At 40.8% G+C, this 423,496-nt stretch overlaps 32 protein-coding genes, 3 long non-coding RNA genes and 2 other non-coding genes across 59 annotated transcripts; 14 read left to right on the top strand and 23 right to left on the bottom strand.

Moving 5' to 3' along the window:
* Nucleotides 1-985: 985 nt before the first annotated feature.
* Nucleotides 986-9,215, bottom strand: LOC147061709 (sodium-coupled neutral amino acid transporter 3-like). Its single transcript, XM_085915232.1, has 16 exons — nucleotides 9,061-9,215; nucleotides 5,653-5,748; nucleotides 5,485-5,554; nucleotides 4,738-4,853; nucleotides 4,125-4,198; nucleotides 3,940-4,032; nucleotides 3,764-3,845; nucleotides 3,446-3,528; nucleotides 3,246-3,304; nucleotides 3,030-3,146; nucleotides 2,796-2,875; nucleotides 2,610-2,710; nucleotides 2,400-2,524; nucleotides 1,943-2,087; nucleotides 1,721-1,824; nucleotides 986-1,648 (listed from the first exon to the last, which is right to left on the bottom strand). The coding sequence occupies exons 2-16, from the start codon at nucleotides 5,706-5,708 to the stop codon at nucleotides 1,544-1,546; spliced, it is 1,410 nt and encodes a 469-aa protein (XP_085771358.1). The 5' UTR covers nucleotides 5,709-5,748; nucleotides 9,061-9,215; the 3' UTR covers nucleotides 986-1,543.
* Nucleotides 9,216-11,100: 1,885 nt separating this feature from the next.
* On the top strand, nucleotides 11,101-15,436 carry LOC147061708 (solute carrier family 2, facilitated glucose transporter member 1-like). The gene is made up of 10 exons (XM_085930656.1): nucleotides 11,101-11,118; nucleotides 12,328-12,420; nucleotides 13,078-13,238; nucleotides 13,313-13,553; nucleotides 13,877-14,039; nucleotides 14,103-14,290; nucleotides 14,518-14,622; nucleotides 14,698-14,799; nucleotides 14,898-15,101; nucleotides 15,230-15,436. Exons 1-10 carry the CDS (start codon nucleotides 11,101-11,103, stop codon nucleotides 15,434-15,436), a joined length of 1,482 nt encoding a protein of 493 aa, XP_085786782.1.
* A 306-nt stretch (nucleotides 15,437-15,742) lies between these two features.
* mthfr (methylenetetrahydrofolate reductase (NAD(P)H)) lies at nucleotides 15,743-20,664 on the bottom strand. 2 transcript variants are annotated; one of them, XM_085913254.1, is made up of 13 exons: nucleotides 20,502-20,657; nucleotides 20,096-20,183; nucleotides 18,880-19,141; nucleotides 18,576-18,814; nucleotides 18,355-18,465; nucleotides 18,089-18,282; nucleotides 17,764-18,014; nucleotides 17,350-17,484; nucleotides 17,052-17,232; nucleotides 16,792-16,974; nucleotides 16,609-16,710; nucleotides 16,415-16,534; nucleotides 15,743-16,332 (listed from the first exon to the last, which is right to left on the bottom strand). In XM_085913254.1, the coding sequence occupies exons 3-13, from the start codon at nucleotides 19,125-19,127 to the stop codon at nucleotides 16,108-16,110; spliced, it is 1,989 nt and encodes a 662-aa protein (XP_085769380.1). In that variant the 5' UTR covers nucleotides 19,128-19,141; nucleotides 20,096-20,183; nucleotides 20,502-20,657; the 3' UTR covers nucleotides 15,743-16,107. The 2 variants fall into 2 exon arrangements, with proteins under 2 accessions (XP_085769380.1, XP_085769379.1); XM_085913253.1 differs by lacking the exon at nucleotides 20,096-20,183 and having other exon boundaries at nucleotides 20,502-20,664.
* A 589-nt stretch (nucleotides 20,665-21,253) lies between these two features.
* clcn6 (Cl-/H+ antiporter 6) lies at nucleotides 21,254-29,627 on the top strand. Its single transcript, XM_085924450.1, has 23 exons — nucleotides 21,254-21,401; nucleotides 21,847-21,906; nucleotides 21,975-22,040; nucleotides 22,361-22,426; nucleotides 22,518-22,584; nucleotides 22,859-22,965; nucleotides 23,204-23,330; nucleotides 24,229-24,296; nucleotides 24,654-24,712; nucleotides 24,803-24,935; nucleotides 25,029-25,142; nucleotides 25,334-25,500; nucleotides 25,590-25,701; nucleotides 25,818-25,947; nucleotides 26,146-26,299; nucleotides 26,379-26,535; nucleotides 26,649-26,755; nucleotides 27,264-27,450; nucleotides 27,940-28,100; nucleotides 28,574-28,730; nucleotides 28,953-29,060; nucleotides 29,156-29,281; nucleotides 29,375-29,627. The coding sequence occupies exons 1-23, from the start codon at nucleotides 21,330-21,332 to the stop codon at nucleotides 29,453-29,455; spliced, it is 2,586 nt and encodes an 861-aa protein (XP_085780576.1). The 5' UTR covers nucleotides 21,254-21,329; the 3' UTR covers nucleotides 29,456-29,627.
* Nucleotides 29,628-33,894: 4,267 nt separating this feature from the next.
* Nucleotides 33,895-34,375, top strand: nppal (natriuretic peptide A-like). The gene is made up of 2 exons (XM_085922253.1): nucleotides 33,895-33,978; nucleotides 34,076-34,375. The coding sequence occupies exons 1-2, from the start codon at nucleotides 33,895-33,897 to the stop codon at nucleotides 34,373-34,375; spliced, it is 384 nt and encodes a 127-aa protein (XP_085778379.1).
* Nucleotides 34,376-35,444: 1,069 nt separating this feature from the next.
* nppb (natriuretic peptide B) lies at nucleotides 35,445-36,173 on the top strand. The gene is made up of 3 exons (XM_085918480.1): nucleotides 35,445-35,585; nucleotides 35,687-35,957; nucleotides 36,054-36,173. The coding sequence occupies exons 1-3, from the start codon at nucleotides 35,472-35,474 to the stop codon at nucleotides 36,062-36,064; spliced, it is 396 nt and encodes a 131-aa protein (XP_085774606.1). The 5' UTR covers nucleotides 35,445-35,471; the 3' UTR covers nucleotides 36,065-36,173.
* A 1,628-nt stretch (nucleotides 36,174-37,801) lies between these two features.
* On the top strand, nucleotides 37,802-39,281 carry nppa (natriuretic peptide A). The gene is made up of 3 exons (XM_085924378.1): nucleotides 37,802-37,918; nucleotides 38,184-38,508; nucleotides 39,092-39,281. Exons 1-3 carry the CDS (start codon nucleotides 37,808-37,810, stop codon nucleotides 39,094-39,096), a joined length of 441 nt encoding a protein of 146 aa, XP_085780504.1. The 5' UTR covers nucleotides 37,802-37,807; the 3' UTR covers nucleotides 39,097-39,281.
* Nucleotides 39,282-39,283: 2 nt separating this feature from the next.
* Nucleotides 39,284-44,850, bottom strand: LOC147061702 (uncharacterized). The gene is given in 9 exon segments (XM_085924365.1): nucleotides 39,284-40,304; nucleotides 40,307-40,529; nucleotides 40,769-40,909; nucleotides 41,001-41,092; nucleotides 41,774-41,872; nucleotides 41,949-42,123; nucleotides 42,277-42,411; nucleotides 42,922-44,044; nucleotides 44,600-44,850. Coding segments are annotated over 9 exon segments (2,193 nt in total). The 5' UTR covers nucleotides 44,737-44,850; the 3' UTR covers nucleotides 39,284-40,236.
* A 732-nt stretch (nucleotides 44,851-45,582) lies between these two features.
* On the top strand, nucleotides 45,583-50,342 carry LOC147061701 (polyhomeotic-like protein 2). 2 transcript variants are annotated; one of them, XM_085919111.1, is made up of 7 exons: nucleotides 45,583-45,897; nucleotides 47,469-47,631; nucleotides 48,013-48,091; nucleotides 48,501-48,612; nucleotides 48,973-49,099; nucleotides 49,187-49,376; nucleotides 49,458-50,342. In XM_085919111.1, the coding sequence occupies exons 2-7, from the start codon at nucleotides 47,494-47,496 to the stop codon at nucleotides 49,610-49,612; spliced, it is 801 nt and encodes a 266-aa protein (XP_085775237.1). In that variant the 5' UTR covers nucleotides 45,583-45,897; nucleotides 47,469-47,493; the 3' UTR covers nucleotides 49,613-50,342. The 2 variants fall into 2 exon arrangements, with proteins under 2 accessions (XP_085775237.1, XP_085775230.1); XM_085919104.1 differs by having other exon boundaries at nucleotides 45,585-45,793.
* Nucleotides 50,343-50,416: 74 nt separating this feature from the next.
* On the bottom strand, nucleotides 50,417-54,008 carry kiaa2013 (KIAA2013 ortholog). Of its 2 annotated transcripts, XM_085919093.1 has the most exons (3): nucleotides 53,856-54,008; nucleotides 52,689-53,772; nucleotides 50,417-52,352 (listed from the first exon to the last, which is right to left on the bottom strand). In XM_085919093.1, the coding sequence occupies exons 2-3, from the start codon at nucleotides 53,647-53,649 to the stop codon at nucleotides 51,493-51,495; spliced, it is 1,821 nt and encodes a 606-aa protein (XP_085775219.1). In that variant the 5' UTR covers nucleotides 53,650-53,772; nucleotides 53,856-54,008; the 3' UTR covers nucleotides 50,417-51,492. The 2 variants fall into 2 exon arrangements, with proteins under 2 accessions (XP_085775219.1, XP_085775212.1); XM_085919086.1 differs by having other exon boundaries at nucleotides 52,689-54,003.
* Nucleotides 54,009-55,168: 1,160 nt separating this feature from the next.
* plod1a (procollagen-lysine, 2-oxoglutarate 5-dioxygenase 1a) lies at nucleotides 55,169-64,385 on the top strand. 4 transcript variants are annotated; one of them, XM_085916288.1, is made up of 20 exons: nucleotides 55,169-55,355; nucleotides 56,842-56,933; nucleotides 57,148-57,278; nucleotides 57,528-57,691; nucleotides 57,984-58,096; nucleotides 58,222-58,285; nucleotides 59,018-59,115; nucleotides 59,392-59,493; nucleotides 59,602-59,733; nucleotides 59,914-60,035; nucleotides 60,106-60,210; nucleotides 60,326-60,451; nucleotides 60,540-60,681; nucleotides 60,802-60,915; nucleotides 61,130-61,195; nucleotides 61,393-61,497; nucleotides 61,640-61,786; nucleotides 62,416-62,541; nucleotides 62,800-62,925; nucleotides 63,661-64,385. In XM_085916288.1, exons 1-20 carry the CDS (start codon nucleotides 55,268-55,270, stop codon nucleotides 63,814-63,816), a joined length of 2,319 nt encoding a protein of 772 aa, XP_085772414.1. In that variant the 5' UTR covers nucleotides 55,169-55,267; the 3' UTR covers nucleotides 63,817-64,385. The 4 variants fall into 4 exon arrangements, with proteins under 4 accessions (XP_085772414.1, XP_085772386.1, XP_085772396.1 ...); XM_085916260.1 differs by lacking the exon at nucleotides 62,416-62,541; XM_085916270.1 differs by lacking the exon at nucleotides 62,800-62,925.
* A 208-nt stretch (nucleotides 64,386-64,593) lies between these two features.
* tpx2 (TPX2 microtubule nucleation factor) lies at nucleotides 64,594-69,740 on the bottom strand. Of its 2 annotated transcripts, XM_085916301.1 has the most exons (15): nucleotides 69,580-69,740; nucleotides 69,214-69,328; nucleotides 68,282-68,362; nucleotides 67,939-68,029; nucleotides 67,800-67,859; nucleotides 67,479-67,596; nucleotides 67,059-67,227; nucleotides 66,832-66,970; nucleotides 66,520-66,733; nucleotides 66,304-66,399; nucleotides 66,055-66,222; nucleotides 65,844-65,990; nucleotides 65,424-65,535; nucleotides 65,128-65,294; nucleotides 64,594-64,782 (listed from the first exon to the last, which is right to left on the bottom strand). In XM_085916301.1, exons 2-15 carry the CDS (start codon nucleotides 69,311-69,313, stop codon nucleotides 64,672-64,674), a joined length of 1,773 nt encoding a protein of 590 aa, XP_085772427.1. In that variant the 5' UTR covers nucleotides 69,314-69,328; nucleotides 69,580-69,740; the 3' UTR covers nucleotides 64,594-64,671. The 2 variants fall into 2 exon arrangements, with proteins under 2 accessions (XP_085772427.1, XP_085772439.1); XM_085916313.1 differs by lacking the exon at nucleotides 68,282-68,362.
* Nucleotides 69,741-70,281: 541 nt separating this feature from the next.
* LOC147061697 (rho-related GTP-binding protein RhoA-C-like) lies at nucleotides 70,282-72,871 on the top strand. Its single transcript, XM_085916365.1, has 5 exons — nucleotides 70,282-70,404; nucleotides 71,544-71,699; nucleotides 71,957-72,077; nucleotides 72,164-72,294; nucleotides 72,668-72,871. Exons 1-5 carry the CDS (start codon nucleotides 70,342-70,344, stop codon nucleotides 72,839-72,841), a joined length of 645 nt encoding a protein of 214 aa, XP_085772491.1. The 5' UTR covers nucleotides 70,282-70,341; the 3' UTR covers nucleotides 72,842-72,871.
* A 3,552-nt stretch (nucleotides 72,872-76,423) lies between these two features.
* tpk2 (thiamin pyrophosphokinase 2) lies at nucleotides 76,424-79,549 on the bottom strand. 2 transcript variants are annotated; one of them, XM_085916334.1, is made up of 8 exons: nucleotides 79,340-79,549; nucleotides 79,026-79,267; nucleotides 78,833-78,896; nucleotides 78,642-78,772; nucleotides 78,126-78,244; nucleotides 77,591-77,723; nucleotides 77,420-77,516; nucleotides 76,424-77,333 (listed from the first exon to the last, which is right to left on the bottom strand). In XM_085916334.1, exons 1-8 carry the CDS (start codon nucleotides 79,407-79,409, stop codon nucleotides 77,287-77,289), a joined length of 903 nt encoding a protein of 300 aa, XP_085772460.1. In that variant the 5' UTR covers nucleotides 79,410-79,549; the 3' UTR covers nucleotides 76,424-77,286. The 2 variants fall into 2 exon arrangements, with proteins under 2 accessions (XP_085772460.1, XP_085772469.1); XM_085916343.1 differs by having other exon boundaries at nucleotides 79,383-79,542.
* Nucleotides 79,550-79,661: 112 nt separating this feature from the next.
* Nucleotides 79,662-84,340, top strand: gmeb2 (glucocorticoid modulatory element binding protein 2). Its single transcript, XM_085916324.1, has 10 exons — nucleotides 79,662-79,976; nucleotides 80,164-80,304; nucleotides 80,414-80,496; nucleotides 80,951-81,075; nucleotides 81,252-81,355; nucleotides 81,753-81,910; nucleotides 82,528-82,590; nucleotides 82,669-82,806; nucleotides 82,916-83,038; nucleotides 83,313-84,340. Exons 2-10 carry the CDS (start codon nucleotides 80,165-80,167, stop codon nucleotides 83,945-83,947), a joined length of 1,569 nt encoding a protein of 522 aa, XP_085772450.1. The 5' UTR covers nucleotides 79,662-79,976; nucleotide 80,164; the 3' UTR covers nucleotides 83,948-84,340.
* Nucleotides 84,341-85,522: 1,182 nt separating this feature from the next.
* On the bottom strand, nucleotides 85,523-86,862 carry pdyn (prodynorphin). The gene is made up of 2 exons (XM_085916353.1): nucleotides 86,740-86,862; nucleotides 85,523-86,135 (listed from the first exon to the last, which is right to left on the bottom strand). Exons 1-2 carry the CDS (start codon nucleotides 86,860-86,862, stop codon nucleotides 85,581-85,583), a joined length of 678 nt encoding a protein of 225 aa, XP_085772479.1. The 3' UTR covers nucleotides 85,523-85,580.
* Nucleotides 86,863-100,708: 13,846 nt separating this feature from the next.
* Nucleotides 100,709-108,807, top strand: stk35 (serine/threonine kinase 35). Its single transcript, XM_085921047.1, has 3 exons — nucleotides 100,709-101,733; nucleotides 103,898-104,701; nucleotides 107,427-108,807. The coding sequence occupies exons 1-2, from the start codon at nucleotides 101,190-101,192 to the stop codon at nucleotides 104,629-104,631; spliced, it is 1,278 nt and encodes a 425-aa protein (XP_085777173.1). The 5' UTR covers nucleotides 100,709-101,189; the 3' UTR covers nucleotides 104,632-104,701; nucleotides 107,427-108,807.
* A 936-nt stretch (nucleotides 108,808-109,743) lies between these two features.
* LOC147061692 (uncharacterized) lies at nucleotides 109,744-111,822 on the bottom strand. The gene is made up of 4 exons (XR_015067550.1): nucleotides 111,733-111,822; nucleotides 110,592-110,670; nucleotides 110,422-110,500; nucleotides 109,744-110,306 (listed from the first exon to the last, which is right to left on the bottom strand). It is a non-coding gene; the product is annotated as an uncharacterized LOC147061692 (long non-coding RNA).
* Nucleotides 111,823-112,912: 1,090 nt separating this feature from the next.
* On the top strand, nucleotides 112,913-117,575 carry LOC147061691 (mitochondrial carrier homolog 1-like). Of its 2 annotated transcripts, none has more exons than XM_085923644.1 (13): nucleotides 112,913-113,117; nucleotides 113,749-113,833; nucleotides 114,062-114,168; nucleotides 114,305-114,364; nucleotides 114,554-114,611; nucleotides 114,762-114,813; nucleotides 115,015-115,074; nucleotides 115,147-115,240; nucleotides 115,617-115,664; nucleotides 115,748-115,815; nucleotides 116,445-116,520; nucleotides 116,592-116,694; nucleotides 116,796-117,575. In XM_085923644.1, exons 1-12 carry the CDS (start codon nucleotides 112,965-112,967, stop codon nucleotides 116,655-116,657), a joined length of 927 nt encoding a protein of 308 aa, XP_085779770.1. In that variant the 5' UTR covers nucleotides 112,913-112,964; the 3' UTR covers nucleotides 116,658-116,694; nucleotides 116,796-117,575. The 2 variants fall into 2 exon arrangements, with proteins under 2 accessions (XP_085779770.1, XP_085779760.1); XM_085923634.1 differs by having other exon boundaries at nucleotides 114,302-114,364.
* Nucleotides 117,576-118,912: 1,337 nt separating this feature from the next.
* LOC147061690 (serine/threonine-protein kinase 38) lies at nucleotides 118,913-125,092 on the bottom strand. 4 transcript variants are annotated; one of them, XM_085921762.1, is made up of 14 exons: nucleotides 125,007-125,092; nucleotides 123,475-123,612; nucleotides 123,342-123,393; nucleotides 123,114-123,236; nucleotides 122,955-123,038; nucleotides 122,749-122,872; nucleotides 122,523-122,677; nucleotides 122,281-122,392; nucleotides 121,988-122,049; nucleotides 121,685-121,802; nucleotides 121,488-121,611; nucleotides 121,302-121,399; nucleotides 120,817-120,909; nucleotides 118,913-120,669 (listed from the first exon to the last, which is right to left on the bottom strand). In XM_085921762.1, exons 2-14 carry the CDS (start codon nucleotides 123,603-123,605, stop codon nucleotides 120,533-120,535), a joined length of 1,413 nt encoding a protein of 470 aa, XP_085777888.1. In that variant the 5' UTR covers nucleotides 123,606-123,612; nucleotides 125,007-125,092; the 3' UTR covers nucleotides 118,913-120,532. The 4 variants fall into 4 exon arrangements, with proteins under 4 accessions (XP_085777888.1, XP_085777914.1, XP_085777905.1 ...); XM_085921788.1 differs by having other exon boundaries at nucleotides 122,290-122,392; XM_085921779.1 differs by lacking the exon at nucleotides 125,007-125,092 and adding an exon at nucleotides 124,839-124,975.
* A 1,336-nt stretch (nucleotides 125,093-126,428) lies between these two features.
* On the bottom strand, nucleotides 126,429-136,725 carry dennd2da (DENN/MADD domain containing 2Da). Of its 2 annotated transcripts, XM_085925840.1 has the most exons (16): nucleotides 136,487-136,725; nucleotides 135,742-135,808; nucleotides 135,555-135,641; nucleotides 131,307-131,387; nucleotides 130,898-130,990; nucleotides 130,617-130,792; nucleotides 130,165-130,277; nucleotides 130,030-130,099; nucleotides 129,881-129,958; nucleotides 129,591-129,731; nucleotides 128,386-128,534; nucleotides 127,524-127,695; nucleotides 127,328-127,378; nucleotides 127,171-127,252; nucleotides 126,852-127,097; nucleotides 126,429-126,679 (listed from the first exon to the last, which is right to left on the bottom strand). In XM_085925840.1, exons 1-16 carry the CDS (start codon nucleotides 136,508-136,510, stop codon nucleotides 126,612-126,614), a joined length of 1,698 nt encoding a protein of 565 aa, XP_085781966.1. In that variant the 5' UTR covers nucleotides 136,511-136,725; the 3' UTR covers nucleotides 126,429-126,611. The 2 variants fall into 2 exon arrangements, with proteins under 2 accessions (XP_085781966.1, XP_085781976.1); XM_085925850.1 differs by lacking the exons at nucleotides 135,555-135,641; nucleotides 135,742-135,808; nucleotides 136,487-136,725 and adding an exon at nucleotides 134,571-134,858.
* A 3,707-nt stretch (nucleotides 136,726-140,432) lies between these two features.
* On the bottom strand, nucleotides 140,433-144,039 carry igf3 (insulin-like growth factor 3). The gene is made up of 4 exons (XM_085927228.1): nucleotides 143,910-144,039; nucleotides 143,432-143,564; nucleotides 142,762-142,955; nucleotides 140,433-142,029 (listed from the first exon to the last, which is right to left on the bottom strand). Exons 1-4 carry the CDS (start codon nucleotides 143,952-143,954, stop codon nucleotides 141,862-141,864), a joined length of 540 nt encoding a protein of 179 aa, XP_085783354.1. The 5' UTR covers nucleotides 143,955-144,039; the 3' UTR covers nucleotides 140,433-141,861.
* Nucleotides 144,040-146,334: 2,295 nt separating this feature from the next.
* lrif1 (ligand dependent nuclear receptor interacting factor 1) lies at nucleotides 146,335-149,952 on the bottom strand. Its single transcript, XM_085928366.1, has 4 exons — nucleotides 149,635-149,952; nucleotides 147,698-149,084; nucleotides 147,247-147,556; nucleotides 146,335-147,113 (listed from the first exon to the last, which is right to left on the bottom strand). The coding sequence occupies exons 1-4, from the start codon at nucleotides 149,670-149,672 to the stop codon at nucleotides 146,845-146,847; spliced, it is 2,004 nt and encodes a 667-aa protein (XP_085784492.1). The 5' UTR covers nucleotides 149,673-149,952; the 3' UTR covers nucleotides 146,335-146,844.
* A 521-nt stretch (nucleotides 149,953-150,473) lies between these two features.
* Nucleotides 150,474-154,116, bottom strand: renbp (renin binding protein). Its single transcript, XM_085925748.1, has 11 exons — nucleotides 153,945-154,116; nucleotides 153,406-153,512; nucleotides 153,212-153,287; nucleotides 153,069-153,144; nucleotides 152,299-152,477; nucleotides 151,984-152,211; nucleotides 151,509-151,590; nucleotides 151,192-151,367; nucleotides 150,978-151,109; nucleotides 150,796-150,883; nucleotides 150,474-150,703 (listed from the first exon to the last, which is right to left on the bottom strand). The coding sequence occupies exons 2-11, from the start codon at nucleotides 153,504-153,506 to the stop codon at nucleotides 150,630-150,632; spliced, it is 1,212 nt and encodes a 403-aa protein (XP_085781874.1). The 5' UTR covers nucleotides 153,507-153,512; nucleotides 153,945-154,116; the 3' UTR covers nucleotides 150,474-150,629.
* A 453-nt stretch (nucleotides 154,117-154,569) lies between these two features.
* Nucleotides 154,570-157,587, bottom strand: pex10 (peroxisomal biogenesis factor 10). Its single transcript, XM_085925758.1, has 6 exons — nucleotides 157,268-157,587; nucleotides 157,106-157,186; nucleotides 156,488-156,900; nucleotides 156,211-156,383; nucleotides 155,755-155,890; nucleotides 154,570-155,263 (listed from the first exon to the last, which is right to left on the bottom strand). The coding sequence occupies exons 1-6, from the start codon at nucleotides 157,377-157,379 to the stop codon at nucleotides 155,195-155,197; spliced, it is 984 nt and encodes a 327-aa protein (XP_085781884.1). The 5' UTR covers nucleotides 157,380-157,587; the 3' UTR covers nucleotides 154,570-155,194.
* A 639-nt stretch (nucleotides 157,588-158,226) lies between these two features.
* Nucleotides 158,227-234,767, top strand: plch2a (phospholipase C, eta 2a). Of its 9 annotated transcripts, XM_085912722.1 has the most exons (25): nucleotides 158,234-158,307; nucleotides 161,465-161,591; nucleotides 161,686-162,128; nucleotides 211,704-211,850; nucleotides 213,176-213,419; nucleotides 213,529-213,658; nucleotides 216,601-216,771; nucleotides 218,034-218,127; nucleotides 218,792-218,995; nucleotides 219,593-219,713; nucleotides 221,957-222,128; nucleotides 223,319-223,426; nucleotides 223,979-224,143; nucleotides 224,768-224,851; nucleotides 224,972-225,072; nucleotides 225,153-225,241; nucleotides 225,317-225,499; nucleotides 225,782-225,889; nucleotides 226,015-226,139; nucleotides 226,205-226,289; nucleotides 226,957-227,103; nucleotides 227,231-227,310; nucleotides 229,593-229,965; nucleotides 231,105-231,116; nucleotides 231,998-234,767. In XM_085912722.1, exons 3-25 carry the CDS (start codon nucleotides 161,996-161,998, stop codon nucleotides 233,548-233,550), a joined length of 4,629 nt encoding a protein of 1,542 aa, XP_085768848.1. In that variant the 5' UTR covers nucleotides 158,234-158,307; nucleotides 161,465-161,591; nucleotides 161,686-161,995; the 3' UTR covers nucleotides 233,551-234,767. The 9 variants fall into 9 exon arrangements, with proteins under 9 accessions (XP_085768840.1, XP_085768848.1, XP_085768867.1 ...); XM_085912714.1 differs by lacking the exon at nucleotides 161,465-161,591 and having other exon boundaries at nucleotides 158,227-158,307; XM_085912741.1 differs by lacking the exons at nucleotides 158,234-158,307; nucleotides 161,465-161,591; nucleotides 161,686-162,128 and adding exons at nucleotides 205,825-206,030; nucleotides 231,406-231,429 and having other exon boundaries at nucleotides 231,998-232,130.
* LOC147061684 (uncharacterized) lies at nucleotides 204,758-206,269 on the bottom strand. Of its 2 annotated transcripts, none has more exons than XR_015066114.1 (3): nucleotides 205,965-206,269; nucleotides 205,797-205,891; nucleotides 204,758-205,626 (listed from the first exon to the last, which is right to left on the bottom strand). It is a non-coding gene; the product is annotated as an uncharacterized LOC147061684 (long non-coding RNA). The 2 variants fall into 2 exon arrangements; XR_015066113.1 differs by having other exon boundaries at nucleotides 206,076-206,269.
* A 2,145-nt stretch (nucleotides 234,768-236,912) lies between the features above and the next one.
* LOC147061682 (putative glutamate receptor) lies at nucleotides 236,913-242,332 on the top strand. The gene is made up of 10 exons (XM_085912915.1): nucleotides 236,913-237,492; nucleotides 237,572-237,647; nucleotides 238,791-238,822; nucleotides 238,918-239,103; nucleotides 239,353-239,564; nucleotides 239,952-240,049; nucleotides 240,458-240,675; nucleotides 240,762-240,981; nucleotides 241,038-241,288; nucleotides 241,497-242,332. The coding sequence occupies exons 2-10, from the start codon at nucleotides 237,584-237,586 to the stop codon at nucleotides 241,593-241,595; spliced, it is 1,380 nt and encodes a 459-aa protein (XP_085769041.1). The 5' UTR covers nucleotides 236,913-237,492; nucleotides 237,572-237,583; the 3' UTR covers nucleotides 241,596-242,332.
* A 49,398-nt stretch (nucleotides 242,333-291,730) lies between these two features.
* skia (SKI proto-oncogene a) lies at nucleotides 291,731-338,231 on the bottom strand. Its single transcript, XM_085912893.1, has 7 exons — nucleotides 336,895-338,231; nucleotides 297,064-297,180; nucleotides 296,844-296,959; nucleotides 296,248-296,540; nucleotides 295,847-296,169; nucleotides 294,714-294,944; nucleotides 291,731-293,945 (listed from the first exon to the last, which is right to left on the bottom strand). Exons 1-7 carry the CDS (start codon nucleotides 337,801-337,803, stop codon nucleotides 293,757-293,759), a joined length of 2,178 nt encoding a protein of 725 aa, XP_085769019.1. The 5' UTR covers nucleotides 337,804-338,231; the 3' UTR covers nucleotides 291,731-293,756.
* Nucleotides 338,232-343,783: 5,552 nt separating this feature from the next.
* On the bottom strand, nucleotides 343,784-379,352 carry prkcz (protein kinase C, zeta). Its single transcript, XM_085920934.1, has 18 exons — nucleotides 379,142-379,352; nucleotides 377,522-377,643; nucleotides 377,004-377,093; nucleotides 376,678-376,728; nucleotides 364,566-364,651; nucleotides 363,688-363,819; nucleotides 362,421-362,514; nucleotides 362,138-362,193; nucleotides 361,258-361,452; nucleotides 358,688-358,785; nucleotides 358,405-358,491; nucleotides 356,231-356,366; nucleotides 356,049-356,136; nucleotides 355,823-355,942; nucleotides 353,323-353,402; nucleotides 352,348-352,437; nucleotides 348,963-349,078; nucleotides 343,784-346,003 (listed from the first exon to the last, which is right to left on the bottom strand). The coding sequence occupies exons 1-18, from the start codon at nucleotides 379,216-379,218 to the stop codon at nucleotides 345,916-345,918; spliced, it is 1,806 nt and encodes a 601-aa protein (XP_085777060.1). The 5' UTR covers nucleotides 379,219-379,352; the 3' UTR covers nucleotides 343,784-345,915.
* A 2,045-nt stretch (nucleotides 379,353-381,397) lies between these two features.
* LOC147061679 (tumor necrosis factor receptor superfamily member 14-like) lies at nucleotides 381,398-401,516 on the bottom strand. The gene is made up of 8 exons (XM_085928998.1): nucleotides 401,470-401,516; nucleotides 400,159-400,255; nucleotides 388,562-388,658; nucleotides 387,020-387,145; nucleotides 382,554-382,709; nucleotides 382,223-382,310; nucleotides 381,976-382,142; nucleotides 381,398-381,896 (listed from the first exon to the last, which is right to left on the bottom strand). The coding sequence occupies exons 2-8, from the start codon at nucleotides 400,195-400,197 to the stop codon at nucleotides 381,865-381,867; spliced, it is 705 nt and encodes a 234-aa protein (XP_085785124.1). The 5' UTR covers nucleotides 400,198-400,255; nucleotides 401,470-401,516; the 3' UTR covers nucleotides 381,398-381,864.
* Nucleotides 397,902-407,869, bottom strand: dnase1l1 (deoxyribonuclease I-like 1). The gene is made up of 10 exons (XM_085928986.1): nucleotides 407,826-407,869; nucleotides 406,030-406,187; nucleotides 405,746-405,834; nucleotides 405,572-405,661; nucleotides 405,375-405,487; nucleotides 405,165-405,277; nucleotides 404,937-405,094; nucleotides 404,750-404,846; nucleotides 401,654-404,630; nucleotides 397,902-400,255 (listed from the first exon to the last, which is right to left on the bottom strand). The coding sequence occupies exons 2-9, from the start codon at nucleotides 406,183-406,185 to the stop codon at nucleotides 404,523-404,525; spliced, it is 924 nt and encodes a 307-aa protein (XP_085785112.1). The 5' UTR covers nucleotides 406,186-406,187; nucleotides 407,826-407,869; the 3' UTR covers nucleotides 397,902-400,255; nucleotides 401,654-404,522.
* On the top strand, nucleotides 400,638-401,631 carry LOC147061678 (uncharacterized). The gene is made up of 2 exons (XR_015068043.1): nucleotides 400,638-400,858; nucleotides 401,278-401,631. It is a non-coding gene; the product is annotated as an uncharacterized LOC147061678 (long non-coding RNA).
* Nucleotides 407,870-408,539: 670 nt separating the features above from the next.
* LOC147061676 (solute carrier family 46 member 2-like) lies at nucleotides 408,540-411,610 on the bottom strand. Its single transcript, XM_085919605.1, has 6 exons — nucleotides 410,972-411,610; nucleotides 410,575-410,766; nucleotides 410,120-410,291; nucleotides 409,901-409,984; nucleotides 409,568-409,724; nucleotides 408,540-408,781 (listed from the first exon to the last, which is right to left on the bottom strand). The coding sequence occupies exons 1-6, from the start codon at nucleotides 411,608-411,610 to the stop codon at nucleotides 408,673-408,675; spliced, it is 1,353 nt and encodes a 450-aa protein (XP_085775731.1). The 3' UTR covers nucleotides 408,540-408,672.
* Nucleotides 411,611-412,939: 1,329 nt separating this feature from the next.
* Nucleotides 412,940-415,699, bottom strand: rpl10 (ribosomal protein L10). The gene is made up of 7 exons (XM_085924758.1): nucleotides 415,681-415,699; nucleotides 415,527-415,558; nucleotides 414,867-414,925; nucleotides 414,122-414,229; nucleotides 413,663-413,801; nucleotides 413,429-413,591; nucleotides 412,940-413,148 (listed from the first exon to the last, which is right to left on the bottom strand). Exons 2-7 carry the CDS (start codon nucleotides 415,547-415,549, stop codon nucleotides 412,993-412,995), a joined length of 648 nt encoding a protein of 215 aa, XP_085780884.1. The 5' UTR covers nucleotides 415,550-415,558; nucleotides 415,681-415,699; the 3' UTR covers nucleotides 412,940-412,992.
* On the bottom strand, nucleotides 413,213-413,348 carry LOC147061675 (small nucleolar RNA SNORA70). The gene has a single exon (XR_015068165.1). It is a non-coding gene; the product is annotated as a small nucleolar RNA SNORA70 (small nucleolar RNA).
* On the bottom strand, nucleotides 414,301-414,435 carry LOC147061674 (small nucleolar RNA SNORA70). The gene has a single exon (XR_015068167.1). It is a non-coding gene; the product is annotated as a small nucleolar RNA SNORA70 (small nucleolar RNA).
* Nucleotides 415,700-423,496: the final 7,797 nt, after the last annotated feature.

Raw genomic sequence — 423,496 nt, 5'->3', positions numbered from 1 at the left:
AACAGGGGAGGGAGCTCGAGCCTGAACCTGAGGCTCAGGCGTTGTCGAAATGAGCTAGTGGTGTGACTCTGGGCCAGAGCGTTGGAAAATTAGGACGAGACATAAAAAGGACTAAAAGACTGAGGCCTGGGTTGAAAATTAGCAGGCTAAAACTGAGAAAGTTGGATGCGGACATGCAGAAAACTGGCAGACGTTAAAGCGTGCTATTTTCATCTGAAAGGAGTCTCTCGTATTGCTGATGTGGCAGGTCAGCAAAGGTTCAAGCACTTTCTTCTCCAGTCCATAATCAGGCACGTCTTACCAGTTTTATATTTGGTTTACCGTCTGCTTTAACCACAGTTTTATGATAGGCTCATTTTGTCAAATGTTTGCGTAGGAGGGTGGAAAAACAACACTTAAAATGCAGGGCAAGAAGACAAATGCAAATCTGGCAACCACGGGAGTGAACACAAAAGCTATAATCATAAATGACAAGGATCAGACAGACAATAAGTCAATTTATGATTTTTCAATAGCACTTGTACTAATTGGAGTCTTGGATGAGTTTGGGTGAGAAGTGGGGTACACCCTTGACACATAATATCCGCTGTATCGACAAACAATGAATTTAACGTGTAGGCTTTTGGAATGTGGGAGGAAACCGGAGTCCCCGGTGAAAAGCCACGCAAGCACAGAGAAAACGTGCAAAATCCACCCAGGAATGTCAGGGTGGAACACCGGAATCACAAATCTCTGAACTGTGATGCAGACGTGCTAATCGCTTGGCTGCTGTGCTGCCACAATGTCAATAAAAAGTCAATATGGAAATTGTTATGGTAATTTAATGGAGGTAATCCAGTTTACCAGACACCGATGGTAGAATGATCACTAAGTGACCAAAAATAGTCGACCAAAGTGCAACAAAGTGTGTGTGTGTGTGTGTGTGTGTGTGGGGGGGGGTTACAGTTTTGTGTACAAGATAATGAAAAGAAAACACACACAAACAATATTTTGACAATATTTATTAATGTTCACAACAAATGTACAAAACCAAAGTAATTGGTTACCTTATACCAAATTAATTGGTTCACAGCATAGCCATGCAATACCACACTGTCTTTTGGACTGAGCATAACATTTCTTTGGCAGTTTGCAAAGTACTGCTCTGCAGTATTACAAAGTAAAACACATCAAATGACCTTAAATGCCCCCCCCCCCTCACCCCAGAGTGTTTGGTCTTGTTCAATGTCATTTTTCTGCTCCATTTTATAAAGCAATGATTAAACAAAGTCTTTTGCATGCAGACGGTAATTTCGTTCTTTGCGTTATACTTCACAATTTAGTGACATTTAGTGAAGCTGGACAGTTGCCTCCATGGGCAACGTAAGCGGGGCCGACACTACCTGCTGATGTGTCCTGAGTGGTTTACGGGGCACACTTGAACACACCATGGAGGAACAACGTGTCCTCTTGTAATTAAGGAGCGCTCCGAGCTCATGGTCAAAACCATCCAGCAGAAAGTTGATGACTGGAGATGTGAGGATGCTGTTTCTCTGGAAGCACTTTAATGCCCGCCCAGACTTCGTTTTTCCCCGCTCGTCCAATCGAGTCCAATGAATGTAAGACTCATGGTCATAAATATAAACCCGAGTGCTGCGAAACATGCGGCCTGAAAACAAAAAATAAATCAATCGAGACGTCAGTATGGTAGTCTTTCTTAAAGGCCTAAGTGGAAACCTACTTGGATCTTGGATCGGGAGTTCATGGGCTCTTGCTCAGTGGGGATGATGCGGATGTAAAACAAGCCAGGAAGGATGAAAATCAGACATGGAGCTGTAGTTGCCCCTGAGTACAAAAAAAAAAAAGTAATAGTCATCATTCTTTAAGTAAATGTGTCACACTATTTTGTTGAAGTGCTGAAAATGTTAGATTTGGGAGTGTGTTGGACAGTCAAATGTGATACCTGTAATGCCAAAGATGTCTCGAATGTTGGGCACGAGGATGACCAGCAGGTTGACGACGCACAGCAGGCACAAGGCAATGACAATATGGCGCACCCAGTGGAAAGCCTTCCCAGGGAACAGAAGCTGCTGCAGGGCACGACGAATCTGGTGGAAACGCACACGTAGGATTTTGCGGTAAGCACCTCAGTTATTTCTATTTTGTCTTCCAGCATGCTTTTCTTTTGAAAATTATTCAAAATATATACGTCATTTATAGGCACTGGAATTGTTTATAGTTTATTTACAGGTTTTTTAAGTCCCCTATAAACTCAAGTGACTTGACTTGACTTGACCCTATAAAGTGTTAATAGATTGTTCTTTCACTTTTTGAAAGTTCTTCACTATCTGCTTTCTGTGAAGTGAGTTGTGTACTGTTGCCATACAGTCAAAAATTGTCAACGATGCGCATGTTCTTACAGGAAAGAGCACCACGGGGACTGTGAGAGTGACAGCGACCAGGACAGCCAATCGCACGCAGAGGATCAGCGTGTCCAGAGGATCCACCTTACTGTAGGTATGGAGCAGCTCTGCCTCTGTGTTTTCTGCGCAAAAACACAAATTCACAACCAAATATCAAAGTTGAAAGGATGACCTCTAAGGTCAAAGTGACAAAGGTGTTGCACTCACGGTAAAAGGTTAGATAGCCAAATATGGCAGTGAGGAAGTACATAGTGAACATTCCAAGGATGGAAATATTGCCAATATTCTGCATTCTTTTCTTGGTTGGGCTTGATGGGAAAAGATGAAGAAAATATTTATGATATCCAGCAATGGCAAAAAAAAAAAAAAACATTTGCATATTTTGTGTCTTACTTTCTTAGTTCTGTGTAGATGGGAAGAACTTCAGGGTGACACACAAAGGCAAATGCCAGAATTGGAATAGCATAGGCTGTCTGCAACCAAAGTGGGAAAACATCTGTCCAGCTATTTGTCACACGCCATATGACTCTTAAATATCTCCGCTTTGATAGACCAACTTTATTTTAAGTCGCAAATTATGCTGCGATTGCAAAATGATCACATGAAGTTGATTTAATCTGCGCTTACCTCTTGATTGATAGTGAAGAATGTGGTGGTGCACATATCTCCGGAGGGTTCTGTGCTAACAGAGTAGTTGCCAAATAACTCCAAAGGACAGAAAATGTGAAATCTTTTGTAGATGACCTTTCATGACAGAAAAAGGGAATATAAGCATGTTATGCAAACATGCTAGCATTCACGATGACTCTTTTTCTGTTCAATTTATTTTTCTTATACGCTTACCGCAGAGAGGAAGAACACCATGCAGGAGAGAGAAAATCCGCTTGTGTAACCCAAATACCCTGAGGAGTACAAGACAATAGAATTGAGTCAGGAACACTGATTATGATGGTAAATCCACAGTTTGGTGACTATTTTTTTTCAAACTTTGGGTCTGTAAATGCCGTATTTAAAAAAATATCTAAAAAAAAAGTGAGAATTACCAAGGTGCTTCATGAGGGCCAAAGGAAGGATGATGGAGACAGTGACTATGATGATCAGATAATTTCCATTCATGTACCATTCACTAGGTGATGAAAACAAAAGAGACTTCTTTGAATGAAGCAGATAGTACACAACTACAGTCGGTCTATACAGATTTTTTTTTTTTTTATGTCAATAAATCCAGAATTTATTTTTCTCAATACATGCACATCCAAAGTTCGAAATGAATAATTGATTCCAATGTTCTTCTTGACCGGCTGCCAACTCAAATATTGTCTAGGGGATGACTCATTTGATCTATACGCGTCACGACTTACTCTGAACCAGATGTTTGCCCGAGAAAAGCCTGGATGACCAGCGGTAGCTCCGACTTCACAATGAACAGGTAACTGGACATCGCTGCAAATAAAGGCAATTGCCTTTAATGTCAAAGCATAGGCATCATGGATTGGTCATAATTTAGATTTACATCCCATTCATATTGACAAATGACCTCCAATATTATGTAGTGTTATGATAACAGCTGCTATGATCTTTCCTGGATGTCCAAATGCTCTCATGCCCAAGTGCTCATAGGCACGGATACCTGAGAAAAAGAACAAAACGCATTCACTCAAGAGTCAAGAGCAAGACGTTTCTATTTTAGGTGTTGTTTTCGAAATGCTTTTGAAGCCTTACCCACGACTCCAGCACTGCGTAGCAGCAGATGGATGGAGTAGGAGGATAGACATGCAATACATATCAACAGCACCCTGTCATACACACACACACACACACACACACACACACACACACACACACACACACACACACACACACACACACACACACACACACACACACACAGTAGCAAGAAAAACACATTTAAGGAGGGCAGAGAGTTGAAAACAAAGCTTGTGCAAATGGAGTAGGCAACAATAACAACAAAAATAATGCCGTATTTTCCATTATGGTTTGATGCGCAAGCAACAGTCATTTCTAAAGTCAGCGTCACAAATAAGTGAGATTTGAATTTGTATGAGTCTACTTCCGATTCCCAATGATTTCCGATTTTGATACTTTTAAGTTGCCGGGTCAAAAACGTTTGTATGATTTAAACTATGAGTGTCTAAACTCAAGCCATCCTTTTTTTTTTTTTTTTTTAGCAGAACACAGTTGAAGATCCATGCATTTGGTTATTAAATGAGGGACTTACAGTGTCTATGTCTACAGGAAGAGGAAGTTAGATGGACAAACACAAGGGAAGTCCCTCCAAAAGGAGTACTCTAAGGATTATGACACAAGCACTCACAGGAAAAGGATGATGCCCGTGTTGGACATGGCGTACGAAAGACCCAGAATTCCGCTGCCCATGATGGCGTTACTCAGGTTAAAGACAGACATTCCCAACGAGGTTTTACCCTCAAACTGAAAAGAGAATTAAGTTGAAATGGTAAACATCAGAGAAAAACAAAACACAACAGTGTTGTCACATTCAATAGCACTACCACAAGTAATACTCAATTAATAAAGCTCCATTCCAGCATCCCAAAAAACACCACCCGTTATGCTATGTTTTTTAAACTGCAGTAATATTAGTTATTCTTCACAGAGGATAAAGAATATACGCCTTTGCATGCTATTATATTGTTTGCCTGCAGGTACTGTTTCACTGATTGTACACAAATATATTGCGTAAATATTTGTAACATTGTAACACCATTGCTATTTATTAGCCGATCTATGACTTTTTGCATTGTGTGTTAGCATTAAGCTAAACCGGTTTAGCTAAATTGAGTGTATGCAATTGTTTTACTTACAAATTCACTGGTGGCCTAATGAGTTACATCAGCAACACGGCTGGTTTGTCTTGGCCACAAGTATTTCAAGTTTACATAAGTTGTGTTTCTTATGGAAGAATTTGATTTTGTTCGTAGCTTAAAAATATCTGTTAAAAAAACAAGTTTGTTGAAGAAACTGGTATGTTTGATTTATGACCCAAGTGGATGTCGGTGATTGATTATATGTATATTATATTCTCTTTTCCTGGCATGCTCACGTCAGTAAACTGGGTCGTCTTTGTGGGCCCGCTCTTGTGCTCTAGAAACAGCTGATCCTCTTGCGGGACTCTGGAAGTAGAAGATAGTAGTTTAAATGTGAACAAAAGATGATTCTGTGCTAGAGTACTTGGCAACAAATCAACTTAAAGTAAGCAAGTTTAGCGTACTCTTCATCCATTGGCATGGCAGCTCCATGACCGTTTGACAATTTCTCCATCTCCATATTTGGATGGAACGCTCTCACTTAAAATGAAAGGGGAAATCTGAAAAAGAAGAAGAAAAACAATTTAATGAGCATGCCTTATATATGAAGATTGTTATTTCTTGAGACTTTACATGGATCAGTGAGTGGTCGGAAAGTCAATTTAACAATTGTTTAATGATATCATTGATTGGCTCCACATTCATCACATTATAGCAAGCACAACCTCATTCAATCCAGGGATGTTTTGTGCTGCCATCTTTAATAAGCCAAGTTTTCTTATCATACACAGTACAATCTGTTTTTTTCTCAATTTTATTCCAATAGTGTTAATTTTTGTTGTTGGTGGTGGTTGGAAAAAAATGTCAATTCTATGTATGTTCAATAAAATAAACCAATCAAGCAATCAATAAAATACTGATAAACTTTAAAAGATTCGGAAATAAAATTAGGGGGAAAAAAACAACAGCAGCTATTCAAACTTGTTTATTTCTATGTCACTGCGTCATAGGAAAAATAAAACAAGCAACATAGATGTTGTAAATGGAAACGGTGGTCTGGCGTATGTCATAATTATCAAAGTACACGACGAAGCTCGCCCGGCCAAAACAAACTTTTCTTCTCGTACTTTATCTCTGTTTGGTTTCCCGGTGGTAACTAAAGTAAACGTCATCCTCAGGTCAAGTCAGATTGATCAGAGCAGTCATGGTAGCCTTTTAGCGTGGGGCTAATACAGGCCACTCGGATTTCTTTTATTCCAGTCCACAGATCAGTTATGTTATCAAAATTCCTGTCATGTTTTTCAGGTTAATGAAGATGATTTTTCCCTAAATCATTTTTATGTCTTATAATCAACAAAAAGTATTGTTTGTATAAAATAATGGAAAATAATATAAATAGAGATAAATATTTTTTGAAAAACAAACAAAAAATCTGCAACATTCAAATTGAGAATGATATATATCTTTAAAAGACATTCAATTACGGTAAAGTATTTAACTTTTTTTTTTCTTTTTTTTTTTTTTTTTATTTTACAAGGGCCATTTATACTTTTTTAAAAATCAAATGTAAACATCTGGTCTAAACTGTTTCATTCCCTTACAATATTTACGACCAACCCGACGTTCCACCGTAGGCTACCACACGCTTCCAGCGGGGGAAAAAAAAACAGCTCTAGTGTTTATACTCTTGCGGCCAAACTAAAAAGGTACACAGTGTACAGTCTGATCCATCATTGAGCATTTCAGGTCACTAAGTCATTGACAAAAGTAACATTTGATCATATTGGACTTCAAATAAATCAAGTGTTTGTAAAGTCAACAGGGATACTTGACTTGTTTATGCTGACTTGTATTTTTATACACAACATTCAATAAATGTCTTCAATTTGATGAGTACATTCCCACTTGTCAACTAACATGCCTTCTTGTTTTCACAGTGGTAATTGTAGTTTGTGTAATGTTTAAAAAAAAAAAATAAAAAAAAAATCGAAAACTTTTTGCACATTTTCACTTTGAGGACTTCTGTGATGACGGGCAATGTGATAAAAGCGTGGCTTTCTGGGTGTAGTCACGTGACTCTTTCCAATACTGCCCCAACACAAATAGCCATCGTAAACATCTATACTGCCGTACACTTGAGTATCTTGTTGCTTAATACCAATCCGCCCGTACGTCTCATCCATGCATATCAGATCTAAATAAAACTTATGCTTCCATTCTGCTATATAGAGATTTTGTAAGTCAGATACAGTAACAAGACTCAGAGTGTCATGTAACAAAAAAAATGACTACATTAGCTTTTGGTGTCTATTTGGGAATGTTATATGGCTAATCATATGATGCCAAGAAAGCTTCAGATTGATATGTACAGTATGTTTTCAATATAATCCAGTATGATGTAAATAAACATTCAGCATTTAACCATCACGTGGCCGTCAGCATGAAAATAAATAATCTCATCTCTCAAGATCGACATTACAATCTGGAAAGTTGCACTTTGTTCTTCGCTCTTTTTAATCTTCCTGTTTGTTGCTTTCAGGAAGAGTTTTGAATTCCATCACATGAATTTACAATATTCTCACGACATCCTTTTTACCCACAGTAAATACATTTCCAAGATTAGGTAACATCTTCCACAATAGAAAAGTCTTATAGCTTCCTTTTCTCCTCCTCTTTCCTTAGCCTACAAACCGGATGCCTTCCTGCTGTGCAGCGACGCTCCTCACCACTGACCACTGCGCCGCCACCTTTGCAAACATCCAGTCTTATTTTAAAGTTGCTTTACAAGCTATGGCTACCAAAAACATTACTGTCTCCTGTTACAGCTCTAATACACACACACACACACACACACACACACACACACACACACACACACACGCACACATCCTTTAAAATGTCCATATATCCTATAGTTCACTTCACCCAGTATATGTATTTTGAGTATCAACAGAGACAAAGGAATTCATTCTACAGAATGTTACTGTTATATATAACAGCACAAACCACGCACTGCTTTTTTTTTTTTTTTTTTTTTTTTTTTTTTAATAAACATAATTTCCACACTGTCTCTCTGTATACTCATGTATACAGTGCCACTGGTTGTGAAACTAAAACTTTGGTCACTCAAACCCATGCCAAATCTTTCACTCTTTCACCCTTTTTTTTTTAATCTGACTTACTCAAAAAGTACATTAAATAGCCATTCAATGACCCCACCGGTTGTTGTTGTTGTTGTGTCCTGAGCAAAGGTTCAAGGCTGCAGTCTTGTTTGGATTGACATTTTTTGCTTTGTTTATCTGTTTTACCTAACAACAACAACAACAAAAAACATTACAATATCCATAAAACTTTGGTGGATTGGTAGAAATTGAGCAAGAAAAAAAAGAAATTCTTTGTAAGTGCAAATTTTAGTAAATGTGCAGAAAGAAAATACAATGTGTGAAAATGGAAAACATAGACACTAAAAAGCAATCCATCATTTTAAGGGGAGTTCCACAATGATGACATGGCAACAGAAGTACATTACAGTATAAAGAAAGGTTTCACACTCGCATTAAACCTGAATACTTTTTATATATGTCATTATGTAATCATTGTTACTTTTTGTACCCTCCATATTTTCCTACATTTTCCTCCAAGGATCAATAACAAAAACAAAAACACCAAAAAGACAACTCACAAAAGCATGCTCACACACACAAAAAAAAAACAACTACAAACTACTGAGTGAAATGTTGTCCAAGTTGAAGAGAGTACATCTTCAACAAAGCACTTTTTTATTTTTGGTGAGCAGAGTTCCTCTAGAAGTCAAACCACGTGGCAACAGTCAGTCCAGCTCATGCAGTGCCCAAAATGTTGGATGGACTTACCTCCTCGAGCGAGTCCAGATGACCCTCAGAAGTCGACGTGTGTCGTGAAGTCCTGCCACCGCAACGACTCTTTGGGCACAGGCGTAATTCAAGTTGTGTTTTGAGCCCTGAATGGAAGCGTACTGTGGCTCTGGGGAAGGTTGGGAAGAGAGGAACAAATATGGGAACAGGGAGTGAGAAGGGGGGCTGAAAATGATGGGATCAAATTTCTTGTGAGGTCACACGTGTAGGCACTCCTCTTCCTTTCCCCAAAACAAACAACACATTAAATGTCACTTTGTTAATTGCTTGATCAATAGGGGATTTCTGAGATGACTCTGTCCTATTCAGTGTTCTCACACAAAGACTTGTTTTTATGTTTAGGAAGCTCCGGAGTCCATCTAAGAGTAGAATCTGTTGAGGACATTATTACATAAGAGTCTGGAGTTAACGACCAGTTGTACTGTATATGAGAGCCAAGCTGAAAAAAGCTAGCAGTGCATTGCATCGATGTGGAAATGTGAATATATAAAGTGGTGATCTCCACACAAATGTGTGAAGCAACTGGAGTGCATGTCCTTTAAAACACCAGATGGTAAAGGTTAAGAACGCTCCCATGAGTCTGTTTATGTGTGACTTCCATGATGTATGTACCTGCATTCAGAAAGTGGTGCGACAGTGATTTAGTACGGTGCAAAAAAAAAAATTCTTTGGACTTGAGTGTTCCAATATGTGTGAGGACGAGAGACATAAAACGATAGAACGGATTGTACACGTTGACTCGCCCTGAGAATTGGGTAGAAAAAAAAAAAAAGGTTTCTCAAAACATAGCTCTAAAATCCAATCATGCATAACGTTGCGTAAGACTTCTTTCTAGCATATTCCAAAAGCAGGAGCAGCCTCGACAAAGGTTTTATGGACCGTTGCACATCCACCAGAAGTTCTGACTCCAATTCATCGAAGAAAATCTAGATTGCACAACGTTTTTTTTTAGCTCAAACTTAAAAACCAACAAATTCAATCATCTAAAAAATCTGATGTGCTCGAAAACAAGGAAATACGTTTTTGAAATCAAAAAGCCAAAATATCCTGTTGACTAGTGTAATTAGTCATTTTGATTCAACAGTACCTTCAAGCTCTAGGTTCTTCAGTCAATGTTTGTGAGTTTGTAATAGACATATTTGTGTATGTTCTTTTGTGTGGTTTTTAGTTTGTATCAACTTTTAGCTTGTATTTTTTATCTTTTTTTATTTTAGCAATTGCACTGATCGGTTGGCACTTTTAAATTTCATTGTACATGTGACAATGACAATAAAGATCTATTCTAAATTAAAGTGTGGGTATCGTTTTTTTTTGTTAACAATAGACATGTTGCAAATTTTGTTTTTGATATGCTGGTATGACTTCTTCACTCAATTGCAATTTTTGTTTAGACATGGAGATATAAATTGAACCACGTCAGAGGATTCAAGAGGACTCCATCGGATTCTTTCTCGTGAACTGCAGCAGGTGTGCAAAGTCTCAGTATATATGATCACGTGTCACACTTTATGCCCATGCAGAGAGCAGCTGTTTTCCATGAAAATACAGAGATAACTTCAAGGCAGTACTTCTCAGGAAAAAAAAAAAAAAAAGAGCAAACACAAAGAATTTCAGTATAAAATGCTCAGTTTGAATTTCATGAAGGAATGTGTGTCCCGTCACAAGATGAGATCATTCTTTTTATGTGACTGTACTATTCATTAAAAGCTAATTAGCTATATTACGTCTCATCTTCATGGCATTGTGGTGTGACCATGTGCTTTCTTGTTTCCCTCCCTTCTCTGCCAATCAGGACGATGATCTAGCCAGATCCACTTAGGACTGATGTCATTAAGCAGCTCAGTGAAGTGCAGCACGTGGAATGCTGAAAGGTTTGCGTGCATCTTTGGAGAGACTTGCGTTTACTCACATAGAAGTACCATGAGTGTATGTTTTTTTTTTAAAATGTTATCATAGATACCTATTGGATTACAGGATTTTTTAAAATTATTTTTTATTCCAAGTGTGTAAAAAGTCAACATGGAGTGCTTTGGAGAGGTAATGTGTGTCTGATATAAAGCTGTATAAAAGAAGCAAACAATCTGGCAAGATTAGTTACAACTAATTAACATGTGAAATAACTACTATCTAGAACCATGTTTGAAACGTGAGTATAATAATTGCAGAATATGTTTTGTTTCTCTTTGAATTTGGTTGTCATTTGTCTTGACAAACTGTAACTCCAATAATAACGTTGTTCGGTCAAGATTACACTGGATTTAACCCCAGTGCACAATTAGTCATTATTGTAGAGGTCACAAATGTATATTTGACTTTTCTAAAATCCTTCAGAGATGAGTTTGCATTGTCGAGTTCAGAAATGTCTTAATGTTGTGTGGCATCTTTCAAAAGAAAGTTGAGATCTGAAGTCAAAACAGGACAAGATGATCTGACCTTGCTACCGTGTAAATGTCATGTTAAGTTAGTTGGTTGACAAATATTCAACTGTATACTCTGCCATTGTATACAGCAAAATGTAGTTAATATTTCGCTATTGTACTGAATAGAAAAATGAATTAAGAGATTAACATTGCTATGAGAGTAGAAACCAAACAGACGTGACTTTCCCAATCACAATGCAGTATGTGCAGTGACCGAGATAGCAGTACTCTATCGTAAAAAGCTTACCTACTTAAATTAAATGCAGTCGGACTAGACGGTGAGGCCAATGGCAAGTGGCCAGGAGTTTAGTTTCCTTCTATAAACAGTAACACACCGACCAGACACAGCAACAATTAAAATCCTCCAAATATTAGACACAGATTTCATTATTATCGTGGAGTGTGCAGTGTAACAAAATATTCCAAATATAAAACAACAAAATAATTACAATACGTAAAAAGATCATATTTGGCTATTGTTATGCTGACAAAAATTGGGCTTGAAATTTCCTTTGTGAAGTTTGCATATTCTCTCATTTACCTCCCACATTCCAACAACATTGCCCATAGGTGTAAATATAAGCAGAAGTAACCTATGACCTGCGATTGGCTGGACTGCCTACATTGCTTTTGGTCAGGGTCCAGCTCACCTGCCACCCTAATGCGATACAAGCTCTGTAGAAAATTGATGTGTGTGTGTGTGTGTGTGTGTGTGCGTGTGTGTGTGTGTGTGTGTGTGTGTGTGTGTGTGTGTGTGTGTGTGTGTATACATATATATCATCTTATATAAGTACGTATATATATATAACGTTGTTTCTTATGACAGGTGACACCCCAGCTCATGATGGCCGTGGGCACAGCAGTGATCGGCTCCCTCCAGTTTGGCTACAACACTGGAGTCATTAATGCGCCTCAAAATGTGAGATGCAAAGCTGATAACTACCAACCCAATAAAACTCAAAATACCGAAATGGAATATTCTTCAAATATTTGTATTTATATATTAACATGACGTTTTGCTGTTGAATATTTCCGGGAGGAATTTAAATCTAACTGCAAATCTTTAACAAGCTCTCATTCTTCTTGCAAAAGATGTGTTCAGATGTACGCAGTTTGACGCTTGCGCTTTTGCGTGCTAATGTGAGTTACTGAGAGGGTTTAACTCAAATTTGAAGTGACATGGAGTAGGTTAATGAGATTATGCAGTGCTATGTTGGCATTTTAACGGATTACGAGGTTGAATGTTTTTGTTTATCGCGGCATAGTGGCGAGTGGTCTGCACATCGACCTCACAATTCTGAAGTTAGGGAGGATTTATTTATTTATTTATTTATTTATTTATTTATTTATTTATTTATTTATTTATTTATTATTTATTTATTTATTTATTTATTTATTTATTTATTTATTTATTTATTTATTTATTTCAAGATGCAAGGTCATCTCTTATCATGTACATTCCCATATACCGTATTCCCATTGAATCCTGAATTTGAATTGTCATCACTTGGTGAATCCCAGCAAGTTAAGGTCAAACAAAGAGATATGGGGTTTTTTTTTGCTTTTTGTGTTTCAGACCATTGAAAATTTCTACAATGAGACGTGGACCAGCAGGTTTTCTGAGCCCATTTCTCAGAGCACGCTAACAGCTCTGTGGTCCCTCTCGGTGGCCATCTTCTCTGTGGGTGGAATGTTCGGTTCCTTCTCAGTTGGTCTCTTCGTGAACCGCTTTGGCAGGTAGCTCGTTGATACTGACCCCATTTGGATACATAGGAATGAAATGGAATGAAATGAATTGTGTTTTTCTGAAGGAGGAATTCCATGCTCATGGCAAATGTACTCGCCCTTATCTCTGCTTTGCTCATGGGCTTCTCTAAGATGGCTGCCTCATGGGAACTACTCATCATTGGCCGTTTCGTAGTGGGCTTGTATTCTGGCCTGTCCACTGGCTTTGTGCCCATGTACGTGGAGGAAATCTCTCCGACGTCTCTCCGCGGAGCAATGGGCACTCTGCATCAGCTGGGGGTTGTTATCGGCATCCTCTTGGCACAGGTGAAAAAAAACTTCTTCCATCTAAACTGAAGCAAAAAGCTAAAAGCAAACTCCAGCGGTTTTATTCATTTATCGATTTAGCCTGATGTACAAGAGACAAATTGAGGGCAGATTCAGATTTGGCACCAAAGAAATAATTTAGACAAATTGACTTACTGTTTATAATATAACCGGTTCATAGTTCAAATTTTCTAATACTGTATACAGTTGTTAATTCATTTAAGCTGAAAGAGACATTTAGTTCAATTTTATTGGCTTTTAACTTGGAATAACTGCTGTACAATATTGACAGTTATTAACAGTGTCCCGTACATGTTGCGCAGATTTTGGGGATGGAATCCATCATGGGGAACGATTCCCTCTGGCCATTGTTGTTAGGGTTCACTTTACTGCCAGCCGTTGTTCAGTCTGTCCTGCTGCCCTTCTGCCCGGAGAGCCCGAGATATCTCCTCATCAACTGCAACGAGGAGAGCAAAGCCAACAATGGTGAGACACACAAATGACCCAAAATGTATTTGATGCAATTTATTTGATACAATCATTTTGTAGTGTTAGTGAAGCTGCGTGGCAGCGCCAACGTAAGTCAGGACATGACGGAGATGAAGGAAGAGAGCCGGCAGATGATGGCGGAGAAAAAAGTGACCATACTGGAGCTCTTACGCTCTCCCATCTATCGCCAGCCTGTCCTTGTTGCTGTGATGCTGCAGCTTTCCCAGCAACTGTCGGGGATCAACGCTGTAAGTTCACCAGCGATTTTCTACTCAGACGATATTTGACTTGATGGCTGTTTGAAACATCAAGCATCAAGTCAGATACATTTTCAAATTGTAATCCTAGTTGCATTAAATTGTGTTTATTTATTCCCAATTGTATATTTTCACCATTTTACGACACTGCTTCCAGTACATGTTTGTGGATGTTATATATTTTTTTTGTCAATTCTTTTCTTGTTCTCCCCTTTTAGGTGTTCTACTATTCTACTGGAATCTTTGCAAAAGCAGATGTGTCTCAGCCTGTCTACGCAACTATCGGAGCAGGAGTAGTAAACACAGCTTTCACAGTTGTTTCTGTAAGTAACAAAATAAACATTTTAGAAAAATGTAATAGCTCAAGTTCAGAATGTTGGCATTTTCTTTTTCTGCAGTTGTTTGTGGTGGAGCGTATTGGGAGAAGGCCACTCCACCTGACTGGTTTAATGGGAATGGCAATTTCGGCAGTTGCTTTAACTCTTGCTATGGCCTTGTTGGTAAGTGTATGAAAAACTACCATTGTAGTGATTTGGCGTTTGTGATATGGAGTCGTAACAATTGTTGTATTTGGACTGAGAGTTGCCGTGTCCCACAGGATCAGTTCAGCTGGATGTCCTATGTGAGCATCATAGCCATCCTGAGCTTTGTGGCCTTTTTTGAAATTGGCCCAGGCCCCATCCCGTGGTTTATTGTGGCAGAACTCTTCAGTCAGGGGCCACGACCCGCTGCCTTCGCGGTTGCTGGTTTCTCGAACTGGTCTGCCAATTTTGTAATTGGCATGAGCTTTCCCTATGTTGAGGTGAGGTTGTTGTTTTTTTTTTTTTTTTGGTCCTAAAAGTCAAATAGGTATCACCTTAAATCCAGCTCAGATAACTCGCTCATCTGGATCAGATGAAGGCATTTACTCTTTTTTTCATCTCCTTTCAGCAACTCTGCGGGCCCTACGTCTTTGTCATCTTCACTATTTTCCTGCTGGGCTTCTTTGTCTTCACTTACTTCAAGGTGCCCGAAACCAAGGGACGTACTTTTGACGAGATATCCGCAGGCTTCCGACAACCGACCGGTCGAGGTGCCGATAAATACTCGGCCTCTGAAGAATTCAACACGCTCAGGGGGGATGATCCTGACCTTTGAAAACTATTTTCTACATTGGGCTACACGTTTTAATCCCATTTTATCTGGTTGTTAGGCCCAAGTTCCTACTATGACTTTTAGTCCAGTCACAGACTGTCAAACTGGGTTGAGTCACATGCTCTGTTTTTGTGCTTTAAAAGAAGAAGGACTTGTGTTTCACCAATCACGCAAATATATTGTCATTATGTCAATCCCATGAAAAATAAACCCCCTATCCCTGAAAAGTCCTCAGTGGTTTCATCTCACTTCTGTGTTAGTTACTGATAATATACAAACAGGAATTCATTTGGACACCAGGAAAGACAAATAGTTTGTACAACGTTTGCTAGCTTTAATATGTAGCAAAATTAGTGTTTGCCCACACTAGCACGCCGAGTAATGACCATTAAAAACACATTTGACAGCAATTTCAAAAGTGGAGTTAAAAAGCTGAGCTCAGTAAACAGAAATTTAAAAACACACATAAAACACAGTTGGAGTAACATGGAGAAAAGAAATGAATGACTTCATTTTTGCCTTTCTGGCTTCATTTCTAAAAGTACAAAGAAAATGAAATACTGACTGCAAATAGTGTGAAGTAAACGTTTCCTTTCTAACAGCAGCATTCCAAAAATAGCTTAGGGGTGCTTCTTTTCATCTTTTTATAAAAACAATACAAAAACATCCTATCATCAAACTGATGATGACACTTGAGGGGGTGTTGACTTTGAAGAAGCGTCCAGCTGCTCAAACATGTCATCGATCACCCGCCACAGGCAGTTGTCCAGCGGGAAGTCATTGTCCACCAGATTCACCAGGAAGTAGTTGTCGTGAATATACTTGATGATCATCCGAGAGGGTGACTCGTCTTCGTACAGTTTGGCCCACTGTTCGATCCACAAGGCAAATGCCTCATCCTGAGCGAAATAGCAGGACACGCTCGTTTCGGGCAACGCGACACGTCGGTGCGGTTCACGCAAACGTCTGACGGCAGCTCACCTTCCAGAACATAAAGCTGATCGGGTCCACGATGGTGGGCTGAACAATTTCCCTGCCGGGGAATATCCCCCACGTGACGGCATTGGGTTGCATGTCGGGAGCGTTGGTAAGGTTACGGCCCTTTGTGTACAATAAAAGCTTACGCATTGACAGAGATAAATCGGGGAGGAGCACGGCTTCCTGTTCAAACTTACGTGCACGTTAACAATGTGGTAGTTGACGCGGGGTTCGTACTTCTTCAGTACTTCGAGGAGAGCGGACACATTTTCGCTGGAGGTGAAGAACTCCAGATAAGCCTGTCGGATAGAAATGATTGAGGCGACACACTAAGACGACCTAGCTAAGCGACACCGTTTCATGCGGAAAAGCGATCGTACTTTCTGATAGACGTAGCCGCCGGGAGGGCCCCAGCCCACTATCGGGTCTGTGGAGGGTTTGCCATCGATGTTGGGCTGAGAGTTGATGGTGAGAACGCCTCGTCTGTTGACTTTCTCGAGTTCATCCTTCAGCAGATTCGTTTCCTGAGCCAGTGGCTCATCGTTCCATGGCAAGCACATCACCTGACAAAGAGGAACGCTTAGCCCGTGATATTCCTTACGTGTGTGGCTGCGCGCTCGTTGAGGTACCACGAACCTACCTTGTGCCCATCGCGATTGGGCTGGGCTGTGATGTAGCAGGTGAAGACCTCATAGACACTCGCCTCATTCTTTAGCTCCTCTCCCCACATCTCCAGCAGGGCGTCTTTGGATGACTTGCTCTTCAAGTAGAACAAGTAGTAGTCATTTAACTCGCCAAATGCTGGAGATGAGGAGTTACCCCTGGGTAGGAAAATCAACAACAGATACATGAACTTTCAACGATTCAAGGTTTTACTTTTCATTGAAAGCAATCAATAGTCAACCACAATCCTTTCATCTCTTTCCCAAATGTCTTACCATCTGCCATTTGGGAATTCATCCCAATCCTGGGTTCTGTATATGTAGCTCTTGGGCCTGGATGCCCAGAAGATGGGTCGCACGTCCTCGACCTTTCGCTTGGGATGCGCACTCACCGCCCAGGGAAGCGGCCGTCTGACAGAAAACAGTGCAGGCGATGCAAAACTTGCCACATTTGTGTCGTGTGATAATGTACGCATACATACGAGATGCACGTTTATGTCTGCAAAACACTGAATAGATGACGAAATTTGATTGATTTTACAGTGGCCTTTTATGATGGGCAGACAAACGTAAAGTACCATAATTATCTTGACTGAATTGGGTGGACTATCTCGAACCAATACGCCAACACATCTTAAGGCCAATTTCTATTTTCGTCCGGTATGTTTGGCAGCCGCTTGGATCCCTCACCTCGGGTCTTCTATCCACAGGCCGAGTTGCCGGAGCACTTCCATGGTGGCGACTTCTCGATTTAGGGTGTAGAAATGCAGCCCGGGCACCTTGCCGCTTTCCAGCAACACTTTGCACATCTCCACCGCTAGTTGGATTCCATAGTTGCGAATGGCCGCGTCATTGTCTTTGATGGGCTCGATGACTTCCATAATCTCCTCTGGCACCTCCAGTTTTGAGAGCTTGACAAGCTGACGCAGAGACTGGTAGCCCTGCAGGCAAATGCACTTGTATTATGTTGTACCTCCAAACTAAAATGTCTGATACTAAGGAATCACCGTGTTACCTGAATGGGGAAGATCCCAGGAAGGATGGGACACGTGATCCCAATTGCCCGGCAGTCATCGAGAAACTTAAGGTAGGTTTCTGCCCTAAAAAAGAGCTGCGTGATGACAAAGTTGGCTCCGGCGGCCACCTTCTCCTTCAGGTGTTGCAGATCTTTCTCATAGCTTTCGGCTTCGGGGTGGCCGGTGGGATAACCTGTGACGCGCACCAACGTTGCCATCAATGAGCGGTGGAAATCAAGCTGCGTGGTATGTAACGCCATTTTACCTGCTACACATATGTCAAAATAGTCATCGAACTCTGATCGGATGTGTTTAACAAGGTCGACGGCATAGTTGAAGCAACCTTCCTCGTCATCCCAGTCTGCTCCCATCGGGTCTATGGATTGATCACATTTGAAACAAAATAATGCAGCTGTGCACAATGTCAAATGATAACAGAATGGGTATTCCTGCAGAACCACAAGGCAAAATCAATGACAATGCTACCTCCTCTTAAAGCCATGATGTTTTTCAGGCCCAGGTGCTTGGCTTTGGCCAGGTAGGCCGTGATTTTGTCTTTGCTCTGGCTGCAGCACGTTAGGTGGAGAAGAGTCTCCAGGCCACAATAGTTGACTGCCGTGCTGGCAATCATCATGGACGACGTCTCCTTGTCCGAACCCGGATCTCCGGCGGGATGCCACGTAATGTCGATGAAAAGTGGCCCCCCGGAGCCCATACGGTCAAATCTGAAGACACAATCACACGCGTCAATCCAATTTGTCATATGCAAAGTGCAAAGTGACACACGTACCTCGAAATGAGATTGACTGCACCGGGGGCTGTTCGAGGGGGAAAGAATTCGAGAGAGAACCAGTGGTCCCCGGACTCGATCCTCCTCCTCATCTTGTCCCGCAGCCTGTCCGAACGATCCGCGTCCAACACTGGCGTGGAACACCGGGAGCTCTCCTTGGAGCTCTCCCCGGCACTGGTGCCCGCACCGCTGGAGTCACTCTTGCATGACTGCCAGCTCCCATCGGCATGTGGAACCTGATTCACCATGATTGGAAATTACTCTAAAGAAACACAAAGGTACAGAAAGGTAGTCACATACAGTGCACAATAAATATGCTGTACTTACTGTTTTTCAATTGATTGTTTTCCGTGGTGGAAAGTCGAATTTTAAGACATATCTGTATTTTGATTGATTATTTTTCTCACTACTTTTTACTTTTGTGCCCTGCACTTGAGAATATATTTGAATATTTTTGTACATTCTATTACGTCCTTTCTCAAAATAAATTGGTTGCTTTTACAGATCTCTGCAGAAAATACATTAATAGAGCAAAGTCAACTGTGGTTGGGATCTTGATTATGTGAAATCTTGGGTGGAGAATTCAAAACAAACAAATTAATAAATAAGATAAAAGCAGTAGAATGGAGGATAATGAACCAGGGATCATTAATGACACTCCAGAGTCAGTAAATCGAGAATGAGTCATGTTTTGCTTTAAAACCATCAGCTTCTGAAATGAAAAAAAAATCGCAGTTGTAATCTTATGAAACGCAGGTAAAAATATTTTTTGGCAGTTATCAATAGCATATTGACACTCATATGAACACTGTTCACAAGAGGGAACGTTCTTTGTTTGTTTTTTTGTTGTTTGAATTGTCAAAAGTGGTATTTCTTGGCATGGTGCAGTTTGACTTTACTTAAGGAAAAGGGGTTAACTGGTTTTTATACTTTTGGTTTTCTACTGTTGTTTGTCTTTTTTTAAAACGAGAATGAGTATTTCTACAAGTAACGTGTGGAAGTACTTTCTCCACCTCTGATTGTTTCACATTTTCAACTCAAGAAGCATTTTTCGTTTCGGTTATGATTTGAGTGTGCTGTTTCGACTTACATACAAACCCGCGTAGGTACGAAACTCCATCGTAAACAGAGGACCTCCGACAGTATTTAGCCCCTTCCCAACTTGCATTTTCAAAACGTTCAAGTATAACGAAACAAATTGAAGAGGAAATATTACCGTGCAATAAATGCAGACTGATCTTTTTAAGACGAAACACGAGCAAGCATTCCAACTCCAAATTCCGCCGATCTGCGTTCGTTAGCTTCTTTGTAACGGAGAGTGGAGATAAATAACAAACGGAGAGAGACAGGATTATTATTTAGACACTCGCTTGGGCGCATAACAGCGTGCACCATTACCTAGTTGCATCGGGAAACGTAATTAAAGTTTATTTGAATGTGTTAGCTAGTTGCAACGGGAGACATAATTACAGTTTATTTGAATGTGTTAGCAGCAGCTTCTAGTAGAGCAGAGCTAGCAACCTGACACCACTGTGATCATTAAAAAATCCCACGTGCTAAACCATTTTACAGGCTGAACCCAGCATATTATTAAATCGTAAATCAAAGTGGTTAGTTCTTACTTTTTTTCCAGTCGCACCGCTTTGAATCGCCGGTGTTCCAGGATTCCCACAAAATTAGTGGGAGGGCAAAAGAGGTAACAGCGTGGAGAGACGGAGGAAGTTCAATCCATAACATGACTTGTCCACCAGGTGGCGCTGTAGGCTTGATGATGCATTCATGTTCTTCTGGTAAAGTCGGAAATGGACAGACAAACGTTTAGACGAGGTCAATTTAAGTTCACTTGTTTTTGTATTGCATTTATATTTTTTTACTTGTATTTTATACCCCTAAACCTCTGTGAATAAAATAAAATGGAAAGTTCAGAGCATCAGTGACCCCTATGCTTCATATTGACATTTCTTAGATCCACATTTTCCATATAAAGTATAAAAGAATCCCAAATGTTTTGATAGAGTAACAACTCTAAATTTTTAATGTAAGTTATCTACTTAATAGGTAAATATGTCGACAGTTTCTTCATCAAATTAATAAAGGCTAACAATATTTTATTCAAATCACGGTTAATTATTACATAACAGAGTCATGATTTGATCATGTTTTCTTTAATACATTTAGAAACTGTTATTGACATATCTTTTTCAATCATTTCATGGAATATTAATATAATTAATAGATTTTGCCACTTTTAGTCCTTCCAATAATTTAAGTGCCCCCCCCCCACACACACACGGGTGTCTTTTTGACATGAATACAACTTTTGTTTTCTTTTTAAATAGGCTAGGTTTAGTGCAAATCGTCCATAAGATACACCCAACGAGCCCCCGTCATTCCTCATATTTTCAGCGTTTTCCTGTAGTCATTGAACGCATCATGACACAACAACGAAGATGGCGTGTTGTGGGAACTGTTTCGGGTGTAGTCGTTGTAATGAAGAGGAGACACGCACCCCCGAGGAGCTGGTAGGACGTTACAATTCTGTAGCAGTGCGGGTGTATATTCCATTTTTTTCCATTTGACTTGCAGACTTTAAAATGAGTCCAAACTCTGTATTGAGATGTCTTGTTCGCTGCAGCTCACTGCTTCCCCAATGTGTTATTACCATCCAAATATAACTTAAGTAATCAGCCTCAACGAATGTAGTAATTTGGTTGCAGAGTAATTTTGACAAGTTGCAAAACTGTTTTCACAATTTCCTAATACTGAATTCATCACTGTTCAAAGAACGCGGTCATTGTGCAGCATCATTGGGTGGGTGCTCAAAAGGCAGGCAGATTGATGCTTTTGTATGCACGTTGTTCCATTCATGCTAATCTGAAACAAGTAGCTGCAGCATCGCTCAAAATATTAACTCCACCACCCCAAAAAAACAAAAAAACAAAAAAAAAACCAATACTGTTGTTGCAGACAATTCTTGGAGAGACTCGAGATGAAGAAGATGAGATTCTTCCAAGGAAGGACTATGAGGTAAATTAATGAAAACCATAAGATTTAGTTTAAAGGTGCATCTGAGAGTAACCTCTTTGCTCTAACAGAGTCTGGATTATGACCGATGTGTCAGTGAACCCTATGTGGAGGTTTTGGAGGGTATGGACAACAAGGTAAGCAAAGATAGCGAGCGTAGACGTGACGGGTGTTTATGTACATGTGTTCTAAATCAGAGGATTTATTCATTTATTATCAAATCTTATCGCTGAAATCAGACTTAAGATCGATGTTGTGTTGTCAGGCCACACAGATGAGAATTGCTAACAAAACTTTTTAAAGGGAAATTTGCATCATGTGTGCATTCGACCTTCAAGCACTGACACTTACCTCGGCATCATTTGCACAATTCTGGTTTTCATGTTACTTAACAATAAGGTACAGTATTGTGTTTATGATGAGAAATGACTTTCTGTGGTCCCCCCCCCCCCAACAGAAAGCGAAAAAGTATGAAGCGCTGCGATGGGTGATGGTGTTTGCGATTGGAGCATCTGTTGGATTGGTATGTACTTCTGGAGTTTCCTCCTCTTCTTTCTGCTTTTAAACATGGGCCTGATTACTCTCAAATGTTTCCATCCTCTCTTTTCTTTTAGCTGGGTCTGTTTGTGGATTACTTTGTACGCTTCTTCACCAAACTCAAGTTTACTTTGGTTGGTTATTGTATCCTTTCGAAAGCTTGCAATTTCCTCTTCAGCACCCATTGAATTTCAGAAGCCATTTTGCTTTTCATTTACCATATGATGCCTACTGTCAGTTTAATTTGTGATTTTTGTCCACTTTTTGGTAATCAGTCTAAATCTTGTAGTTTTCACATGTATCACAAATAGTGTCATCAATGTTCATTCTTCCAGCCAGGACAGCTAGTGGTTGCGTATGACACACGTTGTGCCAGTCACAGCATGGAAGTCTTTGTACCTTAATTTGAAGTCTTCAGCTGTCGAGGAGTGCAGTGAGAAAGGCTGCCTCCCTCTCTCACTACTGGAGCTCCTGGCGTTCAACATGACCTTTATCTTTATTGCCAGTGTGCTCGTCCTCATTGAGGTGAGAAAATATACTTCTGCAACATGCCGGATATAGATTTGCTGACCTCGCACGTTTTAGTATTTTTTGCAGTGTTACAGCTTTTGGTCTATCAACAATTCCTTTGCTTTGTTGGACTGCTCAAATGTTGAGAAAGAAAAATTGTTAATATATGTAAAATAGCCGTTTTTGTAATAGTTAGTGCAATCTACCATGTAGCTTTATAGTAATCGAATATCGAATCGCTGTTGTTTTTCAGCCCTTAGCTGCAGGCTCGGGGATTCCCGAAATCAAAAGTTACTTGAACGGAGTGAAGATCCCTGGCATCGTCCGGCTACAAACGTTTCTCTGCAAAGCTGTTGGAGTTCTGTTTAGTGTAGCTGGAGGTAAACTGTGATGATGAATTTGTTGCTTTTCATTGCTATTGCATGGATCAAGTCATAAGGGAAATGCCAGTTTTTAAGAAATGTCAGAGTTGGTTAGTTTAAAAAAAACTTAACTAACTTGAAGAGTACACTAAAGTCCGGTCAAGGCTAAGACCGTGCCATTCAACAATACGAAACTTTGCTGAAGGAAGTATTTTTCATTTGAATGAGTTGTTGATGTGCTTGAAATGTCAAACTCATCTTCCGAAGTGCGAAGATGTCCTTCCGCTTTAACTGAAACCAAATTCTTGTGGGATAAAACAGACTAAAGGAAATAACAAATATTTCCACCTGCTTTTGGGAGATGTTATCAAAAGAGTTGAAGCAGGCATAAAGTTATTTTTCTTTGTAAAAAAAAAAAAAAAAAAAGAATATGTAAAAAAGCTTTTATCTTTCCACATAAACAGATTACACACTGTATTAGAGATGGATGTCACATGTCACATGCGGTATTTGTCACTAATTCCTACAGCTCTCTTAAAGTTGCTCTACTTTCCTTTTTTTCCTCTTTGCCTCTTATATCATGTCACTCGTTCAACTTGATTCGTCTCACTTGTGAGCCTGAACAGGATCGAACAGTATAGAAAATTGATAGATGGATATCCTGTTCTTGTAAGTGCAAATTCCACAAGATTATTTTAACTTTCTTGTGGGTAAATATTGAAATAACTACTTCCCACAGTTAGAAGATAATACTAGTTTAGTTCCCCTCTCACAAGGTTTTTTTTTTTTTTTTTTCCCTCTGCAGAATTGCACAGTTATCATTTCACATACTTGATTTATCACATTTAGCATGTCGAGATTGTCGCCCCAGGTTTGACACAAAGTTCCCATCTGTTTTTCTATTGTGTCCTTTCAGGTCTTTTTGTAGGCAAAGAAGGTCCGATGATACACAGCGGAGCCATTGTGGGAGCTGGCCTTCCTCAGGTACATAAAGTCCATATTTACAATCTTACAAATAGTTAAAGTCAATATTTAAATCAATATTTACCAGTGTTCAACTATGGTTCAATTGTTAGACATTTAAGATTTGGTGTTGTTAACAATAGAAACAAAAATATGTCCTGGTAGAAATTCACTTTGGTACGGAACAAGGGAATCTAAAATCTTACTGTGACATCGGAGGTAGACAAAACTATGACATGTCTCGCTTTGAAAATGACTCCCCTGAATCTTGTCTTTTTTTTTTTTTTTTTTTTTTTCCTCTCTCAAGTGATGTGAAGTTTGTTGCTTTGACTGTCGTTCTGGTTTGAGTGCTTCTATCAAATCTGTTGTGCTTCTCAGTTTCAAAGCATCACTTTTAAGAGAATCAAATTCAATTTTCCCTTCTTCCGGAGTGACAGGTACGATTACGATACACAATCTTACAGCACTGTCCATTTTGTTAGTTCCTTAAAACCTACAAAATGTCATTTTTTTTGCTCCTTCATTAGGGACAAGCGAGACTTTGTATCAGCTGGTGCTGCTGCCGGAGTAGCCGCTGCCTTCGGCGCTCCTATCGGGGGGACCCTGTTCAGCCTGGAGGAGGGCTCCTCTTTCTGGAACCAGGCCCTCACCTGGAAAGTGGTAGGTCCTGTGCTACCCACGTTGAAATATATATTTTTTTAAAATACAGCTGGTAAAATAGGAGTACTACTTCTTTAAAATGTTGTCTTCCAGCTCTTTTGCTCAATGTCTGCTACGTTCACCCTCAACTTTTTCCGGTCCGGGATCAACTTCAACAAGTGGGGCTCCTTCCAGCTGCCTGGCCTACTCAACTTTGGAGAGTTTAAGGTAAGAATGTAACTCGCTAAACAGTCCCTAATTTTATTTTTCAAAGGCAATGCTACAGCAACTTGCAAGTTCAAACTAAATGATATTAGCACGTCACCACTGCAATTATCACTGTACTGCTGTTATCTTAATTTGACGGGAGAAAAAAAAATTCTACCAGACTCAAATCTGTCCATTGTCTTACTCATCAGTGTTCAGATGGAGACAAAAACTGCCACTTGTGGACTGCAGTGGACCTGGCCTTCTTTGTCTTGATGGGGATCGTGGGTGGGCTGCTGGGAGCGCTCTTCAACTGCATGAATAAAAACCTGTCCAAGTATCGCATGAGACACATCCAACCGAAGGCCAGATTTATTAGGTAACGCCTTTCCACACGGGACTCCATCTTTTCCAAAGGATGCCTTTTTATTGAAGCATGTTGTTACTGTGGTTTCTTTGTACTCATAGAGTTTTAGAGAGCCTACTCGTTGCCATGGTGACAACAGTGGTGGTTTTTGCCGCGTCCATGTTATTGGGTGAATGCAGGGACTTGTACTCTCCTCCAACACATAACACCACAGTAAGCAGCTTCTAGTTTCTCGAACTTTTCTTTCATTTATTTGAATGTCGGTAAAAATGACGAAGCAGTCTTTTTTTTTTTTTTTTTGCTTTTCTCATTTTGGTATTTTCTTTTAGCTTTCTGTCGGCGAGGACATCAACTCAACCATCCGCCAGTACTTCTGCTCCAACAAGACGTATAACGACATGGCCACCTTGTTCTTCAACCCGCAGGAGGCTGCCATCCACCAGCTTTTCCACCAGGATGGTGAGATGGGAACTTGGGAACACTGAGGTCAAACGCAAAATCATTTTCATTTTGATAAAACATTATTCAATCGTAGCCAATAATTCCTTATTAAAAAGTAACATGTTCCTCTGATAGATTCATTTTTTTCTTGAGTCTAACAGCTAATCTAACACGTTACTTTTCTCAGTGTTGTTTGCTTTCCGTCTAATCACTCAGGTACCTTCAGCCCGGTGACTCTGTCGGTGTTCTTCCTGCTTTACTTCCTGTTGGCCTGTTGGACCTACGGTGTGTCAGTACCCAGCGGTCTATTTGTCCCGTCACTGCTATGTGGGGCCGCCTTTGGACGATTGGTTGCCAACATCCTTAAAGTGTAAATATAAAAAAAATGTCTTTCTCATGCCAGTGACTACCTCGATTGTGATTGCTGTGATTGTTTCTATCTACGGCAGGAAACTGGGAATGGACATCTACGCCGGGACCTTTGCTCTCATTGGAGCTGCTGCATTCCTCGGAGGCGTCGTCAGAATGACCATTAGCCTTACTGTCATCCTCATTGAATCCACCAATGAAATCACATTTGGACTCCCTATTATGATCACCCTAATGGTATGCAATATTCAGAAAGTAGACACATTTCCTCTTGGATGTCATTCTTTTGTTTACATTGCATGCAGTCAAAGTTATTCCTCTCTTTATACTGGTCTTATACTGGTCACCAGGTTGCAAAATGGACAGGGGATTTGTTCAACAAGGGCATCTATGACATTCACATCCAGCTGAGAGGAGTTCCACTTCTGGAGTGGGAGACTGAGGTTGAGCTGGACAAGTAAGTTGTTTTCAAGAAAGAGATTTCTTCATCCTTTAACCAATTTATGGTATTTCATCGAAGAGATTGGTGGAATTGATTTTGAAACTAGTTATTCACCAACTCCCCCACTAGGTATCACAAACATTCTACAACTGCAGAAAATTGTTTAGTTTTAATTCTCTACTCTTTTGGAATTGCAAAATTAGGAAAGTCTACTTTGTGGCTAAAATACTTAACCCCAACTAATATCAAGATGAAATATTTGTAACTATTCTGACTTAACTTGGATGTAAAAGTCTTATAGTCATTTTTTGACCCAGTTCAGCAGCAAACAATAACATTGAATAAAAATATATTAATAGCGCATCTCTAAAATCTAATCTAATAGAACAGTAAATGAACTATTCAACCAACATCTTAACAACTGTTCAGTACAATAAAGGTAAATTGAGTATAAATGATGAACAGTGTTAAAACCATAAATGTATATCCCGAGTGCTTGTTTCTGTTGCCACATCCACCTCAGGCTCACCGCCAGCGATATAATGGAGCCCAACCTGACCTACGTGTACCCTCACACCCGAGTGCAATCTCTAGTCAGCATCCTGCGCACCACCATTTACCACGCCTTCCCCGTGGTCACTGAAAACCGCCCGAACGAGCAGGACTTCATGAAGGGCAACATCCTCGTCAGCAACAACATCCACTTCAAGGTATTAAGCAATTCTGATATTCCGGATAAAGACAAAGCATGCGTATGAATTAGGTCATCATAAGGTCATCAGCACTGATAAATCAAGTGCTCTGCACCAACCTTATGTTTCTATACGATACATTGTAAGTTTTTTTTTTTTTGGGGGGGGGGGGCATATTTCAGTCAACATATGTGTTTCTATCCATATTTGAAACAGGCCTGGTCTCAGTGTGAAGATATTTAATTGTAAGTGTTTCTTTTTTCTATGCTGCCTGGATGTTTTTCCGAATTTTGACTCTCAAGCACAACTGTTAAACAAGATTGCAATGTCAACTAGAAGTTGGGGAAAAAAAATATCAAAATATGTCAAGCGCTTTTTCCATAACAGCTCTAATTGAAACATCTCCAGTATCATGGGCAGTCTCAATTGTACATCATTGGAATAAATGTATGAGATTAATCAATAGAATGATCAATGAAGTTCTGCCTTCATCTGTCTGCCATGTAGAAATCCAGCGTTGTATCACGCGCAAGTGAGCAAAGACGGCGCTGTCAATCCATGAAGTCGTACCCCTCCAGTGAACTCAGAAACGTCTGTGATGAGCAGCGAGCTGCCGTGGAGCCAGCGGAGGAAGGAGAGGACCTCCTGCAGCAGATGTTGGAGAGGAGGTAGGACACCGTAGTTACTACCTTACCTTGGAAAATGTACTTCAATACTCACAAAAGTTGAGGATATTAGGCTTCCCGGTACAATCTAAAATGCACTGTAATCTTTGGAGCACAGTATTAGCACATTTGCAGCACCAGGTGGGTGCTCCAGAGAACTTTAGATCTTATTTGACAGGCAAGACATTTTGTGTAACCTCAGTCACTCTGAGTCCCATTCTACCGCACTGTCCTATGGTGTTCCACAGGGTTCCATTTTTGGTCCCCTTCTGTTTTGATTGTATTGGCTGACTCTAGGAAAAACACATGTAATCTTTTAGAATATTGAATTAAATGCTGGAGAGCTTACCTGGGACTAGACATACTATTTCTGATGGTGCTATAGCTCCATTCCCCGAATCCTTATATATTTGTATATACTTATTATTGTGTTTCAATTGTTTCAATATATTGCTGACACCGTGTGTCATGTTCAGGCATATGCCCTACCCCAACCTGTGCCCAGACCAGTCCCCCAGTGAGGAGTGGACAATGGAGGAGCGTTTTAGGCCGCTCACCTTCCACGGCCTCATCCTACGCTCTCAGCTGGTCAATCTGCTCATGAGAGGCGTGTGTTATGCTGAGAATCAGCCGGTCAGTGGCACAAATGTTCACACATCAAGAATGCGTTGAAATGCAAAGCATCCATGATATGTGGCTGTCCCTGACCACGCGTTCCATGTTTTATGCATTCGTTGGGTTTTCCAAGTTAAATCTGAACCGCATTCTGAAATTTCTGAAATCCTGCAACTAGTTCTTTCTCAATCAGGATAATGCTGTGGTCTTTCTTATAAATTAAATGCCATGTCTTGTCAGAGTGCCACGCAACCCAGATTGACATATGCAGAGATGACTGAAGATTATCCCCGTTTCCCTGATATCCACGACTTGGACCTGACCCAGCTCAGTCCCCGCATGATTGTGGTATAGCCCATTCGGCCAAAAACCATCTTCAAAAATGGTTATATTAAATAGTAGTATTGATTTAACAAAGCATCAAATGTTCTCCATTTCTACAGGACATCACTCCTTACATGAACCCGTGTCCCTATACTGTGTCACCAAACACCCGCATCTCCCAGGTATTCAACTTGTTCCGAACAATGGGACTACGGCATTTACCCGTGGTCAACGCCGTAGGAGAAGTAAGTCGTAATCTGTTGTTGTTACTGAAGTATTGAGCCTTTGTCTTCTTTGCACTAACTTGTGTTTTTTTTGTGATCTTCCTTCTAATTCAGATTGTCGGGATCATCACGAGACATAATTTGACTCATGAATTCCTTGTGGCCAAACTGCGACAGCACTACATCACAATTTGATTGGACCAGTTTCATTTTGCATCCTTAACTGACCACCATTCCATGCGTGTTGATGTAAATTATGTTCTATTTTTTTTAAATCCCTATTGAGTTTTAATTACTGTATATGTTTGTAAACCGTTTTTATTATATTGTCCTATTGCTTTGCATTATTAAAGCTGTTCAAAAGCTGCATTTGTGAGCTGACTCCTGTTTTTGCTTACATATGATACAAACACCTTAGCGAACATTTATCGCCTATTTTATTTTAGAGCAAAAGATGGACCATCTTGTGTAAAATGTCCTTTTCCAAATTTCTATACTACTTAACCTAATCAGGGTTGCGGATGTGCTCTCTTTGCTAATTTCCAGTGTGAGGGACACCCATACCTGTCACCAGCCAATCACAGGGTACATAAATACAAACAACCATTCATACTCATATTCACACTTGGGAGAGCAAAGATCAGCACAGCGGCCTGCAACTACACTCTGAATGGGCTCTTGATTAATTCCCCCCAAATAATTATTTTTGGGGGGCGTTAACAAACACAAACTATTTTTCCAGAAATTCTGATAAACATTCAATGAAAAAAAAATCTGTGAATGTTAAACCATTGAGGCAGTGTCTAGTAGAAAGAACAAAGAAAATCCTTTGTTACTCATGACAAATATGATTATCATATAGTTGTGGTGTTGAACTGTTTTAACTGGATGTTTTAATATTTTTTTTTTTGGTTCATGCTAGAAGTGATGCTGGGAATGGGGACCTTCACAGCCTGAGGTCAAGCCATTGATAACCATCTGAACACAGAGGGAGGCCAGTTGCAGGCAAGAGGTTGCTAAAGAGCTTTTAATGACACACAATAAGTCATGTCTCTGAGACATCTGTGCTTTGTTCTTCTGCTATGAGACTCTTTTGTTCTTTGGATAGTGTGTGTCTTTTTTTTCATTCGCTGTATTGTATCTTTGACTATCTTACATACTGCAGATACCAATGTCCAACTTTTTCAAGCAAAATGTTTTTCTGTACTGTACACTTGCACGGGAAAATGAAATTGTGCGCACAAGGATGTGGAGTTTGTGGACAAGGGGGAATTACAATTGGGGAGAGCAGAGAATTACAGGGGCATAATAGCAGAAAGTGCAATTCAGCTATGCTTCAGAGCACTCACCTCCACATTGAAAAACATCATGACAAGACCCATTAGTTTGTTTTTAATAGACTAAGTGCTGACAACCTTGCATAATGAACTGAATGTTTTGGGCAGGTGATTGACACTAATAAAAGTACCTTTTAACGGAACCGAATCCAATTGATGTGTGTCATCCATTAAACTGTGAATTATGCAGATTTCAATGTACAACATAGAATTTAAGAACAATACAGCAAGGATCATTTGAGCCGCTGGTGAAAGTATAATACCAGGTGAAATGTGCAGTCGGGTGCTTCATGAGCAATTATAATTCTGTTTGAAGAATATCAACTCTGAAGCTTCCTCTCGAGCACCAAATCTCACTTTACAGTCCATGTGAAGTGAAAATAACTATGTGTTCTGAATTTGAGAATATAGAGTATTAATGACTAGCAATTTAAAACCAAAAAAATCTCATCAAGTTAATAAAACCAGGCTTTCAAATCACAAAAAAGCAACCATGGTTAAAAATGGTGGGTGTGTTCACTGAAACCATCTAACTGTCCAACAGTTCAGGTCCCTGGTACAAAAAAATATAACATTTCATTTTATTCACAATGGCTTAAGTCTAATAAATAACCCAGAGAGAGATTTTGGATGACATTAAAATGTAAATAAAAAGAACAACAACAGAATTGAGATTTATTTAGGTAATGCATGTTAAAAATAACATGAGCTAATGCTAAATATATGCAACAACATACCTGCTGTGTGAAAATAACCTTATCTGTGTAAAGGTGCCACTGGAAGGGTCACATGTGCTATGCTGGTCTTTCCAGTGCACGAAGGAAAGCATGATGTAATGGCATGAAGCATGGGATCAGTCCATGACAAGAATAGATAAGACGGCTGATGAATGCCATGAATGAATTTACTTAGCCTTAGCCAAGTGCAAGGTGTAAAACTTCACAAGATTTCACATTTCACACTGACTTTATTACATTGTTAATTTAGAGCAAAAAAATAAAAATAACCAAGGAAATCAAATGCGCTCTTATGTATCGTTCAATACTTGTGCCCTGCTTGATCAACATTATGATCGTTTATGATTGCAACAAAAATATTTCTGTTTAAAGCACCGAACTGCACAAAAAAAATAACCAAGGAAATCAAATGCGCTCTTATGTATCCTTCAATACTTGTGCCCAGCTTGATCAACATTATGATCGTTTATGATTGCAACAAAAATATTTCTGTTTAAAGCACCGAACTGCACAAAAAAATTATACCATGCTTAATCAAACATCAAACACAATTTTATAATGCCATTGGAAAGCTCGAGAATCTTGCATTTATTCATTTTATGCCTCATTGTGGCATGAAAAAAAAAAAAATCAAAAATATCTTGGGTTTCTTCCAGCAGGGTATTTGTGGGTGTTGCTGCATCCGTGATGACAGCAGATGAGCTTTTGCTACTTTGTCCTCATTTATCATGTGTGACATTCTCCACAGCCACCAGCCAGCGCAAACACGCTAGCAAAATAGGGTCAGCGAATATGACCTCACCATCAATGGTGAATGGTGAGGTGGCGCCAACAAACTGATTTGAAGCGATTGTTTTGTAGCTTCAATCTCTGGAAAAAGGTTTAGCTATCACCAAATACAGAAAAAACAGACGGTCATCAGCAGCGGTGGTGGCCCATTCATAAAAAAGAAAATAGTAATTAACTTTTGGGGGAGCCCATGAACCAAAGCTCTGACATAATTGTGACATTTACTTGTCCCACCCTTTTCAGGCTTCCCCGCCTGATGTCAGCAAGCTGTTGTTTAAATGATGGGGAGCTCAAGCTCTCATTAAGGTCCTTAATGGAGGGGAACCAATGAGTGACAGTTAAGCGGTTTAAATGTCAGTCAGCCTCGGGAAGGAAAACATTTTATAAGGCAATAACAGTAAATAAAAAAACAACAACAATAAACAAAACAGACTAAAATAGATACACAACTCCACATATGACGATGCAATAGGTGCATTCAAATTCTTAGTTTAATTCTTAATTCTCAGTTTGACATTCCTTATTGAATGATTAATTGATAATAAAACAGTTTTCTCCCTCAAAAAAAATGATGCAATCAGCTTCCTCGCCTGCAACAGTCCAAAGTTAGAGTTGATTGACACACACCAAAGTTTCTAAGGTAGCATGTCCCAAGTGCAAAAACTTTAGCTTGCATCAATATTCAAAATAATGTCTCACTTCTTTCCAATACTTTTGCAATTTAGAATGACAAAAATATTAGACGAGTGAAAACGAAAACAATTTGAAACACACATAACAAATGTAAAACCATCATCGTGCTTCAATTCTCGATATGAATGTGACACAACTTTAAATGTGATTCTCTTCATCAAAAGAATGCATAAAACGTTAAGCGCTGCCCTAAGGCCTGAATCAATTTCGAGTAATAGCCCTCCTAGTTGAGAGGCGGCTGAAATGTCAATTAGCAGTCACGGACCTCCGCAAGTAAGCTCGGCTAGACTGGCTCTTGGGCTAATGGCTCATCATTTTGCTCGAATCCATATAAACACTCCACAGAAGCACGAATCACACACATATATTCCAATTAACCTCCAGGTCAACATAATTTTATTTTGGTGAAGACATGATATGATCTTATTGTCCTCCCTTTCTTCTGTATTTCATCTTGGTAGGAAACCGATTGATTGTTTGAGCACAGTACGTTTCCCTTTGTTAGAACAAGTCAAGATTTACCCTCGGGGCGAAAAGTCGAGTGATAATGTAAAGAAATATGCTTGGCGTGTTATGACAACTAGTTCGAGCGTTTTGCACGTCAAGACGAACGAATGCCAAAATGCTACGGCGTGTGAGGCAATCCAGGTAAAACCCATTTTTGATCAATGTGACATCAGCTAAACATAACGCCAGAATCAGCAGACAGTTGTGCAGAATCATTTGCATGGATGTGCCAAAGCATTTGCAACTTATTCCCCAAAAAAATGAAAAATGATTTTTTTTTTATGTGACACAAAACTGTAATAACTCATTCCAAATAATGAAATCTTTAAAGACGTCCTGATTCTCATTGACTTGTGCCTGCATGTCACTGAATTGTACCAGCTCACCCTTCTCCAACTGAACCTTGCGCGTACTCCCACTCTTAAGAATATTAGTCACACATCGTTAATTTTCCAGGCCTCGTGACATGATCGGTTCTGCTATAAAAGCTTCACCTGCTCATGTTGAGAACCACAGCGACAACAAAACCGGGACAGCCTGAGTCGAGCTCCGGCGGGAAAATAAAAACAACATGAACCTCATTGTCTCCCTTTGCTGCTTCAATCTCCTCTTGGTGCTTGATTATGTTCGAGGCAAGCCCATGTCGGATTTACAGGTAGGTTCTCTTTTGTTTTTTAATTAGACGGATAGATAGACAGATAGACGATGGATAGATTTGTTTCATTTCTTTCACTTCTCACCTTTACCATCAGAGTTTGGAGCAGATTTTAGAAGAGATCAATGACATGCCTCATCACTCTTCAGAGGAGATGCAAGAGAGAGGCGGCAATACAGAGAAGTCAAAGCTTGGAGCTCGAGAGGACCACCCGTGGGACTCCCCCGATCCCAGCAACTCAGCACTGGAGGCTAAAGCACACGTTCTTGCCTTTCTCTTCAAAGACCTGTTCCGGACCTCCAAGCGAAACTGGGGTCGCTACCGGAAAGGCGGGATGAGGGGCTGCTTCGGCGTCCGCTTGGATCGGATCGGGTCTTTCAGCGGATTGGGATGTTGAGGGTGAGCATGCAGAGGAGCCTTTAAGCATTTGACGTTTAATGATGCTGTTGTTGGTGCTGATATTAACCATTTTTTCCATTTTCCTTTTTTTCTCTCAACAGGAGCGTGTGATCAGAAAAGTATTAAACCGTGAATGACTCTCCATTTCTTACACTGCTGTATATTTTCATCAACTTGCTGTGGAAGCAGGCTGTTTGTTATTTATTGTTTTGGGTTGTAAAAGAACTTGAATTATATTGTAATGTAGGAAAAATATTTTGCATACAAGTGTCTATGTCAATTAAGCAATTTTGAAAGTACATTTTACCGCACTTGTTGTTTTGTTATTGTTACAATAACAGTATCCTAATCTGATGAGACTGCCCCGGACAGAAATCCCGGTAGCCTTTACTGACTGTTGTGTTCCAAAACCTTTTGTGGCAAGCAATTTCTGAATTCCGGCCCTCAAATATAAAAGCATTTTGCCTTAACCCTTGATTACTGTTATTAAAAAAAAACCACTTTCATAAATGGTTTATAATGAGTATGTGGTATTTAAAAGAGAAATTATTCAATACATAAATTCATACTCATTTTTCCTGCCACATGATCGATCGACATTTTGCAGACGTACTTAAAGCCACTCTAATGTTTTTTTTTTCCTGACAAACTGAAGCCAGTTTGTCCTTGTTAAGGCACCCGTCAACAATCGCATATACACTCCTTAAATTAGTAACATCTTTCTCGCTCCCTCCCTCCCTCCCTCCCTCCTTCCCTCCCATTCTCACTACACAGTGTTGCCATTTACTACTTCCCGTAACTCCGTGACAACAACGTCCCGTGTTAGGGCTTGTCAGGAGCTGGTGGTCTGTTTCTGGGAGTGTATGGATGCCACTATGTCATATGAATGTCTGAATGTCCCACTTCTGAGAGACAACCCTTTAAAGGGAGTCATTTCCGACAGCTTGCGTTATCAGGGCCAGGTGTCAGGAATGCAAAGCCAATTCCTGGCATAGCCTCATAGTGTATAAAAGAGCAGAGGTTGGTCCTGAGGGATACAGCATCCAGGAGCTATTCAGCAAAGAATCTCCCCAAAGGTCCACCAGAAGAGAAATATGCCACTTTTTTCCCATGTTGCCTGTGGCCTTCTCCTTATCTTGAAACTTCAGCTCGTCAGCACATATCCTGTTAGCACCAGCTTGACCTCCAGTGACGTGGACATCTTAAGGGTATGTTACAATTCTGTAATGGTGACGGATTTGATTTCATTTCTGTTGCGTTCGTGGACTCAAAGAAATGTTGCCTGATGTTACCTCCTGGCATGCTGTAGGTGCTCCTTGATGGATTAGAGAAGTCACTTCCAAAGCGGGATGAGATGGAGCAGACGCTCACTGCAGAGAAGGAGAACACGCTTGATGACTTGAACGCACAGCAGCCACAGGAAGCCTTGGATGAAGCTTTAATTAGGGAGTTTCTGTCAGCCAAAAACCTGAAGAGCATCCGCAGCAAATCCAGCGGGAGATCTTCTGGTTGCTTTGGTCGCCGTATGGAACGAATAGGTTCCATGAGCTCCCTAGGCTGCAATAGTGTTGGGAATTCCAGTAAGTTGACAATAGATAAAATAGTACCATTTGGTGCAATACCCCCAAAAATGGGAAAAGTTGTAAAAATGTGTTCCATGTGTTACTATCTTGCAGATCCCAAATGACGATGAAGTCTTACCATCGACCACCTTGCAGAACTGCAACATCGAGGCCAAAAAGTTATTTAGTACGCTATATTTATTTTACCAAATATTTATATAAATTTGTTTGTGCAATATATGTTTATTTATTTAAATGTATTTAAAGTAATTCCTTCCCTGAATGTTTCAATAAATGTTTACAACTGCAAATGATTCAACTTCATTCACTCAATATTGACAGCAAGTAGACAGTCACTAAACAATAAAAAAAATGTTCAATCATCCTCATGAATGACAAACAGCACAACAAATCTACTGTGGCCATATCAAGCATGTTAGATCTACATGATCCCATATCATCATGAAGATTAAATCGGTCCCTTGTCATTCACTGTCACCTGGACAATAAATGTTATGATTTAATTAATTAGCCACAAACTGCATAGTGTAATGTGACTAAGATGCAAATACCCCATTCTGGTTAGTTATTGTGAATGTTGTCATTGTCTTCATTAATTAAAGCATAAAAAAGTATTTTCAGCACCATGGAGAGCACACACAGCATACTATGTTGATTAGAGATATATGAGACGAAAGAAAATGGAGGAATATGATTCTTTGTCAATCGATGTTCTTGTAATGCAATTGAGAGACTCACAAAGGATCAGGATCTCCTGTCATCCAAATGATGCATTGTGTCGGCGAGCGTATGATGGCCAATGTCTAAAGGAAAACTCTTGTGGCGTCATCCCGGCGTTGTTGTGAAATTGTTCGCTTATCAAAAAAAAATTGTTTATAGATTTCATGGGTCCTTAAGTTTGTTTTCCAAGATCATTTTAAAAATTGTTATTATTATTATTATTTGTAGTCAGCACTGAAAAAAAAGTATTGATATATATTTTTTAGCTGTTTTATTACAAAATTACTTTATGTTAGTATCTGACGCATAAGTGACGGTGGATTCAAAAACAAATCCGCTATTTTTTCTTAGTCACAAACTGGGCAACAAAAATAATTCTGAAGCGTCACAACAATCTTTGAAATAATGACAAACCTTGTAAAAGTGCAGTATTTACTATATAATAATATTCCTATGTCATTTATTATGATCACCTTTGGCGTATTCAAAATCATAAAGATTGGGATATTTATTGTTAAGGGATAGTGAGAAAATTGAAGACAATTGGACAAAGCAGTATTTACTGACAACAGAATATATACATTACATCTTTGCATGTTGTTTATTGAATATCAAATTTCTAATGCTGTTTACGAATATCATCTTGTCTCAATCTAGTGTAAGAAACACTTGTTACTACTATCATTTATGTGTGAATACATCCCGCCCCAAAAAATCTGATTGTATTTACAAGTTCATGAACCACATTGACCGTAATTGCCCCCAAGTATAATGGATGCCCTAAGGTGGAGGGATCCAGTTTTCTCCTACTATGGTGTTTGTCTGCATGCGGAGGGCATTCCTGTGACTAAACACCATGTCTGAGCTCAGAGCTTGGAGATGGCTCCTGAGGTCATGCCACAGTTGTCTGGGAAGGCTGATACATGTGGATTATGGACCTACACACACACACCAGTCACTTCCGAGCATCACTTCAAACTACATCTGACTTATCGCGGCAAAGTGTTAGAATGCACTTGAAGTGATATGCTAGAGGAGGAGCCATTGACGCCGTCAACTAATTGTGTACGTGTACGTGCATATAAAAGTAGCGGTGGCCGTAATACAACTTGCATTTGGAGAATAACATGAGGGCTGTGGTCCTGTGGGGCCTGCTGCCCCTGCTGTGTCAATACACGCTGGTTAGCGGTCACCCTTTGGGAAGGACGTCTTCTCCTGATGATTTGGCCCAGCTCAAGGTAAGAAAGAAAGGTCAGACTCCACTGACAACAAACATTTTGATTATGTGCAAACAAGTTGATATTTCGGAATGTACAGTGAATGTGAGGCAATGGAAGGAGAAAGCAGTAAAGTCGTTTTGAAGCTCGATATTAATCTGAACATTTAATATTTATCGTTTTTCTCACAAGATCGTATCCAACACACACCTATTTAATTCCATTCATGCCACAAATGTCGTCCTCCTTTGAGTAATCCACTGGCATCCTGCTCTCTGCACAACAGTCTTTGCTTGAGCGCTTTGAGGAGACTCTGGCCGAAGCAGCTCAGGAGGAAACCTCTGAAACGGACTATGCGACAATGAACCAAGAACCAGAACGCAGCCAGTCCAACCGAGGATGGAACACGGAGCAGGACAGGGACCAAGAACCTGCCGCAGCCGCAGTAGAGCGATCCCAAGCGGTGGCTGAAGGCCAGAGCCGGGCCTTGAGTCAGAGGAACCGCTTACTGGATCTGCTGATAACGGCCAGAAAGCGGGCATCGAGCTGCTTTGGTGCCAGGATGGATCGGATTGGGAACGCTAGCGGTCTGGGCTGCAACACTGCAAGAGGTGAGTGTGCGAGGAACAGTTGCTTTCAACCTTTTTCTATATTTTTGTCTTTTATTCAATTGCAGAATAGTGTGTCGTGTAAAATTCTTTTGAGATTCCTTCACACTAAAAACAAATATTGTATTACATATAGTACAGATAGTTTACTACAAATGCAACATTACATACACAAACTGAATGCGGTTGTTATTGTTCTTTCATTTATTCGTTCATTTTACTGCATTGCCAATAAAACCCACACTGACTACAAGAGAATAGATCAACTGTAAACACTTCCTCTAAACTGATTACGGGAAAATTTACGCAAGACTGTATTGTGAAACACTTTTCTTTCATTTGGGCAGAATGAACACAGCAAAGTTGAGTCTTAAAAAAGAGCATAGTGAACAAAGTTCAACTACGCATTATCTTGGTTTCAGAATTATTATTTTTTTTTTTAAGTGTGCGTGTAGGTAAAGTTGGATTTCATAACAACAACCAAGAACACGACATCACCATAATGACATCATTAAGGTTGAAATAGTAAGTGAAAGGATGTTCTTTTAATAATCAACCATTTCTCTTCTTGTGTTTAATTTTTCAGGATAGGCTGATTCTTCTGTGGGATACATGTTTGATCCTTTTGTCATTTATTAAGTCAATTTAATATATATTATTACATTGAAAAACCGTGTGTGTGCATCCATTCATGTCATTTGAAGAATCCATGACATTGTATGCTGTACAATAGTGACACAACTGCATGTTTGTTCTTCTTGATTAAAATCTTCAAATAAAACCCTCTTTTACATATTTCCATAGTTTCAGATTTTTTTTTCCCCCACTTTAAATCACACACAAAATAAAATGTATGATATGGAGAGGAATTAATGAGGATGTGTAAAGTGTATCAGACATTTATTAGGGGGGAGGCCTTTATTTTTACAAATGTATTTTTTTTTTTATAGATACACCACAATTTAAGATCAATAACATGAAAATGAAACACACACCGGATAGACAATGCATCCAACTGAATCGTAGATGGAAATGTCTCTGTGATTCATTCATTCATAATTTTGGTGGAATGTGTATGGCAACCAGCACAATGGACGTGTTATTGTAGGTTACATCACAGAGACGGACGGTCACAGTTGCTTCAGTCATCATGTCAACCAAGTTAAGTGCTAATGAAATACGGAGCAGCTCCCAAGCATGCTGTTTGAGAAAGTGAGATACACCATACAATGGTACATTTGCTGTCTTTCAAGAGTGGAATAACAACTGCAAAGATGCAGGATGGGATTTTCAAAATGACTCCTAAAATACTAATAAAGTACTTCACACTACTTAAATGAATACTTGAACACATTGGTGAATTCACAACATGTCAGGACTGATTTGGTAACTGCTGGGTGTTGAAGAATCAGTTACAACGGATGCAAATCAATGTTCCAAAAAAATTGACGTTGGGATTCGACAAATCACTGACACTCAACAAAACACCACGTGGGAGCATTCAAAGTATCCTATTACAATTAATGACAACACAAGTATTATGTTTAGGTCAAAAGAGGTTTATGGGTAGTGAGTAATCCTATGTTGAAATTGAGGGGGAAAGAAATCGTGTTACAATCCTATAGTGGGCCACTATAAATTGGTGGCGGCTGTTTCATAACTCTCTCTAGTGCGGTCTAGAAAAAAAGGAGAGAAAGAGAAGAAAGAGAAGAGAGAGAGACTCTTAACTCTTTATGAATGCCTTATTTTGTTACATAAGGTCCAGTGATGACTGAGTTTATTGTTGTTATTGTTTGCGGAATGTCACATTTGTCTCCACTGCTGCTGCTTCTGCACTGACCGGGCGGGAAGGCGGACTCATTCCCACCCTGCAGTCCCCCACTTTTGGAGGCCAAGGTAGCATTGTTGCTGCCTGAAGGCCCCATATGAGCTGCCACACTCAGGTCCGCCTTATCGGATGGAGGCGTGTGATTGGGCACTGGGTTAGTGGCGTTTTCACTAAGGCTCTGCACTGTGACTGATGACTGGCAGGCAAACACAAACAAAACCAAAAGGTTCATTCAATTACATTTCAGAAATTGTTATTAAATGTACTAAATTATATTGTGTTATCATTGGAAAATGACAAAGTTAGAACTGTTTCTGAAACATCACATGGTAAGGTAATGTGACGGAATGGAGAGGGATAGACCACCCAAACTGTTGAGTGAGCAATATCTAAATATAATTTTGAAATGATATAAATGAAACCAGTTACACTCACATTTCCTGCAGAAACATCACTGCTGGCCTCAGTTTTCTTTTTTCTCGCCATGTTGGGATTCCAGTGGCAAACCAGGCTGTCATTCTGTACACTGTAGTTCTTATGGCCAATCAACCAATACGTGTTCATTTTGCCTTTACCCTGGTGCAAATCAGAGGGATATTTCAAAAGAATTTTTATTTGGATCACAGTAGGGAAATTGAATTGGATGGCATGTGGATTGCATTCTCACCTTGATTTCAATCTCGCCTCGAAGCTGCAGCTCATAGGCAAAATCTTTGGTAAGGGCCAAATAGGTTGCAGAACTAGTGTGAATTTTTTGAGCTGTCACATAAAATGACATACTATTAAAATACACACAAATTGGTACAGGTAAAAAAATATACTGTATGACCCTCAAACAATTTGCATTCAGAACATTTATATTCATAAATTTCTTTGCATTTTTCACCTCCTGAATATGACCAGGGGTGTCAGTATTTGACTGGCGTTAAAAGCCGCACGATGGGGGTGGACTAGCATCGCTACTTACTGTACACCAGGGGTGACGTGTAAAATGTGAACATGATCACATCAGCACGCTTTGAAAAAGGCTAGTAGTGATCCTGATGATTTGAATCAGTAATGTTGCAGTAGGAAAGCATATAAATCAGGCTGATTAAAAATCTTGCTAGCAACATCTTGATCAGTGAAGACAATTTGTAATTTTAGTATAGACACGAAAGTCGATGCAGAATTTGTCTTGACGGGTCAAATATAATGAGACTGCGGGCTAAATTTGGCCCACGGGCCAGAGTTTAACACCACTATGTCATGATTTTCCAATTACAACAGGGAGGCGACACTCTGAGCTATGTACTTTAGCAAAATATCTTTAAACTTGCAAGAAGTTCAACTTTTCTCCAGGGCTTCTGAAATGAGTAGAAGGTATGTTGACCACCCAATGGGGAGGCGGTGGGTGGATTTATCTGGCAACAAAGCCGACTCGTTCATAGGTCAACCTACGCAGACTGGTGGACTCCATTCTGGAAGCCGTATTCACCGTATCCCCAAACAGACAGTATCTGGGCATCTTGTAACCCACTATTCCGGCCACGCATGGACCTGATTAGGAATCAAAACAAAATCAAAAAAGAAATCGCGGGGACACGGCAACAATAAAATGAGGAAATCATTTCACCTGTGTGAATCCCAGCTCGGAGCTGCAGCCTCTGGTTGGGCATGTGAGGGATGCACACCTGTCGGACGGCTGCGATGAGATCCAGAGCCATCTTGGCAATTTCGTCAGCATGTCTGTCCCCGTTTCTCTCGGGGAGTCCGCTGACTACCATGTACGCATCCCCAATTGTCTCCACCTGGGAGGAAAGGCAAACAACGCAATGCCTCATAATGATCTGTGAAACAACTTGACAAGAAAAAAATGTAGAATGTTTTTAGTCAAGATGCCGATCATTTCGTATCCTGTCCAGGGTCTCGTGGAGTTTGTATGTTTTCTCGTCCTTAATTACCTTGTATACATCATGGGAGTCGATCCGTGTGTCAAAGCAAACGTAGAGGTTGTTGAGCATTTCCACCACTTGCAAAGGCGTACAGGAGGCTGAGATGGAGGTGAAACCGACAATGTCGGAGAAAAAGATGGTCACCTAGAATAGAGTCAATGAAATTTGAGTTTTCTTGCTATATACGACAGGTTAGTGTCAATATTTGTTCTGGAAAAACTTCAACTAGTCGTCTTGAGTTCAAAAACCATCCTGCTGGTTGTTGAATGATAAGAAAAAAAAAAAAAGAAAGCTCACCTAAAATTGATGTGCTTTGTTTCCAAGAATTCAATATCATTTTGAAATGGCGCTTTCCGCTTAACACCATTAAAGCAGCCCAGCCCGCACAGAGTGCTTTTGGTACAGCTGTTCAAAACCTCTTCAATAAGCCATATGCAATTTTCACCTAACAAACTTGTTTTATCTTCTGATGAATATGGAACAGAGCAATTATAGTTAATTACGTCAACAATGGCTACAAAGGAAGCGGAGACACATTCATTCAGCATGTCAGCAGATGATGCAGTGGTAGCCTCCTTATAGCAGCCTCAATATTAAAAAGATGTTTTCAAGCAATCAGAGAATTTATGGAGTTGAACAAAAAAAGACACCAACCTTCTCATAGCTCTCCGCCTCTACGTGTTTATGTCGGCGAAGCTGTTTGGCCACTGACTTTGGCAGCATTTGATGGAGCAGGTCTTCGGCTAGCTGTCTTTGACGTCTCAGGTCCTCTGTCTTCTCTGTTAAACTTTGTGCATAATTTTCAATCCACTCAGTCATTTGCTTGAAGGAGAACATGACCACCGGGTAGATGAGGCAGGCTATGGCCAGAAGGCTGATCTTCATACTGAGGCTCGACGACACCGAGCGAGATGCCGTCCGGAGAGCGGGCACGGCACGGCCAAACAAGCAGTGCTGAGTGTCATTCAGTGCTTGGAGTCCGGCGTGTGACCCGGGCAGCTCTTTGCCCGAGTTTGTTATCTCCCAAAGATTTGCGTTGAAGATATGTTTGAAATAGTGGCTTGAGTTGAACTTTTCATCTATGTTCTCCATCCAGCAGTCACGTAGTTGTTCTGTCATGAGGATAGCCAAGCTAAGGTGCCTCAATGTAAATGTCCACTTGTCCTGGAAGGCGGGTCCAGCCGCTATATGCGGGGAGTCCAGTAACTGGTGGTTAAGTTCTATGAAGGTAAGGAGAAGTCTTGCGGATAGAATGTCTCTCCAGTTTGGGTCATGTCTGACTTTGCTTAGAGTATCTTCTTCTGTAATCCACATATCAAGAAGTCCTGCAATGAACACAGAAATGTTGTGTTCGATTGTTCTATTTGTATCCAATGAAGCGTTTAGCAATCCATGAAGACGCCTTTCAATCTCCTGGCAAAATTCGGCCACCCCATCATGGCAATACAGTCCGTAGCCATTTCTGTGGCCCGATACGTCAGCGCACAGATGCAACACGGGCTGGACAACGGCAGAAACGTTACCATTGAACATCTCATTCCTCGCCTCTTTGCTAAAGAGATGGCGCATCGATTGAAGCTTACTGACAAGGTGCAAAATGGCTGCCGTTCTACATGAAGCCAGTTCTTCGAAAGCAGCCTCTGTAGAGTGGAGTAAGTCAAAATTGGAGTTGAGATCTATGGACACAGAACCAAGCAGGGCCAGGAAAGATAGCAGGCAAGCTGTCAGAATCCGTCGGACAGTACGGCCACTGCCAGAGTTGGAAAATAGGAAACACCTGGAATGACGGACAGTAAACAAAATGTCATTTCGTGCACTCTGTTCAATATTCTTATACTCTTATACATATAATCAAAAACAGACTTTTGTTTTCATACTAATATTTGGGTTTCTGGACTGTCTTTTCACCCCATCAAGTGTGCCATTACATAAATTAGCAAATGTTTACTCATCTGCCAATTTCTGAAAATGTGTCTGTAAAATGTTCTGCACTTGCCACTCTCAAGAAATGGCCGGAACTCATTCTCTAAGGCACTTTCATGCAATCATGTTAAAGACCAAAAGGTGAGCAGAGCTGCATTGAGTTCTGTTGAAAAAAGAAAAGTCTACAAACTCCTGTTAAAATGCCAGAGTAAGAGAGAGAGGCCAAAACCAAGACAAAGACACGGGAAGTCAAGTCTTTTGACTTTGCTTTAAGTTCATTTGGCTTAAAAGTCAACTTATTTCTCATATTTCCATTAACTGAGCTGTGAAGATATTTCCGCATTTAATTTTGGGGGGAAAACTGATTTTTTTTTTTAATTCATAAATTACACAAAATAAATGCGCTTACCTGCATTCTGTGGTCGCATCTTTGGAGTTTGCCCTTGGAGCGACTCTTCCCTTTTTGATAAAGCGTCTTTTGAGAGAAGCAGAGGACAGTGTCCCTGATGCAAGACACTGCTTTTTCATCAATTCCAGCGTTGACATGAGACTTTTGATGCAAAGTTTACTGTCTCGCACTGCTTGTGCACAACATCGTCATCTCAATTCTCAAACGATGGATGGCGTTCGCCGGGCAGTACCCAATGGTAACTTGATAGACTGAAGAAATGGCGCAGAGAGAGGCCATTTCTAACTTCCGTCTTTTTTGCGCCAGATTAAAAGCTTTTCAATCGTTTGCTTTACGACCTACATACATATACATACATTGTACATGGTCGACATTTTTATTTTTCCAGATAAAATGCAGTACAATATTTTTTGTAAATTAAAAAAAATAATGCAATTGAGATCATTCTTATTGGTATGATTCTATTCTGATTCCGATTATGAAAAATATTTTCAACAACAATTTGAAATCAAAACTCATGGAAAATAGTGACAGCCAAATACTTACTAATAATACTGAAATCAAATGCTTGTAAAAGAAAGACAATTTGTAAGTTTGGTAAAAAAATAAAAATCTGTCCAAATGAGAAGAACAAATACTTATTCAGTTCTTGTAAAGCGCTTTATTTGGGCAAAAGCCATTGTGAAAGCGAATAAACAAATATTGTATTTGGCATAAAACATAAATTTGCTTTATTGGGCGTGCCCGCAACACTCGTGATGGGCTAAATAGAAACGATGTGGGCCAGAGCTGGCTCCTGGGCCTTGAGTTTTACACTTCTTGTGATTAGAACTACTGGATAGATAGCTATTGAGTGTATATATTACTTCATAGATTGTGTATGTATTCATTAATCTTGTTGGTTAGTAGGACGCAGTTTTATTGTGTTTTTGACCATTTCAAATGATGCTGATCGTGATGGTTGAGCTTTTATTTTCGAGGATGAAACAGGAAGTTGTGCTTAGCCGAATGTTATTGTCCGGCATTAGGCACGCGCAAGGAAAAGCGAAAAGTGTTGTGTAGCTTGTGTCCCATTCAAAGTGTTGCATTTCACTTTTATTTAACTTTGAGGCCATGAACACAAAGAAATGATGAACTAATCTGGGCCGCAGTTCGCTCGGCTGGGCTCGGACCAGTGTTGGCGGAGCAAGAACGGTGAGTGAATGAAACATCGGCCGCAGAACAAAGGGGTCCGCTTCCCTGGAACACACCATTGTTTACCAGGAGGGCGCCGCTTTTTTTCCCCAAGTGGTCCAAAGGTGGGTTCGGAATGAAATAGTTCTTTCAACTCTTCAGTTCTTCTGTCTTCGTGGGGAACACGGCAGTGGAATTGTTGCTTTTCACACGTACAACACGCAAACCCCTGTAGAGACACATTGGGGAGAATTTTGCTCATCTTTATTCATACAAAAATGAGACTCAACAGTTTCTTGGTCTGTGGTGCCTTAAGATTACAGAACACATGGAAAGTTCCACTCAAAACAAACAACTGAAACAACCAGTTTAATCTTCGATTTACGATGCAATGTACGGCAACTCAATCTTTAAGTGTACGTAAGTCGAAACGAAATGTAGTCGGGTGCTTCAACGGGGTTGAAGTGCATTAAAAAAAATACGTGTTGGCCCTAAATATAAATGCAAATGAAAAATAAAGAAAATGATATAAAGCATTGATAATTGAGCAGTTTTTTTTCCCATTGCATCAATATCTAATATTGACCTACGCCAATGTCGTAATTAAGTCATGATAATGAATATTTGTACAAATTCTGGACAACATGTAATAGAAAAAAAAAGTAAAATAAACATGGGAGAAAATGAGAAGCGTCTTGTGCTGTGAGAAGGCACCTGAAAGCTGTTAAACCTCTGCATCAATGCAGTATTTTGTTTGATATTGTAAAATACATTAATAAATCAATTTCCGACACCCCCCCTCATGTATTGAATAAAATAACAGAGCATGGTGAAGAATTCTTATGCCACGCTATATTTGCTAATACTATCATCATATAATCCATAATTATCCTAAATACAGTAAATAAAAAAAATGCCATAAACCACAGGTGTCAAACTCAAGGCCCGGGGGGCAGATACGGCCCACCACACCATTTTATGTGGTCCACCAAGACAAATTGTGCATCAAATTCGTGTGACATTACTAGAATTGCAAATTGCCTTCACTTTTAGTATATCTATATGACCAGTTTTTACTCATCTGATTTGAAAATGAATTTTTTGTCAGTTCGTTTTGTAGCTTTTACTGTATATAATATGAGGTGCTCATACATTTATTTGGGTTGACAGTCATAATGGCCCTCCGAAAGAAGCTATGACTACAATGCGGCCCGTGAAAAAAAAAAAAAAAAAGAGTTTGACACCCCTGCCATAAACAAAAAGCACTAAAATAAGTAAACATTGTTTGGTATGGCAATAAATGTATATAGCGTCTGTTATCAGCGATTTGGAGAGCTCATGTTCTATTGGCAAGGAGAGGAATATTTCTTTTTTTTATTTGAGCTATTATTTTCTTGAGTACAGTAGAAGTGCTTTTGAGCATCACAGTTTTATTTCCTATTCAACTTACTTCAGCTGTAATGATTTTAAAGTCAGACCTGGTACTGAGGAATTGCTCTTATGTAAATAGATCGAGAATGCATAGTGGCGGTCCCAACTTGGAGTGAACCAATGATCATTGTTGGTGTATGAATGAATACAGCTGCAATTAAATGAATCCAACCTGTAAAATGAGTCATTTTTAATCCAATGAATCAAACATTCCATTTTGGGTGTTTCTGTAAATTTGACTAACAATGCTGTTTTTTGTTGTCAGGTGAGGGGCATCCTGTGCTCTAGTCATGACCGCTGGGAATGGCAATACAAACAGTAGTCGACACAGAGGAGAAAGCAAGCCAGCCCAGGCCGTAGTTAAATCCCACATCCTGACCCACTTAATAGAGGGCTTTGTTATCCAGGAGGGTGCTGAGCCTTTTCCTGTGAGTGCTCTCCTCGAGCCACACACACACACACACACACACACAAAGAATGTATCGCTTATTGATGCTGGAATAGAGAGGCAAAGTATGGAGGGCTAGGAGTGACAAAATTAAATTGTCAAATTTGTCATGGATTATTTCTATTCAAGATTTATTGAATAATTTCATAGTTCTTGCATCATGTCATCTTTTTGTCTTCCATCCTGTGCCATCACACTCAGTGGGCGAGGATGACATCAAAAACATACTAAAGTTGATGGTGCATTTATTTTGTCTTATTGTGTATTATTATGGACTGTTCCAAATAAGTAGGACTGTTAATTATCAAGACTAATGTCAAATGGAATTTTTGAAAAGAGTATGACATTTTTGTGTGTGTAGGTGGAACGTCCTTCCTTTTCGGTCGATTGCCTCAGGAGACATACGTCGGACTCAAGAATGACGGGGCTTCCGCCAAAGGGTAACATGAAGTCTCTGAGCCGAATAGCACAATGGTGTCATTGTTAGTACGTGCCTGCTGTCATTTTCTCAAGCCTGCGTCCCAGATTTCGCTGGCATGTCCCCTAGACTAAGTTCATAACTTCTTCTTCTTTTTTTTGACAAACACGGGCAAGAAAGCAAACAAGACACGAGAGTAAAACCTGGCATTGAACATCAGTCCCATCTGCATCCTTATGACGTTTTGCAGTAATCCCCCACTTTATCACGGTTAACGTCTCTGTATTGGATTCAGCAGGTCCTCCCCTATTGTGGAATTTCATGTTATTTTTTTATGCTATTATAAATACATTAGGGCCATACCAATGTCACATCTCAGTGGCATCGATGGATTAACACCATCAATGTCTGTGCTTATCGTCTCTGTTCAGATTTAAAAGCTCGACAAGAGCCTATGCTTACCTGTGAGCTTTGCGGCAAGGTGGATTTCGCGTACGTCTTCAAAAGGTCCAAGAGATTCTGTTCGACATCATGTGCTAAGAGGTAACTAAAGTGTAGTCTGACTTTATCTGTCTCATCCATTTCCAACTAACAGTATGATTCAATTCGGTACAGTGTTATTTTTTCTTGACTTTTTGTTATTGAAGGTTTTAGATAAGCTCCAGGCAATCCTAAACAGGATCAACACCATAATTAAATGGTGCACTTTACATACTTCCTCCATTTTCTAAGATCACTGTGAATTAAGGCAAAGGTTTAAAAAAAACGAGACACTAATTATCAGTGTGCCTCACTGTCATTTAGCTTACGGGTATCACCATCTCTGTACAAGTGACTTGACTTCCCTTTCACTCAAAACTGAAACGGAACAATTGAACATCCACCCAATATTTTTGTTCCTAGATACAATGTAGGATGCACAAAAAGAATCGGTCTCTTCCCAAACCGCAAATCCACCCTAGAGGACATGAAGAAACAAAAAGGACACAATGAAAACCACAAAAACTCCAGTTTGGAGTTGAAAGACAAGGTGGGATCAAGTCAGCTTCACTTGTTTTTCCATTTTGAACATATCCATGTCGCTATTTATCAATTGGTGGTTTTTGAACGCTTTCAGACATCTTCATGCGGGCGGACATCTTCTGGTCACGTGACTCAACCTGCACAGGGAGAAGCCAGCCAATGTTCGGACTTGTCCGGCTATAAACAAGACCAATGGGGGCCTCCGCCGCAAGGCATCGAAGTGCCGAGGGACCCCAGCCAGTGGAACGTGGACGACGTTTATGTTTTTATCTGCTCTCTGCCGGGTGGGGCTTTTTTCATCGATTTCTTTTCCTCACATTTGCATTTGTGCTCATCTCCTTACAGTCCACCATTTGCGTCAACAGGTTGTCTGGAGATCGCGGAGGGCTTTCGTTTGCAAGAGATCGACGGTCAGGCTCTCCTGCTGCTGAAGGAGGACCATCTGGTGGGGGCCATGAACATCAAACTGGGCCCCGCGCTTAAGATTGCCGCCCATATTGGCATGCTCAAAGACTTGTAGCTCTGTCGATGATGCACATATTTTATGCTTTACCCTTGAGACAGGTAATCTGGGTTGGAAATGTCACACGGCACATAAACTGTATACGTGGTTACTTTCAAAAGAAATGTCCCAGCAATTCAAAGGTCAGTTTGTGACTTTCCAGTTTTGCTTTGAAACCAGTAGTGTTGACATGCAAAAGGGTTGAGGAGCCATTTAACAAAAGATTCAGTTTCAGAACTTCCTGTGTGGTTTGTACACTGACAAAGCCACAAATACACTTTTTTTTTTTTTTTTACACACCACAGGCGTTATTAGCAAAGTGATGACATTCTTGTAAATAACTTTTTTTTTGGGGGGGGGGGCGTAAATTTTCAGAAATTTCTGTGAGGTTCAAAAGTTGTTTGTTAGGGCTTTGGCTCTAGTTTGATAGATTTAAATACACTGTCATTATTCGTACAGCAATATAGGATTGAAAATGTTCACATTTCAAACTTGATTAAAACAAAAGTCATAGTTTGAAAAAAAATTTCCATTGAGTTTGTAAATTTCTGATGTTGAAATCCACATTTTGATTTGATTCAGTGCATACGATGAGCAGCCTCATACAGTTGCTAACAATCCTGCCAGTTAAATTCACACATTGATCCCCAAAAGTTTAAAATTCATTTGTTACTTTGATTTTTGTATTTAATCGATTACAAATAATAAGACAAAAAATGTAATTTCATTTTCCCATACTTTTTACATTTAATAAATATATCAATTTGATAGATGAATGGATATTTATGTTGTGCTTTATAGACAAAATGAAAGAACCAAAGCCAACCCATTCGTTAATTTAATTGAATGATTTCTTATAAAACAACACACAGCAAAGAAAGAATTTAGGGCAAAGTGTCAGCAGGTGCACAGCAACTCTGAGGATGTGTTCACATGGGACCATTGACAAACATGAACCTACATGTATGACATCACCTGCACTTGGTAGTTACCTCGGTAAAAAGTATGCTCTTGCTAGCTTCATTTCAACAAACAAGTAGACTATCCGACCAAGACCCTATTGGTTGAGACAATTTAAAGCACTTCATTTAAACTTCACACAGCGATAGAGTATTTGTTTTGTATGGATGGTTGATGTATTTATTAATGAAGCTTTAATGAGTTGCATCATCTTGACTGCACAGGTTTATTGGAATGCTGCTACACCGTTCAGTAACTCGGCTTTGACTTAATGTTAAGCCTGCATACTGACACTTTGATGACATCATGCGGTTTTAAAATGTTGTTCAGGTTTTGCTTGTTTTTTGTTGTTTTTAAGCTGCTGAAACACATTTTTTGGGACAATTGATTGGCGCTAGATTGGCTTTACTGCTTTGCCTGTCTCTTGGAATGCAATGGGCACTTTCCTTCATTTACAATTTGCATGCTTCAAGTACCAGCCATGATTTTCAGAACACCAAACGCAAAATCAGAAAACAGTGACTCGCCTTTGGAGCACACACTGGATTAACCAAACTAAATACTCTTGATAAACTTTTGGGATTTTTTTTTTGGCTCTCAAATAAATAATTAACAAATGCCAAGAAAAATAGGACATTGGGGCTGCCAAGTTCGTCTGTGATTTCGACACCGCAAATGCTAACTCATCACAATGGTTAATTTGTGCTGTGGTGGTATGAACTTCCAGGTAAGCATTTGCTTTACTTCCATACTTCATATCAAGTGCATTTAAACTGAACTTAAATGTTAAAGAGCAAATGCAATGTGTGTCATATGGGTGATGAAACTGCCACCACGTGAGAACTCAACACCAGGAAATCCATCCCAACACGCATACACATCCATAAAAAAAATCAATTTGCAATCATTTAACGCCCACTTCTCGCAGTTGTGTGCTCTTACACCTTGCTCCTAAAGAGGGGCTTGGCACCGGGGCCACAGTACTCATTGTAAATGAGCTTGAAGAGGAAAAGGTGAAAGAGTGTGATGAGCGAGGCCACGCTGAACCAGAAGATGAAGGGTAGGCCCGGGTACCTGTTGGCCATGTGCTCCTCGTGGTCCAGGATGGCCTTGAGGTGCAGCGTGTGGCGCAGGTCCTGCAGGTGGCGCAGGTCGGTGGAGATGTAAAGCAGCGGGGTGATGGGCTGGGTCACCATGACGGGGAAGGTGTGGCCTTTGACCTCCGACGTCAGTTCAACGGGCTCATTGAGGCAGCCGGCTTCACACGCGTACAGCTTGACGGGCTTGTCCTGCGACTTGACGGACACGTGGAGGAAAGGCTTCCCCTCGGCGTCCAGCAGTACCGCCAGGTTGATAACATCCTTATTGTAGTGGATGCCTCTCAAGGCGTAGCTGTTGTGCAGCACGTCCGGGTCGGCCTGGAACTGGAGGTGGTTCTCGGTGAACTGGAGTCCGCCGAAGCTGAGCGCCATGCCCTGCATGGCGCCGTGGGCGCCTGCCACCACCAGCGCCTTGCAGCCTCTCTTCTGGAGGGTCAGAGTCCAAAGTGTGACCAACTGCAGGATCTGCGCCGTGCTGCTCAACCTCTCAGGCCACAGGTTCTCGGCGTGCATGGTGGCGTGGCCGCTGAAACAGTGGTCGGCGTAGTTGAGGCTGGATTCCAGGCGGGCGCGCCCCTCGCTGCTCAGCTTGCGCTCCAACAAGGGAGCAGTCGAGGAGGATAGGATGTAGAAGAGGGTGGTGTTCACCGTGCGGCTCGATGGGGTATGCGAGTCTGTGATCTTTCTCATCTCGACGCCTAGACAAGCACAATAGAGGGTTACTCCTATGCAATGTTGCAAGCACTGTGGCAGGATTCACAACTGAGCAATCTTGAGCTGTCTTGTCTTTTGACACAAATTGAATTGCACTGACATGTGTAGTGACAAATGTTCACTTTGATGACTCTCTTGAGGATTTTGAGAAAGAAAATGGCTGTACAAATTGTTTGGAGAAATTCATCTACTATTTTGTCATATTCTGATCTGAGCGAAACAACTGAACTGGGGACCAGTTAGTTAATGTCACTCACTACCTTGTCTAAATATAGAAGAAAATTGTGTTGGACAAATTTGACCGAATAAACATGTGCTACCTGAAATGAAGAGGTCCATCCAGGCCTGTTGGTGCTCGATCACCAAATCGTCCACAGTGGAGCGCAGCAGCTCTCCCAGTTCTATTTTGGCTCCATCCCGAAGGCTCGCGAATGTCTCCTCCAGCTTAGATGGCTCAATGGGCTCCGAAGTCCTCACAACAGATATGATATTTTCAGTGTACTCGGACTTTGCTAAGACTTGGATCCTACTGTTGAGCTTTTTGGTGACTACCACCATCAGCATCATTCGGTTCTTCTCTAAAGGGACTCTGCCCGATGAGAGCACGATCTCTTTGTCCTCCACTTTGTCCACACTAGTGGAGAACTTGCCGCCGTGATTGACATTGGCATTGTGGGAAATCGCAAAGGTGTTCAACTTGTCGGAGGGGTTGTTAATGTGGATTCTCTGAAGGTAGACGTTGTGTCGACTCCTGTGGGCGATAAACTCCTCCCTGATGGTGACGCAGTCTCGAGATGACTGCGCTGCCACAGGTGAGGCGCAACGAACAGACAGGACAGATCCTTTTCGGAACCACATCATAGAAGCCCGCGCTTCAGTCTGCTTCCCATCCAGATGAACATTCACGAGGGGGGGAAATTCAGTCTGATGGACCGGAGCCGAACCAGGCTGTGATGATGACGCCACCCAGAGTTTGTTAGAGTCAGTGTCAATGAGGATATGGCCATTACCTGATATAAAGGGTGTATCTAGTTGTTCCTGAGGTGTGCTGTACAAACCCTCCCCACGTTCCACGAGGGACTTCCATCTGTGGATTTCCGCCTGAAGACACTGTCCAGCCACCCCGCCCGGCACATCGGAGCCACTAAAGATTCTCCACCTGCGCTCTGCTCCAAGATACCAGTAGAAAATGAGGAAGACGAGCAATCCGATGAGAAGTCTTCTCGCCCAGCTGCTTGATAACAAGCTGGGAAGCCCCTTCAATCGTTGCTGGAGCCACATTGTTTGTAAATGTGCTAAAAGTCCGAAGAACTTGAGCGTCACACACGTCGATCCAGTTAAAAAGTCCCAGACATGTTTCCAAGTGGCTTCGCTAGCGACAGGCTACATTAGCCCGGCTACGTACTTTGAAGTTGGAAAGAAAGCTGTGAAAAATTCGTCCAAATTCTTTCTTTCATGTTCGTCACAATAAGTAGTCTGACACTCACCAATTATCAAGTCACATGGCGTTACGTTAGATTTGACGTGTCAACATGTAATTCTTGAGAAACTGCCGCCAGCAACTCTGACACTTCCGGTTTTTACAACAGTCGCAAAAACAAGCATGAGCCGTAAAGGAGACAAGACAGTCGTAATTTGCGTCGTTGAACGAGCACGAGAGCGTAAATATTAAACATTGCCATCTAGTGTGTCGGTGAATGTAGTTATGACTCATGCCAATCTAAGAACAGTTATACATAATCAGTTCGATGAAGAATGTTAATACGCTTATCTAGCTTGCTTTAAATTACATTAAAAAAAAATCTCAAAATTTAGGGGTGCTTGAGGATCCCCCAAAATGGTCTAAACTGCCTCCGTACCTTAAACAGAGGCGTGACAGTAGCTTAGTTGCCATGTACATATTGAGACTGGAGGGCCATCTAGTGTTAAATGTTTCAAACATGCTGAGTAAAAGCCCTACTACACTCTACACCCATTCCTACTTTCATGCACATCTATAATCATTGAGTGGAAATAGATTCCAGTCAGCACGAAAGCTATATGTGTACAGTTATCGTAACCGCTGACCAAGGAGGAGGAAAAAAAAGATGTGAACTTCCTACCTTAGAGATAAAAATGAAAAGAGTAAAAATGGATCAAATTGATAAAATGCACGCATATGCATAATAAAATTCCACCCACCCCAAAAAATAAAATCAATAGTCCAATTTTTAAGTGGCGAATAAAAGAGATTAAGCTCATATGGCAAACAGATCAGGCAAACAGAAAGTAGAAATTGTGAAGAAAAAATATATGAATCATGAAATAAGTATTTTTTTAAGGAAAAAATATGACTTTTTATTGTAAGGCTTTTTTTTTTTTTCAGGGCAAGTGGACGTAATCCAGGGAGCGCGTTAGCGGTGAAGCGGTCCAGCCCACCCTCTCTGCCTGTGCGTGCAGGAACTCACGTTCGTTCAAGAAACAGCTGGCCTGACACGGTGGTTGAATCAAATTACAACTTGTTTAGATAGCATACCTGTCTAGAATTGCAGGCACCCATTACGTCACGGCGATCCACCGAGCATGAATGGAAGCTCTGGTTTTGGTTTATTCTTATTGTTGGTTATCAAATATTTGAAGGCGAAGAGAGAGAGAGAGAGAGAGAGAGAGAGAGAGAGAGAGAGAGAGAGAGAGAGAGAGAGAGAGAGAGAGAGAGAGAGAGAGAGAGAGAGAGAGAGAGAGAGAGAGAGAGAGAGAGAGAGAGAGAGAGAGAGAGAGAGAGAGAGAGAGAGAGAGAGAGAGAGAGAGAGAGAGGCGGGGGAATTGGAGGGGGCTCTCCCTTTACATACCCGGGTCAGCAGGGAAAGTAATTCCGCACTCAGTTTCCACACTCCATCCAAAGCAAGCGTCCAATTTAATCATGAAACGTTGTCATCTGTTGTTCCTCGTCCTTCTTATCATCTCACTCGGTCCTCTACGCGATTGTGAGGAGCAGCAAGACCGAGAAGGTAAGACGGAATGCGGTGCTGTGCAGCCTGAGTGCCCGTGTTAGTTACACTCTTATAAGTGGCAAACGGTGTGACACACCACGTCGAATACTATGCAAACCTCTCCGCGTGCTGCTCGTGTTTATTTCGTTGTCCGGCGGAGGAAGCTGATATTTTATTTTTTATTTTTTTAGCCGTGGCCATGTGAAAAACTTTTTGACAGTAACGGAGGGAATTCTTTGTTTGCGGGCACCCCCCCCCCCCCCTGGGCACCCCCCCCCCCTACTTAAAGGAAAAGCCGCTGGGTGCCGCTGACGTGGACAGGGCTGTTCTTGTTTGTTTCGCCTCACTTTCCCGTGGGATGGGATGGAACGCAACAACCGGTGGAAGCTAAAGAGTGAATTCAACTATAAATGAGCTGAGCACGGTCCCTGTAAAAACTCAATGCTGCTTCACTGGGGCTGCAGAATGTTCTAGAGATGTAAATGACCAGCTATTACAACTAGAAAATAATTACCAAAGTCAGAATTCTGAGAATAAAGTCAGTAAGTGGGAATCACTCACTCTAAAGTTTAAAGTCAAAATTAAGTCAAAGTCCGCTTTAATGTCAATTTCTTCACATGCCAGGCACACAAAGAGATCAAAATTACGTTTCCCACCGTCCCACGGTGACTAGACACAGTACACAACACTCACATCAAATAGCACAAAGAGTAAAGACTTTAAAGTCAGAATTCTGATTTTATTCTCCGAATACTTTAAAAATCAGAATTCCCCCTCCAAAAGAAAAAGTTTACAAATTTCTTACCCCTATAAAATGTCACAATGTCTCAAAGTTGTTAAAGTCAGAATTCTCACTTTATTCTCCGAATACTTTAAAAATCAGAATTCCCCCTCTAAAAGAAAAAGTTTACACATTTCTTACCCCTATAAAATGTCACAATGTTTCAAAGTTGTTAAAGTCAGAATTCTCACTTTAATGTCAGAATTCTGAGGGAAAAAAAACTTTATAAACGAGCACCGTGCCTGTGAAGACTCAATGTTCCAGAATGTTCTAGAGATGTCAATGACCAACTATTACAATTACAGAACAATTACCCAATTCAGAATTCGGAGAATAAAGTCAAAAAGTAGGAATTCTGAATTCTGACAATCCGATCACCCCCACTCTTTGTTTTTTTTTTTCTTCACTGGCAATAATCCTCTTGCGTAAAAAGAGTGTTATATGTTAAGTACTAAAGATGCTTTTAACAAAAGAGATGAATAATAGAAAGAGCTCCACCTGAGTCTCATTTTTACCTGTACGGGATTGTCCATGAACGAGATTAGTTTGCCAACTGTTCTTTTGACTTTCACCAATTTCAACAACTCCCAAGATTTCCCTGAATGGTGCCACAAGCGTTTTCACTACATTTTTCATCATGTTGACTCAAAATGGAATGTGAAGGCTATCTTCAGATGCCATGATAAATTCCTGACTGAGTTCCTCTTGAATTGTGTCTTTCAGATAAAATTGTAGTTGTGACTGTTGCAACTAAGGAGACTGATGGATTCAAGCGTTTCATGAGATCAGCAAAACATTTTAATTATACCGTCAAGGTAGGACACCACAAATTGAACACTGTTATACGATTATTTTTTTGTGTGTGTCTTTTCTACAGTAGCTTGGTGTCTCCAGTTTGTATGTTTTCTCCCCATGTGACTAAACAAACAATCATGGAAGAAAACATTATATCCTGGTTGGGGGAAATGAGAGTTAATTATCTTCAGGCAATACAAATAACATTGATTGACATTATTTGTGTGTTTACAGGTTCTTGGTCGGAATCAAAAATGGAAAGGAGGTGACCACATGTCCCCCGGGGGTGGTCAGAAAGTACGAATTCTTAAAGCTGCCCTGGAGACAATGAAGGATGAGGATAAAATCATTGTTTTTGTTGACAGGTAATGTGTCTTTACTTGAATAATAACTGTGTGCATAGCAATTTTCTTCATGAAGCATTTCCTTCTTTTTGAAAGTAAATGGATACTTTGTTGAATTCCAAACTGTAAGACCTGTTTACTGTATTCTGCATACTGCTAGCATTGTTGTCAAGGTAACCTCAGAGAAGGAGAAAATAGTGGAAGCAACTTTCTTTTTCTGGGTCACCACTGCTGTGTCTGGATTGTAACTTTCCTTCTTGTGTTCCACAGCTATGATGTGATTTTCGCATCAGGTCCTAAAGAGCTGCTAAAGAAGTTTGTGCAGGCCCAACATAAGGTGGTGTTCTCCTCTGAGACCCTGATCTGGCCCAACAGACACTTGGAGGACAAATATCCACACGTTCGGGAGGGCAACAGGTTTCTCGGCTCAGGCGGTAGGCATCACTTTTTTACATCCATTACTTTTTTTTTTTTTTCATTCATAGGAAATCATTTTGGATTTTCACTTGTTCAGGAGTTCTGTCTGAGCTTTGATGATTGTTTTAGCAGAACATGTCGGTGTCATGTGGCGTATTCACAGCTGGAGAGGTTTTTTTTGTAGGAAAAAAACAAAGTTTATGAGCACAAAAAAGGCAAACCTGGTCATGGTAATGAGCCCCGGCAGTTTCAGGGCTGCTTGTATGCAAGTTAGGGCGCCTCTTTACACTAGTTTATTGTTACCCTCAGGCTTTATTGGCTACCTTCCCAACATAAAGGAAATGCTTGCTGAGTGGGCGGGAGAAGACAGCGACAGTGATCAGCTGTTTTTCACCAAGATTTATATCAACCCTGAGAAAAGAGTAAGAAATGTCCTGCTTGTCTTTTTTTTTTCCCTTTTTGGGTTGTTATAATATTTTATATTACCACAGAAAATGTCTTCATCAATGAATAAAGCATCTATGACTGCTTTTTGTGGTTGTTGTAGAAATCCATAAATATCACACTGGACAGCACATGCAGATTGTTTCAAAACCTTCATGGAGCTCTTGGTGAGTGAATGACTTTTATTGCCCAACTGTGTTCAAACCTATTTTAACTTCATCCTACTGTGTGGTGCACACGGCACACTCTGCTGTTTACTGAATGCAGCTGTCGTGTTAAAAATGTTAAGTGCACCCTTCCAATAACACCTTTTCTTTTTTTTCTGCCTTTCTCGGTTGTGTAAATCAGTGTTGCTTATAATGTGAAGCAACACTTTTTCTAACTGTACTTCATGCAATTACACATACAAACCATATTATATGTGTTGAGCAAAATTAAGTTAGTGTGAAAGAAAATTGCGTAATTACAGGGGGGGCATCACATCAAGATTATCATCTCTATTTTATTTGAGAGGAATTGTACAAGAAGCCTTTATCATTTTGAATGGTGGCTGCCACGTTCAAGGTTCACATCAAAAGTTAAATCGCTGAAAGTTATTCATCAACCTATTTACTCCCTAATCCCGGATCAAGAATTATATACAATTCAGGCTATAACAGTCAGGGACAGCATGTTTAAACTTGAGCTGTGTGCCTCACTTTCTACTGCTTTTTTTTCCCCAAGTAAGGAATTTGTTAGTTCGACGTGAGGCTTGCAACTGAATCAAAGTGTTCTGTCTGCCACATGGAAACAGGACTTTCAACTCCATTTGCTTGAATAGAGTGGCAGAATACAGCGCAGTACATAAATCAGAGTCCACTAGTCAATGTTAAGCCATTTCGTGTGTATTATGTTTCCAGATGAAGTGGTGCTAAAATTTGAGGATCGACGAGTACGGGCCAGAAATTTGCTGTACGATACACTACCTGTCATCATCCACGGGAACGGACCGACCAAGGTATCGACTTTAAGCCGTCATGTCATTCGGAATAATAATGTGGCAAACACAACACTGTTATACCTCTCTGATAAAAAAAAAAAAACGAACCTGTTGATAGGTATCATCGTGTGTAATATGATTTAAGAAAGTTTTTTTTTTTTTTTTAAAGTGGAATTTTTTTCAATTTTTTTCCACAATCTTGTTAATTAACTTTTGAAGGATTTTGGTTACTTTCCTACTCATATGATATTCATCGGTGAATGAGATAATCTAAAAGAAGACTTTGCCTTCTAGCTTCAGCTCAACTATCTCGGCAACTACATACCAAACGCATGGACATTTGAGATGGGCTGCACAGTGTGTCATGACGATCTCCTTCCACTCAAGAATCTGAAGGTTAGTCGAGGTTCAAAACAACATTGTCTTCCAATGTAAGCAATTCAATAATTACCATGTTCCATTTGTTGCGTGTGTGCAATAAACAAACGCTTTCTCCCCCTTCAGGAAAATGAATATCCTTTGGTGATGATTGGTATCTTCATTCAGCAGCCCACCCCGTTTATCAGTGTGTTTTTTGAACGCCTGCTGAAGCTTCAGTATCCCAAGAATAGACTCAACCTCTTCATTTTCAACAAGGTAACGGGGTATACAATTTAGATCATGCTCTCCTAATCAGTTTAATGCTCCCAAAATGTACGCATACTATCACATTTTCAAAAGAAAAAAGTCTTCTTCTTTTTCCATTTTAAATTGTAATGCACAAAAGGTTGCCTCCTGCTCTATACTTGAATAATATCTTTCATTTTGCTGCTCAAGGAACCCCATCACGAGCGTGAGGTCAGCTCTTTCCTGCAGGACCACGGAAGTCTTTACCTGGATATCAAATATATTGGGCCCAAAGATGAGATGGATGGCACAACTGCACGCAACAAGGGCTTGTAAGCGTCAAGAGCAAAACAAAAGTGACATGGGAACAAAACAAACTTTTCTTTCCCCTCTGTATTTTAGCAATATGTGCAGGAAGCAGAAGGACTGCGACTATTTCTTCAGCTTGGACGCTGACGTTGCTTTGACGAATGAGAACACACTCAAAATCCTCATCGAGCAAAACCTGCAAGTATATTTATCGAATATTAATGATGATCACCTCGCTGTATATGCAATACTTTTTCTTTATATATATTTCGGTTGATTTGTAGTTACAATAACAACCTTAAATGGTCTTTAGGTCTATCGTGGCGCCATTGTTGACGCGAATTGGCCGACTTTGGAGCAACTTCTGGGGAGCCCTGAGCGCAGATGGCTACTACGCCAGGTCTGAGGACTACGTGGACCTGGTGCAAGGACACAGGGTGTAAGATGCTTAAAATGTCGATGAGGTTAGATTTTCCCATGAACACATTGTGCTGTGAATGATCCAAGACGCTCGCTTGTATTTGCAGGGGAATATGGAACGTTCCATACGTAACCAGCGTTTACTTGATGAAGGCCAGCCTCCTCCGCTCGGAGCTTTCAGACGATGATCTATTTCATTCAAATCCCATGGACCCCGACATGGCCTTCTGTCAACATGTTCGGGACAAGGTAAATGAAATAGAAGAGCAATATTTAGCTCCTTGGAATGATTTGTTTTCACCTGTCCTCAATCGGGTATTTGTATATCAATTGCATTTGGAACATTAATGGCTTTGCCTTGCTTGTCAGGGAGTCTTCATGTATGTAACCAACATGGAGACTTTTGGACGCATCCTATCAACAGAAAACTATCAGACCAGTCATCTGCATAATGATCTGTGGCAGATCTTTGAAAATCCCGAGGTGAGAATTCATCAGCGGAACCTGATTGGCGTATACTGGACTATTTTACAAACCTTTGGAAATGAGTTGAAGTTGTTTTGATGAAACAATTGTACAGTTACAACATTGTCCAGAGGACCTGAAAATGATGTTTTGGGATGATTTAGCACTTTGAGATTCCTCCGAATATAAAGTGCGTTATAAATATAATTTATTATTATTATTTTGATTTCAGGACTGGCGTGAGCGCTACATTCATGAGAACTACACTCAAATCATGAGAGGAAATATGATTGAAACTGTGAGTTGTTAACGTACAGTTGCCGTCTCAGTTCTTTATTTTTTGTCTTTTTTTTGTTGTTATCTCCACATCTTTATTTCTAGAAAAGTACTTTCTGTTTATATTATGCTTGCAATTGGTGTAATTGGTGTTGGAGTGTGTGTTTTAATATGTCTCCCCATATTACACAAACAATTTGACCTCTTTCTGTTCCCCAGCCTTGCCCAGATGTATACTGGTTCCCAGTTTTCAGCGACATTGCCTGCAACCACCTGATTGAAGAAATGGAACACTTTGGGAAGTGGTCAGGAGGCGGTAATTCGGTAATGTCATCATCTTTTGTGTCAATAATTGAATCTCTAAGCGTTTGTTTTCCCTCTTTTAGTGTGAGTGAATCATCATTTCTAACTATGCACATAAATAAGAAATAACATTTTTCCTCTGTGATGATTGTTGCACTGCCAGGACGAACGAATCAAAGGCGGCTACGAGAATGTCCCCACCATTGACATCCACATGACTCAAATCAACTTTGATAAGGAATGGCACCAGTTCTTGCTGGGTTACATTGCTCCCGTAACAGAACAAATGTATCCTGGTTACCATACACAGGTAAGATCTCTGTCATTTATGTGGGATTAAAAGAAGTGTTCAATGCTACCTGTGACCTACAACGAGAGGGAGTCACAAATCCAGGAAATTGGATTTTGGGAAGGAAGGCTGCTGTCTGGATTCCAGAGCATTACATTCCAACTGCAGGGATTGAAAGGGAAGGTTGGCTAACTGTGAAGGCTACTCACAAAGAATGTGACAAACAATGGTTACGCTTTTGTAATGGGAAAATAATTGTCGGACAAGCTAATGTTTGTGCAGGTAGTAGCTCCTGTAAATCAAGGACAGATGAGTCAGAAAGACTTTTCTCAGGTCTTTGTTCACACTTATCTGTCATTATGTTAATACTATGTGTGATATTGTAAGTAGGACTGGTATCGTGGCTTGGTATCGGTGAGTACTCAAGTAAATACTTACAATGGCGTCTGTCCGACAAAAGTGTATCCAAAGCTTGCTTGTTGTTTCTGTATTCCAATTTTGGTGTCCCTCAGGATAACTATACAAAAATGTCAGATTTTTGAAAACTTTAATTCCCAGAAGGTTTCTAACTTTCAAATTTGCCAGAATTCCGCAATCTTATTGGGTCCCTCCACTTTGTTATTGTTCTGACAAAACATGTGTTCTTCCAGTGCGCTACTCCCTTGAACTTCGTGGTCAGGTACAAACCTGACGAGCAGCCGCTGCTCGAGCCTCACCATGACGCTTCCACTTTCACTATAAATATAGCTCTCAACAGCAAAGAGGTTGACTACCAGGTAAATGGGGAAGGAGCTCGCAGAAATAGAAGCCTCGGGAACTGACGATGCGGGTGACGTTGCACCCATCTTTGCTTCTTCTTCTCCATCTGTGGGCCTGAATGCTGGATGCGGAAGCAGGCTTGAAGCTTGCTTTGAGCAAGAGTTGCGCCGTCCGGCCGTCCGGCGCTCGTACGCCCACACGCTCTCCTGGTGTGGCTACTCCAGCAGTCTCTGAATGCTTGCATGACTTTCCTCCTTTCTTATGTGTGTTTGCAGGCTCATGTTGGCTTGGCCTTTGTAGTTAGATATAAGCCCGATGAGCAGCCCTCTTTGAGGCCACATCATGATTCCTCCACATTCACTATAAACATAGCACTCAATCAGAGGGGCCCTGATTACGAGGTGAGTGGAATTGGAGGTTGGTACAAATTGGACATTTTGATAAATTACGGTTAAATTGCCCCAAAATGTGGGGGGGGGGGGCTTTTTTTTTTTTCGACACAGTTCAGGAATGCCTCCTGTAGAGTAGAAGGACCTTAGCCAAGGCAGTTCCCATTAAAAGAGAATCACAGTTCTTTGGCTGGCATGTCAATCTACATCCCTGGTGTATCACATTTTCCCATTCCATTTTTTTTTCTATTTGTGGATTCATATGTTCTCTTTTGCATGAATTATGGTCTTGTCATTGCATCCATTTCATTTCCCTGCATCTTCAATATACTGGGCTCGCTATAATGATAGTGAATAGAATTGTGGTGTACTGTGACTATAAAAGTGTACATTCCTGTATATAGTAAATTTATTTTGCCAGTTAGTGTGTATTTTTTCAAATTCTACATATACTCCCATACATATTTTAAAATATTGAGTAAAGTGTGGAGCATGTTTAGATTGAAAGAGTCTCCACCCTATTAAACACCAGCCAGCATTTTCTGCAGGTAAACAAAAAAAAAGGAAAAGAAGTACTCAATTTGAGTGTGCTTAAGTTTGTTTTGGTATTCATCTAATTTGTATGTCAGAAAACCACCAGCCTTTATCGGTAAAAGAAAGCCAAGACGTAAAGCAGATATTCATAACACAAATTGATGGCAACTATGCCCAAGTGAGCTCAGCATCTGTATGTGACTGTGACCTCAGGGTGGCGGCTGCAGGTTCATCCGTTACGACTGCGCCGTGGAAGCACCGCGCAAAGGCTGGGCCCTCTTGCACCCGGGCCGCCTTACCCACTACCACGAAGGCCTGCCCACCACATCTGGCGTCCGCTACATCGCAGTGTCGTTTGTGGATCCTTGAACTCTCGCTCATCAAAACTGACGCCCACAAGCAGCATATTTAAAGAGGAAGTCAACCCCAACATTTTCTTTGTATTCGAGTTAAGCAGAAAAATTCACCCATTTTTACCCATTTTAAGTCTAATTCATATTCCACAAACAAAACAATCAGTAACTAGTTAGGCTGTACAGAATATATATTACAAAGAACATTCTTGGGTTGGCTTTGTCTCTAAGTATTTGATTAAGCATCACAAGTGTTGATGGCTTCGTAGTTGATTCACTGTGTACTACGCATTGTGCCTGCCTCCAAGATGTGTATTTTATGATACAAAAAAGGGAACTTGGGCCAGTGAATTTAAAATTGTACATAGGAGTTTGTGACCCACAGTTGTACTGTCAAACAATTACTACATATTTATTTTTTCCATATCAATTGTGAATGTTGACATCGAGTCCCTTGTAGCTTTCGTTGGCCGCAAATGTCTTAACACCGATTACGACAAAACTATTTCTCAACATTCACAACATTGAAGTGTTCCACCTTTTTCTTTTAAAGATGAGCAATAAAACATCTACTGTCAATCCTGACCATATTGCGTAGTCATTAAAAATAGGCAAGTATATGTACTTGCCTTTTAAGAACACATTAAGAATTATTATTCTTATTTTTAAAAACTTTGCTCTTTCCTTACACATTGTCAAATCCTCCAGGCACCCTGTTGAACTGCCAATCTTGCAGGCACCAGAGTGGACAAACCCATGTGTGCATGTATTGCTCAAAAACTGGTAATGTATATTCGAACATGTGAACTTTATTGTAAAAACGGCAACTACAGACATATACAGGAAAAAAAAAAAAAAAAGGGGAGGATGATTACAAGCGGAAGCGGTCAGAAAGGTTTGGAGAATGTGGGACTGTGAGTGGAACCTCACTTTTCTTCACTTCCACAGTCTTGTAGTGGCGAATGGGTTGCGCCTTGTGGACCTGCAGGGTCAGAAGTAGAACGTCTTAAGTATATGCCCCGCCTCAATTAGACCAAATATTCAGGAGACCACAGCAGTAAGAGATGGAAAAAAAAAAAAAAAAAAAAAAAAAAAACATTTATAGATAGGATTTTTTTTATTATTATTTAGACTATTTTCATCATGACCAAAAGCTGAATTTATTGGTGACACAAACCAACTTTAATTCACATTAAAACATTTGCAGTTTCAGTGTTTGTAACATTTACATCCTGTTCCACATGTCTTAAGAGCACTTTAGCTGATAACCTCTTTAGAGGACGCTGGGATAGACACCAAAAGAGGAATGTGATGAATTTCTACGCACTTGTTGGTGTCGAAGTTCAGCGAGCTCTTGTTTTAGCTTCTCCTCTTCCTCCCACTTCAGTCTCTCCTGTCGAAGTGCTACGTCAGCCTCCTTCTTACAAAGATTCTCCTGAAACTTTTCACGGCTTCGGGCACGTTGCTCGGTTGCCAGCTCAAAAGACTCCACAACTGTGGAAGAATCAAGTTCGCAGGTGGGTCGGCCAGAAAAGCATTGCTTCACCTTCAGCCTTCTCACACGCTCATTCCAACCTTACAGAAATAAGAACTCACCAACGCCAGACTACCAGCACATCTTACCTACTAGGGGGCGATCCTCCTTTTTCGGCTGGAAAGGTTCTTTTTGGGTGACTGTGTTCAGCCTGGCTTTAAATATGGCTGCCTCCTTTATTTTTTTCTCCTCCTCTTTTATCTAGTCAAAATAAAACAATTGCAGTGCAATAGTTTATGAGTAGACACTTTAGAAGGAACCTTGTCAATCAAATTGCCTTTGAATCATGTGTTCAAGCGACCAAGAAAAAAAAATTAGGTCTATCCTCTCAGGTAGCCAAGCAGATTTGGGAACAAACGAGATATCAGGGTTAAAGGTTCTTCGAATGAGAGAACTAAGAAAATTGCCCAATGGCCCTAGTGTAGCTTTGCCAGCGAATGAATATTTACTCATGTAAAACATCTTAAGAACAATTATCAACTGGTTGAGTGTTAGATATTCTTGTGTACCATTTGTTCCAAGCGGTCATTCTTGACTGATCCACGTTCATCCACCAGAAGTCTGAAAGGCTCTGGCTTTGTGGGCTCCAGCTTCTTCTTTTCAGGGAGACTGATCTTGTCAAAGTATGGCAATGGCTGAGCCTTGAACACTGGAACCTGCAAATTTATTCCAGTTACTTGTAGGAACATTTGGAGGGCCGAGTGGCTAATGGAACCTTACCTCCGGCTCCTTTTGCTCACTGATCTCCTTGAGTTTCTTCTTCTCTTGCTCCCTCTGCTCAAATGAGAAAGGACACACCTCTGTGTGCCGCTTATCCTGCAGCATGGGCTGGAATGGTGTGCCAAATTGAGGAACTGGAGTATGCTTGATTGAAGGCACAGGCTTCACCTGAAAAGAGGTCTCAGTGTCATTCCATGCAGGACAGCGAAGGAAGTCCATTCAAGCGCTGACTCAACACAAGGTCCTCACCTCTTCGGCTTTCACCTCAACACGCTCTTTCTTTGCCAGGATGAAGGCTGGTGAATGAGGCACGGTTACGTGCTTCACTTTCTTCATTGGCACTCCCTGTTGACAAAGCGTAACGGCTTCTCAAGGCATTGACAAATAAGAGCCACACCTCCTGATCTACAACTGCGACAGAGTCCAGTTGAAAGAGTCAGTGTTTTCAGAACAATAGGAACTCACCACTACTCCTTGCAGGATCTTCTTGGGCAGTTCTTGTGCTTTGAACGCAGACTGGGGCTCATCTTGGGGTTTGCTTGCTTGCCTTTCCTGGAGCCGCTTTTCAATGTGCATGCTGAAAGCCTCTTGTACAGTGGGCTCCTTTACCACCGGTTTCTTCACAGAGTCTCTTCTCTCAAGAATTTTCTTCTTCAGCTCTTGGGCTTTGAAAGTTGACCTTTTTAAATGCGGTAACAAACATTTATTGATTTATTTATTTTTTTTTAAATAAATTGACTCCTTTGAAAACATAACACGATTGCTGACTGAGCTTACTTGAGACGTTCCTCTTCCTTTTCAGCCTCCAGTTGAGCACTGCTCTTAACTCTGATGGGTCGGCTCCTCAGTCTCGTTGCGAACTTTGGAGACTGAGGTCGAGTGAGCTGCAATCGCTGGGCCTTTGCTTTTGGCGGTCCTGTTAGAGAACATTTGAAAACGGCTCTCTGAATTTCTTGTGTCAATCACTAAATATATACTGTGCACAACAGAACAAGCTTCCACACCTTTGGCTCTTTCAACCCGACTCAGCTCACGGAAGCGTTGAGGGGTTCGCTTCTGTAACTGCATGATATGTTCGGCTACTGGTACGTAGGCGGATTTGCGCACGTTTGTCTTGTTTTTCTTTTGTGGCCTGCCAGGTCTGTCCACACTGCAACCACCGAGCACGTGTGTCTAACAAAAACAGATGCAATCCTGTGAGATGCAGGGCGCAATCAAACTGCTCACCGCATATGTGACTTGTTTTTTTTTCTAGTCTGTGCCATTAACAATAATTTTGGTGTGCATTTTAGCTGTGGTGGACATCAGATGCACACAATCATAAAAAAAATTTCGGAAGTTGCTATGCATTCTAGTTGTAAAGGCCCTCTCCATGAATTTCCACAACAGCATTTAACAGACTTCTAGGTGGCGATGTTACTTACTGACGTGGAAGGTTCTTCTTGAGGGAGACTGTCCGATAAAGTCGATTCAGTTGCGCCATCACAAATGGCTTCTGCTCCATTGTTGACGTCACTGCAGATCTCCACTTGATCCTCAGCACTGTTATAGTTAAATTTCAGTTACTACATAAGCATGACTGATAGCACACCTCCATAATCAAAGTATACCACCACCAGCAGCTTAGCCAATAAACCCACAAGGTATTCATTGAAATATTGAAAAGGTCAACATAGCGGCCTCTTCTGCCCTTTGGCACTTCATCTTTATTTTTTTTCATGCCAATTTAGGGAATAAGCACTTACCTTTTAGAGACTTTAGAACGCCGTGACGGCAGACCATCTTGCAGCTTCCGCTTTGAACCTCTAAAAGAACAAAATGTGAGTTCTAACAGCAACATGTGCACATCATTCCAATGGCAAGAGTTCAACAAAAGTCACGCACGCGTCAGACAGGGACCTGCTTGGTTCATCTTTGGGCTGCGTTTTTGTCATTGCACCGCTGTCCTGTGGTTTGGAGTCAGCAGCCTTTAAGACTGAAAATAACAAACAATGTTCTCATTACATATCAGGCAGTCTAAATCACTTATGTGGTCACGCGAGACATACAGGATGAGCATAGACGTTTCAAGAGAAACGGTCGCATTCTTAGCTCTATGGCATAAATCCTTGACATTTACCTTACAAGGCAAACAGACCAAGCAACAATCTGTGGTGTTCCTTTGAGAACCAGAGCAACAATTGAAAAACAATGTACAATGTCACATCCACATAAAATTAACCAGCACCTGTAACCGCGACTCTCACTGGTCCCGCAATAGTTGTGCGATTAGGGGTTCCACAATGTATCTGATCGGTGGCTCGTCGATCTGTAAAAACAAGTCAGTATTGACCAATTTTGGATGAACAAACAAGCAAAGTGCTTATTGTAGAAGGCGCCATCGTTTTAGAAGATGCCACTTAAAATGACTAAAAATGTTTGTAATTTTAAGGAGTAAAACATGACATGTCAGTTTGATTGCCCAATCGCTTAAACTTTACAGGATATTTCTTGCCACAGTACATTCACTAGTTTAGGGTCAGTTCTATCTCATGGAGTGTGCCAGCGCTCTCCCTCCATACCTCATTATACTGGCCTAAGGGTGAGCCCAGCTTTTTGCAAACAAGTGGTTCTTTTGCTCTGGAATTTGGGTCATAAATCTAAGTAAGGTTTCTTGTATATAAAAAAAACAAAACACCCATACAACATTGGATATTAATGCATTATCATGGTGTCTCATGATCATAACTGAATTTTAATTACTGGACTGACATCCAGCTATTTGAGTCAAACAGTCAACTTTCAATAGTGTTCCCTTTGGACAAACACTTCCAATTTCGTGTAAATTTTCGTTCACCACATCATAACCAGGTCCTACATTTGATGTCCTCCATAATTGTTTCCATTTTGTACTTATGTAGGTAGGACAGGGCAAGATGTTTCATTTCTTCAGTAATTTTGCTTAATTTGGTAGCCATAGTTTAGACAAAGCAGCTTCATATCCGATCCTGGCTATAAAGATGTAGATACGTATATTCATGGATGTCAACTAAGGAGCATACCAAAGCCAAAATAGGGCGTAACCCACTTTCGATCACAATTTACTGTTGTCAATCGATCAACCGTGGGTTGTGGTTTAAGGAAAAAAAATATATCAAGTCGCAGTGAGTGAATACTTACCGAACCATGAATCATCAGCCTCGTTGGTTAATTCCTTTAAGTCGACGACGTGGGACGGCGCGTCGAACTCATATCTGCCCGCAAGACAGTCATCGGCCATTTCGCCCTAAAAGTACTGCAAATAAAAATACAGTATATGTTCAAACATTGGATCAAAAAGTGTAAACAAAATATTGGTTTGCAAACGTTTAAGCTTAGTTGACGAATACACATAAACAGGCGACCCGTTGCGTGAAGCGTTTCTAAAAGTTGAAGCACATCAAAAAAATAAACCATTGTTTAGCAATTTGAAAGCATGTTTCTTGCTACCGCTGAGTGAAAAATCATTAAAGTACTGCTATATAAAAAAACAACAACAACACTTACGGTAGATGAGCGACAGACTGAGTGCTACAGACAATGCGTGGCGTTTATTCGGGAAGGTTTCAAATGCATAACCCAATGGCGGTGCTTTTTAAACGATCCAATCGCTGCCTTCGTGCTCATTACCTCGACGTTTACTGGTTCAGATTTCACAGAAGTCAAAGTCACCAGCGCCCTCTATCAGGCAAACGCAGAAATTTTGACTCAAACTTTTGAAAACCTCAGAAACAAAAACAACATACAGGAAGTGAGACAGTCATGATGGGTCGGTCAAACACAATTTTGGTATTCGGATGGGTCACTTTAAAATTAGAAAACAATTTAGAAACCAGCCTCTGTGTGAAACGAGGTATTTTTTCGTTTTGTGCTAAGTTTTCAAGAAAATCAGGGCATATATTTATTTGTCCACCTCACCAAAGGCACACTTTTTAAAATGGGATATTCTATATTATACTAAGCGCAACCCTGCAGATACTCAGATACCGCTGATACACAGAAAAACAAGAATTGCTGTGGAGAACCTTTGGCATAGATTACTTAAGGTATTATCATACTTGAGGTATTATCATCAAGAAAATACAAAAACAAGGTGGCCATCCCGACGAGTACAAATTGTCTTAGACATTTTTTTGCTTCACGACTACTGTGTGTCAATTCTGGTCTTATTTTCAACGTGAAACAAGCTCCCAGTTGAAAGCTCACGTACTGAAGGCGGGGCCGGAGCATGACGATACTGTTTCCTATTGGCTGAAAGTATGCGTGGTGATGACGCAATCCATCAGCGCTGGAGGAGGAACTGATAAACCCCGACAGGAAAACCAAAGAAAGGCGAGTATTTTAAGGCTAACGTTTTAAGTATAATATAATACGTTTGGTTATCGTTTTAATTATGTTATGCGTTTTTGTTCTGTGTGTATATCAAGCGCTGCTAGAAAGTACAGAATACAAACTGTTGCTTGACAAGGGACCAAAAAAAATACCACGGGACCAAAATAAGCTAGTTGTTAGCAGAACGCTAACAGCTATCTTGTTGGCGACAAATTAGCTCTCACAATATTAAAAGAACAGAACAAATGGAAGCCACATTGAAACGATGGTACTCAGATTCTACCATTCTCTGTGTTAAGAATCTGTCACCTTGGTAATCGGTAACCCATAGTTGAGTTGGCAATATGTCGCCGATTCGTTGTCACCATTTTTTTTAACAGCATAGGAAGTGAAGTTGTTAAAAAAAAACACAATCGAGATTCTTGTCAATATCAATAACCCGTCAATAAAGGACCAACGCAATTTAAGAAGAAATCTGTTTTAAATGATAATTCGATTCTAAATGTGTTCCGCTTACTTATACATAATGCGGCAAAACAGTGCCTCTGCCTCCTCCATTCAAAAACATAGCTGCACCTTGACTTAGTTCTTATAAAATATAATATCATAGCTAAAAATAAAAAAAAAGATCTTACAGCCTTACTTTAACACAAAAACACTTGTTTGCTCTTTATGGGCTGTCACGATTAACTTTGCCTTGTGGAAAAAAAGATGCTCTGCTTTCTGTTGTATCATACAGTAATCTCCGCATAGTCGCACCGCACATCAACTAGTCACAAATTCACCATTTTTTGTGTGTGTGTCTAATCTTTAATCCATTTATTCTTAAAGGCAATGAAAACTGAGTTTGAAATTATCTGAAACAGTTGGGGAATAATAGTTTAGGTGTATTTAACATTTACTGTCAGTTTCATGGTTTTTCAGTATTTGTGGCAGGGCTCAATCCCTATTTGTCGAGTTTAATTTATTTCACGTTCAAGAGGTGATGTTTTTTGTGTGCCTGATTCAGGGAGGGCAACTTTCGTTTGTCCAGGTTGATTGATAACTTGGACAAAAACGGAAGCTACAAAAAAAGCCCCCAAAAATGTCTGACTCATTACAATCATTTATCGCAATTTTCATTTGCTTGCTTTCTTCAGATGGCTGCGATCCGAAAGAAACTAGTAATAGTTGGAGACGGAGCATGTGGCAAGACTTGTCTGCTCATCGTGTTCAGCAAGGATCAGTTTCCTGAAGTGTATGTGCCAACGGTGTTTGAGAACTATGTGGCTGATATTGAAGTAGACGGGAGACAGGTAATGTGTACTGGTTTTCCTTACAGAAAAACAATATTCTTTGAACAGTGTTTACTTGCAGCAGTTATCAGTGATCATATCATGTTAAAAAAAAAAAAAAAGGATTGTTTGAATAATTTCAGGTAGATTTCAGGTAGAAAAGTGTATCTGAAATCATAACATGGTGTCCATGTTTAAGAGTAGACCATTAAATGACAAATGAATAGCATATAGCAAAGTGAATCATTTGTGATGAGCCATTTTTGAAATATTTGCAGGTAGAGCTGGCTCTTTGGGACACGGCAGGTCAGGAGGACTATGATCGCTTGCGACCACTCTCTTATCCTGACACAGACGTCATCCTCATGTGTTTCTCCGTTGATAGTCCCGATAGTTTAGGTGCCATTTTTGCTTGCTATTTTTATGTTTTCATGTTGATCTACTCTGGGGGTCTAACACAAAGTTTTCATTTGTGTACAATGTAGAGAACATTCCCGAGAAGTGGACACCTGAGGTCAAGCACTTTTGTCCCAATGTACCCATAATTCTGGTGGGGAATAAGAAAGACCTCCGCAATGATGAGCTCACACGTCGAGAGTTGGCAAAGATGAAACAGGTGAGGGACATTGATGCTGTATGATGTGATTCTTTTGCAGCAGTTATTTGAACATATTTTGCTTTTCTGTCCATTAAACTGATCTTAATGAGCCCATGTGACAAAATAGCAATAATACTGACAAGCTAGCGGCAACTCAAAGTTTGGCCACAATCCTGTCTATGACGCTGGTTGACTTTCATACCAAAATATCCCATTGTATTGAGTTATATTTGGAATTATTAGTTCCAGCATCCAAAAAGCCACCACCATTAATTAAACCTTTATCAATAATATAAGGTAATGTTTTAAGAAATTAGAAATACGTGTGTGTGTATGTTTGGTTTTTTTTTTTTTAATTTTGAAATAATGTCGTTTGGCATCTGGTTACCAGGAACCTGTGAAGTCAGAGGAAGGGAGGGAAATGGCAAACAAAATCTGCGCCTTTGGCTACCTGGAGTGCTCGGCAAAGACCAAGGACGGCGTGAGGGAAGTGTTTGAAATGGCCACAAGGGCAGCACTGCAGGCCAAGAGACGTGGCAAAAAGGGCCTATGTCTTGTGCTGTAAAGTAGCAAGCAGGCCACACAGGAAGCAAAGCCCAAAAGGGGTCAATTTAGTTGAGTCGAAAATATAAAACGGGCCAAAGGGGTGATGGTCAATTGCTGTGAAAAAAGATTCAAATTTAATGTTAGAGCGAAGATTGTTCAACCAGAATGTATTGTTTTGCATTCCTTCCCCAGAAATTCCGATGTTAATTCATGTCGACTAACGTTACTCGAAACCAAATTTTTGTACTGAATTCTAAAAACTATTTTGTACTACTATTTACCCGAAAATAAACGTGTCAATTTAGTCCATTGGATCCGACAGAGGCTATTAATAAGAGGAAGAGTGTCTGACATTCACACGATGACACCTGAAGTGTTGCTAGTGTTTGTGAGCGACAGTCACAATTTAAGCACAACGTTTAAGAAGCTTTTTTTTTTTTTTTTTAATCTTAAATTTCTTTTATTTTTTATTTTAGCACATTCACTCATTAGCCCGGCTTCTTTAGCTTGTGACAAAGACTGCTTACAAACACATGATTATTGCTACCAACTTGTATTAACTTTACTACTAAATAGCTTAAAGCTAATTTGGGCTTTGCAACTGCAAGAGGAACTTGTCAAAAAGAATTCTAGCCTGATGCTTGAAAGTACTTTGTCCAAACACCAGTTTATCTTTGTATGAAATCACCTGCAGCATTCGTAGATACCGTCGTACTTGTTCAAGTGCCTTGACAGGTTTGGGTCATCTTTTGTCATCGATTTGATTTTGACCACATTTATTTACATCGATTTAAAACCTTGGCATTTTTAAGATAGGGATGTGGAGACTTTTTCTTTTTTTATAGCTACTGTGGAAGTTAAATATTTGAACAGTTTAATGAAAAATGTTTTATCCAACACATTTGTGTACACCCTTTTTAAAGTGCTTAATTATAGTTATAAAACAACATTCCATGCATTTGCTTTTTTTGCATGTCTATGCCTTAAAGCTACAAATGACACATATTGGTCAACATTCGCATGGAGCTTAAGATGCACACGTTTTACTTTTTGATAGCCTTTTTGTTTTCCTTCTTAATGCCAAGGCATTTTCAAGATATTCACTGTTGTGATGAAAACTAGAAAATAGTTATTTTGAAGAAGAAGAAAAAAAAAAAGCTGAATTCAAAAGTAAGATATTCTGGAGGCACAGTATAAAAAGGGTGAAATTGACTTGTCAAGAAAATCATTCCAGCATTAACCTATATCCACTGTACTTGTCACACGACTGTGTTAAGAATTGCTTTAGTTGCAATATTAGGTTCAGTATTTTACCTTGAAATGTAATTAGTTTTTAAGGGTAAATTATGTGGCGTAACAAATGACTATGCAGTACAATTTTCAACGCAAATTAAAAAAAATATTGCTTGACTGCATATATTTCTACTGTAGGATGTTTACTTGTGGTTCTTTAATTTTTAAGTTGGTTGAAGCTGGTTGTGATGTTCATTGAAATGGGTACCCTGAAACCACTGCAGAGGGAACAGCAACAGTAAATGGTATTTTTACCTTTGGACAAGGGAGATAATTATGGCCTTAAATTCCTGTTTTTATTTTCTTTATTAGAGCCCTTAACCAGCTTTTACATGAGAAAATACACAAGAGCCAGTGTTCCCATGGTGTCTCTATGTAATCCGTTTTCTCACATCATATGTGGTATATTAATTTAATCGAGATGTGATATTTCACTTGCTTACATTGTACTCATAATAAAAGTGTAAAAAAAAAAAAAAAAGTGAAATGTAATTGATTAGGTTTTTTTTATATACATGTAATTTTACATGTATGTCTGTATACATGCATGTATGTATACAAGAAATTGTTTACTGTCAATCACGTAATATTTTATGTTGGTGTGTGGCAACAGATCTTAGGTCTTCTGCCATCAAAGATATTCATGCCTTCGAGTGTTTGATTTTTTTAAAATGTTTATTATTCAACATTCGACAAACATAATACTTTTTACACTTACATTTATACAATTAAACGAAGAGGAAACTGTCATTTTGTCTATTATTCCATCGAGGTGTTGAACTCGTTATTTTTCGCAGGTCATTAATCTCAATAAGAACAATCCTAAATACCTATTTGATACGGTGGCAAAGCTAACACTACGCCAGCCAACCCCCGATAGCTCCTTTCACTCGGCTGACGAGTTCATGAAATTTTTTGCTCGGAAGATTGACTCCATTAGGGATGAGATCAAGATGACCATTCCGATCACTCAGTCAGGACCGCCGATTACCGGCGCCGATGATCATGCGATAACCTTTTCAAATTTTGAATGCGTGTCCCTCGAAAGGCTTACACAATTAGTTAGTGCGGCTAAACAAACAACATGTTTACTTGACCCGCTTCCAACCAAACTACTTAAAGAATTATTTCAAATCTTAGGACCGTCCGTTCTAAATATAATTAATCTGTCTATCTCCTCTGGGATAGTGCCTACAGCCTTTAAAACCGCTATCATTAAACCGCTACTTAAGCGACCAAATCTTGACCCGGACTGTCTCGGTAACTATAGGCCAGTTTCAAATCTCCCATTCATAGCAAAACTGCTTGAAAAAGTAGTAGCGCAGCAGCTTGTTGATTACATGGTCGCTAATAATCGATATGAATCTTTTCAGTCTGGGTTTAAAGCTAATCATTCCACTGAGACAGCACTTGCTAAAGTGACTAATGATCTCCTCTTAGCTATGGATTCAAATACTTCGTCGGTATTGTTACTACTAGATCTTAGTGCTGCCTTTGACACTGTTGACTTCAATATTTTGTTAGAGCGTCTTAAAGGTTGTGTTGGTATTTCGGGGTCAGCACTAGACTGGTTTCGTTCGTATCTATCAGACAGGACGCACCGAGTGGTCCATGGCAATGCGTCCTCTGAGCTCTATAAAGTTACGTGTGGTGTCCCACAGGGATCGGTGCTAGGACCACTTCTATTTAATATTTATATGACTCCGCTTGGGGACATAATACGTAAATATAATGTTAGTTTTCAATGTTATGCGGATGACACCCAATTATATATGCCATTATCAATGACAGATCCGCGGGACTGTTGTAATCTTGAGGCATGCCTTGCAGAGATCAAGCAATGGATGTCTCTCAACTTCCTTCGTCTGAACCCAGATAAAACTGAGATGTTGATAATTGGTCCAGCTCGTTATCAACATTTATTTAAGGAAACCGCTATAACTCTGGATAGCCGTATTATCACTCAGAGTGATACTGTAACTAATCTCGGGGTAATATTTGACCAAACGCTCTCCTTTCAACAGCATATTAAAAATATAACCAGAATAGCATTTTTTCACCTTCGTAATATTGCTAAGATTCGCCCAATCCTCTCGACCAGTGATGCCGAAATTATTATACATGCATTTATCACGTCGCGCCTGGACTACTGTAATGCATTATTCTCTGGTCTTCCCAAGTCCAGCATCAAAAGTCTACAGTTAGTGCAAAATGCTGCTGCGAGGCTGCTCTCACGGACAAGAAAATTTGATCACATTACCCCAATATTAGCCAATTTACATTGGCTCCCGGTCCATTTAAGATGTGACTTCAAAGTTCTTTTGTTAACCTATAAATCATTGCATGGCTTAGCGCCTTCATATCTCGTCGACTTAGTTGTTCCTTATGTTCCGTCTCGTAACCTTCGTTCGCAAAACGCTAGTTTTTTAGTGACACAGAGGGCCAAGAAAATGTCTGCAGGGGCTAGAGCATTTTCCATTCGGGCTCCAGAGCTCTGGAATGCCCTGCCAATGGATATTAGAACTGCTACCTCAGTAGAAACATTTAAGACACGTTTAAAGACGTATTTCTATGATGTGGCCTTTAACCTCTCCCCGACCCCACTCCCCCACCCCTCCCCGGCTGGGGAGGTGGTTAGGTGACACCCATGCTGACGATGGCTATCTAGATTCTCGTGGACCAATTCACCATGAGGGAACTGCAGTGGAATACCCTCCTGGAGGACACTGCCAGGACAATCGAAGGCACCTCCGACAGCTCTTGGCTTTGGCCTGGGCATCCACTTTTTGGTTTCCATATGATGTATTTTATGTGCCCTCTTTGCATCCATTGCAGCCTGGTGATCCTGAAAGGGGGATCCTTCCATCTGTGGTCCCTTCTCAAGGTTTCTCATTTTCCCCCTTGTAGGGGTTTTTTGAGTTTTTCCTTGCCCTTTTGGGAGCCTAAGATCAGGGGATGCTTTGAGAATTATTGTCAATTGATTGTCTATGTGAAGCCCTTTGAGACTGCTTGTGATTTAGGGCTATACAAATAAACTTGACTTGACTTGAGGGATCTTTTAATGACAAATATTTTACTGCTCTGAGAAAACTGCTTCTATCATGATATATCCATGCTAATTTCTTCCAGGAAGTTAGGATGACTGTCTGGTTGATTACTAATGATTTCTTTTTATAATGCTTGATGGAGGCCGGACACAAACCCCTGGTAAAAGGGTTCTGAGAAAATAAGAACCACATGGAGACTTAGTTGAACAGGTCAACAGATCGGATCTGTGCATAACCCATTCCAGAGTGTGACTCACCTCTGTCAGGCTCAATAAAAGAATGTCTAATGAGAAAGTCCAGAACCACCATGGCACAGTTGGGTTTGAAATCTTCCGTGGCCAGTAGTTCTTTCACCTGATGGAAGAAAATGCATTTAGAAGAAATTATGACATCATCATTAGAGCCTGGAGTATTTATTTATTTCTCACCTTCTCTATGGGCAGGAGGTAGAATTCCTGTACTTCTCCATCGCCTACTCTGGGCTTGAAGGCAAGAGGAAGTTCCAAATCAAAGATAAACTGACTTTCTGAAAACACTCCCTCTCCGTCTTCATAGGTGTAGCTAGAAAACAATTCCTCAAGCGATCAGTACTACTCAATTTGTCTTAAATGTCAAGTACAGGAAGTCATTTTAGGCTAAAAAAAAAAAAACCATGGTTGCATGACAATATCATTACACTGTTGAAAATGATTAAGTACATGCTGTTTTTGTTTCATTTACCCAAACAGCTAATGCAATTCCCCACTGAATTGTTTTAAACATCAATGAGGAAGATTTTTTTTTATTAATAATGACATGATGGGTTTGCAAAATTACTCAAAAGACAGTGTTCCAAATTTTGCACAACTCTTAAAAAAAGCACTTACTTTTTCACAATTCTTTGATGGTGACAGTGGTATTTGATATATAGTCTTAACATTAATTTCGATTTGTGAAGTACGCCAAAACAAAAAGTCAATGTACCTCACTGTGGATACCGGGTGGGCCTTTTCTGCAAGCGCCTCTGGAATGCATGCCTCTTCTTGACATTCTTTCACTAGTGTCTGCTTAATGCTCATGCCAGCAGCCAAACCGCCTGCTGCCTTCAAAGACACAAGGCCGATCTACTGAATGTCTTTTTTGAAGTGTTGATACAATACAGATGATTATTAATTCAAGGCATTTCAATTAATTAATCGGGAATACTTTGGTTTAACGTTCCACACGAATACAATTGCCATTATATTGAACATCAAATACTACACACAAACAAGTTGACGTCGCTAAACATCGACTTGAAAAAAATCTAAAATATTTCACCAAAATGCACAGTCTTTCAAGGAAATAGTTGTCGGGCCATCAGCTAATTATAGTCTAAGTATGTGACCAGAAACATTTCTGTCTATTTGATCTTCATGTCTTTGGCTGAAATTGTTTATGCACAGAATTGCAACCAAGTGTGTTCATTTGAGCTGCTTGTTGTGATCCTTTTGTTCTCACCATGTTGTCAAGTAGTCCAGGATAGGTCTGCTTGGTGAGAGAACGTCGCGCAAGCCACATACAGACGTCTCCGCTCTCACTAACCGTGTAACCATTGATATGGACACCATAACGCTTGATCCCAAAAAGACCTGTTGGACAAGTTGGACGAGAATCAGATGGGACACTCGTGATGCAACTGGGTGACTTACTGGTAGCTGCTCTTTCCATCCACATCACTGGAGGGTCTGAGAATTTGTCCATTACATTGTATCTCTGAAAGAAGAGAATATGTCATCCAATTGATATCTTTTGTATTCCATTTACAAACCACTACTGTAATTTTTAATGTCAACGTTTAAGATAGCAATCATGGAACACCACTACTTCTGTAACAGGTCTCACCTCATCTCTCCAACCTTTGAGGCAGCGAAGTGAAGAATCACGTCTCAGGTTTGACAAAACAACGTCCACTGCCTCGGACCTTTTGTCGTAAGAGTCCAGATTGTTGCACAGTGACAGAGCACCCCCTAGTGGCTTTTGGAACACATCTCCATAGCACGCCAACTGCGAGGCTACGTGCGGCATAATCCAACCAATTTTGATTCCATCTATCTCAAATCGAAGACAATTCCCACGACAAGAACCTGCCAACGACATTTTAGTGAGTAGCCCGCGTTCCGTTGTTGTGTTAATGCAACATGACTTCAAGCATTTACCTGGTAAATAAAAGTTATTCATTCGGTGGAGGAGCTGGAGTACCTTTTCTGTCCAGACACAGTTCGCCATGATAAAAGTTCGGACAGAGTTTGCTTCATGTGCTTCACGTTGCTCTAAAGCAACAACTTGAAACCAGAGACTTCAGATGATTTGTTGACATTCACTGCTGGTCAAGGCTTCTTCTTGGTACAACAGCAGTTGCAAATAGGATTGAGTGAAATTGCGCCATCTATGGGTATGGAATTTGGGGTGCGTACTTTAAGAGTTTTAGTCAATGTAGGCTTCCGTAAAACGTACGTATCCGATAGTAAATTGCAATTGACTAACTCGGCAGTAGATGGCGAAACTCACCGATTGGGGATTTTAAATTACCGTCAATAACGAGAAGAAGGAGGGTCAGCTGCGCACTGGTTATATACAGTGATAGGAAGTCTCAGGAGGATGGAAACTTGTATTTCAACTACTGTATACCCAAAATATTTTGTGCCTTTTATCAAATTGGATGGAATCCAGCTCAATGCCCTTACGTGTTGCCCCCCATAACTAATTAAACGGTCAAGTTTATAGGGACCGGGAGCTACTATTGTGCTAGCGTTAACTCAGCTAGGTATCTGCTAAGTAGCTAACATCAGCAAGGTAAGATTTTGTCCAAAAATAATATCATTGTAATAAAAGAAGTGATTTTAGCTGCGCTACGCCTCTTTACCATTGTGTTGTCGTTGACAAAACACTTGATACGAACTGCAATTACTATAATAACAAATGTATATCCGCCTATGGATTTATCTTTCTAAGTCTATCTCTTCATCTGTGTGTTGTGCAGCATGGCCTTGGCTGAGGTCAACTTGCAAGAAATGAATGAGGTCGTGATAGTGACAATGTCTGATGAAACTGTTGAGGGCCTCTCTGTGGTGGAGGAGGATAAAGCAGTGATAGTAGCCACCCAGCTCAGCGATCAGCCAGGGTTTGTACTTTGTAACAGCACAATGAAAAGCCATTACCAGCAATGTTGGATCCTTTTGCACCTTTTTTTCTTCTTCCATTTTGTCGTTTCATTTTGTCTGTCTTTTCAGAGCTCAGGTCCTCACAGTCACTCAAGTGGAAACTCATGATATGAGTAAATCAGATCCCTTATCCAATGAAGAAGCAGTCATTGGTAAAGTGTCTTGCGTTATCTGTTTAATAATATGTACATTTAGCCATCTAGAGCAGTGGTACCTAACTCTAGGGCTGTGGACTGGTACCAGTCCGTCGATCGTTTGGTACCGGGCCGTACAAGAAAGAATATAAAACTGGCATTATTTCAGTTTTGTTATTCTGAATCTGAATGATCTTTTACTTTAGAATATGACCGCTGATCTAGAGCAGCTACAGCATTTCAAATTAGACAAGATGATCTGTTTTCATAGAAAGCCATAATTAAGTTCATCCCCCAAATGTATTGATAACATCTGCCAAGATCCTACTGTTGACAAACTGGAATCAAAATGACAAGCAGTTCTTTATTGGTTCTCAATTAATTTGTTAAATTATAAATAATTTGGCCAAGTAACCCTGCATTTTATTGAGTTGTGTCTTTGTGTTTTTGACCCCGTCTCCATATTTTGCAGTGAAGCTAACAGAGGAAGTGGATGCTGAGTCTGATGTATTCTACCCCATCACGTGTGGAGATGCCACAGGCACGTTGGTGTGGAAGAAGTTTGTCTGCCCTGGGATCAATGTGAAGTGTGTCCAGGTACCTGTTTACCAAATCACTCTTAAATGCATTCGTCCATTTACATGAGTCTTGAAGCAAAGGTGTTGCAATAATCAAAGAGGAACTAATGTTACAAAAACATTTTTGATGTGAATAAATTCTGGGCTTAATCTAAAAAAAATAATACGCCCCTGATTGTGTTTTGTATTCTTCAGTTTAATGATCAGCTCATCAGCCCCAAAGAGTTTGTCTGCCTTGCGGGCAAGTCGACACTGAAGGACTGGAAAAGAGCTATCAGACTCAATGGCACCATGCTCAGGTCTAATATATTTAAAATATTGACTATATCAATGTACATGAAGAGAGAAAGGAGTAGTTTAATTAAGTGTTTGTCAATTAGTGTTAGTGCCTTTTTCAAGCATTTTTAGGAAGAGTTTTTAATGATTTTGTTTTTAAATTTTAGGCTATGTTCTTATATCAATTTTGATTTTTTTTGCCTTTATGCACAATGTATTTTTTTTAATTCAATGGGAGCAGTGCAATTCGTTTTATTATAAAGGTGCAACAATGGATTCATATTTTTGAGTATCGTTTTTTGGGGAGGCCAAATGCTTTGAATTTCAGCTTCTGAACAGTAAATCTTTAGTAATTTATTGCTAGTGTTAGGGAACTCCAAAGACAACAAGTAATTGTAACCACAACTTTTTCTTCCCCAGGAAGATCATGGACTCCGGCGAGCTGGAATTCTACCATCACGCAAAAGTCTGCTCCAACACCTGCCGCAGCACCAAAATTGACCTGTTGGTAACCAAATTGGCCGCCAGCTCAGACCAGTCTGCTGACCTGGCTGCTGCCACCTCATCCACCGCAAACTGTAAGTAGATGAGTCTCCAGCTTGTGGGTGTGTGATGTGCTACATTGTGGTCTGTCCTTCCTTTAATGCCTTGTCTCTGTAGACCTTCAAAGAACACCACAAATATTGTACTGTATACTGGATATGCCCCCAAGCTTGAACCTGACAACTATAACTCCCCCATCTATTCTCTCAGTATGGAACAGTGTTTCTTTGTTTGGCCTTCGTGGAGATCTGTGAGTCATGCCCCAACTGGCCACAAGGCTTAGTTTATCATGGCCCTGCTCGCACACATGCTTATACACTCACGATATATTTTTAAAATTGTGTAAACAGTTTGGCCTTGGTGAAGGCCTGTGCATTGGAGTGGCATAGAGCTGAATTGCATTATATTTACTGAGAACTCTTTTTTTTTTTTTTTTCTTCCCCATTCATCTAAAAAGGCACCCAAATTATACTCAAACTCAGTTTGTTCAAATAATGTATACGTTATGATAATCAGCTGACCGAATTGCCCTTTTCTCCATGTTGTTCCGTACTTGATTGCATGTTCAGTATTGTGTGCGGACAGCTTAGAGAGAAAGAGAGAGGAAAAATACAGAGGGATTTGTTGAAACACTGTGTCGTCTCCATTATAGTGAATGGAAACTCCCGCCCAGAGGGGTCAGAGGGACCTTCAGAGGGGGTAACAGCAGTTGGAGGTGCTTCTAAGTCTTTGCACAGATTAAAATTGCGACAGCTTCCGATAACATTCTGTTCATATGTATTTGGATGTGCAGAGGATGCCGTGTCATTCTGGCGTGCGCTGAAGGACGCAGGGCTGCTGGAGGAGGTGATTGAGGACTTCCAGAAGGAGCTCCAAGAGGTCCTAAAGGGGCTGCATGAAAGAGTGTGTGAACCATCACTGCAGGTCAAAGGTTAGAACCCCCTTCATTGAAACGTATGTTTTCTGATTTGCCGTGGTATGAACTGAGCCGTATGACCCATCAGCTGCCGCATTTAACACAGAGTGGTTTGTTTCGTCAGATGCCGCTTTGCTCGACAGCATCGTGCACAACTTTGGAATGCTGGATCTGGTCAAGAAGGTTCTGAGCAGTCATAAGAGCCAAATGGACCATTACAGAGAACAGTACACCAGCAGCCTCGTTGGTCAGTCTTTGTGGAAACAAACCTTTATAATCAAAGGCCACATTTCATTTTTCAAAGTGATGGGTTAGGTTGTTCATAGATTATTTTGAGTCAATATTTTACAATTTACAATGAATCGACCAAACAGTTTATTGAATTAGCTAAAGTGCATCTCTGGTTAAAAAAAGGTCAAAGGTGATTGACCAGTGTAATTCGAAACGTGACGTACATTAAGTCTGATTCTTGCGAAAAGAGGCATTACTATTGTTTGTCTCAACATCATGTCTGTGTACAGCTTTGGAGCAACAGTGTGATGAGCACAGAAAACGAGCCAAGGAGCTGAAGAGCAAATCTCAGCACCTCAACAACGTCCTGATGAACCTCTCCCCTGGATCCGCTGCCCCGGCGCCCAAGCGCTCTCGAATGAGCCGCGCCGCCTCCAGCCCGGCGTCCGCCATCCCCGCGCCCGCACAAGTCGCCCTGCCTCTCAGCCAATTAAGTGGCGTACCGCTCGGTAAGCTACTGACTGTGGCGGGAGCTCCGGCAGCCTCCAATCTGAGCGGCTACACTCTGCTGACCTCGCCGCTCAATGGCTCGGAGCTGCTGGCCGACGCTTCCAACCTGACGGTGCTCTCCGCCGTGGCGGGTCAGGAGGGGGCGTCCTCCGAGAGCGGCGCCATCGTCTCGTCGACCTTTGTCAAAATGGTCAGTCCTCAGTTCCAGTTGGTGACACTGCCGGCCACGTTGCAGGGCCTGGCCAGCTCACAAAACACTTGCATCACGCAGCCGGTCGGCACCATTACCGTGGTGGACGGCACGGCAACAACCGCAGAACTTTTCCTACAGGGAGTCCAAGCTGGTGAAAATGAAGAAGGTCAGCACAATGAGGTGAGAGGGGATGACTTGCAGCAGCTGGTGGAGCAGCAATGATGGCAAATTAGCATTTAGTTTGTTCAGGGACACATTCTTTTCTATTTTGTTTGTTTGAAATGAGAACATTTTTGTTTGAGAATCATTTTTGTTTGAGACTGTATCAAAGACCATAACAGTATTCTCACCCATTTAGAGCAGTTAATATGGTAGCCGGTGAACCCAATCATATTTATAAAAACAATATATATATATATATAGATATAGATATATAAATACTGTGTTGTATTAAAAACTCAGGTTTTTCCACTTAGGTCAAAGCAGTAGAAGTATTGCTTTGCCACCATTTTGATGCCCAGGAATTATGTTGAAATGACCTGGAGAGCTTAATTTGGACAAAAGTAGTGCTTTTATATCATCTACTGGCATCGATAAACAAAATTATTTTTCAAAGGGTGTCAGTTCCTCAGAGTTTCACTATTTGCGGCAGGGCTATTTTTTAGCGACATTGGGAGTAGGAATGCAAAAAAAGTGCCTCAACCAAAGATACATTGTACAAAACAGTTTCATGCCAAGAGAAAAAGACATGAACACCCTGTGGATGTCATGCAGGTGTTTAATCGGTCGTTTTCGTTCTTGGCTGATTTATTTGTATGTTGCAACACAGACGACCACCAAAATGTTCCAAATACCTCACTTTTTGATTGGTAGTCTGAATTGCTCATTAGAATATGTTGCAAATATCACTTTTCGTTCAACATGAAAGATTTGGTTTGAATATTTTAATTTATGGAATAAATGCTTTAGCGAATATTATGTATAAAACATTGCATCACTTCGAAAGACGGTGTATGGTTTTGCACTAATGCAAAGTTTTTAAGCAAGTGAACTTGATCCACAAGTGTCATGTGGATAACAGCGATAAAAACCTTCACTCTTGCTTTCCTAAATGGTTTAAAAGCCGACAAAAAGAAAACGACCATTTAGAATCTGATCAGGTAGAGATTAAATTTGCACTATAAATTGTTTGAAGATTATATTAAGAGAAACGTTTGTGATATTTAAGTATAAACATTTATTTTGCATTTGAAAAGCTGAGCCTTACCAAAAATAACACAATCGCAGCTAAATTGACGGTCAAACAAACCGACTTCTGCCAGTAAATATTAGATTTACAATTTTGACAAAGGTATGACGGCTAAAAAAAGTATCTCTTGTACCTTTCATGGCCACGAGATGGCGGTACAGACATGCAAACGTAAAGCACTGGGGGCGGGGGCGTACATTGTAAAAGTATGTGATTGTGTTAAGACCTCATTTCAAAATTACGAAAAAAAAATATTTTATAGTCTTAGGTTAGTACTGTTACTTTCCAGTTTTGTTACATTATAAATCTCGGAACGAATCAAATCAAATAGAAAAGGCGGTTCACTTTACCATCATCACTTTCGACAAAATAAGGGAAAATATTTACGTTTATTCCAAATAGATATAGTGGATAATAAATTGCATTTGATTTACCTTTATGGACAAAAGTTTCAGTCTTAGTTTGATTCATGGTTTTATTAAACAATCAAAGACTTGGAATTCAGAACCGCACAGACAAGAAGGCAGCAAGTACAGCAGGCATGATTTGGGCTTAAATAGAAGATGAAGTAAAGCTGCAGTGAGCGTTCATTGCACTTTACGCAGTTCATCTCATTTCTCCACTCAGGTCGTCGTAGTAGGACGAGAAAGGATCCTCGGCGGAGCGCACCGAGATTTTGAAGTGGCGACGCAGGAACCCCCCGTAGCGCTTGTCCCACTTGATGTTGTTCAGTTTGGGTCTGATGCGCCTCATGAAGCCCCCGTAGCGCTTCTGAAGCTCCTCGGGCTCCTCAGATTCGCTTCTCTTGGACTTGGGGCCAAACTTGCGTAAAAAGCCGCCGTAACGTTTCACGTGATCATAGGCGCGGAGCGCGTTTCCCTCCGGGTTGTTCTCCGCTTCTTCTGCCGGCACGTCATTTCCTCTCTCCCCGGTCTTCTTCAATAAGTCCGCGACTATCTCCGCAACGTGCTTGTCCCGCCAAGGAGAGGACAGTAGCTCCTTGATGGTCTGGTCCAGTTTCTTCAGGAACTGCGCGTCGGCTTGTTTGCTGGCCCCATCTTCTTCATCCTCTTGCACCTTCTCATCTTCGTGTTTCACGTCCTCCAGCCCCGCAACGCGCTCACACAGCGATGGTTCATCTTCACACAACAACCGGCACCACTGTAACACACCCATGGATAATTGTGACATTATATTAATGAATAGAATACAAATCTGGAAAAAAAAAAATAAAGACCAAAAGCACTAAAGCTTTGTTATTTCTAACGTGTTTTTATTCTTCTCAAATATGTGGTCTAAATATTTGGAATACGGGTGTAGTCAGGAGTCTTTTTTTAAATAGAAAAAAAAGGAAACATTCTCAAATCTAATATCCAAAATGCACAGCATATCACAGAACATAATTTCCATTAGACTACATTAGTTGCAACGAAACCATAATAAAGATATAGGTTTGAAATTGTATCAATCATTTTTCATTTTTTGTCCTGGTATGGAAGAGAACATTTTACAGCAGTAAAAGAGCAGGAAATAGATATATAAAAAAAAAAAAAAACATCCTTAAAAAAAAATGCAAGCGCAAACTATTGTACTCACGTTCCTTCCAAAATAATGTAATTTTACATTTATTACTTTTAAAAGAGAACCTATTCATCCCTTGAAGAAGATGAAAACAAACACAGCTACTGTAAGACAAGCTTCAACACAAACACCCCAAAATAGCTCATTTCATAAGCACTTGGAGTAGAGTTGCCCATCTTCTTACCAAGCTACTGTAGACGCCGTTGGGCTTGAAGATATTCTGCAAGCATTTGTGACACTGCGAAGAACAATGTGCGTGCATGGAGTGGGGCAAGCTCAGCATCAGCACCAGCACATACCACTCCATCCTTCAGCAAATTCCTGACAACATACATAAGAATCACAAGATAAATATCATGATGTTGGAAAAGTATGTAGAACTAACTCCTCCAAGAGAAAGTCCACAATACAAATGCAGAAATGTGCACACAGTGTTGTAAAGATAAAAGCAAAAGAGTACCGAAAGTTTGTGATGACGTGTTGATCAAATCCACCATCAAATATCTGCTTGCTTTGGTGCCTCTAACTCCAGTGCTTGATTTCTCCTTGTTGCCTCTCTTTTTATTACAGTGATCAAGGCAGTGTCACTGCATGCGCATCAACGCAGTTCCCCACTGCACCAATGAGAGAGAACCATAGTGCGTAAATATGCTTGGGGAGATTCTGACAACCCCTACGCACAGAAAAGAAGGCACGCTTGGTAAGGGTAAGGGATTTGGCAATTCACGCATTTGCTCCAACATTTATCAGTCTATACGTCTCACGAAATGAGCTTCACTTCTCAGTATAATTTGCAAAAAGAGGTAACAGCCCATGAGAAGGGAGAAGACACTGAATCTCAATAATGCCAGGAATGTTACTCGATTATTTACTCCCCCCCCCCCCCCCCCCAGTAACGATTCATGTTACTTTTCTGAGTGAAGTACTCTGACCACAGTTATTTTACAAGTTCACAATTTGTAAAGTGTCAAATGTTAAATCAGATTGCCTTAAAGGACATTTATTTTAAGTGATGTCTAGAAAGACTTGTGTTAAGTCGCCAGTTATGTTCAGTGAAGTGCATAAAAAAATCTATTTAAAAAAATAAATAAAAATAATTATTTATTTTGGGCAAAAAAATGTTTTTTTCCTTTTTTATGACAAAAAAAAAACTTAATTCTTAAATTATTTTATGTTAAGCAGGGTTGTCAGCTAGTAACTTTAAACAATGAAGTACTGCAATCAGTAAAGTAGCAAAGTAACTTTTTCAAGGTACGTAACTGTGGCAACACTCTTTATGATAAAGAATTTCCTTGGTATGTGACTTTTCTAAAGATTTGGGTGCTATCGTTACCGTGGGGAGGAAAATCCATCGTTAACTCGGGTCATAATTTCCATTCCGTATTATTTGGATCAGATTAGAATTCAAAACATAGAGTAGTGTATCAGCTTCAATGCCTTGCTGACATCACCGAGCGGCTTTTCACTGAGCAGCAATGGTCTGATTGAATTAAAGATAACGTGATGTGGCACTGTGTACAATAGATATACACACTGGCTGTTATCAAGTAAGAACTGAGGACAACCGCTCTGTTGTCAGTGGAGGCAAATGGGATGAAAACGAGCAACATGCAAGTTGTTTTCAAGAACGGAAAATCCCTCTCTGGCGTATTTTATGGAGTGAGAATAATATAGGAATCAATACATTGTGCCTATGAAAGGATGCTGAGGATGCTTCCTGTGGTCTTATTATAATGAATAATACAAAGGCAAGACCAGTGTGTTCTTTCTCTCCTCTTAGTCCATTCAGTCTTTTATTTTTTTTTAATATGCCTGTAAATGCATTTATAAAATAGACCGCAAACAGAACCAACCCACAATTCAATCAATTCTTACAGTCATTGTTAATTAATTCCATACCATGCAAATTATATGGTTGAGAAGTTCTTGTCACAGCAGCCACTGATTCTTACGACAATGAGTAAATCTTCCTTGACAGTAGTTGGATACATTGGCGAACCAACATCTGATTGAGAAGGAAGTCTTTCTTCATGGATTTTCTAGCATACAGTGTGAAATGAAATTTTAGATATTAAAAGTAGTACTCGTGATCTCAATACTCATTATCGGTGAGTCCCCAGATTGTGAATGATCATACTGGTGTCAGTCTGAAGAAAAGAAAAAAAAAAGGTGTCAAACATGCCCAGCCTTTAAGATTCAATCCACTTTTTGAATAAAAAAAAGATGAGTGACACCAATACTATAATAGTGTTTTGTTGCTGATACTGTAACTACAGAATTATATTTTAATGATGACAAATCTTGAATATCATTTACTTTGTGCATGACTCTTTGATTAAGATTGTTTTCTTGGTAATATTAGCCCAATCCTCTTTGGCGTGGGATTTTCATTTGTCCGTCAGTCTTTAGACTGCATGTGCGTGTGGTCAAGGGGGGACAGACGGACCAATTTGTCATCCATTGATGCACACTGAGCCATTCACTTCCATTGAGATGAATGAGCAATACTGGTTGTGAGAATGTCCTCTCCATTTTATAGGCCAAATTGCACGCATTCAGCACGATTGTCCTTAATTAAAGAGGATAAGCAATATAAAAAAAAAATGCATGAGTAGATCATTGACATTTCCTAATAAACATGAATAAACATATCAATAGATAATACAGGAATGGCCAATTACAGTATTAGCAAACCCTATTAAGGGCCCACAATCTCTTAAGAGGACGGAAATAGATTCTACACACAGCTAAAATTCAAAAAAGAGCTTCTAAACTATCTTCGTCTCCATAACAAGCAATGCCTTGAAAAAAAATACGTATTCAAGTTGAATTGTACATAGGTTGACTATGACACTGCAGATTTCGAGTTGAAAAACTTGGATGGAAAACACAAAGATTTTAATGTCCTACAAGTGCTACTTTGTAATGATAATGTGTATATCATAAGCTATCTATGCTATTATGATATTTTTCCAATTATCCTTAAACCACAGAAATAATGTGTCATTTTCGCCTCACTTAAATCTCTGTCGGGTTCGGTCGTTAACACAATCTCTGTTATTGCCACGGTAACCTTGGCAATCATTAACGTAATTAAAATAATGACTCTACACTATGATGTATGAAAGTCCAAATGCGTAAACATTTTCTCTTGCATGCGCTTTCCACCCACAGTCTCAATCAGCACGTGCTCATTGTTTGAGAATATGCTGGACTTGCTGCACAAAGGAGCTTTAGCCTGTACTTGATTTTCCCATTAATAAAATCTTTGATAAGGTAATTGACTTCTCAGAAGCTATCTCTTAATTCATACACCTTTCAAGTTATGTCCACTTCCAGAAATAATTACAAAGTGTCTTTCGAGTCATTCATACTGCACACTCGGCCCTGGAAGGATAAATATTTTGGGGTTTTTGGCTTCGGGTGAACACAACTCAGCATGCTACGTACGATATCTGTCCATTTTACAAGGTAACACATAATTGGCGTAGTACCAGATCTCTTCAGCACTCACCCTTCCAAGCCGTGTTTGCCTTTACTGTACATTCCCCAGTAACCTGGAGACATCTGCATTTCACGCCCAACATTAGCCCACTACTTTCACTTACTGTGGTAAACATGCACACGGCCATCAATGAAAGAAAAGACATCTCGCACATGTATCAAGTATGTTTGTTTCGAGACAAAAAGAGGCCCCACAGCGACCTCAGCTTTGGATCTGGTGTTTAAGTAACCATAGCAGCAGTAAAGAAAAGCTTCCATCAAGACCATTAATAATCCTTTCCGAGGGACAAAGTGAATCATAAACTAAGGGAACCTCAAAGTGCTTTATAACAGAGTGTAAGTTTGTCATTGACGTCATTCACGTCACAACTTTGTTACAAGGCTAATTGGAAATTTTGAAAATCCAATATGGCCCTTGAGTGTCCAAGTTTGTTGGTCAAAGTTCCTCGGTCCCAATGTAGCCATGACGTCTCCTGGTGACCTTTTCTAATTTCAGACTTTGTTTTAAAGGTGAAGTCAGCCCAGAATTTTTTTTTGTAATAATGTGTTCTGTGCAGCCTAATGAGTTCTGGTTAATGTTTTGTTTGTAGGTAGAATCTGCCTGTTTTTATTTATCTCACCAGGCGGCCATCACAGTTGATGTCAGATCACAACCAATCATGGATCAATAGTTTTCTGGAACCAATTTTTTTTTTCCTCTTGGTTTTGGCTTGAGACAGGCCTGTAGGTGTAAGTCGTCCACCCTTTTAATTCTAGCTGTTGACCTGATTGTTGTGAATCGATCATGATTAAGTCATGCAGCTTCCAGGGTTTTCTTTTTAAATGCAATATTTTGGCTTTGAAAAAAATGGATGCTGCGCCAGGCAAAAACTAAAAAAAACAACAACAACCAAGCTGGGAAGTCAGCAACTATATATATGGCTGCAAATATATATATAATACCTTTTTGAGAATACTGAATAACCAACCGTATGTACTCAGCAGTCACCAGCATGATTTGCCAACTTCCTTTGTGGTGCTCTGCCACAATATGAGTTCATGCAAGTTATGATTATTATTAAACATCAGCGTGCATCTTTCAGGAGCTCATTTCCATTTCTTTTGCTGCAACATGTACCAGGTTTCACAGCTGGATGCCCGGTCGCGGGATTTCTCTTCTATTACAGTCTCTTGACCTCACCTGACAGTCACCATCTTATTTATCAAACAGTGACTCTGTGAAAAGCACTTGTCTTCCATTTTGCCTTACCTCAAACAACACGGCAGACAGCTTATCTCAAAGGGATATATTTGGAGTTTTGTAATTTGCACTTTCCAACAGGATTTTGACAAGGGCTCTCATCTTCTCAACCTTTCTTTATAATACTTCTACTATAAGTTTTCAAGTCCACGATTGTTTAAAGGTAACCAACAGAAAATTGATTTGTGAATATACAGTAAGATAGTTTCATACTGTGGTGCTCAAGTGTTATCTTTGGATGTACTGTTTAAAATAGAATGTTTTTGACACATTTGGAGTGCTTTCGCAAAGAACAAAGGGCAAATATTCCCAAGTTTTGCTGGTAGACTCCCACCCAAAAGGTTTCGATAAAACAATAAACAATAGTCATCACTTGGCTGCATCTGCTGACTTGCAGTTCAGTATGAATTACACTTTGAGGCTACTGTTAAACTATTATTGATTTTCTGATTGGATGGAACATAGTGAACTTGCTGAAATATTACAGTATTTGATTCCATTTTTCCTGCCAGGACTGTATTGTCCATTTATTTTCATCAACTCACTCTTTTTTTTTTTTAAGATGGAAAATGTACTTGTCTATTTTGCAAGTCTGGTTTAATTTGTATGAAAGCTGAGAGTGCTTCTATTGTCACGCCGTCCTGATCCTATTCCATTTGCCCTGCCTCATTGAGCTGCTGTCTGTCACATTCATCTTAAACAGATGACTATGGAGCATCATACTTTTTTTTTTTTTTTTGCTGTACTTTGAAGTATGGATTATAACTGATAACATTACGAGGGTTGTGATGGGCCAAACCAAGCACAACAAAAAAGGATGCACTATTTTTATGGCATATATACGTCATACAGTTTCATCATACCTCAACAATAACCAGGCTGGACAAAACAGTCATAAATCAACTTTAAGTTGGCTCTTGACTTGACAGCTGACTTGACTGAAGGCCACAATACTGTAATCTTGAATAAAATAAAACATTTGCTAAATTTAAACCTAGCATAAAAGTTAAATTTTGTTGTGAAGTATGGTTTCTATTTAATTACAGTTAATGTTTAAATATATTGAACTTAAAAATACACTGAACCTTTGTCGGTCAGAGAGAACGGTATTAAAGATTTGAATGATGACTCAAAAGAGGTTCTCTGGTGTCCTGAATTCATATCTGTATCTTCTAAAAAGGACGGGCACTGACAATAATATCTCCATCTATTCACCAACAGTAATATTGGCCTTCAGGTTGCCGTGGTAACGTGGAGCTGGGGTTGAGTCAGAAACTGAAGTGAGTGTCCCTGAAACTTGTGAAAGATATTCATCCTGGAGCAAAATAATGCCAGAGCCGAGCTACGGCGCAGAACCTCTGCAGGCAGACAAACAAAGTATTGTGCAAGGTCACTGCCACGTATATACACACACGCATGCGCGCGCACACTCATACAAATGCACCGATTGTGAGCATCAAGAGTGCATGAATATCCTTCAAAAGATAATATTTCACACCCCCTCATTCCCATATCAATATTTCCTGTGTATCACATGACGCAATGTAACAACAAGAATGTACACGTGGATTCATCTTTTTTTTTTATTTCCTTTTTTCTAAAAATGACTTGAAAACGTTGCACGTTCCAGGCTAATGTCCCTAATAAATTCAACTGTGCAGTAGCTGAGAGGTTGAAACTAATATCAAATAGAAAACATGATTTAAATTATGACCTAAATACCCACTCGACAATAAAGTAAATATTGTAATCATTCTATATGTACGTATCAGAACCATAGATGCCAGTTCAATTGTTTTGTTGGCCATGAATCTTTAAAGGACTTTCATTTAAAATTTAGAACATGAATTGTTATTGTGTGCTGCTGTCGCACCCTACGCAGGGTCACGATTAGGTAGAGATAACGATGACATAGCAATTGTCACGATGGTAATATTTTATATTTTCTGCAGTATTTCCTTGCATTGAAAAAAAAAGCAGCTATGAAATAATACAAAGAAATTCAAAATTACTGCCAAACTAATACTCCAAACCTTTAAGATGTGATGTGTTATTTATTTATTTATTTATTTATTTATTTATGGGAGCGGCTGGGTGAGGTGTAATTTTTATGATGTTTTATTTTCCAATCATCAAGTCACAACCATTCATTCATTCATTCATTCATTCATTTTCTGAACAGCTATACTCTCCTAAGTTTATTTAGTAGAGGTATTTTGTATTTTTTTTTTACTGTTGAATTTTTTGCTCAAAGTAACCAACGAGTTAATATGCAAATTAAATTGTGATAATAGATACATCAATTGTAATATACCGTGCCAAATGCTAAAGCAGTAGACAGTGCAATCAATCAAATTAGGTAGAGTACATTAGGTAACGTCACAAAATGTATTTCAAAGAAAAAAAAAGACATGAAATACTAACATTAAATTATATCCTTACAATATAAGGCTTAGATACATAGCATGGTTAAGTGCTTAAAAGCTAGGAGAATTTTATTCTCCCTGACGTAATGACGTCATAGCTACAGAAAATATTTGTATAAAAACAAAACAAGGCTAAAAACAAAAAAATCACGTATGCGGTGTTAAGTCGGCGTCCCTTGTTCTGCCGTGTGGCAGCGTATCGAAGTTTCTTGACCAAGCCTACGTAAACTCACTTCGTAACCGGAAGCTGTTATTCAAGCCGTAACCACAAGAGGGCAGAAGAGTACCGTTGTCAAACAAGGTCTTTAAATGTTATTGCTGTTGTATTTTTGCTCTCTACAACTTGCTATGGTGGCTTGCCCAAAAATATATACCAGCAAAGTCCAAGTCATTGGGTATTTAATTTTAATAATTTAGGAAATAAGACATAGTACTCAAGTATGATAAACATTCATTCATTATTGAAATGATCGCTGCAGCTCCCATTTGGCTGTTGTATATTAGAAACGTGTGTGTGTGTTTGTACACAGGGCATGTGATGCGTCAGTGCAGTAGTGTTGGAGTAGTAGTGCCTGTAGTTTGTGCATGCTGTATGCTGCTTCTGCTTGCCACTTTTCTGCTTTCAGCTACCGCCACCGGCTAGCCCTCTGTTTCCGGGGGTGAAAAGAGGAGCCGAGTGCGTAAGCCTCCTCCGCCGGTACATAGCCTCTCCATTGCCAAGACTTGCACACGCCTCCTCGTGGCCACACACGGTAACTGGCACCTTGCGGTCCCAGGCTAAGTTGTGCAGGATCTCGGAGCAGCAGTGGGCCCCAGAGATGTGGCATGTAGGCCCACCGGTGTGTGGACACGCCCTACTGCCCATCAGCCACTGTCCCTGCTGTGGGTAAACAGCCCCAGCTTTGGGTAAATAGTGAAGACCTCAACGGCGGACCAGGCGGAGGATGATGGCTGACCTAAGGGGAGGCGTCACAACGGCTGGGAAGGCGGATGAAGGCTACAGCAGAAAAGGGTCACCAGTCGTCTTGGTCTCCTTGCCACTGGATTCTGACCCCAATCTGTCAAGGACAGTGTGGTGACTGTCTGTGCACCAGTCTCCCCACGTTAAACAAAGTCACGCACAGGCGTCTTTTTCAGGGAATCCATTTTACATCCCAGATTAAAGTCCTGTGGCGACCAGTGAGTGGCAACGGGGGCAGGATTGTGAAGTCTGGAAGCCCCTAGTCACAAACTGGCACATCAGGCGGTGGATGTTAGATGATCGTTGGGCTCTTGGACCGAGGCAGAAAGAGCTCTTGGGTAGCTGCATCCACGACTGAGCAGCCCTTTTTAGGATCCACTCTGCTCACCCCTGACGGGGAAGGGGCTAGAAAAGGTGCCCTAAACATAGCCTGCCTCAAACCTCCCGACTGGATTACCGCGTTCAGAGGGATCACCAATATGCGGTGAAAAACACAGAAACATGAATTTTGGAGCATGGAATGTGCGCACACTAATGGACAGTGTAACCAGAGACAGGCCGGAGAGGAGAACTGCCATCATTGCCATGGAACTGAGAAGATGCCGGATTGACATAGCTGCTCTTTCAGAAACCCGATGTGCAGAGGAAGGTCATCTGAAGGAAGAAAAGGGTGGATACACTTTCTTCTGGAAAGGAAAGGCCACAGATGAGCCTAGGATCCATGGGGTTGGCTTTGCCATCAAGAACCAACTGATCAGTCATCTCTCTGAACTCCCGGTGGGAATCAGTGAGCGCCTGATGACCCTCCGTCTGGTGCTGGCTAACAACCAGACGGCAACAGTTCTTAGTGCTTATGCACCTACCCTCGTTTCAAATGAGGAAGAAAAAGAGGCCTTCTATACCTGTCTGGATGAGGTATTGTCAAAAATCCCCAAAGAGGACAAAATTATTATATTGGGAGATTTCAATGCCAGAGTGGGCCGTGACCACCACCTCTGGAAGGGCACCATTGGAAAGGAAGGCATTGGAAACATCAACTCCAACGGGGTTTTGCTTCTTAGCAAATGTGCTCAATACGACCTTACCATCACCAATACCATCTTTCGCCAGAAGAACAAACTCAAGGGCTCATGGAGACACCCTCGCTCTAAACAATGGCATCTTATTGACTATGTCATTGTCAGAGCCAGGGATCAGCGCGACGTGAGCATCACAAAAGCCATGATAGATTCAGAGGCCTGCTGGACAGATCACCGCCTGATACGATCCACAATGTCCATCAGACTCAAGAGGAAGAGGAGACTGCAAAAGAAGTTGAGCCGGCCGAGACTAAATCTTGAGACCCTGAACCAAACTTCCGCCCTGCAGCTGTTTCAGACCTCTCTTGGAGAAAGCCTCAATCAGGAATACCCTGACGACATTGAAGAACACTGGAGCCTGCTCAAGTCTTCCATCCTTGATACCTGCAGTGCCACTCTTGGACACAAGCCCAGAAAGCATCAGGACTGGTTTGATGAGAATGACACAGAGATAGAACAGCTCATCTCCAAGAAAAGGGAAGCCTTTCGTGTCTGGCAAAATGACATCACCTGCAAAGCAAAGAGACAAGCTCACTCCAGAGCTAAGGCTGACGTCCAGAGCCGGGTCAGACAACTTAAAAACACCTGGTGGACTGAAAGGGCACTGGAAATCCAGAGTTTGGCAGACTCTGGTGACACCAGAGGCTTTTTCAGCGCTACTAAGGCTGTCTACGGGCCAAGCCATCGCGGCCAAAACCCCCTACGCTCTAAAGACGGGCAGGAGCTGTTGAAGGGCAATGAGCCCATAAACAACCGGTGGAGAGAGCACTTTCAGGAACTCCTCAACCGTGACAGCACAATTCAGCCAGATCTTCTCAGTCATATCCCTCAGAGACCCATCAGGGAAGACATGGGTGAACCTCCCACATTAGCAGAGGTCCAAGACGCCATCAGGAGCCTGAAGAACAACAAGGCCTCTGGGCCAGATGGGATCCCAGCCGAGGTCCTAAAGGAAGGTGGACCAGAGCTCCAGCGCCACCTCCATTCCCTCCTTTTGAAGGTCTGGGAAAAAGAAGTACTGCCCTCGGAGCACAGGGACGCTCTGATAGTTCCCATTTTCAAGAAAGGGGACAAAGCGGACTGTGGGAACTATCGGGGCATCTCGCTCCTTTCAACAGTTGGCAAAGTACTTGCTCGTGTTCTTGCCAATCGCCTACTGCCATTGTCTGAGGAGGTTCTCCCAGAATCGCAGTGCGGTTTTCGCCCATCTAGAGGCACTGCAGACATGATCTTTACAGCACGCCAACTCCAGGAGAAATGCCGTGAACATAAACAGCCTTTGTTCATGGCTTTTATAGACCTGACAAAGGCCTTTGACACGGTGGATCGCCAGACCCTCTGGAGCATCCTTCTGAGGTATGGTTGCCCAGATAAATACGTCAGAATACTGCGATTATTACATGACGGAATGACAGCCACAGTGCTCAACAACAGCTCTTTGACTGAGCCTTTCACTGTAGAGACAGGGGTCAAACAGGGATGCATCATTGCACCCACCCTGTTCTCTATCTTCATTGCCACCATACTCCATCTCATTGACAAAGAACTACCACACGGAATCCCAATTTGGTACAGAACTGATGGCAGGCTCTTCAACCTTAACAGGTTCAAAGCCAAAACCAAGATCAGAACCACCACGGTCATGGAGCTCCAGTATGCAGATGATAATGCCATTGTAGCACACTCTGCAGAAGACCTCCAGGGCATCCTGAACTCCTTTGCTAAGGCATACAGAGCCCTGGGTCTCACCGTGCACACCAAGAAGACCCAGGTGCTACATCAACCCCCACCCAACCAGCCATCTACTTTGCCCATCATAAATGTGGACAACACTGCACTTGAATATGTCCACCACTTCCCCTACCTCGGCAGCCTTCTCTCCTCCAAGGCGGACATTGACTCTGAGGTCAACCATCGCCTGAGCTATGCCAGTCGAGCGTATGCCAGACTCCGGAAAAGAGTCTTTGAAGACAGAGACCTCCGGGTTGACACCAAGCTCCTGGTTTACAAAGCTGTGGTTCTCCCCACCTTACTTTATGGGGCAGAATCATGGACAACCTACAGCAGGCACCTAAGAGCTCTTGAGCAACACCACCAGAGAACCTTGAGGAAAATACTCAGGATTAAATGGGAGGACAGACGCACAAACATCAGCATTTTGGAGGAAGCCAGGATACCGAGCATCACCACTTTAATAATGCAGCACCAACTCCGATGGACAGGACATCTCATCCGCATGGCTGACACCCGCCTCCCCAAACAGATGTTATACTCCCAGCTGGAGAGAGGTCCGCGAGCCCCGGGTGGGCAAAAGAAACGTTTCAAGGACAACCTCAAGACCAATCTCAAGAAATTCCAAATAACATCTCAGGACTGGGAGCGCATCGCCTTGAACAGGAACCTCTGGAGGGCAGCGGTGCAAGAAGGTGCAGCACATCACGAAAAGGAACTCCGCCGTGTCGCAGAAACCAAACGACAACTCCGTAAGGAAAGACAAAAACTGGCTCCAGCACACCCACAATCCATCACCACTTTCTCCTGCCCATACTGCACAAAAATATGTGGATCCCGGATCGGGCTCTACGCCCACCTGCGGACCCACAAGTAGACAACCCTGAGAAGAAGACTGTCATACTCGTCTCGAGTGACCGCCGATGATGATATTAGAAACGTTTATGAAAAACACTTTAAAGTAAAATGGGGGTAAAATCTAATCAGTTCTACTTTGTGCCGGTGTCGTTCGGGATATTAAACACAAAAAGACAGTTTGACATATGTGGAAGTAAGGCAAATTGTTGTAACACAATTACCAGTGGAGCTCCACAACAATCAATCTTAATATTTGTGTAGCAACATAGATTTGACAAACAATCCCCACCAGTGGTAGTCATGCTGCCCACATTAGGTCTGTAGTAACAATAAAATATCTTTCCTCTGGGAATTTGGAGCTATGCAAGCCTTTCATAACAATTGTGTACGTGTGCGGGTGTATCGTCCATCACCACTCCAAATGAATTATCTGTTCTTTTTATTGGGCTTATAAACTTAAAATAAAAGCATCCTTGGTCTGTCTAAATTAATGGTGATGAACTGTGGTGCTTTGCAATCGGTAGTCCTGGCTGGCTGCTTAAATCAATGTGACCCCAGTGACAATAACTCCAAATCTTTAATATAAGAAAAATAGAATTTATGTCACAAAGTCAGCTGTGTTTTGGAGGCATTACAGGTTCATGTGAAGCGACTCACCTCACACAGACACATGCAGTCATTCTCCCTTTTTGCGCATTTGTGTTGTCACCTCAAAAATGTATTCTTGCTACCATCCTCAATAAGAAGCCACAGCTGACATTACATGTTCCAATACTAGGAGAGTTTGTAAAATAATACAAATACCTGCACGTTAACCTCAAGTATATGAAATAAAACATTTCCTACAGTAAGAGTGCTCTGGTTTTGCTCATATTTTTATGTTCTGCCTCTGCTGATCTATGAGAGCTTATTCAAGCAAATAAGAAATGTCAATATGAGAGAAAAAGTGTGTTTTTTTTTTATTAATGGTATTAGACTGTCATATTATTTCAAAAGAAATTTTAACACAATGTTTTTTTTCTATAGAACTCACCTTGTGTAAGTAGGGACGTGATGATGGATTTTATTTATAGGTTACGAAGTAACAACACAGATGTCCTTGTACTCCAACTATAATTTTTTTCTTTTCAAATTTGACATGTTATGCACGATGGTTTTCTTGTCATACATAACAGCTCAGCTCACTCAGCTTTAGAAAAGTGGAGAGACGTGATTGGTTGTGATCTGAGACCTGGCAACTGTGATGTCATTTTCAGTCGGAAGTAAGTGGTAAAATAGCCGCTCCCTGAGATGGAAGATTTTGCCAGTTTAATTCATATTCCACAAATAAAGCATGAATCAGAACACTGTGTTTTGATAAGCTGGGCTGCACAGAACACATTATTAAAAAGGAAATGTTGGAGTTGACTTCCTCTTTAAACTCATCATGGACTATGTATGGTATATGTGCTTAGTACATTAAATTCTCAATACACATTGGAAATAAAGTCAACATTGCAAAAGTGACTATAGAGGAACTCTATGCATCATGAGAGAAAGTCAGAGCTGCTTTTGACATTTTGGATTCTGCTGACTGAAGTTCGGTAGCTCGGACTAACAAATACATCATTCCTGCATGGTCACTGAGCAATAACAATAGAAAGTTTGCTCTTGTGCGTCCAGTCGACCTGGTATGCGGGACAAAGAATCATTTTCTACAGTCTAGTGTTGGAATAACCTCCTGCTGGTAAAAACAAAACAGAGCAAGGGCCAAAGTTACACACAATGTCAGTCAATAGTTTTAACACATTACTACATGTCTCATCCACTTAACTACAAGTAACTAACAAAAAGAATCACGTTCTTCTCCAAAACTGGTCTCATTAGGCTCACGTTCCTCCATGTCGCTACTGTACGAAGTTTGAGCCGGTGTGGTACGGACAATGCCTTGCTCAAGGATATCTCGACAGTAATAAGCAAGGAAACGACCATTGGCAATTTTCATTCCATTTCATTGAATTCAATTGTATTTCAATTTTTGTCCACACAATCAATTGATTGTCTATGTGAAGCCCTTTGAGACTGCTTGTGATTTAGGGCTATACAAATAAACTTGACTTGACTTGACTTGACTTGACTCGAATATGACTTGACCACTCGAAGTGTTTTCTCGTCGTATTATCGAAAAACGTAATAATGACTTCTTTGTCAAAGGAGTGTAATGTAGTAAAGTACATCTACTTAAATATAGTAACGCAGTATTTGTACTTCGTTCTTTTACATCCCTAGGACGTTTTGTACCAAAGGATGTCATGTTGTGAGTGGGCGTGGCTCTCATGCCTCTGCACGTGCTGTACCGAAGCTCGTGTAGTCCCACGCGGACGCGAGGAAGCGTGGACAAAAAGGTAGACGAGGACAACGGTGCTCAATACCAGTCGTAATTAAGTTTTATATCTGTCTATTATATTATTTGGATAAATTGATAACAGGATAATGTCCATTTGGGCTCTATTTTTAAAACAAAACAATTGTCTGTATTCATTGAACTGGTGGAATCACTGCGCGTTAGTTTGGACTGTCAACCAATCAAGTTGGCCATTAGTGCAACGTAACTGGTAAACCACGCCCCATGTCCTTTGCTCGCTGGAACATTTTTTTTTTTTTGGAAGCCAAATTACTTCATGCACTTGATCAGTTGATGACAGTATTACGCTGACTTGACAATATTAACGGCACATTTTGGTTACATTTTACCGGGTCATTACAAGAAGGACGTCAATTCGATGAGTTTGGAGTTAAAGTAATGAAATGTCAACACGCCCACCATCCATGCTCATTTTATACAAAAATTAAATCATGGATGTTTGCAACGGGAAAAAGAAGAGAAAGGTAAGCAGAGGCGGCGGCCGCGGGCTGATGTGCGGGCGAAATGTGGCCGGGAAGCCGAAACGAGAAACGGCTAAAGTCCTCCGTTCTCTCACGGTGGAGGACAATAACAACTACCCGGAGCCTATGGAGGAAGAGGAGGAGGACGACTGCTTCTCTATTAGCTTCCTCCGGCCAGGTAGGACAGAGCCTGACATGCTGGTGTCACTGTCTGTGCCGCCCCGGTACACCCTTATCCGGGAAGTGGGCCGGGGGAGCTACGGCGTAGTATACGAGGCCATTGCCCGGAAAACCGGAGCCAGGTTGGCCGTGAAAAGACTCCTCTGCGACGCCCCGGAGAACGTCGAGTTGGCTTTAGCCGAATTCTGGGCCTTGACCAGCCTAGAAAACCGACACCAGAATGTGGTTCAACTGGAAGAGTGTGTCCTACAGAGGAACGGTTTAGCCCAGAAGATGAGCCATGGCAACAAGAGGTCCAAACAATACCTGAGACTGGTGGAGACCTCGCTTAAAGGTAGAAAAATCACCAGCATTTCTTGCCTTTTTACTGTGGGGAAACCCTTTAAAAATACAATTTTGATCCCAAAACTTCCAACCCAAAGTCAAAGTCTGCTTTATTGTCAACTTCTTCACATGTCAAGACACACAAAGAGATCAAAATTCACAAAATATCACATATATGTGTGTATCATCAATTGTCAATCGCATAACATGAATAAAGTAGAAATATTTTGTACAAAGTTCAGGCTGAAATAGTAATAATACCAATAAAATTATCAGTATAAATTATAAATCCAACTGTTGTATTCAAATATACTTATATGCACATTGAGTTGCAATTTTTCAAACATTATTTCCCCATCCATAGGCTACATAACATACAGATGACCACAAAGGGAACACTGTCTCCCTCCCCCCTGCTCTTAGAAGAACACAGTGTACTTGGCAGCATGTTGACTCGCTTTAATGCTCACAGTAAACACTTTATGATGTGTCCCTTTCCCCTTAAAGCCAAAGACCACCAAGATTGCGAGGCCGCCATTAACCGAATGGTTAACATGGAGCTGTTCGCTTCCTACACCTACACCTCTATGCACAGTCTATGCACAGTCAATACCAGTCGTAATTAAGTCGACCTGGTAGAAATAATTTTCTTCACTTATATATATGTTTATTATTGATGTGTCTTGATTTTTTTACCTTTTTAAAAAATAGCCTCCCATTAAATATTATCGCCCGGGAAACCACCAAGTCTTTGGGTTCCGGGGGGAGTATGGTTGCAAAGCTGAAACTTATGAGTGCAGAGCCAATATAGCTCTGCACTCATAAGTTTCAGCGACATGGACGCAATAGAATAACGCTTTGAACACTTACGTGACTTTGTGACAAGGGACTTTTTTTTTTTTTTTTTTTTTTTTTTTTTTGCATGAATAATAGTTTCATGCCATGAAATTGGAGGGGGAGCGTTGTCGGTAACAACGATCATTGGTCAAACAGGTTCTGTTTGCTTTGCTTTGAAGCTCAAGTAATAAATCATTTACTTTAAAAAAAAAAAAAAAACAATCTTGCATTTAGCATATAGTAGATGTAGTAATTCATCTTAACTACATTAAGATTACAAAATTAAATAAAAAGTCAAGAACTACTGTCAAGGGAAGAAGTCAAGACTTATACAATGGTCAGATGTTGGTACAACATCTGACCATTGTGCTCTTCATATACTAACTTTTTTGTATGTGGTACAGGTTGTCTGTTATCAGATTTGACCTATTTATCACTTCGCTTTTGTCCCAGCTCAACAGTCTCCATGCGTTTGCTTTTCTTTTAATAGCACAGCTCTTATGTAAGAATGTGAAATTTACCTCCATGTGCCATTCTTTGTCCCCCATCAAGACAAAATGGAGTAAAATAAAATTGGATCACATTGCAGAGACTGGATGGGCCCTTTTAGGTGTCAATTGTTTAACATTTAGCTATCACTGCTAAAACTCAGCACAATCACACCTCTGCTAACGTCATAGTTCATACACAATTTTAAGTATTCTCAAGTAAATGGAGATGGACAAAAGTGATCAAATCAATTGGATGACTATATGTAAATCTAATGTAGCATATTTTCCTGACCCTTAAGCTTAGTTAAGAATGGTGCTTTTATCTCAAAGGTAATCAGATTTATCTTCAACAAAATGACATGATGAAACTTGCGTACGATTTATACAAAGGTGTTTCCAGAATCAAATACAATAAGAAACAGTTTGACTTCCACGTTATTTTAATTTCAAAAGTTCTCGAAGGAAACAGTATTAAGTGAAAGAATTTGTTCCAGGCTCAAATTTCTACCATCATAATAAATGCATTATTTAATTTTCATGTGATGTTCTACTACGACTACTTTAAAAAAATGGCTGCTGGAGTCAAACTAATGTTTTTGTCAAATTTATTTTGCTGAACTCTTAAGCTTATTTTTGACAATCAACCCTTCAAGTGTACAAACCCATCACTCAATTGAGATCCATCGCAAAAGTATGGCTTCCAGTTCCTAATCCGCAAGCCTTGAAAAGAGTTCTTCACCGACTCAAAGTTCTCTGAGTCGCATTGTTGGTCTCACTGTTTTCCTGTTGTGCTTGATAGTTGACGTGACTTTTGAGTGACATAATACATTCTCCATTCTTTTTCAGGAGAACGCATTATAGGTCAGCCGTCGGAACCATGTTACCTCTGGTTTGTCATGGAGTTTTGTGAAGGCGGAGACCTCAATCGATACATCTTGTCTCGTCGACCCGACCCCCAGACCAACAGGAGTTTTATGCGCCAGTTGACAAGCGCTGTGGCGTTCCTGCACAGGAACAACATTGTTCACAGGGACCTGAAGCCAGACAACATTCTAATCACACAGAAATCCGGTGCACCGGTTCTTAAAGTTGCTGACTTTGGCTTGAGTAAAGTTTGCGCTACAATGAATTGTAAGAACGCTGAGGAGTTGCCCGCAGCAGGTGTCGGTAACAACGAGAACAACATTGTCAACCTGAACAAGTTATGGTTGTCCTCTGCCTGCGGCTCCGACTTCTACATGGCCCCCGAGGTGTGGGAGGGCCACTACACGGCTAAGGCGGATATCTTCGCCTTAGGCATCATCATCTGGGCAATGATCGAGCGAATCACTTTCATTGACGCCGAGTCCAAACGGGAGCTGTTGGGCACCTACGTACGACAAGGCTCAGAGATTGTACCCGTCGGCGAGGCGTTGTTGGAGAACCCAAAGATGGTCCTCCACATTCCTCAGAGGGCCAGGAGCTCCATGTCAGAAGGGGTGAAGAAACTCCTTCAAGAAATGCTTGCGTTCAACCCTCAGGAGCGACCCGACGCCTGTCAGCTGGAGGTGCTGATGAATCGGGTGACGTGTCCCGCGTGAGCATCCCAACTTCTCAACCCCCTTCCCTTTTTCAGACAAATTAGTGAAAGAAAGGACTTCTTTTCTCCAGGTAAGATCATCTCAACATTATCTTGTCTCATGTTTAACAATCAAATATTCTTATTTATGGGTGATTGGGGTAAACTAAATCTACCATAAAAATTTAACCATTTGCTTTGAAGCTGTCAGAATGAATCAATTAATCAAGGGTTATTATTAAATTGATCAACTATTTTAACCCCGGAAGCGCAATACCGCGTTTCGACCACTAAAGCCGGCCGGGAGCGCTGCCATGATCCCCTTTGAACCCCATATTGTCAAAAAGACCTTATGACATAACACAGCTCCGTTCCTAACTATCCGTGTGATTGCTGATACACTCTGAGCACGCCATTGTGTGCGAGAATCTAGCTTCTCCAGATTAGTTCTCTTGCAGGATGATGAGAAAGCACATTATGCAACCGGCCTGCATGGCTGCAACTGGTTCATCGAGAAACGTGTCATCAGCGCAAATGGGATTAGAGGGAGATCAGATGTTTGTGCCGCCTGGATACGTCCATGGTACATGTAGGTTAACGCAGGGTATAACTGACAACAGTCCAGTCACCCTTCATAGACCAGTAATGGGGGATTGGAAGAGATCTGCTCAGTTGTGTCGCTACTCACTAGTAAAGTTTACTTTTGAAGACAACCACATTCAATTGTGATTACAGGTTCTGTTTGGCACACTTAAGTCAGTCTCTCTCTCTCCACCCTCTTCCTGGGACACTGACGGTGTCGCTCATGATTCCAACGGTGTCTGGAACATTTTGCCGGCCCATTGGCTTCTCTTTACAAACTTGGGCCAGTGCCACTTTTAAGTCCCAGCCTTTGGCTCATGCATGGCTGACTTTACTTGGGAATCCTTTTTCATTTCTCTGACAGCAGCACGAGTTTGACATCTTCAGGTTAAGTGTCTTTTGTAGGTGTGGCATTAATACCTGTTTACAAGCAGCTTTCACCTTTTTGAAGGCATTCTTTCACCATCTGGTCAATGTAACCCCAGAGCAACATGTGTTAAAAAAAGGACAGGACAACAGTTTTTTTTGGGGGGGCTCTACAGGAAATGAAGTTCCTCAACAGAAAGCTTGAAGGCAGGATACATACGTGCAACAGTATGTTTTGTAATGACAGAGTGTAAGGAAAATGCCTCGTAAAAATCCAACAACGTTTACAAGATTTTGGGTGGAGGTGTGAAGACTTGAGTCATAGTTATATAATTCAGTTGTGAAAGTAGGCACTGGGTGGCTGACATTTCCTCAAGAGTCAAACTTGAACATCACAAACAACTGTTTCAAAGATGCCACTCTGTACGTGTTGTTTATTTATCGGTTTTGTTGCGATAATTTGCCGTTGTCGCTTGCAAAGCTTGTCGTATTTCCAATATCACCTACCATAAACATTCAGAATGGCTGTGATGAATCCGATGGCCTGTAAGCTCATAACGCCATACTACTTTTTTTTAATGATGTTCTGTGTCTATGAAGACAAGTTCGTTTTCACAAACGCTATGAATTATAGATTAAAGAGAGGTGTGGTCACCATCTGTTGGAGAGAACAATAAGATGTCTCTTTGCTAAAATATTGACTGAGGATTTTGTGCTTGACTGCTTCAAATGATAAGTTATATAGTATGTTATGCAAAAACAATTTGGGGAGAAATGCTGGCCCCAGGATACTTGATCTGGATTCCAGCTGGAAAACGTAACTGGCATCTTTGCAGCAAGAGGGTACACACCTACACTTACATAAGAGATAATTAAACGAGAATGGCATCCATGAGAAATGTCTTGTTTTTTTTGCATGGCCAAACATGGCCAAAATACACCCTGAGCTTAAAAAAAAATCAGCACGCCATCCTGTAATCACTGAAAGTCTCACAGTGTCTTGGGGCTACAGGAAACCAACCCCCCCACCACCACCACTCACCCCAAAATACCAGTCACCACTGGTTGAACAGTGTTTACTTTTGGCTTATGCAACAACAAAGAGCTGACATTCGACTTGAAGCTCCCCAGATTCAAAAGCCTTGGCCGTTGACAGGTTTTCTTTCTTTCTTTCATTCAAATATAAAAGAGACACTGACATGAATACTTCTGTCAGGAATACTAAAAGTTCCCAAAATGATAGATCTCTGAGAAGCAACATGGTGCCACCCCGTGTCATTGTCAATACATGTACGTCCAGCTTTAGCCAACTTAAGTGAATGGCGCATTGTGTTTACAGCATCAAAACGGCCCTAACACACCAGTGACGTAAGCGTTTTCCATACCACCTGCACAGTCCATCATCAACTCGAGAGAGAGAGAGAGAGTGCGTGCGTGGTGACCCACTTGTGTTCCTACCATTTGCAGCAAGCAGCAAGTTATGCAACCGAAAAGAGTGACACAGCACTAAGCTGTAGCGTGCTAGCTGCTAGGCTATTCTTAGAGTGCTGAAGAGAGAACATTGTATTTGTCAGTCCAATAAGTTGATTTCATGTTTTCTTTTTTTTCACGGAAAACGTTACCCTTAATTTACCAATCTTTGGAGTTATAAGCACGGAACAAATTGAGTTAATAACTTGAGATACCATTGTATCTCTTGATCAACAACTCAGTTTGATATTGCTCAGCCATTACTTATTATTTCTTCATCCATCACAATATTTTGAACAATTTCACTGTTCAAATGTAGCAAACCCATGTTTTGATTTGAGAGCTCTTCTACCTCCTCACAGTAACCTTTTGTTGTTCTACATTCTTCTGTGTCTGCAGATTTTGGATGTGAACTGTTGACAAGACAAAAGGGCATCCCACCAATACGAGACTGTGAAGAGCACAAGACTTCATTTTGTACCAATGTGATCGGGTTCCTCGCTTGGGAGCCTCACGCAAACAACTTTCTTCCAGCACCACCCAAAATCTTGTAGCTGTTGTTTTCCTCCTAACAGGGTTTTTGATTGTGACGACCCCGCTATCAGTTTCCCTAACGTTGTGCCTTAAGCACGGTCTTCCAACGCTAACACGTAATCACACTCTGCGTTCTCTTCACTTGACTTTCCTGTGTGGAAACGGGGAATGGAGCGCTTAGTGAATGAATGAATGAATGAATGAATGAATGAATGAATGAATGAATGAATGAATGAATGGGTAGATTCGCAACACGGGAGACTGCAGGGGGTCTCCCAAATGTTTTGTATTTGTATACACGGAGCTCCACCGAACCTTCACTCTCCATTGTGCATCTGACCAAAGCATGATGTAGCATTTCATTTCAGTCACTTTGCAGTCGTGGTGGACACCAGTGTATTAGGCCTCTACCCTATGTGGTGTGGAGCTACCTCTTTCGCAACACTCTTTACCGTTACACACTCAGTTTGTTGTAAACATCCTCAGGTTCTTGGCAGTTTATACTAAACAAGCCTCTGACTAGTTTTCCTGCGGTGTTTGATCTTAGTCTGCCACTCACTAACATCCTTCTTGCCCGGACAACGGTCACCTAGATGTAATCTAGTTCCTAGAAGGTGGGTTTTTTTTTTGTCGAGTTTACACAATGTTAAGACAATCTCCAAATGTATTAATTGTTTCTTTTAGCGACCGTTTTACAAATGCAAGTCTGTAACGTGTGATCATTACTTCACATTGAATTAGTTCCAAATCAAAATGACCAAATACAATGAAAAAAAATTGAGATTGAGTGTTTTTATAAAAATGTCCACTGAGAGCTTTGTACTAAACGATACAAGTTTTAATGCTGTGCAGCAATGTTGAGAAGTTTGGGGGTTATTTGACAATATTTTTATTTTGCCGTGGTATATGCAAGTGCTCAAGCGTAACAAAGGATTTAAAAGGAATCTTAAACTTGAGTTCAAGCTTGTTTCTATTTTCTCGTTCCACGTGGGGAAAAAATGTCACAATTTCACACTATGCAAAATGTTTCACTGCCTCACTGGGAACAATGTACAGACACGTTATTGTGTGTGTAATAAAAATGTAGGACCTCTGCATTTTTCCCACTGTGTACTGAAATCTTTTTATTTTATATAAATCAACGTGTGTTTTTGTTACTGAAGCTGACGTGAGCCAGTTAGATGTTTGTGTTGTTTTCCTGTAAATACATTTGACAAAGTTTCTTGAAATAAACATTAAAAGTTGAGTTGATGTCTCATTTATATTCCTTTAAAATACATTTATAACAACAATGGATCTGGATGGTTTAAACCCCGCCAAAGACCATGAAGCAGAACCTTGAGCTAAACACCAAACCTTCAACTGGTCCTGGTGAGCTACTCTAACGTGTACTGCTCGACTAATACGAGCCGGCCTCTCCCATTCATCATGGTGTAGAAGGTAGCATCACTACACATAGATGAGACTAATCCTAATCCACAAACCTTTAATCCACTGTGGGAAGAAAATGCGTCATTGTGACCTGCCGTGGATCATGACCTCAATCGTGACGTTTACCAGGCTGAGCTCCTCCATACTGGGACCATGACACAGCATAAGGAGTTTTCTAACTACATCCTGTGCCGGTTGCGATCAGATGTCCTATTTTAGCGGCCTGTGACATATTTGCCAGTTGATGCTCTCCCTTTCTGGTTTTCTACCAATTACACATCACCCAAAATGGTAATGAAATGAGAAAGTTCTGTGTAAACATCTATTATCCCAACGAATAGACCTCCCACAATGTATTGTAAATGAAATTGGCAAATAAAATATGTATATTTTTAAATATTTAAATACACTTAACATTACCATGAACCTATATCGGCGTGTACTACTGACTACTGCTCCATTTAATTACATTTTTTTTTATTTTTTTTAAAGGTTATTGCGGAAAGAAATGAAGCCAAACTTTTCTATCGAGGGGGGCTAGAAAATACATAACAATGCACAGTAACGACATTGCTGTAATTTTTAAAATGCATAAATCCACCATGACCCTCTTCAGTATTTTCCCAAAAGAGTTCAAAATGAAATAAAGGGCGTGGTAACTTGGAAGGGTAATATATGCACAACTGTGATCTTTGTGCAGCACATGCACAACATTTGGAACATGATGTTCCAGCCTGCCAGCTGTCATCAGGTTGTCATGAAAGCGAAGTTCATTGGATGGAGCACTGCTGCCCCCTGCTGATCACATCAGCATCGCTATCATTATTATCCTCGTTATTATCGCTGCTATTATCCGTCCGTTAATAATGAATCCATCTATATACTGAACCCCTTATCCTCAATACAATAATAATAATAATAATAATAATAATAATAATAATAATAATAATAATGTTTTCACAGCAATTAGTGGTTATAAATCAATCCAAAACACACACACGCACACAAACACAGTATTTGTTACTCTTAAAAACAAAAACAAAAAAATATATCGTAAAAAAATGGTTGTGGGAAAAACAAATGAAGATATTTTCTGAAATCAGGGAGAAATATACTGACAGTGACACATAAACAAGGCCTTTTGTATATAAATGGAGGATAGATTCTGCTCGAATCCATCACACATTAACCTTCATCTCCTAGCAAATGAAATGATATTTTATATCTACCTGGAGAAATGATGAGACCTTTTGATTTAGGACTTGGCTGATCTCTGCAGCTCTCAAACAGTTCCCAGTGCAGGCCATGCATTTCCTTTGAATTGAGGGATAGATCACAGCACAAGAAGTGAACATGAGGCTTTTGTATGGATTGGATTCAAATGGATGTTCTCATACGGAAGTCTCATGTCTGATCCTGCAAGTATCACCTTTGCACTGCGTCCACTTAAATCATGGATGCTAAGACACTCCTTAGGAGTATCCCTGGATTAAGGCCAGAAACCCTCGCTGAAATTGTTGGCAAGACATAAAATCAATGGATTGATGATTCCTGTCAGCTTTGGCTATTTCTCCTTAGAACAAGCCAAGACGAGGGCACCTTGACAAGCGAACATCCGTCCTCGAGCGTGTGGAACTGTTGATTGCACACCATCAGAAGCAGAGTCTCATCAGCCGTCCTGTTGGACATGAGAGGAACATTTCAAAATATGTGATAAGAAGACGCAATTGCAACAAAAGCATAATTGCCGAGATGATTGCAGCTCAGATGATGAAACGAGACATCCAAGCTTGTGACTAAGACGATTGATTACAGATACACATTTGAAAATGTTTAATCTATCGCATGCTTATCAATGTAGACAAATTAGATTTGAATGACTAAATCAGTAATAATCTCAGTAGCACGAGACATTTGTCTGCTTCCTTGATGCCGTGTCTGTGTCCTTGGGATGGACACAGAACTATTTGTGATGCAAAATGACACACGTCATTGAAGACTGTAAAAACTGGGGCCACCAATATTTTTCAAGTTGAAAGCTACTTTTTGCCTTAGCGCAAATGGCTACCTGTCAGATACACACTTCTGAAATAACAACATTTTTCAACTCACATATATTCCTATGATATTATTATTATTATTACGTGAGTATATAATAAATCATTATCTTTTATGTTTTATGTCCAACACTTTGTTGTGGCTGTGGTTGTTGTGAAAGAGCTGTACAAATAAAGTTGAGTTGAAAATATGCAACACTTTATTCTTAAACATCTCTTCCATTATTTATATTTTATATATATATAAAACACACACACAATGCCCCCATCAATGTTGAGATATTTTTGGAACAGGCCCGCAGGGTTCTTATGTGGTGCTAGTTGGTGACCCATAAAACATGTCTTCAATGTGAGATGAAATAAATCACATTTTTCAGTTCGTTTCTTGTTTACACTGGTTGAAATTTCAATTTCCTGTCCATTCATGTGAAATAGATGTCTTCAACAAAACAGTCAGGAAATATTTGTGTATCATTTTACAGTGTATATAAAATGTTGTTCAAATGTTCAAATGTGATCTCGAAAAAAAAAAAAAAGGATATCATTTCAAAACTTTTTCCACCATACATGTGACCTATAGTTTTTTCAACTCAAGTGAAAAGAAAAACAAAAACTTTCAAAGAGGGCAAGTAAAACTAGAAAATGATGTTAATGTGATTGCACAAATGTGCACACCGTCATACCTGTTAACGTGGCTGCGTTCAGAATGAACGAATCTCATTCAAACAGGTCAAATTGGAGCCAGCAGACCCCTGTCATCATTTAAAGTGCTTCTGATCAACTCCAAATTCATTTCAGTTCTGGTAGGTAGGCCTTTGTAAAAAAAAGAAAAAAAATCAGTCAAGGCTCTTTGATGATGTCACTCATCTGTTGCTTCTTGTGCTTGTGTGAATGTGTGTACTGGTGTTGAGAGCTCTTCTCCTTCCACCAATCACTGTAATTGAACCATGCGCTTTGAATCAAACTGCATATGGAGAAAGAGGATGACATGGTGATTTTGATTCGCTGGGAATCAATTGCTAATGTGCACAAACAATAAAATGGTAATGAAAGTGTTTTGACATTTTCACTATTGTGGCAGATGAATGGTCCACTTCCAGAGCGGATCAGCTTTGATTCAAAACGAGTCAAATGTCTGTAAACTCAATCTATGGCTTTATTTGTCCTTTATGACAATGACCACATTTGCATTGAATCAGTACAAAATATAATTTGCATATACATACTGTTAAATATACATAAGTATATATACTATTTCACTATTTATGTTTTTAATGGGATGTGAAAATGTTTTTTATGTGCTTAATGAGCTGAACATTTTAAAGTCAGGATGTTTTGAATCGTTCAAGAAAATGTGAATGGCGGAGGTAAAATTAATTTGGGAATTTTTACTGTACAAAGTGTGGTTTTTGCAGAAGATGGGATTAATTGAAATATGTAAACTGTTCCCAAGATGCTCTATATGACCTTAACAGTGTGAAGTTGGAATGAGTTGTACGATTATGGTGAGGTAACTAATGCTAATGCATTTACTTTGGGAGTTTTACAGTGAAATTTGAGATTTTGATTTGAGAAATTGAGCTAGTTCCCAAACTGTTCTGATTCCCAAAGGATTTCAACAGTTTGAAGTTTGAAAGATTTGAATAATGGTAAATTGAGAATAGGGTGAAAGTTGGCTTAATAATAATATTATTATGATTATTAATAATAATCATAATAATCATAATATTCATAATAATAATCAGAATAATAATCATAATAATAATAACGTTTTTGGTTACAGGGAAATAAATAAACAGTTTAACTTTAGCTCAGTATTACGCAATATTTTGGGTCGTCAAAGCGGAAGTGATTACCAATTTATGACAGTCAAGAGGCTACTTCCGTCCGCTTCCCGGGAGCAAGCTAGCTAACGATGCTTTCACAAGGAAACATTCCCACGCACACAGACGATGTGGAGCAGGATGCGACCCCAACTGGCGTGGATATGGACGTTTCGGTTATGCTGCTTGGAGCGGGGATGACGGCCGCGTTACACCCACTCTTTTATGTGAAGTTGCTCATACAGGTATCGTTAGCCAACGGAGCTATGCTAACGAGTTGGTCACGTGATCAGCCTGGCTCAGCTGTTCAGCTGGGTTTTTTTTGTTTTTTTTTTTAACTTCAAATGGCACCTCACTTTTAACCTTATATAACGTGACGTTTATGTAGTAAAATCGATCGAGAAACTGCCCCCATTCAAGAACAGTGTGAGCTTTATGACGTGCTTCACCTTTTACCAACTGCTTTGGATCCATTCATTTAGTGTGCAGTATTGTATATGAATAATCAAATACTGTATTTTATTCCTGTAAGTTAAAACAATTTTGATACTAATTGGTAGGGTTAGTGCTCCTATTCTTTTTGAACATAGAAACTGTGCCCAATCATATAAATATTTGTACATATGCTAATGTTGGCATCAAAACACCCCGAGCATAAAGAATTATTGACATGCTGATACAGATATTGGTACTGATGATTATTTTTTATTATTCTATCGATTAATCAAATAATGGGATATAATTTTATTTGCATTTGGGCTGTTTACATATGAGGTCAATACATCAGTCAGACCAGTGTGCATGTGATCCAAAAGTTTCTGTTTCTGAACAGTGTGATTGTAACATACAACTTTCGTCTGTATTGTTTCCTTTCAGGTTGGACATGAACCTCTTCCGCCAACCGTGGGCACTACTATGTTCGGAAGAAAAGTTCTATACCTGCCTGGCTTCTTCTCTTATGGTGAGCGGAATGACGTATCTTCAGTTTGTGTCAGCGAAAGAAAATATGAACATACATTGCACTCTGTGCCCTTGTGTGGTCTAGTTCACAAAAACACTACCACGATGTGAAATGATCAATCAATTAAGTTAGATTTGAAGTCAAACAATTGATGAAGTCACTAAGTTACTTTTTCAAGGTACTGTCGCCAGTTGACGACAGCGTGCAATAAATGTGCCGTGTTTGCAGCGCAGCACATTGTTAAGGTGGATGGAAAGAGGGGACTCTTTCGTGGTCTGTCACCACGTATCGCTTCCATTGCCATCGCCACTGTAATCAGGACCAAAGCTAAAAAGGTAAAAGAGAACCCAAATCACCTCATTTTGTTCGAGCAACCCACGGAATATGCCCGCTTGTGTGTGTGTGTCTGTGGGTGCGCTCATGCGTGCGTGTGTGTGTGCATGTTGTCTTCTTATTCTTCTCCTTGAGCAGACGGAGCTTGAACCCAAGAAGGAGAACAAGCAAACCCCTCTTAGGAAAGTCATGAAAGAGGTAAGGTGAAAAAGCTATCCACAATTAGTGAACCTAATTTCTTACACAAAACTAATCCAAATGAATAATTCATCCCTTTCCAGTAAAATGGTGAAAGAAAGAAATGCTCATTTTGGTTTGCCGCAAATTGTATCTTTGCTTGGCACTGCTTGTTTGAACATTTGCCCAATGTTTGGTCATTTCCTGTAGACCTCTCACGAGATGTTCATCCAGTGTCTGTCCAGAATAGCCACGCATCCATTTCACGGTAGGCCGTACAAATGAGTGCTGTGCTTTTTTTAGTATTGAAGTGAAATTTTCCAAATTTGGCCCAAAGTGTTTTTGTATCCTATTTTAATGTGTTTTTTGAAATGAACGTCTTGCTTGAAGACTCTCCTTTTCTCCTTTCCTTTGACAGTTATGTCAGTGCGTTGTATGGCCCAGTTTGTCGGCAGAGAAGTCAAGTACAGGTAAGGCTCGGATCATGTCCATCTTTATGAAATTTCATTCTGCACAGTTGGAATCACATGTGACTAGTAGCAATATTGAGGAAAAAGAAATCACACTTGGATTATATGATCAAGATCATCTGTCCCTTGGAGGAAACGACGAAGAGCAGGCCATTGAAAGCTGTTTGAAGGATGAATGTGAATTTTCTGTTGTGTCGACAGTGGAATTCTCAGTAGTATCGGCAGGATTTTTCGAGAAGAAGGAGTCGCCGGATTCTACGTGTAAGACATCTTTCTCGGCGAGGATGCGTCTTGGCGTGAATTTGACCTCTGTGTGGCTTGTTGTGTCTGCAGTGGTTTAATGCCTCACGTGCTGGGCGAGGTCCTCCTCTTGTGGTGTTGCAATCTGCTGGCGCACTTTATTAACACCTACGCCGTTGACAACAGCGTAAGTTTATTCTCTCGGCTCGCGCGAAACAGTCACTCGGGATTGGCTTTCACGGACACGACAAATCAACGGCGAGTGTCGACAAATGATCCTAAAGTGTGGCTGAGAGCCACACGGGATACTTTGTCGCTCTTTTGTAGCATCAAGAGTGGAGGACGTCATCTTTTAGTAGTGCGTGCTGGGTTTTATCGTACCCATGTGATCGGTGATACATCATGGCCGATGATAAATGATTCAGACACGTTACAGAGCCATTTTGTACACGCACCGAATGAAAATACAGAATTCCTCTTTCATAGATTCTACCGTCACTTACATAAAAAAAAAAAAAAAAGCACATGCGCTATTCCCATTCGTTGTGGTGTTGTTTCTGCAGTTGAGCCAGGCCTCGGCGGTGAGGAGTTACACAAAGTTCGTGATGGGTGTAAGTTCAACGACGCTACGCTACACATGGTGTTCGCCCTGTGGCGCAAAGTCAACAGGTGGTGATCTTCTTTCTACCTTTAGTTCACAGTGAGCATGCTGACTTATCCATTTATGCTGGTGGCTGATGTTATGGCGGTCAACAATTGTGGGTGAGTCACTCATGAAAACAAAAGACAGCAAAACATGAATATGGATTTATGTGCATTGCCTGTATTTGTGCTGATGTGCACACACACCTACCAATATTTCAATGTTTTGATTTACCCTAAATATATAGCCAGGGTTTTTTTTTTAAACAATTTTTGTTTTTAAGAATTACATTCATTATCAGCTATACCAATGCCATGTGGGAAAAGTGACATTTCCAAATCAGGGTTCCAAATCATATATCCAGAATTTGTATTCCAATATTTGTAATCATTCTAATAGTTTTTATTTTGTTTTGAGTTCTTTTGTGATTATTATTTATTTTAGACAGTTTTACTTTTTTGTACTGGTTTGATTTATTTCTTTTGTTTTATTTCCCCCCCTGAAAATGCTACATTTTAGTTTAGTGTTTCTTAGTCTTATTAGTTTTTATCAGTTTAAAAAAACAGTGTTGTGTGGTAAACACTCAACCAAATTATTATTATTATTGTATCATTCAGTCAACCATTCACAAATGATTGTATAACAGTTCACAGACTTTGAAGTACAAGGTTAAATGTCAGGCACAAGGTACTTTTTAAATCCAGCGTGAAATGAATGAAAGTACTGTGTGTTATTTTGTTGTTGTCAGTTTGACTGCAGGTCTTCCTCCGCACTCGCCCATCTTCACGTCCTGGCTGCACTGCTGGAATTACCTTAGCCGCAGGGTATTTATTTTTTTATTGACATCTTTCCATACTGAGTCGCTTGCATTTGAAATCAAGTTCCTTGTGTTCAGGGTCTCCTGTTCAGAGGATCCAGCTTCTTCTCTCGCCGCGTGCCGGTCACCTCCATCTGCGAGTAATATCATCATCATCACCAGGAATCGGATCGTCATCATTGTAATTATTTCAAGTGATATTCAAAATGTTTCCTGGTTTTAAAATTATGAAATGTCATAATGGAATATTTATTGATACTTTGTTTTTTTTCTCTTTTGAAGGGACGGTGGACAAGTGGTTAGCGCATAAGTTGCGGTTCTGAGCTCAGAAGGTTAAATACGGGCGTTGCCTTCCAGTATTGAGTTTGCATGTTGTTCCTGTGCTTTTGTGGGTTTTCTCCAGGTATTCCAGCTTCCTCCCACATTCCCAAAACATACTATGTGCTAGTAAGAATAAGCAGGAGTCGTACACAATTGATAGATGGTTGTTTCAGATTTTTTTTTAAATGAATTTTTATTCAAATATATGTTCACGAGCCTCTTGTTAACGTGTCATTTTCAACTAGTTTAGTAAGACAGGCATCCTTTGAGTCCATCTGATTCAATTTGGTAAAATGCTTATGCGCTTAAATGCTACCGCCACAGTCCTCAGGAAGCAAAAATAAAAATGTCCCTCGAGAACCACTCCCATTTTCCATATTTTGGAGAACAGATATAAAATGTGATCATTTACCTGAATGACTTTGAACAAAATGTGCTGAGCATACTGAACTATTTGCCTGGTCTAACAACACAACAGAAAATTTTAATCAGAGATGATTCTGTGACTCCAAACATATTTGTGGCCTCCAAAGCTTGCACGATACAGATTCTACCATGCATTGTAATTTGTAGCACTGATGTTTCAGAAAAAAAAAATCCTCCTGTTGCTAATCAAACTCTTAATTCATAAATATTAATAAATACATTCCTGTATTACATACTATATTGTTATTTTAATATGGATACCTGATATACCAGAGAAGGGAAATGAGAGCAGATTCAGAATCAGCCCCCCCCCCCCCCCCCCCAAAAAAAAAAAATCTAGAAAACATCACTTGTATCTCTGATTTAAAAAAAATTTAAAGATTTGTTGACCAGTGTCGTTAACTGTGCATCATGTGATGGGGTTAGGATTTGAAAGGGTTGTGTGAGATTGTTTAATGTTCTGATCAAATGCCACACTTTGCCAGAATAAAGGTGTAGTTGTGACAGTTGATTCAGAAATGAAATAAAGTGCTCCTGACCAAAAAAAGTTTCTATTCTTCTTTGTTTCACCTTTTTTTTTTTCTCACAAACAAACTTGATCCATTCATTGGTTCATTCAGTGAAGATAATAAACAGCTGGAAGATGGAAAAGCTCGTCTTAACGTAAAATGTCTGTCACTATAGAAATAATTATTTGAAAATAACTCAAATCATAGAAATAAATGTAAATGATCAATACTAGGCTGTTTGGAATCAGGGCTATACTGATGCATACATTTCGATTCTATTGGATCTTGGATCCTGCACAGATCAATCCCTGCTGTGATGCACTACTGTCATCTAGTGGTAATGGGTAGAAAATTCCTACTCACTAAAAGTAAAATATTGTAAGGTGCTGGTGCAGCCTGCTCAGTTTGTATATTGCCTTTGGTGACATTTTAAATATTCTAAATTCATAGAAAATATGTAGTCAGGTTAGGATTGGGGTGTGTGTGTGTGTATATATATATATATATATATATATATATATATATATATATATATATATATATATATATATATATACTATACTATGAATATTATATATTCATTAATATATATATATATAAAACCTTTAAAGCCTTAGTTTGCATGGCCATTTTTAAAGAAAAAAGTCCTTACTATACATAGTCTTTTTTTTTTTTTTTACCTTTGAAGTATTTTTTTACATGGTAAATTTTGAAGAAACAAAATCCTAACTATATGGTCATTTTTAAAGAAAAAAACAAAAGTCTTACTCAAAGTCACGGTTTCAAACTAATATTTGGGTCTTGGGTCAATATAATTCCACATAGTGCAGAATCATCTCACATTTGAATTTTTTTCATTCAACATTTCAGCCTTCTGACTGAATTTCTCAAGAAATTTCAAATGTGTGGTTTATTATGCTTTAGTATTCTTTTATTTATTAGGGGAGGGATTTTTAAAAATTATATATTTTTAGTGTTACCTCAAAATATGTTGGGTTACGGTATTAAAATATGACATAACTTATGTTTCATGTGCCGTCATTGTCAACAGCTGGAATTATTGTAGTTAAGGAAACAAGATGGCCAAGTGCAGAATAATTCATTGTTGCATAGCAAAGGAAAACAACTCCAAACAGCACAAAGTGGTTTAAATAATAATTATAATGTACATCCACCTTCCCAAATCCCTTCACTCACAACTCAAGATGACAACAAAAGCAAACATACACGAGAGCATCTTTTGGAGCAACACACAGATCTTTTCACACCAACATGGACTCTATTGCTTTGAAGGAGACTAAGCAGTTACTCAAGTAACAGATGACGTCCTTATAAAAAAAAAAAAAGAACGACAACAAAAAAAAAAAACAACGTACCCTGCCAAAAGGAAAAAGTCCACGGAAAGCCTTTCTAAAATACAATGTGCTCATTGTCTTCATCATATATTACAGGCAACAACAACCCTTCACATAATTAGATATGGAAGCCTTTTGTTCTCATAAAAATAGATTAAATGTCACATGGATGATGTAAAAAGGCAATATGAAGATACAGTCAGAAAATATTTTGCAATGCTAAAAAGTCAAACAAGCAAGCTGTGGGTTCTGAAATGTGTGATGTCGTCGGACTCAATGTCACATCTCCATATAGCATACGTTGGACCCAACCCGTCTCGTGTGAGCGTAGCTCAAACAATTGTAATTTCCCGTGCTCAAATTTATTATATAGTCGATCAGACATTTTAAAGACAAGCTCATGTTAACTCGAACTTGTATGTAGACACCAATTTCAATAACTTGGGTGTGATCAAATCCAATTCCTTCTAGACTTAATTCTTGTACATTCAAACAATCAGCATTTGGAATTATGTCATAAATAAACCTTAAGACTTACAGTACATTCATTTTAGAAGACAGCATATTGGATGTTGGTGGACATTGGAGCGGTTTAGCCCTCTAATTACACATCCAGACTGAACATGATGCATACGCACATGCGCGGGCCGAGAGCGTTTAAAAATAAACCCGCTGGGCGAGGACTCCGCTTTCAACCAAATGTACAAAACAGAATCGGATTCGTCGAGTTTGTACAAGAAACCTCCGAAAAAGGGGAAGTACAGGAGATTCTCTTAGATTAGCTTCCATAGGAATGCTTTTCATTTCACCGGTAACTTATTTTGTTTCGTGTAGCCCCCTTTCCAAAAGGACATCACACAAGGTGCCATCGTAGTGGACTAAATACGTAACATGTTAAATTCCCTCTTGTCATCATCAAGTAAATGTTGTAGAAAACGACCATTTGCAGTTATTACATGAGGGAGGGGAGGGGGAGGTTCTTGACGCAGTCTTTGGTTGGACACCATTCAACGCTCGCAGCCAACACATATTTGGACAAAATCCCTGAAGAGAGCACTCGACGCCTGTCAAGTGTCTACTAAACGTGTACAAGCGGTGAGGAAATAAAGAGCCTGCTGGTTGGAAAGAGGAAGGAAGAACGGCGGGCCCTGGCTTGGAAAGAATGGGGAATGTGATGGAACTGCTATTGGAGTTCAAAGCAACCACTGGCGTAAAAGTCAAAAGAAGACAATCGAAGAAAATCCTTAAACAGCAGCAAGGTGGCCCTGGAAGCATCAGACAAAGTCAAGACGGAGAGAAAATGAAGGCAGCGCTTTCTATGGTGCAGAGCGATCGACGGAAGCCCTTTTCCAATCAAATTCCTTGTCTCCTTCCCGGTCCGGGACAAGGACTTGTTGGTGAGGCATCTTCATCTCTTGGTGGACTTCATGTAGGATGGGATGGCTCCTCGGGCGGTGAGGCCTTCAAAGCGCTTGTAGGTGTAATTGATGAACACCCAGTCCTTATTCTTCAGGCCGGCGTCCGAATGGTTGGACACCTGAGTGGCTGCAGGGAGACACCATCTTAACGTCAGGTCAGCAATGCGAGTGTCTCCTCTTTCTAACGACATTTCTCGCGACATAAAGGCGGCAAGAAGAGAATCCCGAATCTTGAATTGTTTGAGATGGACTAAATCTAAGAATGCAGTCATACCAGTTGGTGTGAGGATGTCCGAATCGGGGAATTCGTCAAAGTTAGAGGTGTCGTCGATGCTCTTGATCTCAATGGGGATGGCGGCGGGCCTTTCTCTGCAGAAGCCAGCAAATTGTCAAGTTCATTTGATGTCATCTCAGAAATGAAATGTCCAGTGTGCGTATTCAACCCAATCACAACACATCTTGGCTCATTCCTGTGTGGTTTCTTTGTTCCCCAAACTTCTTTAAATAGCAAAAACATGCTGCTGGGTGTGTACAGTTGAGCCATCAAAGGGGGCGTGGTCAGCCGCATTGCTGCCACATTCTAATCTTGACAAAGACAAAACGAACTCGCTTTGGTTTGCTTCACTGAGTCAAACCACAAGAGTGCCTTTTACTTTGTTAACCAAACAAATCGGACCTTTTCGGCACATTTTTTAGCTGACGCTCGTAATATAACGAGGTCGGAAAGTACTGCTCAAACTTGAAATAAAGAAGTCACACGCCTGATATGGTCGTAGTCCACACCCTCAAAGAATGGATTAGACTTGATTTCCTCCACACCCGCAGCACCAATTCTGTGCTCCTCTTCGCAGCAGAACCTGTAAAACAAAAACAACAACAATGACGACACTTATGTTCCTCATAGCACATAATAGTCTGACCGAAGCAGACAAGCGCGGTCCTTACCTGAGGATGAGGTCTTTGGCCTTTTCCGAAATAGGCACTTCTGGAGGAAAGGTGAGGGTCTCTCGCCAGTTCATCACTTTCCTGTACGTCTCCTGAGGTGTCTCCGAGCAGAATGGTGGATAACCTGGATAAAGAATCGACCGCAGCCTCAACATCACTGGTACTCCATCTGACCTGGTGGCCACCGCAGCCCTTACCTATTAGCATCTCATACATGATGACCCCCAGGCTCCACCAGTCACAGAGCTTATTGTATCCATTTTGCATAAAAACCTCAGGAGCAATGTAGTCTGGTGTTCCCACAGTGGAGAAGGCCTGAAAAACAAAAAAATGATGTCATTGGCTGGAATTCTTCCTCAATTTGGTTCCAGTGTACAAGATGACATCACTTATTGATTCATTTCCCCAATTTGAAGTCAATTTGCAGCCGTTGACTGCAATTCACTCAATTCATTGTACGAAATAGTGAATCACGCTGGTGTGTGCTTCCTTGTTCATACCAACTGCCTCCTATTCCTCTTCCAGGTCTCTGCTTTCCTCTTGGAGTTCATGTTCTGAAAGGCTGTGAAGGGAAAAATCTGTCAGTTTGACAAGGCTTTCCAACAAAACTATTTGGATTACCTTTTGAATGACTCGGACCTCAAGAGTTAAAAAAAAAAAAAAAAAAAAGGCACTACAAAATGGAAGCGCTACAATTATTGCATGCTTTCCAATTCCTTACACACAAGACCAACCGTGGCTTGACCTACATAAAGTCAAATGATGTTACTGATAAGGGAAGAGATTGCCTGACTTTGCTTACTGAGGTCACTGGGTAAGCTGTGGTTCAGGTTCTTGTAGAAATCTGTACGGTGGGCTCTCTTCAGACCCGTGCAGAGTCCAAAGTCGGACAGCTTCACGTGACCCTGGGGGAAAAAAGAAAAAAAAAATCAACACGTGGAGCTTCTCCTTCACGTGACTTTGAACACCATAGCATGTGAAAACAATCCTTCCTCTGAACGTGGGTTAGAATAGGCCAATTATTTGGTAACTTACCTTTGAGTCCAGCAAGAGGTTGTCTGGCTTGATGTCTCTGTGGATGAAGCCCAGCTGATGGATGGAGTCGATGGCCAGAACTGTCTCTGCGATGTAGAACTGAGTGGCCTCTTCAGTCAGAGTGTCCTTTTTCATTAGGAGGGTCATCATGTCTCCTGAAAGGGGAACAGCAACACTCTTACTTTCATCACATTTCTTTAGGATTTTCTGCAACACTCATACATACCTCCTGGCAGGAACTCCATGATGAGGTAGAGGTTCATCTTATCCTGGAAACTGTAGAACATCTTGACCACCCACAGGCTGTCTGCCTCTACCAGGATGTCCCGCTCAGCACGTATGTGACCCACCTCACATAATCAAACCGACCGTTAAATCAAAGAACACGGGATAAGGAGCGGCGTTGCCTCACCGGCGGCACCGGGACCTCACCTGTTCTTTCTCCAGCATGTCAGCTTTGCGAAGGATCTTCATGGCGTAGATGTGGCCCGTGTCCTTCTTCTGCACCAGACGCACCTACAAAAAAAGCCAGACATGCCAGTCGCTATGTAATGTAGTTCTACAATGGCACGCAGGATTCAGTGATGTTACCTCTCCAAATGCTCCACGGCCGATCACCTTCAAGGACTCAAAGTCTTCCAAACCCAGTCGTGTACGCTTCAAACGAAGAAAGTCGGTCTCTTTTCTTGCATGCTCAGTGCGCCGACGGCTTTTCTGCAGACACCGCGTTTTCATAATTAGACAGCCATACGATAACGTGGATTTTCGGATTACTTCCAACTTTCCAAGTCAAACAATTCAAATCAAATAATCCCTCACTTCTTCATCAGCCAAGCCTTCTTGATCCATCACCTTCTCCAGTTTCTTCTGCCTGAGCAACAATTAACAGATCTTAGTCGAAAATATTTGATCCAGAAAGGAAAGTGACAGTTTAACCGTTAACTGCCGTTACCTCATTTCTCTCTCCTCGTGCTGAGCGATGAGGTTGCTGTAGAAATTCTCCAGGGTCACCTTGGCCATGGTGACACGTTCCTTGGTGTGGTTACTCATAGAGGAGCATGAGCTCTGGCCCGTCATTGCCATGCTTTACCTACAACACAAACACGGGGAAGGCGACTTTCAGCCGCTGTTGTGAACGACAAAGCCCAAACTCGTTCAATTCCTACTGCAGTGAGTCTGAGAAAACCCGAGAACAGAATATCATAAAAGAGGAAGGAAAGCGTGTAGCATTGTGACAGCAGCGTTATGAAGAAAAAAAAAAAAAAAAAAATAGGGAAATGTGCAAGAACAAGGCGGAGTCACCTCGTGCATGCAGTTATATCGTCCCCCCCCCCCCCCCCCCCCCCCAAAAGTATTGGAATGGCTTTTCTTTTGTTTCATACTGAATATATTTGGGTTTCAGATTACAAGACGACTATGAAACAAAAATTCGGGAGTTCAGCTTTAATTGAATGGTATTTACATTTATACCTGTTAAAGACAGAGCACCATTTGTTTGAAGCCACAAATGATTTTTGAAAACTTTTGGTCACTTGAAAAGTTGGGTGGGTGTAGCTTTTTCTGTATCTTTTATTCCTGCTTTACAATTGAAACATCTAAATGAAATCCTAAACTCGATATTAAGGAGTTTGAGCCAGTATCAAAACAGTCAATGAATGTGACTGTAAGACAAAACTTGAAAAAAACAAACAAATGCAAATTTATTTTGACATTCAGTTTGCCTTATGTGAGAATTAGATGAACACAGAAGTCATCTTTCAACCTGTGTATAACTGGACAATGAGAATAAGTCTAGTCAGAAACATTGCCAGACATTAATGACTAAATATTACGCAAATAAGTTGATGTCACATAAACAAAGATGTGCGTGGGATGACATTACATTTAGGATAGTCACGCATGACTAAAACAAGACGACCGAAATAAAGAATAGCAGTAGGTCGACACGTAGCGTCAACTCGGAGTGTGTAGGTGGTGGGAACTAACGTGTTTGTGACACCACCAAAAAAAAAAAAAAAACGATCAGGAAAACACACATCATCTTATTAGCGATCGGATATTTGAATCGACTGAGTGCCTTGAAGCAACCGTTCCAGAGACAAATGTAACCTGTTAGCCTTAGCTCTTAGCTTCTTTCAAAGTTCCAGACTGAGTCAAGTTTTGAAGAGTAACGCACGACAGTCCATCAAATACAGTTCAGACATTTTATATGGTACTCAGATTTACTGCTCGTTCGGCGACGGAGCATCTGCTTCAAAAGTTTGGGAAACTCTTCATTTCTATGGTTTTATAAAAAAACAACAACAACAAAAACACCTTGATGGCAGTTAGTTGGCTAACCCTCGTTAGCCACCTATTGGCTAAAGTAGATCCGACACGCTTGTCGGACGGAGACACTTTCATAGAGTTTTGACGTATAATTAAAACAAGAACGTATTCGTTTTGGATCAAAAGTTGAAAGGTTGTTCTTTGAAAGTCTATTACCTTTACCGAAGGTGTTGTGGACTTGCCGCTTCTTCCTCTACAGAACAGCGCCCAATGAAACTAGCATAATGTCAAGTCAATGGGACATCTAGTGGTCAAACTCTGAAATTACTTCACAGCCTTAAAAAAAATGCGTTTCCTCTTAGGACAGGGGTTAGGGTTAAGATTTGTATTTATTTTTATTTTACATTTTCAATTTATGGCACAGATTTCAGATTTAGTATTTAAAATACCAAAGAGCTGTTGAGCACTACTTTAAATTCCACCTTGTTGTTCCTCGCCAGCACAGATATCAATATCAGTTAAATAGATTTCAAATCATTTTGTTTTATCTCCATCATGCAGTATTTAATATTAATGATCCTATGAAATTGTGTCTCTCAACACACAAACAACTCTGTGACAATTACTTTTAGTCATCTAGACTAGGAAGAGGGGGGGGGGAAGATAGTCACACGATTAAGCAGAAAAGACATCTTCGAAGTAATTTAAGTACGCTTTAATGGCTGAGGCCCTTAGAAACTCTGGGATTCTACACCTGCATGCCATGAGAATTGTGTAGTAATTCTTTTTTTTCCATCTGCCAATTATCAGCAAGAGTGTCAAACTCATTTACTCATTGCACAAACTCAATAAATTGATGGATAGCTAGTTTTGAAATCAAAAGTCCAATTGTTCAAGTTGCTGTAAAAAGGGTGATACAAAAATTCTTGTATAAATTCAGCATAATTATTTATTACACATGACAATGTGAACATTTGAGTACACCTTTTAACAAGTCATCATGGAAGTTGACCCCTTTGATTTTGTGGGCCACATAAAAGGTTAGGGATCTGGACCCCGGGCCTTGGGTTTGTGACATACAGTATTCCACCTATGAAGAAACAAAACATTGAACGAGTAGGGAGGCAGATCATGTGAGAAACCAGCATCTGAGCATCCCAGACCCACGGCCCGCACAGAGGCAAAGGTGATGGGAGTGAAAAAGGAGCAAGTAGCACTTGCATTTCTTGTCAACAATGCATCATTGTCAACGTTTCAGCCACATCCTGTGCATGTGGGATTTGTTTCTCACGTTTGGTTCTCACGCTTGATGCTTCTGTTGAATCGTGCCTGTGCGCTTTCGTGTTTCTCTAAAGATGTTTCTTAACTTTCCATCTGAGCCACCTGCTTGCCTTCATTTTGATATCATCTGGATCAGGTTAGCTTGTTGAATCTCTAGTGTCACATGTGGCTAACATCTAACTTGCTGGTTAAACATCAAATCAGCTTGAGGCTTGGGGGACATCTGGTGCTTTGTCATGTTATAAAAATCCCAATATTGATTCTGAAGAAAAAAAAGACTTGTCAACAAAGTAAACAACAAAAGGCAAATGAAATGCCAATCATGAAACATTCAGGGTTGATTTTCAAGAGACCCACTTTTAAAAACGGTCTTTATTTGATTGAAATGATTTCCTGCTCACCAGCAATCGACTGTAAACCAGTGTTTTGACAAAGTAGCAGCAATACAAGTATGCAAATAAAGACATAACAGAAAATGACAAAAACAGTGCAACATCCATTATCTATGTACTCTACATTATATACACGAAATGCGACAAACTAGTGTTTCTTGCTCTTTTCCTTTTTCCTCTTCTCCTGGTATTCCACAATCTTTTTGTGAAATATTCCTACAGGGGGGAAATAAAAATCACAAACTTCAATACACAGGAACCAACCAGGAAATGTACATTGATTGGATTGAAATTTTATCATCCCAAGTTTCTTAGCTCCTTCGTGGACGTTACATGTTATTGGATAAGGTAAATGGGAGAGTGCAGCAAACTTTGTGAAGAGCCTCACCCTGCTGTGGTCCAGTCTGTTGTTGCTCCACCTCCTGGATGAATAGATCAAACATCTGAGTCTGGATGAACTTCTTGACAAAGTGCCGTGTGGTCTTTGAGTCAATGGCTTTGTAAAAGCTCCTTTTTTCAAATACACTCTGCCCTCCCGTGTGACTGCATTTCACGTAGGACATATAATGACCGACTGTTTTCACAAAGAACAGCAGGAAGGCCTCGGACACCACACGGTTCAGATCTTCTGTTGCTGAAACAGAAGACGCCAATGTGATGATGAATGAATGAATGATGAATTATATTTAATAGTGCAGTTGACCTACATGAGCCTTTTTTCCTCTGACTGAGCGCCTCTCGGATTTCACTTTGCAGCTTGGGGGGGAGAATAGAGCGCTCATCACCGATCTGCAACAGGGGAATTTTAGAGCTTTTTAATTTTGTTTTATGAAATTGAGACCCAAAAAAATATTTGTATCTTACAGAAGCAATGAAGGTTTCTTTTCTGTTCTCTGATAAATCCACTATCAGTAGCTGTGAAAAAAAAAAAAAAGTACAGAGGAACGTCACTGCAGTGTCGTTGCATGGATGAAATTTAACAATGAGGAAAAAAAAGAAAACAAAAAACATTTGTTTTGGATCAGAAGAAGCACATTTTAAATAGCTTGCTCTAACTTACGTCGCTTTGGTCAGTGACAAGGTCAAGGAGGCGTTTCTGTACTCCCAGCAGGTATGGCGTGGGTGCCATCACAACATCGATTAGGATCTCCGGAACTATGGAGATAAAGGTGTGCTGCCAGGTAAAAGGATAAAGGAGGGCTGCCACTGCATGAATGACCTGGGATAACGTGCTGATGGGAAAAAAGATGAGAAAAAAAAAACATTACCAACCCACAATGTTAGGAGAAATGATGTCGTATCTATTTATGATTTGAATTCAAACTTTTATCATAATTTGTGAGTGGCCTTCATGAATGTTGGGGTCTGTTCCTCATGTTTCCCCACCCGGCTTTTTCAAATGAACAACTAGCAAAACTAGTTTTTCTGGTTTGTCTGTGATACAAACAGGGCAAACAAACTATTCTGCTATGAATCCGTTCAAAAATAAAACGTAGCTAAAATGAGGGAGTCGTTCTATGAATGACAATGCATCCGCATTCAAATCATATTTTTCAAACTACATTTATTAGCTCACCATCACATATTTGCCTTGGAAGACCATCCAATTCTATTTTCAACAGCGCGAAGGAGTTGTGGTCAGGAATGCCAGTAAATAATGTGACATCTGTATCATTTTTCATAAAATAAAACACGCAATTTGAAAAGATAATATTTTTGCACAAAACATTTGTATTAAAGCACTATCGACACACTGGTAGAGTAACCATTACAAAAACATACAATTTACCTCATTAGCATTTCTTACAATTTAGGGCAGCTTTGGCTTTTTTGAATTTTATAATTAATTTTAATGTACTGTACATTATTCGTAGAGGGCAGCGTGTATGTAGTAGTTGAGTACAAGGTTGAGTGCGCGTTACCCCAACTCCTCTGCGATGAAAACGATCCGTCTCTCGAGTACTGCGGCCGCAAACACCAGCAGCACTTCCTCATCTTTAAGGCAGCCGAACAGCACTTCAAAGTTGACGTGTTCCAGCCAGGAGTCCAGCGGCCGCGTCAGTTTTATAATCTGAGAAGATTAACACTGTCACTTAACACGGTTTGACACGGGGCGGCGGCCACTTGTCATTTCGATGACTTTCTATCATCATACAGCCGCTGTATGAAGTTTCCTATGACTGTGTTTATTCTTAGGACAGTTGAGGGTTAATTCTCTATTCTGATCATGTGATCAACAGCAATACTTGAGTTTGTGAAGGTCTGCCACCCCTCAGTGCTACTGGAGTAATTATAGCTCAGACATTGGCAAGCATCACTGAATAGCTGAAGTGAGTGAGAGCTGTTGAAACACGGTACTTGGCCTCATGCTTGGAGGTGTAAGTTGAGCAATGTAGGACAGGTTGAGACACAAGTCCTAAAAACAAACACACCCACCTTCAAGGAAGAGTACGCACAAGTCAATACAACAGTTTGGTCTCTCCTTTGGTGTCAAAGTATTTGGTGACATGCCACCATAAATGTGAACTTTAAGATGCACAACTCAAGTGAAAATACATGAAAGCATTGGGGAAAGTAAAAAAATAAACGAGACAACGTGATCGCACAAGTGTGCAGTCTCTTCATTGAGCCAATCACGTTCAAATATTGAAATTGGAGTCGCTACATCCTTGTCAGAATTTGAAAGTGCCTCCAGACTTTGGGGTTCATCGGAGGCATTTTAGTAAAATGCCAGGTCATTGTTGACTCCTATTTGACACAAGTTTGAAATGTGACAGGGATATTCTGAACATTGACACATCACAAGTCATAAGAGGATGTGCACATTTGTGCGACCACATTATTTCAGTGCTTTAATCTTACTTCCCCTCTTGTAAAGATTTGTTTTTTTCATTGAGTTGGACAGGGTATAGATCACATTCACGGTATGGAAGCCGTTGAATCAGTTTCAATTATCCCAAAAAATAAAAATAAATGAATTTTTCAGAATATGTGTGTGTGTGTGTGTGTGTGAACAGGGGTGTGTAACATTCCATTCACTGTTTGAATTGATTTTTAATATTAAGACAACATTCAAAGTCCACCAACTTCTGATAACTGCTAAGCGGAGGCGTGGCATTGCTCTGACCTCAGTGCCCGACTCAGGAATGAAGCTTTTAATCTCCACAGTGTTTCCTGGAGCTGGGAATGGAGCCTCCCGCAATTTCTGCATGAATGGGTAAATCATAGCCATGGAGATCTGCCGTCTCTTCTCCACCTCATCGAAAATCTGCTCATAAAGAAAAAGAGAAGTCAGGAGGCAATGGAAATATCGGGCACACTGGACTGCATTTGACATTTCATGACGAGTTCCGTGCAGAAGTGATACTTGCAACAGAACACGGAGGTATATTTGGAATACCCACTTGTTTCACTCACCTTTGAAAAGAGGCCAAAGCAAGCTAAGCTGCTGATGATGCAGTACGCCTCAGGCGGGCGAGCCCCCTTCCCACCAGGCTGCAGGTCGGACAGTTTAGTGCTTAGGAGACATTACGACTATTTCCCATTCGCACGGTCGACATGCTAACCAGTAGACGCCTGCAGTATCCGTTTCTTCGGCTGCCGTCAATTTCCGTTAAGACGAAGGAGAAGGTTTCACTGCAAATAAACACGATGACTGAGAGAGTTAAATGTTAACAAATGATTGTCCGAACTGTTTGTACCTGTGATATTCGGTCAAAGGGGCCCATTTGATACCCTCTGGGAAGCAGAAGAGCGTGATGGCCTTGAGTGTTCGCTCTTCTTCCTCCTTTTGAAATTTGGCCATTCCATCCCGCTGCACGAACGCACATGCACAAAAGCACACACACGATTGCATTGAGTGTGGCCGTCTTCCAATGGGGGACTCTGGATTCGGAGTAGAGAGACAGAGCCCCACCATATCCAGCCGTCTGTTTTGTTTCTTTCCAAAACTTAGTATTGATTTGCTCATGGTGTTGTTTTGATAAAGTCCTATAAATTCCTAGTCACTAGTCAACACTTCTTCCCATTACATTTTGAATATAGAACATGGAAAACAATGTGTGTCCCATTGTTTACCCCCTCACCAATATTGTCATGTTCAAAAATAAACATCCTAATGTAAATATGATGTGGTGATATTGTACAAGCCAACCTTAGGGAACTGGTAGGAGATCTGAGGTTCATAGCAGTTGCCATCCTTGCTCTTTTTGAGGCTGACCACCACCAGGTACTCGAAAAAGTACTGCCCACTGACAAAACGTCGTTGCCTGGTTGCTTTGTCTTCTCCTATCAGGCCTGGTGGCTCTGGGGGATCTTGATCTTTCACTCCTTCCAAAACATGGCACTGTTCTTTAATTGGACTGAGCCATTACCATACAGGCATAATCAGATCTATTTAAAATGTAATTTAATCAAATATAATGTCAAACTTACGATCTCGTTTGCCTTTGCGGAAAGAAGACCACATGGCACTGAGCCTCTTGAGTGCTTTTGGTCGTCCACTCCCATCTTCCCTTGGGAGGGTGCCTGTTAGGAAAGTCATAGATGTTTAATAATAATAATAATAGAAAATAATAATATTTACACATTGGAATGAGTATATTCTCACTTCTGACTATGTGGAAGTGCTATTTAGTTTTCAGTGGCCATTCATACATCAAGCAGAAGACTCAAAACCACTCTGCCTATGATAATAATAATAATGAATGTTAAAATGAAAATTTAATTTAAACAAACAAGCAAAACCACGTGAATCCTATTATTATGTTTGATATTAGGCACATTAAATATTAAAACACGTGCGCTTGGCAGGTATAGTTGCTTGCACTTTTGGCTCACTCACATTCAAGATGTTTCAATGAGTCGTGTTTGGATGGATGATTGACAGCAACATCTGAGATCAAGTTGCTTTTGGGCTGTGCACCTAGAAAACAGACAAAGGTGAATTTAAAACGAGTTCTTCCAACAAACCCTTCATTGTCAGACCACAGCAATGCATCAAATCTAATCATGAGGAAGAAACGTATTCGAGGACATTCTTCGACTCTCAATAGATTAACGAGACTCAACAAAACCAAAACACAAGGTGAAGTTGATTTGGTTTGATTCTAGTCATCGTATTTTTAAAGCACTGATGTTCAGCCGACAGTCTCCATAACGCTGAGCCAAAAAGTAGTAGAACACCGATAAACTGTTGCAGTTGGTTCTGAGAGGTTAATGGCATAAAAGCACGGGAACTTTCTCCAAGCTTTGTTTTGTTTTAGAGCACTTTGACAAGATTTATTGAGGTCAGCAGCAGCAGGAGGTGATTAATTTTGCTACTGACCAAGTCATCGGTCGTAAAGCGACAATGAATACATTACTCCTGAGCAGGATAATACTTTTACTGCCTGGCTTACTCGAGAGATTTGTGGTGACTCGATGAAAGAAGCCTCTCTCGAGCTGTTTTGGGCCTTTCAATATATTTTCTTTTCTGGCTAAAGGCACTGAAAACACATATAGTAAGAGTGCAGTAAATGAAAGTAACAATTTCCAGCATTGTTGATTGCTCACATGATTTGCACATTCGCTTAGCTGATAGGATTTTATTACTGGATGTTTGTTTTAGTTATGGCAACGTAGTACTTCACTAGTCGGTCCTAATAATTCTAAGAGCGTGCTACGGCGCTGGCAGGCTGCTGAAACATTTGTTTACTTCAGACTTCAGGGAAAGAATTTTCATACTTGCACATCTTTGTAGGATTACAAAACAAGCTCCAAAGAGCTCTTGCAAAGTCATACTTGAAATGGCAAAAATGACCAATGTTAGTTGAACCCAAAACTGGCCAGAAAAATAGCATTGGGGTTGATAAAAAAAAAAAAAAAAAAAAAAAAGAACATTTTGCTGTGATTGAACTTGACAGTCAATAGCCTGTCTAAAGGAAAGTTAGCCTAACTACACGACAGGAAAAACCAGTTAGGTAGCCCCCTCCCCTACCCCTCAAGGGTCGAATACTTAAAATCCCCCATGAAGCACTGGAAAACTAAAGTCATATGCGTCAACCTGAGCCCGAACTACAAAAACAAGTTGAACATGAGAAAGATATCCCAGCAAGTTTAAATCATACAAAACTGCTTATTGTTGATAGTAAGCTGATTCACTGTTGTCTTTTCGATGCTTTAAGTGAACCTGTTTCCATAAAGAGGGTGGTGAAGGCAAAAACATGACTCATTGCAAACATGAGTCATCAAGAGAAAACTACAATCAATTGTTCGTAATCAACACGTGACTTAAGTATTATGGGTCAAAACGTCACGTTTGACCTAGCTAAAGCCAGTCTAAAGAGCATCCCTGAAATTTGGGAACATTTGAGTGAGCAAATAATCCAACAGTTTAACATCAAAGTTTACCATTGTGCAATTGTGAGGAATTTTGAGATTCCTTGTTCTACAATGTGTAAAATCATCAATGGAGAAATCTCTGCACGTAAGCGGCGAGGCTGAAAACCAACAGTGAACACGCGTGGCCTTCGATCTTTCAGGCAGCACTGCGAGAAAACCGGCCTTATTGTGTGAAGGATATTTCCACACAAATTCATCAAGTATTTCTAGTCTGAAATAATTTATTAGCAAAAGAAAAAAAAGAAAGTCTTGTTAAACAGCCTAACGCCCAAAGGCTCCTGAACAAGTCACAACAGCATGCTGTCGATTCAAAGCTAAAGGGAATGGCACAGTCCAGGGAAAACCTGTTGTGAAAGGGCCAAAGTCTATTTCTATGGCATCATTTCATTACTAGTTAACTTTAGAATTCATGCAAATATCAAAACAACAATTGCGGCTTTTCGTAATTGTGCTTCATCACAGTTCTTATTCTATGTCAACGACCACATTCATTCCACAGTTTAGTTTAGAGTCAGACAAGTAGAATTTCATCTGGTTTTTCTGCATGAATAAAAAGCAACATTCAAGAACGAAGCAAATAACAAAGGTTCAAACCTAACTCACATAGTTCAAGGTAGCAATGTTAGTGAGAAAAAATAATAATAAATAAATTAAAAAAAAACTCGTAATGTGGAGTAAAACTTAAAAAGGAGCTTACATTTTCATATGAAGTCCTGCATGATGACATTAAAATATCTGTCAACCAACACGTGTTGCTTTCCACAGTTCAACAATTTCAACTAAGACTACACCTGAGTGTCTGATTTCCAAACTCACTTTCTGATCCTGAAATAAAAAATGATGGGTCATAAAGAAACAAACAAAAAAAAGCTGTGACAAGGCAATGTTTTCATTGCATCAGCAAAAGATTTTAGTAGTTACTGTGTCCAATCAGATTACTCTGATGTCACACATTTCCTACTGATATTTGCATGAGGGGGTTTCTAATAAAATGACATCATAAAACTTGAAGTTGCTTTGGCAACAGATGAGTGCTAAATTACCTTCACTGACTTCAACTATCTTTACGAAGACGCAGTTTTGGTAAGATGAAGAAGTCTGTGATTATTTACAAACACTGCAAAGTCCAAACAGGCAAAGAATGAGGACTGCAGGATATTGGAATAATTTCTGATGTGCAACATGAGGGTTAAATATTATGATCTCGATATTATTGTGATATTTACCTTGCGTCTTTCCAAACACGTCTTTTTTTTCCCCACCACAACCTAATACATTTTTGTATGCAGCAACATAAATTGGATATTCTTATGTATGTATTGCCTGCTTTTTCACGTATATGTGTTATTGCTGTAGATGTTTATCTGAATTCTGACGTCATCGACTGCGTAGGTGATTTACTCTGGCGGTCCGATTTACATAGATATTCGGGTTGCGTCGTCATTTGGAATGGGAACTAAGTCGTAGAGCGAAGACCAATATATTTTGCACTTTGTTGATTTACGGTTAATGTCTTGATAATACTCATCAACAATGGTTCGTGATATAAAGCGGTACGCAGCTCAGCATCTGTCAAACCCCGTCTAGCTAAAACACCTGACGGCAACAAATATTCCGTTTAGCTTTTTGTCGATGCGATCAGCTCCATTATTTTGTCCTGAACTTTTAACAGTGCCAAACAAAAGCAGGTACATTATAGCGACAGTATCACATGACAACAACTTACTCCATCTGTTTCTAAAGTCACTCAGGCGGCGTCCTGCACGTCTTCTCTTTACCGTTTCACTCATCGTTGCCTTACTCCTTTCCGCCAACTTCGGAGTTGTATTTGGCAGGAAATACACTAAACCAACAGAGGCAGCGCATGTTCTCCATTCTGGTTCACGTCAAATCCACCATCATCTGTATGCGTGAGTGTGCGCGTCCCGCCTTCCGCGCATCGTGTTGCACTCTACCTAAGCAGTGCTGCCTTCACGTTCAATCTGTTGCTGTGGGATTTCTCATTGTCTGCTACCAAATGACCTTTACCATATCTGTACTGTTTGAAAATGTATGCATTGCTCACGTTGCTTATTTTGAGAGGAGTTCTGACAGATAAACACGGAAGTGAGAGATGCTTCATCAGCATCAAAGTGGTGAAGCATTGACTGGACTTAACTCACTTCATTTGAAAACTAATGTCTACTCTCTCTATTCCTTTATTGGAGAAAGTTTTTCTAAACTTTGTGAATGATTACATGAAGTAAAAAACAAAACAAAACCGGCATAAATAGAAAAAGTTAAAGTCATGGTCAAGATCTTGATTAGTTTCAGTCTTGGGGTCTTATAAGTGGAAAGCACATTATAAGATGGTCATTGGGATTTTCAGACAATTTCTCAATTTCATAATTATGATTATTTATGTTTGCTGCTTGTTTATAAAATGTTGAACAGTTTTTTTTTCCATAGTTGGACATTTCACAACCATTATTTGAATCTTTGTCTAAAATAGCACAAGATGATTTTGGTTTATTCATTTTGACCTGAATGCTGTACAGATGTGAGGCAACACTGCCATCTTGATATCTCTCTGTGAAAAACACATTTTGTGGTCAAAATTAATGTAGGCTATTTAATGTTGAGAACTGCATTCAATACTTCAACCTGCTGGCTGCCTTTATGAAGCTCTTATAATTTTGTGTTATAGAAAGAAGATAATAATGACCTTTACCTCTTCGTGAGAACTCTCTATTTGATGAAAAGGACCATGCACCCCTTTCTCGTGAAACTGCACCTTCTTCGATATTGGTGTTCCTTTCTGCAGAAAGAGTTACCATCAGACAAAAGCAGATTTTGTAGATGTTCTTCAGCTTGGTGTTCAATAACTTTAACGGTCAGTGGTTTCCTCACAAGCTCACTTTTAATGCTTAAAGATGACAAGCTGAAGCTTCTCCTCCAGTTGCGAGGCAGCGTCAGCCCTGTGACCTGCATGACCAAGGAACAAAACCAAAAGTGAGTACATATGTATCATCAGTATTTACTCCGTGTGTGTATGTGTGTGTGTGTGTGTGTGTGTGTACGTGTGTGTGTGTATGTAGAATGAATTGTGCTCTTGTAAATACAAACAAATACAATATGAATTTCTATTTATTCTCTGAGCAAAATAAAACTCAATTACTCAATTTTGTCATGTTCTCTGAATTAGGAGGAATATAATCAGCAATAATGTTTTGTTGGTTGTGGGGGCAACTGGAGCTTCATACACAGTCAAAAAATCTAGCATTCAATCAACCCAACATGTAAGTTTTTGTAAGTGGAGAGCATATTGTACAAACTCTAAATCAATGTTATTCCCTTTCATTGATTTGTCCCTCCGAGGGGAAATTCAACAAAACATTCCGTCAGATAGTTTTGTTTTTGTACACACCACACATTCACTGAAACAATGATTGTTTGAAAAGACAATACAAGTGAACTGTAAAGCAACTTCTTTTTTTTCTTTCGCAACATCTGACCCTCTTGTGTTCCTCCATACAGGAAATTTCAAAGGTTCAAATATGAACTTCAAATTACTTTAATGGTAAATGTTGCCCCATAAGAGAGTGAGTTTTCAAACAAGTGTGACAAAATTCAAATAGCAAAATATATAGAGGTAAAACATACCTGCTGTGTGTGTGAAGTGTCCATGTTTGAGCTGCTCAGAAAGCGTACTCATCAAGTGGTTTCAAATATAATATGTCATCCGCTTGAACGTGCTCTTTCATTATTCTTCTCCTACATAATGCCAGCAATGCAGTGTCTGCTATTAAACACACGCATAATGAGGAAGTGCACTTGTCCCAACTATTGTCAGACTTTGACATATGCTGGATTTCCTCTTTCACTGAAGTGAAAGTGCAACGATATCACGGTGCGGCTGTTTTCTGAAACTACCCTGATAATCTTTCTTCAGAGGTCTACCTATTTGAGATTTAAATTGTTTTTATTATTATTATAGTTGGACTCTGACACTTGAGAAACAAAGTGGTGAGTCTGTTAAGGCAGGGCCAGTCCGGGGAGAACAAATATTGTTGCCCAACTGGTTTAACTGACTGAGATGTCATAATGAAGTGGCCACATTCAAGGTCTTTATAGAACATGCTTCATCCTTGCCTGTAAAGGTACAAGAGAAAAAGCTGCTCTCATACAACATAAATATGTCAGAGAGCTAATCAAGCATAAATGGAATGGGGATGATTTGTGAGGGTCACATTTGAATGTGAGTCACGTGACACTTGACCCCCACATGAGCTGAAGAAGAACTCAGCGTTCTGCACTGCACGTGATCAGACAAATAGCAAGGCTGGAAAGGTTTGTGCATAGTGGATTAAGCTGGAGAGAAGTCCCTACTGTACAAGTATTGCAAGACAGAGACACTATTAAAAAGGGCGCAAAATTTCATTGTGGACTATCAGTGCTTATGTTTCCTCTAAAAATAACATTCTAGTGTGCCAGTGGAGACAGGGGAAAAGACAGGACATTTTGGTGAGTAAAGAGGAATGTGAATATTTACTCTTCCTGTCAATTCCCACTCTGCAACCCCAAACATTCTGCTTATGCTTGTAAAATTTTAAGCTAGGGGCCACTAAGAAGAAAAAAAGACTGAAGCTCTGTATGCCAATAGATGGCAACAACCAAATGCATTGGTTAAAGACTCTCTGTACTTTATAGTCTATACTCTTTGTGGTTTTTGTTGTTGTCCTAAATGTGTATGTTGTTATTGTGTCGTGTTTGCCATAGTACGAGAGACATTCTACTTAAGAGACATTCCTTGTGTTTTTAACTTAACTGGCCAATAAACATGATTCAGATTTTGATTTAAAAACATTTTCCATTCAAAAAAGACGGGGATAAAACACAATCACATAATGTGTAACTTATATTTTTTAGAATAATATAATAAAATGTATGTCTTGGTATGTTGATATGTACTCAACATAAATAAAGTGGAGCGTTGTTAAAGTTTAGTTTCATCCACCACAGGGCAGCAAAGAGCCATCTTTAAAAACATTGGGCCTTCATCACGTTTCAACTTCGAGTCATCTGAAACCTTTCAAACAAATGCTTTATCCTTCAATCAACGCATCCACCCATCCTACAGCGACTTTGGTTTGCAAGACGTTGTGGACAGGCCTTTTTTCGACACAATGCGAGGCCCACATAAGCATGCTTTGGTGAGTTTGACCTCTGACCTCATCATCATCAAGCACAGTTGCAATGAAGGCTCCGTTGTCTGACGCTCAGTCTGTTCAATCATACAGCAACGTGGACGGACCTATTGAGTGAAGTCATCTGAGAGGGAGCCACATAATCTGGACATCCGAGAAACAACGCGTAACAGTAACTTGCATCTAATCACAAAGTCCTTGCCCCGCATGTTCAATTTATCTGTGACGTACACAATGTAGTTGTGATTAGACAAATAATGAAATGACGTAAAAAAAAAGAACTGCCTCCTTGTTCTGAGGTCGTTTGCTCAAATCCATACTCTGGCTTTTACTGTGTGGAGTTGGCATTTTCTCCCTGTCCATATCTGAGTTTTCTCTGGGGATACTAAAAAAAAAAACAACATACATTATTTGGTTAACAACAATTGGTTCAACAAAATTGTGTCTTGATAAGACTGAGCTATAATTATTATATTATTAGGGTGTTAGAAGGTTGCGCCTCATGTTCCCATGCGATACGTATATTGGAACCTGTTTAGTATTTAGCATGATGAAATTACAAAAAAAAACCGAGTTATCTTTAAGGGTTAAAATGCAAACTTCAGTCTGAAATGATTGAGTCAAGACTGAAACTGCTGCGTTTTAATAATGACAACTAAGTGGTTCAGAAAACGGATGGATGGATGGATGGATGGATGGATGGATGGATGGATGGATGGAAGTTTGTTTTCGCAAAAGTAAACAGTGCAATAAAATGAACACAGTGCTATTATCGATTCATAGAGAGGACCCCTTTTTTGGTGCCATTTCACCAACACAATTTCATAACATCCCCATTTGATTTGTAAGCATTTTTCTGTTGTGTAAAGTCTTACGAATGTAATTAACATGATTGCAATGTCGACCTCATCGTTACAATATTACAACAGTGCATCACTTGAAACCAATACAAATCGTTCCCTGATATTACATCAATATCAATTCTTGACCAACACATTCACCGCTGTCCTCGCGTGTTTGGTAGCTTTAACTAATCTGTTGTGAAAAAACGTGAGCAGGTGGTTGGAGCTTGGTTTTTCCCACTGGCTGAATCATTTGTGTATCCAGCAGATAAGACATTTCTTCTCTGCACCACAGACACGACAGAACTGGACGAGTACACGCTCATCTCGCTGTGTGGGACAAAATGTGAAAGCATGACAGAATTACTGGCTTTGTGAGTGTTAACGCACACCAGAATCTGTCCTTGAAGCTTTGCTGACACCCACAAAGCAGCGCATCGCCGTTACAGTTGATTTTATCATCATTATAGCTTATCACATCACTCCCCGGTTGTCTGCTGGATTGTGGGAGTGAAGTTATTTCATGCATTAGTATACATATGCAGGTGTTAAGTGGAATTCACACTTTTGCACATCTGTGCTAGTTTGTGCTATTTACACGTGTTGATTTCCAAGTTTTTCTGCTCTCCAACACTAAATATATAGCATTTAGCTAGGGAGATGCAAACAGCCCTTTATCTTTATTTTTTTATGAATGAATGAATGAATTATATTAAAGTACATTCAAACCAGCATTGCTGCTATTATGATAAGCCTAACATATTGCTAACATACTAAAATAAAATGACAAAGGGCCAGGTTGACATTATAAAATAAGAGATAAGACAACAATGGAGGACTTAGTACAATTAGTACTCTAGATGTTAATTGCACGTATTTAAAATGTAATTTGGGAACAGTTGAATTGGTCAAGAATGAGATTGAAATGGATATAACTGCAAAGAGGTGAATACAATCACCTAACTGTGATGCAACCTACCCACAAGAGATTAATTTCCCTTCTGGTCTTATCAAACCAACAGTGAACATCTGTTACTTGGTTGTGGACTCGTGAGGCCAGAAACTACGTTTTGCCTGAATTCTAAATTCAAATCAGACCACACTCTTTTTATGATTTATGGATTTCTGTTATTATTGGGATGTATGTCACAGGAAATGAAAATATTTGTACATGCAAGCACTTTGTGGTACACTGCTGAAGATGAGTCTACACTTTATATATGTTTGATGTATAAATTAGATGCAGATAAGCAATTATATAATTTTGCTAATTTCGCTGCTTTCTAAACAATGGTTAGACCTATTTGGTTCTTTTCTGAGATGGCCTTCTGAACTGTGGGGACTAGATAACTTGTTATTAAATGATCAGCTGTGTTCTGTGTCATCGAGACTCGACATCTAAATATAAGGTCATGTTGCGGTAAACAACATATTGTTATGAATTATCCGTAAAAAACATGACCTGTCATGCTGTAAAGTCACTCAAAAGCAAATCACTCAAACATATTGTTCTCATCCAGTCATTCATTCTTTTGACGATAGAAATTGGATCAATCCATGTCCGGTAACATCATCTTTTAATCTAAACAGTCAAACTTTATGGTGTCTAAGAGAAATAGTTATTTTCATATATACAACACAGATATGCAATGTATGATAAGCTCCAAGTATAACTCCATACACAATAAAATAGGCTAAAAATATTTGAGATATTTTACAAATAATAATATTTTAACAAAGTGCAAGTCATAATAATAAAGAAATGGAAGTATAACTCCATACACAATAAAATAGGCTAAAGATATTTGAGATATTTTACAAATAACAGTATTTTAACAACGTGCGAGTCATAATAATAAACAATTGGAACATCTGTGAAAGACAGTTAGAAATGTGGAATATATACACAGCAAAGGATTTGACTAGCAATAGACCAGCAGCTGGAGAATTATTCAAAACAAAACAATAGCATTTGGAAAACGTGTGCAAACTCAACCCGCAATACAGAATGTGGACCAAAGGCCATTCAGAGCCACTCAAATGTGGCTAAGATTTAAATGCATTAAAAAAGTAGCTTTCTAAAATTACAGAGTGCAATTGATTTAAAAGACGTATTGGGGAATAAAAACATCATTTTTAATCTGGACGTAAACGCATTTACACTTGGGGTTAACTTCATCACTGTTGGTATCTTATTCCTTCTGTATCTGGAATGCAAGTCATTCAGTAATTTATGGACCAAGATCAGCAATTTTAAAATGTATCCTACAGCTGACTAGGAGCCAGTTTATCTCCTTTAATTAAAGTGGAAGTCCACCCAGAAATGTTCCATACAATAATATTTTGTAAGTGACTCCACTAGTCTAAAAACAGCATTCTGATTAATATTGCAAAATATTGTTATATGAGTTAAGCAGCAAAGTTTAGCGTTTTTATCCATTTTGCCATTCGTCGACTGATAATGAAATGACCGTTGTCAGGTCTCAGGTCACAACCAATCACGGCTCAGCTTCAGAAAAGTGGTGAACCTTGTTTGGTTGTGGCAACAGTGATGTCATTTATGGTTGACAGCAAGTGGCAAAATGGCCATTCCCTAAATTCTCATTAATTACCATGTTATAGTTTCCAACCCTGATTATCGCAATATCTTTGATCGTAATGTTGTGCCCATGAAAGAGGTTATACTTTGCAAATCTGTAATCCTCACTAACTCAAGTGAAAAATGCAAAACATGAAGCAAGTAGTTGCATTTTCCAAAAAGACAAAAAATATGACATAAAGGACCTGCTGGTGAAAGTCAGACCAGTCCTACAAGGAGCGTCCATGAGACAGTCTCACTCACTCACTCACTCACTCACTCACTCACTCACTCACTCACTCACTCACTCACTCACTCACTCACTCACTCACTCACTCACTCACTCACTCACTCACTCACTCACTCACTCACTCACTCACTCACTCAAATGGTGACAGAGGTCAGCTCGGGTTAAGACGATGTCCTTGGAGTGGGGGCCTCCCTCGTTGTGTGCTGTGGGTTTATCTTCCTGCGTGACGACGGCTTTATTTTGCTACTATAAGTCTCTCTCTTTGGATTGTTGGGGGGCCCCAGGTGCTGCAAAAGTCTTTTCTGAAATACCGCTTGGAACTGATAAGCCTGCAAGACAACGATAAGCACAATGAAGCGTTTCAAGGACTTGGTAGGCAGGAGCTTCTCTGCATTAGATGACCTTGGTCCTTTGTTTGACCTGAACTGATTTGACTGGTTATGGTTCAGTACCAGCATTATTTATTGCACACATTCTTTCACCTAGTAAATGATTCATTTCCATCACAATGGTCATTTCAACATACACACGTTATTAGGCTCACCTCTTTAGTAGCAAGTTTTTGATCAGGGAGTGTAAACGATCGGCATTGTTATTTTCGTTGCAAAATTTCTGGTATGTTATAGATGAAAAGACAAACTGAATCATTGTTAAATTTTGTTTGTGCATTATCTGCACCATCAATTTCAAATACTGCATTTGAATAAAAGATGGAAATCATAATGTTTTATAATAATTGGACGCATTGATTAAGAAATATATAATTGATGATTGAAATAATCGTTGGTTTTAAACCTACTTCAATTCTTTAATTGCCTCTTATCACACATAAATAAGCTTATTGATCCACCTGTTCTCAAGATTCTAAAAAGGTCATATGCTGAGAACAGTTTTGCATCAAGGAACAGCAAACAATTGTTTCTGATTATATGGATCTATCCATGCTTGGGTCCAGGAGAATATACAAAATCCACACAGGAAGAGCGAGATTTCCAAGACTCTACTCCTGAACTTTGAACTGTGAGTTGAAATGATGTGGAGCAGTTGAATGCAGTTCTTACCACATCTGTTGCTTTTGTGCTGAGGATGTCCATGCTTGTGCTTGTGCTTGGCCACGCCGTAGTCTGCTGTTGCTTCTGTGCCTTAGCGCAGTACATCTCCAGATGATGCAGGTCACAGCCATTTGACCGGCAGCATTTATCCACGATCCCCTTCCCCCTGGGCCGAGAACCATATCCAGACCATGTACCTTTACCTGTCATGAAACAAACATGAGGGTCAGATTCTCAAATCTACAACATAGCATATAATCATTCACATGATCATGGACTCTCAATTAAATATTCAATAAGCAACCAAAGACAAAACCCGATCCTGAATTAAAATAGACTCAGTCAGGTTATTACCATCTAGGCACCCCCACCCCCTTCTATGAAAACAAAGCTCCCCTCAGATAGCAAGTGCTGCACCAATAATGCTATCGCACAATGTGGCACTGTGCACCGGTGGGTACGCTCCCATTTTCAAGCACTGCCACCACACCAATGATACCAGATGGACACGGCGGAATCGGTTAGCAGAGGAAAAAGGTAGTGGGGTGAAAGGGCCCACGTGCGACCAGGAGTATGAATAAATATTCTCCAGATGATTCAAAATAATGAGGTTGAAGTTTTGTTTTAAGCATACGTCATTAAATAATAAACACAGAGGAAATCAGGAGGACGCACGTACCTAAGTAGAGGCCACGGTCACCGCACACAAACAAGAGGTCACTGAGGAGTTCCGAGCCGCAGCGACGCTTGGATGCCTCTGAGCAGAGAGGCCCGCTGAACAGGCACATGGTCAAGCACAACATGCACGACACCTGAGGACAACGGGAACATGTTGGAATGAAAGCTTTCTCTCAAAGTCACTATTCCAATGAACCTCTTCCGGTCTTGGTAGTATTTGTTTGGTACGACTGATTTAGGATGTAAAAGCATCACAGATCAAAACACATTGGAAAATATTACATCCATTAATTCCATTTATGCCATTTCAACGTGCATGCAGATTTTTGGGCTTCCAATTTACAAACTAATGCAATAGCGGGAAATGAAAAAATGACAAATTTCATTTGGAGACTTAACAAATTGGTTTCACTCATGCACAGCGCCACAATCAACAAGTGTTTACTTGGTTTACTTTGACAAACAACAAAAAGTCTTACCTTCAACGGCAGTAGTCTCCCTAAAGGATATCGTGAGGAATTCATCCTGCTTGTGCAGAGGCACTTGAGCGCACCTTCAGTATTATAGTCTGACTGGAGGATAGGAGGAAGGAGCGCAGCACAGAGAGATGGCCTCCCTCCACTGGCTTGCAAATTTGTTTGGAAAATCTCATCTGATTCTCATATCAGGAGATTCAACATTCTGTTACAAGAACTGACCTTGTTCTGAAATGTTCCGTGCTATCATGTGTAATAACGATATAGTGGATACAAAGTTAACAAGCCTGCGTTAAATCGTTTTTTTTTTCAAGTACCGTGAGTGACACCATGCTAAATCACGTTGGGCCTATTTGTAAAATCGGCTTAATGAGATTTGGACCTTCGGATGAATCGGACAACTTGAGACTGTATTATTGATCACCTTGACAAAAAGCCCAAACTGTGATTTTGACCTTCACCTTGGGTTCGGTGTAGTTTAGGTGATGTGACGTTGTTATTTTTTTTTATAACCAAAAAACCCCTGCAATATTTGGAATGTGTATTCCCACTTTAATATTGCTAAAAGGCATTTAGCAGCCACATTCACCTAATCTTTTTAATCATTTGTCAATGGAGGGATGTTATCCATCCGTCCGTCCATCCATCCATCCATCCATCCGTCCGTCCGTCCGTCCGTCCGTCCGTCCGTCCGTCCGTCCGTCCGTCCGTCCGTCCGTCCGTCCATCCATCCATCCATCCATCCATCCATCCATCCATCCATCCATCCATCCAGTTTTTGGTACTGTTCATCCTGTGGAGAGTTGCAGAGGGCTGGAGCCTGACTTAGGCTGAAAGGGAGCTCATAAGTGAGCACACCCCTCAAAAATTACGGTCTTAGATCTTTTCATGTGATTTCAAGTTGGACATTTTGAAATTAAAGGAAGATGCGAGGTGCTTTTGTGGATTTGGAGAAAAGGGCAGGTTCATATTGTATTGTCTTTTCTGCCTCTCATCTCAGATAGTTATCTGATTGTTTACATTCTTAGCAGCACGATATCTGCACAGAGTGAGAGATGTGACAAAATGCCTTTTATCGAAATGTAAACACAGTAAGCGCCAACGCACAGGCTTAAATTAGTCTTGACTCAAACTATGACAATAATCATATCAATTTATTAAATTCAGATTTGATAAATGTCCTACTTGTAACTGACTTAACATTTTTCAACAGGCACAAAACATATATTTTGACTTATATTGTAATGCTTATTATGATGAACATTTCAGTAAAATTATATTCTACCTTATAAAAGTCGCAAAATAAAGGCTTATTCAAATCATAAATAACTTTCAAGAACAACAAAAGCCACAAATGAATATCTTAATAGGGATTAACAGTACCACATCTAAACCCTTCCAGACCACTTGGTGATATTATAGATTGGACAGCGGAGTAGGGGATCAAAAACATCAAGCAAGTAGTTTCAAAACAAAGAAATGATTACTGAGCATTGTCATTGTTTGTGTTTTACAGCACAAACATTGAGTTCACCCCACGTCTAACTTTATCACGTCACTATCCAAGTCTTAGAGATTGGGTCGACCCCTTCCAGACTCCTCCACAGGCTGTAAATTTGACCTATACATTTCAGAAATGTAAGTGATTTGTAAGTAATCTTCACCACCGTGTGGATCATTCAGGTACTTCATCTGTTTCGAGGCCTGGGCTTGATGAAATAGTCGCTTGGGGGTTGAAGGGGCTCAGTGGTGAGCCTCCCTGCTATTATGTACCTCAGGACAGCGTAAGCGTCCAAGTTGGATGAGACAAAGGACATCTTCAAGGGACTCTATGCAAGCATTTAAGGATCTGGAGGACCTACCCATCCACAAAATGAGAATTAAAATCTTCAGTGTCTATTTTTGAGAATGTTAGTGAGAGGGAGCCCAAGAAAATAACACATGTATATAGTCATATTTTTTTTAATATTTATGAATTAAGGGTTAGGTTGGGCAACAGGTGGATTTTATTTTTTTTTCTTTCCTGAAACGTCATACATTTCCACCCATGATAAAATCCATTACGTGCAGGCTTTTATATGTAGGTCAAACCTAAAAACAAGTCAAGGCACTTTTTTCGTCCGAAATACTTTTGGCAATGCCGTTTACCAGCGTCATTTCCTTGCATGTCAGGAGGACCCCCTGTAATCAAAAAGCATCTAATTGCTTGACCTCTCAATCATCAAGTCTAAATTGCATCTGATCAGTTTGCTAGCAAATGCAACATGAACAGTAGTCCTGCAAAACAGCAACATTTGTTATGATTAAAAATGCAGACAGTTGAATGACTTGTTGGCTCACTTCAGGCTCAATGCAAAAAACTCAGCAGCACTATTTGATATTAGTATTTTATTCAAGTAATCTGATATCCAGAAAAGACAAGCCGATGGATGTTAATGCTAAACAAAAAGAGAACATCATTTTTAACATTCTCTTCAAGACTTTCTTATTCTAAAGTAAAAATAATAAGTTAGTGTTAATAAGTTATTACACAAAAATGCTATCATCACATTAAAGACCAATTGAGAAAACTGTCAAAAATACTTTTAAGAAACATGGACGCAATGATATAAAAATAGGTTATATATAACGCCAGCTGAATAAGAATGTCCAGCTGAAATTGCTTGAAAACTGAGAGGCAGGTTAAGAGCTGAGCGGAGGGCATTAAATGACAAGACAAAAATAAACGGAAACAGTTTTCCTGTGCTTAACTATCTGCAGGACGACAAAGTCAATTTTGGTTCATTGCCAACTTAACTTAGCGACCCTTTCAGTGCATTTGCTTTCTGCGGTTTTGATCCACAACGAAGGACACTCGTGGAGTATTTGCGTAAATCTCTTGAACGCAATTCAAACGTGACAGACGGTCGTACATTAACTTCTATTATTTGACCTCTTGCTAACGTCTACTCCTTTTACTCGTGTGATCTCTTGTCCATGTTAACCTCTGCGACTCTTCTACCTTGGTGGCGGTCTTCACGGCCAGGCCCTGGGTGCCAGGAACACAACATGGACACTTTGTGCGCTTCCTGGCCCTTCCCATTCGACTTGTATTGGAATGTGCACTATACAAACTCTGGGCAGATGAGTCATGGTTGTTTGGAGTGTCATTTTCATCTGAGATGGTGATATCTTCATCGATTGGCTCCACATAGCCAACCATTAGCCCTGTGTCCAGATCACAGAACATTGTCTTAAAGAAACTTCTGCCAAATGGACATTTTGCTTTCTTAGCTTTTCTTTGCAGGCAAAAAAAATAAAATAAAAAAAAAATAAAAAAAAAACTTGGCTGAGTCGTTACCTGCATGGGGACTTGAAGCAACACTTTTTCCGCCTGCTAATTTTGCCGTTTTGACATCAACTGGACAAGTGCTGCGGTCGAGGCCTTGTGGATTGTAATGGTACTGCATGAAAAGTTCACTTTCTTTCAAAAGGTTTGTGGGCTCCAGAATGTCCTCGGTGGGCCTATTTCGTGCAAGCTTGTCAAATCCAAGACCAGATGATCCTTGAGGAATTCTATCCAGGCAAATTCTCACATCAGCTGTAACTCCAAATTTTCTTCTCAGTAGGTGGTCAAATGATCTGCAAAGTGGTAGCGCATTTGAGGAACGCTGAAAGTAAAAAGAAAAAAAAACAATTATATTGGCGGCACATTCCATCTCATTTAACTGATCAAAGCATTGCCCCCCCAGGATTGTGTCTAAAGAGTAAAAAAAAAATAGGAAAATATTGAACCAAAGTACTTTTCTCACCTCTTCTTTGTCTGTGGATTCTCCACTGCTTAGGCCTGAATCATCCATTGGCAGGGAAACCTCTAAACTGTCCAACTGTTGTTTATCGCCGTTATAGTCCCTGCTAATGACAGAGTCACTATAGTTATTAGCAACTGTGCTTTCAATCACGCTCTGATCAGGTTTCTGGCTTCTATCAATGGAGCTTCCACATGCCAGATGATCATGAGCGGTCTCAGAGGAATTGAGGGTTGTCCTTTTATTTTCAATCACGTGGTCCAAGGTTCTTGTTCGGTTTGTTTCATTCTGCAGTGTTTCTTCAGCCATACATTGTAATGGCACATTTTCAGATTTTGGTGGAATATATGATACAAATATTACATTATCTTCATCTATAAGTCGTGTTTGACTCACGTCATTTGGATTCTCATCACTGCAAAGGTCAATCACTTCATTTGGCCCCTTTGAAGTGATCATCCTTGAGTGTTGCATGAGTGATGATGAGGATGAAGAGGCTAAAGAGTTTTTTGGTGTGCAATTTTTTTTCTTGCTCGCCACTGTTGATGAAAGGGCGTCCTTTTCGGCTGCGAAAAAAACCCTGCCGTCGCACATGACCATGGCCTGCTGCTGATGTGTTTCACTGGTAGCTAAGGATGACAGCGAAACTGGCACCACTTTTTCAAGAGTTCCAAACTTGTTGCTTGTTTCCAAGGTTTGATGGGTCTTTGATAGAATAGGAGGAGAATTTGGAAGGTCAAGAGCAGACTCATTCGAGTTGACTTCTTCAATCACCCACTTCATTGGACTATCGGGCCTCTGGGAAACCTTTGGAATCAATTGCAAGTGTGATTTGGCTGGTCCCAGTGAAAGTGAAGTCGGAAATGATGTTGAACAAACATCCTCGAGTTCTGAAATGTATGAAGAATCACTGCTTTGACGGACAGTTGTCTTAGATGATGGCACATTGGTGGAGTCAGAACTCGAAAAGGAGTTGGTTGATGACAACGAGAGCTGATTCTTAATACCTGAGTGAGCTTTGGAAGCCGAAACTGTTAGCATCTGATTTTTGGGGGTGTTGATCAATGCTTGTGGTCCTATAGTCTTAAGTGGATGTGTATTTAATGAAGTACCGAGCTCTAATGCTTGACCCGCTATTCTGTTTTTACATGGTAAGGGATTTACAAGGGGAACCTGATTGCTGACAGTTTGTTTCTTGGCTAATGACGTCACAGTCATCTTTTTTCCAATGGGAACAGGTGCCGATACAATATTTTCCTGTGTCGTAGGTTTGACGATTTGACTTGGGACATAGTATTTCCCATTGACCACGTGAACAGGCATCAGAATCATAACATTTCTTCCATCAGCACCAACCGCAGGCAAGGCCTGGTAGAAAACACCAGTCTCTCTAGGGAAAACAAAATGAGCAGAGAAACAGGTTATCAGTCGAGAAAATAACACAAGCATGGAAAATAAAAATAAACATGACATTTAAAACCATACAATGGAACTTTCACATCATTCTTTGCTGGCTGCCATTGCAGATCATTGCAGTATGTCTTGTAAAAATCTTTTCAATTTATTGGATCTTGCTCTTGCACTGTACGTTTTTCCCCCATTAATTATACCTTATTTTTCAAAGACACTCGTGTCATGAGTAACACAAATTAAATTGAGTTTATTTTCTTTTTAGCTACAAGACAGGAAAAAAACCCCAACTAATGTTTTGTCGAAAAAATCTCTGGTACTTTTTTTTGCTGTGAGATACACAAACACTAAGAGAATGCGGCTGATAGTAACAAAATAATAGACATCGCTAAATATGATTCAATATTTACTTTTGCCTGTCATTTGCATATAAAGTATATAGTAAGTCGAGACAAACATTGAGAAATGAAAGGTATAATACTAAATCACACGGCAGTGTTAATGTCCATGATTCAGGTTGATGACTTTACCTTTGAGCCACATTGTCTTGCCGAGATTCGGAATACATGACTCTCAAATCAAAGTGCAATAGCCCATTCGTGCTGTGAAGGATAAACCGAGGCTGGGGAGCGGCATGCTAATGCTAACAATTGGAGGCAGTCATTATTCAACTCAACGTCCACGTTTCTTTGTCCATCGATGTTCAGCCATCTGTGAAGCACTTCAAACTTCACTGAAAAAATGGGCAAAACAATGAACACATCAGCCTCCTTTGCATCATTATGGGGTTTTTGGTTCTTGTTTCATTTCTTCTAAATCTACGGCTTAACTGAAGGCTAGCAAACAACTTCTTGTGTGCATTACTGCCATCTTGTGGTATGGAGACAGAGTTTAATCGTGATTCAGAAAATGATGAACCGCGGGCCATTCCGAATCTGGACGTTCTTTTTTTCTGGAGACTGACCATTTACATAATTGTTACATTGATTATGTTTACCATTCATATTCAGTGGCTTTATAATGGCTACAGCCCCTTTCTAGTTTAATGCAAAACTATCACACTCTTCATTTCAAAATGATTTCCCCCTTGAATGTGACCTTTAAACCGTCCACCTCAGTTGAAGAACATATTTTTTGAAGAGGAAAGATGACAGCCTGAGTACAAGCAACAACTTTCGATGTAAAATTTGTTTTTATCCCCTGACGCTCTAACTTCTTTCTACATACTAAAACATGCATGATTCAATTCCAAATTGCCAAATGTGCCCTGTGATTAACTGCGACTAATCCAAAGTGTACACTGCCTTTTGCCGAGTCAGCTCCCCACAAGCTTGAACAAGCAAAACGATAGACAAAGTAGTTCATCCGAGGTGTTTTTTTATTTGATGATTAATCTGCACCTGACAATATGTAAAATAAGGAACACAAATTCGTTATAACCCTTTAAAAATACATTCAATAAAGCTTGATTCGCAGCCGTTTAAAAACAATGTGTCGTCTCAATTGAACACAATGACCAACGAGCTCACACTGCATTATTCAGCAGATCATCCAGAATACGCTCACACATATAAAGGCAGCGTGGTACATGGAAGAATCCTGTAGAGAACAGAACATTTCCAGAGAAATTTATTTCAATATCAGAATTTCAAAACTCATTCAACAATACTCCACATCAATGTTATTCTCACCTTTATAGGGACCTCCTTTAAAATCCAGAATTACTTTTCCATCTTGTGACAAATAACCAAACCATTCCCCATGTTGGTCATCAGAAAACTGCACACATAAAACTCAAGACGTCAATTCAAGAAATGTAAAGCAAAACACGATCACACTTGACTAGTTGTTTGCAGTGTGATACAATACTCACGTGAGTAAATGTGTAGTCATAAATTTGATAGAAACTCTCTAGGAGTCTGGGTCTTTTGGTTTGGCTGTAGGCCATGAGGATGGCAATAAGAGCCTCGCAGTGAGGCCACCACAGTTTCATACTCCACTCCAACTGCTCAAACACACCAAAAGATGAGATTTATGACCACGCGACAAGCAAATCCAAGTGCAAATAAAATCTCAGAGTGCATTGCCTGAGTGGGACAATGGCCATCCACATCCAGGAAGTAGAATAGGCCACCGTGTTGTTTATCCCAGCCATATTGGAAGGGTAACTCCACAAACTTATTGATGGCTTTTTCCTGCAGCTCCTTGTCCCCACATTGAGAAGCATATTGAAGCAGGAACCAGCCTGCTTCCAAGGCATGGCCTAAATCGGCATTGTGAGAATGAAAAGTAAAAAAAAAAAAAAAAAAAGTGAAGTTACTAGCCTTACTGAAGTTGAGCTAAAGAGCAAATTATGTTTAATCCATGACTTGCACGACCGCTTAGCAAACAGTGGAGCATTTACCTGGATTCTGCAGTCGGCCTTGACAACCTGGTAGTTCCGCTCCCTCCAACGACACATTTTCCAAGATAGCTGTGCCATCTCTCTGTACAAACGCAATAAATATGGGATTTGTTTAGCAGATAAGAAAAAGACATTTCCTAGATAGCTAGCTAACTTAGCTGTAGGATGCAGGATTTTAGCATTGACAGCAATATATTCTGGTTAAAGTAGCCCCAAGTCATTTTCAAAGCCAGGTCCAGAAAGTAAAAACCCTGCCGCAGATGCTTTTAACCAACCAAGCCGGCATGTTCAGTTTCTGGGCGCTAACTTGTTTCCCTGCTAGTTAATTAGCATCCCTTGTGGCTAAAACCAAACTGTGGCAGAATTTCTACTCTCTGGATCTGGATTTGACACCTCTGATGGTATCTACCGTACTATGTCCAAAATGATTGTAGTCTAGGAATTTTTGCAAAATACGTTACAGCTTTGTTCTAACCTGAACATGCTGGAGAATCTGCTGCACACACCAGCAGCTCAACTTTTTGTACTTGAGGACGGCTTCCGGACCACGACCTTCAGTGAGTTGCTGCACTAGACACATCAGCATCATGGGAACCGCCATGCTGTTGGTATCTGTGTCGCCGGGTAGCGTGGGTCGCCCCAAACCTGTTGGGTCAACCTGAACCCAGAAGATCAGCTGCGCCATCATATTTTCAGCCTCGAGCTGGAATCAACAGAAGCAGTCAAATGTTTGCTCGGTTACTTTCTGCTATCCAGATGAGCGGACATGTGTAATTTATTATCTTTGTACCTGCATATCCGTGTCACCCGTGACTCTGCTCAGCTCATCCAAGGCCATGACGTAGAAACACTCACTGAATATGGTCCGCTGAACTTTCACCGCTTTACCATCTCGTGTTAAACAGAACGCGCACTTCATCTGACCGTCGCCGCTAGAAACACGAGCAAATTTCCTGAGGAAAGCCCCTCCTGAAAAATAAAGGAAAGTAGTAATAGTAGACTGAACTAACCCTCACCCACTTCTGCAACCACATAGTTTCCGTTGTTTCATTTTACTTCCTCTCGGGTCACAGGTCAGAAAAAGGTTTGAAATATGTCTTACGGTTTTATGTCACAAAAATTTTTATTTAAACAAGGGTGTGTAGACTTTTCATATTGTCTGTCCGAATACTATGAGTTTGGAATAGATCAGCTCACAGATATACTTTGGTTTTTACTCAAGGCAACAGAAAACATGCAGCAAATGTTCGAGGCGGAGTGCAGATACAGCAAGTGTCAATTACGCAATGGCTATTTTGGTGAGTATAACCGGAAGGGTGATTTTTACATAGATAATGCCATATTTTGCATACTGAAACAGACTGTGATCTGATCTTCTGATTTGAAACTTCAGATAGAGATCCATGACCCCATCTGTCATGTCATCAATAGGTCAATTGTACAGCCGTAAAAAGAAAAAGTCACAACAAAGGAACGGCATGACGACTTTGGTTGTGAAATTGCACTTGATTATAAAACAATGGTCAGACATGTTTTGTTACTCTCACTAAGTGATCATACCAGCTTTGGCTGCTTCAAGGATGTCAGGCCGACGGAATCTATCCATTGTTCGGTACAAGCGACAGTACATCCACACCTGGGAAAGAACAAAATTGGTCAAGATGACTGTAAAGAGTTGACTACATGCTTGACCAAAGGCTTACCTGTCTTCCCTGCAGCCAGACATATTTCAGCTCATCATAAACCGTCCCATTCTTCCCAATACAATTGAAATAGCCCCTGAAACAGAAAGCAAGACGCAATCAACGGGACTGGCCACCACTTTCTGTCGTTTGCACTGTCATCAGTACTCAAGTTAGATGTTCTTCTTCGTAGCAAGCAGGGGTGGCTACCGTACCCATAAACTGTGTCTTGGGAGTATTTCAACCAGAAGTCCACAACTTTGTTCAATTCGTTGCGTATCTTCTCTCGACACTCCTCCAGTTTCACCACCGACATGGTTGTCTTTGAAATGAAATCGTAGGTGAAGATTAACCGTTATAATTGATCTGTGCATGCATCCGAGTTTTTATATTCTACCTGAGGCACATTCCAATGAGAAGGTTGTATGACATAACCCGTTTAGCATCATCAGCATAAATAAAAATAAAAGTAGACAAGCTCCAGCAAATAGAAATATCTCATATGCTTAATTCATGAATATGATATCAATTGCATCGCTGCATTCAGCGTTGGTGAAGTTCACGTGATTGAGGGCTGAATATCCGGATGTTTTTTTTTTTTTTTTTTCTTAGTTTGCAAAACCACCACGAGTAAAGGAGTTGTATTTTGCCATCATTCGCAATGGAAAACTGCCGTGACGACACAACTCGACGTGTTGGATAAACCAAAATGCTTCCGCAAGAATCAACACATAATCGTGAATAGAATCGTTACCTGCAATAGAGAACGCACGACTAGAGAGAGAACAGAGTTGGAGTGGACCTCACCAGCCGATCCTGCCGGCTCTCTCTCGCTCTCTCTCGCTGGGGCTGTCACGTGACTACGCCCAACAACCAGAAGTGGTTTGTGACGATCGGAACGTGGCGCTTGGACGTATCGGTCACATTAAGAATTTGATACGAAAATGTTTGGGGTTTACCTTCGAAATATTGTTTGACTTAAAGCCTCGTAGAATTCGATTTTGCTTCAGCCCGCCCCCCTTTTTGACAAGTCATGTATAGCATAATGTGAAATGAAATTGTAATGAATGTTGATTATGTACTTGCCGAATTTTTTTTAAAAATTCAAACAAAACGCAAAGGCCACATTCTCCACATTTGGGGATGTTAACAGTTCTTATAGGTTGAGGCACTTTATTATTTCTGTCTCTAAATTAAATATATTTGAAAAAAATGCAAACAAGCTATTGGACTTGGCAAATATGGGATGGGCTCCAGGTCTCCGCAGCCCAAAACATGATAATATAATCAACTGATGGATGGATATTTCCATCTGACTGTGAAATGCAATTAGTCAATGTTGTGCTCTCCTAGCGTTTTCCACTCACTCCTCTCCTCTCCTCTTCTCTGTCAGCCAGCCATACCCGACTATTTATCCTGACTGACTCATTCATTGCCAGACTGTTGGTGTTGCCTCAATGCAAAGTCTGCCCAGCACGTTGAAAAGAATTGATCTTCTGTCTTCCCCTGACCTCCCTGCCCGGGAACAAGTTAGCCTGTCATATTAGACATTGCCTGGGTAACGAATACATTTGCCTGTCATATTGAACCGGCAAGAAATAAGCAATAAAAGAATATAATTTTTATTTTGACAGATGCTGTTTGTTCCACAATATTTTATGGACATTCCCATGCAACAGGTCTTTTTCTTCCATCTACTGTACTGATTCAATAAAGAAAAATCATAGTGGGTTGCTGAATTTAGTCAATTAAACTATAAACTCCAATCAAACAGTTATTTTAGTAGTATTGACTGATGCAATCAAAAATAGAACTCTCACTTTTTTTTAAAAAAATAAAAAAAGGCACAATTGCCATTTAAAAAAATCTGACACCTACTGTATGTGCTGAATATAATTTGAGACAGAGAAAGTTACAAGATGGAAAATATTTAAATTATGATTTTTTTGGTGGAGATCCTTGGAAGCATCTGTCATCCATGTATTTTTAAATGAAACGAGTCTTCTAGGTGTAGTTCCTCAGGTACACTAGTCGGCGAGGCTGGAATTTCTCACGGCACAGTGGGCACTCGGCCTGTAGGACACATGAGGGAACGATTACAATAGTATACACACAGGAAGTATCTATGTCAACTTGACGGTGTTGAATTCTTTTTGCCTCAGACTCAAAATACAACATTTAATCCCATAACAATTTCCCTTAAAAATAAATTTGGATAAAATACATGTAGGCTGAATTTAGCTACTCTCATATTTATTATTAAATGTATTATTATTAAATGTATTATTCTAATTGTTTAGCATTTTGGCGCCATCTTGTGTCATCTCCAGAATTAGCACGCAAAAAGGTTATTTATTGAATAGCAGCTGGATTATTCATCAAAAAATCGAGGATAGGTTTCAAGGAAACTCACATGAATAGGTGAAGTAACATCATATGTAATTCGACCCTTGCTGAGAGACTCAAATATTTCCAGAGAAAATATTCTCGAGTTACAGAGGAGTTTAAAAGTTCCATATGTCCCATTTGAGAGATTGTGATGATGGTTCTGACGTGGGCCCTACCTTGGTGTTGCACCACTCTGTGATACACTCCCAGCAGAAGAGGTGCCCGCAGGGGGTAGAGGTTGGATGTCTGCGCTCCTCCAGGCAGAGGATGCAGCGACTGGGCGAGGACTTTGTCTTCTGAGTTTGCTGTGGACTGAAAAAGGAAAAAAAAGATTGTCGTAACAACATTGGCAATTTTATCCATTTACAGTCAGAGGGAACACCTATTGCTCATTTGACAAGCATGCCCCGCCCCCATCCACTTAATTAGTAACGTCCAATAGAATCATTCCAATCTTCCATGCTGTGGCTTCCTTCCTGTATCTACTCAATCTGAACATTACTCCAGAACTTCACCAAAATGTAATCTGTTCTTCCTCTGCTCACGCAGCTCAGCTTAGCAGGCTAATTGCGCTTTTTCTTTTTATAATATACATAACCGCATTGCAAGAAGTCTTATCACAATTAGTTTACCTGCCCGTGAGGTTCCTCTGGAGCTTCCACTCCTGTCTGGCTCGCTGCCTTTGTCTAAAGTTGTTGAGCTGCAGACATACTGTGATGAGCAGCTGGATGAGCGAGATGGCTCCAAGCAGCCTGTAGCTGCTCCTAATGGTCCTGTCATCGCTCTGAGGCCCTGAAACACGCAGCTATGCACGCACAAGCATTCACACAATTCTTAAGAAATGCTTATATATAAGTCATCAGGAAAAACATTTCCTTCAAGTGTCAATTATTGATTCCAGACACTCACATAGCTGATTGCAGAAGTCCTCTTGGACAATTGATAGAAAATGCCGCTGACGTAAAAGAGAGCAACGTGGAATCTGTGTAGGAGGGTCACTGTCTGCTGGAGGACAAACACAGCCGGCAAACAATTTATCCTCTGGCGCTCTGACAACAGTCCCACTGCCCTCCGGATGCATCTCCTCAACCACAGTTCCAGGCTCCACGGTCCAGATGCAGCCTGCCGCCGTCTGATACTGCAGCTAGTCTCCTGTGCGCCTTCGAGCTCATTCTCCAAGCAGACCAAGAGCTTGTCCAAGACGTATGGCAGCAATGTATGGCAGAAAACAAAGAGGCCTCGTCTGGCTGGGGAGGGAATGCGTCTTTTACTGGGGTCAACTTGGATGATATTGACGTATTCCTCACCCAGAGTCTGGTAACCTGACAAGAATAGTAATTGACCAATTAAGGCTGGGCGATCGTACCTTATAATATCAGATTTCTTTTCCAATCAAATGTGAGATGTTCCAATAAGAAATGACTTCCATTCTTAAAGAGTGACACATTACATTTGACCTCTGCATTTATCCCAGTACACCTAATAAGCAGTGGTGACAAACATTTCATATTTGTTTGATCAGCCTACCTATGAGTGTTGTCAAACCAAAATAAGTGACGTCTGAAAGTAGTTCAACTTCTTTCCTCCAGTCCAGCCACCTTTTGGATCCTCAGAAAAGGAAGACATTTACCTAGATAAACAGCTTCAAAAGTAACACAGACGACCCGTGTCTTGTGTGAATGAACTCACCGGCAAGCGTTTGAAAGGTTTCATTCGCGCTGTTCCGAAGAAAAGTTTGATAGAACTCGTCTTTCTGACCGGCACGAATCAGCTGAGACTGGTTGGCAGGAGCGAGTGGCATCTTGAGTTACTTGATAATTAATATAATAGTGCTACACAAATAAATGTGCCCTGTCTTGCCTTGCCTTACATCGGATGTATGCTAATGCACAAATCTTTATGCCGAAGCCTTTTATGGAACAAATGTACAAGCACGCAAAGAAATAGTGCCTTTCTAAGCAGTCGTAGCTGCTACTGCTACACTTGGACTATGAAAACAGGAAAAGTGCCGGAAGTTCTGTTTTGTAAACAAACATTCGAGCGGACGTTAAAATATTGTGGTTAAAAACCGTACAGTGCCATCTGGTGGTTATTATGTATATTGCAACCAGACGTGCTCAACTGCTTTTGAAGTACTGCAAACAGTGAGGTGTTTATACAGATATCCACAAGAAAAAAAGGTGACTTTGACTTAAGTAAATTAAGTTTAATTTACTTGGAAAGTAAACTTCATGGTGGAAATACAGCTTGTTTTTTCTACTGCACTACCTTTTGATATCTGATCAGAGTATCTTGTCTTTTTCCAATGTGTCACAATAATCTCTCCCACCAATGAAAGTAGGTTAAGAAAATCCATCCATCCATCATTGATTCATTCATTGGTAAAAGCTCTTCTAAGAAGAGACTGAACAGTGGCTTAACCAGTTCCTTTGTCTCCTCTATCTTGGCTCCTGAGCAAGCAAGGTCCATCGTATCAATCTAATAATGCATCCCATTATAAGTCCGCACTTGTGCCTTAACTGTATCCATGTACATTTACATATTCCCAATAACCCTTGAACAGTCTGCTCCCCATCCTGCTTACCAGGAAGTTGACCTTTGCTTTTTTATGTGAAGGGAGGAGCTGGAGAGTGTATTCCCAACGTGCCCCTCAGTGCTAGCAACTCACAAGTAGTAAGTCTCGAGTAACAGGTGGGTGGGAACTGTGCTGCCTGGAATTAAGCCACCAGGTAAGATTTGAAGTTTTTTTTGTGCTTCTTGAACTACAAAACATCCACTTTAGAAGGATTGGATTGGGTTTTGTCGTCCATTGGGGTGTTAGTGGACTGTTGCTCTCAAAAACCTCTTTTACCAAATCGCCAATGTCGTGTAGCAGATCTGATGACACCTGCAGATAAAAACGGCATTGCATGCTTGTGTTACATGACTCACTCTTTTGAGTGTTGTGCTGTGCTGTGTATCTTTTAAAACCAATAGGTGTGATGATTTCATATTTTCATTTAAAACAGCTTTGCCATGACAATTTTGCAATTGTATTTCCCTTTCCTTTCTACTTATGTTAATATTTGACAGTTTGATATCAATGTCTTTTTCCTCAAATGACATGTACTTAGAAAGCATCGGATACTAGACAACCCCCATTTTTTTTCCCTTTTAGAAAAAAAACAAAAAAACCAGGAGGTGCCACCGAGATGTTGTGATTACCTTTACTGTGACCGCCGAAGACGTCAGTCATTACCATGATAGTCGCTTACATGGCAGATAGGGCATCTACAAATCAGAAATCTTAAACAATAGTAGTGCTAAACTGTGTTGCAGTTATAGCTGGACGTGAGTTTGGTGGGTGTGTTTGAGACAACAGCCCCGTGGTCTGAGTCAAGTTTATTTATCTAGCCTTTACTCACAAAAGAGTCTCAAGGGACCTCACAAGCCCACAGTTGACAAATATTAGTGACTTCCCCTAAGCTTAACCTTCCAAAAAGGCAAGGAAAAATGCAAATTTGTGCAAAAGAAGAAATAATCAGCATTAAAACAGACTTGCGTGTGGTTTAAGTCTTAACCTGCAAATTGACCAGTGTCAGATTAATTTAATCAAACCTTCTTGTCTTGGTCACTCTTGCTTCATCATTTTATACCTTGCATACAAAAAACAACTGGAAGGAAAAGGAGGCATGCAGGGACGCCAGCTGTGTAGACCTTAGACAACATCTGTTTGAGAAGAAGCAGCATCAGATACCCAGTCTGCTATTCATAATGAATTAGAAACTTTGGCAAATCTTCTGTTGAGTCAACAGGCTGCGACCGTCTGGTAACCATTCCACGCTCGCTCAAAATCAGCTGGGAAATGCAAAGTAGCCATCCTTAATGGAGTTAGAGAGCACTCCCGCTGGTGTACTCGCTCGCTCTGCGGGGGGGAACTTATGTAGTCATTGACAGTGAAAAATGGAAGGGTGTACTTCGATGATCGACTTTCCAGTGTTCCATTCAAATTCCAATCTTTTGGGAACACTTTAGTTTGCATCGAAAGGTTAAACAGACCGCAGATGGGGGGGGGGCTTCAATGATCGGATCGTGTATTTATTGTGTATTTATATTATTGCGCTGAGAAATATAATTAAGTATCGAAAATAAATATAGTGCTTAATAGTCCTTGTGTGGTACTTCAGTTGGTTGGAAGTCCTCCAGGACTCCTCTCCTTCATAGTTTAAGATTTAAAGGGATCCTGCTTGGCACATGTGCCATCTTTGTGTAGTTATTTCTTTAATAATATTTTTTTCTGCACAGCCTTTTAAAGGCAGCTGCTTTATTTTGTTTTGTGCAGTCTTTTTTACTAAAAACACATAAACGTTAGTTCCTGCTCTTGCACAATGGAAAGTGGAAAAGTGTGTGTTCTAATTTGAACATCTCTTCAAATCTCATCTCAATTTATACTCCATAATTATGGATGCGCACGTTTATTCCGAGTTATCATGTGAGGCTACAATTAAGTCCCTGTCCAGTGTGTGTTATCGTGTTTCACTCGACACAATGTGAAACTTTAGTCAAGGCTGGAGTTGTGCAATGGAGGTGAAGTGACTACGCTTGGGCTTGCCTCTCACTTCCTGGCACTCAGACACAAAAGGACAGGAGCTCTTTGTTTCATTTTAAAGTGAATACTTCTTGAAGTAGCCGTGGTTAGCATGTTTAGGCCGACTCAAATACAACTCATGCAATATGATTGAGCATATTCACAGTTCTAAATTTCTGGGGTTAGAATTAGGCCTTCCTGTGCTTGCATGGCTTTTCTCTCAGGGCTTCTAAAAACATACATATTCTTCTACTGACTATTCTAAATTGCCTTTAGGTGTGAATATGAGTACTATGTGCCCTGCGACTAGTTGGTGACCAGTCCAGAGAGAAGGTACCTCATTTCTTGCCCACAAATTAGGCTCCATTTCGCCTATGAGATGGCTTAAATACATCCCGTAAATAGTTGGAGTGAGCAACAAATAAATGAATAGCAATGGAAAAATCCTGGCAGCCTATCTATGTCTGAAATACTAGTTTACATTCGGGACGGGCACGCATGCATGTCCGCACAGTTTTCCAGTGGAGACCAAAAATGTGTTCGCTGGTAATAAGGACATGCCCTGACCTGCAGCCTAAACTATCTGCCGACCTACCTCTGACAAACGGTTCTCAACATGCTCTCCAGTCTGCCCACCACATCACGCAAACCCCACCTCCATCACACACACATGCGCACACACACACACACACACACACACACACATACAGTCATTGTGTGGACTTGGTGTGCATGGTGGCAGATTTCGCAAAGCCTACTAAAGATTTCCAGAAGGGAATCTGACCTTTTGATGAGACGGACCAAAGTGGAAGGTAAGCGAAGGAGAGCCAAAGAGAGTTGTCATGCTGAAATGGATTCGCATAAACTTTTTGTCTAGCATCCTAATATGTTTTCAAACTTAACTTCTTGTACCAACTTTGTGGTCCGCACACAAACATTTGAATGTTTCTCTTCTCCATGTTCTGTTTTCAAAACTGTATAAATTGAATTCCTAACCTTATGTATGTATGTATGTATGTATGTATGTATGTATGTATTGATTTACTTAGTATTTAGGTATTTACTCATTTACTATTTATGTGCCTACATTGAAATTTTAAAACTGTAAATGTACCACTAATTGCACTCCCAAAACACTTAAATATAATTACAAACTATTATCACTGTACATTAATTACCCTTAAACGTCATAGATGTTGTCCATATAATTTTGAAAAAAATGTACCTGAAGTGACATTCTCCAAAATGTTTGATGAAAATCCAGGCTAAATGGAGCTTCTGCTTGACAATGTTTTTTTTTTTTTTTTTTTTTTTTTTAGATGTGTTTCTACCAATAAACTTTCCTGGCACCTTCTTACAAGTAGCTTCAGCGAACATGCATGCAACATGGTTTAACACAGAACATTTCACAAGGCATTTCCATTTGTAAGACAGCAACCGACCACGGTGCTTATTCATCAGTTAATCCTCAAACATTTGTTGTTGTACTCGTTTTAAATGTGTTTCTAATGTGCTTCTTTTGTGTGTTTCACTCTGACAGTGATGCCGCTTGGTGCCCTGAGACAATCAACTGAACAAGGTTCTTTTCTGGCTCAGAGCACTCTGCCTACCAAAGAGGAAAGACAATAAAGAAAAGAAGACTTTCCTCTTTTGTTCTTTCTGTTTTTTTCTCTCAGTCTTTTTATCACCATTTCTCCATACCATGGGAATATACTCAAAAAGTTTTGATTTTTCCCACTCAGAGAGATAACACACAAATAACCCCTGGAAGTGAGGTCAGCTTCAAAAACAGTGTCAACAGTGTTTTGACATCGTTTGCCACACAACCTTTACTACCTGGAGGAGTTAGAATGGCAGTAGTGAAGGAATCACCAAACTTGTCACTGAGATCAAGGACTACCATGACCACTGACGGCGACTCGTCCCTGAGCATGGCCGGACTACCTTGCAGGCACTTCCTGTCAGCCAATGTCATCAATGTCGGTAAGTGTTCACTTCTTTTCCTTTTTGTTGAGCTACAATATTCAAATAATGTGAAAAACTTATCAGGCTGTATTTTTATTACGGATTGTGATGTAAATGTGTAATGGTTCTGTTAAGTTGTGAGTTGTGCTTAGGTGTTGACTTTTACCTGGTTGTTGGTAAACAAAGGAGACTTTTGGGTTACAAACAGCTTTTTATTTGGATGCAAAAAAAAAGCACCAAAAAAAAAAAGAAAGAAATAATGTGGTTGCACAAGTGTGCACACCCAGTTATAACTGGAATGTTCAGAATGAACATTTCACATCCACACGTGTTAAATGTGACACATCTGCCATCATTTAAAGCACCACTGTTGCATCCTTCTTACATTTCAGATGTTCTGACTGACTTTCTTTTGACTTTTTTTTTCTTTCTTTTTTGTGTACTAGTAGAAAGAAGCCTGAAGGTTTTGTATTATCACTGTGATTCAGTGTTAGCACAAAAGCATTATTTCATTTATTTATATTTCCATCCACTCTTGAAAAGTGGAAACATTCACTTTAGTTTAGGTGAAATTGTTTATCTTTTTTTTGATGACTGGATTTTTTTATATTGCGACTTATGACTGACAGAAAACTATTTTAAATTTGTGGCATTGCAGTTGTTGGGGCCAAAGTATTCCCCCCCCCATCATTCTTGGTCGTTGTTGTTTCCAAATGTATTTCCTTGAAAGAAGCAGCATGACAGAATTTTTGTGCCTCTGGCTTGACATTCACTATTTATGTTTCCTACTTCTGGTACTTTCTCATCATCAGTTGTGCCAGAATAGAAAGGAAATAAAAAGAAGCAAAATGCTACACATGATCATATTGTGTGCATATTTTTATTTCTGCCGGCCCATTCTGCTGCTTCAGGTGAAAGAAAAAATAATGGCCTTCAAATGTATTGCTCATCTGTTATGATTACATCAAAGCAGCCAAACCTGTGTTTCTGTTTCTCATCTTGGGAAAATGGAACAATTAAACTCCAGTAAATGGAAGGCAGTTTGTTTCAGGGGATTTGATTTAACCTGTATGAGCTTGAGTTCCGCCTTTTGGTCTAGCAGTCGTTTCATCATTATAACCTTATTGGGCCAACTAAAAAAAAAAAAAAAAAAAAGATTATTTCCAGGATGGAGATACTACTTATGGTACTTCATAAGCAATGAAACAACATGGGAGCAAAGTCAAAGGTCACGGAAGTATTATCAGTCAAGCATAATTTCTTGAACATGAGGTTTAAATCTGGTGAGGAGTCTAAGAGAAGAGCAAGCAAATATTTTTGTTGGATAAATGCACATTTTTTTTTCAAGTTGGCTATCATTTATTGCAAAAACACTTTAATCGATCACTTTGCTGAGTTAAATCAATCAGATACAGTGCAGCTGTTTTGCGTCCATGTAATCTTTATTGACCGTGACCTTTACGTCCGCAATTTAGCAATGTGTTCTATTAGTCAGAGGAAGCATGAGATGAGTGGTCAAAAGTACCGTTCTGTTCAGTTCGTGCCCACAAGTGATCTACTTGGCCATCCAAATAGGTGCAATTTGGAATTTGATGGTGTGTGTCATCACAGATGGATAACGGGGCGCTAAGTAATGAGTGCGGCTCAAATTTTGACACAAATGAACCGTTTATCACTTTTTTTTTTTTGCTGTCTTTTAGTCACATCATGTCAATTAGTTTTGTAAACACTTTGAAAAAAAATCATTGGAGGCTAACCCTCTCAATGTGGCAACCAAGCAGGACACATCGGGATGAAGTTAATGCATGTGATGAATGAATGAATAAAGCCCGAAACCTTCCAATTTAAACTCATTCGCAGACTGATGCTCCTTTAAAATGTAATAGAAAGCCATCTGCTCAGTCCCGGGGTGTTTAAAGAGTTGTCAGTCAAACTATAACATCTGTTCGTTTATGCGGAGAGTGGATAACACAAAGATTACAGTAAATAAAGACCATAGCGTTATTCGGTCTCGTCAGAACAAAATGAGGAGTCACAAGATTTGTCTGCTTACAATTTAGTCCAAACTCACCAGTAACTTGGACATTCTTATTCAGAGGAGGGTTTATGAGTAATTGACTCTAATTTAATTCATACAAATTTTCTTATATTGTTAACATTGTCTGAATGATGATTAGCCTAATTGATGTAATGATAACGCTCAGACAGAATGCAGTATTATGGTATGGTATGATGTGGTACGCTTTTATTGTCAGAGGTTCAAAAAAAAATAATGTAGTTTGAAAATAAATAAATGCAAATCATAATAATAATAATCAGGTCGTTTATTTATATAGACCTAAATTACAGGCAAGTCTAAAAGGGCTTTACATGTACAAACATTGATAATTATTCTCAATATCCCTTGATCTTAAATTTAAATAATTATAATAATAATCTGTGCTCAGCTCTTTTTATAACCAGGTGAGGGCAGTCTAATATTCTTCTTTCATTCAGAACCGGACTGAATTTTCCGTCAATTTTTAATGTTGCCAGATTTTATTCTGGGTGGCATTGGATTATACTGTTAATGAGAATTTCTTTCTGTGGTCATGTAGAGGCTATGAGATTAAACACAATCCAATCTATGATGTTGCTCAAGACTTGCAATCATTGCTCCCAAAAAATGGACATCAGTGAATTACTAGAAATGATCAGATCACCATCACAGACACCATCATTAAAACTTTACTATGCTACTTGTCCAATCAAATGCAAGTAAATTAACTGGTATCTGGAAAGTTACCTCATGTGGAATAAATTAGATAGACCATTATTAGTGTATGCCGAAATAAATCTTCATTGAGATGTAAAGAAGGTGTTTGTCACACTAGCACAACAAGCAGCATCGGCTTTAAAGGCCACCGTAGTATTTGAAATATATATTTTTTTTGTCTCTTGTATTTTTTTCATCTTAATGTTCTCATTTCCCCCCCAAAAGCTGTATAGATACATTTTTATTTGGCCAGATACACACACACAAATGAAGAAAGATATGGCTCAGTTGGGCATTGGAAGGCAGGCACAGCAGTAAGTATGACAAAAAACAAACACAAGGAACTTTTGTTGAATGGATAGTATGGGCAGGTTTCTATGCTGCAGGGAGGAGGGGAAGGAGGAGGAGGAGTCTTTGACCCCACTGAGGCAAGACGGAAGAATGACAGGCAGGGCAAACGTGTAACAAGCAGGGATGGGGAAACAACAAGAGGAAACAAGAGAAACCTTGTTTTAGTCTAAAAAGAAATTCACTGCTATAGTGATTTAACGATTCGATAAAATAGTCCGATGTTAACGACTATTAAAACCTGACAATACTAAAGTTTATTTGATGAAAAATGAGCTTTTTAATCTTTTCATATGTCTCTGTTGATTCTACCCTTTCGCTCCGCTGTGATGGGACCAATTAACGTGATAAGCACCCATCATTGAATTTCTCAGCCAATCACAACCAAGCAGCTCGGCTGGCTAAAGTTCCGGAGCAAAAGAATCATTTTGACACAACACCCAAATTACTACTAGCTGCTGTGTGAGCGTAGACAAGCAGCGAGCATCTGATAATTACTGAATTGTAATAATGTTTGGCTATATTTGAGAGGTCAGCAACTTTAAATAATCAGCCAATTAAATCTTCCACCATAGAAATATAGGTGATCTTCTCACAAGAAAATCAGGGCGGTCCAAATACTCGTAGTGCTTTAGGGCTTGACATCGAGGAAGCAGAAATAGACTCACTGGAGTCTATGCCTGCTATTGGCATGCATAAAGTTTGTTTATTTTGGCAAACTGCAAGATCTCCCCTTGAGGGTGATGTAGGTCTCCATCCTTCCACCCACAGCCCACAGTCCGTGTGTAACCCCCCCCCCCCTCTGCTAATAATGGTGCCACGTCCCTTGTCTGCCGGAACACTTTTAGCAAACACGCGGCTCCTTAAGCTAAAGTAAAAATCTAATCGCACTGTCTACTAAATCTGTTGCCTGACAGTGGCGGGTGATCTGTCCAGAATGACAGCACATCAATAATAGCTGATGGATGGATGGATGTCATTTTGGGATTTGGAATCTCATTTGAAAGTCGAAAATATTTAGTGATAATCATGAGTAAAAAGGACAGATTGTGTGAAGCACGTCAGCAACTAAGACTAAGAATTGAGCGTACACATTTACTTGCGCTTGGATTCTCCCGCACTCCCCTTCCCTTCCTCCCCTTGAGGATACTCTCCTTACATTGACACTCATTATCAGCGATATCCAAGGCAATTAGCACCAATGGTGCCGTCCATCTTACTATGGCTCCAATGCTACCATCTGCCAAGTGCCACATGCAAGAACCTAATGAATAATATAGCATGGTGCTATATTGCAAAATATCCTTATGTGCATAATATGGAGTGATTCTTAGGCTGGCGAGTTTTGCGCTAAACGGAGGCGATAGGGAGGGATAATGACGATGATATGCAATATTAAAGAGCATCTTGAAAAAGGCTGAGCTAGCCTACATACAACAACTAACGCTCGAGGGTTTTTTTTTTTTGAGGAGGAAAAAGGCCTTTTAATGGAACGTATGCATTATCTTGATGATTTGGAAAGCTGTTTTAATTAGGGGCAACTAATAACAGCGCAAACTAAACTTCTCTGTATGTATGAATTACAAATAGAAATATCAACGGAACAAAACTGGCAGCGGGTCTTGTACGACTTTAGAATGTATTTCATGACTTCTTCATCTTATCTGTGATTGAATGGATGGATCCATAGAAAAGAGGAGTACAAAAAATATTATATTCACTTTTGAGTATTGCAATTGAGCATGAGGAGATTGCGCTCAGGTAAGAAAAGCTATCTTCTTCTTCTTGAGCAGTGTTTCTTAACCTTGTTGGGGGGTACCGAACCTCACCAGTTTCATATGCGCATTCACCGAAGCCCTCTTAAGTGAAAAAAAAAATCTATTTTTTGTCAAATTCAAGACAGATGTTGCACAAACATCACCTTGTTCAAAGAACAAAACCAACACAATGCATGAACTCACAACAAATGACATACCTGCAAATCAGTGTGACTTCTGCTTTTGCGAGAACAGTTGAGATATGCATCATCACAAATTTACACGAGAAATCAGGTGTGTTCGGACCTCCGCGGTGGAGGCTCTGCCGAACCCCTGAGACTGATTCACCGAACCTCTAGAGTTTGATTGAACCCAGGTTAAGAACAACTGTTCTCGAGAAACTCAGCCCAGGCTAAAAAAAAAATAAAATAAAACATTGTGATCCACCCTTGCCCCTTTAAATGGGATTTGTCAGAACCATTTGGTTGGTATATTTATTTAAGACGTCCGGTCCCTCTCCACCGACAATGTTTGGTGGTCAAATCGAGCACGTAAAATGCTTTTTCCAACACTTATTTGCGGAAAGATGGCCGATGTTAAAAGAGTGATGAGGAAGGAGGAAAGCAGGGTCGGCCATGAAATATGAAACGGACATGAAAGAAGAGGCAGAGGCAGAAAGTAAGACAGTAAGAAAGTGAGGGAGTGATCTCCGTATTGCTGGGGGGGTGGGAGGAGGTGAGGAAGGGGGGTGGTTGAGCAGCATCTGCAAGTGGAGCAGAGAAAGAGAATTGTCCTCAGCTGCACCATTGCTTTTATGAGAGCCAAGCTGCAGTGGGAGACAACAACCTCGATTCCTAATGGAGTGTGTGTGTGTGCTTATGTGTGGATGGTTGAACAAGCACACACACACTGAAATGGAGGAGACTACATTTAATTGCGGCTTACGTATTTGAGTAGCTGTGTAGTCGTTAACACGTGAAGCAAGACGCCATCAATTGATACATTCAATGGGCTTCATCAGTGTGAATCTTCTGACAATAGGGTGAGAAGATCCCAATGGGCCTCTTGACATTATTCATGTGGGTTGGTTGCAAACGCATTTTGCGCTAACATGCAGTCAAGTTCACACACCAAAAAAAAACCTAACATTGTTACACTTATGGCTAATGCTTTGTAATGGTTTTTTTGTCTTTTTTTTTTTTTTTTTTTTTTACATATCAGCACTCAACTTGACTCAACTCAGCTGAATACACCATAAGTAGAAACTCAGTGCTATCCAGTGCCACAATGAGGGATGCCATTTTTTGTTCCTCTTCATGTGTAGCATCTCTCACATTTCAAAAGAGTTAAAAATCAATATATATTTTTGTATTGTTACAGATGCTATTTGGTCATGTTTCAAATACAACTGTGACCTGTGTTGTGCAAACATTAAAATAATATTGTTACGAGTCCAATGGACTCAATGTCCCTGTTGGTAATTACAATACTTTTCAGTTTTGATGACATCATCTCGGGAAAGAGGGAATTGCAGAAGCTGGTAAAAGTATCAAAAAAACAAAAAACAAGATTAGAGGCTAAAGCTCGTAAGGCAACGAAATAAGACTTTTTACTGAATGATATTTTGTAGACGGCGTGATGCATCACTAATTGGCTGAATTCTATATTTAGATACATAAGTGAAAGACAGCAGTCACTTCTCTGCACGCTGCAGGGCACTTTTACACCTTTGCAAACTACATGCACAGAACAAATGCATGTCTCGGTCGTACCTCGTGAATCCTCCCTGACTGTCATGTAAAAACCAGTCAACATATTTATTCTCACTATTTTGCAAAGCTCACTTTTCCCTTTTGACTCATAGGTTTAGTTTTCCGTTTGAGGTTTGTGCTCCATATTTTGTTCATTATTTGCAATGTGCCATCCTGTTCTTTTGGAGACATTTTTATATTAGGATAAAAGAAATAAATGTCTCAAGCATTTTTTGTAATGCAGGCAAATTAAACGAGAAGACACGAGTGAGCGTCCATCTGCTCTTTCCAGATAAGCTCGGGCTTTACGTATGCACGTGTGTCATGTGTACTCTTCTGTGCTTGTACTTGTAATGTTATCACTGGCAGCTTATCCGAGTCAACAAAAGGTAGAGTCTTGCTAGCCAATATCATGTAATGTTGGTTTTAGTCATTCAAAAGTATCATTTGGCTTTCAAATGGAGGGAAACGGCTTCACTCTGCTTCAAGGTTGAGAGTTATTGAATGGTTTTCATCAAATTGTCAAGTAAACTCTGACCGATCTAAAGAAACATCACCGATAAGCAGTGGTGGAAAAATCTTTAGCCCTTGAAATGGAATCTAGTTTTCCATCTCCAAAAGTTGGGTGAATGAGGACTGGTAATGCATATTACTCTTGATGCTCTGCTCTTTCCTCGCTCTAGTTACACTTGCGTATGTTCAGTCAGAGCGAGTGTTAATCTGCAATGTTGAAGCCACCCCGAAGCCACCAAGGTATTCTGATTTCATCGTTTATTTTAACTGGTATCCTCACCGAGGGTGGATCTTACTTGCTCACCTCCAAACCAAGGGAAGAAAACATTGAACTGCATTTAAATTGCAATTTAGTCTACATTACATACAGTACGATGATGTGTTCAAATTTTATTACTAGACATGCTAAAGGTAATATGGATTAGTTACAAAATAGTAATAATAAAACATTTAATCGCTATTAATCTCTATTTCAGTTTTTTTCTTAGAGTACTAAGTTTGAGCACACCAGTAAGGTGCCAAAGATGCACATCAGTCCACCAGAATATCAAAAACTGGAGAGAATAAAAAAAAAAAAAAAGTGGTTCGATGGATTTTGTCTATCACCAAAAGCACCTCAAGCCACACACTAACGCTAGCTTCAACAGTTGTAGTAAAATAAAGTAGTGTTGCTTGGGTCTTTGTGTTTGTAGTATCATTAATTATTTGAATGAAAAAAAAAACATGGCTTGTTGTGTCAAATATTGTTAAAATGTAAATAATTAGGCTTTGTTCTGTGCTGGAAAAGATAAGTGGTTGCATGTAGTGAAGATGAGAAGAAGCATCCCTGTTGAATGTGATTTGTACATTTAGTTTATTCATTTTGCACAGGCACATTTGAAACCAGCTCCATTACAAGGAGAGGCGGAAAGACAACTTGTGAAACAGGAAGATGAAACAAGTTTTCCTAATGCAATTTCATGATTAAATATATACTATAAAAGTTTTTAAATGGAATAGCGGCACAGTTGAATTTTTAAGCAGAAGCGCACCACAAATGCTAATAACTAATAATTTTTTATTGATATCTCAATGGCTTAACCAACAGAATATGAATGCTAAATTCAAGTCTTTTTAAGATCCCCTTCGGGCATTTGGTCTCGCTCTTCTCCAATCTTCACACCGCCATTACCTTCCTCCTCATAACAAAAACAACTGGAGCGGCGCATGTCCAATGTAAAACTCCTCACCATGAACATGGCCCATTTTCGTAATGGCATGAATATCCACTTATTCATCACGCTGGAGTAGTTTCTCAGCATGTAACGAGCAGGGAAGTATTTTTGGGCAAGTGATGAGAGCATCAGGCTTCAATGAGTCCAGCAGTGAAATGGATGGGCTCGCATTTATTTAGTGGGACCAGAGAGATGGGTCATCCAGAATAATAGCCTGCTCAAATATATTACAAAATCCCACTTTGTACCTTCTGAAATTGGACACGATGGTCAATCAGTAGTTTTGTGCATATTTCACAATATCTCAAAATGAAATGAACCCAATGCATTATACAAAAGGTGTGTTTACATGTACAAGCAGTTGACTTTCTCTGGGAATCCATAAAACTTTACGAGTTAGTTAATAGTTTCCTAATAAAATGACTGTTGAGTAGTAATATAGAATCATAACATTGATTTGCTGACAATGCATACAGTGAGACTCATAACGTAAAAGTGGAAACTGGAAACGGTAAATAAGGCTGATGGAAATATAAAAAGATATATTTGATTTAGATTATGCCCATGTTTTGCTGAACAGAGTTTACAACATGTTTTATTGCAATATATGTTATCTGGAGTACATGAGCTCAGACTGTGTGAATAACTGCTACACAGATGCTCCAATTCAGATCTTTCATCTCCTCCATCTTTTATCGCGCGCGCATCATCAAGCTGCTCTTCACCTCGCTGCATTGACTTGTTTGCAACATTAACTCGAGCGTCAGCCACCTCCGAGGTCAAGTGTCATTAACGCAAAATGGTGGTGAGCACCAAACGGCTCATTTGTCCATTTTCGACAACCCGTAATGTCGCTTGATGAGCAATATCACTACCTTATTTCTCTGAGGCTCATTTGATGAAGATCACATTCAATCTATGAGGAACCATCTGCCTTCAATTAGGAAAAAGGAACTATGTTTACTAAAAGAAACTTTCTGTCCACAATGGTTGCTGTTACTAGGCATGGCATCTAAAGTCACCATAAATCAATTTTGGGAACACCCAAACAAGCACATTACACTATTTTCGATTGAGCGGCAGCTAAGTTTGGCGGAAATACATTTTTGCAGACAACAGTAATGCTGACAAAGTGTTGAACTACTTCTGCCAGTTTCAATTTGGAGTGGTAGACTTATGGGAATATTAGACTTTTGTATTGTATAACAGCAGAACTACTAAAAAAGTAGTGTTCTAAACCATCAACTGAGTCAAAGAAATGTGTAAAATACGTTGACTGGTAAAACGACTTTCTGTGAGGCACAGATATTGCCTTGCTGACTAATGAAGGTCATTCCCTTCACATTTAATTAATAATAATAATTACGCATAAATAAATTGATTACGGGTGTATATTTGCTATGTAACAGTCACCTGGACAGTTTTCAATATTTTCCCACTGGCAGCAACATAGATGTTGGTACATCTCAGATAATTTAAAGTTTGCGCACCGAAATGTCAGCACAAAAAAAAGCTGGAGTCGACAAACCTCTATCCATCACCAGACATATCCGCAGAGCCAAGTTGTATTTTTTTCCAGACTTACCCACCTGTGTTTTTGGTTTTGTTGGAAGCCAATTCACCTGTCAATTTAGCTGAAAATGATGAATCACCATTTTGCTGGATTGGGTGACCACAGAATTTTGCTGTCATGTTATAGTTGACGTGTGCCAACACCTTTTAGTTCATATGATTTTATTTCGAAGGTGTTCAGGTTTAGTGGCGGAATTAAGATTTTTTGACTATTTTTCAAATTCAGAAATATTCCTAAATATGATATTATATTATTGTTTCTATATTATTATTACCATAATGAAAACCTGATTTTCTAGCGATAAAACAAACAAACAAAAAACTCGCTAAAAGTTTAATTGCATTTCTGATGAAAAAAAAAGATAAAATGTTCACCAGTGTAATTATAGCACACTTGCACACCCTATTTCATGTCTTGCTGACATTAAGTCATCTTTGTTGTCTAATGTAAGTCAGCAAATATCTACTCCACCTAATATACTGCACTGCTTTTGTTACCATGACAACCAGGGCTAGAGGTATTGCATGGAGACATCACCTACCACAAACGCCGCCAACTTCACCGAGCCATCATGTATACACAACACTTAGCTAATGCTAACCGAACAATAGCTCACCAATACGTGATGTCACACATGATATGTCGTGGCCCATTTTAATCCAATGCTCATAAGTCTGAAAAGAACCTTTAGATATCTGGACAACTTCTATTTTTTTTGCTTCTGTTCTGTATCTCAGTCTCAATCGGCTAGATGGAGTATTATGTCTGACATTAGCGAACCTTTGCATAATTTGCCCCGCCAGCACCCATTTTCTACAAAGGCGTCAAGACTTCAAAGCCGCCTCGTTATACCTTGCCTCACTTGTGCTTCAGCGATGCAATTTTATCCCAAATCTTGTTTATATTTGTACACTCAAGCTTGTGTATAAGGCGATGCAATGCAGCGTTGACTACTTCCAAATGAACGCTCATTAATGTAGAAAGCCTTCAAAGTGAACTACAGCGTGCTGAAACACGATCGCAGCTATCAGCAGTGGCGTTCTCATCACCAGTGAACGAGTGGCGCTATCAGCTCAACGCTAATTCACGCTGTGTTACTTCCTCATTACAGAAGCAAATTCCAGCAAAAACAATATAATGTGACAGTCTTAAGGCCATCTAAATGATGGTTTGCACGTGGCCTTCTCGCATGTTCCTGGAGGAATTTTGGTCCAATCCCCCAATTACATCCACGTGTGCTTGAATCCCTACTGTTAAAAAAAAAAAGAAAATGTTCACAGAAATGGAAGAATTTAATATCATTCATGAAAATCAGGCAACAAGAACAAACTCAGGCAAAAACAACAAACCAGAATTTTTTTTATTAAGCATTCATCTCACTTATTTATTATTCATTTGTTCCGATAAAACTTCTGCTGTGACATCCATTCTAATCTACTCAGGGATCCATTTAACATTTATTTCTATTTGTCCTAAGCTTGTCAAGATATATTTAAAACATACTGTATTCTCAACAACTTTGTACCTTGGTTTGTGACACATGATTTTCACGTGGCCTCAATGAGCCGTTGGCTGACTCACTGCCAAATTATTCTCAGTTGAAGAGCAATCAACGGAAGAACGGCCCAATATTTTTCCATCTGGAATCACAACCCAATTTTTCTCACCTCTGAAATGGGCCGTGTAAAAAAGCAATTACGAATTTTGGTCAGACCTGAACATGATTTGATGACTACAAAGCTTTAACGAGATGACAAAGCGAATAGAAAATTCCCAATGTTAATCATTGTGCTATTTAGACTGACTAATGATAATATGATATATTGTAAATATATTATAGTATCAATAAAATGTGTAAATAGAAAAAGGATTTACTGTAGATTGTGACAACCTCTCTATTGTTTTACACCACAAAGGCCGATTATTGTTATTGCATAACTTTCGAGGTTCTTGTATTTTTTCACACTTCTCAAATTAATATATTTGATCACAATATTTGTGCTACTTTTAGCACAATACTTTACTCACATCTGGTATGCATGGCAACCAAGGCTGCTGCAATTGGGAATGTGTGTGTGTGTGTGTGTGTGTGTTTGTGCTTAACTTACAGAATAGGAGACAAAAGACCAAGATAGAGACTAATGAATGGGAGCGATGAAATGTAAGGAAAGAAATAAAAATAGGTTAACACCATCCCGGCAGTGAGGCGCAGAGAGATAGGAGAAAAAGAGAGACAGCAGAGGAGAGGTTGAGCGAGCTCTTGCTCTTCTTCTGCCTCTCGCTCTCTTTGATATCACAACTCAGCAGCAAGCGGCATGGAGCGGGAACCTCCAAGATTCAGTATGTAATGCTGTTTTACTATCACTTCTCTTGGCTCGACGCTGACTTGAATTCACACTTTTGATTTGATTGACGACACGGGTTGGTTGACTCGCATTACTTTTAGATTTAGGGGTGCTTGTATTAGTTGTATATTTAAAAGTTAGATCATCATTCAGATCATCTTTTGGGTTGGTGGGTTTTTTTTTTTTTTCATTTCACTCACCTCTCATTTCAGTTCATGAATGCATATTTCAATTCATTTGATGAGCATTGTCAGCGGTTGTATTCATTTTTTTTTTTAGTTCTGAATTGTGACATATTTCAACTGCAATGAATCAATCAGGCTCTTTGCCTTGAAGACAGGATCAATGAGGAAATTGAAGTTCAGTCATGAAAGGGCAGTTCCGTTGAATAGAATCAGAACTCATTTTCAAATACCTGTTGAATCAATCAAGCCTTTCATCTTGAATGCTGCAGCGTTTAATTTCTATTTTGATCAAGATTTGTTTGGTGTATTGTTTTGGACATCTCATGGTCAAAATGGCAGGCTTTCAATCTGCTCGTCTGTTTGGTGGTGGTGATCTTTTTTTTTTTTTTGTCTATTCCCAGTGAGCTCGCTGACATTCTGCCTCCAACACTGATGATGTGTTGAAATATACATGCCATGACATTTGAAATCCTTCAGATCCCAATTGACATGATTTCCATTTGATTCATAAATTGATTATTGAATGTCACATCTTGCAGTATATTTCTGTCTCTATTATGATAAAAAAAAAATCTTTATTTAAATGCTACTTTCACTTTCAACATGTGTACTGAGAAGCATACATAATTTTTTGTGGCTTTAACATGTCCGATTTTTGTGCATCTCGTGTTTATTTGTAACTGACACCACCAACATTTAAATATAAATGGAGACTGCCCAGCTGCAATTGTTAGTGCTTCTAGTGGCATAAAATGTATTCATTATTTCAAAAGGTGGAAATATGTCAATTTTTTGCATTTTGCTGTGTGGTCAGATTCAGATTTTCAGACGTGTTTAGCGATATTGTGTTGTATTCCCCCCCCAAAATTTTTCAGTGCAGATAGAAGATGAAATTGCACAGAACACATTTGAGTTGACACAATTAAAATGAATTCTCTTTGAGAAAGAACTGGAAGCACTTGATTTTAATCATTTTTTTTTTTTAACCATAAACAACTTCTGACATATTTTTGCTCAATGAATTTTTAATACCGAAACGCAACTGGATTCGTTCAAAAAAACTAAAATTTACAAGAAATGACCGTATCGATTTAGAGCAGGGTTGAATAAGTACTCTGTGATTTGAAAAAAATTACTTTGAGTCATTCTAGAAATTTCAGCTCTTATACACTGCAGAACTCCAAGAGGCTGTTTGCATTGCTTACAAGAGCTCTGAGGTCAGCCATAATAATACACAGTGAAATTTGTTCTTGAGTGTGGTGACCTTTTCTATGCTGAGTTGGTTCTTTGTTTTGTAGTTTAGTTTCGTCGTGACTCCGAGTGAGGCATTGAACATTAAATAACTGATGTTGTTGAAGCATGAACGAAGCCAGACAAAATATGTTCAATCCTCTGTCTCAATTGTTATGTGAGGCTCCAATGTGAATTCTTCACTCCAAGCTATTCATTATTATTATTTTTGTTAATTTGTTGGACAAGCCAAGAGATTTTTCATGTCTTCAATTTGACTTGATATTGTCTTTTTTAAAATACAAAAATGACAGGTTTTAAATGTATCGTTTTTTTTTTAATCCAATATCTTTCTCTTGGTGACTATTATAGATTAAAAGCGCAAATTCACTGAGTTACTGGAACCTAATTTAGAAAAAAATACACAAATTGGGCAAGCACTACAGTTTGGTAGATGATTGGATTAATGTTTGGATTAAAAAAAAGCGATCTACGTTTGTGAAAGCATCTTTCCCATCAGAGTCCACTTTCAGTGTGAAATGAGCCGTGTTATTTAATCAAACAAGTACATCAAATAGCACATTGCTTCTTTCTTTTTTTAACCTGTAAAACATTGCTGAGGAAACACATCTCATCAAAAAACTATCCAGAATCATTTACGTGATGAATGACAAATTGGCCGATGCTTTCTTGACTGCAGACGCCATTCAGTGTCAAATTGAGGTGCCTTGTCCAGAACGTCCAAAATTGCCTTTGGTGAACAAATTATTGGGTGTGAGCCTATTTTGGTCAATATGATTTACAGTAATATTTTATATTGACACAGAATATCTATTTTTGCTTTCATCAGCAACAATTATATTTATACTTTCATAAAAAAAAGAGAGATTTTAAAGCCATCGACCAACTGGCGGCCAGCGGGACGCATTGCCTTATAATTTCGCTAGTCATGATCATGCTTGAATGGTGTCAGAGGTCCAAAAGTCCCAGAAGGAGGTGAAATGGCCGTCTGTGTTACAGGAGTATTTAGCATGACAAGTATGAGCAGATGATAGCTTTGCTCAGTATGTGGAACGTGAGCATTGATGCTTGGCTTATTCAATAAATCCACAGAAGGCACACGTGGACATGTACAGTAGAAGCTTTGCCCAACAAAACTATTATAGAAATGTCAAAATGTTTTTTGTTGCAGTGCACATTTCTCGTGTGACCTATTGACTGAGAGGTTTTCACTTTCAATTTCAAGAACCTTTTACCAACTTGCTTTACTTGTCATGATGATAATACACATGCACGCACAAATAAGAGCGCGAAGAAGAAGACTATAGCTATACAACAGTGAGTTTTCGTGTTTGGCTTTGTTCATGAAAACTCATAGAATTCTTTCGCAATTTTGACACCAATTGGTTTGACATCGGCTATGAACGATGCATTTTACAAATGGGGCTTGAACAAACAAATCATCGCTAACGTGCTTCAATGAAGTATGCTACTTGGCTGTCTATTCTGCAAGCTAAAATAGGCTCAGCGCATCGACTAAACAGTACAGCATTGGAAAACTGCCAAAACCAAACGAGCTGCAGAGACAATCTTAATGTACTTATTGTGTTTACTGGTGGAATTAAATTACTTCTCTTTATTCCCTGCGTCTGTTGTGCTTTACTTTGGTCTGTGATGGTGCAAGACTCTACATAACTAGAGCCTGTATGATGTCTAAATTATTAATTGAATTTCATCCAAATGCATTTGTATTTATACACTAGACAGTAATCTGGCCAATAATTTTTTTTTTAAATTCTAGCTCATATATCAGTCTTAATGACCAGAAAAGCAAAGCAGCAAAAGCGGCACTTCTTTATGGAAACAGTTTTTTTTTTCTTTCTTGACTGACCCTGCGTGCAGTTTTACTTGAATTTTGAAAGCAGATATTTAAAGACATGTTTTCATTTAGTGCGTGCAAACATGCCCACATTGTGTGGTGCTCAACTGTTCAGTGCTATTGTGATTTTTGTAGCACTTAATGGATGTATGTACCTCGAGGCAATCAGATTGCACTGCAATCATGAAGAGAGTATAAACACACACACACACACCCCGTCTACTTCTCCAGATTCCCTTTCCCAAATATCAGCAAGCAAAAAACCAATTTCTGAGGAATCCAAACAATTACTGTACATCATTTCTCTTGCATTAAATAGAATTTTCCAATCTCAGGTACTAATAAAGGGATTTCTTCTTCTTTTCAACAGTTCTTCTTAGGTCTGTATAAACTGAGCGCACTCACTAATTACTTTATGCAGCAATCTGCTCAAGCGGCCTTGTGAAAAGAAGCTTTTACTCAGACAAAGTAATGCATGTAAATATATACAAAAAGAAAAAAGCTAAAACGGCACCAGGGCAAAGAGATCGATTGATGCAAGGCATGAAATAACTTTTCTTTTTTTTTTCGAGGAACAACTTAGGTAATCGGTGACTTCATTTGAGGGGCAACTTTTTTGGCTATAATTTGATTTAGCATCTTGTAAAATGTCTCTCTTAACATAAGATTCAAATGTAGAAACTAAAGTTCTTCTGAAATGTGGAGCCTGACTTCTTGTGGCAGCTCTGCTATGTCAAGCAAATATTATCGGTGACAGGTCGAATGCTACATAATATGCTCCAAGTGCTCAAGCACTTAAGCAATGGGAAAAAGAAATGATTTTCTTCTGCCGTCTGTGGTCATGCTTTATCAAATTCTGCCAATACTGTCAACGATTTCTGTCCAAAAATAATCCAAATATTGGAACGATGATCCTTGATTGAGGCTGTCGTAAGACAATCACGTCTGTTGAGGAGGATGTATATTTCTAATTAGTCATTCGGCTTAGTGGGCTGCTAGTTAGCACGTCTGTCTCAAAGTTCTGAGGTTTGGCGCTTCAAATCCAGGCTCTGTAGAGTCTGAATGATTTTGTTGGTTGTGAATGTTTGGTGGGTTTGGCGAAAACTCTGGACAGTTTGCCAGTCAAGCACTATAGCTCTGTAAATGGATATTCTGCCAACGAGACTTGGTGTCCACAAGATGCCCGCTCATCAGCAACTACCCATTAGAGGAAAACTATTTTCCATATCAAATTATGGGGAACAGTGACCCAATTGAAGCAAAATTTACATCATATTTTTGAACAGCTACCAATGAAAGTAGCTTGAACGAGACATCCGAGATTCTACAACTTGTGACCTTTAAAAAGACAATATGGTTTCCATTTTAAAAGCTGCATTGTCTGTCATGCTGTAGGAAGGTTCCAAGTCCTCACATGTTTAAATTCCATAACTTTGAAGTACTAACGCAGCGATGGTGTTCCTAAACCTCATGGCATCCGAATATTTCTGGTGAAGAGCTTTTGCGAGAGCCCCCTGCTGTTCGTAGTAGTGACAAATGAAAGCAGAACAATCACACAGAGAGGCTCTAATGTGCTCACGCTGACACACACACAAACACGCTCAAGACTGACATACCGCGATGCAGTCTTGCCACACAGCATGGAATACATTTTCATTCGGGAGCAACACTGGAGCTTAGCATAGAACCACCAGGCTGTTTTGGCCAATCATTGTCACCCAGGATGCCACCTCATTTGAGACAATCAAATCAATCCAGGGATGTGAAGGTGCTGGTCTTGTTAGCAGGTTTTCCAACCACCTGCCTTTAAATTTTCATAGGAATGTGTGCAGGCATTCACCAATTCCTGTGAATTGATGAGGTAGACTTTCCACACTGGGTTCCAGCCCTAATTGGCAAGGTCCCCAAGGGTATGGTGGGCCTATGGACCTGTCTGTAAGCAGATTGTCCCCTCACACCACCAGCTGCCTAGCTCTCAGTAAGATCCCAAATGAACTCAGACAGAGACCCTTGGCTCTTGGTAAAAATCCGCTCCTCCCCGGGCGAGAAGGAGGAAGACTTAATTGGAAGTCTATCTGCGAGCTCCTGTCTTGACGTGTTCCGCACTGATTCACATCCAACAAAGTGGAGATCTCAACGCTCAACTGATTTCTCCAAAGTTGTCCAATAGCATCATGGAGTTCTACCAGCAGAGGAGTGTGTCTTGATACCGTACATCCATGCGTGCAATAGCTCAGTTTAGTCGGGGAACATTATAGTTGTGTGGGTCATTCAGTGTGAACTGCCTAAATATAGATATATGTATATATATTTTTGGGGCAAATAAAAAAAAAGAGTGCCATGCAACTTGTCATGCAATTCAAATGATATTTCTAAAGGCAATTATTGAGGTTTCCCCTTTCAAATTAAACTATAAATGATTCCATTTCAGTTTCTGACGACACACATTCCAGCCCATAGTCTGGTGACATTTACAGTTTTTGGTCAACAAGCATATTGAATAATTCTTTTTACAACAAATGTCAAATAGAGAGTATTTTCTCTGCAGTATAACAAAAAACAGCTAAAGAGGCACATCAGCAGAAAAAAAATACAAGAATGTATTTCTTGGATGCTCGCTAAAAAGGTCGGCTTTGTCAGCTTTTTTTTTTTTTTTTTTAACCCACCATGCATAAAGTCAGAGCAAATGAGCAAAGTCCTTTTCCATTCGTCATCATATCCAAAGAGGTATATCTTATTTCAAATCAATCCTCATACATGAGACATTGGTGATTCATGTAAACGAGCTGAGTTCCGACCCGAAGCGGAGAACAAAGCAGCGAGCACCGCATGTCATCACTGCGACTCAAGTGGAGCTGGTTATCACCTTCAAACTCCTTCGTAGCCAAATTGTAACCTCAGGAAGGTTTTGCAAAGAAGGTACTTCATACAGAAGCTGACAAAGTCTCTGAAACTTCTCTCTGTCTCTGAAAAGCTCTCCAGCGTGTCATTAAAACTGCACAGCGTAGCTATGGAGTAGCCTTCACAGCATTGCATCACATCTATGACAGTCGTAGTACAAACAGAGCTCTATCCGCTTTTTTCATTTTTTCCATCTGGTAGACGCTACGGGAGTGTCGCAGCCCCAACAACAAGACTATAAACTTGCTTCTACCCAAAGCCAGCAGGCACTTCAAAAATGGTCTCATTTGTCTCCATTGTGCAACCTTCAATAATCAAATAATTCAATTTCTATATCTTTGCACCTCATGTATAAACTTTTTTTTTGTGCTGGCTTATTGAATTTGTCGTGTACTGTGATCTTTTTTAATTGCTCTTATGTACATTCAGTTTAAAAGCAGCTTGCTGAAAAATAACCCAATGTGGGTCTGTCTGTCCGTCTATCTATCTATCCACATATCTGCCTGTCTATCTTCAGGTGATACTTTCTGTTTACTTTCAAATGGTACAATAGAGAGCGTTGCGCACAAAAGAAGGTCATGTGACAATGTTGGGCAAGAATGAGTGAAGTTGAAAGAAAGGTGGTCAAAGGTGGCTCACATTCAGAGTTCTGATGAGAAAAAAAGGTGGGAGAAGGACAAAAGATGTCGGAGATGCCTTACATGGGGTTCTCGGCATAGTGGGTATGCTCATCAACATTTAATGAGGACCCTTGAGATGGCACATGGGCGCCAGTTTGTGCCTGTGTGTACTGTTGGTGTGTGTGTGTGTGTGTGTGTGTGTGTGTGCAGTGAAAGGGTTCACAATTGATTATACAGTAAATAATTGATGGTGCCAAGCTCTTCATTAGGTTAAGGTGTTCAGTATAGTTGGCCCTGACTCTCCGAGCATGACTGATACCTTTGAGACACAAAAGTGGACATCATGGGTGTAAAGAGTGCTGAAAGATACAAAGCAAGGCCATACTTACGCATATATTTTATTAAAACATATTTTTATCACCATTTCTCCGTATGGATTTCGAGGGCTCTATTTTTGATAGATGGCCGCATTTAGTGATGCACTTAGTGTAAAAACCAGCACGTCTTCATTTTTATGCCTGGGCAAGTCTAAATCTTGTTTGGGAATTTGTTCACTCCCTCAATGGCGCAAACGCCCCTCTCTGAATGCGCCAGATAAACCTCCACCTATGTGCACAGAAAGTGTGTCGCTTAAAAGTGACTCCGGCTCGAAGTATGCTTATATGCCATTTTATGGGAGGTACGTACTTGTTGCGTGGGGTAAAGTAGGGTTTGCTCTCATTTCTAGAGATAGATGATAAAATGTTTACGTGGTAGATTAATTGACCACTTGATGGGTTGGCAGGCACTCCAAAGATGCAACGATTTGTTGCAAGCCAGTAAAATGTAAAGTAAATGTTCCACATTATGTCCTTTTTAAATTCACTGTAAATAAAGCAAAAAAGTGGATTTGGTTGTTTTTGTGACACTCGTGATTCGACTCAGGATGAAAGATGCAGTAAACCATATCATAACAGAAATACTGTGCGCATTCTTGCGACTGGAGTCGGGAGTGATTTTGACATTATCCACAGCACAAATGGCACGTCAACAATTGCACTGCTCAACCTGAAAAATCATTTCAGTTTGTTTAACCTTTGTCAAGACTGAAAAAAAAAATTCATCAAAGTCGCGCACACTGGAGACATCCTTCAGGTGTGTTTGTCCGAACTTGACATTGACAATTGGGAAGCCCAAAAATATTTCTTCCAAACTGCTGCTGTTGACATCGGTGACATGACATTATGGACGCGGTGCTTTTTGCTGTTTTTGTTTACTCTCATGGTGCCTGTTTTAATAATACAAGAATTGATTGGAACAATAGTAGATATTTGGCAGGAAAAAAGACTTTACCAAATGGCTGTGCAAGATTTTTACCATTCAGACAGCACTCGGAATACCAGAAGGAGTTGTTATGAAACATGATTGAAACCTTGACATGCAGCCGCATATTGATTGCATTCATCATATGCCAAAGTCAAGTGAAGCTTGAGAAAAAGTCAACACTATTAAATGCTTTAACCTTGACAGCAATGTCACTAACCTTCATATTTAAACATTCACGAGGTTTTCATCTGTATTTGATCAAAATATAATATATATATATATAACGACAAAAATATAATGTATTAAATGTGTTGTGTGTGCTTAGGGTCCACTTCAGTGATGTTTTGACTAGGGCACGTGTCAAAGCCAAGGCCCGGGGGCCAGATACGGCCCACCAAATCATTTTAGGTGCCCCGCAAAGACAAATTGTACATCAAATTCATATGTCAATTCCAAACTTTCTACTTGTTTTCACTTTTAAAAATAGAGATATTGTTAACAATTTTTATTAGCATTCATTTTTTTAAAATAATTTTTATTTTTTAATATTTGATTTCAATATTTCATTTTTAAATATTTCAACAGTTTTTATTCGTCTCTGTTTTGAAAACTAGTTATTCATCAGTTTGTTGTGTGGCCTATAATATATATACAATATGAGACATTCACACATTTATTGACAATTTCAATGGCCCTTTGAAGCAAACTATGACTATGATGCGGCCCGCGACAAAATTAGGTCTGACACCCCTGGACTAGAGGAACCTTGCGAACATTTACAGATTTCGCTCTAATGGTGCACAGTGTAATTTGTGGCTTCTCTCTTGACTTTCTGGTGGTCACGAGATAAGATCTAGGCTGAAGACAATTGATGGTCATTTTTTCCCCACCTTTCAAATAAAAGCGCCAATAGTTGCCACTTGATTTTAAAAGCAATTACAGCCTTGAGCAGGTCTACAATCTGGTCCCTGACATCTTTTGGCAGCGCTTTAATCTAGTCCATTGTGGTATGTAGATTGTACAGTACAGATGTGTTTTAAACACCCCGATGACTCGAGGGCAGGAATATTGTAATTGTTGGCTGATTGTGCACATCTGCGCGCCTTACGGGCACCGGACAATCTGCGTCAGACAGAATTCTGGATGAGTTGCAGGAGATCAAATATTTATTTGGCTCAATACAATGAAAATAGAAATATCAAGTACATTTTTTGACACCTTGGTATGATATACAATTAAAAATGCAACAGTCAGCCAATGCTCCTGCCAGTGTTGAATTAAATGTAACCCAATTTGAGTCCAGATAAAAGACTGAAATGAAAATATGTACAGTGTGTGTGTGTGTTGTTGTTTGTGTTGTATTATATGCAATATTCAATGAAATGAAAATGTCATATTGTCACGGGGATCTATTTGATGCAACTACATAGAGAATCAAAAAGTAAAAATGATGAGGTTGAAATGAAGCCAGATGACTTTATGTACTTTGGATATTGAACTTTACTATTCTTTAGCCATCGCTTTCTCCTATTTAACGGTGGATGCAGCAGCTTCGTCGTAGTAGCGTGTGTGTGTGTGTGTGTGTGTGTGTGTGTATATCTAATTGCTCTGTGCATTTCATGACATCCAAACAGGGTGGATCCCAATTGGATGCTCACACGTTAGAGATCCACTTCTCGTTACATGTAATGACGCATATCCGAACAGGGCCACATGGGAGAAACTATTAACCATGTTGTGAATTGCAGCCTAAGCTCTTCCCTAATTTGGAGAGGCTAGGATCTCTTTGGAGGCAGGTCTGGCATCAAGATCTCAACTTTGGGGCATTTTTGAAATGCAGTTATATTGGTGGTCAAGATGATGCAGTGGCGAGTTTAACACACAAAGGAGAACAGTCAGCAGTGCTGACATGTTTCTTGGAAGATTGATAGACAAAGTAAGAATCTATATTGGACGAAGCAAAAAGGAAACATTTGTCAATGTCACAGTTACTCTGAAAACCACAACAGGGGCCAAAAATCGAATCAAGGCGAGAGTTTGGCTCACACTGCTAAGTGAGCTGGTGCGGGATATGCAATGAAATGGTCAAATTAGAAAATTTAGGTTACTCCTAATATTCCCTCCTTGATGAGAGAAAGAGATCTTGGAATGGGAAGGGTTAACATTTTTTTCCCCTGAAAGCAGTTTGTGGATTTCTTTCATATGGCTATTTTCTCTTCCGATGCACTTATAAAATATACAAATGAATGCAAATAAAGGCATATAAATATGCAAAATGGGTGAGTTTATGTCAAATATATATGCACAAATGCACGCTTTGAATAAGTTAAGCATGGTTTGACATTTCAAGCGTTGCACTCTACGCGGGATATGAATCGTGACATTCTTTCCAAAGAGCTCAGCAGATGTCCTTGCCTCTTGTCTTCTCCTGACTGTAATCACGTTTAATCATTCCATGATGCCGTTCTGCGCCATACGAGGGCCGTTAAAAGGGATCCCTTTGTGACTGCTGTATTAATGAGTTTATTGAAACGAGTGTAAAGGTACACGTTATAAATATAAAGGACCGTCAGCAAGGATGCCTCCGCTCGGTGGCGGAAGGTGCGACAGAGCGGCCATTAAAGCAATTGATGCTATAATGACTGCACGCGAGGCCGCCGCAATGTGTGAAAGCTTCGAGCAAACGTGTGATTTAACAGTGCCGCAGAAGCCGACGGGAGCACGACTGTGCATTACGTACGGCCAGGCAAACAATCCTCGCTTGGTTCGTGCTACGCCGCTCTGCGGTATTCCTGTTCAACAAACCGCGTGACGGGAGATTGAAGCAAATTACCTCTGAGTTTACTGATTTGTGTTTAATCAGCGCAAAGCCCAGGACAAATAAGGCGTAATAGCAGGTGCAGGCCCGTTCGTCTTTGGAGATCTGAGCTGTCATTTGAGCAACAACATCAAAAAGTTGATAAGATAAGTGGCTGGCGGTGTTTTCAGCCCAGCTCGACTGTTTGCTTTTGTGTTCCCCCGCCTGGCAATTAAAATATGAGCCGAGGGACCCCTTGGCTCATATTTTCACCTCACCTCATTGCTCGGTCTGAGAATAAGATGAGAGTGCAGCAACTGGAGTGTCCGAAAGTTTACTCAAGTGCTCACTGACTCATCCACGATTGATTCGCAAACCGTCTTTATTCGACACGGAGCATTTGTGATCAGTGAAAAAATCCACACTCAGACAGAAAAAGAAGGACAAAATAAATTGAACAAGTGACAGCATTCAATTGATCACACAGATAGCACAAAAGCGAAGCTAAAAAGGTTCAACATTTATGACTGGTAAATGACTTTTCTGTTGTAACATTGTTACGACAACATTTGTCAAACAGCTTATTCTACTGTTCGAGGTACTTACACTAGAAATGTCGGACTGAACTTTGGCACTTCTCTGAATATTCCACAAAGTCAGGAAAGTGATGATGATGCATGTCTGTCATTAAGTCTGATTGAGTTTGAGCATCGAGACTGCGGGGGACAGGCGAGGGGGTGCGATTTAATCGTGTGTTTACAATAGAACTGGCCCAGTGTGAGAGCGACCTAAATGAAGGACCCACTGTTGCCTTTCCATTGGTTGTGTTGTTCAAACATAAATACGCTGAGATCCAAAGGAGTTGGAAGACAATATCACTCTGATTTCACAAATACTTGCATCCCTCTGTTGAATTTGACATGAATTAGCGTTAAAAAGTTCAAAGGTCACTAAAGTCTTTGCTATGCACGCTGTAATACATCAGATAGACTATTACGAGAAACCCATTATGTGTCCATTTCCCTTTTGGAAAGAATCTCATTCGATTTGACAATCGGAGCACATTAATCTTCATTGCGATGACCATTTACATATATTAATGTCTTGAATATTTTGTTGCAATTAATCTACAATAAAAGGATTAATTGACTAGTTTATAGCCAACTGTACTTAATTCATTTGAAATTGACATTTGACGTCTATAGCCGTCAATGGCAGTGAATGAGTTAAGGTGTGACTGCTTTCAAATTGAAGTTTGTTTCGTTATTGTTAAGCCCCCCCCACACACACACACACACACACAAACACACACACACCAATGACAAGCAGTGTTATAACTGCTGTGGTAAACAATTAGCAGAACAGAGTGACAGTCTATTGCAACATCATCTGCTAATTTGTTTTCTTGGGCCAATCTTAAAGAAGCAAATGAAATATCTAATATCTGAGCATGTGAAATCCCTCAAATGAAGGTCATCAATCTTGATGCACCCCCCGATTCAACCAATTACAGTCTGTATCTTGCTTAGAGGATCAGATGATAACATTTTGCATGAGTGATTGTAACTCTTTTCTGGAGAACAGTTACATTGTGTTCATGCGGATTTATCACCATTCATTGTTCATTCCTTTTAGCTTGCAACCTTACGTTTTTCTCCCTGTGAAGCTAAACTCTCCATTCGTTCGCTTGAGTTTTCTCCAGGTACTTCGGCTTCCACCCACATTACAAAAACAAGCATGCTAGGTCCAGTGAAGACGAAATTGTCTTCTGGTGTGAATGTAATGGCTTGTGTGTCTGTATGGAAAATACACGCAGTTCAAAAGGCAGCACATATGAGAGCTCAACACGAGCCACAAGGTTAAAGGAACACAAAGCATCGATCTGGATGAGTCAACAAAAGAATCTGATGCGAGTAATGTTCCTGAGAGCAAAGTCACCTACATGTTCGGAACAACCAGGGCGCTTTTCTCCAGTGACGCTATTCCAGTTTTTCGAAGTTGCTTTGGTACATTTTTCAATCCAGAATTAAATTTCACAAAACTACTTCATTGTGCCACAGAAGAAAAGCAGTTTCTCATTTCTGCAAATGCTTTTCTTCGTCCATCTAAGGAAAAAAAGAAACTTTCATTCTGGTCAATATACATTGAAAAACAACAACAACCAAAACATCCCACAGGGGACTGATGTTTATTTGATGTGCAGTGAGATGTCAATTAATTTCAATAGTCCACTCTCTGCCTTTGATGTCCACATGTAAATAAAATTTGCATAAACTGGTTTGGAGGCGACGCCTAATTGCAAACACAAGTTCCGAGATGTGCAAGGCCTTATATTGGAATAAATTGTCTCATAGCCTACATTATGCAAAAAAAAAAGGACTTAGCCCACCCAAAATCCTTCTAGCAGCCTATAATGACTTAGACTTAGTCAAAAGCCAAACCTTGCTCCACAAAGAGATTTGGATGAGTAAAATGAATTAATTGTAATTAAATATGAATATTTGTCATTAGTGGTTAATTGAAAGAAATTGAATTAAAATGAATTGAAATTACTTTTGTTCCTCAAAATTTTTTTTTTGTGTTCACCTGTTACCAGCATTGATAATCCCCATTTGCAATCGGGAAGGAAGGGGATAAATATTGAAATGATCGTATCTCTCCAATCTAATTGGTGATGCTGAAACTCTCTCTTTGTTACAAGCATCCCCGGATTCTACCACATTCCTTTACTTTATGGTAATATATATGTAGCCACCACATCATTATTTGGACCGCATCCAACTAAAAGGGAGAAGACGGTGAGAAAAAAAAAAAAACCCCACTCAAGAACAGGCACAGAGAAATTTCTCCGAGTCACACGCAAGAAAATATCAGCTTTCATTTAATGAGCTGCCGCAAGACGACACACTTGGACGCCTTCTGAAACAAGTGTGATCGTGTGGTGTCTATTGTCTGGTAAACGTCACAAGCAGCATTACACTTGAATCTTTTCAGATCGTAGACACACTTCCAGACACACGTTCATGTCGTCTGCGGTAATATAAAGTGAGTAGATAGGATTCACAGGAGGACACCAACCATATCTGCAGCATTTATTACAGTGCAATAGAGGGAGCACTTGGTCAACCAAGCGGCGACAGCCAATATTGTCACCTCTCATTCTTTCATGAGTTCAAAAGCAATGTAATAAACAGCTGGGTTGAAGCATTTCATTTATTTACGCTATACATTATTATTATAAACAGTACAGTATCTTATAATATTAGACTGTATGCTCAATGGGCGACCATGGGCAGCTTCCAAAAATGAACTTTTCATTTCACTGTGGCTTGACAACCTGCTGATGGGCTGGTAATTAGTCCAAAATAAAGGTTATGGCGCCAATGTCATCTAAATCAGCTGGGATGGATGGGCTCGAGCTCACCCGTGACCCCGCTTCGGAAAAGTTGTAACACTTGACAAGGGATGTCAAAGTTAGATCAAGGCTTTTATCAATTTTCACTACAGGATTTGGTGGAGTTTTTTTTTTTATATATATATTTTTTTGTAACTTTTAACTGTCAGTTGTGTTCAGTTTGCCCTTTGGCTTTTTTGTGAGTGAAAAAGTCAGATTTAGTTTTTTTTTAAGGAAATGTAACTGTCAAGTCCTGCCATTCATAGAATGTAAAATGTTCCACTAATGAGACATGTTTTTTTTCATGGTGTGAATTCTATTTGTGAGATGATAGCTTGCACCTTCCCCTGAGGTGGGATTTTCATTTTTGAATGTGACAAAATATAATAAAAGTAATAAAAATACTTAGACCTGCTTTCAGCTGGCCTAAAGTCGAGTCTACTTTCTGTCACCTGAGGGTTGGGGGCATGTGAAAAACAAAAGCCCCTCGCTCAGCTGGAATTCCCAGAAAGCTGCAACGCGGTGGTTGCAGAGTTCCCAAACTTACTAACTAGGCACGTAAATGAAAAACATACTGTCTCCTTTGTGTTTATTCAGTTCTCACCGCTAAAAAGGTGGTCATATTCCCAAATGAAAAGCTGTGGATAATGAAATAACTTGAAGCAGTAAGAAAAAAATCCACTTTATTTACAGGAGGACCCCCATGAGAGTAACACGTTGTATCGAAAACTAAGAACTGAAATAAAGAAAGCTAAAGTACTTTGGAACATAGCTGCAGTTTAGGACTCCATGTGGCATGACAGGGAAATAAAATGATAGCATATCAAAATATAAGTGAGGGAAGACAGTTTGAGTGAAGACGAGCTTCTCCCTGATCAGGGCTGTGAGACTTGATGCCTAACCACGGGGAAAAGATCCCTCCACTATGACGGCTTAACCGACATTGACGACGAAGATCAGAGGAACTTTGACTTGCCAGACATTTTAATTCATTTTTCTCTAGCTTTAAAAAGAAGGATTTTTTTGGGGGGAATTTGTGGCTCTTGTCACTAGCTAGCATTTTAATATTTTCTGAGTTGTGATAACTAGCTTAGCTGGCGTTTGTGTTAATTTTGGATCATACTACGTGAATGTGTGTCCTTAAATAATGTTCTGTGAGGACTTGATAAGTAGGATGAATTTGTGAAGTTATGGTCATGGGGATCTACCAGAAGAAGGCATCTCTATGCCGTTCTCTCCTGCTGAGCTGCCGCTCTCCTGCAATATCGAACAATTCCCGGGCATCTTTTAATACACCGTCTCGGGTGGATAGGTACCTACGTACGAACGTACGTGACGGGAAATAGAAGAGATTGCATTTGAAGTTACAAATGGCCTGGGGTAATAGAACCTTTGTGGATGTGTTTCACACGTGAAAAAATATTGAAGGTTGAAAAAAAGCAATTGAGATATGTAACACTGACAGGACCCGAAACACTCTGAAATAATCTAAAATGATCTGTGTTCACTCCCACAACTGCGCAAAATGCCTCTTTTTTTTACTACCCTTGCACTGGGCATGAAAATAGAGCCCACACAAAATGACAGTTTTGCGTCCAGTAGCTACAAATAATCCAGGTACTATCTACAATGTATTAAATTATAGGATGGTGTGTACAGGCCATTTATAATAAAATGATGTATTTCACAGTTCACAGCTGTGATAGGTTCATGTCCTCACAGAAAATGAATAGATTTGTTTTAATAGAAAAACTACCCAGCAGAAATAGGAACCAGTAACACATACAGCATTAGTTGTTTGCAATATATTTCTTCAGCAAACTTTTGTGAATATTTTTGCATATTCCCTCTTAATACATCAAGGAGAAGCTCCAAAATACTTGAGTGTTTTTTTTTGTTTTACAACAAATCTAAGCGACTTCTCAGTTCTTTGTTATTCTGTGCAACTTCATTTGATCCCAGGGTGCATTCTTCACATAATCTATCTAAAGATATACACCGATATTTGCATACTGTAACACAAAGCTTCAGCAGGAGACAATCTTATGTAACTCTGTTGGCCTAAAACTGAGAGGGGGTGGGGGGGGGACAACATTTGAGACAGTGAGATACAGCGTTGCATGACTTTCTCTACAGTATCAAATGCCAGGCAAAAAGGAGAGGACTGAAGTGTGATCTTTTTAGGGCACTCAGATAAAGTCTGATGAAAAAGGGAACACTTTCATTACTTCCTCCAGAGTTACTTTTTAGTTTAAATCATATGCATGACTAAGATTTATTGCTACACATTGTGTGTTCATGTGGGTAATGTCCCTCATGAATTGCTCTACATCTTGTTAGTGAGGTTAGTGGGATTTTTAAATTCTATATTATACAAGCATATATTCTTAAATGTTTGCAACCATATTAGGGCATTTTTGATCTTTGATTAATTTTTTGCTCTGTCATAATAATATCTGATTGATGATCCAGGACTTAAAGAACAATTTACAACTTGCTCTTTTGTACGACCTGTCAGGTGAAATTCACAGCACTTGTATCACAACATTGCAATTCTGTGAATGTTGAGACGGGAGGGTTGACTATTATTTTCGTTTGACACCATTTCAGAGTATTTACCGTTAATTAATTAAGCTTTCAGCCGCGTGCCGAGATGCAAACGACATCCGTCATTTTAAGGGTCACGTGTGTGTTTGCTTTGACTGTCCCACTGCAATATGGAAGTCACTGTTATCTGTCGTAAATTCAAACCGGATGCGACGGAATCCTTTCAGTGGGAAGAAAATAATGAGATGCATCATTCAGCAGATGGCAACATTACGATACGGTTACACATAATGCATCACATCACATGTTGTTTGGTGCATTGTGGTAGGACGTTTTACAAAGAACACTAAAGAGCAGCAATTTACTGGTGGAGCCATTTGTCAAAGTGTCATTTTCTCCCACAAAGGCATGTTGATGTCTGTTGTACGATCACCGAGCCTCCTTCCTCGCATGAGTAGTGGTAGCAATAAACATGGGGAGCTAATCATCAGCCACCCCCCTCAACTACTAAAGATGTTTTTAAATCCTATTTCATCATGAGTGCATAATCATGATCCACGAGTACGCTCGGGGTTTGGCCACATGCAGGTAGTTGTTAAAATTTCAATTCCTTCCTGTCTCACCATGCACACAAAAAAAGACTAACAACGCTATGAAGATAAGGAATACGCATTGTTTACATAACATGAAAATAAGTTAGAACAGCATCTGATGGAATTAAAAAATCTGTTGGACTTTTGAGTATGTTTACAGTGATGTTGAATTTACCTGCAGTTCTTGCAAAATAAAATAGTATATGAAAATAGTATATTTGCTCATGTTGGCAGCCACCATGTGCTTTAAAAGTACAGTACAGTGAATGCCTTGGAATGTGTACCCTGTACATACGTAGCTGTCCAAACATTTTACATATATTACAAAGTGTATACAGCTGACATCTTTATGGCCCCATGAATTGTATTTGACAGTTTTGCCTATCAGCCAGTTATCAGACCTCAATAGCTGCGTGCACACACACACACACACACACATGCACACACACTACCTGAGGCTTGTGGTCAGATTCTATCAGGATTGGCGCGTGATTTTCCACATTCACATGAGTATGACAAGATAGTTGGATGGCATGGACTGTAAATGAAAAAAAAAATCAATATCTCATTTCCAGTTGTGTTTTTCCAAAGTGTTCAAGTTATGTCATAAAAGCTGATGTGATGATAAACAGTACTACCATATTTACCGGACTATAAGGCGCGCCGGACTATAAGGCGCACCTTCAATGAATGGCCTATTTTAAAACTTTGTTCTTATATCAGGCGCACCAGACTATAAGGCACACCATTAATGCATCATGTCAGATTTTTAATCCAAATCAAATCATTCTCCATTTTATCTTTTTTATTTCAACTTCAGATGCAACAAATTACTTTATAATCACAAAATAATGATCCATAGTCTTTTTGATTTATGATTCATAGTCTTCAGCGGGCCACTTATGATTGATTTCATGACACAATGCTTATAGTCCGGAAAATACGGTATTTGTGCCGTACTATTGGACTTAAACTGCAATCCCTGACGCCGACACGCGTGCAGTACACACAGTAATTATGATATAATGACAATGAGTCAAAGGCAATAAAACACATTTATCCCAGTGACAAATTTATCCGTTTTTATTGCTAATGTGGTGTTTAAATAGTAAATCTGTGACAGAAGACATTATATGCAGCGTACTGGACTTTCTTTCTCTCTTCATAACTCACTCTCATCAGTCCACAGTGACTTCAGGCTCCCGCGGCAGAGTCTACTGGCTTGTTATCTAGGCAGCTTGATAAAAACCTTAACCATGCCTTCGCCTCCTGGTGGTTTGCTGACTACTGGTTGAGTAAGAGTTGAATTAGATGTGCAGCAGCCTGCATTTTAAATGTAATTATCACCAAACATCAGGTTAATTTGTTCGTCAGAGCCGAAATTATGATCCCGATTGAAATTTGATTTCCTGTAAAACCTGTATATTGACATAATCAACTATTATGAGAGTTTCAACACTGACCACTATCAAAATACTCTTAGAGAGAAATTTTAATACAGGAAATTCTGTACATTAGTACTGTTTCTGATTCTCCTCTTTGAGGATCAGTTTCTCCTGATCCAGTTTAATCAGTGTCATATACTGTACTTGCCTCCACTAATCCTAAAAAGGTGGGATGATGTTTCAGCTAATTCCAGCAGGGATTCACTGAGCTCTGTGACCGCCTCTTTACGTCTCCAAAGTCAGCTAATATTGGCGCTATGACACATATGCATAAGCAGCGTAACAAATAGGTGGCTGACATATCGTAGGATGTTGTGTTTGTGTGCCGTGCCCACTAAACTGGACCACACGGAGACCACGCATGTATGCCTTCTTGAGCTTTGCAGTATTTCCTCAGTAAAATACTGTGACCCTAATTCCAGAACTGTCTATAATATAATTAAAAAGATATGTGTTTACAAATATTTTGGCAAAAATCCAAATAAAAAAGTTTTTTTTTCCTATAGACCATATGTAAAATTTAATTAGATGTTGGAGTGCAAGCATCCCATTTCTGTTTTTCTTGTTTATGTGGGATGTTATTGTTCTCAACACCTAAGCATGGCCTTCCCTCTGTGAGTCAATCAGTCAATATGCTGCTTACTTTCACTGGCAGTAGCTTAAAAAAATGTGCCTTCCAAAGAAATAAAAAGTATCTTAATAGCTTGTTTGGAACGACATCAAAACAGGAAGAGTTATTATCATTATTATTATTATCCATCCATCCATTTTCTATACCGCTTGTCCCCACTTATTATTATTATTATTATTATTATCATCGTTAGCTTCTCAAATTGCTAAGTGGCTAACATTTGCTCAGAATGTCTGGTCATGGATAATTTACTACAAATACATTTCCCGTTTTATTAACTCTTCATTGTCCATTTATTTGTCTTTTTGGCAATTTCACTCATTTCATCTTCTTTTTTTTAACTTGCACTTTCTACTTGATGCCAATAGCCAGTGGTTAAAGCAGCCATGATCTCATCCCGGCTCTTATACCGATTTGCTTGTTTGCTAGTGGGAGGTTCACGCTTTGCTCTCTAGCCTCCAATTATGCGTTTATTAGACAAAGGATCATCTCCACTGACCACACTGCACACAGCCATGCGTGGCACATTTGATCTGAGGTAACCGCTTGCTGTGTCACAAATGTCATAAGGCCCCATGTGTGTGAAACCGGGTCCTGCTGGTATTGTGACTCAGCGGACATGTAATGTCCCCAAAGTTCATTCAAGCAGCATGTGGCATGGCACGCCAACATACAGAGAAGACACTGTCAAATAAATGAAGAGTGACTTTTGGTGCTAGCTAGCGCAGGTTTTGCTGCATCTCCCAAGGTGTAGGGGCATTTGAAAATCCGTGTTTCTGCCTCATGAAACATACATGAGGTGTATTATTCATGCATTAGTTGAAAGTTGCTGAATATATTGTAAATTGTGTTTGCTGGTGATGTAGCAGAACTTTAAATAGCTTTCTCTCCAACCTGCCAACTCTATAAAGATAATTGACTGCCTTCATAAATGAGCTCGCAATGCTCAGTCGCTCTGCATTTAATAACGAAAGCGCGGGTCAGAGGTTTGGAATGATAATCGTTTCAGGTTAAAGGCATCACTGACCGCTGATGCAGGCAATGATGCATTCATACGGCCCACCTTTCATCATCATTCTTGGAAAGAAGCATGATGTGTTTCTATTCAGGCGCATTTTGAGAAATTCAAAAAGTATTATCACACAAGCCGATTCTATTTCACCGCAGACCATATCGTAGTTATAATTGCCATCGTAATTGCCTCATCGTATTAGAGCATAAGTGGCTAGGCATATTATTGTCCTTTTGTAACCAACAAATTGATGGACAACCCATTTTAGACACGCAGTTTTTAACAGGTCACGAAAAATGCATTTCCAGAAACAGCACTTCTGAATCAAACGCTTGGATTCTCAAAAGAGATTGAGAGTGAGTGAAGTGCAGCTTCCTGTTCAAGTATCTCAGGTTTTTGTTTTCCTGTCCACACAATCCCAGAAATCTTTTTTTATTTTCCTACATATGTTTTGAGACAGTCTTTGAAAAACAACAGACAAGCCGAGAGAATATCTAAACAGTTGTATTATTTATTATCTAGAAAGAGTTAACAACAGTGGCTGCTTTGATTCTTTTTGGCGTTCATCCTCGTCTCTCACTATCCTGAGAAATGGTGGAGTGAGCAGAATGTGTGACAATGGGGGGGCTGCAATATCTTCATGTGGTCAGATATACCTTTAAAATATATATATATATTTTGCACACTTTTTTTTCAGCATCGTCCTGGCTGAAACTTTGAACGCATCTTCAAGCTTTTGTGACATGATGAGCTGCTTCCACAACCCCCCTACTCTCCTATTTTGTGTCTCCCTTTGGCCAACTGCTGGGACCAACCCATCCACGCTTGGCTGCTCCTATCCCTCAGCATCTCTCCATACTGAATAAAACATGTGTGCCACACACTGCTGCTCTCCCCTACTTGCAAATCACGGCCACCTTGGCTCCCTTTGCGCCTCTCGCATCCTTCTCCTCCCTTTTATCTCAGCAGATGCATTTCGGTCCATTTCCTCCCCTGCTTACTCCTGCTCCTCCTTCCTCAATTTTCCCTCCCTTTCCCTTGTCCATCTAATAGCGTTCGCTCTCCCAGGTGATCCGAGCGCATTCCCCTTGGCTACAAGAGCTGTGAGTGGTTGACTGTATTCAGCGCGCGCCGAAAGCTCTCCGGGCAAACCCTCCCCACGTACATGCACTCACACACCATCCACTCTGTACTGTAGAGGAAGAAGAAGTGTGAGACCACATTATTATCTTGGCTGTAGCTCATAGAGAAAAGGAGGATGGGCTTACATCCACCCAGACAGCATGCAAGAAGAGAAGAAAGACTCTGAGAGAAAGATAGCGTAGAAGTGTGTTCTCCCCAAAACATCTTCCAATCACACCCTGGATAATGACACCCAGTGCCAGCAACCCTCCACATGGTAGGTAGGGGGAAGTCAGCTCCACCAGCTCTGTTTCGCATCACATGGAGCTCCGTCTCACTGGGGGAATGCAACAATGGACGGTTCTGGCAACGTTCGCAGCCTCAGCCGTGAGCAAGGTAAGACAAGCAAGTAGCTCGCAATTGGCTCTTGCCTTGCATGAAGTGGGCCAGCTTCTTGAGCTCGTCCAACTTGTGAGGAAAGTACAATCGACTTTAACTTGTTCCTTTATGTTCATTTGGGAATTTGGCTTCTGTCGTGTGTTAAATCGGCTCACGGCAACACTTGGTGATCTCGTGGTGGTCATATTCTGTTGAGATTTCTCACACTGTTTGGTACTTAGTGGCTCGTTTGACGGCAATTTGTTTTCCTTTGTTGACTCAAGTTGGTACTGAGATGAGGCCAAGCCCAGCAGCATTTTAGGAGCCACCTGGGGGTGGAGGCAGAGTGCTGGCACGTAGCTAATAAAAAGCCTTTTTGCAGAGACCCTTTTTCACTCTGTCAATTGCAGCGGGTGAGGACCTTCAAACACACCCGGAATGTAGTAAAAAATGAGTCAAAATCAAGTCATCCATTTTTGACAACTCCTCCGTTCGGATTCAGCACAGCTGCCACCCCCCACCTCCTTCCTCTGTGCTTTCCAGCATTCCCACAAGCCCCAGTAACCATAGAGCAAGTCATTAGTGTTGGATCACCGTGGCTCTCAGGAGCAGAGCAGCTTCAGAGAGCAAGCGGGGCTCCATAATCACACTTTCACAAATCTATACAATGAAAGTCTAATGCCTACACTACTGTTCCTTGGAGGTGTGCAGGATTACAGCCGTTTCAGTTATCCCTCCTAGCTGAAGTTAATACACCCAGTTCACCCGGTTCATGTGTTTCCTGCTGACGGTTGCGCATAATGTCGACAGCACATTAGGCTAAGTTGTAAAAAAATGGCGTTCTTATTTGAAAGCATTGTGATTTGGATCAAACTGAGAAGTACAATGTCAGCTTTATTTATTTATTCATTTATTTGTTTATTTGATTTTGTACTATAAATAGAATGGAGCACTTGGCATTCATTTTCGTTGGCATGTATGTAATTCCAATGCAACTTGCAGCATATTGATATATATCTATATATATATATATATCTATATATATATATATATATATATATATATATATATATATAGCAATATATAATGCTATATATATATATATTATATATATACATATAATATATATATTATATATATATAATATATATATTATATGTATATATATAATAGATATATTATATATCTATCTATATCTATATCTATATCTATATCTATCTATCTATCTATCTATCTATCTATCTATCTATCTATCTATCTATCTATCTATCTATCTATCTATCTATCTATCTATCTATCTATCTATCTATCTATCTATCTATCTATCTATCTATCTATCTATCTATCTATCTATCTATCTATCTATCTATCTCTCTCTCTCTCTCTCTCTCTCTCTCTCTCTCTCTCTCTCTCTCTCTCTCTCTCTCTCTCTCTCTCTCTCTCTCTCTCTCTCTCTCTCTCTCTCTCTCTCTCTCTCTCTCTCTCTCTCTCTCTCTCTCTCTCTCTCTCTCTCTCTCTCTCTCTCTCTATCTATATATATATATATATATATATATATATATATATATATATATATATATATATATATATACACACACTCCTGTTCCTTTTCTGATGCTCAAAGCCAGTCACCTTCTAGAACCTAATCTTCTGTAATGTTATCGATACAAGGGTTGATAGTCGGTACTGGATTGATTTTTAGATGAGATCTTTTGTCACCAAACTTTTTTTTTGTACCAAGGAACAATTTCATTTCAAGAACTATTTGTATAAGGCGGTCAAGAAACACCTTCACACTAATTGGGTCATTAAATATATGATTTATCACTATGCTGAATGTAGTGGTTGTAATTAGTAGCCAAACCCTGCACTTGTTTCTCTTATTTGTCATCTACACACACACACACACACACACATACATGAAACTTAACCTCTGCTTTTGACCCATTGCAGTAGTGGGCACAACAAACACACACTGAAGCAAGGGGCTATTATTATGCACCAGGGGAGCACTTCAACTTAACTCAAGGTATTGATCTCATACTCAAAGACACCACAGCCATGTGCCTGGGGATGTTGGAGGTGGACGGTTTCGAACCGGCGTCCCCACGGCGGCAGGCAATGATCTCGACCACATAGCCACAGTGGTCTGATCATTAGACATGTTCCATCTTGCTTCATCTTGCTTTTTTCTTTTGTTACCATAACACATGACCGTGACCAGTGGTTTTAACGCGTACAGAAACGGAGGCGGATGCATTTCTTTTTCAAAATAAAACCTCGATCAGACCACAGTGAGCAATATCATATTTTTGGTTCAGTCTCTGGGCTGTTTGTGTCCCATGAACCGGATTTACCGGTTTATGGGGGTTTGTCTCCTTTCTGGGGGCTTTTTAGTGATTTAAAAAAAAAAAAGATATATTATTATTATTATATGTTCATAGACAACATGGTCGTTTTTCCTTGGCTGTGGAAACAGCCAGAATTTAACAGCCTGCAAAACACTTGGGGTTACATTGTGGCTATGAAATGAATATGTTGAGGCTCAAAGGGTTTCCGGTAGATCTCCGGGTTGTTTTCTGCGTACTGCTCCCAGCTGTGATACTGTGTAGCTGTAGACCAATTTGTCACAGTTCAGAGGATAGACATGCACACAAAAACAACTCGAAGGCACGAATAAAGCGGAACATTGAATTTACAAGCAACCAGGTTGGAAACCAAGGTGGCACAGGCTTGTGGGCTTGCGAGCAACAGAGGCAATCCCGAAGAGGACATGACTTCCACAGTATGGGTTGGTGACAAAACAAACAACATGTGATTTTGGCTCAAGTTTTGTAACTGAGTAGAAGAGTATTTATGAGTTAAGGATGTTTTCAGCTTGTAAGAGACCAAGAGAGCAATATGAAATCATGGATTTGTTTCTAAAGAGACCATACAAGTTTGAAGATGTGCAAAGAATGCGGTACTCATTAGAGTATATACACAATACCTCGGGAATGATCTTGTTGTGAATGCCACTCTTTGGAGGAAACAAGACACGACTCATAACCTGATCAATATCATGGGCAAAACATCTGTACTTTTCCTTTACAGGGAGTTTAACATATTTTTGCTGTAATTTTAAAGGATTTCTCTGACATCTCGAAAACATCCATTATTTTAGAAAGGAAGAATAATAGGGTTAGGGTAGATGTATAAAATGTCACATCGACTTGTATTGTAGTAAAAGGACCCCGTGCCATAACACCATAGAATGCTGGTAGCATTAACCTCACACGTCTAATTTTATGAGAAATCCCTCCATGGGCCATTGAACAACTCGCCCGGAGAATTATTGATCATCTATAGGGTCCGTCTGTGGAATTTGCCACCTGCCTTCCATATTAGCAGGTTGCTGATGCCATAGTATGATGCAAATTGAAACAGGAGCATGGTGTCATGAAGACCATGGAGAAGACATCAACACACTAATGATGGACAAAGTGGACTATGATTGCTGTTAAAGGAATGGTTTCATAGCATTCGTCAGTCACAGTTTGTGTCGCCACGTGTATTTCCACATTTAATAAGGCTCATACGGTGGATGATGAGATCTAAAGCTAATTGATGATGAGTGAATATGCGTCATAGGGATGTTCTGCCACTTTTAGAGAAAAGTGTTGCAGTGGTGGAGTAAGCAAGAAAGCATTTGTGAATATTTATTTGTACAATATGGAAAGTATAAAATCCACATATGTAAATTAGTATGTGTCACCCAGGAGGTTCCAAAGGGACCTCACTTGCAATTGGAATGTAAGACTTGTTTTTTTGGAGAGGGAGACTTTTTTTTTTTACCTAAAATTGTTCTTTCATTGTTCTTTTTTTGCCTTCGTGTGATTTATCTGCATCAAAATATGAAATGCTTTCCAAAGGATCTTTTAAATGAATGCCTTATGACATCTCTGAAATATCAGTGCGGTCAAAATATATAAAAAATGTTGTAGACAGTGAATGATTTCCCACAGGGCATCAATACAGTCACGTTTTTTTTCTATTTCATAGGGCATTGTATGAAATGGAGGTGTCTAGTGTGGAGCTAATGGTGTATGAATCAATAACTGACCCCGACCTTTAATAGATGTTGGCAATGGTTTGTGCCTGCAGCTGCTGTCTCACCTGTGTAATAAGTTAGCGGCAGGTAAAAACATTCAAATGCCGCCTATTGTTGATAAGGAATGGTGCAGTTTAATGGTACAAAGGGTTTGCTTACTTCCATTTACAAGTATTTATTAATTCTGAACACATCCACCTCTCACTTTATCAGGGTGTGCAGACTTGTGCAACCACATTATATTACCAAATCAAAACAACTGACACCAAAGCAACGTGGCACTACCCTAACTCAAATATATCCATCAAATGTTATCAAATGCCAAAATCAATATACTACTTTGTTAAATTGTTCCTCGCGTAGGTTGGATTTTCTTATGTTCTTAAAAATCGTAATCAATCATTGATGACTAATGAAGTCTACCTCTGATAGGTAATACCGTTCACATGCGCACCTACTGTAAGGGCAATTGAGCATTACTGTAGGTGAATTAACCTGCATGCATGGCGTTAGAATGTGGGAGGAAGCTGGCATACCCTGCGAAAACCCACGCTACCACGGGAAGAACTTGCTGACTGCACACAGAAAAGCCTGAAACAAAATTCGAAAGCCAAGGCTTCAGATTCTGACAGACATTTCGATGCTCCACAATATTATCCTTTATTGGTTATGATGAAATTGTATTCATGAATCGGCATTTTTTTATCAATTGATGAAAATAAAGTATTTTTAGTACTATCTACTTGTTAATAAATGTCATTTGATTAAAATCATCATGGCACCACCTTTCAACCTCAGGTTGAAATTACTGCCACTGACATTCGAGGTCCCACATTGAAATGTTGGAATGCATGATTATCATTTTGTGGTCTGGCCGACTATTTTTCATCAGAGGTTATTCATGCAACCAACCAAGCACATTTGCTGCATTGCATATTCATTGGTGTTGTGGCATTGCATTTGAGCGTCCTCGGCAGGCACTTTATTATTATTCCATCTATCCATTTTCTGTACTGCTTGTCCTCATTCGGGTCAATGGTGAACTGAGGTCTATCCGAGCTGACTTTGGCTACTACTTGAACTTTAGCCTGGACTGGTCATATTTCAATTCATTTACACACCTGTAGACAAGTCTGTTTTGGGGAATGTGGGGGAAAGTTGGAGTAACTTGAGGAAACTTACGAACCTAAAGCACAGATGCTAACCGATATGCTAACCACTAAGCCACCACGATAATAGTTCTTGCTGTTATGTTTTCTCCTTATTTTAGTGGACGGTGTCTTTCTTTTGCTCGAGGGTAGAGATCAATAGGGAAACACAATTTATCCAGATTTTGAATTCAAGTAGTCTTCACACCACGCACGTTTGACAGACTATTGCTGGATTTATTTGCTGTCTGCACATGTCGCTATGGTTTTTCTCTGCCTCAGTTGACCTACAGCGAATATTTCGAGTAGGTTCAGCAAAGAACTTGGCCAAGCGGACATCCGGAATAAGTGGAAAAAAATATTTGGGCTTTAAATGAAGGAGTTCTAGATAAGGAAGGTTTCTCACACCTCACTGAATATGACGCAATACCTGGAAGTCGTAGCTCTGTTAGGCTCGGGACATGCCGGTGTTTCATTAGCAGCTTTGTGACAGGAATGTATCGGTTGACTATGAGACATGTTTGAAGACCCCAAGTACTGAAACGAATACCAGCAAACGGAGGGTATCATCTACAGTACAATAAGTGACTCAATCCTCATCTCCGGCTGAGTTTTGCTTATACCAAAAGCAAACCATGGGCTTACTTGGAGTTTTAAAAATGTGAAAACTTGAAGGAGGTCATGATGGCCAACAGCTCTGGATCAGGTAACGACTTGCTCATTATTATAGTGGTGGTACTTGAAAATGTAAAACAAACTGTCTTGATCATTTCTACTGTGGAGGAATACATCTTAAAAACTTGAGCTTGTTGAATTCTGTGAGTGGAATTAAACCGAAAAGCCTTACAGCATTTAGAGAAGATGTTTTCAGGTGGCTTTGTTATTGCTTAGCATGTTGCTATTGTTTACGAGTAAGAAAAGCTGTCTTGGTTGGGCTTGATCAATATCTAATGTTATTCTCCCTAATTTAGCTCATGGGTTTCTTTTCTTGACAGAAGGTGTGGTGTAGGCGTTTGTTGTCATATTCTGTCCTTATGGCAAGAAACGTGTGAAAATGCCAAATGCAGACTCTGCAAAATTAAAAACAATAAAAAGCAAAAGACAACTGAATTTGTAAAACTGAGGAACACATTGACCAGGCAAGAAAAATACATATATTTCAGTTCTGTTCATGTTCAAATGCAAAGACTCATGTACGCTGCTGTATATAAGAGAGCGTGGTTGAAATGTCAAAGGACCAATGAAATGCCAAATGGTTCTTTTACTCATTTTGATTTTGATTAAAGGAAACATTTTCACTTTCCTGTCTTCCCCATGTGCAGTCATCACAAGGCCTCTACATGGGAGCTAATGTCAAAACGTTCTTTTTGTCATCCGAGATATGCCTGCAGGGACAGCAGAACGAAGGAAGCAACGTTGGCTTGCAAAGAGTTGTAAAATGATTGATGCGTGGGTCAATAGAATTTGCCATGGCACGCAATTAGTCGTATGTGTGAATGAAAACTATCAGAGCAGAGGGACGCCCGCGCGTTCACTGCTCACACATGGCCGACTGTTCCCGTTCCTCACACGTCTCGGTGGCCTTCCACTCCGCAGCTTTCTTCTCTCAAGTGACATCCTGTTGACTTTGCAACGAGGTTACTAATGTGCGTGTCAGATAAGATATGCCAAACATAATTGTAGTGACCTTGTCGTTGCAGTTGTGTTCACTTTTCAAGGTTTTTCATTATTTTCACAGCTGCCTTCCAGTACGAAGTCAAATTTCAACAACTTTATGACTTGACGTCAGAGTGACGTGTCTAAATATTGGTTTTTATTCAACAACTTGTTAAAGTTGCACACAAACTTGTTATTTTACACACACACACACACACACACACACACACACACACACACACACACACACACACGCATAAAACAAACGGCAAAACTTCAAATGTAACATTCTCTGTTTAAATGCTTATCCAATTGAGGACAGAATCACAGCGGTTCCAATTATCATAGCAACTGCCTTTCAACTCACACAATGATTTATTCAGTATTTGGGAGAACAGCTTTAATTGGGCTTTAACAGCTTTAATCCTATTTTCTCATTTCATCACAAACGGGATTTGATTTGAACATGACAAGGTTTGCGGGTCTGAAGCAATATGGTGACGGCCGTTGAGAAAAATCAAATATACGTTAAAATTGTCTATTAAAAAATTTAAATGGAGACATTTCACAAACATCATGATTATGGACCTCTCGCCCTTTGTGGTTTTGTAAGGCAAAATGAATCAATTTTGTATATCCCAGATCCATACATAAAGCTGTTGTGGACATAAATACTGACGCAGCAGCCATTTTGGGCCCGGCCAATGCTAATTATTGGGTCGCAGTGGTTGCTGATGTATTGGATTAGGATCCTGCAGCAGCAGCAGCGCACCAGCAGCCCTAATGAGGACAAGTGCTACAACGTATCAAATAAATGGAAAACTATTGTGAAAACTCTTGCTGTCTGATGTGACCAAGTCAGACTCCAAAAATCAAACTACTATGAATTTGTTACAACCATTATCTGGAAAAGGTCATCATTGTTGATAATTGTTATTTATATGATACAATTAAATGTCTAATCTGTGATTAGCTTTTTTTATGCGTGTAGCCTGACACCATCTGTCGTGTGTCTATTTTTCTTTTGTTTTGGCGGGTCTTAGACAAAATACTATGGAACCTCTGCAGTCTTCATTATAATGTTTTTTCAACAGAAGTTTGAGACCAAATTTACACAACAGAACCTGCCTCCAATTGGCCACTTAAAACATCAGACAGTTTTAGGGAATTCTGCAGAAGCTAATCTTCTGCACACTCCCTAACACACACAAGCTGGGATCATGTCCCCTGCAGAGATAACCAGCAGGCCTCTGCCTTCTCTGTGCCACCATGCCATCTGGCACTCTTACACGTTTTGGTGACTGCACACATGGTTACGCTCATTCAGTGCCCAAAACAATGGAAACAAGTTGTTCACTGGTTGTTCAAACCCCCCCCCCCAAAAAAAACAGCGGAAATAGTGTTGATGTCACCACTAAGGAAGGAAATCGTTTGTCCAACACCTTTTTTTCCATGCATTAGAAAGTGATTAATTGTTACTTTTATTACATGATCCATTAGTCTACTAATCTGCTACCTAAAATGATTATAGGACAGTACATCGCCACAGACTGAGCTGGTCTGCCCCTGATATGTCCTGCGTTCATCCAGAGATTCATGAAATGTGTCGCGCTGTTTTATTTATAGCTACTGAGAGAGTGAGAAAGGGAGTTTGTTGCAACCCCCTCTCCTCTCTCCATACATTTGCATTAGTTTTGATAGAAAAAGCATGTGAAGCAAAACACATGAATGAACTTGTTAGTAGTGCAAAAGTTTCCTTGAACGTTAAGTGTACAGTTGAATTTTTTAATTTGAAGATGTTCATTTTTTGAAAACAATACTGTCATTAAAAATACATTTGTTTTTGGGCTTCGAATATCATTATGATATTAGCTACTGTATGTCCTATTGACTTCAAAACATCATACACAGACATGTTTGAACATCAATTTCTATGCTCTTCTACTTTAAGTGTTTGGTGGCTAGACCAGATGTATGGGCATTGTTGACCTTTTTAGTTGAATTAGCTTCAGCACCAAGGCCAGCGCACATCCATTGAAAGCTCACACATTTCTGCAAGAAAATCAATGTAACAAAATCTGACAAACCCACAGTGGACATTTTCATTGATCATCAACTGCAATCAGATTTGAAGGGAATATTTGCTCTTTGGTCCACTTCAATGGTCAAGTACTTGTGCCCCCTGAAGGACTTTAACAAAAATAACAAGGTAAAATAACGATTGTGAAATGAATTATCTGGGTTTAAGCCTTTTTTTTTTTGTCTTGGGGTAGATTCTGGGCTTGTGGAGTTTGCATGTTCTCGTATTCTTTCTTCCTCCCATTGTCCTGCAAAAAAATTAAATGTCAGTGTGGACGTGAGAAAGAATACTTCTTGTATTGTCTCAGTATTTGACGAGTTGGTAAATTGTAGAAGAGTACACCGTTTTTCTTTTCTTCTCACGAGTAAATTTGTGAAAGAGCTCAACCGGGGACGTTTATATGAGAATAAGTCTTACTTGTGAGTTGCACGTCCGTGTGCCTCCAGGGTCATGACGTCATGGAAGGCTGCGTATGCGTCAACCCAATAATGCGTTGGTTCCACAGCGACAGGCTGTCGAAAATTCACATATACATTATTTGGAACAAAATCAGAAAACTGCACAGTCAATCGCATTTTGGTCTACTTTTTGAAAAGAGCGCTTTAAAATGTCGATCTGGAAAAAGCAAAAAAAGCAAGCCTCTTGGTCGTGGTGAGTTCTCTAGAAATTGTTTTGTTAATTCCCTTGAACACTTGCCATTATTATGACTCGATGAATTCAGATGAGCCTTCAATATGCGGAAGTAATTCGCTTCACTGCGTCCAAACGTGCATTAATCGCTTAATAAGTGAATGAAAATACGCACGAGGACGCATGACGGTTGTGACTTAATTGGGAGAATGTTGGCTAGCGTGTTTTCAAAAAAGTGACAGCATAATGGATCGCAGTCTACTTCAGAAAAGGCTCTTCTGATCCAGATCATTCCACTGATCCAGGTCAGTCATGACCTCTCTTTAATTATAGATAACAGTGGGAAGGTAAAATCGTGTTTAGCACTCGCTGGTGACAGAATCCTTAATTGGACAGAGACGATCTAATGGTGGTAGTGTCCCACTTCCAGACAACTTGAGAGAGCAGAGTGCTCTAAATGAATCCTGTCATCATGCTACCGTTCTGAGTTTAGTGTGATGTGTTTGTGTGCAGAATTTTTCATTGGAATCATCACTCTGCTTGTGTCACTTTAATTGACTACAGGGGGTGTTTATTTGTGTCACATCTGAGAGGCTGTCATAATTTGTTTCGTCTCTTATGCGCAAAGATCTTTTAAGTCGAGCTGATTAAACCTGGATCCATTTCTGAATATTCATTATTATTATTATTATTATTATTTGGAGACATTAGTTTTATTTGATGTATTTTCATAGCTGCATGGAACAAAAATCTACGTTTAAATATATTTCTAATGAAATGTCTGTTTTGAGTGTGGTATGTGTATGCACTCTGCAATGTGTCACCTCAATGTTAATTAAAAAAAGAAATAATAATTCGTGTCATCCTTTGCGGAGACCTTGTTTATGTGTTTTCACTGATTTGTTGTCTGAATTCGATTTGGCATTTGGCTTGTGAACGGGTGCTCAGACTCCTGCTGCTGCTGCTGTCAATGTTGACAATGTGCCAGAGACACTCTGGTGACATCATGGATGCTACAAGTATCATGTACTGGATTGTGATTTGCAGACTCACAGCTATTAGAAACCAATTAACTGAAAAGCTTCACATGCATACAGAATGATCTGGAGAAAATGGAACAGATGTAGTCCTGTACAAGATGGAGTTGTTACACTAAATTAAATGCATTGGTCATCGGAAAGCATGATTTTCTCATGTTTTTAAAATGGTTAATGTACCAGTTGGTAGTTGTTTTACGGAATTTCTTAATGGTGAAATATAATTACGATATTATTGATGGTGCTTGAAATACAATGAAGGAAATATTTATTTTTCTTTTAAGGGTCAAATTTTGGTTTTACTTGCATTGTTGAGCAATGTTGAGTAATTGGATGGATGTCATGCTTGATCAAATTGTGTTGTCAATCAATTCCTCATTCCTGTTCAGAAGTTTTCAGTTTAAAAAGATACCGTTTGTTTGAATTGTTATACTTTGTCTTAAACGTACTTTGCTATGGCATACAAACTGCCCCTTGGGAGAAAAGAAATGGGAATTGGGTCGCTTTAACTGTGTAGTCTAAATTTAGACCTTTTGTGTTCTGCAAGGAGGTCATATTTGTGTGTGTGTGATACAAACCCCGCCCCTCAAATAAATAAAATTGGCCAGTTTCGATGGAACTTTGTTAAGTGGATGAGCAAAGACATCAAAATCCACAAAGTACTCAAGTAACTCAAATGGGGCGAAACGAGAAACTGTCATATTGGGTCATTTCAGGCATTGGCTGAATGATTGAAACAATCTGACACATTGGTATAATAGAGAGGAAATTGTATGCTTCTTGATCTTTGGTTGACCAATGTGAAGCGTTATTTAATTTCGCTGAAATGACCTTCATATCCTACCTACTTTACGTTGTTGTAAATCCATTCCTTTCCAATTCATATCTCGCAACTGTGGTTTTTGTGGTAGTCTTTCTCCAGAGTTCTAATGCATTTTGACACCATTCAACGTGCTCACACTAGCGTATCCCACCCTGACCTGTTTCAGTCAACAATTGATGCTTGTGACATGGTGGGTGCTGTGCTGCTTTAAGATGGAGAGGAAAATATCAGGAAAGTAGTGGACTTGAATATTGTGACTCATTGATTCAGACACCTGCCACTTTCATTTATGATTAATGCAAAAACCCTTTGACTGATTATATATGATTGCATGAATCTGGAAAAAGTACTACTAATGGATATGAAGCCACACAGGAAACAAAAGAAGGTGGGTGTTTCAAATGTGAAAAGACTTAAAAAAATCTTTAGAAGTTTATTCAAAGAGTGGATTATGGCTCAAATAAATGCTATGTCCACAAACCTTTATGATCCTTAAATTAAGGTTTAATTTCTTTTAAATCGGAGCTAGCCTCTTCACTGTCTTTTTTTCCTGTGGGTCATTCTGTTTCAATCCACACCATTTGCAAATCTCCTCGACTGGGATTATGGCTCCAAAGGGATTTAGGATTTCCATCCACCGCTCACAGGTTGCAGCTTGTGTGTTGCGCTTCACGTCTCTTCTACCTGCCTGACACTGCCTCCACTTTCAGAAGACCTCAGCAGTTCCGGCACTCCTGATTTCAGGTCAAGGAAAATAATGGCACAGGAATGGAGATAAATTGCAGATTTGACAGCAAACTGCTGCAGCGGAATTTTCTTTATTTGCGGGTCTTTGCGATGGAGGAATATTAGGGGATGGCAGTGCAATAAGGAGGGTTGCCGCGGCAATAACATTACAGGATTATTGACCAACTGTTGATTCCAAACAGTCAGTGAGAGGCAGGCTTCCTGTGGATTGTACATTGAAAATGGGATCCAAACCCCCTACGGATGACAAACGACATGCTGATTGAACAGATCCAATAAAATAGTCCTTCTAGAAGACGGATGATTGAGAGAATAATCAGCTAGTTTGAATCGTTTCGATGAGTGTCCAAAAGAAGGCCAACTTCTTGTCCATTGGCCCAATGTCTTCGGCCCTGATGTGCTCAGCTGCCGTGGCCACTGTTGACATGGCCGGACCTCCAGCTAAAGGAGCCTTCTCCATCAAAGACAAGAACGTGGCGGAATCTAAATCATCATATGTGGTGGATGAGTTCTTCTGGATAGGCAGCAGCATTGTGGCCTTCTCAAAGTGGAGGCTTGGCTACATGGGTAAGACAAGTATGATTGATGGTTTGCAGCACAACCCCTCTGCATTCTGTGCCAGGCTTGGATTTCGTCGAATAAATGCTGTTCATGCATGTCATTCGTGAACCCGAGTTTCAGTAGTCTCTCTTTAACGGGAAGTGTATTTTGTGCATCAAATTCATTTTATGGCTGATAAACTTGACTTACATCTTACCCAACGTCTAGCTTGCAATTTTCCTTATCTCTAATAGACACAAATTATTGCCTTATTGTCTGACCAAAAATTACACCAGGGAAAGCTTTTAATAATGTTTTTATAATTCTTATATGGCATGTTGTAAGCAACTAATCTGATGGATCGAGAAATAAGTTGTGATCCCCATGTGTTTGGCAAACCAACAAGAGTGTAATTCACCGTGTAACCAATCCAGGTCACAAGCTGCCAGCTGGTCTGTTTGTCTGCTGGCGAGATTACTCAAAAGAGGTCAGCTATCACCCAACTTTGTCAATTAAGACTCTTTTTACATCATGCATCAATTTTGATGTTGGTCATGACCCTGGTATTGTCTCTCCTTTATTGTTTTTTTTTTAAAAATATATATGTATGTCATTAGGTTTACTGCTTTTTACGTCAGTACCAAACATCGAGATCACCTGCTTGTGCATTGGGTCGGCGCCATATGGCTTGCAGGCAATCCCTCAAGCTTAACCTGGTGTCCTGATCGTGTGGTCTAAAGTCACTTAACAAGGTCTACTTGGCCCGAGGCATCCTTCCATCAACAGAGGCAGCCAAACTTCTAACCTGGTTTTAGCCAAAGCTAGCTACGTAGTGTCTGCGTCCTAATTTTAAGTCCTTCTCGTAACCACGACAGCTTGTGGCTTCAAGCAGATCATTCAAATACTTAAGAGTCCATATAGGTCATGTCTTTATATGGAAACAGTGTATTCTCAAGAAGTTGTCCTGTTAACTAACTCATTCACTACCACTGACGGCTATAGACGTCAAAGATCAATTTTAACTGGGCTGGCAGGGATTTGGTTAATTTACAGTAGATGGGAGTTCAACTTTCTTTGCTTCATCATCTGTGAATCATTTGGGCTGAGATGTTGGTGGTTTAATCTATCCTGTTGGTTTTGTTTTGAATTCCAGACATCACACAGTGGTAGATGGATAATTCTCGAGATGGATGTTTTGTCTGGCAGCGTGTTCATTTCTGGTTCATTTCGCTTGGCACCCTGTAATGAATTTGCCCTGGGCGCTGGGTTAGCTTCAGTATTAATTCTCGCAACAGGCTGTGGTTGTAACATGGATATCTGAGGTCGCATCAGTGTCACTCCACCAAACTGTCCCCAATGACAGATGAATCACCAAACTAATTTGGGATGAGGGACTCAGTTGTTGGATTTGTGTCCAAGATAAAATCTCATCTGCGTTCTATGTTAATAATTTGCTTACCAATTTTGTGCAGGTGTCATGAATAAATTTAGGCATAATACTCATATCTAAAATACAATATGCAAATTTAGGCTCAGCTTGTTTGCTGCCAAAACAGGCTGTAGTCCAAAAAGTAATATTCCAATTCCTCCTAACATTATTGTTACCTCTGTAGCAGGTGTGTTTTCAGCGGCTGGACTGCCTGTCATCTGAATACGACATGTTGACATTATGCAAAAGTTTTTTTATGTTCCTACAGCTGGCTTGTGCACATCACTGTAAAATTTTGCCTCAGGCTACATTTCATTTTGTTCTAAAGTAAATCCAGTTGTAATTGGAATATCATTTCTTCTTGGAAATATTTCATTATGGATAATCTTTTCTGCTGGGGGGGATGTTTTTGTTCTGTGCATTAGCCTTGTTACTTTGGCAGGGAGGTGCAGCAGAGACACAAGTTTACTTGTCCCCATTTGATACTGTTGACATCAACAACCTCGCAATTGCTTACCTAAATAGTCTGACACTTCTTGTCTGCCTTATTTATTCAATGGCATTCCGAGCACGTTTTCTATTGATTAATCCATCTGCAAGAAATTCATGATGATTGATCCATTCAAAGACAATCCACTCTTGGTTTAATTTAGTCTAAAACTGCAGCTCACTCTTGTCAAATTTCATTTTCACTCCTTTGATGTGAGAGCTGAGACCTGTGAAAGGTCATAGCAGTTGGCTATCCTTTGTTTGGATTTGCGCTACTTTCTGAGGATGCCAGATTTGTCGCATGCTTGCTGTAATGTGACAGACACTTGACAGTTATTGTGAAAGCCACATGCCTTGCAACCCTCAGGCTTGTAGCTATTCCACTACTGGATACCACACTATTAGCTTCATGTGGTGTTACTCATCATTTCACCTGAAAATAATGTAAGTGTTGATTCCCCCCCCCAAAAAAAAAATATGTTGACATTGACTTACATGACAATGCAGTTCCCTGCATAACACAAACAAACAAAATGGCTCATGTGCATTGAGCAGAGTGTTTTTCCTCAATTGTCAGCTTTCCATCTTTTTCAACATTCTGTTTTGTCTGTTTGTTTTTTTTTCCCCAGTGGAGAAATGTATGAGCTCCATGCAGATGGGTACCCAGATGGTGAAGCTTCGTGGCAGCTCCAAGGGACTGGTGCGCTTCTTCTATCTGGACGAACACAAATCCTGCATCCGCTGGAGGCCATCGCGCAAGAATGAAAAAGCTAAGAGTGAGTGTCGTTTTCCCTTAATTGTAGTCGAGTTGTAATCCCACCCATATTCATGCCGCAAATTGTGACGGAAAGTGCAGTATTTAAAGGGGGAAATCCATTATTTTGATTTATTTTGTTGATTGTTTTTGAACTGTTGACATTTCATTTAGTGTAGATTAAATAGAAAGGGTAGCTGCATTAACTACTGTAAAAACATGAATTTGATTTCAGAGTCAATTTCATAACCCCATCTGGGGGGGAGGGGGTGGGGATATTTTGACACCAGGAATGAGAAATGGCAGTTTAGCATATTGCAAGACTTTCTCTCTCACGCACGCACACACACACATTATATGCCAGAGCGGAAGAGTCATTATGATAAAGTTAGTGAACCACTGAGTAGGCAATCTACGGCGAGTTTTCAGACACAGAGTTGATGGCATTTAACAATATAGCATTGAATTCATTTGTAAGATTATCAATATAGCCGGTATATGGGGGGAATACGGCTGTTGCTGGTGGCAGTAGCTCAGATAGCGCAGTTGCAGTCATGGAGTATTTTTTTGTTTGTTCTGCATTGCATTAATTGTTTTACTCTGCTGTAGGCTGAAAAAGTTGCACATCAGAAGATATAAATAACACAAGAGATCAACAGTTCAGACTTTTTTGTACTGTTTATTTGTGACTTGGCTGTGGTGCAAGTCAAGCAATTTCTTATTTGTAACAAACAGGAGAACGAACACTGAAACAGATAGACTTAAAATAGAATTACATAGTATCATAAAATTAGAGTGAATAAGCCTTTGAGCCTGATTTACTAAGATTCCCTCATTGAGTTTCCATCTTGCACCCGTTGCTGGTGGGCATGTCACAGTGGATCTAAAATGCCAGTCCTTTACAAAGATCCCAAACAGCAGGTGTTAAATTGCGTGTTTACTCACTCTGAACGTTTATATACACGCTCTTGGCAACTGGTGTACAAGTGGTGAAGACTGCAGTATTCACTGTAAAAGAGGATTTTGTGCATGAGGTAGCTTTGATGTTCTCCAAAAGTGTGCTAGAATATAAGAAAGCAGCAGCTGCTTCTCAGATATGTTCCTCATAGAGGCTCTCTCTCTCTCTCTCTCTCTCTCTTTCTCTTTCTCTTTCTCTTTCTCTTTCTCTTTCTCTCTTTCTCTTTCTCTCTTTCTCTCTCTCTCTCTCTCTCTCTCAGATTTAATAAGATTAAATTGATTTCATTATTCATCAGATTTAATCTAATAAAGACACTCTACCATACTGTTTTGCAAAATATTTTCAAGTTTCGGTAACTGGTCTGTTGAATGTTTCTTTCTCTGCACCAGTCTCGATTGATTCCATACGGGAAGTGTGTGAGGGTAAACAGTCTGAGATCTTCCAGCGTTATGCTGAGGGCAGCTTTGACCCCAACTGTTGCTTTACCTTGTACTACGGAGAGCACATGGAGTCACTTGATCTCGTGTCTGGTACCGGTGAGGAAGCGCGGACTTGGATCACAGGCTTGAAGTACCTGATGGCTGGTATCAGTGACGAGGACAGCCTGGCCAAGAGGCAACGTACTCGAGACCAATATCCTTTGAGATATCGATCGTGACTTCTCTTTAATAGCGGCATTCATGCATAACAATAGACGGTACATTTCTCAATAGAAACTTTCTTTAACTTTGCTTGATATCACGTGGCTAAAACAGACCTTCACAGAGGCTGATAAGAACGGCGATGGCAGTTTAAGCATCAGCGAAGTCCTCCAGCTTCTGCATAAACTCAACGTCAACCTTCCTCGGCAAAAGGTCAAACAGATGTTTAAGGTACAGTAGCAAATGTTATTTTCTGATATGTATGTATGTCTTCAGTTCGTGTTATTATTGAGTTCATAGAAGGATTTGCATAATTTTGCTTACAAATTCTGAGAATTATTATTTTTTTATGGGGGGGTGAGGGTAACAGCTTATTGCCAATGTTTTTTCTTCTTTTACTAGTACTATCAGTATCAAATACAAGGCCCTAGGGCCAGATACGGCCTGCCGCATCATTCAAAGGCAAATAGTGAATTGACTTTTTGTCCATACTAAAGTTGCAAATTGTCTTCACTTTTGAAAAAAATAGCAATATTACTCGCAATTGTTATTACCATTCTTTTTTAAAATATTTGAACAGTTTTTACTTGTCTCTGATTTCAAAACTAGTTAGTCATCAGTTTGTTGTGTAGGCTATCAATAATATATAATATAAGGCGTTGACAGTCATAATGGCCCTCCGAAGGAAACCATGACGACAATGCCACCTGCGACAAAAATGAATTTGACACCCCTGACCTATACCTTATTTTTCCCAAGACTTTAATTATGTTGACTCCTTAAATACATTTTAACACAGCATGGTAAGTTTGCAACTTGAAAGCCAGTTGTCTTAGTAGGGCACCTAAAACCAAAGCTGTATTGACTTGTACAGAAAGGTTTGTGAATAAGCACTAAATAGCAAACATCTGTAGCGTTGTATTAGCTCGTGACTCTGTCACTAGCTCTTCTCTTCAAGAGGATTAGCACACGTTAAGCGCTACGTGCTAGTCTTCCTCTCACAAAACAGCCAGCCTCCTTACTGGACTTAGTCCAGGGCTCTGTTGACGGGCATCCATCCATATGGTGCCGTCGTGCTACAGATGGCTTCCAATGTAATGCAAGGTAAACACACAAGAGACCAATCTGTCCCAGTGTGTTTTGATAAAGATTTATGTGTTGACAATCTCAAGTCATTTCTTGGCTTAACCTACTTAGAGCGGAAGCACCTGTGGAGTTGATCCCTTTCCCACTTTGAAGACGGTAATGGCCAGTTCCCTTGATAATCTACTCACAGTTCAGAACACAGTGCATATTTTATTAGCTTACCTGCACTCTCATTTTGATGTGGAATAAAACAATCACGATGTGGTTGAAGTGTACTGTAGAGATTAAGATTCATTTCAGCGGATTCTCAAAAATAGAATTTGTCGTTATATGCAGGAAGTCTCCATTTTCCAGACACTCAAAAGTATTTGGATGAATGAGATAAGGGAATTTAAATATTTGTCAAACTTGGATGAACATCTTTTACAGCGACGACTGCCTGATGTGAGAAGCCCGTGGACATCACTAAATTATGAGTTTCCGCTTTGGAGAGTCTAGCAAAGCACCAGTACAAGTGCATAAATAGTGCGCTCAAAATGGGTCACGATTGGATGCACTTTTCTATTCCCATCGTTCTAGCAGAAGTGGTCAGTGGTTTAATCGTCTATTTATCTTCAGTTTGTAATCATTACGAGTGGTTTTGGACCAAGTCAACAACAATCCAAATGTTTCTTGTGAATTGATTTGCATATTATACACTGGGTGAACCCAAAAGAACTGCTGTTGTCCATTTATTGTTTTAACTCAAAATTTATCCGATGGTGTATAAAGCCAAACTCCTAAAACTTGTAGTAATTGTCCAAATACATCTAACTGTAAATGCAATCTGTCCTATCTATCTCAAACCTGTCAACCCGCTGTTCTTGTGTCTGTAAACAAAGCATCTAACAGCCTCAGGTGCTCCCCAGACACTGGCGCGATTGAAAGCATATCGCTCATTCACAACTTCAGGTGACAGAGCTCTCAGGCTTTGGTCTGGTACTTTTCCTTCCATGTGTTAATTGTGCAACTGCAGAAGAATCAAGGTTGAATGTATTATTCTCACTGCTGCACCAAATAGTGTTGCACTACTGAGCTGAGGTGCTGGGGCCAATGCCTTGCTCAAGGGCATCTTGACAGTATCCTGGAAGTGGAAAAGCATCTCACCAACAACTGGTTACCATCTAGTTCATACTTAAATGAACAAAAACCATATGCAGTTAGGTGTGTGAAAATGAAGATGTGCCAGTTTGAACAATTTCTATTTCATTTATTAAAATAACGCTCTGCATTAGACTTGCAATGGGCACACAAAATAGGTCAGTATGTTTTTTTTTATATTTTTAAACAAACATGGTCGAATAAATATCAGAATTTGTCCAAAAAAATGCATGCCAGCAATACACAGTAAGATTCTTCAAAATTAATTGTCGTGAAAAACTTTAAAGTCCCAGCTTAGCTCGTGTCATTAAAAAAAAAAAAAATAATGAGACCGCTGTGTTTTGCTCAAAATTTGTTTCACTCTGCTACAGCCAGACACATCTTAACTTTGGGCTTATTTTTATGACACACACATGAGTGACACTAATTATGATTTTTTTTCTTCTTCACATTTTTAAGACACAGTGCCTTTAGTACACTCAATCCTTAACCCATGGCATAGCTGTATTCTAAATGGATCTACAAAAAAAAGCCGACTTCACTACTGCTGCTTTGCTAAATGATTTATCACAGCGGACTTGTGGCCGAGCAGGAAAAGCTCTGTTGCAAGAGGCAACTACAGCAATTCTTACTAATGAAATAATCCATATTAGCTGCTCAACTAAAACGCTGAGCAGAAGCCCGCTAACAAGTTAAGTGCCAGCTTCATACATAATGAATTGGAAAGAGCAGGGCTAGATTGATGTTTGGTGTCCAATGAACGTCGTTCACCAAGCGAGCCTTTGCTTCCGTTTTTATCTCTGGGAGATATGTTCTCACTAATAAGATTGCTTTTGAAAAGTGTTTCTCCAGGGCTGGGACTTCAGAGCACTTTTCAGAGCAATAGTATCAAGAATCTGCACAGCAGGACAAAATACTGTGCTGATTTGCTCCTACCTGTTGTGCAGGAGGCCGACACTGATGACAACCAAGGAACGCTGGGATTTGAAGAGTTTTGTTCCTTCTACAAAATGATGTCAACTCGCCGAGACCTGTACCTCCTCATGCTCACCTACAGCAACCACAAAGACCACCTTGATACAGATGACCTGACTAGGTTCTTAGAAATTGAGCAGAAGGTACTCGCACTGTTATATTTTGAAATCACACAAGTGGGAGTGTTTCGTGTGATTTAGTCTGACTTTGTGCATGCTGGTGTCAAAAGATCATGAGGTACAAAGTTTTGGTGTGGGGAAAATGCAGACATCATGAGGTCCTACATAAGGGAAATGTCACGTGCCCTTGCCACACTCGAGGTGAGGTTGTAAACTGTTTTCACTTCTCTAATAATACCCCTGCACTGAAAAAGAAAAAAAAAAAAGAATGAATTAATGAGCGTGACTGCAAGTTGTTTGTAGAGCAGCTAGACTGTGCTCCTTCTTCCAATTAGCACTCTACCAGGGTATTTTAAAGATGCAGTCATTTTTTAAGGCAGGAATGCTCTGTCAGCAACTTGTCAGCTCTCCTACGGTTATGAATAGCTTATTCTCAGATTCTGATCATGAGATGAAATTTGATCTTGGTGAGTAATTGATGACATTATGTATTTATTTGAATACCATAATGCAAAAAAAGCCATGTTGGTATATAGTCAGAGCTAGCTAGGTTGCCACTGTGAAGAAAATGTCCTTTAGTGGCTTGAAACAAGCCACCTCGCTGCATGACTTATCAGACTTATCCTCACAGTTATCCTTTTTTTTTTTCCTTCCAAGGACCAACTTGAAAATGAATGTTTAATCATCTTTGTCATCTCAGCTCAGTCACCAGTTTGACACGATTTAAAGCAATCCTACTTGAATAGCTTTGAACCAAACCGAAGGTAGAACAATGTTGACATCACTCTGAGCCTTCTAGCAGAACTGATCTGATTGGTTTCGATTGGTTTGATTTGTTTTTGTCATTAGCCAGCAATCCTGAGATCCGAAGACTGCAAAATCAACATTTTTGAATAGAAGTTAATAACTGATTGGAATAAAACAAAACCCTATAAGCTATACACAAACACTTTGGTAAATAAAATCATGTAAGTTGTAAAGGCAGGTCAGTGCTGTTTAGGCCCGTTTGCAGTAACGTAATTGTGTTCTATTACACGATAACCTGTCACAGTGAAGACAGTGACTAACCCAGAATTGTCCGACCCGCTTTAAAAGAATCAATATACGAGCCATTTCACGCTCCACAGCAGTAAGCACAGAGACATTTGGATCATTGGTGGGGAGACTGTCATGCATTCAACTTGTTCCACTTATCAATAACGAAAATTTGACATTGCTTTCCAGTAAGGCATCATTTTGGCACTACTTTTTGTTTTTTTTCTTACATGGATTTCCTTACTTTATAGATGACCAAAGTGAGCAAGGACCATTGTCTGGAGATTACCAACAAATTTGAACCCTGTTCAGAGAACCAAAAGCAAGCCGTTTTGGGAATTGATGGTGAGAATACTATTCTTTTGCTCCTATACATAACATTGTGTACGATTTTGCAGTCAATTTTCAGTGTCTTATTTATCCAGCAGGATTTTTTTTCAAAGAGACATACTCATAAGTCTAATAATCAAAATACATCTATGTTCATTTATTTTCTTTTTCTTAAATAGTTAACAATCTAATAACATACCATTTTAATCTTCAACTTATTTTATATTAGAATAATGCAATTGTACTGATATTATCCTATTGTATTTGCGCAACCAAAACACATTTGCTATCTGACAATCAGAATTCCCACAATAGCGTATTGATGGGTTTTTTTTTTTCCATTCTTGTCTATCAGCAACTCACCCCCTCACCCCCCCCAAAAAAACCACAAAAAAAACAAAAAACATTTGACCCCACTAAACAGACACTGACACAGGAATAATGTATACATTAGTCGAGTAGCCTATAAATCTTAACACATTAATTTGATAGTCAAACATTTTTTTCTATACATATGTAAAACACAATCACTCATATTTTCAAAATCATTCTGGTAAATATTGATAACATCACATGACCCGACTTGACCTGGTCTTGGATTACTTACTACGTTAGAAAAGGTGCATGAAACCAAAACCTGGATCAGCTTGGTTCTAACACCACTTTAATCTTCTTTCAGGGTTTACAAATTACATGCGCAGCCCCGCAGGCGATATCTTCAACCCGGATCACTACAGTGTTAACCAGGACATGAGCCAGCCGCTGTGCAACTACTTCATCGCTTCCTCGCACAACACGTACCTGATGGGAGACCAGCTGATGTCCCAGTCCAGAGTGGACATGTATGCCTGGGTGCTGCAGGCCGGCTGCCGCTGTGTTGAGGGTACTTCATCCCCCACTTGTACTGATAATGGCATTAACAATCAATGACAAGATATGCATTCAATGTAAAAGTTTTAAAGTCATTAAATGACATTTGACCCTTGAAGCAAACACAGTTTTAATTTTGAAACTCATCCTTTGAATTTTTGATAGAACTTGATAAATATGTAATGTTTGGAACCTTGCATTGCCGACTTTATAAAGGTTACCACCCACACAGCATCACGAATAAACAGAGCACTCAATGGATAAAAGATGAAAGAAAATTGCTATTTGAAGTTTTGTATTGACCGATTAATCGGCAATCTGTATATATTTTTTCTGACAGTAACAGTAGATGTGTGGCTTGCGTCCTGCTTATTCTTTAAAACCAAAACATTGTTACCAATCATGAGAGGGTATAGTGGGACAAAAAGATCAAGGCAATTGACAATGTTATTTGAAATTGACTTTTATATGAATGAGACTGTTGAGACAAGGTTACAAGAAGACGTATTTGACCACTTGATACGTTTTTGACTCGTATGTTCATCTTGAAATGGCCTGTTCTTGAATTTGAAGGAGGCACTTCTGATTGTCATGAATCTCTTGTGCACAGTGGACTGCTGGGATGGTCAGGATGGCGAGCCAATTGTTCATCACGGCTACACTCTTACCTCCAAGATCCTTTTCAAAGATGTTATTGAAACCATCAACAAATATGCCTTTGTCAAGAATGAGTACGTGATAACACACACACACACACAGCCCCTCCACTGATATGCAAATAGATTCAGAAATCTCAGAAAAAAAAAGAAATCATAAAGTGGCACAGAAATATATGAAAAAATTATTATATATTGGCAATTGGCCATCAAGAAGTGTTACTATTTGTTATGTACATTTAGGATAAAGTTTTAGCTTTGCACATAATAGCTGTGAGTCATTAAACATGAAATACTTGACTATTTTTTGTCCAAAAGGCTGTTTAGAAATATTGATTGACATATAAAAGATGAAAAGTATGTTGTTTTTAATGCTAATTTTATGAAATGCATTCCATCATCAGCCGCTCTCTGGAGCTTGCATTTATTCTAATAGTCTAATATTCTGATTGTCAGTGCTTAACAAATTTATTCTATCACCAGCTAGAAAAACAAGAAAATGTGACTATTTTATTGCTTTAAAAAAAAAAAAAAACTTCGAAGGTCGACTTAGCACTTTGTGTATAAATGAGGCATTTCAAATTGAAGTGAAGGCTTTCAAAGTTGTCTGTCTGGAGTCACAAGGCAGTGTTACATTGACACCGAGTTTAAAACTCAAATGCTCGATCAGCCTTGAAGGCCAGATCGGGTTTATGGACCAAATAAAGCCCCAAATGACATTCTTAAAAAAAAAATCGATTGGGAAAACTCAGAGGTTACCAGTGAAGGACAGCAAGGACTAGTGTGATGAGCTCATGTACTTTTATGAAGGTTAAAAGTCTCACAGTGGCATTGTAGCTGTTTTCTTGTAGGTTTCTGCTCAATGCCAGTACTTTCCAGGCTTACTGTATTGTTCCAAGTTTTGTGTCCGTTTGTTACGGAAGATATAACGTATCCAAGAGATGTCTACTCACACGTCAACAAGTATGTGTGCAAGGAGAGATGCACCCCCCCTTCTCTTTCAAACCAGCGACATCAGAAGGTGATATGCTCATCGACATGCATGCAGTCTGAAGGATGTGCAGAAAAGATCTATTTTTAGCACAAAAGCTACCGAAATGCTCCATTTGCTGAGATTGAATCCTTTTGTGTTTTTGGAAAACATTATCGTGAGCGCCCTATTCCACCTGAAACCTTTTAAAGTCTGTCAGGTGAAAGGATTACGTCATTATAAAGGACAATCTGATTTCCAAGTGTCTAGATGAATGACCCAAGAGACGGCTGACAAGAGATAAATTGGAATGCAAAGCTGCCATCTTGTGAATAGGCCCACACCTTTGACAGCAAAGGTTCTATTGTATGTTATCTAGCAGTGATTATCAACTGGTGGTCCGCGGCCCACTAGTGGTCCGTAGCAGTATTCCAAGTGGCCCGTGAAATTGGAAAGGGAAAATAATTGTAGCATTTTTAAAAATAAAATGTATTTATTATTTAGACTTGATTTATTTTCCAGATAATCTTGTAAATCATTTAGCCATCCAAATCATGTCAAATGTAGCTGAGATTCTGAAAATAGACATACAGATGCAAATAAATAGCCTGAATAGGTCTATCCTCCTTCGGTGACTAAATAAAATAATATTCCGCCAAAACAATGGTCCCTGAGTTGCTTCTTGGTTATAATGGTGGTCGTTTGGACAAAACCAGTTGAAAACTCCTGTTTAAGACCATAAATCATCCATGAAAAAAAGAACAGGTAATAATAACATAAGCAAAACATGTTGACTTTCTCAACTTTTGTACAGAAAAAGAATGTAACGTGCTCTTTGATTCCGCAATGACTATTGAAGTGTTACAGTTCTATCTAATCATTAAAGACTCAGTCTAAATTTAGCTATTGAATCTAATGGATAGATTTATTTAGTATTTAATACATTCCTTGCGATACTGCATTTTTCTCTTCAGTTCAGGAGTGGGTCCAAATAAAATTGAATGACACAATCATAAGTTTAGTTACAGTCAGTGTGAGTCACAGCACAGACAAAAAAAAAAACAACAACCCAAAAACAACAATAGCTACTGTAGCAGACTCCTGACATTTTACTCTAAGGCGCTAAACTATTCAGTTCCCGCAGTGGAGCAATCGTACTTGTCACTGCATATCATATTTCAACTATGGTTGCATATCAAACCTCCAAAATGGATGATAGATTTCAACATGATATCAACCTTGTGGACGCAGGTGCATAACATGGCAAACAAATGACACCGTATTATGTGTCCCCTCTCCAGCATCTCAGCATCCTGACATCAATCTTCTGTGTGTCATTGTCTGCTAGTTTCCCGGTCATCCTGTCCATCGAGAACCATTGCAGTGTCCCTCAACAAAAAAAGATGGCTCAGTACCTCATTGATATTCTGGGAGACAAACTTGACGTTTCCAACATCAAAGCGGAAGATTCTAGTTGGCTCCCCTCACCGGAGAACCTTAAGGGGAAGATCCTTGTTAAAGTAAGTCAAGTCTGTTGGTGAACTGTGACGCACTTCAATCTGAAAGTAGGAAACCTTGCTGTTTCAAACGGGACTTCAAAGGTAGCCGAGACCAAGTGGTCGAAATTGGTCAAGCTACCGGCGGTAACTTGAATTGATGCTGGACGAAAAAGAACATCTCTGCGTACAATTAATGAAAGAATTAGTCGATAATATAAGTGAGAGCAAGTTTTTGGATCCGTCACTTCCTTTTCAACTTCAATAATGTAAGCTTGCTGCTTCTAGGATGAGAACATGACTGGTCACTCGTAGCTCTCAATCTAGATCTTAGGGTCTAGGTGTCAAAAAGAAATGCAATTAAAATAATTATTAATTAATGTTTGAATTAATTTATTAACATTTTTATTTGTTAATGTTTTATTTATTTTATTTTTTGCTTTCATACTTACAAACATCATTCCTTTTTTTCCCTTAAATACAGGAATTAAAACTACCACCAGGAATTAAAACTTGTTAAATAGTTAACAATCTAATAACATACCATTTTTTTCACCATACCAATAACAAGGCTTTTTTTTTTTTAAACCCCATATCTGCACTTTTACTTAAGTACATTGTGTGAATACCTTTCTCAATTTTTGGAATTTGATAGAACAATAGAGTACCTACCTGGAGAAAGTCATCATGCAAAGTCCACACAGGAAGGTGACTTGAGAATATGAAGACGTGCTGCCCACTAGCAATATAAGTTAATTTCATGGAATGTTTTTCTTTTCCATTTCATTTTAAACTTCCTCTCAATGGCAATATTTTATGCAACGCAAATCCTAAATGATGGATTGAAGCTCTAATTGTAACAGCCCCATGCTGACAGAACATGTTGAAGTTAATGAGGCTGCACCGCCACCAAATGCTCGCAGTGAAGAGACAGCTCTGTGCCAATACCTGGCATGAAAGAAACGTCTCCAGAACCATCACTTGTGCAGATAGCAATGTGATACAGTAGGAATGGAAAGTTGGTGAGGAGGCGACAGTACTGAAGTTATCTTTAGCATACATCATGAAGTTGTTTCAAGACATGCCTCAGGCTACAACATCCAGGACATACTGTGACAATTGAAACATTAGACTTGCCAAGGATAACATCATTTTCAATCTTGTGCATTTCTTTTCGACTTGTACAACTTTTTTTTTTTTTTTTTCTTGTTCAGGGTAAAAAGTTGCCTCCAAACATCGATGAAAACGCAGAGGAGGGTGACGTGTCGGACGAAGACAGTGCAGATGAGATGGAGGATGACTGCAAGCTGATGAATGGAGACGTATGTATGCGCGTTTCCCCTTTTTTAATTTAATAGAGCGAGGTTGACAACCTTACATGAGGATATAAACTTTATTGTATGTTAATGGTGCTTGGTTTTATGAAAATGAAAGGTGTAAAAATGGGGAACATGTGCACTTGTGCATTCATCTGAATTTTGTTGCAGGTGAAATAACATTGTGAAATGCTGTTTATTATTTATGAAGTACCAATGAATACATTTAATGATGATACAATAAAGTGACAAACCTATTTGTAGCTCATAGGCACAGTAAGGCTCAACATGCAAATCATTTGGTTCATAGCTAAACTATGCCATCATGTGGTTGCGTTCTGCATGGGGATATTTTTGCTGGGGTAATCATCACTTTTGTATTTAAAATCTAAAACGACTCCCACTTGAAAATGTAGGACTCTGACAATTCATGTGTGCGTGTTTTTAAGCACCATCAATGTTCAATGTAGGCTCAAATCGGTCATCAAATATAATTCATACAAAGTATAAGTTGCCATGCTTTTTGAATTTCGAGATGTGTTTTCCTTCCTCCTGCAGATGTCAGCCAACAGGAAGCAAGTCGAGAACATGGCGAAGAAAAAGCTAGACAACCTGATGAAAGAGTCCAAGATTCGAGATAGAGAAGACCCGGACAGTTTTACCATCGCCGCACTTCCACCTGCTGGGCAGTTAAATGAAACTGACTCAAAGGTACGTCTGATGGTACGTCAAGGCTGAATTGCAATTACTGAAAATAATTAAATTGCTGATGAATTGGGTTCATCTTTTCTTTAATGTTGCTCTTGTTATGAGTGTCACAGCTTGCAGTTAAGCAGTACTATATTTGTAAAAGTGCTATTTTTGGAAAATGTAGGTCCATTACTACGTGTTTTATGTTTTTAATGAATATACATAAACATCGACAGAAATGTACTTTAAGAACAATGCAATTAATCAATTTGGAATGTTCGATACCACTTTTTTCAGACTAATGCCAGTACGAGTTCTCAACTCTTGAGTAGTCACCGATACCAAGCACAGATACCACTACGGCTTCTGGTTCATAAAATTCACACAAAACAATTGTAAAGCCCTATATCCCAATATAGCATGTTATATTCCAATATAAAATATCTAAAATGTAAAATATAGTTAAAACAATTATTTTAAAAAAAATATATATTTTTTTTAATTATTAAAAATTAAAATATAAAATGCATCAGAATATAGCAAAGTTCCTGATGGTAAAATGGTCACGAAAGGGCAGCAAATACCTTTCGCCTCCCAGAAGAATGTTCCCAATGAATGTCGTAAAAATCAGTTTAAAAAATTTGCCTCTTTTAACAGGTGACGGTGACATCGGACGAGGCTAACACCAGCAGCAATAAGCGCACTGGCCACTCGTTCATGGAGAACTTTTCAAAACGCAAGGTTTGTTTTTTGTTTGTTAGTTCCCCTCCCAAAAAATTGCAACTCACCAAATGTTTAATACGATGAGCTGTTCCCTCAGAAGACAATCCATTTTCTATGCTTTTACTGTTTCCACACCAGAAAAAAAATGCAAAGCTGAAGAAGACCTCAAGCTTGGAAGACACAGATACGGACCAAGAAAGCTCCAGCAGTGCATCGCGAGCCCCCCTACATCACAACAAGTAACACATTTGACAAAATGACATAATACTGTCCCTACTATGTCCGCTTCATCCTGTATGTCCAATTTCCAATCCTCCAGAAAGAAGAAAACCATGAAATTATCCAGAGCTCTGTCTGACCTGGTCAAATACACATGCTCTGTGGGCCTTTATGACGTTGAAGCACAAGGTGCGTTCCCTACTCACAGATTATCACATAGAACCCGTTCACAATTGTTTCTAATCTTTCTTTTGTCAATGGTAGTCAACTGCAACTGGCAGGTTTCATCCTTGAGTGAAACCAAAGCCCATCATTTGATGCAGCAGAAAGCCAGCTCCTTCAACCATTTTAACCAACGACAGCTCTCACGCATCTACCCGTCTTCTTATCGTGTGGATTCGTCCAACTTCAACCCTCAGCCCTTCTGGAACGCAGGCTGCCAACTTGGTATGCTCTACTACCCATTCTCCTCTCTGACAAAGTAGATTATATAACTATAGTGGTTCTGTAGCACTTCATATTTTGGTTTTGTATTTTTCTTCCACTCATCATCTGAATCAATTTATTTGCCATTTCTGGAGGCAGCACATTAGAAAACAGTTACAAGTGGTCGGCCACATACAGAAAACGTGAAAATGAAGCGAACATGCTCGCATGTGGGCAAGACTGATAATCAATCACCTTGTAAAATGTTCATGATCATACAAACAATCGGAGGTTTCATTACAGTTGCACTCAACTACCAGTCGGAGGGTCGGGTGCTTCAGCTCAACAGAGCCAAATTCTACAGCAATGGCAACTGCGGCTTCATCCTCAAACCCAAATGCATGTGTGAAGGTGAGCATGCATTCAATCAAGAATTTTACGTTTTGAGTTTTGGGCGGGTCAGGTGTGTGCGTGGGTGACTAGTTCCAGACATTATATATTTTTACATGGCTTCTTCGTTTTTGCTTACATTTCAGGTGCCTTTAATCCCAATTCGGAGGATCCACTGCCGGGTCAAATGAAGAAACAACTTGTGTTGAAGATCATCAGTGGACAACAGCTACCCAAACCCAAAGACTCGATGCTGGGGGACCGAGGAGAGGTACTTTGATACAGTCGGTGAAATGAGCTCATATACCAAAATGACATCATCGTGTCCCATGTCAGATCATTGACCCCTTTGTGGAAGTGGAAATCATTGGCCTTCCAGTGGACTGCTCCAAGGAGCAAACCCGAGTGGTAGATGATAACGGTGAGTTTGAGAATTTACTTTTTTGCACTTCCACTCTCATTTCTGGCATTTCACACATACTGTAGGTCAGATTTTTGAAAAACCTCCTACAGCCATGGTCAATGAATAGCAATTTAGGAGTGTAAGTTCAATTAAATGAAATAATCTAAATTATAGTGGCCCTATATGGAAAATGTTGCTCTTATTGATTACTTGTCATAAGGAACAGCCAACAAATAGGAAAAGCATTCTTTACTGAAAAAGAACAAAAAGTTCACACTTGGTTAAGTAAAAATGTGCATTTTTTTATGACATTTGCTCACTGCTTCCAAAGAGACAATTCAAACAAAGGCAAAATCATAATTTCTATTTTTTTCCCAGCCCAAATTAAAAGTAGCAACATTGGTCTGCTTGTCTGGGTTCTGATGTTTTATTGATGAGAAGAGTCCAAAGAGACCATTCCATGAAACACTCTCTCTGCACGCAGCCCGAATAATTGATCACTGCTAAATTGTGTTCTACTCTACGACACTCTCCCGACTCTACTTTCTCTGCCCTCTAACACTTATCTCCATTTTTAATTATCTTTTCATTTCTTCGTTTTACTCTCTTATTGTGTACTTCTCATGCAAAGCACCATCGCCTTCCATTTTTAACACCTAAAATCTCACTCGGGATGCTCCTGCAGGTTTCAACCCAATGTGGGAGGAAACTCTGGTGTTTACAGTCCACATGCCAGAACTGGCCCTCGTGCGTTTCCTCGTGTGGGACCACGATCCCATTGGTCAAGACTTCATTGGCCAGCGTACCATCGCCTTCAACAGCATGATGCCAGGTCAGACTTGAATGTGGATCTATTCTTGTGTGGGGCTAAAAATATTGTGTCATGCTGAATATTGTCCAGTGAAAGAAAATACATTTGTGTATATCTGTTTTTTCCCCTCCTTGGTGTTTATTCATAGGTTACCGCCACGTCTACTTAGAAGGTATGGAGGAGGCTTCCATCTTTGTTCATGTAGCTGTACATGACATCACCGGTAAGGTAGGTATTGCTGTGGGAGCCATATGGATCGCTACCCCCCCTCTCCCAATTAGATGTTTGAAAGCAATGAAATGACCATTGTACATTTAAATTGGTATTTTTTCATAAAAGTAGCGTCATAGATATTTTCTAAAATTCCTTAGCCTGTTTATTGTTGGTGAAGTCAGTGTCTGACGATTTTGCATGTACTGTGTGTGTTTAATGAATCTTCCAATTGGAATAGTGTGTATTGTTGGTATTTCAACTTTGAAAAACAATGCAGATGTTCCTTTAAAAAAAAAAAACAACTATTGTGTTGCTTCCTCTGTTTCAGTGCACTCAGCCGTTTCAAGTCACTTGCAAAGTTGTACTTCATATTGTCCTTGTTTTGAACCGTTTTTTTCCGCATAAGCTTTGTACTTGTTGTTCTTTATATCTTACTTCGCCCCACGCCAGTGTTTTGTCTCTTTTTCATTTGTTGCCGTCTGATTCTCTCTTTCTGCCCCACTCTGCCTCTCTGTCTGTCTGTAATTCCAGTGGAGCCCTCTTTTACCAAATGATAAATTTCGAAGCAGGACATTTTTAGGAACGTTGAAGCTGCCACTCAAAGCTCAGGTGTAGTGACAGCCAGTCGGCAACCTGCATGAGTCCAATCGCCACGCTCCCCCCTGCACATCTCCCACTCGTCCGCTTGACTTAAAAGAGCAACTCATGCCTCGCATGAGTTATTGAAGACTATCTGCACTTTCCTCGATCCATCAAGTAGATCCAATGTCTTTAACTCTTGAGAACAGAAAGGCGGGGAATCTGCCTGGCTTCCATCTCTCTTTTTTTTTCAGTATTCAATTAGATGAAACCATCATTTGAAATCCATCCAGTATATTAAAACAAATGTTCAACAGGATGATTTCAAATGTCACATTATAGACTTGAGTCCTCGTATTTGTATAAGCTAGTAGATTTGGTAGCCGGCGGTTGTTTGCTTTAGCTGCTAAATGCTAACTTGGTTGACGGTTGCTGTAAACAAATTAATACATTCACCAGATATGCCAGCTTTCCCGCTCCACGTTCTCCTCGAAGCTGGCTGTGTGGTGCTCACAAACCGCAATTATATTGTCCCAAGTTGTTTTTATTTTATCACGCTGCGTGTGTCTGTTTGTGCTTGATTTAGTAAGGTCGTGAAAGATGGCCGTGTTGTAGAACTCCAGGTGACTACGGACCGCGATGATGTTTTCTTTCATCATTCTCAAATGTCAACACAAAAACCATCCGTACAAGTTGCTAAGTGTCCCATTGTGGCAAACCCGCACTAGCTTCTTTCTGGCATCGATTGACGATTAACATCGTGTCAGGACCTTGAGCTCAGCTTTCGGATGCCTCCTTTTCTCAGTTTTAGATTCTGATCTATCACCCAATCCTTTTTTTTTTTTTTTTGTTCAATCTTGTTTGTTCACTGTTACTGTCGCCTCAGTGCCAAGGCTTGGGCTACTTGGATCTACTTCTAACATTTAAAGTTCATTTGCATCAGAGTTGACTTTGGATTCGATCCAATATCTTACGCAAGCAGACCTTCACAATCATCACGCTGTCTGGATGTTCTTGCCTGACATTGTCATTGTCATATCACTCTTTATTTTTTTGCCTTAGTGTGCATCTACCAGGGTCAGGAAACATCCACACATTTGAATTTCAGTGACATTGTACTGACTTAATGGGGAGTCTTAGCAATTGCAGCGTTAATTTGGAAAACGTGTTCAAAACCTTTAGCATGAGAGAAAAAACGTTTCGAATTGTTTTACTGTGCCTGGGCTTAGTAAGACTGACACCAATTACAATTGAAGGTGTTTTTTGTAACTCGTGCATTGCTTCAAGCATCAATTGTTCTTTATTGCATCCTATAAATTGAAAATTAATCATGTAAAATGTATCATTCTGCCATGAAGCAGATATTAACTACAACTATCGTTGGGGGACAGCTTTGTGGTTGCTGCTGCTGCTATTGTTGTTATTCTACACGTGAAGCAGTAATTAAATGACTAATAATTAAATTTCACTGTGAGCAAGCATGGCGTACAACTAAAAGGTCTTTGTAAACACTGATTTATTGTGTCAGGAAAGTACGAAAATGTGGATGTGTTGTTTTTTTTTTTTTTTTTGTGCTACTCCTTAATTAAGCATGTTTACTCCTCCAAGTGTGTGACTGCAATAATGCAGCATACCATCTGCATGGTGGCAGCATTTCAAATGTTGAATTGCTCATACACCGTGTGTTTGACAGCTTTCTTTTGTTTTGCTTTCATCAGGCCAAAGCAGCCAGCGGCATAAAAGGCCTCTTTCACAGAAGTCCAAAGCAGGCCTCTCTAGACAGCCATGCTGCTGCACAGCACAGCCGTAAGCAACCCTTCGGTGCCCACCTCCTGCGGCGCACTGCCAGCGCACCCACCAAAGGTCAGCCCAAAGTCAAGAAGGGCCTCCCCGAGATCACCATTAACACCAAAGACTGCAACTCGGAGGGCGCAAGCGAGGACCGAGAGTCTGAGGACAAGGCCTCTGCCTCCTCCTCTCACCAGCCAACACCACCACAACTCCGCAACGGCGAGTCGACGTCATCCCGCCAAGCCAACGGCCAATGGGAACACCCCGACACCAATGGGACTTTTAACGCCGAGGGTAAAGGTAAGAGCCCTTGTTTTGCTCATCGGCGGCCTTTGAGCGAGCCTTTAAAACGGGCCGGCCGACTCCGTTTTCACGATCCGGACATGAAGCCGGGGGTTTTCGCTCGGGTCTCACTTAACAGCTCCAGCAGGGTGGGAATGTCTTCTAACTGTATCACATGCGTGATCGGCTCCAAGGAGAGTCCAGATGCGCTAAGAAAGGGCCACGTTGAGGAAGGGCAGGGATCAGAGTCAAAATTGGCAGATGAGCAGGGAACCAAGAAAAGGGCTAAGCCGAAGCCTGCAGCGCATGGCCAGCCACAAGCTTCTCCCCCAAGCTCGCAGTCACTTCCTCACTCAAAGGAGGCCCAGTTTTGCTACTCATCCCAGGCGTTCCTACGACCCAAGCCGTTCCCCAGATCCAAAGCAAGGCAAATGCTGGCAGCCCAGCACATCCAATCTCTGCCTGACGCAACACAGAGGAACGCCCTGTCTTGCAACATTCCACGCAGACGCTTTCCCAACACTGTCACACCGGCGCAGAGCCTCACACCAGATTGTCGGAGTAACCTCCGTTGGCACCAGGCGACGATACCCAAATATGGCACCGTGTGTGGTCCCGCTTTCATCTCATTCGCAAGCAGTGACGGGAGTCCGAGACTCTCACTCAGTGATGACAGCAGCAGCTGTGACAGCTTTGGCAGCCTGAGCAGCTTCGACTCCCTCCCGGTGCTACCTCGAAGTGCTGTCGTCGACAGCCGCAAGAGGGCGGTAGGCACTCTTCAACGTGAGATGAATGCCCTGTTTGCCCAGAAAATGGAGGAGTTGCGTCATAAATCGCCCCTCTTCTTGGCTGGTAAGATGTTGACGAAGCCTAGTGTGCAGCTGGATGCTGAGTAGTTGCCCTGAGCACTGTAGAAGAGCTTTTTTTTTTATTTTTTTATTTAGCTTTGCTCAAGTATCCTCTCTGACCACCTACTATGTTCCTCAATAGTAATCCTCCGTAATCCCCAGGATCCTTTGCCCAAAATGTTTTATTTCAAATCCTCTTAGTTTCCTTCAATAATCAGCTCAAAGTGGAAGTCCCTGTTCAAATATTTGAGTGAAATTGTGTTTGTCTCTACCCAAAATCTGCAATCCGATACTCTCCACATCTAACAGATAACACAGACGGTGAGTTTTGAATTCATTGGGGAATCTTCCTTTCGCTTTCATTTATTTTTTCACAAAGGCAAGTTTGACATGTTTTGGGGTTCTGTTTTTCCATATCACTTTTCAGGTTTGAATCATTGTTAATTATATTTTTGTATTGTGGAGATCAAACTATGACCTTTGCCTATTCATGCTTTTCTCTGGAAGCTATTCCCGAGCCCCACCCCGCCCATCTCCTTTTCTTCCCAGTTTTTGCTGAACTCCTTTTTCCTGTTTTTCCCTTTGCACGCTCTCTCTGTTCCTAGTGCAGAATTGAGGGGATGACCAGAGCCAGGTAAACCTGCTGAATGCACACAAGCAAATACTCAAATACTGCATAATACCATTTTAGGTGCATCTTCACTTCACCTATATTTCTCTCCATCTACCCACCTTTTTCCTCCTTTCCGCCATTTACTTTTTTATGGGTGCCTTTCTCTCTGAAGGTTGATTTGAGTTTGCAACTAATAATAAAAAAATGCATCCCCCTTAATTTGCACATACTCGATACTGTACAGCAAAATCACATCAGCAGATAAAAACAAAAAAGAAAAGTCACGGCAGATGGGAAGAAACCCAGAAAACATAATAAATCAACAACCGAAAGAGATTCCAGGCAAAAGCTTTCCAAGAATTCACAAAAGAAGCATCCCCGATTGGTGATGTCATGTTCTTGCAAAAATATTGAGTCTTACGTGAATCTTTCTGTTCCAGTATTTTTTCCACCGAAACATATAGGGGGGGTCACATCTAGTCTTCCTAACGGAGTGTATCGAGTGTCACATACACGGGCAATGTACTTAATCACTGAAGTCAAATGCAAAAGACATTCAAATAAGTTCAGTATTGTGTTTTCCCTCCAGACTGCTCAACTGCTCCACTTCCATTTCCTGCGCAAAATTCCGCGGATCCTAAGACAACACATTCCATCTGCTCTGCCACCATTCCTGAGGACATCTTTTCTTCCCAGCATTCTTCATCATTGCTTCCGTTATCCTCCACTCCACAGAATGCAGAATCACATTTGACAGTTAATTCAAACGGATTGTCCAACAGTCCGAATCTCGAAAACAACAAACCCAAATCACTTACTCGCGCAGTGTCTCTCCCGGTAACCTCTCCAGAACAAAACATCCAGATGGAGTGCACCCGAGGTCCCCAAAGAGTCTCAAGTACTCAGTCATACTCGGAGCACATCGAAAGCCAGAGAGAACACCTGCAAGCTCTTCCGGGCCAGACAAACAATCAAGTGAAGTCCGAGCCCAGATTAGAAACTTCTGCGGCGGCAGCGCATGTTTCTCAAACAGCCGAGGCCAACGGAGCAGACAGCAATCTGTCATCACACACACTTGTACGAAGAACAAAAAGCGACAGCCATGTTCGAGCGAGGGCCCAGTCAGTAACACCACAAGTATGTACAGATGCAACTCTGAACGATCGTCTTTGGTGCAAGCTCGAGTCGAGTAGCCCTCGCGGCAGCTTGTCCTCGTCCTCCAGCATCTCTTCCAGCGACACCGTTATTGACTCATCACTAACCGACCTGGCCAGGAAGAGTCCCGCCAAATTAAGCGACCCCCACTGCGCCGGCTGCAACTATCCAGCGCTCACCTCCTTCGATAGCCTGCAAGTCAACAGAAGCAAGTCGAACCCAAATCTTCAACAGATTGAGTATGCCACGTCCCCCCTTCTCCATCAACGTCCGGTATCTCCTGTTGACCCGACTAGTAGACTCCCTCAAAGACGGCATACCTGGAACCGGCTCTTCATGGAAGGCCTCAAGCAGTCATCGGCCAGGACTTCATCGGCCAGGACTTCATCGGCCAGGACTTCATCGGCCTCTCCAACCGCATCGGCTGCGTCGCTATCCAAAAGCCTCGGGGATCTCACGTCGGATGATATTACTTGTAACTTTGACAGCAAGTACCGCAGCATCAGTCGGAGTTTCATCGTTAGATCAACCAGGGACCATCCTCGAAAGGGCAGCCCGGGAAAAGCCCGACCCAACAGCGACCTGACCGAGCAACTACGGAAGCTAACTGATGTGGAGCCCCTAAAGGCGAGCGACTTTGAAACAAGAGCCAGCGAACACCAAGACGAATTTGTAGATGAGCCACAATCAATTCGTAGATCATCTTCCAGAAGCCAAAGCAGGGTGCGATACATCGCCAATCGAGCTAAGAAAGCCCAGGAAAGACAAAGGCTCCAAAGCTTCATTCAAAGCCGCACTGATAACATCAACGGATGTTGCCCCATTGAGGAGAGGGGCAACCCTGAAGGGGCATGTTGCATGGCAAGGAGCCCCTGTGCCAGCCCAAATATGGTCTGTCTGCCCACGTCTTTCAGCAGACACTTGCCTGGCTCCCCTGAAAACAGTGAGGTCTTTTTAAACTTGGACTTTCGTGACTGGATTCCCTAAAATTCTCAGAGCGATCGGATCGACTTTTATTTATTTTACTTCAGAGAAGCTAGCTTAGTTCATTAAAATGTCTCAGACAAATGTGGACTCAGATAACATTGTCCTGACATGAGGAAATATATTTCTCTTCTCAAAGCAAAATATTACAGAGCCCGGGAAATCGGCACTAAATGATAGAAATATTGTAGTTAGTGAAAATTGACTTTTTTTTTTTTTTTTTAAATGGCTCTTTATGATCAAATATTCTGTTTTATGTATTTTAGGAGTTCAAACATCTGTTAGCAATATGTAAAATTGAGCTTATTGCTTCTAATCTTTAAACCCAGATATATATACTCAGAATTTTACAAACACACCGATGAAATTTTCATCTGCATTCTTTGTAGCTCATCCATCAAGCAATATCACAAGAGTGATGGCTTTGTTATCAAAATGTGCAGTTTGACGCGAAATGATGAGCTAATGTCTTAGCTGCTGACAAAAATGAACTCTGTTCATAACTATTTGCAATGCAAGGACTAAGATTTCATTTTTACATTTAGTTTGTGTCGTGCTTTATCGTAATGCAAGCAGGCTGCCAATTTTCAGCTGATGATTTTGACCTGTAGCATGTCACACCACTGAGAGAACTCCTCCTTTTTAGGCTCCTTTTAGGTGACTGCATGTGTTATATGCACTGTTTTGTTTAACCCACGGCTAGGCTTTATTTTACTAAGATTTTTTTCTATATCGAGATGTTAAATGTTCCAAACTTTTTGTAGGACACTATTGGTGTTCGCTAAGAGAATCGCATTGTAATTTGTCCTTCTCCATGTAGTCCATGTTACTAAAACAAAGCACGTTTATTTGTTGGCCTGCTGTATGGTTTGTACTGACATGCCAGTTATTTGTGCAAAAAATTTAGGGGCAATATTTAATTTAACAGTATGTAATTAAATTAATAAATTCTAAAAATATTATTTAAGGTTTCATTCTTGTTTTCTCCCTCCTCGAGGGGTTAATTGCAAAGCCAAATGGTTAATTGTTGAATATTTTTGTCTGTTTGAAGAAAAAGAAAAAAAGAGGGAGTCGCTTCATCGAAGAAATTCAGCTGCCATTCTTTATTTTATGGATGTTGAATTATTGTACTGAGCAAACACACTGTAAAAAATTACAATTTGTATTTTTCGGGAGTTAAAACAGTAATTTAAGTTGTGACATATAAAGTATGTATTGGCATTCAGGGGCATTATTTTAGCATAACAAAGCAACTATTGCTGAGCTGTTTCTACGTAAACAAAAATGCTGGAATGCCAACATCATTTCACATTACATTTTATTTTTTACTTCAATTCCCCAATTTCAAAATGTTATTGTTGCCTTGAAATTTTGAGTTCATGCTTTATATATATATATATATATATATATATACAGTAATCCCTCCTACTTCGCGGCTTCAACTATCGCGGCTTCGCTGTATCGCGGGTTTTCAAAAATAAATTAATGATTTTATCGCAGAAATTTCATCATTTCACGAGGTTTCGCGGCCACTTGAGTTTCTTCATTTTCCTTTAATAATGATAGCTTATGTTTAAAAGTCGTTTTCTTGTTTTGAAATGAATAAATTAAAGAGTCAGTACAGTATACTTTATCGTCACATGTGACTTCAGGGCGTTCTCTCCACCGGCGGTGGCCTTCATCTGGACATAGCAATACACTGTTAGTCTCGTCGCTAAGGCATGAATGCGGAGCGCACAGTCCATTGATATGAAAGTCCCCTAGCAGCGAGCTGGTTGATGTCAGCGATAAAAATAGAATATCTTATGGCTAAATTATGGCTCATACTTCAAAAAAATCTAGTTTCTATTTCGCGGAAATTCCCATTTCGCGGGTGGGTCTGGAACGTAACCCCCGCGAAGTAGGAGGGATTACTGTATATATATATATATATATATATATGTATATATATATATATATATATATATATATATATATATATATATATATATGATTTGGCAACTAAAACTCGTGCTATTTTTGACTTTAAAAGGCTTTTCCCCTTGAAAGTTTTGGTGGCATCGTGAACCTCCTGGAGCATTCCATTTCAATGGTTCCATTTAATTTGAGCCTTACATAAAGTGACGTGTTGACGGATTTGACCTGGTATTTGGCGAGTGTGCTTTCTGCTCTAATGAACAACTGTATTTTGGTGTGTTTACCAGCATTCAACTTTAGCAGAAACCCACCAAACCCCCGACCGAACTGGAGATGTTATTTATCTTGTTTTTTTTCTTCCAGGCTGCCCAATGTACATCAAACCTCAACAACAAAACTGTCATGATTACACAATTCCCAAAAGTTAGAAGAGCTCTGTTGGAAATCTTTTGAAAATGCAACCAGACACGGTAGTATGTTTACAAATCAATCTAAAGAGTTCTTTGACAAACTTGGAACCTTCAGTCTTACATGTGGCAACTTAACGCGTTCTCACGACACTGATTCTTCAAAGCCCCCCGTCCATTGTCACTTTTGTGCTTTCCAAAGCTGACGGCCTCCTCTGGCTCGCTGTCACATTCTGCCCCGGCCTCTTCTTCAGCGCTCAGAGACTTTGTGAAGCGCAACACGCTTGTTTTAGCGCCGCAGACTCCATTCCAGCCAGTAAAGAAATACAAAAGACAGCTTCATTAGGATTCTTAGACAATCCCAGGACACTCTTTTAAGGATGTATTTATCTAGACCGCTTGCTGTGACTTTTTCTCTCATTTGAAGCCTCCTCCGCTGTTCAGCGCTCCAGTTCAGGCCGAACAGAACGTTTTGTCTCAAAAAGCCGCCCCCCCCTCCTCCCTGATAAAATAACGACTTCTTTTTTTCAAGCTCCACCAACTTGTTGGACGATGCCAAAACCCACAGCAAAAACAAGATAGCTTTCATGGGACACGAAAAGACAACTTCACAAGCTGAAAACAAAAATCAGGATTACACTCTTGAAACGTCATCTCGTTTTCCCTCTCACTGCAGATTTTTTGTCAGAAGTCATGGAGAATTGTGGCCACTAATTTGAGGATACAACTCTTGTTCAATCTATGTTCAGAAGGGATTGAATGAGAAAATGAATATATTGCTCGTTAAAGTTAACATTTTGGGACACATTTTTTCTGCCAAAATAAAAAGAACAAATCAATTTAGCCAGACACATGAACACACTTTATTTCCACGGGGAACATAAAATGATCCTTTTACATAACACATTTTGTAATTAAAATACTTTTCTTAATACATATTTAACTATGAGACGGATCAGTGGTTGGCAGGAATGGTATCAGGAAAAAAAAAAAGAAATCTTTATTTTGTCAATCTTCCAGACCACCAGTGTCAAACTCAAGGCCCGGGGGCCAGATACGGCCCGCCACATCACTTTATGTGGCCCGCGAAGACAAATTGTGCATCAAATTTGTGTGTCATTATTAGAATTGCAAATTGTCTTCACTTTTAATAATATCTTCTTTTTTTGATATTTGACCAGTTTTTACTCATCTGATTTGAAAACGAGTTTTCAGTTTGTTTTGTAGCTTTTACTGTATATAATATGAGGTGCTCATACATTTATTTGGACTGACATAATAGCCCTCCGCGAAAAAATGAGTTTGACACCCCTGCTCCAGACCGTCAGATTAGAATCTTCAAAAATGTATCAATTTTAAAATAGTGTTTCAAAAAATTGCTTCACACTTCTGCATAATCCTGTTTGTATACAAGACATCGACAGCAATCCTGAGACTTTTTTTCAACCTCTGTCTCAACAAAGCAGTTTGAGGTTTTCCCCCGTTTAGGCCCTCCCTCTATCCCCCGCATTTAAACTCTCCCACAACCTTCTGCTGCGCACAACCACTTGCAACATTTGTTGACAATTTCTTTGAATTTTTGTTGACGTCTTCTTGTTGTTTTTATATCCGCACTTCATAGGTGAGTATAAAATGAATGAGCTCGTTTTTTTTCCAGGCATGTTGACAGTCGTGTTAATGCATGCAATTGTGATTTTCAGGCTTTTAGAAGAATGAAAGGCTACATAGCTGTCATCTTCAGTGTGGCAGCACTGACGAGATATGCATTCGCTGCAGGTAAGACCCGTGCACAAAAAAAATTCTATATGTAATGCAAAAAAAATAATCAAGCAGTCATTCCAAGTCTATTGTTCTTTTAGACAGCAGTTGTGACATTCAATTTTGTTTCCTTGCTCTCGTGATTTCAAAATGTGATCAACATAATGAATAGACTGTTCAAATAACATTTTCGAGTTAAACTAGTATTTGTTCATTTATTGTTCATTTTGGAAGCGGGTGCTAAGAAAGTAATTTCAGTTGGAGGAAATAGAATTTGTTGCCCATCTTAAATTTTCTCTTCACAAGTTTCAGCCTTGAAATTTATTATTATTATTATTTTTTTTTATATACACAAGAGAACTTTGACCTAATTTCAACTGCAAAGGTTACAGTACATTGTAAGTTCATCCGGGAACATTTTATGAGTGCATGTCTCCAGCTCACACTCGCAGACGTTGAGCTCTGGCTGACCTTTTGAAAAAGGTCTCACTCCCGACCAGCTTTATTCAAGGCCATTCTTCCCCTAGCCAGGCCGTAGGGGGTCCTGTCAAAGCATAATCCGATTGGGCAGCATCGCATTTCTCACCAGGGAAGGGGTTTGCGTCGTGCTGCGATCTCCAAAGCACTGTGATGAATCAATTAAGCGACACACCAGGCGATGAAGCGACAGGCTGATCATAGGTCCGACCGCGTGTCATGACCCTCGTGTGCCCCCATCCGCCACGGCTTTTTGTCATTGCATGAAATTATGAAAAACATGGCACCTTCTGCCCTCCGCTGATGTAAGGTCCTGCATACCAGCTGGGAGGACCACTGGTCACAGTTCAGGCTGATGCCATGGCGATTGGGGAGGGGACACCATGTCCTCTTCTTGTTTACATGCTGAAATGAAGGCTTGGAAAAGACTTCTTTTCTTTCCCTCACTTTGATTCCCCGATAGCCAAGTTCCGTGCATTATTGTACACAAGGCCTCGATTGTCCTGCCGAGCTTATTTACTACCGCAGAGAGAAAAGCCAAAGGGACACAAAGCGGCAATAGAATCCATCAGGCTTTCTGAAGCTTGGAGACATCAAACCAAAGTAGATTTGAGCTTGCTTGGTGACTTTGACTTGTTCTTAAGAAAATCTCTGACCCACACTCTCCGCCCACCCACATTGCAGGCACCAAGGAGTTATCCATCACCACCATCAAGGTATTCTTCTTTTCTTCCCACAGTTTTTACTCATTGCCGATTTTCATCTCATTCACACTCCCCATTGAAATCAAATACGTGCTTGTGTTTCTCAGCAAGACCCGTACGCCATGAGCAAAGGCTCTGGAGGAGAGCTGGAGGGCTACTGCATTGACCTGATCTCCGAGCTCAGCCATATGCTCGGCTTTACATACAAATTGCATGTGGTGAAGGACAACCGCTACGGAGCCATGGATTCCAGCGGCAACTGGAATGGAATGATCGGTGAAATCATCAGAGGAGTAAGTCGCAAAATATAGACTTTGCACAAGATATGGGGGAATCTCACCTCATTCATCCAGGAGAGAGTTTGTGACACCAAAACATCTGTTAGCTCACCCAAAAATTTTTCGATGGGTTGAGGTCAAGGCTCTTACCACAATCATCCTACCTTTTGAGGAATATTTATTCCCCATATAGTGAAAGTACCTGTAATAGTAGAGCTGGTTGGGAAAACCAGAATGTTGCTATAACATGCTACCATCCACTAGGAAGCTGACCTGGCTGTGGCACCACTGACCGTCACCTCCGTTAGAGAGCAATATGTGGACATGACAACGCCCTTCATGCAAACAGGCATCAGTTTCATTCTGCAAAAAGACGAGCACCCATTCAGCCTTCTGGCACCCTTCTCCACTGAGACGTGGGTGGGCATCCTCATTGCCTTCATGCTCACTGGGCTTTGCATATTCCTTGTGGGCAGGTATGTGGAAAAAAAAGAGTAGAAGTAATGTGGGTGCGCGTTGGATTCGTCGTCTTTCATTGACAATCTATATAAAAATGTTTGTATATTTATAAACAATTCCGAACAGCAACAGATATACTGAAGAAATGATTGATTCTCATAATTGTTTTTGTAACGTAATTTTTTTCTTTTTTTTTTTTTTTTTTTTTTTTTTTGTAACATAATTATTCATTTTTTTGTGGTGTAACTTCTTTTACTCCGATATGTCTGATTACATTTAGCCAGACATACATTCATTCCATTTTTCTATGGTTAGATCGTTTATTGCATCAATTAATCTACAGCTTTTTTTTTTTTCGAATGACATGAATGTTGCCTTGTGCTTTTGTTTTGTTGTTCTTACAGGATCAGTCCCACTGAATGGGCCGAGCCTGACACAGACGAGCACCAATTCACTTTGCTGCACAGCTACTGGTACATCATAGGAGCGCTCACCCTCCAAGGTATCCCAGCAACCAGTTGAACTTAACCACACAAATGCTGCACTTTGCTACAAGAAGCTCATTTCTCTACATTTACAATAGTGGAAGCTCTAGCGTGAAAGAAACATGGTCTAATTGTGTGACTGCCAGTTTATTCAGAATGTTTTTGTCTTTTCTGCGATTGGCTGGCAACCGGTTCAGGGTGTCCCCCGCCTACTGCCCGATGACGCCCGCGACCCCCGTGGGGACAAAGCGGTTCAGAAGATGGATGGATGGATGGATGGATGGATGGATGGATGGATGGATGGATGGATGGATGGATGGATGGATGGATGGAAATCAAATGGAATGAATCCATAGCAGGGGTCTTGCCGTCATGAAGCCTTTATTAATTTACAAAACCGTTTTGCTTTCCGTCTGTGCTGTTAGGTGCCGGTCCTCATCCTAAAGCTGTGTCTGGAAAACTAGTTAGCGCTATCTGGTGGTTGTTTGCTATACTGCTGCTGGCGTGCTATTTGGCCAACTTTGACTCCGCGCGGCACTCGGACGAAGAGCACGACTCGATCAAGACTTTTGAAGACCTCGCCAACCAGGACAAAATCGACTTTGGCACAGTGGAAAATGGATCCACTATGCGTTTCTTTAAGGTCTTCATTGTTGTGATCATGTGATCTTAAGGTCACCATCCCGAACGAAGCGGCTTCATGGGGATTCTGTTTCTTTACTGGTCAAGGATTCAAAGATCGCCGTGTTTCGGCGCATCTACCAGCAGATGGAGCGTAAGAAGAGCTATGTGCCAAATATGGAGGAAGGCGTTCGTCGCGCTCGGGAGGGAAACTACGCCCTCATCGGTGAAACTGTGTCCTTGGATTTGGATGTGGCTCGTCACTGTGAACTGACCCGTTCAAAGGAAGTCATCTCCATGAGAGCGTATAGCATCGCTGCACGTCAGGGTGAGTCCCAACTAAGGACTCATAGATTCAAAGGCTTCATCATTTCCTTTCTCCAGGCTCGCCATTGATAAAAAACCTCACCGTGGCCATTCGTCAACTGATCGAATCTGGCGAGCTGTCTTATTTGCGGGAAAAGTGGTGGACCAGCAGCTGCATGGATGACGACGAGGCCCGCACCCCAGACACCCTCCGACCTTACGACCTGCGGGGTCTCTTTCTCCTTCTCGGTCTCGGTTTGGGCGTGGGCCTCCTTTTCGCCGTGCTCGAGCTCCTATCCAAGGCTCGTGATCGGGCCTTGGAACAGAAGGTAGGAATGGTGCATTTATTTATTTATTTATTTTTTTCATGTTCAAGAATCTCTGACGTCACATCCAAGCTATTCCGCAACACTTGTTCCTACTGTGAAACACTTTAGGATGTAAAGAAATTAGATTGTCACTGGAAAAACAAAAAAGAAATACTATTCTTGACAAAACAAAAATGTTGAATCACCTTCCACCATTTTCATTCTACAGAAATCATGCTGCTCAGTACTGACCTCTGAGCTTACTCGACGCTTTGGCGGTGAAGGAGAGGTGGCACAGCAAGACGCAACGGACAAAAGTAAAGCCTGATTCAAACAAACTACAGACAGAGACAAACTGATACTATTTTTTTCCCTCCAGTACATAGAAACACGTTTCAATCTGTGTGACATTATAAAACACACCAGTAAGTACTTTGATGCCATCAAGGCAAAAAAGGTTGTACTAACATTTTAATGGGGAAAATGCTAATCATTATGTACTAATTCATGATGTCCCCAATTGTAATGATGCCGAGGGTGTATCTTGCTTCATTCATTCAAATAAATAGTCCACCATTCAAAGTTCTGTGGATGAGTGAAGATGAGAAAAAAACAACAGCATTTTAAAGGTGGGATTTACATCCACGTGGGAAGGAAAAAATGTGATAGAATCGGGCCAAAATCAACCTTCGGGTCAGACAAATGGGATTGGAGGCCCAGTGTTGCAGAGTAAAAGAAATTGAGAGAGGAAGAAGAGTGTTGTTTAAAAACCCCGAGAGGAATTCCCATCCGCAGCCCACAAACGACGCAAATCCCACATTGAAAACTGAACATCAAGTGACCAAAAGCCAAGAGCTGCTCCTGAGAGAAAGTGAGCAAAGAACACGACCCTGGTGGCAGACTGCTGGGAAAATAGATGTGCCGTGAAGCTCTACCTCGCAAGTAAGTGGGAGATGCTCTGTGGGAGTGTCAAGATAACATCGCACTACAGATTACAGGGAGCCAAAGGGCAACCTGAGAAAATACAGTATATAAACCGGCTGCCAGCCAATCGCAGGGCACACAGAGACGAACGACCATCCGCACTCGCACCTAAGGGCAATTTGGAGTGCTCAATCGGCCTACCAAGCATGTTTTTGGGATGTGGGAGGAAACCGGAGTTCCCGGAGAAAACCCACATGGACACGGGGAGAACATGCAAACTCCACACAGGGAGGGCCGGAGGTGGAATCAAATCCGCACCCTCCTAACTGTGAGGCGGACCTGCTACCCAGTGCCCCACCGAGCCGCCCTTTGTATTTATATATTTATGATTAAATTTATTATTTATTGATATAAATGTATTTATATAAAGGCCGGTCCGCAAAAATATTTCTTGCACCTAACCGGTCCGGGGCGCAAAAAAGGTTGGGGACCACTGATCTAGTAAGTGCATGTTGTTTGTCTCTGTCACCACTTGACTGTGCTGTTGGATTTCTACTGACAAGCAAAAAAACTCATTCACTTCAAACCATCTATATTTTGTTTTTGTTTTTTTTCCCTGTCAGAGTCATGGTTGACTCTGTGCAAAGGGCGAGATACACAGTGGCCTTGTTGCCAGCCAGTCGCATGGCATTTATAGACTAATTTATTATTTATTTTACTTATTTTACAGTTTACCCAATACTTTTGGAACAGGCAAACTCCACATAGAAGGGTTGAAATGAAGATTCAAATCCAGGACTGCTTGACAGTCAGGCAGCGTTATCATGGTTTAGTCATTTTCATAGAAGTTCCTTTTTATTTAGTTTCGCCTTTTTTTAAGTCAGTTAGAGTTAACTATGTTTTAGAGCAGGTTTGTTTCCGTTGTATTTTTTCAAAAATACTTTGTTCTTTGTTTTTGGTTTTTATTACTTTTAGAATTAGTTGCTCTAATTAAGGTAGGAGACTGCTGCCCCTGCGACCCGACCCCGGATAAGGGGAAGAAGATGGATGGATGGATGGATGGATGGATGGATGGATGGGATGGATGGGATGGATGGATGGATGGATGGATGGAGATGGATGGATGGATGGACAGATGGATGGACAGATGGATGGACAGATGGATGGACGGATGGATGGATGGACGGACCGACGGATGAATTAGTTTTTTTATTGTTATGACCATTTATCAGGTACAAGATAAAAAAGAGTAATGTGTATATGTTACTAAAATTGCATCGTATTGTTTTTTTTTTTCCCCCCCCAAGATAAGCACAAATACAGTTTTCGGATGCATCATCTTGTCTGTTCATCCAAGGAGCAAGTGTCCTCCTGGCTGTGTGAAACGACCCACATGTGAACCTGCTAATCAGCTTCAGGACTCATTGATTTAGTGCCGGCAGGAGAAGCTGACAGGATGAGGCTGAGAAGGCAGCAATGGAAAAGGATACGTTGCATCCATGAGAAAACGTGTATACGTGAGAGGCAGAATAGAAAAAGACAAGTATTGATTTGATGGCAGACGGCTCCTGACAGCTGTGCTAAGATAGCGCACACTCCCTCTGACACAGTCTGCAGCTCAGCTGACAGGGAAGTGCCTAAAAAGATTAAGCTGTAAATCCCGCAGATTTCCTGCCGCCCCCTCGGTTGCCTTATACCGGTCGGCGCCTTCCCATCCCCCACCAGCCGGTAAACTGTCCCTATTCTCCCAATTATAACCCTCCTTAGTAATGCCTATGACATTAATTTGAATGATTTCAGGTCTTTATGTTGAACGGTATGAAAAGATTTGTTCTCAAAGTCCTTCATGATGAGCATGCCTTTTGGCAATAACTTAACGCGTTCATTTCCTACTTTGTATAACCTGAGATCATCTTATTTTTCTGCATTTGAATGAATGTTGATGACTTTTTTTTGTTCATTTTTTTTTTAACACATTTGAGAGCTACATAGCAGGAGAATGTGTGAAATGGTGACACACTAAAATAGTATGAGGGAAGCTCCTGGTCTTGTTGGTGAGTCCTCTCCTCGCTGCCTCGACTCGCCTGTCAATGAGCTCCGAATTAGGAATTCTAACAGGCATGTCACCACTTTGAACTGAGGGCTTGAAGTGCTTTGAGTCTGCTGCTCCCTTGGATGCAGCAGGCAAAGTCTGCACATTGATCTCTTTGACTTTGACACTCTCCCTCGCTCGCATTCGTTTTCTTGCCGCTGGCCTACTGGTCCGTTCTCAGTCTTCCTCTGCACTCCATTTGTGAAATGTATCAGAAAAGTTCTTGGACTGGTGTTAGAAAATTGAAAAGCACCATTTTCTTTTTCTTTTTTGTCCTTATGAATGTTGGCCAAACTAGCAAGCATGACAACATGGCTGCTCACAATGTCCCGAGCTAGTGTTGTCACCATCAAGACCCTTCTTGGTCTTGAGAAAATTCACGATGACCATATTTAGAAGATTGCTGTCTTGTCTCGGATACTTCAGGGTTGTCACGGTGCAAAAGTTTTGTTCCTGAAGAACTCCATCCTTTCCCGAATGTGAACAGATTGCTGAATTTCCTAACAGTGGTCTTTTCATTTTCTAAAAATCTCGAAAACACAACTCCTCGTTTGAGTGAGTGCATTTTTTTTGTCTTGTCTAAGTTTGGGTTACCCCTTTGGCCTCACCCCTGTGTTACTACACATGTCTTGTGAGACCTATTGCAAACCCACCAACAGCCAGCCAGTGTGGAGAAATGAGGAGGTGCCATTTGTTGTTTGGCCTTTTGAAAAGACTGCAAGAGTGAGAGAGGGATGGCGCTGACACCAAAGGCACCCCATGGCGCTGACCTTGGGACCCCCCTGGACCCCCTGCCTCCTTCATTGAAGTCTGCAGATGTGCCTGCCTGCATGATAATGGCCTTCACAGGAGGAGCACCCCTTACAGTGCCTATCTATAAATCACACAGGGGACACGGAGCTGACTGAGCCTCCTGCGTGAAGCATTTTCAACTCGCCGCATTTATGACCGCGTGCGCGCACGCCGCTCACGGAGATCCGCGTTGCATTATTGATCATTCTCGGGAGAGAGCTGAAAGTGCGAATAGTAGCATTGGCAGGGGGGAAGAGAAGAGCGGGTGGGAATGGCTGCAGACAGATAGCAGAACGCGCGGGTGCATTTGGCTGACCTGCCAAGCATCGACACGAACATCCAGCCAGACACCTTCCACGTCCAACGGTGACAGGTGAGGCCTCTGGAGAACAGCGGGGAAGGAGGTGGAGAAGCAGGAGGAAGGAGCAGGGCTTTGTGAAGGACATTGATGTGACATCTGCTTGGCGGCATGCGGAGCCACAGGAACTGATGGAATTGGAAGGTCGAACGAAGGCAATGCTGGGTTTTGTTTTTAGGCCTGACGTGAGACATTCTTGTATGAGCTGTCCAGTAAATACACACCGGTGACAAATTAAGACCTGCATAAATCAGAAAGGAAGCTACAAAAGAACAGTTGTTAGCCTCTCCGTGGGAAGGTCTCATCTGTTACTTTGTGGAGTTTTGATGTTACTTTTTTGTAGCTTTTCGTTGCAACGTCAATGCCTCCCCAGTCATGACCTCACCGCACGTCACTGCTATGAACCACCAGGATGAATCTACTAAGCTAGAAATATTTTAAAATATTTTGATCATTGATTGTTCTGGAGATTACTTTGTCCATTAATCGATGACCTTTTACCCGGTTATCGATTCATCGACAAGGTAATCGGCAGAACATGTTTTAATTGCCACCATTTAAAAAAAAAAAAAAACAATAACATTATATAAAACCGACATTGTAGGAAACACAAATGGTTTTTTTATGATTCATTTACTTGTTGGGTCAGTAACATGTAAGAAAATAAGCAATCAATCTGCTTTCATGGAGGACTAACATTTCATTGTGAGAAACTGTCATTTGGAGAATTATTACAGTTTTAATTTAAAAAGACTACCTAAAAGATTCATTAATCATCAAAATGACGTGTCAGTTGATCCATTAATCATTGCACCTCTACTATACATCCTAAGCCAAAAGTCTCTTACATGGCGTAGCTTAAGTCAGCTAAAAGACAAATAGTCTGCTTTGACTGTGAACCTCCTAACACATGCATGTATGGATGACTAAAACCTGCAAGAAAAAAGAAAAAACCTTCAGAGATGATATCTCATCAAGTGTGTGTAGAGTACATACATAAATATGATTCTCATCAGCATCTCTTACCAAACTGGATTGGGCAACGTTTAAATTAAGCAAGGGTGTGTGGTTTTCCGCCATGGCTCAAATAGACCTGCAAGGAACCGACTCTGTTGCAAATGGTTGGAATCGGCTTCTGTCAGCAGTAGCACTTTCCCGGCTCGAGACTAAACGAGACAACCCGTCCACCCTCAGACGATGCTTATTGATCTTAACTCTTCTTCCATCCTCCTCCTCCTTCTACAACCTTAAAAGTGCTGGGCTAAAAATGACCCAGGAAGTTGGGTTGTTGCCTATTAAATTCCATTTCGGTGGTCATGACAAGACTCTAATATCTTCTGGATGGAGCTGTAGCTGTTAATGTTTTTTGATTAAGGGTGACATGATGCTGTCATTGTCACTCAGACTGAATAATGAAGTGATACTTTCATAATGGAGTACGAAGCAACATGATTTGACATGGCGTTGCCCATTTTCTTCGGCAGATGGATCATGCATGCTAATAGCGCTTGTGCAACATATGCATGAGATGGGACCCGAACAACCTCCTGGATTCTTGTGAATACCCACATCTGATGTTGTATGTTAATCTGCTCACCTTCAGGGCACTGGGAACAGAAACCAGCGAGGGAGAACCAGAAAAAGCTGTCTTCCCTACACAAAAAGAGGCTTTGAACCAATCTTCTTTCTATCCTGTACTCAAGGGCTGTTAATGAGTGCGTTACTTGATACTAAGCATAGAAAAGGAGAGAATGGAATTACAGTTTTGTGGCAGAGAAAAAGTGAATGGTCTTGATTAGTCATTGAAATTGCTTTGCATAAGACAGGTGGGAGAGAAAGAATAGAGGCAATGTCTTGGAGGTTGTCCAGAACTCATTTTGTGCTGAAGACAGTGGAAGAGTATTGGAAAATGCAAGTACACAACCTGAAGGGCCCTGTAAATGGTAAAAGATATCAAGTTTGGATTGCTAATAGTGGAAATCGGATTATCCCAAAAGTAATATAGGTTTGGGCTTTTGAGTGCCGCTCTTCCTGCGTAGACTTTGTGTGTTCTTCCCTGTTTTACAAAAATGTGCCAGCAAAATAATAGCAACCTGTAGATTGTCAAGACGCAGACCACAGGCTAAATGATGATGTCATCCCGTTGCTTTGAGTGGACAAATAGGATCAGCTGGCGTGGAAGCGGCACGTCTCCGCCAACCCGTTAGCTATGTAGCCAAGTATAGTTGAAAAGATGTCATCCAGACGCCATCGTACATTATGCCGAGCCTTGCCAGCTTGGGATTTGCATATGGAAATGGCGCTAGTATTTGAATTGAATTCACGCTTTACCATTGTTGTGTTATTCTACGCATTGGCGGATCGCTGGATTGGTTAATTTCCCCTTGCCCACACTAACACTGAATCAATGCTTGAAAATGTTTTTACTAAGTACTAAGAAAATGGTTGTCAGCAGCAATTGGCCCCTGTTTTGATTTCCTGTCACCGTGGGAGCGCCTACGCGGTTGTCATGACGGTTGATGACAAAAAAAGCAGTGACAATATCATTTGATGAAACACTACTCATGCCAGTTTGTCTGTATTCCTATTTTCTTTTGGCTTTTCAGACATGGCGGCTGACTCAAATTTAATCCTGTTATTGGCCCCATTCTGTTCTTAAGAGAGCTCATCGAGCAGGATGTACTCAGGGATTGCCTGTGCGTCTCTTGTCAAGTCTGCAAGAAGGATTTAAACAGAATGCAAACAGAAATAGCTGTTGTATGTGTGAGAGTTAAATGGAAAACATGTAAGCCTACACTGAGGACATTTTACCTAAACTTTGCTGCTTCGGCACAGAACCATCTGTAGGGAAATTGGAATTCGGCTGAGATCCCTGTTCTATATCAGGAGAAAAATTGCATTCTTTCCTGCCCTGTTTTTACCAACCCCAATCCAAATAAAGTTAGGATTTATTTATAGATACTTTCTTTTGGTAAGACAGAGGTGAGTTTGTTTACAAACATGTAAACAAACTCACCTCTGTCTCACTAAAAGAAAGTAAAGTAAAGATAGTATGAACATTCACCAAAGAAGTTAGGATTCATTTAAAACCACAACCAGTTGCACCTTCTTTTCAACCTCAAGTCAGTTGAATAAAATGGCCAAAAACCAACATGGAATGCTGGGGAACTTCTGTCCCTCAAGCAGCACTGCATTGGGAAAAAAAAATGCAATCACTTCCTTTTCCTATACATTCATAATCATCTTTCCCATAACCGTCACGTCGCCTTTACTTAGTGGCTTTCACCTTGTCGTCCAGCTTTTCACGATAGAAGGTTTGAAAGCTGTGGACGACCATCATCTCCCCCGTCACACGAGTATTTGTGGCGTCTAAATCGAGCGGTGTTTCGGAGGCTGACTCGCTCCTCCTGCAGGCTGTGTGGGAGTCTGGAAGCAGATCAGTCGGCCTGAAGCTTGCGGGTGGACGGGCTGCCACCTCCAGCTACCTGGACGCTGGAATGAGATTACCATGCTCATGGAAACGAGTCCATTAGTCACACTCGCAACATTTTACAAAAGCAGGGGGAATTACTATATTGGTATCTCGACCAAGTTAGATTTTTTTTAGGAGGTGTGGGATTTTTGTTCCCTCTTATTGCACATGCTGATATTCAAATCTTGCAAGTTTGTACTTTATGTATTCGTACTGATAAGGAGCTCTGCAAACATTCACCTGATTTTGTATGATTAATGCCTATAATAACACGCAATCAAATTTAATGTGTCTAAGCCTGTGATTACAAGTGAGCTGTATGTAGACGGTTGGCATGAAGGCTGCTAAATTAGCATCATTAATATTGCTTTAAAACGTCTGCTGCCAGGTTAACGATAATTAAACATCTGCATTCGCTCCTCCTCCGCCATTCCTCATCTTCATCTCAACTTGTCGTCAGCCCGCCTCAGACAATTAACGCGCTGAAGATCAGAAGCTGTTTAATATTTCATCTGAAAATCTATTAGACATAAGGAGTGTGGTGCTGTTTTGTTAACCACTTGGTGCTATGAAAGTTAACAACCATAACAAATTAGTGGTAGTACAAGGATCTCGAAATGTTTGTTTTAAAGTGCGTCACTTAACCTGGTGTCAGTTTTCTGAGGAAATATTTCACTGTAAATGTACAAATTTGAGCCTAAGTGTGGTGTATGTGAGTGTTAAATAGGAGGGAAAATAAATAAAAAAATAAATAAATAAACTTCTACTCATTATCTGCTGGGTCAACCTTGATCTTTTTACTTTTATTCATTACACTTAACGACATAATCTGTATTTTTAATTGGTACTCTTTCAAAACAGGTTGTTAAATGAATTGCTAATGTATGACGAATAACATAATAGATTTGACCTGAAAAGAAAAAGCTCCCGTAACTGCTTCCAGGCTTAGCCAATCATATGCAGCATTACATACGGTCCTTACATACCTTCTTATGATTGGCTCCAATAATTGTGATAAGCCATTTAATTGACTAGAAAAAAACATCTTTTTAAACAACCTCTACTAACTATGAAGAATCAGAAAGCATATAACAAAAGCATTATAATGGGGCTTTGAAAAGAGACGAAACAGGTAGTATGTCTCAATATTCTCACCCACTCTATTTGAACAGAAAATACGCAACTCCAGCAATTTTTTACAATCAGATCACAGACATTATTGGATTCCAAAAGGAAAATCAAATATAAAGTACAGACCAGGGAAGTAAAATGGAAATGCTGCAGGTGAGGCTCTTGCTCCCCCTGACTGCAGGTCCTTGCAGCCTGTTATGTGAAACATCGAGAAAGATGAGGAGTGCCAAATTTCTCTTTTTCCTCGAAAAATCACACTCTTTGCAGCTTGACCTGAGGATATGTCGAAGCCACTTCAGCCCAATGAGCAGCTTGGGATCCAGAAGAGAGCTTGCCACTCTCTTCAAAATGGAACCTCAGAAGAGGCTTATTTCTTGTCTTTTTAGTCCTGACTGAAAGAGACGGACGAGATGAAGACAAACAGAAACAGCAGCACTTCAAATTGACCAGACAGCAAGAAGATAAACACCGCGGTTGTCAAAATCAATTAGTGGAAACAAACCAGGAGAACCTTCCCAGAACACCATAGCTCTATTCATTTTTACTCAGCCAACATTAATTTTTATATCAAGAATTTTATTCCATCAACACATTACATATTCGATAAATATTCACTATTTAAAGCAAATTGAAATGTACAGGAAAAAAAATGAAAGAAATACGCTGATACCAAAACACATATGTTTATGTGTATAAAGATTGCAAAAGTCAATATTATATTGTGCATTGGTTTCATAGTGATGAATGCTTTTATCTTTCAATTAACCAACTAAAAATGAAAACGCAGACATATCAAAGAAAGCTCTAGACTGAACTCATTCCGCAATTTGATTTCAATCTTGTTTTCCTCTTCTGCTCCTTCATTTGTTTAGCACACACACTTGCACGTCCTCTATCTGCATGTGTCATCTTCACAGCCAGGGCCAATCCCGTAGGAGTGCTTTTTCATCAAGTCTGCTTGCTAGTGGGTAGCAAAGGGCATCATCATCAGATTAGCTTCTGATCACTCTTCCTAAGTAATTATCCCTGCACAGCCTTCTGCAGCTCGCAGACATAATTGATTTAATGGAGTGTGTGCACTCACTCACTCAGTGTCTACATCTTTGTCTCTCTTCACTTCAAGTCCGCTGCAGAGGGGTGATGTCGTAACGCAGGAATGCGTAACTTTAATGATGATACTGGCTACTATTTGTCAACAGCGCTCGAGGGTGCAGGTAATCGGGTTTTACGCTAAATAACCAGATGTGTAACAAAAAGGGAAAATATGTTACATAATACATTTCTCAAAGCATATAACTAAATTGAAAATAATTACAATATTCTCAAGTGAATATAAATTTTAAAAAATAGTTATAGATATATAGATAAAAATGGCTGTAGGTAACTGATTGGGCCTCAAGATTACATTATTATTGTTATTATTATTATTATATATTTTTTGGTATTATTATTGTGTGCATATGTGGACAAATTGTGTTTACTTTATCATTTAACAGTGTGAAACCAAAATAATTCAAGAGAACAATTTACTTTCTACATTTCCCCCATTTTTATGATGTAATGTTCTATTTATCTGTCGATAAACAGATGTATTTATTGTCTGCGTGGATATTGTGTTCTAATTTTGACCATTTTAAAGTCCTGTCGCTACATAAGGTAGCAGCAAGGTACAGGGGGGGGTCCTCGGTTTACGACGTCCTCGAGTTACACTGTTTTGTGTTGATGACACACGTCTCCTATATTCTTTTTTGTATAATATATATTTAATTTTTTCATATTTCATCCATTTTGGACAGTTACGTCGTCTCTCTCTCTTTCAGTGTGCAAGCCAACCACAGGAATAAAGGTAAGGAATTGTTTTCTCTTTTTTTTTTTTTTTATTACTGTACTGTTTCATTTGATTACTGTTCCGACTTACACCGAAATTCAGTTTACATCGTCGCGTAGGAACAGATTGACGTCGTAAACCGAGGACCCACTGTATAGTATTAACAGTGGGATAGTTTGATGAAACATTAAGTAGATGCTTTAACAATAAATCGAGGAACTCAACCGTAACCCTAAGGCCATAATACTGCGTCAACAAGATCGATGGAAAATTCCTTTTTTCAATTGTAACCAGCAAGCAAAATGATTCTCTGTCAAGACTTCAAAATGAAAGCTTGTCATCACAGCGTGTTGTTAAACATGTTTCTTTTATATGATGGCTGTAAATATACATTAAACACTAATTCAGCAAACAACAAACGTCACGCAATGAATTTATCTGGTGACCCATTTATTGAGTGCAGATGTCATGACAAGAATCATAAATCCAAGCCAACGAACATATCGCCTCTCCTTACTGTTCCTCTTCCATCCAAACTATAAATGCATGTGGCAAAAGTTACCGATTCAGGATTTGAGTCCAAAATCCATATCAAGCTCCATTTTCCCAAAAGAAATGTTACACTGGACAGAAATGCGCTGTTCTTCCTGCTTGGGGGAAAACAGTGGCTTTGTGTAATCCTATAGTTGACGATATTTTAGTATGACACAACCGAATCATTGACATTGACATGATTTGGACTTTTAGAGAATGTCTCTGCTCATCATCAGACCCAGATGTCAAGAACATCCACAGCTCAAGTAACATTTGACCTTGTTGCTGCTCAGTGAACCGCTGAGAGACAGACTAGGCCATTTGCAAACTTCACAGCGGAAAAAGCTCCATTTCAGCAGACGGGAGATCTCGGTTACACCACGTGCAGCGCACAGCAGTGACCTTACCTGTAATTAAATGTATAACACGAGCACAAACAAGTCTGGAAATTGGCCTGCTCGCACACATGAATCCTCATGGCTCAGCAAGATCAGATAATGAGGCCACAGTGCAATTACTAAAATCAGGTAGGCAGGTTTGGGCAAATTAGGCCCAGCATGGTGTCTGCTTGCTAACGTGACATGATAATTGCTTGCTGCACCAAGATACACAGAGACAAGGACACCCTGAGGGGATGGACGAAGATAACCCCCGAGGGGATAGTCACATAAAGACCGGTGTGATAACCTCCACGTCAATATGTTTATGACCAAGGACGGAACGGCTGATAGCAGGCAAGCACTTCATTTGAAAATTAATAGACTGTGGGATTTCTTTACCACTCAAGACACTTAAGCCCCCGACGTACTTACCTCTGCCTTGCCCCTTCCTCTACCTACTTTTTATATGACTGTGCTTGGCTAAGTGCATGGGCCATTTGATAATCTACTGGCCCATCCTTGGTCAAACAGGGATGCGCTCAAAATCCAGACATTTACGACTAGATGGCCGTACCACGTGTTTGCCTCCGATACAGTTAATTGAAGTGCAGTGTAGCCAATATTCACTCGCCAAAATGCACACTCAGCAACATTGTGCACACATTATGACCGCTACAAATTTCAGGTGGTGACTTCAACCCTGACTAAAAATGTATTCTTAGACGCTATAGTTAGCTTTCATTCTAACTGTACTTTTCTAAATACACGCGATGTATCCATTAGATCTAAATCCCCTAATCATTGAGTTCAATTCAATTTGAGAGTGGTGAATAATAAGATACCGCCGACTGCGATGAGGCACCCTGCCCTCTTTCAATGTATTACATCATTTTCAAATTGCAAGCATCTCTGGCCCTTTTACACCTTTTTCCTCGTGTACACTCACAATGCAGTGATTACAAATGCTTACTAGAGGCATCATGTTTTGCAGCCACGTGCACCAAGTAAATGTGTTGTGAAAGAGCTTTGTGTGCTTGGGCACCTTCACCCTTCTCCTCGCTCCATGTGCTCGGGAAAAAGTCTTCCAGCATTTATCTGGTGGTCACGTGAATTTGGTAAATTTGCCATCTATGTCCCCGCTATTGCACTACAGCTTGACATCACGTGACTCTTTTATCAAATAGTCAAGGCGAGGATGATAGCAAGAATATATATTTGTGAATGAAGCAACGTTATTAGGAGTTAATTCTGACAATTGGTCTTATCTGATTTGATCCAGTTGCCAACAATTGAACAGACACTTGTCTGGTTTGAATTGACACAAACCATTGGGAAAATGGCCAATTAGGCATAAAAATGAAGTTAACCTAGATTTAACAACAGACATCCTTAATTACGTTGTGGAATAGCGACCACCCTCCTACAATGTAAGACTTAAAAAAAAAAAAAAAATCCTTGGCACAGTCCAGTGTTACCCACTGAAGAATGGTGCATAGAGATGCCAGGTGTGCAACGCACAAAAAAAAAAAATAAAAAAATAAAATGACATCAGTTCACTAAGCTCTTTCCATTGAAAAAGCCCTACCAGGAGGCAGCCCTATAAATAGTCGAGTTACTTGTCTCAAGCTAGAAACTTTTATTTGACACGAGCTAATTAAACACATTCATCTGGTTCATGGCGGCCACCTTTCTTCGCTGAGCTTCCATAACTCCATCTGGCATTATGGCAGCACACAGGAGTTTTGGCTCCTGTGTCAATCAATGACACCGCGCTGTGTTCGCGTACTCCTTTTGTTGTACATTTATATTCAGTGGCCTCCGTGCTTGTAAAGAAGCACAGAAAGGTTCCCCAAATTAATTGGATCAACGATTAAGTGACAGTCGTGCTGCCCTACTGAGTAGAGACAATAGAGGAAGAAAGGGTCAACGCAGGCGTTGCCTTAAAATTGACACTTGAATTAGATAATGAAGAATAGAAGGCAGGAGGGAAGGAGAGGGGGGGGGGGGTCGATCGGTGTGAGGTCCTCACTGAAGAACTTAGCCTGTGTGGCCAGAGACAGACTCTCGGTTAACTGCAGTTGCTTGGCAACATCAATTTACTCGGTAAATATGAATTGAAACATTTTTGCCTTGTATCATTTTCAGATCACTCATTAAATCCTCACATAAGTGACAAAAAAGGTTCATGTAGCAAAACATTTCATGGCGTATGCTAATTAGTCGGTGACATTTGAATTTGAGACGTGACTAAAGTGGTTGGTAAGAAATATAGTGTTGGTTGATGTTTTTGGTTTTTTTTTGTTTTGTTGAAGAAACTTTTGGCCTAACAACCAGAACTACAAATACAAAGCAATTATTTGCTTTGAAATGATATAATTGGTTGGGGGGGATGACTATAAGCGCAGGTAGTTGCCGTTTAGAATTGAAGTTGGCCACAATTATAATCCATCAGCGCAAAGCTGTATGAGAAAATGCAAGTAAATGTATTTTGTTGTACAATTATTTCATCACTGAGTCCAAATTTCTCTGAAAGGATTGTGAAGTCCATTATGTTACTTTTGCTCATAAAATTTGGACTTTGTCCTACAATGCATCGCAAAGCTTTCTCACCTGTGGCAAAAAAACAACAACACTACTCAAGCCACGACAACTGATGACTCACAGAATCAAACCTCTTCATTTCATATTGACTTGTCAGAGTTGTCATTGGTAAAATGTTGTGTGTCGGATTGGGAGGGAAACCTAGGTAACACTTAAAGCTTTGGCCGTGATATTGCTTGATGGCTTTTGGAGCCTCTGATCTGAGAAAGATCAACCTCCTGCTGCTCCAGCTATTCACGTATAATGTGTGAGCTCTTCAAAGATATGAACCCCACTGCTGGAAGCAAATATTTATCCCGTGCTAGATGCTATTCGGGGAAACCTGAGGAATGTCTACAACTGCAGCTATTGCGCAAGTCCCCACGCAACTCACTTAACACGCTGCAGTCGATGCAATTAATCAAAGAAAACTTCCAACCTAGTGCGAGCAAAGAGACTGAAAGGATTTTTTTTCATTATTATTCCAGTGCCACAACTCGTGCTCATACTGGCTTGCGACAAAGTTCTCTAAATTGGGAGAGAATAGTACCAGGCGTCATCCATTGTGTGTTTGCGTATGGTTCAGTCAGTTGGTGCAAACACGTGGAAGGGATTGTCGAAGTCTCTGCGGACACTTCAACCATTCGGGCAGAGAAAGAGCATGGTGGAGAGTGTGTGGAAGGGTCCTCCAGCAATATGCGGTCACGTCTGAGAACAAAGGTTGCGACTTTGTTCAATGACCTATAGCGCAGTCTAGAGTGGGAAACATTATATCTGGGCCTCAAGCAGGAGGCCCAGATATAGGGGTTATGAGTTGTTGTTGTTTTCATGTCAGCAATAAATGAAAGATAAAATTAATTCAAGTGTAATAGAAAAGTGTTGGAAGGCCTGGCGATGCGCTGTGCCGTCTACCACAGGGCTGTCAAACTCATTTTTGTCGCGGGCCGCATCGTAGTCATAGTTTTCGTCAGATGTAATAAAAGTATAACTGTATGAACGTCTCATAAGGTATAAAGTATATATAAGTATATATATCTATTTTGTAAAAGTAATGACAATTTCCAATTTTAGTATTGATGCATAAAGTCGATGCACAATTTGTCTTTGTGGGACAAATATTATTACAATGCAGGCCAAATTTGGCCCGCGAGCCAGAGATTGGTCCACCAAATTCACAAACACGCAAAAGTAAACTTTCCCCAGCATGGAAATGAAGACTCCTTGGGGCAGATCTGGGGGCAGGGCAGCTTTCAAACAAATCTACATGATGAAATTGACTATAACAGGGAAATAAGGCGGATGTTTGCGTGATAGCTGAAGTGTTTCATTTGCCTTTTTGTCCTCAAACCCTCCATATTATGCTGAAAATGTCAGAGACCGAGATGATGTCACAAAATACAGTTGAACAATATTAAATGACACCAATTGAATTCAAGAAACATCGTGATCATTCTCTCTTCATTCAGACGTGTTTTTCCAGTTGCTCCCCCTCCCCTCCCCCTTAAACCAGACCTCTGCATTTTCCAAGACAGCCTACATAGACGACAGGTGCCGTCTTGGCCCTCCGGGGGTTGCTTGAGATGGAGAGGCCATCCCTGTCATTCTGTCTATTTGGGCAAAAGAGGAGGGCCAGCAGGGGATGGCTATATCTCCTGGGCCTCATCATGTATGTGTATACAAAACAACATAGCGACCCCCTCAATCTACCGTCCGTCCATCCTGTGTGGCTTTCATAATCTCTGGAATGTGGAGGAACTTCAGGTGACTGGCTTGGGGTGCAGCAAATCCCTCCTCGGGTTCTTTTTTTCCCCCCTGTCCTGTTTTGTTTTCCTTTATAGGGAGACTTTTCTTCATGAAGCAATCTGGGGCGCACAGTATAATTCATGCAAAGACCTTGCCTCTCTTGCATGTTTTGAAAGACGGCACAGGTCGAAACCTTTTGTCTCCTCTCTACTTTGCATGGTTTTCCTGAAAAGACTCTCCAGCAGTGCTGTGGTGCTTTTTTGCAAAGATGGCGGGAGGGACAGAGAGAAATGTGACACATTGAAAAGCACAGAATTTTATGTATAGGACGTCGCCCTGGAGAACATTGGGGGAGAGTCAAATTAATGGCATCAGACAGCCTTGTGACAGCAGAGGCCATTATTTGACAGTAGCACAAAACCTTAAAGACTGGACTCCAACAGTGAAATAAATACAATAAAATCACACGTAAAAAAAACACACCCCCACTCTTAGCAATCCTGTATAACGCTTCTCACAAAAGAAGGCCTCTCTGAAATACTTTGAGTAACCCACGTAATCCATGATTTTTAAGCCAGGTCTTAATATTTTCTGTTTATCTTTGGCTTTCATAGGAGCTTGGCTAATACAAACGTTAACAAAGCATGCATTAATAGAGATAAGTGTGCGGGAAGGCAATATAGCACGCTACACCTACACCATCATCAACGGCACATGCAATGGAGCCAAAGCATGTCTCCCAGCAAATCCAATCAAATCAATGAAGCGGGAATGATTTCTGCCCCACATTTGTAAAATCCAGGTTTCAATTCTGGCTCTAGCTTTTCACGGTTTCATTTGCATGTTCTCATGTACTTGACGTACGCCACCTCTCGCCCAAAGTCAGATAAATCATGCTCCTGCTCACCCATGAGCAAAATGAGCATAAGCTTTCAGAAAAACATATCAAATCTCAGCTCTGTAAACAACTTTGAATGGCAATCAAAGTGTGAGTAATTCAAGTTTGATTGAGTTGCATTATCACTTGATTGGAATGCAGTTGTTGATGCACCGCACAGGATTCGTTTCACTTTGCGCCAATAATTCTATCTAAATGAAAGGTGAAACTCTTACGAGATGCCTTCCACAATGTTTTTTTTATGTTGTAAGCGTCTGACAGCAAGGGAGGTGTTTCTTTTCACTTCAAATAAGATTAGGAGACATTAAGAGATGAAATTGCAATAGATATCACAGCCTCAATCCTGTCTGCTGGCAGACCTAAGATCTCTGATTCATCTCTGAATGCATACTGAGGAAAATGCATTTGTAATTCCCGCAGAACTAGCTTTTCATGAAGCCTATTATTATTTGTATTGATTTGTGGCATGAAAGAAGAAAAAACATTATTTGTCACGTACACACATTTACACAAAATCTAACGATGAGCCATTACAGTCGTGGACACAGCAATCACACACACTCGAGCTCCCCGGGAGCAGTTTGTGGGGTGTGTGTCACAACAGCCGAGTGTCTGGCTGATGTAGTATGGCCGTGGATGGTCACTTGCCGCATGCTCGCAAACTCTGCCAAGATGGCAGGTGTCGTGGTTGGGGACTTGAACCACAAGGCTGCCCGAGAAGGGTGCAATTACAAACAGAAGATTGGAAACGGTTCCTGACTGCGGCCGTTGAGTCAAGACTACACAAAGAGGGTCACGCAAAGTTCATTCATAGGTAACGGACTGATGGAAGTAGCTCCAAAGGTAAAAAAAAACAGACGTTAACAAAACGCCTCCGGGATCTCACAAGAAATACGTAAATACGATCACAGGTTTCGAGGCGAGGAACAAACAGGTGTACACACAATCTGCAGTTAAGGTTATTGGGTCAGAAGTTCTGCCAGGAAAGACAAAGAAAGAAAGTCGAGTGAGAAATGCAAGTGCAGACAAGAATGCCTCGCAGCATATGAACTGTGAAAAACACACGCACACAACCGTCAAGAGTTGCAGACGGGAAGTTCCGATTCAGCTCCAAGCCAGACTTAACAGTAGAATGGATTCATTATCTAACGGAACGCCCCGGTTGGCCGACAAACGTGGTCAGGACACGACGTGCCACAGAATCTCCGCCTGAAGAACTACTCGGGTGATTAAAACACATCAAGAGCCCTGCGCTTCCTTTTTTCTTCTTCACAGGCACTGTTCAGGAGGGTAAGGGCATGAGAGCAGTTCCTGTTTCCTTCATAATATTCATCCCACCACACACGCGTACGCACAGCATTTCTCGTGCCACTTGGGAGTAAGGTATCGCGTCCAAGAAAAATTCTGAATGTGTGTGCCAAGTTGAAAGCTGGACACCTCTCTCCAGCTGAACCTTTCAACAGAACTTGCAGGAATAACAGACTCAACTGTCTAACAACAGTTCAACCTCAGCATCTCCTTCCTGCTCTCTTCAGAACATCTTCATGCCACATACTGTAATGTCCATATGAAGACTGACCATGAGGTCTAAAACGGATACCCGCCCACCCCCAAAAAAAAGTCCTGAATGTTGATATCGTGTGGAATTCCTTCCACACCGTCATCTCGAGCTTTCTTGCTGAATATTTTCCCTCTCCCACAGCGCACAAAGACGGAGTATTTGGCAACGAGTGTTTTCTCTGTAATCCAACAGGCTGCCTCGATGGAAGCGGAGACAAACTATGGTGGGAAAGATAAAATTGACTTCCCTGCTTTCGGCCATGGAAACCTTCCAGTGGTTCCCAGCTGTTTTAATACCGAATGATTTAATATATTGGCAATCAAAACAGTGTAAGAGTTTTTAAATGATTCCCATTTGCGTTTATTTTCTTTTGTCTTACAGCAAGTTGGGACAACTTGTGTGGGACTGTCACACATCAACAGCTGTTGACAGATGATTAGTACGCCATTATGAAGTCCAATTTGAAATACACGTACAGCTCACATTTGGTGGAAAACTCCGATTGAAAGTTTATCAAAGTTTGTCGGAAGAATATTTTGGGTTACATCCCCACACACACCTAGTGGATTTTAATGGCCATCAATTATATATGAATTTTTGCTATTCACACGCCGACGCTGTACCTCTCCCCGGCGAGTAGTGGAGAGTAGGGGTCTGCTGTATATAAATAGTGAAAAACATCCCCTTATTATTTTATTAAATCCTCAGTCAATCAAAAATGTCCTGGTGGGGAAGACATTTTGACAAGTCTCCATGTCAAACCTGTCAAATCAGTCACAGCCATGAACTCCAAGTACGTAATGATGGTCACAGTCTGGTTCCACCGCTACTCAACTAAGGACAAGAAATCCTGGTCTTCTGAATTTGCTTCAACAATTCAAATTCTCACAGAACAGCCTTGTTTGAGAGTCCTGTGCTAGCCCAGAGTAAACAGCTGAAGAAGACGATCCGCGTCTGCACTGTGGTTATGCATGAGGTTGTGTGTGTCTGGTGTCTTGGGAGATCCAGTATTTTCCAACTTTCAGCTGTGATCATTTTTCTGCATGTCAGGCTCTCTGCAGATGTAGCACGCATGTGAAAATGGCACACCACTCTACGTACATCCATTATTAAGCTATTTGGACTGTGAAACATATTAAAGTGATCCTAAAATGTCTTGTCTACTGCAAATGCAGTCATTTAAACAAGGTGCCTTTAGCGCCTGTTTGAAATAGATTGTGTGTGGCGCACATGTAATTGCATTGTGGGTATTTTTATTTTGGATATTTATATTGATATTTGAAATATTCGTATGTGTAAAAAAACAGTGCAGGACTTAAAAGCTACACTTCCGTCCAATCTAGGTAGAACAAAGCGAAACTCTCCTTCCATATAGACATTAGATGACAAAAGCATCTGGTAGCATGTAGACCTTTGTAAACAAACTTTGGCAAACAAGAGGGAGCAAAGGCAATACTGTGTATAAACGTATTTTTAAATTGCTCATATTCAAATAGTTGAGTTTGTGGAGTGTCAGCCAGTGCCATATAATCTCTTGTGACCCTTGAAGTTGGGTCAACAGACCCAATTATAAGGTTGGTGCCTTTTTGACCTTTTGACTTAAATTGGTTTAATTTTGACCCAACTGTTTTCAAAGTGTGCCAGCTGTTTCCAAAAATATGTTTTGTGTCCACGACCTACATATATATACTTTGCCCATATTGACTTTTCTGGTCATGTTTGGCTGGGAGAAAATCCAGCACTTTAAGGCGATGGCTGGAAATATCAAAGTCAAAAATGCTGCGTTGAATTTATAGCTACAAATAAATAAATTACGTATCACACATTTGATTGTTTGGTGAAGTTGGAGCACCACATACACTGATTCACACGCAAATTTAATTGTAACTCAGTGTATTGGTGATCAAGTGCTTAGAAATGTCTCGAGCACATCTGGGATCAGCTCCAGACGAAAATAGAGCCCATCATGTGGCTCATACATGTCTATAACTTCCATATGTCTATGTATATATATATACATACATATAGTCCCTATGATGCGTGGGTATGCTCCATGATAAGGCTCCTGGGAGAGCTTCTCCCAGACCTGATTAGAGCATCAGTTTAGACAGCCTGTACTGTGAAGCGTTGCCAGTGGATTCAGTGTAGTTGGGTTCTTGATTGGTTTTGGCCTGGGCAACAACAGACAGGAAGTCAATAGCGTAAGCATTATCTATAACGAGCTGATGAGGTGTTCTCCTTTTGTCCTACACGAAGCCATCGACACATTTGTTCTTTCCTTTACCTCGAAGAAGGCAAGAACATTCATGCAAGGTCATCTAGAAGGCTGGAAAACATTTGGAGTGATTGTCACTTTGGTTTAAAAACAACAACAAAAAAGCCGTAAAATAGTTGAATTATTGCGATTGTGACTGACCAAGGATCCATTCTCTCACTCTCACTGGACAAGAAAAACCGGTGGAGGAATAATTTGCCCCCTGGGCCGAAGATGATGTCAATCTGGACCGCAACTAGACTTCATCACTCCATTTGGAGAATAAAACGACACTCTCAAATGACAAACTATTCCATCTTGCTGAAAATTGGACAAGTATATACTTGTGACGTCGCGCTCGATTCCATCATGACAACTGGCGAAAAGATACAGGACCAGCTGAGGTTTTATTTTCAATGAGCCCATCACAGCTGCCAAAAGACATTTTTAACATCACATGCTTGCTATTTTCCATTTACTAAGTCAGCAATGGACCAGATGTACACTTCACAGCTGCCTTAAAATTGTATGTGCAAAAAAATCATCAATGACTAGCCATAATGTGCAAATATTTTTCCCACTACTTTCAAAGAATGACAAATTAACCACCTCAGATGTTTGTTATTACGATTCACTTGCTTCACTTGTGTAGCTAGGCAAGTACGGGCAGCCCAAATAAAGCTTCACGTGGTGAAAACCTGCAGAAACCAACAGGCGCCGTCACCGAAACTCCCAAAGGATTTGCATACATCAATTCGTAGGCTTCTCATGTCTGCCGTTCAAAGAAAATGCACCCAGCAGTCTTTTCTGTCATCTCAACAATGTGAACCAACAGTGGGGAAAAAAAAACATTTAAAAGAATAGTTGGGAGCTTTCGAGTGGGGATTCAAGGAGTTGTCAATAAAGTGTGATAACATTTGAAATAGTATAAGCATTCCCAATTGTAATGATCAGCAATGCCATATTTAGTGTCGCTTGAAGCTAGTTATTTTGTAAACAGGGATCTACACTGCAAGTCCAAGTACCCTATTTACATTTTAAGTGACACGTATTACATAAATGATAATTTGACAAATTTTGTTACCAAATATGAAAACCGCGACCTTTTAATTGACAATTTAATTGACCTTTGGGGCCGTTTTTCAATTTCATATTTTGATCTGAGCCTCATATTAAATTTCAATTATTTTTTGCATGTGTTAGATTACAAAGTGTTCGTCTAAAAAAAAATACAAACAAAATGAACAGTTCTTTTTTTTTTAAAGTTCATAAAAACATTTTGATTGCCATTTAAAAACTAAGGAACAAGAAATGAAGACCAGTCCAGGCCTGGCCCACTTTTGCCCAGCAGCTTTTTTCTTTTCTTTTTCTTTCTTTTTTTTAAACAGTTGCAGATGCTCTAAAATCAACATTCCTCTTTCAACCAGCATTAAGTTTGTGTTTGTCTTCATTGAATCTATTGCTCTCAACATGGGGTGGTGCTGCTCTAAAAAAAAAAAGAAAAAAAATGCATTCATATCTCGAAGGGTACTGGGCATGGTGCCAAAATTTGGACAACCGTTGTTAAACGCATCATGGAATTAGTGATGATGTGCTGCTCGCAGGGGAAAAATGCAGTAGTGTCTGTGGAATAAAAATACAAATACTTAAATACCTTTTTTTTCAGATCTTATATCTTTTATAATCTCAAAAAAATCCCTGGGATCACATCGACTAAAATCCTCATCATCACATTTCTCCTGCTGGTTGCATCCCCTAATTTAATTATCTCGCAGTGTCTGAAGGAACCGCTGCATGTGGCGGCTGCTCTCTGCGCATTCCATTAAACATATACACTCGCACGGATCCAACGAGAAAAATTCCTAGGCCGTAGGGGATAACCATACAGAAATGACAAAGGCTCCTAAGAATGTGATCACACGCACAAACGGCGGCAAATCCCTTCTGTGCAGGTGAGACTACCGCTATGCAGATGCTCGTTCTGTCTGTCGGAAAAATAAGCCCCTAATTACCATCCAATCTGTCTGTGCCTTGCTACGTTCCCTCCCTCCCCCGTCATCCACTTCTTTTTCACACTGCACTGCGGTTGTGGCGTTTGCCTCAAGCCTGGTGATTGCGGCGTTTGGCTCCTCTGAGAGTCTTCCCTTGTTATTATCCTTAAACAAGCAATTACAGCCGAGCCCCCGAGTGGAGCAAAATAGAGAAGGCACACCCACAAAAAAAAAGAAAAAAAAAAAGCTCAACCTTCTATACACTGATGAATACCAAAGGTCGACCGAGCAATTTTGTCTCGTCGCGTACATCGACCGATTCCGCGATGACCCAATGCGAGAATTCAAAAGAGCACACGCGGAGTTGATGGTTAGGAAACACATTTGACTATTTTTGCAATGGCATAGCAGTAATTTTCTTCCTGTGGATTTTGTGGTTGAGCAAATAAGCAAGCAGACAAGACCACAGGAGGGGCAGCTCCAACTGTTACACTCTCCTAAATATTTCTAATCAAAACAACATATGTAGAGTATGCATTACAAATATATGGCAATGTTTTCTTACGCCGCGAAAGCTCAACCGTGTGAGGCCCCGTGGCCTCGATCTTTCCCGCGAGTTGAATTTAAGCTAACCTTATGAACTGCCATAGAAAAAAGGTGGATCACTATATCCATGATCTTCCTGTCCATAATTTCCTTTCCGCAACAGCACGAACTTAAAGAGGTTTAAAGAAATATGAAATGTAAAAATGAATTGATGTCAATTGAAGAATGATCCTGTCTCAAACATATTTGTGAATTCTGTTCTTAAACTCTCTGTCGCTCGCTCTCTCTCTCAGTTAATTAACAGAGCACAGAGCAAAAGAAAGATGACAGATACATTTTTGTGAAGGGAGCAGGGTCGAGACCATTTGTGTGTGCATGTCTGTTCAATGTCTGTGACAGACTGACAGTAACGAATAAACATCAAGAAGGACATCTTGGTTTCGCTTTGTGTCGTTGGTTCAGGGCCTACGAGCTTTGTTTACTTTAGCTTTTTGGTCAGTGAGCTTTAGTTTGATGGAATAAAAGAAAAAAAAAAGGTGCCGGCAAGTCTGTAGGAGATATGAAAGAGTGACGTTTATTCACACCGAGCTTCGAACGGGGACGTCTGAGTTGCGGCCAGCGGGGAGGATTGATGGTTGCAGGCTCAGCGATATTCTACTGCTGAGGAATTGACTGGTAAACAGATTCTATTCAAACATGGGAACAGTAGGACACAAGGAGCGCTAACATGATGTTTTCTCTACTTTTCCATCAGCCCAGGCAGCTCCCTTATTTTATGCCTGCCGCGCTCGCCTAAATTTTCGACGGTGGAGACAATCGGCGCTATCAAAGGCGCAAATCACTCTTTGAAATATGGCGCTGTTCTGTGCATGCAATCTGGCGAGCGTGTGATCGGGAGGCCGTTATTTGGCATTCAATTGAATCAGGCTGTAAAAGCGTGCCAGAGAATAGATGGCAAATAGTGAGGTGGACAGCACAATCACGGACGAGGTGGGCGCAAGTGACCACAAGCAGACTTGGTTTAGGTCAATATTTAAAACACATTAGGAAAATAAATGTTTGATATGCTCCGTTTTGTTCTTTAGGTCACACTTTCAGGTTACCTTTTCTAAAGAAAATTACATCTGCATTTCAATGCTTGAGCTATTCTGTGATCCAAGTTCATTGGTCATTCAATTGCTTGATTCCAAATTTCGAGAAAATTTGACCGGTTCTGAGCTGTCAACATGAACGCAACGTTTCGGTGCAGCTGTGTTTTTGTTCGCCAAATTTAGACCCCAGTTGACTATATTTTGTTATTGTAGAACTTTCGCCAGATCAATGATATCGGATTTTTCATTGGCTCCCTATACACGTTAAGGCATGAATAAAATGGTAGCTCACCATGTTTAAACAAACATATTATAAAATACATTTGACTTTTTGCTACTCTTGAATCAGACCTGTTTGTATGCCCCAGTATGACCCCCTTTATTCACCAAATCATTGTGAAAATGACTAATTACATGCCTCACTCAGTATGTTCCAGTTTAATGTACTGTTAGAAAAAAAAAGTGAAATCTAAAATGGGCTCCCCCCCAACTCCTGAGAATAGCACTTGTACAGTTGAACTTGGAAAACAAATTGTTGGGGCAAATGGGAAATCAAAACCGACGTGGTTGCAAAAGCATAGGTGTACGAAGCCTGCTAAAAGTAGGGAGGGGGGGATGTGGATGATTTAATAACCTTCTTCATCTTGCCAAAAAATACTGAGTAGAGCACAGAGGAACAGAAACTCACACATGTCCACTTTTTTAAATTGAAAAATCATGGCGTGCTGGTGAAGCTGTTGCACTCCAGTCCTGTAGGTGGCAGTATTGTACATTACAATGTAGGTGCCCACTGTCCAAATCCGGGTGAAAAGATTGAGCCAGCTAATTATGAGTTTTGGTCAAGTTACTGTTAGTTTTAAATTTCAGGCATCTAATAATATCCTCTCCTCTCAACCTAAGTATAATGAGTAACCAAAAAAAGACACACACAAACAATGCAGTCAACTCTCAAACCTTAAAATTGACAAGACATTGCGCTCAAATGGCGGCTCCGTCTCTGGCCAATAAAGGGTTACACTTGCAGCGGCTGGTATGCTCTCAGCAGGAAGGCAAAGGCCGGGACTGGGCCGCTTTCCAAACAGATGTTGGTTTGTTTCAGGGCTGCGGTTAAATAGTTGGATGGGGTTGCAGCACACAGGGGAAAGAGGAGGGAATAAGAACTGAGAAGATTCCAGCTGCACAGACAGGAAGAGAGCGGGCGGGCGGGCGCTCGGAGGAGGGAGCCTGTCAAAGACTCAAGATAGAGACCAACTGAGAACCATTGAGGCGGCACTAAACAAAATGGATGCTAAGCTGCGTGACCTCCAGTGCTTCATCACCATAATGCAAAGTACTACATAGACTCAAATTAATTATACTTTCAGAAAATAAAAATCCCTCTACGCTTATTTCCTTTCAGTGCAAGGCAGGAATGTGTTTTTGCTGTTTGAATACGCCGACCTAGCGTATCCAATGAACCTCATGCTTGAATTTGGGTGATGAATTGAAGCAATTATGAAATTGCACTACCATGCATTTTATCAGTTTACTTGAGCACCATATTTGACAAGAGTGAGGATTTTATTTTTTTACTGTTTTCAGCTGATGTACCGTTTGTTTACTTCAGTAAAGATGACCCAAAATGTATTTTTGGTGGCTTTTGTAACAGTTTCTTGAGAAAGGGCGAAAGCTATTTTGCTCTACTTGTCTTAATCAGTACTGAATAGAAGAGAGGAGGCTGATACAGTAAAAGGTACTTTAGGTTATCTCTTGTTTCCAATTCTTTTTGGTTTTGTAGAATTACAGATGAATATATTCCTAAAAAGAACATACGGCCTCAGGGATGGTAAAAATACCCATTTTAGATTGAATATCCCTTTGAAGTCAGGAATGGCTAGAAAGTGTGGCAGGAGGGAAAGGAAGGGGAAAAAATAGGAAGACTAGGTGGGGAAATCTGAATCCAAACTTTTTCTAAGTGCAGCTCTTGCTGAATGTTTCCTTGGCCCTCAGGGGCCCCCAATGTACTTGCAAGGCCTCTACGCTCATCACAATTCTCACTGATGTCTGGAACGATGGATAGTGGCACAGATTCATCTTACACATAGTCTACAATCCCTCGTGACAGCAAGTACGAGACTCACCTTAAGAATTATTGTTATTATTTATTGATTGTTTGTATTCTGCAGGACTGCAAAGGGGTCATGATTCAGTTCCATGCTCAACAGCAAATGTAGCTTTTCCTACTGGCTTTGTCTGCTTTTGTGTGGCAAGTGTGGAATCTGTCTAATGAGGGAAGGAGGTGTTTAATAAGGGGGGTCTGGAGGATGGTGGTCTAAGAGCTCCCCTATCCAGCTGTGTTGTCTGGAGTGCAGCTGGGATCCTGTTGTGGGGCCTGCCCCTACAAACATCCATAAAAGATAAAATAAATGTTGAAGATACACGTATGAGATTGAGAGATATGGAAGAGCAGAGAATTTGACACATCACGCTGATTGATACGCAAAAGAGACATACAGCCGTGTATCTAGCAGAGGTTGACTTATTTTTGAACTGCATCGTCATTTATGAAACAGCACAGAAAATCGTTTTCAACTCTTATTTAAATCTTTCCATTCTCATTACTTCATGTCAAAAGCACTCGGGGCTGAAACTGAAGAAGGTTTTTCTAGAGAGCAGTCGGTTTCGATACTCGCCATCTGCGCTCCAGTAACAACGGTTGCCGTCAGATCAGGAAATGAAAACAACATGCTGATGTGCGCTCTTAATGACTGTGCTTGTTTCTTACAATTGTGGTCAGAGAAAGAAGAAGCCAGGGATTATGCTCACAGTCATATAATGACCAGCCAAATCAGACACATTGAGTCATTCTTCAAAACAATAGTGTTTAATTGCCAAACGTTTCCTCACTGTCTTGTGAAATCAACGTTGAAAATGGATACTACTGCCAATAGCAACAAGTCTTAGAAAATGTTGAACATTTGATGCAGCTTTAGTTCATTTCTGAGTCATTCAGAAAACAAGACTGCATTGACCTACCGGTCATTAATTGTGTGCACTCATTTTCCATTCATTTTTCATTTACCAAAGTCTTCTCAAGCGTAAATGCTAGGCACAGTTTGGTTTTAGAAAATTATGTTGTTTCTCTTGTCCTAAAAAAAAAATTGAAGAAGAAGAGAAAACAGTTTTAGGTTACAGAGTTGAGTCTGACAATATTGACTTAGACGGTCCAAGTTACCAAAAAAGTACATCTCGCTGCAAAAAGAAGTACGTGTGGTCCATATAAGCTATACTTTTCTCAAGACTTTTTTTTCACAATTTAAAACAATTCCCAGATGTCTTAATGTCATGACCGTGCTATTTCCCCCATATTGTTGGACTAATTGCGAGCCTGGCTGCCCTTCGTTAGAATGACAATAACAATGTTAGCTCGCTTGTGTCCACAAAACTACTCAGACTACTGTCTACTAAGGCAACGTGCTTTTGTGGCACACAGACATAACACCAAACTCAAACAACCACTGGCAGCTAGGATTTTTTCCTTGGAGAGCCTTGAGGGGGGCCAAGGATATCATAGGGGGTCTAGAAAACATTTTTGTTTTTTTCCACAAACCCCAAAAATTCTTTAGAAAGCAATCACTAGATGTTTCCTCCAAGGGACGGAGGGAAATGTGGAAAAAATTCCCGGAAAAATCGTAAATCACCCAAAAGTCAATTATCTGGCCTGGCACTTGGGGGGGGGTCCATATTTCAGGGGGCGCGGTGCCCCCGCATCCCTCTTCCAGCCTGCCACTGCAAACATCTGCCCGTGCTTTACAGAGCAATCAAGTAAATGTCATTCATTTTAAACTAAGGCTGTTATTATGCTAATTTGAAGATACACATTTAAAGGCACTTGTAGAAATACGCCACGGGACAACGTCAACAATTGCCCAAAAATCATTTTGACATTGTCATCAAAAATTGTAAAACTGACAAGACTGAAAATCAGGTGCCGCTTTGAAATAGTGATTAGCATGTCTGCCTCACATTTCAGTTCTGCGTTCCAATGTCGGCTCAGGCCCTTCTTGAACTGCCAGTCCCAAGAAAGCTGCTGAACCAAAACCAGAATTGACAATCTACTTGTCATATTCAACTCTCACGATCCATAACACACCAAATTCTGTTTGCATTGAAAGTCTGTTTGAATGAGTACATTATGAGTGATCTATCAAAGACTTTTGAGTTGCCCTCCTGCCTGCTCCCCTTTTCCTTCCCTTCAGATCACTTTCTTACTTCTTGAGGGGCCTTAACGTGAGCCAATGCAGCAAGAGCTCATTAAGATGGTGAAGCTGGCATAGGCGTCGGCACTGCGCAGAGATGAAAGCTTCTTTAATGAATCACAATACTGTGACTGCACTAATTATTACCTCTACAGGCAATGAGATAAAAAAAATGTATATATATATGTGTATATATATATATATATATATATATATATATATTATGGAGACTCAAACTCAGCTGACAAATACAAGTAGAGAAATTGCCATCAATGTCATGTGCAAGTATTGCCTAAAATCAAACACATATATAATTTTAGTTATGACATTGGATATTTGAATTGGGACATTAATATCCGAATTCCTATTCAATAATAAATTACAGGAAAAACATTGTAGCCCTGTAGGAAACAATCCTTTTGACTGACTGCTGTGTAAGTTTGCATATATTCAGCAAATAAAATGATGAATTAGCGCGATACAAAATTGTGCGAAGCACTCTTCCCACTTGATAGTTATTCAGTCAAAACTTCCAAAACAAACACGGCTGTGCAACATTTCCTCAACCAAATTGAATCCATACAGCGCTCTGCAATGTATGTCATAGCGGAGATTATGAAATCAGTCTTGCTTGCTTACTTAGACATAACATGTGGGTCTGTTTACATTCTTGCTGTGCAGTCAGGATACGCTGGTGTCACAACCCACACCATGATCTATTCAGGGAGAGAGAGGAGACAGGGGAGACTTTCAGCCAGCAAGGGCAGAAGTCAGGATATGCCAAATACAGCAAGCATTCCTTCATTATGAATCTTCCACAAACAAGATAGCCTTCTCTTTTTTTCTTTTTTTTTCAAGAGGCTATTTTTGGCATTACTCAAGGCTCAGGAATTTCACAAAGGGGTCGAAGATTTCTTCCACATAAAGGCTATTTTCTGCTAGATAGCTAGGCGTGGGGTGAAAGTGTTGACACAGGTCGGCCTTTATACAATATATTGTACTGCTAAAGAGATACTGTAGCTTTAACTTGTATGCGTGGAAAATTGAGGCCTCAAAACCTTCAGCAGTGTTTGGGAAAAGGACTGGCGTCTTTCCAAGCGCTCTCAGTTTCTACGCTCCCATCGCTGAGTCTCACAGATCATGCTACACATTCCGATGGACTGCATCTGTTGGGGCGCATGACCTCGTTGTTTCTGTTAGTTTTACTTTCAGCCGTGTCCTTACGTTCTGGGTTTTGAAATGTGTCGGCATATGTAATGAACTGTGTGACTAACAATACTTGTTTGTTATTATCATCCGTTTTGCAATTTCCATTCCTATTAATACACTCGTGTGCGTGTGTGTGTTTGGGTGGACAGGTAACAGTCTCGAGATCTCATCATGGCCCCAAAATTGGAATCGACACCTTTTAATAAACATTTTAATTTGAACCAACCTTATTATTAGATGACTATTGGTACATAATAACAGTCGTTACCATGATTGGAACTCAAATCATCATGAATCAATGAATAGAATGCAAAATAAAACTAAATAAATAAACCTAGGCCCCCAAAACACCCTTTTTTTTTTTTTTTTATGGTCATCTGTCATTTAAAAAAATAAAAATAGCATTGCAGTTTTCAATCAAACAATACACACACTTGGTGCACTATGTAGAACTTTTTCAGGCAAAAGTGGAGAAGTAGCAATCCATAAACCACTCCAATGGCAGCTTTTGTGAAATATACCCCTGGCTGCTGGACATTCTTCGCTTCCCTCCAAATAGACATACTTACGCTGTGTCATTTTACGGCATTATGCACCCGACACCAGATATTGTTGTCTATGTCGCGGTACACCACCAAGTACAACGTGCTGCAACATTTTCTTTAGATGCCTGCAAGATCGCTGATCTGAAATCAGTGGCTTGTTTTGGCCCGGCACGCCTTCCATACAAATGAGTTCCTTCTGTGAGCGTGTATCCAACCACAAGACACAAATAACTAGATGCAGCTCTCTGTAATGACATGTAGTGAACGAAAAAGGCTACCATTATAGAGGGAGGGTGGGAAATCACTACTTTTATCTTGCCTTCTGGAGATGTGCTCTTACAAGGCCTCCGGTCAGGAATTTCAAATTGTAGACGTATCTGCCAGTGGGGGAAGGGAACATATGAGAACTGAAAACATAAATACACAATCACAAGTCTTCCAGTGTCTTGTGGACATCTCACAGGGGGGTTGATCTTTTTTTAAAAGCTGCAATTTAGAGTGTTTATGGCAGTGTAACTACAAGTGCATGAGTAGGAATGCCAGTCGAGATGCTAATTGAGACAGACTCTTTACCCAGAGTGGAAGTTCTTTCTTTTTCTGTGTTGTAGTCGTAATTCATAATTGCTAATAATTGTAACTGGGCCGTTTACGGGTTCTGGAAGAGTAAGTGAAGAAAGTATCCTTATGGTCGTGTTAAATTCATCCATCCATTTTTCTATCTCATCCACCATTCTATTAGTCGTCCGGGGATTTCGGAAGGGAAACCATTTTTTTTATTTCTCATTGGAATATAATATTAGAAAATCCCATAGGCTGATTAATTATTGCTACGATTTGTTCCTGTAAATCACGTTGGCAAAACAGTGGCCTTCTCTGTTTCCACATATGGTTTAAGTGAAAATGGAGGCCAGGTGAAACGAGGGCTGCCAGACATGGCAGGTAATGTAGAGTTCAACAGGAAATGGGCCTCGGGGAAGTGGAAGGGCTTATTTGCCGTGTCTGCACAAGTGTGTCTGTGTTTGGTCTTAGTAAACCGCTTGAGAAAGTGAACTCATTCATGTTTGTGCATCGTGTTAAATGACTGCTCTACTTTAGAAGGTGAGAAAGAAACACAACGAGAATGCTAAAGCCTGCTTCCTGCATGTCTTGACGCCTTCACTGATCATGTGTGGGTTAAATGAAGGTCATTTCATTTGGTATTTCGGTTCCGGTGTAATATTTGCAAGTTGCCATAGACATTTGGTACTAATTCCTTCGTCCAATCAGGACTGTTGAAGTCTCATAAGGCATGAATCTATGTACAGAAAGCTAAGTATGCCTCGTGATGCAAAATATATATTTTTTCTTTCGCATCTACCTTCCAGAATACATAGTAGAAGAGCCTCAGGGCATCTTGTTGCAGCATATATTATAGTCACAAGATAGTAGTAATCAAATGACCTTGGCTACAGAGTTTCTAATGAGCCTCTCAAAGGGGTCTCCTATCACGGGCAGGACAGGTAGAAACATCCAGTTTGAGACTTTCAATGTCTACCAAGCAATATTTCTTCCATAAGTGATATTGTACGTGTCGTAATGTCTTTCCCATCCCAAGCTTGTTGTCATCCTTAAATAAACAGGCTACAGCAAACAGGTTGCTTATTGCATTACTTTTGCTTTCATTTCAGTTTATTACAATCGTTTTTTTGCGTCAAATGTAACGGCATTTTATATTTTATCAGCTGACTCAGTTTCAGCTTCTCTGTTAAAAAAAAAAAAAAAGTGTGTGGGTTTGGGAAGTTCATCCATGTGGCTATAACAAAATGTTTGGATTGGCTTGTGTGTCACAGTATGTGCTAGTTTTGTTATGTTTGACTGAAAGATCTTTGCCAAAAGCCTCTTACCTTTTGGACCACAGTGAGATGCTGTATTATTCTGAACTTATTGACCAGAGGGATAGTCGACACCCAAATTAATATTGTGTATACACACACACACACACACGTACAAAACATGATTATCACTGGCATACTTTACTTGGAATCACCAATAGAAAGAAGGACGTTAATGCAACAGGAATATAAATAACTCTGAGAATGAGAAGTGTTGCTGAGTTGACTTGACTCCCCGGGGTGCTTAAGCATAAAGCTGTCAGGTTGAGAAAAAAAAAGGTTTCGCCTTTCTTCTCCTCTCGTCTCACCGCTCGTTTGCTTTAATCTGTCCTCCTGAACAAACTCGGGTCAGAACCCCTTCCTTGGAGAGCAGAAATAATACCTTCTCAGACAACTGGGATTTCTAGTCAGCAATACTCTGACATCACCTTGAGAGGGAAAAAAAAAATATGAACCAACTCCCTGGCCAATGTACTCTGAAGAACACGATGAGGTTAATGAGGAAGGTGGACCCCTGCAGCACTTCGACATCTACCGAGAGCTCCATTCCTCCAGAGCTAACATCAAGGCTAAAGTCAGAACTAGTTGTATCTCAACCATAATGACCTTTAACGTGTCTGTTTCATAGCAAGAACAATATGTCTGTGTTTGAAGTTCCCAAGCCAAAATGTCAGCAAGACACTGTTTTTCCTCGCTGCCTAGATGGTGACAACGTTAATGTGAACGGGGAGGGCTGTTGTGACACGCCGTATCCGTTGGTAGTTTTAAAAGTGCATTGATTAAGCTTTGTGTGAGTAGGACATGAATTTGTGTGTGTGTGTGCGCGTTTGTACGTATGTTCAGGGTGGGGGTAATTTGTGAGTTTGTGGTGGGCTGGATGAAAGGTTCCCTGTGGAAATAATTATCCCCACTTTAGCTCATGTGATTGGGGGTGAGGCAGGGGTGGATGAGGGCTGGTAGAATGCTGCGTCTGAGAACAGCAGGCTAATTAATTACACATCAGCTTGTGGGAATATTCAGCCTAAATGCCAGTCAGGTCCCAGCGAGTCGACACACTTAACAATTCCGAGATGCGCATTCAGCAAAACATTTACCATCGCAACGACTAAAGAGGAAAAAAAGTCCATCTAATAAAGTACCTATGAATGAAATTAGTCATTAATAATAATCATAAAAATAATAATAATCCTGGACGATGCGGTAGATCACTCGCGTGGAAGGCAGGCACTGTCACCGTGCGACAGTGTGACTGTGTCTATATGTGTTGATTGACATCTACAGTCTGCCTGTCTCCCAAAGTCAACTGGAATCCACAGACTCCGGAGGCTTCTTCGTTGTGGCCAATTTTCTTGCAGTTTCTTCAAGATGTTATTTATGCTCGCCAATCTCCTGCACGCGTCCAGCAAATCCATTATGCTTTCACGTAGTAGTTCCACTCTCTCCTATGCTTAAATCACGTCTGCTGTGTTCACTCCCACAACGGCACAAACGTGTCTTTCTAATTGGGCCCATCTTCGAAAATACGGAGAAAAAAAAGCATGAAACCAAGGTCCCGTCTCCTTACGACAATGAAATGAAGATAAAAATAAAATGACGGCTGATATATTGAAAAAAAAAAGAAAAGTACGATATCATATAATATTTGTATACTGTATCTAACAAAATGTAATGCATTCAATGAATGGAATAAATGTACATATCATTATTACTGTTTATTGGTCATTTCATTGTTACTGTTTGGGATCTGCCTAAATTCTAAAATTAGCAGTCTGAATAATGGGAGGAGATGACAATCCACTTTATTCAGTATATTATGCAGAATATGATGGCTGGTTTGTGAGTTCCTTAATGCTGCGGATTCAGCAGTCTCATTGTTGATTCTTTTGGGGAGTTCTTTTAAGATTTTTCAATGGGATGACTCACTACAATGTGATACAAACTAATTATAACAATGATTAAAAAAAGAAGTGTTGATTGCTGCCTCACACCTCTCAGTCTCCCACCCACATAGTTGCCCACAACAAGCTGTCCTATGTTAGCAGAAGTCACGTGTAGGTGGTCAGCTCTTTGTGTGTGTGTTTGTCTCTTTTGCTAAGCCAACCAAAGTCTGAATAGTCCCCCCTGAATGACCTCTCCTCTATTAAAATGTTGATTTTTTTTTTTTTTTTTGGTACCCTTTAAATATCTGCTGAGCCATCAGTAAAGGATGCAGCCATTCCCTATCTGCCACTTGTCTACTCCTCCTCCTTCGTAAAATAGCCAGAACTTTCTTTTTCAGCAATGATAGCTACATTGTAGCAAGGTATGGCTGGCGTGTCAGTCCAAGCAAATATGGGCACGTTGGCCGCCGTTGTCTTTCCGCCCTGCCGTGCGGGACCTTTCACACTGAGCCAAAGTGCAGTGCGAAAAGGGCATTAGTCTCCGCAAACTGACGAATGCTCAATCAGCGCGGGTGCCAATTGTCCTCTCCTTCATTTGTCAAAAAGATTTCCTGCTGCTCCGAGCCGCAACAGGCAGCCAACTGCAACAGCTAAACTAAAACTATACTTGAATGCGTCTTTACATGGCAAATTACAAAGTGGCGTTGTGTCTTAGCATGCATGTTTAATCTCAACCATGCATGTTTCAAATTGCCCAAGGTCTCGGTTATATTTATCAATGTGCGTGTTTGTCTTTGAGGTATTTGCACAGTAACTGCGTCCATAGCCATGTGAGACCACTAATTTGGAGAGGAAAAAAACAATCTAATTTAGCCTTTGAGAAGTGTAAAGGGGAAAACTGGCATGGTAGAAGATGGATTGGGCACAGACACACACCATATGCTGCTTCAGACCTTGTTTGGTTTAACTGAGGCAACTGTATGCAGTGCTCACAGGGCTTATCATTTTTCATCTCGAACATAAAAGATACCTCCAGTGAAGCGTGATAAGTGTGAGACTTACTTTTAAACACATTCAAAGTTTGTGGTATTCACCCGTTATTGAGCTACACAATGTTATGTCAAACATACACAAACCTAAATCCAAACTGTAAGCTCACCTTCAGATACCGCTCAGAGAAACTTGTTTATAAGGGATACTGGCAGCTGGTCAGAGTCCACATTTTGATAAAACTCAAAGACATGTTTGAGGGCGTCATCTTTTCACTCAACATTAACCAGCAATCACCACAGTTACTGATGAAAGTCAATAGTCAACTTACATGAGGAATTGTATTTTCAAAGCTTACATCTTTTCATTTCCCAATGACTCAGTAATGAGCATTTTGGTGATTTCAGTTTGATTAAAACTTCTGTAATAATAAATAAAAAAAAAGGATGTAATATTTTCCCTCAAAAATTGCATTATTATTATTATTATGACTATCATTATTATTATTATTATCATTCTTAGTAGTCGGCATAATATTAAATAATAATAATATTTCTTCTTTACAGTGGGAAGAGAATTTCCTCGATTATTTTTCGAACAGCAAAAGACATTTCTGGCAAAAGTGTCCTGTTCGTGAGTTTCATCATCCAGATGAATACTAAATATTCAAGTAGAGCGAGGTAAACGTTCTTTATTTACATTTGACCTCTCTCAAGTTGGATGTCTACCATAAAAGATCTTTCATGCGCCGCAACAAGATGCCTGAGGGGAAAAGCTTTTATGATTCGCCAAGTCATCACTCCCACCGTGAGAGTCATGCAATTCAATTTCACATCTCCTTTGGAGATTTCTTTTGTATTGCCAGCTTTTAGCCGACAATTACGTTGTGTTCTCGTTATATTTAGAAAACCTCTCAGGTTCAAGGTAAAGAATCAATCGGGCCATTTTCACACAATTATAAAGCAACTCGTGACATTTCTGCAGTGCTTGGTGGCATTATGCTTCTTTTCCACTTTTTTAATCGCTGATCTTTTGAACTGATCATTTTCTCGTCAGATAAAGGAAGTTGCAGATAACTTGTAGCAAACTACGTAAGAACACCAGCAATATGGACTTAGAGCTCTTTATGTGCAAGGAATTGTTTGTACAAACGGATCATCTCAGGGGAAATGAGAAAGAATCGAATGAAGAAAGAATAAATGGAGGAGCAGCTGGCTGTCTTAAGTGCCATTCAACAACCGCAATATTGTTCTTGGTAAACCTAACTGTCGAGCTTTTTCTGTTTCGTCTTCGGGCATGACTCCAGGACTTTTTCTCTCCCGGGGGTAAAGGGGGGCTTGACCGAGAGGGGCATAGACGAGGCTGAAAAAATCATTTATAAAAACATTTTAGAATATGAAATAAAATGCTCGAGGGCTTTAACTGCAACCACACAGATTTCTGATGGGACTATGCAACAGTAGACGAAGAAAAGCAAAAGTCATATGCTGGATGTGGCAATTTTTATAATGTGTTTTTTCAAGACTCGGTTTAATCTTGCAAAAAAACCTGACAAAATTTTAAAGAATGCAATATCTTATCTTTAAATAGGTCGGCAAACTTATAACCTGTGTTTGCCTAGATAAGATTGTAGAATGAGATTTTGAAGACAGGGATGTTCAGTTCAATGGAGCAAAACATTTGGGAAATTGGAGTACAAACATAGATAGTAAATAGTATGTCGTTGAATACAAAAAGTCAACTTTGAGCAAACTGATCGAGTGCTACAGGACAATTTTTGGTACAGATATGTGCCAATGTGCTGGAATAATGAAGTTTACCTAGACTACTGCTACTGAGTGGGTAAAACAATTATGGAGCCGGACATGACCATATTAGGGCCTGTTACAAAATCCCAAAAGAATTTGAGCAGCAGATAAAATAAAACGTGAGGTTTTCCATTCCTGACGCAGTGTGTCCATCTGCCGCCTGTGAGCATGGCAGGACTGCGACTGTCAAGCCATCTGATGGCACCGGGCCTTGCCCAGCAGGCCTTTATAACAGACGTGGCCCAGTCGTGCATTGTCTGACCCACAATTCACTGATGGTGATATCCCTGCCAACCAAGTTTGCATACTGTAGCATAAACAGGAGCTGGATTGCCAAAATACTTTCTATAACACCACATCTTTCTTGGCATGGGTGACTTTTAAAGGGGAAGTCAACGGCAACATTTTCCAATTATATGTTGTATTTGCCTCCACTAGTCTGTTGCATTTGTAGAATAGGAGTTAAGCAGCAAAATTGACCTCATCTCCCACTTGCTGTCGACTGAAAATAACATCACAGTTGCCAGGTCAGAACCAATGATGGCTCAGGTTCAGAAAAACGCTTCGCTGTGATTGGTTGTGACTTGAGACCAGGCAACTGGGATGTCGTTTTTAGTCGACAGCAAGTGGCAAAATGGCCGCCCCCTTGAGAAGGATTAAAAACAGGTAAATTTTGCCTGTCTAATTTATATTCCACATATAAAATATTAATCACAACACTGTTTCGACGAGCTGGCCTGCACAAAACGTATCATTGCGATTTTGCGGTTGACTTCCTGCCATCTTTTATGTTTTCATAACCTCAATTTTGCTGCACTACAGAGTAACAATGAAGGTTTCTGTTCTATTTTTGTTCACTGTTTTTGGACAGATTTTTATCATAGTTGTGGTATATGCTCTATAAACAAAGTTGGGTTGAAAGTTGAGCTTTACACTCACTGGGTCAGATATAAATACTTTCACTAGTACTTGGATAACTGCAGCAATTAGAAAGGTATATCCTTTACTGTTACTCGACATAATTCCAACAATCAGCAAATTTATTGCTACCTGAAGGCCTTTCATAATCCGAGATAAGTATTCTTTTTGTCAGTGATGCCACTTGATTATAAAAACACTGGACACAGCCCGGGAACACTATCTGCATTTTTCCAACTATACCATACAGTGTAATTGTGTCACTTTTATCCACAGCCTCGTGTTCTTATTATCTGGAAAAGTACTGCCTTGGAATACAAGCCTTATGGGTACAAACTGCAAATTTCAGTGCAAGAGTTTATACAACTATCCTGTACAATGAGTTTTCCAGCCACAAACATTTCCCCTTAAAAAAAAAAAAAAGAGCAAGTCTGACTGGGCAGCCAACATGGGAAATAAGAGGCCCTCGAGTCATTCATATTTTGGAATATCAAATTAAAGTTCTTCTTTTAGCTGGCCCCATATGTTTGACTTAATCTTTTTTTTTTTTAAGGAAAATGAAAATGAATATCATCCACTGGAGAGCACACTCATCATGAGGCACGTAGCAATTCCATATGCTGCACAGCTCCAGCTAATTACACCGCTGCACTGAGGAGCACTTAAATTCTGTCAAAGATGAGCACAAAATCAATCTAGTGAGAAACTGCACATTTTGGAGCTCGCGCAACTTTTACAGTGCACGGTTTTGTCTTAGCGTGACACTAACGGGATGTGCTTTGCTTTTCCGACCAAAAACTGACAAAAGTATTGTGGTGCACCACTTGATGAAATAATTAGTCGCAAATGAACTGGAGCTGACTTGAGGTGAGCCAGCCAGATATCGACAAGATAATAACTCTTCACACTCCCATGGACAATTTAGTTTAGGCTGGCTTGCTCGCCACACCCAAAAAGCTTGTTTGAACATTTTCTATTCCAAATTAACTTTCAAAATAAATGATGGTGCTGATAAATTTCATATTTAAAAGTAAAACAAACAGGGTTCTTTAGAGCAGTGATGGAATATTGAGCTGACTGATTCATTTAAGATATGACTCATATCTAATGGATCTTAAGTTGACTGGAAGAGCGGGAAGAATTGGCAACGGTTGCAGTTGCTTCCCGAAAGTGAGTTGAGGAATTACTATAACAATTATAATAAACGGACAGTAATTCCATTTTAAAGCAAGCAGCTTTTGTGCACCTCTATAAACAAAGCCCCTGACCTCGTGTCATACCTGTCAGTTCTGTGCACTGCTCATCATTTGAAGTGGGCAAATGATCAAAATCACCCCAAAGCCACAGAACCAGAAGAAGCGGTTTCAAATGTCACACTGACGCAGTCAACTTGCAGGATGCCACACTGTTTTGACTTCTAGTTATTTATCTACAGAAGCAGTTGAACCAGAGGTGACCTTTTTGACAAAGGAAATGAATGAATATGCCGCTCACATAAGCAGCCGGGGCTTAGGAGACAAATGGAAAGGAGCGGAGGGATGCCAAGATAGAGAGCCTCGAGTCAAAGATAAAGAGAGCTTGACAGGCGGGGAGGGGGAGGAGGAAGACAAGATGAGGGTAACAGGGAGGGGAAACTTTGAACTTCACAAGGTCAACGGCTTTTATCTTCACGCCAAGCACGACGGTAGCGCTGCGTAGCTTCCAAAACACCCTCAAGTACTCCGGTCAAGCATGCAGAGATGGGGCCACGTCCCACTTTGGGAAGCGGGTCTGTTGATGCCCTGAGGCGGAGAGTCTCCTTCAGCACTTCCAGCAGACCAGGGCCCTGCATTAATCATGTGCAACGTGATCGTCCCAAGCCTCCCCGGGGATGTCGGCCCCTAAACACACCGTGACAGCGGGGGGGGGGGGCCCGCCCGGCCCGGCCCGGTGCACCTGCGCCGCTGTGTGCGCTGCCTACAAAAAAAAGGGATGAGTGCAAAGCCGCAGCCCAAACATGCTGACATTGTCTAAAAATGTAACTTCTCTGCTTCCTTGTCAGCCTGATGCAAAGCCCTTGCGGTATCTAATGAAGATATTTCAATGTTCAAAGTAACAGCATCGAGCAAATAGCAGGCGCTCCCCTTTCTTGGCAGAGCACCTGTTTAAACAAACAGAAAATATTTTCCCTTCATTAATAAGTAATTTGCTTTTTTAAAGTTAGTTATTGAGGCATTCTGCTGAAGAAGGGAGTTGGATAATTCAGAACATATTTTGATGCTGTAAGCTCCTTGGTGCTCTTTAATGGTAGCAAAATATATTATTCATTATTATTTGGCTGTTTTTTTTCAATATGTATATAATTCCTGCAAGAATATTTTGCCTTTTATAATGTCAAGGTAGTAAAAAGTTTCACTCTGTGAATTGTGTAGGGCTTTGAAAAGAAACCCCTCAGAAAAACTTTCGAAAACATGAACATTGTTAAAAAAGACCTCAAAGAGGATGAGTTGCATCAATTAGTCCATTTTTGACTGGCAAATAGGTATTTACGCTTTTTGTTTAACATCCAAGACCACAAAAAATAATTAACTGTTTTAGCAGTCGGGCTACATTATACCAATACGTTCATAAATGAAGCAAACATTGTTCATCCCGAATTTGTATTATTCATTATTATGACTGCAAGGCAAGTACGATATTTTCATTGTCATATTCAAATACCTTTGCGTGTCAAAAATGTTTCCTCCATATTGGTGGTCCCATGCTTCAGTAAAACATAAGATATACTACTTCTTTATATGTCTATAATTCTGCCAATGAAATGAAATCATTCAAATAGTGTTAAATGGCCACTGAACCGGACCGACAATCTCACAATTAACGTGACAGCTTCGTTCTAGTGGTGTGGGTGTGACTGCATCTCTTCACAGTGTGTAGAACATTTGATTCCAACGCCTTTGACTCAGGCTCGGTCTCTGGGTGTAGGCGGATGAGTGGAATGATCCTCCCGTCCATAACTTTTAGTCATTCCCTCATCAAGAGTCTGTTAAAAGGCACCAGAGGGCCGGCGAGTGGGTGAACCAACACGGGTCCAACTTTTTTTGAGCTGCTCCACTTAGCGCTCACTAAGGCTACTTACTGACTCGCTCTCTCAAACACTGATACCGCATTACGTCGCCTACGCACGGCCACAGAGAGAATGACACGTAATGACCCAAACAATGCTACATTGCTAATTGTCAACACAAGGTCTTTGAAAAATGACAGGAAAAAAAAATGGCGGAACATAATAGTTAAAAACCGCATCCAATCATCTTTGAACTTAAATGTCACCGACTTACTTTCCAGAATGCACCCTTGGTGCATGACGAGTATCATGTTTACTTCAAATATTGAGATACCAGCTAGCAGTTTTTTCCCCCTAGGGACAGAATTGAAATGAAGGCTAATGTTGCTTGATGTTGGCTAGATATGTGAATATTATCTTAGATAAGCAGCTCCCAGGGCAGGTTTATGCTGAAACTTTGTATTCAAACCTTGCTCATTTTCTCCCCTTAGTTTTACAGTGCTTGGCAAATGCATTAGAGCCCGCTCAATGGGGTCATGCTACGGCTGCCCTAAATTAACTGCATTATTGAATTATGTCCAATATTATAATGCTAAAATGTGACTATTGCTATCTCTAAATATATATTGTTTTCATTTATATTTCTAAGAAATATAAATATTTGGATTCAGAATTTTCCCTGACAAAGGTAATGTTAAGCCACCTTTGTTGTGCCGTTTTCCGAGGAGCTGGACCTTGAAGAGGTCCCTTCACCGTGAAGTGCATTCGCAGTAGTCATGACAGAACAGAAGTGTACTCCGACTATTAACTCTGACTTGGATATCTGAACACTGACAATGTTCACATCTCACATTGGAAGAAACAATTCTTTATGATTTATGATTTATTATTTATTATTTGGGGTCGAAGGTGTTGAGCTTCACTGATTGTCAATATTTATTGTAAATATATGCTCTTTTCCCTTTTTTTTCCCTCCATGTGCTTACTGCCAAATCAGTTCCTGGTATAGATGAACAAACCAGTCCATACATCTACTGTGTACTTTCAGTAGTTAAAAATGATATGAGATGGCCTAAAGTGTCAGATTTATCTGTATATCTGTAAATAAATACTGAATTGATGATCTCATAAATGAAGGAAATGGCTTCATCATTCCAATATTTTTCAAGACTTTCGGTGTTACAAATGCTTTCCGTATCTCTAATCTGAATTCTATTGGTAGAGAGAATTTACCATAAGCATCTCACATTGATGATGGCCGGGGGGCATGAGCGAGGCTGATTAAAAGCACCGAGCTTGCTTGCACTTTGGGACGATCATATGTGTCTTCATCGAAGCATACAGACAGCCGTTTGGGATTTTATATGTAAGCCGCATCTGTACAGCACAGCCTTATGAAGTCTGACTTTCTCTGTCAGAGCTGCAGCGACTAATGATCGTGGTTGCCAGAGACATATTGATTTTTCCTTCGACTGGCTCGGAGGCTGCTGGTCCCTGTCCTTCAAATCCACTATGATAGGCCAGGCCCGGCCCGCCACTGTGCTGCCTGAAGAGGTCCACTGTCACAGCCAGTATTTAGGGACTGCCTGATGAATTCTCCTGTCGCTTTAATTATGCAGCCATTCACTCACTGACTCCTCCCCTGTGTGTGCGTGCGTGTGTGTGTGCGTGTGTCCATCCAAAACAAACAGAGGGCAGTAGTGGCAGAGATATGAACAGTGTCAAGGTTTCAATTCATTGTCATAAGACCAGTGTTGTTGATTTACCAAGATCTTCGTGCATGTTTATTGTTGTTTTAACCTCACTTACTCTATTGTTGGTTTGTCAGGGAAATTTCTTAAACATTTTTGTGACCAGTGCTTCTCAGGTTAAAATGGTGGTGGCGGTGATGCAGTAACTCATGGCAAAATTTTAAATGAACTTGCATGTGGTTTATTTCAAAATGATAAGTGGCACTAACAAATGATAGCTGGTTTGATGAATTTAAAATAATAAGGATATTTGAACACAAATGATTCAGCAACACAGATAGACAGGCAATACGCCTGTACGCACATGTATATTTTTCATCCTTTACATACAAAGAATGGCTGGATGGAAAATTGACTAAAATGACGGCAGTTTCCTGAGCCACTTGTAGTAGTTGTGAAACTCTTCTTTGTTTGTGTTTGCATGGCTTTGTTATACTGCCCTTCGGTGGCCACCTCACAAACACCAGTAGAGCGGCAAGGAATTAACCTACTCATGATGCACAAAATGTCCAGGTTCTTTCCATTCGAATTATATTAGTGGGCTATTTTCCTTATCGGTCACCAGAGACCGTATGAGGCTGGATGCTGGGACACATCTTTGATGAGGTTGGAGCCGACAAGATGAGAAGGCCGCTCGTGCCGAGCACAGTGGGCCGCCGTCATATATGCGTAGAGTACACATCCTTTAAGTTAGCATTTTTTTTTACTGCGCAGTGGTTTGCATGCAACCATCACGACAGCGTGGAGCTTTGCAGCAGGAGACGGCGCGCGACTGGTGTAGGCGTAAGACTGAGAGGAAAAAGCGCAGGGATAAAGGGGGAGGGAGATGAAAAGAGAAGTAGGACGAGAGCGGGACGAGATGAACTGGCTGCCTTCCTCCTCCTCCTCCTCCCGTCTCTGACTGTCTCAGAGGAGATGGAGGAACATGAACGCAGGCCAGAATTTCCACAAATGAAGCTATTGCTGCATTCCAACTACTCCTGCCAATTCTTTACTGCTCTCTTGTCATTAACATAGAACGACTCCTGCAGGGGCAGCAAGCTCTGCACAGGAAAGGAGCGAGAAAAAAAAAAAATCAAGCATCACATATAGCAAAGTAATGCCATTGTGCTTGTTGGTTTAGATGCAGTAACGAGGGAGGGGAAAGGTGTGGTAGATGTATTGACTTTTTCAATGAGGGGAGGCAAAGGAGAGGGGGAAGCATAAAAAGGCAGAAGATGGGGCTTGTGCTTCAGGGGTCTATTAAAAAATGAATCAAAGGACTACTGGCATTCCCATTGAAAAACAGCCGGCTGAGAAACGTAGTAGCGAGGGTGACTGTGTCGCATGGATGCTCTTATGCCATGTGGGAGCCCATGAACACATGCTAATTTACCTTTCATTCACTGCCTGTGAGCGTTGCGCTTTCTGATGTCACTCACAATCAGAATTGTTCAATATACTTCAGGAATTGAAGTAAGCACATAAATAAACCAAAAAAGAACACTTTTCATCGAAGTCACTGCATTTGAGGAAGGTAGCGCTTTTTTTTTTGGTGGTAATGTTTTTTTTTTTTTCATTTCTCAAGGTCAATGATTCCTAATTTTTATTGAGCCAAGGAACGTATTTTACATTCGAAAAATGACATAAATATGGCACAAAAAGTGGATAAACCTTCCAGTGGAAAAGTAGTTCTGTCTGTCACAATGCATCACTACCATACATAGCAGAACAAAGATACATTATTTGTAGTTAATAAATAATCATTTTCCAACCAGTAATTTTTCTGGATTAGGCTAGAATTTGCTACTATGTAGTTACAAGACAAGCTAACTAACCTAGTTAATGGTAGTATTTAGTTATCACCAGTTTTCCGAAGCTGAGCTGTGATTGGTTGTGACCTGAGACCTGGCAACTGAGATGTCGTTTTCAGTCGACCGCGAGTGGCAAAACGGCGGCCCCCTGAGAGGAATAAAAACAGGTCAATTTTACCTGTTTGATTCATATTCCACAAACAAAATATTCATCAGAACCCCATGCTTCGACTAGTTGGGCTGCACAGAAAATATTACAAAGGGTTTGACTTCCCCCTTCAACTCATTTAATTTTGTGAAGCGGTTGTATAAAATCAAATCTTCTGACTTCAGATGAATTTTGAAGTAGATGTAGTCTATTTAAAAAATGTATAAGGATTTATTTCATGAAACCACTTGACAAAATAAAATTGAGTAAACTCAACAAAAATAACTTTTTTTCAGTCCAATATTGCTGGCTCAACAAAACCTACACTCAACAAAATATGGTTCTGAATCCTAAGATTTGTTGGCTGGCTCCCGCACTGTACACTATACCAACTGCCAAATGAACAAAAGTCTAGCATCAAGACAGATAGTAAATCGGTGTAACGATGTTCATGAGGATTTCCAGCTTGATGTAAGTTGACAGAATGACAAGTGTTGATGAAGACGGCACTCCATCAAAGCGTCTTCACGCTAAACGTACAAGCTGAACTTTCACACCTTTTGCGCAAGAATTGTCCGAGGGGGCCCGCGGATGCTTCGGCTCTCTCAATCAATATTTCAGCGCGCCGAGGCGTCGCTCAGCCTCCTTCCAACCTGGAGCGCTGCCAACATGGAGTTTGGTTCCTACCAAGCTCCAGCCTACGCACACTTCCACTGGAACATTAGCAATCAGAACGCAGCATTTCACAAAGCTTTGTTCTGCCGTGCCAGGTGCAATCATAAATAATGTGAAGGCACTGCCTGTGCCTTGATGTAGTTTGAAAAGTGCTTGTAAAATAATAATCATTTTAAATGACTGTTTTTTTTCTTTTCTTGGAATTGACATATGACCCTCTGAAGACAGGACCGTTCAACTATCATGTGCAACCACTGACTGAAGATGTTGTGCAATTATAATAAATTCAAAATTAAATTATAGATGGATGGATGGATGGATGGATGGATGGATGGATGGATGGATGGATGGATGGATGGATGGATGGATGGATGGATGGATGGATGGATGGATGGATGGATGGATGGATGGATGGATGGATATAAAGTATACATTATAAATAATAAATAAGTGGACAGATGATTTTGATTTTACTGTTCTTTTCTTAGGATAGGCTCTTTAATGAATACAAAGAGTTTCATATGAGACAGTTGAGACACAAAGCGTCTGTCCAGTAAGGTCATTCATTTAGTTCACTTGTGAGCATGAAAATGACTTTTAGGACATGATTCTGCACAACCAAAAATATGCCTGTGATCCTGCCCATTCACATGAATGTCAGTGAATCTGTTGTTATTTTATTTTATTCATTCATTTATTTGATTAATTTATTTATTTCTTGTCTTTGTTTCAACACTGTGATTGAGTAGTGACTTGTTCCTGTAGTGTGTACTCAGTTTGTTTTACATTTCACGCTCAGGTAGTTTATCTAGACTCTTGAATGCGCTCAGAACAGGATTGCTGTATGGTTATAAAAGGAAAGAATAAATGAATTATTCAAGGAACAAAACTGTGACCCGAATATGAATTGATCAGTGTCCTTAAGTATAAGGGTCATTATTTCATCGCCCCCAGCAGAATATATTGAGGAGTGCAAGTTGTGCTGCATGAATTAAAATAATAATAACAATAATAATCAGTGTGGTATGTATATTTTTGTCATTTGCTGTTTTGTGGTGGGAAATATTATCAGTGATGTTCTCGTGGTTTACTCACCTGACTTTCCTGCAGGCAGTGGGTTCAATTCCAACTCTGGAAGAGTCAGTGGTTGTCTGTCTTTTTATGTGTCTGGTGGAAATCCTTTTCAAAGATGGAATGTAAGATATTTTCATTGGCGTACTTCAAACTCAATCCATTTTGGAGGGATGCCTGCTTCTTTGTTTTATTGATCCACATGCATGTGTGAAATTTAAACAACTTTTCTGACAAGTAACCAGAGACCAGACAGAGTGTGAAAACATCCTGGCACATTTAAAAATGTATTTCACTTTCATACATTCTTCACTAACTGGCTATAGATTGCAGCCAAGTAAATATGTAAAAATCCAACAAGATCAGCAGAATTTAAATTGGGGCTAATTAAAAATAGGACTACCATGGTAGCAACTTTGTTACCATAGTTAGTTCTTAATTGTGAATGCAGCTACATATATAAATGGGTTGATCTTGTTTGCAGACATAATTTTAGTGTCTTTGTTCACAGAGGCTGCATTTGTTTCCCTTCACTAGACTGGAAATTTGCTGAAGCTATTTTACGATGGCATCTCACACTTGTTTGATTTCTCTTGGCATCTGGTTATACTTGCTTGAGTGAGCTTAGCTACATTGTGGAGCAAGATGATTTAACCTTTCGGACTATTCCTTGCATTCCTTTTTTACATTCGAGCTGTTGTCAAGCAATTAAAAGGAAACTTCCAAAGTGAGGGTGTTTTTAATTTTAGTTTGATTTTGTCACTAAATAGGATCTTTTTGGAATTGTGGTGGTGGGGGGGATATGCCCTTTAAATTTGTTCTATCCTGCACTGATCATGCGGCTGCTTTGGATGAGCCATAATTTTTTTTTTACTACATAAGCTTGGTCTCACTTATTAATTTGCCAGTACAGGACCAAAAAACGACATCAGTTCATCATTGTATCCAGCTAACATCTTTGGATGGGAAAACCTGCTTGATGGCCAAGAGGCAGACACATCCTGCAGCGCCGACAGTGACAGCTACTGACATAATGATGTACGCAGCGGCCGCTTTGACAGGCTGCACGCTGAGATGCTGATCATTTTTGTCAAGCTGAGATGGCAAAATGCGCCAGCGACCCATAAATATTGAACCTGCCTCGTAGGGGGGCAATGACCTGCATTGGATAATAGGGGCCTTTACAGCAAGACAAGTGTCAGCGTGGCATTTTTTTTTTTTGGGCCGTATTAGCCTTCAGATGTCTGGAGTCTAGTATGAAAACATTTTCATTGCCAATTCTAAAAAGAAAGAAATAAATGAGTGCCTTGCCCTACCGCCATGCTTTGTTAACGTTTAACTCGTTTATTTATTTATTTATTTGTTTATTCATTATGAACAAAATAGGTTCATGTGCAGACTCAAATTGCAGTAAAACATATAAAGTTCCAAAGTAAAAAGACAAACATAGTTTGGGAAGACTAAGATTCCAAAAATCCAACAAGCAACATCCAAATAAAATATATGAATAAAATATGTTGAAAATATGTAAACAGTAATTCTGGTACATTTAATGTTGACCCCTCACACTTGCTTGCTTGTTTTAATCTGTCACAAATGTTTTACCAGTTTAAGAACTTTGACCTTTAGCCTCATTGAACTAATAGCATACAGAAATAAAGAAACTGTAATATTGCACACCCCTTGTTCATGACTGAGATCTGTGCAGAATATGTCACTAAAATGAAATTAATACAGGATAATTCAGTTTGATAGCTTTGTACGTCAATGATATACATTTTTTGGGTCAAAGTCTATAAATAAAATCAATTTGGCGACCCGCCCAAGGGTGTCACAGTCAAGGCCTTGAAAAATGTGCTGAAAGGTCATAGAGAGGTGAAGGAGAAGTTTTTCTCTTGACTGGTCTGATGAAAGCGCAAATGCGTGCCGCAAATCTTCACTTTGTTCAAAGAAGTTTGGATTCATTTTGGTTTTTATAATTGTTATCATTGAAGTGCATCCAGTATAAAAACTGTGACAATCAACTCTTGCAATTGACTTGCTGTATTGATAAGCCGACATTGCATTTTCTAGAGGGCGTAGTAGTCCTGTAAAGTAGTGCGCTTTTTACTGTCCCAATACTTTTGTGCATGATCTTTTTAACTTTCTCATCCAACTGCAAAAAGTCATTTTCATACTCTATATGTGACGAGAGATATATGGAAGCAAATTAGAAAACATTCTATTCAGCTGCAATACTAATAATAATAATAATAAAAAAGGTTTTCATGAATTAAACATGACTTTGTAATTGAAACAGCAGGGGACACGGAGGCTGAGGAAAACTGAGCGATGCAGAGAGACTCCCGAGACTAATGAGCTCACTGTGGGGTGTTCTTCCTCATGTGACTGCTGTAATTGGGTCAGTCAATAGACCTGAGCGCTGTGCTGCTGTCTGGCGGCCCGGCCCGGCCCAGTCCGGCCGGGCCCGCTCCGCCGATGGCGCGCATACGTTGCCCTGTCAGGAGTTTTGTGAAATTTTGCCGACTCTGTGAAACGACCTATTTGTTTTGCACCAAAAACTTTGACCTTCTTAATGATCTTAATCGTGCTCGGATTGAATAAGTTGGAAAAGCGCAATGAATCTCCTCTTACCTGTCTTTTATGCAGTTTTCATCAACATTCTTTGCACACATTGCTCGACTGCATGGACTCTTCTTAGTGCGTGTGCGTGTACACTAATGAGTGTTTACATGAAGTGCTGTCAGGTTGAGTGGGTGTGAACTTGAGAACTAGTGTATATGAAGCTCTAGTTAAGTGCTCGCATACCTTTTTTTTTTTTTTCTCTTGTGTACATTAATTACAGAGCTTTCTCCAGCACAGCACGTGGCCTAAAACCATATTGGATAAAATTTTGTTTCATCTTGAAAGCATGCAACTGACATTTGCACGGAGGCAAATGATCTGGAAGATCTCTTGATCTGGAAGAAACACTGAAGTTGGGCAAATGGATGGTGGATTTTTTTGAAAGGCCGGATTTCCAAGAAACCAAATGTCGTCAACTGTACCGTGTATTGTCCTCATGGAAATAAAACTGAATTGATCATAGCTTTACATTAGCAGCAAAGAAAGTGGGCCATTCAATCTGGACAAACAACTTTATTTCTGGTAATGCATCTATACACTGTACATTCAGTCACTGCAGTATATAAGCGTCGCTATTTTCAAACATAATCTCATCAAGTCCTTTACTTTACAATATTGTCGGTGTCGTGCGAGAGGGGTGCTGTTGGGAAAAACGAGGGGAGCACATGAGTGGGCGGAGCTTTTCGTACTGCATATGCGGCGGCATTCAACAATGGGAGAGCTTCCATTTTGCCTCTTACATCAAAAATATTTCTACAAGTTATATATAGCGTTAGCAGCAGCACAGGGCGAAAGAGATACAAAAGGATGTCGGGGGACAATCTTTAACATGACGGTGTGTGTGTGTGTGTGTGTGTGTGTGTGTGTGTGTGTGTGTGTGTGTGTGTGTGTGTGTGTGTGTGTGTGTGTGTGTGTGTGTGTGTGTGTGTGTGTGTGAGAGAGAGAGAGAATGTATAGATAAAAATATAAGAAAAGAAATGCAATACAAAGACTACAGTAAAAAAAATAAACAGCAAAGAATTGGATGAAAGGAATCGTCTCTTACGCACTGCATGAACTGTTTTTGAAACATTTCCAAACACAAATAAAAATAAAAAAAACAATAAAACAAGCCATCTATAGTAAGAAAAGATTTCATTTTGAAAAAAACGAAACACCATGTACATATATTATACAATATTGTTAATGAAAAAAATATTTACATGTTGCAAATTCATATTCAAATTGTTACACTGGCAAGGATTTGTTTATTAATATGGATTGTTATTGCTCTTCTGGCAAAAAAAAAATCCTTTTGAAAACGAGACCCCGTTCTTACTTTGTACGGGGAGACGGAAAGGCCAATGTCAGTCGTCTCCCTTGTAGAAAAACATGCATCAAAAAAATTACACACAACTTTTTTAAGAGTGTAAAAGCAATTACAAAATGTATCAATTTGTGGGCGTGGCAGGCGCAGTGTCATTCTCTGAGCGTGTGTGTCACTTGGACCTGAGTTGGCCTTTTTTCTACACTGATAATTTTTTCTTCTCAACATGCACGCACGCTTTAGGACAGCATATCCATAAAACTCTTTTGTACAAGCCTTTTGCAACAACTTACCAAAGCAAGTGGCTTTATTCCCCCCCACCGCAAAAAGATCATCTATAAAAGTGTTTTGCTCATGCACATCATGGATTCCAAATGAAGAATAAAGAGCACGCACTCTGTGGGGGGGGGGGGGGGGGGGGGAAGCTTTGAGTGTTCATATTGATTGTTAAATTGTTCTCTGACTTAAGAACAAAACATGTAAACTGGTTGTACTTGGATGGCGGATTTATTTTTTTTAAAAAAGAGCTGCAGAGAAAGGGAGAGACTTTTTTTTTTTTTTTAATTCCCCCCGCTCCTATAAAGTAGTTGTCTCCCCCCCTCCCCTGGAAGCTACTTCTTCAGCTTTCCCCTTCTGGAAACCTTACGCCAGTGTCAGGCACTTGAGGTTGTCCAGCATTGTATTTGATATATTTTTTGAATTATTATTATTTTGTTTGTTTGCTTTCTATGCACAGTTTGTTGCTTTTAGTGACCGATTACGCTTGGTAGAAAAAACAAATTGCTTCAAATTGCATATCACAATAAACTCCTCACAAGAACAGTACACTATAAATGCCCAATAGTTGACGATATGAATGGCAAATTTTCACTTTCATGCATAAACAAAAAGTATGACTTTTCTTTTTTTGTTTCTTAAAAAAAAGTGAACATAACAGACAAGCAATAAAATATCTCATTTCAAACATTAACAATCAAAGAAAAAATAGCATTAACATAATGTACATTCTGATTGCATTGTACCCACTGCAATGGCAGCTTCCTGCCAATGTCTTTTTTTATTTTAAATAAAAATCCAAATGTGATTGTTTGTGCAGTTTTTTTTCCTTTTTTCTTTCTTTTTTTTAATAAATCTCCCTTCTAATATACAGACTGATGACAAATTAATAGGGGGGGGGGGGACAACAACAAAAAGTGTTGCCATGGTGCTGGGCTTGCACTGGATCGAACAAAATAGATTTTTCTCACATCCCTTCCCAGTCCAGCGAAGCAATGTTGCCCCTTTCAAGGCCACAAACTATGACATCATCGAGCCCCCCCCCCTCCCCCCGCTCTTGATTTGTCAACTGTTTGTACATTTCGGCGAGCTCGAGCGATTTTTGTCAATCAGGCAGTAACTGGTAGAGCCTTGTTTTTCTTTCGGTTTATTTACAATACTTTGCCTCGCGTAAACAGAACAATACTTAATAGAGGATGAATATAAGCAACAAAATTGTATACGGTAGCATTCATGTATAAGATGATGTTTTCAAAATAAGACAAAAATTGGATTACAACGCATACAAACAGTTTGTTGTTAGGACAAAGTGCCATTCATTATTGTTAAGTCCAAAAGTCGATATATATTTACAAACCTTAATTTAATGAACATTTGTGGTTCTTCCAATACAGTTCATAAAGTTGTGATATACGGTTGAATCAAAGTCCAATAGATGCCAGCTTTCTCACTCCTCTGTATCGAGATGAGAAAAATAGGCCACGCCCACATGTGGAATATTGTATCTGTCGTAGATTCGACATCTCTGGGTGTTGAGCCCAAATGCTTCAACGCAAATATGGCTGGCTGGTGACCCAGGTGAGCAACATTGGGGACAAAGACCGATGGATAGAGTTGGATTATTCCGAATCAAGTGCGGTGCCCCTCCCACCCTGTTAAAAAACTGCGATGACATCATTTTGCAAGCGGTTGTGCTCATTGCGTGAAGACATTTGAAATAACACATGACTTGATGATGTCCTCCCTGTCAGCTGGGTCGCTTCAAAGTACGAATTCAGAAGAAAAAAAAAAAACCATGACGGCACGTGTGGATAGTTCATATGTTTGTATTGTTCATCTTGGGATTTATTTGTTATAGTCTATGTAGCTTATCGTGTCTTGAAAATCTTCCATCCTCGAGGGAGCAACGTGGAGGCATTTCCCCTTTGACTAAAATATTCGGATCCATTTTCCGTCACCGACTGTCCAACCTGTCTTGAGACAGACGCAATCACTCTTGTGATCAACTTTTCAGTTCTGCAAGTATGAAGGTGAGAGTCAGAGTTCAAGCGGCGCACTTCCTCATCGGTGGCGGGCGTGAAATTTCTCCCGATCTCCATTCTTGCGGGAAGTGTCGGGAATCTCTGCGCCGGATGTGGGGACGGAGGGGGCGTGAGGGACCTGGCTACTTTTTTGACGACGTGTCCTTGGCTGTCAAGTTTTTGTCGCTGTTGGATTTGGGCCAAAGTTGCTGCTGTAGCTCTTTGACCACCCTCTCCAAGTGCTCCCTGGCCTCCCGCTCTTGCAGTAAGTCGGCTCGGAGCTGCTCGCGGTCAGCTTCGGCGTGCTGCAGCTTCATCTGGAGGTCTTCGATCTGGAAAACATCACGGGATGCAGATGAAATCACACACCAGAGCATTTCTGACAGAGAGAGCAATGATCCAATTACCGACCCCCGTCCGTCCCCAGCAGACAAACAGACGGACGGGTCGGGCAAAGACGCAGATGAGATGAGACAGGACAGACGGCTCACATGAGACACAACAGACAGTTAAGATTGGGGGAGGGATTAAACAGGCATGACAGAAAGACAAAATCAGAATAGATCAAACTCGATCGACGCAGTGGCTTGTGTACTACTTCGTCTTTTTGCAGCATGGTATGTGCTGTAAAAAGGAAAAATAAGTTGAGTGAGTTTGAAATTTGAAGTCGGGCGCTTCAAAACGTTTTGTGATGTGTGCATGTTTACTTGATAAGAGATAAAAAAATGCTTCACATTTTATTTTCTGTTGCCATGCCTTTTTCCAATAGGGGGGTCGGCACAACCTCCCTCTTGTTTTGTCTAATCTGCATTTCCCATGATGCCTGGGGGAAGTCCACAAGTCTTCCTGTTTCCTTTCTGAGAGGGGAATGAACTTCGCTCTCTGCGTTCGAGGCGACGCCCATTTATTTTTGACCGGGGGGGAGGAGAAGTGGGGGTTTTTTTCCCCCTTCTCTGCGGACCTTGAGAGGACTTTAAGACGAAAACCACGACCCACCGCAATTACTGTACAAGTGCATGTTTCATAAGCCTGCAGAGTTCCAGACATGTTTTTTTTCTCGTGGTTAAAAAGTGTTTCTTAAAAAAAAAAAAAAAACTGACCTGTGCCGAGTATTTTGCACGCAGACGTCCGGCCTCGCAGCCTTTATCGCAAACCCTCAGCTGGCGGGCCTGCTCGAGCTCCCGCTTCAGACGGATCCGCGACTCGTTGGCTTCCTTCATCTTCTTCTCGCTCTCGGCTCTCAGCCGCTCGATTTCCTTCCTCAAATTTCGCTTGGCCTCGGTCGCTTCTCGCAATTTCTCTTTTTTTGCGACACGCAAGAACTCCAGCTCCTGGAAAAAGACAAGTTGTTGGAGTTATTGATATACAAAGTAAGAGACAATTTTTGAGATGTGGACAAGATGTTTTTTTTTTTTTGGTTTGTTTTATTTTTTCCATAAAAACGATGCCTGGCGGTTTATCCGGTGTGCTGCAGTCTCAATGTCAGTGTTTACTTTTGAAAAGTCGAGGGTTAGGGCGATGTGTAAGCTAACTGAAGAGAGATTTCCTTCCTCTAAATGACTGCGTGTGTGTATGTGTGTGTTCGTAGTAAGCAAAGCCTACTCATGGGAACTTCACAGTTTGGACAAACATGTCTGTCATCAAGTTTTGTTGGTTCCAAGAAAAAGACTATCCCTATCACGCCCTAGAGTCTGCACAGGCTTTACATGGGGGCCCGACTTTCAACACTTCCCATCTCAACATTTCGTGTTGGTGCAGCTCAAGCCAGCAGGAACGCTGCTTGTTTCAAGTAAGAGCGCGCTTCATTCAGCCTGAAGCTTCTTGGCTGCTTTGACATAGCGTGTACTTTCTCTCGCCGCCTCCTCAGAGCACGGATGGATACAAAGCGAGAGTGGAATGTCGTTGCACTGGGTTGCTCCAGACTTATTTTGGTGCCGCACATACACACACGCACGCACAGACTCTTTCAACTGCATTTTCTTGTTCCCCGGTCCAAGCCCAAATATAAAAATGGAAGTCTGGCCTTTCCTTTTGTAGCAACATCCGCTCTGAATGTTATCACTTGCCAACTCATGCTTTGCTTTGCAGGCAGTGATTGTCATTGGGAACGCTATTCGGTGTTCGGATGTGCATCTTATAGGAACTTTTTACTGTCGACTGAGTTTAAGTTGGATTTTAGGATTTGTTTTTGAAATGAAAATGGGTTCTTCATTCATTTCCTGTGGAATGCTACCTGTTGAAGACTGCGTTTGGCCTGCAGGGCGGATCCCAACTTCTCCTCCTGCTTAACCCTCATCTTGACAATCTCATGCAGGAACTTCTCCTTTGACTCTTTGGAGTCGAGCCCATGGTCCAGCGCCTGCCGCAGGCTCTCCAACTCGGACTCCAGCCCCAGTTCTGGAGGGGGCATGGAGGCCGAGACGGGAGCAGCCACCGGGGTAACGCCCTCTGTCGTCACGTTGCAGATGGGGCCGACGACGCCGGGTGAACTCAGGTCCTTGGCTGAGCTGGACGAAGTGAAAGATGGTGACGACAGGGAGGACAAGGATGATGTGACTGTTGAGAGAGAGAGAGGGGAAAGGTTGAGGCTTGTATTTGTTCTTTAGCGCTGGGACAACAAAGATCTTAGCTTACACTCGTCACGGCTCTCCACTTCAATCTCCACCTCTGAGTCATCCTGAGGTGGCTTGCTGGCAGTGGAGGTAAGGGAGCAAGCACCTTCAGGTGCTGGAGGCTGGAACTCCCCTGTGACTCTTCTCTTGCGTGGTCTAGAGCTGGCGTTGGCGCCCTCGCCCGGGGGTTCCCCTCCGCTCGGGTGCGATGTGCTGGGGACTGACGGGGACATAGGGCCCACCTTTCCCAGGGGTAACGGTGTGAGGGCAACGTTGGGGGCCACAGCATTCTCCAGGCTCTTGTAGTTGTAGAAGCTAGAAGAAGCCAGACCCAAATGTTTGGGATCGATGTCAAAAACACCAAGCAGCATAAAGCAGGCTCCAAATGGAGTCCGGGCCAGATTTACATTCATGTTACAGGCATCCAATGCGGGTATTAAAATAGCACTAGTTCGTCAAATGTCTTTTTATGTTCAAGTGTGGGAGGTTGTGGTACAGTCAGAAAGAGTTCACCAGATGCGATTTTTCGCACAAATTATTCTCAGCAGAGTAAAGGGAAGGGGAGAATTTGGAAAGAAGATCCTTCTTCATGTTGTCCCTCCCAAATACTGGACTTACTTGTCTCTTAGCAGAGCAAGGGGGTGAATGGAGAGTTCCTTATCACCGGCAGAGATGTGCGGCGACCAGGGTCGAAAAGCTGACGGCCTCTGTCTCGGCTGAATGCAGTTGAAGCCCTGGTGGGAAAAAAAAAAATACATGAATTGTTATTTGAATTTGAGACAATTGTATGACTGGCGTACAAAAGTTGGTGATTTCTCTTGTGCATAGTAAAACTGACCTTATTGGGGTTGGAGAGGGACTGTAGCCAGTCGTGCTGTTTCTCCTTGTCAGCCAAAGGGGATTGTATTGGGATGTCTTCATGTTTGGGCTTTTTGATTGGAATGGGATCCGGCACCTTCAAGAAAAGAACATTGACTCCTTATTTATGATACAACGGGAAATTGGGTTTTGCTTCATTGAATCAAGAAATAGCGTTTTTGCTGCTACTTGGAATAAATGCTGAGAAATTCCATTTTCCAATGACTGTGCAAGTGTTCCCCACTTGGCCCCAAATCTGTTACATTAGATTAGAAGGTCAGTAAACTGCAAATGCACGACATTGTGCCAGAAAAAACATGTTTGTGTGTAAATAGGGATGACTGTAGAGAAGTGCCAGAGGAGGATACTGATAACTGGAAGTTCCAGTGAGGTTAAATTTAGATGTGCTATTGACTTTGGGTGACTTTGATGTTGTGGAAATACTAAAGCAAATCACACACACATACACACAGTGGAGACGATGATAGTGTCACCCAAAACCAAACCAATCTAGCAAGGCGTGTTTGCTCAATGAGTTGCCAAGAGTGAAGGCAAGAGGTGACTGGGGCACTGTGTGCGTGTTTGTGTGTGTGTGTGCGTGCTATCACACTCAGACACACCCATGCAGACAGACAAGTGAGGTTTTGTTTCTCTTTCTTCTGTTCGGCTGCTTTTATGGCACTGACCTCAGCCTCTCCGAAGCGGGGCTGTCACTAGCTGCCACAAGCGCACACACATACACACAGATGCAGTCTGTCTATGCTCCTCAAAATTGATTTTTAGATAATCTTTTTAGTCAGCGCAGTTTGTTGGTGACATTAAACAAATGCAACAAAAATGAACAGACTTTTGACTTTTTAATAGATATTACTCTTTCAGTTCCTGACCTCAGACAGGCAATAGCTTAGGGAAGTCCTGTTTGTGATTCCCAGCATTGTAGGCTAGATGTAGAGATATGGCCTACATATTAGTAGAAGCTGCAGATAAGCCTCGAATGTGGTTGACAACACACGCCGCGGTGCGCTCTGGGCAAAGTCTGTGCCACGTGCCTGCCGTCTTCTCGTGGATTACGGCTTGCCAGTTTGTCAGTGCGGCATCAAAGCTCCAGTAGGAGGAAAGAGGAGGTGGAAATATCGGCAGAATTTATGGCGCTCAATTGAGGTGTCTTCTCGCATTGGGGGGCCAATACCCACACAACCAGATTGACTGATATGAAAATGCGAACATACAAAGACCGAATCAAGAGCAGTACGCTGTAATTGACTTCAAACCGATCCTATCCAAACCCAATGAGAGTGTATGATAATTAGCAATATGGATGTTTATATGTGTGTGTGTTCTTATCAGCTCAACCCTTTTATGATCTTTTGTACATTACACAACAGATACAGGATGTCACACCTCTCAGACAATAAGTTTCCGATTAGCTACGTGTGAGTGTGCGTTAGACATGACATTTTTGCAACGTCGACTGAGCTCCAACACCTACATAACACCTTACCATGCTTGCAACGACTTGCAAAATCCTGCTGTCTGCCATGTGGCTCTTTAACGCAACAAAAGCTAAATGTCCTGCTTGAGGAAGCAAGGCACAGTGATGCAACAGCATTTACGGGCAGAGAGCGGGCAGCCCCTGTGTCAGCTGCCACGTGGGGCCTAACCGTGCAGGGGCTCTGTTCGTGCACATGTCTGGGCAAGTGGATGTCACGGTGTGTGTGAGACAGGATGGGTGGGGTGATAACAGTATTCTCAGTGAGAAGTCAGTCTGCGCGTTCTGAAACCATCCGAGTTTCGAAGCACTTCCTCTGTCTGCAAAGCACAGACGTTTGCCAATAGTATTCATTGACTACTTTTAGTCAGTAAAGCTTTTGAAATCGGAATATTGGCACTAATTGCTAATGTCCATGTAAACTCTCGCAGAATCTCCCAAAATGGTTTTGGTTTGTAAAATAATACATTTCCACAGATTGTGCATACAAGAAGAGATGATCTTCCTGTTTCCCCCGAAAACTTGATCTGGTGAAACTCGCCTAAGGAAAGTTTTCAAGTGATGACTTGGCAGACTGCTCCGGGTGTCACTTTAGAAAAGCGCCATCACATCAAATCCCACAGGCTTTTGCTACTTCTCTTTTGTGACAGACAGCTTTTTTTATGAGGTAACGCAGAAACACTTCTTGACACATTCTGTCAGCCAACACTCCACCCTCCTCTTTCTTGCTTCAAATTCTGCTATCGCCTCCCCTCCCACATGTAGTTGTCTGTTTGTCTGAGACCATTTCCTGTGTCATAGATTACAGGATGTCCTTAACAAACATGCAAATTTCTGGTTGCCCAGGAAGCCAGCAACACCATTTTTTTTTAAAGAATATATTTGTTTTTAAGTAGTATAGTATAAAAGGCTACGCCACGATGCTCTTTTAAATTGTAGTCTAACTGTAAATTTAGGGCAGGCTTCAAAATTCCACTGACCGCAGTTGCCATTTCCTTAAACAGGAAACTATTCTTGCTTTGACCGCATAATGTGACTTAAGACTGGCTGACTGTAAGTATCAAACAGTCCTTTCTGGTATGGTGCTAAACTGGTTGCCTTGCTTCACATCCCTATTGTAGTCCTAAATTGAAAAGTCCAGAAACCTGTTTTCTTTGCTCTTTCCTGACTCAGGAGGGTGAACAGAGCCACTCCCTGCTTGTGACCTAACACTGGCCTCTGCTTGTCTTACTTACTAAAGGGGGGGGGCCCCCCCACGATGTTGAAAATGGAGGCGCTCTCTGTGTGGGGGGGGGAATGTCGAGCGGGTCACCTCTTGCAGTCTCGGCCACATGCTGGACACGTGAATTTAATATCTTCATCACAGTTATGTGAAGGCATGTATGGTTTCAGCCACAAAACAAAAGAAAGGAAAACACAACTCAACTGTGCCCTAGCTACAATTTGGCAACTTGGTTCCACTGGCGGGGGATTTACCGAGATGAACAATGACTGTTTTCAATAAAGTGGCGTCACCATAACACCACTGGCACACAATTCAATGTTAAGCATGATTATTATTCAAGACCGGGTTGCTTGGGCTTATTCCCGACATCAGTTTGAACTGATTTGCTGACTACGCTTAAAATGACCTCATCTAGAATTCACTTTGATAAAGGATGTACAGTTGCAAAGTTTTCTCTGCTCAGCACATAAGTAACAAGTAGAAGTTTGCGAAACACGCTTCGTCTGGAAGGTGAACACAGTTTGTGTCAGAGCTCATGAAGTGAGTGGATAAAATGAAGAGGCCGCCCGCATCCATGGTACCTGTCTCTACCACTCATCCTAACTCAATCCATCATTTATCACCAAATCCAAAGCAAACAAAAATCTTTCACGATGACAGAGCAATGTGGAAAATGGCATTCCGATAACTTCATGGCTTTTTTCCTGGGTAGAACCCTAAAACCAAAATGTTCATCCCTTTCATGTTTAAACATGTAGTTCCACATCCTTTGTTCCCACTACATTTTTATTTTACAGCGCAGTTTTTTTTTAGCAGCCTTCACTTCCAGGAAGTGTCCGGTGAGGCTAGTCGACAAAACAGAGGAGAAATCAGAGCTGCTGCTGCTGCTGCCGTACGATGGGCTAAAGGTTAAACATCACGAATAAAAATAAGACACTGGGAGGACTGATTTTATAATCTACAACGCTGGGTTGGAGTGTTTGCTATCCACTATAACAACAACAACTACACAAACATTCAAGGATCCAGTGGAACAAATGAGAGGACAAGAAGCTACATCGGTCCCAAGGTCCCGAAAGGAAGGAAAGTTCAACTCTCCTGGCCACAGCAGTAAAAACAGAGAAGGGAAAAAAAGGTCAAAAGTGCTGGAAACAAAAAAAAAATGGAGGACCGCGAGAGATTATCCAGGAAGTAAGTCACACACATTTTCGCTTCGATAGCAAGACATCCAAGTAAGCAATTGTATCGTTACGTTTTTATTCAGGTCCTACTATCTATGCTTTTTTTTTTTTTTTTTGCTTAAGCATCATGCGTTCCACTCACAAAGAAACAGGCCCATATTTCCGCCTCTCCTAAGAGAGACAACATGGAAATTTCATATTAGTTAGACGCAATGAAAGGAGAAGGAATCATGTAACGTAATAAAAGCGTGAGCGGGCATAGAAAGCCTCTTGTACCACAATCTTGGAAAGCACAGAAAGGAACACACACATAAGAGAAGAGACGGGAAGAGATTGGAAGCTTTGGAAAGAGAGCAGGGTCTCCATCTCCTCTCGCCAAATTTGCTTTGGCAACTGTTTCCGTGGGAATGGTGAGAGACTGGCTCTCCTCAGTCGAGGAAAGCGGTAGACCCGCCTACCAAGCTCCGAGGCGAAAGATAGACACGGGGAGAAGGGTTAGGGTGTAAGTAAATACAGCTGGACTTTTCCATCCCTGTTCCTTTTCCATCGCTTACCCCCAAGTGACAAGACGTGATTCCATCCACTTTGTGGCTTGAATGTTTATTTGGCAATTACACAATTACCAGTGTGTGAAATGAATACAGAAATGTTATTTAATTACTCTTGACGTCAAAGGTAACATGACACCATTAGTTCCCCGGTAGAAATATTGAATTTATTTTCATGGGACTAGCCAAAAGTTTGTATCGACGCCATATTGTGTCTATTGTGCACTGATGCTTCCATCGTTGTTTTTTCATCCCACAGGTGGACAGGAAGTGGCATCCTCAAACAATTATATATATATCGAGTATACAGAGTACAGTGAAACTTCAGGTTGCAAACTTAAATGGTTGCGTGTTTGCAATATGAAATGTTTATAAAGCAAGGTCGTGTTCCCAATTATTATACTTTAATTCGTTCCAGCCCCAAAACTAAGTTTTACTTTTTTTTTTTAAAAGTGTAGTCAAAATAAATATAACGCTAACTAAAATATAGAAATGAGTGATAACACACTATTATATATATATAAAATATAATTCAATATTTTATTTTTAGATGTAAGTGACCCCTTATTGTTTTCCTAGGAATAATGTATTTCAAAGTATATTCTTGGAAACAGTTTACTTTTTTATTGTTGAATCAATGATGGGAATACTCCAACTTTTTATTACAAGTGATGATGGATCGTATTTATTCAAGGTTTTAATAAAATTTCTGATGCAAGTTTTTAATCAAATCATTGAGTTGCAATTTAGTGTTACTTTTATGGTTATTGACTGTACATGTAAGAGCCATTGAAGCAAAAAGCCATTTTTTCTCTTCCAGATACGTCCTACGTATTCCACTTGCTTTTAAAACAGATCTGTAAATCATTCGCCTTATTCATACAGTTTCGATATGAGTAATTTTTCTTTCACGCTAATTGGGAGGTGTTGATAAACCAGGATGACATTTGGCATAGAAACTGTTGAATGACAGATGAGAGATTCCTTTGTTTACAGCCCTTGTAAAAGTTGTAGGAGGCTGGGGGGGGGAGGTGGGGGGTGCGGAATACGCTGCTGGCTCTTAGCCTTGCATCAGTGCAAATAGCTGGCCTCCTTTTAAAAGAGGCCAGATGTGAATTATGGTTTACAAGAGGAGGAATGTGTCTGTGTATACGGACGATGGGGGGGAACGCGGAACGCGGGGCGTAATTCTGCTTGACGTTTAACGTGCCCTAAGATTGAGGTTGCTCGTGAAAGGGTTAAGTCGCATGGCTGAGCAAATACATAAATAGCAGTGGGGAATGTGTGTGGGCATGACCACGTTTGCCAGCTGGCAAGGAGGGAAAGGACATGCATGCACATGCAAAGCGGCAGTTTCATTTCCAATTACAACTTAAGTGGCAGCTACTCCTTCACCTCACTTGAGACTGGAGTACAAGTCATAACCCGTGAAACCCGAGGAGTATTGACAACGACCCAAAAAAAAAAAAAAACATATGCTACTATATGAACGGTCTCTGCTTGCTCCATTATACAATTGCGGACATGTACGCAACTGTGAAAAAAATCAACACACCCGTTCTAACACATCAGTTTGAAAGAATTGGAAAATAGCCAAAACCCGATTATCTGGTTTGGTATATTTCAGGGGGGGAGCGTTCCACCACCAGTGACAAATACAAAACTCTAAAACAAATGTTTACCCTTGATTATCTCACAAGACCCGGGATAATACAGCCCTGTAGTTGTTATCAGACAACAGTCAGCTTTCTGGCTGTCCATTTGACTAAAATTAGCTTAGTGAAAGGTTTATGTGGTCTAGAATTGTGTTATGTTACAATTTAAAACCCAATCTCCCGAGCATGTTTCGTTTTTAATGGCACACTTCATGCCTGGCAATCTTCAAATAGGGCAGAGCAATGGCTGAAAATAACAGTTTGCTATTGTGAGTGCATCGTGTGTCCTTGCACTGGCAACTTGCCCCGCTTGGCTCTTCCTGTCAGAGTGGAGGATGAAGGGGATTTAAATGAGGGCGGGGGCCTGTAGTCAAATCCCTTCTCATCTTACAGCCATCATTACGCCTGCTGAAGCATAGAGGGACCCCAGACAGACTGCAATTTACAGTCTTATCCCCTCTTGCACTTACACCTGTACTTTAAGGATTTCTAGTAAGTTGTGCCCCCGATTAATGTCTAGTTTTAGGTTCACAGCAGAAGAGGAAGTCGAGGCTCACCTGGACACCACATTGGCTTGTCTCACCTGATCATTAAGTCACATGAAGACCACCTATGTGGGTACAAATACACTTTTGGAGAATTATACTTGCTCATCATGTGATCAATATCGCATCTGAATATTATTGTACGGTTAGGGGTGGTGGTATGGGGATTCACAGATGGAATGTTTTGCTCAGACTCGGCAGATGTGAATGAATAAACAATCTGAGCGGGTCTCGCTTGGGGTGACAAAGGTGAAAGAAAGGAGGTTGCCAGAATGGTTAAAAATGTGTCCTCCACAGACAGCAAAGAAGGTCAACAGCTAAACAAAATATACTGAAAAGTATGTTTATTGTGCTGTTCAGCCCCGAACATCCGTGAGTAAGGTTACTTTTCTAACCCAAAATGTTACCTTTGCCACTTATACATTTCCTAACAACAGCAAGAGTCAATACTCAAGTCAAGGTACAATTTCACATTCAACTCCACTTTGCTGCATTCTTGGTGATATTTCAAGTACAAGGCCCGCCGAGCGTGGTCAGGTGTAAGGCGTGGAATCGAGAAGGATCTTGTAGGATTAGGATTGTTTGACACAAGTGATGGTGAAGTCTCCTCCCTGCTGTTCTCAGTTGCTTAAGTGAGTAAAAGTTTGCTCTATCGGTCTTATGCTTTTCAACATCTGAGCCATGCTACGATCCTCAAAGTAACCGTTCCAAAAATTCCTCCCAATAGATTTGTGGCAGACGGTCCGCCATGCCTCAAACGTCACGTTCTTATACTTTGCTCTACGTACAATCACAAGTGATTACCCTCTTCCAAAATTGGAAGAATAACTTAAAAATGACTAATGGTGCCAGAGTAACATTTCAATGGCCTGGTAGAATAACCAACTGGTGGATGTACACAAAGCACAAAGTCTTCCAGAGATCAGATGGCTGGAGGCTGCAGCCTTTTTCCTTCCTGTCTCGGGGGAAGGATTAGTTCTGTCTGTCAGCTGTTTCAGACATCACGGCTAGCCGCGCTCCTGGGCGAGCTTCTCGTATGACAGACGCCGCCACTCAACTCAACCAGCCAGCCTGCTATATGTCGGATAGAAAGGCCCTTGTGTCCACCGATGGCCGTGCTTGTTGTGCACGGGCATTAAATGGGCCAATACCTTTTCTGACATGGCCCGCATTCGACTTCAAAATAGAGTCAGTAGTGGTGAAGAAGAAATTGGATTCAAATCGGCATTGCAATGGAATCAAATTGGTCAACTTTAGGATATAAATAATCTGGATTTATTTTTGAAAAACTTAACGGTATCAGCATCCATAATTTTGTCCATATGGCACAGCACTTAAAAAAGCAGGCCAAAAACTATCCAGCCTCTTTGACTTTTTAATGAAGGAACTTGATGAAATTAAACTGTCCAGGAAAAATGTCACAAGCATCACACTGGAGAAACTTGTCTGTGCTTTTGATGGGCCGGACGAAGGTGACAGAGATTGTCTGTCTGTACTTGTGCAATGTGTGCTGAAGTGCCAACTGGCAGAGCAGAGGCATAATGGTGCGGGTTGTTAGCGAGCACTCCAGTTGCGTTGTGATGAGAATGTTTTCGACAGCTTTTAGACACTTGGTCATAATGATGTTCTGCATGCCCTGTAGCAACCTGGAACTTTTTTTCACTCGACTTCCAATCAGACCGCTGAACATTTTTTTTTTTTACCAGCAGCCGTGCAAACTTGTAGAAACCTGCTGAGCTCAGACAAATTCGGTTGAAATGGTTTTGCATATTAAAAAAATATATATTTACAGCGGGTGCCAGGTTTCAACAGATAATATAGACAGTCACATCTTTTTGACGTTAATATCAGTATATCCGATACACATATAAAAAGCTTGTTTTCCCAAATTTTCCAAAGCACGGATCAATACAGGTTGCCGTTAATGTGCAATAAGCTGAATACGATGTTTGCTTAGAATCAATTAACGATATTACCGCATCATAAAACTGGGTTATCGGAAATCAAGAAAACAATTTTCCAATCTTTGCCATGCCACAACGTGATAGGTGCAAACCTTGTTAGAGTGGAGCTTGGATAAATCAATGAGCACCAGAGGCTCCCTGAGGGCCAACCGAGAGGAGGGGCAGGTTATAGTAAATCAATTGTCGGCCAATTCATTTACATTGATAGCATCGGAATAATGGCATAGTGTAATAAAATGGTAATCACGGACTTTGACTGCAGCCATTGGTTGTTTGGCAGTCGGAGCTTCAGGGGAAATGGCAGTGGCCAACATTCTCTGCTCAATATGTGCGCGCTCATCCCCGTGCGCGGTTGGCACGACGCGCTCGGCAAAATGTGTCATTTATTTTTGTTGTGGCTTGATAAGTGAGTCCAAGTGCGGCTGAGAACAACACACGTGCTCGCACATCCACTTGATTTAATCCCAGATATGCAACCCGACGTCAGTGGCAGATGGCTCGGTGAGCAGATTAAAATCTCAGCCGCTAGCCCCGTGTCAAAACAGAGAAACTTTAGGTAAGAGGAGCTCAGGCAATTACAGCACACCGTGATTAATTTCTTATGCACCAGGTTTAATTTGAACTCTCTGTATCACTAAAATGACTCGAGTCCGTTGACCTCAGAACCCTACTGGGTTTTATATTCCGTGAAGAAGTAATTGAAGAAATTAAGGTGGTCTGTTTTCCCCATTTTTAAATTACCAGGTAGCTCATAGGCCATGTTAGGTTTTATAAATGACATTTCTATCACGGATGTTACTTGTCTACATATAATAAAAGTCTCACCATTCATTTCCATATATTGCCAATGAAACAGACGGACAATTTATATTTATATACAAAATTATATGTCTAATTTATATTTCCAAAGTTTCCGTAAAGTTGCATAAAATATCCAACCTCTTTCTAAAGCTGAAAGCAAAAAATATGGGCCAATGGCGACAAGCACTCTCCTGCTAGGATTAGCGCCCTACCTCTACCAATAAATCACACACAAATGGTGTGCCAGCCTCTCCTGGGCCAATCACCGTCCTCCTGGCAAATCATTCCGAATCGAGCTGCACAGGAAAACCTGATTCAATCGCAAGCGCTTTGTAAATGAACTATTAAGTGTGGCCACCATACGCGATATGGATTCGGAAACAAAATGAGCATAGGAAATGTGTGTCAGGCAAATACAATAAGGCATTATTTGGAGAAACGTCGAAAAAAAAATGGCAAGTTATACATTTAGAGAATTGCACGATGGTGCGAGACTGCAGTTTGAAGTCAAGAAAAGGGCAGGTTGGGAAAGGGTGAAGTTGGGGTCGTGTTGTTCTTTGCTCCTTCATGAGGGGACAACGGTGTCTGTCGCGGGAGTTCACGCCGAGGTGACGAAGCAGACCCGCGTCGTAAACAAGTCTGAAGTTTATAGCCACAATTGGGATTTGTTTTTCTGTTTTCCATTCTGGCGACTAATGGCTCGTCAAGGGTGCGGCTGTGCGTGTGTGTTGCGGAAGAGGGTAGCAAAAGGGACACCGTAAAACACAAGGGAAGGTTGTCTCACGGAGAGGTCAACTGACCACTAAAATTTCGGGTCAACCAGGGTGCAGCTTTTTAGGTGGTAGTGTTTTAGGCGCTATTGCTGCCATCTTCCTTTAGCTGTCAATCACATGTATATACTGCAGTGTGTCATTACTGTAAACCCACACTTGAGGGAATAAGTAAAAAAAAAAAAGGAAAGTGGCAATAAGAAAGGGAAAACTTAACACAAACAAATGATAGGGTGGAGCGGATGTGCCTGTGTGTATGTTTGGAAGTGGCGAAGCTTACAGCTTCCACCCAGGAATATGTCTTAATTAAAACACTTTGCTTCGGTACAACACGCTTGGCCAAGATGGGCTCGTTGTACTGCGACCATACCTGGAAAAAGATGGATGCCTTCAAATGCTTTAGTTTTGCCTTCCTCGGAAGCGACATGCCCCATACAGACAAACTTTGTCACTGACAGACGGCTAAGAAGTCATAATAGATTAGCTTTTAAAAAGCCCCTGGAGTGTCTGGAGCCTGGTCATATCACCATTGTCCATCTGACTGACAATGTCCACTTAAAGGAGTGTCACGCCATTTAGTCTTTAATATGTCAGACAGGCACACAAAGTTGAGTCTCAAGTAGCAATGACTGCACTTTAATTGCGCAGTGTATTTCTTAACTGATGGGGTTATGCTTGCGGGGAAACTAGGCTGCGGTTCGAGAGGTCGGGCGAGGGTCAAGGAAGGAAGTCAGCAACGCCCGCAGGCCACTTTTTTTTTTTTCTAGTTGCAATAAAAAAGCAATAGCAAAGCAAGATAAGCCCGGGCCTGCCTTGTGGCTCCGGTCAAGGCAGTCCTCCGAGAAGAGAGTGAGTGGAAGTCGTGGTCACCAAGGCAACCGTTGAACCTGATGCTTTTGTTAAGTGTAGACTGCTGCTACAAAGTCAAAACAAGAGGAAGGCGTAATGAACCCTCCAAAAACCGATTCACTCGATAGGCTGGCAGACACATTGAAGATAAGCGACCACTGTGACCTGCTAGCTAACAGATGCTGTTGGTCAAAGTGACATCTATTTGTGAATAGCTTTGGCTCACTTTTCAATGTGTGCGTGTGGGCTGACTGAACACACACAAACGCAGGGCCACAGAGGCTGCAAGTGACTCACCTCGGCTGTTTGCAGACAAGCAACACGAGCCACCAAAAGTGTGAATGTGACTGAGCCACGCATCGCTGCGGCTTTGTTTGCCGACGGGCCGCCGACGAGGTCGATAAGCGACTCGCTAGTGTGCCAAAACACCTGGCACAGAATCAGCATGCGGCACTTTAAGCGGCCGAGCCGAAGATGGATAGACCGATAACAGACAAGGAAGGGACTCAAAAGACATGCGGAAACAATCTCCACAGATATGGAAGATTAAACGAAAAACTCGAGCACGTTGATTTAGGCCAAACATTTCTTTTCACACAACTGCAGACACACACTTCCCGTCTAACAAACACATTTGTGGTCACTAATTAAGGAAATGGTAATGTGCAAGTATCAGCCAGACACTTGCAGCTGACCTTCCACACACTTCAATCTCTTAAGTAAAATTCATTCCATCAATCTGAGTGTAGTCACTACTAACATAGTTCCAATTCTCTTTAACACTTACGCAGACACGCAACATCAATCACGCTCGTGAGTGCGCTAATGTACCCTATCTTTCATTCATAGACAGTAAAGTGATAAATAAGCAACGGTTCTTTTTGCGCTAAAAAGTGGTTTTCACACCAATGGAAAAGGTACGTTGACAGAGTAACTCTGGTTCAATTGATCTTTTTAAATACGTCACATATTCTACAAGTAAGTCGAGTCGGACGTGAAATGATTTCAGCGCTGTTGTGCGCCGAGAGAAACTTTAGAATAATCTTCCGCGACAGCTGCCAGTTTGCCTGATTGATGTGTGGTCAAAGCAGCTTTTTGCAGCTCCGTCTTGACTTCAGTGTTTGAGTCAGCTGCAGAAATAATGTCTTTCTGTTATGTCTTGCTGTGTGATTCCACACCCTCTGAATTCTTGGAATTGAGCCCCCCCCTCCCCTCCCACCCCACACCCTTCACCATTACCACATTGCCTCCCCTCTCCTCATCCCTGCACACATTTTTTTCATTATTCCTTGTAGTACTCAGAAAGTCTGGCATGTTCCGTGTTTTTCTCCATAGAAACCGACATAACAGACTGACACGGCCAAGTTCAGGCTCGCCAAACAGAGACCAAATAAAATCCATCATTCGGTTGGTGTGTGGGGATGAATTAAAAAAAAAAAAAAACTCTTGCACTTCTCGTGGGGCTCTCAAGCCATATTTTTGAACAATTCCAAGAGGACAAGCAGGGTGGGGATTTGTACAAAGTTTTGAACAAAGACGTCATTCACCAAGTCTGTTAAATGTATTGGGCGTTTTACATGCATCTGACAATGTAGAAAGAATAACATGTTGGATCATTGGAGTGTATTGACATAAGGAAGTTGGAGCCAAGACTGGCTGCTTCAACGAACATGGATCTTCTCGAATTCATGGGTGTCAAACTCATTTTTGTCGCCGGCCGCATCGTGGTTTCCTTCTGAGGGCCATCATGATGCTCAACCCAAATGTATGAATGTCTCATATCAATATATCATCATATCAATTTGCAATTTTGGTATTGACACATAAAGTCGATGCATAATTTGTCTTTGCTGGCCAAATAGTTCTAGTTCAACTTCTTGTTCAACCAACTTTTGCATTAACATCGCAACTTCTCAACACGTGCATGGAACTAATACGTCCGAATTTGATCCTGCTTTTGTGACGTATTCCCCTCAAATTTTGGATATTTGTTTTAGTTATGTAAGCCTTAGCCCCCTCCCTCCCAAAAGCCTCCACACACACTGCCAGATGGAGCAAATGACAAATCTCAGACGTTTAGCGTTTCCTGGCCTTTAGACTAGGGAAGGCTGACTTCCAAGCCATTTCCTGAGACGTAAATTGTTCATTGAAGCCCACACATATCAAAGTATGTCTGAATCTGTGGAAAACAACTGCATGTAAAGGAAGCAACTTTGCATCATGTGATTTAACTATAATTTATTTTCTTTCGGTTGGGATGATATGGAGTGATACAACAAACTCAGTTGGAAACTTTCTAGTCATATTCTTGGGATACCAAGAATGTGCTGTATGTAAACAGCTGGCGTTGGGCAGAATCCTCATAACTCCAAAATCATCTCTTTTCAAGCAACCCCAAGGATGGCAGGTTTGTTCAACCCAACTGCATGGTGAAAAAGAGTAAGCCATTGTCAATCAATACTCTAACCCACACATCTGGAAGGATTTCAAAATCTGCGATGCGTCAGTTAATTTGCTATATTGTTTTGTAACTCAACTGTACTGTTTGGTGTAAACTTAGGTGGCCTTAGGCAAAACTGTCTATGATCTGTAGACGCCAAAAACAAACACGCACCGCCGGTTGACAATAGCCAGGCCAGGCAAATAGGCCAGTCCTGTTAGTCGCGCTGGACAATAAAACACACTGCCCAAGACATTCCCGGCCGGCCCTCTTGGAAAATTAGGGCTGGGAGAACGAGAGGAAAGAATAGGGACATCGATGGTGGCAATGAGAAAAGTCTACAACAGGCAACGGTTGTGAATGAAGATCCGTTGCTGAAATGCTGATGCTTGCTTCTGTTTCTAACAACATTGACACAAAAATCAGCCTGTGGGTAATTTGGTCGCATTTCTTTTTGACTTTCACTCTTGTCCAGATTCAACCCCCCCACTCGCCATACCCGCCTTTCCCTGCATCATGACACAGTTACATAATTGTATTTTGTAAACGATGTGACATTCCCCCACATCCTCCGCCTCCCCTGACTCTCTTCAATCTCACATTGCAGTCATCTGTTATGTCTGTGGCTGAGAAGACGAGATTCCCAGACAGACTTATCACAGTCTGTTTTGCTAGCACACTGTGGAACACGCAAGTTACTTTCGTCTGTTCCTTTACACACACACCATCAAATGGCCAATGTACAGACCGATGTCTCCTGCTGAGAAAGTCCAGATAATGTTGCGCTGCTATAATCTCAGCTAAACTCTTGGTCGTCATTTAGATACACAACAAGGGACAACAAACACAAGATACGGCCTGCTTGTCTTTTTGGTTCAGTTAGATTTCAACAAGAATGTCAAGAAAGCTTCCTTGAAGAGAACCCTTTCAATAACACTTTGCACCAGAAAGAATTGATAGCCTATCTATGTTTTGTTACGATACAAATATTTACAGTATAAAAAAAAAATAAAAGCTAGCTTGAGCCATTGAAATATATGAACGCTTTTTAACTTCTGACTGAGTAATTAATAACCATATTCACTTATTTGTTTTGAAAATAAAGAAATGACGGGAGTCTTAGACAGACATTTTGTCATACTTTTCTCTTCCCTGTAGAACAAAAGTCTCACCATTTGATCTCTCTCGTGTGAAGATGAAGTCTTTTTCACAAACACAAAGAAATTAACCAGAGGATGAAGAAGACTGGTGCTATTCTGATGTTATTGCTAAAAGGGAAACCGTCATTTCCTCCACTTAGCCATTCTCTTTATTACTGCTCAATGCCAGAAAGTAGGAAATACATAGGAAGACCAAAAAAAAGCATAGAGGGGAAAACAGAAGAACAAAAGAAGAAGAGGAAGGCAAAGAGAGGCACAAGAAAAATAAAAAATGCATCAAGAGGTAAGGCCGGCATAAAACCGCCCCGGGGCCTAAGTGGATGGAAATGAACATCAAACTCTTCTGAGCTCAAACGGCGGCCACAAACAAGGGGCCACACCTCAGCCAAAAGTCTCAATAACTTATAAAAAAATACATTTAAAGAAAAAGAAAAGTCACACGTCTTTTCTGCTACTGCTGCTGCCATCACTGTTTTAAACTTCATAGAGAATAATGCAAAGGCCAATGTTATGTGGAAAATAGATGAGAGAGCTGCAATAGCGGCGATAAGAGCCCTTGGTCAATTAGCAGTACAATTATCCTTTAATTCTTCATGCTTCATCCTGAGTTCATTAGAAATGTGTTGAGGCAATAAATAATTACAATGCTTGAATCCTACAATCTAAACATTCTCTTATTTTTATTCTCACCTAAAATATGAATGAAGTCAATTGGCGTTATTCATGTCCACGTAATGACTTTTGGGTGTTTTTCGATTTTCTCAATATGGCATTTGCTAACAGAGCTAAATATCAATGTGTGCACCCGACTTAAGCTCAGATATCGTACAGAAGACGCAGAAGACTTGTGTTGTCAGAATCTGTTCTAGAATCTGCCAGACCCAACGTAGACACGTGCACACACACGCACACGCACACACAGCTAGTGAAAGTCAATATCATGCCTGGCTAGGGGGTACACTTGGGCAGCTGTTAGCATTTCAGAAAAGATTAGCACCAGGTTGGACTGTAAACAATGAGCTCATTCTCTGCTTGGGCGACGCACAAACACACCACATCTGTTTTGGAACAAGTCGTCTCTTATTCAAGGCCCACACTGAGGTAATCTACGCCTCCCTTGTAAAAATCCAACTGTGAAGAAGAGGACTGTAAATTCATGTAATATATCCTGCAATGGAATCCCATGCATGAAAGCACCACCGACGTTTCACTTGCAAAGTAGAGATAGGAAGACTTTTAGTAAAAGTAGATCATCAGAAAAATAGCTTTGCTTCTCCAGAAGAAATCCAAATCACTCTAATGGCAAAATTCGACCTCAACGAGTTGAGTGTGTCGAAGGCTAATATCGTATTACACGCATTACAACGTAAAGACGCCCTCCCATCATTCCCTGTAGGACTGAGTCTGAATGACAAAGCCTTGGGGGAGTCAGTGTGGGTGAGTTGGAGACAACAAACACGTCTATAGCTAGCTACCGTATGTAGGTCAGCCTTGAAGTCTTCTATATAAGCACAGAGTATGTGCAGAGTATCAGACTCAGCTAGCAATGGCATCCATTGGACGAAGCACTAAAAACTAACATGGATCTCCCACACCCTGAGAAGTGAACAATTCTATTTTTTGGTGTGTCTTACACAGAAGAACGGACTAAAAAAAGCATTGGCATATCGGTGGAGTCTCCATTTTGTCCATGTGGTCCGTTGGTGTGAGTGTGTTGGCATGAGGGTCAAAGAGGCAAGAGGAGCAGGTGGCAACTAGGTGGGCGCTTGTGCGTTGGCGGCTGGGGATTGGTGCGAGCTGCCCTTTCACAATCTACCAGCCATCTGCTTGGGCCGGTGCTCACAGAATCCCGGTGACAAAAGAGGACAGGGAGATTGGTTTGCTCATAGAAAGTGGATGCTTTGAAAATGTTACACTCTGACTTGGCTTGGGCGGCTTTTACGAATCGAAACTTGAATGGTGTGGAATAAGTCAGCGGCGCTCGTGTCGGGGAAACCTTTGATTCGAGTCCATCTCTTTAGCTTTAACTTGATGAAAAATACATCTGCTTTTCAGCCGGCAGCCTGGAACCAAAGCGTTGGCTCTGTTTCCATAGAGACTTGATGTCACACGCTGCCAATTAAATTTGGCAAACCAATTTATGGAATCATTAATTGTAACACTGCTCTATTTAACAGTCAAATGAGTTCTGGAATATGTTTTGGGTCTTGTGACCTAAGTGATGTAATATATCTTAATGTGAGCGCGGAGGCAGCTTGAGGAGGAGTTCTGTCGTCTCTGGCTTTTTGCGAAAAATTTCAATCTTATGTGGAGTTTCGACAGTTTCGTTCGCCTCGGCAGCTTTTCATCTTCACATCAAAACAAGACGAATGAGGGGGTGGGATGTTCGCACGTGGTGCTAGCGACTCAATTATTAGTGTCTGCGACACCTTGTTGTGAAAAGTGAGACTGGCAGTAGTAAAAGAATGACTTGTAACACTGCTAATTTGGATGTTCTCTCGCTTCGTCTCAATGAAATGAGGGGAAAAGTCACACAAGCTATTTACGAGGAAGGTCATACAAAGAGGGCATGTCAAGGGGCCAACAGCCAGAGCACACACATTTGACTTACCTCCTGCCTCTCCATGAGTAATTTTACAGTTTTGTACTTTTTAAATTTTCGGCCTGGAAAATGGAGAGGTGCTTGGACATTATTATTATTATTATTATTATTATTATTATTATTATTATTATTATTATTATTATTATCATTATTATTCAAGTGAGTCCTGAACAAAATTAAAAGCCAATAATTGTGCGTGAAAACAGAATGCAATTATTAAACGAATTATAGACAAAATATCAACATTTTACCATCGAACATGGCTAAATAAGTAAAGTATCCTTTTAATGATTCAAAGAAAAGTTCATCAAAAGACTACGAGGAGCAGTATAAGTCATAATACACATCCAGGAATTTAAAATAAAGAACACACTCGCTTTAACTCAAAGTCAAATTAGCTTATCTTGGTATGGACTTTTGAATCCGCTCTATAGTTCATTGAGTCTCATGCAGTTCTATAGGCCTGCTGTGTTCCTTTCCTGCCCTCAGGATGGTCGGATGAGCGAATGATGGAGGCAGTCTGCTCAGGAGCTCAATAATAACTTTTAGCAGTCTAGCCAGTAGGCTGGAATCCCAGACTGCAGCTGTTCCATCCTCACGCCTCCCCTCCCACCCTTTCCCTCCCTCCCTCCCTCCCTCCCTCCCTCCCTCCCTCCCTCCCTCCCTCCACTAATACCCACCTCCCTCTCTGGCTCGCTCGCTCTCTGCGGCTGCTCAACAGTAGTGTTCAGTCTTGTTTCTCAAAGTGGCAGGCACAGAGCTGCACAGCTCATCCACGCCCTCTCACAGCTGCCGAGTTGGTGCAAACTTCCAGCTACGTGGTGGAAACACTACTGATGACTCTCTAAATTTGCAGTTGCATCCGATCAATATTCTGGATGAATGCTATTCTAATTTTCCATCAATAACACGAGTGACCACGACCGCAAAGCCATTCGGTTCTACGACTTCATGTCGACCGCAGGCCAAAGAAAAGGGCCACAATGACAGTGGAAATATGTTCTGAGGCTTTAAACAAGGCTGAAGCAATGTGACATTGCTGGCGGTGCAAACAGCACCTTGTTCAGGCCTCTGCCTTTGATGTTTCATGGGGGGGCTGCGGTCTGAGCCCCGTGGAAGAGGTCCGCCGAGTGTGCTGAAACTACTGTTTCCCATCAAAGGCTGCCTATGCTTTCCCTTTCATTTATTCACCAACAGCGATAAAGCAGACAATGGGATGCAACACAGAAAAGGATGGGCGAGGTGAGAGAGGCAGGATGCCAGGAAGAGCAACGGGAAACTGGAAAAGTTTGAAAAAGACTTTGTGGCGGCGGCTCGTGTCCAATCTGGCTTGCGGTAGTAGTTCTCGCCACCGCTTTCTCTTCTTTCCCCTCCTCCATTTGATTTCCCTTAGCACTCATCTCATTCTGTCTTTGCACATCCTAACCCATCCCTCCTGCATTTCCTTCTCTCTCCTTCAGCCATGTCTCTCCATCTCCACTTCCTTTCTGCTCACGAACCAAAGTAGAGTTAATGTGCGCTGGGCGGTGAAAGCAATTAAAAATTAATGGAATCTGAGTGATGGAGAAAACTGCAAGGGTGTGCCGTGCCGTCCACCACATATATTGCAAATGCGTGCACACACACACACACACACACACACACACACACACACACACACACACACTATTTGGAGCGAAAGGCCACCTAAGGGAATAGACACACGTATGTAGTAGTATATACCTGTGTGATATGTACATGTGTTTATGTGTGTGTGCGAGTGTGCGTGTGTGTTTGTAGGCCCAAAGCTCTCTGTCTTAAAATCTAGAAACGGGTTTATACTGGCTCTGCCAAATTACTGTTTTCTTAGCTTTACTTACACGTGCACTCCAAATGCTGCATAAGGTTTTCTACATAGCTTTGGAAAAGCTTTGTTGCTTTATGTATGAACACTTGCCACTCGATGAGGTTAATAAGCATTTGAATAGCGTTAAGCCATTTTTTATTTGTCAACATCACGTCTTCTCTGGCACGGTTTTTGCCTCGGAGCAGGACATGACCTCTCTGCCCTTTTGTGGGATTGTAGTGACCACACTATAAGACCCATTTGCATTTTGAAGAGGAGACCCGTGCAATGGCGCACGTAAAAAAGACCTCCCTTGACCCTTGACCTCAAATCTTTCCATTACACCCCCCCCCCCAGTTCTCCTCATCTTGCAAAAGAACTGATGTATTATAACCTGAAGGTGAATGACTATGGCTTTGTTTGGAAAAGGGAGCCATCCACGTCTGTTGTGTGACAAACAACCTTCACTCTTAATTGGGATAGCTTGGCAATTTCAATGTAAATACCCATGTAGGACATGGCTGACAAACAATTTGTAAGGGGAAAATTGCATTATTTTTTATGTAAATCATCATGAGGATTTGATATGGGAAAGTACTTTGTGTACAAATTGACTCATAAGCAAGAGAGAGAATTTGTTACTGAGATTTTACCACGATTGAAGGAAATGGAGAGTGCAACCGATTTTCACGGCAAGACTACTTCATTTCACAATGTGCTAGGAATATTAATATGCAAGTATGACATAAAACAATTTGTGGCAAAAATGAAGACTGCAACAGCATTGCAGACAATGTTTAAACTCGCAAAATTGAAGACGCTCAAAGGGAACAAAAGGTCGAACGGAAGTGAAAGTTGCCGTTGACTAAACGTTCGCATCGTGAGAAGGAATAAGTCTGAACGAGGCGAAACCTGGCTGTGCGGACGTGTCGGTGGCAGAATGCACCACTGCTGTGCGGTTACACCCACTCCCGTCGCCTGTGGCCGTCAGCCATTTTGCTTTAAGCCACATTGCTCTGTTACGGTGGTTGAAGTACCTACCGCACCCTTCCTCCCAACGTTCCAAAAACTAGCATGAAAATTTCAACGATTGTCACTCCAAACACACAATTACCAAAAAGTCTCCATGTAGTGAGAGTATCTCAGCCAGACTATAAATTGCCGTGCCAGAATGAAGTAGCATCGTGTGAAAGACAGCAGTGTCTGTGGAAGCGTGCGTAATGTGGTATCAAGGTGAAAATGGACAGCTGCTGCTACATCTCACATAGTGTCGAGACTGCAGCAGTGGGAAAAATGTGAGAAGACATCCCGGGCTAGCTAGAAAGTAAGGGAAAGAAGGACACTCACCTATCGATCAGCAACACCAGGAACATGCCCGAGGACCATGGAAGAAGAAAAGAAAGAGGCTTGTTTAGTAGATGCATGGAAATGGTCTGTAAGATTTAAATGTAATTATATAAATGCCATTTAGGCATCTATCTATCTATCTATCTATCTATCTATCTATCTATCTATCTATCTATCTATCTATCTATCTATCCATCTATCCATCTGTCCTGTGTTTCTAATCATCATTCTCATAACCGTAAAATGGATCTCAGTCTCAATCAATGGTGGCTTTTATTTTTCTATCAAATTTGCCCTAATTTGTTTCTCAAGCACACCAAGTTTGAATAATAATAGTCATAATAATAATAACAATAATAATTATAACAACAACAACAATAACAATAAAAATAGAAATAATAATCATCATCATCATCAAAATATTTAGGAATTAAGGTGTAGGTTCAGCAAGAGGTAGATATTTTTTTCTGAAACATCATAGCTTTAAATTGCAATACATGGCAAAGTCCAGATTGTGCAAGATTCTATGCAGCAGGTCAAAGTGAAAAATAAAATTCAAAAATTCAATGAAAAAATCAGCACAGCATCACAAATAAGTTGGGCAACACATAAAGTTCTATCTTATTTCAAATTCCTTCTTGACTTATTAGAAGACAGAACTATCCGCTCCAGGTAAGCTTCAACCTGATTAATATGTTCGCCAAATATTCTCACACACTCTACCTTTACATGCGTGAGCTTCAGCGATAAATCATGCATACGGGGTGAAGGCAGCTACATGAATTAGCTGCCAACATACAGAGCACATAACGCAACTAAATCAGTCAGGACTATCTTCTCCATGGAGAGGTCACGACCTCCAGTGCAATATAGCCCGCTTCCTCATTTTTCCAGTTTTCTTCACCGAGCCCCACCGACATCTTTCTATGCACATAGCTGAAGGCAACCAAAAGATGTTCTTTCCCTCCATCACATGACGCACCTACGAGGCAGTGAGGATGTTTTTTGTTTCCCACACTCAAAAATCTATTTTTGCTCTAGTTGTGTTTCATCAAAAGCTGTTTTCCTTTCCTTTTTGGAGAAGATAAACTCTTGGACAAATATGAATTCATAAGTCTTAACAAGTAACTACCACAAGGTGCTTTAAAAGTGTCAAGTGGAAAATTCAAGTCTATTTTGGAGAAACATTGGATGCATAAATGCGTGCAATTGAGAAACAATAGCAAAATGAGGGTGCTTGATGTTTTGAGGCGGCGAAATCCCTCAGTTGGTCTCACTTTCACATGGTGATTAATCACTTAAGAAGATTGTGCCCACCCCTGTTGCACCCCCCTCTCCCTTATGCTGATGCTCATAACAGGATTGGTCTGGCTAATGTCTCTCCGCTTAACATGTTTCAGAGCCAAGCTGTAAAGTGGCACGTTTTCATTTGAAAGAGTAGATGATTGCAAAGACAAAAGACAGATGATAGTTTCTGACTTTCCCTTCCTTGGAGGGGGAGGGGGGTGGCTTGGGGGAAGCCCCCCCCTCCCCCATAAGCTTGGCTTTTCCCTCCACATAGCTCCCCCCCTGGGTGAGAGCGGGCTCACAGGGGGTCTTCACTTTCTCTGCAGCTAAAGGGATTAGCCGTAATTGTGACAAAAGCACTGTCGTTAAGCTTTTTTTTTTTTTTTTTTTCCGTTCTCTGGAAGGCCGCAGACTCCAGTCATCTCCTCTGCAGGAATCTCCTTATGTCTGACTGGTCAAATTTGTTCTGCTTGGAAAGTCTCTGAATTCCTTTTGCGGGACACACGGCAGCTCGGAGGAGCCAGAAGACGCCACGCTTCAACAAATGATGCCATTGATATCACCGATGTGTTTTGAGGCTGAGAATGGAAGTTACTATCTGTGACCTATTAGCTGCTGGGGATGTCATTTGGAGTGGCAATGAGAATACTCCAAAGTTTCCTTTCTCACTGTCTTATCTGTCATGTCTACTGAGCTTGGCTGCATGTGGAAGTGATTCCACTAGAAAGCAGCAGAGGAAGTGTCCAAAATGAAAAAGGAGCTCCAAGTTCACGAGTGCAGGGGGGAGAGTGGGGGGGGGGGGGCTCTGTGTGTTATCTAATTCTAGTCTGATAGAGTACTTGCTTGCTGACATAAATGTTGGTTCTGGATTTTGTTGTGTTCAGGGAGCGCTGTTTAATGTTATTTCTTCCAACTAGAAATGTTTTGTACTTGTATTTGAGGGCCCCAAGCTTTTAATCAACTCCTCACTCCACCATATTTAAATGGACCAATCAGTTTGGCACCGGTTCACACTGGTGTTTGTTTCTAGTTTTCCATTTGTTGCCTCGTTGCGCAGGCTACCAGCTCATTACGGAATTACTTTTACACTCTCTTGGGAGCAAATAAAATTGCAAATCGAAAATGAGGAATTTGATTTGAGTTGAATGCGGCAGCCATGTCATCCACTGCAACTCCATCTTTTCTGCGACTTGAACTCAACAATTGCTGAAGGACGAACGGAAGGACGGAAATTATGCGCGTAAACAAAACGGGGGGAAAAAGCTAAACACATGACCTCTACAAGAGAGTGTGACGTAAGGGACCAAACCAGTCGTGATCAGACCCACAGGTTCCCATTAAACAGTCCAAAAGTCAGTCTTGGTTGATTTTATGAGTGCCAGATGGCATGAGAGGGGCATGAGCTGCCTGTGAACTAGCCTCCACCCCTGTAAAACGCTGACCGCTTGACCCTGGAGTCATATAAAGCTGCAGTCTAAAACAACAAGTCTTCAAACACAAACTTTCATCAAGTCATTGGAAGTTTTTTTTTTCACCGGAGGATATTGTATTTTTTTCGGAAGTGTCAAAAAGCACAAAAATGGGTCCGTTGGACTTGGATGTCATTCACTCCTTAATTATGCCATTGGAAAAAAAAAAAGGCAATTTCAAGGTGTCATAGAAAGCGGTGAACCCTCCTGACCTCACACAAACCCCTCACGACGTCTTTACTGAACCACCGAGAGACACAGTGGCTCGACTGTATTGGAAATTTGGACTGACTCAACAAACACTGTCTTGAGAAGTAATCAAGGGAGGAGCATTCAAAGGCTTCATTACGCCAAATGTCATTTAATGACTAAAGGTCACTGCCCTTCTCGCATTTAACGGCCAAAGCGAGGTTATTGAGAGGTCAGGTTGAATAACACGCTCGCAGAATATTATTTGGGCTTCACTGGCAGCCGTCACTATTTTGGTTGAGACGCTAGTGAGAGGAGTGTTTGTTCTGAAGGAGGCCAAAATATTTAAGGACGAGGAAGGAAGGACTTGTTGTATTTATATAACGAATTCCTCGCAAATGAGGAAACTGGCGTGTCCGGCCTGGATGTTGGCAAAGAAATGAGAAGGTGACACGGTGCATCCTACACTGATGGCAAAACTAATGGAAAGGACGGGGGCAAGTGTTTTTCCATTACAGTTTGTAGCTCACGCTCGCCTTGGTCCATCCTGCTCTCCATATCCCCCCCTCCCCCCGTCCCTCCTCTCACATCTGGAAAGCAGGGCTGCTTTCGCTGCCATTCACCATGCACTCACACCACACACACGTACACACTGACGTCATGCAGATCACTTTGCCTGATGGGAAGCATATGAGCTGAGAAAGGAACGTTGACGAAGGGGGTGTTGTCTCCACAACACAGCAGAAAGAATATAAGCTCATTTTTTCCTGGATGTTTTTTTCGAATTGAGCAGCGGCTTTGAAATGTTTCAAAAACCGTATTGCAACTGTATTAGTTTGAATCGAATATGAAGCGGAATGTCTCGGTAATGATGGATTTCTCGTGTTGCAATGCAAAACAATATGGGAGGGGGGGGGATTTCGCCTTGGCTCCAGAAGAAAAATGTAATGCCTGCCTCCCCACTATTTGTTGGCTCACTTTCCACCATCCCGTCCGCCAAAACGAACCCCCAAGTGTCAACATTTCAAGACGTAGTAAATATACAAATACATTGTGTTTTTTAATTCATAATTTGCATTCAACTTTTTGTTGAACTTTGTATATGTCTTGTATTGGAAACCGGTGCCACCACGCAAAAGCGGAAACGTGGCTTCCGCGTACAAAAGCCGTAAGTGCATCGCAATACAAATAGGCAGTAAACAACAGCACCCACTCGCATACCAGCGAGAACAAAACAGAAAAAGCAAGAATCGGATTAAAGCGGCGAGCAGGGAGAGGTGGCGCTGGAAATGAATTGTGTGTACTTTGCAGTTGCTATATAAGCCCCTTCGTGCTGAGGGGCGATTACCTAGTTTGCAGGCCTGGTAATCTGAAAAGCAGCTTTGGGAGAGTTTTTAAAGACGCAGCATTGGTGGCAGCCTGTCCTAAACCCCTCCCTTACCGGCATTGGTCGGCCGGCCTCGTAAGGCCGTCCACTTAGACGATGGTGCGAAAAGCTCACCTGTAAAAAAAAAAAAAAAGGCCTCACGTGAATCTATTTTGTTTGTTAGCGTTCACAAAGCCACCAGACCACCATTTGGGCAAAATATTTCCACTTGGTAACTGTGTCATTATTTTTGGGTGCCGCTGACCTTCTTTCCACATGGGAATATAAAAAAAAACTTCAGGCTGGAAATGACGCTCAAATGAGAGAAATGCAAGCAAGCAGACAAGAAGAGAAAGGTCTAAATCTTCCAAAGCAATAAACTTTTATGAGGTGTCGTCCAAGGTGAAAGTCTGTGGGTGGAAAAACATTCTGCTGCCACATTTTATGTCCCATCTCCAAAAAGCCCGCTTTAAATATAGACCTGTGTGATTATTTACCTTTCACTGTCCTTATTTTAATTCCACATGAACTGGATTTTTTTCAGATTTTGAAGCAGCTACTTGTTGCTTCCCTTTTGCGTCCACTTATGGAAATGAGCCTTTCATCCATGTCATTTTAAGGTTATGGTAAAGCCGTTCCCCTATTCTGCTACATCGCAATATATGGAGTTATGCTGTGCTCTGATGATTACGCTATATTTCAAAGACGAGTAGATGGAAAGCATCGGGATTAGACGGAATCCTTACAGTATGAACCTTAATGACCCTTACATAAGGCTCACAAACAATGCCGAAGCCGCCCTGCTATCTTTTTGTGTCCTAACCACAAGACCGAAAGGGAAGAAAGAGAGAGGGAAAGGGGGATTAGAGAGAGGCATAGAAGCCCACATCTGGGTAATTGCTGAAGACAGGCCTTGGATCATCTCTCCCAACAACAGGATCTCCGAAAGATGAAGGGGGGGGGGGGGATTCTTTCCTGAATGCTTGGCTGTTTGTAATGAGGCAGAGCACAGACGCAACCCAAGAAATGGACCGTAGTGCCGCTTCTTTTATTTCAAGTTGTAACACTCAGAAACTGTTTGTGTATGTGAAGCACATGGCCATTCTGGTTGTTCTTGCAAAATTGAAGATGTTTACGAATGGAGGACTTTTGCTTCAAAACAATCGCCGTCATTGGTGACTGTGTGTGGGCACGTTTTAGCATGCTGAAAAATCTACTGCCGCACACACACGCACACACGCGCACATGATCTTTCCACCTGCCCAGCGAAACATGAATCGTGACAGAGTTTTCACGCCCCCCGCTTCATGCTGATGTCCTTCCAGTGGCAACTTGGCAAGTTTAACTGGGGCCTCAAGACTCATCATTAAATATGATATTAGGGATGCATAATATAGCGCAAAAAAAAATGGTCATCGTGATAAGGACACCTGCAACATGCATATCGTAAAGACGTGCAAGGGATTTATATTTTCATACGAGATCGCATGTTTTTGTCTGACTTTGATCAATTAGATGCAATCTCAAATGTGCATCAGCCTACCGTGAAATGTGTAAGCATTGTAATTGCACATCCACTACAGTAGGTGGCAGTGGCACTCACAATATTTTTTTTCCTGGCAAATTGATTAACTCGTTTCTGTTGAAGAAAAAATAATTCTATCAAAGTTATAAAAACAAATATGAGTTATTTCTTTCTGTGTACTTACAACAATTTCATAGATAAATGGTTCGATTTATAATGGTGGTTGGAAGTTGGAAGGTTTTCTTCCTATGAGGGTGTAACAAGAAACTAATTGATAATCATTTCTCATATAACTCTATCAAGATATGATTCCAAGCATTTGTCCTCGCAGTTGGTATTATGTTGCTTTAATCTGTAAAATCCTCAACAAACAAATACTCCACTCTTCTTGAGCACTAAAACACAGTGACCCTTCTTTTTGTCTCTTGCATGCACAGCTCCTGTGAAATCGTTCATTTAGTTTCTACAAAGGTAGGCCCTGAGAGCCAGTGCGTGTGTATGTATGTGTGTGTGTGTGCGCATGTGTGTGTGGGAGCGTGAGTGGGAGCACGTGTGTGTGTGTGCAAAAGAGAGTGTCTTCAAGTGAAATGAGCAGCATGGGTGGTGAGTCACACTGTAATGTGGGGAGAAAGAGAGAGGGAGAAGAATGGATGAGTGAGGGGGAGAGTGGGCAAGTGAGAGTGCGTTGGATGGGTGGATGCAAAAGAGAAAGAGAAAGAGAGGACAGGAACAGAGAGACGCTCTGGTCAGGCACGCGATGCTCTGCTGGAATCAGGTCAGGCCCACACGAGGCCTTCGTCACAGCTCATACAGCAGAGCGCACTTCTTCGGGCTTGCTTTGCTTTTTTTTTCTTTTTCCACCACGGCTGAAAAGCTAGTCTGGCTGGGGACAAATTAGCTAGCCAAATTCAGCCACGCTGCTCATCAGTGATCCTGACTTACAGGACGGTAAAAGGATTGAAAGTGTGTTTTAATGACAATGTTTGCATGTGTTAGTAAAATCTTCACTCGAGTGTTAATTTGAGCCGACAGTCTGGACGTGAGGTGAGAAAATGTGACACTTAGAGTGTGAAGTTAAAAGTAGATGATAGTTTTGCTCTCAGGGCCGAGACGGATCCCCCATGCTAATTGAAAGTGGATCCATGTTGGTACCTCCTGGCTCTACTCAACACAACCTTTTGACTTCAGCACAGACTAATTGTTGGGCCAAGGCGTCTCAGGTCTTCTAACAAGAACGTGTGCTTGCTGACTGGTAACCTTAGCGCTTGCTGCTCTAATTAAAGCCACGTTCAGGATCCAACCCTTAACCCCCGAGCCCTCCCCCGTCTTCGGCCTCTCGGACAGACAGTTGAGCCCGAGCTGCCGTCTCGCTTTACCGGAAATAAGAGCTGGCAGCTGGCGGGCTGATAGGTAACCAGAGTACAAGCAATGCCTTTGGCTAGACTAATCAACATGTCACTATTTTATATTGATGGGTTTGAAATTTAGATATTTTCTGAATTGGAGAGATTCTTTAATTTCCACTAGAGATTGTTAAATTGTTCAAATTTAATTTCAAAGGGGTAATGAATACTGGTAGAGCAGGGGAAGACGAGGTGCCATGGGCCCACCTTAAATATGTTTGGACCCCTCAAGTGCCAGGCCAGATAATTGATTTTGGGGTGGGGTTTTTTTTTTGAGGATTTGTTTTCCACATCTTTTGACTCTCCGTATCGAGCTCATTGATAAAGAATGTTTGTTTGCATGTCCACAAAGCTGGCAAAAGTTTGCGGGTGTTTAATGTTGCATCATCAAATTTTGGTATTGGAATTGTTTTCAGCTGCTAGTTTGACTGTCACCAGGCTATTTTCAAATTTCAACATTTTAGTCTCCAAAAGAATCGCTTTGCTGTAGTTTAATGAATTATACTAGAGTTGGCTCATACATTTAAGTGAGAAGTTTAGCTCGTTTTAGCTTTGCAGTTGTGGTTGGCGGGTTCTATTATAAAAGACAACTTTGAATTTGTCAAGTAAACACACTAACGTCGCAAATTTCCGTGGTTCATCTCGATGAACCACAGCAATAACTATTACTGTGCATGTGCGTGTTATGTGTGTGAGTGAGTCATGTTAGCTGAGGCCCAGCCCACCAAGCCAGCCAGCCAGGGAGCAGTCTTTCCCATTCTGATTTAGTCCAGGATGACTGGATTTGCTTAGCAACCACATTAGCGCTCCAATCACAGCAGCAGTGGCAGCATTTGGGATAATGCAGGGCCGGGAAGCTCGCTGTGTGTCGCGTGGAGGCAGTGCATTAGGCTCACGAGCACAAACACACTCACACTAGCCACTGGTCTCCCTCACTTAATGCTTCAGCTCTCTCCAAGCATGAAAGGAAGACAGCCAGCCAGCCAGCCAGCCAGCCAGCCAGCCTTAATGCTCAGGCTAGCCCACTTTGAGGGAGAGAGGGAGAGCGAGAGACTGTCTGGCACCTTGTAACACACTCTAAAGTCAATCCATTATCGCTTTTTCCCTGCCTCTCTCTATGCCACGGTGGTGTCTGACTGTCTGCAGCCCCCACCTTCCCCAATCAGCCTAATCAGATTGAAATAGAAACATCAGTGGTTGTTACTGCTGGGCTGGCTGCTGAGCGTAGCACAAATATCACAAAATATATATTTTAAGCTTGTCTCTGAAAGACTTCTTTGCTATTTCCAAAAGGGAGTCCTGAATGGGACTTTGTTCAACACACCCTGCACGCGGCCGGCAGTCAACAATGAGGTGGCCCGTGCAATTGGCGTGTGAGGCTGTAAAGTCAAGAGTTCAGGGTAGAAGCACGTAGGTTGTTTGGTCAAGGGCAGAAAACAACATCAATGCAACAGGCCGTGCTTCCACTATCGCAGACGGCTGCGAAGGCCTCATAATGAGGCTCAAAGTTCATTAGCACAACTGTATGAAGACACACAAACATATTCCGAGTCAATAAATCCCACTCGGAGCAGTGGTAACATGCCAAATAGTGTCTGGCTGTCTCTATGATGGGATTTTTTTGTTATTTCTAATTAAAAAAAACAAAAAACAATAGTCAGCAGTTTCGGAGTAATTAAACAATAAATCTGGGAAACTACAATCATTTATATATATATAAAACGTCTGCACAGTTGTGTTGAGGTTATGAAAATACAAAACTATGAGGACTCGTTTTTTCCACCCCCATTAGGAATAATTTAGAAATGTAATAAGGTTGCGATAATGGATATAAGTGAACTTGGATTAGAAGTTGTTGTCCAAATGTTGTGATGAGGGAAATGAGGCAAGTCAACCACATGGGACCTTTTTACTTTGCACTGAAAACTTTCTTCCTGTTTTTCCTGGTCTTATTCATGAGGTTTTATTTGTAACCTCCCCGCATTGGACCCAGGATGAATTCAGTCAGTCCCCACCTGCATTTTTAGAAGTGCTCGTTGTTTGTTTTGTTGTATTTTGGAGTGGTGTATATCTTTGTGAAGGCAGAGCACAAAGAGGCCCATTGGTTCAATGCGGGTTGCTGGGAAGCCTCAAAATCAAGTTGGCTGGCCAGCACGCACTGGCACTTTCCACTTCCAAGCCGGACGTTTTGTTCCACTGTTGAACTCTGGGAGCTGAGTAAGTGCGAAAGAGACACGTAGAGAAGGAGGGAGAGTTTTAACTCAGTAGTCCAATCACATGGTTTCCAAAGGGAAGAGGGAGGGAGGGCCTTGGACCCAGAAAGAGGTCTGCTTGTCCAACTTTATCGGATTTCACAAGCATTTTACATCGCTCAGCTTGGCAATCGAAATCGTTTTCAGACTTTTACTGACTTCTTTGGGCTGGCTTTAGCGCTATATAACAGATATAAAATTGACATCAAGAGGTCTGTGGTTTTGACGGTTCAAATTATGTTAACGATAAAACTTGAAGTGAAAATGACAACATCCAGGAATATTTTCATTTAATGGAATCATTTTATCTGCCATTTCTTCTTCTTCTTCTTCTTCTTCTTCTTCTTCTTCTTCTTCTTCTTCTTCTTATTATTATTATTATTATTATTATTATTATTATTATTATTATTATTATTATATTAATAATATTAACTCCTAGTACCTGACCCCAGTGATGAGGAGGGTAGAGAATATTTACACAACCACAAGAGAAGGTAGTCGGGAGCAGAATGTGAATCGTTCAGGTTTCAAAGGAAGTCATTGTTATCATTTTTAGTGTTATTTTTAATTGATGGGAAAAAGCTAAATAGTTATCAGCTAAAGTGTCCTTGAATAAGATTTTGAATAAACAGTACGTAGAGCAAATTGAGTTGAGTTAAAGCATCAGTGTGTCAAGGGACCAAACCGATGCTGTCAAGTTTCTCCTCCTCCCTTCTAGCTTTCTCCCACCGCATCTTTTTCTCACAGCTCGCCTGGTTTCTCCTCCGTCAGAGGGAAGGCTAATGGACACATTAGCCGCTGGCTTGTCCCTCTGCGGTGATTAGGTGGCTGTGAGGTCATCCCTTCACTTCTGCCTCCATCAACATCAAAGATCTATCATTTCATTACGGCCGTGAGGAGGAAAGAAGGAAGGAGCAATGGCCGAATCACTGGCTGATCTATAAAGTCATCAATTTGCCCGCAACAAATGATGGGAAGATTCATGTGGAATTAGAATTCACAAAGGGGGAGAGCAGTGACATTGTGCGCTAATGAGCCTTCTTTGACATTGTGTTATTTGTTTGTTGTTTATTGTCCTTACAATGAGCGATAGCGAAAAGCAGATATTTTTTTTGTTGTTTTGTGTTTTTGCAAAATTTCTGTCCTTGACACGATGACTTTGGTCTCTGTTACCGACACGCTGCCACACTAAGTTGATTGATGAAGGACAATGACAGCTGACTACAAATCATTAAAACAAATATATAGAAAGTGTCTAATCCGGCTGTTGGTTTTGAAGTCTTTCTAAAAGTACGAGCAGAGCGACTGAATGCATCGTGTGGGTGCAGCCAGCGGAGATGGTATTGATTGCTGCAGGAAGTTGAATCTGATGTTTCACGCTGCTTCCTGAGTGCCACTGACAGTGGAAGAGCTTGAGATGTGAGCTTCTGGCAGGAATGGGGAGGCGGCATGACACAGGGGAAGTCACCGGTTCATGAAAACAAGGAGACAGCGCGACATAACACCTCAAGATTTGTCCTTGGGCCAAGACTAAACAGCACCTCCTGGCTCGGTTTCCTCCCAGAAGACCAAAGTCCCTGCGGGGAAAATGAAGCTAAATCACTGCTCTCAATCTTGGACCTTGATGTGGTCTCAACTCTGGTTAAAGTGCGTCTGGGCCAGATGTGAATGGATGTTTGCTGACTCGTGATTATAGCACGTGGAAATATAGCCGCTACTTCACATAACGGGAAGAATTGTCAGCTGTTTGTTGTGATGCCAAAAAAACGCTCGATGGCGTTGAGTAAAATAGGATAGTTTGGGGTTTTTTTCCTCTGCAGAGACATGCAGACAGAGCAGCGGCCTGCCATGACTGGAGCGAAGGAATTGGGGGATGGGGAAGGGAGGGGAGGGGGCTGGAAGAAAATGCAAGGGGGTGTAGCAGCGGTGTGGCAAGGTTCAGCTGCATCACTGACCTTTGCATGTGTGCACACGCATGTGTCTATGAGCATGTGTGTTGGAAGATAATGAAACAGGGCAGACAGATGAGCCCTTTGAGAAGACTAGAGGTCACATGGGATAAGTCAGCTTGTCCAACCGCCCCCCCCCCCCCCCCTCACACACACACACCATGACAGCAGACGTATATAAATGGCAGTCGGCTTTATACAAACAGATGTCCGACTGCTCAAGACGGCATTGGCGGAGTTTCTTTGAAGGAGGATGCTGAGAATAACTTCTTTGTGCTTGCAGTGGGATGAAGGCGGTTGGTTGGTGGTTACGCAGTCTGCACATTACCTTGTCTTAGACATCTACAATTACATTAATTATACGCCAAGGCCATGAAGAAGTCTATTGTGTGGTCTGGAGGAGAATTAACCTGAGAAAATGAGGGCATGTATTATATGGATAGGTAGAATAGAATAGGATTTTAGACAAATAAATCGCCGTCTTCTGAAACCCAAGAAGGCAGGTATGATCAAAACAGGGGAGGGAAGGGGGCTGGGGATTCCCCTTTTAGGGTGTTATTTTATTTAACATCTGCATAGCTGCTTCGTCGTTCAAAGCGTGGCTGAGATATATTCATTCAAAAAGAGGAATTCTCAGGCAGGATGAAGGAAATATGTTAATATCATTATCAATTGTTGTTTCCAGGACCAAAGTTGAAAAATGCCATCGTAGCCCCAAAAATGCACATGCATTTTTTGCACTCGTTTGAACTGTTTGACAAGCTACAGCTAAAGTGACTTCAGGTTGTTTTCTTTTTCTGTCCAGGCAGATTCAATAAACCGTTTATCATCAACAGACTCACCAATTTCTGGAAAATCATTACTTTTATGAGTGTACTTATGACAAAGAAAGGCTATGATGGCTTTGTCAGCATTCAAGACAATGTTTTAATGGATCATTAAGGCAACTCCTGATAAATCCTGTTTAAGATTAACCCACTTATCGCAATCAAGACCATCTTGACAGAAACTGTGGGTGTGTAAAATACATGCTCCTGATTGGGGGGTTGGGGTCTTGTGAAAAGAGACGACCAGCTGTAGTGTCAACAATGCGCTTGAATGCATCAACTAGATTAAAACACTTTAGAACTGGGAGACACTATTAAAAAAAACATGCGTATCACCTCCAAAATAAAGACTGTCTTTTTGCAAAGCGGTCCAACTCCATTTGATACATTTCCTGGAAATGTTGAGGAAGTTGAAGCTTTTTTTTTTTTTTTTACTTTGTTTGTCTACGCAGGAAAGCATGATGCTTCCAGGAAAAGAAGCAAATAGGCACAAGTGAGAATGGAGGAGGGGTGAGACAAACAATGGGCAACGGGCCATGATTGAGGTGCTTTGGGAGCCCTGCTCGCCCAGGGGTAGGGGGGCGGGTCATCACCTCTATCTGTCTAACAATCGTAGAGCCACAGCTGATACCGAACACAAAAGGAGTGAGAATAACCAGTCGGTGAGGAGATACTCGCCCAGCCCCACCAAGTTGTCTCCAAACAATACCTCCCTGAGCTCCTGGGAGTTGCCCACTCCATAGGGTTGAGTCAAAACCAGTGAGACCCACTTACTGTGTCATCCCTTTAAAGAAAATGCTAACATGATGGCCTAAATATTTCTTCACCAAATGAAAGCATACGCTAAAGGATAAGTGATGAACAGTATTTAAGGGACTGTCTGCCATGCAACAACCCATCCACTTGACTTGAAGGGGATTTTGCAAAGCTGTAAGGTTGACTTGGCAGCTTTGTCCTCGAGGAATCGAGTCAGGACGGACTGAAATGAGATTAGCGTATTTTAGCATTAACTTGCTCGTACTGTATCTACCTGCCCGTTCCAAAATTAGAACTCGACTGAAGTGATGCCCTTAAAAGAAAACTGCCCATCCGTGGGAGTGTTGTCCAAACAGTCTGGCACGGATCACTGGATTGTGACATGACACGATGGGGGGGATTGTTCCAGGCGGATATTGCGCTTCACATTGACTGTAGTGTGTGTGTGTGTGTGTGTGTGTGTGTGTGTGTTTATGTGCGTGTGTTTACGTATGTGCGTGTGTGTGCGTGGTTGGGGGGCGGGGGGGGGCGGGGGGGTAAAACTGCATGACTGTGGGAGACAGGCAGATGGGGATGGAAATGAGTAGGCAGTGAGCTCATGCTAATCTCCCGCTACAGCTCCAACAGCTGATCCAGGCAGCGAACCCACACGCACAGACTCACACACACACACACACACACACACACACACACACACACACACACACACACACACACACACTAATAATACACTAGACCAGACTGATGCGCAATCATACAGCCAACAAGGCACGTGATGTTTTAGACATGTCGATGTTCCTTCGATGTTTTTTGTGCAGTAAATACAAGTCAATATTAATCTGACACACATCTACGTGCAACCTCAATATGACGTCACATTGCCAGTGAATGTTAATTTGTTGGGTAATATTTTGTGTGCGTGCATGTGACTGTGTGTGCGGTTCAGACAGCCATCTGCCTCGTGGGAGGAACAGCAGCACGCGATTGGTGGGTCGGGCATATAATGGAGGCAAAGGGTGAAGCGGGTCACCTCTTTATTAGGGGAGGGAAAGGTGGCGTGTTGCTGACTGCTCTTCTAAACATATGGGTGGGGGCGGGGGCAGTGGGGGGGTAATGCTGTCAAATGGGCTGATGCAGCAAAAAGTAGCCACACCATTTCATCTCAAAATGTCTATGGCATAATATGTCATTTCCACAGCCCGGCTTGAAGACTTGAAGGAATTCATTTTGAAGATGATGTGTATCGTTCCTGTCAAAGTGGCGAGCTTTTTTTTTTGGGGGGGGGGGGGGGGGGGGCGACGAATGCTGACGCACAGAAACAACCCGAGCAGGAGACAAAAGGATGATTGTTACTCGGCTAAACTAAGCAGATCTGATGCGATGCCTTTCAAGTATCAATGCTGCGCCGTCAGCCACGGTCTGCTGACACAAAATAATTTGTCCTACAAAGAAGTTGGGGGGATTTTGAAGAGTTTAGTCAACAGACAGTATTTTGTTGCTTTGGGGGATTAAAGGTTGTAAAATATGGCAAAATCTACTTTTCATAAAGGCATGGCTCGTGCGCCATATTTTTTGAGTGTTTGCAGAATGTGGCTGGAAGCTTTTTCCCTTGAAAACCTCTCATTTTGCCCAAGAATATCCCCAAAATAACAAAGGTTGGTCAATTAATGTTCAGTTTTAGTCTGAATTAATGAAGATTTTTTATATTATTTTACACAGGATTTTTATATATCATATTTTTATATTTTACATTATTTTATACAGTTTTTTATGTATTATACTTTTATATATTTGTATATTTTATTATGTTTTATTTTATATTATTTTATACAGGATTTGACCATTTCTTAACTCAAATTGTAGCAAACAACAACAACTTGAGTCGCTCTAATCAGCCTGAATTATTCCGTAGGTGTGAAGGATGCATCTTTATGTATGTTTACGCCCTTTCATTGGGGTTTACATGATTTATTTATTTTTGCATTACATTATTTTACCCATTGATACGAATTTAATCATGTTTAGTATTTGTACGTGATTTCCATAGATTGCTGTCCGTATTTCAGGGTCGAAACGGCTTTACCGTGCTGAATAGTTGAGCAGACGATATGTTGTGTTGAGTAGTTGCCGCTATAGCAAGGCTTATGCGCCATGTGTGTCGATGAATATTTCAAAGAGCAACTCATTAAATAAACAAGCTGGACCTCGCCGCCTACGGTAACCTACCATCAATATTGAATGCACACCAAAAATTGACAGTGTTGTTCACAAGCCAACAGACGGACAGTCCTGTCATCAAATTGCACCATCTGACTGAGCGAGAGCTGCTTCTTCTTCCACGCAACACCTGGAGCAGGTCATGGCGTTCTTCCTTCCGTGCTGCTTTTACAATAATCCCAATGAGACGTGCTTAAGGTCCTTCGAAGATTTAAGAATAGACGCTGTGAACTGAATACGCTTGTTCGAAGCGGGCTATGAATATTCTGACGGGGATTTCACCTAGTGGGAGGAAATACCTTATTTCCATGCATGCTCTTTGCTCTGGCAAGGCATGAGCTCTGAGCTTTGCGTGCAGCACATTCTAAGACAGCTCGTATGCATGGTTGCCTATCACGCTGCCTTCATGCATTACTTGGTGGGAAGCCATTTATCCTTCGTGTTGTTTAAGTCCATGGACAAATAGGCAAGGGGTAGCCGAGCTATCCCAAGTGTGCAGCTTGGTTCAAGCTCTATGCCTTGTGTGGAAACCAGTCTGAATACGGACTCAAAGAAGCCAGTTGTGGACATACAGCCTGCTTCTCAAAATGGAAGAATGAAAATGAAAAATAAATAAATAAATAAATAAATAAACAAATGCATGAATGAATGAATAAAACTTCTGTGAGAGAGCTCTTTCCCCGTTCCTGTCACTTCATTTAAATTGGTCTTGAGAAGTGATTGAGTTTTCAATCATCTTGGGGAAAAAAAAAAACATATATCGACGGAAAAAAAAATGAAGGGAAAGAAAATAAGGCATCAAATCTGCACGACATTCAATTCAGCATTTGCAGCAGACGTTTGCAACTGTCACATTTGCTGATGGGCAGCAAAAGGAGGATGGAAATATTCCCTCTGCCGCCATTGAAATGCACAGCCACCAGCTGTTATCCTGTGCACTGCGTGGACATGGCTGGCTGTCAGCAGCCTGAGCCAGCGCTCTGCCTTGCATATGAAATAGGACGTGGACTGCTATCCCCTCTGGGAGTTCACTTCCTCTGAGCCCCCCCAGCGGCACCACTGCCCCACCTCGCCCCTGAAACAAGCGGCCTCTTTCGACATTAGCCAAATATCCAGAGGAGCACTAAAAGGGTCCAAGTTTTAACATAGAAAATCCCCAAACAAATAGACGAGTCAGCATACATCATTTCAAACCATATAAAAAGGTCTCTCTCATTTGTTGTTTGCATTCTTGCAACACAGTCGCTTTTAACGTATTCTTTTGCAAAGCCCGGCCACGGTTGTTGATGGACGTGGTGTGTAAGCATCTAATCAGACGAGCTTATTCCGATTTCTTATCCAGGGACGTTGATATCTAGTGGGAGATTTGACATGTCACCTAGGTAAGGCTGCCTGTCTGCCACCGCTCAATCTGAATTCAAATGCCCGCCCATTCCATTTCTTTTCTGTCTATGGAACATGACAGAAACTATTTTAGAAGGTACAGCATCCACCCACTTAGCCAACAAGCTGGACAATTCCGTCTTGGTTACGGAATGCATTTTATTCCATTTCTATTCTAAACAGGAGCACAACACATTGAATTGTATGTCAGATTAATTACGCGCCGCTAGCTTTTATGGCACAATGTCACGCAATTTAGCAATGGCCACATGTGGAAACACAAGCCTGATCTGGTTTTGGCTGACCAGATCCAAAGTCAAGGAAAGTCACTACATGTGTTTATTTTAATTATTTTTTATTGATGGGTTCGAGGAGCCAAGAGAGAACCCACAAAGGAAAAACTCCAAGACCCCAAACCGGGATTCAAACCATAGTCAACTACCGCTCTCCTATGAACACGCCATTTCAAGAAATACTATAACGTGAACAGGCAAATCAATCATTCCCTGTCACTAACAGCTTCGGTGTGCTTTCACTTGTTTCATCGTCGCCAGCTGAGCCTTTTCCAATTGTCTCTCAAACCCAACTTTCAAAAAGTAAAGACATGCCCCAAAAGTCATCCTTTCTTAGATTCAGACTGCTGCGTGTGTGTCTCGGAAGGAAGCTCTTAGAGGAGTGTCTGCAAGGGAGGGGGGGGGGGGGGTGTGGCAATATCATTTCCTGCGTCTGTCTGCATTCGAGACTGCCGCCGCCGCTGTAACAGACTCATTAATATTCACAGAGGCTGTAGAGTTCCGCTGCTGACAGCACACAGATGACAGCGTTCCTCGGGAGCTAAAAAGACATAAAGCAGCATAGTCTGCCACTTTCTGCTCACACGCTCCAAGAACATTTTCAAAGTGCCTCATCTTTGCTTAAATGTGCTGACAAAGGGGAGCTCTGTTGTCGTAAGTTTAGCAATTTTCCTCAACTCCTACCCAGCATGTATTCCCTCATTGGCGTTTCTTGAAACAAGGTGCTGCAGGAAGGGGGGGGTAAAGGAGTCAGATTAAAAAGCAAATGAGCCTTTGGCATAACACTCGAGTGCCCTGTGGGCTCTTGTATAAAACTCGAAGAGGCCCTCGAAAGTGGGGTCCTTGAGGTGTGCCCACTCTAGCTTGAATGAACGTGTGTGCCAAGAGTGGCTATTCACCATGCATGGCAGGGACTCTGGCATTCTCCGGGACATGGAGGGTCTCTCGCAGTTCTCTTTCCTTTGCCATGTTACTCAGAGAGAATCTTCTGTACGGGACAAGAGACGAATTGCTCCCAAACACTCTTTGGTTTCTCGGTCTGATCAAACCAAGTGTTTTGCCCCACGAGTCCACTCCGGTGGCAATCAGACCAGAGTAAAAGGTAGATAAGGGAGGGGGAGGACCAGTGTGTGTGTGTGTGTGTGTGTGTGTGTGTGTCAGAGGTGGGTTGCTGGCCTGGGGTAGGTGGATGTTTGGGGGAGGGGTGGGCCCGATGTTTGCTGAATGCTCCCCTTTGTTGGGATCATATTATGTTTCCACCACAATACTTCTAAACCCTGCTTCATCAACCCCATTCATGTGTAACAGTTCATGCAAATGACATCACTAGTCTTTTTTTCCTGGGGGTGGGGTGGGGGTGGGAATCCTTTATCAATCTCCCACACAAACTTCTCTCTTTCTCCTCCTACTGGCACATCACTTGTCTCATTAAAATGCATTCATGGAGTTTTACACGTCTGTCATTTTGCTCATATTTGACTTCATCGTTGGACAAAAATAGCCACTGATTCAGAAATGTGCTGTCACAAATGCTTTCACACATGAAATGCAACATGCATGCTCTTACAGTCATAACACCGGCCAACGCAGAAGACAGAAACGATACAAAGCAACATTAAAACTGAGGTTTTCCACTGGCCTGCAGAGGAAGATGAAATTTCATCAAAAGTGGTTGCTTTCATTTCACCTCAACTAGATCTTGCGTTTACACAGTCCTTGTGAGGCATTTGTTGGTAAATGGGATCGTATTTACAGTAAGGCTCAATAAAACTGAGCCTGAGAGGTGTTTCGCCTTGCAGATAATGACTTTATTGCCACCAAAGGTGTTTTAGGGTCTTCATTGTATAGGGCGTAATTAGTAATAACATGCCAATGATGACCAAACACTCATTAAAAACACACACATACAACCAATGCATTAGCTCAGTTTTCCATTTGTTTTCCAATTTGGGGGGGATTGTTGGGTAAAAAAAAAACACACCCATCCATTTTCTATATCCTTGTTGCTTAAATGCATATTTTTGTTGACATCGATTGTGCAACCTGCAGCAAGTGTCACTTTAAGAATGTGGGCAGACACCTTGTTCAATCAATCAATCAAGTCAAGTTTATATAGCCCTAAATCACAAGCAGTCTCAAAGGGCTCTGTCCTCTGCATTTAACCCATCCCCATGTGATTTTGATCCATCCCCTGGGGGAGAGGGGAGCAGTGAGCAGCAGCGGCGCCGCGCTCGGGAATCATTTTTGGTGATCTAACCCCCCAATTCCAACCCTTAATGCTGAGTGCCAAGCAGGGAGGCAATGGGTTCCATTTTTATAGTCTTTGGTATGACCCGGCCGGGGTTTGAACCCACAACCTTCCAGTCTCAGGGCGGACACTCTACTACTAGGCCACTGAGCTGGTATGTTAAAACAGATGGCAGCTTTTTTTTTTTCTTCTTCTTCTTCTTTTTTGAATGACACCTAAAGAGTCACGCCAAGTTGGCCAACTCACCCTGGACGATAGTTTCCTCTTGTACTTGTTGGCGAAATCAAACTTCTCCTTGATTTCGTCCAGGAGCTGCTCCAGGCGGCTCTTCTCCTCCTTGCCCGTGTAATCCTGGCCCAGGAGGACGTAGGCCCTCCAGTTGGCCGAGTCGAAGCCCCAGTGGCAAGTCCTGTTCTCCTGCGCCTTGTGGCTGTGCACCACGAACTTGTGCGTGGGGTACATGAGTCTGCAGTCCATGCACTGGATGCACGCTGCGTTGGGGCTGGTGTACAACTCGGGAACGAACAAGCCCTTGCACTTGCCGAAGCACTCGTGGTAGATCTTGAAGCTCCTCTCGGTGAGCTCCAGCTCCAGCGCTCCTCCGCTGCTCGCCTCCTTCTTGCAGCGAGGCGGATAAGCGCCCCCGTAGATGAGCGCGTTGCACAGCCGCTCGGCGTCCGTCTTGGTGATGAGACCACAGGAGGGCGCCGAAAAGGGCAGGATCCCCATGACTTTGAGGATCTCCAGCTGGTCGGCGGTGCACCGGGAGCAGTAGATGTGCAGCTCGTCGCACACCGAGTTGATCTGCTGCAGGCTGAAGTCCCGCAGCACCGTGTTGAGGATCTGGGGGAGACACAGCCGCTTCTCCCCTCCGACCACGAAGCACGAGATGGTCTCGCCTTCCAGGACCGTCTCGCACCTCTCCGTGGAGCGGTCTGACGGGATGAAGAGCGGTCCGGGCATCACTGGCGGCGGCAGATGCTGCAGGACCGGCTCGGGCTCCTTCCCGTCCTTCTTGAAAAGAAGCTCATGTTGCCAGCGGGCAGAAAAGGCAGCCGGCCCCCCTAGAGAGCTCATAGAGCTGAGGTGAAACTGCTTGAGAGTTTGTTGCAGTCCCGGATGAGGCTGGAAGCTCTGCCGACTTACAGTCTCCATGTTTTCCCCGCAACTTTACCAGCGAACACCCCTCTTGTCTTCGACCCGGGACCACGAGCGTCTTGTCGCGCCTGAGACGGATAAATCCACTGCGTCCGATAATTGGCCAAAACTTTGAAGCACTTCATCAAACATTTAATTCTAATGAAAAAAGAAAGTCCCCGTGGGCAAGTTCACGCCTGCATTCCCGTGAAGAGTGAATGAACACCGGTCAGTCGCTTTCTGAAGCGCCTCTCAGACAGTCCATGTCGGATAGAAGAAAGGGGCTGGCTTTCCAAACTCCACCAAAAAAAAATACACAAAAAGTTCCCAGCGTCCAATTCCGCAGGATAAAAAGCGAAAACAAATGAAAAGCGATTGTCGAAAGTCGATATTAGTTGGATTCAAATCCAACTTAAGCGGCTCTTTCCGCTCTCGAGGACCGCACCGACGGCCCCCGCAGTTCACTGTGACTGTATGGAGATGAGCGCTCGCTCGCTCTCTCTCTTCCCCCTCCTCTCTCTCTCTTCCTCTCTCTCTCTCCCAGTCTGCGTCTCTCGGTCACGCGCACGCGCTCCCCTCCCCTCCCCTCCGTGTTTGTGTGTCTGGCTCAGTCATTGAATCCTAGCCAGGAATGTGAGTGACTCTGCAGGCACGGCTGTTCCAGAGAGAAGCCTCCACTCCCTCGCTTTGGCCCGCAAATAGGCAGCAATCTATCTGTCTATCCGTCCATCCATCTATCGATCCGTCCACCCATCCATCCACCCATCCGTCCATCCATCCGTCCATCCATCCATCAGAATTTTAAGTGTATCTAATTATACACAATACAGAAAAATAAAGTCCATTGACCAATTCTGTTATTTGGACAGTATGCACGACTTGTGCGCATTAAGATTCTGCTTTTGTCCTTATGGTAGGCCTATTCAAGTTCTAAATCGGCCAGTTGTACATAATCGTGTATAATAGAAAATAAATACCTTGGAGACCAATATTTATCCATACGTGGACAAAACTGCACAAAATGCTTGATAACAGCTTTGAAATCATGCCTGGTGTCAGATTGAATATTTTAGATAGAGTTAAGATGAATGCATACGTGTGCGTGTGTGCGCGTGTGTGCGCGTGCGTGTGCGTGCGTGCGTGTGTGCGCGTGCGTGTGCGTGCGTGCCTATTCTAAAAACCAAATGCTTTTTTCCCCCCTCAATATAAAAATCAGGCTACCCACTATATTGTGTGACACATCCGCATGACTGGCTAGCCAAGGGTGGCTCGTGAACTCAAAGTCCTTACTTCCACTCAGTTTCTCTCCGAATGTTAATACAGGAAGTGTCAGAGTGAAAGTTGGTGGCGAATAACCAAAACCAAGTGACTCAACTTGACAAGTTCAACTTCAAGGGGGAAGAACTGCTCTAGTGGCGCCCCCCAGCCAGGCACTGCCGTCACTGCAACTCCAGCCATGAAATCCCAATGCAAATACAAAGTAGGCAGAGAATCCTCATGAACCTCAACATCAAGTTAAAATATAATTGGTCCTACAATTAAAAAATTAAAAACATTCCCCTGACGAATTCAAACTCCTCCTATGTCACGTCAGCATGCTATAATTATCAGACTTTCCAGGAACTGCCTGCACAGATTACATCGTCATCATAAGTATGTAATGTTAAAGTAATTTGCAGAGAATGCAAGTGCATGTATGTGCCATGTTCTGTTTGGCACCAAGGTTACCAAATAGTAAGAAAGCTCGGTTGAACAGAATCACCTTCATACAAAACCAATCAATTGAGCCATTTGTCCATCTTCCACTGGTAGTTTGAGGTCATCTTAAACGGCAAGGTCTTTCTCAAATCGTATTGTAACTCAAGGCCATTGACTTCCACAACAGCATTCCAGTCGACTGAAAAAAAAAAAAACCTGTTAACAAATTCATTCTGCTCTTCGCTAAAGTAACATCATAGACATTGAAAGTCTGTACTGTCATTTGAGAGCTTTGGAATAAATAGTATGAAAGAATCATATCAAAGGCAAAGTTGAATAAGACTTGAAAAAACAGATATACATCAAATACCTTCACAAGATTGAGTGTGTACAGTATATACCGTATATACACACATCGTAAATACTCCATACAGATCTTTGGTTGTTACGTTTTGCAAGTGATCATAAAGGCGCCGGTCGGTATATAACTATTGCCATGGTCTCCATGACAGCAGAACACCAAACAGCATCACGTGGGATGAATGACATCAGGTTTCTTTCCTGGCGCTGGTTGTCTTTTTCTCAGCGTAGCACGATGTACCACAGGAACAGACCACCGGTCCGCTACACTGTTTCACTGTAAAGCTCGAAAAACAGATCAGCTCACGTCAGCTCTTCTGTAATGGTCCTTCTGGAATACCGATTTCATACAGTTCCTGGCCAATAAATGTGATCACCAAATTTTAGGTTGCCCCATAACGCTGTTTTCCTTTTTGGTATTAAGCTCCTCTCTTTGTTTTCGAAGTGTTCCCTTTTCCTTTCCATTGCATAAGATCAGCCAATCTCCATTGGTCTCCATGCTGGCCAAAAGCTTAGCGGGCTCGGAAATTCCCACCACTATTTTGTCATATTTCCATTTTATGTGTGCCCTCACAGAGGAAACAAAGTATTATGTTTCAACTTGGTGTAACCCATTGAAATGTACACAGAGAGGACATCCAAATGAAAGAGTGGTGTAATATATGTGATCATGTAAAACTCAAACACGCCTGCAATTTTATTGAGAAGGACGAAAAGGAAATTTCTCAAGGTCACGGTACTCACTTCCCTGTAAAGTTGTTTTTCACTTTATGCGTGATAATGTATAAATCCTAAAAATGTGAAAACACACTCTGCTTGAGTTTGTAGTGTCAATCAAATATGTTTATTATTTAATGCAGCATGTGCTCAAATAGTTGTGGTGAGTAAGAAAAACGTATGTATGGGTGTGTCTTATGAAATAGACGTTCTTGGATTGGACAAATTCCACTGACGTCATAAGCAAAACAAGAAAGTTGAATACCGCGAGCGTGCGAATTCCCTCCACACATGAAGACATGGCTGGCAATCTCGCACAGTCCAAAAGCATAAATAAACGCAAGTATTCCGCCGAGGATACGATAGAAATATCTTCCAGTGGCTCTCCGGAGACGGAACTTACAGTAGAAAAGAAGACTAATGTGACCAGGTGTGCGCAAAACGTACATTGATAGCATGTGTGGGTAAAGTTTCATGACAACGCTTTTACAAACATCGTTCCAGTTTATGTATCAAGCTACACGTTTCTGTTACGTCGTGAAAACGGATCATTGTCGTAAACCGAGGACTGAGACAAACAATCAAATGAATAACCCGAGGGGGGTCAAAGAAGTGCCAAAAATGTCATGATCCTAATAAAATAAACTGTTGCTTTCAAATAATATTGACTTGTCATAATACTTCACTTGAAAATACTTTTGAGTTGATTGAGGACTATGATTTGAAGGTCAACAGATTCAGGCTCCCCACGGTGGACTAAGGACAACCTGTCTTCTGCGGAAACTCTGTGGGCCTTGACCCTTCAGGCCGCTCTGCCGTACTTTAACGAGGAGCGTTGGGAAGAAGTTCCTGATCTTCCTCATCCATTTGCAACAGTATGTTTGTGACCTCTATGTTTTGCCAGTCACCATTTTTCTGAAGCTGAACCGTGATTGGAGAGGACCTGACAAAAGCGATGTTGACAGCAAGCGGCTGAATGCCCCCACCACCAGATGGATGAAAATGGGGGACTTCTGCAGCTTAACTCTTATTACACATTGCAATATTAACTAATAATATTAATGCAATAGTTTGCAATGTTTATACTAGTGGGGGCACTCACAAGATATTCTTGTAAAGAAAATTTTGCCTTCAAATTCGGACACCTTGCTGTGCGCTCCCCTCTTTTGTCAACCTGCCCTGATCGTCATAGTATTAAGTTACAGTTCATGTTTATAATACCGGAAACGACTCTAATTTCCAATATAGACACAATCATATGCACATTCTGCAATACTGCCTCAAACTGTCCCAAACTGTTGGAGATATCTTGCACATTTGCAAGACTTTTACCAGGTTATGAAAAGCAAACGTATTTATTTATTCATTTTAGCACGCATTAATCTTGTGCTTCCTGTCCCTCCAGGGCCTCCCAGATGGACCGTGATGGCCACCTGGCTCAGTGTCTGTCAGAGATGAATGTGGACATGAGCTGGTGAGCTCCGAGCAGCCCCCGATGCGCCGAATGCATTCAGCGGGCACAAATGATGCGTTTGCAGACCAGCGGGCAGTCAGGAGACGTTCAAGCTTTCCCCATAATGTGGTCATAAAGGTTTTGATGATTATTTCAGATGTTGTGTCTTATTTAATCCTTCAATGAGAAATCATTGTTTTGATCCTGGAAACGGAGCTGCCAGGTATGAAATCTAAAAAGAAAAAGAAACACTTCAAATGAGATGGCAGATGAGGAAGATTGCTGAAATATCCAAGTGCTAGCTTGTCTGTGTGTGTTTTTATTCACGGACTTTTTAACTGCTTCATTATCGCTGCCTGCGCTATCTTCCTCTCTGCATGTCAAGGCCTGCAGCTAAATGAGAACCTTTGACTCTGGATCCACTAATTAATCCTATTATGGAGTGAACAAAATCATCAAGGGTCAGATTTCATCAACTAATTCTCAGCCAATCGAGACATTTTCCTTGGAAGTGTTTTTTTTTTTAAAAAGGGGAAATGCTAATTTAGATGGATAAATGAAGTATTTGATTTGATGGAGATATACCAGAGCTGCACAACTTTGAAATTGCAACATTTTGATAAGGGTGGCGGAAGCAAACGTTCCTCATTTGGTTTTTAAAATGGACAGATTCATTCATAGATGAGGTTAGGAAAAAGTTACATCAGTTCATTTAATATTAAAATAATTTAATCTTTTTAATGATGAATTACAATGAATCAACTGGTTATTTAATGTAAAATCAATTCAAATGCAAGTCAGTCTTAGGAAAAATGTGACCATACTTTGCCCACGCCTAATTTACACATACTTGGAAGGTGCTAATAGTGAGAACTTTAGCCTCCAATTTAAAATACTCCTGCCAATGGATGTGTTCCGGGCTTGTGAAACCTTATTTTTAATGGAACAAACAATTTGTGAATAATTAATCTGCCAGCCTATATTGATCTAATCGCAACAACAAAAGCAGTTGTATAAAACATTCACACCATGTAATAAAAATGAAGAACCTTACAATTTGTCAGCAAGCGTATTAAAACCAATCACCAAAACAACAACGGCCATATCTGGAAAAAAAACAACTCAGCAGAATGTTTAAAAAAAACGACTCCATCCGGTTTCTATGACATTCCTGTTTAGGGTTGGAGGGCAAGCTGGAGGCGTTGCTTCACATCTGGCTCACGTGGAGTCGAACAATTTCTGGCACCTGTGAACAACTGTTCCATCCCTGGACCCTTGGGCTGTTCTGTGTTTTCAGTGAATTCACATGTATGGGAATAAAAGTAAGAACAAAACTGTAAATAGACAGAGTGAATTTTGACATTGAAAAAATAGGAAGTCTTGTGAAAAGATCAAATTAGCACTACCCAGAACAAGTATTGTAAAGGGGAGTCAAACGTTCAGTCAGCCAAGACCTCGTTCCAGCACAACTAGCCAGCACCGAGGTATTTACAATCGGCTGCAGTGACGGAATTGGAAACAAGTATTGGCACTGAAAAGCAACAAACACAATGGTTAAGTCTTTTACTAAATATTGATATGACAGATGCAAGTCAACTCAATTCTAAGGATGACTTAACAATTTTGAACTTGATACCATCGAATTTTTTTTCCAATATTCGTGAACTATTGTCTAAAATTCAAATACTACATCACCAAGTGTCCCGGGTTAATCTGTGAAGATAACGATATAGAAGAAAACAACACGCGTATATTTAAAAACAGTGATCAACAAAGAATGATTTATTCCATTGAAATAAGGGTGCTGAAATCTTTCATGGGCCCTGACACCACCAACTAAATATGTGCTAATTCTGTATCTAATGAGCACAATGAACATTTGAAACATTATCACTCAACTACATTCTTATACACACAAATGACCTTTTGCATTCTGTATTTGTGCTGTTGAGTGTTCAATAAACGGAGGTTGCCACAAGCTTACGGAGGCACATCTTAAGCGGGGTACACACATACTCATTTTTAAACTGGAAACACACCACAAGATAATCTGGCAGGAGAATTTTTTTCAAGACAACTGCGCCTTTGCTGAGAAATGCTCAAATGAAGACAGATTGTTAGTAGGTGTGTACCAAGCTTTGCAATCTAAACCAGTGATTCTTAACTGGTGGGTTGGGACCCATCGTGGTTGGGTTGTGGACAGCAAGTAAAAAAATAAAAAATAAAAAAAAAAGATTGGGGGTGATCGGTTTACAATAGTGTTGCATGGAGCTGGACTAAGTAAGCACCAAAATTCATATTTTTCATTTATTTCATATCAAGTTCATGGTCTAGTAGTATTTTTTATACAAATAAATACTTAAGTATTGGACTTTGAAGTGTTCCAACTTACATTCTAATTCAAATGACATCGCTGCCCCAGGAATGAACCATTATTCAAATAAACCAAGGACGACCTGAATTGTGAAATTTTAGGAAGGTGTGTATACATTTCCATTCACATTTTTTTGGCACAGTACAAAGGCTTCCTTGGACTGACGTGGAATCTTGTGACGTGGAAGTGTATCTTTACTATGTAAACAAACACAGTGCAGCTCAACCTCTGGCTAACAGACACCGTGGCTTGTCATTTCAAATTCATTTGATGCAATTTGTGATTGTGAACATCACTGAAGCACATAAAAAAAACCAAATGTGAGACAAACAACCTTGAATGGCGTTTAAACATCTTCGGATGGAGCCCAACCAAATGCCTTTTGTGTTTTTTTCGCACAATCATCAGGACTGATCAAACTTAGCATTTAATAAAAATGCAAAATATTTACGTCGCTAAAAAAAAGTGCTAAGTGGAATTTTGACATTTAATTTGACTTTATTCATTTTTATACATGCAGTTATCACGTGGTGCGCTTCTTTTTACAAATTAATATAATACAAAAATACAATTTTTTTTAAAATGATGTCAGTGACTAGTGAAACACTTTGCAACAATAAGTTAAACGCGGGTCCCAACGATTGAGAACCACTGGTCCAAACGACGCAGCCTCGGCAACATCTCGTTGCTTGTGACGCAAACTCAGATTTGCTTGTCAAATTTCCCCACTCACTTCACCCTGCAATGAAATGTGCAAAGAAGGAGAATTTCTCGCTAATCGATATCGGGTGGCTTCCGATGTCGGGTTTGGCAACGCTGCATGTGTGCTTGGGAATTCATTGATGCCAAAACAAAAACAATTGCCTCAGTTTGCTGTGCTCTAAAAACAACCGGGCAAAGTACACACTACTGTATTCTGAAGTGGGTCATAAGTGCAATCAGACAGGAATTTGTTTGCTCTGTGAGGCACTTCTTAAATAAAAATTTTAAAAAAGCAAAATTCAACTAGTTGTTATGGGCAAAACCCGGCCACTTGCATCAATAAAAAGGCATCGTCAAATTTGGATTGACTACCTACGTGATCGTACGCAATAACTTAAATTTTCATTCGTCATTATACATTCTTATTTTAAATGAGTCGCCCGCCCCTCCCTCCTATTGAGATTAAAAATAACATCAAATGACCAATAAAGTGTATGTCAAATGTTCAAGTCCTTCACAGAAGCTGTGGTTCATCCAGAAATGTGCGACGGAATAAAAGGATGTCAGGCACGGAACGAGCCAGTTCTTCAAAGAATTGGACACAATTCTGGGGCTTGAGAGGAATGAAACGGACAGAAAGGAATAAAGAAGGCTAAGACGACATATCCGGAAGGAATGGAGCCAGTTGTTCTTGCAGAACATTAGGAATCCCAGTAGTACGGGAAGGAACATTTCCTGTTAATCCTCAAGTCCTGGGGTGTCTTTTGGCCGAGACGGCGGCTCGGACGCGCTGGAGGAAGAGCCCAGATGGAACACCTTGACTTCTTCATACAGACTCTTCAGTGGAAAGCAGCAGTGGGTTGATGTATTCAAAGCCCTCAAACTCTGATTGGTCTATTCTCTTGATGACACTCCTGGAGAAAAGGAAGAAGAAGAGACGTTTAAGATGACTTCTGCATTGTGTTGCTGTCATGTTGCTGATGGAAAATGTTCCATTACATGTCAAATCAATAGCGCTCACACAAAGCTTGACTCGGCAGCTACGTGACGAAAAATCTGCCATTTTTGCGGAGCATGGAACCCAAAATCTCAACATGGTCTGTCTCAGTCATGATTTGATCCCAAGTGGGCTGAAAACGGCCCATTGTATTTACGACGCAGTGAGTTTTATTTCAACTGGCTCTTTAAAACTGTTTTTTTTTTTTTTTTTTCTGCGGCTAGGGTTGCAATGGCAACGTACAACTAAAAACATTTCTTCTTGGGGATCTTTCTGTTGGCTTCTCTGGCCAATATTCAGCTAGGCAGTTTTTAGCTAAAATGGCATGCTGAGACTAGAGGGGGGAAAACCCAATACGTGTGTCTCTGACAACCCCATAAAATGTTGGGTTTTTTGTTTTTTTCTCTCCCAAACATGAACCCTAACACAAGAGAAAGAATGTGGTTGTCCGGACTAATCTGTGCCTTTTGCTTCCCGAGTCTTCTGCATCCATCAGCAAAAACAATCACAGGTTAATGAAGTGAAACCCCGTAACAAGTTGAGTTCAGACTGGCGGAGTAAATAGAAGGTCTCCTAGCAACACCGCTGGCTTTCTTTCTCCACCACAATATGTGTGTGTGTATTGGCGTTAATAGCGATACGAGACACATTGAAGACTGAGAAAAATAGTTTCGATTTCCAAGAAAAAGTGACAGAGGCAAACGGGTTATGTGTTTTTTTTGTTCTTTGTGCTTTTCAAACATCTGATATAATACGAAGTCTATGCACATGTGATGTCTTTTACATGCATGAATAATAAACCTGCCCTCCTCCTCATATTTGACGTTCCAGACTTCACTGCACTAACCTTGGCTCCACACCATCACAGCAGTGTGATGGAACGAACCTGTAACTGGATCCTGGACTTCCTCACACAAATGCAGTTGAGAGTGAGGGGGGTGGGTGGGGGGGGGGGGGGGGGGGGGGGGGTTGAGGCGAGCATCCTCTCAGAGCACACATGCTTAGGTTTCACTCTGAGCCCACTATTGGTCACACATCTAAAACCGCACCGCAAGGTTAGTGAGTCATCAAGCTCACTCGTGTCGGTGTAGTTCAACCAGCCTTGTGTTCCTATACAACACCCCCGATTCAGTTGGCGCAACTTGAACAAAGTGAAACCAGTGGCGCCAAGCACAATGCTACATGAATGAACCTGGGTAAGAAGCACATTCAATAGAGCTCCTTCTGTATTCGGACTTCCACAAAAGCCAGCAAGTACCGAAGCGGGAGGAAAAAAAAAAAAATGCTTCCCTGGGTTGTGGCTCTGGATTGTATTTTCAAAGACGGAGGGCTGGCATAGAAAGTCTAAATGCCCCCCCCCCCCCCCCCCCTCTCTCTCTCTCTCCTCACCACAGCATCTTGGCAAGAGCCCCCAGCAATCCGGGCTTTTAATGTAGCAATGTAAATCTCGAACATGGAGAGTTTACCCTTCTCTATCCTGACAGTGCTTCACATTTCTTTCTTCTTGTGCCAAGCCCATCAGGATTGGAGGGAGAGAGGGGAGAGACTGGTTGAGCTTTTTTGCATCACCCCCTCGTAGCGGGAGTGGGCGACATCAGCCTCTCTCCCTGGTAACAGAGAGAAGAGACGGACGGGGATGGGGAGATAAAGTGCGAGAGGCAGCGAAGAGCCAAGCGCCTTCTTTTGATGTGCCTCTCATTTTGATGCAAGGTTGATATCTCCACTATTTGAACTGGCAGAGAGCCCTTCCCTGCTGTTCACCCCCCCAACCCCAGTGGAACTCCTCAACAGCCACCCTTTCCTCCCCAAATGTCTGCTATGGACCGCTGTGGTCTAATGGTGTCTCACGTGAGTTTGGATGCAGCCGTTGCAGCCGTTTAATGAGCTGAAAGGCTGATCCAGCCCAAGGCTGGTGTGAAGAATTCTGATTCAGAATTCTGAATGATTCTGAAGAAGTCGACATGTTCAAAAGGTAAGAGAGCACAAGACATCTGTCATAAGTTCAGAGCATGATGGGGATTTAATAAGGCTCCAGTTAACACCAACCAATCCAGTTGCTGCATGCACCGACATCTTGCTACTTGCTCCAAAGTAGATGTGAATAAAATTCCTCCACATTTAATCCAGACACCACAGGCATTATCGTGGCAGAGCAATCAAATAAAATTCAATCAAATACCAAAACTAGAATTTTGCTGTCCCTGCAGCTTCCATTGCTTTACTGAGGCGTCTCACTGCCGCATGACCCTGAAAACTATTCCTTTACCTGTACAATAATTAATGCCAAATAAGGAGTTTCTCATGGTGCTATTTTGAATTAGAAAACCGCTCTTTAAACTGTCATATGACAGTTTAAGGGCTTCATTTGACGCCATCCGCAAAGCAAATACTTCCAAATTTCTCTATGCTGTAGTGATCATTCTTTTTTTACTGCCAGGAAATTCTTCTTTAAGCAGCCAAAAGTAAGGAACCGGAGGAAGTCAATGAATCATGTAGTTTTATTTTAAAAGTGCAGTACGTACAAATATGACAACTCCTAGAACACCTGGATGTGGGGGTGGGTAGGGGGCTTAATAACTGTCTACTCTGCTTGGGCCATACTCAAGGGCAAAGGCTAAGCGACAAATAACAGCAAATTAAAAGAAAACATCGATCCAAATGAAGGAAAAACACTCGAGAACAAAATCATTGGCACCAATGGAAAAGCCACAATGCTCACGAACATAACAAACAGGACAAGAAGGGATTTTCCCAAATGCATTTTGACAAGCCACAAGGTTTGTGGGAGAATGCGTTTTGCACAGATGAGACAAAAGTCTCTGATAAAAATATGATTTCATGAAAGCGGTTGTGACATTAGAAGAAGTGCTACTTACTCATCATCTGGTGTTAGTTGTACCGGCTCATTAGTGAATTGCGTGTCAAAATTTTCAAGGCCGTAGTCATCTGAGATTTGAGGTTTGAAGGGCGGCGTCATCTCCTTCTTTTCCAGCTGAACGGAAACAAACAACAACAAACATAATACAATCTATTCACCAGGTGCCAATGTTTAAAAAAAAATGTGTACAACAAAGTTGTGATAAAGTACTATTACATAGAAAAGCAGAATACGTAGGTGGGGGAGTTATTTGACACCAGTGATTCACCAGTGAGTTTTGTCTCGTTGGTTTCTGTGGTTTCATATTATTGCCCCTTTTAATTGTGCAGCGAGGATGTTTTCTGGGAAACTGACTCAGACTGGCACCGATAATGGTCCCTTGCTAGCAAGTAGATGGACGGATATGCAATGTCTCCCATTAATTATGAGTTGATTGTATTATTTTATGTATTATTTGATCCAAAAAAGCTTTTTTTTTAGATATATTTGTGTTTAGTTTCTTCAAGGCTCTTAAGTTCCCTCTCGTGGTAAGCCAATTCTATGCTTAATTAGCAATAAACGTTCAAAGTGTTTGGTGAGAAAAGCTTCAAACAAACAGCAACAACAGAGACTTCTAGCCTCTTCTCATATTACCTGATGGTATGCCAAAAAGACATTTTTGAGTTGAATCGAAAACTGAATATTCATACTCGGTATTTGCATCGACTTTTAGTTCAAAGCTATTCAAACGGGCCACAAGACCAGGTTGAGTCGACTCTGAAGGCCATTCCGGGAACGCGGCCCAAAGTAAAGTAGGCTTCTCTTGCTGGCCTCACTTTGCATTGTCAGCACTTTAAACCCCACCCAGGTGCTGGAGCTGAGATCTGTAGAATTTGGAATCATCAATTATCTGGGTCTGCCTGTTGCCTCAAGTCGGTTGTGAAAGATTCCAACTGCCTTGTGGATAAGCGGTGTCTAAAATGGACGGAAAATGGAACACCGCAAGGTTACGGTCATTGATTCAATTATCCAAAGCAACAGATGGTTTCATTGATCAGGAAGGAGCGCGGTGATTTACGGCAAAAAAATCCTCGCGAGGGATCAATTTCATCTGCGCCCTTCATTGAGCTCCACGCTTGTCTGGCAATAAAAAAAAAAAGCCTGCGTTGGGAAAGGCAATGAAAGAAGGGGAGGCAGGTAAATTATATTCAAATGTGTCATCTCTTCAGAGAGTAAAGCCGCACCCTGGGGAAGTGTCTGATGAATATTAATACGTGGTAACAACAGGAGCAGTGTGCCAGGCAGGCCTGTCAGGACTGGAGACAGGCTTCTAGTTTGAGGGCAGAGAGCGTCGCTACTCCACCTCTCAAAGCTTTGTCAACTTGTTTTCCCTCTGCACTACACAAGGGCTTGCTTGCTGCACTCAGGAATCTCTCCCGCTTTGATATCCTTCCCCAGTTTGCCTTTGGTGTGTACTTCACAGCCACCGCGGCAGAGCTCATTAACACACCGATTGTTTTCTTCCTCAGCACCCCGACTCACTTACGCTTAGTCCCACGAGGGACACTGATTCTGCCTTGGCGCTAACATTCTAAAAGGCCATACGAGTGATGCTTTAAATGTGGAATTGAAAATGAAGACGTACGTGAGAGGCGACGAAGCACATCAATGGAAGAAATGACTCAAGATTGTTAGCTGACTTCATCGATTGACGCTTGTCTATGAAGTCACAGTCGACATGTACTGGGTGCCCGGTTGTCGCGATTACAACATTTTCAATTCCAAAACATTTTCAATTCCAATGTGATACCACAGGGGTGTCAAACTCACTTTTGTCATAGTTTTCTTCGAAGGACCATTATAACTGTCGACGCCATATATGTAATAAGAATATAAATTGCTCGCAATTTCTCTATCATTAAAAGTGAAGACTATTGGTACATTTAGTATTGACACATGTCCATGAGTCCATGCGCAATTTGTCTTTACGGACCACACAAAATGATGTGGCGAGCCACATCTGGCCCCCGGACCTTGAATTTGACACATATGTGTCAGAAATGGCCGACACAGTTATAGATCAGAAAATATTCGTATCATATAAGGCTTCAAGTGATAGTCGTCAAACAAAGAACAATTCTTTCGGTATGCTCCACCCAACTGCACCATGAATACTGTGCATTGCTTAAGCTCCAGATGTATTGAGAAGATAACTCCTGTCATGTTTGGCAAAGGCAAATCAGATGAGGTAATGACAGGTCTTTGCCGTTTTCAAAGCTAACTGGCATTAAATGTGGGTGTGCAGAAGTTATTCTGTTTGTTGTTGTTGTCATATTAGTCGGAAATCATCTGACAGGTTGTAGAGTCAAGCCCCAGAACAGCTGTCAACACCTGACTGTCAGGAGGTAGGAGGAACTACCATCACTTCATCTGCCTGAAATGTATCTGAGGCGCTACAAAAACAATGTCGGATGATGTGATGAAAAGATAACTATGCACTCATTTACTGTTTTGAGTGATCTACTGCCGGATGTTGGTTAAGAATCTTAAGACCCGAGCAGAAGTAGAAAGCTGTTGGAGTTGAGAAGACTGCAATTTTTGATTCAACATGTTTTGTCAAAGTTTCATTTCTTTAACATTATTATGGTTACACTCACCGCATTGGTTGAATGACAAAATTATTTAAATAGTACTTGTCAGAAAAAGTGAAGTCTGTGGGTCCATCCCATTTCCGCAGGAAATTTGGTGCTCGGCCACCAAGATATAAATGAATTAAATCAGTAAATTGCAGAACATATATGGCCAAATTATAAGTTTTTTTGTTCATGATTGTAGCGGACCCGAACCATACTAAACTGTAACCACATGCCACAATCCAAATAAATTCAAAAACAAATGATCCTGCGAAGTTTCCAAGGCTTAGGGACTTCAGGTGGTAATCCTTCCCAGGAGAGGTCAGCCGACCTCAATAACTAACAATGATGACTCACTCATTCAATGAGGCCACAAATGAATCCAAAATGACCTGAAAACCCTGCAGGCCTCAGTAAAGGTCACTTCATGACTCAACCATAAGAAAGATACTGAACCTAAGGTAATAAATATGAAAGTTCGGACGCAAACATGGCTGCCGACAGAAAAAACTACAAATACTTGATGCAATTCGTGGAACAATCAATTCTGATGGCTGCAAAAAAGGTCCTGCTGATGAATGTCCAGCCATCAGTCCATGCCCCTAAGCTTGTGAATCCATTGCCATGTTGGGAATTTTACCAACAGATTTCAGTACTAGCTTTACGTTGACTTTTTTCAATGTGCATATGTAATATACTGATTCATTCTGTATTACGATACTATATTTGTATTTTAAATCAATGGAAGGCCACAACCTCTGTAACACTTACCTGTTCCCAGTCTATACTGCGGAAAAATGTGTGTGACTTGATATCCGTGAAGCCTGTCTGGACCTGGCAACCCAGCCGCTCCTTTGGATCCTGTTGGAACCAAGACAGCTGTTCAAAAATCTGAACTGGAGCAACTCCATTCTATGTCATAGCAAAAAATTCCAAACAATGTCACATCTGGATTCCCAATTTTTCCCTAAACCTAAATGGAGCCTCATATGGAAAGTAAATGAGTCTGAATGGGGAGGATAATTCATTGTTACAGACGTACAGCAAATAGGTTTTGTGCAAATATTACACAGGGTGGAAGGTATTTTTGCGGACTGTTCTAGCGATTAAATCATTCGCATTTGTGAGCGAATATTTCTGTAAGCGGTGCAGAGCGTGTGGGTTGAAGTCCAAACAAACAACCGTCGGGAGTGTAAATGGCAATGAAGATAACTAAGTGCAAAGGTTTTGCTTACGGACCTATGTTAATCGTTTTCTGGAGTTCGGCTGCGCTTACAATTAGAAAGACCTCCCCCTTCCACTCAATGGCCTTTTCTACTCTCAAGTAGCTCAGACTTATCCTGTGTGTTGCGATGCATTGCCTTGAGGTGAGCTCCAGTCTACTGAAAATGGATTAAAAAATAGCTCATTTACTGAACGCTTTATAAGCTCCCGAACAACGTGATTTCTTTTGGGCTTTTAACGTGCAAGTTGGCAAGGAAAGTGCAATTTCAATCAATATTATTACTATTATTACTATTATTATTCACTCGTGAGGCTCCTTATCTCATTCAGTGCCATCCCAGTTAAAATAGGTTTTTGACATTTATAGTCATCAATGGCAGTGAATGAGTTACATGTACATGTACTTTGTTCTTTCCTCGATACGTTACGTTTCCTCTATACGCTAAGTTTATTTCAACGCATTGGCTGCCCCATAAGCAGGCGCCCATGGCTATGCTCACACAAATGATGACTTGACTTCACCTTGTTCAGAAACCCTTTGAGCACGCTGGCAGCTTTCACTGACAAAGACCTTGGGATGCGAATAGGCTTCTCGAGAATAACTGTTGTCAAAAGAGGACAGCAACAAAACAATGGTAAGAGAAAGACAATTGTGACGGGGGCGTGGATGATTCTCAGTCCAAACTGCCTGTGGGTCAACATGTTAACTGCGTGGGAGTCCAAGGAAGGGAGGAGACACAGAAGACTCCTTTCTGTTGCTTCTTTCCATTTTGATGGACACTCACAGATTTAACAACAATGATCTTGAAAACTGGAAGATCTTCACCTTTATATGCTGTTCTTCATTCTAAACTGTCCTTTATTTCCTATTTCGTACAAATTCTTGTGAATGCGAGAGGTCATCGAGAATATACATTAGTTCTGTAATGTTAACTGCTAGTTCCTAACGACTACGACTCAGCAAATGTCTCAGCAAAAGGAGAGACAAATTCAATACTCCCCACAATGTGTCTGCCCTTGTTTCAAAGTACAGAAATTGACTTGATAATTGAGCGTTTAAAATCCGAATGGATGGACAAGTACTTTGGAAGCCCACTGATAACGTTGTGTCCCTTGTGTTACGAGACGGTGACAACTGTCAACATGTCTGACAAGTCAACAATGAGCTGAGATGGTAATTTTTTTTTTTTACTAACGTTCAACAAGCCGTTCAGATTCACTTCAATGCTGTACACGCCTGTGTTGCTTTACTTCTGGTAGTTTCTTGGCCTTTATTATTTCTTTTTTTGTTGTTGCAGGCATCAAAATACAGTTTGAACTCAACTGGAGGCATAAACTGTTCCTCTTACGTGGATGCTAATGATGCTCATTAGCATATCAGTTTGACTGAGATTAATTTTTTTCATGATTCAAGTCTGTGCCGCAGAGGCAGCACAGGTCACAGACGAACGTATAAACAAGAAAATGACTAATATGCCAGAGGCCCATTATGTCCTGCTACAGTTTGTGTTGACGTTTAAGATTGGGGTTGTATTTTCTTATGAGTCAAACATTTGATGGTGTCTGGGCGTCTCTCTGACGCAGGCAGGCAAACAAAGCACCGATACGCAAAGCAGGACCTGGCACACGTTTGCGCTCGGTGGCATATGGCTGAGCAGCTCCTGCTCGTGAAAGACGTGATATCCGTTCAAAGGCCTGCATCCAAGAATCTGCTGTTCTACCAGCAATCCCACTCAGAGGCCGCTATACTGGTAGCAGATGCTATAGCTACGGTGCCGCTCCATGCTACTGACAGTCACAGCATAGACATATTATTGCATCAACAAGGCTTTTGCATTATGGAGGAATTTCTGTTCTGAAAAGCCAGTAGGCGGAGGAGTGTGATGGGGGATGTGCGATATCAGTGTACCATATGGCTCTAGGAAACACAAATAAGAGAATAGAAGAGCTAATTATGTTTTAATTGTAAATGGTCTTGCATTCATACAAAACATCACCTGTCAAGAAGTAATTGCTCTGTACGTGCAAGTCAGTTCAGGGCTGGTTGTTGTAGTCCAAAGTCCCGACTAGTTTAGTCATGAGTCTCTTTACTGGAAGTTCACCACCCAGTGGATGGAAAACTGTTATGTATGTCAGTTATGATTGATTTCATGACACAATGCTTCGGGCCAGTTTAAATTTAGGAATTTGGTCCATGTATATAAGGCGCACTGTCGGCTTTTGAGAACATTTTGGGTTTTTAGGTGTGCCTTATAGTCTGGAAAATACGGTAATTCATTTTGAGAATTATTTGGGGGAAAATTTATTCTATTTGCAAACAATCCAAAGGTCAAACAAAATCATACAAAAATGATGGATTACCATGCCGTAGTTTCACTGGTAATAGGAAATGCATATGTCATCTGATTTTCTGCAATCTAGCTGTCCAAGTATGGCAGGCAAATGAGCAAAAAAAACAAAAAAAAAACTAAAAGATGTCAAGTGATGTCATATATGATTACAGGCCAGCTTCGATTTGAGAAACTTCAGTTTTAAAGCTAATTAACATTTGAGGGAAATAAAATTAACCCTGTTAGTGATTCCTGCATGTTAATGAGGCATGCCAGAAGCATCTAAGCCTGCATTGGCACAGGCATAAAACCTTTTACAGCTCTGAGCTCATTTTTATCCCATCACATGAAATGTGTTTCTTCCACACTCACACTAAATATCAGTTACCCAACAAAGGCATAAATGAACCTAAATGTTTAGTTTTTTTGTTTCTTGGCACCAAACAGCCAGAAACATAGCTTTTAGCGTACTTTGCCTCCAAGTATCTCCAACTAACAGCCCCTGAACCTAAGTAAATATTGCTGGAAGCCGGCTTAGTCAGATCTTTGCCAGGAATAAAACCGCAACGGATTACGTCTAAGTGTAAAAATAAATGTTTGAAATTCATTAGCACAATAATGTGTCGTAACACTGTATTCGTCTATTTCAAACTGCAAGCTAACGGCTATGCTTCCAGTTGCCGCCAACTTACCTTGAAAGAGGTACTCCTCGGTGTTCATGTCAGGATTGTCTGTGATGATGTCAAACGGGGACCTCCCGGCCATCATCTCAAACATCAGCACGCCTAGGGCCCACCAGTCTACGCTGAAGCCTAAGTAAAGAAACAAGTTCAACGGCAATATAATAATCATCATCTTAATTTGGGCTGAGAATAAGAAATAGAAATACGTAACCCGATCGTGAGCTTCCTCACTTACCATAATCTTCTCCCCTGAGGATTTCTGGCGCAATGTAGTTGGGTGTTCCGCAGAAAGTACTGGTTGTGTCACCTGGTCTGATCCCCTCCTGGAAAATCAAATGAAAACATGAGATCAGGCAGTGTGTGTGTAGTCATGACCGATTGACGAATTTTATTCGATTGAATGTCAGTGTGTCTTACCTTACACATGCCATAGTCTGTGAGCTTGATGTGGCCGTCTTGGTCTAAAAGAACATTGTCCAACTTCAGGTCTCGGTAGATGATACCTTTCTCATGCAGGAAGTTTAGAGCGATGCAGATTTCAGCAGCATAAAATCTGTTGTAAGATCATTTGAAATGGCAGAGATTGATTTGTGGTTTTTTGTTTCATTGAAAAGCAAATACAAAATTAAACCACTCACTAGTGGAACATTTTATGAGTTGTTTTGTCAGCGCCAGACGTTGCATTGTGTGACTTGCTATGAATAATAATGTCTTTTTTTCCCCCAGGAATACAATCTCTATGTTATGGTTTAATTTAGCGGACTCTCCAATGGCCTATACAATCTGCCATGTAATTGCCACCGCTGTTGGCGTAGACGATGTTGCGATAAATCATTTGGTTTCGGTGTTCCTATGCATTTGAAATGTGGGTCGGGTTTTTGTGTTACCTGCATAACGAGGAAAAAAAAAAAATAGAATCAATTTGATTTGTGTGCTTTGGCACGACTAAAGAATTGGTCTACTTTTCTTTCCTGATACAGAATTTGGTTCGAAAACAATAACACTTAACCATATGTATCATTTTATGGAGTTCGTAAGAGTGGGTCAGTGAAACTATCTAACTATTATCAAGTTTGTATTCATCAGAATTGCTAACGGAACCAAAGTCATAGTTTGAAGTCTTTGTGTTGCATACGTGTATCACATTCGCATGTGTGCTACGTTTTCCGGGACTGACTTTTTTTTTCCAACACCGTTTCCTGCTTAGTTACAGTATTTGTAATCGTCAAGGTTATTGACACGCAATAAAAGCAGCTATCAATTTTTCCACACAAGGCAACTATGTAGATACAAGACAGGCCATCTGATTTGACAATACGAATGACATCGTGATGAACACATCGTTGTGTTAGCAGCGCAACGTGGGCAGCTCATGACCCGCCGCAGCGAGATAAGCTTCCATTAGGATTGGCGGGCCTTCAGTCTGAGTGCCTGTTACAAATCTCTCAATGTCAAACACTGAGCAATAGATGGCTCGACAGCACAATGGCAAATCCCACAATTTCACTGTGACAGCCTCGATTGTACACGCCCGTTTCAGTCCCGGCATGCGGACCCGATAGAAGTGGTGAGCTCTCAGCGGCACCATCCATCGCCCACAGAGCAGGGATACGTCAGGAGCGCCACTCATGAATATGTACAATCGTTATGAGTTATTAGCATGCTGCTTTGCATATGTACAGCCACTCTCTCCAGAATACAGATTGCGGGGTCCGATAGGGGCCCAACAGTGCCTCTCTATATTACCAAGTCTTTGATCCAGCATTTATCAGGGGCACAGTTGGAGTGCCCCCACAAGTAGAAAGGCATGAATAATGGGGGGGCTCATTATATTTTTTCAGAGGTGTTAAATAAAGACATTATTTATTTGGGCGGCGCCAGTGTCTGTGAGGAACCGCTCGAGAATGATACCGAGCGGGTGTTTGTGAGAAGCTCTTAAAAGAATTTCACGATTGAGGAATATTTAAATGGAGTCAGGGTGCAAAGGCGGTGCAAATAAATTAAATGGAGGGGCATCCCAAAGGGCTGCGATCGTATGCGCCGGCAGCAACGCCTACACGCCTCTCCGCTGCTGGTTCAGAGAGACGCTGCGCTCTCATTAGTAACATTTACAACGATATACAACATGTTGAAAATAAAGCTGCAAGAATAAAAATGCCACGAGACACAAAAAGCAATTGTACGGAAGACATGTTCATGCTTTCGAGAATTTTAAATCAGCCACAAAGTTTTGTCTGAGTGAATGGAAAATATTTTTTGTTTTGTTTTACACCAACTTGTGCAGATTGGATGATGCGGTGGAGACAGAATTGTAATGATCCTAATTATTTTGTGTGTTGCCCTGAATACCCAAAAATATTTTATGAAATTCTTTTGGAAGCTGTAAGGTCTTGGCCATAAGAAGCGGGGGTCTCTTTTTGAGTCCCGTTTGTGACAAATGTGGAATGGCAACTTTTGGGAGATGCTTCCAGACTTTTGAGAAAAACACGACAAATTTAATATGTGCATCAAGAAAGAAGATTTTCAACCCTGCTCACAAGGCTGTCAAAGCTTGCTGAGGCAAACCAATGTCTCAAAATTGTGATCCTTACCTCGCATGCTCTTCAGGAAGTTTTCTTTGACGTTGCATATGAAACATTAAGTCCCCACCGTTCACGTATTCAATCACAAGAAATAACCTGGGAAATTAAAAGGAGGGTTAAGGCACATGTATTACCGGAAAGAACGGCAGTATTTATTTTTTTTTCTTTTTAAAAGTACAGCACTTGACATTGCTTGGCATGTCATCACACTGAACAACCAAGCATGCAACTGGTCAACTAATAAATTCATTCAAATGACACATCAACTTGAAATATCGATTGAGGTTCTTACCGACTTTCTGTCTGGAAACAAGAGTGGAGGCCCACCAAGAAAGGATTTGTGGAGGCTTGCTCAAACACGTGCTTCTCGGTCTGCACCCAGTCAATATCCTGGAGAGATTGTGAATGAGAAATCAGTCATCACTCAAGGATGACGTTGACATTTTCTCAATATATTTATCGAAATCTAATTGGATTACTTGATGCAATACTATGAAATCTTTTAAAAGTCGTACAAATCAGAATTCAACAAAAAATATAATTACATAGCTTCAGTTATCTTGATATTAACTGTGGTTCATTATTTTCTAGTTAATAATGCTATATAAAAATAGTCTTCTGTATAGTTAAGAAAGGTTTTAGGATTTCCTAGGAACAGTTTATTTCTATTCTCCGACCTCGTTATTAATTAATCATAAATTATAGCGTTTCAGTACCGCATGACAATTAACGATTTCCCTCTATATTGTTATAACGAAACAGAAATTCTCAAGTGTAATAGAGCATGCCTTCATTTTTGTATTCTATAAAGTTTATTCAGCACTGTCAAATTCATATATTTTTAAACTGTACACGTGTGTGTCTGTTTTTAGCCTGCGGCATGGTTATTTTATATTTCTTCTTAAATTGTCACCCAACCGATGAAGTTAATATTTTACGAGCGCCAACTACAGTAGGTACGTATCTCTGAAATTGACCAATGCTGGAAGGTTTGGTCCAATTACCCCTATTGGTAATTTCCTCATCTTTACGACTTTGTAGTCGATTTTGTGCAAAGCCGGTTACAATCCTACTTTGATGTCAGGCATTACAGTGCTGCAAAGATTAATAATTCAACTAACGTGTGTGTGTGTGTGTGTGTGTGTGTGTGTGTGTGTGTGTGTGTGTGTGTGTGTGTGTGTGTGTGTGTGTGTGTGTGTGTGTGTGTGTGTGTGTATAGGGCCATGAATAAATAAAAACAAGATGTCCAATCAAACCCAGAGGCAGACATATACTATGATTCACTTTAATTGGGAAAATGTTGATATTTATTGAAGAAAATTGGTCGTGGTCTTGGTTGTCAAATCAAATGAGCATTAAATCATTAAATGTGTGCTAGAAAACAAAGTCTGGCGGACTGAACAAAATATTGTGTATGATGTAAACGTTTTTTCTTTTTTGTGTCTGTAGTTTAAAATACAAACTCCAATTTGAGTGAGTCTATGCTCAATTGAATATACTGGAAAGACAAACAAACAAATTAAGATTACTGTTGTTTTTTTCCCCAGATAGTTTCCCATTTTGAATTTGAAGCCCCAAAAAGCTAACATCTGCTGCCATCCAACGTCTTAACGTCAACTTATTTCAGCAAGAAAATGCCAAGCCACATCCTGCATAAATCAAAACAGTGTGGCTTCATTGGAAAAAGCACAAGTACTAAACTGTGTTGAGCAACTGAAGTTGTAGATCAAGCAAGAATGAGTTTCAACAATTAGTGTCCTCACTTCCCAAACACTTACTGCATGTTGTTCAGAAGAAACATGATGAGGTTCATATGCCTCTGTTAAAGCTTTTCATAAAACGTGTTGCAGGTATCAAATTCAAAAATCTATGCAAAAACAAACAAAAGAGCTTAGCAATTTATCAGTCGGACCAATCTTGTTTTTGCAGTGTTTTCAATTGAATACAGACGGACAGAGATGTACAACGTCCCACACAAAGTTCCAAATTCACTGGAATGTGGGTTTGTCTTTTAGGTTTCATTGGAAATGGCAACACGTCGTGCAGCACTGCATAGTAGCCTTTTATTTACTTAGGATTTTCTTGTGATTTTTTTTATTCAAGTTAAATGTACTAAATTTATTTCTATTGTATCAGTGTTGTCAGAACAAATCATTATTATTGAGTTGAATCTTGTGCTGGAGGAAATAGTCGGGTAACCGTGAAGGGCTCCTTAGTTGAGTTGGCCTACACCGCCACCTAGTGGCTTTACAAAACATGATGCCAATCGACAGTAGTGAATAACGGAAAAGGTATTTGTATACTTACATTTGTGTTAATATTGCAATATTTGATAGATGGATAGAGGATATAGCATTTAATGAGTGCTAACACTACCTCACATACAAACAGCATGAATTAAGTTTGTGCTATTTTTGTACTTTGTGAAGTGAAAATTGCTCATAGAACTCAAATCTTGTCAATCTGAAGTAATACATCATTTAAATGCTTGCTCATTTACATATTTGCACATCAATTGCTAAAAAACGAAGAAGTTATTGATGCAGTTAGCGGAAATAGCCGTTTATAGATTTCCACATTTTACAACAATAAAAGCTGAATTGAACTACAACTCGGCATTGTTATGTAATCAGTTCAGTGCAGTCAGTACAACAAAAAAATGGAATGGGGAATTAAAATAATAGAAAGAAAGAAAGAAATAAATAAATAAATAAATAAATAAAGAAAGAAAGAAAGAAAGAAAGAAAGAAAGAAAGAAAGAAAGAAAGAAAGAAAGAAAGAAAGAAAGAAAGAAAGAAAGAAAGACTTTATAGAATAATCCTCTTTTCCAGACAACCAAACATTTATCGATAACGGCCTCACCTCATCGTCATGAACCAGCTCCTTCTTTACCACCTTCATGGCATAAACCTGATCATTCTTCTTTAAGCGGACCAGCAGCACCTTGGCGTAACTGCCGCGCCCAATAACTCGGATCAAGTCAAAGTCTCCTAACCCCAAAACAAGGCCTTGAGACAGCTTGATACCGTCGATTCCATCCACCACTGATTTAATGTCCTTGGGTGAAGAAGAGAGGACAAGTATGTACAATACACTCATATTTTCAAGACACAGTACAATAAATGGTTCTTATTTGCCTATTTGTCTTGGTGGTGAAATGTTTTTATCTCTTAAACTTCCAAAAAGAATGTTTCTGCAGATTTCCAAGAACCTCTACTGTTTGTAAATGTAAGTTTGAGATGATGAGCACAGGTAGCTTTTATTTTCCCAAACTAACCTTGCCAAACTCATGTAGCATTTGTATTAGCGCATGGAGTCTTGTGCAAACAGTGACTCATTATACATTCACTCCTGAATGCTGTTCCTAATGACACTGACACTTTACAATTGTCACCTGTTGTTTTCCTTAATGTGCCCTTTTGGCATTTGTTCCAAGTAAAATGTTCTTTCTTTTGGACATTATAAATAAATTTGCTACGGCCAACGTTTGTGCAATGCTCATTGATTTTCTATCTTCTCTCAGCCCTACATTTGATTGTTTTGTTTTTTTTCACCCATAGAACAATGCCTGCTCATGTTTACATCGTGAACTTCACAAGGTAAACACAGCAGAAGCGGACATTCTGCAGTATTGGCGGTTTGAGTAATCCAGAAAACACAGCAAAAAAAAAAAAAAAAAGCAGAAACTGACATCACTGTGACAATCATTTTAGGGGAAGATACTTTATAGCACGTTGCTTACCTCCACATCTGTCTCTTCAATTTTGTCCACTGTACAATTGTGTGGTAAATACAGTCCTGCAATAACAAATACAAACATGAAAAATAAGTTTTGTGGCTACATATGTGATTTGCATAATGGTTACAGGGAGTCCTGAGCTTACAACTGAGTTTTGTATCTATGACAGGGTCAATTCTTTTATTCATGTAAAAACTCTTCGAGGTCGTAAAACAATCAAAGGAAAAGCAGCAACAGTTGGTTGCGACAGTAACCAAGTGTGCCCTTTTGTAACCAAACATCTTACTTCCATCTCTGTTCTCTGTGTCATCATCTAGTGCAAGGTCCACCTCTTCACTCTTTGCATCTGAAGAGGGCTCCTGAGATGGCATAGCTGGATCCTGAACAAAAACAAAACAAAACTTTGACTAAATAGAGCCCAACCTTCATATATGTGTCGAATCATGTGTTCACACTTGTCAGTGTATAACTGTAAGGAAAAATATGTTGAAGTCAAAAGCAATGCGTTTTGCATTTAAAGAGGTGCTTGGAACAGTCTACAGGAAGTGCAATAAATCATTACATTTAATCAGAGGTACTTAAAAAACTTACTGGCTGTCTGTGAGAAAGAAGAAACAGTGAGGAAGAACTTAGTAAACAAAATGACATTGATCTCCTTATCGAGATTTTCTTCAAAGATTTCATTTGAAATCTGTTATGGTCTGGAAGCATTGGCAATAGGATGGTTTTTGTCATAAGTTTGGTAAATTGTACACCTGGAAAATTTCGAAATTCAACTACATATTAACTGCATCGCATAAAACAAGCAAGGATAATATGAGGCACACCTGAAAAGGAGAGTAGCCGTCACAGGAAGTTGCTGACTTCTAAAGGCTGTGAGCTTTTTGTAGATATTGAAACTGTTTCACTTGCTCCTATGTCGTCCATATTGCCTTCTGTCAGGAATTAACGATTATAACTGAGAAAAGGTTGAATGCATTTTAAATTGTGTTGTATGTCTTTCATCCCATGTTTTATATAAAATGAAGATGTCGAATGAAATGTGGGAAAAAAAAAACATTACGTTGGGGGGGGGGGGATTCAGAGAATTAATTTTACTGAGTAAATGTTCCTGCACAAATGTAAACACAAGCGTCTGACATATCCGGCTATCGTCTCCATCTGTACATTAATCAGGATACAGTATATCCACTATATATTTCCAAAAACGCTTCTGGTGAGATGAGCCAACAAGAAACCTATTTCCGTCGAGACTGTAAATCGCTACTTGACAGTCATCAACTTGATGTGTTGACATAATTGAATACCACACCACTCGCCCTCGGATTGGATGGTGGCCAGTTCAGGGTGTTACACCGCCTCTCGCTTAAAAACCAGCTGGTAGTCTCCAGCTCACGCACGACCCGAGTGAGGATAAGCTTATTTGTTTTCAGTGTCCCCAATACAAGATTAATACAGGAAAAAAATCCCACTGCTAGCAGTTATGAAACAGAAACGGAATATTGTATCAAGTGTACGGAGGTTCCGAACAGATCCGCTACCAAGTGACTCACCATAAGCCTTTGGCAGGTCTGAGGGATGTGTCTGTGGCAGCGCTTATGGACCAGCAGTTTGCAGTTGATACACTTGTAGCCTTGCCCGCCAAGCCCCCATATCCTTTCGCTGCAGAGGCCACAGTAGGCTTTCTGTTTGTCACACACAGGGCAAGAAACAGTCGCGGTTGAAAAAGGACAATCATACCGTCAAACATGTATGTATTTTATTATATTTATTAATATTTCATTATTATTATGTAAATTATTATTTAGATTTTTTTCTTTCCTATTTTCATTTGTCAATTACTTTTCTATTTTTAGATTGTTCGAAAATAAATCAAGTTCATTCTCATTCATTTATTTGTGTTATTATTGTACATAATTAATAAGTATGAGCCCAAAAATATATTGATTTACTGTTACTTTGAGTCTCACAGAGCTGTCAAAGATTCAAATGCATGGTTGTGGTAGACAAACAATGCTGTATAATATAATATACAAAATATGATACATAAAATTGGTTGTCACGGTTAAATAGAAGTGCAACTGTATGGCTTTACTTTAAGGCAGGGCCAAATATAGAGGATGACACGCCTTCCTTCCTTTATGGAATTACAGCAAAACGTCTTAAGTGCCGTCCGAGAACATCTTGGCTCAAATATGATTACATCACAGCGTATTACGTCATCTGGCAGACAGCAGACTTCAAATAACATTATGAGGAGAGCCCAGATGTGATTTCAAATACAAACGTGGAGTGTAAAGCTTAGACGAACTAAAACACAAAGTAGTAGTAGACACTTTGAAACAGCTTGCTAAGGTGTGCCGCAAATTCATTTTTATAGTATCAGCATCACCATTGAATGTCGACCACAAGAACAATGAGAGCAACTTGCCGTGTTAAAGCGCTTGGCCTGAAAGAGGTGCCCTTTGACCTGGTAGAGTTTCCTCCATCGTCTGGCTCCTCGACGATAGATCGATTCTGGAGGAAGGACGACATGGTTAAAGAGGAGGGACATGATGCGACGGTGGAGAAACGTGAGGGCTGAGGTGCACCCAACGACAGGAATGAATAATAGTTGTACAGCGCTTCCTCAAAGCGGTTTTTGAAAGAAAGTACAGCGTTTGGAAATTCCAATTGTCTCACTTCAAACACCTCTAAAAGGTGAACTTAATTTGACCTTGTCTGTGTTTTAGTACATATATTTCTTACGTTTTTTTTATGTTGGAGATTTTCAAAATTGCTTCCATTGTATTCACATGGCCCTGAAAATGCAGTTTCAGGGAAGAACCAGAAATGTTGGTCGGTACTGGTCTGCATGGCATAAATTGATGGATACCAGGTCGATAGATTTTGGTCGTGTAGCATATACAAAACATTGACAAATGATCGCCAGTCCACAAAAATAATACCATAAACCAGTCCATGACGAAGAAGAAAAGTTGTGCTCTACTACACACACACACACACACACACACACACACACACACACACACACACACACACACACACACACACACACACACACACACACACACACACACACACACACACACACACACAGTACTAATAAAAAAAGACATTGCATCAAGTTCCATTCCTGGATTGATTTAAATACTAAATGGATGATTACAAGTACAGTATCTTGTAGATGGACCAAAAGGACATGAGGTGACCCGGCTGGTTAAATCACACACCACAAGGCTTTATCCTCGTCATTCACACAAATTATTTAATAGCCACTTTCCACATGCCACTCATCACTAATGGATTCCAGTCTGGTTGGCTATTCTGCGGATGTCCGAGTCTATCCTCTTCCACTTAATCTTTTTTTTCACATCTGCTGATAATACATGATTCCTTAAACAATAAGGCACACTTAAAAGCCTTTAATTTTCGCGCAAGGGACACGTTGCTCTCCGGAAAATACGGTAAAGCCTTCTAAGAGCTGACCTATTACAGCATCACCTTCTTGAGCGCAAGGGACACGCTGCCCTATTTTATTACTCTTGTCCAAACTCAGTAATAATGCCACAGAAAGAAAAATAGTCAGACAAAATGCAACTGAAAAAATACTACACCTCCAGATGCAAGGGTCAGTGCAAATGGTCCTGCCATTTTCTTTTCAGAGACTTTCAAGCTGAAGAAACAGCGGCTGCGATGTCAAAACAGTACACTAGCTTATGGAGGGGGGGGGGCATAGCATGAGAAGAGGGTGGTACTAAGACTACTACTCTCCACAACAGGACATTTACAAGGGCTTGACCCATTTCCAGAAATTGTTTCTCTCGTTCACAAACACATGAACCCCTCCCTGATAATGATAATTATATGGGAGGGGTAGAGTGTGTGTGTGTGTGTGTGTGTGTGTGTGTGTGTGTGTGTGTGTGTGTGTGTGTGTGTGTGTGTGTGTGTGTGTGTGTGTGTGTGTGTTGAAGAAAGACAGGAAATACCCAATTTTCTGTTATTGAGAGCGGAAAGCTGCTGTGAGGGGACATTCTGACTGATACTATTCAATACCTGTCGTAAATTACAGATGAGTTATTTCTGGACTCTCACTGTCCCTGGTAGTTGACTCCAAAGGTAGTTCTTGGGGAAGGAGCCGAAGATGGCTAGGAAAATGTCCGCCTCACAAAATCTCGGCACCGCCTATTTGTTCATCATCCTCGGTGAAGCAGCAAATAGCCTGCTAATGTGCAAACAAACGGAGACGCAAAAACAAATAAAGTGCTTCATGCCTTCTTTCTACCAAATGACATGCAATTATACAATTCCAAATGTAATGGCAATACATAATGTACACTAAGATTTTTTTTTAACTGATATACTTTGCTCTTTGTTGATTGTAAGTCGTTCCAATGCAAAAAAACAAAAACAAACATCCTGCAATTAGGTAATATGCATCTGACTTGTATTGGCTGCATACTGTATGTACAAATGCTTTGTGCGTGTCTATGCGTGCATAGATATTGATCAGTCTGCCTCTGCTCAAGTTGCCACAGGGATGAATCAACAATTTCCATTTCAGCTCATCATCTAATAGAAAACACGTGTACACACTCGTTAAAAGCAGTGTCATCAGTGTTTACTTGTCCGCAGCCCCTGCTCACTTCCATTACAATATTCATAGGCTATTAAATGGCACCGAACCAAGCATGAAACAAAATAATCCACAGAAACCTTCTCTTAACTGTATTATACCCACGTCATATAAATGTGATGAATTTGATTAGAAATGTACGGCTTTAATCATAAACAAAATAAGGCAGTCATACTCCATCATTCTCAACATACATACGATATACAGTAAATAATCAATCATATAAAATATATACTGTAGATATATCAATATATACATGGACATTTTTTTCAATTGTTTTTTTAGAGGGCACTTGGTAACAAAGCTAGAAATCTCATGACAAGAGCAAAGATGCACTTGCTGAACACTCCCATACTGCAGTTGCACCATATTGCACACAAGATGGCACAATAGATTCTGACAATGTGACAATTTCACCCAAATTCAACTTAGAGGACTATTTTTAGATTCACTGCAGCATCCATTGATTAGCACACATCCTCTTAGGCAAATAGGCTCTGTTATGACACAACTCTGGAGTGAACCCAAAAATGTGGTCATTGTAATGGTTCCTTTCATTGGCTACACAAAGTACAGTAGGATTGCTTTGCACAGGAAAGGGTATAGAAACCCAGGTGTAATTCTATTTGGATTTTGAATGGGAAAACTCTGTCATTTCAATTAGAAATTAAAATAAAAATACATTTTGTGTCAAAAGGTCCTGAAACATGGCCCATAGACTCCAAGGATTCACCAGGATCCTAAAATGGAAAGTGCTAAAAAAAATAAGAAATTGAGTCTTTATTGGTACAATCTTAAAGGACAAAAATTAAGTCTTGATCAAGTATGTCATTTTTGAGTGCAATAAAGAAACTCCGAACTGACCTTTAGACCCCAAACTGAATGGATTTTTTAAATTCATTTTTTAATAAAGGTTTTGCTTATTTTTAAAACAGGCACATGCAGAGCTGTGCTCTCCCAAGCAAACATAGTCTCGGACACATTTGTGTCTTTTTGCTTCGCCAATCTTACAACACAGGGGAGGTTGAGCAAGCATTTTCTGCATTCCTTCCCGGTGACGTGGAGGCTGTTTTCTAGGATTGACCAACAGTAGTATCGCTATAACCTCTAACCTTTTTTCTTTATTATCACTAACAGGAACTCACTGTATAACCAAACAGGAGGTATCACTATCTGCTTTTCACTCTTAATGTACACTATGACAAAAAGCTGTATTATACACAATAAGATTTATATTTAAAGACTTCTCCAGAAAGAATAACTGGGCGTCAACGCACTCCCTGGACATGGTTCACCAGGGCCCAGCGAGAAAGCACATCCTTAAGTAAGGCTTCAAGAAACTGAATTAAATTAGTTGACTATATAACTAAAACATGTTGGATATTGCGCAAAAAAATACCGACTGGAAAATACTTCAAACAAAAATCTAGATTCATATAAAAGGTGAGGTTAAAGGGGAAGTCAACCCCCAATTTTTCTATACAATATGTTGTATGTGCCCTCATTAGTGTAAACATGGCATTCTGGTTGATATCGCGTTTGTGTAATATGGGTTCAGCAGCAAAGTTAACATATCTTTATTCAGTTCAGGGGCGGCCATTTTGCCACTTACTGTTGACTGAAAATGACATCACAGTTGCCTAGTCTCAGGTCACAACCAATCACGGCTAAGCTGGTGAGCTGTGATTAGCTGTGACCTGAGACCCAGCAACTGTGATGTCATTTTCAATCGACAGCAAGTGGCAAAATGGCCGTCCCCTGAGATGGATAAAAATACGTGGATTTTTACCATTTGATTCATATTGCACAATCGAAACATTACAAAACATATTACAACCCAAATGTGGAGGTTTGACTTTAAAACGTCGAAATAAAAATTTTAGGTCATGTACAATAAAAACAAAAAATTCTAAATAAGGGCAAAGTTAATATTCTACAGAATTGAAGTTTTCACTTTTTCTTTGTAATAATTACCCATGCGATAATGTCTGTTTGCAAAATCTATTGCTATGCCTGACACTGACGTGAGGGAGAGAGCTGTTCACTGGACGAGCTTCAAATTGTGAGCTCATAAACTGCTCCCCGAGAGGCTTCCACATCATGGGCAACCCATTCAGACGTATCAGAGAGAAAAAGGACGGCCTGTGAGATAAATGAAGTGCAATCCATAAAGCTGAACTCAACAGAGAATTGCATAATAGCGATTGCCTTCACATGAAATGATCGCTCTCTAAAAGCTCTTTACTTGCCAAACAAAGACACTTCTTAACTATTATGTGTATAGTTTCTTTATCGGGTGACAGATACTATGACCCAAATTCAGAGAGTAAACCGCACCAGTCGCTTTACTTAAAGCTTTACTTCCAACCCAGTTAGTTAAAATAGAAAAAGGGGTGAATGCACTGTTCAACATCGGGGCCAATCATAATGCACAGACTCAAACACACCAGATGGCCGACGACAGCAAACTTCCACTCAGTGAAAATGTATAAATAGATATCACACTTAATTAACACAATCTTAATCAAGATGTGCTACACTGTTCATTTCTCTGTATACATTTTCGTCATTTGTGCCAACCACCATCAATTTAGATCCAAGCAGAAAAGAAAGATCTTGTGTGTTTGGATTCGGTGGGATTTTAGTGAAACATCTATAATATATATTAATCACAATTAGAAAGAGAAACCAATTATGACAACACAAGATTCTTTATTTTCATGTCTGGTTCAGTTCATTGATATCTGCTATTTAGATGATTATCACCGTTTTATTCATAATTGATTTCTTGTTTTTTCAGAATATTTCATTGTTTGTAGTTTAAACACTTATTTAAAGGTTTATTTGAAGAATTGTTTTCTTGACAGCCATTTTGGAATCGGTGTCATTATTGGATGCACATCAGAAGGAAAGAGCTGTGATTGAATTAGTTGGTTAGGAAAGGAGAGCCGACCACTTAAGATTTTCAACATGTTGCAAAATGTGTATAGGGAACCTGCAGTAGGCTACAAGTATTGAAACTATAAACAATAAAAAATTCTGGTGGAGTATGTTATTGGGTTAAATTAAATTGGACTCATTACTTTTTGGGTGCCCCTCATTTAAGACAATTGTGTAAACACAAAATTAACCTCAATTTAAATCTAAACACAAAAAGTTATTTAATATTCCAAGGTGTTTCTAAATATGATTCTTCTTAACACGTCTAACTGCCTCATCGCCAGTCACGCACTGTTCAGCTGTTCACAGCACAACAGCAGGCCAGCTTGTTGCCAAGCAACTGTACACTGCTTGACACCACAAAAAAATTGCCTCAAAAAGCATAAAAACATGAGTTCAATATTCAATATTGACATTTATATTTGAGAATTAGTATTCATATTTGTCTTCAAGGTAATCAACTTCTAAGCACAATAATGAACATCAGGATTTACTCACTGGTTCTTCAATTCATTCGATTTTCTGAATATGCGGCTTGCATAGTGCATATTCACTCACTAAAACCTTTTTTTTCTAGTTCACCTATGAAAACAAAACTTTAATCACGGATTAAGCCGGAACAGTGCCACAACAACACGAAACAAATATAACTTGCTTGCTTTATAGCAGGCATACATCTCCTGCTGGCTCTCATAACGCCAAAGCATATACACTTCAAATAGACAGTTATTCAATGATATTAATCCAATTGCTCTTGAACCTGACAACCAATAGAAATCCATCTTGAAAATGGACGGCATCCTCGCTATACAACAAATAGGATGTCTTCCTACTGCTAGATACCGAGCTAAAAATGCTGCTGCTGCTGCTGCTGCTGCTTTGAGCAGTTCTCCACTCTGTCAACAAATCATCTGCATGGCAACTGGATCATCCAAGCAATTAGTGGCATAGAGGCCAATCATTTGAGTGGCATAGCATCAGAGGGCGCATCAACATTGCTTGAGCGCTCCGTGGATGTTTGCAGAGCATGGGTGTACGCAAAGCGGTTGAATTTAAAATACGAGGCTGAATATGAAGTGCACGAAAAAAAAAAATCTAATCAAATGTAAACCTTTTACATCCCATTTTTACAAACTTAAAGAGTCCTACATTGGAAAGTGATAGCTAGTCGTGTCCTACTTGAGAAAAGATCAGGTTATGTCCTGGTTGTGTTTCTGCGCGATAGCACAGTTCAAGGCCAGTTTAAAAAAAAAAAAAAAAACTGCGAGAGGAGTGCTGTCATAGTGTGCCTCTGTCATTTCCAAATGGTTTATTCTGGTGTATACACAAAGCACAGCGTGTTCGGGGTAGAACAATGGGTCTCTGCTGTGCCACAGTCAAAGCTTCAATAACAAAACCACTATTGACAGATTCTGCTCTGTGGTGAAAGCTTTACAGGTGGCAAAATGCTCTACAGCTCAGTCAGACAATTGCGCCATCACTGTTCACCAATCCTGACAGAAAATGCCACCACACATTCTAGTGGACAATTCACAAACAAAGAATGTAATGCAGATTACACATCCAGTTCATAGAAATAAGAAATAAATAGTAGCAAAAAGTTAACTTAGTAGAATCATTTGAGAAAATTCACAGCTCTGATAGATGAATACTTTAAGACCCCATAATGGTGACATTATGAATCTTATACGTTATATTTACCATTTCATAATAGGGCTTGGCAGTCAATAGCTAACAGAGGCGGAAGCTACAAAAGCTGAACAAAAGTGATGCTGCATGTACGCAATTCACACTGAATGCAATTTGTCATGCTAAAATTGAAACATATTTATTATGTGAGCCTGGGTGAGTTGAAAATTTGTCCTCAAATCGAATTCACTGTTGCCCATGTGTAGCCCTCGAATTCAGCTTTGTTGATGTGCTTCTGCTCTCATGAAACACCCAATTGGGATTACAATTGGTTACAATCTTCTATGGATTTATTGAGTTTGATATATAACTACCAATTAAATGGTAAAAGCTATTATGTGGTGCATAATTAAAAACTTTTTCAACTTTAGAGTATTGTAAAATAAAATAAAAACTGATGGAGGAAAACATGTAACTCTATTGTCTTTCAAATATTGTGTAGCAAAATTGCTAGCATCTGAATTCTTAGCAATCATCTTCAGCAGCAGTGAGACAAATACGTGGGTGTGCTGCAGTGCAGCAGGGACGACTGACACCTCACAAAAACACTCTTGCTATTTCTTGAGCTGGAGAGTCTTGTAAGGTGAGTTGCTGAGTGTTATGGACGTGGAGTCTGGCTGCACGTTCATCAAGTCTCATTAGCCGCCACCACGAATGACGACTGACGTACGGCATTTCAATTGCCACGACTGAGTAGCTCATTTGCAAGTTGAGCAATCCAGCACAGCGAGGCAATTATTCTGGAAAGGATTTTCTGGTTAACACCAAGAAAAGGAATTTTGTAAGAAGCTAGACAAACTCAATACAGAAAATCCAAATATGTGTGCTATGGCAAGAGGTTACGGCAGACATTTGCCTGAATTGAACTACCGTATTTTCCGCACTATAAGGTGCACCTAAAAACCTAAAATTTTCTCAAAAGCCGACAGTGCACCTTATAGTCCCATGCGCCTTATATACGGACCAAATCCCTAAATTTAAACTGTCCGGAAGCATTGTGTCATGAAATCAATCATAAGTGGCCCGCTGAAGACTATGAATCAAGAATCAAAAAGACTATGGATCATTATTTTGTGATTATAAAGTAACTTGTTGCGTCTGAAGTTGAAATAAAAAAAGAGAATGATTTGATTTGGATTAAAAATCTGATATGATGTATTAATGGTGCGTCTTATAGTCCGATGCGCCTTATATAAGGACAACATTTTAAAATGGGCCATTCATTGAAGGTGCGCATTATAGTTCGGTGCGCCTTATAGTCCGGAAAATACGGTAAGTAAAATGGGAGGAGGACACCAAAATGCAGGCATATCAGATTGGTGCATACAGTATTGATTCAGTTTCTCAAAAATGTTTTAAGCACATTCACATTTTCATGTAACTGAACTGAGAGAACAAGCATTGTATTGAATAAGACTAAGGTTACACATCAGAGTAAAAAATAAAAATGCTTATCTTGGACAATATGAGGCCAAGTTGGAAAAGGTTTCCGTTTCAAAAGCTGTTAAAGGGCTTCATTCAGTCAATTAATATTCCCTCTACATTCCTCCTCCCTCCTTGTCTGGCTTTTAGGTGTGCCTCGAATGTGCCTGACTAAAATAGGTCATCACAGGGACACTTTGACACTTAAGCTCTGTGATGCATGAAGGATGCCCCCCCCCCCCCCGACTCGAGGTCTGTCCTCCACCCCAATGCCTTTTCAATCACACATAAAGCGTTTGGCATTATCTGTGCAAACGTCACTCATTGCAGGTTTCCGAACAAACAATCAGACGCCACAATTAAATAAAGTGGCGTGTAGATAACGCCTCCTCTTTCTCTAATGCTGGGCCATGCTGTGGCATGTCTCCATTAAAAACCACTTTTAGCATTTGTCATTGACATCATGTGAGTTAAATCATTAACTCAACAAAAACATAACACGCCTTGAATTGGTAATAGGAGTTAATAGTAGGGAGGGGCAAGTCGCAATATTAAGGACCGGACTTATTTTAAGGTATTGGCTACTCATGGAGGCTGACGATACTGGCCAAGGCAAAAATTATATACAATTACATTTAGCCTTCTTCAGCAGTAGGTGGCACGATATTGCAATAGTTTGGTGAATAATTGTCTTCCTTAGAAGGAAAGGTCTTTGTTCCCATTTTTTGTCATTGTGTTCTTTTTATCAGACGTACAAGAGGTATCTGTACTCTGTACTGGTGAGTACTTGTACTGGTCTAAAAATAAAATGGTATTGACCATCCCTCGTTATTAAAGTGACAAAGCAGTCCTACCTGTAGACAATACTCTAGCCTAGAAAGTTGTTGTATGTTTTTTTTTTATATTTCCAGGGGTTTGGTTCCAGTTTCAATCAAGTGATTAATTCCTTTCATCACATTACATAATACTGTTGCTACAGATGGCAGGTTGTGCAGGTTCTTATTATCATACTGCAGTCAACAAATAGGAGGCATATCTGCTTTTGTATATTTTGTTTATCGCATTTGTAACTTGTGGTTGGATAGCTATTCCAGAAAGTGTTCTCTGCAGTATAAAATGTTACTACAAGGTTTGTTACAGCTAAGGAAAGCTGTAATATACACCGATACAGCACAAAGCAGGCCAAAATGTCCTCAATAATATAACGAACAAATATTAAAGTTCATCATCAAACCAAACTGCAAATCAGCACCAAAACGTTTGTTAGCTTATTTGTTCTTAACTTGTCACTGTTGCCCTTCAAAGTCAAGAGTTGCAATAGGCCAGAAGCAAAAGGAGGACATTTATTATTTGGCAAAGACTCAGAAACACACAAAAGTAATAAATAAGTAAATAAATAAATAAATAAATAAATAAATAAATATTTATTGGGTGGAAGTACTTATTTTCTGAGTTCTTTGTTGTGTCATATAAAAAAAACTGATGACATCAGGTCAATTAAAAAAATGAAAGGTTACAGTAAGGGGAAAAACTCAACCTCTTATTTCATCGGATTCATTCTGGCACTGAGAGGATAGATGGAAAAAAATCTCTTTGTCTGGCTTTTTGTGTTTAGGGGTCTCAGCAACCATCACCACTTTTTAGAATATTCAATTTATCAACCTTTTTCATATACTACATTGTTGTAAGCTTTCACTTGGCTTCCAATTGCTGAAACCACAACGTAAAAGAAAGACGCTCTGACCCTGAGAAGCAGGTCTCAAAGACAATAAATTCAAATTTGCTTTGATGCTGTATGCGCTGCACCTCCACCGCATGCATAAACAACCTGCATCTCAGCTACATTGCCGACCGACACCAAGAATCCAAGAAACCACAGTTGAAAACCATAAAAACATTTGGAAGCATCCCAACACAATCCCAAGGCAAAGCCTCACACTGGAATCAATCTGACAAGTGTTAAGCAACCCCAGTGATGGAAGTCCAACAAAAACAAGCATCAGCCATGCTAACAGAACTAGCAGGTGGCTGGCACATGATTCTAGCCTGCAATGCGTGACTCGGCCAAGGATTGGATGTAGCACGCATGCTAACGACGGATGCAGAGAGAGAGTGATCACCCGTGCGTGCACACAGACGAGCAAGGATGGAGATGACAAACGGCTCGTTCAAATTCTCTGTCTGGTGATGGGTGGAGTGCTGCGATGAAAGATGAGGGAGGGGTTGACAGACCAAAAAGATGGATTGCTCACCGGTTTGTCTTCTTTCTTCTTTCAGCACATTATCCAGGCTAAGGTGTCTGCATACGTGTGCGTATGTCTGCGAGATGAACCAGTGACGCTACATCCACATCCCCTGCTGTCCCTCTCTCCGGCAAGCCCTCCCCTCTTTCTCTCAGCTTATTTTAAAATATTTTCCACCTTGCATCCCTCATACTCTTCTTTCCTTACTGCCGCTTGCGCTGACCTCAAAGCTGACAGTTCTCAAAGCAGCTTAATTCCCTCTGATAAATTGTGTCCGTTTTTCAGCATGGCCAAAAATAGAATTAAGGCTAGAAAAAGAACAATGCCTGCCTTGTGCATTAAGAGCTGCTTTGTATAAGGTATGCGGGTTCCCTCTATCGCTCAAACAGTTTGTCGCTTTCTCTTGTACGCTGTGTCTCTCGCCAGCTCGTCTTGTGCGATGCTGCAGCACTGTAAGCTCCTCCCCAGAGAGACAGTGATGCCACACAGCTGAGAGAGAGAGAGAGAGAGAGAGAGAGAGAGAGAGAGAGAGAGAGAGAGAGAGAGAGAGAGAGAGAGAGAGAGAGAGAGAGAGAGAGAGAGAGAGAGAAAAAAGGGGGGTAGCCATGGGGAGGGTGGATGGGAGTGGCTTGTGGTAGTGGTGGTAGAGTGGGGGGCTATGCCAAAGCCTTTTGTGCAAGGCAGGGAAGCCTCTGGCTTAGGAGAACAAATATTCATCAGTGAGCATTATCTGTGGTAGGAATGAGTGTTCACTAAAAGACGACATGGAAATAGCACCAAACTTTGCTTATTATTTTTGAATTAGTATTATATGTTGTTGAGGGGTACAGAAATTCTTCAGTAGTCTGTTCAGGCTGCAAAATATTGGGGCCTGAAATACCATGCACATTGTTGTGTCCAAGGAGTGTGTGTGTGTTCAAGACAACTTGCAAAGCAGCGTTCGTGCACTCCACTCAACACGTTGAAAAACGCTGTGTTGAGGGGAATATTTAAAATTGACAAAAAACACACATTACATGGTTGTGGTCAATTCCAAACATACACAGCTCGTGGGCATGAAGTTTGCTCAGCAGGCAAGCATTTGCCACTTGCTGTTATCACAGTTGCCAGGTCTGGATCACGGCTGACCAGTTTTCTGAAACTGAGCCGTGATAGGTTTGTGACCAGAGTCTTGGCGACTGACTTTTTCAGTGGACAGCAAGAGGCAAAATGGCCATTCCCTGAGATGGATAAAAAGGGTTGGATTTTCTTCTCGATTCATAATCCACAAAGGCAATATTGATCAGAATCCTGTCAGGGCACATACAACATACTCATGTAAAGATTTTTTTGTGGGTTTAAGCAAAAAAACTATCAGTCAAATGTTTGGGGACACTTGCAAAAATGTTTTACTGTCCAATAAAACTATTTCAAACAGCCAATTCTTTTTTTTTTTTAAAGATTTACAGGGTGTCATGTAATCATGTAACTCTGGAAAAAGAAGAGTTCAAATAACAAAAATCTTCAAATTTATTTGAAATCCATGCCCTTGAGTAAACCACAGCTGTACGAACTGTGTGTTTGTATAGACCGTATTTCCGTGAAAAAGCTCAGCTATGAAAGAGATAACTCACTGTCCTCTCCGGGGCACGGCATTCCTGGTTGCTCCGGAATACTCGGGAAAACTGTATAAAAAAGCAGAGTGAGTGAGAAAAAGTATTTTACTTTCCTTTTCATCCACCAACAGATGTGTGTCGTAATGGAAGTGGATGGATTTGAGGCTCACACTAATAGAAAATAATAATCAAAATAAATCAAAGAATAAACAAATGAATTAATGAATGACTTACATGACATAAAAACACCAGTTGATATATATTCCTGATTTTCAAGAGTGAGATGAGACATAGCTAGTGTGTGATCTATTCACTTGAATCAACTTAGTTTGTCGTCAATTTACCATGTAACAGCAGTCCAGATCTTTTGCTTCGATTATAAATACGAAATGCCTCCTCAAGCTCCAATGGAGATGAGATGGTGCAAGGATCTCCTGCAAACATTCACACACACAAACAAAAAGGAATCAGAATCACATCTATCTAATCTTGCTGGGCTCCAAGGTTATATTGTTTGATGTTAGCAGTCTAGCATTTGGAATGGTCAATCTATCAGGGAGCATTTTTCTTCTCCCACCCTATTTTATCATCATTTGTCTATTCTATTTCTTCTGATGAAAAACTGATGATGGCATCAAAATGTATATCTTAATGTTTATGCATTCAGATTATTTTCTTCATCATATTTTATTTGAGAAGAATGAATGAAAAGTGGTGCTGCAAAAAATATCAACAGCAGATCACCCATCTTGTCACACACAGTTTGCAGAAATGCTCCCGTTAATATTCGTCCTCGTGTGTAATAATTGGTGTGACATTGACCTTTAGCTCGACGTAAAATGTAAACGCCAGGCAAACCCACCTTCATCATCAATCCACTTGAGTGTGATGGGCTGCTGTTTGGTAAGGCTGCACATCGCTCTCACCTCCTCACAAAGCTCCACAAAAGTTAAAGTGGCAGCCAGGTCTGTGATCAACATGTCTCTGAATGCACATACACACAAACACACACAAGTTGATTCAATTCTTGGCATTTTAAATCGAGTCAAACTCATACTTGAAACCGGTTGAAGCTAGCGGTAAATGGCGCAAGTCTCTTTGTGTTTTGGGAGTATCTACGATTCAAAGTAATAGAGCAGTTGCGAGAATCTGACCCTTGCCCCGGCGTTGAGCGCACTCTCTATACTCATTCCAAGGTGTGCAGAGCTCTGAGATATTTCTCAAACACAAAAAGAACATAACAGGCATAGCTATCGAGTAGTTTGATCTGTCATCCCTGTAAGCCAAATATTCTTTTCATTTCCAGCTCAATTACTCTGCTTGACAGCAAGCAGTGATACGGGAAAAAAATAACCTTTTTTTTTTTGTATCCTCTAAGAAAGGAATTCACTTTCACCTTGAGATTAACAGGACAAGCGATAGAAATAATGCAATGGACACACAACATGCCACACAACTGGATGGGGTAAAAGCCACCTGCAACAAACTTTACAGCAGGCAAATAACATCATAAATATCTTTAGACGTGTCACTTTGCAGCTTGCGCTACGTCAAGGTGGAGAATTCTAGGGTTGGCCACCATTCACCAACCTGAAGAACTGAGGAGTTTATTTACCAACCCCAGATTGCCAAATTATGGAAGTATTGTATCAAGTTTGGTTGAAGTCAATCTAAAGGAACCTGCTACAGTGATCATCTTCATTCAGATGACAAGAAATGAATCCATAAACATTTGCAGACATTCTCAAATTGAGTCCAGCAATGGTGACATGTATTAGCACTGGGAAACTAAAACCCTTTAAAATTCACTTAAAACCAAAACTAAAACTAATTTAGAAGATCAAACGAACATTTTTGAAAACCAAATCTGATGAAAACTGACCAACCTGCTCTAAAATGTAATCAAAATAAATTGAATGAAAAACTAAAACTACTATCGACCCTTGTGTGAACTGCAAACAAATTTGAGTCAAAGTGTTTTTGACATTTGACCTGTCCTGTACACGTATAGTAATAATTCATACATATTTGCACTCCCTATATTGATCCTGGCACATTGGTACTTCTTTCGTGTTCATGTCTCCTTAGATGCACATGGAATCTCTTAAACAAGTGAGGGTGTGTGTGTGTTTGTCACTCTTGAATTATCCACATGCATTCCTGTCATTCATGTCTTGCAATTTCTCTTTTTTTTTCAAGTAGTGTTGAGCTTGAAAATACATTTGATCGGTGGCAAAAAAACTACTCACTACACCTAATATGATCTGTAAGGCGTCCCTGAGTTCGCAGGCAAGATATGAACCCAAACAAGTAGAAAACTATAAAGATGCTGCAGAATTATTTTTTCCAATCAACAGACACTTGTTGAAACCTCATAACAGAAGCTCGTCTACAGGTGTCTCCTCATTGTTGCTGGACCGCTACATGATAAATGGCATCAATTTTTCCACATTGCCATTATTAGTTTGGGCTTGTCACTCACCCGCAGTAATGCGCTTTAACTTTCACCGACTCCGACCCCAGGTCCGTTGCGGATCCGTTTGAGGCAATCATATGCATTGTATCGTTCTGTAACGGGCAATTTGACCGCTTTCAGTTCTGAAACACTGCCCGGTAGATTGCGACGATTAATATCCGTTCTGTCCGCGACACACTGGAAAGTAAAGTTCGTGTACGACTTGCAAGTTTCTTTGGTACAGATAACATTCGGAGGCTACGAAGTCAAGTTTTTTTCTAAAAAACGCTCAAGTTCTGGGTTTGCGTTTCAAAATAAAATCATTTAATAGTGATAACAATGGACGCATGTACGGAAGACTTTTAATTTGAAGCAAACTTTTTCTGTTTGGTCATTAAATGGCTAGTTTAAATTGGCTTGACAGTTTCTTGCGATTCGCTATGGTTACGGCAGATAAACTCACCAGCCCTAATTTTTATGCTCCAAACAAATCCTGTTACAGGTTTTCAACAATGATTAACCCGATTCCAATAAAAATGCCCCTTTGTTGAAAGCCTTTCACTGGCCGTATTTGTTATACAAATCATTATGTATGGAATACAAACATGATTAATTGAGCTGAATATTTGTCATATTTCCTGAGGTGCTCTTGAATCAATGACAGGATTCTTGACAAGTGGGTTGGGGACCCATAATGGGTAGGTAGGTATGGTATGATAGGTGATTCTCAACTAACCTATCACCTTTCGACTGGTTACGGACGGCGTATCAGTCAAAGTGTACTCAAGGTGTTTTCCATTGTACAGTAATCCCTCCTACTTCGCGGGGGTTACGTTCCAGACCCACCCGCGAAATGGGAATTTCCGCGAAATAGAAACTAGATTTTTTTTAGCTATTCTTGGAAGATATTCTATTTTTATCGCTGACATCAACCAGCTCGCTGCTAGGGGACTTTCATATCAATGGACTGTGCGCTCCGCATTCATGCCTTAGCGACGAGACTAACAGTGTATTGCTATGTCCAGATGAAGGCCACCGCCGGTGGAGAGAACGCCCTGAAGTCACATGTGACGATAAAGTATACTGTACTGACTCTTTAATTTATTCATTTCAAAACAAGAAAACGACTTTTAAACATAAGCTATCATTATTAAAGGAAAATGAAGAAACTCAAGTGGCCGCGAAACCTCGTGAAATGATGAAATTTCTGCGATAAAATCATTAATTTATTTTTGAAAACCCGCGATACAGCGAAGCCGCGATAGTTGAAGCCGCGAAGTAGGAGGGATGACTGTATTTTTTTTCATGTTCATCAAGTGTTTTTCAATTGAAAAGCTCAAGGAAGTAAGATAGTGGAGATTAAGGTCAGTGCCAAAATGACATTTTGTGGCCATATTTGTATAATTGTGGAAGCTAATTTTACCCTTTTCAATTTTTTTTAAACATTAGGTTGTCCGGGTCTTGCTTATTTTCTTGATAAAGGGCTCTGAAAGCGCTTTGAAATAAGTAAGCATTCTTTTGATTAAAATGTTAAGATGTGATTTTTTTTCTTACACACTTAAAAATGCTTAACTCAATTTGGATTAAAAATTTGATTGACCCAGATCCAACTTTCTGGGTTGTTTAAATTATTTTCAAATTTCCTCTGGAAAGATCTAACCCCTCTGACCTCTGTTTTGGATACTTCACCTTTCCATTCATTTTCTGTAGTGCTTGTCCCCACAGGGGTCACGAGCGTGCTGGAGCCTCTCCCAGCATTCATCCATCAACCATCCCCACTCGCACTCACACCTACGGGCAATTTGGAGTGCTCAATTGGCCTACTATGCATGTTTTGGGGATGTGGGAGGAAACCAAAGTGCCGGATAAAACCCACTCAGGCACGGGGAGAACATGCAAACTCCACACAGGGAGGGTTGATGGTGAAATCGAACCCGCACCCTCTGAACTGTGAGGCGGACATGCTAACCAGTGCGTCACCGTATCGTCTTGTTTTAGATACTCTTGCAAAAAAAAAAAGAAGAAAAAAATTCCTTGCAAGTAGGAGATTTGCGACTAAATAATATGCACTCTTTATTATTATTTATTGAGCAAATGTATGAACAAAATATACAATTGAAAAATGTTTAAATAATATATTCACAAAAAAGCATTGCCATTTTATTTATAAACATTGAATAGTGTTGATTGACTTTAAAACAAAAAATGCACAAAAAATATAAACAACTGTTCAATTTCACACTGACACAAACACGAACACAAACTTTGGAAAACCTTAATCAGCAGGGTGACTTGATGAGGAGGAGGGGCAGCAAAAACACAACACAATGTAGGATGGATAGACCTAAATAAGCACACCACTAACATAAATTGACATATTGACAATTATTCTCAACATTCCCTGATCTTAACTCCCAGGAGAGCAAGGGAAAAACTCTGAAACACCTACTGGTGAAAAATGAGAAACCTTGAGAAGAGACATTGATGGGAGGATCCTTTTCCAGGATGACCAGGCTGGAATGGATGCAGAGAGGGCACGTAACATAACATCCATCCATTTTCTGTACCGGTTTGTCCCCATTGGGGTTGTGGGTGTGCTGGAGCCTATCCCAGCGGTCATCGGGCAGTAGGCGGGGGAACACCCTGAACTGGTTGCCAGCCAATTGTAGGGCACACAGATATAAAAAACCATCCGCACTCACACTTAGGGGCAAAGCGCGGTTTGAGCTGCTCAGTGGCAAGGATGCAGATCAACATATGGGCGCTGAATTTGGTTCCATGGCTGCAAAAAAAGCCAAAGACACTTCAGGTTAGTAAAATGACAGTGCCAGGTTTTTTTTTTCATAATGTCATGTACTTACTTTTTGCAGTCTGTTTCCTGCTTAAGACACAACCACCAATAACTGCAAGAAATACAAGAAGGGAAAACCCAATTGCGACAAGGGCGGCCACACGAGAACGATTTGGAAAACATTCAGCATCTGTTGTCGCATTTCCCTCTTTCCTGACCAAATATGGGTATTCGCATCTGAAACCACAAATATATTTTTGACAAACAATTCAAGAAACATTGAAAGAATCAGGAAGTTGATGTGAAGCTTCACTTACTTTCTGTGTGGATGGCAAAACGTAAAAGTTCCATTTGAAAACGTTCCCCCGATGCAGTCGCTACATACAGTGTCATTAAATGGCGTTCCTGGAAATGTCAATCATGTTATAATCAAGTGCATTCTCCGGCATCTCTCCTGGCACGAAGCAAAGGGCAGCTCGCATCCTATGTACGAAATCTGATAGCTTTTAAAAAACAACCCTGCATTATAAGAATCATTGAGTATCGAGTGGGTCGTGACAAGAAGCTTTACAAACAAGAACACGGCAGGTAATTTCCTTTTGTTTCATGAAGTTGTGGACAAGTACAAGCAGCAAGTAGAAAATGAACCTTTTTGTCTTATGTATTGCCCTGGTTGACAGTCTTTGTGTTTTCGTGCTTCAATACACCCATCCGCAACTTTGTCCACACAGTAGAAGCCGTCCAGTGGTTTGCACACCGCGTCGGAGTTCCCGGTACACTCCAATTTTATCTCTAGACCAGATCCTAAAAACACAGGTGAGCAATGCGATGTCAGAAAGGGACACTAACACATATAACCAACTTACACAAAATGATACAATCATTGAGGTTAGAACTTGTCCAGAGCGCTGAAGTCCAAAGTACTGCATCTTTGAACAGCAGTTTTTGAAACACAATTCATTTGTATTCATTCTGTAACTGAAATACAATGCCATGTAGTATTGAGGATGTATTTTCTTTTCTTTTCACAAGTCTTTTGGCCAATTTCCTATAAATGGTAAGACATTGTAAATATTACTGTAGCTTTGTTTCAATATTCTCTCGACAATGCCGTGAGATGTGGCCGTATCAAACGCCGCCATTGTAGTGTATTTTATGACCCCTTATCCAAGAAGTGTCACCTTAGGCCAGGGTTCGTCAATCTCGTTTCGCCAAATGGAGGGATGAGAATGACAAATGTGAAAAAAACACTGAAAAGTAGCCGGGGGGCTGGGGGGGGTCGATCTATCTATCTATCTATCTATCTATCTATCTATCTATCTATCTATCTATCTATCTATCTATCTATTTGAAGATTTATTCTTTAAAAATATCATGACAATAGCGTAACATTAGCTTACATGTAACATCATGTTACTTTCTAAACCCACATGCATGTAAAAGTAAAAAAGCTCCTTTGTGTTTTTTTTGTTTCGATGTGCTCCTTAATTTTCTTAATGCCGCGACCTCCGTAGCTGATCATATCTTCACAGAAAATACACAAAACCTTCCCCGGGACATCTACTTTACGGATATGTTCCGTCAGGCATGCGGTTACGGAGTGTGTTCCGAGTTGTACAATGACGCTGCTCTCGAGCTATGCCCATCTGAAGCAGTTCTTGATCCTGTTCGGCTTGTTTATTTCCCTGGCACGATCTGGCGAAAACCTTTGCTGAGTAGGCCCTAGATCTATCCAACTACTGTAATTTTCAGACTATAAGTCGCGTTTTTTGTCATAGTTTGGGTGGGGGGGTGACTTATATTCAAGAGCGACTTATATGTTATTTTTTTCACAAATTTTCAAAATTCAAAAATCTACGATGTAGTGAAACCGCGATAAACAAACCGCGATGTAGCAAGGGATTACTGTCATTTGAACTGCAAGTGACGTCACCCGTGCCGCGCGGTGGTTGTTTACATAAAGGACAAAGGATTCGATCACGGGATGACGAAGGGCCCCACGTACTACCGGCATCATTAGAGGCTTTGTTTGTGACACGGAGGACAAAGAGTTTGAAGGATTTAATGATTTGGAGTGACACAGAAGGTTTGAAAAACTATTAGGGCTTTTCGCACGCCCGGTCCTTCTCGACGTGAGCTCTCTTTCACCTCCGTGGATGGAAGTCGGGCGCCGGTGCTCGGCCGGGTGGCTGTCCGGCGACGGTGGATGGGGCTCGGACATGGCTTTTACGCACGCCCGGTCCTATTCATGGAGCTCTCTTCCACCTCCGTAACTGGAAGTTCAGTAGTTGTTGGCTCGTTGAACTCTTGTTTTGTTAAATAAAGAGCCGTTTACCAAACCCATGTCTTTCCTGGTACTTTGTTAACGCTACAATATCATTCTATACTAGATCTCTGCAGTGCACGCGCAGCGTTGTTGACATAAAGAACGAGGAATTTGATCGATGGATTTAATGATTTGGAGTGACACAGATGGTTTGATAATATTGTTGTAATATGATGGTTATTTGAAATATACTATATATATCGTTATATGGGTCTGTGGAATCATTAGAAATGCAACTTAATGCTAATAAAAATATCATTTTAGTGATTTAATGAAGCTAACGGTCCATCCTATTTATCTCACGGTACAATCATTTTTGCAATATAGTGGCAAAACTCCCATTACTGCAAGAGCTTAGCTGCTGTATTGCTGGAAATCCTTTTCATGGCATTGCAGATCAACAGAATTGCTTCACAAAACATACATTCCATTTTTTTGTGCCATGTAAAAAAATCCATGTAAGGAAACAGTTGTATTGAAAAAGGTTGCAATTGGAGAAATCAAATTCTTGGAGGAAACATATTTCAAGATATTACTGTCATTATGAGACAATTGGAGGAGAGTGCGTTCCGTGATCCTACGTAGATGATTTAAAGTGACGACAAACAAGGGAAGGCCGTGGGAACCAGATGAAATCAGACGATGCAAACACAACAGGACAATCGATGTACCTAAAGATGAGTAAAAGATCTGAAGTAAGATTCAAACATAAATAAAGTGATAAAAATGTTGTTGATTTTATACCACGGTGGTGAAGACAATATTTTGTGCGGGCAGGGATGTTGTTTGTACCTTAGCTGTGCAGGAGAACGTGGGAGACTGGATGACCAAAACAAATAGATGCAGAAAGAGAGAAGGTAAGTGAGGGGGGAAAAAATGCAAGCAGATGTAAAGCAGATCACCCTGATTATGAATTATGAAGTTCTAGAAATTGAAATTCTGAAATTGTGAGGACAAAATCTGAAAAGTAACAAGGGACTGTAAGCAGATAAGAAACACTGTTAAATTCAACAATAGGACTTGATGTTCCAACCCTAAAGACCTACACGATTCCCCTCTCCAGAATGGAAGAAGACTTCTTTTCCTTCGGTATGAGGACTCCTGCCGCTCTTCTCCACTCTGGGTATGTTCCGCTTCTGCCCAAAAAACTGTCGTCCATTTTCACAGTACCTTTAGCGCATCCGGTGGGTTCATGTAGGGAGCTGTAATTACAGCGCCCCCACTCTCCTCTCTGGTCTAACTTTGACCACCAAATTAGGGGTCTTTGTCCCTGGATCTTCTTCTTGACGGTGGGTTGAAGTGGACTGGGCTCACAAACTCCTTTTGCGTCTGGTTCTTTCTCCTCCTCCGAAAGAGGGGGACTGATGTTTGCAGTTTGTGAGCTTGACCCTGCTGCCGATCACCACTCGACTTTACAAGAAGTAGTGGTCGATGTCAGTATCCAGCTCCACACCTGCCAAACACTTTCTCTTTCCATGATAGATCCATTTTTAAGACACTTTTACTTCAGCCCATCCAGAGTTGCATCTCTGGAGCTTTTGGCTTAGACATGGTGTAGTTCCTGTAGCCATTTTTTGTTCCTGGGTTTGTTATCGTGCTGTCCACCAAATGAGTCATGCTCGACCCTCACTTGAGCTGATTCTGAGAGTATCTTCTTTTTGAAAGTTTTTGTAGCCGTAGAAGTGTGGAACGTGTGCACTACATGGTGCCGGTTTCCTCCTGCTACAAGTAGCTAGCCCGTGGCAGGCCAGGCCAATTTGGGGTTTTTTTCCTCATGCCAGCTGCCTTTCCAGCCTGTCGTCGGGTCTTTCATTGGTTCCCATTTGCTCAGTTCGCAAAAGTCATTGGATGAGTCCAGACTTCGATTCAACAGTAGGACATGCTGTTATAGTCCTTTAAGACTTCCACGCTGGGGGTGGGGGTCACTCCTTTTCCTCCAGATTTACGTCAGTAGAGTGGCCTCCAATTAAGGCGGCACAGTGGAGCACAGGTTAGCACGTCAGCTTCGCAGTTGGATTCCACCTCCGGCCCTCCCTGTGTGGAGTTTGCATGTCCGGGCACTCCAGTTTCCTCCCACTTCCCTGGCTGATTGAGCACTCCAAATTGTCCCTAGGTGTGAGTGCGAGTGCGAATGCTTATTTGTCTCTGTGTGCCCTGCGATTGGCTGGCAACCGGTTCAGGGTGTCCCCCGCCTACTGCCCGATGAACGCTGGGATGGGCTCCAGCACGTCCACGACCCCCCAGCAGCCTCCTAAGGGACAGTTAGTTCAACATTGAAGACAGAGCGAAGGTACCAGCAGGGTGACCATGTCGCCGTAGTAGCTCGCATGGGGGCGGTGGAGATCTCTCTCTCCCCACAGTATGTTTCGATGCACACAGTCCGGTGTATTATTTCTTCATGAAGACAAGGCAATTTGCTGGTTAAATCTTGGGAAAGTATCCTTGAATATTACATGGTTAAAGTCACTTGCAAACATGTAAAAAGCTCTAGGTGTCTGGATTGCAGTAACGTCTGTCCGCATCTATCTCTAGCTATTGACTCAGATTTGCCACCAAGCTAATCAAAGTCATACGTAACGGACTTAGTTCTGGTTGACTGCACTTTCACATACAAAATTTCTCATGGAGCAAAACAGAGGTAGAGCATTGCTGACTGTTTTCCAGCATTGATGCTTGTTTTCCATCATCTCCAGCATCAAGAAATTTGGTGGTGCCACTAAAGGTATGACAGCCTTGTCTTCTAATCAGGATATGTTTGAGGTTGTGGAACACATGCCATGAAGTTTACCTGCATTGCAGTTTTTGCACGGGAAGCAACTTTTGAGCCCAGTCGGGCTATCCATGTACGTTCCAGTCACGCACGGCCGGCATGATGTGCTGCCAAGTCTGGTGCAGTCGCTCCTAACGTGACTTCCTGTTGCAGAGAACAGATGCATAGATTTCCACAAAGATAGAAAAAAATTCACATCACAAGTCACTTATTAGAGCTCATTTATTTTGTGCGGCATAAATGTCAAATCTTGGAGTTGCTGAGCATGCAGCTTTGTTTAAAATGCAAAGTTAATAGATCTAAAAGATCCACAGAGGACGCAGGAGTGACAGCCCTCCATGCTGCACTGTCCCACCTGGAGCAGCCGGGCAGCTATGTGCGGATGCTCTTCGTGGACTTCAGCTCTGCCTTCAACACCATCTTCCCCCACAGACTGGTGGACATACTGGGGGACCTGGGACTTTCACACAACACCTGCATGTGGATTAAGAGATTCTTGACGGGTCGCAGCCAGAGGGGGTAAGAGTGGGCCGTCATATATCCACACCTCTCAGCCTTGGTACCGGCTCCCCACAGGGCTGCGTACTGAGCCCACTGCTCTGCACGCTCTACACATACACACACATGCACCATCGCCCACCGCAGCAACACCAATGTGAAGTTTGCGGATGACACCACTGTGTTGGGGCTCATCTCAAAGGGGGATGAAGTGGTGCAGCCATCGGAGTGGTGCGGAGAGAACAATCTGCTCCTAAACACGGCTAAAACCCAAGAACTGGTCATTGACTTTAGGAGGAAAAAAAAAACCCGGACATTCCACCACTTATTATCAACGGGGTCTGTGTGGAGAGGGTGTCCTTCCGCTACCTGGGAGTCCACATCGAGGACTTCACCTGGAGCGTGAACACCTCTGAGGTGCTAAAAAAAAAGGCCCAGCAGAGACTCTACTTCCTAAGGGTGCTCAGGAGGTACAGCATTACACAAAGACTGCTGGTGTCCTTCTGTTGGTACTCCATAGAGAGTACTCTAACATACTGTATATGTGTCTGGTACACCAGCTGCACTGCAGCTCAGAGGAAAAAGCTCCTCATCAACACAGCACAGAAGATTGTTGGCTGCCCTCTCCCCACATTGGAAGACCTACACAAAACCCGCTGTCTTAAAAAAAAAAAAAACACAGAACATTCTGAAGGACACTGCCCACCGTGGCCACTCCCTTTTCGAACTGTCAGACAGATGCTACAGATCAATTAGATCAAGGACTAGCAGATTTGCCGACAGTTTTTACCCTACAGCGGTAGTCACATTAAATGCCGCAAAAAAAAAGTGATTATGTGTGTGTATGTTCTTCTGTGTGGTTTTTAGCTTGTATTTGTTTTATCTTTTCATTTTTTTGCACTGCTCGGTTGGCACTTTTAAATTCCGTTGTACATGCGTGACAATGACAGTAAAGATCTATTCTATTCTTTTTTTTTATTAACAATGTGCAGAAAACCTTCATACATCGCTTTAGGTTACTTCAATCATCTTGGAGCCAACTCAAAATGAATATTGTCTTACCAATTGGACACTTTGGACAGCAGAACTGGTCGTTGAGCGGATAAAGGGTTTGATGACATTCGAGTGCGTGACATCTGAAGACATATATCAGGCTGATCTATGGAGAGACAACAGGATGCGTATTATAGCTGGAATAATAAAGAGAACGCGAGAAATTTCGAATCTCAACCCGAGCTTTGCAGACTCAAAATGCTGCTCGGCACAATCTAATAAAATATAATACCGTACTGGCCCGAATATAAGACGGTGTTTTTTGCATTGAAACAAGACTGAAAAAGTGGGGGTCGTCTTACATTCGGGGTCTAGACATTATACCCATTCACAACGCTCGAGGGCGCCAGATATCTTTAAAGCGAATGCTGAACTTGACTCCCCAGGCCAAAGCGAACCCCTGTCACGGAGAATAAAAATAAAAATAGCAGTAGCACAAAGAAGAAAAGTAAAAAATAACGGTAAGAAAGAAAAGAGAAGAAAATAAGAGAAGAGATAACAGAAAACGGAAAAAACAGAAATCATTCATTTTTACAAATGTGATTAGACTTTAGTTTAAATATTCAGATATTAAAATGTGATACAGTTTTTGCATGATTTGAACGAGGCAAAATAGCATGCCTTTTCTCTCGAATATGTTGTTATAATATATAATTGTCTTATAATCAGGGTGGTCTTATATTCGGGTAAGTACGGTAATCTAATGAACGATACAAAATAGGCTGCACTGATAATTCCGTCTTTCTGAATATAATAATGGCTAATTTTGAGTAGATGAAGGAGATGAATTACTGAAGCATAGGCTGCACTGATAATTCCGTCTTTCTGAATATAATAATGGCTAATTTTGAGTAGATGAAGGAGATGAATTACTGAAGCATGTCGTGCGGTCTGATGACATCATCAGCTAGGCTGAGCAAAGGTCAACTTCTAACAAGAGAATGCATTAGATTGCGTTTACAAAAAAAAAAAAAAATAGCCACTTGCCTCATCTCAATTCCCTCACTCATTTCAAATGTGAAATAGCGGAGCAATCCATTCCATCCCCGTCTCAACAACATCAAGAACCTAGAATCAGCACTGTTAAGAAACACGAGGTGTGGCCATGCGTGGGTAGTCCAGTCTTGCGACTTGTCTCTTGTGCACTCCGTGTCCAGTCCTTTTGTCCACTTATCTGCCTAACCTGTTGTCAACTCATCTTTGCAGTCTCTCCACTTGCCTTGCAACCGTGGCGTATTGGGTGCTGCCACCCAGTGTCAGAATCTGGTTTCCAACATTTTGACCCAACGCCGCAGTTTCCATTATCCTAGGCCAAAAGCATCCATCCATCCGTGTGTTTGTGTCTCTTGCCTGTCCATATTGACATTGCCTTCAGAATGAAACCAAACTGTCCTGCTGAGAAGTCCTTTCGCCATGTCTCCTGATTCGCAGTAAACCAACCGTCTGACGTTGGCCCATCTGTCCAAGCGGTCCGCACACTTTAACGTTCATGCTTAAGCTTTACAAAATTCATTTTGATTCAAAATCAGAACAATCTGAAAAATTAAAAAAGGTGTATCCGCATGCACGGAAACAGCAATAAGCAAGAAAGTAGCAGTAAATTAATGTTATAGAAGAAAGGAAAAATAGCAAATTAAATATTGTATATAATTTTACAAAAACATCAATATTAATTAGGATAAAGTATAAATGCAATGACAGAAATATTAAGGAGAACGGGCCTCATTCACACAGCATTTACGTACGCATAAATTTGCCATTTTTTTTCCAAATTCTGCATACAAAATTTTGATTCATCAACAAGTTTTGCTCATATTTGTTCTTACTGTGTGAACAGATTTAACACCTCCTCAGACCATGCGTATGCAAGAATAATGATCACCGCCGCGACAAAAAAATATCTTTTACTCCACTTGCACAATCGACTGACTTTATTGTTATTGTTCTACTGCTGTATTTAAATATTAATCATGTATATTGATTTGTGGTTTCATTTACTATTCCACAGTTGTTGTGGTTGTCCCATTATTAATGTAAAGCGCGACATGAAACTACATTCATCAAAAGCCAAACGCTTACCCATTACGATAATAATTGAAGCTGCTAGTTATTATTAATCTTTTCAAAAAGGAACACATACAAAATTATATGTCGGTGACACTTTGACCAGTGTTCCATTCACATATGACAGCAATTTGTGGAGTGAGATCAGGTGGTTTCCTTTATTTTTCCAATATCCTTTCATATCAAGCTACTGTTTCTGCACCTGAGCCACGATGCAGACATACGCATGGTCATGAGAAGAAAATTGTCAGGAGTTATTGTGACAGTTTGACGAGTATGGGGGGTGTCCCAAACGTTTGTGGCCTGAACAAGAGGCTGATCTTATGTTTCAAGGGAATTCCTCTGGAGTTCAATGCATCTGTTCCATGCCTCAGTTGCAGAAGTCCGTTCCAGAAGCAGGTTTGATTACGCATCACATCAGAGCAATATTTTTACATCATTAGAAGAGGCTTTTCCCCTAGTCGGAGTTTTGAGTTTTTCCTTGCCCTCATGGGAGTTTAAGATCAGGGGATGGCTGAGAATATTTATCATTTGTCATTTTCACATGTCCTGAGTTCGTCACCTAAATGTTGAACAGAGACTGTGATGTACCAAAGTCAAATTCCTTGTTTGGCACGCTCAAACGTGGCGAATAAAAATTCTTGAATCTTTTGCATATTTAGAGGTTACCACTTGTTAGGATACGGATTTTAGCTATTGATCTGACTCCAAATTACGATCAACTTTAACACAAGTTTCTATGTCCTAATCCACACACTGGCGCACCTAACAATTTTGCGAGTTCGTTCTGTCAAAGAGAAGACCAGTAGATCAATCAGACCAAATTTACCAAATGTTTATTCCTAACAAAGTGCTCTAATACAGGCCTGGGTCCCGGGTCCCTCACACTAAAACTCGTGCGTTTCTGTGACCACCAAAAGACGACACATTCTTCCGGGTTGCCCAGTTTTAAAGAAACACAATATGAATATTAAAGCATGCAAAACATTGTGTGATGATTGGTCGATGGTCATCTCCTCCCCGTCGAGGTGTCATCACTGTGGTCAGGAGTTGGGGGTTTTCCTCTCGAAGCCCAACCACCTGGACGTGGTATTGTTCTTTGATCACCGACCTGGAGGTGTTATCTGTTGGAATAATCTCGGGGGAAGCCTTGGCCTGCCAGATCAGGAGGCCTTATTTTTATGAGTTTACGACTCTCCTTTAAACTAAATGCTTTCTATTTGGTTCAAGGAATGTCTTTTGATCCTTGTCAGCCTTATGTTTCCTTCCTGTCCTTATGTTACTTTTGTGTTTGTTTTGTAAGAAGTCTTCAATGACAATGAGCAGAGCTTCTTTGCATAGGCGAAACGTTCCCCGTCAGTCCAAAGGGACTTCACTCCCCCTAGTTAACTGTAGCTTTGATTCATAGATTGCAGATGATCAAAATTGGTTATATACAGTTTGAAGAAGTCACATCAAAGTTATCCCACATTTACTCAATATGTGCTGAAAGGTCCAAGCAAGGTTAGATATTATTATTATTATGTGTTGTGTTAGTTTACCAAGAAGTCAAACTTAGCAGGAGTCGGCCACCTGTGGAGAGGACAACTGGTTGGGGGAAAAGAAAGCAGACTCTGCACTCCCAATGTGGGGGTCGAGAAGATCAATTCACACTACACTACATTCCTTTTCTAATCAGCGTTACTACAGCCACTATCTCCCTTCCTTTAGTGTAGCAACGCCTCTGTAGCCAGGGCATCCAAGACATCAAAAGGAGGAGCACGTGGGGGAGGAACTCAGAACTGGCGGAAACTGCAACCGAGCCTCCCCCCAATACTAGATATTATATTGATATGATTATATGTTTAACACAACCTTGAAAAATATGTTTGCTAACTGCTGAAAGCACATTCCCCTTTATTCCCTCTCATGACCTCATTTATGAGGTCATCACCCGCGACTCTAACAAATATCTACCAGTGCGCTATCGGTCCTTTCTTCCTCCCGCGGCTCATGTTGAGCCACCAGGGTATATTGGCCCATCGGTGGCAACGGGCCAACGGTTTTCTCGATCAACCGGACAGTGAGTGATCTAATACATGGAACACAACAACAACCGCATAACATCATAATTGTAGTAAAAATAGCCACAGCAACAAGCACAGACATGATGAGCCCTTTCCAGTTTCCAAACGTTTTCATCCAATCAAACCAAATATCGGTGTGTACACCTGAATGATCTTTCATCTTTTTATTCAGTGTCCTTAGTCCTTCCAACGCCTTGGTCAGTCGTCCCCCTGGTGCCGTGTTGTTTGGGATGAAAGTACAACATGCATCACCAAACATTCCACACACACCATGTTCCTTAGCCAATAGCATGTCCAACGCAATTCTATTTTGGAACGCCATTAATGACGTCGCGGCCAATTGTTCATGAACTGCGGCAAATGATTCAGCTGTATAATTACCAAGTCGTTGGACATTGTAATGAACGTAATTAATACGGTCTACATTTTTATTGGGGGTGATCCATAGGAAGATACTTTCGAATCCCGAGGCCACTTGATTAACGAGTTTATACTCATCTGGTACACCTCGGGGCACTCCTATAGCGTCAATATATGTTGGATCGTCGTCGCTCAACCACGGGGGCAAAACGTTTCTTTTGGCTCGCTTCAGGAGCTCCGTCAATGGGGACTCCAGGTCCCAATTGAGATTCTGTATTTCAATGGGGACAACCACCACAGGCATTATCAAAGACACGAGGGCACAGATACCTGATGCATTCTTCGGCAAGCGATCATATAATTTGTCATCACCACACCACAACCAGATGTCTGCACGAGAGAGAGGAGAGGTTACAGTCAGTGACAAATTTTTGAATTTGAAATTGAATTTCCACCATGTGGAATCTATTGTCCCAATACTTATGCCGGTCCCCTTTAACTTTAAACATGTCATATTTTGTTGAGTCACATGGTTGTCAAAAACGGGCTTTCTTTTTTTTAGTGAATAATTGTATGCCGTGACTCTCCAATGCCCTCTCAACCGAGGACAAACCAAACTCATTCCCTAAGCATTGAAAAACCATAAATAAAATAAAACAACCACATTTTTCCATATTGTTAACTTCTTTTGTCCATGACATGAAGCAACTACAAAACCGTCCATCCTCTTTACATTGGTGAATACATGTCCCTTCTCTGTCTGGTGGGGCTAAATCCAATATTTCCCTTACCTTTTCAATTTGCTTCCTCCACACCCTTCTCTGGTACTTTTCCAGTTTGTCCTGTAACGTTTGGTTTGTCTCTGTCCAATTAGACAATGTGACATGCATTTGCCAATTCCCGCTGTCACATCTCTGTCTCAAACCTTCCTGTTCTTCTCGTGAGAGCTCTTCTGTTGTGTTCACAAAAACTACTTCTCCTTTGCATCGGTATTGTTTATAAGTGGGTAAAATTTGAATCTGGGACGTTTTCTGCTGGATAGTCTCATCAATTGTCATCAATGTCCACACAAAAAGACAACTTACTAAAAATAGCACTACTAAAATTAATTCTGAAAAATCCGAAAATCCTTTCGAGCCCTCTCCTTTACTTTTCCGTATTGCTGCTCCTTCTCCTTCTGTCACCCCCCTTTTGGCCGGGTCTGGGACACGGCCAATCAAGAATACCTTCATCCTGACGGAACAAACTCTGGGGCCGGACGTAGGTGTGTGTAGTGATACCACCGGCGTCCTTTGAAGTCGAGCTGGGCCGCGTGAGACGTCCTGGCCAAGACACGAAAGGGGCCCTTCCACCTGGGCTCCGTCCACTTTCTGGAGACGACTCGGACGTACACGTATGGTGTGAGCTGATTATCCACCGACACGTCTCCCTCCGCCACAGCTGCAGCGGTTTTCTCTCCAATCTGTGCAGAAACACTGGACACCAAAGCAGACAAATAGGACCAATATGCTGCATGAGACAAATTTGGTACCGTAACATCCTCCGGCGGGACGAGCGTTGTCGCTGGTCCCGGCATTAGACGACCTGTCATCAATTCAAACGGTGCAAATCCAGTGTGCCTGTTAACGGATTGGCGCACAGACAACAAGGCAAGCGGAAGAGCTTGGAGCCAATTCATTCTCATTTGAGCAATAATTTTGGCCAGTTTTTTCCTTCAACGTCCGGTTCATTCGTTCAACTTTGCCCTGGCTCTGAGGATGGTAGACACAGCCAAATCGATGCTTCAAACGCAAAATTGATTCCACCTTGGCCAAGGCTTTGTTGTTAAAGTGTGTACCATTGTCAGAGCGGATCAGGGCGGGAAAACTATGCGTGGGGATGTAATGGGTGATCAAAGCCTTGATCACAGCAGCAGAATCTTCTTTCGAGCACGGATACGCCTCGGGCCAGCCTGAGTAAGCGTCAACCAACACAAGCAAAAAGCGTTTACCATTCACTCTTGTATTCATGTCGGTGAAATCAATGATCACCTCGGCCCCCGGCCACGGGGCCGGCTGAAACAGGCCGGGCTTAGGCTTCAACGTAGGACGCAAACAGGAGTCTGGGTGTTCCCCGTCCAGATTACTGGACCGCGGGACACCAACATCTCCAGCAATCCTGTCTGCCATGGGTTGTTTAATTTGGTATGCATTCTGAGACTCAAACCAGTACAAATTAGGAATGTGAGTTTCCCGCCAATCGGTCTGTTGCAACAACTGCTTGACCATTGAGCCCAATTGTCTGGCCTTGTGTCCTGGGGCAATAGCTAGGGAAATGTGTGGCACCCCTTTCTCTGTCATTTTGAACCACTGCATTTGTTCATGTGTCAGTTCAGTTACCGCTGCAACTCCCTCTTTACCAATCAAAATGCGTGATGAAGTTAAATCCCACATGTGCAATATTTTCAAACAAATCCCGATATACATCATCACTTTTCGGTCATAATATAGAGTGCAATGCAAAGGATCAACAGGTGGGTGGTATGGCGTCAGTGAGCAGATCCAGGGTTTCCACAGTTGGTAGGTCGAGAACACACCACCACCAGCAGGGGTCTCTGGCTCCAGCCTGGCCCAGTAGATGGTTGCCGTTTCTGCTTCTGTTGGTAGGGGCGCCATCAGCCACTGACCATGTTGTTGTATTTGTTGTGAGCACTGGATGCTGATGCCATCTGGAAATTGAATAATCACTCCCTCTGGCCCGCACAGAATTCTGGCTTCAACGGCTGACAACAAGTCCCTCCCCATCAAATTGATTGGGGTGTCCGTGGAATGGATGTATTTGTGCCAGAGTCTACACCCCGTCCGGGTGATCACAGTCTCAAGTGGTTTGGTAAAAGGCAGAGTTTGTGGTTTTCCCGAGAAGCCGACCAAAGTTGTTGTTTTCTTTGACAGTGAGGATACAGGAAGGGCAGTGTTTATTGATGAATATGTTGCGCCTGTGTCCACCAGCATCTGCACAGGTTTTCCCTCCACTGTCACATGAAGCATTGGCTCCGCCGGGCCGCTGCTTCTCTGGCTCCCCGGGCATCCCTATTCGAATTGTCCACACCAGAGATCATCATGTTGGTAGTACTGACCTCCGTGTGTTTGTGGCTGTTGCCAGGGCCGTTCACCAGACGGAGCTGTTCCTGCTTGTTGCATCGGCGCCTCAGGTTGATGTGGCGGGCCTCCGGCTGGGCGGGCGGCTCCGTGCGGTCGATACTGCGGGCATTCTCTTGCCCAGTGATCGGTTTTGCCGCAGATGAAGCATGCGTTGGGCGAATGGTTTTTGTATGTCGCCCTCCCCGGGTAAGCAGGTGCACCCTCCCCGGCCTCTGTATCCGCCCCGGAACTGGCCCCTTCCGCGTCCCACCACCTGAGGAGCCTGTGACATTTGCATTTCCTTTTTCTGTGATTTAGACTGTCTAGCTTCACCATGCATTTTTGCCAACTGTAATTTCAACAACTGTTTGGATAATGCGTCTGTCTCGTTATCAACTTTAGCTTGTGACTCAGTAAACATTCTGCAGTGATGCAAAAGATGACGTTTAAACCGTTCCTCGGCACAAACCAGAATGTCAGGGTCTGACATTAACTGCTTCTTCACATCTGGCGGAAGTCCATCCACCAGCGCCGTCCGGAAGAGCACCTCTGCCTCGTGCGTGAGAGCCGGATGGCGACCTGTGGTTTCAATCCAACTCTCCACACATGTTACATAATGTTGGGCAGGTGACATTTTCACATCATAAGGAAACATAGTGGGGGCCAAATCGGTGGGTTGTGGGAAAGTCATTTTAATGTTTTCAAACAGGGGCGCTGCTACTTGTGGCAAGGGCACCTCCCTCCCCAGTCTCGCTGTGCCTGCTGCTTCCTCAATCGCCTGCAATTGCACTAGGGAGCATGCTCCTGCCAACATCTGTCGCATGTCACCAAGTGTACAACTCTGTCCACTCATTAGAGCCAAAAACTTGTTCAGCCACACCTTGCCTCCTCTGTGTAGTGGGGGCATCTTTTCCATCATCGCAGTTACATCACGGAGCACCATGGGCTCGTAACGCTGACCATCCGCTGTTGCCACTAGGGGACACATCAACTCATTTTTCTGAACCTCTGCTTGTATCATCTGTCCACGAGTACTCCGCAAATTATATTCTCTCCGTGTCTGGCTCTCTCCCTGTCCGCCCTTTTTTCTACCATTCAGATTCGCGTACTCCAACATTTTCCTCTGTTGCATCACAACATCATCTTCCTCCTCACCGCTACTGTCCCGCTGTGAATGCTCCTTCTGTCTCCACTCGCTCTTCGCGTCTTGTCTTATTTTCCCAGTTTCCCATTTCAACATCTGCGCTTCCTGTCTACGCTGCTCATCAACTTGATCAACTTTCTTTTTTAGCTCCTCGTTCTCGGCACTTAGTCTATGCCCACCTACTCCTTTCGTTATGTTGGACGTTTGAGAGCTCGGAGCGGGGGTGGAAGTGTCCACGCGGGACGCCTCCTCCTCCCTGATCCGTCGCCTCTCTCTATTTACTTCTTGTTCAATCAGTTGTACAATACTTTGATCCGCCCTTTCGCCTTCGCCCTCGACATCCACTACCAGTCGGCCACCCAACGTCACCACTGGAGCCATCACTCCGGGGTTGCCGTACGGCGGCGGTCCAACAGCAGTCACTCCGAGTGTGGGGGCACTCGGGGGTGTTACATCATGCAAAGATGGATAAATGCCCTTGTATTCAACTCCTTTCTTATCTATTTCCACCGCTTTCTCTTCCACTTTGGCATGTATCGCATACAATTAAGAAATCTACTTGCCATGTACTTCTCATCACCTTCAAGAGTTAGAGATTTACCGTTTTTTATTTCCTATCTTAACTTGGTATTTTTAGATTTTTCCAATTTTTTCAATTTTTTGTTTTACCTTTTTTTTTTTTACTCTTTTTTTTTTTTTTTTTTACTTTGAGGATCCTCAATGCAGGATTAAATTTACCCTTCAACAAAATTACTAGCCTGTGTATTACGGTTGGTTTTTGCTAGTACTGTTTTTTACTGTCAATTTATCCTACCATTCACACTCTCAACGCACACACACCTCTCATCACACACACTATCTCACTCCATTCATTCCTCTCAGCACACGCACTCCTCTCATCACACACACTATCTCACACACACTCCTATCAATTTGGGGCATTTTGGATGTTTTAGCGGTCTGATCTCTCACAGAAGGAACTGTTACCACCGGATGTTTTCGGGAGAGCCTCACACCTCCCAGGATCTCAAAAAAAACCTGGCTATTTGAATACGCTCGTCAACGTACCCTTGTCCGCCACGACTAGGCTAGGTCCCGGACCTATTCGTAATACGCGTAAGTCCCTGACTTTACCGTACACGTCACACACGTAAGTTCCAAACTTATTTGCCGTATGTATCTCTTGCACACTTTATTTGATCTGAACAACAGTCTCCTCTTAAATTTCCTTTTTCAATTTGCAGAATTTCGACTTATAGTAACAGGTATTCTGCTTACCTTATCAGTGATGAGCGCTCAGGGTTGAGGAGACGTTGTACCAGCTCAACGTTGTGCACTTTATTCCCAAACGGTTCGCCGACCGAGAGACAGCGTCCCGGACGCTGTCCGGTGTCCTGGATACAGACCACGAGTTGTCAATTACCCTTCTCTTGACATCACGTTGGGATCACCAAGAAATTGTTAGGATACGGATTTTAGCTATTGATCTGACTCCAAATTACGATCAACTTTAACACAAGTTTCTATGTCCTAATCCACACACTGGCGCACCTAACAATTTTGCGAGTTCGTTCTGTCAAAGAGAAGACCAGTAGATCAATCAGACCAAATTTACCAAATGTTTATTCCTAACAAAGTGCTCTAATACAGGCCTGGGTCCCGGGTCCCTCACACTAAAACTCGTGCGTTTCTGTGACCACCAAAAGACGACACATTCTTCCGGGTTGCCCAGTTTTAAAGAAACACAATATGAATATTAAAGCATGCAAAACATTGTGTGATGATTGGTCGATGGTCATCTCCTCCCCGTCGAGGTGTCATCACTGTGGTCAGGAGTTGGGGGTTTTCCTCTCGAAGCCCAACCACCTGGACGTGGTATTGTTCTTTGATCACCGACCTGGAGGTGTTATCTGTTGGAATAATCTCGGGGGAAGCCTTGGCCTGCCAGATCAGGAGGCCTTATTTTTATGAGTTTACGACTCTCCTTTAAACTAAATGCTTTCTATTTGGTTCAAGGAATGTCTTTTGATCCTTGTCAGCCTTATGTTTCCTTCCTGTCCTTATGTTACTTTTGTGTTTGTTTTGTAAGAAGTCTTCAATGACAATGAGCAGAGCTTCTTTGCATAGGCGAAACGTTCCCCGTCAGTCCAAAGGGACTTCACTCCCCCTAGTTAACTGTAGCTTTGATTCATAGATTGCAGATGATCAAAATTGGTTATATACAGTTTGAAGAAGTCACATCAAAGTTATCCCACATTTACTCAATATGTGCTGAAAGGTCCAAGCAAGGTTAGATATTATTATTATTATGTGTTGTGTTAGTTTACCAAGAAGTCAAACTTAGCAGGAGTCGGCCACCTGTGGAGAGGACAACTGGTTGGGGGAAAAGAAAGCAGACTCTGCACTCCCAATGTGGGGGTCGAGAAGATCAATTCACACTACACTACATTCCTTTTCTAATCAGCGTTACTACAGCCACTATCTCCCTTCCTTTAGTGTAGCAACGCCTCTGTAGCCAGGGCATCCAAGACATCAAAAGGAGGAGCACGTGGGGGAGGAACTCAGAACTGGCGGAAACTGCAACCGAGCCTCCCCCCAATACTAGATATTATATTGATATGATTATATGTTTAACACAACCTTGAAAAATATGTTTGCTAACTGCTGAAAGCACATTCCCCTTTACACTGTACTGTGTAAACAATGAGATTCAATGAAATGAGGAAAATTACACTTGGAGTTGTTTTTGTGTAATCTTTCAATTTATCCAATCAAAGCAGCCCATGTGTTCAAATCAATTATTGATGGAAAAACTTGATACTAATATGAATTCATTTAGTCAGTTTGTTTTACCAGCACATGATGTGAGCTCAGTTTGTTGGCAAACACCATTCTGGTACGGATGCTTTCTTCGGGTTGAAAATGTGAAATGATTTCAAATCAGATGGATCTGGAAAATAAGAAAACATTTTAAAAGTTAATAAAAATCCACTTTAATACCTCCTCGAAGTGATATTGAATTAGAATCCACAGAAGACTTGGCAAACTGGTAGTAACTGGAATTCAAAAGTATTTATTTTTGAAGTGCTACATTAGCTCTGATTTAAGCTTCCCATTTGCACAAATGGAATGGTTGGAGTGAGAATGAAGAACTGTTTTCAAATGTGCATGATGAAATTTCTTAAGGCAGTTACATGTGCCAACGCATTTTCAAATGCAACATCTGTATATACTTATTTTTTTTAAACCAAAGCATCGATGTTCAGATAACTATACCATTATGTATTTGGAGACATTTATTTTGAAACTTGCCTTCTCACTCGTTTTTTTTTTTGTCTTTGGTTACACACGCACACCGTCAAATCCAACTCACGGTGCCTGCACACGAAACGGGGAAATCTACTACTACTCCTGCGCAACGTTCTCCGCGAATAGGATTGCTCATGAATGACAGACAGCACAACGACGTCAATCTGCGAATCCGCCCAAAATGTTCATTCTACGCGCTGACGCTTTCTTGAACACACGTTGAAGACAACGGTAAGTGACAACGGTAAGTGACTTAGGTCCACAACTCCAATGAGTCTTTATCAAAACGAATGGATGTGATTTCATTTTGCGCAACTTTTGTCCGTTTCTCCAAGATATTTTTTTTCTCGTGTCTCCGAGTGAATTCGTGTTTCTTAGCCGTGAAGGATAACTTGACACGTTAAAATTGCTGAAGCTCATTTCTATAGCCATTCTGTGATTTACTGACTGTACAAAAAAACGACCGTATCAACAGAGCAGTGGAGACATTTATTTTGTATTGAATTCGTCAGTAGCTGGAAAAACATCGTTTTATTGAGGGCGCTCGTCAAAAATGCTTTTGCTGTTGTAAATCTACATTAAGAAGTGTCTGAGCTACGTGATGACATCGTTTGGTGAGAAATATGCGTGTCTCAAGTCTTGACTTAAAAACTGTTTCCACAGACGAATCATCGTGGCTGAGAAGGACACTACCTACCGTGTGGAGCGGAAGAGAAAGAATGGAATAGAAGAATACTGTACCCTTTTTTTTCTTTTCTTTTTAAGATACAATTTATACCTGCAATCCGCCACGCAGATGTATTTAAAATTACAATAAAACCTACCAATGAGTGTGCATATCTACATTCTACTTGCCTCTTCACGGAGTAGCTAAAGTTCGTTGTTGATTAGATAATGTCTTCTTTTCCATTCGATGTGACTTTGACCAGGAAATTCGTATACGCATTTTTGGACAAGCTGTGGCGAGCGGAAAACAACTATGACTGCAAGCTAGTAAATAAAATACGTTAAATCGAACATACGTTTGGCGAGTACTTACGTGTTTTTCATCAAGATATGGCATCCTGTTTCGGTTTCATTTGTGCAACGTCAATCATTAAATAAGAGTATACCTTAAAATCGGGCATAATAATACGTTCATGAATGTGGCTGCTGAAATGCAAAATGTGGCTAAATCGATCGAAAAAGGGTATTTAAATATAGATTTGACAACGGCGTCAATTCTAAGGCTGTCAATGTCATGACTGTGTCGTATATAGCTAGGTGTCAAGTTTTACTTTGAAATCAGTTCCTGCCACACCCTAACGTGCAACTCTAAAAGACCCCAATTTGAAAAAACAAGAGTTAAATCTAAAGAAAATGTGAATCTGAAAGTATGAAACATGCAACGGAATTAAAGAAGACCTCGAATCTTGGCAAATAAACCTGAAAATAGTTTATTCCCCAAAATTACCAAGGCCAAGCAAAACAATTTTCAACTCGAAAAAACTTTCAAACTAGTGTTTTTATTTGGAATAAGTTTTATTTTTCAAGTTTTAAGCCCAGCACCTTTATTTTCGGATTCAATTTTTATTTTTTCAAGTACGAGTTTTGTTTTTCCAATTACAAAACGTTTGACCCCAATCTACCTCCATATTTTTTTACTTTTCTTTTTTTTTTTTTTTTTTTTACAACCTCCGAATCTCTTTGTCCTATCACAAATGCCCACACGAATACGTGTTGATAATTCTCGAAAAGTAGAACAGATCACAATTGGTCAAATTAATTTGAATTTGGTTATCGAGCATTGTCTTCTTTTTAATGGAAACGTAAATATAAATCATGCTGTATTGAAAATAAACAAGTATAAATCATTAAATAAAAGAATAAACATAATGAGTTTTAATCTAATTTTGGTTATAAGCAAGTATGTATTCATTGACTCAACACTGTGTTAATGTAGTGAAGGCTTGATCTTTATTTTCTATTGTAACATCTCCATATGCACAATGGAGACATATTTTAAATGAAGCATAATCGTAATCTTGAAACCTTTTAAAACCATCTTGAAACCTTCATGAAAACTTGTATATTTTTTTTTGTTCAGTACAAAGTTTGGAAGATAAATGAGGGGATGCAAACAGATTCATGAAATAATGTAAATAAACTACATGTAAACTTTGCCATTTGGCATCATCGTTGGCATTTCTATCCATTCATAGGAAAGAAATCAGTCAAACTTCATATGCTTCTGATTTACCTTTGCTTCTTTCCTCGTTTGTCGAGCAGGTTAACCCGGTATGTTGTCGTTCTGCAAACATCTGAATAATTTCTGTGTATTTTCATGTACTCTAGCAAAACTGTAGAACCTCTGAACATTTATAAGCAATCTTGTTTATTGATTTCCATTGCTATAGTTTACATACAAACATAAAGCAAACGTTGCTTTAAATTGAATCCCTCCCTTCCAATATGAAAGACAACCGGTGCATAACGCACATCTTAAGCATTACATTTAACTACTGGTAGATGTATGATAAAAAATAGTTTGAAGAAAAAAGCAAATAGCATACATTTCATGAGTAATGTGATTATAATACATCATATAGATTCTATGATTTTACTGTCATACAGCTTGACATATTTTAAGAAACTTGCAAATAACACTGTGTCAATACTATATTCCCATAAGCCTTGTTTTGACTGATATAAAGAGACAGTGTCACACTACTAAAGTCTGAAAGTTCCTAATCCTGGTTGGTAAATAAGAAGACCCCGTTGGAATAATTAGATGGTCGGCCTGTCCAAGGGCCTCATAATTTACGAGTCGGGAGTCCCTTGCTTCACCAAAGCTCTCCAGAGAGTTCCTTTCACTTCCTTCCTTTCTTATCTCACTAGCTATGAGGAGAGCTCCCTCGCACCTCTGTTTAGTTCAAAGGAACTTCTTTCTCTTTTAATCAATTCTGTAGCTTTGAGACCGTTTGTCTTTCAGTGTTACAGAAAAGACATATCTGTTGAAGTAGTTGCATATAAATTATCCCATATTTACTCAATATTAGTATTGTGTGAAAATTAGCAAGAAAGTTGCATTGTTCCACAGGAAAACGACATTCAACACGCTTCGAGATATCTCATCAAGATGAGTCATCCAACCAGCAGCCGACCGGCTGAGGGAGAGCAGGATAGACTGCAACCTAACTGTTGGAGTCACGAACGGGCCAAGGCCTCGCGCCACATAACATTCCTTAGCTCACAGGTGTCAAACTCAAAGCCCGGGGGCCAGATACGGCCCGCCACATCATTTTTTGTGGCCCGCAAAGACAAATTGTGCATCGAATTCGTGTCATTACTAGAATTGCAACTTGTCTTCACTTTTAATAATATTGTTTTAAATATTTGACCAGTTTTTACTCTTGTGATTTGAAAACAAATTATTTGTCAGTTTGTTTTGTAGGTTTTACTCTATAAAATATGAGGTGCTCATACATTTATTTGGGTTGACAGTCATAATGGCCCTCCGAAAGAAGCTATGACTACAATGCGGCCCGCGAAAAAACCAAGTTTGACACCCCTGCCTTAGCTAATTAGCGTTGCTACAGCCACAATCTCCCCTCCCTTTAGTGTAGCAACGCCTTTTGTAACTAGGGCAACCCAAAATAAAAAGAGGAGATAGCGGAAGAGGAGCTCAGAATTGGTGGAGGACTGTAACTGGGCCTTCTACGTAATTCTCCTCGCGAGTAAAACGAATACTGGTTGTCCTCTCCTCTTTTTATAGTGTGTAAAATAATGTCTGATGGTATTTAGACTTGACCCCCCCCCCCCCCCCAAAAAAAAGCTCACACTTCTGGCATTGATGTCAAGAACTAAAAAGCTTCTGTGAGGTCAGACAGTTTACCGTGTTTTACCAGAAACCACCTGGGATTGATTCATCAGCTGATGAATAGAAGAAGTGAGATAATGAAGATACTAAAGGACACTTTTGATGCGTAGTTCTTCAAGAGGACCTCAATGGGGTAATGGTCACTCACCTTGAGTGCCTGCGTTAGAAAGAGAAAACACTGAACAACAAGTACAACGTTTGGTTGACCAGTGTAATCTTCTAGTTTGACTCAAATTTGTAAATTGTATCGTAATTTAAGAATGCGCAACCGGTTACCTCTTCTTCTGAGAGATGATATTCCATTTGAAAGTTAAATGGCTTTGCTGAAAAGGGTACAACCGCCTTGGCAAACGTTTCACCGTGCACAACCATTCTGAGGAGGCGCAAAGGAAAGGAACGCAATTAACCACCATCATTTCATTAAAACGTGATTATTTGCAGATACACTTGTAGTACATTTTACCTGTCATAGGCGCAGGATGTGCTCTCTCGAACGGTGGTGTCAGTCTTCTCCGACATCAACCATGACAGACTGTTGTCTTGGAACAAGCGTAATTTCCCGCGACTCCTCTTGGAAAGGTAGGCACAATCGGCATTGAAGTCCCCAAGAAGCATTATATTCTGTTAAATGCAAAAAAAATATGAATTGATGGACGGACAGATGAATAAATGGATCAAAGCGACCGCTTACCTCAGTTTTCCACATTCTCCTCACATGTTGCAAAACATCATGAAGTGCATCAAGCTCCCTTGAGACGTTAGCCGGACTGGTGTGTTGCGGGATGAGGACAAACTCCTTGATCGCTGAAGACACAAGTGGTGTAAGAAAACAGACGCACCTCGTTCCCACGTGTAGACATTTTTCGGATTTTTTATTTTTCCCTGGAGGAGGCAGACCTACCTGTCTTGGGAGCTTTGAAGCGGACAACAAACGGCTCTCTGGAGAAGGCATCAACATCTCCTGGCCTTGTGTCAGGGTACTGATACTGGCCCGTCACTGACACTGTATCAGCCCTGCACACATTTGGTACATTACACTCAACTGTATAAATAATATGTGTATGTGTGTGTGTGTGTGTGTGTGTGTGTGTTGCTCACCTGTAGACAAACACATACTGCTCCTGGTATGTTTCAGACCGACCCAACCTCTCACTCGCCACGGCTTTATACACATGATTACGGTCATAGCTGAAAACAGGGGACAACACGGGTCGAAATGTTGATCCAAACATCTGTGTGTATGGATAGGAGTGTGTTTAATTATTTCATCACTTGTTAATATGCTCGAGCAACTGGGGCAAAGCTTTCTCTCTGCTGTCTCTCACTTCTTGAAGCAGACTCACATCGCACCGCGTTAAGATCTGCAAGAAATGCAGATGTCAGTATTCCAGATCTGGATAATGAGCACTTTATTCAGATGTTAAAAGCTCCTTAGACCATGACAAGGTCATGACAAGGTCAAATGTCAATCTAAAATATAATGGAGTGGAGGCGCCAGAATGTTCCAAACTATGAAAGTCAGTGAAAGCGGAATGTGAAACCCATACATGCTTTACCTTAGCATACATCTGCATGACATCGGGCTTCTTGGCTTTGGATTCTCCAAAATGTTGAAGGTTGAAGGCACAGATTCTGAAATCGGAAGCGCCCTGAACGCCACACACCTTTATACAGAGAAGCAGCAGGAGGAGGAAGAATTGCCGCATTGTCATAGCTGGAAGAGAAACAAAGAAAGATGATTTTGCAAGATTTTAACATTTGTTGGTTGTGTAGAAACAAATGATGAATACAATGCAGGTTATAAGAATGAAAGAAAGCTGTGGACACACAATCATACAGTACCTGACCCAACCACGCTCAATACTGTTTAGTTGACATACCAGAAAGATGACAATACGATGGAGGAGCAATATACAATTCCTTGGGTGTGTGTGCGCTATGTAACTTTGAGTTATGTTTTCTTGTATGTATTTCATTGCTTTTAAGAGGACACAAAGTAAATAACTCCATACATGGCATGCAGCCAAGCAGTTGGGTGAAACCTTTCTTATCTTTGGGCACAGCACGCCTGGAAGTGCTATTTTGTTGTTTGTTGTCTTAGTCAAGGGAAACTAGATATTAAATACAATGGGAAAACCACGCAATAGTCCTAATATTGTATCATCCAATACATCGGCATATACAAAATTAATAGTTTGATGTCAGGGGTTACTGGAATGGTCGTCTCATGTTCTATTTCCATAATGTAATAATTATAAGAATCAAGTACCTCACAGTATGATACAATGCAAGTCATATACAAAGGGGGGAAGGGGGGCAAAGGTTCTTCATGCATTTTATCAAGACTAATGTGGGGCGCTGATATAGCATATTTCTGCCATTAGATGGCTGAATTAAATAAATGTTATCTTATTTTTATCACTTAAAATAAAGTTTTTGTGACTTTATTATAGATAATACACCTATTATATTCATGTTAAAAAACAGCATTTTTGTTTCATAAATAAAATGAAAAAAATATTGGATAAGGGTTAGGGTTCGTTTTTTTTAGAATGATTGGTAAATTAATTATAATGTGCTTACCAATAAATAACATAATTCATTATTTCCTTAAGTATTATTATTATCCACACTATTTTACATTTAGTAATGTTAGAGTGGTGCTCACTCTAACTTATTTGCAAGAACCACACGGGAGACAATATGCCTTTTGAACACTTGCAAATGGAGAGGTCGTTCGTCGCTGTGAATACAGCGATGTTCGAACGAAGTCTGACTTTGGATTCTTGCAAGAGAGTATTTATTGAGAGAAAGCAGGGTGGGGGTAAGAGTAGACATTGGTGGGGGGTGAACCCCTGGCCTCTGATCAACCATAGCAGGGGGGGATTTTCCGATGTTGTGTAAACAGAACAACTTAGATTGCTTCTTCTGGAGCTGCTCAATCAGTTCAAAGGATCTTAGCACTTTGTTAAGACAGGACAAGTTTGGTTAATTATTACAGGTTACATTCCAACATAAGCATAGTATCAAACTAATCTATCAACCCTAACAGTAATATCATGGTCATGTATATTTCTAGAAATGTATAAGTGTACCTAATAAAAAGGCTGGAGTTTTAATACAAATAACACATTTTCTAAGCGTCACGTCACGTGTTCCAAAATTCTAAATCTGCCGACTTGCATGCCGCTCAGAACATTGGTGAGACAAGTTCATGCTTGAACTCAGTAGATCATGATTATTGAGACTTTTTATATACACACACACACAATCCTAAAGAAGACATTTTCTGATCTATGTGTAAGACTTCAGTAATGAGAATTTCTAAAGAAAAATGAAAATAGCAGCATACCAAGTTCGGTTGTGTTCTACGGACCGCTTCCTCCTTTGTGAAACATGAAGCCTGCACGGCATTACAGACAGTTTCCTGTGGGTGGGACTTTTTGCGACTTGCTGAATCTACACAACGCGCATGCCACAGCTTTGCTCCACAGAAACTGGCTGTCGGTTTTCACATCCCCTTTCCCCATAATTACATTTAGTGGGGTAATTCCTAATCATGTGTTCGGGGGGGGGGGGGGGGGGGGGGGTAGTATAAAATGCTTTTAGAACGTGTCTATTTGAAAGAGACGTGATTATCTACTGAATGCATACTGGTTATAAAAATAGTCAAACTACCAAATAAGTGAATTAGTTCTATATTGTTTTGTTATGTTAAAAATAAAACTATGGACTTGGGTTTTGAAACTGAGGTTAGAGTTCAAGTCCTGCTGTGTATAAAAAAAAGAACAATAACTATAGTTGTGTGTCACCTTGCTGGCCACCCATTGAGCAAAGCACCAAAGCTTTGCTCAATGGGTGGCTGTCTTTTTTTTTCCATTTTAAATGGAATGTGGAAAACTGGCTCAATCTAATAACCTACATCCTGCTGAATTTACTTTCGAGGTATCGTAACTCGGACAATAAATGAAATACATTATACAGACGTATATCTATATACATACATTTTAAAACACAACTTGTAATAAAAGACAATTTTTGGGCAACAATATTTAAAGCATCACAATTTATTAGCTGCCACCTGCCTAATACCACTGTTTCTCTTTTAATGATATTTAAACCCAGATTTAAAAGTATTTTTCCAAAACTAAATACCTGTTTCCAAGTTGAACACAAGAAGGAGCCTACTTGGAAATAGGTTAGTTGTCACTGGGTTCTTTCATCTCAAGTAAAAGGTCACGCTGATCGGCCTCTTCATCTGTAATGACCTGGTAGGTGCTCCCGACAGACGGTCCGCTGTCAAATATTCTGGAAGGAAAGATGTCGAAAAAAATTATAAGCTACTGCCTTTAGAGAAGACACATGCTTGTTGACTTTAATCCATAAAATATTGTTCTAGAAATAGTCAGGTGTGTCTTGTGCAAACATTAGATTTTGATACTGTCACTCGTGCTCGCTGCAGATTGTTACCAATGTCACTAACACTTGTTTTAGCCCGGGTAGCTAAAGTATTTCTGTCAGCTGCGGCTTTTCTTGATCCACCTGTTTAACGTCCTCTACTTAGTAGGACGGTGAATTCTTTCTACTTTGAAAATTCCAAATGGTTATACAATACTGGGCCTGGCCAAAGATTGTGCAATAGATCCAATTAATCATCTCTCAACTCGACAAATAGACAGACAGCCCACTTGTGTGTTTGTTTGTTTGTTTGTTTGTTTGTTTGTTTGTTTGTTTGTTTGTTTACATCATAGGTGTCAAAACTCAAGGCCCGGGGGCCAGACACGGCCCACCACATCATTTTAAGTGGCCCGCAAAGACAAATTGTACATCGACTTCATTTGTCAAGACTAAATAAAAAATTGAGATCACTTTTAAAAAATGGACTTATTGCTAGCAATGTTTATTTCCATTCATTTTAAAAAGAATTTAACAGTTTTTACTACTCTGTTTTTAAAGCGAATTATTCATCCGTTTGTTGTGTAGCCTATACTGTATAAAATAGAAGGCTCTGACAGTCATAATGGCCCTCCGAAGGAAACCATGACGATGAAAATTAATTTGACGCCCCTGATGTACATCATGCATGCAGGCTACCTTATGGGTATGATGGCCACAATGGAGATCAAGCTGGAAAGTATCAGGACAAAGCCAGGAAACCAAGTCAAAGTCTCTTGGTAAATCTTGGCGTAGAGTAAATTAGTTCCCGCACTGGACATTTTTAAAGAAAGCTGCAGTGAGATGAGGACTTTACCTGGGAATGAGAAGAGACATGGTGAAAGGATTACTGTTTTTGAAGAAATATTACATTATCATTCAACGATTCACTTGGGGAATCAGATTTCGTCGGAGAACTTCGCATAGCAATCACACTCCCATTCCCACCTATGGACAATTTTGGCCACTCCAGGCGACAAATTAATAACTTACTGTATGACGAACTATGTACTTGTTGAGACAGTAGAGAACAGATCAACGGAACTGGCATCAGGGAGAAGAGTCCCAGTGCCCGGGCTAGAAAAAAAGTCCTGGTGTTAATCTTTGGATCACAAACCTTTGAAAATACACCAGTTATTAAGATGGAGAGGAAATTATATCAATAAGATGTGTGCTTTTATTGGTGGAGTAATCATGGCCCAAAGAACTTACCAATGTAGAACATGTATCCAGTGGTGGCAAAAGCCATGGGAAGCATGCTGGCGGCATTGGAGAGCAGTCCAATAGTGATCAGAGAACGATCGCTGAACCACCTTGATAAAATTATGGAACTCAGGAAGCTTGAGAGCATAATGAGGAAGCCAGAGGCATTTCCGTAGCTCATCTGCAGGAGCCAGATGGGTACAATAAGTTTGAGCAGTGTAAACAATACCAATAATCAGGTTCAATTTGATCATTCCTAAGAAAGTTAGCATATTCCTGATTTTCAACTGTCTCAGAAAAATAATCAGGACAACACACCTCAGACAGAAAAATAGAACAATCTAAGAAGCACATTCTAGTTTTCAAATGTAATTGTGAATTTAACTCCATACATGTGCATTTGAAATGATTTCATTTTGAGCACAAACATAAATGATGCAGCAAGTAGTTCCAAATGGACTCACCTGGGTTACGTTCCAATGAAGAGGCTCCATTAATTGAAATAAGACCAGAATGTTTCTTGTGGAAGAATCTACAGCATTGTAAAGGAGTCCTGACACCCACAGCAGGGCTATGTTTCCGACTTTGTGCGAATGGTCATGTGTGGAGTCGTCGTTGGCATTATTCGAGGTCCTGTTATCACACAATGCTCCTACCTGCATGGGATTGTTTCATTTTATTGTCCATCATGCAATGATTGTAATTGTGTACAAAAGATAAAGCAGTAATACGATCTCAATCCATACGAGCTATTCAAACAAATTTGTGTCATTAACTGAAACCGAATGCCGTCAACAAGTGAAATTTCCTTCATGTTGTTTTAAGGCCAATGAATGAAAGTTAAAACCAAAGAAAACTTGCCTGAAGGAAGAATATCACATAGAGCATGCTGGAGGCATGAAGAAGAAAACACAGCAGCAAGGTGACAACACCCGGCCTCAGAGTTGGACTGGAGAAATTATACAAATGTCCTGCCGTCAAGCAACCCACAACACCAGATAGTCCGCTGAGAAGCTCTGCTCTCATTAAGAGTTTGGATCGATCCTCTCTCGTGGAGCTAAGAGACAACAGAGTCATGATGCCACTCCAGAAAACAGCGGAGCCCCCAAACAATCCAGTGATGATCACCTCCATCCACAAAATTTGGAGAGGCCAGTCCAACATCAGCATGAGTAACACCACAAACCGGGATATCATGAGGCCCAGCAGTGGGAATGTAATCAAGCTTTTCCTCCAGCCCATGTCCCCAAGCCATGCCAGAAAAAGACCTGGAAGGATGGGAACCAGTTGACTCAAGACTCTGTAACTTATGAAGAAGTTGGACACAGAGACCTGCCAACTGTCCTCCAAACAGGATCGGTTGGTAAGCGATTGGCTTGTTGCGTTCACGTATCGTTCCTTCACCACCATCGGTAAAACAGTCAAGAAGAACGCGTTCCCCAACTGAACGCCCGTTGCTACCAACTGAATGCCCCGTACTAATGTGCTATCCCTGTGCATATTTGTGACTAAATGAGATGTGTGCTGTGAAATTCAGCTATGTCAAGCTTTGTGTAAAGTAAGATCCGCCTGTCATGTTCCAATGCATAGCATATTAAGCTTTTCTCTGCTTGAACAAACATTAACATACCATTAGTACGCACTTAGTCAGCACAAATGTTTTTTATTTTATTTTGGTATGTATGTTATTACTACTGTTTTGACCTGACTTGCTGAAATGGGAAATGGGTTGAAGCAATTCTACTGTATTACAGTACTGTTCTGTATTTGACTGTATTGTTTCTTTTTCTGAGGACTTTTTATTCCACTACCTACATTTGAAAATGGACATCTGCACTCTCTACTCCTTCCTTTGTCAAGTATAGGTCTTGTTGTATCAACACGACAACAATGTAAGAACCAGCTAGGCGCTACAATGACATTGAGTAACGTGATACAAGGAAAAAATAAGAACTGCCGTAGGTTCTTAGAAGCAAGAGATTCCCAATTCATGGCCTTAAGATAACTGCGTGATGTTGTTTGACATACATGTCCCCTCACAGCCATTCTAAGAATTAAATTCCTTTTTAACGTGTGACATGTTATTACATGATGCCCTTTTATGCACACAGACGATCAATCATACAGATAGCATATAATGTACAGTAAAGGCAGACAGAAGCATGCTTGAAAAAACATTGCACAAACCAGTTTGCAAGAGGCAATACAAATAAATTACACAAACATTTCCATGTAAAACTTAGATGATAATATATTCAATTTATCAAAATCAAGAGGTCATAGCAGCCGGAATGCTGTCAGTGGGTCGTCATTGTTAAAGAACAAAGGGGGAGGGGATAATTGTACTCTTATGTCCAACATTACCATTCAGCATTATTTTATTCTATATTTTCCGCCGGTGACTTCAGTTCGAGTTAAGCCAATCCACGTGACCTTACTGAGCCACAAAATAATCAAAATGTATTGATTATCCATGTATATATTGTAACAATTTTTTATGAAGGATCACGTTTAATTTCATTTCCAATGCGATTCAGGTTAAACTCATGCACTGTAACTCACCCCCAAAACAAGGTGTGCAGCAGTTTTGAGTTATAGAATATTTGGATTAGTGCTTTAGTCAAAACTTTTCAGAAGTGAAAATTAGTTGCATTACTAACTTCAACCTCATGTCCATGAAAGTCCTGTTTTGCTTAAAACAATACATAAAAGCTTCCTATTTTGTTTGCAACAAGCGCCTGACTTATTCCGAAACAATGTCATCATTTTTCCATGTACACAACACATAACCTGTATTTGTGACCCAATAAAGAGTAATCTTGACACGTATTGTATTGAAAGCCATTTTTATTGGTTGTAGTCAATGAGAGGCTTCAGACACTCTAAACGGTATAGAGGGCCTTCCAGCCGGACAGAGGTCCTTTACTGGGGATGTACTTCACCCCACAGCCGTCAGGAATAACACGCTTCTCAGCCATCATGTCATCAAAGTCACAGGCATTAAACTTGGTGAAGCCATACTTCTTGGAGATATGGATCTGAAGAGAAAAGGGAAAAACATAGGAATGATCAAAAAGCCCCAATGATAGCAAATAAAGATTGGTTTGTCTCAATGATTCCTTAAGAGACCTCAGCACTTCCCAGCTGAGTCCGTACACACACACAAAGATTTAATGTCTGCAGCCTTTGCACACCGGAAATGCACCACAGCAAGACCAGTCGGCTTAATAAACTGCAATATTTTGTGCTAAGCGTATTGAGACGAGTTCAACATGCTCTCGCGCTCCAATTGACTTTGATAAAGTGACTTCTGTATACCTTCTGGCGTCCAGGGAACTTGAACTTGGCTCTGCGCAGGGCTTCAACCACATGCTCCTTGTTCTGAGCTTTGGTGCGCACAGACATGATCACCTGACCGATGTGCACACGGGCCACAGTGCCCTGGGGCTTACCAAAAGCACCACGCATTCCTGTCTGGAGCCTAAGAGCAGAAAGAGGACCGGTCAGCTTTGGGATTATGTAAGGTCAAGAATACACCCCAACATCACTCACCTATCAGCTCCGGCACAGGACAACATTTTGTTGATGCGGATGACGTGGAAAGGATGCAGACGCATGCGGATGTGGAATCCATCTTTACCGCAGGTCTTCACCATGTACTTGTTAGCACAGATACGGGCAGCCTCCAGAGCTGCACAAATAGCCAACCCAGGCAGCCTTAATTTAAGTCGCACGCAAGGAGTGAGGAAAATTCAAAAGCCCCAACAGCCATAAATCAATAACGATGACATTCGCTGTTTGGATAAGAGGAGCGCAATTTTGGGCCTGTGGTTGCGTGCATACATCTAAAAGATTTGATGCGAGTAAACCAGGGCAGTCTATGTATTTGCATATTGATGGTTTCACACGTTTGGCCAGTCAAGTGATGCTGCATGAAGTTTTCACACAACACAAGAACAAATATACACTTCATAGAGGTGAGGGAAGAAAAGAGGTCTGACCATTTCTCACCTTCTGAGGACAGCTGCTCGTACTCATCAGAGACCATATGGCCGCACAGGGGGAACTCATCAACCTTGGCCTTCTTCCTGCCCAAGTCAAAGATCCTGATCTTGGGATCTTGCAAAGAAAATAAAAAGTGAATCACTAGCCCCGACGGCAGAAATCTTAACACTCCTAATTTTCGCATAACATGTCTCAATGATTCCTTAGAGACTTCAGCACTTCCCAGCTGAGTCCGTACACACGCACAAAGATTTAATGTCTGCAGCCTTTGCACGCCGGAAATGCACTACAGCAAGACCAGTCGGCTTAATAAACTGCAGGGTGGACTGTGAGATCATCAAGACCAACACTGACAATCGATTAAGGTTGAAATCATTTTTAACAGACTCCAAAGGAGATTTTATTCTGCATTAAAAGTCTTCCAATTGTTTAACAAAAGCAATAAATTAATTTGCACTGCAATAAACAATCCTTGACAGTTCATTTATCTACTGGCGTTTCAATAGCAGTGGTTAGCTAACAGTTAACGTTTTGACTTGTAGTCTTTAGGCCTTCACTATAACTTCACAAAATTTTCAAGTATGGCATGAATATCAACTGATACAACAATATTGCAAAAAAACGGTCTAAAACTGAAGCCTTTGCGATTTGAAAACTGCATTTCACTACAACGCAAGGCCCATTTTTATTTGAATAATTATTCAGCCCAATTTGATGACATTCACGTTTAAATTGAAGGTAACCCACTTACCAGGCACACCCCTACAGAAGCGGGACTTCGGGTAGGGTTTGTTTTTACAGTACCTATAGCTGTGGAGAAGGCATTGGACAAGTTAGATGGTCATCAATTAATAGTTGAGACATGCCAAGATATTAGTCCAAAGAGTTAATCTGATTAAAGAAAAAAATACACTTTAAAAGCCTTTTATGTCATCATATATCATGCCCATGTGGTACCATAGTTCTTATAATAAGTTTGGCGCTGGTCTATACAGAGGCTAATCAACATTAACGGGAAGAAATCAATACAATGTAAACTAAATGTAAGTACCATAGTGATATCAAATGAAGCAGAAATACGGTTGTACATAAGTAACAACGCTGATTGTAAAGTTTTAAAACTCCAATAAGCTATGGAGTCTGACACCGCTATGCTAGCGGAGCGCTAGCTTTGTGCTAGGTGACGCCGTCTAAATAGTTTTCTATCAAGCTAGAGTCACGGAATGGCAAAAAGAGATGACAACAAAAAGGCTATAACGGAACAGTGCCACCGCAAGTGAGGATTAGAGGAGGAAAAGGGGCCAGCAGACTATTACGAAAAGGCCCGTAGGCAGGCACAGTCCACATGTCGCGGGGTGGAAGCCGCTGCCATTTTACTGTGGGCCCGACACGTCAAAAATGAACAACTTACCACCGAGCTGGTCGGCGGCCCATGGTTGCAATCTGAAAAAGAACAAACAATTAAGTGATATGCGCTTTATGTTTGTTGCTGTGCTATGAAAAGTACCGATTTTTATCCAATATGCTCAAGAGTCAAAGAAAATGCGAGGCGAACACGCACTCACCGAATGGAGGAAAGGAAGTTGAAGCGACTTCCGCTTCGTCATATGCGCGAAAGATTTGCCGATAAATGTTCGTAATTTCACATCCTTAGTTTCCGACACAAAAACGTCATTTCAGAAGTTGATTTGATCTGAACGTTTGATTCATGTTTTTTTTTTATTTATCTTCAGCGGTAAATAAATAAGCGTGTTTTCTTGCTTCAAAGGAACTCTGGGAAATGTAGTTTTTACAAACAAGGGCGGTAGTTGATTTTTTTGCGATATTTAAAAAATGATAGTTTTTGATGACTCTGGAGCCTTTAGGGGCAAGTGAAGCTCAGTTATTGCAGACATAAATGAAGGCTATTGCAGTGTAGATTAATCAATTTTACAGTAAAATAGAATTGTAATTCAATTGATATATAGCCTGAGTGCAGTAGTTTCATATTCAGAGGTCATGAGTATGATCCTTACACAGGGTTTATAGGGAGTTTGCACGGCTTTTCTCCGAATACTCGAGGATTAAAGGCTTTTTGGGGGGTTGGGTGAATGGATGAAAAATGATAGAACTTTTTCTGCAATGTCTTTCAACTTTCTCCATCTTCAAATGTCCAGCAGATGGCAGTATTGTACCGTGGTACGTGAATATGTTTTCTTTTTTTCTTTTGCCCCACGCTGAGAAACACTGATGTCATTTTGGAACCCTTGTTAATACAAAACATCAGAAGTAATGCGAGCAATCACAAATTTGAAATCTGCAATGAAATTACTCTACCAAACACAAATTGCTATTTCATGGAGAAATTATGATTGACCATATGAAATTATCCTCAGGAATTATGATTGTCCAGATGTCACTTTGATGTCACTATTTAATTAGAATGTGTGGAGCTTCTGCACATACCTGCTGATGCTCTGCAGTTGGCTAGTAAATACAAACTAAATCAACGTTCCCTTTGGAAGAACCTTAGTACTGGATCAGTGAGTCACAGCACTTCTTTTAATCTCCATCATGGCAGCCATTGAACTTTGACTGGAATCCCTGTGAAGTCTCATGTGAAAGTCGTCTATAAACTTTGGCACACAGCCATATCTTGTTTAATCCTGTTTTGTCTAAAACACTTCAGACTTCACTGTCTGAAGAGAAAGAATGACCCGAAGCATTCAAGGGAGCAAACACATTTTTCTTTTCACCCCAGTAAAACTTGTTTCTGGTGATCTGCAGTGATGGGGAAACACACAGACACACACATCAGGGTGTGGCTGATAACACCTCATGTGAAAACGGAAATGTGTGCAGTTCGTGTGATCCTTCATTTGCAAGGGAACAATGTGAGCAGAGGGGTCAAGGTCAAATCTAGTTTACAACAAGTGGAAGGAAAGTAAATCCTGTGTGTGTGGGGGGGGGAGTGGCAACTATGATGTCATTTTTGTCGACAACAAGTGGCAAAATGGCCGCCCCATGGGATAGATCTTAACGGGTGGATTTTCAGGTGGGTCCACCATTTTGTGCTACACCCCAGGAGAATTCGAAAGGGGCTGGCATCCCCTTTCCTGAACACCATGTTTAGAAAATAAAACAGGCTCAAGATGTCTTCAGGCCTGCAGTCAAAGGGAAATCAGAACAGAACAGTAGAAACAGATTGCGTGCTTGCTTCTAAGACACATTTGAGGGGAAATGTGTTGTTCACTAATGCCAGTAATAACACCAATATGACCACAAAAAAAAATATTTTGTACGATTGACGATGGGGATGAGATCATTCAAACAAATATTTGTTATTTTGTCATCTTGTATTAAGTTACAGATGGTGTAGTGGTGAAGGTTCTTGTTGGGTGGGCTTGCATAAACCTGGACTCTCATTTATGTCCCTTGAGGGCCACAGATTAGTACAGCATTCGTTTGTGGGTGAAGTATGGGACAGGATCTTGGCATCAAAAGAAGTCCCTGCAAGCTGTTAAAAACAAAACAAACAAACAAACAAACAAACAAACAAACAAAGTCGAGAGACTGCAAACTCAGAGGTATGGCCAGGGAGCTGGTTAAATACTGAGGAATGGGTAAAACCCAGTCTTCATTGTAAAACAAAGTTAGCATCAAATTCAGGTCAAGCACAGGTTAGGACTGTCAATCTTAAACCTGTGGGGGAGGACAAAAATGGAACATATGGAAGTCATTTGTGTCTTTATTTTTCTGTCACCCAATTGGATGACACTGTTTTTCCCCTCAATAGAAGAAGCGCAAATGAACAAGACCCAAGCTACTAGATGATTATTATTTTTTTTTTAATGCTGAGTAAGCTTTTCTGACACAACTGTGGATACGGAAGTGTGTATTATATTTTGCCATGGAAACCTAAGGTCTACGAAAACAAATAATGAAGTGTCTGACGTATGCGAGTTATATGTCACAACATGTTACCACAGCAAGTGTAGAAATAGTAAAAAACACCAGTAAATTGCAAATTCCCCAGAAATTCCATAAATAGGTTCCTATGATGGATTGAGATGCCCAATGTATATTGTACATTGTTATATTGCACAAATGACAGAAAATGGAATGTGTAACTCTGGCTAATCCTAAATAATAGCCCGCAGATAACATGCATTTTATCAGTGATGACATCAGAGCTATTTGTACAAAATGGCTTCTATGATATTCTGCCAATTCATTGACGTCATGTTTGTTATGAGCAGGTGATGATGGTTAAGACAAGAATACAAAAAGTGAAAGTCTGGCTCACAGCAACTTAAAACTAAAACGACCTGTAGCTAAAATGCTAAATGATATTAAATCTCCAGCAGGGTACACTAAATACAATACCTGACATGTGTTTAGTCAGTCCCACCATGTGTGTCCATGTCTCCCACTCTGCAGGTCATGTCTCTGCAGGTTTGTGCTGGGCTCAACTGTTTTAGTCATGAGATCATATGATGTCATCCCTCTTCCTGCTGAACTCTGCGTGAGTGCACACAGTGAGACAGACAGAGAACAACTGACAAGATTTATAGCAATATGACTTATTGTGTGAGGAACATTTTTGACAACAGTCTATTTTCTCTCCATGCCTTCATTTTCTATTGTAAGTGAATAGACTGTGAATGTTAACACTACATTTCTTCCCAATAAATTTTAAGGCTGTCATTTTATGTTTTTCTCCAATCATAAATAAACAAGCAAAGCCCTCATATACATATTTGGTACTTTCTTCGACTGCACATGGCCAAAAACAACAACGACAACAACAAGAAATCTAATATTGGAAAAACATGTTTCCAATAGCTGGAAACAGCACAGCTGATTGTGAACTAATCCACCAGTTCCTTTCAATAACAAAGACAAGCCGGTCCACTCCCACTGCTGTCCACCATGCAGAACACAAATCGAGGCGCCGCTTGGGCACTTGCTGCATTCAAACATTATTTTCAGGTTGAGAAGACAAGAATAGGATAAACTGGCTTTCCCACACCAGTATTACAATATTCATCGCTTTCATACAGGCCACGGCTATTTTTTTTTTTTTCAGGTGGCGTGATATTTGATTTAATAAATGGTAGCGCTTTCCAAACAATAAAAGTTATGAGAAGGTTAATCTGTGGAGCGCAGTGACAGTCAACCCAGTGTGGAAAAGGTTATGAAGGTGCTGAAGAGAGTTGCCAAAACATAAACTAAAAGTCAAACAGATGATAGAAACACTTGAAGAAGGTCAGATAGTTCAAACAAAATGATGTTTTCGATGACAATTAGGGAAATGTTTAACATTTCGAGTTTGTTACTGGTTTCTTTCCGGCACGGGTTGCTCACTCACAGTACCTCACATCCAGACATTTTCACTGCATGTTTCTATTAATATTGCATGAGGTCATTATGCCTTCCCCTTCATCTGAACTTCCAGTGAATCCAGATGCAAGCCAAGACACTTGGTGTCATTTTACATTTTATCACACACGACGAACCAAAGGTCATCTGGAAACACACAATGTCACATACATCGCTTGAATCACACAAGGTGTGGTAATGTTTGAGGCACAGGTAGCAATTTGTCATCTTGTGTGACATGATGCACACAAATGAATAGTCGGCGAGGTCATGATGATGTCATTGTGTCTGAAACATCAGATCTGTCTGTATCCGCACGTATGAGCTGTGCTTTAGTGTACACCGTTTTGCAACATGTGTGTTTTCATTTGCATAGATTGACACAACAAAGGAAGCGGATTCATTGGAGAAGAATTAGAGATCGAGAGGGAGATCAGTCATTCATAGCTGCTGTCTGCATCCCTCCGCCCCCTTAAAAGGGCAAAACTACTGGAGCTCATCTCTCCATGTGCGTCTTCAACTTCAGTATTAGCTCCAAAGTGAATTTAATGCTGTATGTTCCTCCCTAAGATCCGAGCTCATAACAAAATAATACCTCGCTGTCACTCTACACAAACCAGGAGCACAAAAACATTTTCCACAGTGCAATCGGTATCTCTCTGTTTGTTGACTTCGGCTTCCTCCTCAATTGGGTCTCTCGCAGATCTTCTTCTTTTCTTAGTTCAACAAGACCCGACAGGGGCATGCTGGTCAAGAGGGAATTCAATACTGCTTGCTTGGGGAAAGAGCCAAAGACAAGAAAAATAAGAACACGGGGAGGCGGGGCAGGCTTGGGGGTGGGAGAGGGTGGCCGGGGGCTGCTTGAAATGAACGGCGTAAAAGTGGAAGAAAGACAGGCCGAGAGAGGAAGGGAAAGCTTTCCTTAAAAGGCTGTGTTTGTAGATAGAGAAGGGCGTCTCAGTGTTTAAATGTGCTTGTGAGTGAACATTCCCAAGCTCTTCTCTAATCTATTTGTTAACAGGTGGGTGTGGGGCATCGAGATCAACACGTTTCAGAAGCCAAACGATACGCAGAGACGATGACTTAAATATATGTAAGGTGTGCATTTTGTTTGGAGAGAGTCTGCGATTGGAGTCGTTTGTCGTTTTGTCAGGTCTTCCGCTGGAGAAACACTTCAGAGATATACAAATGGATGGAATACGCACACTTGTCGCTCGAGACACATTGAGGCTACTCCAAACATCAATTCGTCTCGGAAAAGCTCCAGAATTCCGACCCTCCCAATTTGTCAACCCTCTCGTCCAATCTGTGTGATTGTCTTAATATGGCCAGGGAGTGGAAAGACACCCATGAGGGAGTCACGAAAGTAAATGTCCCCAAGATACTCGCCTCCTTTTTCCAAACAAGAGTCAAGTGTTTATTTAATCTTTGAAAGGAACTTTCATTATGTGGGATTTTGACAGTTACTGGAAGGTGATTCAGTTTTGAATACTCTGCGTTCTAGATTTAGGTGCTCCATGTAAAACGTGTTATTTTTCATTTTGTGTGTAGATAGCTTAACCAATTTTTTCTTTTGTTTTGTTGCTAAAATCTTAGCATGGTTTAAAATATATTTCATGCACTCTTAAGAGTAACTGCTGAATCAAAAATAACACAATTTGGGTACAAATTTGGATGGTACATTCTTCTTTTTTTCTCTTTTTTTTTGTTGCAAAACAACTCCAGGTTTGGTCATATTGACCGGACTTCCTGGATCGGTCCAATTTTTAACCCAGGGTGTATGCAATACAGAATATCTGTTGCGCAGTTGTACATTTATCAGAATTCTACAGAGCTGTTAAAAAAATGTGCTTATATTATTCGACATGAGTGTTTTTGTGCTGCCGCCACCTCTCCTTGTCCTTTCCTTTGTGGTGTGGCAGAGCTCTCTGACCCAATTAGTAAACAAGGGAATCAACTTTTTTCAGTGATTCACATTGGAGACGTTAATGCAATGGATCGGTCTATGATGTAGTAGTTCACCCATTCACTGCAAGTCAGCTGGAATTTGGCATTTCCCAGTACTGACTTCATGGGCACACATCACATGCTTCAACAATTTTTCCTTGAAGCTTAAAAAGTGTGTAAATCAACAAAATCAGGGGTGTCAAACTCATTTTTGTCAGAGGCCGCATCATAGTTACAGTTTCCTTCGGAGAGCCATTATGACTGTCAACCCAAATAAAGGTATGAACACCTCATATCATATACAGTGTGATACAAAACAAACTGACAAATTCTTTGTTTTCATAACAAACTAGAAGAAACTTTTCAAATATCTTAAAAAGATGATTTTTAAAAGTTGATACAATTTGCAATTTCATTAATGACAAATTTGCACAATTTGTCTTTGCGGGCCACAGAAAATGATATGGCGGGGCGTATCTGGCCCCCAGGCCTTGAGTTTGACACCTGTGACCTAAATGATTGGTGGATTTTCTCCCATTATAAAATAAATGTGTTTCCTATATTGTAAATAGATTGTTTTTGACTGTAAATGACAATAATTGTTCGCAGCTCACTCCCATGGATAGCGAACCACACTCACGGTGTACTGTTGTGCACACTGACCACAGTCCAAGTTAAGACGCGGTACCCAAAGAGAATATCGGAAGTCCTAGGCTGTTGTGACTCAGCCTGTTGGAGACGTCAGAGGCTTCAATGCGGTGAGTCATTGTGGTTACTTGCTGTGTCTTAGAACCTTCAATAGTAGGCCGTGTATTTTGTTGTGTTTTTGATTTCAGGATAGCCAACCGTTGGTCTCTCGCAGGCTGTATTGCTTATGTTTTGAGTGATTGTGATTCCGCCATTCACATTGTGATCCCATTATGGGCAATACAGAGCAAGATTGAGGTCGAATGTACTTTTTTTTTTCTCCTGTGCTGTTTCTGGGCAACTGATTTGCCTGTTTTAAGTAGCCATAAAGCTTCTTTATTTTTCACAAGTCTAAAAATGGACCTCACTTTAACGAGTAACTTTTTTCCACATTTACTCCGGTTGGTTATATGGGCTCTAGGTTTATGTGTGTTGAGTGCCTTTGACTTGGAGACAAATGGAGGGGGGGGGGGGGGGGGGATTAGTTGAGACTGCATGAAAAAAGAATTTGGCATGTTTATTGATTCACCCCCCCCCACACACACACACACAAAAATGTGACATATTTGTAAAAAGCCTGCATGCACAAATTAATGTAAGCGTGTATAAGCTCAGAGAAGGATGCTGCTGAACATCTGGCACGTGCAGCTTCATGTATTTGTGTGCAAGACACTGAACACCAGGAAGAAAGCGCCCAAGGACCATTTTAAACAATCACCTTCATCTCATCCAGTCAAACAACGAACCTCTTTAGTTTCCTTAACTGGCTAACAAAGACGAGTTTTGTTATGAGGCTTTCAGTCGGCGCCATACTAGTCTGATTTTGAACTACTGACTAGAACTATTAAAAGCAGATCTTGTCTGTGATACTACTGTTGAAATGTGACGCATTGTATCCATGACTTACTCCCAATCTCTCCATGCATAGCAAACAAATCTGCACATCTTGATCACCCATTTAAAATGCCATTAAAGAGAACGTCATCCCCAAAATATTCTTTATTGTAATATTTTGCATGTGCCCCCAATCGTCTAAACATGGCACTTTGATTAATATTGTGTTTATGGAATATGAGTATAGCAGCAAAATTCACTCCTTTTATCCATCTCAGGGGGGCGGCCATTTTGCTGTTGACTGAAAATGACATCACAATTGTCAGGTCTCAAGCCACAACCAATCACAGCTCAGTATAGGTCAGTCTTGCTACGACATCATTCTGCAGACTGTTTGCACCCCTAATCAATAAAATCACAACCCAGCAAAAAAATACAAATTTTCTTTCAAAGCGTAACGTCAAATTGCGTTTGTACATTTGCAACGCAGCCTTGATCGTGTATCTCGATATAGTTCGTGCACATTGGATGGATGGATTTTTGTTATCTTTG

Source organism: Syngnathus leptorhynchus, chromosome 1, assembly GCF_054491065.1.
Source record: "Syngnathus leptorhynchus isolate UIUO chromosome 1, UIUO_Slep, whole genome shotgun sequence".
NCBI lineage: Eukaryota > Metazoa > Chordata > Actinopteri > Syngnathiformes > Syngnathidae > Syngnathus > Syngnathus leptorhynchus.
Note: the sequence above shows the minus strand (reverse complement) of the source record. Positions and strands in the feature narration are given on the sequence as shown.

What these genes read in the sequence shown, in the direction of transcription:
- LOC147061709 (XM_085915232.1), bottom strand. Translation starts at nt 5,708, where the DNA reads ATGGAGATGGAGAAATTGTCAAACGGTCATGGAGCTGCCATGCCAATG. An exon ending in GCCATGCCAATGGATGAAGA is followed by an intron (nt 5,555 to 5,652) that starts GTACGCTAAACT and finishes TTCTACTTCCAG; the next exon opens with AGTCCCGCAAGAGGATCAGC. An exon ending in AACACTACATAATATTGGAG is followed by an intron (nt 3,846 to 3,939) that starts GTCATTTGTCAA and finishes CTTTATTTGCAG; the next exon opens with CGATGTCCAGTTACCTGTTC.
- LOC147061708 (XM_085930656.1), top strand. An exon ending in TTCGTGAACCGCTTTGGCAG is followed by an intron (nt 13,239 to 13,312) that starts GTAGCTCGTTGA and finishes GTTTTTCTGAAG; the next exon opens with GAGGAATTCCATGCTCATGG. An exon ending in AACTGTCGGGGATCAACGCT is followed by an intron (nt 14,291 to 14,517) that starts GTAAGTTCACCA and finishes CTCCCCTTTTAG; the next exon opens with GTGTTCTACTATTCTACTGG.
- tpk2 (XM_085916334.1), bottom strand. Translation starts at nt 79,409, where the DNA reads ATGGCGAACTGTGTCTGGACAGAAAAGGTACTCCAGCTCCTCCACCGA. An exon ending in GATGGAAAGAGCAGCTACCA is followed by an intron (nt 78,773 to 78,832) that starts GTAAGTCACCCA and finishes CTTGTCCAACAG; the next exon opens with GTCTTTTTGGGATCAAGCGT. An exon ending in CACCCGGTATCCACAGTGAG is followed by an intron (nt 77,724 to 78,125) that starts GTACATTGACTT and finishes ATTGTTTTCTAG; the next exon opens with CTACACCTATGAAGACGGAG.
- LOC147061682 (XM_085912915.1), top strand. Translation starts at nt 237,584, where the DNA reads ATGAAAGGCTACATAGCTGTCATCTTCAGTGTGGCAGCACTGACGAGA. An exon ending in GAGATATGCATTCGCTGCAG is followed by an intron (nt 237,648 to 238,790) that starts GTAAGACCCGTG and finishes CCCACATTGCAG; the next exon opens with GCACCAAGGAGTTATCCATC. An exon ending in TAGCATCGCTGCACGTCAGG is followed by an intron (nt 240,982 to 241,037) that starts GTGAGTCCCAAC and finishes TCCTTTCTCCAG; the next exon opens with GCTCGCCATTGATAAAAAAC.
- lrif1 (XM_085928366.1), bottom strand. Translation starts at nt 149,672, where the DNA reads ATGTATTCCGAATCTCGGCAAGACAATGTGGCTCAAAG. An exon ending in CAAGACAATGTGGCTCAAAG is followed by an intron (nt 149,085 to 149,634) that starts GTAAAGTCATCA and finishes TGTTTTCCCTAG; the next exon opens with AGAGACTGGTGTTTTCTACC. An exon ending in AATCCACAGACAAAGAAGAG is followed by an intron (nt 147,557 to 147,697) that starts GTGAGAAAAGTA and finishes TTTTACTTTCAG; the next exon opens with CGTTCCTCAAATGCGCTACC.
- LOC147061690 (XM_085921762.1), bottom strand. Translation starts at nt 123,605, where the DNA reads ATGGCAATGACGGGCCAGAGCTCATGCTCCTCTATGAGTAACCACACC. An exon ending in GCCGTGGAGCATTTGGAGAG is followed by an intron (nt 123,039 to 123,113) that starts GTAACATCACTG and finishes CTTTTTTTGTAG; the next exon opens with GTGCGTCTGGTGCAGAAGAA. An exon ending in ACATGCTGGAGAAAGAACAG is followed by an intron (nt 122,873 to 122,954) that starts GTGAGGTCCCGG and finishes TGATTATGTGAG; the next exon opens with GTGGGTCACATACGTGCTGA.
- pex10 (XM_085925758.1), bottom strand. Translation starts at nt 157,379, where the DNA reads ATGCCACTCGCTCCTGCCAACCAGTCTCAGCTGATTCGTGCCGGTCAG. An exon ending in GGACTTCTGCAATCAGCTAT is followed by an intron (nt 156,384 to 156,487) that starts GTGAGTGTCTGG and finishes GTGCGTGCATAG; the next exon opens with CTGCGTGTTTCAGGGCCTCA. An exon ending in CAGAGTGGTGCAACACCAAG is followed by an intron (nt 155,264 to 155,754) that starts GTAGGGCCCACG and finishes TGTGTCCTACAG; the next exon opens with GCCGAGTGCCCACTGTGCCG.
- plod1a (XM_085916288.1), top strand. Translation starts at nt 55,268, where the DNA reads ATGAAACGTTGTCATCTGTTGTTCCTCGTCCTTCTTATCATCTCACTC. An exon ending in AAACCTTCATGGAGCTCTTG is followed by an intron (nt 58,286 to 59,017) that starts GTGAGTGAATGA and finishes TTATGTTTCCAG; the next exon opens with ATGAAGTGGTGCTAAAATTT. An exon ending in CTGGTGCAAGGACACAGGGT is followed by an intron (nt 60,452 to 60,539) that starts GTAAGATGCTTA and finishes TTGTATTTGCAG; the next exon opens with GGGAATATGGAACGTTCCAT.
- tpx2 (XM_085916301.1), bottom strand. Translation starts at nt 69,313, where the DNA reads ATGGCCGATGACTGTCTTGCGGGCAGATATGAGTTCGACGCGCCGTCC. An exon ending in AGCAGGTCCCTGTCTGACGC is followed by an intron (nt 67,860 to 67,938) that starts GTGCGTGACTTT and finishes TTGTTCTTTTAG; the next exon opens with AGGTTCAAAGCGGAAGCTGC. An exon ending in GGAGGATCGCCCCCTAGTAG is followed by an intron (nt 65,295 to 65,423) that starts GTAAGATGTGCT and finishes ATTCTTCCACAG; the next exon opens with TTGTGGAGTCTTTTGAGCTG.
- nppa (XM_085924378.1), top strand. Translation starts at nt 37,808, where the DNA reads ATGAGGGCTGTGGTCCTGTGGGGCCTGCTGCCCCTGCTGTGTCAATAC. An exon ending in ATGATTTGGCCCAGCTCAAG is followed by an intron (nt 37,919 to 38,183) that starts GTAAGAAAGAAA and finishes TCTGCACAACAG; the next exon opens with TCTTTGCTTGAGCGCTTTGA.
- gmeb2 (XM_085916324.1), top strand. Translation starts at nt 80,165, where the DNA reads ATGGCCTTGGCTGAGGTCAACTTGCAAGAAATGAATGAGGTCGTGATA. An exon ending in TCAATGTGAAGTGTGTCCAG is followed by an intron (nt 81,076 to 81,251) that starts GTACCTGTTTAC and finishes TGTATTCTTCAG; the next exon opens with TTTAATGATCAGCTCATCAG. An exon ending in ACCATCACTGCAGGTCAAAG is followed by an intron (nt 82,807 to 82,915) that starts GTTAGAACCCCC and finishes TTGTTTCGTCAG; the next exon opens with ATGCCGCTTTGCTCGACAGC.
- LOC147061697 (XM_085916365.1), top strand. Translation starts at nt 70,342, where the DNA reads ATGACGCAATCCATCAGCGCTGGAGGAGGAACTGATAAACCCCGACAG. An exon ending in TGATAGTCCCGATAGTTTAG is followed by an intron (nt 72,078 to 72,163) that starts GTGCCATTTTTG and finishes TGTACAATGTAG; the next exon opens with AGAACATTCCCGAGAAGTGG. An exon ending in AGTTGGCAAAGATGAAACAG is followed by an intron (nt 72,295 to 72,667) that starts GTGAGGGACATT and finishes TCTGGTTACCAG; the next exon opens with GAACCTGTGAAGTCAGAGGA.
- dnase1l1 (XM_085928986.1), bottom strand. Translation starts at nt 406,185, where the DNA reads ATGACAATGCGGCAATTCTTCCTCCTCCTGCTGCTTCTCTGTATAAAG. An exon ending in TCATGCAGATGTATGCTAAG is followed by an intron (nt 405,835 to 406,029) that starts GTAAAGCATGTA and finishes CATTTCTTGCAG; the next exon opens with ATCTTAACGCGGTGCGATGT. An exon ending in GGAGAATGTGGAAAACTGAG is followed by an intron (nt 405,095 to 405,164) that starts GTAAGCGGTCGC and finishes TGCATTTAACAG; the next exon opens with AATATAATGCTTCTTGGGGA.
- prkcz (XM_085920934.1), bottom strand. Translation starts at nt 379,218, where the DNA reads ATGCATATGATTGCCTCAAACGGATCCGCAACGGACCTGGGGTCGGAG. An exon ending in CCTCAGGGGAGAAGATTATG is followed by an intron (nt 355,943 to 356,048) that starts GTAAGTGAGGAA and finishes TTCTTTACTTAG; the next exon opens with GCTTCAGCGTAGACTGGTGG. An exon ending in GCAGTATAGACTGGGAACAG is followed by an intron (nt 349,079 to 352,347) that starts GTAAGTGTTACA and finishes GTTTCCGTTCAG; the next exon opens with CTGGAAAAGAAGGAGATGAC.
- stk35 (XM_085921047.1), top strand. Translation starts at nt 101,190, where the DNA reads ATGGATGTTTGCAACGGGAAAAAGAAGAGAAAGGTAAGCAGAGGCGGC. An exon ending in GGTGGAGACCTCGCTTAAAG is followed by an intron (nt 101,734 to 103,897) that starts GTAGAAAAATCA and finishes ATTCTTTTTCAG; the next exon opens with GAGAACGCATTATAGGTCAG.
- LOC147061679 (XM_085928998.1), bottom strand. Translation starts at nt 400,197, where the DNA reads ATGGTGTTTGCCAACAAACTGAGCTCACATCATGTGCTG. An exon ending in CTGTCCAAAGTGTCCAATTG is followed by an intron (nt 387,146 to 388,561) that starts GTAAGACAATAT and finishes TCTCTGCAACAG; the next exon opens with GAAGTCACGTTAGGAGCGAC. An exon ending in GCAATACATAAGACAAAAAG is followed by an intron (nt 382,311 to 382,553) that starts GTTCATTTTCTA and finishes TGACATTTCCAG; the next exon opens with GAACGCCATTTAATGACACT.
- renbp (XM_085925748.1), bottom strand. Translation starts at nt 153,506, where the DNA reads ATGTCGGTGGTGAAACTGGAGGAGTGTCGAGAGAAGATACGCAACGAA. An exon ending in TCCCAAGACACAGTTTATGG is followed by an intron (nt 153,288 to 153,405) that starts GTACGGTAGCCA and finishes TTTCTGTTTCAG; the next exon opens with GGGCTATTTCAATTGTATTG. An exon ending in TAAAGGAGGTCCCTATAAAG is followed by an intron (nt 150,704 to 150,795) that starts GTGAGAATAACA and finishes TGTTCTCTACAG; the next exon opens with GATTCTTCCATGTACCACGC.
- LOC147061676 (XM_085919605.1), bottom strand. Translation starts at nt 411,610, where the DNA reads ATGCACAGGGATAGCACATTAGTACGGGGCATTCAGTTGGTAGCAACG. An exon ending in TGGATACATGTTCTACATTG is followed by an intron (nt 409,985 to 410,119) that starts GTAAGTTCTTTG and finishes CTTTTTTTCTAG; the next exon opens with CCCGGGCACTGGGACTCTTC. An exon ending in GTGGCCATCATACCCATAAG is followed by an intron (nt 408,782 to 409,567) that starts GTAGCCTGCATG and finishes CTTTCCTTCCAG; the next exon opens with AATATTTGACAGCGGACCGT.
- pdyn (XM_085916353.1), bottom strand. Translation starts at nt 86,862, where the DNA reads ATGGAGTGGTATGTGCTGGTGCTGATGCTGAGCTTGCCCCACTCCATG. An exon ending in ACGGCGTCTACAGTAGCTTG is followed by an intron (nt 86,136 to 86,739) that starts GTAAGAAGATGG and finishes GGTGTGTTACAG; the next exon opens with TGGTGCCGGTTGTTGTGTGA.
- nppal (XM_085922253.1), top strand. Translation starts at nt 33,895, where the DNA reads ATGAACCTCATTGTCTCCCTTTGCTGCTTCAATCTCCTCTTGGTGCTT. An exon ending in AGCCCATGTCGGATTTACAG is followed by an intron (nt 33,979 to 34,075) that starts GTAGGTTCTCTT and finishes CTTTACCATCAG; the next exon opens with AGTTTGGAGCAGATTTTAGA.
- LOC147061701 (XM_085919111.1), top strand. Translation starts at nt 47,494, where the DNA reads ATGACCGCTGGGAATGGCAATACAAACAGTAGTCGACACAGAGGAGAA. An exon ending in AGGGTGCTGAGCCTTTTCCT is followed by an intron (nt 47,632 to 48,012) that starts GTGAGTGCTCTC and finishes TTGTGTGTGTAG; the next exon opens with GTGGAACGTCCTTCCTTTTC. An exon ending in TCGACATCATGTGCTAAGAG is followed by an intron (nt 48,613 to 48,972) that starts GTAACTAAAGTG and finishes TTTTGTTCCTAG; the next exon opens with ATACAATGTAGGATGCACAA.
- clcn6 (XM_085924450.1), top strand. Translation starts at nt 21,330, where the DNA reads ATGGCGTGTTGTGGGAACTGTTTCGGGTGTAGTCGTTGTAATGAAGAG. An exon ending in CAGCAGATGTTGGAGAGGAG is followed by an intron (nt 28,101 to 28,573) that starts GTAGGACACCGT and finishes TGTCATGTTCAG; the next exon opens with GCATATGCCCTACCCCAACC. An exon ending in GTTATGCTGAGAATCAGCCG is followed by an intron (nt 28,731 to 28,952) that starts GTCAGTGGCACA and finishes ATGTCTTGTCAG; the next exon opens with AGTGCCACGCAACCCAGATT.
- skia (XM_085912893.1), bottom strand. Translation starts at nt 337,803, where the DNA reads ATGGAGACTGTAAGTCGGCAGAGCTTCCAGCCTCATCCGGGACTGCAA. An exon ending in AGTGGAGAGCCGTGACGAGT is followed by an intron (nt 296,170 to 296,247) that starts GTAAGCTAAGAT and finishes CTCTCTCAACAG; the next exon opens with TCACATCATCCTTGTCCTCC. An exon ending in GTGCAAAATACTCGGCACAG is followed by an intron (nt 293,946 to 294,713) that starts GTCAGTTTTTTT and finishes GATGTTTTCCAG; the next exon opens with ATCGAAGACCTCCAGATGAA.
- nppb (XM_085918480.1), top strand. Translation starts at nt 35,472, where the DNA reads ATGCCACTTTTTTCCCATGTTGCCTGTGGCCTTCTCCTTATCTTGAAA. An exon ending in GTGACGTGGACATCTTAAGG is followed by an intron (nt 35,586 to 35,686) that starts GTATGTTACAAT and finishes GGCATGCTGTAG; the next exon opens with GTGCTCCTTGATGGATTAGA.
- kiaa2013 (XM_085919093.1), bottom strand. Translation starts at nt 53,649, where the DNA reads ATGTGGCTCCAGCAACGATTGAAGGGGCTTCCCAGCTTGTTATCAAGC. An exon ending in GATGGACCTCTTCATTTCAG is followed by an intron (nt 52,353 to 52,688) that starts GTAGCACATGTT and finishes GTGCTTGTCTAG; the next exon opens with GCGTCGAGATGAGAAAGATC.
- dennd2da (XM_085925840.1), bottom strand. Translation starts at nt 136,510, where the DNA reads ATGGACACTTCACACACACAGCAG. An exon ending in CCTTTGACCGAATATCACAG is followed by an intron (nt 130,100 to 130,164) that starts GTACAAACAGTT and finishes GTTTATTTGCAG; the next exon opens with TGAAACCTTCTCCTTCGTCT. An exon ending in GATACTGCAGGCGTCTACTG is followed by an intron (nt 129,959 to 130,029) that starts GTTAGCATGTCG and finishes TCCGACCTGCAG; the next exon opens with CCTGGTGGGAAGGGGGCTCG.
- mthfr (XM_085913253.1), bottom strand. Translation starts at nt 19,127, where the DNA reads ATGGTGAATCAGGTTCCACATGCCGATGGGAGCTGGCAGTCATGCAAG. An exon ending in GCAGTCAATCTCATTTCGAG is followed by an intron (nt 18,815 to 18,879) that starts GTACGTGTGTCA and finishes TTGTGTCTTCAG; the next exon opens with ATTTGACCGTATGGGCTCCG. An exon ending in ACCACATTGTTAACGTGCAC is followed by an intron (nt 16,535 to 16,608) that starts GTAAGTTTGAAC and finishes TTGTACACAAAG; the next exon opens with GGCCGTAACCTTACCAACGC.
- igf3 (XM_085927228.1), bottom strand. Translation starts at nt 143,954, where the DNA reads ATGAATTCCTCACGATATCCTTTAGGGAGACTACTGCCGTTGAAG. An exon ending in TGACCGTGGCCTCTACTTAG is followed by an intron (nt 142,956 to 143,431) that starts GTACGTGCGTCC and finishes GTTTCATGACAG; the next exon opens with GTAAAGGTACATGGTCTGGA. An exon ending in GCACAAAAGCAACAGATGTG is followed by an intron (nt 142,030 to 142,761) that starts GTAAGAACTGCA and finishes GTTGTCTTGCAG; the next exon opens with GCTTATCAGTTCCAAGCGGT.
- plch2a (XM_085912680.1), top strand. Translation starts at nt 205,838, where the DNA reads ATGGAAGGCTGCGTATGCGTCAACCCAATAATGCGTTGGTTCCACAGC. An exon ending in TCTTAGAAATTGAGCAGAAG is followed by an intron (nt 216,772 to 218,033) that starts GTACTCGCACTG and finishes CTTACTTTATAG; the next exon opens with ATGACCAAAGTGAGCAAGGA. An exon ending in CCGAGTGGTAGATGATAACG is followed by an intron (nt 226,290 to 226,956) that starts GTGAGTTTGAGA and finishes ATGCTCCTGCAG; the next exon opens with GTTTCAACCCAATGTGGGAG.
- LOC147061691 (XM_085923634.1), top strand. Translation starts at nt 112,965, where the DNA reads ATGCTTTCACAAGGAAACATTCCCACGCACACAGACGATGTGGAGCAG. An exon ending in CCTACGCCGTTGACAACAGC is followed by an intron (nt 115,241 to 115,616) that starts GTAAGTTTATTC and finishes TTGTTTCTGCAG; the next exon opens with TTGAGCCAGGCCTCGGCGGT. An exon ending in ACACAAAGTTCGTGATGGGT is followed by an intron (nt 115,665 to 115,747) that starts GTAAGTTCAACG and finishes TTCTACCTTTAG; the next exon opens with TTCACAGTGAGCATGCTGAC.
- rpl10 (XM_085924758.1), bottom strand. Translation starts at nt 415,549, where the DNA reads ATGGGCCGCCGACCAGCTCGGTG. An exon ending in GGCCGCCGACCAGCTCGGTG is followed by an intron (nt 414,926 to 415,526) that starts GTAAGTTGTTCA and finishes CCTTCTCCACAG; the next exon opens with CTATAGGTACTGTAAAAACA. An exon ending in AGTTCCCTGGACGCCAGAAG is followed by an intron (nt 413,149 to 413,428) that starts GTATACAGAAGT and finishes TTTTCTCTTCAG; the next exon opens with ATCCATATCTCCAAGAAGTA.